Below are 476,411 nucleotides of genomic sequence, written 5' to 3' on the forward strand. Positions count from 1 at the left end.
TAAAACTTATTTTGCACACAAATTGGTCTTACTATAACTTTCTTTTAGTATGAAAAACAACTAGAGAGTCAGAGAAATTGTTTCAAAAGAAAAGTGACTTTCGTTGTTGAGTGCAGGTTGAATCATGACTCATTTCTTGGCTGCAATAATCCCCTAAAGAATACCAGGTTATCATTTTTCTTCATGTTTTTATTTGGCACCCTAATGGAATAGTTTTTTTTTTTCCTGCTCTGGCTGCACATTCTCTTTTGTCAAATTATTAATGTTATTAATGTCTCCCCTTAGTTTTAGTTCTGAGGAAATCAGAATCATGCTATTCTGAAGACTAGAGATGATTTGACAAAGCCTGTTAATCTCCCTCATTTGAAATCCTATTGGGGTTGATTTGTTTTTTACTGCAAATGCCCTGCTGTAAAACAATACAAGTACCTTCCCTCTATGTCCAGGGACTACCACAGAAATGGTGGGACCATGAGATTGTAAGGGCCAGTTTTGAGGGATAGAATTAACTCAGATCCTTCAAATCAAGAAGGGGAGATAAACAGCTGGTAAAACTAGGAACTTTTGCTTTCTGAGCTATTATACGACACATTTTTATTTATCCCAACCATAAAGAATTTTCTGCTTCCTGTAGAACTAAAATAAAATTATTACAGAGGCAATATTATGATACCTCATGACAAAATGTCCTAGATATAATACTCACAATTATGAGATTTTATTTAGATAGATACATATTTGAAACAATTTTTTAAGCCACATAAGATTCAATCACTAAAAGATTTCAAAAAGTCTTGCAGCACAGCAAAAGCCTCTAAATTGCAAAAAAACATTTTTAACAATGCTCATGTATTGTATAGCTAATTGGTATAAGTCTGTAACTAAAACTAAGATTACATTAGCTATACATATAACAATTTAAGATAAGTTAGTTTTTTATCCTCAACTTTGGATTTTTGTTTCTTGGGTTTTATATTACTTTAAACATTTTAAGAGTTAATTATAATGCTTGTCCATATTCATTCCCGTCTGGTCTAGAACATTTAAGTTGACTGTAAATATATTGGCTCTAAGTCTCTTAGCCATAGGTGTCTCAACCACAGACAGTAGGAACCCAGGGCACATGCCATCCCAGTAATGCTAAGGAACAAAATAAGAGTTTGCTGGCCATTGACCTTGCCTCTGGCAAACCCTGGCAAGAAGGGGAAAAATGTTAATTAAAAATAATATTCTAAGGCCCACAATCATCTGAGTGAACCCTTCCTCTCACAAAGGGCATTCCAAAGTTAACCTGAAAAGCTTGTTCAGGCCATTTTGGAAGTGGGAGAAATGAGACATGCTCCATTACAGCCTGCTCCATTTTGGAATTCAGGAAAAACTGACAGCATTACATCACCACAGAACAAAATACTGATAGAATACACTGTTTAAGTTTGAAAAGAAACATTTTTTTCTATTGATTCTAATGCTTTAGACAGTAAGATAATTCTTTTAACCAACTGCCAATCAGAAAATCTTTGAATCTAAATATGACCTTCAGAATCTCACTTGCAGCTGCCCTACCTTTTCAGACCAAACCCACGTATCATTTACATGTATTGATTGATGTCGAACATCTCTCTAAATTGTGTAAAACCAAGTTGTAGCCTGAGCACATTGGGCACATGTTCTAAACAGCTGAAGGCTGCGTTATGGACCACTAGTCACTCATATTTGGCTCAGTGTAAATCTCTTTGAATATTTTACAGAGTTTGACTCATTTGACACTTGAACATGTGGGAACTCCCGGAAAACCCAGGACCCCCAAAATGTTTCCTGAACTTGAAACTAAAGTCCCAGAAGGGGCCCATTGAAGGCCTTTCGAACTTTAAGCTCCTCTGATGGAACTGGTCAGTCCTCTTGAGCCCTGGATCTCCCTTTGGTTGACAGACATCAATTTTTCCTGAACTTATTTTTTTCCTAGGAAGTTGTTGTTTAGTATTCTAAATTCTAGTTCTGGGATGCATTCCGAAGGGTCTTCTCCATTGCCTTTTCTCCAAAAGATAAACTCAATTGGCTTGTCTGCACATTTGCATGAAGAATAGAACTGTCATTTTTACAGATAAACGAAGGACTGATCTCCTCAGCTTTGAAGAGAAAGAACATTTTGCTCCTCCCAGAAAATGGGTCCTGGATGACCAGAGGCTAAGTGGGAACATCTAGGTGTTTGACTCCCATCCCCATTATGTGCAGTGCCCTTATAGAAGATGCCCCAACATAATTAGTTTCCTCTGCATTTAAATGTTTTTAACTGCTGAGATATTTAAAAGCTTGTAGAATCAATCTCTAAGAAGCAGACCCACCATATTATTGCAATTTTTGTAATTCAATTTACTATGGAATTTTTATGACTCTCCATCAAGTATACCTTCATGTTTATATATTTTCCTAAGTATATATGTACATACCACTTTATGTAAAAAGCCTTCCTCAAATTAAACTAGTGAAAATATTACTTGTTCACTCATGGATAGACATAGATTTATGTATCTGGATATATGGTCTAAGAATTTCAAAGAAGAACTATTTTCAGAACATACTTTATTAGGAAAGTATATTCTGATATATTCTGACACATTTTCAGAAGATGCTTCATTAAGAAAACATAAACAGACTAGAATTTAGCTTTTATTGTACATGTTGAGCATCATTATTGCCTCAGACTCATATTTATCTATAAGTTTTCCCTCTTTAATAAAAAGACATTACTATAATTAAATATTAAAATGATTTGTTTTATAACCAATTGTTGATAAAAATATTTTTTATAGAAAAGAATACTATAAAAATCTTTTTCATGTGTTAGAAATGATCATTATGGCTCTCTTCCATCCGATTGTTCAGGCACATCTCTTGTCAGACAGAAGAACTGCTCTTAAGTTGGTTTCTTTCTTCTCTGTGATTTGCTTTGCAAACCTTTTTCTGAATCCAGAGGCTGTAATGATCAATATTTAAAGGCAGGATCTGGAGAGCTTTTGCCATTTATTATGCTTTCTTCAACATAGATTTTAAAAATTATTGCACAGGATATTTGGCTCTTAATTCCATCTACAATTTATTTTTCCATATTATGATGGGAGAATAAGTAAAATGATTATATATATTTCTGATTTGTGTATCCTCAGTATTCCAGGTATTAAAGAAGTTGGAAATGTCTGGCTTAACAAAATAAGGCCAAGAAATAGTGAGATCTTGCTGCAGGAGAGAAATCATGTAACATTATAATCTAGAGGGACTGGGCTAAACCTGCGGGACCATGTCTATAATGACTAACTAAAGGGAATTAGCCTCTTCCTTCATTTTGTGTATTATTATCCAATTACAAAGGGTCATTACTAAAGTGAAAATAGTAATTCAAGCATATTTAAGGCCTCATGTGGAAAACATCTTTAGTCTTTCTAACCAAGGATTTTACCAGGTTGCATAGTTTTGGATAGGAAGTCAGTTACGACCATCTATAATTTTAAAGCAAAGAACATTTCCATTAAGAACTATTTTGTATTTCATGAAGGATTTGAATTTTAAACTCACATGTACCACAAAAGACTTGCATAAACACCATGTTAAGAGACTTGGCCAAGTTTAGCTTAACTTATATGTGCGCTAGGTCTTGAATTTGTCTTTAAAGGTCACCCTAGATTCCATGGTAGGTCTTGGATCAAAAGAATATGATCCTGCTAAACTGCAAAACATACACTGTCTAACCCATGTTGCCTAATAATTTTCAATTATTTCCCTCTTAATTTTATGTAATTTTTCATTTCCATGTAACCCACTAGTTCCTTTTTGTTTTCCTCATTTTTATTCATATCAGTTTTCTCTTTAAAGGCCTCAGTTACCTTTGTCTTAGAGTTCAGTTCAATTTATACAGTAGTCTCTATCCCCTACTTCAGTAGTCAGAATAAAATCTATCTTGCCATTTTTAAGAAGGATCTTGCTCTGTTTTTCTTTGACAGGGACACATATAATACATATCATTGTTATTTGTTTATATAGAAGAGTATTCTTTACCTACTTAATAAACCTGCACATCTTGCACGTGTATCTCTGAACTTACAATAAATGTTGGAAATAAAAAATAAAATAAAATAAAAATAAAAAAGAGGTTTCTAAAAATGCACAGTAGAAATGCACTATTTCTGACCTTCACAAATAAACAGCCTGAGTTTCCAGTGACTCATTTTTTTCAGTTTAGAAATATACATGAGTAAGCATTAAAATGGAATTATTTTAGGTTTTCTGAAATTAAAAATGTATATTACTTAATATTTAACAAAGAATAAAATATTTGAATAAATCAGGAAGGCCCAAGTCTTGTGAAATATAGAGGAGAATTTTGCCACACCTTGATGAATAGTGGTGGCATTAAATGTCATGACCTTCCCTATCATGCCTGCCTGCCTTAGATATCAAACAGTGCTACCTTCTTTTTTTTCTTTCTTGTCTTAACAAACTTTTGATAATCAAACAAGGAACATATTAGGAAAAAAGAGTAAAAATTGCCTCACAGGCCAGCACAACCAGAGAGCAGTACTGGAACCAGATGAGGTTTTTCTCAGGTGGCGGCAAGTACTTGGCTCCTTTGTGCCTTGTGATAAACTTGATCCAGAAGACTGTTTGGTCCATGGGCTTCATAAGCTGACCGTAATGAATGATTGATAACCATATAACATTCTCTTTACTGCTAAAGGAAAATCAAATAGACATAAACTTATGGAATATAAAATATAAATATGTGAAATTTTTGTGTAGATGTTAAAAATTAGTGCCACATAAAAGTAGATGAAAAATAAAATAATTTATTTCCTGGTGGTTATAGAGATTTTGGTTTATGGGTTAGAATTTGTTGGATGCATAAGATTTCAAAATGTGAAAAGATAATGTAAGAGAGAAAAAGTATTTCTATCCTAGAAATTAAAATTAGTTAAGTCCAAAGGATAAAAAGAAATCATTTGAGGGTACAGAGGTTGAATTAGCCATTAATGAAATTGTAATGAACCTGGTGTGCATGTTCCAAAATAGTATCAAAGTCTAGAGATAGGAGACAAATCTATGACAAGGTTCAGGTACAAGTCAGGGAAAAGCTGATAAGAAGTTGACATTGATCAGGAATTAGTATTGACATTACATCAGTGAATTAGTGATTAAAAATATAAAAGTAAATGGCCTTAGTTTGAATCATGACCTGATATCTACTGGTCCTTTTTTTTTTAATGTATCTATTCCTAGTTTTTTTTTTATTGTTAAATTGAATGAATAAGAATGGTACCTTTCTTATTTGATTATTGTGAGTAGTAATGTAATGATTTTTAGGATACTTGGTAGAATTATTCTCATCATAAAGAGAATAAGTAGATGTTCACTATTATTACTGTTTTACTTGCATTGTGATTTTAAAATCTAAGTGGTGCTTAATATTTTACTTTGAGGCATTGCAATTCCATTTATTTAGAGTGTTGAAATAATTATTGACTAATAAGGAATAAGGATGAATATAAATATAAGGCTTACCAAGTCAAAACCAAAAATTGCTAAAGCATGGCACTGTAGCAATAGCAATGGAGGTAACTTCTCTCTTTGATATATAAAAAACAGAGTAGGAAGACTGTGTTTTTTAGAGGAGGGCATTAATCCTGATATATATTTTTAATACAATTGGGAAAAGCTATAACCAAGAAGTTGCATAATACAAATTACCAATATAATGCATGTCATTTCATATACAATGTGTATTAACTAATTAAAAATTATTTTTATTTTTCAACACAGCATTATATTTACTAAAATTTATTCATATTACCAATATAATAGTAATAGCATAACTGAAATTAATATATGTATTGAAATAATTTAGAAATCCTCTATTTCTGGTTTCAGACATTTTGGCTATTAAACGGGAATATTCCAATTTATCTCTTTCAAGCCAATTATTTCTCAATTTTATAAATCTCCCAAATAAGCAAAAGCAACCACAACCATAAGAGCAAAGAATATGGCTACATTTATAAAGTATTTTCTTTTTTCAATAATTTTTAAAGGCAAGTTTGAAAGTTGTAGTTGCTTACAAGTTATCAGTGATGGGATCAAAATGTTAGCATAAAGATTTGGAAAGCATTAAATATAATGGGAATTACAGATAGATTGTCATGCTGATTTACTGAAAATAAATTATTTTACAAGAGTTTTAAAAACAAGGAAAAAGGGTAAGTAAAGTGAGATGATGGACATGTTTATTTACTTCATTATGGTAGTCTTTTAACTAAGTATTTGTATCCCATAAGATCACTTTACATATCTTCAATAGACAAAACAAAATTTATTTAAAGACTAACATTTGATGAGATCTCATCCTAAAAGACCCTCATAACTGTGCTGAAAATTAGTCAGTGCTGTAATAATATTCATGCTTCTTTCCTTCAACTTTGTTCTCAGTCTTCCTTATCATCTTTCTGTTACATCTTCAGCATTTCCTCTTATTTCACTTTTTTGCTATTTTAAAACTTATGCACTATCCTAAAATCTCTGACAAATGTTTCCACTAAAACCACAAAAAAAAACAGATTGTGATACTCACAGTGGTTTATTGACAATTTTCTTTAAGCATTACCAAAAAAAATGTACTCAGCATTGTGTTCAAGTTTAAAGTCACTGCTGCTTCCTGACCTTCATATGAGAACTTATCAACACATGCTATGTAGTTAAAAAAAATACATTCATGAAGAGTCATTAATGACTGCTTTTCATGCATTGATCAAATCTATAATTGACATTGTTTTTGAGTCTATTCTAACAGCTTATACCTTAACCTTCATGTGAGCAAACTTATGAGGTTGATCTACAAACAAAGAAGGCCTACCATAGGGATCCCATGGTAGATCCTCTCTTAGGTGCCATTGGCTCCATCATGAGGTATAAAAGCTTTAGTTTTTAGATGACCTAGGATTAGATAAATTTTTGAATAATTATTCGTGATGAGTCTTAGAATTAAAATGAGCAATGCTCAATAGGAGGCAATGAAACGGGCAGTGTTCTCTAGATAACAAATTACTGCAACAGTAAAACTGCATTAAAATTACTTTCAGATCTCAAGAAAGAAGCACCAAGTTCTCTGGGGCAATAAGTGAAGGCTACACATTGAAGAAGTGGTATGTGACTTGAGACTTGAAGAATGAATACAAGATTGTCAAGTGGACAAATAGAGCACACTGTGGATAAAGAAAACTGCATATCCCCTACTTTAGCCCCCCCAAAAGCAGGATGCATGCTATAACGTCTACTTGCTATCTGAGCTGCAAAAGTAACCTTACATTTGCATCCAAAAAATTAACATAGATGATTACAAGAATGCTATACAGGATATAAAACTAAAAACTGCTTTATAAATATTCAAATATCAAAGTTGTGTTGTACATATTAGAAAGCTATTTATTACTATATTTTATGGTGGAAGGAGCATCTGAACCTCTCTCCCTGCCTGGCTTCCTTCTGCCTGGTATGCGATGCTCTTTTAGTTTAGCAGTTCATAGATGGCTTGTGTTAGTCAGCTCAATTAGACACCTGCCTTATCACAGGAAAAAAGGGCTTTCTATATCCGGGGTTCTTGCCTTGGTTTATCAGAAGAATGGGATCGTCGTGGGCTTGAAGAATGAGTGCAAGCTTTTATTGAGTAGAAGTAGTTCTCAGGAGATGGGGGAGCCAGAAAAGGGACGGATTTACCCTAGAGTAGGGCTGCTGAGCAGCCTGACTCTTCTTCAACTGCCCCAGCCAAACTCTGCATTGTTCTGCCGGTTGATGGCCTGCCTGCCTGCTCCCCTGGATGTCCTTTTGATGTCCAGCCACTTGTTTCTTCTTTTGCTAATCCACTCATTTTGACGTCCAGCCACTTGTGTGCTTGCCTGCTAGAGTCTCAGGAGTTTTTATAGGCACATGATGGGGGCATGGCAAGGCAGAATGGTCTTGGGACATGCAACATTTGGGTGTGAAAGCAGTGCCTGTCCGCACCTAGGTCCCTGGGCACAAGCCGGGGGTGGAGCCCTTGCCAGGGACCCACTTCTCCTCCCTGCAGTTCCCTGCCCCTCTTCCATATCATTTTCTTTCTCCTCCTCCTCCTCCTCATCCTCTTTCTTCTTCTGAGAGAGAAAGAGAGAGAAAGATACAGAGAGAGAGAGAGGGTCACATTGTGTTTCTGAAGTTAGAATGCAGTGAAGCAGTGGTGCAATCATAGTTCACTTCAACCTTAAACTACTGGGCTCAGTCAATCCTCCTGCCTCAGCCTCCTGACTAACTAACCCTACAGGCATTTCACCTCCATGTCCTGCTTTTTTTTTTTTTTTTTTTTAAAGAAATGGGCTCTCTCTGTTATCTAGTTTTGTCTCAAACTCCTGGGCTCAAGGGATTCTCCCACTTAGGCCTCACAAAGTGCTGGTATTATAGGCATGAGCCACTGTGCCTGGCCTTGACTCCTGCTTATATCCCCCTTCTTTCTCAGATGGGAGGTAGCGTCAATATATGTGTTAGAAGCAAAGTCATTTTGGAGAAATATTTTATACTGTACAGGATCTACCTTAGACCTTCCCTTCTGTCACTTCTTTCTTTCAGACATTGGCAAAGTCCAGTCACCAAGGCAGTTTGGTTTTTCTATTTTGCTAAATATACCTGGCTGAGTGGGTACTTAGACTCAAGGAGGGTGAGCCTTGGGTTTCCATTCTCTGAATAGCCCTCTGAACAACATACAGAATAGGCCTATTTCAAAATTAGGGGAAGTAAAAAGGCCCAGATTACATGGAAAGCCTAAACTCCATGGTATGTTTCAGATTTTTTTCAATACCTACTTCTTGTTATTGTGCTAGTGAAGTTACCCATTAATACATAACTTCTTTCTGATAACATTTGTAGTGTGTATCCTTCAGTCATCCTGTAAACAAAAGTACTAAATGACAGGGCAGAATTTGTTGATATCTGTTACCTGCCTCCAATATCATGATAATATCAAAATGCCACACTACTCCTCCTCATTACCATTCTTTTTTGTTCTTATAAATTCAAGTTATCATTTGGTGTAATTCATTTTTTTTTCCAAATTATAAATAGTTTGTAACTATTCATATTAAGCAGAATTTCCGTATCATCCACAGTGCTGTTACAGTAACTGAAACCCAAAGAAGAAATAAGAGGTGGGTGGGAATGCTCATGACGTGTGACCTGATATACTCTAAAGTTTCTCTCTTTTTGTTTGCATCTCCCACAGGCAAGTATCAGTTCTCTCTCTCTTTCTTTTTTTTTTTTTTTTTTTTTTTTTTTGAGATGAAGTATCACTCTTGTTGCCCAGGCTGGAGTGCAGTGGCACGATCTTGGCTCACTGCAACCTCTGTCTCCCTGGTTCAGGCAATTCTCTTGCCTCAGCCTTGCAAGAGAAGTACAGGCATCCACAACCACGCCTGGGTAATTTTTTGTATTTTTAGTAGAGACAGGGTTTCGCCACATTGGCAAGGCTGGTCTCAAACTACTGACTTCAGGTGATCCACCTGCCTCGGCCTTTGGTTCAGGTTTTGAAGGAGAGTAGACTAATCAAGATTCATTTATTATTAAGTGTATTTTCCAAAGTGTGAAAAACAGGAGTAAATTCAATATTGAATATCTGCAATCCAAAACTATTTAATACAATCAAGAATATCTTTCTTATTTATTATCTCAAACATCCCAGTTGCCTCCTTATAAAAATTTCTTTCAAGTATTAAAACACAATTAATTCTACCTTGTTAATTATCTCAAAAGCAAAGATAAATATGTACCATTCAGCATACAAAAGTTACACAGTAAAAATGAAAGTGTGTATATACATATATATGTATATATATATATATCTTTGATAATTGACCCACTCATTAAATTTACATTAGGTCATCCTTACTGTTAACATGTACATATAAATGTAGGTCACTGTAAATTAAAAAAAATCAGTTCCACACAATACATGCTTTCTTCATGATATTTAAACCTCATTCAATTCTCATATATTGTAAACTTAGATAAACCCACAGTTTATTGGACAGTTAACATACAAGACAAACATCACAATTTTCACTAAAAATCTGGGCCAACTCATTGTTTATTTGCCCCTTGAAATAAAAAACGAATTAGGATTGAAGCAGTGTATTGCCATAACTTACTTGGAAGGTAAGTAAGTTCTCTCATATTTTTAGAACTTAGATTGAAGATGTTACTGGTAAACTACAATATGAGTGCTTTTAAAGATAATTTAATCGTAAACCTTGAGACAGCATGGGACAAACCCTATAAAATTTGGTTTTATTTTTCAAAATAAAAGATCTTTTTGAAACTTAATATCTTCACTTATCAATATTACTGCATTATAAAGCTAGTTTATATAATCCTGCATAGCATTGGTCAAAATGACAAGGCACAATAAAAAAATTAAAACATTATATGAACAAGAGAAGTCATTGAAAATAATTTAAGGCCTTGAAGTGATTTAATCAGTCTAACTTAAACCTGAAAAATAAACCATTAATTATCCACGTGAAATGCAAGCAATATGTTTTTAAGCTTCTGTTCTGTGGACCAAATAACAAAAAAAAACTCTTTCTTATGGTTTATGTATTAGAATCCTTCTGGACTTGAATGACTAAAAGTCAATTCCATTTTTCAATTGTTCATGGAAGATTTAGGACTGTTTTAGCCATTTGTGTGGAATGCCAAACTGTGGACACTATGCAGATGCTAGTGCTCAGAAGGCTTCTGCTACTAAGTAAGTGTGAGACTGAATTGTAGACTTTCACCTTGATGTTTCCATTATGTTGGTTGCTTCATTGACATTCCAGTTTTTCTTGTCTTTACAGCCAAGCTGTCGAAGTACACTGCACCTATTAATAATGTCTATGGTTTGTGCTTTCAACTGTTCTGCAACATGCAAATCTGCAAGGACAAGGGGATCAGCAATATTTTCTACTGAGAGATTACTACACAAAGCTTCCTCACACATGACCTTTAGCTGTTCCCAGTGCATGTTTGTCTGCAGCTGCCAACAAGTTGTCCGTCATTTTGTCAAGGTTTAGTTCTTTCCCTGTGTTAATGAAACTCATCATTTCTTTAAAAACATCAGGGTCTAAATCATTTATTTCCACTCAATTCTTTATGCTTTCTTCCATTTCATGTTGAAACATGGATTAAAAACAGGATTGAGGTACAAGCAGATTTATGAGCTTTAAATTCTTGTCCTCTCAATAAATTAGGTATTGATGGGATGTATCTCAAAATAATAAGAGCTATCTATGACAAACCCACAGCCAATATCATACTGAATGGGCAAAAACTGGAAGCATTCCCTTTGAAAACTGGCACAAGACTGGGATGCCCTCTCTCACCACTCCTATTCAACATAGTGTTGGAAGTTCGGGCCAGGGAAATTAGGCAGGAGAAGGAAATAAAGGGTATTCAATTAGGAAAAGAGGAAGTCAAATTGTCCCTGTTTGCAGATGACATGACTGTATATCTAGAAAACCCCATTGTCTCAGCCCAAAATCTCCTTAAGCTGATAAGCCACTTCAGCAAAGTCTCAGGATACAAAATCAATGTACAAAAATCACAAGCATTCTTATATACCAATAACAGACAAACAGAGAACCAAAACATGAGCGAACTCCCATTCACAATTGTCTCAAAGAGAATAAAATGCCTAGGAATCCAACTTACAAGGGACATGAAGGACCTCTTCAAGGAGAACTACAAATCACTGCTCAATGAAATAAAAGAGGATACAAACAAATGGAAGAACATTTCATGCTCATGGGTAGGAAGAATCAATATCATGAAAATGTCCATACTGCCCAAGGTAATTTACAGATTCAATGCCATCCCCATCAAGCTACCAATGATTTTCTTCACAGAATTGGAAAAAACTACTTTAAAGTTCATATGGAACCAAAAAAGAGCCCACATCACCAAGTCAATCCTAAGCCAAAAGAACAAAGCTGGAGGCATCACACTACCTGACTTCAAACTATACTACAAGGCTACAGTAACCAAAACAGCATGGTACTAGTACCAAAACAGAGATATAGATCAATGGAACAGAACAGAGCCCTCAGAAATAATGCCGCATATCTACAGCTATCAGATCTTTGACAAACCTGAGAAAAACAAGCAATGGGGAAAGAATTCCCTATTTAATAAATGGTGCTGGGAAAACTGGCTAGCCATATGTAGAAAGCTGAAACTGGATCCCTTCCTTACACCTTATACAAAAATTAATTCAAGACAGATTAAAGACTTAAATGTTAGACCTAAGACCATAAAAACCCTAGAAGAAAACCTAGGCATTACCATTCAGGACATAGGCATGGGCAAGCACTTCATATCTAAAACACCAAAAGCAATGGCAACAAAAGCCAAAATTGACAAATGGGATCTAATTAAACTAAAGAGCTTCTGCACAGCAAAAGAAACTACCATCAGCATGAACAGGCAACCTACAAAATGGGAGAAAATTTTCGCAACCTACTCATCTGGCAAAGGGCTAATATCCAGAATCTACAATGAACTCAAACAAATTTACAAGAAAAAAACAAACAACCCCATCAAAAAGTGGGCAAAAGATATGAACAGGCAGTTCTCAAAAGAAGACATTTATGTAGCCAAGAAACATATGAAAAAATGCTCACCATCACTGGCCATCAGAGAAATGCAAATCAAAACCACAATGAGATACCATCTCACACCAGTTAGAACGGTGATCATTAAAAAGTCAGGAAACAACAGGTGCTGGAGAGGATGTGGAGAAACAGGAACACTTTTACACTGTTGGCGGGACTGTAAACTAGTTCAACCCTTGTGGAAGTCAGTGTGGCAATTCCTCAGGGATCTAGAACTAGAAATACCATTTTTCCCAGCCATCCCATTACTGGGTATATACCCAAAGGACTATAAATCATGCTGCTATAAAGACACATGCACACATATGTTTATTGAGGCACTATTCACAATAGCAAAGACTTGGAACCAACCCAAATATCCAACAACGATAGACTGGATTAAGAAAATGTGGCACATATACAGCATGGAATACTATGCAGCCATAAAAAATGATGAGATCATGTCCTTTGTAGGGACATGGATGAAATTGGAAATCATCATTTTCAGTAAACTATCGCAAGAACAAAAAACCAAGCACCGCATAGTCTTGCTCATAGGTGGGAATTGAACAATAAGAACACATGGACACAGGAAGGGGAACATCCCACTCTGGGGACTGTTGTGGGGTGGGGGGAGGGGGGAGGGATAGCTTTAGGAGATATACCTAATGCTAAATGGCGAGTTAATGGGTGCAGCACACCAGCATGGCACAAGTATACATATGTAACTAACCTGCACATTGTGCACATGTACCCTAAAACTTAAAGTATAATAATAAAATAAAATAAAAACAATGGCAATAAATTACACCTTGTAGTTAAAAAAAAAAAAAAAAAATTCTTGTCCTCTCACAAAAAACTGCAGTCTGTAAATCTTGTGTTTTCTCAGAGATTACCTCAGTCTTCTCCTAGTTGGCACTCAGGCACCTTCAAAGTATTTGTATTAGTATGTCCTGATATGTTTACTGAATCTTGTACCACACTCATCTCACAAAGTAATGTAAGCTTGTCATCTGGTAAAAGACCATTAGCTTCGTCAAGCAAAAGTTCCCTTCTAATGAATTTTTTAACATCCCAGTCCTTCCCTTCAACAAATTGATATGCTCTTTTGTTTTCCATTGCTTTTGTTTCTTCCCTTTTAGCACTCAGAAGGGACAATTTGAATTTTGCTCACACTTCACTTTTGGAGAAGCTGACTAAAAGCAAATATAAGGACAAATGGTCTTTACTTTCATTATCTAATCCCTTTGGGTTTACCTTCAGGCACCATTTCATTTGGGCCAGATGAAAATGTGGAACTTTTTAACTTCTCACCCATTTCCTCTTGACAAAAACTGAAGTTATTAATGGTCTACGTGTTGAACATTTTACTACTTTGATCTGTGTATAACACTAGCTTTCTGCTGTGGGACAAGAAGACATATCTCTAGGTAGAGGTGGGACGTGTTCCTGAGACATTGCCACTTTATTGCATTCTTTTAGGATTTATGTAGTACCCCACACAATTGAGTACCTTACCTTAGATGTCTCAGAGCATTAGTGTTTGGTTTTCACCAGGAGCATGGTTGAGAAGGGCCACCCTCATGTCTCCTCAATGCCTGGACTTGCCAGGTGGCAGTAGGCAGCACTGGCTGCATCAGCTCCAAGACGCTGAGGCTGTGCTGGAGGCAGCAGGGTTAATGGTGGCAAGTCCCTGTGGAGGCACCTTCACCGACCCACATTCCTCCTCCCCTGCCCTCCATCCTTCCGGATCTCCCACTCCTCTTGGTGTCATTTCTTACTGCAATAGAGTTTTGCATCCACATACCTACTTAGCGCTATTATTGACAAATATATTATATATGTATAAATTAAATGTTCAGCATGACCACTATATATATATATATATATATATATATATATGCTTTGTATACTTGATTCTTAAATTTGTTAAGAAAGTTGAATAAATATGAATTTATATTATCTGTTAAAATTACATAATTATTTATTCCGGTGGGCTTTTTTTATTGTGTGGATTCACACTGCTTTCTGTGTTTATTTACTTTTAGCCTAGAAAACTTTCTTTAGAATTTATTGTGAGGCAGATTAGTTAGCAATGACTTTCTGTTTTTGTTTGTTTAGAATTGTCTTTATTTCACCATTATTTGTTAAAGATGATTTTGTAGTATACAGAATTTTTGGTTGGCAGTTTTTTCTTTCAGCACTTTGAATATGACATACCACTGCCTTAGGGGCAGCATTGTTTCTGATGAGTAGTCAGCTACTAATGTTATCTGAGTTCCCTTATATGCAGTTATTTGTTTTTGTATTTGTGCCTTATAATTTCCTTTCTTTAGCTTTCAACCTATTATTATTGTGTCTCTATTTGGATCTTGCTGTGTTTACCCCAAACTAAGAATTTATAGAACCTCTGAAATGTGTTAATTAGTGCTTTTGAAATATTTTATGGGATGTTTTGGGCATTATTTTTGAATATTTTTCACTGAATCTTTTCTTCTTCATGTGGTATTCATACTTTGCTTATGTTGCTGTGCTTCAGTGTGTCCCAAAAGTCTATAAGGCTCTGTTTATTTCTCTTCATTCTTTGTTTCTCTGTTCTTTGGACTATATAATCTCTATTGATCTCTCTTGAGCATTTTTGGGTCTTATTCTTCTGCCTTAAATATGAAGCAAAATCCTGCTGGTGCATTTTTTGTTTCTGTTATTATGTTTTCATTCCAGCATGTTCACTTGGTTCTTTTAAAATATATATATAACTTCTATTTCTTTCTATATATTCTCCATTGAATGTGACATTGTCATTATACCTTAATTTTCAGCTTTAAGTGTGGTTTCCTTTAGGAATTTGAGTATATGTATAATATCTAATTTAAAGTTTTGCTTACTTAATCTACAAGTCATTCTTTTTTTTTTTTTTTTTTTTTTTTGACAGAGTCTCACTCTATTGCCCAGGCTGGAGTGCAGTGGCATGATCTTGACTCTCTGCAATCTCCACCTCCTGGGTTCAAGCAGTTCTCCTGTCCCAGCCTCAAAAGTAGCTGGGATTATAGGCATGTACCAGCAGGCCCGGATAATTTTGTATTTTTAGTAGACGGGGTTTCACCATTTTGACCGGGCTGGTCTTGAACTCCTGACCTCAGACGATCCACCTGCCTCAGCCTCCCAAAGTGCTGAGATTACAGGCATGAGCCACTGGGCCTAACACAACTCATCCCTTTCACAGGCATATTTTATTGCCTGTTTTCCTCATATAGCAGTCCCACTTTCCTATTTCTTTACACACCTTTTAAAATTTGTTAAACCCTCAATATTTTAGATAATATATTATAACTATTCTGGAAATTATACCCCCATCTTCTTTTAATTCTAATTGTTAATTTGTTTGGTGAGTAGATGGATTATTTTAATCAAGTCTCTTTCACCTTCAGTGTTCTTTCCTTGGTGTTTCTACTCAGAATGTGCACCCTCAGGCATTTTCACAAACCCTAGAATAACAGTGGTTTTAATAGGAACATTCTTTGACTCTTTTCTGTTTTTTTGTTTGTTAGTTTTACACGGTCAATCTAGCTCTTAACCTTCACAAATTATTGGCTGATTGATCTTTTGCTTTTGGTATTGTCCTTGGGGCATAAATTACTTCATAGTCTGATCCAATAACATTTAGGTACTTTTGCAATGATAGTTTCTGAGGCAGTTCAAGGTGATATGAACAGAGGAAACATTGTTCTTTTCTATCTTTCTCTTTTTTTCCTGATTAACTAGCTATCTTATGGTCTTGTTTGTATCACTCATGAAATACCACCTTCTTTTTCTGTTACCAAAAAAACCCTTCATATTTTGACAACACGCTTAGGCTTCAACTTCCTACACATTCTTTTGAATAAAGTGAATTACTCTCTTGAAAGCTTTAGAACTCTTTGTATAATGGTCTGACTCTCTCCTTGGGAAAAGGGTATCAACCTTGGCTCCAGAGCTGGGGGCATGGGCAGTGGCACACTTCTGTTTTTGCCACTAAGAGCAAGGTGCTAGCCTACAGTCTTAATTTGCTTCTTTTCTCAGGGAACCTCCATCCTATAAATGAACTATGGTAATGGCTATTTGGTACTCGGAGTTCTTAGTATACTGTGCCTGAGTAAAACCTCTGTGTTTTGACAGTGGCTAGATGAAAAAAGCGAAACTTTTTTCATCTCTCTTGCCTGGCATGCAGTCTCTGTAACATATAGGTGAGATGTCTGTGGGCGAAAAATGTAGGAAGCTTATTCCCTCCCCAGAAGATAATATAGCCCTCTTGTAGAAGTTTCATGGAGGGGGAATTCAGTGGTCTTGTCTGCACCTGCTTGCAGTCAAATTTCTGTCGCACTGAGTGAGGGTAGGCTAGCAAACCAGTGATTATTTAAATGTTACAAACTCTTGCTGTTTTGAAAAACACTTATTATGTTCCTTAATAAATGTTTATTTATTTGCTTCATGTTTTGAGGGTAATTCCTAGTATATTGTTACATTTGTTAATTTTATTTTTTAGACTCTTTCTCTGTTTGCCCAGAGAATACCCACCAGCAGTACTTGCAGATGCAGCATTTACCTTGAGATAATTTTGTCACAAAATATCTAGCTTTTATTATTATTTGTTCATTGCTCTAGCATATCAACTTTGGAAATAAAAAAGCATTACTCTATTTTTAGCATTCTATTTGTAGTAGTGCTATTTCCATTTACAAAATATGACATTTTCGATCGTTGAAAATGTCAAATCCTAGAAAATGTAACATGATGTTAACATTGTTCTCGAGCAGTTGTTGGCTGAAAATTAATTCGATGAATTAAATTTTTCTAAAATAGATGATTCAGATGATTCTGATGTTAGCTCTGTATAGAAATAACTCCAAGAAAAGTTTTTATAATATATGTTCACACTGAAAATGAGTCAGATTTCCTTCAGCCTCAAAGAGTGTATTTATGTAAAATTAAATGAATGCTGGCTGTGAGCTGCACTATTTTTCCCAAACTGGAAAATGGTAAAGAGATGTGGTTTCATAAAGTTTCCCAGGCTGGCCTTGAACTCCTTGGCTCAAGTAATCCTCCCTCCTCAGCCTCCTGAGTAGCTGGGACTATAGGTGCATGCCACTGCAGTCAACTTCTCCTAATATGCTTACATAGTTATCTCTAAAAACAATTTTCACTATTTATTCTTGTTACATTTTGCAGCTGCTTCATGATACTTTTTATGCTACCAATCAGGAAATGGCTAGGTCATGTTTTCTTCTAAAATGTCTGTCTACTTTCTTGTCATGAGTTTTCTCTGCCTCAGCATCGAGTTTTAGGCTTAACATGAGTTAAGACCTAGTCATAGCTAGCCGGGTGCGGTGGTTCACGCCTGTAACCCCAGCACTTTGGGAGACCGAGGCGGGCTGATCATGAGGTCAGGATATGGAGACTATCCTGGCTAACACGGTGAAACCCTGTCTCTTCCAAACAAAATACAAAAATTTAGCCAGGCATGGTGGCGGGCGCCTGTAGTCCCAGCTACTCTGGAGGCTGATGCAGGAGAATTGTGTGAACCCAGGAGGCAGAGCTTGAAGTGAGCCGAGATCATGCCACAGCACTCCAGCCGGGGTGACAGAGTGAGACTTCGTCTCAAAAAAAAAAAAAAAAAAAAAAAAAGACCTAGTCATTGCTTGTCATTTTTTGTTTTTTTTAAAAAAAAACTTCCCTTCCTCTTGTAGTTGTTTGAGATAGTGTCTACTTGTTTCTCATCCTAATGACCCAGAAATGCAACACATCACAGAGGTGATGACCATGATATAACCTAATGATCAATACCAGAGTTATACAATAATTTTGCCCCCTCATGTGTGTTCCCTTAAGCTAGCCATTCCTCAACTCCTGCAGAGAAGCCTAGGAAATAATACCCATGTTCCTTAATAAAAGCCCTCCCACAGGGGTTCCCCCTCACACTTCGAGGCAGCTGGTTGAGCTCTCTGCCACCTCTGGACTTTCTGTCAGTGTCCTATCTTTATCCCTAATATCACTTAGAAACTCCGAGTGATAAATGTCTTCTATTTTACACATTTTGTTCTTCCTTTCTCATTTCATTATATTTTACCTGACTCACACATCTGAAGCTCACTTCATCACCTCCATCAGAGCTTTCCAGGATCTTGGTTTATGGCCATTCTCAAGAAAGAGACTTCAATATAAAATTGAGAAGAACTCATAACAATATAAATCACCACCTCTGAATATATTTAATAACAGATCAATTTGAACATAAAAGTTTAATTTTATGCATCATAAAATGGCTATTTAGAAACAAATAGGACATGTTAGAAATAAGAAAAAATAAAACAGCTTGTTGAAGTTATATACCTATTTACATTTTTAAAAAAATATTACCCAATAGGCTATAGAATGATGCCAACACATAATGCCAGGTTGCAAGGCATGGAGGATGGGAGAATGTGAGATGACTGTCTAATGGGTACAAAGCTTCTTTTTGAAGTGAAAAAAATTATTTTGGATCTAGGTAGTGGTAGTGGCACAACATTTCAAATGTGTTAAATGCCAATGAATCATTCACATTAAATGGTTAAAGTGTATAATTTTGGCGTTGGAAATTCTTTTTTTCTTCTTTTTTTTTATTATACTTTAAGTTCTAGGGCACATGTGCACAATGTGCAGGTTTGTTACATACGTATACCTGTGCCATGTTGGTGTGCTGCACCCATTAACTCATCATTTACATTAGGTATATCTCCTAATGCTTTCCCTCCCCCTCCCCCCACCCCATGACAGGTCCCGGTGTGTGATGTTCCCCTTCATGTGTCCAAGTGTTCCCACTGTTCAATTCCCACATATGAGTGAGAACATGCAGTGTTTGTTTTTTTGTTCTTGCGATAGTTTGCTGAGAATGATAGTTTCCAGCTTCATCCATGTCCCTACAAAGGACATGAACTCATCATTTTTTATGGCTGCATAGTATTCCATGGTGTATATTTGCCACATTTTCTTAATCCAGTCTATCACTGATGGACATTTGGGTTGGTTCCAAGTCTTTGCTATTGTGAATAGTGCCTCAATAAACATACGTGTGCATGTGTCTTTATAGCAGCATGATTTATAATCCTTTGGGTATATACCCAGTAATGGGATGGCTGGGTCAAATAATATTTCTAGTTCTAGATCCCTGAGGAATCGCCACACTGACTTCCACAATGGTTGAACTAGTTTACAGTCCCACCAACAGTGTAAAAATGTTCCTATTTCTCCACATCCTCTCCAGCACCTGCTGTTTCCTGACTTTTTAATGATCGCCATTCTAACTTGTGTGAGATGGTATCTCATTGTGGTTTTGATTTGCATTTCTCTAATGTCCAGTGATAAGGAGCATTTTTTCATGTGTTTTTTGGCTGCATAAATGTCTTCTTTTGAGAAGCGTCTGTTCATATCCTTTGCCCACTTTTTGATGGTTTTTTTTTTTTTTTCTTGTAAATTTGTTTGAGTTCATTGTAGATTCTGGGTATTAGCCCTCTGTCAGATGAGTAGATTGCAAAATTTTTCTCCCATTCTGCAGGTTGCCTGTTCATTTTGATGGTAGTTTCTTTTGCTGTGCAGAAGCTCTTCAGTTTAATTAGATCCCATTTGTCAATTTTGGCTTTTGCTGCCATTGCTTTTGGTGTTTTAGACATGAAGTCCTTGCCCATTCCTATGTCCTGAATGGTATTACCTAGGTTTTCTTCTAGGGTTTTTATGGTTTTAGGTCTAACATTTAAGTCTTTAATCCATCTTGAATTAATTTTTGTATAATTCTTATATCAATTATTTTTTAAATAAACAAGTGGCTGGCCAGATTTGACCAAGAGTCCACAGTTTGTCAGCCCTTGGTTTATGCTACAAATTTAATTCCTACATGCTTGAAATATTAAATGCTATCATTTTTATCATTTACATTAGAAACATAGCATGTTTTGAAACTATAATATATTATGCAATTATATAAACACTAAAATTATTATTGTGGATTTTTTTATTTGTTTAATGATAATAGTGGAAATTTTATTTTGCTGTGCTCACAATTGATAGTGCTTTGCAACATTAATGAATTTGTTCTTTCAGTAAACCCATGATTTTAATAATGCTATGACAATTATTGCCATTTCCTTGGTGAGGAAGCTGAGGCAAATAAAGTCCCAGTAACTTGTCCAACCCCGTGTCACTATATAGTGGTTTCTAAGACTTGAATCAGGGTCATCTGGATCCAGAGTGCCAGCTCTTAACCAACATGTTCTGTTGACTCCTATTTGGGGTACAGATATTTTCAAAGTGCAGTATCACAGTTTCCTACTTATGTAGCTATATATTAATTGTAATTTTATTACAAATGTATAATTTAAAATATGTAGAATTATTATTCCAGGTGTGTATCACTGAATAACAAAGTTTTCAAATGTAGGGCCTTAAAACAACTGTAATCATTTTATTATCATCTCTCAGAGTCTGTGTGTTAGGTGGGCTCAGTTATGTGTTCCTTCCACAGAGTTTCTTAGGTAGCTACTTTCCTATGGTGCCTGTGTTTATAATCATCTGAAGATCATTCACTTACATACTTAGTGATTTTTGTTGAAAGGCTCAAGGTGCTAGTGGACTACCAGGATTTCTTAGGCATATATTTTTGTCTGTCCACTAAATTGTCATTTATTATGGGGACTACAGATTGAGTTGTTGAGGTGTTGAGTAATAGTGAGAGAAAAAAAGACATGAAAAGAAGAAGAAACAGAAAGAAAGAGAAACAGAGAGAAAACATGCTGTGTTTCCACCAGAGCTTTCAAAATTTAGCTGCATTATTTTCACTGCATTCTTTGTGTTGAGACAGCTACAAAGTTTGCCAAACTTCAAAGGGAGGGGATATTAATTGATAGGAAAATTGTCAATGTATTCATAGTCATGTCTCAAAATAACAACAAATGTAAACTTTCAAAGAAGGCAGCAGAAGTTATTAAACTATTGTGTGATTGATAAAATCTTAAAAATAGTATAAGAAAAAATATTAAAATTACATGAATTTAGATTTCTACAATTATTGCAATTTTTAAACATTGTATTTGATTTATTCATACATATTTTAAAAATAGAACAAATGTCCTAAAAACAAGCTGCAAGTAGATAAAATAGATAATATATGAGAAACAGTATCAAATTTTTTGAATGACTCTAGTGAATTAATAATTTGATGTTACATTTTGTAATTTCCTCTCTTGAATTATTGTGATTATTTCACAAATTAAATTTTGGATCTCATAATTAATACATGAAAATGTTGTGTAAAGTTAAACATTGTAGAATTGTATAGAATAAAAATTTAAATTCTTATCCATGGAATGACATGTGTTTTTTGAGATTCTTTCTTCTTTGTACCGGCTTACGTATATTTTATTTCATTGCAAAAAATACTTTTTTGTTTCTCTGGAAACTACTTTTTCTGTTTAGCAATGTGATAATCAGCCTGTTCTATGCAATGGCTAACCTCATACATTTGTTGGAGGTACATGTGTTCATTGACTGAAAGCCATTTCAGTGCTGGAGGAATCATTCTGTTCATACATGTGCTTATATGTAAGGATTTCTGCATGACAGATTTCTAGATGTAGAACTTCAGTTTCAAATGGCATACTTATATTTTATTTAAAAGTGTTATTTCAAATTATACTCCCTCAAAAATAGATTTCTTAGGATTTTATAAGGTGCAAATCTTCTCTACGGCATGAATTTGTTGGCATTATTTCTATTTTTCTGAGCATCTGTAACTTTTTAATCTTTTTTAACTTATGGGCCATTTTTACTTTGAATTGCTTACTTACATTTTCATCAATTATTTATTAGATTGTCTGTTTTGGTTGGTGATTTGTAGTTCTCACTGAACAATGGATACTAATCTTTTGTTATGTATGTTATAGGATAGGTTTTATGTGAATTAGTTAAGGTTTATAAGCATGATAAAACAACGTTATTAATCTTTGGCACTACATAAGTTCTGTTTTTCTTTATATCTGTATCAATTCCTGGATGATTTGTATGAAATTTTCTATAATTTCTCTAGCTCATCAATGTTTTAGTGTGTGTGTGTATATATATTACATGATTTTTCTATGTGTATATAATTATAAATATACATATATATTTGTTTTTAATCACACCTTATACTGGAGAATATTTTTTTGTGAGAATTGGTTAATGATAAGACATTTTAGTGACAAACAGAAGTAGATTTCTGTCAATCTGGACTAGTTTGATCATAATGTGCTTCACTGATGTGTAGATTAAAGGAGATTTAAATCAAGATTAAATGGCTTGATTTAGCTATTTTCCACAAAATTTATAAACTTTTTGCATCCTTTGTATATATTTTTGACATGCTAAAAAATGTATGTTTCCATATTACATTTACAGGAGGGATGAATCAAAAGACTCTGTGGAAAATGAAAAAAATAGATATGATCATTTAAAGTATAGTTAGGTAGAATAACAATAATTATTTCAAGTTGTCTTCAAAATACACATTGAATTTCACAACATATCTATTAGCTAGTTAATTGATGCTGTGTCTTGTTTTAAAAGAAGTGGATATGTATATGTACATGTATGTTTATCAAGATTGAAAATTCACTAAGTCCCTTTAGAGGACAATTTCTCTATTATCGCAACCTAAATTTAAGGATTTACATTTGTTACTAAAGGTCAAAAATGATAATATAACTCATATGAAATTTAAGATTTTTTTTCTAGTTCTGCTAAGAATGGTGATGGTATTTTGATGAGAATTGAATTGAATTTATTGATTTATTTTGACAATACTGTCATTTTCACAAAATTGATTCTACCCATCCATGAGCATGGGATGTATTTCCATTTGTTTGTGTCATCTATGACATTTTTCAGCAGTGTTTTGTAGTTTTCTTTGTAGAGGTCTTTCACCTTCTTGGTTAGTTATAGCTGTAAGTTATTTTTTCCCTTTTTATTTGCAGCTATTTGTGAAAATGGATGAGTTCTTTATTTGATTCTCAACTTTGAAACCTGCATAGAGAAAGAAAGACTATGAAAACAAACAAATCTGGAGGCATCACATTACCCAACATATTACAAGCCATATTACAATACAAGTTACCAAAACAACATAGTATTGGTATAAAAACAGGCATGTAGATCAATGGAACAGAATAGAGAATCCAGAAATAAAGACAAATACTTACACCAACTGATCTCTGACAAAGCAAACAAAAACATAAAGTGGGGAAATGACACCCTATTCAACAAATGGGGCTGGAATAATTGGCAATCCACATGTAGGAGAATGAAACTGCATCTTTGTCTCTCACCATATAAAAAATCAACTCAAGATCTAAGACCCAAAAAAATAAAAACTTCTACATGGTAACATTGGAAAAGCTCTTCTAGACATTGGGTTAGTCAAAAACCTCATGACCAAAAATCCAAAAGCAAATGCAACTAAAACAAAGATAAATAGTTGTGATTTAATTAAACTAAAAAGCTTCTGCCAGCAAAAGAAAGAATCAGCTATGTAAACAGACAACTCATAGAGTAGTGGAAAATATTCATGAACTACGCATCTGACAAAGCACTAATGTCCAGAATCTACAAATGGCAAAAAAAAAAAAAAAAAAAAAAATCCACGAGAGAAATAAATAACCCCATCAAAAAGTAGGCTAAGATAATAAATAGACAATTCTTAAAAGAAGATATATAAATGGCCAACACATATGAAAAAGTGCTCAACTTCACTATCAGGAAAATGCAAATCAAAACCACAATGCAATACCACTATACTTGTGCAAGAATGGCCATAATTTAAAAATTCAAAAATAATACAATGTTGGCATGGTTGTGGTAAAAAGGGGACACTTTTATGTTGCTGTGGGAATGTAAAGTAGTACAACTACTATGGAAAACCATATGGAGATTCCTATAAGAAGTAAAAGCAGAGCCAGGCTTGGTGACTCACTCCTGTAATCCCAGCACTTTGGGAGGCCAAGTGGGGTGGATCACAAGGTCAGGAGATGGAGACCATCTTGGCTAACATGGTGAAACCCCGTCTCTACTAAAAATACAAAAAATTAGGTGAGCGCCTGTAGTCCCAGCTACTCGGGAGGCTGAGGCAGGAGAATGGCGTGAACCCGGGAGGCAGAGCTTGCAGTGAGCCGAGATGGCGCCACTGCACTCCAGCCTGGGCGACAGAGGGAGACTTCTTCCCCCTCCCCCAAAAAAAGAAAGAAATAAAAGTAGAAGTACCATTTGATCCAGCAATCCCACTACTGTGTATCTTCCCAGAGGAAAAGAAGTCTTTATATTAAAAAAACCTGTGCACATACATGTTTACAACACTATTCCCAATTAAAAAAATATGGAACCAAACTAAATGCCCATCAACCAATGAACAGGTGGATAAAGAAAATGTGGTATACATGCATACACACACACACATACATGTATACACACACACACACACACACACGCATACACATACTATATATGTACACCATGGAATACTACTAAGCCATAAAAAGTAATAAACTAATAGCATTAACAGCAACTTGTATGAAGTGGGAAAGCATTATTCTAAATGAAGTAACTCAAGAATAGAAAACTGAACATCATAAATTCTCACTTGTAAGTGGGAGCTAAGCTATGAGGATGCAAAGGCCTAAGAAGGATATAATGGCCTCTCAGGATTCAGATGGGAGAGTAGGAGGGGGTGAAGAATACAAGACTACACATTGAGTAGAATACAAGACTACACATTGAGCAGGGTACACTGTTCACGTGATGTGGGCACCAAAACCTCAGAAATTACCACTAAAGAACTTATCCATCTAATCAAACACCAAGTGTTCCCAAATACCTGTTAAAATAATTAAAAATATGAGAGTAAAATCAACCAGATTAATATTTTTAAATATCTAGAAAAAATAGAATTTGCTCATGAAACCAAAGATGTTGCAAAATAGTTCAGTTTTACAGTAGGGAGCAGGTAAGAGTTGCTATATTCCTAATTCCACATAATTTCCAATAAGAAATGACTTAAGTTCTGAAACAGTAAACACTTGGCCATAAATTTTAGGAAAAAATGTGACAATAAAGTTGCATGCATTATAAAAGCCAAACAATACTACTCATCTCAAAATATCAAAAGGAAAAGAGAGACTTTCTGTACAATTTTACTATGTAATAGTTTCTTTAGCAACAGTTAAAACAACACAATCCAGTTCAAAATGAAGCCAAATTATTCTGAGTAAAAAATATTCAAATCTTTGCTTTATCTTTTTTGCTTTTGTATTCACAACTTGGCTGTCTGATGCACGAGGCCTTTCTTTAAGTCTTTTTAGCTCCTAACATGCCTTCCTCGTGTTTCTTAATTATTTCTAGCTTTTGATGTAAAGTTAAAGATGTGGTACTCTCCCTTCTACTTAGAGACCTTTGTAAATTTATTAACTGGCTTAATTTCAATGTTGTTGTGTCTCAGGAAATAGGCTTGAAGGGTGGGAGAGATACTAGGAAAAACTGGTATGTGGGGCACTCAGTAGACACCCATTTATTAAGTTGGACATCTTACATGGGCAAAATTTGTGATGCCCCAAACCAGTTACAATAGTAATATGAAAAATCACCAATCACAGATCACCATGACAGATATAATAATAGCGAAAAAGCTTGAAATTTTGTGAAAATTAGCAAAATGGGTCACAGAGATATAAATTAGTTACTTGTAGTTTGAAAAATGATATCAGTAGACTTGCATGATGTTCAATTGCCACAAACATTCAATTTGTAAAAAAAAAACAAAAAACAAAAAACTAAATATGTGCAAAGCATACTAAAACAAAGTACAATAAAATAAGGTATGCTTGTACTATGAAGAATATTATGATGTGTGATGTAAATGGTGCAATATGATCAGAAACCCAGAGAAAACCATTATCCACCTATGGAGCAATCAGAAAAAGCTGGTGTGACAGATAACATATACAGTGAGAGGAAAGCTTTGGTAGGCTCTAGACAGAGAGTGGCTAAAGGAAAATCACAGAATGAGAGAAAGTCCTGATATTTGGAAATTATCCCTGCAATTATGAATTTTAGGGTAAATTGTATACCAGAGATTATAAAATAAAAATTTTGGTTGAAATTGGAGGCCTTGTGTAGCTTTGTGTATACGGGTTTCTATTTTAATTTACAGGCAAAATAATGTAATCTAGTATTAAGGAAAGCCAGTCAAAAGGTTGTTTTTGTTTTGTTTTGTTTTGTTTATTTAGCAAGCCACTCTGGCAGCTAAACACAGATTGGCAAGTAAACAGAAGAGTGGAAATGTAGGGAAAATAATTAGGAAACCAAGTATGAGACTATAGGGCTGTGACTTGCATTGATAATAGTAAATGTGAGGAATATAATTTGAATTTGTGATTACTGACTACATCTGAGGCTGAAAGTATTGTATCAACAAAGACACTGATATGGTTTCTACCTGAATGATCAAAACACTGATAATGCCATTAGGTAAAATATGATACAAAAAATGAATGCTATGTTTGGGAAAAATATGATCTTTCTGCAACTTGTTTTTCTTCAGTGATTAATTTAGTAATAATACTTCTCTATGTAAATAATTATAACTTCCTTGGAGACTCATTGCTGGGTAAAGTGACAGAGTTTCAAGATATGAATTAGACAATAATTTATGTATCTACTAAGCTATCTGTGCTTCTATTTTTTTCACATTACACATTCAATGCAGAATTTGTAGCACTTACCTAATCCACTCGTTAATGATATGTAGAGAACAAAAGAGATGTGATATAGTTCCCGTGCTCAAGTAGTTCACATGTTTATATTTAAAGAATTTGAATGGCATTTATTTCTATATTAAAGAAAGGTCTCCATTAGAGATATTCCATGGTAAGGAATGTGTAAAGAAGAATGTTTACTACAGAAAGGCAAATGCATTTTTTTTTTCAGATGAAGCTATGCTTCAGCTGATACTTTTCAATAGGTGCTTAGAAAGTCAAAGGAATGCTGTTTAAAACTCTAACCAACTTTAATATCCTCATTTTGCTAAGAAGAGAACCACTGGCAATTTTGGAAATGTAGTCATTGACAGATTTTTTTTTTTTCTTGAGATGGAGTCTTGCTCTGTCTCCCAGGCTGAAGTGCAGTGGTATGATCTCAGCTCGCTGTAATCTCTGCCTCCTGGGTTCAAGCAATTCTTGTGCCTCAGTCTCCTGAGTAGCTGGGATTATAGGCATATGCTACCACACCTGGCTAATTTTTGTATTTTAGTAGAGACAGGGTTTCACCACATTGGCCAGGCTGTTCTTGAACTCCTGACCTCTGGTGATGCATGTTCCTTACTATCCCAAAGTGCTGGGATTACAGGTGTGAGCCACTGCACCTGGCCGACAGAATTTTTGAGAGAGGGAGAAAGAATCAGATATTTTATATTTGCCGATAACTTTTGTTTTTCTGTTGTGTTTCAACACAGCAAATGTCTGAGAGACTCAGGGTCATTTATTTAGAGGAACCTACTTGAGAGAAAGTATTAGAGTCCACAGTTGGAGAATAATTAGTTTTACATAAATAGGCAAGGTGATAACAGATTTTCTGGTAGTAATTGATAGAGTGAATGACACTTCACAGGGAAAAAAGATGCTGAGATTAATAAATATCTTAGAAGAAAGTGAAGTATTTAAAAAATATTTGACAGTAAATACTATTTCCAAGTTATAAACAAAATTCAGGCATGCTAGGATTATAGTATGGCTGTATCACTTCTGTAAAAAAGCAGAAATTGGATTAAAAACCTTATTAATAACACCAAAAGCCAAAGGCAGGTTTTAAGATTATATTCACAATGTATATGCCAAATAAAAGTAAATTTTTCTTATGTGAGAAACTTGACCCTATCCAGAGAGGCCAAGTAAGTATTCATATGATCTGGTGGCTACAATGACTTTAGAATATAATCACCAATTTTTTTAGAAATTGGTGATTTTTAGAAATTGGTGATTACAGAAATTAAAAATGAATGCAAAGTTGATGGAAGGCTGAAGCTAGGTAAAAGTCAGGTATAAAAATATACTTCAGAGGATAATAAATAAACTTGTAAATCAAGAAAGACCTGTCACATTATGCTATGTTGTGAAAAATGAATATGACTATATTTTTAAAGTCTGAGAGGTTTAATAGTGTTTGTCTTTTTGGATCAGCTCCTCAATGTGCTTTAATTAATTATCAACTTGTATTACTATCATCCTTGCTAGAGCTTCCCTCCCAGCAGTCTCACTTCTGTTTGAATTCAGCAGAAGGGTGCAGCTTCCTGTTGTCCCAGGAAACATCCAGATGGCATGTCACATAACCTCACCCATCCTGCTACTGGTAGCCAGATGGGCAATGCTTGCTAGAGCTTTCAGCCAAGTGGCCCCCTTTTTGTGTGAACTCAGCTGGAGGGCTCAGCTTCCTATTTTCCCAGGAAACACCTGAACAGCAGAGCATGCTGCTCCACCTGAACCTGTCACTGGTAACCAGGCAGGCAATACCTGCTAGAGCTTCCAGCCCAGTAGTCTTGCTTTGTATGAGTTCAGGTAGAGTGTGCAGCCTTCTATTATCCCAGGAAACACTCATATGGCAGGATGTGTGACATTCCACCCACCACTGCCACTTTCACCAGGCGGTGCAGACTCCTATTGCTCTGGAAACACACTGACAGCAGGCTAATCAACTTCACTCACCCCCACCTTCCATAGCCAGTTGGGCCACATCTGCTAGAGCTTCCAACCCACCTAGCATTTCCACTTTCATCTGAACTCCAGGAAGCACACAAAGAGCAGATTAGGGCTGACAGGTCAAAGGTATGGTTTGTGTGTCAACTATGGCCCCTGCCTGAGGAAGACCCATGGCCAGAACACTTAACAAAAGACACACAGGCATGGAGAAAGTAATCAGAAGGGGCTCCACTAAGACACAGAAGTGGACTAGAATCAAGGATAGTCAACTGAATTCATCTTATTTAATAATTAAACCCCTAAGAGCATCAAAGGAGGAGAAAGCAAAAATAAAATAAAATAAAATAAAAGTAAAATAAAATAAAATAAAATAAAATAAATAAATAAATCCATCCCAAGGATGGCAACATCAAAGAAAAACCAACTTCAGTCCACACAAATGAGAAATAACTAGCACAAAAACTCTGGCAACTCAAAAACCCAAAGTGCCTTTCTTCCTACAAATGATTGCACTACTTCCCCAGCAAGGGTTCTTAACCAGGATTAAGTGCCTGAAATGACAGAAATAGAAGTCAAAATATGGATAGGAATGAAGATTATAAAGATTCAGAAGAATGTCAAAACACAATTCAGGAGAGCTAAGAATCAAAATAAAAGATTGCAAGAGTTAACAGACGAAATAGCCATTACAAAAATAACCAATCCCATCTAATAGAGTGGGAAAACACTCTACAAGAATTGCATAATGCAAGTGCAAGTATTAACAGCCAAACAGACCAAGCTAAATAGAGAATCTCAGTGCATGATGACTGGCTCTTAAAAAAAAATAACTCAGTCAGACAAAAATAAGAAACAAAAAAGAATAAATAAGAACAATGACAAAAAACTCAAATAAATATGGATTATGTAAAGAGACCAAACCTATGACTCATTGGCATCTCTGAAAAAGATGGGAAGAAAATAAGCAACTTGCAAAACATATTTCAGGATATTGTCCATGAAAGATACCTCAATCTTACTAGAGAGACCAATATTAAAATACAGGGAATGGAGAAAAAGCCTGCAAGATTTTACACAAGAAAACCATTTTCAAGACACATAATTATAGATTCTCCAAGGCTAAAATGAAATAAAAAAAGTGAAAGACAGCTAGAGAAAAGGGGCAGGTCAACCCCAAAGAAAACCCCATCAAGCTAACATTGGAAATTTCAGCAGAAAACCTATGAACCAGAAAATATTGGGGTCCGATAGCCAGCATTCTTTAAAAAAAAATTCCAGCTAAGAATTTCTCCCATACAAATTAGTTCATAAGTGATGGAGAAATAAGATCATTTTCAGACAAGTAAATGCTGAGGGAATTTTTTACCATCAGACCTACCAATACAAAAAGGCCCCAAAGAAGCCAAACCTATGACATACATGGGATTATTCAAATAAACCAAATCTATGACTCAATGATGAAGCGACTAGGAAAACATATTTGAAACTGTAGTTTATGAAATTTTATTTCAATCTTGCTAGAAAGGTCGACAGGAAAATTCATGAAATTCAGAGAACTTCTGTGAGATAGTCTGACAAAATGTCAATTTCCAAGGCACATAATTATCAGGTAATGAAGGTCTAATTTCAATGTCTTTAAAGAAAATAAATTCCAACAAAAAATTTTGTATCTCCCCAAACTAAGCTTCATAAGGGAAGGAGAAATGACATTCTTTTCAGATGAGTAAATGCTAATAAGGAAATTTGTTACCACCAGGCCTGCCTTACAAGAGGTCATAAAGTGAGTGCTAACCATGGAAATTAAAGAACAATATTTGCCATCACAAAAATACACTTAAGCACATAGTCCGTTGAAAACATAAATCGACAATCAAGTCTGTATAACAACAAACTAACAACATGATGACAGAATTAGGACATCACATTATCAATATTGATTCTATGTGTAAATGGGCTAATTGCCCCACTTAAGAGACATAGAGTGTCAGGTTGGATAAAGAAGCAAGTCTCAACTGTCTGCTGTCTTAAAGAGACCCATTTCACAAGTAACAACAACCATGGGCTCAAAGTAAAGGGATGAAGGAAGAATTACTAGGCAAATGGAAAATAAAAAGAACAGGTGTTGCTATTTTTAGATACAGAAGGCTTTATACCAACAATGATAAAAAAAGACATAGAGGGGTCTTTTTTTTTTAAATAAAGATAAAGAGCTCAATCCAACAAGAAGCCTTAACTATCCTCAATATACACACATCTAACATTGGAGAACTCAGATTCATAAAACAAGTTTGTACAGATGTACAAAGTGATACAAATAACCACACAATAATACTGGAGACTTTAGTACCCCACTGACAGTGTAAGATAGATAAGTGAGGCACAAAACTAACAAAGATATTCTGGATTTTCACTAGACATTGAACAATTGGACTTAATAGACATTCACAGAAAATTCCACTCAACAACAACAGAATATATATTCTTCTCATGTGTACACAGCACATACTCTAAAATTGACCATGTGCTTGTCCATTCAGGTGAGTCTTGAAATAAAAAACTCAAAATCATAAAAACTGTGCTCTTAAAAAGCAATAAAAATAGAAATAAGGCCAAGAAGGTCAATGAAAACCATACAACTACATGAAAGTTAAACAACCTGCTCCTGATTGACTTTGAGTAAAGAATGAAATTAAGGCAAACATATAAAATAATAGTTGAAAACTAATGAAAACATATACACAACATATCAAAATATTTGGGATACGGCTAAAGAAGTGTTAAGAAAAAAGTTTATAGCACTAAACTCCTATGTGAATAATTTAGAATGATCTCAAATTAACAACCTAACATTACATTTAGGGGAACTAGAAAAATAAGAGCAAACCACACCAAAGCTAGCAGAAGTAAACAAATAATCAAAATGAGAGCTTAACTTAAAAAATTGAAATGCAAAAATTCACACAAAATCAAAAAAAAATCAAAAGTTCTTCTTCAAAAGAATAAACAAGATTAATGGACCACTAGCCAGGTTAATATACAACAACAAAAAAATCTAAATAAACACAAGCAGCAAGGCAGAAATGAGAAACGTGACATTTCAACTGACCACATAGAAATATGAAAACCTCTCAGAAACAGCTATAAGCATTTCTATACATGCAGCCTAGAAAATGGAGAAGACATAGATAAACTCCTGGAAACACACAGCCTACAAAGATTGAACCAAATTCAGACAGACATACAAATATGAGCTAATGCCAATTTTATTGAAATTACTCAAAAATATGCAGGAGGGATCCATTCCAAATTACACTACAAAGCCAGCCTCATTCTTATACCAAAGTCTGGCAGACACACACACACAAACACACACACACACACACACACACACACACAATTCTTGCCAATATGCCTGATAAACATAAATGCAAAAGTCTTCAACAACTTACTAGCAAACCAAATCCAGCAGTATATTAAAAGTTAATTAATTACAATAAAGTCTTCCTGGAATCCAAGACAGGTTCAATATGCAAAAATCAAGGAATGCAATTCACCATGTAAATACAGTTAACAACATAAACCACAGGATCGTCACAATAGATGCAGAAAATGACTTAAATAAAATTCAACATCCTTTCATTTTAAAATTCCTTAAAATTAGGCATTAAATAAATGCACCTCAAAATAAAAAGAATCAAAGAGTGAAGCAAGATGGCAGAATAGAAACTGACACCATTCATCTGCTGCACTAGAACACTGAAATTTTAACAACTATCTGCACAAAGATAAGTACCATCACAAGAATGAAAATTCTGATGAGTAATAACAGAATCTGGTTTTAAATTCATATCAAAGAAAGATGTACTGTGGATGGTAGGAGAGACAATTCTATATCACTGATATCAACCCTCCAAATCTGCCACTATCAACTGTGTGGTATGGAAAGAGAATCTGTGCACTTTGGGGAGGGAGAGCACAGCAACTGAGGGGACTTTACATTGAACTCATTAATGCCCTGTGATTGTGGAGAATAAAGCTGTGCTGGGCTCAGTCAACACCTAAACACAGAGAGAGCATTCTGACCAGCTGTAGCCAGTGGGGAACCACACATCCCAGCAGTCAGAACTTGAGTTTCTCAGCAAATCTCTCTACCATGGGCTGAGTTGCTCTGGTGTCCCAGGTAAACTTGAAAGGAAGTCTGACACAAAAACTGCATTTCCTAGGCAATACCTACTGCTAGGCTAGGCTTAGAGAAAGTGAACAAGGATTGCACATAACTTAGAGGGATACCAACTGGCATAGCTAAGAGAGTGCTTGAGCCATCCCTATCCTGACAGCAGACAGTGCAGCCCATGGCAATAAAAGTGGCATCACTTTTTTTTTTTGCTTAAATAGAGGAGAGTGAAGAGGAAAGAGAACATTGTACTGCATCTTGGATATCATAGTAGGACAGGGCACCAGGCAGTCATGAAGTCCCATTCCAGGCTCTAGCTCATAGAAGATATTGCCAGGCACACCCAAGGCCAAAAAAGAACCTGCTGCCTTGAAGCAAAGAACCCAGTCCCAGCAGGATTCATCACCTGCTGACTAATGAGCACTTGGACCCTGAATAACCATCAGCAATACCCAGGGAGTATGCCATCAGCTCTGGGCTTCAGGTGAGATACTGCACATTTTCAGCTCTGGTGGCTATGGCAAAAGGGTCATTCCATTTAAAAAAGGCAGAGGAAAAAGTAAAGGAGACTTTTTCTTGCAACTTAGGTACCAGCCTGGCCACAGTAGGGTAGGGCAACAAGCAGGTTCCTGGGGTTTCTGAGCCAAGGCTTACACTGTTGGACTGCATTTCTAGACCTGCTCTGGGCCAGAGGAGAGTACACTATCCTGAATGCTGAGTCCCTGGCCTGGCAGAATTCACCACATGCTTGTTTAAGAGCCCTTAGGCTTTAAGTGAACATCGATGGTGGTCTACAAGAATCCATTATAGACTTGTGGTGGTAATGACAACTAGGAGAGGCTCCTTTGGCTGTGGAAAGGGGAGAGAAAAGAGGAATGGACTTTGTGTTGTGTTTTGAGGGCCAGCTAAGCCAGAGAAGAATAAAACATCAGGTAGGTTTCTAAAGATTTTGGCTCCGATCCCTGGCTTCCAGACACCATCTATGAATATAACTGGGACCTGGGAGGACTCACAACTCTGAAGGGAAGGGCCCTCATATGGCCTAGTGCCATGCTGGCTTCTGATCTAATCCAGCACTGTCACAGTGGTTGTGGCTGCAGGGGTGCTTGTATCACTATATTCCCAGTTCCAGGTGACTCAGCACAGAAAGGGAAGCTCTATTTGATTTGAAGAAAGTAGTAAAAAAGATCAGGAGTCCCTTTGTGTCCAGAATTGGTGGGTTCTTGGGCTCACTGACTTCAAGAATGAAGCCGCGGACCCTCGCGGTGAGTGTTACGTTCTTAAAGGAGGCATGTCCGGAGTTTGTTCCTTCTGATGTTCCGGTGTGTTTGGAGTTTCTTCCTTCTGGTGGGTTCATGGTCTTACTGGCTCAGGAGTGAAGCTGCAGACCTTCGAGGTGAATGTTACAGCTCATAAAGGCAGTGTGGACCCAAAGAGTGAGCAGCAGCAAGATTTATTGCAAAGAGCAAAAGAACAAAAAGCTTCCACAGTATGGAAGGGGACCCAAACAGGTTGCCACTGCTGGCTCTGGCAGCCTGCCTTTATTCCCTTATCTGGCCCCACCCACATCCTGCTGATTGGTCCATTTTACAGAGAGCTGATTGGTCTGTTTTACAGAGAGCTGAATGGTCCATTTTGACAGGGTGCTGATTGGTGTGTTTACAATCCCTGAGATAGACACAAAAGTTCTCCAAGTCTCCACAGAGCACTGATTGATGCATTTACAAACCTTGAGCTAGACACAGGGTGCTGATTGGTGTGTTTACAAACCTTGAGCTAGACACAGAGTGCTGATTGGTGTATTTGCAATCCTTTAGCTAGACATAAAAGTTCTCCAAGTCCTCACCAGATTAGACAGATACAGAGTGCTGACTGGTGCATTTACAAACCTTGAGCTAGACACAGAGTGCTGATTGGTGTGTTTACAATCCCTTAGCTAGACATAAAGGTTCTCCAAGTCCCCCCTAGACTCAGGAGCCCAGCTGGCTTCACCTAGTGGATACTGCACCGGGGCCATAAGTGTAGCTGCTCACCAGTCCCATGCCCTGTGCCTGCACTCCTCAGCCCTTGGGGCAGTGGATGGGACCAGGCACCGTGGAGCAGGGGGCGGCACTCGTCGGGGAGGCTGGGGCAGCACAGGAGCCCACTGCAGGGGGGAGGCTCAGACATGGTGGGCTGCAGGTACCCAGGCTTGCCCTGCCCTGCCTGGAGGCAGCTGAGGCCCTGAGAGAATTCGAGTGCAGCGCTAGTGGGCCGGCACTGCTGGGGGACCCGGCGCACCCTCCCCAGCTGCTGGCCCAGGTGCTAAACCCCTCACTGCCCCGGCTGGTGGCACCGGCCGGCCACTCCAGATGCAGGGCCTGCCAAGCCCATGCCCACCCGGAACTCCCACTGGCCTGCAAGTGCTGCAGGCAGCCCCAGTTCCTGCCCGCGCCTCTCCCTCCACACCTCCCTGTAAGCTGAGGGAGCTGGCTTCGGCCTTGGCCAGCCCAGAAAGGGGCTCCCACAGTGCAGCAGTGGGCTGAAGGGCCCCTCAAGTGCTGCCAGAGTGGGTGCCAGGCTGAGGAGGCACTGAGAGCCAGCCAGGGCTGCCAGCATGCTGTCACCTCTCAGCTTCCTGGTAATCCAGTTAATTTGTTCAGACCTACCCAAGACAACTAAGTCAGTACCTCTATGAGTTTGCAAATGCAACAGTCTTAGTGGTCTTGGGGCCCAAGTCCCTTCAAATGCATAAAAAACCATTTAAGAAAGATAGGTACAAACAAGCTCAGCCTGTGAAGACTGTAATACATATTTAACTCTTTAATGTGCAGGCACCAACAAATATTTACAAGCATCAACACTATCCAAGAAAACTTGCCCTCACTAAAAGCACTAAATAAGGCACCAGGGACCAATCCTGGAGAAATTCATAGATATATGATCTTTCAGAAAAAAAAATTCAAAATAACCATTTTGAGGAAACTCAAAGAAATTCAAGATAACACACAGAAGGAATTCAGAATTCTATCAGATAAATTTAACAACAAAATTAGAATTATTTTTTAAAATTAAGCAGATTATCTGGAGTTGGAAAATTCAATTGACATGCTGAAGAATTCATCAGAGTCTCTGCACAGCAGAATTGATTAGGCAGATGAAAGAATTAGTAGCACTTCTATATCCAACCATTGGGAAGGCCAAGGCAAGAAGATTCCTTAATCCCGGATGTTTTATACCAGCCTAGACAACATAGGAAGACACTGTAACTACATTAAAAAAAAAAAAAAAGCCAGGAAAAGTGGTTTGTGTCTATAGTTCCAGCTACTCAGGAAGCTGAGGTAGGGGAGGATCACTTGAACACAGGAATTTGAAGTTTTGCTGAACCACAAACAAGCCTCTGCACTCCAACCTGGGTGACAAAGTGAGAACCAATCTCAAAAAAGAAAAAGAAAGCAAACAAGCAAGCAACCAAAAAAAGAAAGAAAGAAAGAAAGAAAGATTAGTAAGTTTGAAGATGGGTTATTTGAAAATACAAAGTGGAGACAAGAGAAAAACAAATAAGAAAAAATAAATCATGCTTACAAGATCTATAGCAACAAAAGGGCAAATCAATGAGTTGTTTGCTTTAAAGAGAAGGTACAGAAAGAGATAGAGGTAGAAAGTTTGTTCAAAGGGACACTAACAGATAACTTCCCAAACCTAGAGAAAAATATCAACATTCAATACAAGAAGGTTTTAGAACACAATGTAAATTTAACCCAAAGAAGACTACCTCAAGGTATTTAACAATCAAATTCCCCAAAGTCAAGAACAAGGAAAACATTCTAAAAGCAGCAAGGGAAAAGAAACAAATAACGTAAAATAGAGCTCCAATAAGTCTGGTGGCAGACTTTTCAGTGGAAACTTGCAAGCCAGGAGTAAATGATATGATCTATTTAAGGGGCTGACAGATAAGCCTTTTACCCTATAATATTATACCTGGTAAAAAATCCTTTAAATATGAAGGAGAAATAAAGACCTTCCCAGACAAACAAAAGCTGAGAGATTTCATCAGCCCCAGACCTGTAGCATAAGAAATACTAAAGTGAGTTCTTTAATATGAAAGAAAAGGATGTCAGTGAGCAGTATGAAATCATCTGAAGTTGCAAAACTCACTGGTAATAGTGAGTACACAGAACAACACAGAATAGTATAACACTGGAATTGTGGTATGTAAACTTCTCTTGACTTAAGCAGAGTGACTAATTAATGAACCAATCAAAAATAATAACTACAACTACTTTCAAGATATAGATGGTACAATAATACACAAAAAGAAGCAACTAAAACATAAAAAACAGAGAGGTAAAGTTAATGTGTAGAGTTGATATTAGTTTTCTTTCTGTGTGTTTGTTTATGCAATTATTGTTAAGTTGTTATCATGTTAAAATAATGGGTTATAAGATAATACTTTTAAGCCTCATGGTAACCTCAAATTGGAAAACATACTATGGATACAAAAAATAAAAAATAAAAAAAAGCAATAAATTAAAGCATACTATCAGAAAGAAAATTACCTTCACTAAAAGAAAGACAAGAAAGAATGAAAGAAGAAAGAGAAGACCACACAAAAATCTGAAATAAATAACAAAATGGCAGAAGTAAGTCTTAACTGAATAATAATAACATCAAATGTAAATGGATTAAACTCTCCAATCAAAAGACAGAGAGTAGCTGAATGGATAGAAAGACAAGACACAACAATCTGTTGCTTACAAGAAACACACTTCACCTAAGAAGATACACATAGATGCCAGGCATGGTCACTCACGCCTGTAATCTCAGCACTTTGGGAGGCCGAGGCAGGCAGATCACAAAGTCAGGAGATCAAGACCTTCCTGACCAACCCTGTGAAACCCAGTCTCTACTAAAAAAAAAGAACAAAAAAATTAGCTGGGCATGGTGGCAGGTGCCTGTTGTCCCAACTACTCGGGAGGCTGAGGCAGGAGAATGGTGTGAACCAAGGAGGTGGAGCTTGTGGTGAGCTGAGATCACGCCACTGCACTAAGCCTGGGTGATAGAGTGAGACTCTGTCAAAAAGAAAAAAAAAAAGAAGATACACATAGACTAAAAATAAAGGGATGGATAAAACATTTCACACAAATGGAAACCAAAAAAAAGTAGGAGTAGCTATACTTATATCAAACAAAATCAATATTAAGACTAAAACTACAAGACAAAGAAGGTTATTCTATAATGGCAAAAGGATCAATGCAGAAAACAAATACAATGACTGTAAATATATATACACCCAACATGGGAGCACCTAGATATAAAAAGCAAATTTTATTAGAGACACAGAGAGATAGAACTCAATACAGTAACAGTAGCAGACATCAACACTCCACTTTCAGAACTGGACAGATCTCTCAAAAAAAAAAAAAAAAAGATCATTAAAGAAACATAGAACCTAATCTGCATGATAGGCCATGTGGACCTAATACATATTTACAGAAAATTTTATCCAATGGCTGAAAAATACAAATTTTTCTCTTCAGCACATAGATCTTTCTCAAGGAGAGATCATATGTTAGGTTGCAAAACAAGTCTTAAAACATTTAAAAAGTGAAATAATATCTAGCATCTTCTCAAACCACAATGGAATAAAATTACAAGTAAATAACAAGAGGAATATTGGAAATTATACAAACACACAAAAATTAAACAATTTGGTCTTGAATGACCAGTGGGTACATAAAGAAATTAAGAAGGAAACTGAAAAATATTTTTTTAAAAATATAAATATAACATACTAAACCTGTGGGATACAGTGAAAGTGGTACCAAGAGGGAAATTTATACCTATAAGTGCCTACATCAAAAAAGAAAAACTTGAAATAAGTTACCTAATGATGCATCTTTCAAAACTAGAAAAGCATGAGCAAACAACAAACAGCTGATGGAACAAAATAAACGATAACAATCAGACTAGGAAAAAAATGGGTGTGAAGTGAAGAAAACCTTACAAAGTATCAATGAAACAAAAACTTGTTTTTTTGATAAAATTTCATACGTTTAGCTGGACTAAGTAGAATAAAAGAAAGAAGACACATATTAATAAAATTAGAGATAAAAATATTATGGCCGATATTGCAGAAATTTAAAAAATGATTGGTGGCTACTATATACAAATATATTCCCATAAATTAGAAAATCTAGAACAAATGAATGAAGTCCTAGACACATACAGTCTATCAAGATTGGACCATGAAGAAATTCAAAACTTAAATTGAAAGATAACAAGAAATGAAATAGAAGCCAAAATAAAATGTATCCCGTAGCTGAGCATGATAGTGCATGCCTATAGTCCCACCTACTCTGGAGGCTGAAGTGGCAGAATTGCTTGAATCCAGGAGCCAGAGGTTGCAGTGAGCCAATATCGTGCCACTGCACTCCAGCCTTGGAAATAATGTAAGACTGTGTCTCAAAAATAAATAAATAAATAAATAAATAAATAAATAAATAAATAATTTACCCCAGTAAAAGGAAGCCCAGGATCTAATGACTTCACTGTTGAGTTCTACCAAACACTTAAAAACCTAATATTAATATTTCTCAAATGTATGAAAATAGAAAAGGAGAGATGCTTTTAAAATTATTCTATGAGGCAAGTACTACTCTGATATCAAAACCAGATAAAGACACACAAACAAAGAAATCTATAGGCCAATATTCCAGATGAATATTGGTGCAAAAATCCTGAACAAGATACTAGAAAAAGTAATTCAGCAACACACTAAATAGATCATTCATCATAAACAAATAGTATTGATCCCAGCAAAGCAATAATAGTTCAACATACACAAATCAATATGACACATCATATCAACAAAATGAAGGGCAAAGTCATAGGATCATTTCAAGTGATGCTGAAAAAGCATTTGATAATGTTCAACATCCCTTCATGATAAAACCTCTCAAAAAATTGAGTATAGAAGGAACACACTTCAACATAATAGAATCCATGTCAGACAGACCCACAGCTAGTATCATACTGAACAGGAAAAACCTGAAAGCCTTTCCTCTTATATCTGGAGCATAACACGGATGACAAATGTTTAGCTAGACTAAGACTGTGACCACTATTATTCAACTTAATACTAAAATTCTTAGCTAGAGCAATCAGACAAGAGAAAAATAAGAAGGGCATTAAAATTGGAATGGAAGAAATCAAATTATCCTTGTTAACAGATTGTATGGCTTTATATTTGAAAAACTTAAAGGCTCCACCAAAAAATTACTAAAATATAAACAAATTTTGTAAATTTGCATAATACAAAAGAGATACACAAAAATAAATAGCATTTCTATATGCCAACTGTGAATAATCTGAAAAAGGTGTGAAAGAATAATTCCACTTTAAATAGCCACAATTAAAATTAAATACCTAGAAATTACCTTAACCACAGAGGTGAAAGATATCTACAAATAAATCATTGATGCAAGTAATTAAAAAGTGCACCAAAAAATGAATATTTTGTGTATTTAGGTTAGAAGAATCTATGTTGTTAACATATCTGTATTACCCAAAGCAATCTACAGATTAAACGAAATCCCTATAAAATTACAAATGAAATTCTTCACAGAAAGAGAAAAAACAATCCTAAACTTTATGGGAAATTACAAAAGACACAAAATAACCAATGTTATCCTAAAGAAAAGGAACAAAACTGGAGGAATCACATCATCTGACTTCAAATTATACTACAGAGTTATAGTAACCCAAACAACATGGTAATGGCATAAAAACAGAAACATAGATCAGTGGAACAGAATCAAGAACCAGGAACAAATCCATATACCTACAGTGAATTGACAATTTTTTTTTTTAAATGGAGATGGAGTCTCGATCTATTGCCCAGGCTGCAGTGCAGTGGTGCAATCTCGATTTACTGTAACCTCTGCCTCCCAGTTTCAAGCAATTTTCCCACCTCAGCCTCCCAAATAGCTGGGATTACAGGTGCATGCTACCACACCCGGCTAATTTTTGTATTTTCAGTAGAGACCAGATTTCACAATTTTGGCCAGGCTGGTCTCAAACTCCTGACCTCAGGTGATCTGCCCGCCTCGGCCTCCCAAAGTGCTGGGATTATGTGTGTGAGCCATGGCCCCTGGCCCAGTGAACTGACTTTTGGGAAAGTTGCCAATAGCATACACTGAGTAAAACACAGTCTTTTCAATAAATGCTACTGGTAACCTTGATATCCATATGCAGAATAACAAACTTAATCCCTTTCTCTCACCATATAAAAATAATATCAAAATGAATTAAAGACTTAAATCTAAGACCTTAACCTATGAAAATTCCATAGAAAACATTGGGCAAATACCCCAGGACATTGGTGTGGGGCAAAATTTCTTTTCTTGAATAATATCCCAGATGCACAGCCAACCAAAGCAAAAATGGAATAATGGCATCACATAAAGTTTAAAAATTTCTTCGCAGAAAAAAAGAATAATCCACAAAGTGAAGAGATGATACACAGAATGGAAGAAAATATTTGCAAACTACCCACCTGACAAGAGATTAATAACCAGAATATATAAGGAGTTCAAACAAATCTATAGAAAAACATCTAATAATCCAATTTACAAACAAGCAAAAAATCTGAATAGACACTTCTCAAAAGAAGACGTACAAATGAAAAACAGACATATAAAAAGGTGCTCAACATCACTGATGATATGAGAAATGCAAATCAAAACTACGATGAGATATCTTACCATAGTTAAATGGCTTTTAGCTTATGTCAGACAATAACAAATGCTGAAAGAATGTTCAGAAAATGGAATCCTTGTACACTGTTTTTGGGAATGTAAATTAGTACAATCACTATAAAGAACTGTTTGAAGGTTCCTCAAAAGAATAAAAATTGAGCTACCACATGATCTAGCAATCTCACTGCTGAATATATACTTAAAAAAGGAAATCAATATATTGAAAGGGAATCTGCACTCCCAGGTTTGTTGCAGCACTGTTAAAATAGCTAAGAATTGGAAGCAACCTAAGCGTCTATCAGTAGATGAATGGATAAAGAAAATGTGGTACAAATACATAACACTGTAATACTAAGCCCTAAAAAGAAATGAGATTCCATCATTTCTAACAGTATGGATAGAAGTGAAAATCATTATGTTAAGTGAAGTAATCAAGGCACCAAAAGACAAAGATTTTATGTTACCCCTTATTTATGGGATCTAAAAATCAAAACAATGAAACTTGTGGAGATAGAGAATAGAAAGATGGTTACCAGAGGCTCGGAAAGATAATGGGGGTGTGGGGTTTAGGTGGGGATGGTTAAAAGGTTGAAAAGTAAGTAAATAAGACCTATTATTTGATAGCACACCAGAGTGACTATAGTCAATAATTTTATTTATTTATTTATTTATTTATTTATTTATTTATTTATTTATTCACCTTGAGATAAAATGCTCATCTCCCCAGGACAGAGCACCTGGGGGAAGGGGTGGCTGTGGGCACAGCTTCAACACTTAAATGTCCCTGCCTGATGGCTCTGAAGAGAGCAGCGGACCTCCCAGCACAGTGTTCAAGCTCTGCTAAGGGTCAGACTGCCTCCTGAAGTGGGTCGCTGATTCCTGTGTATCCTTACTGAGAGACACTTCCTAATAGGGGCTGAAAGATGCCTCATCCACGAGAGCTCTGACTGACATCTGGCAGGTGGCCCTCTGGGACGAAGCTTTCAAAGGAAAGAACAGGCAGAAAAATTTGCTGTTCTGCAGCCTCCTCTGGTGATATCCAGGCAAACAGGGTCAGGAATGGACCTCCAGCAAACTCCAGCAGACCTGCAGCAGAGGGGCCTGACCGTTAAAAGGAAAACTAACAAACAGAAAGGAATAGCATGTCCACTCAAAGACCCCATCTGAAGGTCACCAACATCAAAGACCAAAGGTAGATAAATCCACAAAGATAGGGAGAAGCCAGTGCAAAAAGGCTGAAAATTCTAAAAACCAGAATGCCTCTTCTCCTACAAAGGATCACAACTCCTTGCCAGCAAGGGAACAAAACTGGATGGAGAATGAGTTTGATAAGCTTCAGAAGGTGGGTAATAACAAACTCCTCCGAGCTAAAGGAGCATGTTGTAATCCAATGCAAGGAAGCTAAGAACCTTGAAAAGAGGTTAGATGAATTTCTAACCAGAATAACCAGTGTTTGACTTCTTCCTGGTTTAAGCTTGGGAAAGTGTACATGTCCAGGAATTTATCCATTTGTTCTAAATTTTCTAGTTTATTTCCATACAGGTGTTTATAGTATTCTCTGATGGCAGTTTGTATTTCTGTGGGATTAGTGGTGATATCCCCCATATCATTTTTTATTGCATCTATTTGATTCTGCCACTTCATAGCATGTACAGCATTCTGGAGAACTTTGGCCCAGCCATGAAAAGTACTGTTATGTAGCTGACACTGTAACTATAACTTCTAAAGGCCATTTCACTATAGTATAAAGGCAGTTGCTTCAGGAGAATGAGGAACATGGTAAAACCAGTAAATTTCATGAGCATGAGCTCATTGTTGCACTTCTTTGGCAGTAAAGCCGGTTCCTTAGTCAGAAACAATACTGTGTGGAAGACCATGATAGAGAATTAGGCATCCAGTAAATTTATGAATGGTAGTTTTGATAGATGTATGTGTGCAATGAAGACAAATCCATATTCAAAATAAGTATGTATGCCAGTAAGAAAAAAATGCAGCTCCTTCTATGATAGAGGTGGTCTAATGTAATCAATCTGCCACTGGGAAGCTGGTTGATTATCTTGGAGAATGATGCCATATCAGGAGCTTAGCATGGCTCTCTGTTCCTGCATATTGGGCACACAGTGGTGACTTTAGCCAGGTTGAACTTAGTGAGTGAAAGATCATGTTGCTTAACCCATGCATAACTTCCATCAATGCCATCATAGCCACTATGCTCATGAGCCCATTGGGTGATAACAGGGGTAGCTGAGGAAAGAGTCTGACCCCAGATCTACAGGAGGGGTCATCCCATCCACTTTATTATTAAAATTTTCTTCCAGTGATGCCATTCTTTGAAGAGCATTCACATGACTCACAAATGTCTTCATATATTTTGCCCTCTCAAAGAGATTTATCCAGATACTTTTTCCTTAATTTTCTTTGTCATCAATCCTATAATCTCTCACAAATCCTTAACCTTCCAGCCTAATCATTGGCTACATCCCAATGTACTATATTAAGTGCAGAATCTCTACTTAATGAGACCACATATATTAATTTGGTGTCATCAAACTTCATGTCTCTTCTATTGTTATTCCCACACCCTTAATATCCATTTTCACATATGTTTATCAGATTTCTGATTATATAAATTAGAGCACTCGGTGTTTCTTTCAGAGTGCAGTGCACCTCCTCATGGGTGATATCTTGAATCTCCCTTTAGGGACCTGCTGAGACTTAAGTCTAGTTATAGGTTTAGAAACCAAAAGGGGTCATTAGAATAGGTCCTGAGGAAAATCAGCCTTGCCTCACCTGCCAGCTGCTTCAGGAGAGGCCATTACTGTTTCTTCCGGCAATGCAGTTACATTGACATAAGTGGAAAAACTGATGACACTGTGGGAATGGATGAGGAATGACACTGTCATTGAGATGGGAGGTCACTTAGGCAAAAACAAACAAAACAAAAAAACAAACAAAAAAAATTACTCAAACGTTAGGCTAAATGTCCCTAGCTTCATCAGGGTCCTCCCAAAGATCCCCATTTCAACTTACAGGGTCCCATTCTTTCTCAATCAGTGCCCTCATTTTAACAGCAGACTCCCAGTGAGGTTGAAAACCATCTTTACTATACATCAGCTAATTAAATGACAAGGGTTTGTGTTTGATTTTCAGCCATTTCATCCCTATGGCTAAAAAAGGAGAGATGCTTCTCCTTTAGGGAACATGTAGAAATGCTTAGGCTATATCCGTTTTCAGCTAAGAATTTGAATCTCTGAGCTCATCCTTTTCTTTCAACATTGTCCAGCAATGTTAGCAACAAACCAACATCATTATAGTCATCGGTTTTCCACAAATTTCTGAAAGTATCATGTATAGTGTCACAAAATACCCTGCCTCTTATAAGTGGTAAATTAGGTGTATAAAATGAATTTTTTAGCATAGCTCTATAAACAGCTTAGGCCAAAAACTATCTATGTTCTCTGTATAATCAGAAGTAGAGTTCTCAGGACTTTTAGGTCTAATCAGATTATACAGCCAATTCCAGAAACCCCAACAACAATTAAGGAAATTCATCCTTAAAATTCTGTTCCTCTAGAATGACTCCTGGTACCAAAATCTGTATTAGTCAGGGTTCTCCAGAAGGACAGAAGCAATAGAATATAAATGAAAATAATTTTTAGGAAAATTGGCTGAGAAGATCAATGAAGTGAAGTCTTAAAACAAGCTATCTGCCAGCTGGAGAACCACAGACACTAAAAGCCTGGCTTAGTCAAAGTATAGATCCAGGAAACCAGACAGTGAAGTCCCCAGTTTGAGACCAAAGTCCTGATTGCCTGCAGCGGGCCACTGGTTTAAGTCACAGGATCCAAAAGATGAAGATCCTAGAGTCTTATATCCAAAGGAAAAAATGAGAAAAAAAGATGTTCCACTGTGGAATAAAGAGAGAGGAGCAAAGGCGTGAGCAGAGTGTTGCCCTTCTTCCACCTGCTTTGTCATGGTGGGACCCCAGCCAATTGGATGGTGCCTGCCCACATTGAGGGTGGGTTTTCCTTTCTCAGTCCACTAATTCTCATGTCAATCTCCTCTGCAAACATCTTCACAGACACACTCAGAAACAATGCTTCATCAGCCATCCAGGCATCCCTCAATCCAGTCAAGTTGACACCATCACATTTAGTATATTGTGAAAATTAGTAGTAATCATTCAAATTTTTTTTTAAATGTTTAAGTGAAAGTTTTAAGTCATTGTAAACCATGGTTTAAGTTATGGTAAATGAAGCACAATCATCAGTTTTATTTAATGTGAAACTGAATATTGTGTTAAAGGAAAGTAGGCTATTCACAGATTGGCTGGGTAGCCATAAATATTGAGAAACTGGTTAGAGAACTTTCTATGTCCCAAGATGTAATTATTACTAATATTTTGAAAACTAAGATGATCATAAAACTAACAAAAACTGACATTCAAGAAGAATATAATGCTGAGGATGGAAGAAAGTACTTAAGAACAAAAGTTAAATGATGATATTTGTTTTACTGACTGAGCTTTAAAAGATGATTTTAAATATTTAAAAGAATATTCTAAAAAGGAGTGCTTAGAAACTGCAATAAATACAGATTTTTTTTTCTTTTATTTTTTCTGGGATGGAGTTTTGCTCTGTCACCCAGACTGGAGTACAGTGGCACAATCTTGGCTCACAGCAACCTCCACCTCCCGGGTTTAAGGGATTGTCCTGTCTCAGCCTCCAGAGTAGCTGGGATTACAGGAGTGTGTCATGACGCCCAGCAAATTTTTATATTTTTAATAGAGATAAGGTTTCACCATGTTGGCCAGGCTGGTCTTGAACTCCTGACTTTGAGATCCACCCAACTCGACCTCCCAAAGTTCTGGGATTACAGGCATGAGAAATCACACCCATCCTGAATTTTTTTTTTCTATGCCACCAGTGCCCCAGCTTATACTGAGTGAAGCAAAACTGGAGAGGTGTGTGGCATTGAAGAAAGAGAAATGTTGTCAGAGTTAGAAAGTCATATTTACAAAGAATATCTAAAAATTAAGAAGAAATTTACTTAGTATGTGAATTAAACTAATATATGTTTCATAGCATACTTTAAAAGAATCACATTGATTATGGGAATATATTTTGAATACATATGTTGGCACCAGGCACAGAAGGTGCTCAGGAAAGTGTATAGAGGAACTGGTTGAGACAGCTTTAGACAGTAAGATGCTCACCATATGCAAAAGAATTGCTGCAAGACATGAGTAAAAGCTTCCTAATCAGTTTAGGGGAATTTATGAGGTGAGAGACCATACCTTAAATTACTCAGATTGGTGTATGTACCAATGCACTAAGCAAGGGAAGAAGAAGAATGTGGATATGGACATTAATGGGTATTCACTCATTCTCCCAGATGACTATATATTAAATATATTAGACAGTGAAGACTGGAAATGAGGACAAGTGTAGCCTGGATTTAAAGGGTAGAAAAATTATTTCCAGTTGTGGTGGAATTATTTTCTAAGCTATAAAGAACACCATTCTAATGTTGATCCATTAAACATTAACACATTAATCAACTTCTTAAAATTTCTGCTTGAAATGTTAACTTCTTAAAATATAGTAAATAGTCACATATCACTGTTCCTGTTATCTTTACTGGGGGCTGGAAAAAATGGGAAGAACTGGGCCTCCAGGCTTTTATTGGATACCTCATTGTCAAATGTTAATAAAGAGCACAGTGGGCCTTTGTGTATTCTATTTTTGATGGTGCCCAAATGGTCTGTACTTTCAGATATATTCACATTTACACTCTCAATAAAGTATATTAGTGATAAAAGACTTGTAACATGGAGAATAGTCAGCCAATTCAATAAAACTAAATTCTAAAAAAAATTTCCTATTTAATAAATGGTGTTGGGAAAACTAGCTAGCCATATGCGGAAAACTGAAACTGGACCCCTTCCTTACACCTTATACAAAAATCAACTCAAGATGGATCAAAGACTTAAACATAAGACCTAAGACCATAAAAATCCTAGAAGAAAACCTGGGCGATACCATTCAGGACATAGATGTGGGCAAAGACTTCATATCTAAAACACCAAAAGCAATTGCAACAAAAGCCAAAATTGACAAATGGGGTCTAATGAAACTAAAGAGCTTCTGCACAGCAAAAGAAACTATCATCAGAGTGAACAGGCAACCTACAAATTGGGCAAAAATTTTTGCAATCTATCCATCTGACAAAAGGCTAATATCCAGAACCCACGAAGAAATTAAACACATTTACAAGAAAAAGAAACATCAAAAAGTGGGCAAAGGATATGAACACACACTTCTCAAAAGAAGACATTTATGCAGCCAACAGACATATGAAAAAAATGCTCATCATCACTGGTCATTAGAGAAATGCAAATCAAAACCACAATGAGATACCTTCTCATACCAGTTAGAACGGCAATCATTAAAAAGTCAGGAAACAACACATGCTGGAGAGGATGTGGAGAAATAGCAACAGCTTTTATACTGTTGGTGGGAATGTAAATTAGTTCAACCATTGTGGAAGACAGTGTAGTGATTCCTCAAGGATCTAGAACTAGAAATAGAGGATCTAGAACTAGAAATACCATTTAACCCAACAATCCCACTACTGGGTATATACCCAAAGGATTATAAATCATTCTACTATGAAGACACATGCACACATATGTTTACTGCAGCACTATTCGCAATAGCAAAGGCTTGGAACCAACTAAAATGTCCATCAATGATAGACTGGATAAAGAAAATGTGGCACATATACACCATGGAATACTATGCAGCCATAAAAAAGGATGAGTTCCACGGGGCGCTGTGGCTCACGCCTGTAATCCCAGCACTTTGGAAGGCCAAGGCAGGCAGATCACAAAGTCAGGAGATTGAGACCATCCTGGCTAACATGGTGAAACCCTGTCTCTACTGAAAATATAAAAAATTAGCCGGGTGTGGTGGCGGGCACCTGTAGTCCCAGCTACTTGGGAGGCTGAGGCAGGAGAATGGTTTGAACCCGGGCGGCGGAGCTTGCAGTGAGCCGAGATTGTGCCACTGCACTCCTGCCTGGGAAACAGAGCAAGACTCCATCTCAAAAAAAAAAAAAGGATGAGTTCATGTCCTTTGTAGGGCCATGGATGAAGCTGGAAACCATCATTCTCCGTGAACTATCACAAGAACAGAAAACAAAACACAGCATGTTTTCACTCATAAATGGGAGTTGAAAAATGAGAATACATGGACACAGGGACAGGAACATCATACACTGGGGCTATCAGTGGATGAGGGAATAGGAGAGGGTTAGCATTAGGAGATATACCTAACGTAAATAACGGGTTGATGGGTGCAGGAAACCACTATGGCACGTGTATACTATGTAACAAAACTGCACGTTCTGCACACACACCCCAGAACTTAAAGTATAATAAAAAAAGAAAAGAAAAAGAAAAAAAAAAGAATAACACTGCAAAATTTCTCTCTTCAGACCTGCTGCATCCCATGATAATAATTTTAATTTCATAACAATAATTTCTCAAGATTTGTTATTCTCTAATATTCAGCTTTTTAACAGTGGAATGCTTTTCAGGCAGTATAAATACTTTTAATAAAAAAGATGAAAATATTTTTGAAGCCAAAAAAAGGAATTTCTGATTTTTAAATAAAAGAATCAAAAACATTTTTTGAGATATACAATAAATTGTTACTTTTCTTTTTTTCACCTTCTATAGTAATATAGTGCTTAACACTTTGACACTGTTGGTGGGACTGTAAACTAGTTCAACCATTGTGGAAGTCAGTGTGGCGATTCCTCAGGGATCTAGAACTAGAAATACCATTTGACCCAGCCATCCCATTACTGGGTATATACCCAAAGGACTATAAATCATGCTGCTATAAAGACACATGCACACGTATGTTTATTGTGGCATTATTCACAATAGCAAAGACTTGGAACCAACCCAAATGTCCAACAATGATAGACTGGATTAAGAAAATGTGGCACATATACACCATGGAATGCAGCTATAAAAAATGATGAGTTCATGTCCTTTGTAGGGACATGGATGAAATTGGAAATCATCATTCTCAGTAAACTATCGCAAGAACAAAAAACCAAACACCGCATATTCTCACTCATAGATGGGAATTGAACAATGAGAACACATGGACACAGGAAGGGGAACATCACACTCTGGGGACTGTTGTGGGGTGGGGGCAGGGGGGAGGGATAGCTTTAGGAGATATACCTAATGCTAAATGACTAGTTAATAGGTGCAGCACACCAGCGTGGCACATGTATACGTAACTAACCTGCACATTGTGCACATGTACCCTAAAACTTAAAGTATAATAATAATAAAATAAAAAATATATTTTAATAGAAATTTCAAACATCTTGCTGAAATGTTCAAGGCATCATTTGTGGTAGTGGTTCTTTCCTAGAGTACTTTGTGATTATATATTTTTCCCTAGAAAAATAATCTTTCCTAGAAATAATCTTTTAAATAGTATTTGGACAGGTGTTCAGAAAAAGTAGAATACCTACTTGACTTTATTGAAATATTAAAAGAGTAACACTTTTTTGACAAGTAAAAACATGATATATGTTGAAAGAACACATGTTGATAATAAGTATAATTTGAGATGGAGAGTGCTGTAGATAAGAAAAAAAAATATGGAGAGGGACATTTATTTACTCCTCAAAATTACTTGCGGAGATTAGATTTTCCTGAGAAACAGAAGTTTCTACTTTGCTGGGTAAATGATTTTTTAAATTTATTCAGTTATTTTCATTACATATTGACAAATTTTAATTGTGTATACTTATGGAGTATAAAGTAGTGTTATGAGTTTATATGCTTATATTTGGTATAAAAAGAAAAAGAAAGTATTTGAGATAAAATGCATGGGCCTAGGTATTGATCTGCAGCATGAGTAGAAGAAAACTAAATAGTTCCAAATAATGAAAGTTGTTTATGACCTGTGAGCATATGAATGACTCAAGGCTAGTGCCCAATATTGATATGATTATATGATTAATATGCTAAATTTACATAATTGTACTCTAATACACTCACGAGAGTTGATGATTAATTTTCAAGATTTTTTCCTTAGCTGGTTGCTATAGCATTAATTTTATTAGACATGATGGAGTGATTTACATCACCAAATTTGGCAAAGTGCTATAAAATATATTTTTCTTTTATATTTTGTTTATTGCAGAAGTAGTTGCTAAATATTTATACCACAACACTAGCTAATAAAATGTAGAGAACAGAGTCCATATGTAGAGTAAAAGCACAGTAGATTCCAGGATTTATCAAATAGAGTAACTCAAGGAGAAAGTCTTTTATTAGTTCTCTGTTGCTGCATTACAAACTACTTCATTTCTTAATATCTTAAAAAAAAACTGTTTAACTCATGGTTTCATGGTTCTTCTCACAATTTTGATCTAGGCTAGTATAGCTGCTCTCAGCAGGTCCTGCCCACGTTCAGGTGCATATGAAACTATAGGAACCTGGCTGATCCTAAAAGCCATTAGTTGCATGCTTTGCATTTGCCTGAGCTGTGTCTTTGTAGGTATATGTCATGTGGGTGTCTCTCATCATCACAATGCATAACTGTAGTACAAGTGCTAATAGGAAAGTCTCATACACTAAACAACATTAAGCATACTATATTTATGTAATAAATGTATGATTTTGCACCATAGGTCCTACCGGAAACAATTTTTAAAATTCTCAAACTACTGCCTTTCAATTTAAGACTCTACTGGGCTACATAATTTAAAGAAATTTAGAAATTCCTCTCATGAAAAAATATACATTTTGTGAAAAATATCCGTACATGTTAAATAAACATGAAGAGTGTTTTAATAGGCCCCAGATTTTTAGGACAGTCCAGATTATAACTTTTCTGCTTGAGTCACTTTAATGATGCCTCAAAAATTGGATAATTTTGACATTCCACATGAATCATTGTAATAAATTATATATATCGCACATGTTTTACATACCTATAACTTTATATAGAAACTTTAAAAATAGTAAATATACAGATAATTTCTGATATTAGAGATTACCAAAGTGTTAGTTTCTGCCTTCTTTGTACTTTCTGTGTACTTCATGTTTCATACATATCAGTTATGCCCTTTTCACATATATCTTTATATTTCTAAAATTTACATTTTTATTTTGTTTTCATTATTACCCTTATAATAAAACTCACCAAATCTGCACTCTTTGTCTACCATCGACTTACTTTCACTTCTGTACACTCAACTTTACTAATTACTCCTGGTATATGCAATTCATGTAAAGTATGTAAAATCAAAACAACATTTTACATTTGTCATACTTTATGTAGAAATTAGGTCATATGTTCTCAATCTTTGCATAAAGGATGTGTGGTGATATATTCAAACTCTGATAATACATATTATAGCAATATATTATTATTATAATCCAATTAGCATTATGAAGTAACATGAGGGCCTATAATATGCCTTTTAAAGATTCCTAATTATGGCACGATGACAAATTCTAACTCTAGTCAAATGAAAATAATTTCATGATACAGTAAATTTTGTGAATAAAAGTTTAGTTGATAATAACATAGATCCCATCTTATTTTGAGAGCTCAATAGCAGGCACCTATAATCTCTAAAAATGCTTGGTGTGAAAATAAAAAAGAATACTGTACAGAAACTAAAGAAAGAAAAGCTTTTGCTTCTGCCTAACAATATAAACTTTAACATTTGTCTGTATATAACAATCATCTTCAAGTATAACTACTTACAAAGTTGAAAAAAGATGACTTGGACTAAGAAATATGAGGTAAATTCAATAAATGATAAAAAATAAAAAGCAAAAATCTTATCAGATCAGACATAATTTAAGTCAAAGTATTAATCAAGAAAATGAAAAATTTTACATTTTTTAACATACACTTAACAAAAAATAAAAATAATTATACATATGCACCAATACCTACATTTTTAGAGCACTCTTAGGCTTCTCACATTTTTAAAAATAAAACTTCTCATATTTCAAAAAATAAAACAGGTTTCTTTGGGAACAGATTTGGATCTATGTGTTTATGGCTTGACTCTCCCGGTGCAGTTATGTCTTGACCTTGGCTATAGAGCTGGGGGCAGAGACAGTGACACACTTCTTTCTGAGCAACATTCATGCCTTAAGAGCAAGGCTCTGGCCTTTATTCTTACTTTTCCTCTCCCATCATGGTAACTTCATCCTATGAATGAGCTGGGTCAGTGACTATTTGATACTCAGTATTCTCTGTGCCATTCTTGAGTTAAACCTCTGAGTTATGACTGTGGTTGGATGAAAGATGGGAGACCTTTCTTAGCCACACTTGTCTGGAGGAATTTAGCTCTTGTAGCATATGCCTTAGTGTGTGTAGATAAGAAATTCAGAGAGACATCTCCTCTCAACAGCGTACTCTGGCCCTCAACTGGAAGTTTTGGGGAATGGGAAGCCTGTGGTGGTGTCAGCATCTCCCTGGAGCAAAGGTAGTTTCTGTCACAGTGAATTACGAGGGTGGCCAAGTGAGCATGTTGTGGTTTAAACGCCAAAGACTCTCGCTGTTTTCACCACAAACTAGTGGATTTTCTTCAGTACATGTTACTTTATTTGTTGTATGCCTTCAGGGTTATTTCCAGAGTCATCGAATGGTTGTTTTAGAAAACAATTTTCACTAGTTATCACTGTTTCCCTTGAAATTTGCTCCACGGAACTTCTAATTCTACCATTTTCGAAGGGGCTGGTACAAATTTTTTTTGTAAAGTATCTCCACCTTCTGCATATATTTAAGAAAAATTAAGCCAACAATCAAGGAGAAAAAAACATTTTTTCTTTTAACTTTTATTTTAAGTTCAGGGATACATGTGCAGTTTTGTTACATAGGTAAACTTGTGTCATGGGGGTTTGTTGTACATATTATTTAATCATAAGGTATTACACCTAAAACCCATGACTTATATTTATTTATCCTTATTCTCTCTCTCCTCCCACCCTCTACCCTCCATTAGGTCTGTTGTTTCTCTCTATGTGTTGATGCATTCTCATTATTTAGCTCCCAATTATAAGGGAGAACATGTGGTGTTTCATTTTCTGTTCCTATATTAGTTTGCTAAGAATCATGGCATCTAGTTCTATCCATGTTTCCACAAAGGACATGACCTCATTTGTTTTCATGGCTGCATAGTATTCCACAGTATATATGTACCACATTTTCTTTGTCCAGTCTATCAGTTATGGGCATTTAGATTGATTCTATGTCATTGCTATTGTGAATACTGCTTCAATGAACATACATATGCAGCTGTCTTTATGGTAGAATGATACATATTCTGTTGAGTATATACCCAGGGATGCAATTGGTGGATTTAATGGTAGTTCTCCTTTTAGGCCTTCAAAGAATCACCACACTCAGCTTTCCATAGTGGTTGAGCTAATTTACACTCCTATCAACAATGTATAGGCACTTCTTTTTCTCTGCAACCTCACCACTACCTGGTGTGAGATTGTATTCTGACTGGTGTAAGATGGAATATCACTGTGGTTTTGACATGCATTTCTCTAATGATCAGTAACATTGAGCTTTTTTTTTTTCATATTTCATATGCTTGTTGGCTAGGATCTACCATTCTAGAGATAGAAATGGGCTAAGTTTTCATAAGAAGACAGCAAAATCAATGATAACAAAAGCAAAAATTGACAAATGGGATTCAATCAAACTAAAGAGATTCTGTACAACAAAGGAAATTATCAACAGAGTAAACAGACAACCATAGAATGGGAGAAAATGTTGGCTAACTATGCATCTGACAAAGGTCTAATATCCAGCATCTATAAGAAATTTAAACACATTTACAAGAAGAAACAACTCCATTAAAATGTGGGGAAAGGACATAAAAAGTAAATTTTTACATACTAGAATATTGCAATTTAAGAACAAATGGGACATATGAAAATTAAGAAAAAAAACATTTAGTTGAAAATGATATTGCTGTATACCTTGTTAAAAAATCTCCTAATATACTACAGGATGATTTTAACAGACAATTCGAGGTTACCAGGCTATGGGCTGCTTGAATGGCAAGTGACTGCCTAATGTGTATACACATCCTTTTAGGTTGGTGACAGTTTTGGATCTAGATTGCAATGATAGTTACACAATACTGTGAATGCCACTGAATTGTTCACTTTTAAATAGTTAAAATGTACATATTATTTTGTGTGATTTTTACCTCAAATATTAAAAAAAACATGTGGCTGGCCAGAGTTTGCCCAGAGGCACTGATTTATTATCCTTTGATTAATTAAATTACAATAAATGTAATTCCTACATATTTAAAAATAGCAAATGCTGTTATTTTTATCATTTACATTTGAAACATTTACATTTTAAAAAATATGTGAAGTAATTTAGGTAAGGACTTATATCACTGTGGAAATTTTTCTATTTAATAATTATTATAATTAATGCAAATTTATTTTGCTACTTACAGCAACTGTAGTGCTTTACCAAGTTAATGCATCCATCCTTTCATCAGCCACATGAGGTGGATAATGGCATTACTCCATCTCCATTTCACTGACGGAGAAGTTGAGGCATAGAGGTGAGGCAACTTGCCAAACCCCACATAATTCTCTAGTGGTTTTGCAGGGACTTGAATCCAGGCTAACTGGATCCAGAGTGCAAGAGCTCTTAACCACCATGCTATGCTGACTCCCCTTTCTGGGTTACAGTTATTTTCAAAATGTTACATTTGTAGTTTCCATTTTCTTGTCTCTATATTAAGTGTATATTATTATGAATGTATAATTAAATTTTTAGAAATATCCTTGTAGCTATTTATCACTTTCTAACAAACTACCCTCAATCATGGGGACTTTGAAAAACAATTAGCATTTTATTACAATTCCCATAGCATGAGTGTTGGGTAGGTTCAGCAAGGTGGTTCATACACAGTATTTCTCAGGTTATTACTTTAATAGGGTGGCTGGGGATGTAATCATCTGAAGGTCATTCATTCACATACTTGGTGATGGATGTCAAAAGACTCAAATTCCTGTAGGACTGAATAATCACGACTTCTTAGTCTCCTCTTTGCATCGTTCCCCAAATTGTCATTTATCATCAGGACTTTGGGTGAGACACTGGGCTCCAAAGTATACAGAGGGAGAAAAAGGGAAAGAGGGAGGAGAGAGAGAGAGAGAAAGAGGTATAAGTAAAAGAGACAGACAGACAAACAGAGACAGAGAGACAGACAGATTGCCTTTTCTAACACAGTCTTCAAAATTATGTGTCACTTCCAGTATACTTTCTTTGCTGAGAAAGCCACGAGCATTGCCAAAATTCAAGGGGAGGGACCACGGTTTAATAAGAATGTCAAAGTATTTGCAGTGATGTCTCAAAATTCCACAAATATAACCTATTAAGTCAGTCAACAGAAGCCTCTAAGCAACTATGAAATTCATTACATATGGACATTAAAAACACAATAAAATCCTTAAAAAAGTGTGAATTTATATTTTTTACAACTACTGAAACATTAAGCATTTTTAAATATTTACTCATAGATTTTTATATATGAAATAAGTGTCCTAAAAACTAGCCTCAAATAAATTAAAAAATGTAGTATAATGAGGTGATCATAAGTGACTCAACTTTTCCCACTTCTTCTGCTCCAGACACATACACATGCATAAGAAAAAATGATGCTGAACAACATATACAGCCTAGTATAAAATGAAAGAAGGATGCTCACCAATTCTTAAAATTGGAGGGAATTCTCTGAATCCATGCTTATGAGAACTATGAGAAAGTGACTTTTGGGAGGAAACCAAATGAGACATAGTACCTAAGTAAGGAACAAAAATTTACAGAGAGCAGTGACTTTTGCTAAAAAAAATAATAAAATATGTATGGAACTGTGGATATCCCTAGCCTGCAGGAGAGGAACTTTTAAATATTGTGAAGGGATGCTCTCACAATACGCAATATGAGGGATAGTGCAGAAATCAACACCTGTTGAATATTTCCCCAAGAAAACCACATGAGGAAATAACCAGTTATACACAGTTGGAAGATTTTTACCCAAGGATTGTAGGTAGAGGAAACAATCAGAATGAGACTTTGATTTTTGATTTATATATTTATTTTTTTAAGATAAAAGCTCTCCTGTTTCTAGTGGTTTTCTTGGTCTTATCTACCAGTTGTAAGCTTTGTTAAAGCATTTATGACCTGATTCAATGTGTTTGTCTCCATTTTTATTTCATTCTGTCCTGCCTCTTTCAACCTGTATGTCCTCATTATGATTGACTAATCCAACAGCAAAGTTTACCTTATCTGACTAAAGATTATTCATTAATTTTTACTTGTTTATCTGACCTTTAATTATCTTTTTTTTTTTTTTGGCAATCACTCTGAGCCACTGTTATGATGAGTCAACGTTCTAGTTCTTTTATGAAGAACAAATTCATCCTTAATAAAGTCTCTATACCAAAGAAGACACTATAGAAAAACATCCTTGAAAAAATCAGTGCAGCATGTGAACAAAACTCCCACTGGATCATAAACCCAAAAAGTGATTCATCAGACTAATATTTGGGAACTTACAGTGAAATCAATGATACATCTTGATATGCTTGGAATTAAAGAAAGCTAATATCCATCACAGGTAAAGCACCAAATAACTGGCTACTCCAGTGTTGATTTGTTGGGAATATGAATAGAGTGGCAATAGGTGAAGGATACACATGGGCCCAGCACAAGACTCCCTCTAACCAAGTCTGAGGTTGCTACTACTGAAATAACAAATCCAACCTGCTAGTATCTCAACGCTTACTATACATTTGGACATTAGGGAAGTGACCACCAGTGGGGCGGTAAACCCAGTGGGACAACTCTAAGCTCATCTTTCTCAGAACCTCTACATGCCTCCACTTTCAAAAATGTTATTTTCAAAAGAAAGCCATGCCTCCTACTCATCCAAATTTTACCAAGATTCAATGTCCAAAGGAACAACAACTTTTAGAATGATAACAAATGAGAAATTTGAAATTTTATGCTTTACAAGTTTTCAGTTTATTGTTCCTTGGGTGCAAATACAGCTTTATGATACTGAATCAGGATCCCGTAAACATTCTTCCTTTGCCAGCTAGTTGAATGCTAAGCTTCATCAATAGAGAACACTGGACTGGTTGTGAGGTGGTAGATGCCAGAAGACACATCCCCTCCAAGACGCTACTCTTTACTGTTATTCGGTAATTTTTCCAATTATTATTGGGTTTTAAGAATTTGTATGTTAAAGAATATATTTAAGAATATTAAAGATTATACTTAAAGAATATAAGAAGGAAACTTCTAATTAGCACATTTGTTTTATCTTATAAAAAACATTACATTTTGCATAGATATTAATTCAGAAAACTCCTACATAAAACATTTGTCCTTGACATAGATAGATTCAGCTTCATATGTTATTTTCATGACTAAATTCACAATTATTTCATTTTTGTCTTCAACTTCTGTGGTGCTTGCATATTTCAGTCTTTAAGGAGCATATTCAAAATTTTATAGAAAAAGATGAAGGATGAAGAATGTTATTTCAATTCAATGACTCCATGTGACTATTTAGAGTTTCTTTGTTTAAATTTTTTTAACTGCTGAGATATTTAAAATCTTGTAGAATCAATCTCAAAGAAACAGACACATTCACAATATTGACATTTTTGGAATTTAATTTACTATGTGATTTTAGGAGTCTCTATCAAGTAAATCTTCATATTCACATACTTTCCTAACTATATGTGTACATAGTACTTTATATGAAAAGGCTTCTCAAATTAAAACAAATGAAAGTATTCTTTGATAACTCATGAATAGACAAAGATTTTTGTATCTGACTCTATGGTCTCAGAATTGCAAAGAAGATCTATTTTGGCAAGGTCCTTGGTACATTTTCAGAAGTTGTTTCATTAAGAAAATATAAATAGACTAAAATTTAGCTTGTGTAGTACAGGTTGAGCTTCATTATTTCTGCATACTAATATTTATCTATAAGGTTTTCCCTCTTTTATAAAGAAGACATTACTATAAAAAGCACTAATACATTACACTTATTTTCTTGTACTTTGGTATTTTTTTCTTTCTAGTGGCATGACTATATGTTCAAAGTTTAATAAAGTAAAATATTTAGTGTATATTTCTTTTCTATACATTATAATAATTCATTTTATTAGCAATTATTGCTAAATTTTTTTCTCATAGAGAAGAGTACTATAAAAATCTATTTCATGTGTCAGAAATAATCATTATGCCTCTCTTTCATTCAGCTGTTTTAGGCACATCTCTTGTCAGACAGAAGAACTGCTCTTAAGTTGGTTCCCTTCTTCTCTGTTATTTGCTTTTCAAACCTTGTTCTGAGTCCAAAGGCTGTAATGAACAATATTTTAATGCAGGTATTGGAGAGCTTTTGTCATTTATTATGTTTTCTCTAGCATAAACTTTAAAAATTGTTGCACAGAATATTTGATTCTTTATTCCACCTACAATTTATTTTTCAATATGTTATGAGGAGAGAATAAGTAAAATAATTATATACATTTCTGGTTTGTATATCCTCAGTACTCCAGGTATTAAAGTAGGTGGAAATACCATACTTGACAAGGTAAGGGCAAGAAATTTGAGATCTTATTGCAGGAGAGAAATCCATGTAACATAATCTAGAGGGACTGTACTAAACTTTCTGGACCATATCTATAATTCCGAACTAAAGGGAATTAGTCTCTTCTTTTATTTTGTGTATTACTATCCAATTACAAATGGTCATTACTAAAGCAAAATAGTAACTCAAGTGTATTCAAGGCCTCATGTGGAAAACATCTTTAGTCGTTTTAACCAAAGATTTTACTAGGTTGCATAGTTTTACATAGGAAGCCAGTTATAACCACCTAGAGTTTTGAAACAAAGAAATTTTTATGAGAAAACATTTTGTATTTCATGAACGATGTGTTTTGGAAACTTCCATGTAACAGGAAGAATCTGCCTAAACACCATGCTAAGAGACTTAGCCAAGTTTAGTCCAGCTTATATGTGCACTATGTCATGGATTTGTCCTGGAAGGTGACCCTAGCCTTCATGCTGAGGCTTTGCTCAATAAAATGTGACCCTGCCAAATTGCAAAATTACCCTAACTCATCTTGTCTAATAATCAATCATTTACACTTAATTTTTATTCTATTTCCATGTAGCCCACTACTCTCTTTTTGGTTTCCTTATTTTGATTTCCTCATATTCCCTTTTTATTCATAAACAGATTTTCTTTAAAAGTCTCAGTTACCTTTGTCTTAGTTGGAGTTGAGCTCAGTTTATACTGTAGTCTCTATCCCCTACTTCAGTTGTCAAAATAAAATTTGTCTTGCAATTTTTAACAAGGATCTTGCTCTGTTTTTCTTTTTCTTTTTTTTTTCTGACAGGGACACATATATTCCATATGAATGTATTTGTTTACATAGAAGAGGATTCTTTACCTATGTAACAAACATGCACATCCTGCACATGCACATGTACTTCTGAACTTGAAATAAAAGTTGAAATAAAACAATAAAAAATATGATATATATTTATTGTATATAATATATAAATATATAAATGTATTATATTGTATATATATATGAAGAAATTTCTTAATATACAAAGTAAAACAAGTCTTTCTGGCCTTCTCAAGTAAACAGAGTTTGCAGTGAATCTCATTTTATTTTCAGCTTAAAAATATACATAGATAAACATTAAAATTGAATTGTTACAGGTTTTCTGAAAATAAAATTGTACGTTACTTATGTTTAACAAAGATTAAAAATTTCAAACAAATCGGGAAAGCACAGGTCTTGTAAAATGTAGTAAAGAATTTAGTCCATACCTTGATGCATAGTGGTGGCATTAAATGGCATAATTTTTGGTATCATGCCTGCGTGCCTTAGATCTCAAACAGATCTACTCTCTTTTCCTTCTTTCTAATCTTAACAAACTTTTGATAATCAAGCATCATATTATGACAAAGAGAGTAACAATTGCCGTGCAGGCCAGCACATCCAGAGAGCAGTACTGGAACCAGGTGAGGTTGTGGGCAGGTGGCAGCAGGTACTTGGCTCCACTGTAGTGCATGACAAATTCAATCCAGAAGAGTTTTTGGTCCAAGGGCTTCAGAGACTGATCATAATAAATGATTGATAACTACATAACATTCTCTTTACAGCTAAAGGAAAATCAAATAGACACCAGCTTGATTAATGAACCAGAAAAGATAAATATGTGAACTTTTTGTGTAGATGTTAAAAATGAGTGCCACATAAAAGTGGATGAAAAATAAAATATTTTATTTCATGGTGGTTATAGCAATATAATGAATAATACAAAGAAGATTACTGAGATTAAGATTTCTGGCCACATTTACTCATCCAATGATGATTCTTCAAGCTTCAGCCATGCATAGACTAGTCAGCTCCCAGTGTGACTAGAGCAGGGCTTGCTGTTTCCTCAACCTTCCTCCGTACGTAGACGGGTCAGCTTCCAGAGTAACCAGAGTAGGGCTGTTGTCATCTCCACTGGCAACATGGTCTCATTGCATGATCAGCCAGGTCAGATGGTCTGGGTCCTGCTGGCTGGTCCACTGGTCCTGGGCTGCTGGTTTCAGCCGATTGTGGTGGATCCAAGGCAAGACATGATACCTGCAACAGCAGTGGGAGTGGACAACATCACAGTATGGGGCCCATCCCATATGGGTCCCAGAGTAGTTGGATTCTATTTCCTAACCTAAAAAAAGTCTTCAGGTTTGAAAAGGTGTACTGGGTCTGTCAGACTTATAGGCATTCTTTCCTGTGATCAGCCATTCAGTTTTTGCATGACCATACCTAAAGCCTGCATTTGCCTTCTTAAAGTTAGTTTTTCTAGCTCACGGAGATTACCTTTAATCTGACTTATGATTGGGGGTGGCTAGCTAAACAAAATCTCACAGGGCAAATAACCAGTTTGTTTTGTTTTGTGGGGGTGCACCTGACTCTGGGGAAGACCTGATCCCACCTCAGATGAGATTCCTGACAAAATTTCTTCAGCAGCTGCTTGAGTGTCTGGTTCATGTGCTCCATCTTTTCTGAGCTCTGTGGCTGGTAGGCCGTGTGCAACTTCCATTTTATTTTTAGTAGTCAAGTTAAGTCCTGAACTATTTCAGCCACAAATGCCAGTCCATTATCTGACCCCAGAGTTAGGAGCAGTCCAAATCTGGGAATAATGTCTCCGTTGGTCACCTCTTGTGCTTTCTCTGTCTAGGTGGGGAAGACCTTGACCCATCCGGAAAAGGTGCAGACAAGCACCAACATGTACCGATAGCCCCCTGCTCAGGGCAGTTTGGTGAAGTCCATAAGCAGGTTATCACAGGGCATGGCTCCTGTTTTCTGAATTCCCGGGGGCCGAGTGGGCCCTTGTCGAGGGTTGCTCTGAGCACAAGTTAAACACTTTACAAACAGCTTGAGTAATAGCAGTGAGCCGTGGCACATAGAAGTGATGCCCTAATAATATCTCTAGTGCCATTTTTCCCATGTGACTTCCTTGGTGGAACTGCTTTACAAATCTGGGGGCCAACATTTCAGGTATGGCTAGCCTCCCATTGGAGATTTCCATCATCCTCCTTCAACGTAATTCCCATTTTCCTGGGTAAACCAAGCCCTTTAATTTGAGTGTAGCTTGGGGTCTCTGGAAGGGGAATCTCTGGGAAGAGAGTCATAGCTAAGGCTTCTTGTTTAGAAGGTGGAGTCACCATTGCAGCTCGCTTTGCATCTTTGTCTGTCCTTCTGTTTCCTTTAGCCTCTAATGTTCCTGCCTTTTGCCTACATTGCATTACTGCTACCTGTTTGGGGGCTTATACTGTGTCTAAGAGCCATAGAATTTCTTCCTTGTACTTTATTTCTTTACCTCCAGCAGTTAACAGTCCTTTTTCTTTTTAAATAGCCCCATGAACATGCAAAGTGGCAAAAGCATATTTGGAGTCTGCGTAAAGATTTGCCTTCTGGTCTTTTGCTAACCAGAGAGCTCTTGTCAGAGCTATCAGCTCTGCTTTCTGAGGGGAAGATCCTGTAGGCAAAGACTTCACCTCTACTACTGAGTCCAAAGTCACCACTGCATACCCAGCTTGGCAGACACCCTCTAGTATGAAGTTGCTCCCATCAGTAAAATATTCCATGTCGGGGTCCCCGAGGGGCTGATCTGTCAAGTCTGTCTGGCTTAAGAACACTTCATCTACCACATCCACACAGCATTGAAGGGTGCTTCCTGGCACTGACTCAATGGTAAGCAAGGTAGCTGGGTTTAGGGTATTCATAGTCTCTAAAATCATGCAGAGATTTTCACCTAGGAGCCCTTGGTATCGAGTTATTCTAGGATTTGATAACCAATGGTGCCCCCTTTGGTCCATCAAAGTTACAACCGAGTGTGGTACCTGGATCGTCATTTGCTGTCCTAAAGTCAGTTTATTAGCTTTCTGTCCCAGCAGAGCAGTGGCAGCTAGTGCCTTAAAACTAGGAGGCCATCCAAGTGACACAGAATCTAATTGCCTGGATAAGTATGTTGCTGGGCAGTGCTATGATCCTATGGCTTGAGTTAGAACTCCTATGGCCATTCCCTTTTGCTCGTGGACATATAAAAAGAAAGGCTTCGTTAGATCTGTCAGTCCTAAAGCTGGAGCCAGAGTCAAGGCTTCTTTGATTTCCTTAAAGGCCTTCTCCTGGTTGGCCTCCTAGAGGATGGTCTCCTTTTCCCCCACTTTGTGGTTTCATATAATAGCTTAGCCATGAGTGAGAAATTTGGGATCCAGATGTGGCAGAGCCCTGCTACCCCTAGGAACTCTCTTATTTGTCACCAGGTGGTTGGAGTAGGAAGTGCACAAACCACCTGCTTCCATTCACTACCAAGCCATCTTTTCCCTTAGCTTATATAGAAGCCTAAATATTGGAAACTTTCAAAGCAGATTTGAGCCTTTTTCCCTGACACTTTATATCCTGCCTTCCATAGCAGGTGCAGGAGGTCTTGGGTCCCTTGGAAGCAGTCCTCTTGGGTTGGGGCTGCTAGAAGAAGATCATCAATGTACTGGAGCAAGACACAGTCACTATTCAGTGGGGTGTAGACTTTAAGATCTGAGGCCAGTGCCTCTTCAAAGATTGTAGGTGAGTTTTTAAATCCTTGTGGGAATCTTGTCCAAGTGTACTGTGATTTACCCCCACTGAAAAACAAAACTAGCCTGACTAATTGGTGCAAACTGGAGATAGAAAAATGCATTCTTTAAATCTAGGACTGTAAACCAAGTGGCACTTGCTGGAACATATCTCATTAAAGTATGCAGGTTTGACACCAGTGGGTGGATGATCACTGTGGCCTGGTTTTCTGAATGCAAATCCTGTACTGGCCTATATTCCCTACACGGCTTCCACACTGGCAAGAGAATGTTATTCCATGGTGACTGGCATTTGGCTATGATTCCATGCTTAAGAAGCCACTCTAAATGTTTGTGGACACCCCGTATGTCCTCAGGGAGTAGCGAGTACTGTCGGACCTGAACCGGAGTTGTTCCCAGTTTTAACTCTACCACCACCGGTGCCTGATTTACACTGGCACCAGTCCAGGTGGATTACTTTCAGCCCAAACTCTCAGAATTTTAGTAAGCAACCCATGCATTTCATTTACTCCTGGTTCCAGAGTCTTTTTTGCATAGTCTCCATTCCTCAGCCTGCAGGACAGTAAGGGTTAACATCATAGCCTCTGGGCAAGCTACGTTTAAAGTTACATTCCCTTGTGGCCCAAATGTAATCTGTGCCTGCAGTTTTTGAAGTAGGTCTCTTCCCAGCAAAGAAACTGGACAATTTAGGAGGTATAGGAATTCATATTGGACTTCTCATCCTCCTATAACACACCTCTTTGACTGACAGATAGGCCACTTTTCAGAGACTCCAGTGGCTCCTACAATAGTTGCACGGTTCTTGGATTGTGGTTCTATAGATCAGGTGACTACTAAGTGTTTAGTTCTGTTGTCTACCGTAAAGTCCATTAGCTGGCCTCTAACTTCTAATCTGACCATGGGCTCCTCAGGTCCCAAAGAGAAGCAGCATGGTCTGTCCTACCCTAATATCCTTCAGCCCCTGCCAGTCCAATCAGATCGCTGTCTGGTTCCTCCCTGGTGTGGCAGCCACCAGTAGGTGGCCTTGCTATACTACTGCCCTGGGGTCTCTTTTCCCTCCAATGGTTCTTGCAAAACTAGTTTTTCCTGTGGCTTTCTTTTTGTCTCTGTGTTTGCCGGAGAAGCTTTCACTTTTTGCTCATCTTACGCTACAAGTTCCTGTGACTTTCCCTTTACTCTGTGTTTACAGGCGAAGCTTTCACTTTGTCTTTGTAGCTGCCAGCACAGGTGATTTCTCTCAGCTCGACCTGCGAGTATCCTGCAAATGCATATTTTGCATTCATGCCTGCAAAACCTTCCATTTTCTGCAATTTTCACTGGATATCCCCCTGGGCCTGCTCTACAAATGCCATGTTCACCATGCACTGGCCTTACAAAGTCTTTTATAAAACTGGCTGGGGCTTTCATCTGTACCCTGATGCACCTCTGAGATTTTCCCTATATTGATTGCCTGTCTCCTGCCTTCCCTTAAATTTTGCAGGAGTGCCTCTTGGTATCTTGGCAGCTGCTATACCTGGACTGCCTCATTTGTTTGGGTTCTAGTGGGGGTCCTCTTGTTTCCAGAAGAGGCATTTGCATAGCCCTAACACAACCTGACTGGAGGTGGCTTGCCTGTTTTTCCTAGCATTTCACCTTAACTTCCTGGAGTGAGGGCTCAGATTTTTCCCTCTCAGGAGAGACTGGGGACATGTATCCATTTGAGCTTGACTCCTCAGAGGCAGTTAGCCTGGGTAAAGCAGGGTAGATTGGAACTTATGGAGGAGGGGTCTCTTTTCCCTCCAGTAGTTCTTGAAAAACTGGTTTTTCCTGTGGCTTTCTTTTTGTCTCTGTTTGCCTGATAAGTTTTCACTTTTTGATCAGCTCACGCTACAAGCTCTTGTGGCTTTCCCTTTAACTCTGTGTTTACAGGCGAAGCTTTCACTTTGTCTTTGTAGCTGGCAGCACAGTTGATTTCTCTTGGCTTGAGCTGTGAGCATTCTTCAATAAGCTGCTAAGTGAGCATTCTTCAATAAGCTGCTAAACAGGGCTGCATTCAGCCATGAGTTAACATAAGGAAATTTGGTCTGAATTCTCTGACTGTCCTCCAACTCAGGTCACCACCTTAAACACACGGCCAATTTTCTCCCTATCTATAGTACATTTGGCAGACCAGCCAACACCAAAAGAGGGCTATTCTAATTCACAGAGAGCTCTCAGCATCTGAGGGGTTAACTTGACTCCCTCAACCCCTGCAAAGCCTTTCTTAAAGTTCTTTAACATACATTCCAATGGGGTGGGTTTCGATGATTTTCCTCCCATTTCCTCCCAGTTATGATGCAGCACATTCACCTTTCCTTTTGTTTTAGACCGATTGGACCCAATCGGTCCTACATTTTGCTCGGAGCGTACAGACTACGCTAAGAGATCAGCAGCTCCACACATGTCATTCCCGTTGGTTCCTCCCAGAACTGTCTCTTTCACACGCACTCACACACTTCCCCGCTCCCAGTTCCCTATCCTGGTTGGGGCAGTGAACCACTCTCACTGCATCCAGTTTCCTTCTCAACTAACTTGAGAAGGAAGTTAGCCACTCTCGCGTCCTGTGTTGGTTGGGGAGTGAGTTTCATCCAAATTGGTGAGCCACTCTCACCGCCCTCCAGCCTCTCTGTGTTGGATTAGTTGTCACTCCCTGGGAGGTGATCAGGCTCCCCTTCTGTCCTTATGGGACAGGTCCTGCCTTGGGCCCCAAAACTTTACCATGGTTCTGAAGAAAGGGCGCCATTCCTGGAACTGTCCTGCAACCCCTCCAGGTTCCCTTGTGCTGTCAGGGGAGGGGCACCGGGTAGGCGGGAGAGCAGCTCCTTTCTCTGGGCTTAAGTTCCCTCGATGGGTCCTGAAGTTAAGGGTCTCCCACAGCCGAGGCCGCAGACTGCCCACAGGCAAAGGAGCCAGCCAAGCTGCAGTCTCTCAGTCCCATCTGGGTCACCAGGTGTGTTGCGGATCAGGAGGACCCGAGAGAGACCTTGGGGTATATAGAGGAGGATATCTTTATTGAGTACACTCAGACCCAATGGACTTACCATCCAAAGATGGGGCCCCCAACAAAGACAGCACTTGACTTTTATACACACTTTAAAAAAGGGGTGGGCTAACTTGATGCAGGCTTACGGTGGCACGAAAGCAGGGATACAGGGGGAGAACAATTAATAAAATTGTGGCAGGTTCATAACCCAGGATTACACATGACTATTGCTATGCAAACTAGATGACTGTTATCTAGGTTTTGCTCAAAGGAGCCTTGCACTGGTTTATCTTATAACCTTCACTATGGTGCCCAGACAGCTGTAGTTCTGGCATACTCAGACTTCGCAGGACCTTTGCTGTACTTTTTAGATAAAGCAGAAATCTTGAAGTTACTAGTTACAGAGAACAAGAATCTATAAAGTCATACCATAAAACAAAGGAAAATTTGTTTTTCTTCTCCCTGTGTTGAAGGAATGCTGGGAGAGTCACCAGACCACATTTCTTTGGTGTGTGCCCAGGCTTTTTAGATAGTATTAAGAATTTCCCTGGGTCTGGGCTGCACCCGTTGCTGCCTCTGGGACTAGTTAGCCTAATACAGGAAAGCCTATTTCTGTTTTTAATTTTATTTTTCTTTCTTTCTTTAACTTCCTGCCTCAATCTCAGTAAATTAAATTATCCTAAATGTTAACTTTTCAGGGAGAAAATTTTCACCCTTTAACTCTTTACAGAATTTAAGACTCTTAGTTTTCCAACATTATGGCACTGTATTTAATATTTTGTGGATCTGGGCAAGGGCTGATGCAATCACATCAGCCTTTTCTTCTGTAATGTTACCAACCATCGATCTCAGACAAAACACTGCAATGCTATTTTCTCCAGAGCTCTGGGAAAATGTCCATTTCCTATGAAGAAAGAATTTGCTCCATCACAAAAGAGCAGTAACACAGCAAACACTATTGAAAAGAATGCTACGAGCAAATAAGGATGAGATATCAAATATTAGCTGGAATTGCTGGAGTAGAAGCTATGATAAAACATACATAATATGAAATTTTCCAACTTAAGCACTTCTAAGTGTACACATAGTACTGCTAGGTACACAATCTTAAGCAACCAATCTCCAGAACTTTTTCTGCTTTAAAGTTAAAACTCTATGCTTATTAAACAACAACTTTTTTATTTTATGGTGTCCTTTTCATGTGGTACCCACCATTCTACTTTCTTTTTTTTTTTTTTAATGAATTTGACTAGTTTAGATACCTTATAAAGAGGAATTACAGTGTTTGTCTTTTTGTGACTTATTAACTTAGCCTAATGATATCAAGTTTCATCCACATTGTAGCATAAACCACATAGTGTCTGTTCATTCCTTGATAGATGCTGGGATTGTACTGTTATGAATATGGATGTGCAAATATGTCTTTGAGAGCCTGATTTTAATTCTTATGGATAAATATCCAGAATAGGGATTGCTGCATCATATGGTAATCTTATGTTAAATTTTTTGAGAAACTTCCATACTGTTTTCAATAGGACCAATTTTTTAAACAAACCTCATCACTCAGTTCCTTTGGAAGGAGTTATGTGCTACAACATACATTTCTTCTATTATTAATGCATAGTCATGCAAGTGTGTGTGTGTGTGTGTGTGTTTGACTTAGTACATATAATAAAAATTAAAATACCATCTTATACAGTAATGGGGAAAGATACTGTTAAAAAATATGGGACCCAGACTCTTCATTTATAATATTTTAAACACTAATATGGATGCTTAAGAAGACTAATGTTATTTATTTATCTTTAATTTTATATTGTTATAGTTCTGCTAAATAACTTGTGTTCATTCCAGGCAGCTTTTCTGTTCAGTCATGAGAATTTATTTCCCTGCCTGTGAGCACAAAGGAAAAGTTACTTGTGATTGAGAAGACGTTATATATTTCTCTCAACTATATAATCCAACACAAAACATTTTTTCATGTTCTTATTGGACATTTAAATATTCCTTGGTAAAATTCCTGTTTAGATCTTTTAAACATTTTTTGATTAAGTTATTTGTCTTTTTAACATTGAGCTGTAAGCTTTCTTTATATATTTTTTATATAAGTCACTTATCAGGTATGTAACTTGTAAATACATACTTCAAACTCTGGTTTCTCTTTTGACCTTATTGACGGTGTTCTTTAATTGATGGTGTGAAAATTTTAATTTTGATGAAATCTAATTTATCAATTTTATTTTGGTTGCTTCTTCTGGTGTCATATCTAAAAACCTTGCCACATTCAAGGTTACACAAAATTTTACCTTGCTGTATATACAGTTGTTTTGGTGCTTTGAAATATTAATGAATTCATTCTTTCAACAACCCCATGAGGTCGATAATGCTATGACCACCACTGCCATTTCATTGGTGAGGAAGTTGAAACAAATCAAGACCAAGTAACTTGTCCAGCCCCACATCATTATGTAGTGGTTTCTCAGAGGCTTGAATCAAGGCCATCTGGATCCAGAGTGCCAGCTCTCAACCACCATGTTATGCTGACTCTTCTATTTGGGGTACAGATATTTTCAAAATATAATATTCCCTATTTTTCACTTATGTAGCTATATATTAATTGCAATTTTATTACAAATGTATAATTTAAAATACTTAGAACTATTATTCCAGTTACGTATCACTGCATGAAAAATTGTTTTCAAATGTCAGGCCTTAAAATAACTGTAATCATTTTATTCCCATCTCTCAGAATCTGTGTGTTGGTTGGGCTCAGTTATGTGTTCCTTCCACAAAGTTTCTTACGTAGCTACTTTCCTATGGTGCCTTGGTCTATAATTATCTGAAGATCATACACTTACATACTTAATGATTCAGGTTGAAAGGCTCAAAGTGCTAGTGGGCTACCAGGATTTCTTAGGCATATATTTGTGTCTGTCTGCCAAATTGTCATTTATTATGGGGACTACAGATTGAATTGAGGAGGTGTGGAGAGAAAAAGAGACATAAAAACAAAAGATAGAAAGAGAGAGAGAGAAACAGAGAGGGAACATGTTGTGTTTCCAACAGAACTTTGAAAGTTAATCTGCATTATTTCCACTGCATCCTTTTTGTTGAGACAGCTACAAGGTCTGCCAAACTTCAAAGGGAGGGGATATTACTTGACAGGAAAATTGTCAAAGTATTTATAGTCATGTCACAAAATCACAACCATTATAACCTTTTGAAGAAGACAGCAGAAGTTATTAAGCAATTGTAAGATTTATAAAATATTAAAAATAATAAAAGAAAATACAAAAATTTTGTGAATTTAGATTTCTACAGTTCTTGCAATTTTTTAAACCTTGTATTATATTTATCCATAGGTATTTTAAACATGGAACCAGTGTTCTAAAACAAAAGCTGCAAATGAATGAAATAGCATGTGAGAAACATGATCAATTCAAGTTTTTTGAATAACACTAATGAATTAATAAAGAGATGTTAATTGTTAGAGCTTCCTGTATTGATTTTCTGTATTTACTTCACAAATTAATTTTTGAACCTCATAAATAATATATGAAAATATTGTAAAAGGTTAAATGTCGCAGAATTCTGTAGAATAAAATCTAAAATTCCCATCCTTGGATTTATGTGTACTCTGCTGGATTTGTTTTTCCTTGTACAAGTTTACATATATTTTATTTTATTTCATTGCAAGGAAGGCTTTTTTTTTCTGGAAACTATTTTTTCTATTTAGCAGTGGAATAAACTGTTCTCTTCAATGGCTATACTCACACATTTGTTGGAGGTATGTGTGTTCATTGACTGGAGCCATTTAAGTGCTGGAGGAAATATTCTGTTCATACATGTGCTTATATGGAAGGATTTCTGCATGACAGGTTTCTAGATGTAGAACTTCAGTTTCAAACTGTATATTGACATTTTATTTTAGAAGGTTATTTCACATTATACTCCCTCAAAAATAGATTTCTCAGGTTTTTATAGGTTGCAAATCTTTATAGCATTAATTTTCCATTGTTTTTATTTTCCTGAGCATCAGGTACTTTATAATCTTTCATATGTTTTTGGCGATTTTACTTTGAAGTGCCTGTTTATATTTTCATTAAGTTTTATATTGGAACGTTTCCCTTTTTTGGTTGGTGATTGTAGTTCTCACTAAACAATAGATATCCATCTTTTAAGTATGATGTAGAACAGGTTTAATGTGAATTAATTCAGGCTTATAAGAATGATAAAAAATTATTAACATTTACCACCTTATTATTTCTGTTTTTCTTTATAAATGTGTCAATAGCTGGATGATTTGTATAAAATATTCTCTTATCAATGCTTCCTATAATTTCTTTAACATCAATGTTTTAGTGTGTTTGTGTATGACATGATTTATATATATATGTATACAAATACAAATCTACGTGTCTAATGATATATATATATATAGTGATATATATGTGTGTGTGTTTGTGTGTGTGTGTGTGTGTGTGTGTATATATATATAGTGATATATATTTAAATCATGCCTTAGGCTCAAGAATATTTGTTGTGAGTCTTGGTTACTGATGAGACTTCTGATCAACAAAGACAACTAGGTTTCTGTCAATTTGGACCAGTTTGACCATAAAGTGCTTCCCTGATGTGCAGATTAAAGGAGGTTTATGGCTTGATTTAGCTATTTTCCACATAATTTATAAACTTTTTGTATTCTTTGTAGATATATTTTTGTTATGCTAAAAAATTTAGTGTTGCCATATTATATTTATAGGAGGGAAGGATCAAAAGACTCTGTGGAAAAAAGAAAAAAATTAATCATGATCATTTAAAGTATAGTTATGTAGAATAATAATTATTATTTCAAACTGTCTTCAATAAACACATTGAATTTCACAACATAACTATTAGTTAAGTGATGCTGTGTCTTGTTTCAAAAGAAATGGACATGTATATGTACATGCATGTTTAGCAAGATTGAAAATTCATTAAGTCCCTTTAGAATGCATTTCCTATATTATCACAAACTAATATTAAGAACTTACATTTGCTATTAAAGGTCAAAAATGAGAATAAAACCAATATGAAATTTAGAATTTTTTTTTCTAGTTCTGTTAAGAATGATGATCGTATGTTGATGAGAATTGCATTGAATTCATAGATTGCTTTTGGCTGTATGGTCATTTTCATAAAATTGATTTTACCCATCCATGAGCATGGGAGGTGTTTCCATTTGTTTGTGTCATCTATGATATTTTTGGGCAGTATTTTGTAGTTTTCTTAGTAGAGGTTTTTTTACCTTCTTGTTTGGGTATATTTCTAAGTATATTATGTTTTTCTTTTTCTTTTTGATTCAGCTGCTGTGAAAAGGGTTGAATTCTTGATTTGATTCTCAGCTTGAAGTCTGCATAGCCAAAGCAAGACTAAGCAAAAAGAACAAATCTGGAGGTATCACATTACCCAACTTCAAACTACTACAGGGCTGTAGCTACTGAAACATGATGGCAAAGGTATAAAAACAGACATGTAGACCAATGGAACAACATAGAGAATACAGAAATAAAATTGAATACTTATAGCCAACTGATCTTTGACAAAACAAACAAAAACATAGAGTGGAGAAAGGACACCCTATTCAACCATTGGTGCTGGGATAATTGACAAGCCACTGTAGTAGAATGGTATTGAATTCGCATCTCTCACCTTATAAGATAGATGAAAGAATTAAATCTAAGACCTGAAACAATAAAAATTCTAGAAGATAACATCAGAAATTCTTTTCTAGACATTGGCTTAGACAAGGACTTCATGACCAAGAACCCAAAAGCAAATACAACAAAAACAAACATAAATCGATGTGACTTAAACTAAAAAGCTTAGGCACAGCAAAAGAAATAATCAGCTGAGTAAACAGACCACTCACAGAGTGGAAGAAAATATTCACAAACTATGCAACTGACAAATGACTAATATTCAGAATCTACAAAGAGTTTGAACAAGTCGACAAGAGGAAAACAAATAATATCATCAAAAAATAGGCTAAGATCATGAATTGACAATTCTCAAAAGAAAATATACAAATGGCCAACAAACATTAAAAAATGCTCAACATCACTAATTATCATGGAAATGCAAATCAAAACTACAATGCAATACCACTGTCCTCCTGTAAGAATGGACATCATTAAAAAACCCCAAAATAATATAATATTAGCATGGATGTGGTAAAAGGAAACACTTTTACACTGCTGGTGGGAACATAAACTAGCACAACCACTATAGAAAACAGTATGGAGATTCCTTAAATAACTAAAAGTAGATCTATATTTTTATCCACCTATCCTATTACTGGGTATCTACCCATAAAAAAAGAAGTCATTATTTGCAAAGACTCATGCACACACATCTTTACAGCAGTACAATTCCCAACTGTAAAAATATGGAACAAACCTAAATGCCCATCAAGCAATGGGTGTATTAAAAAAATGTGGTATACACACACACACGTATTAAAAAAATGTGGTATACACACACACACACCATGGAATACTACTCAGCCATAAAAAGGAACAATATAATGCCATTCATAGCAACCTGGATGCAGCTGGAGACCATTATTCTAAGTGAAGTAATTCAGGAGTAGGTAACAAAATATTTTAAGTTCTCACTTACAAGTGGGAGCTAAGCTATGAAAACGCAAAGGCATGAGAATAATACAATGGACTCTCAGGACTCAGGTAAGGGTCAGAGTGAGAAGAGGGATAAAAGACTACACACTGGGTGCTGTGTACACTGCTGCTTGGGTAATGGGTGTGCCAAAATTTCAGAAATCACAACTAAAGAATTTATCCATCTAATCAAACACCACCTGTTCCCTAAAGTCTCTTGAAATAAATTAAAATATGAGAATAAAATCAATCAGATGAATATTTTTAAATGACCAGAAAAAAATGGGTAAACTGAGGCTCATGGTGAAAGACTGGCTCAGCAGAAGGGTGAGAGTGGACCCCAGCTCTCCTGAATTTTAGTCCTGTGTTCTTTCCACCACTCACTCACTAATTTCTTCATTTTTAATTTGTTTTTTTTTTCGACAGACATATATTGATTTTCTTGATATCATATGGAAAGTCTGAATTGGTTCATAGAGCAAAAGACTTTGTAAAACAGTTCAATATTACCGTAGGAAGCAGGTAGCAGTTGCTATATTTCTAATTCCATATACGTTCCACTGGGAAATGACTAAAGCTCTAAAAAGTTAAACATTTTGCCATAACTTTTAGGAAAAAACTGACGCGTAAGCAGCATGCACCATAAAAGCCAAGCAGCAGTACTCATCTCAAAATAGCAAAAGTAAGAGAGAGATTTTTTATACAATTAAATTGTTTAACAGTTCCTAGGAATCCAACTTACAAGGGATGTGGAGGACCTCTTCAAGGAGAACTACAAATCACTGCTAAATGAAATAAAAGAGGATACAAACAAATGGAAGAACATTCCATGCTCATGGGTAGGAAGAATCAATATCATGAAAATGGCCATACTGACCAAGGTAATTTACAGATTCAATGCCATCCCCATCAAGCTACCAGCGACTTTCTTCACAGAATTGGAAAAAACTACTTTAAAGTTCATATGGAACCAAAAAAGAGCCTGCATTACCAAGTCAAACCTAAGCCAAAAGAACAAAGCTGGAGGTATCACGCTACCTGACTTCAAACTATACTACAAGGCTACAGTAACCAAAAGAGCATGGTACTGGTACCAAAACAGAGATATAGACCAATGGAACAGAACAGAGGTCTCAGAAATAATGCCACATATCTACAACTATCTGATCTTTGACAAACCTGACAAAAACAAGCAATGCGGAAAGGATTCCCTATTTAATAAATGGTGCTGGGAAAACTGGCTAGCCATATGAAGAAAGCTGAAACTGGATCCCTTCCTTACACCTTATACAAAAATTAATTCAAGATGGATTAAAGACTTAAATGTTAGACCTAAAACCATAAAAACCCTAGAAGAAAACCTAGGCAATACCATTCAGGACACAGGCATGGGCAAGGACTTCATGTCTAAACCACCAAAAGCAATGGCAACAAAAGCCAAAATTGACAAATGGGATCTAATTCAACTAAAGAGCTTCTGCACAGCAAAAGAAACTACCATCAGAATGAACAGGCAGCCTACAGAATGGGAGAAAATTTTTGCAATCTACTCATCTGTCAAAGGGCTAATATCCAGAATCTACAATGAACTCAAACAAATTTACAAGAAAAAAACAACCCCATCAAAAAGTGGGCAAAGGATATGAACAGGCACTTCTCAAAAGAAGACATTTATGCAGCCAAAAAACACATGAAAAAATGCTCATCATCACTGGTCATCAGAGAAATGCAAATCAAAACCACAATGAGAACCATCTCACACCAGTTAGAATGGCAATCATTAAAAAGTCAGGAAACAACAGGTGCTGGAGAGGATGTGGAAAAATAGGAACACTTTTACACTGTTGGTGGGACTGTAAACTAGTTCAACCATTGTGGAAGTCATTGTGGCGATTCCTCAGGGATCTAGAACTAGAAATACCATTTGACCCAGCCATCCCATTACTGGGTATATACCCAAAGGATTATAAATCATGCTGCTATAAAGACACATGCACACATATGTTTATTGCGGCACTATTCACAATAGCAAAGACTTGGAACCAACCCAAATGTCCAACAATGATAGACTGGATTAAGAAAATATGGCACATATACACCATGGAATACTACGCAACCATAAAAAATGATGAGTTCATGTCCTTTGTAGGGACATGGATGAAGCTGGAAACCATCATTCTCAGCAAACTTTCTCAGGGACAAAAAACCAAACACCGCATGTTCTCACTCATAGGTAGGAACTGAACAATGAGATCACATGGGCACAGGAAGGGGAACATCACACACCAGGGACTGTTTTGGAGTCGGGGGAGGGGGGAGGGATAGCATTAGGAGATATACCTAATGCTAAATGACTAGTTAATGGGTGCAGCACACCAACATGGCACGTGTATAGGTATGTAAAAAACCTGCACATTGTGCACATGTAGCCTAAAACTTAAAGTATAATAATAATAAAATTAAAAAAAAAGATTCAAGTCCAGAAAAAAAAAAGTTCCTTTAGCAACAGTTAAAATATGAAAATCCTGCTCAAAATGAAGCCAAAGTATTCTGAGTGTTTGCAAAACAGTACGGATACTGTCAGTGGACATGTTAATATTCTTGTGTTTAAGTACAATATGTGAAATGTACTTAAGGTCAGTAAAAATATTTTCATGTAACCTGTGAATGGAAGCAACACATTTCAATATAAGCTTGACAAATTTAAATACCAGCTCATATGGCTTTATACTATTTTATAATTTCGGTACTTTCCTTCTCGACAAAAAGTATTTCTAACCATTAAACAGGTATTAAGTCTCTGAAAAACAAATTTTTATTTGACAAGGTAAGTTTTGAAGAGATTTTCTGTCACAGAAAGAAAGGAATCTTTCATCATAACCTTTCTTGTTGGAATAAACTGAAGAAGTCTCATCTATCAGGTTTCCCAGCTTCAAGCTTAGAATACAACTACAACTAATCTCTTTTTCCCTTCTTTCCAGTTCTAGCAAACTTCCAGACACAAAACACAACACTTTATGATGATAAATATCACAGTTGCCACACAGGCCAGCAGGAACCCAATCACATCCAAAGAGTGGTACTAAAACCAGGTGAGGTCACGGGCTGCAACCCGAAGGTGCTTGGATCCTTTATGGCGCATGACAAATTCAATCCAGAAGACTGCTCGATCCAGGGGCTTCACTGGTTGATCGTGGTGAATTATTAATATCTTTATAGTGCTCTCTTTATATCTGAAGGATAAATGTAGAGATACCAAAATTGAAAGTAAGTTAATTTGCTTGAGCATATCAAGTTCATGTAAGGTTTTTATTTTACTTATTTATTTATTTACTTATTTACTTATTTATTGAGATGGAGTCATACTCTGTCTCCCAGGCTGGAGTGTAGTGGTGCAATCTCGGCTCACTGCAACCTCCGCCTGCTTTGGGGTCAAGAGATTTTCCTGCCTCAGCCTCTCGAGTAGCTGGGATTACAGGCGCACACCAACACACCTGGCTAATTTTTACATTTTTAGTAGAGACGGGGTTTTTCCACGTTGGCCAGGCTGGTCTCAAACTCCTGACCTCAGGTGACCCATCCATCTCGGCCTCCCAAAGTGCTGGGATTACAGGCATGAACCACTGCATCCGGCCCATGGAAGGTTTTTAAAGTGTCAAATGATTCAAAGTAAATGTCATAGAATTGACATAGAATTTGAGTAATTTAATTTGAATCACCACAGAAACTTTGGCTTTTAAATTGGAATTTTATTACTGACAAATATTTTTAAAGTAAAAATGGAAAGCCAAGTGAGAAAACTAATTTCTTTCCGGCAAAGCAAATATGAGCCATTTCATTATTATTTGTTAGTTTGTTAATTTTTAGTTTTTTTGGGTACTTAGTAGGTGTATATATTTATGGGTTGCGTGAGATGTTTTGATACAGGCTGCAATATGAAATAATCACATCATGGAGAATAAGGTATCCTTCCTTAAGCATTTATCCTTTCTGTTATGAACACTCCAATTATACTCTTTTAGTTCTCAAACAGGCAAATGAGAATGTGCTCAACATTGTGAGCAATTTTAAGTACTTTAGGAAAGATAGTGAAAATACGATTATCATTTTTAAGTTCCAAAAAGGAATTGTGTCATGGTGAGTGAAATGCCTCACAGCTAGTCACTCTGCTTCTACCCTACCCTTTTCTCTCCTACTGTTTCCTACCCAGTAGCCAGAATGATATTTTTGAAATAAAAATCAGATTTTGCCACTCTCCTGATTAAGATTTTTGCCTGACTTCTCATCATATTAAGAATAAAATCCAACCCTGTTATTTGGTCTACAGGACCCTGCAGTGTCAAACACTGGCAAGCTCTTCTCCTAACACTTTTTCCATGCACACTATGTCTTTAGAGACATTGGCCTATTTTTCTTTAAGTTCCCAAAAGCATCTTTAAACATTTTGCCCCCTCTCTCATGCTCTGGGAGCATTCTTTCTTACAACCCAAGGCATGCTTCTATCTCTTTTTGAGGCTTCCCTCTAAGTATTACCTCTAAGCGAGGTTTTCCTGGCCACACTATGATGGAACCTCTAGGATTTTCTCTGTTGTTTTATGCTTATTTTGATATTTGATTCCTAGAATTTTAAATACATTATATAACTTATAAAATAAACCTTTAAATATTATAACCAAAAGATAAATATACACACACTAAGTGAATCAGTCACAAGTATTAGATCATCTTGAACATTATCTTGAAGAGAAGATACCAGTTTACCTACTGTTCAGATCATGGTATATGATATCACAACCTGTCTAGAATAACTCTTTTTTCCTGAACCATTTAGTCACTACTTTTATCCTCCAATTAAATATTAGCCTGACTTCAAATATACTACATTAGTTTTCTTTATTTATGTAATTGAATTATATAACATATATTCATTAGTGTCTATTTTTTAAAATTTTGTGTAGCAGTTGTTATTTAATTCCATTGCTGTTTAGTATTTTGTTGATTGCTAAACCACAGATTATGTCATCATTTTATGACCAATAGACATTGGGGTTGCTAACAATTTTTGGACAATATTAATAATTCTGTTATAAACATTCATGTATATGAAATGCAAGAGTTCTGTGCCTCCCCTCACAAGATGTGCGACAGCTGTGTGGTTCATCTGTTCAGCCCCCATGCACGTTCAAGCCCCTTATGGGAGGGGGATCATGCAGGCAGGCAGGTGCGGGAGCCTGGGCCAGCGGCCCTGGACTGTGTTCCCATGGCAGCATCCAGGGGTGGGTGTCTGCAGCTCCTGAAGCCCAAGTGGGTATGTGTTAGTGTACTCTTTTAGCCTTGCCATGTACTGATGGCTTAAGTGTTAACCAGTTCAGTGCCCTGTTAGTAATCAGGTCCTTGTCCAGCATCCAGGAAGAATCAGGTCACACACGGACTTGAAGGATGAATGCAGGGGTTTTATAGAGTGGTGGAGGGGGCTGTCATTGGGATGAATGAGGAGCTGGAATGGTGATGGAGTGGGCAGATGATCTTCCACTAGAGTTTGGCCATCCAGCATCCAATCTCCTCTCCTTTCCAACTGTCTCCAGCTGAACTACTCTTGGCATTCAGAAACTCCTTCTCTTCTCTCTGATGCACCATTCTGCCATTCTTCTGCTCTTCTGTTCGTGCTAGGGGTTTGGGGTTCATATGGGTACAGAATAGGGGGGCATTGTGGTCCAAAAGGCAACTTTTGGGGGCTCAAAAACACAATGTCTGTTCTCATTTATGGCCATGAGTTTTCAGGCTTGAGGGTGGGACATCTGCTGGGGAACTGACCTATTCTACCGACTATTTTCCTGTTTCCTGTCCATGTCATATATAGCACGAGGTTTACATATTTATACATATCTGTTGGGTATATAATTAAAAGTAGAATTGCTGAGATAAAAGTGCTTGCATAATTATGATTCACTTCTTGACTTTATTTTTTTATTTTTAATTTTTTAAACTTTTAAATTTATTTTTATTTTTATTTTTTTGAAACGGAGTTTTGCTCTTGTTGCCCAGGCAGGTGTGTGATGGCATGATCTTGGCTCACTGCATCCTCTGCCTCCCAGGTTCAAGCGATGGCTCACGCCTGTAATCACAGCACTTTGGGAGGCCAAGGCAGGTGGATGATCTGAGGTCAGGAATTCGAGACCAGCCTGACCAACACGGTGAAACCTCATCTCTACTAAAAATACAAAATTGGCTAGGCATGGTGGTGGATGCTTTTATTCCCAGCTACTCAGGAGTCTGAGGCAGAGCTTTAAATTTTTTGAAGTATATTTTTTTAATTTCCAAAATTAAAAGTATTTTAGTTATCATTTTTCCAATCTCTCTTACTTCCACTTAGGCTGAATCGTATACTCTTTATGATATTGAATCTTTTCAAATTTACTGAGTCTTGATTTATGGCCCACCACAAGTCACTTCAAATAACTATTAATAATTCAACATGCTCTAAGAAAATGTGTCTTCCAGTTGACATATATAGTACATATGTGTGTGTGCATATATATATATATATACATATATATATATATATATATCTATTTAGGCGTGCATGTGTATAACATGTTGCATTATAAGGTCCCATTTGTTAACTGTGTTCTTCTAATGTTTTATGTCCTTATTCATTATTTGCTCCTCTTTTTAAAGTCTGTTTAGATTTAATGGAAGTATCTGTATATTCACATTTAAATAAGCCACCTTATTTGATATTTCTTTTATATTGGTCCAAACTATTTTATGGTACAACCTGTTTTAAAAGTATTCCTTTAGGTGACAACTTTCTTACATAAAAACATTATTGATAGTAGTTATAAATGCTGAATCGATGGTAGCTGGACTGGGTAGGCATTTTGCACATTGCATCCTTTGGAGTATAAATAAATCAATTATTAAAAATTTAACTTATTAAAATTAAAAGTTTTGTTCTTCAAAAACCATCAACAAAAAAGTAAAATGTTAGCACACCCAGAATGAAACAAAATATTTGAAAATTATATATCTGATATAGGATTATATCCATAATATAAAATAGTTCTTAATACTCAATAATAAGATGAGTAGCAAAATTTAAAAATGTTCCAAGGATTGGAATAGGCATTTTTCCAAAGAAGATATATGGTCAATTAGCACATATAACGATACTCAACATTTTTAGCCATAATCCACCTAAAATCCAATCCAAAACCACAATGAAAAATCATTTCACACTCATTAAGAAGGCTATAACAAAAAGATAATAACAGGTGTTGGCAACAATGTGGAGGAATTTGAGTCCTCTTGTACTGTTGGTGGTAATGACAAATGGAACAAGTACTTTGGAAAACAGTTTAGCAGTTCTTCATAAACACGCAGTTCCCACATAAGCCAGCAATACCAGTTATAGTATCAACCCAAAAGAAAAAGCATGTTTATGCAAAAACATGTGTAGCAATGTTCCTAACAGCCACAACTGGAAACAATTAAAAGGCCAATGAACTGATAAGTGAACAAATAAAATATGACATATCTGTACTGTAAAATATTATAGTGCTGTAAGAATAAATGAGGTATTACTATACACTACAACATGAATTAATCTAAAAACTTTTTAAAAAAAAACAAAAAATTATGCTCAGTGAAAGAAGTCATTTACACAACACCCAAAATTGTATGATTCCCGATGGCTTCATGACTCATAAGCATTCTAAATATATTGGAATTTTACACTTTAAATAAGTATGTTTTAAGTCATGGAAGTTATATCTAATTATCAAGCCAGTTACAATAATGAAAACAATAAAAATGAATTTTTCAGCAAGAAAACAGTTATACTGTTAGACATTTTAGATATTTAATTAAAATATTTTATCATATTTATTCAAGTTTATCCTTCCTTTCTACTGTGGATTGATCATATAATTTCTTTAAAACTGTCTTTTTTATATTATCTATATTACTTTAAAATTATTTTTGTGCAGAAAATTGTTTCACTAATTGGATACCCATTAAATGTGTGGAGTTCAAAATACAATTCTTTAATAACTGCTCAAAAATAAAAGAAGAGTTCTGATTGGTTATATCATTTAAATTCTTTCAAAATTAGTCTCCTGTAAAAAGGATGAAACTCATACTTAGTATTGAGAAGATAAGCTATCTATAAATAACCACCTAGTAAAAAAAATTGTTATACTCACAAAGGGTCATTAATTACTGGCTTCAGTGCATTGAGCAAGTCTGTATTTGACATTGTGTGGAAGTCCAATCTAACAGTTGCTCCCTTGGCCTTCATGTGAGCAATGTTATCAGGTTGATCCACTAACAATGGAATCCCTACTATAGGAATCCCATGGTAGGTCACCTCGTAGATGCCATTGGATCCACCATGAGTTACAAAAGCCCTGGTTTTGGATGACCTCGGATTGGATGAATTTTAGCAAAATTATTCATAGGAATAAAATGAGAAATGCACAACTAAAGACTCAAGTGACAGTATTTTCTAGCTAAAACATCGAACTGAATTAAAATTGTGTTTCAGACTTCAGAGGAAGGAGCACTCATGCTGGAGATGTAAGTGAAAGCTATATGGTGTGTGTGACTTCAGACTGAAAAATAATTAAACAAGATTACCAGTTGGACTAAAGAAAAAGTGCAATCTAAATAAAATGTGCAAAAAAAAAAGAGCAGCAAAGAAAAGAGATGGACATGTAAGAATGTGTTCTTCTAAGTGCAGTCATTGAATGTGATATGTGAGATGTGCAAGGCAGCAGGCAGTGGGGTGGTGGTGGTGCTAGGATTGAGGAAGGACAGGTCACACTTCATCATGAAATGTGTCATCACTTTATGATTAAGATTAGGAATTTAATACTACAGAAAATGCAGAGTCACTGGTGAAAGCAGAAGAGCTGTTATTTTTAGTGACATTTGAAATAACCCTGCATAAAAGAAAGAACGAGTGTAAAGTTATAGAAATAGGAGACAAAGACAATCTATGAAGTTACAAAAAATTCTGTGAGACATAATAACACCTGAAATAAAAACACTCTGATTCTGACTGTAAAGAAGGTGAATGTATGTCATAAAATGCCAACAATTATAGCTTGTTATTTTCCCCATGGGACTGGAAAATAAATATAAAGTAGTTTCATTTTATTTTTAAGTTTTTCCATAACACATTTTCAATAAGCTTATTTCATGATTAATTATTAATACTCTAATGGGCTGTTACTAATACATTCAGTATTTGTACTCCAGAGTCATACCAAGAAGGTCATTCTCGGGTATCCACTTGTACACCCACGTACTGAGTCCTAAAGCATGTGGTTTATTCCCATCAAATCCCCACAGAACCTGTTACAGTAAAGAAAATGTCTTATTCCATGAGTAGAACTCCAAAGTTATAGAATGTTAGAACTCTAAAGAGATTAAGAATGAGATCAGGGGATGTTAGGTAATAAAACTACTCAATGACTGGTGTAAACAGAATGCTAACATTTCATTTTCTTAACTTTTATAATTAGGTAAGTATATAAGGAAATCAAGATTTTCCAAATAATAGCTTAGAAAAATGAGATTATTAATGAAAAGTTCAAGTATTTAAAAAATTGTTATGCTTTTCAAAAGAAGACCTACACGTGGCCAACCATCATATGAAAAAAGCTTAACATCACTGCTCATTAGAAAAATGCAAATCAAAATCACAGTAGATACTATCTTGCACCAGTCATAATGGGTATTATAAACTCAAAAGGTAATAGATGCTAGTGAGATTGTGTAGAAAAAAGAATGCTTATACTCTGTTAGTGGGAATGTAAGTTGGTTCAACCATTGTGGAAGACTGGGTGGCACTTCCTCAAAAACCTAGAGGCTAAAATACAATTCAACTCACCAATCCCATTAGTGGGTATATATCCAAAGGATGATGAATCATTCTCTTATAAAGGCACATACACATGTTTATTAATAGCAGTAGTACTCACAATAGTAAAGACATGGTATCAACCTTAATGCCCATCAATGATTGACTGAATAAAGAAAACAAAATGGGGTACATATACACCATGGAATATTATGCAGCCATAAACAACAAACAAGATTTTGTATTTTACAGGGACATAGATGGAGCTGGAGGCTGTTATCCTTAGCAAACTAGCATAGAAACAGAAATCCAAATACCACATGTTCTCACTATGAAGTGGAAACTAAAAGAGGAGAACACATGTGTTGGGAACAGGCCCCCCAAAGTCTGGCCACAAACTGGCCCCAAAACTGGCCATAAACAAAATCTCTGCAGCACTCTGACATGTTCATGATGGCCATAACGCCCACACTGGAAGGTTGTGGGTTTACAGGAATGAGGGCAAGGAACACCTGGCCCACCCAAGGCAGAAAACTGCTTAAAGGCATTCTTAAGCCACAAACAATAGCATGAGCAATCTGTGCCTTAAGGACATGCTCCTGCTGCAGTTAACTAACCCAACCTATTCCTTTATTTTGGCCCATCCCTTCATTTCCGATAAGGGATGCTTTTAGTTAATCCTGTTTCCCATAAGGGATACTTTTAGTTAATTGAATATTTATAGATACAATGCTAATGCCTGGCTTGCTGTTCATAAATACGTGGGTAATTCTCTGTTTGGGGCTCTCAGCTCTGATGGCTGTGAGACCCCTGATTTCCCACTTTACACCTCTATATTTCTGTGTGTGTGTGTGTCTTTAATTCCTCTAGCACCACTGGGTTAGGGTATCCCCGACCTAGCTGGTCTCGGCATACATGGAAACAGAGCAGGCAACAACATACACTGGGGTGTATTGGAGGCTGCAGGGCAGGAGGAGAGAGAAGAAGATGTAAAATAACTAATGGGTACTGGTCTTAATGCCAGGGTGATGAAACAATCTGTAAAACAAACCCACATGACACAAGTTTATCTATGTAACAAAGCTGCACATGTACCCCTGAACTTAAAAGTTAAAAAATAAAATAAATTTAATTTTAAACACATAAAAATTCTAAAAAATTATATGTATAAAAAATTTAAATAGTCATTATAATTCTAGTGAGAAAAAGTAGTAATCTAGTAACAACCTATATTGTTTATTTTATGTATTTATACTAGTTTTCATCTTCCAAATTAAGTATTAATTTATTCATTTTTTAGTAACATGGCAAGTAGTTCATGTATTTCTGCTTGTCTGTAAGTTATATTAGAGTCTGGTGTCCTCTGATTGATAAAAATGCAAGTTGATAAAATAAGCTACTTATAAGAAATAAATTAATGCTACAAAGGTAGCATGTATAACTTCTTTGGAATTATGAATTATCAAACACTACTTCCAGGAGAAATTTCAAGGGACAATTTTTGAGACAAATTCAGAGTATTATCAGTATTGCTAATTTTGGTTGTTTTTTCTGCACTGAAATAAGGAACTTTATTCATAAATAAAGATATAACTGTTGAATAAATTCAAAATTGTATTTTTCTGAATTTGGTCAACTGTTAACACTTAGACAATGTGCTACAAAGCTTTGACAATAGTGATTAATATGTTCTACTATAGCCAAGACATTTTTATGTTTCAGTTACTAATTTTGGAACTCCCAAGCAATCCTCATAAACAGAACAATAATTTACAGTGTTTAACTTTTACTTGTTATATCAGTATTAAAATAACTGAGTTTTCAGCAAAAATGTTAGTATAGGTCACTATAGGAAGACCATATCAGAGAGGGAACTAAAAAGTAATTGACAAATACACATATGTCACCATTTTATTCTATATAGAAGAAAATATGTTCTTACCGTGTTCTATGGAGGGAGTATCTGAACCTGTTCCCTTGCCTGGATTCCTTCTGTTTGACTCTTTCCTATATTGCCTTCTGCTGCCTCCATTGGGAGGAGTTGTTAATCTGATAGTCAGTGCTGGGTCCTTGTGGGGCCGCATTTTATACAGCACAGGATCCACCTTCAGGTCAGGGTCTATCTCCATCCTTTCTCTTTAATCTTCCTGCTTCAGACATTGGCTGGGCCCAGTCCAGCAAGGGAGGGGAGGCTGCTTTTTTTCTCTTTCTCTAAATCTACCTGTCTGGGTGGGAACTTGGACTAATCTGTCAACCTAGGCCTTTCTTTCTCTGAATAGTACCTGAACATCACTGAGATGAGCCTATTCCAAAATGTAGAGAAAGTATGTGAGGCTGGATTACATGGCAAGTCTAAACTGCATGATGCATATTAGACATTTTGAAATACCTGCTATTGTTGTTGTGCTAGTGAAGTTACTCATTAAAATGTAACTTCTTCTGATAACATCTGTAGCATGTACAATGTCCTTAGGAATCCTTAAATATAAGGATCAAATGAGAGGGAAGAATTTGGTGATATCCTCACCCCAATATCATGGTAATACCAAAACTTTACCTACATCTCTTAATATATTTATTCCTGATCACAATATTTGTGCCAAATTTATTATCCATGAATATACCCTTTGTATTATTTTAGCATCTTCCATGTATACTTCTGATTTTGAACTAACATCTGATAATTAGTGCTTTCCCAACAGCTACATTTCTAGGCAGGAAATTTCTATAATTGGATTCTTACAGAATTTAACAGCCTCTTTTAGTAGTTTTCCATACCAGTAAGGAACTTTATCTATCCTTCTGTGGGATCTTGGCAAGAGCTGATGCAATTACATTGGCCCTTTCTTCTTTCATGTTACTGATCATTAACCCCAGGGAAAACACCACAACAACATTTTCTCCAGAGCTCTGGACAAACTCTTTCATTTCCTGTGAGAAAAGAATTTGTTCCATCACAAAATCACAAAAGAGTATTATCACAGCAGGCACTACTGAAAGAATTGGTACAAATTACTAAAGAGAGAAAATCAAGTATTAACAGGAATTATTGGAGTAAATTATGTCTTTTAACTGACTCAATCACTCAGTTTCTTATCAAGACAATGTAAAATATGAAGACAGCTGGCTTCTACTAAGGGTATTCATGTAAATATGTGTATGCATGCAGACCACGATGGCTTTGAGTGTGGCCAACACAAACTTGTAAACTTTCTTAAAACGTTGTGATTTATCTTGCGATTTTTTTTCCAGCTCACCAGCTATGGCTAGTGTTCATGTATTTTATGTATAGCCCAAGGCAATTCTTCTTTTCCCATTGTGGTCCAGGGAAGGCAAAAGATTGGCCACTCTTGTTCTATAGGTATATTTTGTGCTTACCATGAGGATTGCATAAAAAATTTTATAATAAACATTGTATAATAAAAAATATTTTAAAAATAAATACATAAATAAAATATAAATAAAAATATAGAATTAAATTATTTTATATAATTATTTATTAATAATTATAAATTATAAAAAACAAAGTTTAAATAAATAATAAATAAATGAAATAAAAAAATTTTTAAATAACAGTCCATTTTAAACCAAAAAAACCTTTAATTATATATGAAAACCCTATTCCTTTACATCTCCCATTCCTACTTTATGTTAGTAATATCACTAGTTATATATTTTATGTTGTGCCCCAATTAATATAAATGTAATGTTACTTTTATGCTTTTCTCTTTTAAATTGTGTATCAGAATTAAAATTAACTTGTGCATCAACATTAAAAACTTATGTGACTTTATATTTAATTAGTTATCTCTACCAGATAGATTTATACTTTTACATTCATTCATTTTGCTACCTAGCCTCCCCCATTTCAATTTGAATGACTCCTTTTTGCTTTTCTTGTAGAACAGGTGTGGTAATAATCACCTTCTTCAACTTTTTTTTAACCTGAGAAAATATTCCATTTTCCATTATGAATGACAGGTTTGCCAAATGAATGTCTTGTGTGGTAGGGTTGTTTTTCTTATTTTTCTTTCAACACTTTGAATATATTATGTTGCTTACTTTTGGTTTAAGAAGATATCCTCTTGTATCTTGTTGATATCATGTGAATTCCCTTTTATGTCATGATCCATTTTTTCTTGTTCTGCTTCCAATATTCTTTCTTTGTCTGTGACTTTTGAAAGATTGATTATAATATTTATTGGTGTAAAATTTTTGAATTGATTTCAGTGTACAGTAGTTGTGTTTTAAAACAATTCTGTGTCCGTATTCTTTCTCAAATTTGGGAAATTTTCTGCTTGCCATTAATTCTTTAAATAGACTTTTTGCCTCAATCTTTTTCTCTTGTCCCATGAGGGCTCTCATAATGCATAACTGGTCAAGTTAACAATGTCCCATAAGTCTCAGGCTTTCTTCATTTTATTATCACATTCTTTTTGCTCCTCTCCCTTAATAGTTTCAAATGGCCAATATTTTCAAATTCATGAATTATTTTTTCTAGCTGATCATGTCATCTATTGAATTTCTCTAGTAAATTTTTCAATTTAGTTATTGTATTATTTAGCTCCAGAATTTCTATTTGGTTCCTTTCTATATTTTTTATGTCTTGTTGATACTCTTATTTCATATATGTATTATTTTCCTCATTTTTAAAAACTTGTCTGTGTTCTTTTAGCTAATAGAGCATCTTTAATTATTTTTGAAATTTTTGATAGGTATTTAATATATTTTGAATTTTTTGACAGGTAATTAATAGATCTTTGTTCATTCAGGCTTGAAAAAGGTTTATTTTGTTCCTTTAAATAGGTCATGCTTTCTAGTGGCTACATGTTTTGCATTTCTTTGTTTAAATTTTGAGATTTAAAGAAACACCCACATCTCCCAGTCTTTATGTACTGGCTTAGTGTAGGGGAAGACTTTCATCTATCACCCCAGCTAGAGATTCTGGGAGTTTGGCAAATGTTTCTAAGAGCTGTATCCTCTCCAGGCTTTTGAATGTAATTACCAAGTTAAATAGGATTTGTTTGTTTGTTTGTTTTCAGGATTTTGTAATATTTTGCTTTCCCTGGTGTCATTCTGTAGTAATAATGCAGCTTTCTTGTTACTGCCCTAAACTGCCACAGTGCCTTTATTCCCAGGCATTCAAATGCTGTGATTTCTTTAAGTGATTTAAGTTCGGTGACAGAAATCAGACCCTTGGGATGTCACCTAAGGAGCCAGAACATTAGACCACATTTCACTCTTCTTTCACTCCTGTGGGAAATGTGATGACTAAGGATTTTTTTTTTCCTGATTGTGTAATGCTGTACTGGCTAGAGAAGGATCTATACAGAGTATATGATACAACATTTCTTAGATATTTCAACACAATTCTTGGATTTGCGCTTTTCTGGGATGCTGTAACCTTTTCACTGGTTTCTGGGGTTATCACCAGGCAATTTGGTCTATATGATGTTGTTAAGTCTCTCTCTGCATGGGGCAACAGGGACAGGGCATTCTTACTCTGCCACCTTTAAAACAACAATTTTGCCACCACACCATGTGCAAATTTTAAAGACTATGTGATGAAAATATGGGAATTTGCTGTTATTTGTTAGGTCTAGAAGTCAGATTCTAGGTAATTATTAAAAATTCCTTTGAGACTTCCTTTGTTTGCAATAATTGATATAATTTAAAAAAACAAAAGGTGATACTACCAGAAAATTTCTGAAATAAGATGAGATCAAATAGCATTGATTTGGTGGCTTTATATCATTTATTTGACCTTTGTTGGATACTTAGAATGTGTTATTTAATTTATACACTTCAAAATTTATAACACACACATATAGGATTGTAATTTAATTTGCATCTCATCACACAATGCTCAACCTAAAGTGAACATGGTCCGAAGGTTTGTTAATAGATTAATAGTCCAAAATTTAGAATATCTATGCTGGGAGCTTCTTATAGGAATGAAGGAACAAACCTGGGCAGGCTCCTAGTAAGAAAGTGCTGATTAAGATAGAATATTTGACAATGGCAAGGTCAGTTACATTCTGATTGCAACTGATCTCAAAAGTCAATGCCAGATTGATGGAGAGTCTTATGAGCAACAGCTCTTGAGAGGCAGAGAGTCCCATGTACAATGAATGTCCAACATAAAAAGCTCCAGAATGTTAGCAGACTCAGCTCCAGAAATGGCTTCCCACCTGTCACAGCATGTTAATCAATTGCTGTGTTTAATTACAGAGAAAAGATGAGGCTTAAAACAGATATAATCAGCTTTTCCTAGATTATGGTAATATTGTAAAAGTCAAAAAACATATCAGTGTAAAAACTTAAGAAACTTTCAAAACACAGTAAATAATTTTATTTACATTTATTGTATACGTACACAAGAAAAATACTTATATATTTTTATAACATCATTTTAAAATTGAAATTAATTTATAGATATACCTAATCAACATCTGTAGGAATTTCAAAATTTTCAAAAAGCCAGTTGAGCCAATTTATTTATTTAAAACTATAAATAGGCATATCACTAAGATTATATGACAGTAAAAAAAGAAAAGATTAACATATTTGCTTATTAGTGTAACTATTATTACACTATATTTAGTTTTGTGTGAAGCTTTACATATCGAAATATTTAATATATAATATTATTTGTTAAGCAGGTTTTCTAATACCTTAAATTTTTACTATGTAAGCAATTATTTGATGAATTTGCAATTCTCAAAGATTGAGATTGAAAAGCAGTTCACTCATTTTACTTTCAGAGCAAGCATCTCTTTATTTTTCTAGAGTAAATTATACTTTTGATTATAGAGATACAAATTATGAGTATTCATCATTTTTAAAGAATATACATTTAAATCTTCTTTATTAAGTGTACTATCAAATAAATTTTATAAACTCAGTAATTAAAACCATATATTTCAAATGGTTACTTATCCCAAAATAATCTGTTCACCTTGAATATCTTAATAACATTTTCTGTATGTGAGGAAAAAATAGTTTCTTTTGTTATTTGAGGGCAATAATGAGAACGGTCTTTTTATCATCAAGAAAACAGAAAAAATATTGGTTGAGTGATGGCAGAAATGTAGGCCATGACATCTAGATGAGGTCTATGGAAATACAGCAAACTTTTCCAAGTGTAATGCCGTGTCGTCATTATTAGCAACTTATTTTCTGAGATCACTGATGCTGGGTATGTAGAAGGGCTTATTTAAATTGAAAAATAAACATCATTATGTTTCTCATAGCCAGCTAATCTCATAGAACACTTACCTGATTTGTGTGGTTTACTGAATTTTGTGAATTTTACGTTTTTTACTTCTTTATATCCATGTGTTTGGGCACACACCAGGAATCAGCATATTGTATGTCACCCTATCACTTAAGGTTATAGAAGTAATGACATCATGAAAACAGTCATATCAGAAATAGGAAAATTTAGATGTATTCATGTCCTTGTGTCACAAAGTGAGAGAAGAGAGTAAAGACACCTAGGAAAATACAACGAAAGAATGAGATATACTCACAACTTCATGATCGTGGAATTCTAGGCTACATAGCTAAGATAAAATAACAGAATAGATAATATGAAAATAGCAAGGTTTTCACCAAATTCTTTGTGGCTGGAATTAACAGAATTACCCCATCAGGTCTTTCTTGAATTTGGATAGATCTATTCCCTCTTTTCTATCTTTCTAGTTTTATTAAATTTTTGACAGGAAAATAAACAACATTTTGTGAACAAGAATATAGCAGTTGCCACGCAGGCCAGCAGGAACCCAATCACATCTATAGAGTAGTGCTGGAACCAGGTGAGGTTGTGGGCAGCTGATCGCAGGTGCTTGGCTCCTTTGTGGCGCATGACAAACTCGATCCAGAAGACTGCTCGATCTAGGGGCTTTACAGGTTGATCATGGTGAATTCTTGATAATCTCATAGCATTCTCTTTATAACTGGAAGGCAAAAACACACATAGAACTTAGAAAGTTGTAGTTTTGTTTTCATAAAAGACAGGTAAATAAACCGTAGTATATGTTATGCAAGCCAAAAACTTTTTCAGTAAAAGATTGATTCTGGTTGTGACATGAATATTGTTGGTTGCATAGCATTAAACAGATGTAGTGGGGAGACTGAAAAAGAGTATATTCTTAACAAAATGGGGTAAAATAAAGATGTGAATAAAAGCTTAGTAAGCCAGTTGTCAACTTAAACCTAATATTACCATGAAGAAAGTTTAACACTCTATGAACTATAATTTCCACAGCTATTCCAGTACCGAGGTGATGAATGACTCAATATTGTGGAGTAAAATCCCTTAACATGTCCACCAGGATGATATTTAACATTTTCTGGTATAATGTATAACATAATCAATGTTAGATCAGTCTGTACAAGCAGTAGTACTTACGAGGAATTGGTAATGACTGTTCTCAAAGCCCTCAGTAAATCTTCGCTTGTCATAGTTTTGAAGTTTATTTCTACAGCTGCTCCTTTGGCCTTCATGTGAGCTATGTTATCAAGTTGATCACCAAATATGGGAACTCCCACCATAGGGACCCCATGGTAAATAGCTTCATAGATCCCGTTCATTCCACCATGAGTGATAAAAGCTTTGGTTTTGGGATGACCTAGCATGTAAATTGGATGGGAAATGGTGAGATATTTTATTCTAAAATTTTAAAATTATTTAAAGACTACAAATGGGTATTATGAGATAACTCACTGAAGCATACAGCATTTTCTTTAGAAGGTGAGCACATGGAGCATTGCTACTAAAGATCATTTCTATCTTCAGAAAAAGAGGCATTAATTCCTTCTGCATTTCCTGTCACTCTCACCTTAACAATAGAAAGTGTGAATCTATACAATTTTAGTCAATCCTTTAATTATATCTGCTTCAAAACAGTAAGTAAAATAAAGTTTTATAATTTTAGATGTTTGCTGAATTTGCTTGCTGTTTAACATTTATTCATTTTTTCCTCATCTAGTTTGTGTTTTTACTTTCTCATAGTCCTACCAAGAAGATCATTCTGGGGTATCCAATCATACAGCCGAGTATTGGTTCCTAATGTGGATGGTTTTTTTCCTTTGTACCTCCATAACACCTATGGAAGAAACACATGTATTTCACAGATTAAACCACAGGATATTAGCATTCTAAGGATGTAGATATAAATTATAAACTCATTGTACTTCAGGTGATGGTTGAGACAGGGGTGTGTAGAGCTACCATGTAAAGACTGAAATATATAGTAGGACGTTTTACAAAGATCTTTTAAAATAATATGTACCAGTTGCCTATTAAGTATGCTATTATTATTTGATTATCAATTAAAAACACTTGAGAATGAGAATATCAGTGAATATTTAAAAAAATAAGTCAGCACTGGCTAATCTATTTTTATATAAGAATTAAAAATTTTATAAGTACCTGATCTCTGTGTCATTTTAACTCACAGAACCATTCTCATTCTACCATCAAATTTACAGTTCCCTGCAGATAAAATTTGCTTTCAATTATGTGTGTCTTTTAGATAATCAGGTATCTTTTCTTCTCTATTTCCTTCCTGGCCTCTTTCTTCTTATGTTGAATTGTTTTATTGAAGAAGAATAAGCTAGAAAATTACTTATGTTCCACTGTTCAATGATAAATTTTCTTTGGGATTGTACCTTTTTTTAAATATAATTTTTATTTGTTGGACACCTATACAAATTTTACACATTTGAAAACAAAGGATGGCATAGATGTTTCAAACTACTTAACAGATAATTTCATAACTAAAATTACAATATTTTAAATTCCTAATTAGTATGCTTACCTTTATTGAGTTTGATGTATTTTAGCTAAATATAAAATGAAATATCTTTTGGCTAGTTTATATATAGCACTATCTAAAGTGTGAAATTCTAGAATTACAGTAATAATAAAGTTAAAATTAGTTGAATATCATAATTACATTACTTAATTAAGTTACTATACTATATTTGTAATTGACATTTTACTTTTGAAACCTCTAATTATTTAGAAAGACTACATTAATCTGAGCTTTTATTTCTAAGCAAAAGTACCCTGAATGTAGTTTTTATACACTCAAATATGAGAAGATATTCTTGAGATGGATTCTTTATCTTTTTTTATATCACTTTTCCTTTTTCTGGTCCTTTGAAATAATATATGTCAGAATTCTTTTTGGAATCTTTGGCACACGTTTTTAGAATTCAAATCCTAAAATATAAGGTAGGGGCTTAATTTATTATATCTATTTTATTATAAACAAATGACAATCAAGAGAGTTGTTTCCAGTAACAGCAAGACTCAGTAGGAAAATGATCAGTTAGGCCCATGTACACTACTATAATGTTTTACAAATTTTGGTACAAATTTTGGTGCCTGTTATGCTAAGTGGAAAATGAGATTCAAGACCAAAATAAAACCATACTGTCTCATTATGTGAATAGCTGCTTATCAGGATTGGAGGTATTACTGACCTTCTGTGGGATCTGGGCAAGGGCTGAAGCAATGATATTAGCCTTTTCTTCTGTAACATTTTGAAACAGTGACCCCAGAGAAAACACCACAATACCATCTTCCCCTGAACTCTGGACAAAATTTTCCATTTCCTGAAGATAAAAATTTATCTGCATTACAGAGGCGTAATATAACAAAAATTAAAATAAAGGTTACTTACACTTCTAAAATAAAGACTTGAGAAATTATTAATGTGTAGTTATATTCTGTCCCTATATGCTGACACACAGAGCTATCTAGTCTCTTTAAAGGAAAGTCTATGTATAAAACATATGGCTTAAATACATAATCATTCATACTAGAAAACGCACACAATGAAAACAGTATACGAAAAGTTTCAGTAATAAGAGTACCTCTCTTTTCATGTCTGTGTCATGTAAACACACAATCCTAAAACCAAAATAATTTGCTAAAATATAAAATTATTATTTGAGGAGTGACATCAGTGAGATGGTGGAATAGAAGACCTCCAGCATCAATCCCTCTTAAAAGTACAACTAGTAACTATTCAAATATAAAAATATCACTCTGAAAGCACCAGAGCTCAGAAGAAAAGTGAAAAATCTTATGGGTTAATGGAAATTAAAAAATCCATGACCAGAAAGAAGAAAGATCATTGTGCTGCATCACCCCATTCTCCAAACCAAAATAGCATCACTCACAGAAAACTTCCCTGTACCTGCGATTACACAGGTGGAAGAAAATAATTGCAAGTGGACATTCAATCTCCATATCAGTGTGTGAATCATTGTGAGAAGCCTTCTTTGTTCCATCCCACAGGAGGTATTAGGAGGGTCAGAAGGGCTGAACCACCTGAGTTGAATTGGAAGCAAAGAGCAGAAGCACTAATCACAGCAAATGGCAAACAGATCTTGGCAGAGGCTTTGTGGTCCTATCAGCAGGGAATTCACACAGATAAGGGCCTAGCCAGCACTACAGTAGTACAGGAGGCACAATCCAAGGGAAGGCTGGAATCTTTGGTTAGATTTTACAAATATCCCAGGTGATCATACAGAGCATTTCTCTGACTCAGAAACAACTATCAGGTCAGTAACTAAGTTCTAGTTATTTCTTAAGCCTTCCCCAACCCAGAAATTACTACAGATTTGGGTTTAAGTTCTGGCACAGCATTATGTTTTCATGGTCATGATAAGTCTTCCCCAGACAGGAAAACAACAGCATGGAAGAGATTTAGCTGTAGTGCACTATTTAGGTTCTGCTATTAATTATAAGCTCTCCTCAGAACAGAAAGAATCCTCAGGGCAGTGATTCAACACTGATATTAAGCAGTACACATTTAATACCACTGCACATCAACTTAAAAAGCTGAATCAGGTGACTATCTTTTTAAATATGTAGACATCAATGTAAAGAGCAAGTATTGTTAAAAAAAAAAACTGGGAAGTATGACATCTCCAAAATAAACCAATCAAGTTTCAATAATGCACCAAAAGATTTGAAAATGCTTAAATATCCGACATCAAATTCACAATAATCTCTTTGACAAGTTCAGGAATCACATAAACTATAAACAACAACAACAAAAAAAAAACTTGGAAAATAATGCAGACACAATATTAGACAATTGAGAAAGAAATCAGAATAATAAACAAGAAAGTCTACAACAATGAATACACACATCAAAAAAGTAGAAAGATTTCAAATAAACAATTTATGATAACATCTCAAGGAATTAGATAAACAAGAACAAGGAAACTCAAAATTATTAGGAAAAGAAATATTTAACAAAGATTAGAGCAGAAATAAATGAAATAGAAATAAAATATAGAAAATCAGCAGAATATTGAGTTAGTTATTTGAAGAGATAAAATCAACAAAGCTTTAGCAAGGTAACTGAAAACAAAACAAAACAAAACAAAACAAACCAGAAAATACACAAATAAAATGGGAGATTACAAAGAGTCAGAGCAAATCAGGCATAGAGGCTCATATCTATAATCGCAGAATTTTCGGAGACAGAGGCTGAAGAATCACTTGAAGCCCAAAGATTAGAATAGCTTAGTAAGAACCCATCTCTACAAAATTTGAAATAAATTAGCCAGTCTTGATGGTGTATGCCTGTCTCAGCTACTCAGGAATTTGAGGTAGAAGGATTGCTTAAACTCAGGAGTTTCGGCTTCAGTGAGCTATAATAATGTCACAGCATCCAGCATGAGCAACAAAGTGACACTTCATCTCTAAAATCTTAAAGATTCTTAAAAAAAAGGAAAAAAATTGACACTAGAAATAAAAAGGACTATAAAAGGCTTCTATGGACAAGTATATGCCAACAAATGGAAAAATCTAGGAAAATAAACAAATTAGTGGACACATAAATTAAAATAGGACTGGATTATGAAGAAATAAAAACAAGGAGAAATAAATAATGAGGAAGAAGTTTAAATCAGTGATAAAGTCTCATTAAAAAACCAGTGAGCTAAGGTCTTCACTATGAAATTCAGCCAAATTTAAAGAATAATAAAATAAATTTTTCTCACTCTTCCAAACCATCAAAACGTCAAAAAGGCAAAAATACTTCAGTATCATCTTGTGAGGCTAGCATTACCCTAATCCCACACCAGACAAGGAGGTGTGTGTGTGTGTGTGTGTGTGTATATATATATATATATATATATATATATGAAATATTTGCTCCCAGAGGAAGAATCTGGCAGCAATATTTGCTGTTCTGCAGTATTTGCTGTTCTACAGCCTCTGCTGGTGATATCATGCAAACAGGGTCTGGAGTGGACCTCCAGCAAACTCCGACGGACCTGAAGCTGAGGGACCTGAGTGTTAGAAGGAAAACTAACAAACAGAAAGGAGTAACATCAAAATCAACAAAAAGGACATCCACACCAAAACCCCGTCTGTAGGTCACCAACATCAAAGACCAAAGGTAGATAAAACCACAAAGATGGGGAGAAACCAGAGCAGAGAAGCTGAATGTTCTAAAAAGCAGAGAGCCACTTCTCCTCCAAAAGATTGCAGCTCCTCACCAGCAATGGAGCAAAGCTAGATGGAGAATGACTTTGATGAGTTGACAGAAGTAGACTTCAGAAAGTCTGTAATAACAAACTTCTCTGAGCTAAAGGAACATGTTCTAACCCATCGCAAGGAACACAAAAGCCTTGAGAAAAGGTTAGACGAATGGCTAACTAGAATAAACAGTGTAGAGAAGACCTTAAATGACCTGATGGAGCTGAAAACCATGGCACGAGAACTTCGTGACACATGCGCAAGCTTCAATAGCTGATTTGATCAGTTAGAAAAAAGGATATCAGTGATTGAAGATCAAATTAATGAAATAAAGCAAGAAGACAAGTTTAGGGAAAAAAGTGTAAAAAGAAAGGAACAAAGCCTCTAAGAAATATGGGACTATGAAAAAGACCAAATATATGTTTGATTGGTGTACCTGACAGTGACGAAGAGAATGGAACCAAGTTGGAAAACACTCTGCAGGATGTTATCCAGGAGAACTTTCCCAACATAGCAAGGCAGGCCAACATTCAAATTCAGGAAATACAGAGAACACCACAAAGATATTCCTTGAGAAGACCAACTCCAAGACATATAATTGTCAGATTCACCAAGGTTGAGATGAAGGAAAAAATTGTTAAGGGCAGCCAGAGAGAAAGGTCAGGTTACCGACAAAGGAAAGCCCATCAGACAGACTGCGGATCTCTCAGCAGAAACCCTACAAGCCAGAAGAGAGTGGGGGCCAATATTCAACATTCTTAAAGAAAAGAATTTTAAACCCAGAATCAGATATCCAGCCCAATTAAGCTTCATAAGTGAAGAAGAAATGAAATCCTTTACAGACAAGCAAATGCTGAGAGATTTTGTCACCACCAGGCCTGCCTTACAAGAGCTCACAAAGGAAGCACTTAACATGGAAAAGAACAACTGGTACCAGTCACTGCAAAAACACGCCAAATTGTAAAGACCATCAATGCTATGAAGAAACTGCATCAATTAATGGGCAAAATAATCAGCTAACATCACAATGACAGGATCAAATTCACACATAACAAGGTTAACCTAAAATGTAAATGGGCTAAATGGCCCAATTAAGAGACACAGACTGGCAAATTGTATAAAGAGTCAGGAACCATCAGTATGTTGTGTTCAGGGGATCCATCTCACATACAGAGACACACATAGACACAAAGTAAAGTGATAAAGGAAGATCTACCAAGCATATGGAAAGCAAAAAAAAAAAAAAAAAAAAAAAAAAGCAGGGGTTGCAATCCTAGTCACTGATAAAACAGGCTTTAAACCAACAAAGATCAAAAGAGACAAAGAAGGCCATTACATAATGGCAAAGGGATCAATTCAACAAGAAGAGCTAACTATCCTAAATATATATGCACCCAATACAGGAGCACCCAGATTCATAAAACAAGTCCTGAGAGACTGACAAAGAGACATACAATAATAATGGGAGACTTTAACACCCCACTGTCATTATTAGAAAGATCAACGAGACAGAAGGTTAACACGGATATCCAGGACTTGAACTCAGCTCTGCTCCAAGCAGACCTGATAGACATTTACTAAACTCTCCACCCCAAATCAACAGAATATATATTCTTCTCAGGACCATATCACACTTATTCTAAAGTTGACCACATAATAGGAAGTAAAATACTCTTTAGCAAATGTAAAAGAACAGAAATCACAACAAACTGTCTCTCAGACCATGGTGCAATCAAATTAGAACTCAGGATTAAGAAACTCACTCAAAACTGCACAACTACATGGAAACTGAACAACCTGCACCTGAATGACTACTGGAGAAATAATAAAATGAAGGCAAAAATAAAGATGTTCTTTGAAACCAATGAGAACAAAGATATAAAGTACTAGAATCTCTGGGACACATTTAAATCAGTGTGTAAAGGGAAATTCATATCACTGAATGCCCAGAAGAGAAAGCAGGAAAAATCTAAAATCGGCACCCTAACAACACAATTGATAGAACCAGAGAAGCAAGAACAAATACATTCAAAAGTTGGCAGAAGACAAGAATTAACTAAGATCAGAGCAGAACTGAAGGAGATAGGGACATGAAAAACCCTTCAACAAATCAATGAATCTAGGAGCTGGTTTTTTGAAAAGATCAGCAAAATAAATAGACCACTAGCAAACTAATAAAGAATAAAATAGAGAAAAATCAAATAGACACAATAAAAATGATAAAGAGGATATCACCACTGTTCACACAGAAATACAAACTACCATCAGAGAATACTATAAACACCTGTATGCAAATAAACTAGAGAATCTAAAGAAATGGATAAATTCCTGGACACATACACCATCCCAAGACCAAACCAGGAAAAATTTGAATCTCTGAATGGAACAATAACAGCCTCAGAAATTGAGGCAATAATATCCTACAAACCAAAAAAAGTCCTGGACCAGATGGATTCACAGCCAAATTATATCAGAGGTACAAATAGGAGCTGATACCATTCCTTCTGAAACTATTCCAATCAATAGAAAAAGAGAGAATCTTCCCTAACTCATGTTATGAGGCCAGCATCATCCTGATACAAAAGCCTGGCAGAGACACAACAAAAAAAGAGAATTTTAGACCAATAACTCTGAGGAATATCACTGCGAAAACCCTCAATAAAATACTGGCAAACTGAATCCAGCTGCACGTCAAAAAGCTTTTCCACCTTGATCAAGTTGGCTTCATCCCTGGAGGCAAGTCTGGTTCAACATCCACAAATCAATAAATGTAATCCTTCACATAAACAGAAACAACGAGGAAAAACATGATTATATCAATAGATGCAGAAAACGCCTTTAACAAAATTCAACACCCTTCATGCTAGTAACTCTCAATAAACTAGGAATTGATGGAACACATTTCAAAATAATAAGAGCTATTTATGACAAACTCATAGCCAATATCATACTGAGTGGGCAAAAACTGGAATCATTCCCTTTGAAAACTGGCACAAGACAAGGATGCCTTCTCTCACCACTCCTATTCAATACAGCATTGGAAGCTCTGGACAGGGCAATCAGGCAAGAGAAAGGAAAAAGGATATTCAAATAGGGAAAGAGTAAGTCAAATGTTCCCTGTTTGCAGATGACATGATTATATATTTAGAAAACCCCTTCATCTCAGCCCAAAATCTCCCTCAGCTGATAAGCAACTTCAGCAAAGTCTCAGGATACAAAATCAATGAGCAAAAATCACAAGCATTCCTATACAATAACAGACAAACAGCCAAATCATGATTGAACTGTCATTCACAATTGCTACAAACAGAATAAAATACCTAGGAATCCAACTTACAAGGGATGTGAAGGATCTCTTCAAGGAGTACTACAAACCACTGATCAACACAATAAAAGAGGACACAAACAAATGGAAGAACATTCCATGCTCATGGATAGGAAGAATTAATATCATGAAAATGGCCATACTGTCCAAGGTAATTTATAGATTCAATGCCATGCCCATGAAGCTACCGACGGCTTTCTTCACAGAATTGGAAAAAACTACTTTAAAGTTCACATAGAAACAAAAATGAGCCCACATTGCCAAGACAATCCTAAGCAAAAAGAACAAAGCTGGAGGCATCACGGTACCTGACGTCAAACTACATTACAAGGCTGCAGTAACCAAAACAACATGGTACTGGTATCAAAACAGATATATAGACCAATGGAACAGAACAGAGGCCTCAGAAATAACACTACACATCTCTAACTATGTGATCTTTGACCAACCTGACAAGATCAAGAAATGGAGAAAGGATTCCCTATTTAATAAATGGTGTTGGGAAAACATGCTAGCCATATGTAGAAAGCTGAAAATGGATCCCTTCTTACACCTTATACAAAAATTAATTTAAGATGGATTAAAGACCTAAATGTTAGACCTAAAACCATAAAAATCTTAGAAGAAAACCTAGGCTATACCATTCAGGACTTAGGCCTGGGCAAGAGTTTCATGACTAAAACACCAAAAGCAATGGCAACAAAAGCCAAAATTGACAAATGGGATCTAATTAAACTAAAGAGCTTCTGCACAGCAAAAGAAACTACTATCAGAGTGAACAGGCAACCTACAGAATGGGAGAAAATTTTTGCAATCTACCCATCTGACAAAGGGCTAATATCCAGAATCTACAATGAACTTAAACAAATTTACAGGAAAAAAACAAAAACTCCATCGAAAAGTGGGCAAAGGATATGAACAGACACTTCTCAAAAGAAGACATTTATGCAGCCAACAGACAAATGAAAAAATGCTCATCATCACTGGTCATCAGAGAAACGCAAACAAAAACCACAATGAGATACCATCTCATGTGAGTTAGAATGGTGATGACTAAAAAGTCAGGAAACAACAGATACTGGAGAGGATGTGGAGAAATAGGAACACTTTTACACTGTTGGTGGAAATGTAAATTAGTTCAACCATTGTGGAAGACAGTGTGGGGATTCCTCAAGGATCTAGAACTAGAAATACCATTTGACCCAGTTATCCCATTACTGGATATATACCCAAAGGATAATAAATCATGCTACCATAAAGACACATGCACACATATGTTTACTGCAGCACTATTCACAATAGCAAAGACTTAGAACCAACACAAATGTCCATCAGTGATAGACTGGATAAAGAAAATGTGGCACATACACACCATGGAATACTATGCAGCCATAAATAAGGATGAGTTCATGTCCTTTTGAGGGACATGGATGAAGCTGAAAACATCATTCTCAGCAAACTATCACAAGGATAGAAAATCAAACACTGCATGTTCTCACTTTTAGGTGGGAAGTGAACAGTGAGAACACGTGGACACAGGGCGGGGAACATCACACACCTGGCCTGTTGGGGGCTGGGTGGCTGGCGGAGGGATAGCATTAGGAGAAATACCTAATGTAAATGACGAGTTGATGCGTGCAGCAAACCAATATCGCACATGTATACCTATGTAACTGACCTGCACATCCTGCACATGTAGCCTTGAACTTAAAGTATTTTATATATATATAATACTTAAAGTAGATATCGTCACCAAAACAGTATGGCAGTGGCATGAAAACAGATACATATACCAATGCTATATAGAATAGAGATGCACAAAATAAATTTATGCATTTACTGCTGCCATAGTATGGATAGTTGAGCCCTCCACACTTCATGTTAAAATTTGATCCCCAATATTGGCGGTAGAACCTAACAGAATGTGCCTTTGTCATGGAAGCAGATCCCTCATGAATAGATTAATTCCTTGCCTGGGAGGGGAATTTTTACTCTTTTAGTTCCCAGAAGAGCTAGTTGTTTAACAAAACCTGGCACTCCCTCACATCCCCTTTGTGGTTTCCTCTCTTGTCATGTGACCTTTGCACATATCAGCTCGTGTTTGCCTCCTACCACAAGTGGAAGCATCTTGAGAACCTTACCAGAGGCCAAGCAGAAGTCAGTGCTGTGCTTCTTGTACAGTATGCAGAACTATGATTCAATTAATTCTATTTGATTTATAAATTTTCTAGTCTCAAGTATTCCTTTATAACAACAAGAATGGTGGAAGTTAGCAGCTAACTGACTTTTGACAAAGGTGCCAAGAACTCAGAAAAAAGGCAGCCTCTTCACTAAATGGTGCTAGGAAAACTGCATATCCACATGCAGAAAATGAAACTAGGCCCCTATCCCTCACCGTATACAAAGTAAGTAAAAATTAATTACAAAGTTAAATATAAGACCAAACATTATACAACTACTAGAAGAAACTGTAGGAGGAATGATTTGTGACATTGGTCTAGGCAAGGATTTTTTTGGATAGGACTTCAGAAGCACAGCCAACAAAAGGAAAAGTAGATAAATGGGTTATATCAAAGTATTGAGCTTGTGCAGAGAAAATGAAGCAAACAAGAGTGAAGAGACAATTCACAACATGAAAAATATTTGCAAACTCTGAATCTGACAATGAGTTACTATCTCAAATATACATAGAAGTCACATCAGTCAATAAAAATAAATTACTAATTTGATTAAAAAATAAGCAAAAGACCTGAATAGATATTTCTCAAAAGAAGACTATCAGTGACTAAGAAGTATATTACAAAATGCTCAAAATCACTAATCATCAGGGAAATGCAAATCAAAACTACAATGAGATATCACATCACCCCTGTTATGACTATTATCAAAAGGCAAAAATAACAAGTGCTAGCAAGTACGCAGAGAAAGAGGATCTTTTATAAACTGTTGAGGGAAATGCAAATTAGTACAATTAGTAAGGAAAACAGTATGGTATTTCCTCAAAAAATGAAAATAGAACTACCATATGATACAGCATTTCCGTTACTGGGTATATATTTAAATAAACTAAGAAGTCATAGAGATATCTGTCCATGTTTACATCACCATTATTCATATACCCAAGGGATGAATCAACCTAAACATCCATTAATGAAGAAATACATAAAGAAAATATGGAAAAAATATGCATATATATGTACATATGTACATATACGTATGTGTGTATATGTACATATGTACATATATGTATGTATATGTGTATATGTACATATGTACATATATGTATGTATATGTGTATATGTACATATGTACATATATGTATGTGTGTATATGTACATATGTACATATATGTATGTGTGTATATGTACATATGTACATATATGTATGTGTGTATATGTACATATGTACATATATGTATGTGTGTATATGTACATACGTACATATATGTATGTGTGTATATGTACATATATTCCATTGGATATATATACACACATTTGAAAATATATATCTATATATCTATCTCTATATATATTCAATGAAATGGATATATATATTGTGTGTGTTCATATGTATAGATATATATTTCTATTCCATTATATATATATATATCCATTCCATTAGATATATATAAGCTTTATTTCTATTATATATTAGCTTTTTTATAGCTCAAAAGCATTCCACTGGATATATATATATTTTTTTTCCAATGTGTACATATATATCCATTTCATTAGATATATATTGGAAAAAAAAGAATGAAATCGTGTCATTTGTAGAAACATGAATGAACCTCCAGGGCATAAGATTAACTGAAATAATCCAGGCAGAGATAGCATGGTATCCCTTATATGTGGAATGAAAAAATTTATTCATAATAGAATTAGAGAGTAGAATTGTGGTTACTAGAGGTTGAAGAGATAGTAGGGATGGCAAGGAGAAATGGTGGATCAATGGATACAATGTTATAATTTGGAAGAATATGTTCTGTTATTATATTAAGTTGTTGGGTAACTATAATTAATAGTAATGTATTACATATTTCAAGATAGCCAGAAAGGAGGTTTTTGAATGTTATCACCACAAAGAAATGATAAATATTTAGATGATGGTTTTATGAAATATCTTGATGTAATTATTATACAACATATAAATGTATTGCAATACCACAGCATTTCTCTTAAACATGTGCAATTATTACATGTGAAATTTAAAAAATAAAAATAAACATTTAGTGTAAGACAGCCCTAAAATATATGTCAATTAAACTTGTAAAATTATCAGCACAAAAGCTTTTACCTAATAAATTATTACTGTATGGATCTAACTTTTTAAAAAAATATGACTTCTATGATTATTTCTATGAGTGTGTGTGTGTGTGTGTGTTTGTGTGTGTGTGTGTGTAAAACTGGGAGTGTGAGAGTGAAGGGTAGAATGGTATGGGAGATTACCTAGAGAATGATGGAAATTGTCAGCTCTCCTTCTGTATCTCTATTTTAGATACAGATGCCATGGCTTAAGAGAGCTTGCTTTTCTGGTATAACTTTTCTGGTAAGTAAAATGATATTAATAATTAATAAATAAAATTATATTCATCAATACACATCTTACTATAAAACCAATACTTTTTCTGGAAATCCTACTGGCTCTGAAACCTTCCTTATAGGATTTTGATTATATTTCCATAAAATGGGAAATGAGGGTTTTCTTTTCTCTCTGTAGTGATAGGTAAACCCAGTATTGTTACCATAGCTATTGTGGGAAATTCTTATAATTTTATGTTTTCTGGCTATTCATTTAAAATATAAGTTGAACTTTCCCATACCAGAAGCAGGTCTTAGTCAACCCTGACACCATTTAAAATCTTCCACCTCCTTCCATTTCCTCAATGTGTTCAGTCAGTATTTTAACTTACACACTGCCACCTGGTAACCACCCTATAAGACAACTAGATACAGCCTACTTGGGCTTGAATCGCTGATCAGATTCTGTGCAGATTTGCCAAAGTGACTACCTTTCAGTCTTAGAATGCCTCCATGGAACTTGTGCCTGTTTGCATTAAACCTACCAATTACAGTTCCCCATTGGAAACCCACTTAGGTAACACCCTGGATCCCAGTTAACATTTTGGCACATAGATCCCTCATTCTCTTTCTTGGTCTCCATTCATTGGTTGAGTGTGCTTTTCTCAGAGAATTTTCTTCTTCCCAGTGGCCTTACAAGGGATGCTGAACTCTTTTCTCTAGAAAGGGTCAAGGAACACTGTTTCTGTTATTTTATGTGTTTGGTTAAGTTTCTCCCGTTTCTCACTTGACCAACACAAATATAACATCTGGCCTTGTCAGGGTTTCCTATAATGTGGTTACCTTTGTAGGGATAAAGAAGACATAGGTCATACAAGAGACACAGTGGTGTCTTCCAGTGTAAACAAGTTCCCTATAAGAACAATCTTGGTATAGATTGCACACTTAGGCATTAGGCTGTCCATCAGAATAAAAAGTATCCCGTAAGAGGTAGATTATGAACATCCATGACTAAATATCCTGGAACCTTGTCAGGTCAAGGCTAGAGCTAATAGCCACTTTTGGGACAGTGAACTCAAGACACACTTACAAAACTATTAAAAAATTATAACAGCTATTACTCACTTTTACTTCTCAATATTGTTTCTTTCAACGTTCCTTGAACTATAAATTTTTTCCACTGATGATTTAGGAATATAGTATACAATTTTATTTTCACTCCAAAAGAAACCTGCAGGCTGCAAAATTATTTCTATGAGCTCTACTTTGTCCTGATAACTATCAATATGTAGATTTCTGTCCACAGAGATTGAAACCTTGTTTTTCTCAAATGGATTTTATTAAACCTCACCTAACATTCTCACGAGCTCAAAGTGGATAGTAACAACACAGAATTCATCGTATAAATCACAAACAAGATGACTTCTAAGTACTTATTTGAGTAAAAGTCATCACTATCATTAAACACTTAAACTTTCCATTTATTGAAATTTTCTTTTATTTCTTGTCTTCCTTCATCACTTATTTTCTCTCTCACCAACTCCTATGGAATATATCCAATATGTCTCATGAAAATATGCTTATTTCTGTACTATCATGACAAATATCCTTGTTCATAAGCCCAATTTGATTGTGAGAAAGGCTAGAGCATTCTTTTTAGTGAGCTTCATGGCTCCAATTCCCTATTAATTCAATTTATTATCAAACTATTGTAACACTAGTATTTTAAAATCTATTCTAATCACAACATTATTCTGCCTACTTTCTCAGTATATTGCCAAAAAGACATATAATCACCTATAAGAGCCCCTGTGGCATGGAAAATAAATATGGAGCTGCAAACAGATGACATTCAACATCATCCTTCTATAACTAAGGTTGCAATCCTTCAAGGGAAAACAAGTCATGTTATAAAGTACATAATATTCCTTAATACAATAGTCCTACCTTAGGCAAAGCTTTGGCAGGTTTACAGTGCAATCCTCCAACAAACTCAAAATTAGGTTGATATGGTTGAGGAAATTCAAAATCCCAATATGTTCGTATTAGCCATATCTCAGCTTTTCCCACAGTCTCACATAATGTAGTGGGCCTTCCTCAATAAAAGAAATAACAGAATGAATTAGCATACAATTTAAATAAAAAATTGTATCACTGTTTTTTCAATAAACTATTAAGAAAAAAATAAGTTTAGGTCCTCTAGAAAAACATGGTTTTTAGATGTCAGATGGAAGGGGAATTAATGAAATAATAAAGAAGAAAAAAAGAAAGGAAAAAAGAAGGAAGGACAGAGAAAGAAAGGAGGGAAGGAGGGAAGGATAGATAGTTATATTCAAGTATATTTTCACAACTTAAAAAAAAGACACAAATCCAAAATGCAAATGAATTTATGAGTCATTTTTTCCTCTGCAAGTGAATTGCAGATGATAAATGAGTAGCACAATATCTTCACCAAATAACATCTCTGTATTTTCTAATCTATAGTCAGGGGTATATCTTTCAATAATCCCACCAGGATCAGTTCCATTTAACTTGCTGAATTGTATATCATTACTTTAATTAATAGGCTGCTGTTTTATTAGGAGAAATTCCTTGACTGATTTTTACCCATGACAATATTCTTTTTGGGTTGTGAAGCACCTATGTACATACTATGAGAATCATACACTTACTTTAGTGTTTCTCTCAAATGATGTGTTTTGAAGGAAAACACATTTTCAAGATTTAATTTTAGGTTTTTAATCGGAAGAATGGTTAACTACAAATAACTAAGTAATTAGTATCTCTTTACAAAAACATATTTTGCAACTGATAAAAAGATAAACTCCATAAGAGAATTTGTTTCTCTTTAAAATTCTAATCAAAGTTGGTGGTGTTATACACCATAGTGTGGAGAGCCTCTTTTTAAGGTCATCACATTTTAATGTTTGAAGTTATTTCCTAGGTCATAAATCCAAACGCCTTGAATTTGATAGTGAATAAATTTTACTGAAGATACTCAGTTTGAAATTATCAGAAATTAGAATAGAGCCTTCTCTCAGCTTCCAAGCAAATGCATTTATGTCCTAAAGATTTGTTGTTTTCTGTGCCTCACATGCTGCCTGCTTTACCAACTTCTAGGTGATATTAATTAATATGATATTAGGTCTCATTTAAGGAAGACTCAGTTTTAAACAATTGGAGTCATTCAATGTTTAAAGGATAAATACACATTAATGAGTATAAAGATTATCAAAGGAAAGAAAATTAAATTTGCTTTTTATACTAATAAAATAATTTCACATCTTATTTGAAATGCCATACACACATATCTTGGAGATATTGCAAGATAATTTGCAGTTTATCTCAATAAAAGAAATATGCCAATAAAGTGATTCACACAAATTTGGGTCCCAGGACATATAAAAGTTATGTTAACCATATCTTGTAGGCTATTAGCTGTGCACTATCATCACTTTTAAAAAGCAATGCACATACCTTAGTTAAAAGTATGGCTAAAAAGTGCTAATAATAAGCTGAGCCTTCAGCAAGTGAAGTTTTTTATTTTTATTTTTTGTGGTGTAGGGTCTTGCCTCAGTGTTGATTACTGTTGATTGATCAGGGTGGCTGGACAATTTTTAAAATTAGACAACAATGAAGATTATTGCATGAATTGACTCATCTTTTCATGAAAGATTTCTCTGTAGCATATGATGATGTTTCATAGCAGTTTACCCATAGTAGAATTTCTTTCAAAATTTGAGTCCATTCTCTCAAACCTTGATGCTGCCTTATCAACTAATTTTGTGTAATATTCTAAGTCATTTGTAGCCATTTTAACAATGTTCATAGCATTTTCACTCGGAGAAGTTTCCAACTCACAAAACCAATTTCTTGTTCATCTACAAAAAGCAACTGTTTAAAAAGCACCTCCTCATCGGTTTTACAGGTTTTAGTTTTATCATGATATTATAGCAATTTAGACAAACCTTCAGGCCCACTTATAATTCTATTTCTTTTTCCATGACCACCCCACCCCCAGTTAATTGTTCACATGATGTCTTCAATTCCTCAAAATCATCCAGGAGAGTTAGAATCAAATTTTTTCCAAACTCTTGTTAATGTTAATATGTTGACTTCCTTTCATGAACCATGAATGTTCTTAATTGAATCTAGAATGAAAAATCCTTTTGAAAAGGTTTTCAATATACACTCCCCATTAGTAAGAGCTATAGCCTTACAGAATATATTTCTTACATAAGACTTGAAAGTCAAGGTTATATGATGCATGGCATGTAAAATGGATGTAATGATAGCAAGCATGCAAACAACATTAATATCTGTACATCTTAATCAGAGCCCTTTGGTGACCATGTGAATTGTCAATGAGCAGCAATATTTTGGAAGGAATCCTCTTTTTTGAGCAATAGGTCTCAACAGTGGGCTTAAAATATTCAATAAGCCATGTCATATACCGATGTGATATCATCCAGGCTTTGTTGTTCCATTGATAGAACACAGGCAAAGTAGATTTAACATAATTATTAAGAGTCCTCTATAATTATTACAAAAAGTAAATGGGCATTTGCTTTAACTTTGTCATCAGCTGCATTAGCCACTACAAGAGATTCAGCCTGCTTTTTGTAGCTTCAAAGACAAGCATTGACTTCTCTTCTCTAGCTATGAAAGTTTTAAATGGCATCTTCTTCCAACAGAAGGCTGTTAGGTCTACATTGAAAATCATTTGTTTACTGTAGCCACATTTACTGAGTATATTAGCTAGGTCTTCTGCATGACTTTCTATTGCTTCACATTGAAATTTTACATCGTGTAGGCAGTTTATTCCTGTAAACCTCATTAGTCAACCTCTACTAGCTTCAGTCATTTTTATGCACCTTCCTCTCCTCTCTGAGTCTTCATGCAATTGAATAGTTAACGCTTTACTATGTATTAGTTTTTAGCTAATGCCAAAACCTAAGGTGATGTTGTGGTTGGTTTAATTTTTTTTCTTTTCTTTTTTTTTTTTTTTTTGTAGTGGTTTTGCTCTATCACCTAGGTTGGAGTGCAGTGGAGCAATCATAACTCACTGCAGCCTTGGACTTCAAACTTCTGGGCTCAAGCCATTCTCCCACCTGAGCCTCCCAAGTTACTGGGATTACAGATATGAATCACTGCAGCTGGCTAGCTAATTTGATTTTCTCTCCAGACAACTAAAACTTTGTCCATATCAGCACTGATAATGGTTATTTGTTCTTATCATTTGTATGTACACTGGAGTAGCACTTTTAATTTCCTCCAAAAACTTTTCCTTTGCATTCACATCTTGTTTAACTGTTTGGTTCAATGGTGTAGTTTTGGCCTGCCCCAGGCTTTTTCTGTTGCTATAAAGGAATAACTGAGGCTGTCTAATTTGTTAAAGAAAAAGGTTTTTATTTGGCTCACAATTCTTCAGGGTATACAAGAGGCATGGCACCAACATCTGCATCTGGTGAAGACCTCTGGTTTCCTCCACTCATTTCAGAAGATGTTGGAAGCCAGCAAGTGCAGGGAACGGATAATGAGAGATAAGCAAGAGAAAGAAGGTGGATGTTCCTGGCTCTTTTTAATAATTATCTCTCCTAGGACCTAATAGAGTGAGAACTCACTCACCCTTTTCCCCAGGGAGAGCATTAATGTACTCATAAGGAATCTACCCTCATGACCCTAACACCTGCCATCAATCCGCACCTCCAATGTTGATGATCGAATTTCAACACAGGATTTTGTAGGGTCAAGCAAACCATATCTAAACTATAGTACTTGTTAAACTTATTCCTTTCTACCTTTTGGTTTAAATTGAGAGATCTGCTACTTTTCTTTTCACTGGAACATTTAGAAGTCATTGTATGTTATATTGCTGTGTCTCAGGGAATAGGGAGGCCTGAGAAGAAGTGGGATGGGGAAACGAATCATTGGAGCAGTTAGTACATGCACAACATTTATAATTAAGTTTGCTGTCTTATATCGGAACAGATCAAGGTGCCCCCAAGCTAGTAAACATGTAACCATCAAGGAACACTGATCCCAGATCACCGTAACAGATATAACAATGAAAAATTTGAAAAAGCACGATAAATGCCAATATGTGATAGAGTCAAACGTACACACTTGCTGTTGTAAATATTATGCCAAATTAATTAGCTTGATTCAAGTTTTCAAAAACCTTTAATTTGTAAATTGCAATTTTTGTGAAGGACAATAAAGCAATGTATAATAAAATGAAATATACCTGTGCATAAGCACTTATGGAAATAAAACCATGAATTGAAATTGACTGATATCCATTTTCCTATAGTTGTTCTAATATGTACTCTTGATTTAGACTCACAATAGATAATTCTATAAAATATATAATAATCAAGAATTTAGTAAGTTGGAGCTACATAATAAGTCTAGTTATTAAATGAATTTCTTATTTCAAGCTGCTCAATGATCAAGTGAAATGATTTTTAAATAATTGTTGGGGACTTTCTGAATGCATGGCCAGAACCTACTTTTGTTTATTGGAAAATGCTCTTTCACCCCTTTGATAACACTTTTGTTTTATTTTAAATTTCAATCTTATCAGGGGGCTTTTACTATAGTCCTATTTTACCAAAATTTGCCAGTGACGTCTATATAGCTGTACCCCTTTAAATTCATATCTGAATATAGACTTGAGGCCAAGATCATTGTGTTGTTTACCTAGATCCATAAAGCCTGGTAGGCTATCTGCAGCTAGGCACAGCTTACTGAATGGAAAATTATTTAAAGCAAATCAATACATGTCAATTCAAATCATGTCTAAGGCTAAGGACATTTGAAGTGGGATCCTCTGAATATTAGTTCTATGAAACAGTCTATGCATAAGAATTCATTGGAATACATTAAACAATATTTTAGTGTCTAATATAATTGTACCTTTTTTCATGTTTCTACATAATTGTCAAGCATATTTGGATAAAAGCATGTCTTCCATTGACCAGCTCTGATCACAACTATATGAAAATTGCAAAGCAAAACAACTTTTTATCAGTAAAGCAAAGAAATAAAAATAAGTCAAATGGGTGTATATCAGTAAAGTAAAAATTCTACTATCTTATGCCCCACAAGACCATAAGTCTTTTAACTTTTTATGATATTTTTTCAAGTTTTTGTGAAGTAATCACCTAAGAAATTAAAGAATTCTAGAAAATGTTCAATTTAATGACTCTTGAAAAATTAATTCAAAGAAGACATTCTGAAGATTTTCTTAAATATATTATGAGAGAGAAAATAATGATTAGCATCTTATTTCAGTAGAAATGGTATAAAATTCAGATTAACAATCAGTGATTCTCAAAAATATGTGATGTCGATTTGCGCTATTTGGAGGAAATACAAAATATAATCTCTTAGTTAATGATGATCATTTTTAAGTACATTACTGGTATTAAAAAAGTAGGTTATCTTACGCTTAGAACAAATATACTTTCTTTTTGAAAAACTGCTACATTTTCTAAAATAAAAACTCATTGACCTGCATATATATGTCATAGACAATGTATGACAATTTTTAAAAATACTTCTTTTGATAACTAAATTAAAAATAAAACAAAAGTGTCTTACCTAATGCCTTACTATAAAACTCTTCCCAAAAATGATAGTCATAATCCTGAATCCAGAAGTGGAAGAAAACTGAAAGCATTGAATTTTTTACTCTTTCCAGAAAGGTCATTCTGTCTGTTAGTCCTGTCATAGGCACAGGTACATAGGAAAGTGGAGCTGGAAGTTTCCCACAGCTTCGCTCCATATTGCCTCCTAGAGAAATTCTAAGTGTGAGCACAAAAGGGACTGCAAGCAACTCAGCCATCAGGTCTCCACAGGGAATCACAGGGTCTATAAGCATTACATCGTAGTTGGTTTCCTGTAGCTTCTTCATAAGTGTCTGATTGTAGATAAAGCTCTCACACATCATTTTTAAAGTTCCTCTTATTTCAACAAAAAAATCATTTAGTTTTATAACTGATTGCCAGGTTGGTAAGCCTGGCAAGACATTCAGAGCTAGGTCAACAAATACTTCATTTCCTTCTGTTTTGTCCTGTGGCATATGGACCACCTCAAATTTCAATGCAGAAGGCTTCCTGTAGTCAATTAACAAAGACTTTGAGTGAGTCAATACTGTTACCTCATGGCCCCTCACTATGAGCTCTTCTAGAATGACCTTGACATTAAGCCAATGGCTCATGTCACAGGGCCATACCAGGACTTTCCCACAGAATCCACAGCCAACACAGAAGAGCTGCAGGAGCAGAAATACCAAAGCTGACTTCTCAGACCTCATGACGGCAGTTCCCTCACACGCTGATCTGCAATGGTTTTGTAGTTACTAAGCAAGGAGTTGAAATGACAATACAAGCACAGAAGTTAAAAATTAATATTTTAAGAGTAAAGTTCACTGGTGGTTGCCAGTTTAACATGTACTGAAGGTATCAAAAAAATGCAGTGTATCAGGGAAAAGTTGTTCCAACCCTCTAGAACTTAGAAATAAAATATGTAAATATACTTTTATTACTTGGATTGATGATAAAGAAAAAAATTTTCAAGTCTTTAGATTTAATAATTCATGTGCAGAAACATGCACACAATCACACTTACATTCATTACACATTATGTCCAAGGCATCAGATGGTTTAGGATAGCACAGGTTTCACATCCCTTGCTCACAAGGACAATACAAAGATTTACTGAGAATATACTTGGAGAGTTTGGGTAATTATTTTGATTAATTTTATATAATAAGTACAGAGTGTTCAATATTTCAGAGGGGGAAAATGCACAATTGCTTTAATATGAAATAATTAATAAAAGCTTTAATAAGGCATTTGACTTAGGAGGTGAGATGAAAGCTTTGATAGGATTTATTGTTGCCAAAGGAAGCATTTCACAATCGATAGAAGCATACAAAAGTATAGGATATTTGAAAATCATTCCAGTGAGTAGTGGTCACAGAGAAAGTTCAGAGCAAGACGTTAGAGAAGAAAGTTAGTTTGAAATTGGAGAACATAATTTTAAATAAAAAATTATGAGTTTGAATCATAATTTATAGGCAAATAATTATTTACTCAAGTTTTAAAGGATAGTCACAAGATCAAGCTTTTCTTTAGCAAGAAACTCTTGCATTTCAACACAGAGTGGTATGTAAAGGTAAGAGTTTAAAAACAGGGAAAACGATAAAAATTGTATATTAGTTACTGAGACATGTCAACCTAATAGAATGAAACATAAATTGTTAATAGTTAAATGCAAGAAATTAATTTAAAATTTGAATTTACTGATAATATCTGAGATAGGAAAAAATGTGTAGTAGAAAAGACATGGTTGTGGTTTCTGTCTTAATAAGCAGAAGTTTGATAATGACATTAGGTAAAATATTATGCACAAAATTTAGAGCAGTTTTCAGAATCAATATGATCTAACTGGGTTGTTTTTCTTGTAGTTACTGTTCAAATTTTCAACAACTCTATGTAGATGTAAACAAAAAATAAAATTTTAAGCATCCCCAACCATCTAAACAGACCCTTACTTTCAGCGAAGAGCATTTCAAAGTTAATCTCAAAAACTAGTTGAGGCAATGATGGAAAGTGGGGTGGTGGGATAGGATATGCCTCATTATACCCCCCTCTTTCTGAATTCAGGAAAAACTCACTAGCACTACTATCAATGCAGACGTTAAAACCAATAGAACAGACTCATTAATTTTGATAAGAAACATTTACAATCTATTCTCTCTGAAGCCTGTTGCTTGACAGCTTTATCTGCATGATAAAACCTTGATATTAACAGCCCCTTATCTTAACCCAGACATTTTTGTCTATTAATTCTATAACTTAGACAACAATATAACTCAACCAATTGCCAATAGAAAATCCTTGAATTTGCTTATGACCTGGAATCCCCACTCCCAGTTGTCCTGCCTATCCAGACCAAATCAATATATAACTTACATGTATGGATTGATGTCTAATGTCACTCTAAATTGCATTAAAACTCTGTAACCTGAGCACCATGATGACATGTTCTTAGGGTCTCTGGAGGGATATGTCACAGGCCATTACTGATTCATATTTGTCTCAGAATAAACCTCTTTAAATATTTTAAAGTGTTTGGCTCTTTAAGTGTTATTGATTGAAAATCAATAACAACTTGACATTTGAACATGTGGGGCCTCAGACAAAATTCAGGACACCATAAAACTTGCCTGAACTTGAAGCTAAGGTAGCAACAGAGGCCCACTGAATGCCTCTCCAATTTTGAGCTTCTTCTCCGGTGGAACTGGTAAGTCCTCTTGAGTCCTGGATCTCCTTTTGGTATATAGTCCTTGATTTATTCTGAACTTTTTTCTTTTTTTTTCTCCTTGGAGGTTGTCTTTTAGAATCCTAATTATACTTCAGGAGTTCATTTTAAAGGGTCCTCTCCATTGCCTTTTCTCCCAAAGATAAGCTCAAATGGCTTCTCTGCACTTTTGCATGAGAAGCTGAACTATTATTTTCATAGATAAATAAAAGAACAGAGACTGAGCTCCTCAGCTCTGAAGAGAAAGGGCATTTTGCTCCTCCCAGCCAAGGGGGTCCACTTGGAATGTCTGGGGTGTTAAAACTTCATGATGTGTAGTGGCCAAACAGAGAACCCCTGCCAACACAATGAGTTTAGAAAAGCTCATCTAGAAAATGCATTTAAGAGCTGATCACTCAGTGTTTTGAGCCTTCATGGAGGTAATAGATGTCTGGAGAGAGAAACCAATGAGAGAAGAGAAAATAAGGAACCAGTTAGGCAAATAGTTAGGGCAAGTTTCTTGGTAGAAGTCCTCCCCCAAAAGATAACAGTGTGGAAGAAATCAAGCTGCAAGTGCAGATAAGGAAGCAAAGTCCAAAGCCTTTGTCTTCTGTGCAACAAGTGAGCTCCGCCTATACATGGTGGCCTTCAGTGATCACATACCTTTTATTTTCAGGCATACTCATATAAAGGAACTTGCACAGAGTGCTTGCCTAAGACAGACCTGTAGCTGTATACATAAAGAAAGTTACACAGAACCAGACACATCCACAGTGACACATACCAAATAAGCAAAATAAAACAACATGCAGTAAGTCAGGCTAAGGACCTGCATGCATACTAGACGGAAGAAGTGGAGCTAACAAGAATTTGTATATATGCTAATAAGACATCCAATCCTAACCAGTTTTTCATGTCTTATGCAAATGAAACACTTTCCCATTAGCTTTTTTTTTTTTTTTTTTTTTTTTTTTAATGAAAGTCTTCGCATTCAACTGTGAAAGGACAGCCCTTTCAAGAACTCCTGGTAATACCTCAAACAACAAAACTGCTCCAGTGACCCTAGTCTGCTTTAGTGTAAAAAGTAAAGTAGAGGTGCCTCTTCAAAGACTTTCCTCCTCATCTAATTGAGAATAAATAGTAACTTCTCTTAGAAGCAAAATTTATTCAAAGAACTGTGCTAACATTCTTAAATATCCACTAGCTGTAATAAAGAAATCAATATACTTTATGTTCTTAGCTCCCACAATTTAGCCTGAATATTTGCCCTGGCATGCTTGCACTGGTCCAAGAAAGCATTAGATCATAGACTTGTCCTCTTGCTTATTTGAAGGTGTTTTTACCTTTCTCAGCATTCCACAAGTTACTCCCACGTTCCTTTGTTCTCCTCTGCCTTTGCCTCTTTTAAAAAGATCTAGGTTGCTAGCCAATCAGGACAAACACAGAATATGAGGTCCTATTCCTTTCAGAAGAAATCAGACACAGCAGTAAGGTGGATGCATCAAGTTATAAATGACCCTGTATCCTTTGTTTGGTGTACTTTCATGACTAAACTGCTGGTGAGTGCACCCTTTCTGCAGAAAGTAAAAAACAAAACAAACAAAAAAAAAATGGCCTTGCTGAAGAAATTAAATTTATGTTCAAGTGCTATTTCTTTTCTTTACGGCACTGAAGAACAAGCATTTCAAAGATTCACTAAGACATGTAAGAAGGCAGAAACAACTCAACGTTAAAACATGTGGAGTCTCACTTACAATCAGCACACATTGATGCACCACACAAAAAACCCTAGGCCACAGTTTGGTTCCTCCTTTTAAGAAAAAAAGTGGGAAAATATATAAGAATGAGGAAAGACAAGGACAAAACTCTTTTGGGGCAATTTTTTGGTTTCATGCGGCTCCCATTTGCAAGCATTTGTGTAAAATGGAGAAGTTTGGGGACTTTCCCTGCGTAATGATTTAGGACCACCCCCTTAATGCTGTCTTGTCACAGTGTTTTCAGAAGATCTGGTTGTTTAAAAGTGTGTAGCAGCTCCCCCCAACTTCCTCCTGCTCCAGTCAGGTGGGACTTGTTGGCTTCCCCTTCACCATCTCATAATTATAAGTTTCCTGAGGTCTCCTCAGCCATAGTACCTATACAGCCTGGGGAACTGTGCGTAATTTAAACCCCTTTTTTTCATAAATTACCCAATCTCGAGTAGTTCTTTATAGCAATATGAGAACAAATGTGAGAACAAAGTAATACAGAAGATGTGAGAACAATGTGACAGCAAACTAATACAGAAAACTAGAGAGGTGGGGCATTGTTATAAAGATACCTGAAGATGTGGAAGCAACTTTGGAGCTTGGTAATGGGCAGAGGTTGGAACAGTTTGGAGGGCTCCTAAAAAGACAGGAAGATGAGGAAAAGACAGGCAGATCCACAGGGCCAGAGCTGCCCAAAGCCTTGAGAGCCCTCCCATTGCACTGGTGTGCCCTGGATGTGAGACATAGAGTCAAAGGAAATTATTCTGGAGCTTTAAGATTTAATGAGGGCCCTGCTGGGTTTAGGAGTTGCCGGGGGCCTCTAGCCCCTTTATTCTGGTCAATTTTTTCCTCTTAAAATGGGAGCATTCACTCAGTTGCTGCATCCCCACTGGCTCTTGGAAGTAACTCTCTTGTTTTTTATTCTCCAAGCTCATAAGTGGAAGGGACTTGCCTTGTCTCAGATGAGACTTACTATTTGGACATTTTGGGTAATGTTGGGATGTGTTAAGACTTTGGGAGTCTGTGGAGAAGGCATGATTTTGTTTTAAAATGTGAGAAGGACATGAGATTTGGAAGGGTTCAGGGCTAGAATGATACAGTTTGGCTCTATGTTCCCACCCAAATCTCATGTTAAATTATGATATGTTTTGGCTGTGTCACCATCCAAATGTCATCTTGAGTTGTAGTTCCCATAATCCCCATGTGTTTTGGGAGGGACCCAGTGGGAGGTAATTTAATCATGAGGGTGGTTATTCCCATGCTGCTGTTCTCATGATAGTGAGTGAGTTCTCATGAGATCTGATGGTTTTATAAGGGGCTTTTCCCCTTTTGCTCAAAGAACGTGTTTGCTTCCCCTTCCGCCATGATGGTAAGTTTCCTGAGGCCATGCCAGCCATGCTGAACTGTGAGTCCATTGAACCTTTTTTCTGTATAATTTACTCAGTTTTGGGTATGTCTTTATTAGCAGTGTGAGAATTAACTATTACAAATTGTTTTCTTCAGTGCTAGAGGTGGAGGCTGGTAGGAGGGGATTGAATCATGGGAGTGATTTCTAATGCTTTTGCACCATCTTCCTAGTGTTGTCTTGTGATACAGCTCTCATAAGATCTGGTTGTTTAAAAGGGTGTATTACCAAACCCCATCTTCATGCTGCTCCAGGAATGTAGGATGTGTTGGCTTCCACTTTACCTTCTTGCATGATTGTAAGTTTTTTAGGCATCTTCAGTCATGCTACCTATACACCCTGTGGAATATGAGTCAATTAAACCTCTTTTGTTCATAAATTACCCAGTCTCAGGTAGTTCTTTATAACTATGTGATAATGGAGTATCAGACTTTCTAGGGCTCCAGATAGTTACATATTATGTTCTGTTTTGCACATTTTAAACTGATGGCTAAATCACACTAAGTGAAAATTTAGACCCAAAGGCTTACATGTAACCAAAAAGTTTTTATGTTCTCCATTTTTCTATTTTTTTTTCTACCTGCTTTAAGTCTACTGCTAGTTTTGTGCTGAGAAAAAAAAAATCACCACCATTTTTTTTTTTCTTTTTATTATTATTATTTGTAAACCAGTGAGTTTGTAACAATATCTCATGTCTGGAGTTCTAAAGTAAAAGCTCTAGAACCTTTGTATGAGAGTGTTTCTGTCTGTTTATCTGTACATACATGTATTTTTTATGTGTTATAGCTACAAGGAACCAAATAAGATTAAAGTTAAGTAGATCTCAGAAATTAAGGAAATAATAAACCTAATGGCTTTTCAAGTCCATGTGACTTAAGTAAAATTTTCAATGAAAAAACTAGCTTTGAAATTATTGGTAAACTAATATTAGAGATGTCTTAAGAATTGTTAGCATTTTTCTTTCCACTTATTGATCAAATGGTTTCATACTTATTCTTGCCAAATATTTTTGTTTCCTGCCAAATATTGTAAGGTGCCAAAATTTGGCATAAGGTTTATAAAACTATGAACCCAGCACCAAACTAAATGATCTTCGCTTGTGTAATTTTTAGTAAAGAAGACATTTAATATTATTGGCTTAATGAGAGCAACTAAATCCTGAGTTATTGGAAAAATACCCATATATTTAACCTTAAGTTTCTTAGGTAAATACCTGAAATTCTTAGGGTATAAAAATAGTTAAAAAAATAACTAAAGGATGACTGTTACACTTTTTATAAATAATCTAGGCAAACTATTAAATGAATTTATTATATGACTATAATAAAATGAAAGTCATATAATTTGGAATCTAAAGCCATATTAAATAATAGATATTTGTTAAATGTATGGGTAATTTTTAATTTCAAAAATTATAAGGAAACTTTAAAAAATGTTTTCTTATTAAAAGACAATTATTTTTCTAGTTCAACAGTTATTTAAAGTGTATATATTATACAAGGCAAAAGAAACTAGGGAATACGAGATATTTAAAGAAACATACATATAAAAAGGTACCTTTGGTAAGAAAGATTACAAGAAAACAAATCTTGTATTGTAAATTTTTGTTCTAAACTAAAATAACAGGTTGTTGAAGAAGATGGATGTTTAAGACAAACCCAAAAGCCAAGTATGTTATGAATAATCTGTGTAAGTCATAGTAAGTTTAGTAAAATGAAATTTATTTTAAATACATGTATGAAATATATATGAGTAAGTTGGCTATAATTAAAAAGAGATTATAATAGTCTTTCTGGTAATTGGACTTTAATATTAAAATTAAACTAATACAAAACTAATGAATTGGTTATAAAAATTATATTAAAATGTTGAGTTAATGAAAGAATATTTCATTTTTTAAACTGTGTAATCTGATTAGTAGAAGTTTAGTTTCTGCTGTATCCTGCTGCTTCAGCTGTCCCTTCCTTTTGAGAAGGCCTGGAATGGTAACTCTCTCCTTAAATTTTTGTTAAATCCTGTAACAATTCTTTTTATTCATAGTCTGAAGTAAGGGAGACAGTTTTTGAAAACAGGCAAATGAAAAACATTTTTTGGATCTGCCTGCCCAGACCAGCTCAGTCATGGAGACCCTTACCCAGTGGCACTAGAGGAATTAAAGACACAAACTCACAGAAATATAGTGTGTGGAGTGGGAAATCAGGGGTCTCACAGGATTCAGAGCTGAGAACCTGGAACAGAGACTTACCCACATATTTATTGACAGCAAGCCAGTGATAAGATTTACTAAAAGTATTCCTTATGCGAAATAAAGGAATGGGCCGAAACGAAGGAATGGGCTCTGGCTAGTTATCTGCAGCAGGAACATGTCCTTAAGGCACAGATCACTCATGCTATTATGTGTGCTTTAAGAACACCTTAAGCACTTTTCTGCCCTGGGTGGGCCAGGTGTTCCTTGCCCTCATTCCAGTAAACTGATAACCTTCCAGTGTGGGTGTCATGGCCATCACAAGCATGTCACAGTGCTGCAGAGACTTTGTTTATGGCCAGTTTTGGGGTCAGTTTATGGCCAGATTGGGAGGCCTGTTCCCAACATTTGCCTTTCTCTGTATCTCTGTTGTATTTATATATTACTTGTGTCATGTGGAAGTGATATTTCAATATCAAAATATATGAAAGAGCTCTAATCAATTGACTTAAAGAAAAGTTAAGTGCTTATCACTCTAATAAAAGCTAGCTTGGATACCTTTGAGTTCACGTGACTATAGTAGTATTTGGTAACATTAATTTGGAAAATTTAATCTCAAAATTCTCTCTAATAGTATAAAATCTGAGTCATGTTATGTTAAATTAAGTAACCCTCAGTATGGTCACTGAGAATTTATGTTACTGAGAGTTAAAATAGTTGTAGAATACAAAGGTTTTTTGGGTGAGGTTTATAAAAACAGAATGATGGGTCGGGTGTGGTGGCTCAACCTGAAATCCCAGCACCTTGGGAGGCCAAGGTAGGTGGATCATGACATCAGGAGATTGAGACCTAACACAGTGAAACCATTTCTACCAATAAAAGATACAAAAAATTAGCTGGGCGTGGTGGCAGGCATCTGTAGTCCCAGCTACTTGGGAGGTTGAGGCAGGAGAGTGGTGTGAACCTGGGAGGCAGAGCTTGCAGTGAGCTGAGATTGTGCCACTGCACTCTAGCCAGGGAGACAGAGAGAGACTCCATCTCAAGAAAAAAAAAAATGCAGGGGGTAGATAGATAGATGGATGGATAGATAGATAGATAGATAGATAAGACCAAATGGATAAAGAGAAAAGTGAAAACTCAGGAAATGAGAAACTTTTGACTCTCGCGTGGCTACATGGTCTCCCATCTTCAGGAGCTGCAGCTGGGCTGCATTCAGTTACTAAAGGTAAAAGTTACCAGTGGAAATTTAGAGATGGATGATAGCTATACTCCCAGGGAGTTAGTTCAGTGAATGCATAACGAAACATAAACTAATAAGAAAACTACAAAATGTTAATTCCCTCAGTTATTGCTATCTGTAATCGCTAAAATGAAAGTAAAAGAGTGCTGAGTTTTGCCTTAAGGCTGGACCAAATTTATGTGGGTCTTTCTCAGCTCAGGCCACTAGCCTCAAAGCTACATACACACACACACACACACACACACACACACACAAACATACACATCTTAAGTCAGGGCAACAAAGTTACTTTTGAGACCTGTGGTTACCAAGAACCTCTAGTCAATGCGGGGAAAGGGAAAGCCAAGTTAACTATTAAACCCAGAGGGTGTAATATAAAGAAATTGCTCCATTTTGTAGAGTAATATAATCAGTTTCTGAGAAACCTTTACTATAATGGATTGGAAAAATAACTACTTTAAGGACAATATTTTTTATTTTAAGTGCTACAGAATGAAACAGCCTGGGTTTATGCATTTCCCACAGCTCATGATTAAATAATCACTGAAGAGTATATGTGACCCAGCTTCACAAAAGTTTATTCCTGAGAAAACAACCAGCCCAGTGGACTGAATAATTGCCATTGTAAAGTTTGATTACCCTGAGAAAGAGACTGCCCAACTCACCCTGTAAAATTCCAGGTGGAGTTCCCCAGATGAAGTAACTGATATGCTTCATACGCAAGCCATATGGGACTGGCTTTATCAATACCAGAATATTATTCAACTAAATATACCTATTACCCTAGTCATAGTAAAGGCTACGGTTAAATGGGCCCCTTCTACCTGGGTACAAAATGCTATCAAAGGTGGGGTGAACCAAAGGGAGCTCCTGCTGGTCCCCAAACATCAAAGGGACCTACACCAGTTTTTTTTTTGAATTTGCCTTAGATTGGATACATGTTTTTAAAGCAAAATTTGTAATCTAATGTGAAAGCTGACATTGCCTGCGGCAATGTTGAGGCAAGTTTAGATAGAGATTGACAAAAGGGCTTGAGAATCTTGGCTCAACCCTATTCTGGGAGATTTTATTTTTTACCAGAAATTTAAATTGGTTTGAAGATAAAGAAGAAAATCTCCTGGGATCAGAACATAAAATTGTAAATGTTGAGAGGATTATGAAATTTGAGATGTTTAAGCAGATTATATGTAAGGTTGTTGTGACTCCTTTACCTGATAACAGTGGTGTTCTTTACATTAGAATAGAGGACAAAACTTCCGAGATTTTCATAGAGAGATAATATTGAAAAGAACATGAGTAAATTAACCACACCTAACTAATGAAAGATAAAAATTTTTTTTGTGGATTTTTGTTTGAAACATAGCTAATTATTTTTCTTTTTAGAGATTAGAAAACTTTTTTTTTCTTTTGAGCCACATACAATGTTTAACAATTGGGTAAAGTACACTCCTTTGGGCAAAATTTAAAACATATTTCTCTCTCTACCTGATTTCTCCAGAATTTGAAGACTTATTGTAAGCATACTTAATTTATGACAGTATAGTTACTTGTATAAGTTAAATAAGAATCTTTTTTTTTTTCTTTTTAATAACAGGACACTATTAGGAAATATATACCAAAGCTTTAACTCAAATGGAATGCTTTCAGATTGCTTTTAGGGATCAAAGTTGACTAATAGAGCCAATAAAAGCCCCTTGGTAAATCTGACCTCTTAACTTGTCTACACGATTCTTGTAAGAATTTCTTCCCTACGGCAAGTAAAGAATGTCACTTTCTGACAGTCTCAGGAGCCCCACGTTATCTTGGGACCTCAAGGTGAGAAATTCATCCAACCCATACTGATATTTGCAGGCACAGATAAATCTGTGGCTGGGCTGAAGGGTTTGAAAAGTCTAAGCTAATATTTCTTATGGAATAAAGTTCCAGCAAAGCTAATTTTAAGAATTCTATAAGGCAAATAATTATTCTGACTAACTTTATACAAGAACCCAGGCCAAGTAAAATAGGACATTTTTTTTTTACTTTATGCAAATAGATTTGTCCTATTTTTTTTTTATTCAGTAAAAATGGGAATTGAAGAAAGAAAAATTATGCTTCAGGAAAATAATATAGCATACCTGTTGTTAGATTTGTCCTGTCTATTATTTTTGAGTTTTTTAATATTTTATACACTGTGCACTTAATCCTGAATTTTTTCTTGGTTACAAGTCCCAAAACTAATGCTTGCAAATTATATTTTAATTCTTTTTCTGATTTGGCCTCAATAAAATTGTTACTACATCTTTTCTGAGGCCTTGATTATTTGTAATGCAGGTGAGAAAAAAGCATGTGAAATTGATACTACTTTCCTCCTCTTTAAATAAAAATCCTTTAAGTCTAATGTATAGAGAAATTGTGCCGAACATTAACCTTTTGTTTTTCTTCTGTCTCTACATAAATGCCTTTATTAAATATCTGTTTTCTTTCATAGATACAGAGGCTTAGCTCATCTTCAGTGCTGCCTCCTTAAACAGATATGGGAAACATTTGTTTAACTGAACTCATCTAGTCTCAGGACTAGAACACTGACTAAAAAGATACAGGATGATATATTTAAGTTTGCTCTTCTTATTTAAATGAATCTGTCTTTCTAAAAACCTATAGTCTATTGTTCACTTAAGTGGTGTACTAGAACTGTGGGTGAGAATATTAACATCTTTGTTATACAACCATGAGTACATGCAGATAGCTGCATAGCAGTGATTTCCCTCCTATTTCCCTGGGACTAAATCCTTAACTATGCTCCTATCAGCAGGAAGAAGCCAGATTGATTTTCACCCTTTTTTATCTCTGTATCCACAAACTTAAGAATAAGATGTATGAAAGCCAAAAGAGATATTAAAATCACCTTTGCAAAAATTATATCAGTGTGTAACCAAGCAGCTTAGCTTCACACCACATTTTAAAAACTTTTTTATTTCCTCTTTCTCTCCAGTCTCAAGACACAGCTTTGTGACAATCAACAAATGTGTATTCTTTCATCTTGAAATAGAGCATGAGAATGTGCTTTAAAACTCCACTCTCCTTTCCCACTTTAAGCTCCCATGCCTTATGCACATTTATTTTACCTAGGTGCCTGTTAGGCACACACCATGATAACTTATCTGACCATATAACTGTTAGAAGCTTCAGGGATCAAATCTTCACATGCTGCAGGCACTTCTGGAATTCTCTTCCCAGAAGGAGATTACTTCAAGGCTGGAGTTCACTCCCAGTTACAGAGTAACTGCAAGATTCTCTGTGATTAATTTGTAACCAGGTTGAGCACATAATGTTCTCCCCTTCACTAGATGGAACAATAATTCAAGATAAACCACTGGAGTGTGTCACACAACCTGGCACATCCAAACCCACATTGCCTCTTCTGCATTCCAAGCCCCTCTTCTTAAATCATTGCCATATCTACGGAAATTGAGAAGTGGTAAATTCTGAAAGAAGTGGTAAATTTTGAAAGTGCTTCTGGCCACTTTCCCCTTTGCTGACAACAGTAATAAAATTTACTGTCTTTCTTATTATATCCTGCTCTTATTATTTTGGCTTCTTTCTATAAGTGGTGAGCAACCAGACCCTCTTTTGGTACAGTGGAAGGTGACTGGATTATGGGAGTGAAGCATTATTGAATGATTTAGCACAATCCCCTTGGTGATAAGTGAACTGTCTCTCAGGTAATTCGCACAATAATTGGTTGCTTCAAACAATTGGGAACATCCCTTCTCTCTCTTGATCCCACCCTTGCCATGTGATGCAATGGCTCCTTCTATAAATTCCATCACAATTGTATGCTTTCTCTAGTCCTCACCAGAAGCAGATATAGGAGACAAACTTGCACAGCCTAAAGAACTGTGAATGAATTAAACCTCTTTTCTTTATAAATTATTCAGCATATTAGTCTATTCTTACACTGCTCTGAAGAACTACGTAAGACTGGGCAATTTATGAAAAAAATAGGTTTAATCGACTGACAGTTCCATAGCTGTAACAGAAAGCATGACTGGGAGACCTCAGAAAACTAAAAATCATGGAGAAAGTAAAGGGGGAAGCAAACACATCTTCCATGGTGGCAGGACACCAAGAGAGAGACAGAGAGACAGAGAGAGAGAGAGAAAGCAAAGGCAGAAGTAACGCAAAATTTTAAACTATCAGATCTCATGAAAATTCACTCACTATTAAGAGAACAGCAAGGAGGAAATCCACCTCCATGATCTAGTCACCTCCCAGCAGGCGCCTTCTCCAATTCAATATGAGATTTGTACAGGAAAACAAATTCAAACTATATCACCCAGACTAATTTATTACTTTATAGCAATGCCAAAAATAGCCTAACACAGAAAATTGATACCAAGTGTAGCATGTTGGCATAGAGATACCTGAAAATGTGGAAGTAGCTTTGGAAATGGGTAACGGTCTAAGGTTGGATGGGTTTTGAGGGCTTAGAAGAAGAAAGGAAGTTGAGAAAATATTTGGAACTCATTTGAGACTGGTGGAATGTTTGTGACGAAAATGCTGACAGAAATATGGACAGTGAGGGCCACACTGAGAAGGTCCCAGGTGAAAATGAGGAAGATATAAGGAACCAGAGTAAGGGTCACCCATGTTACACCCTACCAAAAATCTTGGCTGCATTATGATCATGTCCTAGGGCTTTCTGAACGTTTCAACTTAAGGGTGGTGACTTAGAGTGTTGGGTGGAAGAGATTTCTAAGAAGCAAAGCATTCAAGGGGTGACCTGTCTGTTTCTAACAGCCTATGATAAGACATAGGAGCAAGGAAAGAACCTAAAGTTAGAACGTGTATTTAAAAGGAAAAAAAAGAGCATAAAAGTTTGGAAAATTCTCAGAATAGCCATGACATTGAAATGAAAATAGCTTTTCAGGAGAGTTATTCAAGTGGGCTTCAGAGCATTCACTTGCTAGAGAGGTTTGCATGAGTAAAAGGAAGAGTGGAAGCAAGAGAGAGAAAGTAAGTTGAAGACATTTTTTTAAGAACTAGATTTTTTCTATGATGTATTAGTCTGCTCTCATGTGCTATAAGGACATACCCAAGACCGGGTAACTTATAAAGAAGTGGTTTAATTTACCCAAAATTCCAAAGGGCTGGGGAAGCCTCAGGAAACTTACAATCATGGCAGAAGGAAAAGTATACATATTCTTTTTCACATGGTGGCAGCAAGGACAAGAATGAGAGCAGAACAAAGAGGGAAGCCCCTAATAGAACCATCAGTTCTTGTGAGAACTTACTTTTATGAGAATAGCATGGAGGAAACCACTCTCATGATCCAATTACATCCCACTGGGTCCCTCCTATGACACATGAGAATTATGGGAACAACAACTCAAGATAAGATTTTGGTGGAGACACAGCCAAACCATATCATTGGCTTCTGGCCCCTCCAAATCTCATGTCTTAACATTTTAAAATACAATTATGTCCTTCCAACAGTTCCTCAAAGTCTTAACTTCACCTTCTTCCATGATTGTAAGCTTCAGGAAGCCATCACTAGAAGCGGATGCTGGGGCCATGCTATACAGTATACTAAACTGTGAGCCAATTATAATTCCTTACTTCCTAAGTTATGCAACCACATGTATTAATTCATAACAATGCAAAAATGGCCTAAGGCAATGAATTAAAGGAGACACTATTCTGGACATTCGCCTTTGGAAACAATTTATGACTAAATCCTTATGTATTAGCCCATTCTCAAACTGCTAGAAAGAACTTCCCAAGACTGGATAATTTATAAAAGAAAGAAGATTAATTGACCCACAGCTCCATGTGACTGAGGAGGCTTCATGAAACTTAACAATCATGGTAGAAGGGGAAGCAGCCATATCTTACATAGTGGCAGGCAAGAGAATGAGTGTGTGAAGGAAAAACTGTCACACACTTATGAAACCATCAGATTTCATGATAACTTACTATCACAAGACTATCACGGGAGGCACATTTCCTCCATAGTCCAATTTCTTCCCATGTGGTTTCTTCCTTGATATATAAGGATTATGGGGTTTACAATTTATAATGAGATTTTAGTGAAGACATAAAGCCTAACCATAGCATTTCCCCCGGCCCCTGCCGAATCTCATTTCCTTACATTACAAAATCAATCATACCTATTCAACAGTCCCCCAAAGTCTTAACTCATTTCAGCATTAACTCAAAAGTTCATATCCAATACCTAATCTGATATAAGGCAATTTCCTTCAACCTAGAAGCCTGTAAAATCAAAATCAAATTAATTTCTTCCAGTATACAATGAGGGTACAGGCATTGGATAAATGCTCTTATTTCAAATAGGAGAAATTGACCAAAATAAAGGGGCTATACTCCCCATGTACATCAGATATCTAGTGGAACAGTCATTAGATCTTAAAGCTCCTAAATGATCTCCTTTTTACTTCATGTCTCACATCCAGTCATGCTGATGCAAGAGGTGAGCTCCCATGGTCTTGGGCAGCTATGCTGCTGTGGCTTTGCCCAGTGCAATCACCCTCCCACTTGCTTTCACAGGCTGGTGTTGAGTGTCTGTGGCTTTTCCAGGTGTGTGGTGCAAGCTTTTGGTGAATCCACAATTCTGGGATCTGGAGAATGGTGACCCACTTCTTACACCTCCAGTAGACAGTGTCCCAGTGCAGACTCAATGTGGATACTCCAACCCCTTATTTCCCTTTAGCACTGCCCAAGCAGAGGTTGTCCATGAGGGCTTCACCCCTGCTGCAGACTTCTGCCTAGACATCCAGGCATTTCCATACATCTTCCGAAAAGTAAGTGGAGGTTCCCACACCTCAGTTCATGACTACTGTGGACTCCCAGGCCCAACAGCACATGGAAGCCACCAAGGATTGCAACTTGCAGCCTCTGAAATAATGGGCTTAGCCATACCTTGGTACCTTTTAGCCATGGCTGGGAAACAGCACCAAGTCCCAAGGCTGCACAGAGCAGCAGTGGACCACTTTTCTTTCCTAGGCTTCCAGATCTGTGATGGAGGGGTTGCTATTAAGAACTCTGACATGCTCTGAAGACATTTTCCCCATTGTCTTTGTGATTAACATTTGGCTCCTCATTACTCATGCAAATTTCTGAAGCTGGCTTGAACTCCCCCCTAGAAAATGAGTTTTTCTTTTCTACTACATGGTCAGCCTGCAAATCTTTCAAACTTTCAATTGCAAATCTTTCTCTGCTCTCCTTTTTAACATAAGTTCCCATTTCAAGCCATCTCTTCGTGAATACATAAGAATGAATGCTTTCAAAATCAAACAGGTCAATTCTTAAATTTTTTCCTGCTTAGATTTTTTTTTTTCCTGCCAGATACCCTAAATCATCTCTCTCATCTTCATAGTTTCATAGATCTCTAGGGCAGGGGCAAAATGGTGCCAGTGTCTTTGCTAAAGCATTGCAAGAGTTACCTTTGCTCCAGTTTTCCAAAAGTTTCTCATCTCCATCTGAAACCACCTCAGCCTAGAATTCATTGGCAACATCATTATCAGTATTTTGGTCAAAACTATTCAACCATTCTCTAGGAAGTTCCAAACTTTCCTACATATTTCTATCTTCTTCTGAGCATTTTAAAATATTCCAGTCTCTGCCTGTTACCCAGTTCCAAAGTCACTTCCACATTTTCAGGTATCTTTATAGCCATACCCCACTACCTCAGTACCAACTTACTGTAATAGTCCATTCTCACACTACTATAATGAACTTCCTAAGACTGGGTGACATTGTTTGGCTGTGTCCCCACCTAAATCTTATCTTGGATTGTAACTCACAAAATTACCATGTGTCATGGGAGGAAGACAGTGGGAGGTCTTGAATTATATGTCAAGTCTTTCCTGCACAGTTCTCGCGATAGTGAGTGAATCTCATGAGATCTGATGGTTTCAAAAATGGGAGTTTTCCTACACAAGCTCTCTGTTTGCCTACTGCCATCCATGTAAGATGTGACTCCTTGCCTTCTGCCATGATCATGAAGCTTCCCCAGCCATGTGGAACTGTAAGTCCATTAAACCTCTTTTTTCTTCCCAGTCTCAGGTATGACTTTATCACTAGCTAGAAAATGGACTAATACAATAATCAGGGCTATTGGAGGGCTCAGAAGGAAAATGTGGGAAAGTTTGGAACTTCCTGGAGACTTGTTGAATATCTTTGACAAAAATGCTGATAGTGATACGAACAATAAGGTCCAGGCTGAGGTGGGTTCAGATGGGGATGAAGAACTGGAGCAAAGGTGACTTGTTATGTTTTAGCAACAAGACTGGTGGCATTTTGACCCTGCCCTAGAGATTTATGGAAATTTGAACTTGAGAGAGATGATTTAGGGTAGCTACATAAAGAAGATCTCTAGGCCAAAGGATCTACACAGCTCCACAAAAGATCTACACAACTGGTTTTTTAGGCAAGTATTTTGATTCTAAGTCACGATTACACACCAGCAGAGAGGAACTTATCCCTGTATATACTATACATGTGCTCAGAGCTTCTCATGGAGTGATTAAAAGATCAAAGATGTGGGATTGAACTGAGCTTGCTGGAATACATTTCATCACTTTATTAGGCCTTTTTACTAAGAAATATATACATGAATGGAGCAATACTATCTGTGACTTGTTTCATTTTAACATACCACCTGGTAGTGTGGTGAAGTACTGTATTGAGAAGCAAAAGTGAAAGACCCATGAAAACACAGAGATAGAGAGAGAATGAGTAAGAGAAAGAGAGAAAAAAATTATTAGAGTTAAAATTTATTTTTGTAACATGAGGGGTTAGCCTATGACCCAGCATCATCAGTGCTCATAAAGTGTGTGTTGAAATAAATACAGGACCTGTAGCAGGAGTTAGATCATTCATACTCCAAATTTTACATAAGTGATTCTTTTCAGTCTGAATATACATCTTAGTTTGACAGAATATTGAGACATTTTTGTTTTATGCACATGATATAGATTTAATTTTGAGAAAGTATGCAATGATTACTAAAGATAATTTCTTAAATATTTTAAAAATAGACATGTACATACATCAATATGAATTGACTGATGCTATTACTGAGTCTCCATTTTTTTCTGGTAAAATGCATTTATAGTTATTATATTGAAGTAAAACTGAAATAATTATACCTATTGGAAAAATAAAAGCTGTGATTGAAGGGTAATTTTATACAAATAATCTTGCTTAGGTTGAGATTTAAATTTAGTAATATTCCAAATTTTCAAACAAATATAATGACTATTTCTTAGTAAAGATTTTGAATTCAACTGAATTTTAACTATACATTATAAATGTGAGATGATTTCAATGGAATATAAATTGATCAGAACACTATTGATACTCAGCAACATTACAGTTCAGATAAAGTTTTAACTTTTAAATTATATTTTACTCATTATAGAGAGGGATTACGGAAGTAAAGTAAGCAGATAACTCTGAATCATGTACATCAGATAAACATAAAATTCATGTTATGATTGTTTATGTAATTAAAAATATTTTGCTTAATCCATAGTGTAAGAAAGTAAGGATATAAGGAGGGCTAAAATTACATACTACATAGACCTATAGAGGATTTTCAGTATAAACAGATACAAGCTGAATCTGAAGGTACCATTGGTAAGAAAGCAAAGGAAGAATATGCTTGAAAAACATACAAAGAAAAAAATCGAAAAAGTCCAAAGCCTAAAATCATGATTCTTTATAGAAATATCCCTATGCTTTTCTGTAGAGTGTCAAAAGAAGAACAAAATTGATATTTATTCCTAGAACTACATTATTGCACCATAAACCTACACTGAATTCTGACTCTAAAAACCAAGTGCAACCATTAAGAATTGTAAACAGTGTGCAAATGTGAAGAAATACAATGGAAACACAACCTGAGTGAAAGGTACAGAGATACTCCACAAAGTGAAGCATAGCTGAAAGGGTTTCAGTTACAAAATAATAAATACTTTATTTCTAAAATGTTATGGCCACAATATTCTATGCCTTAACTACAAAGTGTAGTCAATACTTTCAGTTACTAAAATAATATAATCATATTATGCTCACTTTATCAATATCTTTTTAACTATTTCTATACTGTAATATTACTTTTATAATTTCAAAGATAATTACATTTTCAATATAAAATAATTAGGAAAATAAACTTTTGCTATGACCTAACACTTAGTTATACTACTTACCCCATCCTATAAATGTATAATAATAGCAGATCACAAGTTACATAGAAGAAAAAATAATTAAGCTTTGCACATAAGTCATATTGTCTGTCAGTCTGATGTGCTGCCAGTAATACATGAAGGAGTGAGACATCTGCCATTCCTATGGGTAAACTAAAAAGAATATATAAATGAAATGTTGAGGAGCTCAGCCATCAACTTTCCACATTAAGTGAAAGGGTCTGCAAAACAGGTATTAAACTAGGCTGCCTACAGCCTGCTGAGTGACTCCTCACTTATTACAATACTGTCACTCATTCTTTTGGAAATTATTTCTCCATTTATGACAGCTTTATTTGCATGCTCACCACAAAAATTTCAGTAGTTCAAAAGAAGTTGAACACTGTTAAATTTATTGAGTGACTACAATTCACGGACCATAGAAGTACTTTTCCAGTCCTTCCAGAGTCAAAGAAACACAGATGCAGCAGGAAAAGAACATGGAAGCCATTCAGTCTCTATGATCAGCTCTTGGTCTAACTAACCCGGAGCTCAAAACAAGGGCAAGAAGCTCATAACCCAGACTAATCATAAATGTGTTTTGAGTTTCAATTTCTCAACCAGTTGATGGTGAGTGAGTCTGAACTTTGCACAACCTGTTTACCCTAATGTTCAAAGTTAAAGGTAGCTGGTCTAATGGAATGGTTAATAAAATTAAACAGTATAGCTGAAATTACATAAAAGCTTCTTTAAAAATGCTTTTATAAAACAGGAATTCAAACACCTACAACTAAACACAGCTGAAAAACTTTCTAATCGAGTCTAAGAAGGTTCAACATCAGGTCTTACCAGTTTATATAAGATGTTTTCGATTCCGTTATTTAGATTTGAGTGTTCGTTTGAGCAGAATATTTTCTCTGAATGTATTTCTCTTAATGTTGGCATGATAGAAAGTGTATATTTTGAACATGCTTATCTACTATTGATTTTTCAAATCAAAATATATATAATTTACTTTGAAACTTTAAATTAGTTAAATGATTTTTATGGACTGAATCGTGTGTCTCTCATTCCAAGTTCCTATGTTAGTTTTCCAACACCCAGTACCTCAGAATAGGACTGCATTTGGAAATAAGTGTTTTAATGAAGAAATTAAGGCAAAATAAGGGCACATAGACCCCATCCTGTTTGAACATAAGGACATAGACAGACAGAAAGGAGACCATGTGAAGACACTGGAGGAAGACAACCATCTACAAGACATTGAGAGAGGCCTTAGGAAAAACTAACCCTGTTGGTGACACTGTAATCACACTTCCAGCCCCCAAAATTGTGAGAAAATAAATAACTATTGTTTACAGCATCTAGTCTGTGGTGCTTTGTTATGGCAGCCCTAGCAAACTAATACAGTGGTATATAGTAATGCACTTACGTTTTGAAAGTTGATGTTGTATAGGAAATTAATTTTGAGAAAGTCAAGTATGAATTAAGGTATGAACAAAGGATTATGCACCATTCAAAAGGTAATACATATATAACCAGTTATATATGTTTACCAACTTAGTCATTTCAAAAACACGATACATAATTTGAAGAAAATGCCTTTTAGGTTTATTTTCTGGGAATGCTTTTGCACATTGAACAGTTACCTTCAGATTTTTCCTTAGTTTTTACAAATTTATAGTATGAATTTTACTACTTTTGATACCACATATAAGTGGACTCACACAGTATTTGTCTTTTTGTGACTGGCTTATTTCATATATCATAATAGGCTCAAAGTTCCTCATGTTGTTATATATGACAGAATTTTCTTCTTTTTTAAAGCCAAATAGTGTTCCATTGCATGTATATACCATGTTTTCTCTGTCCGTTCATTTATCCATGGATACTTGGGTTGCTTCCCTCTCTTTACTCTTGTGAATAATGTTGCGAGGAACTTGGATGTGCCAATAGCTTTTCAAAATTGTGCTTTTCATTTGTTCTGGATAATTACTTAGTAGTGACATTGTTGTGTCACACGTAAATTCTATTTTAATTTTCTGGCATGTGTGCATATTTGTGTGTGTATGTATGTATATGTATAAAATTCTATGGCAAAGGTAAATATACAGTCCAATATAGAGTTATTTAACTTCATAATGTTTTTTATATATGTATATGTGTGTATATATTATATATGTATAGGTGTGCATATTTATATTATATATATGTTATATATGTATACATGTTTATATAGGTATATAATGTGTGTTTGCATATATAAACACATATATACACCATCCTAATGGTTATGTGGTGATAGCTCATTACCTATTTAAGAGATATTTTCTATATACACACACACACACATATACACCATGCTAATGGTTATGAAGTGATAGCTCATTATATTTTTGATTTACATTTCTCTAAGGATTAGTGATGTTGAACATATTTTTATATGCTTTTTGACCATATAATATTTTTGGGATAAATGCATGTTCAAGTGCTTTTTTTAAAAAAAAATTGGGTTGTAGTTGCTAAGTTGTAGAGGTTTTATATATGATTTTGTTTATTCAACTCTTCTCTCTGTTATCTTAAAATTAGTCTAGATAAAAAAATTTCACTTTTATTGACCATTTTAAAACCTGACTGTTAGTTTGGTTGATTTTTTTTCTATTCAAAATGTTATCTATTTCTGTTCTAATCTGTAATATTTTCTTCCTTCTGCTGTCTTTGAGCTTAAATTATTTTTTTCTCATTTCTTGAGGTGTAAAGTTAGGTTGCTTATGTCAGATTTTCTTTTTTATGTAGGTATTTACTAGAAACTTTTCTCACGCCACCGTGCTTGTTAAATCATGAGGTTTTGTTTCTTATTTATTTTTTGTGTGTCTTCTATAGGCATATTTTTTAGTTACTCTGAAGATTATATAAAATATTTTACAGTTTAAAAATGTATTTTAAATTGTTTGAAACCATTTCAATCACATGTGAAAAATCTACTACTATCTTCACTTTATGTTACTGGTGTCACTAATTATAGCTTTTTATGTCGTGTAACAGTTCTTTTCTCGGATGGACTTATTTCGATAGATTTATACTTTTTTATGTTTTTGTCTTTTAAACTTTATTCCAAAATTGAAATTAATTGATGCACCAACATTATGAAGCTCTATATTGGACTGTATGTTTACCCTTGCCACAGAGCTTTCTATTTGCATATGCCTTTGTTTTGATATCTAGCATCCTTTCATTTAAACTTGAAGGACAGCATCTCTTATAGTCCGATCTTGTAATGACTATTTTCTTCAATTGTTGTTTTATTTTTTATCATAGATGATATTCAATATTCTATAAATATTGTAAGATATAATTTTGCTAAATAGTAGTCTTGTTTAGCAGGTTTCTTTTTCTTTCAGTGCTTTGAATATATCATCTCATTTACTTTTGATTTGGGAGGTTTCTGCTGAGATTCTTGTTGATACTCTTATTCTAGCTCACTTATATGTGATGAGTCATTTTTCACTGGCAGTTTTCAAGATTTTCTCTTTTCTGGGACTTTTTAAAATTTGAGTTTAGTCCAGTGTTTTCCACATTCCGCTATGCATTGGGATCACTGAGACACCTTTTAACAATACAAAATCTTGGCTTTTGACAGATATTCTTTATTTATTAAGAGAAATGGGCATTGGTGTTGTTATAATCAAAACTCCTCTATTTTTTTCACGTTTAGCAAAAGTTGGAAACTCCTGTCTTAATCAATCTGATACACACAAAATTTTTATATGTATATTAGATATGTAAATTTTGCTTTCCTCTCTGATAACTCATATAAACATTGGTCTCATTAAAAATCCTATTTTTCAATATTTCTTTCTTTGTTTTTCATGGGTTTTTGGACTCTAGGCTGGGAGTTCATGGAGAGAGAGGATAACAACCCTGAGCAGATTCTTGGGAAAGGACGAAATGGTTAGGGCAGAACATATTACAAACACAAGGCCAACTGGACTCTGATTGCTGCTGATCTCAAAATGCAATGCCAGACTGATGAAGAATGAAAGTCTTATGAACAATAGCTCTTGAGTGGCAGGGAGTCTCATAAAGGACTTCAGAAAGCCCCAGAGTTTTAGAATGGAAAATATGAAAATGAGGAGAAAGTAATGTGTTCTCTTTAAATTATCTGTGGATGAAATATTAACAAGATTGCTCCATTCTTGCCTTTCCCAAATTCGGAAACATCTATTTCCTCTTTTTCTTCTTTCCTATTTTACCAAATGTTCAACAGGAAAACAAACAGAGTTTTGTGACCAAAAATGTAGCCATTGCCACACAGACCAGCAAAACCACAATCACATCCAAAGAGTGGCACTAGTACTAGGAGAGGTTGTGGGCAGCTAGCCAAGGGTGCTTGGCTCCTTTGTGGCGCATGACAAACTCGATCCAGAAAACTGCTCAACCCAGGGGCTTTACAGGTTGATCACGGTGAATTTTTGATAATCTTATAGCATTATCTTTATAACTGGAAAGCAAGAGCACACAGGGAAAACAGAGAGTTTTGTTTTGCTTTCATTAAAAAGAAGTAGGTAAGCCATAGCATATATTATACAAGCCAAAAGCTTGTTGAATAAAAGATTTATTTTTGTTGTGATATGAACTTTGTTGGTTGCATAGCATTGAACATATACAGTGGGCAAACTGAAAAAGAAACGTATTCTTAGCAGAATAATGAAGACATAGAAAAATACTTAGTAAACTGGTCGTTAATTTAAATCTACTGTTTCCAAGAAGGAGGATTGACACTCAATGAACTATCATTTCCAGGACTATTGCAATACTAAGATGATGAATGACCTGAGATTGAAAGGGAAGATCTTTTTAAATAGTCTTCCCGTATGGCCCTAACATTTTCTAGTATGATATATAATATAATCAATGGTAGATAAGCCTTTTAAAGCAGTAATACTTACAAAAGATTATTGATACCTGTTCTCAAAGACCTAAGCAAATCTGCACTTGTATTCATGTTCAGCTGCGCAGCTGCTCCTTTGGCTTTCATGTGAGAGGTGTTATCAAGATGATTGCCAAACATAGGAAACTCCCACCATAGGGACTCCATGGTAAATAGCTTCATAGATCCCATTTATATCACCATGAGTGATAAAAGCTTTGGTTTGTGCATGACCTAGTTAGGAAACTGAATGAGAAGTATGGTTTTTATTATCATAATCTTACAAGAATTTCAGAGACATGTAGGGAAAAAATCTTTGAAATAAGTCACTGAAGAGGGCAGAATTTTCTACAAAAGTGAACAAAAAGGGCATCATTGCAAAAGAAATTTGCTTTCTTAAGGAAAAGAGGCATTAATTTATTTCTGCATTGCTTGAAACTTACTTTAAAAATAAAAATAAGAATCAAAAAATATAATGACCAATTACTCAATTATATATACTTTAAAGGTAAAGTAACAAACTATAAATTTTAAATTTTTGTTAAATTTATTAGGTGTTAAACAGTTATTCAATTTTTCCCTTATGAAATTCCTCATTTTTACTTTGTCATAATCTTATCATGAAAATCACTCTGGCATATCCATAGAGCTGAGTATTGGTTCCCAATGTAGCTGGTTTCTTTCCTTTGAATCTCCATAAAACCTGAGGAAGAAAATGTATGCATTTCACAAGTTAAACCACAAGATAATAGCATTTTGAGTTTTCAGATCATTATAATTCATACAATCCACTTTATTTCAGATGATATTTGAGACAGGAGCATATAAGGGTCCTATGCAGCCACTGAAAAAAATAGTAAGACTGTTGACAGTCACCTTTTAAAAGGGTATATACCATTCAACTCTTGGGGATACCATTTATTATTGTGTTTCCTGCAAACTCAAATCATCTAGGAGTGAGATTATAAAAATAACAAAAAAATAAAGCAGTATTGGCTAATTTGTCAGCATATGGAAGTTCAATTTCTTACGGACACACAACTTCTGTGTAAATGTAAATCACTTGGCCATTCTAGCTCTATTATCAAATTTATAGTTTCCCAGAGACAAACACTGGTTTGGTTTTTGTCTGGTTTTGGGTAGTTGGTTGTCTTTTCTCCTCATGCCTCCTTCTCTCCTTTATTTCATTTATTTTTAATTAAAAAACAAAGAGACAGGAGTTACCTATATTTCATTGTTGAAGATTAAATTTTGTTTGTATTTGTACCTTAGTTCCATACTTTTTTCTTTCTGGAAACGTATATGAAAATCTTACACTTGAAAACAAAGGATTACATAGATATTCTGAACTCCCAAAAAGAGAATCTCATGACTAAAACCAATTTCACATTCCTAATTACCATACTTGCTTTTATTGAGTGTTTTGAAATTTAACTAAACATAAAATTAAAAAAGAAACCTCTAGGCTGGTGTATAAATAACACTAACTAACGAGAGGAAAACTAGAATTACAGTAATAATAAAACTAATTGAATATCATAAAGAATTACATGCAGGTTGCTAGACTATAATATTAAAACCATAATTGCCTTTTAACTATAGAAAACTCTAGTTCATTAGAAAGACTATATAAATTTAAGCTTCTACCTTTATGTTCAAATACACAGAATAGAGTTCCTATGTAATCAAATATGTTGAGAATACTATTGAGCATGATTCTTCTCTTTCTTATATAATTCCCCAATTTTTATATTCCTTTGAGGTAGTATATTTAAAAAGTTTTCTTTGGAGTCATCAGAATATGTCTCAAGATTTCAAATCCTTCAATGTGAAATAGGGACTTAATGCACTATTTTTATTTTATTATTAACAAATGACAAGCAAGAGATGTGTTACTAAAGCAATAGAAAAGATCACTAGGCAAATAATCGGTTGTGTCCACATACACTACCATAATGCTTTCTAAATTGTTACGTAAATCTAATGCCTGTTACACAAATTGAAAAATGAGATTCAAGTTCCAAATGGAAAGCCATACTTCCTCTATTGTGTGAATAGCTTCTTATAAGGATTGGAGGTTCTACTGACTTTTTGTGGAATCTGAGCCAGGGCAGAAGTGATAAGATAAAACTTTTCTTCTGTAAAGTTTTTCACAACTGACTCCAAAGAAAACACAACAACACTATCTTTATCAGAGCGCTGGAAAAATTCTTCCACTTCCTACAGAGAAAAAAATTTTCTTCATTATAAAGATGTAATACCACATAGAATAATACAGTTTATGCATACTTCTAAAATAAAATTTTGAAGTTGACATATATATAGTTATATTGTCCCTATATTCTGAGATGCATTTTAGCATAGAAATGAGAAAGTTTGTGTTAGAAACGTATGGCTTCAGTGCATAATAATTATTTACTAGAAAAAGCACACAACCAAATAGTTATACAGAACATTTAAGTGAGAAATGTCCACCTTGTTTAATATTTGGTAGACATCAAATTCTGAAAACATAATGGTTAGCAAACTCATAAAACTATTTCAACCATATCAAGTGTCAATTTGTTGGCATTTTGTGATGTCAACAAAATAATAAAATTTTAAAAATTCCCCAACAAAAGTACAATTAGTAGCTATCCAAATACACAAATGCCACTCTGAATTCACCAGATCTCAATAGAGAAGGAGAAAACCCCAAGACTCATCAATTCCCCAACAAAAGTACAATTAGTAGCTATCCAAATACACAAATGCCACTCTGAATTCACCAGATCTCAATAGAGAAGGAGAAAACTCCAAGACTCACGGACATGACAAACTTATGATTGGTAAGATGAATAATTTTTTGGGCTGTACCAACCCCTTCCACACACAAAAATGACACCACTGTGAGATAACTTCTTTTTACGTGCAGTTATTGAAATGGGAGGAGGACATTTCAAGTGGACATATAATTTCTTCATGGGTCTGTAAATTTGGAGGGAAAGCCCACGTTTGTCCCACCCCACAAGAGGTATTAAGAGTGTTCACAGGGCTGAACCACCTGGGGTAAATTTGAGACCAAAAGTGAGAGAAGTAATCACAGTGATTGGCCCACAGATCTTGGCGTCTGCTTTGTGTTCCTAGCTACAGGCATGCCACACTGAGGAGTCTGACCAGAACCATAGCACTGCAGGGGGCAAGATCTAAGAGACGGTCTGAATCTTTGACAAGATTTTTTACAATTCCCAGGGAGTCATGTGGAGATTTTCCATGACTGGGAAACAAGTATAAGGATTGAAATTAAGTTCCAATGATTGTTTAAATCTCTCACAGACCTAGAAATCACTGCAAGTCTGGGTTTAAGTTCCAGTGCAGCATTTAAGTTCAGATGCTCACAATAAGTCTCCCAAGACTGGAAAACAACATTAGAGCAAATATTGATTTTTGGTGCAGTATTAAATTCTGGTGGCAAATATTAAGTCCTTGCCCAAACAAAAAGCAACTGGTGGCAAGGAATTAGATTCTAATAATAAATAGTAAAGGTTGAACAACACAAGAATACACCTATAAAAGCTAGAACATGTCAATATCTCTTTAAATATGGAAACAGCAATGTACAGATGAAAGGAAATACAATCCCGCTAAGAAACAACAGAACTCACCTAATTCAGTAGAAGAAATAAACATATATAAAATTTCTGACAGAGAATTCAGAGCACATCTTTTTATAAAAGAGGTCAGGAAACACAGAAAATATAAATAGAAAGTTAAAAAAATCATTTGGAAAATATTTAAAGATCAAGAGGAGAAAAGTTGTTTTTTTAATACATAAATTGAAAAAGCTTCAGCTAGAATAGCTACAAAAATAGATGACTCAAATAAATGAAATAAGAGATGAAAAGGATACATAACAACTGATACACAAAAATACAAAGGATTATAAGAGACTATCATAAACAAGTACCTGCCAGCAAATTAAAAAATCTAAAGGATATAGACAAATTTTTAGACATGTACAACCAATCAGGATTGAATTATGAAGAAATAAACATGAATAGAGAAATAACGAGTAACAAAATTGAAGCAGCAATAAAAACTCCATGAAAATGTACTAATTTTATTCAAATTATTGAAAAATAGTTAAACCATTTTACTAAAAATGTTTCTTCCAAAACATTAAGGAGAATTGAATACTTTAAAAAATAGGGTTTTATGGCTGGGATAAGGATCACCTTGATAGCAAAACCAGAAAAAGGAGCCAAAAAAATAAAAAAAAATAGAAAAATTCTGTAGGCCAACTTTTCTGATGAACATAGATGCAAAAATTTTCAGCAAATATTAGCCAATCAAATTTAACAGCACATCAAAAAGATTATACACTATGATGAACTGGGATTTATTCTCAGGGATGCAGGGAAGGTTAAACCTATGCAAACCCATAAATGTGATACATAACACCAAGAGAATTAAGAAAAAAAAATTTTGTATGTCTTTAAAAAATCTTCTAATATATAACAGAATTATTTTAACACAAAATGCCATATAACCAAGATAGGGCAAGCTTGAATGGAGAATGATTGTCTAATGTGTATAAACATCCTTTTAGGTTGGTGACAGTTTTGGATCCAGATTGAAGTGATAGTTACACAATACTGTGAATGCCACTGAATTGTTCACTTTTAAATGGTTAAAATAGTGCATGTTATTTTATGTAATTTTACCTCAAATATTAAAAAAAAAAAAAACACGTATACATGTAGCTGACCGAATTTTGCCCAGAGGACCCAATTGATTTGTCAACCCTTGGTTTATTAAATTATAAGAAATTTAATTCTGACATATTTAAAATAGCAAATGCTGTCATTTTTATCATTTACTTTTGAAAAATGATACTTTTAAAAATATATGACGCAATTTAGGTAAGGACTCAAATCATTGTGGAAATTTTTCTGTCTAGTTAGTAATTATTATAATTAATGCAAATTTAGTTTGCTACATACAGCAACTGTAGTGCTTTACCAAATTAATGCATCCAGCCTTTCATCAGCCACATGAGGTAGATAATGGCGTTACTTCATCTCCGTTTCACTGATGGAGGAGTTGAGGCATAGAGGTGAGGCAACTTGCCAAACCCCACATAATTCTGTAGTGGTTTTGCAGGGACTTGAATCCAGGCTAACTGGATCCAGAGTGTAAGAGCTCTTAACCACCATGCTATGCTGACCTCCCTTTCTGAGTTACAGTTATTTTCAAAATGCTACATTTGTAGTTTTCATGTTCTTGCCTCTATATTAATTGTATATTATTATGAATATATAATTACATTTTTAGAAATATCATTTTAGTTATCTATCACTTCATAACCAACTACCCTCAAAAGTGGGGACTTTGAAAAACAATAAGCATTTTATTAGAACTCTCATAGCATGAGTGTTGGGTGGCCTCAGCCAGGTGGTTCATAGAGAGTATTTCTCAGGTCGTTACTTTCATATGATGGCTGGGGATGTAGTCATCTGAAGGTCATTCATTGACATACTTAGTGATTGATGTCAAAAGACTGAAACTCCTTTTTGACTGAATAATCCTGACTTCCTAGTCTCCTCTGTGTGCCCCTCCCCAAACTGTCATTTATCATCAAGACTTTGGCTGTAACACCGGGCTCCAAAGTGTACAGAGGGACAAAAAGGGACAGAAGGACAGAGAGAGAGGAAGAAAGAGATATAAGTAAAAACAAAGACAGACAGACAGACAGAGACAAGGAGACAGACAGAGATAATGTACTGCCTTTTCTAACACAGTCTTCAAAATTACGCTGTCACTTCTACTATATTTTCTTTGCTGAAACAGCCACAAGCCTTGCTAAAGTGCAAGGGGAGGGACCATGGTTTGATTAGAATGTCAAAGTATTTGCAGTCATGTCTCTAAATCACCAAAATACAAGCTGTTGAGTTAGTCAACCGAAGTCACTGTGTAACTAGCAAATTCATTATATATTGAAAATAGAAACACAGTAAAATCATAAAAGTGTGTGAATTTAAAAGTTTACAACTATTGAAACCTTTATTATGCATTGTAAAATATTTATTCATAGATATTTTAAGTAGAAAATAGGTTTCCTATGAACAGGCATCAAATTAATCATATGGCATAGAATACTGAGGTTATCATAAGTGGCTCAATTCTTTCCCATTTATTCTACTGCAGACACATACACATCTACAAGAAAAAATGACATACAACCACATATGTAGCCTAGTATAAAATGATGGAAGATCCAGGCATAGTGGTTCATGCCTGTGATCCCAGCACTTTGGGAGGCCATGGTGGGCAGATCACCTGAGGTCAGAAGTTCGAGACCAGCCAGGCCAACATGATGAAACCCCATCTCTACTAAAAATACAAAAATTAGCTAGATGTCATGGTGGGTGCCTGTAATCCCAGCTACTCGGGAGGCTGAGGCATGAGAATTCTTTGAATCGGGGAGGCAGAGTTTGTAGTGAGGCGAGATTGTGTCCCTGCACTCTAGATTCCACATTAGAGTAAAAACAAACAAACAAACAAAAAATGAAGGAAGGATGTTTACCAATTGTTAAAATCAGAGGGAATTCTGTGAATAGATGCTTGTAAGAGCTGTGACGAAGTGACTTTTGGGAGGAAAACTAATGAGACATAGTCTCTAGAAGCAGGGAACAAAATTTACTCTACAGGATGCAGTGACATCCTGTTAAAAAAATAAGTAGGGAAAAAATGTGTGGAACTAGAGATCTCCCTAGACTGCAGCAGAGACAATTGAAAAAATTGTGAAGGGATGCTCTTACAATACAGAACATGAGGGATGTTGCAGAAAGCAAAACCTGTTGAAGATTTCCCCAAGAAAGCTACATAAGAAACTAAGCAGTCATACACAACTGGAAGATTTGCACTCAAGGATTCTAGATAGAGGAAACGATCAGAATGAGATTTTCATTTTCGATTTTTATATTTATTTTTTAAGGCCTTGCTCAGTCGTCCAGGTTGGAGTGCAGTGGTGTGATCACAGCTCACTTCAGCCTCAATTTACTAAGCTGAAGTGGTTCTCTCACCTCAGCCCCCTGAGTAGCTGGGACCACAGGTGCATGTCACCACGCACAACTAATTTTTTTTTATTTTTTGTAGTGATAAGCTCTTGTTGTGTTGTCCCTGCTGATTTCAAACTCCTGGGCTCAAACAATGCTCTCATTTCGGCATCCCAAAGGGTTGAGATTACAGATGTGAACCACCGTAACTTTACAAAATTAGATTTTTAAATAAGCATGATTCAAATGTTCAGAGATGAAAGAGTCACTAACATAAAACAAGAATGGGATGAGGTGAGGATGAATACAAAAATAATTAGATATTCTTGAAATCAGAAATGTGCTCCCTAATTATATGAAATGTTGTTTGATTACATAAAATAAAGTGGAACTGAATGATTGACTGATACAGCCCCCAAGAAGAATCACTTAATGATCTCGAAATTACCAGTAAACTGATTAAAATCTAAAAGTGTTGCTTGTTAACACCTTCTGTTTAAGCTTTCCTGATTAGTTTTTCTTCCAAAGCTCTCTTGTTTCTAGTTGTTTTCTTGGTCTTAACTACCCATTATATGCTTTGTTAAAGTATTTATGCCCTGTTTCAATGTGATTGTCTCAATTTTTATTTCATTCTGTCCTACCTCTTGCAACCTGCATGTCCTCATTATTATTGATCAATCCAACTGCCAAGTTCACCTTATCTAAGGATTATTCATTAATTTTTACTTGTTTATCTGACCTTTATTAATTTTGTCTCTTTGCCAGTCACTCTGATCCATGGTCATGATGACTTAGGATTCTGGATCTCTTATGAATAACAAATTTATCCTTAATAAAGTCTCTATACTAAAGAAGAATCTAATGAAAAATATCACTTGAAAAAATGAGTGCAGTACGTGAACAAAGTTCTGACTAGATCATAAACACAAAATGTGATTAATCAGTTTATTAGTTAGGGACTAACAATGAAATCAATTATATATCTTCATATACTTTGAATTGGAAAAATTAATATTTATCATAGGTAAAGCACCAAATAACTGGTGACTCCAGTGCTGGTTTGTTGGGAGTATGAATAGAGTGGTGACAGGTGAAGGGCATCCACGGGCTCAGCACAACAAGAATCCCCTCTAACCAAGTCTGAGTCAGCAACTACTGAAATAAAAAATCCAACCTACTAGTATCGCAATTTTTAATATATATTTGGACATTAGGCAAGTGACCACCAGTGGAACTGCAGACTCAGTGGGCCATCTCTAAGCTCACCTTTGTCTGAACCTCTATATGCCCCCAGATTCAAAAATGTTATTTTCAAAAGAAAGTCATGTGTCTTACTCATCCTAACTTTACCAAGATTCAGTGTCCTAGGGTACAACTTTAAAATAATAACAAATGAGAAATTAGAAATTTTATTCCTCACCAGTTTTCAATTTACTGTAGCTCAGATCCAAATATAGCTTTATGATAGTGAATCAGGATCCTGTAAGCATTCCTCCTTTGCCAGCTGGTTGAAGGTTAAGCTTCATCAGTAGAGGACACTCGAGTGATGGTGAGGTGCTTGATGCAGGGAGGTACATCCCTTCCAAGACTGACACTTTTGTTATTCAGTAATGTTTATCATTAATATTGAAGTTTAAGAATATGAATGTAAGAATATACTTAAGAATACTAAAGAATATACTTAAAGAATGTAAGAGGAAAACTTCTAATAGCACATTTGTTTTATCTTTTAAGAAATATTGCATTCTACATAGAAATTAATTCAGAAAACTCCCACATAAGCCATTTATCCTTGACATAGATAGATTCAGCTTCATATGTTATTTTAAAGATTAAAATTACAATTATGTTATTTTTGTGTTTATCTTCTGTGGTGCTTGAATATCCCTGTCTTTATGCAGCATATTCAAAATTAAAAAAAAAGAATATAGCAAATTTGAAGAATGTCATTTCAATTATATCATTCTATGTGATTGCTTAGAGTTTCTGTTTAAATTTTTTTTTAACTGCGGAGATATTTAAAAGCTTGTAGAATCAATCTCCGAGAAGCAGACACATCATATTATTGCAATTTTTGTAATCCAATTTATACTGGAATTTTTATGACTCTCCATCAAGCATACCATCATGTTCACATATTTTCTTAAGTATATATGTACATATTACTTTATGTAAAAAGGCTTCTCAGAATTAAACTAGTGAAAGTACTATGTGTTCACTCATGGATAGACATAGATATATGTATCTGGATATATGGTCTAAGAATTTCAAAGAAGATCTATTTTAAGAACATACTTTATTAGGAAAGTATATTCTGATATATTCCGATACATTTTCAGAAGATACTTCATTAAGAAAATATAAACAGACTAGAATTTAGCTTTTGTAGTACATGCTGAACATCATTATTGCCTCAGACTAATATTTATTCGTAAGTTTCTCCTTGTTTAAAAAAAAAGCCATTACTATAATAAAAGCGCACAAATGCATTACTTTTTTCCTTTCTTGCACTTTGTTATTTTTTTCTTTCTAGTGGAATGATTATATGTTCAAAGTTTAATAAAATAAAATATTCAGTGTATATTTCTTTTCTAGACATTAAAATAATTTGTTTTATAACCAATTGTTGCTAAAAATTTTTTTTTCACGGGAAAGAGTAACATAAAAATCTTTTTCATGTGTTAGAATGATCATTATGCCTCTCTTCCATCTGATTGTTCAGGCACATCTCTTGTCAGACAGAAGAACTGCTCTAAGTTGGTTTTGTCCTTCTCTGTGATTTGCTTTGCAAACCTTTCTCTGAATCCAGATGCTGTAATGACCAATATTTAAAGGCAGGATTTAGAGAGCTTTTGCCATTTATTATGCCTTCTTGAACATGGATTTTAAAAATTATTGCACAGGATATTTGGCTCTTTATTCTATCTACAATTTATTTTTCCATGTTATGAGGGGAGAATAAGTAAAATGATGATATATATTTGTGGTTTGTTTATCCTCAGTATTCCAGGTATTAAAGAAGTTGGAAATGTCTGACTTGACAAGTTAAGGCCAAAAAATAGTAAGATATTATTGCAGGACAGAAATCATGTAACATTATAATCTAGAGGGACTGGACTAAACTTTCTGAACCATATCTCTAATTCCTAACTAAAGGGAACTAGCCTCGCATTTTATTTTTTGTATTATTATCCAATTACAAAGGGTCATTACTAAAGTGAAAATAATAACTCAAGCATAGTCCAGGCGTCATGTGGAAAACATCTTTTGTCTTTCTAACCAAGGATTTTATCAGACTGCATAGTTTTGGATAGGAAGTCAGTTACAACCATCAATAATTTTGAAACAAAGCACATTCCCATTAAGAAATATTTTGTATTTCATGAAGGACTTGAATTTTACACTCCCATGTAACATAAAACACTTGCATAAACACCATGTTAAGAGACTTGGCCAAGTTTAGCTTAGCTTATATATGCACTAGGTCATGAATTTGCTTTTAAAGATCACCCTAGCTTCCATGGTAGGTCTTGACTCAAAAGAATGTGATGCTGCCAAACTGCAAAACATACATACACTGCCTAATCCACCTTGTCTAATAATTTCCAATTATTTCCCACTAAATTTTTATGTAATTTTCCATTTTCACATATCCCACTAGCTACTTTTTGTTTTCCTCATTTTTATTCCTATCACTTTTCTCTTTAAAAGCCTCAGTTACCTTTGTCTTAATTAGAGTTGAGCTCAATTTATACTGTAGTCTCTAACTCCTACTTCACTAGTAAGAATAAAATATGTCTTGCCATTTTTAAGAAGGATCTTGCTCTGTTTTTTTTGACAGGGACACATATCATCCATATCATTGTATTTGTTTATACAGAAGAGTTTTCTTTACCTCTGTAACAAACCTATACCTCTTGCACATGTACCTCTGGAATTACAATAAATGTTGGAAGTAAAAAATAAAATAAAAATAAAACAGAGGTTTCTAAAAATGCACAGTGGAAATACATTATTCCTCACCTTCTCAAATAAACAGCCTGAGTTTTCAGTGAATCTCATTTTTTTTGTTTAGAAATATACATAAGTAAGCATTAAAATTGAGTTATTTTAGGATTTCTGAAATTAAAATTGTATATTAATGTTTAATGAAGAGTAAAATATTTGAATAAATCAGAAAGGCGGAAGTCTTGTGAAGTATGGAGGAGAATTTTGCCACACCTTGATGAATAGTGGTGGCATTAAATGTCATGACCTTCCCTATCATGCCTGCCTGTCTTAGATCTCAAACAGTGCTACTTTCTTTTTTTTTCTTGTCTTAACAAACTTTTGATAATCAAACCAGCAAAATATTATGATAAAGAGAGTAAAAATTGCCTCACATGCCAGAACAACCAAAGAGCAGTACTGGAGCCATGTGAGACTGTTGGCAGGTGGCAGCAAGTACTTGGCTCCTTTGTGGCACGACAAACTTGATCCAGAAGACTCTTTGGTCTGTGGGCTTCATAAGCTGATCATAATGAGTGACTGAAACCATATAACATTCTCTTTACACTTAAAGAAAATCAAATAAACATAAACTTATAGAATATAAAATAGAAATATGTGAAATTTGTGTGTAGATGTTAAAAATTAGTGCCACATAAAAGTGGGTGCAAAATAAAATATTTTATTTCCTGTTGGTTATAGAGATTTTGGTTTATGGGTTAGAATTTGTTGGATGCATAAGATTTCACGATGTGAAAAGAGAATTTAAGAGAGAACAAATGTTTCTATGCTAGAAATTAAAATTAGTTAAGTCCAAAGGATAAAAATAAATCATTTGAGAGTACAGAGGTTGAATTAGCCATTAATGAAATTGTAATGAAACTGGTGTGCAAATTTCAAAATAATATCAAAGTCTAGAGATAGGAGACAAATCTATGACAAAGATCAGGTCCATGTCAGGGCAAAGCTGATAAGAAGTTGGCATTGATCAGAAATTAGTACTGACATCATATGAGTGAATTAGTGATTAACAGTGTAAAAGTAAATAGCCTTAGGTTGAATCATGACCTGATATCTACTGGTCCTTTTTTATTTATTTATTTTTTTGAAAAGTATCTGTTCCTAGTTTTTTTTTTAATTGTTAAATTGAATAAATAAGAATGATATCTTATCTGTTTATTGTAAGTAGTAATGTAATGATTCGTAGGATACTTGGTAGAATTACTCTCATCATAAAGAGATTCTGAGTAAATGTTCACTATTGTTACTGTTTTTCTTGCATTGTGATTTTAAAATCTAAGTGGGGCTTAATATTTTACTTTGAGGCATTGTAGTCCCATTTATTAACAGTGCTGAAATAATTATGGACTAATAAATAAGGAATAAGGATTAATGTAAGCATAAGCCTTACCAATTAGAAACCAAAGGGTGCTAAAGCATGGCACTGTAGCAATAGCAATGGAGGTAACTTCTGTTTTTGATATTTAAAAAACAGAGTGGGAAGACTATGTATTTCAGAGGAGGGAATTAAACCTGATATATATTTTTAATACAATTGGGAAAAATTATAACCAAGAAGTTGCATAATACAAATTACGAATATAATGCATGTCATTTCATATACAGTCAATAGGTATCAACTAATTAAAAATTATCTTTATTTTTTGACACAGCATTATATTTATTAAAATTTATAATATTACCAATTTAATAGTAATAGCAAAACTGAAATTAATGTATGTACTGAAATAACTTAGAAATCCTATATTTCTGGTTTCAGACATTTTGGCTATTAAACAGGAATATTCCAAACTATCTCTTTCAAGCCAATTATTTTTTGATTTTATAAATCTTCCAAATAAGCAAAAACAACCACAACCATAAGAACAAAGAATATGGCTACATTTATAAAGTATGTTCTTTTTCCAATAATTTGTAAATCCAAATTTGAAAGCTCTAGTTGTTTACAAGTTATCAGTGCTGAGATAAAATTGTTAGCATAAAAATTTGGAAAGCATTAAATATAATAGGAATTAGAGATTGATTATGTCATGCTGATTTACTGAAAATAAATACTTTACAAGAGTTTTAAAAACAAGGAAAAAAGGGTAACTAAAGTGAGATGATGGACATATTTATAAGCTCCATTATGGTAGCGTTTTAACAAAGTATTTGTATCCCATAATATCACTTTACATACCTTCAATAGACAAAATAAAATTTATTTAAAGACTAACATTTGATGAGATCTCATCCTAAAAGACCCTTATAACTGTGCTGAAAATTAGTCAGTGCTGTAATAATATTCATGCTTCTTTTCTTCAACTTTGTTTTCAGTCTTCCTTATAATCCTTCTGTTACCATATTCAGCAATTCTTCTTATTTCACTTTTTGGCCGTTTTAAAACTTATGCCCTATCCTACAATCTCTGACAAATGTTTCCACTGAAACCACCAAAAAAACAGGTTGTGATACTCACAGTGGTTTATTGATGATTTCCTTTAAGCGTTACCAAAAAAAAAAAAAAAAAATGTACTCAGCATCGTGTTCAAGTTTAGAGTCACTGCTGCTTCCTTTGCCTTCATGTGAGAACTTATCAATACATGCTATGTAGTTAAAAAAATTACATTCATGAAGAGTCATTAATGACTGCTTTTAATGCGTTGAGCAAATCTGTAGTTGACATTGTTTTTGAGTCTACTCTAACAGCTTCCTCCTTAGCCTTCACGTGAACAAACTTATCGGGTTGATCTACAAACAAAGGAAGTCCCACCATACGGATCCCACGGTAGATCCTCTCATAAATGCCATTGGCTCCACTGTGAGGTATAAAAGCTTTGGTTTTTAGATGACCTAGGATTAGATAAATGTTTGCATAATTATTCGTGATGAGTCTTAGAATTAAAATGAGCAATGCTCAATAGGAGGCAATGATATGGGCAGTGTTCACTAGATAACAAATTAGTGTAACAGCAAAACTGCATTAAAGTTACTTTCAGATCTCAGAGAAAGAAGCACTAAGTCATCTGTGGTGAGAAGTGAAGGTTACACATTGAAGAAATGGTATATGACTTGAGACTTGAAGAATAAATACAAGATTGTCAAGTGGACAAATAGAGCACACTGTGGATAAAGAAAACTGCATATCCCCTACTGCAGCCCCCCAAAAGTAGGATGCATGCTAGAACATGTTCTCTTAGAGAAATAGTGGAGTCACTGAGTGTGATAGGGCATGGTGTCCAGGGCAGTAGGGAATAGGGTGGTGGTGATTCTTGAATAGAGGAAGGACAGGCCACGCTCCATCACAAAATGTGTTACCACTTCATAATGAAGACTGGGGATTTATTTCCATAAAAAATGCAGTTGCTGGTAATAAAAGAAGGGCTGTTATTTTTCAGTTGCATTTGAAATATCTAGCTATTAAGAGAAAAGGGTAGGTGGAACATTTGAATTAGTAGACAGACATCCCAGAAAATTAATGAAAAATTATTCATGAGATGCAGCTACACTAGAAATAAAGGTAGTTTGTTTCTGGCCATAAAAAAATGACTGTTTATAATAAATGCCAACTGTTGTAGTTTATTATATTTTTCCCCAGTACTGGAACATAAACAAAAAGAAGTTGGATATTCTTTTTGAGTTTTTAAATAATAAATGGTGAATCAGAAATTTTCTGTGAGACTATTTTCATCCTGATTGGCTGTTACTCAAGTTTTCAAAATTTATTCTTCAGAGCCATACCAAGAAAGTTATTCTGGACTACCCACTTGTACATCTGAGTAATTGTACTACGGTATCTGATTTCCTGTCATCAAATTTCCATAGATCCATATAGATAAGTGAGCCTACTGATGAGAACACATGGACACATAGAGAGCACCGACACACATTGGGACATTTCAGAGAGCAGAGGGTTTGAGGAGGAAGAGTGTTGCGGGAAGTCAGGAACCCCAAACAGAGGGACCAGCTGAAGCCATGGCAGAAGAATATAAATTGCGAAGATTTCATGGGCATTTATTAGTTCCCCAAATTAATACTTTTATAATTTCTTGCACCTGTCTTTACTGCAATCTCTGAACATAAATTGTGACGATTTCATGGACACTTATCACTTCCCCAGTCAATACCCTTGTGATTTCCTATGCCTGTCTTTACTCTAATCTCTTAATCCTGTCATCTTCGTAAACTGAGGAGGATGTATGTCGCCTCAGGACCCTGTGATGATTGCCTTAACTGCACAAATTGTTTGTAGAGCATGTGTGTTTGAACAATGTGAAATCTGGGCACCTTGAAAGAAGAACAGGATAACAGCAATGTTCAGGGAACAAGAAAGATAACCTTAAACTCTGACCACTGGTGAGCTGGGTGGAACAGAGCCATATTTTTCTTCTTTCAAAAGCAAATGGGAGAAATATCACTGAATTCTTTTTCTCAGCAAGGAACATCCCTGAGAAAGAGAATGCATCCCTGAGGGTAGGCCTCTGAAATGGCTGCTTTGGGGGGTGGCTGTCTTTTATGTTCGAAGCTGTAGGGATGCAATAAGCCCCAGTTTCCCATAGTGTTCCCAGGCTTATCAGGATGAGGAAATTCCTGCCTAATAAATTTTGGTCAGACCGGTTGTCTGCTCTCAAAGACTGTCTCCTGATAAGATGTTATCAATGACAATGTGTGCCCGAAACTTCATTAGCAATTTTAATTCTGCCCCAGTCCTGTAGTCCTGTGGTCTCGCCCTGCCTCCATTTGCCTTGTGATATTCTATTACCTTGTGAAGCATGTGATCTTTGTGACTCACACCCTATTCGTACACTCCCTCCCCTTTTGAAAATCACTAATAAAAAAACTTGCTGGTTTTATGGCTCAGGGGGCATCATGGAACGTGCCAACACATGATGTCTCCCCCGGACACCCAGCTTTAAAATTTCTCTCTTTTGTACTCTGTCCCTTTATTTCTCAGACTGGCTGATGCTTAGCAAAAATAGAAAAGAACCTACGTGAAATATTGGGGGTGAATTTCACCCGATATCTGGCTGAAATTCCCCCGATAGGAGAGAATCAAGAAAAATAATGGGTACTTGGCTTAATACCTGGGTGATGAAATAATGTGTACAACAAACCCCCATGACACAAGTTGACCCATGTAACAAACCTGTGCTTGTACCCCTGAACTTAAAACTTCAAAAAAAAGAGAAAGTACCTTGTTTTATGAGTCAAATTCAAATAAGAGCATGTCTGTTGGAATTCTAAAAAGGGACTGGGTGCAGTGGCTCATGCCTATAATCCAAGGACTTTGGGAGGCTGAGGTAGGTGGATCACGAGGTCAGGAGTTACAGACCAGCCTGGCCAAGATGGCAAAACTGTGTCTTTTTAAAAAATATACAAAATTTAGCCAGGCATGGGGGTGGACACCAGTAATCCCAGCTACTCAGGAGGATGAGGCAGAGAACTGCTTGAACCCAGGAAGCAGAGGTTGCAGTGAGCTGAGATCACACCACTGCACTCCAGCCCAGTCAACAGAGAGAGAATCTGTCTCAAAAAAAAAAAAAAAAAAACGAAGAATTCTAAAAAGATGGAAGTCACCTATTTAAATGCTTTCCATATGGCTGACAAGGAAATGAGGACAAGGCAGGTTAAGTAATGGGAACTTACGGAAGACTGAAGTGAACAGAACATCTATATTTCCTTGACTGGATTTTATATTGAACCAGATTAAATAAAATCATGATGTTTTATACATAGTGACTTAGATATTGAGATAATAAATGAAAAATTCAAATATTTAAGTAATCATTAGGCAGACATAATTCCAGTGTAAAGAAGAGTAAGAAATTACTAATGGTCCACACCTTTTATTATTATTATTATACTTTAAATTTTAGGGTACATGTGCACAACATGCAGGTTTGTTGCATATGTATACATGTGCCACGCTGGTGTGCTGCACCCATTAACTTGTCATTTAGCATTAGGTAAATCTCCTAATGCTATCCCTCCCCCTTCCCCCGACCCCACAACAGGCCCTGGTGTGTGATGTTCCCCTCCCTGTGTCCATGTGGTCTCATTGTTCAATTCCCACCTATGAGTGAGAACTTGGCGGTGATTGGTTTTTTGTCCTTGCGATAGTTTGCTGAGAATGATGGTTTCCAGCTTCATCATGTCCCTACAAAGTACATGAACTCATCATTTTTTATGGCTACATAGTATTCCATGGAGTATATGTGCCACATTTTCTTAATCCAGTCTATCATTGTTGGACATTTGGGTTGGTTCCAAGTCTTTGCTATTGTGAATAGTGCCGCAATAAACATATGTGTGCATGTGTCTTTATAGCAGCATGATTTATAGTCCTTTGGGTATATACCCAGTAATGGGATGGCTGGGTCAAATGGTATTTCTAGTTCTAGATCCCTGAGGAATGGCCACACTGACTTCCACAATGGTTGAACTAGTTTACAGTCCCACCAATGGTGAAAAAGTGTTCCTATTTCTCCACGTCCTCTCCAGCACCTGTTTCTTGACTTTTTAATGATTGCCATTCTAACTGGTGTGAGATGGTATCTCATTGTGGTTTTGATTTGCACTTCTCTGATGGCCAGTGATAATGAGCATTTTTTCATGTGTTTTTTGGCTGCATAAATGTCTTCTTTTGAGAAGTGTCTGTTCATATCCTTCGCCCACTTTTTGATGGGGTTGTTTGTTTTTTTCTTGTAAATTTGTTTGAGTTCATTGTAGATTCTGGATATTAGCCCTTTGTCAGATGAGTAGGTTGTGAAAATTTTCTCTCATTTTGTAGGTTGCCTGTTCACTCTGATGGTGGTTTCTTTTGCTGTGCAGAAGCTCTTTAGTTTCATTAGATCCCATTTGTCAATTTTGGCTTTTGTTGCCATTGCTTTTGGTGTTTTAGACATGAAGTCCTTGCCCATGCCTATGTCCTGAATGGTATTGCCTAGGTTTTCTTCTAGGGTTTTTATGGTTTTAGGTCTAACATATAAGTCTTTAATCCATCTTGAATTAATTTTTGTGTAAGGTGTAAGGAAGGGATCCAGTTTTAGCTTTCTACATATGGCTAGTCAGTTTTCCCAGCACCATTTATTAAACAGGGAATCCTTTCCCCGTTTCTTGTTTTTGTTAGGTTTATCAAAGATCAGATAGTTGTAGATATGTGGCATTATTTCTGAGACCTCTGTTCTGTTCCATTGGTCTATATCTCTGTTTTAGTACCAGTACCATGCTGTTTTGGTTACTGTAGCCTTGTAGTATAGTTTGAAGTCAGGTAGCGTGATGCCTCCAGCTTTGTTCTTTTGGCTTAGGATTGGCTTGGCAATGCGGGCTCTTTTTTGGTTCCATATGAACTTTAAAGTAATTTTTTTCCAATTCTGTGAAGAAAGTCATTGGTAATTTGATGGGGATGGCATTGAATCTATAAATTACCTTGGGCAGTATGGCCTTTTTCACTATTTTGATTCTTCCTACCCATGAGCATGGAATGTTCTTTCATTTGTTTGTGTCCTCTTTTATTTCATTGAGCAGTGGTTTGTAGTTCTCCTTGAAGAGGTCCTTCACATCCCTTGTAAGTTGCATTCCTAGGTATTTTATTCTCTTTGAAGCAATTGTGAATGGAAGTTCAACCATGATTTGGCTCTCTGTTTGTCTGTTATTGGTGTATAAGAATGCTTGTGATTTTTGCACATTGATTTTGTATCCTGAGACTTTGCTGAAGTTGCTTATCAGCTTAAGGAGATTTTGGGCTGAGACAATGGGGTTTTCTAGATATACAAGCATGTCATCTGCAAACAGGGACAATTTGACTTCCTCTTTTCCTAATTGAATGCCCTTTATTTCCTTCTCCTGCCTGATTGTCCTGGCCAGAACTTCCAACTCTATGTTGAATAGGAGTGGTGAGAGAGGGCATCCCTGTCTTGTGCCAGTTTTCAAAGGGAATGCTTCCAGTTTTTGTCCATTCAGTATGATATTGGCTGTGGGTTTGTCATAGATAGCTCTTATTATTTTGAGATACGTCCCATCAATACCTAATTTATGGAGCGTTTTTAGCATGAAGAGTTGTTGAATTTTGTCAAAGGCCTTTTCTGCATCTATTGAGATAATCATGTGGTTTTTGTCTTTGGTTCTGTTTATATGCTGGATTACATTTATTGATTTTCATATGTTGAACCAGCCTTGCATCCCAGGGATGAAGCCCACTTGATCATGCACACCTTTTTTATTAATGTATTTACTACATTTACTTTCAACTTCCAAATATAATGTTAAGCTTTTCATTTCTAAAGCAATGAATTGGGAGTGAATTTACTTATATTCACTTGTTTCATAACTTATATTCTCATATGTGATGATTTACAAAGAAAGCAAATCTATCAATCGTCTATGTATGAGAAATACATTAATTTGCTTAAAAAGCAGATATAATTTTTTTCCAATTACAAATTATTAAGCACTTTTTCCAAGAAAAAAATTCAAGTGACTTTTTTCCCATATTGCCAGAAAATTATCTCATTTGCTACAATTGGAAATCATTTAAATGTAGAAAAGACTGATTGGCAGTTCTTTAATAATAGATCTGTTGAAAATATCCCAAAATTGTGGTGATGCTAAATTTCATTCTGCTGGCTCTTAACTCTTCAATGGCACAATCCAAAGCGTTGACTGCAGTGGTTTATATGGTCTGCTATAGCTAAGCCATAGAGTACATGCCCAGTACCACTATGTGGCACTGATTTTGGAATTACCAAGCGATCTTCATAAACTAGAGTATAATCTGCAAGTTTCTAACATCTACTTGCTATCTGAGTTTTAAAAGTAACTATACATTTGCATCAAAAAATTAGTATAGGTGATTACAAGAATGCTATACAGGATATAAAACTAAAAGCTGCTTTATAAATATTCAAATATCAAAGTTGTGTTGTACATATTAGAAAACTAGTTATGACTATATTTTATGGTGGAAGAAGCATCTGTACCTCTCTCCCTGCCTGGCTTCCTTCTGCACGGTATGCGATGCTCTTTCAGTTTAGCAGTCCATTGATGGCTTGTGTTAGTCAGCTCAATTAGACACCTGCCTTATTACAGGAACAGAGGGCTTTCTGTATCGGGGGTTCTTGCCTTGGTGTATCAGAAGAATGGGATTGTTGTGGGCTTGAAGAATGAGTGCAAGGTTTCATTGAGTAGAAGTAGTTCTCAGCAGATGAGGGAGCCAGAAAGGGGACGGTTTTCCCCTGGAGTCGGGCTGCTCTTCAACCACCCCAGTCAAACTCAGTGTTGTTCTGCCAGTTGGTGGCCTGCCTGCATGCTCCCCTGGACATCCTCTTGACATCCAGGCGTTTGTTTCTTCTTCTGCTATTCCACTCCTCTTGATGTCCAGCCACTTGTGTGCTTGCCTGCTAGAGTCTCAGGGGTTTTTATAGGCACATGATGGGGGCGTGGCAGGGAAGTGTGGTCTTCGGAAATGCAACATTTGGGCATGAAAGCAGGAGTGCCTGCCCTCACCTAGTTCCCGGGGCACAAGTCAGGGGTGGAGCCCTTGCCACGTTCCCACCCTTCTCCTCCTTGCAGTTCCCTGCCCCTCTTCCATATAGCTTTCTTTCCCGTCCTCCTCCTCCTCCTCCTTCTCCTCTTCTTCCTCCTCCTCCTCATCCTAATCCTCCTCCTCCTCTTCCTTCTCCTCCTTCATCTTTTTTGAGATAGGGTCACATTGTGTATCTGAAGCTGGAATGCAGTGGTGCCATCATAGCTCACTTCAACCTCAAATTACTAGGCTCAATCAATCCTCTTGCCTCAGCCTCGTGAGTAACTGACATTATGGGCATTCACCTCCATGTCCTGCTATTTTATTATTAGTAGTACTATTTTATTTTATTTTATTTTTTTATTTTTAGAAATGGGCTCTCTCTAAGTCATCTAATTTGGTCTCAAACTCCTGGGCTCAATGGATTCTCCCACTTACGCCTCACAAAGTGCTGGTATTATAGGCATGAGACACTATTCCTGGCCTTGAGTCCTGCTTATATCCCCCTTCTTTCTCAGATGGGAGGTAGCATCAATATATGTGTTAGAAGCAAAGTCCTTTTGGGGCACATTTTATACTGCACAGGATCTACCTTAGATCCCCCTATTTTCTGTTACTCCTTTCTTTCAGACATTGGCAATGTCCAGTCACCAGGGCAGTTTGGTTTTTCCATTTCTCTAAATCTACCTAACTTAGTGGTACTTAGACTCATGGAGGGTGAGCCTTGGGTTTCCATTCTCTGAATAGCCCCCTGAGCAACATACTGAATTGGCCTATTTCAAAATTAGGGGAAGTAAAAAGGCTCAGATTACATGGGAAGCCTAAACTCCATGATATGTTTTAGATTTTTTTCTGTACCTACTCCTTGTTATTGTGCTAGTGAAGTTACCCATTAAAACATAACTCCTTCATAACTCCTTTCTGATAACATTTGTAGTGTGCACCCCTCAGTAATCCTGTAAACAAAAGTACTAAATGACAGGGCAGAATTTGTTGATATCTGTTACCTGCCTCCAATATCATGATAATACCAAAATGCCACACTGCACCTCCTCATTACCATTCTTTTTTGTCCTTATGTTCAAATGATAACACCAAGTTATCATTTGGTGTCATTCATTTTTTTCCAAATTATAAATAGTTTACAACTGTTCATATTAAGCAGAATTTCCATATCATCCGCAATGTTAGTACAGTAACTGAAACACAAAGAAGAAATAAGAGGTGGGTGGGGATGCTCATGGTGTATGACCTGATATACTTTAAAGTTTCTCTCCTTTTGTATGCGTCTCCCACAGGCAAGTATCAGTTCTCTCTCTCTCTCTTTTTTTTTTAGATGAAGTTTCAGTCTTGTTACCCATGCTAAAGAGCAATGGTGTGATCTTGGCTCACTGCAACCTCCGCCTCCCAGGTTCAAGCAAACCTCTTGCCTCAGCCTCCCACATAGCTGGGATTACAGGCATCCACCACCAGCCCTGGTTAATTTTTTGTATTTTTCATAGAGACAGGGTTTCACCATGTTGGCAAAGCTGGTCTCAAACTCCTGACCTCAGGTGATCCACCTGCCTCGGCCTTCAGTTCAGGTTTTGAAGGAGAGTAGATTATCCAAGATTCATTAATTGTTAGGTGTATTTTCCAAAGTGTGAAAAAACAGGAGTAAATTCGATAATGAATCTCCACAATCCAAAATTATTTAATACAATCAAGAATATCTTTCTTATCTATTATCACAAACATCCTAGTTGCCTCCTTCTAAAACTTTCTTTAAAATATTGACACAATTAATTCTACCTTATTAACTCTCTCAAAAGCAAAAATAAATATGTAACATTCAGCATACAAAAGTTACACAGTAAAAGTGAAAGTGTATATGTGTGTGTGTGTATATTTTACATATATATGTGTATATATATGTGTGTGTATATATCTGTGTGTGTGTGTGTGTATATATATGTATATATGTATTTATATATATCTTGGTTAATTGGTCCACTCATTAAATTTACATTTGGTCATCCTTATTCTTAACATGTATATATAAATGTAGGTCACTACAAATTTGAAAAATTACTTCCACCCAATACATGCTTTCTTCATGATGTCTTAACCTCACTCAATTCTCAATCATTGCAAATGTAGACAAGCCCACAGTTTGTGGGACAGTTAACAGATAAGACAAACACTTGTTTTGTGGTAACTTACTGGGAAGGTAAGTGGGTTCTCTAGTATTTATAGAACTTAGATTGAAGACATTACTGGTATTCTCCAATACGATTGCTTTTAAACAGAATTCAATCTTAAACCTTGAGATAGCATAGGACAAACCCTATAAAATACATTTTTCCTCTACAAAATACAAGATCCTTTTGAAATTTAGTATCTTTGGTTATCATTATTACTGCATTATAAAGCTAGTTTGTATAATTTTGCATAGCATTGGTCAAAATGACAAGGCAAAATAAAAGAAAATAAACCATTATTATACAAACAAGAGAAGTCATTGAAAATAATTTAAGGCCTCGAAGTGAATTAATCAGTCTAACTTAAAGCTGAAGAATAAACCATTAATTATCCACCTAAAATGCAAGCAATATGTTTTTTCAGCTTCTGTTCTGTGGACCAAGTAACAGAAACAAATCTTCCTTATGGTTTATGTATTAGAATCCTTCTGGACTTGAATGACTAAAAGTCAATTCCATTTTTCAACTGTTCATGGAAGATTTAGGACTGTTTTAGCCATTTTGTGTGGAATGCCAAACTGTGGACACTGTGCAGATGCTAGTGCTCAGAAGGCTTCTGCTACTAAGTAAGGGTGAGACTGAATCATGGACTTCCACCTTGATGTTTCCATTACGTCAGTTGCTTGGTTGCTGTTTCTGTTTTCTATTCTTTACACCCAAGTGGTTGAAGTACAATGCACCTATTAATAATGTCTATGGCTTTTGCTTTCAACTGTTCTGCAATGTGCAAATCTGCAAGGACAAGGGTATCAACAACATTTTCTACTGAGGGATTACTACACAAAGCTTCCTCACACAAGACCTTCAGCTGTTCCCAGTGCATGTTTGTCTGCAGCTGCCAACAAGTTGTCAGCCATTTTGTCAAGGTTTAGTTATTTCCCTGTGTTAATGAATCTCATCATTTCTTTAAAAACATCAGGGTCTAAATCATTTATTTCCACTCGATTCTTTATGCTTTCTTCCATTTCATGTTCAAACATGGCATTAAAAACTGGGGATGGAGGTACCAGTAGATTTATGAGCTTTAAATTCTTGCCCTCTCACAAAAAACTACAGTCTGTACATCTTGTGTTTTCACAGAGATTACATAAATCTTCTCCTAGTCGACATTCAGCCACCTTCAAAGTAATTGTATTAGTATGTCCTGATATGTTTACTGAATCTAGTACCACACTCATCTCACAAAATAATGTAAGCTCATCATCTGGTAAAAGACCTTTAGCTTCGTCAAGCAAATGGTCCCTTCTAGTGAATTTTTGTTAACATTGTTCTCGAGCAGTTGTTGGCTGAAGATTAATTTGATGAATGCAATTTTTCTAAAATGGATGATTCAGATGATTTGGATGTTAACTGTTTAGAAATAGCTCCAAAAAAAAGTTTTTATAATACATGTTCACATTGAAAATTAGTCAGATTTGCTTCAGCCTCCAAGCGTGTATTTATGTGAAATTAAATGAGTGCTGGCTGTGAGCTGTACCCTTTTCTTCCTAAACTGGAAAATGGTAAAGATGTGTGATTTCAACAAGTTGCCCAGGCTGACCTTGAAATTCTGGCTTCCAGTAATCCACCCTCGTCAGCCTCCTGAGTAGCTGGGACTATAGGTGCATGCCACTGCAGTCAACTTCTCCTAATATGTTTAAATAGTTGTCTCTAAAAACAATTTTCACTATTTATTCTTGTCACATTTTGGAGCTGATACCTGGTACTTTTTATGCTACCAATCTGGAAGTGGCTGGGTCATGTTTTCTTCTAAAATGTCTGTCTACCTTCTTGTCATAAGTTTGTTCTGCCTCAGCATTGATTTTTAGGCTTAACATGAGTTGTTTAAGACCTAGTCATAGCTTGTCACTTTTGGCTTTGTTAAAACTTCCCTTCCTCAAGTAGTTGTTTGAGATAGAGTCTACTTGTTTCTCATCCTAATGACCCTGAAATGCAACACATCATGGAAGTGATGACCATGATATAACCTAATGATCAATACCAGAGTCATGTAATAATTTTCCCCTTCATGTGTTTTCCCTTAAGCTAGCCATTCCTCAACTCCTGCAGAGAAGCCTAGGAAATAATACCCATGGTCCTTAATAAAAGTCCTCCCACAGAGGTTCCCCCTCACACTTCTAGGCAGGTGGTTGAGCTCTCTGCCATCTCTGGACTTTCTTTCAGTTTTCTATCATCATCCCTAACATCACTTAGGAACTGGGAGTAATAAATTTCTTCTATTTTATGTATTTTGTTCTTCCTTTCTCATTTCATTATATTTTACTTCACTCATATATCTGAAACTCACTTCCCCACCTCCATCAGAACTTTCCAGGATCTTGATTTATGGCCATTCTCAAGAAAGAGACTTCAATATAAAATTGGAAAGAACTCATAACAATGTAAATCACAGCACCTCTGAATATATTTAATAACAGAGCAATTAGAACATAAAAGTTTAATTTTATACATAATAGAATTGCTATTTAGAAAGAAATAGGACATGTTAGAAGTAAGAAAAAATAAAACACTTTGTCAAAGTTATATACATATTTGCAATTTTTTAAGTAATATTACCCAATAGGCTATACAATCATGCCAAGTCATAATGCCAGGTTGCAAGGCATGGATAATGGGAGAATGCGAGATGACTCTCTAATGGGTATAAAGCTTCCTTTTGAAGTGAAAAAAAAAATAATTTGGATCTAGATAGTGGTGATAGTGGCACAACATTTCAAATGTGTTAAATGCCAATGAATCATACAGATTAAATGCGTAAAGTGTATAATTTTGTGGTGTGAAATTCCTATATCAATTTTTTTTTTAAAAAGTGGCTGACCACATTTGAGAGACCAAGAGGCCATAGTTTGTCAGCCCTTGGTTTATGCTACAAATTTATTTCTCACATGCTTGAAATAGTAAATGCTGTCATTTTTATCATTTGCATTAGAAACAACATGTTTTGAAACTATAATATATTATGCAATTATATAAACACTAAAGTATTATTATGGAAATTTTTTGACTTGTTTAATGATAATAGTGCAAATTTTATTTTGCTGTACACACAATTGTTAGTGCTTTGCAATATTAATGAATTCATTCTTTTGGTAACCCCATGATAGTTATAATACTATGACAATCATTGCAATTTCATTGGTGAGGAAGCTGAGGCAAATAAAGTCCAAGTAACCTGCCCAATCCCACATCATTATATAGTGGTTTCTAAGACTTGAATCAAGGCCATCTGGATCCGGAGTACCAGCTCTTAATCACCATGTTATGCTGACACTCCTCTTTGGGGTACAGATATTTTCAAAGTGTAGTATCACAGTCTCCCACTTATGTAGATACATATTAATTGTAATTTTATTACAAATGTATAATTTAAAATATGTAGAATTATTATTCCTGGTGTGTATCACTGCATAACAAATAGTTTTCAAATGTAGGGCCTTAAAACAATTGTAATCATTTCATTATCATCTCTCAGAGTCTGTGTGTTGGGTGGGCTCAGTTGTGTGTTCCTTCCAATGAGTTTCTCAGGTAGCTACTTTTCTATGGTGCCTGGGTCTATAATTATTTGAAGATCATTCACTTACGTACTTAGTGATTCGTGTTGAAAGGCTCCAAGTCCTAGTGAGCTGCCAGGATTCCTTAGGCATATATTTGTGTCTCTCTACCAAATTGTCATTTGTTATGGGGACTACCGACTGAGTTGTTGAGGTGTTGGGTAATAGTGAGAGAAAAAAAAAGACATGAAAAGAAGAGACAGAAAGAGAGAAGAAGAAACAGAGTGAGAACATGCTGTGTTTCCAGCAGAGCTTTGAAAGTTTAGCTGCATTATTTTCATTACATTCTTTTAGTTGAGACAGCTACAAAATTTGCCAAACTTCAAAGGGAGGGGATACTAATTGATAGGAAAATTGTCAATGTATTTATAGTCATATCTCAAAATAACAACAAATATAGCCTTTCGAAGAAGGCAGCAGAAGTTATTAAACTATCGTATGATTCATAAAATATTAAAAATAGTACAAGAAAAAAATTAAAATTACATGAATTTAGATTTCTACAATTACTGCAATTTTTAAACATTGTATTATATTTATTCAAACATATTTTCAAAAACTGAACAAATGTTCTAAAAACAAGCTGCAAGTGGATAAAATAGATAATACACAAGAAACATTATCAAGTTTTTTGAATGACAGTAATAAATTAATATGTGATGTTACATTTTGGAAGTTCCTGTCTTGAATTGTTGTGTTCATTTCACAAATTAAACTTTAAATCTCATAATTAATACATGAAAACTTTGTGAAAAGTTAAACATTGCAGAATTATATAGAATAAAAATTTAAATTCTCATCCTTGTAATTACATGTATTTTTCGAGATTCTTTCTTCATTGTAACAGTTTACATATACTTTATTTCATTGAAAAAATACGTTTTTTTGTTTTTCTGGAAACTACTTTTTCTGTTTAGCAATGTGATAATGAAACTATTCTCTGCAATGGCTACCCTCATACATTTGTTGGAGGTACATGTGTTCATTGACTGAAAGACATTTAAGTGCTGGAGGAATCATTCTGTTCATACATGTGCTTATATGCAAGGATTTCTGCATTACAGATTCCTAGATGTAGAACTTCAGTTTCAAGTGGCATATTCACATTTTATTTAAAAGTGTTATTTCCTGAAAAATAGATTTCTCAGGTTTTTATAGGGTGAAAATCTTCTCTATAACATTCATTTGTTGGCATTATTTCTATTTTACTAAGCATCAGTAACTTTTTAATCTTTTATATCTTATGGGCCATTTTTACTTCTAATGGATTCTTCATATTTTAATCAATTTTTTATTAGATTGTTTGTCACTTTTGGTTGGTGATTTCTAGTACTCACTGAACAATGAATACTAATTTTTTGTTATGCGTGTTATAGGATACATTTTATGTGAATTAATACAGGTTTATAAGCATGATAAAACAACATTATTAATCTTTGGCACTACATAAGTTCTATTTTTCTTTATGTCTTTATTAATTCCTAGATGATTTGCATAAATTTTTCTATAATTCCTCTGTCTTATCCATCTTTTAGAGTGTGTGTGTATATATATATATATAAAACGTGATTTATCTATGTAATTATAAATAAATATATATATATTTGTTTTTAATCACACCTTGTGCCAGAGAATATTTTTTTGAAAATTGGTTAATGGTAAGACTTTAGTGACAAAGACAACTAGGTTTCTGTCAATCTGGACTAGTTTGATCATAAAATGCTTCCCTGATGTGTAGATTTAAGGAGATTGATGGCTTAATTTAGGTATTTTCCACAAAATTTATAAACTTTTTGTATTCTTTGTAAATATTTTTGACTTACTAAAAAAATTTATGTTTCCATATTACATTTGTAGGAGGAAAATACATTTGTATTTTCCACAAAATTTATAAACTTTTTGTATTCTTTGTAAATATTTTTGACTTACTAAAAAATTTATGTTTCCATATTACATTTGTAGGAGGGATGAATCAAAAATCTCTGTGGAAAGTAAAAAAATAGATATGATCATTTAAAATATAGTTATGTAGAATAATAAAAATTATTTCAAGCTGTCTTCAAAATACATGTTGAATTTTGAATTCAATAACCTACCTATTAGCTAGTTAATTGATGCTGTGTCTTGTTTTAAAACAAATGGGCATGTATATGTACATTTATGTTTAACAAGAATGAAAATTCACTAAGTCCCTTTAGAGTGCAATTTCTATATGATCACAACCTAAAATTAAGGACTTACATTTTTTATTAAAGGCCAAAAGTGATAATAAAACCCATATGAAATTTAGGATTGTTTTTTCTAGTTCTTTTAAGCATGATGATTGTATTTTGATGAGAATTGAATTGCATTTATAGATTTATTTTGGCAATATGCTCATTTTCACAAAATTGATTCTATCCATCCATGAGCATGGGATGTATTTCCATTTGTTTGTGTCATCTATGATGTTTTTCAGCAGTGTTTTGTAGTTTTCTTTGTAGAGGTCTTTAACCTTCTTTATTAGGTATATTTCTCATATATTCCTCAGTAATTTGTTTTGTTTTTCTTTCTTTCTTTCTTTCTTTTATTTTGCAGCTATTTTCAAAATGGATGAGTTCTTTATTTGATTCTCAGCTTTGAAACCTGCATAGCCAAAGAAAGACTACAAAAAAGAACAAACCTAGAGGCATTACATTACCCAACATATTATAAGGCACATTAAAAGTTACCAAAACAACATGGTATCAGTATGAAAACAGGCATGTAGATCAACGGAACAGAATAGAGATTCCAGAAATAAAGACAAATACTTACAGCCAACTGAACTTTGACAAAGCAAACAAAAACATAAAGTGGGGAAATGACACCCTATTCAACAAATGGGGCTGGAATAATTGACAGTCCACATGTAGATGAATGAAACTGCATCTTTGTCTCTCACCTTATAAAAAATCAACTCAAGATGGATCAAATAATGAAAACTAAGAACAGAAACAATAAAAATTCTAGGAGGTAACACTGGAAAAACTCTTCTAGACATTGGGTTAGGCAAAAACCTCATGACCAAAAATCCAAAAGCAAATGCAACTAAAACAAAGATAAATAGTTGTGATTTAATTAAACTAAAAAGATTCTGCCAGCAAAAGAAATAATCAGCTGTGTAAACAGACAACTCACAGATTAGTGGAAAATATTCATGAACTATGCATCTCACAAAGGACTGATGTCCAGAATCTACAAATGGCTAAAAAAAAAAAAAAAAATCCCATCAAAAAGTAGCCTAAGGTAATAAATAGACAATTCTTAAAAGAAGATATATAAATGGCCAACATATATGAAAAAATGCTCAACTTCACTAATTATCAGAAAAATGCAAATCAAAACCACAATGCAATACCACTATACTCCTGAAAGAATGAATATAATTTAAAAATCCAAAAATAATAAAATATTGGCATAGATGTGGTAAAAAGGGGACAGTTTTATGCTGCTATGGGAATGTAAACTAGTACAACTACTATGGAAAACCATATGAAGATTCCTATAAGAAATAACGGTAGAAGTACCATTTGATCCAGCAATCCCACTACTGTGTGTCTTCGCAGAGGAAAGGAAGTCTTTATATGAAAAAGATCCACACACATGCATGTTTCCAACACCACTGTTTGCAATTAAAAAAAAAAGAATGGAACTAGCCTAAATGCCCGTCAACCAACCAATAGGTGGATAAAGAAAATGTATACACACACACACACGAGTGCACACACACACACACATATACACAGACATATGCATACTATATATATATACACCATAGACTACTACTAAGCTGTAAAAATAAACAAACTAATGGCATTAACAGCAACTTGTATGAAGTGGGAGAGCATTATTCTAAGTGAAGTAATTCAGGAACAGAAAACTGAACATTCTAAACTGTCACTTATAAATGGGATCTAAGCTATGGGGATGCAAAGGCATAAGAATGATATAATGGGCTCTGAGGATTCAGAGGATAGGGTGGGAGGGGGTGAGGGATACAAGACCACACATTGAGTGCAGGGTACACTTCTTACGTGATGTGTGCAATAAAACCTCAGAAATTACCACTAAAGAACTTATCCATCTAATCAAACACCACCTGTTCCCCAATAGCTATTGAAATAATTAAAAATATGAGAATAAAATCAACCAGATGAATACTTTTAAATATCTGGAAAAAATAGAATTGGTTCGTGAAACCAAAGATGTTGCAAAATAGTTCAATTTTTCAGTAGGAAGCAGGTAAGACTGGCTATATTTCTAATTCCACATAATTTCCACTGAGAAATGACTTAAGTGCTTAAAACAGTAAACATTTGGCCATAAATTTTAGCAAAAAATGTGACAATAAAACTGCATGCATCATAAAAGCCAAGCAATACTACTCATCTCAAAATATCAAAAGGAAGAGAGCGACTTTCTAAACAATGTAACTATGTAATAGTTTCTTTAGCAACAGTTAAAACAACAGAATCCTGTTCAAAATGAAGCCAACTTATTTTGAGTAGGTTCAAAACAGTACTGATACTGTCAGTAGACTTCTTAACGTTCTTGTGTTTATGTAAAATGTGTGAAATATAGTTAAGCTGCGTAAATTTTTTTCATGTAACTTGTGAATTAGAACAACAAATTTCAATATAAGTGCAACAAATTTCGATATGAGCTCATACGATTTTACATTATTTTTTATTTTCCCCAGTGTTTTCTTCATTGCCACAAAATGTTTCTAACCATTAACTGGGTGGTAAATCTCTGAAAAACAAATTTTTACTTGACAAGGTAGATTTTGAAAAGATTTTTTTTTTTTTTTTTTTTTTGTCACAGGAAGAAAGAAATCTTGCATCACAATATTTATTGCTGGAATCAACTGAAGTATTCCTATCTATCAGGTTTTCCAGCTTCAAATCTCAGATATAACTAATCCCTTTTTCCTTTCTTTCCTTTTCTAGCAAACTTCCAGAAACAAAACAGACAACACTTTGTGATGATAAATATCACAGTTGCCACACAGGCCAGCAGAAACCCAATCACATCCAAAGAGTGGTACTGGAACCAGGTGAGGTCATGGGCTGCAACTCGAAGGTGTTTGGCTCCTTTGTGGCGCATGACAAATTCAATCCAAAAGACTGCTCGATCCAAGGGCTTCATTGGTTGATCATGTTGAATTCTTGATAATTTCATAATATTCTTTTTATATCTGAAGGATAAAAATAAAGATACCAACACTGAAAGTAAGTTAATTTGCCTGTACATATCAAGTCTATGAAAGGCTTTTAAAGTGTCAAATAATTCAAAGTAAATGTCAAAGAATTGACATAGAATTTATGTATTTTAATTTGAGTCATCATAGAAAGTTTGGCTTTTAAATTGGACTTTTCTCATTAACAAATATTTTTAAAGTAGAAAAGGAAGGTCAGGTGAGAAAGTTATTTTTTTCAAGCAGAGAAAGTATGAGGCATTTTTAATTTGTTTTTAATTTTTTAATTTTAAGTTTTCGTGAGTCCATATTAAGTGTATATATTTATGGGGTACATGAGATGTTTTGATACATAGCGAAATAATCACATCATGGAAAATAAGATATTCATTCCTTAAGCATTTATGCTTTGTATTATGAACACATTCCATATTACACTATTAGTTCTAAAACAGGCACATTAGAATGTGCTCAACATCATGAGCCATTTTAAGTGCTGTAAGAAAGATGTGAAAATGCAATCTGAGAATTACCATCTATAAGTTCCTAAAAAGGAATTTTATCATGGTGAGTGACATAGCTAGTCACTTTGCTTCTAGATTACTCTTTTGTCTCCTACCATTTCCCACCCTGTAGCCAGAATGATTTTTTGAAATTAAAGTCAGATTATGGCACTCCCCTGATTAAGATTTTTGCCTGGCTTCTCATTATTTTAAGAATAAAATCCAACTCTGTTATTTGGTCTACAGAACCCTACATTGTTAGACACTGGCAAGCTCTTTTTCTAACACTTTTCCCTTGCACACTGTCTTCTAGATTGGCCTACTTTTTTCCTTTAAGCTTCCAAAGATGTTCTCATCTTAGCACTTTACACATTTTATCCCTTCTCTCCTGCTCTTGGAGTATTCTTTCTTGCTACACCCAAGGCATGCTTCTCTCTCTTTTTGTGGATTCCCTCTAAGTGTTACCTCTAAGAGAGGCTTTTACTGGCCACAGTCTGATGGAAACTCTAGGATTTTCTCTGTTTTCTGCGCTTATTTTCTATTTGATTCCTAGAATTTTAAAAATGATTTATATATCTCATAAAATATACATTTAAATATAAAATACAAAAGATAAATATACATACACTAAGTGAATAGTTCAAAAAATGGAAGATCATCTTGAACATTATCTTGAGGCGAAGATACCAATTTACCTATTGTTCAGTTCATGGTATAGGATATCACAACCTGCCTAGAATAGCTCTCTTTTTCTGAACCATTTAGTCACCACTTTTGTCCACCAACTAAAGATTAGCCTGACTTTGAATAGCAGCACTAGTTCGTTTATGTAATTGAATTATATAATATGTACTCCTTAGTGTCTGTTTTTTTAATATAGCAGTTCTTGAGTAATTCCATTGCTGTGTACTATTTTGTTGATGGCTAAAGCACAAACTATGTCTTCATTTTATGTTGAATAGATATTTTGGTTGCTAACAATTTTTGGACACTCTTGATAATTCTGTCATGAACATTCTTCCATATACCATTAGATTTATATATTTATACATATCTGTTGGGTATATAATTGAGAGTAGAATTGCTGAGATAAAAGTGCATGCATAATTATGATTTACTTCTTGACTTTAAATTTTTTTGAAGTGTATTTTGTTAATTTCCAAAATTTAAAGATATTTTAGTAACAGTATTTATAACATCCCTTACTTCCACTATGGCTGGATCATATAGTCTTTATGATATTGAATCTTTTTATATTTCCTAAGTCTTGATTTATTTCCCACCACATGTCACTTCAAACGACTATTAACTATTCGACATGCTCTAGGAAAATGTGTCTTCCAGTTGATATATATGATACATATATGTGTATTGTTTATGTATGTGTGTATATCATTTTACATTATAAGATTGCATTTCTTAATTGTGTTCTTCAAATGTTTTATGTCCTTACTCATTATTTGCTTTTTTTTAAAAGTCTGTTTAGATTGAGTGAAAGTATTTGTATTATCACATTTAAACCCACCACTTCGTTTTATATTTCTTTTCTATTTGTCCAAGCTGGTTTGTGTTTCTTTTCAATTATTTCCCATCTTCTTTAAAGGTATTTTGATCATTCATTATCCTTCTATTTTCTTTATGATACAATATTTTTAAAGTATTCCTTTAGATGATACCCTACTTACACAAAAACTTTATTGAGAGTAGTTATAAATGCTGAATTGATGGTAGCTGGACTCCACAAGGAATTTTGCACATTGTTATCTTTGGGGTGTGAACAAAATCAATTATTAAAAATTTAACTTAAAATTATATTTTTTGTGCTTCAAAGACCATCATCAAAAAGTAAAAAGTTTGGTCACCCAGAATGGGACAAAATATTTAAAAATTATATATGTGATTTGACCCATAATATATAAATAGTTCTTAAAACTTAATAGTAAGACAAATAGCAAAGTTAAAAACATTCCAAGGATTGGAGTAGACATGTTTTCTAAGAAGATATATGAATGATCAATAAGCACATATAAAGAATCTCAAAATCTTTAGCAGTAATGAAAATGCTATCCAAGACCAGGATGAGAGATCATTTTATATGCACTAAGAAGTCTGTAAGAAAAAGACAGATAATAAGAGGTTTGGCAACAGTGTGGAGGAATTGGAACCATGTTGTACTGCTGGTGGTAGTGATGAATGGAACAAGTAATTTGGAAAACAGTTTAGCAGTTCTTCATAAACATACAGTTCTCACATGAGCCAGCAATTCCACTTATAGTATCAACCCAAACGAAAGGAAAACATATTTACGCAAAAACATGGGTAGCAATATTCCTAGTAGCCTCAATTGGAAACAATCAGAAGGCCAATGAACTGATAAATGAACAACTAAATTATGACGTATCCATATTATAAAATATTATTCAAGTGTAAAAGGAAATTAAATATTAAAACACACAACATGAATTAAACTAAAAACCATAAAAGAAACAACAAAAAATCAGGCTAGGTGAAATGTCATTTACACACTACCCTAGACTGTATGATTCAATTTATATGAAATATCTAGAGAGAATAATCTATAGAGAAAGAAAACAAATTGGTGTTAGACTACGACTAAGGAGTCATGGGAGGTGATTTTGGTGTAATTGCAGTTTCTTTTGCATTGATAAAGATGTTCCAAACTTATATACTGGTGATGACTTCATGACTCTGTAAACATAGTAAAAATATTTGGAATTTTTGCCATAAATAGGTGGGTTTTATGCTATCAAAATTAAATCTCATTTTCAAGTCTGTTACAATAATGATAATAATAAAAATTAATTTTTCAGCAAGAAACTAGTTATATTATGAGACATTTTAGATATTTAATTAAAACATTTTATTATATTATTTCAAGTTTATTCTTCCTTTCTACTATGGATTCATTATGTCAAATTTTTAAGAAATGTATTTTTTTATATTATATATATCATTTTAAAATTATTTTTGTTTAGAAAATCGTTTCACTGGTTACTCATTAGATGTATGGGGTTCAAATACAATTTTTAAATAACAGATAAAAATAAAAGCAGATTTTGGATTGGTTAAATCATTTAAATTCTTTCAAAATTACTCTCATAAAAAGGATGAAACTTATGCTCACTATTGACAAGAAAAACTATCTATTAATACCACCTAGTGAAAAATATTGTTCTACTCACGAAGGATCATTAATTACTGTCTTCAGTGCATTCAGCAGGTCTGTACTCGACATTGTGTGGAAGTCCAATGTAACAGCTGTTCCCTTGGCCTTCATGTGAGCAATGTTATCAGATTGATCGGCAAACAATGGAATGCCCACCATAGGGATCCCATGGTAGATCGCCTCGTAGATGCCATTGGCTCCACCATGAGTTATAAAAGCTCTGGTTTTTGGATGACCTAGGATTGGATGAATTTTAGCAAAATTATTCATAGGAATAAAATGAGATGCACAATGAAAGGCTCTGAAAGTGACAGTGTTTTATAGATAACACATTGAACTAATTTGCTATTACTTTTCAGACTTCAGAGGAAAAAACAGGTACTTGTGTTGGAGATGTAACTGAAGGCTATATGGTGTGTGTGACTTCAGACTGCAAAACTTAATACAAGATTTCCAGTTGGACTAATGAAAAAGGGCATTCTAGATTTTAAAAATGTGCACAAAAGAGGACGGCAAAGAGACGGGCATGAAATGAAGTGTTATTCTAAGTACAGTCAAAGAGTGTGATATGTGGGGTGTTCAAGGCAGCAGGCAGTGGGTTGGTGGTGGTGCTAGGATCGAAGAGAGACAGGTCACACTTTGTCATGAAATGTCTCAGTACTTTAAGATTAAGATTAGGAATTTAGTCCTCCAGAAAATACAGAGTCACTAGTGATAGAAGAGCTATTATATTTAGTGGCATTTGAAATAACCCTGCAGGAGAGGAGAAAACAGGTGTAAAGCTGTAGAAATAGGAGACAGAGGGACAGCCCAGGAAGATATTGAAAAATTCTGTGAGATATAATAGCACCTGAAATAAAGATTCTCTCTGATTCTGACCATAAAGAATGTGAGTGTATATCATAAAATGCCAACAATTATAGCATATTCTTTTCCCCCTAGGACTGTAAAATAAATATAAAAAAGTTACATTTTGTTTTCCTTAACAAATATTCAATAAGCTTGTTTCATGATGAACTATTAACACTCTAATATGCTGTTACTAATATATGCAGTATTTGTTCACCAGAGTTTTACCTAGAAGGTCATTCTGGGGTATCCACTTGTACAGCCGAGTATTGAGACCTAAGGCATCTGGTTTATTCCCATCAAATCTCCAAAGAACCTGTTACAGTAAAGAGAATATCTTATTCCATGAGTGGAACTCAAAAGTTATAAAATGTTAGAACTGTAAAAATAGTAGAAATGAGATCAAGGGATGATAGTAAATAAATCTATTCAAAGACTGATGCAAAAAGAATACCCACATTTTATTTTCTGAACTTTTATAATGATTTAGGTATATAAGAAACCATTATTTTCCAAAATAATACCTTAGAAAAATAAGATTATCAATGAAAAGTTCAAGTATTTAAAAAATTGTTACATTTTTTAAAAGAGGAATTACCTGCAGTTAACCATCATATGAAGAAAAAAAGTTTAACATCACACATCATTAGAGAAATTCAAATCAAAACCATAATAACATAACATCTCACACCGGTCAGAATGGCCATTATTAAAAACTTGAAAAATATCATGATGTTGACAAGGTTGTATAGAAAAGGAAGGCTTATACTCTGTTGGTTGGAATGTAAGTTAGTTCAATCATTGTGGAAGACAGTGTGGTGATTCCTCAAAAACCTAGAGGCAAAAATACCGTGAAACCCAACAATCCCATTACTAGGTATATAACCAAAGGACTATAACTTGTTCTTTCATAAGGATCCATGAAAGTATATGTTAGTTGCACTACTATTCACAATAGCAAGGACTTGAAATCAACCTAAATGACCATCAGTTATGGAATGAATAAAGAAAATATGGTATATATGCACTACAGAATATTATGCAGCCATAAAAAGAACAAAAATATGTATTTTGCAGGGATAAGGATTGAGCTGGTGGCCATTAGCCTTAGCAAACTAACATAGGAATTGAAATCCAAGTGTAACATGTCCTCACTTATGAGTGGAAGCTAAAAGGTGAGAGCACATGTACACATAGACAGCAACAACATACACTGAGATGTGTTAGAGGGTGGAGGATGGGAGGAAAGAGAGGATCAGGAAAAATAATAAACAAATATTAGTCTTAATACCTGGGTGATGAAACAATGAGTACAACAAACCCCCATGACACAAGTTTACCTATGTAAAAAACCTGCACATGTACTCCTGAACTTAAAATAGAAGTTAAAAATAAAAGTTAAATTAATTTAATTAAAAAAATAATATTGTAAAAAAAAGTTTAAAAAATTATAGGGAGTCATTGTAATTCTGCTGTAAAAAAACAGTAACAATTTAGTAATTACCTATATGTTTATTTTGTTTTATGTATTTTACATTAGTTTTCATCTCCAAATTTAATTGTAATGTATTCATTTCTTTTTGAGTAATATGAGTAGTTTCAATATAGCTACTTGTCTGTAGGTTATTATATTAGAGCCTGTTGTCCTTTGATTGACAAAATAGCAAGTCTATAAAATAAGCTACTTACAAGAAATAAATAAATGCTGCAAGGGTTTTATGTATAACTTCATTGGAATTGCAAATTATCAAGCACTACTTCCAAGAAAAATTTCAAGTGACAATTTTTGACACAAATTCAGAGTATTACCAACCAGTATTACTAATTTTGGATTTTTTTGGCATAGAAATGAGGAACATGTTGGTATCATGAATAAAAATAAAGCTTTTGAATAACCTCAAAATTGTATTTTGCTGAATTTGGTCAACAGATTATTAACACTTAGACAAGGTGCTACAAAGCTTTGACAACAGTGATTAATATGTTCTGCTATAGCCAAGACATTTTTATGTTTAAGTTACTAATTTTGAAACTCCAAAGCAATCCTCATAAACTGAACTATAATTTTAAGTGTTTAATTTTATTTGCTACATGAGTGTTAAAGTAACTGAGGTTTCAGCAAAATTTAGAGGCCATTACAAGAAAGCTTTATCAGATAAGAAATTAAAAAGTAATTGACAAATACACAAAGGTCACTGGTTTATTCTATATAGAAGAAAATATATTCCTACTATGTTCTATGGAGGAGGCATCTGAACCTGTTCCCCTGCCTGGCTTCCTTCTGTTTTTTTGCTTCCTATATTTCCTTCTGCTGCCTCCATTGGGAGGGGTTGTTAATCTGGTAGTTAGTGCTGAGTCCTTGTGGGGCCACATTTTATACTGGACAGGATCCACCTTCAGGTCAGGATCCATCTGCACCCTTTCCCTTTCATCTTCCTGCTTCAGATATTGGCTGGGCCCAGTCCAGCAGGGCAAGCTGCTTTTTCTCTTTCTCTAAATCTACCTGGCTGTGTGGGTACTTGGACTAGTTGTCTGTTGGCCTAGGCCACTCTTTCTCTGAAGTAGCCTGAACATCATTCAGATAGGCCTATTCCAAAATGTAGAGAAAGTACCTGAGGCTGGATAACATGGCAAGCCTAAACTGCATGATGCATGTCAGACTTTTTGAAATACCTGCTATTGTTATTTTGCTAGTGAAGTCACCCATTAAAACATAACTTTTTCTGATAACATCTGTAGTGTGTACACTGCAGTGCCCTCAGGAATTCTTAAACAAAAGGGTCAAATGACAGGGGCAGAATTTGGTGATAACTCTTACCTGACCCCAATAACATGATAATATCAATACGTCACCTACATTTCTTAAATAAATTTATTCCTGATCATATTATTAATGCCAAATTTATTATCAATAAAAAACAGCCTCTATTATTTTAGCATCATCCATGTATATTTTTGATTTTGAACTAATATCTGAGATAATTAGTTCTTTCCCAAAAGCTAAATTTTTAGGCCTGAACTTTCTTATTTGTCATATTCATAAAGTTCATTTTAAAAAATTGTTAAAAACTTACCATACAGGAATATTTATTAATATACTTAAAAAGTTTGTTCCCTATGCTGAAGTAAAATACATTAGTGACATCTTCCAGGCACCATGTTTATAAAAGTAAAACTTCTAGGTCCTGAAATATACTACAGGAGAGTCTATAGTTTACTAGTTTACTTTTTTTGAGACAGAGTCTGGCCCTGTAGCCCAGGCTAGAGCGCAATGGTGCGATCTTGCCTCATTGCAACCTCCGCCTCCTCGGTTCAAGGGATTCTCCTGCCTCAGTCTCCTGAATAGCTGGGGTTACAGGCACACACCACCACTCCTGCCTAATTTTTTGTATCTTTAGTAGAGACGGGGTTTCACCATATCGTTCAGGGTGATCTCGATCTCCTGACCTCGTGATCCACCCACCTTGGCCTCCCAAAGTGCTGGGATTACAGGTGCGAACCACCGTGCCCAGCCTATAGTTTACACTTTTAATCACAGGATTGGAATTCATTCTTTTTACTCCCCTACTCTCCACATGTGCTAGTTATTATTCCTATATTAATGACATTCTATCATGCTATACTACCACAGATCCTTAGAGTATATACTGTATAATGACCAACAAAGCCAGTCGTCTCTATTTGTTGCCACATATTTCATATAAGCATTTGACTTAAAGTACAAACAGAAATACTACATTCCTTAATTGTAAACATTCACCAAAAGCTTCCAGAGTACAATAAGTAATAGAGGTGGCCCAAGAGTTAGTCAAGTGTTCTTCACCCATTGGATACTACTGAGATTAGGAAAACTCTTTTGAAGAAAATTATCATAAATCTTACTTGTATTTCTACAAGGACACAGTTCTGGATATATATTTTTAGTTGAAAACACCTGAAAGTCATTCTAAAGACTACATTAAGCACCATTTTCACTTAACTGAAATACACTGAGTTAAATTCAGCAGTAGGTACGACTGTTAATATCAGAAATTAAAAATAACTGTGGGTCTCGAGTTCCCTTTTGTGGATACATATGGAGTACTGAGTTCTCACTGATGCTAATAGGAACCACTCATGCACACCAAAGGCAGTAACTCCCCCAGGGCCACGTGCAACCCCTAAGTCTGAGGCACAACTATTACTTCTGTCAGTGGATGCTATACAAGCATATTTAAGGTTGTATTTGGCTATAAAGAGTTCAATCTACTCTTTAATATTCTTTCTATGTAGATCACAAACTTTAACAGCCTCTTTCAGTAGTTTTCCACACCAGTAAGGTACTTTATCTTACCTTTTGTGGGATCTTGGCAAGGGCTGTTGCAATTACATTGGCCCTTTCTGCTGTCATGTTACTGACCATTGACCCCAGAGAAAACACCACAACACCATTTTCTCCAGAGCTCTGAACAAACTCCTCCATTTCCTGTGGAGAAAAAAAAAAATGTTTCATCACAAAAGAGTATCACCACAGCAGGCACTACTGAAAGAATTGGTACAAAATATTAAAGAGAGAAAATCCAGTATTTTGAGGAACTATTGGAGTAAATAATATTTTTTAACTGACTCAATCACTCAGTTTCTTTGCAAGAAGATGTATGAGATAGTTGGCCTCTGTTAAGGATATTTGTGTAAACATGTGTGTGTATGTAGGTATGTGTCTCTATGTGTGTAATGGAGAAAAGAAATGGAGCTATTACATTGTAGTTAGGGAGATAATGTTAAAAAATATACCCAGACTCTTCACTTATAATACTATAATTACTAATGTAAGTTCTTGGAAAAGTGGCACCACTCGGGTTTAATTCTATATTTTTGTTCTACTAAATCACTTGTGTTTATTTCAGGCAGGTTTTCTGTAGAATTCTTTTAGTTTGAAGCCATTAGTGGTTTACTTCCCTAACTATGAGCTCTGAGGAAAAGCTACTTACAGTTGGGATAATTTTATATCTACATTTACGTTACTCTAAAATGCTTTATGCTTCACTTAAAATTTGTCAGTTTTCCAGTAGTTTTTCAAAAAATGAAATAAAAAATAAAAGCTGGTGGTTAAGAATCACTGACATTCTGGAGTCTAGTATTGTGATTTGGAATATTTATTAATCAGTCCTTAGAGTCTCATTTATAATACAGAATTGTACAGTTTATAGTTAGTAGTTGAATAACTGTATTTTTCAGGTTATTGTTTAGGTGGAGCACCTATTGCCCTGAAATCACACTGTTGAATTGATGTGCTATTTATAACTGCATGTGAGGAACTCTCACCATCACTTTGTTGTGTCTCAGAGGCAGCACTTGCACCAGAATAGAAGAGGCCACCAGGCCTTTCTGCAGGGGAGATCTTTTCTCTCTTTTGAGTAGCTCACTCACATTCCTGGTGAAGATGTGTTTGGCTGCAATTGATTGAGAATTATTCTGACTTGTGTTCCCCAACGTATGCCAATATTTAAATTTAAATACTTTCAGATTTAATCATTGGGGTAAAACTTTTCCAAATGGTTTTTAACAAACAAAGAAAAAAGGTGTCTAAATGTTAACTGTGCACCACATATTGCAGAGCTTTTTCTAAAATATGATTTTTAATCTTAAGTTAACATGAGATTCCCTGTACTACTATTCCACATAATACTTGGGGCATCTAGGTATAGTGTGTGTTTGCAGTTACCTGTAGCCACATTTAATGTAACTCACGTTCAGTGTTTCACCTCACTAGCTTGATGCCAGAGCCTTGTTTTTCTATGCAGTGTTGAAGGAATCTAACCTCTGTTTAGAGATTCATCACTGATATTGATTGGTTGTTTCTCCTTTTGTGATAATATTATAAAAATAATACAAAATTAATGTAAGAAATTTTATAACAGTATGAAAAGTTTTTTTAAATAATTTTTTTCTAAAATTTCTATCTAGAGATATTATTTATAGAAAATATGTATTTTTTTATTATGGATTTTGTCCTATTTTTATAGGTCAATGTACACATGTGACACTTATTTAGAAAATTTTAATCTTATTGTATATACATTTTCTCCTGCAAAGACTTGCCATCTTGTTATATTTATCATTTTCTAATTCACTTTATTTGTATTATGGCTGACAGCATAATTGAACATTTCATTGATAAAATTATTTTAGTGCTATTGTAGGCACATAAGTTTTTAATTGTTATTTCATGTAAGATGTTGGATTACTTCCAATGTTAATTTTGTGAATATTTTCCATAATGTTTAATAGGTACACCTTGATTTTTTTTTATGATTTCACGACTATATTATAAAATTAATAACAATATGTATTTTTGAAACACCTGATACATTTTGTCAAGTGTCTTATTCTCTTAAAATATATAGAAATTATCTGAGAATCTAATATATAACTGAAAAGAAAGCAACCTGGGTTAGCAAATATTTTACATAATAAACAATTAAAGAACTGGTTTCACAACCGTTGACTTGCATTCCTTGCATTCAAAGCTTTCTGCAAGTTAATAACAAGAGCTAGTATTAGTAATTACCACTAATGTACTACCAGTCAACCTTTTTTTCTTGTCCTTCTACACGTCCTACTCTCTTCCTCCTTCTACTGGCACTATCAATTTCCCTTAGTGTGAGTGGGGAAATCTTTCAACAGTAGGGTAGAGTGGCATATATTTTTCATTAGTCTTACCTCATCGTTTGTCTCTTGAGAAACTGACTATATAAAGCCCATACAATTTGCATTAAACATAGATACTGAGTTTTAACAATGGAATAAAATCTCAGTTTTATGCAAGCAAGAATGATCTTTTAAGAGATTGCGTAATAATGCATTGAAGAAGGTTTACTTTGTACATATGTCTTAAAATGTGATGTTAATTTAAAATATATGAGGTTCTTGTATTCCTTCAAAAAGAATATCATCTTATATGCTTACTGAATTTTTTTTTTGTATTGAAACTAAGGGCACTATTCAGACACAAGTGGTAGAAATTATTTGGTCTTTATTATACATGCATTGTTCATTATCTCTGTGCTTCTCTGTCAGGCACCTATGATGTTGAGACAAGTTCCCCCAGGAAGTTTTACTGAGTTGCTTGTCATAAGGCAGAAATCATCTGCTCTAATAGGGTATGTTTATGTTCTAAAATGTAAAATTCTGGGATCTCAACACAGAATGATTTAAATGCTTTATTAAAATCATGTGAACCCTATGTTTGCACATATTTGAGGCACACATTTATATTGTTGAGGAAGTGTTTTAAGCTGGAATACTGGTGAAGATCCTTATTACTTATGGAAGAATTTTAGAATTTCAACTAGCTTATCTTACTGTCACAACTGTTATGTCTACCTTTAATCAAGTCCACAGAGTATCTGTCCTCTATGACTTTGCAAGAGAATATAATCTTGATGTGCTGAATAATCTGATTCTCTTAAATGAGGAATGATATCTCAAGTGACATGCACATGTTAAGTAGATAGTAGTATTAGTAATAATAACAAAATAACCATAACTGCGAAATTAATAACATTTCTGAGTCACTGACTACATGCCAGAGACATTTTAAGTGTTTTGTCTGTGTTAATATTTTTTTTCCACACAACACAATATGAAGTTGGCACCATTTGTGTAAATGTAGGCATAATTATTTCTATCAACAATTTAGTCCACTTTTCCATCATCTGCTACCTGAATCCATGGAAAATTTCCTGAATGTTTGGGTCTTTACAGTCTGGCCCTTCTGCAATTTAATCCATTGAATATCTTGGAGCCTTTTCTTAAAAAAGAGAATCATTTCATATATCCTTATTTCTTAACTCTTTTTTGGACTTTTTTAATGTTCTTAATAAATATTTCAACTCCTAATACGTATCTGGCTCTAATTTACCTCTTAGCACCATCTGATTCTTAATCATTCCCTGCAAACTAAACGTGAGGTCTTGAGAACTGTCCTGACCACTTTATCTGCTTTCTCTTTTTGTCTGCCCCTCCCCGTCATTCTTTTCCCTATTCCTGCTTATTGTTCAGCTCTCATCTTACTCTTCAGTGACTGCAGGATACTTTCTGTTATCTCCACTGATGCTTTCTTAGCATTGGGTTTTTCCTTGAGAAAATAGTTTTTATATACTTTTCATTACTTACTTATATTCTATATTTCAAAGTAGAATGTAAGGTATGTAGGGACAGAAACTGTGTCTATTTTTTTTTCTCTGAAAATTCTGCACTTACCTGTGTTTTGTGCTAATCTCTTTATAAATATTCTTTGAACGAATGACCAATACCTTCTTACATGTTGCATAATCAAGACTTTAATTTAACCAATCCTATTTTCAAAGTTTCCTTAGTATTCCTCTCTATTTGTAATATGCATAAAACTCACATGCTTATGATCGTATCAACATGTACATGAGTTTCTAATTGGTATCTGCTGTACCCCACCTACTTCCCATCTTTTTTCAGTGTAAACCAAACACTCTGAATGAAGACTATAGAGTCATTTCTACTGAAACTTTGAAGCCAACAAAATAAAACCAACGAAAGTATGTTTACCTTAGGTAGGGGTTTGGCAGGGTTGCAGTGGAGTCCTCCAACAAAATCAACGTTTGGTAAGAATGGATGAGGAAATTTAAAATTCCAGGAGTTTCGCATAAGCCATATGTCAGCTTTCCTCATTGTCTCAGATAAGGTAGTGGGTCTTCCTGATAGGAATAAAGAAAAGAAAAAGTGGATGATGAAAGACAATTACTTTATGTAATTTTCTGAAAGGGGTTAGAATAATGTAGGCAAAAATGTAGGTAAAGTTTGTATGCTTTGAAAAATATATACATATAGGAATAATTTATTTTTTATGTATTCTATATTTTGCCCATGTTTATTTATAAGACAGGCAAAGTGGTGGGAGAATTGTGAGGTTAAGCTACATCTCTAATGTCACGTCAGTATACTCACAATCATAAACAATTATTGAAATAAGCCGTAGAGAATTAAACATCAATTTATTTTCTCTTTAAAGCTTCAATAGTAGCCACTAGATATTTAAAAAAATCTTTCAGCTCCATAATCAATTAATTCTACTGTAACCATAAAAATAATTTTCCAACAAATAGTCTAGTTTACACAACTCATTAAGCTAATCCTTTTATCTTTGGTTCTTCAAGTTAACTGTGGACTATTTTGAGAGTATGGCTGAAATCATTGTACCAACTACTCATTTGGATTCAAGCTAAGATCTTAATAATATTAAGTAAAGATATTTGTAAATTATAGCTAGAAATTTTTGAGAAATTATTGAAATGGAGATCTGTACTCAACCTTAATCCGTCTCATATATTTAAATGAAGAGACACAGTTTCAAATAAACTGTATAGATATAACAACCTTCACACTTCAACGAGATGATTGGACTTTAAATAAATGATCTCCAATTCTTTAGTGAAGGAGTATAGAAACATTTGAAACTTCAGATTACACTTATTAATTTTTGCATCTGAGATATAGACATTATCTGTCTCTACTGTGAAGGCAACCTCCTGGTAACATGGGAACATCTTTTAATTTCTAAATAAGAAAACTGAGGTTTACAAGGAAAAATTTTTGCAGTTACATAGATAGTTGTAGAAAGATGTGTAATTACTCATTCTAAATCTATGCATTCGGTTAGATGTTACTTGATGGATCTTGCTGTTTTTAAGATCTGAAACATTCTATGATAAAACAGATGTGTAGTTGCTTAAAGTCTTAGGTGTACTAATATATAGGTTTATGATTTCCTGGGGTGTTCTGTATGAGTGATGGTCACAGCGTTTTCACTGACCCTATAATTTAAGCTTTTCTATAATATTTGTGAGATTGATAGATCATCCTGTATTTTCATTTCATAAATTCACTTACCAAAAACTCCACTTCCTTGACTTTATGGCTGTGTACAAGTTCTGCTTCAAAGACACGAATAAGTTAGAGCTTCATCTTACCGATTGAAAAAATTCTTACCTAAAACTTCACTGTAAAACTGATCCCACTTCTTCATATCAAATATTTGGTACCAAAAGTCAAAATAAAGCACATAGATCATATTTTTTACCCTCTCCATGAAAGTCATTTGATCACTGAATTTTGACATAACAACAGGTATGTAGGAAGGAGGGAAAATAAGTCCTCCACTATGCCTTTCAAATGAGTAGCCAGGACTGAAGCTGTGACTGTACACAAAGGGTATCTTAAATAGCTCAGCCAGCAGCTCACCACAGGGAAAAGAAGGATCTGCAAAAACGGCATCAAATCTTGACTCTTGTAGTTTTTTCATAAGTTTCTTATTTGAAACTACATCTTTACAGAAGTTTCTAATTATGTCATTCATTGCCCACAGGATTTCTTGTTCTTGTGAAAAAGGTAACGAAAATGTATCTGTTTGAATTTCTGACAATCTCTTAACCAATTGCGTGATGATATTCTCAAATTCAGTTTTAGTTAAAGATGTAGGATAAACTTCGAGTTTAAAAGTGGATGAGTCGTTGGGATCAAAAAGAATGGAAGCTGAAGATGCCAGTACAGTCACCTCATGACCTCTCTGAGCAAGTTCTTTCAGGATTGTCTTCATATTCATCCAAGGGCTGTATTCTGCGGCCCACACCAGCACCTTTCCACAACTCCCAGAGCTAAAGTAACAACTGAGTTGTATCAGCAGAAGAACTGAAGTCCATTTCAGAGCCATCCTGGTGCAATGTGATAATCATTTTCCAGTCACTGTTTCTTTCTCTTACTTATATACAGAGAAAAATCAATCAAGTTAAAACATAACTCCTTCAATTCAAAGTAAATACATTATATGAACATCCTGAGTACATGGATGGCAAGGAGACAAAGTTCGATTACTTCATATTTACTCAAGGATGTTTGATGTTTCTTTTATGTTTATATTTGCTGTCATCCACCTAAGTTTAATGACCTTGCAAGTATCCTGTTTTATATAATGTATTTTATAATAGTGTCAAGAATAGTGGCAAGTGAGAGAGTCCTTCAGGCCCCTTGACACAATATAAGAGATGAAGTAATTATACAATACAAATAGAATTTTTAAATATAGTGATTCAAAATTTTGAAGTAAAATTTTGTTGAAGTATAATTCACATACCATATGATTCATCAATTATTATTTAAAATTAAATATTTCCTAGTAAATTCACAGACTTGTGCATCCAACATAACAATCAGTTTTATCTAAAAAAAAAAAATCCTGTATATTAACTCTCATCTCCCCACCTGAAATTCTGCATCCACCCTGCACTGGGCAAACAATAATCTAATTTCTGCCTCTACAAATATGCCTATTCAGGATCTTTTTAAAAATAAATGAAACTATATAATATGTGGTCTTTTATGGCTGGCTTCTTCTATTTAGTTTAATGTTTTTAAAGGAACATCCATAGAATAGTGTATATAAGGATTTCAATTTTGTTTCCAAATAGTATCAGATGCTACTTATAAACACAAATTATTTATTCACTTATCAGTGGATGGACATTGATTTTCTTGCACTTTTGGCCATTATGCATAGCGTTGATATTTTTATTGCCAAATAGTATTGGATGCTACTTATAAACACAATTTATTTATTCATTTATCAGTGGATGGACATTGATTTCCTTCCACTTTTGGCCGTTATGAATAGCGCTGATTAACATTGATGTGCATGCTTTCTTTGGACATGTTTTTATTTTTCTTGGGTATACGTCTAGAAAGGCAATTATTGAATTATGTGGTAAATATATGTGTAACCTTTTGAGGAATTGCTAGACTTTTTCACAGTGGGTGAATAATTTTCTGTTTTCACCAACAATGTATAAGGGTTTCAGTGTCTCCACAACCTTGCCAAACCTTGTCTTTCAAATAACAAAAAAGGTTATTTTTTATTTTAATTAATAAACACACTCTAACAGACACAAAAAAAGTTTCCTTCCACATGTTGGAGGGAAAAGTGAATAAATTAATCACTAACCTACCTAATACTTCACTGTAAAACTGATTCCACTTCTTTTAGTTAAAAGTCTCAAATGCAAAGTCAAAATGAAGAAAATGAAAAAGATTTTTCACCTTTCTATAATTGCATTTTGGTACTAAGTTCTGATATGACAACAGTTACATCAGAAGGAGGTAATGTAAGTCCTCCACAGAGTTCTTGGTACATACTGCCAGTTGTAAATGGATGATAGTAGACCAAATGTATAACAAATGTTTAACAGATTAAGCTGTTCAGATAGCAGCTCACTAATGAGAAATGACATCTGCAAGAATGACATAAATTCTGGAATCTTGTTGTTCCTTATAAGTTTCTTGTTCAAAACAGCATACTCACAGAGCTTTTGAACAGTATCAGAACATTCATAATATGTGTTTTTTACATCTTTGAATCATATGCCAACAATGTACCCTTTGGGAAATTGTATGTCCACATCTTGATTAATTTCATAAAAATGAAATCAAGTTCATTCTCCGTAAAAGATATGGGATAAACCTCAAATTTAACAGCAGATTGTTGGAATCAATGAGGATGGAAGCTGAAGGTGACAAGCACAGTTACCTCATGGTGTTTCTGATTAAGTTCATAAAGTATCATTTCTAAATTGATATAAAGACTGTATTTCACTGGCCACACCAGCACATTCTCACGGGACTGAGAGCTGGAATACAACAGTCAGCATAAGAAATAAAAAAGCCCATTTCTTAGACAACTTGTTAAAATGCTATCTTTCTTTATAACTTGTTCTAACTTGGTACATATCAATGTCAATCAATGTCATAATGATTTAAGTGTTGACAACAGAGTTTTGGAAAGCAAGAGAATAAAGAAAAGGATGAATGATTTTGTGTTTGTGTGTGTGAATAATAAATTTTAGTCTTATTGTAAATGTGGCTGTCTCCAGAACAAGAGATAATTTAATTGTATATAAAGAGTTTCTTTGTCAGATGAGTAGGTTGCAAAAATTTTCTCCCATTTTGTAGGTTGCCTGCTCACTCTGATGGTAGTTTCTTTTGCTGTGCAGAAGCTCTTTAGTTGAATTAGATCCCATTTGTCAATTTTGGCTTTTGTTGCCATTGCTTTTGGTGTTTTAGACATGAAGTCCTTGCCCATGACTATGTCCTGAATGGTAATGCCTAGGTTTTCTTCTAGGGTTTTTATGGTTTTAGGTCTAACGTTTAAGTCTTTAATCCATCTTGAATTAATTTTTGTATAAGGTGTAAGGAAGGGATCCAGTTTCAGCTTTCTACATATGGCTAGCCAGTTTTCCAAGCACCATTTATTAAATAGGGAATCCTTTCCCCATTGCTTGTTTTTCTCAGGTTTGTCAAAGATCAGATAGTTGTAGATATGTGGCATTAGTTCTGAGGGCTCTGTTCTGTTCCATTGATCTATATCTCTGTTTTGGTACCAGTACCATGCTGTTTTGGTTACTGTAGCCTTGTAGTATAGTTTGAAGTCAGGTAGTGTGATGCCTCCAGCTTTGTTCTTTTGGCTTAGGATTGACTTGGCGATGCAGGCTCTTTTTTGGTTCCATATGAACTTTAAAGTAGTTTTTTCCAATTCTGTGAAGAAAGTCATTGGTAGTTTGATGGGGATGGCATTGAATCTATAAATTGCCTTGGGCACTATGGCTATTTTCATGATATTGATTCTTCCTACCCATGAGCATGGAATGTTCTTTCATTTGTTTGTGTCCTCTTTTATTTCATTGAGCAGTGGTTTGTAGTTCTCCTTGAAGAGGTCCTTCACATCCCTTGTAAGTTGCATTCCTAGGTGTTTTATTCTCTTTGAAGCAATTGTGAATGGGAATTCACTCATGATTTGGTTCTCTGTTTGTCTGTTATTGGGATATAAGAATGCTTGTGATTTTTGTACATTGATTTTGTATCTTGAGACTTTGCTGAAGTTGCTTATCAGCTTAAGGAGATTTTGGTCTGAGACAATGGGGTTTTCTAGATATACAATCATGTCATCCAAAATCTACAATGAACTCAAACAAATTTACAAGAAAAAAACAAACAACCTCATCAAATAGTGGGCGAAGGACATGAACAGACACTTCTTAAAAGAAGACATTTATGCAGCCAAAAAACACATGAAAAAATGCTCACCATCACTGGCCATCAGAGAAATGCAAATCAAAACCACAATGAGATACCATCTCACACCAGTTAGAATGGAAATCATTAAAAAGTCAGGAAACAACAGGTGCTGGAGAGGATGTGGAGAAATAGGGACACTTTTACACTGTTGGTGGGAGTGTAAACTAATTCAACCCTTGTGGAAGTCAGTGCGGCAATTCCTCAGGGATCTAGAACTAGAAATACCATTTGACCCAGCCATCCCATTACTGGGTATATACCCGAAGGACTATAAATCATGCTGCTATAAAGACACATGCACACGTATGTTTATTGCGGCACTATTCACAATAGCAAAGACTTGGAACCAACCCAAATGTCCAACAATGATAGACTGGATTAAGAAAATGTGGCCCACATACACCATGGAATACTATGCAGCCATAAAAAATGATGAATTCATGTCCTTTGTAGGGACATGGATGAAATTGGAAATCATCATTCTCAGCAAACTATCGCAAGAACAAAAAAACAAACACTGCATATTCTCACTCATAGGTGGGAATTGAACAATGAGAACACATGGACATAGGAGGGGAACATCACACTCTGTGGACTGTTGTGGGGTGGGGGGAGGGGGAGGGATAGCTTTAGGAGATATAACTAATGCTAAATGACGAGTTAATGGGTGCAGCACACCAGCTTGGCACATGTATACATATGTAACTAACCTGCACATTGTGCACATGTACCCTAAAACTTAAAGTATAATAATAATAATGAAAGAGTTTCTTGTATAAGAAAGCAACATTCTGTCAACAATGAGGCAGCGGTGTGATCTATTCTTATTTATCTAAATATTCTCAAATAGACCGTCTTCATTTTCTCTATGTATTTTCACACTTATTATGTTAGTTTCATTTCATGTTTCTTGACATTGTTTTTCTGACTGTAGAAATTCCTTTTATTTTTATCCAAACAGATATGTTTTAAGTACAACTACAGTTACTTTTCTTCATTTGAAAATATTTTGTCTAAATCGCAATATTTTCCTTTTCTGAATATTTGCAACATTGCTTATGTTTCTCAGTCTTAGAAAGTATCTTCTAAACTCCTACTACTGAACTTGTTTCACAGATTGCCTTGTAATTCAGGTAAGTTGTACTTTTAAAAAGTCTCACCAGAAATTTACATCAAAGTAGAATTAGGAAGGAAAAGACGCGTGTCACAAAATAGAGAAATTTCTTTTATTCTATTAATAATCTGTTAACATGAAATGAGGTAAATCTTTCTTAAAAGGATATTTGAACACAGTTTGTGAGCAAATATTGCCAGCAGAGTGGCAATATTGTTCAATATTTTTAATGTCCTTGAGTGCATGCATTATGTGTCACCCAGATTTCCCTTTTGGGAATATAGAAATTACTTTCCAGCTGATGAAGTGAGTAATAACTGACATACCTCACCTATAAGCTCTCTCTCAGTATATCACTGCTGAAAGCTATCTAGCATGTAGTGAGTTTTCCAAGACAGCCCATATCCAATGCCTGGTCACATGTAGGACTCTAAAGGCCCATTCTCCTCATTTCAATTTGGACCAACTCTGAAGGGCTAACTTAGCTTCAGAATTCCCAGTGGGTGAGATGAAACCTATGCTGAGACTGCATGTCTTAGCATGCTCAGGGTGCTATATAGAAAAACACCATATGTTGCCTAGCATATAGACAACAAACATTTATTTGCCACAGTTCTTGAGGCTGAAAGTTTCACAATCAAGATGGTGGTATTGGGCATTCCTCCAAGATGGCAACCCATCACCATGTCTTAATGGGGAAAAGAGATGAATGAGTTAATGTGAGCATATTTTGGAAAGGAATTAATTCCACTCATGAGGACTCTGCCTTCATGAACTAAACACCTCCTAAAAGGTTCTGTCTGCTAACACAATCATTCTGGTTGTAAGAATTTTAACATATTAATTTTTGGGGCACTCAAATATTCAAACTATTGCACTAAATTATGTACTAATTTGTTCCACTGTCCAATCTCACTTCCTACTTTTTCACAGATGTTATTTCCAAGAAAACTCCCTAATTATCTCCCTCAAAAAATATTCAGCTTAGAGTCTACTTCTTGGAGGCACCCAGCATTTGATAATATGTACCAAGAGAGGTCAGAAAAAAAGAACAGACAACAAAAGGAGATTTTAGAGTTGGATCATTCACTACCAGTTGTAATGAGAAACTTATCACTATTGGTGCAGAGAACATAAATAGCCCCTGGAATGTGATAATTTAAATTTTTCACACTTTCAGTAATGGCAAATTATGATGATAATCTTTTGAAAGGGAAAGCTTTACTTATTAGGATATATCACAAATTTATCAATATGGGAAAAGTAGAAATTATGACCACAATAGAGGCAAATGTTTTTTTCTGCAGAGTTAATGCTTGGGAGAAAATAATAGAAGAGTGAGGACGAATAACCATCAAATTAAGACAAACGGTGAAAGTCAAAAATGTCTCCTTGGAAGTGTTACCGGAAAAAGGGGTCTAGATTCAGACACCAAGAGATGGTTCTTGGATTCCACACAGTAAGGAATTCAAGATCAATCACAGAGTGTAGTGAGAAGACAGTTCATGGAAAGCTATGACATTACAGAGTAGGGCATCCTCAGAAGGCAAGGAGTTGAATGCAACACCTTTGTTTTAAGTTTTCTTATGTAGGAGTCTTGTCTCTGTAAAGGTTAATTAAGCTGTGTCTAGTTGTGGGTGGTCAGACAACAGGACAAAATTGATTATTCTATTTATTCCAAGAAAACTATCCTTGACACTTTCCTGTGTGAATACATCAAAACATAACTGTTATTATCTTGAAATCATGTGTCGTTATGGGTATTGGGACATCTGGACTCTTCATTGCAGGTGTGTGTGTTTATAGGGAGCTGAACTTAAAATCGCATTACTCTGTCTCTCCTCAGCTCCTGCTTCCCTAACTGCAGCATATACAGAGACTCTCACTTCATGCAGAAGCACCTGGTCCCCATCACTAAATGAATCTGAATCGTAAGTCCAGGACTTAATTTTAAAAATAAGACCAGTTCAGTTCTAGCTGAGTTCCCATCCTAGTCTGATCACTAACCAGGTTCAGGGTCTCGGTTTAGATAGAGTGAAATTATAAGACATTTGAGAAATAATTCATTGCAGTTAAAATCTTCAGTTTCTAGACTCCCCTGAACTCTGAATCTGCAAAATTAGTCCACTCCTTTCTGTTAAGGGATAGAATTTTTCCATTGCTTGAAGATGATATAGTGTCCTTTTCCTTGCAGGACATTTTGTGTCCCCCTTGTGATTTGCTTTTGGTATGATTTCAATTATTGTAAATGTATTCAGGCTTGCTTCATAACAAAGGTTGTTGTTGATCTTAGAATATGTTTCATGTAAAAATGAGTGGAATGTAAATTTCGTGATTGTAGGGTGGATTGTTCTGTAGAGTGTTACGTCCAATTGGTCAAGCGTCAAGCTTAAGTCCAGAGTTTCTTTGTTAGATTTTTGCCTCAATAATCTGTCTAATGCTGTCAGTGTGGTGTCAACTCCTGCCACTATTATTGTATGATTGTCTAAATCTTTTCATAGGCTGAGAAATACTTGTTTTATAAAGCTGTTTGCACCAATGTTGGATGAGTGTATATTTAGGATAATAAAAACTGCTTGTTGGATTGTATCTTCTATTATTAGGTCATATCATTTATTGTCTTTTTTAAATTTTTATTCACTTAAAGCCTGTCTTATATAATAAAAGTAACTCCTTCTCTTTCATTTCTTGTTTGCAGGATAGATATTACTGTACCCTTTCATTTTGAGCCTATTGTATAATTACATGTAAGATGGGTCTATTGTATACTCTTGTGTCTGGCGTATCAGACACTCTATGTCTTTTGAGTGGTACATTTAGCCAGTGTACATTCAAAGAGAGTCCCTGTATATGCTGCAATGTTAGTATTGATATTTGTGATTTTGATCCTGTCATGGCATGGTTAGCTGGTTGTTATACAGATGTGATTGCATGGTTGCTTTATAGTGCCTGTGGACTATGTGTTTAAGTGTACTTTTGTGGTAGAAGTGGTAACTCTTTTGAATCTATGTGTAGCACACCCTTAAGGAATTCTTATGTGGCTGGTCCACTAGAAATATCTTCTGTTGGCATTTGCTTGCCAGAGAAGCATTCTTTTTTCTCTTTCCCTTAGCAAGTTTAGTTCAGCAGGATACAAAATTGTTGGTTGGAATTTCTTTTCTTTAAGGACACTGAAAGTGGCCGTAAGTCTCTTCTGGCTTATAAACTTCCTTCTGAGAGTTCTGCTGCTAGCTTGATGGGATTCACTCTGTAGGTGACCTGCTCCATCTGGAAGACTGGTTCTTCAAATCAACCAGTCACAGAAAAATAAAGAAAAAAATTAAGAAAAATGAACAAAACATCTGAGAAGATATAATTATCTAAAAAGACCAAATCTCTGGCTCATTGGCCTTCCTGAGAGAGAAGTAAAGAGAACAAGCAATTTGGAGAATACATTTGAGGACATAGTCAGGTCTATTGGGGCTCACTTGTGGAGGAGTCTGGCAGGAAAATAGGCCACACCCCCACTGAAACAACACTTTGGAGGAAACTACACAAGACCATATATTCATGTGCCCCAGCTCTCCAAGACTGCAGAGTGTAGTCTCCTTCCTTGTTCAAGTGCTGAGCATAGCCACCAGCTAGGCACTCCAAAGCTGCAGGTTGCAGCCTTGGGGAGCTAAGATCCTGTTTGTAGTTCCATCATCTGGTCCCTTGGGGTTGGATTTTGGGTAGCATAAAATGTGAAGGGCTTCCAGGGTGCCAGAATGCATTCAGATGGTGCAAAGCACTCAATCTGGAAAACAGAAGCTGTACTGTGTACAAGCTCCTATGGGGCAGCCAGATAGGGGCCCTGGGTTTGAGGGGTCTGGTGGGCCAGTATTCCTGCAGAACATATGTGTCACAGTTCCATTTGAAAGTAGGTCCTCCTGTCTCCCCATTGGTTAGCTAAGGCCAGAGCCTATTAGAGGTAGATTTGCATGGTATGTGGGCACTTATGGTTGGGCTCCACCAGAGATGACCTATGCACAAAGGTCTCTGGCTTTTTGTCTGCAGCTCCATCACTGTGCAATCTCTGGGAGACCCCTCTGCCAGTCCACATGTCCTTGAAGGTATGGAATGCCATCTAGCCAGGATTCCAGATGTCTACAGTGAGAGGGAGCTACCTACTTGTCCTTTCACTCACACTTCCCTAGAATCTGTTCAGGGCAGAGAGCCAGCTGTAGTATTCAGGCGCCCCATTGAGTGTCCTCAGCCTCTTCCTCTTCAGCCTTAGTGACTACTTCTTTTCTCCATCCACATTCAGAATTTTCTCCCCAGAGATCTGTTCAAATTATGTTGGTATGATTAAAATCCTGGTGTTCCCCTGGTGGCAGTGGCACTTCCTGACTGCATCTAGTTGACCATCTTGAACACATTCCTGTGCATATATTCTTTTGAGAATTCTTTCTTGATGTCCCTGGCCCATTTTTTAATGGAGTTGTTTGTGTATGTTTTGTTAATTTGTTTAAGTTCCTTATAGGTTTTTGATTTTAGACCTTTTTCAGATGCATAGTTTACAATTATATTCTCCCATTCTGCAAGTCATCTGTTTATTCTGTTGATAGTTACTTTTGTTGGACAAAGCCTTTTTAGTTTAGTTATGTTCTATTCTCTTAATTTTATTCTAGGGTTTTATAGTTTTAGTATACTGTACTAGCCTCTTCTCATGCTCTTTCAAAAGACATACCTGAGACTGGGTAATTTATAAAGGAAAGAGGTTTAATAGATTCACAGTTACACATGGCTTGGGAGGCCTCACAATCATGACAAAAGGCAAGTGAGAAGTAAAGTCATGTATTACATGGAGGCAGGCAAGAGAGCTTGTGTAGGGAAACTCTCCTATATAAAACCATAAGATCTCAAGAGATTTATTCACTATCATGGGAATAGCATGGGAAAGATGCACTACCATGATTCAAATACCTCTCACCAAGTTCCTCCCACAACATGTAGGAATTATGAGAGCTACAATTCAAGATGAAATTTGGGTGAGGACATAGCCAAATCACATCATTCTTCCCTTGGCACCTTCCAAATATCAGGTCTCCACATTTTAAAACCAATCATGCACTCCCATCAGTTCCCCAAAGTCTTAACTAATTTCAGCATTAACTCAAAAGTCCACAGTCCAAAGTCTCGTCTGAAGTAAGGCAAGTAGTTTTGCCTATGAGCCTAAAAATCAAAAGCAAGTTAGTTACTTTCTAGATACAATGAAGAAACAGGCATTAGTTAAATACACTCCTTCTAAGTGGCAGAAATTGGCCAAAACAATGGGCCTACAGTCCCCATGCAAGTCTGAAATCCAGGTAAGGCAATAAAATCCAGGGGGCAGTTATTGCCAAAATGATCTTCTTTGACTCCATGTCTCAAATACAGGTCACACTGATGTAAGATGTGGGCTCCAACGGTCTTGGGCAGCTCAACCCCTGTGGCTTTGCAGGGTACAGCCCTCCTCTTGGCTGCTTTCATGGGCTGGCATTGAGTGTCTGTGGCATTTCCAGTTGGATGGTCTAAACTGTTTCTGGATGTATCATACTGGGGTCTGGAGGATGGTAGCTCACTTCTCACAGCTCCACTAGGTAGTGCTCTGGTGGACTCTGTGTGTGGGTGTGTTGGGAGCACTCACAACACACATTTTCCTTTCACACTGTACTAGCAGTGTTTCTCCATGATGGTCTCACCCCTGCAGCAAACTTCTGCCTGAACATCCAGGCACTGCCATACATCTCCTGAAATCTAGGCGGAGGTTCCCAAGCCTCAATTATTGACTTCTGTGTACCCACAGACTCAACACCACATCAAAGCTGACAATCTGCTAAGGCTTGGAGGTTGCCCCACTGAATCCATGGCTTGAGCTCTACCTTGGCCCCTTTTAGTCACAGTTGAGACACAGGGGACTGAGTTCTGACACTTCACAAAGCAGCAAGATGCTGGGCCTAGCCCACAAAACCATTTTTTCCTTCTAGGCCTCCCAGCCTGTAATGGGAAGGGCAGCAGCCAGGAAGACCTCTGACATTCCCTGGAGACATTTTCCCCATTTTATTGGCAATTGATTTGTAATTACTTGTGCTAGTTTCTGCAGCCAGCTTGAATTTCTCCTCAGAAAATGGGTTTTTTTCCTTTATACCACATCGTCAGGCTATGAATTTTCCAAACTTTTATGCTCTGCTTCCCTTTTCAACATAAGTTCCAATTCCAAGCCATATCTTTGTAAATACATAAAACAGAATGCTTTTGACTGTACCCAAGTCACCTCTTGAATACTTTGCTGCTTAGAAATTTCCTCAACCAGATGCTCTAAATCAGCTCTCTCATGTTAAAAGTTTCAAAAATCTCTAGGACAGGAGGAAAATGCCACCAGTCTTTGCTAAAACATAGCAGAGTCACCTTTGCTCCAGTTACCAACAAGTTCCTTATCTCCATCTGAGCCCACCTCTGCCTCTACTTTATTGTCCATATCACTACTGGCATTTTGGTCAAAGCCATTCAACAATTCTCTAGGAGGCTTCAAACTTTCCCACATCTTTCTGTTTTCTTCTGAGTCTTCCAAACTGTTTCAACCTCTGCCTGTTAACCAGTTCCAAAGTTGCTTCCATATTTTCTGATATCTATACAGCAATACCCCACTATCTAGTACCAATTTACTGTATTAATCTATTCTCATGTTGTTAATAAAGACACACCCAAGGCTAGTTAATTTATAAAGGAAAGAGGTTTAATGGACTCACAGTTTCATATAACCAGGGAGACCACACAATTATGGCAGAAGGTGAATGAGGAGCAAAGTCACATCTTACACAGCAGCAGTTAAAAGAGCTTGTGTAGGGAAATTCTCCTTTATAGAACAATTATATCTCAGGAGACTTATTTACTGTTACAAAAACAACATGGGAAAGACCCACCCCTATGATTAAATTACCTCTGGACAGATCCCTCCCACAACGTGTGGAAATTATGGGAGATACAATTCAAGATGAGATTTGGGTGGGGACACAGCCAAACCGTATTAGTTAAACATTTACATCTTTAACCCATCTTCAGTTGGTTTTTGCATATGGTAAAAAGAAGGTATCTAGTTTCAGTCTTCAGCATATGGCTACCCAGTTATTTAGCACCATTTATTGAATAGTGAGTTGTTTCCCCAATATTTGTTCTTATTGACTTTGTTTAAATCAGATGACTGTAGGTGTAAAGCTTTATTTCTGGTTCTTTAACTGGTTCTATTGGTCTATGTGTCTGTTTTTGTACCAGTACCGTGCTGTTTCAGTTACTGTAGCCTTGCATTATAGTGTGAAGTTGTGTATTTTGATGCCCCTCACTTTGTTTTTTTTCTTAGACCTGTTTTGACTTTTGGGCTATTTTTGGTTTCATAGGAATTTAAAAATTTTTTTCTAATTGCATTGAAAATGTTCATGGTAGTTTGATAGAAATAGCACTGAATCAGTAAATTACTTTGGGCAATATGATCATTTTAATAACATTAATTCTTTCTATAATTGAGCATGAAATATATTTCTTTTTGTTGCTGTTGTTTCTAATTTTTTCAACAGCATTTTGTAATGTTTGGGGTGGAGATTTCTCACCTCCCTGGTTAGCTGTATTTCTAGGTATTTTATTTGTGGCTGTTGTAAATGGTAGTACATTCTTGATTTGGCTCTCAGCTTGAATGTTGTTCATATAAACAAATGGTACTGATATTTGTGTAACACCAAAAGTTCTTGCCTTAGCCACGCCAAATTTTGGTGTGGTGGAAGACCCAATGAGAGATAGACATGGATCCGACTGAGAGAAAAAAAAGCTCTAGGCTTTGTTGAGCAGACTGACAGCACAAATATTGCACAGCGTGGAAGCTGTCCCAAGCGGGTAACCAGTGTTAGATTTTTTGATCAGCTTTTAAACTCTTTAAGGCTGGAAATATGTGCAGTGGGAAGATGTTACCAGAATGAGAAACAGAGACAATTAACATGTTATAGGTCTTAAGGAAAACTGGAATTGTAACTTAAGTTTTATCTACTTTATAACCCTACAGTGGCATGGCAAAGGAGGCAGAATCTCAAAGGATTTTACAAATTGTGTTTACAAGGAATTAGAAATGGGAGCATAGATAAGGTCTGCTGGTCACACACACACAAAAAAAACAACAAAAAACTGGCTTTTACCATTTTTTTTAGTTTTAGGGGAGGGGAAGGGAGAGTGGGAGTGAGGACACAGGTAAGCTTACAGCAAAAGTTTCACTGTTTATAGGTTTCTTGGGGGAAGAAAACACGTGCACAAATTCTGATGTTAGGAATATTTTAAGCATATATCTTCAATATTATTCATCCAGTATGAAAGTAAGTCCTGATACAGGAAATGAGTGAGTTTTACAGCTTTCTGAGCCCCTACTCGACCCAGGAAGCCCAGCTGGAACCTCCTTTCAGTCCCGCCTCTAGACAGGACACACCAACTGCTGTTGGGAACTGGGTAGCAGTCATTCTGGCTACTTCCTGCTGGTTAGGGGTGAAGAAGGTGCCCTGCAGTTGTGGTGTCCTCCAGAGGGCAACTTTTTAGGCTAGTGAGGGACCCAGTGTGTGGATCCAGTGGTCCTCAGTAGAAGCCATGAGTTGAGCTCATTTGAGGTTCCATTTGTAAGTCCATTTGTAGCTTGATGGCCTCGATCCTGGAGGAAACAAATTTGACAAGGAGGTTAAAAATGCAAGGCCCAAAAGTGAGTAATGGTAGGATGGCTGTCATAGGGCTTAGAAAGGGGAGGAGCCAAGGTATCCATTGGTTAAACATATTCCAGGGCCCTGAGTGTTCAAGCTCCTTTTTGTCTACTTTCTAATTGTTCACTTATTTCTTTGACCTTTTCCGTAATGATTCCTGACTGGTTAACAAAATAGCAGCATTCTTCTCCTAAGAAGAGGCAGGTTCCTCCTCTTTCAGCTGTTAATAACTCCAGGGCTCTCTGATTTTGATGGACTACCACAGCTAGACAATTAAGCTGGCTTTGCAGGGTCACTAGGAAGTCAGCAACTCATTCCATGTCATCATTTAATTCTCATGATAATTTATAATATAATTGGGTGGAGGAGGTTATGCCTCCAATTCCAGTCCCAAGCCCACCCAGTATTCCTGCTCCTACTATAAAAGGGACAATAAGGGCCCATGTGTGGTGAGATTGGGGTATAAGGAGACTTTGTAATTCTTGTTTAGTATATATGAACATGGGAGGTGCTAGAAAGAAGAGAAAGCATAATTCTTTTGGAGTGCCATTTTGGCATCAATAGGCTGTGTTATCACAGATGAAAAAAATTTCCTGAAGGTAGATAGGTGAAACCTGAGGTCTTGCCCTAGTCTCCACTGACTATTTGGTTTTTGTATTCCTAGGATTGGAGTGTCTCAAAGACTGCTATATTTTTTTACTAAACCTTGAGCTTTTAAATTTCTATCAATATCCCGTAATCCTTTGAGAGCTTCAGGCCTTAAGTGATATTGCTTTGATAAAGAAAAGTGGTGGGGTCTTTTAGCTTGATTTGGACTTTCTTTGCCCTTCCAAATTGTCCTTCTAAGGCTCAGAGCTCAAAGTTGATTTCTTCTTCAAGTAGGGGACAACAAATGGGTAATCTGTTCCCCATATTCATGTAGATAATGGCCCCAGATTTGGCTAATATCTCTCTCCTTAATAAGCGTGTGGGACTTTCAGGCATAACAGGAAAGGCATGTGAAAAGAGCAAAGTCTCTCAATTGCAGCTGAGAAGGCAAGAGAAATACCTGGTTACAGGCTGTCCTAATATTCTTCAGCTAGTAATGGACTTTGAGAACAGTTGTCTGGGGCAGGGGATTAAAATTGAGAAGGCCGCACCAGTGTCCAGGAGGAAGTACACTTCCTGGCCCTCAACAGTCAAACTCACCTGGGGCTCTGTGAGGGTGATGGCATGAGCTGACACTTGCCCCAGGCACCCTCAGTCCTGTTGCTGAATCATCTGCTTGGGTGCTTCTGGTCCAGAGGGCCTTCATCCTCTGGGGCAGTGCACCTTCCAGTGATTTCCTTGGCATATTGGATAGGGGTGAGGTGGCGGTTTGTTTTTTGTTGGACAATCTTTCTTAAAGTGTCCTTGCAAGCCGCACTGATAACAAGCCCTGCTAGGCAATTGGTCTGCTCCTCTCTTGGTTCCCTCTGAGCCACCAAAGTCTGCCTGTCTGAAGTCCATGACTAAGGCTGCAGCCTTTCTCTTATCTTGCTTTTGACTTTTGGCCTGTTCCTCTCGGTCCCTGTTATAGAACACTGAGGTTGCCAGGTTTAATAACGTCTCTAAATTTGTTCTGGGCCTAAAGTAGACTTTTGCAGTTTTCTCCCAATGTCAGCAGCTGATTGGGTGATAAATTTATCCTTTAAAATGAGTTGGCCTTCTATGGAATCTGGACTTAAGGAGGTGTGCTTTCTTAGGGCCTTCCTTAACCTTTCTAGAAAAGCCGAGGTGTTTTCCTCCTTTCCCTGTGTAATTGTGGATAGCATTAAGTAGTTCATAGGCATTTTCCTACTCTTCCTCAACCCATCTAAAATGCAAGTTTGCAAATGCCTGAGGCTCCAATCTCTATGATCTGAGTCAGTATCCCAGTGAGGGTCTACACTGGAGACTGCCTGTTGCCCTGTGGGGAATTTTTCCCTCTCCTCCAGGGTCATTCAATCATTTACCTAGCTAAGGTAACACAGATCCCCAAATTGTGGGGCTACTGCTAAAGCTGCTTCTTTTTCAGTAGGACTTAAAGTCTGATCAAGAAGCAACATGTCATCTTCCATGTTAGATCAAAGGACTGCCTCAATCCTTGCAGGATATCTATATAGTTATCAGGATCATCTGAGAATTTCCCTATATCTGCCTTTATTTGTTTTAAATCTGAGAGTGAGAAGGGGGCATGCATGTGAATGGGCCCAAATTCTCCTCCTACTGCTTATAAGGGACATAGTTTCGGTGCCTGGCTCACAGAATTTACCTTCTCTTGCTGGTGTGCCTTTAACACTTCAGTGGGGCTGGACAGAGGAGAGTCAGTGCGGGAGGAGAGTGGGGCTGAGGGAAGAGGCCCTGAGTATGGAGGCAATTGTGGGCCTCTGTCATTTGGGAAAAGCTTGCAGGCTTGGCACAGGGCAATATTGTCATGAAGGGCAAAGAAAATCTGTACATAAGGGACTTCACTCCATTTATCTTCCTGTTTACAGAAAAGATCTAGTTGTAGAAGGTTGTTATAATTAATGTTTCCCTCAGGGGGGCCAAGTTTCTCCATTTTGTAAGGAATACTGTGGCCAGGCAGTGGTACAGAAAACAATCAGCCACTTCTTTTTTAAGTTTTCAGGGTTGAATTTGTCCCAGTTATTCAGGATACATTTTATGGGGGTGTCCAGTTTGGAAGGTGTGGTGCCCATCTGGAATTTTAAACACAGGGATGCCCACAATCCTGGTTATTCCTGGGACTCATCTTCCCTTAGGCTGTCCCCCAAGGGTCAGGCCCAGTTGTGCTCAAAGCTCATGGCCACTTTTCCTGAGCCCTCCATCTACCGGATTTAACCATGCTTACAGGCAGGATAGAAACTTCCCTTGCCCCCGCTGTGCACCCATTGACCAATAAATGGGGCACAAGGACTGTTGGGTTTATTGTCATCCTTCTGCCAATGCATTCTACCTGTTCCAGGGTAGCAAGGCCTGGATCTGGGGCACCACTGATGCTTGCATGGTAAGGCCCAATTTATGTGGGCCTGGCCATAAAACTGTCCTTCAAGGAGAAATCTCTGAATTAGCAACAGGAAGCTTAGTAAGCTTAAACGGGGTGGTGGATGTCCTCTAGGCCAGGGCAGAGAGAACAGCTGCTGTACTCTAGCCTTCTGTCCCCACTTGCCATCAAAGGAGTAAGCCCCTCTTTTATGGCGGTGCCAGTATCCTGTGTCCCAACTGACTATATTTTCTTCCTTCGAATACCAAGAATTGAATGGTTCAAATAGCAATTCAATGGCTCTAAGAGCTGTACCCATGCACCACAGATTGTACTTGAGAGGCCCCAAGGAAGGGGAAGGTTTATCTGGGGAGCAATGGAGGAAATGCCCTAAGGCTTCTACTATCCACATGAAAATTACAGACCTGTCTTTAAATTGTCCTGATGTGGGGGACTATACACCATGGTGGAGAACTGACCCTTCAAAATAGCCATCGAATGGCGACACCTGCCTAAACCCTGGAGGGCACCATGAACAGGGATCTTCTGGGCACCATCCCAAGAATTTAAGACTTTTAAATAGGGAATCTTGATCCTGCCTAGTGGGAATAACCTTGCTTGGGAGATGAGAAAAGAAGTGTAGCTTGCGGATATTAGGACCAAGGAGGTGAGGGTCAGAAGATGTGGTGGTCTCAGGCTCAGTAACCCTTGCAGGGGGAGACTCTGGCAGGGCCATGGTCTGAACTAGGAAATCTGGGAGACTAGAACATCTGCTGATAACTCCCAGGTGTACTTTGGGACCGCCACAGAAAGTGAAAGAGTATGAACTTTTTCATGCGTGTCCGTGTGAAAAGACCACCAAACAGGCTTTGTGTGAGCAACAGAGCTTTTAATCACCTGGGTGCAGGTGGGCTGAGTCCAAAAAGAGAGTCAGTGAAGGTAGATAGGGGTGGGGCCGTTTTATAAGATTTGAGTAGGTAAAGGAAAATTACAGTCAAAGGGGGATTGTTCTCTAGTAGGCAGGAGTGGGGGTCACAAGGTGCTCAGTGGGGGAGATTTTTGAGCCAGGATGAGCCAGGAAAAGGACTTTCACAAGGCAATGTCATCACTTTAGGCAAGGACCAGCCATTTTCTCTTCTTTTGTGGTGGAATGTCATCAGTTAAGGCAAGGACCAGCCATTTACACTTCTTTTGTGGTGGAATGTCATCAGTTAAGTTGGGCAGGGCATTTTCACTTCTTTTGTGATTCTTCAGTTACTTCAGGCCATCTGAGCTTATACATGCAAGTCACAGGGGATGCAATGGCTTGGCTTAGGCTCAGAGGCCTGACAAACTTGATCCAGACTTACCAACATTCTCAGCCCCAAAGGGTATGGGGTTGTTAGAGAGCCCTTTTCCTTACAGCCTGACAACCGTGTCTTTAGACTGGGGGCCATGCTAATCAATCACCTTTAAGTGTCCAACAGTTGCCCGGTTCAGCCTCTGAATTCTAAAGGACAAGACAGAATAGCAAGCTAAAGAGGTCTGACCATACTCACCGTGTGACGATCTAGATGCCTTTCCTGGAGATCGTCCTGGCTGGCTCACCAAAAATGTAATGCCAAAGGTTCTTACCTTATCCATGCCAAAGATTTGGTGTGGCGGCAGTGCTCCCTGAGAGAGAGAAATGGATTGCACCGAGAGAAAAAAAGCTCTAGGCTTTATTGAGCAGAGTGACACTACAAAGCTTCCACAGCATGGAAGGGGTCCCGAGATGGTAGCCAATGTTAGATTTTTTTGATCACCTTTTAAACTCTTTAAGGTGGGAAAAATGTGTGTCAGGAAGATGTTACCAGAGTGAGAAACAAAGACAATGAACATGTCTTAGATCTTAAGGAAAATCAGAATTGTAACTTAAGTTTTATCTACCTTATATCCTTGCAGCTGCATGGCAAAGGAGTCAGGATGTCCCAGGGTTTTAGAAATTGTGTTTACAAGGCATTGGAATTGGGAGCATAGATAAGGTCTGCTGGTAACAGAAAAACTGGCTTTTAACATTCCTTTTAGTTTCAGGGGAGGGAGAAGGGAGAGAGGGAGCAAAAACACAGGGAAGCTTACAGCAAAAGTTTCACTGTTTATAGCTTTCTTGGGGAAGAAAACACTTGCACAAATTCTGATGTTAGGAATATTTTAAGCATATATCTTCAGTATTATTCATCCAGGACCAAAGTGTGTCTTGATGTAGGAAATGAGTGAGTTTCACAGCTTTCTGAGCCCCTGCTCAACCCAGGAAGCCCAGTTGGAACCTCCTCTCATTTGTACATATATTTTGTCTACTGAAACTTTGCTGAAGTTGTTTTTCAGAAGTAGGAGCTTTTGGACAGAGGCTTTGGGGTTTTCTATGTATAAAATAATACCATCTGTGAAGAGAGAGAGTTTGTCTTTCTCTCTATTTGGATGCCTTTTATTTTTCTCTCTTGCTCTGGCCAGGACTTCCAATACTGTACTGAATAGCAATGGTTAGAGTGGACGTCATTGCCTTGTTCCAGTTCTGAAGAGGAATCCTTTGAGCTTTTGCCCATTCAGTATGATGTTGACTGTGAGGTTTCACAGATGGCTATTATTATTTTGCAGTATTTTCCTTTAATGTATAATTTGTTCAGGGTTTTTTAGAGTGAAATTGAGACCAAACAATCATAGAAAACATCAGCGATAGTGAAAGTTTATTATTTGAAAGAATAAATAAGATTGATTAATTACTAGATAGATTAAAAAAGAATAAAAGAGAGATGATCCAAATAAACACACTCAGAAATGACAAACAGGAGATCATCATCAACCCCAGGAAAAACAAACTACCTGCAAAGACCATTATGAACATCTCTATGCACACAAACTTAAAAACCTAGAAGAAGCAGATAGAATTTAATAGTTGTGCTCAAACTTCAGAAGGGAGTGGTAACAGACTACTAATAAGATACCTTAATAATCTTAGGAAAAACTATGGCTACTACAAAATGAAACTTGTGTGCTGGAACTGCCTTAGCAGTGAATGAAAGAGGGAATCAGAAAGCTTATGACAGTGGATATATTAACATTCCTATACAGTGCTGGAAATCTATCCAATGTTTGCTGAAGTTACAATGAATGTTCAACGTGTCTATCCTCTGAGGACTAGGTCTTTTTAGACTTACCAAATCAATCTCACTGATACAATTTATGATCAGATATTGAAATAATAGAGACCTTCAGAAGACAGATGGTCATAATAAATATGAGCAGTAAGGCTGGGGTGTTATCCAGAAAGACCTAATTTAGAAAGCTGTGTAATAGTAATAGAGAAGAGAGCACTAGGGACAAAATAGATAAGTGAGCAAGGGAATTTCTCAATCTATAATACCGGAAGAGTTCAAGAATGGATACTAAAAACTTGAGGGCAGCTGTTCTCACTAGAAATCACAGTAAATTGTCAAGGGTCTGGACCTTGACAAAGTGTGTTTTCAGACCCGAAATTTAGTTATGGATGAAGACACCAGGCCCTCCAGGGGAAAAATATCTGTAAAACCAAATAAACTCACATGCTACTGATTCCATAATTCTTTTTTTCCTGAAAGGGACAGTGGCATCCCTAGGATGACTGATGATTTCCTCAGTTTCCAAAATGCATAATTGTGTAGATACCCTTTGTCTTTAGAAAAACCATGAAATTTTATCATTGGCTTCTGGATACAAGTCACTTTAATGGGAAAGGCCAAGTGGATTCTCTTTGCATTAGCTTCTTGGGCTGCTTAAAACAGAAGTGATTCTCTGATAGCCATCTAAGCCAGAAGGTCAAAATCTGTGTTCTCAAGGTTCATTTGTTCTGGAGGCTCTAAGAGAGAAACAATGCAATGCCTGTCTCTTGGCCTTTATTGATTGCTGACAATTCTTGAAGTCCCATGGCTTGTGGCTTCTCTCCAACTTCTCTTTCCTCAGCATCACCTTTTCTTTTATTTCTTCCTAATTTTCTCCTGCCATTATTCTTTTCAAAAAAATTTCTTTGCTTGTTTTTAATTTTTTGTAGAAACTGTGTCTTGCTATGTTGACTTGTCTGGTCTTGAATTCCTGGCCTCAAGGGATCCTCCTACCTTTCTCCTTATAAAGATATCTGTCATTGGATTTAGAGCACATTATAAATCCAGAATAAATTTGTCTTGATTTTCTTATTTCACATACATCTGCAAAGAGCTTTTCTCTAATAAAGTCACTTTAATAAATTCTGGAGGTTACTCACAGGACACATTTTTGGGGAAGACAACTATTCAATTCACTGGATGCATGAAGCTTCTTCATTCCTCCATTACCACAGATTTCAGGTTACCCAGAAAATGGAAAATAATATTGCATTACATGTCTGGGGATTGTGAAAATTAAAGACCTTAAAAGGTATAAAAGATGCAGGATGATGGGCTCCATTACATCTTTGATTAAAAGTCTGACCATTGCAAAATCTGACAGATCCTAGAATCTGTTAGTGGACTCCTACAATTTCCACCAAGTAGTTGCTCCACTGGCATCCCTTGTGCCAGATGGAGAGTCTTTACTAGACCAGATGAACATTCATATTATTAAAATGTCTGTACTTCTGACTATGATTAATGGATTTACTGAAATCTATGTAAAATTCCTATGGTATTTGTTATAGAATTGAAAAAAAATTATAAATATTTATATGAAAACCCAAAAGATTGTTAATATCCAAACCTGATTTTTAAGCACAGGATCATCTTATATATTACTTTTAAAAAGCAACTATAAGACTTTACAGAAAAAAAGACTTTCTTTTTTTTATAGGTTAGAACTGAATCTACTCAGTTTTATTCAAGATTATATCTATCTACTTCTTCTTCCCCTCAGAATGTTAAAGTTTTTATAGGGTTATTCAAAAGTAGCCTAATTATGCCTTGTTCTGCATGTACAAGCCAAGAGACATTAAGTTCTCAGATTTATGTTCCAACTTGTTTGGACTGACTTTTGTTCCAATTTTGGGAATTGACTTTTTGTCTTTCCTTTCTTCTACAGTCAAAATGTAAGTGGACTCATTTTGATCCATGCCATCTCTCTCAAAAGAAATAAATATGCTTTTCCCAAATTTTAAACTGAACTTAGCTTGGAAAAGAAGGCCTTGTAACAGAGATAGGAGTTATCATTATATATCTAGCTATTTCTCACTTTATTTAGAAAATCCATTGTCATAGAACTTGGTTGATGGATAAAGTAAGGCATTCACTTTTTTTTATTTTATAGACAGAAGCTGGGTTTCTGTCCATAGTATAAAAATGTCATCTGTTATTTATATTGATATAATGGTTTGAAAACAGTGAAAGTCAAGATTTGCAGTATTAAAGGAAACCTGAATTTTGAAATTTTACCTCCTTTTGTGGGAAGTAATTTTAAGAATCAGATATGGAGTTTAAAATTTAAATAAATTTCTGTCAGATCTAGGAAAGATTATTTTGCTATATTTGTGTTTTTCTTTGTGAAGTTGTGATCATCAATTTAAATAAAAACCACAATACCATTTTCCCGACACTTCAATGAATTATTTGATTTCCTGTAAAGAAATAATTTATATGTCAATAAAAGTAAAGCATTATGTAAGTTTCAAAAATAGATGCATATAATTTTAATAGCTTTATTGAAGTACAATTGGTTTAAAAAACCAGCAAGTATTTTATACATATATATTTATGTTATTTATATATATATAAATTGATGAGTTTGGACATATACATGCACCCATGATGCTATCATTATAACAGTGAAGGTAATAAACACATCCATCACCTACAAAACTCTCTTTGTCACTCTTTGTTTTTGATGGTAATAATGCTTAACATGAGATTTACCCTCTTAACACATTATTAAGTGTACAATACCATGTTGTTAACTAGGCATTATATTGCAGAGCAAATCTCTATGCTTATTCATAACTGAAACTTTATACCCACTGAACAACTGCTCCCCATTTCTCTCTCTCCCAAATCCCTGGAAAACACTATTTTATTATCTGCTTCAATTAGTTTGCCTATTTTATTTAACTAATATAAGTGGAATCATAAAATATTTGTTCTTCTTGAACTTGCTTAATTCACTTAGCATAATATCCTCTAGGTTCATCCATGTTGTCACAAATGTATTTTCTGTCAAACCTTGGCAACTGTATTAACATTTCCATTGCTTCCATATATACAGAAATGATTCTAAATGAACTTATGAAAATAATTATATTGATATGAAATTAAAATGCTTATGAATAGTTTTTGAATTTTTGTAAGATCAGATTTGGAGAAAAATTGCAAATTTATCTTTATTTTAATGAATAAAAAATATTTAGGATCTTGAAATAATTAGCAATGTGAAACTAGGAAAATTAAGATTTTCAGATTGTTCTAATGTGTTTTGATTACTATTAAAATAATGTAATAAATCTTAGTTATATTTCTATACTTACTTTAAAATACATGTATATATATATATATGAGAGAGAGAGAGAGAGACATTGTAAGTTAGTATGTATGTGTATGCGGGTATATGTTTTCTTTAATGGTTGCTCTAGCAGCAGTTTCTAGTGTATGGCATCTCTTAATTAATATTACATCCCAGAAACAACTCCTAAAACTACTTTAAATTTTTATATTTTCTGTGCTTTCTTTCTAATAAATGCATGTAAGTTTGGAACAATACTGTCTGAATTTGTTTCATTTTACCATACCACATGATAATATGGTGAAGGGGTGTGAGGACAGGCAGACAGAGATGGGAGAAACAGAAACACAGAGAGAGAAAGAAAGAAAGAGAGAGAGAGAACTTATTATAGTGAAGCCTTTTTTATCTTTGTATCATGAGGGACTAGCTCACAATCTGGCATGAATGGAGCTCATAAAGTGTTTATTAAAATAAATAGGGCACTTATGACATGGTTTAGGTCATTCATATTCCAAATTTAATGTAACAGGTTCATTCTAGTCTAAATATATATGTTAGGCTTTACAATATAGTAAAATATTGTTACTTTTATATGTATGATATAGGTTTAATTTTGAGAGCACACACAATATTTATTAAAAATGCTCCTTAAATAAACTTAAAAATACACTTCTACTTAACTGTAATGTTACTGATTTTATTATTGAGTCTCCACTTTTTTCTTGTAAAAGGAACTTAAAATGATAATACATAAGTAAAACTGTAATAATTATACCTACTAGACACCTAAAAGCTTGGAATTGAAGAATAATATTATAATACCCTTGGTTAGGTTATGATTTAAATTTAGAATTTTGGTATTCTAAATTCTCAAACAGATATCATGAATATTTCTCAGTGATGGTACTGATTTCATTAGAATTTTAAATCTGCATCATGTATGTGAGCTGACATAGAGGAATCATGATTAAGTAAATCAAAATAGTATTAATGCTCAATGACATGTGGTAGAGAGAAATATTTAATTTTTAAGTTAGAATTTAGGCATTCAAAACAGGAATCACAGGAATAACAAAAGCATATAACTTTGAACTATGCACAAGAGGTAAGCATAAAATTAATTTTGCAAATGTTTTTGCAGTTTAGTCCTTTGCATCAGTTTATATTGTGGGAAAGTAAGTGATCAAGAACAGCTGAAATGACATAACATATAGAAATATCGGAGAATTTTTATTATAAACAGATATAAGCTGAATTTGAAAACACCATTGATAAGAAATTAAAGGGGAATATATTTCCACTTGTTCCTTTTGTATATAAGTCCAAAGCCTAAAATTATGATTTTTTATAGAAATATCTCTCCGCTTTTCTGTCATTTGTCAAAAGAAGAATAAAATCAATATTTATTTTTAGGGCTACATTACTGCATCATGAACCTAAACTTAATTCTGACTCTAGAAACCAAGTCAAACAATTAAGAAATGTAAACCGTGTGCAAATGAGATTAAATGCAATAAAAACACATCCTATATAAAAGGCACAGAGATACTAAAAAGAGTAAGATACATCAGAAAGGGTTTAGGTGAAAATATAATAAATATTCCTTTTCTAAAATGTTGTGGTAGCAATAGTTTACTACATAGGCTACAAAAAAAGATTGTCAGCATTTCCATACTTACCAAAATGAGTATGAAACCTCAGGCTCACTAAATCAGTACCTTTCTTAAACTATTACTATACTACAGTATCATTTCAACAGTGTTAAAGATTTAATCACAATTTAAATATTAAGTATTAATAATTAGGATAATAAACCTTTACTATGACCTATACTATTCATACCATTCTGGAAATATAACATATAATACTAGCAGATCACAAAGTACATAGACCGATACCCTCTCAAAACCAAAAACAAACAAACAAACAAAAAATACAAACCAAAACATTCAGCCTCTATATTTAAGGCATGTTTTTCATTAATACTGATGTGCTTCCAGGAATATACGAAGAAGAGGTGGGACATCTGGCATTCCCATGGGAAACTCTCCATAGTAACCTAAAGGGTCAACAAAACAAATAAACTTGGCTGCCTACAGCCTGCTGAGTAACTCCTCAGCAGGAGGAGTTTTATTTATTACAGCGCTGTCATACACATTTTCAGATATGTAGTTTTATTTTTATATTCTATTTCTGACAGTTTTATTTGCCTGCCACACCATGAAAGACTCTGCAGTTCTAAAGAAGCTGTTAGGAGAACAGTATAGATATCTTCTGTGGGGGTTTCTTAGTTACTGAAAGTAGGAAAACCTTAACATTAAAAAGAATCCTGGTATAATCAAGTAGAAGGCTTGGTGGAGGTACTAACATGGTTGTCTCATGTCCATCAAGCTGGAGTTTTTCTAGAATAACTTTTAAATTGAATGACTAAAATTTATGGGCCGGACAAGTACTTTCCCAGACTTTCCAGAGTCAAAGAAACACAGATTCAGCAGAAAAACAAAACAAAACAAAACAAAACAAAACAAAACAAAACAAAAGCCATTCACAGTTTTCCAGTTTTCATGACCAGCTCTTCCTTTAATTTACGCTGGGCTTAACATAAGTACAGCAAGCTCATAAGCCAGATTAATCCTAAGTGTGTTTCATGCTTCAATTTCTCAATCAATTGATGGTGAATGAGTCTGAACTTTGGACAGCCTACTTATCTCAATAGTCAAAGTGGAATATAGCTGCCTTCATGGAAAAGATCATCAAATTAAGCAATATAGCACAAATTACATAAAAGCTTTCTAAAAGAATTTTATAGAATACGAATTTATGCACTTAAAATTAAATACAATGGAAAGGATTTCTAATTGAGTCTAAGAAAGTTTGCCATAAGATCTTAATTTTTCTAATAAGATGTTTTTCATTATCTTCTTTAGATTTATTGGAATGTTCATTTGGACATCGTATTTCACTTTGTTTATCTTAATATTGGGATAATAGGAAGCATATATGTTGAGAATGCATACTCTACTATTGGTATTTTTTGGCAAAATGTATATATTATTTTGAAATGTTAAATAGTGCTTATAGGATGAATCATGGCTCATTACTCCAAATTCATTTGTTTGTGTTCTAACACCCAGTTCCTCAGAATAGGACTACATTTTGAGACAGGGCCATTAAGGAAAAAATATAATATAAAATGAGGGCATTTAGAGGATGTCTTATATGAACAAAAGGACAAACACAGAGAAGAGAGTCCATGTAAAACCACTGAAGGAAGGCAACCATCTACAAACCAATCGTTGAGGATTTAGAAGAAACCAACACTGTTAATCATACCTTGATTACACTTGATTACACACTTCTAGCCTCCTGAATTTTGAGAAAATATGTTTCTTGTTTAAGCCACCTAGCCTGTGGTACTTTATTATGGCAGCCCTAGACATCTAATAGAGTGGTATATAGAAATACACTTGAAGTTTGAATGTTGATGTTATATATGAAATGAATTTTGAGAGCATCAGGTATGTATTAAAGTATGAAAGAAGGATTATGCACTATTTGGAAGATGATACATACACAACTATACGCTTATCAAATTTGGTCATTCGAGAAAAAAAAAACCTTATATGGTTCCTGGAACATACTGTTTATTTTCTGATTATTCCTTTGCACATTGAATAGCTGTATCAAGATTCTCTTTCATTTTTCATAAATTTGAGCTAGTAACAACCATTGACTTCAGATTTATTAATACAGTATCTTGCGCAATAATATAAAAATATATTTTGTCCACTTGAGAATATAGAGCTAGGTTTCTTTCTTTCTCTTTCTCTCTTTCTTTCTTTCTCTTTCTTTCTTTCTTTCCTTCTTTCTTTCTTTCTTTCTTTCTTCTTTCTCTCTTTCTTTCTTTCCTTCTTTTTCTTTCTTCTTTTTTTTTCTTTACTTTTTACTGCACACGTTCCAGGATACATGTGCAGAACGTGCAGGTTTGTTACATAGGTATATGTGTGCCATGGTGATTTGCTGCATCTATTGATCCATCCTCTAAGTTTCCTCCCCTCACACCCCACCTCCCAACAGGCCCTGGTGTGTGTTATTTCCCTCCCTGTGTCCATGTGTCCTCATTGTTCAACTCCCCGTTATGAGTGAGAACACGCAGTGCTTGGTTTTCTGTTCCTGTGTTAGTTTGCTGAGGATGATGGTTTCCAGCTTTATTCATGTCTCTGAAAAGGAGTTGATCTCATTCCATTTTTGGCTGTGCAGTATTTGGTGGTGTCTATGTACCACATTTTCTTTATCTCATCTGTCATTGATGGGCATTTAGGTTAGTTCCATGACTTTGCTATTGTAAATAGTGCCACAATAAACATATGTCTGTAGATGTCTTTATAGCAGAATGATTTATATTCCTTTAGGTATATACCCAGTAATAAGACTGTGGGGTCAAATGGTATTTCTGTTTCTAGATCCTTGAGAAACTGCCACAATGTCTTCCACAATGAATCTCAATAGATGCACAAAAAAGGCTTCTGGTAAAATTTAACATCCCTTCATGTTAAAAACTCTCAGTAATCTAGGCATTGATGGGACATAACTCAAAAAAATAAGAGCTATTTGTGACAAACGCATAGCCAGTATCACACTGAATGGGCAAAAGCCGGAAGCATTCCCTGTGAAAAAATGTACAAGACAAGGATGCCCTCTCTCTCCACTCCTATTCAACATTGTATTGGAAGTTCTGGCCATGGCAGTCAGGAAACAGAAAGAAATAAAGGTATTCAAATAGGAACAGAGGAAGTCAAATTATCCCTGTTTGTAGATGACAAAATTTTTCTTTAGAAAACCCCATCATCTCAGCCCCCAAACTCCTTAAACTGATAAGCAACTTCAGCAAAGTCTTGGGATACAAAATCAATGTACAAAAATCACAAGGATAGCTTTACACTAACAATAGACAAGCAGAGAGCCAAATCAGGAATCAACTCCCATTAACAATTGCTACAAAGAGAATAAAATACCTAGGAATATAGCTAACAAAGGATGTGAATAACTGCTTCGATGAGAACAACAACCCACTGTGCAAGGAAATAAGAAAGGATGAAAACAAATGGAAAAAACCTTTCATCCTCATAGACAAGATGAATCAATATTGTGAAAATGGCCATACTGCCCAAAGTATTTTATACATTCAATGCTATTCCCATCAAACTACATTGACATTCTTTGCAGAATTAGAAAAAAGCTACTTTGAATTTCATATGTAATCAAAGAACACCCTGTGTAGCCAAGACAATCCTAAGCAAAACAACAAAATTGGTGACATCGTGCTACCTGACTTTGAACTGTAATACAAGGCAACAGCAACCAAACAGCATGGTACTTGTACCAAAGCAGGTATATAGACAGATGGAACAGAACAGAAACCTCAGAAATAACACCACACATCTACAACCATCTAATCTTAGACAAACCTGACAAAAACAGACAATGGAGAAAGAATTCCCTATTTAATAAATGGTGATGAGAAAACTGGCTAACCATATGCAGAAAACTGAAACTGGATAACTTCCTCACACTTTACACAAAAATTAACTCAAGGTAGATTAAAGACTTAAATGTAAAACCCAAAATCATAAAAGTCATAGAAGAAAATCTAGGCAATACCATTCAGGACATAGATATGGGCAAAGACTTCATCAAGAAAACACAAGAAACAATTACAACAAAAGCCAAAATTGACAAACGGGATCCAATTAAACTAACAAGTTCTGCACAGCAAAAGAAACTACCATCAGAATGAACAGGCAAACTATAGAATGGGAGAAAAAATTTGCAATCTACCCATCTGACAAAGGTCTATTATATACAATTAAATTTATTTAATTTACAAAGAACTTATTACAAGAAAAAACAAAACCATCAAGAAGTGGTCAAAGGATATAAACAACCACTTCTCAAAAGATGACATTTAGGCAGCCAACAAACATATGGAAAAAAGCTCAACATCACTTATCATTACAGAAATGCAAATCAAAGCCAAAATGAGATACCATCCCATGCCAGTCAGAATGATGATTATTAAAATGTCAAGAAACAATAAATGCTGGCGAGGCTATAGAGAAATAGGAATGCTTTAACACTGTTGGTGAAAATGTAAATTAGAACTAGGTCTTTAATATTATGTTGATGAATTGACTGATTGATTTTCAACGCAAACCAAGTTCAAAGTAGATGAGTAATTAGAGAGAAAGCAAAAAATACTGAGTTAAAAATTAATAAATAAAACAGTCTGGATGGTAAAAACACTAATTTCAAGAGAGCTTTTTTTGAAGTTTAGTGAAACTTAAGTTTTCTAACATTTAAAACTTTCAATTTTATCTATAACTGCTGAGTGATTGTGTTAAAAAAGTTACCATACAATCTCCCATCTTAACAATTTTTAAGTTTGCAATTGAGCAATGTTAAGTATATTTACATTTTTGTGCCACAGGTTTTTAGAAAATTTTCATCTTGGAAAAGACATTGAACAACACCCATTTTCCCTTTACTCCAGCCCCTGGTATCCACTATTCCACTTTTTCTTTCTATGGGTTTTACTAGTTTTGATACCACATGTATGTGAAATTATTTATATGTGTACTTATCTTTTTTTGACTGGCTTATTCAACTTATTATAACATCCTCAAGCTTCATCAATGTTGTTACATATGATAAAATTTTCCTTTTTTAAAAACTAAATAATCTTTCATTTCATGTATATACCATGTTTTCTTTGTCCATTCATCCATCCATGGACATTTGTGTTGCTTTCCTCTTTTGACTATTGTGAATAATGTTGCAAAATACATAGATGTGCAAATATGTCTTTGAGATCCTGCTTTTAATTATTTTGGATAAATACCTAGAAGTAACATTGTTGGGTCATATGGTAATTTGATTTTAATTTTTTTGAGGAACGTCTATACTCTTAACTATAGGGGCATCATCATTTTTCATTCCTACCAACAATGCACAAGAGTTCCTATTTATATATATTATCTTCAATACTTTTTGTTTTCTGGGCTGCATGTGTGTTTGTGTGTCTGCATGTGTGTGAATATATGTATTCAAAAATGTTTTAAGATAGCTAATGGTTATGATGTCATAGCTCATTATAGTTAGGATTTACATTTCTCTAATAGTTAGTGATGTTAAGCATCATTTCATATGCTTTTTGGCCATATGTCTATATTTTCTAAATAAATGTGCATTCAAGTCTTTGAATTATTTTAATTGAGTTTTTGCTATTAAACTATAGAGAATTGTCATATATTTTGAATATAAAACACTTAGCAGATAAGTGATTTGCCAATATTTTCTTTCTTGCAACTTATTTATTTCTATGACACCAATTGTAATGTCTTCTCTTTCATTTCTGATTTGTTATAGTTTTTTTTCTTTTAGACTGGGTCTCTGCACTGTCCCCAGGCTGGAGTGCAGCAGCAGCACCATCTTGGCTCACTGAAACCCTCACTTCCCGAGTTGAAGTGATTATCTCACGTCATCCTCCTGAGTAGCTGGGACTACAGGTGCATGCCACCACACCTGGCTAATTTTTGTAGTTTTAGTAGAGACGGGGTTTCACCATATTGCCCAGACTGGTCTCCCACTCCTGGGCTCAAGCAATCTGCCTGCCTTGGCATTCCAAACTGCTGGGATTATGGGATTAAGCCACGAAGCTCAGACTGATTTTAATCATACAACTATTCACTTTTTTCTTTAGTCGAGAAAACAATTTCTCAATTTTGTTGATCTTTTCAAAAAAGAAAGCAATAACTCAGTTTTGCTGATTTTTCTCTATTTCCTATTGTATTTATGTCTGCTGTAATCTTTATTATGTTTTTCTTTCTGATAATTTTGGTCAGTTTTTTGATATGTAAAGTTAGATTCTTTTAGATATTTCTTCTTTTTTAACATAGGCATTTATTACTATAAACTATCCTCATAGTACTGTTTTTCCTACATTCGTAAGTTCAGTTTCCTTTTTTTCACTTCTTTTAGTGTATCTTTTATAGCAAGCTTGTCCAACCTGAAGCCTGAGAGCTGCATGCATCCCAGGATGGCTTTCAATGTGGCCCAGTACAAACTTGTAAGCTTTCTTCAAACATTGTGATTTCTCTTGCGATTTTTTCCCAGCTCATCAGCTATGGCTAGTGTTAGTAGCCATATGTGTGGCCCAAGGCGATTCTTCTTTTCCTAATGTGGTCCAGAGAAGGTAAAAGATTGGACATTCTTGTTCTATAGGTATATTTTGTGGTTACCATGAGGATGACATAAAACATATTATAGTTATAACAGTCCATTTTAAACCGAAAACTTTAATTATATATGAAAATTCTATTTCTTTACATCTCCCATTCCTACTTTATGCTAGTAATATCATTAATTATCTATTTTATGTTGTATCCCAATTAATACAAATGTAATGTTACTTTTATGCTTTTCTCTTTTAAATTGCATATCAGAATTAAAAGTAACTTGTGCGTCAACATTAGAAACTTATGGGACTTTATAATTAATTATATATTTATCTCTACCAGATAGATTTATACTTTAACATTCATTTGTTTTGCTACCTACCCTCCCTCATTTCAACTTGAATGACTCCTTTTTGCTTTTCTTGTAGGACAAGTGTGGTAATAATTACCTCCTTCAACCTTTTTTTTAACCCGAGAGAATACTCCATTTTCCATAATTTCTGAATGACACGTTTACCAAATGAATCTCTTATGTGGTCGGGTTTTTTTCTTCTTTTTCTTTCAACATTTTGAATATATTATGTTGCTTAGTGTTGGTTTGAAAGGATATCTGCTGGTATCTTGTTGAAAATATCATGTGAGTTCCAATTTATGTCATGATTTATTTTTCTTTTTCTGCTTCCAAGGTTCTTTCTTTGTCTGTGACTTTTCAAACTTTGATTATAATATTTATTGGTGTAAAATTTTTGAATTGATCTCAGTGTACAGTAGTTGTGTTTTAAAACAATTCCATGTTCTTCCTCAAATTTGAGAAATTTGAGAACAATTCTTTGTTCTTCCTCAAATTTGGGAAATATTCTGCCTGCCATTATTTCTTTAAATAGACTTTTTGTCTCAATCTTTTCCTCTTGTCCCATGAGGGCTCTCATAATGCATAACTGGTCAGGTTAACATTGTCCCATAAGTCTCAGGCTTTCTTTACTTTATTATCACATTCTTTTTGCTCCTCTCCCTTAAAAGTTTCAAGTTGCCAATATTTTCAAATTCATGAATTATTTTTTCTAGCTGATCAAGTCATCTATTGAATTTCTCTAGTAAATTTTTCAATTTAGTTATTGTATTATTTGTCTCCAGAATTTCTATGTGGTTCTTTTCTATACTTTTTATGTCTTTGTTGATACTCTTATTTAATATATGCATTATTTTCCTGATTTTTAAAAACTTGTCTGTGTTTTTTTAGGTAATCGAGCATCTTTAATTATTTTTGAAATTTTTGATAGGTATTTAATATATTTTGAATTTTTTGACAGGTAATTAATAAATCTTTGTTTATTGAGGGTGGAATGAAAGCTTTATTTTGTTCCTTTAAATAGTTCATGCTTCTCAGTGTCTGCATGTTTTGCATTTCTTTGTTTAAATTCTGAGATTTAAAGAAACATCCACAATTCCCAGTCTTTATGTACTGGCTTAGTGTAGTGGAAAACCTTCATCAATCACCCCAGCTAGAGATGCTGGGAGCATTGCAAACCATTCCAACAGCTGTAATCTCTCTGAGCTTTTCAATGTAATTACCAAGTTAAATTGGGTTTTTGTTTGTTTGTTTGTTTTCAGGATTTTGTAATATTTTGCTTCACCTCTTGTCATTCTGTAGTAATAATGCAGCTCTTCTTGTACTGCCCTAAACTGCCCCTCTGTCCTTATTCCCAGGCATTCAAATGCTGGGGTTTCTATGAGTGATTTAAGTTTGGTGACAGGAATTAGACACTTCGGAAGTCCCCTAAGGAGCCAGAACATTAGATCACATTTCACACTTCTTTCACTCCTGTGGGAAAAGTGATGACTAAAGATTTTTCTCCTGATTGTGTAATGCTGTACTGGCTAGAGAAGGATCTATCGAGAGTATATGGTACAACATTTCTTAGATATTAAAATAAAATTCTTTTTGGCTTTGCTCTTTTCTGAGGTGCTGCAACCTTTTCACTGGTTTCTGAGATTATCACCATGGCAATTTGGTCTATATGATGTTGTGAAATCTCTTTCTGCATGGGGGAACAGGGACAGGGCATTCCTACTCTGCCATCTTTAAAACATCAGTTTTGCCACCACACCATGTGCAAATTTTAAAGACTATGTGATGAAAATATGTCAATTTGCTGTTAGTTGTTAGGTCTAGAAGTGAGGCTCTAGGTAATTATTAAAAATTCCTTTGAGATTTGTCTTTGTTTGCAACAATTGATATAATATGAAAAACCAAAGAGGATATTACAAGAAAATTTCTGAAATAAGATGAGATCAAATAGCATTGATATGGTGACTTTGTATCATTTATTTGACTCTTGTTGGATACTTAGAATGTGTTATTTAATTTATACACTTTAATATTTATAACACACATATAGGATTATAATTTAATTTACATCTCCTCACACTATGCTCAACCTAAAGTGAACATGGTCCAAAGATTTGTTAATAACTTAATGGTCTGAAATTTAGAATATCTATGCTGGGAGCTTCTTACAGGAATGAGAGAACAAATCTGGGCAGACTCCTGGTAAGAAAGTGTTGGTTAAGATAGAACATATTACAACTACAAGGCCAGTTGGATTCTGATTGCAACTGATCTTAAAGGGCAATGCCAGATTGATGAAGGAGAGTCTTATGAGCAACAGCTCTTGAGAGGAAGGGAGTCCCACATACAATGAGTGTCCAACCTAAAAAGTCCCAGAGTGTTGGCAGGCTCAACTCCAGAAATGGCTTCCCACCTGTCAGAGCATGTTAATCAATTACTGTATTTAATTACAGAGAAAAGATGAGACTTAAAAGAGATATAATCAGCTTTTCCTAGATTATAATAATATTGTGAAAGTCAAAAAACATATCAGTGTAAAAACTTAAGAAACGTAGAAAACATAGTAAATATTTTTTACATTTAATTATGTACATACACAAGAACAATACGTATATTTCTTTTTATATAGTCATTTTAAAACTGGAATTAATTTATATATGTACCTTATCAACATATGTAACTATTTGAAAATTTTCAAAAAGCCAGTTGAGCAAATTTATTTATTTAATAAATCTAGTCCTTAAATTAAAATATAAATAAGCATGTCACTAAGGTTATACAACAGTAAAAAAAATAAAAAGTGTAACATATGTGCTTAATTTGTGTAAACATTATTAAATTATATTTAGTATAGAGCTTTATATATCTAAATATTTAATATATACTATTATTTGTGAAGCAGGTATTCTAACACCTTAAATTTTTACCATGTAAGCCATTACTTGATGAATTTGCAATTCTCGACGATTGAGACTGAAAAGCAGTATACTGAACTTACTTTCAGAGCAAGCATCTCTTTATTTTTCTGCATTAATTAGACTTTTGATTATAGAGATAAGAATTATGAGTATTCATCATTTTTAAAGAATAGACATTTAAATCTTCTTAAGTGTACTATCAACTAAAATTTTATAAAATCAGCAATTAAAACCATATATTTCTAATGGTTACCTATCTCAAAATAATCTGGTTACCTTGAATATCTTACTGACATTTTCTGTATGTAAGAAATTATTAGTTTCTTTTATTATTTGAGAACTGTCTATTTATCATCAAGAACACACAAAAAATGTTGGTTGAGTGATGGCAGAAACGTAGGCCATGACATCTAAATGAGGTATGTGGAAATATGGCAAACTATTCTGAGTGGAATGCTCTATTGTCATTTTAGCAATTCATTGTCTGAGATCAGTGATGCTGGGTATGTAGAAGGGCTTATTTAAATTGGAAAAGAAAAATAATTATGTTTCTCATAACAAGCTAAGTCATAGAATGCTTAACTGATTTGTGTGGTTTACTGAATTTCGTGAATTTTACATTTTTTACTTCTTTAAATCAATGTGTTTGTGCAAACACCAGGAATTAGCATATTGAAGGTCACCCTATCACTTAAGGTTATAGAAGTGATGACATCATGGAAACCGCGATATCAGAAATAGGAAAATTTAGATGTATTGATGTCCTTGTGTTAAAAAGTGAGAGAAGAGAGTAAGGACACCTAGGAAAATACAATGCAACAGTGGAATATACTCACAACTTCATGATCATGGAATTCTAGGCTACTTAGCTAAGATAAAATATCAGAATAGATAATATGAAAATAGGAAGGGAACATGTTTTCACTAAATTCTTTGTTTCTGGAATTAACAGGATTACCCCATCAGGTCTTCCCTAAATTTGGAAAGATCTACTCCCTCTTTTCTATCTTTCTAGTCTTATTAAATTTTTGAGAGGAAAATAAACTACATCATAAGACCAAGAATATAGCAGTTGCCACCCAGGCACGTAGGAACCCAATCCTGTCTATAGAGTAGTGCTGGAACCAGGTGAAGTCGTGGGCAGCTGATCGCAGGTGCTTGCCTCCTTTGTGGTGCATGACAAACTCAATCCAGGAGACTGCTTTATCCAGGGTCTTTATGGGTTGATCACGGTGAATTATTGATAATCTCATGGCATCTTCCTTATAACTGGAAGGCAAAAACACACATAGAAATTAGAAAGTTGTAGTTTTGTTTTCATAAAAGACAGGTAGATAAACTGTAGTATATGTTATGCAAGCTAAAAATTTGTTGGGTAAAAGATTGATGCTGGTTGTGACGTGAACATTATTGGTTGCATAGCATTAAAAAGATATAGTGGGGAGACTGAAAAAGAGTATATTCTTAACAAAATGCGGTAAAACAAAGACGTGAATAAAAGTTTAGTAAGCCAGTTGTTAACTTAAACCTAATATTTCCACGAAGATTGGCACACTATGAACTATAATTTCCAGGACTATTCCAATACCAAGGTGATTAATGACTTAATATTGCAGGGGAAAATCCCTTAAAATGTCTACCAGGATAATATTTAACATTTCCTGGCATAATGTGTAACATAATCAATGATGATCAGTCTTTACAATCAGTAGTACTTACGAAGAATTGTTAATGGCTGTTCTCAAAGCACTGAGTAAATCTTCACTTGTCATAGTTTTGAAGTTAATTTCTACAGCTGCTCCTTTGACTTTCCTGTGAGCTATGTCATCAAGCTGATCACCAAATAGGGGAACTCCCACCATAGGGATTTCATGGTAAATAGCTTCATAGATCCCATTCATTCCACCATGAGTGATAAAAACTTTGGTTTGGGGTGACTTAGTATGCCAATTGGATGAGAAATGGTGAGATATTTTATTATGAATTTTAAAAATAATTTCAGCACTAAAGATGGGAATTATGAGATAACTCCCTGAAGCATACAGCATTTTCTTTAGAAGGTGAGCACATGGAGCATTGCTAGTAAAGATCATTTCTATCTTCAGAAAAAGAGGCATTAATTCCTCCTGCATTTCCTGTCACTCTCACCTTAACAATAGAAAGTGTGAGTCTATACAATTTTAGTCAATCCTTTAATTACATCTGCTTCAAAAGTATAAGTAAAATAAAGTTTTATAATTTTAAATATTTGCTGAATTTGCTCACTGTTTTAACATTTATTCCTTTTTCTTCATCTAGTTCATATTTTTACTTTCTCATAGGCCTACCAAGAAGATCATTCTGGAGTATCCAATCATACAGCTGAGTGTTGGTTCCTAATGTGGATGGTTTTTTTCCTTTGTACCTCCATAACACCTATGGAAGAAACACATGTATTTCACAGATTGAACCACAGGACATTAGCATTCTAAGGATGTAGATATAGTTACAAATTATAAACTCATTGTACTTCAGGTGATAGTTGAGACAGGGAGTATGTAGATGTACTGTTGTAAACACTAAAAGATACAGTAGGACTTTTTACAAAGGTCTTTTCAGATAAAGTGTACTAGTTGTCTATTAAGTGTACAATTATTATTTTATTATCAATCAAAAATATCTGAAAATGAGAATATCAGTGAATAATTAAAAAGTAATTCAGTACTGGCTTCTCAATTTTCTAATAAGAATTGAAAATTTTATAAAGACATGACCTCTGTGTCATTTTAAATCATGGAACTATTCTAGTTCTACCATCAAATTTACCGTTCCCCGCAGATAAAATTTGCTTTCAATTTCGTGTGTGTTTTGGATAATCGGTTGTCTTTTCTTCTCTATTTTCTTTCTGACCTCTGTTTTCTTATATTTAATTATTTTATTGAAGAAGAAGAAGCTAGAGAATTACTTATGTTCCATTGTTCAATGACAAATTTTCATTGGGATTGTAACTTTTTCCAATAATTTTTATTTGTGGGACATCTATAAAAAATGTCATACCTTTGAAAAGAAATGATGGCATGGATTTTTCAAACTACTTAACAGATAATTTCATAATTAAAGTTACAAGATTTCACATTCCTAATTAGTATACTTGCCTTTATTGAGTTTGATGTGTTTTAGCTAAATAGAAAGGAAAATAGCTTTTGGATAGTTTATATATAGCACTATCTAAAGTGTGAAATTCTAGAATTACAGTAGTAACAAAGTTAATATTAGTTGAGTATTATAAATAATTACATTACTTAAATAATTAAGTTACTATAATATAATTGCAATTGACATTTAACTCTTAAAAACTCTAATTATTGAGAAAGATTACATTAATCTGAGCTTTTATTTCTATGCAAAAGTACCCTGAATACAATTTTTATGCACTCATATATGAGAAGGATATTCTTGAGATTGATTCTTCTTTATCTGTTTTCTTTTTTCTGGTCCTTGGAAATAATACATGTCAGAACTTATTTCGGAATAGTTGGCACATGCCTTTAGATTTCAAATTCTAAAATATGATGTGGGGGCTTAATATATTATTTCTATTTTATTATAAACAAACCACAATCAAGAGTGTTGTTTCCAGTAACAGCAAGACTCAGTAGGCAAAAGCCATACTTTCTCATTATGTGAATAGCTGCTTATCAGGATTAGAGTTTTCACTAACCTTCTGTGGGATCTGGGCAAGGGCTGAAGCAATGATATTAACCTTTTCCTTTGTAACATTTTGAAACAGTGACCCAGAGAAAACACCACAATACCATCTTCCCCTGAACTCTGGAGAAAATTTTCCATTTCCTGAAGATAAAAATTTCTCTGCATTACAGAGGTGTAATATAACAAAGATTAAAATAAAGCTTATTTACACTTCCAAAATAAAGAGTTGAGAAATTATTAATGTGTAGTTATATTCTGACCCTATATTCTGACACACAGAACTATCTAGTCTCTTTTTAAGAAAGTCTATGTATAAAACATGTGGCTTAAATAAACAATCATTCATTACTAGAAAATGCACACAACCAAAACAGTAAACGAAAAGTTTCAGTGATAAGAGTGCATCTCTTTTCATGTCTGTGTCATGTAGACACAAAATCTTAAAAACAAAATAACTTGCTAACATATAAAAATATTATTTGAGGAGTGACATCAGCAAGATGGTAGAATTGAAGACTTCTAGCATCAATCCCTCTTAAAAGTACAACTAGCAACTATTCAAATATAAAAATACCACTCTGAATGCACCAGAGCTCAGGAGAAAAGTGAAAAATCTTATGGGTTCATGGAAAATAATAATCCATGACCAGAAAGAAGAAAGGTCATCTGTGCTGCATCAACTCATTCTTCAAACCAAAATCACACCACTTACAGAAAACTTCCCTGTACCTGCAATTATCCAGGTGGAAGAAAATAATTGCAGGTGGACACTCAATCCGCATATCAATGTGTGAATCATTGTGAGAAGCCTTCTTTGTTCCATCCTACAGGATGTATTAGGAGTGTCAGACGGACTGAACTACCTGGGTTGAATCGGAATCAAAGAGCGGAAGCACTAACCAGAGCAAATGGCAAACATATCTTGGCAGATGCTCTGTGTTCCTATCAACAGGGAATTCATGTTGATGGGGGGCTAGCCGGCACTACAGTAGTACAGGAGGCACAATCCAGGGGAAGGCTAGAATCTTTGGTCAGATTTTACAAATATCCCAGGTGATCATACAGAGCCTTTCTCTGACCCAGAAACAACTATCAGGTAAGTAACTAAGTTCCAGTTATTTATTAAGCCTTCCCCAACCCAGAAATTATTACACATTTGGGTTTCAGTTCTGGCACAGCATTATGTTTTCATGGTCATGAAAAGTCTTCCCCAGACAGGAAAACAACAGCATGGAAGAGATTTAGCTGTAGTGCACTATTTAGGTTCTGCTATCAAATATAAGCCATCATCCGAACAGAAAGAATGCTCAGGGCAGAGATTCAGTTCTGGTATTAAGCAGTAAAATTTTAACACCACTTCATAACACATTAGAAAGCTGAATCAGGTGGGCATCTTCTTAAATATGCAGGCATCAATGTAAACAGCAAGTATTGTTAAAAAAATAAAACACGGAAATATGACGTCTCCAAAAGAAACCAATCAAGGTTCAATAATGCACAAAAAGATTTGAAGATGCTTAAATATCTGACAACAAATTCAAAATAAATCTCTTTGTAAAGTTCAGGAGTCACACAAACCATAATCAAAAAACCTAAAAGAAACTTGGAAAACAATGCAGACACAATATTAGACATTTGAGAAAGAAATCAGAATAATAAAAAAAGAAATCCTTGAAATGCAGGATAAAATTGTTAAACTGAAAAACTCATTAGAAAACTTTAACAGTAGGCTTGATCAAACAGAAAAAATCAGTAAGCTCAAAGAAAGAAAATATGTAATTACCCAATCAGAGGCATAAAAGAAAAAAGAAATAGTGGTGGCCACAGAAATTTTATGACACTATGGAGGCAACTACCTCCACATAATATAAGTTTCTAAAGGATATGGGATAGAAAAGAAAGGACTAGAAAACAAACTGAAGATAATAAAGAACTCAACATTTTCCAAATTTGGAGAAAAACAATAATATCTGGGAATAGTTATCTTACACATCACCAAACAAATTCAACGCAGAAAGTAATTCCGAAAGCACATTATAATCAAATTACCACAAATCAAAGAACAAAAACAATACTGAAAGAAGCAGGAGAGATAGAAAAACAAAACAACAACAACAACAAAACATAACACATTCAATAGTGTTACCAAACTGTTTTCAGTGAATTTCTCAGGGAAAAAAAAGAAAGAAAGAAAGAAAAAAAACTTGCAGGCAAGAAGAGAGTGGGATAATATAGCCAAATGATGAAGTAATCAAAAATTTGAAAAACCTTTAATCCAAAAATACTGTACTCATCAAAGCACTTCTTCACGTATGAGGAAGAGATAAAGACTTTTCAAGACAAATAAAAGCTAAGATAATTCACCAACACCAAACTTGTTTAAGAAGAAATGCAAAGGGTATTTTTCACTCTAAAGGAAAAGGACACTAACATGTAACAAATAAAAATATAAAAAGTCACTGGTAAATGTAAATATATAGACAAATTCAGAATATTCTAATGCTCTAATTGAAATGTGGTCTAATGTTCTGGCTCCTTAGGGACTTCCCAAGGGTCTGATTTCTGTCACTGAACTTAAATCACTTATAGAAACCCCTGCATTTGAATGCCTGGGAATAAAGGCAGTGGGGCAGTTTAGGGCAGTACCAGAAGAGCTGCATTATTACTACAGAATGACAACAGTTGAAGCAAAATATTACAAAATCCTGAAAACAAACAAACATAAAACTCGATTTAACTTGGTAATTACATTTGAAAGCCTGGAAAGGATGCAGCTCTTGGAATGGTTCACAAAGCTCCCAGAATCTCTAGGTGGGGTGATAGATGAAGGTCTTCCCCTACACTAAGCTAGTATATAAAGACTGGGAGATGTGGGTGTTTCTTTAAATCTCAAAATTTAACAAACAAATGCAAAACATGCAGACACTGGAAATCATAACCTATTTAAAGGAATAAAGTAAACTTTTTTCAACCCTCAATGGACAAAGATCTATCCATTACCCGTCAAAAAATTCAAAATATCTTAAATACATATCAAAAATTTCAAAAACAATTAAAGATGCTCGATTAACTAAAAGAATGCAGACAAGTTTTTAAAAATCAGGAAAATAATACATATATGATATAATGTGTCCAGAATTGGTGGGTTCTTGGTCTCACTGACTTCAAGAATGAATCTGCAGACCTCACGGTGAGTGTTACAGTTCTTAAATGCAGCGTATCTGGAGTTTGTTCCTTCTGATGTTTGGATGCGTTCCGAGTTTCTTCCTTTTGGTGGGTTTGTGGTCTCGCTGGCTCAGAAGTGAAGCTGCAGACCTTCATGGTGAGTGTTACAGCTCTTAAGGTGGTGCATCTGGAGTTTCTTCCTCCTGGTGGGTTCGTGGTCTCGTTGGCTTCAGGAGTGAAGCTTCAGACCTTCATGGTGGGTGTTATAGCTCATAAAGGCAGTGTGGACCCAAAGAGTGAGCAGCAGCAAGATTTACTGCAAACAGTGAAAGAACAAAGCTTCCACAGTGTGGAAGGGAACCCGAGCGGGGTTGCCACTGCCAGCTGTGGCAGCCTGCTTTTATTCTCTTATATGGCCCCACCCACATCCTGCTGATTGGTCCATTTTACAGAGAGCCGAGTGTTCTGTTTTGACAGGGCACTGATTGGTGCATTTACAGTCCCTGAGCTAGACACAAAGGTTCTCCACATCCCCACTAGATTAGCTAGATACAGTGTCCATACAAAGGTTCTCCAAGTCCCCACCAGAGTAGCTAGATACAGAGTGTTGATTGCTGCATTCATGAACCCTGAGCTAGAAACAGGGTGCTGATTGGTGTGTTTACAAACCTTGAGCTAGATACAGAGTGCCGATTGATGTATTTACAATCCCTTAGCTAGACATAAAGGTTCTCCAAGTCCCCACCAGACTCAGGAGCCCACCTGGCTTCACCGGGTGGATCCTGCACCGGGGCCACAGGTGGAGTTGCCTGCCAGTCCTGCACGGTGCGCCCGCACTCCTCAGCCCTTGGGTGGTCCATGGGGCTGGGTGCCGTGGAGCAGGGGGCGGTGCTCCTCGAGGATGCTGGGTCTCACAGGAGCCCACGGGGGGGCGTGGCGGTGGTGATGGAGGGGGGAGGCTCAGGCATGGCGGGCTGCAGGTCCCAAGGCCTGCACCTCGGGAAGGCAGCTAAGGCCCTGCAAGAAATTGAGCACAGCAGCTGCTGGCCCAGGTGCTAAGCCCCTCACTGCCTGGGGCCTGTGGGGCCGGCCAGCAGCTCCCAGTATGGGGCCCGCCAAGTCCACGCCCACCCGGAACTCACGCTGGCCCGCAAGCACTGCGGGCAGCCCCGGTTTCTGCCCATGCCTCTGCCTCCACACCTCCCCGCAAGCTGAGGGAGCCCGCTCTGGCCTTGGCCAGCCCAGAAAGGGGCTCCTACAGTGCAGCAGTGGGCTGAAGGGCTCCTCAAGTGCAGCCAGAGTGGGCACCAAGGCCGAGGAGGTGCCCAGAGCAAGCAAGAGCTGTGAGGGCTGCCAGCATGCTGTCACCTGTCAATAAGAGTATGAACAAAGACAAAAAATTATAGAAAACAACCAAATCGAAATTATGGAGCTAAATAATACAATAACTAAATTGGAAAATTTACTAGAGAAATTCAATAGATGACTTTTCAGCTAGAAAAAAAATTCATGAATTTGAAAATATTGGCCATTTGAAACGATTAAGGGAGAGGAGCAAAAGAATTTCATAATAAAGTAAGAAAGCCGGAGGCTTACGGGACATTGTAAACCTGACCAGTTATGCATTATGAGAGCCCTCATGGGACAAGAGGAAAAGATTGAGACAAAAAGTCTTTTTAAAGACATAATGGCAGGCAGACAATTCCCAAATTTGAGGAAGAATATGGACATACAATTGTTTTAAAACACAACTACTATACACTGAGATGAATTCAAAAATTTTACATCAATAAATATCATAATCAGACTTTCAAAAGTCACAAAGAAAGAATCTCAGAAGCAGAAAAAGAAAAATGAATCATGACATAAAAGGGAACTCACATGGTATTGTCAACAAGATACCAGCAGACATCTTTTTAAACCAAAAGTAAGTGACATAACATATTCAAAGTGTTGAAAGAAAAATCAGAAAAAAAAAAACCTACCACACAAGACATTCATTTGGCAAACCTGTCATTCAGAAATTATGGAAAATAGAATATTTTCTCGGGTTAAAAAAACGGTTGAAGAAGGTAATTATTACCACACTTGTCCTACAAAAAAGCAAAAAGGAGTCTTTCAAGTTGAAATGAGGGAGACTAGGTAGCAAAACGAATGAATGTAAAAGTATAAATCTATCTGGTAGAGATAAATAAGTAATTAAATATAAAGTCCCATAAGTTTTTAATGTTGCTTCACAAGTAACTTTTAATTCTGATATGTAATTTAAAAGAGAAAAGCATAAAAGTAACATTACATTTATATTAATTGGGACACAACACAAAATATATGACTAGTGATATTGCTAACATAAAGTAGGAGTGGGAGATGTAAAAGAATAGACTTTTCACATATAATTATGTGTTTTTTTTGTTTAAAATGGACTGTTATTTTAAAATATTTTTATTTTATTTAATATTTATTTATTTATACTTTATTTTTTATAATTTATAATTATTTTATAAATAATTATATAAAATTAATTTTATATATTTATTTATTTTTTAATTTTTTATTATATAATGTTTATTATAAAATACTTTATGCAATTCTCATGGTAACCACAAAATATACCTATAGAACAAGAGTGTCCAATCTTTTGCCTTCCCTGGACCACATTGGGAAAAGAATTGCCCTGGGCCACACATAAAATACACTAACACTAGCCATAGCTGATGAGCTGGGAAAAAATCACAAGAGAAATCACAATGTTTTAAGAAAGTTTACAAGTTTGTGCTGGGCCACATTCAAAGCCGTACTGGGCTGCATGCACCTGTCAGGCTGCAGGTTGGACCAGCTTGCTGTAGAAGATACACAAAAAGAAGTGAAACAAGGAACCTGAACTTACAAATGTAGGAAAAACAGTACCATGAAAATAGTTGATAGTAATAAATGCGTATGTTAAAAAGAAGAAATATCTAAAGCAATCTAACTTTACATATCAAAGAACTGACCAAAATTATCAGAAAGAAAAAAATAATAAAGATTACAGCAGAAATAAATACAATGGAAAATAGAGAAAAATCAGCAAAACTGAGTTGTTGCTTTCTTTTTTTGAAAAGATAAACAAAATTGAGAAATTGTTTTCTCAATTAAAAAAAAAAGGGGAATAGTTGTATAATTAAAATCAGGCTGAGTATGGTGGCTTATGTCTGTAATCCCAGCACTTTGGAATGCTGAGGCAGGCTGATTGCTTGAGCCCAAGAGTGGGAGATCAGTCTGGGAAACATGGTGAAACCCTGTCTCTACTAAAACTACAAAAATTAGCCAGGTGTGGTGGCATGCACCTGTAGTCCCAGCTACTCAGGAGGCTGATGTGAGAGAATTGCTTGAACTTGGAAAGTGAGGGTTTCAGTGAGCTGAGATGGTGCTGCTGCTGCACTGCAGCCTGGGGACACAGCAAAGAGCAAGTCAAAAAAAAAAAAAAAAAAAGGGAATCAGAAGGAGAAGACATTACAACTGATGCCCTAGAAATAAACAGGTTGCAAGAGAGAAAATATTGGTAAATAATTTATCTGCTAAGTGTTTTATATTCAAAATATATGGCAATTCTCTATAATTTAATAGCAAAAAGTTAATTAAAATAATTCAAAGACTTGAATACACATTTATTCAGAAAATATAGACATATGGCCAAAAAGCATACAAAAAGATGCTTAACATCACTAATTATTAGAGAAATGTAAACCTAAACTACAATGAGCTATGACATCATAACCATTAGCCACCTCAAAACATTTTTGAATACGTATATTCACACACACACACACACGTACACACACACACACACACACAGCCCAGAAAACAAAGGTATTGAAGATAATATATATAAATAGAAAATCTTGTGCATTATTGTTAGGAATGAAAAATGATGACACCCCTATAGTTAAGGTATGGAGTTTCCTCAAAAAAAATAAAATAAAATAAAATTACCATATGACCCAGCGATGTTACTTCTAGGTATTTATCCAAAATAATTAAAAGCAGGATGTCAAAGACATATTTGCACATCCATGTTTTTTGCAACATTATTCACAATAGTCAAGAGAGGAAGGCAACACAAATGTCCATGGATGGATGAATGGACAAAGAAAACATGGTATATATATGAAATGAATGATTTTTTAGCTTTTAAAGAGGGAAAATTCTATTCTATCATATGTGGCAACATTGATGAAGCTTGAGGATGCTATAATAAGTTGAATAAGCCAGTCAAAAAAAGATAAATACACATATAAGTGATTTCACTGATATGTGGTGTCAAAAGTAGTAAAACCCATAGAAAGAAAAGGTGGAATAGTAGATACCAGGGGCTGGAATAAAGGGAAAATGGGGTATTGTTCAATGTGTTTTCCAAGATGAAAATTTTCTAAAAACTTGTGGCACAAAAATGTAAATATAGTTTAACATTGCTGAATTGCAAACTTAAAAATTGTTAAGATGGGAAATTGTATGGTAACTTTTTTAACACAACCAATCACTCAGAAGTTACAGATAAAATTGAAATTTTAAAATGTTACATAAGTCTCACTAAACTTCAAAAAAAAGCTCCCTTGAAATTAGTGTGTATACCATCTAGACTGTTTTATTATTTATTAATTTTTAACTCTCTATTTTTTGCCTTCTCTTTAACTACTTATCTACTTTGAACTTGGTTTGTGTTGGAAATCAATTAATCAACATAATCTTAAAGACCTAGCTCTAATTTACATTCCCAACAACAGTGTAAAAGCATTCCTACTTCTCTACAGCCTCACCAGAATTTATTGTTTCTTGACATTTTAATAATCACCATTCTGACTGACGTGAGATGGTATCTCATTGTGGTTTTGATTTGCATTTCTCTAATGATCAGTGATGCTGAGTTTTTCTGCATATGTGTGTTGGCTGCATAAATGTCATCTTTTGAGAAGTGTCCATTCATATCCTTTGACCACTTTTTGATGGGGTTGTTTGTTTTATTCTTGTAAATTTGTTTAAGTTCCTTATAAATTCTAGATAATAGGCCTTTGTCAGATGGATAGATTGCAAAAATTTTCTCCCATTCTGTAGGTTGCCCCTTTACTCTGATGATAGTTTCTTCTGCTGTGCAGAAGCTCTTTAATTTAATTGGATTCTATCTGTCAATTTTGGCTTTTGTTGCAATTGCTTCTTTTGTTTTCATTATGAAGTCTTTGCCCATATTTGTGTCCTAAATGGTATTGCCAAGATTTTCTTCTAGGATTTTTATAGCTTTGGGTTTTACATTTAAGTCTTTAAACCACCTTGAGTTAACTTTTGTATAAGGTGTGAGGAACGTGTCCAGTTTCAGTTTTCTGCATCTGGTTAGCCAGTTTTCTCAGCACCATTATTAAATAGGGAATCCTTTCCCCTTTGCTTGTTTTTGTCATGTTTGTCAAAGATCAGATGGTTGTAGATGTGTGGTGTTTGTTGTGAGGTCTCTGCTCTGTTCCATTGGTCTATATATCTGCTTTGGTACAAGTACCATGTTTTCTAGTTGCTGTAGCCCTGTATTACAGTTTAAAGTCAGGTAGCGTGATGCCTCCAATTTTGTTCTTTTTACTTAGGATTATCTTGGCTATACAGGGTCTTCTTTGATTCCATATGAAATTCAAAGTATTTGTTTTAATTCTGTGAAGAATGCCAATGGTAGTTTGATGGGAATAATGTTGAATCTATAAATTACTTTGGGCAGTATGGCCATTTTCATGATATTGATTCTTCCTGTCCATGAGGATGGAATGTTTTTCCATTTGTTTGTGTCCTCTCTTATTTCCTTGCTCAGTGGGTTGTAGTTCTCATTGAAGAGGTCCTTCACATCCCTTGTTAGCTATATTCCTAGGTATTTTATTCTATTTGTAGCAATTGTTAATGGGAGTTGATTCATTATTTGGTTCTCCGCTTATCTATTGTTAGTGTAAGGGAATCCTTGTGATTTTTGCACATTGATTTTGTATCCTGAGACTTTGCTGGAGTTGCTTATCAGTTTAAGGAGTTTGGGGGCTGAGATGATGGGGTTTTCTAAATATAAAATTATGTCATCTGCAAACAGAGACAATTTGACTTCCTTTCTTCCTATTTGAATACAGTTTATTTCTTTCTCTTGCCTGATTGCCCTGGCCAGAACTTCCAATACTATGTTGAATAGGAGTGGAGAGAGAGGGAATCCTTGTCTTGTACCTGTTTTCAAAGGGAATGCTTCCATCTTTTGCCCATTCAATGTGATATTGGCTATGGGTGTGTCATAAATAGCTCTTATTATTTTGAGATATGTTCCATCAATGCCTAGTTTATTGAGAGTTTTTAACATGAAGGGATGTTAAATTTAACCAGAGGTATTTTTTGTGCACCTATTGAGATCCACTGTGAAAGACCGTATGGTGATTTCTCAAGGATCTAGAAACAGAAATATCATTTGACCCAGCAATCTCATAAATGGGTATATACCCAAAGGAATATAAATTATTCTACTATAAAGACACATGTACACATATATTTACTGCAGCACTATTTACAATAGCAAAGATATGGAACCAACCCAAATGCCCATCAGTGATATAGACTTGATAAACAAAATGTACATAGACACCACTGAATACTATGCAGCCAAAAATGGAATGAGATCAAGTCTTTTACAGAGACATGGATAAAACTGGAAACAATCACCCTCAGCAAACTAACACAAGAACAGAAAACCAAGCACTGCATGTTCTCACTCATGAATGGAAGTTGAGCAATGAAGACACATGGACACAGAGGGAAACAACACACACCAGGGCCTATTGGGAGGTGGTGTGTGAGGGGAGGGAACTTAGAGGATGGGTGAATAGGTGCAGCAAACCACCATGGCACATGTATACCTATGTAACCAACCTGCAGTTTCTGCACATGTATCCCAGAACTTGTACAGTAAAAAGTAAAGTTTAAAAAAAAAAAGAAAAAGTAAAAGAAAATGACCTAGTTCTGTATTCTCCAGTGGAAAAAATATATTTTTATATTATTGTAAAAGCTAACATATTAATAAATAAATTTGAAGTCAATGGTTGTTGCTAGTTCAAATTTATGAAAAATAAAAAAGAATCTGTATACAGCTATTCAATGTGCAAAGGAATAATCGGAAAATAAACAGTATGTTCTAGGAATCATGTAAGGCTTTTTTCTCAAATGACCAAATTTGATAAGCATATCTAAATAGTTATGCATGTATAATCTTCCAAATATTGCATAATCCTTCTTTCATACTTTAATACATACCTGATACTCTCAAAATTCATTTCATATATAACATCAACATTCAAACTTTAAGTGTATTTCTGTATACCACTCTATTAGTTGGCTAGGGCTGCCATAATAAAATACCACAGACTAGGTGGCTTAAACAACAAGAAACATACTTTCTCACATTCAGGAGGCTAAAAGTGTGTAATCGAAGTATGATTAACAGAGTTGGTTTCTTCTAAAGCCATTATGATTAGTTTGTAGATGGTTGCCTTCCTTCAGTGTTTTTACATGGACTTCCTTCTCTGTGTTTGTCCTTATGTCCATATAAGATATTCTCTATCTGCCCTCATTTTATATTAATTTTTTCCTTAATGGCCCTGTCTCCAGATGTAGTCCTATTCTGAGGTACTTGGTGTTAGAACACAAACAAATGAATTCTGAGTAATGAGCCATGACTCAGCCCATTGCTTAATTTGATGATCTTTTCCATGAGGACAACTATATTCCACTTGACTATTGAGATAAGTAGGCTGTCCAAAGTCCAGATTCATTCACCATCAATTGAGAAATTGAAGCATAAAACACACTTAGGATGAATCTGGCTTATGAGCTTGCTGTACTTATTTTAAACCGATGGTAAATTAAAGGAAGAGTTGGTCATGAAAACTGTGAATGTCTTCTGTGTGTGTGTGTGTGTGTGTGTGTGTGTTTCTGCTGAATTTGTGTTTCTTTGACTCTGGAAAGTTAGGGAAAGTACTTGTCTGGCCGATGAATTTTAGTCACTCAATTTAAAAGTTATTCTAGAAAAACTCCAACTTGATGGATATTAGATAACCATGTTAGTACCTCCACCAAGCCTTCTGCTTGATCATACTGATTCCTTCTCATGTGAAGGTTCTCCTACTTTCAGTAACTAAGAAACCCTCACAGATGATATCTTTGCTTTTCTCTACACAGCTTTGGAACTGCAGAGTCTTTCGTGGTGTGGCAGGCAAATAAAAATGAGGAGTTACTCAGCAGGCTGTAGGCGGCCAAGTTTATTTGTTTTGCTGACCCTTTAGCATACTATGGAGAGTTGATGGCTGGGCTTCTCAATATTTCATTTATATATTTGTTTTTGGTTTTCCATGGGAATCCCAGATGTCTTACCTCTTCTTTGTGTATTCCTGGAATCACATCAGGATTGATGAAAAGCATGCCTTAAATGCAGAGGCTGAATGTTTTGCTTTGTATTTTTTGTTTGTTTGTTTGTTTGGTTTTGAGAGGGTTTTGGTCTATGTAACTTGTGATCTGCTAGTATTATGTTATATTTCCAGAATGGTATGAATAGTATAGGTCATAGTAAAGGTTTATTATCCTAATCATTTATATTTAATATTTAAATTGTGATTAAATCTTTAACATTGTTGAAATGATACTGTAGTACAGTAATAGATTAAAAAAGATACTGAAGGAGTGAGCCTGAGGTATCATACTCATTTCGGTAAGTATCGAAATACTGACAACATTTTTTGTAGACTAAGTAATAAACTGTTACTACCACAACATTTTAGAAAAGGAATATTTATTATCTTTTCACCTAAACCCTTTCCGATGTTTCTTACTCTTTGTAGTATCTCTGTGCCTTTTATATTGGATGTGATTTTTTGCATTTATTCTCATTTTCTCACGGTTTACATTTCTTGATGGTTTGACTTGGTTTCTAGAGTCAGAATTAAGTTTAGGTTCATGATGCAGTAATGCAGTAATGTAGCCCTAAAAATAAATATTGATTTTATTCTTCTTTTGACAAATGACAGAAAAGTGGAGAGATAGTTCTACAAAGAATCATAATTTTAGGCTATGGATTATATACAAAAGGAAGAAGTGGGAAATATATTCCCCTTTAATTTCTTATCAATGTTGTTTTCAAATTCAGCTTATATCTGTTTACAATAAAAATTATCTGATATTTTTATGTGTTATATCATTTCAGCTATTCTTGCTCCCTTACTTTCCCACAATATAAACTGATGCAGAGACTAAACTGCAAAAACATTTGCCAAATAAATTTTATGCTTATCTGGTGTGCATAGTTCAGAGTTATGTGCTTTTGTTATTCCTGTGATTCCTGTTTTGAATGCCTAAATTCTAACTTAAAAATTAAAAATTTCTCTCTACCACATGTCATTGAACATTAATACTATTTTTATTTATTCAGTCATGATTCTTCTATGTCAGCTCACATACATAATGCACATTTAAAATTCTGTTGAATTTAGTACCATAACTAAAAAATATTCATGGTATCTGTTTGACAATTTAGAATACCGTAATTCTAAACTTAAATCATAACTTAACACAGATTATTGTAAAATTTTTCTTCAATTCCAAGCTTTTATGTGTCTAGTAGGTATAATTATTACAGTTTTACTTATGAATTATCATTGTAAGTTCTTTTTACAAGAAAAAAATAGAGACAATAAAATTGGTAACGTTACATTATATTCATGTAGAAATATATTTTTAAATTTATTTAAGGAGCATTTTTAAATAAATATTGTGGGTCCTCTCAAAATTAAACCTGTATCATATGTATAAAAGTAACAATATTTTATTTTATTGTAAAGCCTAAGATATATATTTACACTAGAACGAACCTCTTACATTAAATTTGGAATATAAATGACCTAACCCATGTCATAAGTGGCCTATTTATTTTAATATACACTCTATAAGCTCCATTCATGCCATGTCCTGAGCTAGCCCCTCACGATACAAAGATAAATAAGGCTTCATGATAATAAGTTATCTCTCTCTCTTTCTTTCTCTCTCTCTCCATTTCTCCCATCTCTGTCTGCCTGTCCTCACACCCCTTCACCATACTATCATGTGGTATGCTAAAATGAAACAAATTCAGACAGTATTGTTCCATACATACATTTATTTATTTGAAAGAAGGCAGACAAAATATACAAATTTAAAGTAGTTTTAGGAGTTGTTTCTGGGATGTAATATTAATTAGTACATGACATACACTAGATAACTGCTGCTAGAGTATCCATTACAGAAAACACAAACACACCCACAACATGTACACACTAATTTACTCATGATGTCTCTCTCTATATATATACGTATATAAATAAACATGTATTTTAAAGTAAATATAGAAATATATGTTATGTCAATAATAATCAAAAATCTAAAAATCTCAATTTTCCTAGTTTCCCATTGCTAATTATTTCAAGACCATAAATATTTTTCATTCATTAAAATAAAGATAAATTTGAGATTTTTCTCCATATCTGATCTTACAAAAATTCAAAAACTATTCATGAGCATTTTAATTTAATATCAATATAATTATTTTCACAAGTTCAGTTAGTATTGTTTCTCTGTATATGGAAGCCGTCAAAATGTTAATTCAGTTGCCAAGGTTTGACAAAAAATACCATTTGTGACAATGTCGATGAATCTAGAGGGTATTATGCTAAGTGAATTAAGCAAGTTCAAGAAGAACAAATATTTTATGATTCCACTTATATTAGTTAAGTAAAATAGGCAAAGTAATTGAAGCAGAAAATAAAATAGTGCTTCCCAGGGGTTCAGGAGAGAGAGAAATGGGGAGCTGTTTTTCAGTGGGTATAAAGTTTCACTTATGCTTATGAATAAGCATAGAGATTTGCTCTACAATATAATGCCTATAGTTAACAACACGGTATTGTACACTTAATAATGTGTTAAGAGGGTAAATCTCACTTTAAGCATTATTACCATCAAAAACAAAGAGTGACAAAGAGAGCTTTTGTAGGTAATGGATATGTTTATTACCATCACTGTTATAATGATAGTATTATGGGTGCATGTATATGTCCAAACTCATCTATATATATATACATATTTATATATTTTATATATTATTTATATATTTTACATATTTATATATTATATATTATACATTTACATATATTTATATGTATATAAAATAAATATATATGTATAAAATACGTGCAGGTTTTTTTGTATATCAGTTGTACTTCCTTCAATAAAGCTATTAAAAATTATAAGCATCTATTTTTGAAATTTATATATGCATTTCTTTTGTTGAAGTACAAATTATTTCTTTACAGGAAATCAAATAATTCATTGAAATTTCTGGAGAAAATGGTATTGTAGTTTTTACTGGAATTGATGATCAAAAATTTCACAGAGGAAAACACAAATATAGCAAAATAATCTTTCCTAGATCCAACAGAAATTTATTTAAATTTTAAACTCTGTATCTGATTCTTAAAATTACTTCCAACAAAAAGAGGTAAAATTTCAAAATTCAGGTTTCCTTAAATACTGCAAATCTTGACTTGTACTGTTTTCAGAAAGTATATCAATATAAATAACAGGTGACATTTTGATATTATGGACCACAACCCAGCTTCTGTCTATAACATAAGAAAAACAAGTGAATGCCTTACTTCATCCATCAACCAGGCTCCATAATAATGGATTTTCTAAATAAAGTGGGAAGCCTGTAAGCAGCATTAGAGGAAATCATGTTATCACTTTAATCATCTATTAGTGAGAGTTTAAAATTTTGGTAAAAGAGTGAGTTGACAAGGTCTGGCTTCCATTATATAATGATAGCTAGATGTATAATGATAACTCATATCTCTGTTACCAGGCCTTCTTTTCCAAGCTAAGTAAAATTTAAAATTTGGAAACAGCATATTTCTTTTGAGAGAGATGGCATGGATCAAAATGAGTACACTTACATTTTAGCTGTAGAAGAAAGGAAAGACCAAAAGTTGATTCCCAAAATTGGAACAAAAGTCAGTCCAAACAAGTTGGAACATAACTCTGAGAACTTAACTTCTCCTGGCTTGTACATGCAGAACAGGGCATAATTAGGCTACTTTTGAATAACCCTATAAAACCTTTAACACTCTGAGGGGAAGAAGAAGTTGACAGATTTAATCTTGAATAAAAATGAGTAGATTCAGTTCTAACCTATAAAAAAAAAAGAAAGCCTTTTTTCTATAAAGTCTTATAGTTAATGGTATTGGGAGGAGCCTAGATGGCTGAATAGGAACAGCTCTGGTCTACAGCTCCCAGCGTGAGGGACGCAGAAGACGGGTGATTTCTGCATTTCCATCTGAGGTACCGTGTTCATCTCACTAGGGAGTGACAGACAGTGGGTGCAGGTCAGTGGGTGAGCACACTGTGTGCCTGCTGAAGCAGGGGCGAGGCATTGCCTCACTTGGGAAGCACAAGGGGTCAGGGAGTTCCCTTTCCATGGGTGACAGACAGCACCTGGAAAATCAGGCCACTCCCACCCAAATACTGTGCTTTTCCGACGGGCTTAGGAAACGGTGCACCAGGAGATTATAGCCCGCACCTGGCTCAGAGGGTCCTACGCCCACGGAATCTCGCTGATTGCTAGCACAGCAGTCTGAGATCAAACAGCAAGGCAGCAGCGAGGCTGGGGGAGGGGCGCCTGCCATTGCCCAGGCTCGCTTAGGTAAACAAAGCAGCCTGGAAGCTTGAACTGGGTGGAGCCCACCACAGCTCAAGGAGGCCTGCCTGCCTTTTTAGGCTCCACCTCTGGGGGCAGGGCACAGACAAACAAAAAGACAGCAGTAACTTCTGCAGACTTAAATGTCCCTGTCTGACAGCTTTGAGGAGAGCAGTGGTTCTCCCAGCACACAGCTGGAGATCTGAGAACGGGCAGACTGCCTCCTCAAGTGGGTCCCTAACCCCTGACCCCTGAGCAGCCTAACTGGGAGGCACCCCCCAGCAGGGGCAGACTGACACCTCACACGGCTGGCCGGGTACTCCAACAGACCTGCAGTGGAGGGTCCTGTCTGTCAGAAGGAAAACTAACAAACAGAAAGGACATCCACACCAAAAACCCATCTGTACATCACCATCATCAAAGACCAAAAGTAGATAAAACCACAAAGATGAGGAAAAAACAGAGCAGAAAAACTGGAAACTCTAAAAAGCAGAGTGCCTCTCCTCCTCCAAAGGAACACAGTTCCTCACCAGCAATGGATCAAAGCTGGACGGAGAATGACTTTGACGAGCTGAGAGAAGAAGGCTTCAGATGATCAAATTACTCCGAGCTACAGGAGGATATTCAAACCAAAGGGAAAGAAGTTGAAAACTTTGAAAAAAATTTAGAAGAGTGTATAACTAGAATAACCAATACAGAGAAGTGCTTAACGGAGCTGATGGAGCTGAAAACCAAGGCTCGAGAACTACGTGAAGAATGCAGCAGCCTCAGGAGGTGATGTGATCAAATGGAAGAAAGGGTATCAGCCATGGAAGATGAAATGAATGAAATAAAGCAAGAAGGGAAGTTTAGAAAAAAAGAATAAAAAGAAATGAGTAAAGCCTCCAAGAAATGTGGGACTATGTGAAAAGACCAAATCTACGTCTGATTGGTGTACCTGAAAGTGATGGGGAGAATGGAACCAAGTTGGAAAACACTCTGCAGGATATTATCCAGGAGAACTTCCCCAATCTAGCAAGGCAGGCCAACGTTCAGATTCAGGAAATACAGAGAATGCCACAAAGATACTCCTTGAGAAGAGCAACTCCAAGACACATAATTGTCAGAATCACCAAAGTTGAAATGAAGGAAAAAACGTTAAGGGCAGCCAGAGAGAAAGGTGGGGTTACCCTCAAAGGGAAGCTCATCAGACTAACAGCGGATCTCTCGGCAGAAACCCTACAAGCCAGAAGAGAGTGGGGGCTGATATTCAACATTCTTAAAGAAAAGAATTTTCAACCCAGAATTTCATATCCAGCCAAACTAAGCTTCATAAGTGAAGGAGAAATAAAATACCTTACAGACAAGCAAATGCTGAGAGATTTTGTCACCACCAGGCCTGCCCTAAAAGAGCTCCGGAAGGAAGTGCTAAACATGGAAAGGCACAACCGGTACCAGCCATTGCAAAATCATGCCAAAATGTAAAGACCATCGAGACTAGGAAGAGACTGCATCAACTAACGAGCAAAATAACTGGCTAACCTCATAATGGCAGGATCAAATTCACACATAACAATATTAACTTTAAATGTAAATGGACTAAATGCTCCAATTAAAAGACATAGACTGGCAAATTGGATAAAGACTCAAGACCCATCAGTGTGCTATATTCAGGAAACCCATCTCACATGCAGAGACACACATAGGCTCAAAATAAAAGGATGGAGGAAGATCTACCAAGCAAATGGAAAACAAAAAATGGCAGGGGTTGCAATCCTAGTCTCTGATAAAACAGACTTTAAACCAACAAAGATCAAAAGAGACAAAGAAGGCCATTACATAATGGTAAAGGGATTAATTCAACAAGAAGAGCTAACTATCCTAAATATATATGCACCCAATACAGGAGCACCCAGATTCATAAAGCAAGTCCTGAGTGACCTACAAAGAGACTTAGACTCCCACACATTAATAATGGGAGATTTTAACACCCCACTGTCAACATTAGACAGATCAATGAGACAGAAAGTCAACAAGGATACCCAGGAATTGAACTCAACTCTGCACCAAGCAGACCTAATAGACATCTACAGAACTCTCCACCCCAAATCAACAAAATATACATTTTTCTCAGCACCACACCACACCTATTCCAAAATTGACCACATACTTGGAAGTAAAGCTCTCCTCAGTAAATGTAAAAGAACAGAAATTATAACAAACTATCTCTCAGATCACAGTGCAATCAAGCTAGAACTCAGGATTAAGAATCTCACTCAAAACCGCTCAACTACATGGAAACTGAACAACCTGCTCCTGAATGACTACTGGGTACATCATGAAATGAAGGCAGAAATAAAGATGTTCTTTGAAACCAATGAGAACCAAGACACAACATACCAGAATCTCTGGGATGCATTCAAAGCAGTGTGTAGAGGGAAATTTATAGCACTAAATGCCCATAAGAGAAAGCAGGAAAGATCCAAAATTGACACCCTAACATCACAATTAAAAGAACTAGAAAAGCAAGAGCAAACCCATTCAAAAGCTAGCAGAAGGCAAGAAATAACTAAAATCAGAGCAGAAGTGAAGGAAATAGAGACACAAAAAACTTTTCAAAAAATTAATGAATCCAGAAGCTGGTTTGTAAAATTGATAGACCACTAGCAAGATTAATAAAGAAAAAAAGAGAGAAGAATCAAATAGATGCAATAAAAAATGATAAAGGGATATCACCACCGATCCCACAGAAATACAAACTACCATCAGAGAATACTACAAATACCTCTATGCAAATAAACTAGAAATTCTAGAAGAAATGGATAAATTCCTTAACGCATACACCCTCTCAAGACTAAACCAGGAAGAAGTTGAATCTCTGAATAGACCAATAACAAGAGCTGAAATTGTGGCAATAATCAATAACTTACCAACCAAGAAAAGCCCAGGACCAGATGGCTTCACAGCTGAATTCTACCAGGGGTACAAGGAGGAACTGGTACCATTCCTTCTGAAACTATTCCAATCAATAGAAAAAGAGGGAATCCTCCCTAACTCATTTTATGAGGCCAGCATCATCCTGACACCAAAGCCGGGCAGAGACACAACCAAAAAAGAGAATTTTAGACCAATATCCTTGAGGAACATTGATGCAAAAATCCTCAATAAAATACTGGCAAACAGAATCCAGCAGCACATGAAAAAGCTTATCCACCATGATCAAGTGGGCTTCATCCCTGGTATGCAAGTCTGGTTCAATATATGCAAATCAATAAATGTAATCCAGCATATAAACAGAACCAAAGACAAAAACCACCTGATTATCTCAATAGATGCAGAAAAGGCCTTTGACAAAATTCAACAACGCTTCATGCTAAAAACTCTCAATAAATTAGGTGTTGATGGGATGTATCTCAAAATAATAAGAGCTATCTATGACAAACCCACAGCCAATATCATACTGAATGGGCAAAAACTGGAAGCATTCCCTTTGAAAACTGGCAGAAGAAAGGGATGCCCTCTCTCACCACTTCTATTCAACATAGTGTTGGAAATTCTGGCCAGGGCAATAAGGCAGGAGAAAGAAATAAAGGGTAATCAATTAGGAAAAGAGGAAGTCAAATTGTCCCTGTTTGCAGATGACATGATTGTATATCTAGAAAACCCCATTGTCTCAGCCCAAAATCTCCTTAAGATGATAAGTAACTTCAGCAAAGTCTCAGGATACAAAATCAATGTGCAAAAATCACAAGCATTCTTATACACCAATAACAGACAAACAGAGAACAAAATCATGAGTGAACTCCCATTCACAATTGCTTCAAAGAGAATAAAATACCTAGGAATCCAACTTACAAGGGATGTGAAGGACCTCTTCAAGGAGAACTACAAACCACTGCTCAACAAAATAAAAGAGGATACAAACAAATGGAAGAACATTCCATGCTCATGGGTAGGAAGAATCAATATCGTGAAAATGGCCATACTGCCCAAGGTAATTTACAGATTCAATACCATCCCCATCAAGCTACCAATGACTTTCTTCACAGAATTGGAAAAATCTACTTTAAAGTCCATATGGAACCAAAAAAGAGCCCACATTGCCAAGTCAATCCTAAGCCAAAAGAACAAAGCTGGAGGCATCATGCTACTTGACTTCAAACTATACTACAAGGCAACAGTAACCAAAACAGCATGGTACTGGTACCAAAACAGAGATATAGACCAATGGAACAGAACAGAGCCCTCAGAAATAACACCACATATCTACAACTATCTGATCTTTGACAAACCTGAGAAAAACAAGAAATGGGGAAAGGATTTCCTGTTTGATAAATGGTGCTGGGAAAACTGGCTAGCCGTATGGAGAAAGCTGAAACTGGATCCCTTCCTTATACCTTATACAAAAATCAATTCAAGATGGATTAAAGACTTAAACGTTAGACCTAAAACCGTAAAAATCCTAGAAGAAAACCTAGGCATTACCATTCAGGACATAGGCATGGGAAAGGACTTCATGTCTAAAACACCAAAAGCAATGACAACAAAAGCCAAAATTGACAAATGGGATCTAATTAAACTAAAGAGCTTCTGCACAGCAAAAGAAACTACCATCAGAGTGAACAGGCAACCTACAATTGGGAGAAAATTTTCGCAACCTACTCATCTGAAAAAGGGCTAATATCCAGAATCTACAATGAACTCCAACAAATTTACAAGAAAAAAACAAACAACCCCATCAAAAAGTGAGCAAAGGACATGAACAGACACTTCTCAAAAGAAGACATTTATGCAGCCAAAAAACACATGAAAAAATGCTCACCATCACTGGCCATCAGAGAAATGCAAATCAAAACCACAATGAGATACCATCTCACGCCAGTTAGAAAGGCAATCATTAAAAAGTCAGGAAACAACAGGTGCTGGAGAGGATGTGGAGAAATAGGAACACTTTTACACTGTTGGTGGGACTGTAAACTAGTTCAACCATTGTGGAAGTCAGTGTGGCCATTCCTCAGGGATCTAGAACTAGAAATTCCATTTGACTCAGCCATCCCATTACTGGGTATATACCCAAAGGACTATAAATCATGCTGCTATAAAGACACATGCACACGTATGTTTATTGCGGCATTATTCACAATAGCAAAGACTTGGAACCAACCCAAATGTCCAACAATGATAGACTGGATTAAGAAAATATGGCACATATACACCATGGAATACTATGCAGCCATAAAAAATGATGAGTTCATGTCCTTTATAGGGACATGGATGAAATTGGAAATCATCATTCTCAGTAAACTATCGCAAGAACAAAAAACCAAACACCGCATATTCTCACTCATAGGTGGGAATTGAACAATGAGAACACATGGACACAGGAAGGGGAACATCACACTTCGGGGACTGTTGTGGGGTGGGGGGAGGGGGAGGGATAGCATTGGGAGATATACCTAACGCTAGATGATGAGTTAGTGGGTGCAGCGCACCAGCATGGCATATGTATACATATGTAACTAACCTGCACATTGCACACATGTACCATAAAACCTAAAGTATAATAATAATAAAAAAAAGAAAAAAAAAAGAAAAAAAAGTCTTATAGTTGCTTTTTTAAAGTAATATATAAGATGATCCTATGCTTTTTAAAAAATCAGGTTTGGATATTAATAGTCTCTTGGGTTTTCATATAAATATTTACATTTTTTTCAATTCTATAACAAATACCATAGAAATTTTACATAGATTTTAGTAAATCCAATAATCACTCTCAGAAGTACAGACATTTTAATAATATGAATGTTCATCTGGTCTAGCAAAGACTCTTCGTCTGGCACAAGGGATGCCAGTGGAGCAACTACTTGGTGGAAATTGCAGGAGTCCACTACCAGACTCTAGGATCTGTTGGATTTTGCAATGGTCAGACTTTTAATCAAAGATGTAATGGAGCCCATCATCCTTCATCCTTTAAACCTTTAAGGTCTTTAATTTTCACAATCCCAAGGCATGTAATGCAATATTTTTTCCCATTTTCTGGGTCACCTAACATCTGTGGTAATGGAGGAATGAAGAAGCTTCATGCATGTAGTGAATTGAAGGTTGTCATCCCTAAACTCTGTTCAGGGAGTAACCTCCAGAATCTATTAAAGTGATTTTAATGGAGAAAAGATCTTTGCAGATGAATGTAAAGTGATGAAATCAAGACAAGTTTATTCTGTATTTATGATGTGTTCTAAATCCAATGACAGATATTCTTATAAAGTGGAAGGCAGGAGGATCCCTTGAGGCCAGGAGTACAAGACCAGCCAAGTCAACATAGCAAGACACAGTTTCTGCAAAAATTTAAAAACAAACAAAATTTTTTGAAAAGAATAAAGGCAGGAGAAAATTAGTAAGAAAATAAAGAAAAGATGATGCTGAGGAAACAGAAGTTGGAGAGAAGCCACAAGCCATGGGACTCCAAGAATTGTCAGCAACCAATAAAGGCCAAGAGACAGGCATCGGTTGTTTCTCTTAGAGCCTCCGGAACAAATGAACCCTGAGAACACAGATTTTGACCTACTGGCTTAGATAGCTATCAGAGAATCACTTCTGTTTTAAGCAGCCCAAGAAACTAGTGCAATGAGAATCCACTTGGCCTTTTCCAATAAAATGACTTGTATCCAGAGGCCAATGATAAAATTTCACGGTTTTTCTAGAGACAAAGTGTATCTAAAAAATTATGCATTTTGGAGACTGAGGAAATCATCAGTTACCCTAAGGATGCCACTGTCCATTTCAGGAAAAAAAAAAATTATGGAATCAGTAGCACGTGAGTTTACTTGGTTTTACAGAATTTTTTCCCTGGAAGGCCTGGTGTCTTCTTCAGTCAATAAATTTCAGGTCTGAAAACACACTTAGGTCCAGATCCTTGACAATTTAGTGTTATTTCTAGTGAGGACAGCTGCCCTCAACTTTTTAGTATCCATTCTTGAACTCTTCTGGTATTATAGTTTGAGAAATTCCCTTGGTCACCTACCTATTTTGCCCCTAGTGCTGTCTTCTCTGTTACTATATACACAGCTTTCATAAATTAGGTCTTTCTGGATAACACTCCACTCTTAGCTATCTTGTTTATTTTGACCGTCTGCCTTCTGAAGGTCTCTATTATTTCAATATCTGATCATAAATCATATCAGTGAGATAGGTTTGGTAAGTCTGAAAACAACTAGCCCTCAGAGGGTAGACATATTGAACATTCATTGTAACTTCAGCAAACATTGGATAGATTTTCAGCACTGTATAGGATGTCTTTGTTAATATATCCATTGTCATAAGCCTTCTGATTCCCTCTTTCATTCACTGCCAAGGCAGTTCCAGCACACAAGTTTCATTTTGTAGTAGCCACAGTTTTTCCCAAGATTGTGAAGATATCTTAGTAGTAGTCTGTTACCACTATCTCCTGAAGTTTGAGCAGAAGTATTAAATTCAGTTTCCTTTGAGAGTGCTTCAAAATAAAAAAGGAAAGTGATGTTGAATTTTTTGAAAGCCTTTGCTGCATCTATTGAAATGATCTTGGTGTATTTCTTTTTAGTCCTATGTATGTGATGAATCGCATTTATTTATTTGCATGTTTAACCAATCTTGCATCCTAAGATTAATGCCTACTTGATTGTGTTGGTTAGGTTTTGATGTGCTGCTGAATTCGATTAGTTAGTACTTTGTTGAGGATTTTTGTGTCCATGTTCATGATGGACATTGGCCTGACATTTTCTTTTCTTCCTGTGTCTCTGCCAGGTTTTGGTATCAGAGCAATCCTGGCCTCATAGAATGAGTTAAGGAGGAGTCCCTCCTCCTCAATTTTTTGAAATAGTTTCAGTAGAATGGCTAGTATTTCTTTTTGTATGTATAAAGGCAGTTGGCTATGAATCTATCTGATTCAGGCCTTTTTTTTTTTTTTGCTGGACTTTGTATTACTGATTCAATTTTGGATCTCATTTTGGGTCAGTTTAGGATTTCTGTTTCTACCTGGTACAAGTTTGAGAGGATGTTGGTGTCCAAAAATATATCCACTTCTTCTAGGATTTTTTCTTCTAAGAAGATAGCTGTATATTCACATGACAATTCTCTTGTGTCAGTCACCTTTTTGTTGTTGTTGTCTTTTGACTTTTTCCCCCATTAGGAAGACCCATTAGATTACTTGAGACAATGGGGAAGTTGGAAATGTGGCGGTTTTGAACCTGTTGGGGTTTGTAATTTCCTCGCCCAACCTTACCGAATGCTGATTTTGTTGGAGGACTTCACTGTAAACCAGCCAAACCCCTGCCTAAGGTACAAACATTCTGGTTTGATTTGGTGGCTTAGTATTTTCAAAAACAAAAAATGGCTGCACATTTTTCATTCAGACTGTTTGACTCACAGTGAGAGAGAAAGGGAGGTCCAGTAAAGTGACCCTGCCATTAGAACCTCACATGTTTCTCTACCATCACAAGTATGTGAATTTCATTATCATTAAACAACAAAGAGGGATTCTAGGGAGACTTTGAAAACAGAGTTGGTTAAACTAAAGCTTTCATTTTGAACACAGAAGAAAGTATGAGTAATTCCTCTAGAGAGTATGTATAAGGAGATTACCATATACTACAGGTTAATGCTGGATTTTCAGAGAATACATATTGTTTCTGCTCCCTCATGCCTTACAATCTACTTTGAAAGATAAGATATAAACAAATTTTAAAAAGGTCCAAAATGTGTTATGAGGGAACACCACAATCCTAAGGGAACATCCAGAAGAGATTCCAAAGTCATTGGTAATGAAAGTGAGTTCTCAACAATGCTCCAGAATAGGTGAAAGGATGGTGGGGAGGGAAGACAAAGGAGGAAAGCATTTAGCAAAGTAAGGGCAGTTCCTAGGACTCCAAAATTTTGTTTGCAGTAAAAGGCTGAGTAAAAAAGACGATGAAGCTGGAGAGGTAAGTTTGATCCCGATAATTATGAGTTAAAAATATCTATAAAGGGTAATGGGGAGCTACAAAAAAGCGACAAGAAATGAAGTGAGATCATTAGACTTTCTTTTTTGAAAAAGCTCCCAAGATGTTCAATGGATTAGACAGCAGAAAGGCCAGACTGTAAAAGTGTGGATTATTAGGAAATTTTGCATGAGTGTAAGCAATAGATAAAGGAAAAATGGACTGGAATTTTGATAGGAATAATTATGCCTGCTTTGACAATATTATCACTAACTTCATATTGTTTTTTGTGGAAAAATTGTTAATAAAGGTAAACACTTTGTCTTTTGCATATAGTCATCCAGAAATATTATTAACATTGTAATTATTGTGATTTTTTGTTATTACTTCTGATACTATCAACTAGCTAACATGTGACAGCCACTTGAGATATAATTTTTCAATTAACAGGAACTGGTTTTCCAATAAATACAGATTATATTCATTAACAAACTCCTAGAGGACAGATGCTGTGTGGACTTGTTTAAATGTAGGTGCTTAAGTTTGGGCAGTCAGATGAACAAGTTGAGATGCTAAAGTTGTAAGAGTTAAGGCTCTTCACCAGTATTCTAGCTTAAATTGTACACCATTTCTCATCAGTTTTAATGTGTGCCCTCAAAATATTTGCAGCCACATCCAATGTTTACTCACTTTCACTCCAGCATTTAAACCATTTGTCACCGAGATCCCAGAGGTCTACATCTTAGGACATAAAAGGGTCAGTTTATCCTATTAGAGCTGGTGCTTTCTGCCTTATGCCAAGCCTGTAGGACACATCAGTAAAGATCTTGGGGAAGCCTGGGTCTCGACATTGTAGCTGCCTGAAAGAAAAGCACAGAGAAAATGAACAGTGCATGTGTAAGAAAAACAATAATATCTACCAATTGTTTCTGAAAACTGCCCTTAGATTTGAATTACAAAAGAGTTCTGCCAGAATATAGGATGATATTTCTTATGAAGGAACACAAGAACATGATACATTTTACTTTAAGATCATTCTTTTAAGACACAAATAGAAAGCAAGCATTATTTACTATATTATTATATGATCTATTTTTTATTATTATACTTTAAGTTCTAGGGTACATGTGCACAATGTGCAGGTTTGTTACTTAGGTAAACATGTGCCATGTTGGTTTGCTGCACCCATCAACTCATCATTTACATTAGGTATTTCTCCTAACACTGTACCTCCATCAGCCCCCAATACCCAAACAGGACCCGGTGTGCTATGTTCCCTGCCCTGTGTCCATGTGTTCTCATGGACTTATGAGTGACTCCCACTTATGATTGAGAACATGTGGTGTCTGGTTTTCTATCTTTGTGATATTTTGCTGGCAATGATGGCTTCCAGCTTCATCCATGTCCCTAAAAATGACACGAACTCATCCTTTTTTATAGCTGCATAGTATTCCATGGTGTATATGTGCCACATTTTCTTTATCCAGTCTATCATTGATGGACATTTCGATTGGTTCCAAGTCTTTGCTATTGTGAGCAGTGCCACAGTAAACATACATGTGCATGTGTCTTTATAGTAGCGTGATTTATACTCCTTTGGGTATATACCCAGTAATGGGATTGCTGGGTCAAATGATATTTCTAGTTCTAGATCCTTGAGGAATCGCCACACTGTCTTCCACAATGGTTGAACTAATTTACACTCCCACCAACAGTGTAAAAGCATTCGCATTTCTCCACATTCTCTCCAGCATCTGTTGATTCCTGACTTTTTAATGATCACCATTCTAAATGGCATGAGATGGTATCTCATTGTGGTTTTGATTTGCTTTTCTCTGATGACCAGTGATGAAGAGCATTTTTTTCATATGTCTGTTGGCTGCATAAATGTCTTCTTTTGAGAAGTGTCTGTTCATATCCTTTGCCCCCTTTTTAATGGTGCCGTGTGTCTTTTTTCTTGTAAATTTGTCTAAGTTCTTTGTAGATTCCGGATATTAGCCCTTTGTCAGATTGATAGACAGCAAAAATTTTCTCCCATTCTGTAGGTTGCCTGTTCACTCTGATTATAGTTTCTTTTCCTCTGCAGAAGCTCTTTAGTTTAATTAGATCCCATTTTTCAATTTTGGCTTTTGTTGCCATTGCTTTTGGTGCTTTAGTCATGAAGTCTATTCCTATGACTATGTCCTGAATGGCATTGCCTAGGTTTTCTTCTAGGGCTTTTGTGGGTTTAGGTCTTACATTTAAGTCTTTAATCCATCTTGAGTTAATTTTTGTGTAAGGTGTAAGGATGGGATCCAGCTTTAGCTTTTTCCATATGGCTATCATGTTTTCCCAGTGCCATTTATTAAATAGGGAATCTTTCCCCAAACTTATTTTTGTCAGGCTTGTTAAAAATCAGATAGTTGTAGAAGTGTGGTGTTATTTCTGAGGCCTCTGTCTGTTCCATTGGTCTACATATCTGTTTTGGTACCAGTACCATGCTGTTTTGGTTACTGTAGCCTTGTAGTATAGATTGAAGTAAGGTACCATGATGCTTCCAGCTTCATTCTTTTTGCTTAGAATTGTCTTGGCTATGAGGGCTCTTTTTTGGTTCCATATGAACTTTAAAGTAGTTTTTTTTTCAATTCTGTAAAGAAAGTCAGTGGTAGCTTGAAGAGGATGGCATTGAATCTATAAATTACCTTGAGCAGTATGGCCATTTTCATGATATTAATTCTTCCTATCCATGAGCATGGAATGTTCTCCCATTTGCTTGTGTCCTCTTTTATTTCCCTGAGTAGTGGTTTGTAGTACTCCTTGTAGAGGTCCTTCACATCCCTTGTCAGTTGGATTCCTGGGTATTTTATTCTGTTTGTAGCAATTGTGAATGGGAATTCACTCATGATTTGGCTGTCTGTTTGTGTGTTCTTGTTGTATAGGAATGCTTGTGATTTTTGCACATTGATTTTGTATCCTGAGACTTTGCTAAAGTTGCTTATCATCTTAAGGAGGTTCTGGGCTGAGATGATGGGGTTTTCTAATTATACAATCATCATCTGCAAACAGAGATAATTTGGCTTCCTCTTTTCCCTATTGAATACTCTTTATTTCTTTCTCTTGCCCTGGCCAGAACTTCCAAGACATGTTCAATAGGAGTGGTGGGAGAGGGCATCCTTGTCTTGTGTCAGTTTTCAAAGGGAATGCTTCCAGCTTTGGCACATTCAGTATGATATTGGCTGTGGATTTGGCATAAATAACTCTTATTATTTTGAGATTCATTCCTTCAATACCTAGTTTATTGAGAATTTTTAGAATGAAAGGCTGTTGAATTTTGTCAAAGGCCTTTTCTGCATCTATTGAGATTTTCATGTGCTTTTTGTCGTTGGTTCTGTTTATGTGATGGATAATGTTTATTGATTTGCATATGTTGAACCAGCCTTGCATCCCAGGGATGAAGCAAACTAGTTAATGGTGGATAAGATTTTTGATGTGCTGCTGGATTCAGTTTGCCTGTATTTTGTTGAGGATTTTCGCATGGATGTTCATCAGGGATATTGGACCAAAATTCTCTTTTTTTTTTTTTTTTTTCGTTTCTCTGCCAGGCCTTGTTATCAGAATGATGCTGGTCTCATAAAACGAGTTAGGGAGGATTCCCTCTTCTTCTATTGATTGGAATAGTTTTAGATGGAATGGTATCACTCCTCTTTGTAGCTCTGGTAGATTTCAGCTGTGAATCCTTGTGGTCCTGGACTTTTTTTGGTTGCTAGGCTATTAATTATTGCCTCAATTTCAGAACTGTTATTGGTCTATTCAGAGTTTTAACTTCTTCCTGGTTTAGTCTTGGGAGGGTGTATGTGCCCAGGAATTTATCTATTTCTTTTAGATTTTCTAGTTTATTTGCATAGAGGTGTTCATAGTTTTCTCGTATGGTAGTTTGTATTTCTGTGGGATCCATGGTGATATCCTGTTGATCATTTTTTATTGCATCTATTTGATTCTTCTCTCTTTTCTTCTTTATTAGTCTTGCTAGAGTTCTATCAGTTCTTTTGATCTTTTCAAAAAACCATCTCCTGTATTCATTGATTTTTGAACTTTTTTTGTGTCTCTATCTCCTTCAGATCTGCTCTGATCTTCATTATCTTGTCTTCTGCTAGCCTTTGAATATTTTACTCCTGCTTCTCTAGTTTTTTTATTGGTGATTTTAGGGTGTCAATTTTAGAGCTTTCCTGATTTCTCTTGTGGGCATTTAGTGCTATAAATTTCCCTCTACACACTGCTTTAAATGTGTCCCAGAGATCTGGTACATTGTGTCTTTTTTCTCAATGGTTTCAAAGAACACTTTTATCTCTGCCTTCATTTTGTTATATACCCAGTAGTCATTCAGAGGCAGCTTGTTCAGTTTCCATGTAGTTGTCTGGTTTTTAGTGAGTTTCTTAATCCTGAATTCTAATTTGATTGCTCTGTGGTCTGAGAGACAGTTTGTCATAATTTCTGTTCTTTTACATTTGCTGAGGAGTCTTTCACTGCCACTTATGTGGTCAATTTTAGAATAAGTGTGATGTGGTGCTGAGAAGAGTGTATATTCTGTTTATTTTGGGTGGAGAGTTCTGTAGATGTCTATTAGATCTGCTTGATCCAGAGCTGAATTCAAGCCAATACACTGGTCTTTTAAACTGGAAATGGAAACCTTCTCCCCAGGACAACTCAGAGAGAAAGTACTTAACTTCACCATCAACACCCAAAGCTAAAATTCTAATCTTTGTTAGATTTCTGTATCATTAATCTGTCTAATATTGATAGTGAGGTGTTAAAGTCTCCTATTATTAATTTGTGGAAGTCTAAGTCTCTTTGTAGTTCTCCAAGAACTTGCTTTATGAGTCTGGTTCCTCCTGTATTGCATGCATATATATTTAGGATAGCTAGCTCTTCTTGTTGAATTGACCCCTTTACCACTATGAAATGGCCTTCTTTGTCTGTTTTGATCTTTGTTGGTTTAAAGTCTGTTTTATCAGAGACCTGGATTGCAACCCATGCTTCTTTTTTTTTTTTTTTTTTTTTTGGCTTTCCATTTTCTTAGTAGATATCTTCCTCCATCTCTTTATTTCGAGCCTATGTGTGTCTTTGCACGTGAGATGGGTCTCATGAATACAGGACGCTGATGGGTCTTGACTCTTTATCAAATTTGCCAGTGTTTGTCTTTTAATTGGGGTATTTAGCCTATTTACATTTAAGGTTAATATTGTTATATGTGAATTTGATCCTGTCATTATGATGCTAGCTGGTTATTTCACCCATTAATTGATGCAGTTTCTTCATAGTGTCAATGGCCTTTACAATTTGGCATGTTTTTGTAGTGGTTGGTACTGGTTGTTCCTTTCCATGTTTAGTGCTCCCTTCAGGAGCTCTTGTAAGGCAGGTCTGGTGGTGACAAAATCTCCCAGCATTTGCTTGTGTGTAAAGGATTTTATTTCTCCTTCACTTATGTATCTTACTTTGGCTGGATATGAAATTCTGGGCTGAAAATTCTTTTCTTTAAGAATGTTGAATATTGGCCCCCACTCTCTTCTGGCTTGTAGGGTTTCTGCTGAGAGATCCACTGTTAGTCTGATGGGCTTCACTTTGTGTGTAACTCAACCTTTCTCTCTGGCTGCCCTTAACATTTTTTCCTTCATTTCAACTTTGGAGAATCTGACAATTATGTGTGTTGGGGTTGCTTTTCTCAAGGAGTATCTTTGTGGTGTTCTCTGTATTTCCTGAATTTGAATGTTGGCCTGCCTTGCTAGGTTAAGGAACTTCTCCTGGATAATAACCTGAAGAGTGTTTTCTAATTTGATTCCATTCTCCCCATCAGTTTCAGGTACACCAAGCAAACATAGATTTGGTCTTTTCATATATTCCCATTTTTCTTGGAGGTTTTGTTCATTTATTTTCACCTTTTTTTCTCTAATCTTGTCTTCTCACTTTATGTCATTAATATGATCTTCAATCACTGATATCCTTTCTTCTGCTTGATTGAATTGGCTACTAAAGCTTGTATATGCTTCACAAACTTCTTGTACTGTGCTTTTCAGGTCCATCAGGTCATTTAAGCTCTTCTCTACACTGGTTATTCTAGATAGCCATTTGTGTAACCTTTTCTCAAGTTTTTTAGCTTCCTTGTGATGGTTTAGAATATTCTCCTTTAGCTTGGAGAAGTTTGTTATTATGGACTTTTTGAAGCCTACTTCTGTCAATGCAGCAAACTCATTTTCCATCCAGTTTTGCTCCCTTGCTGGTGAGGAGTTGTTTTCCTTTGGAGAAGAGGCTTTCTGGTTTTTGGAATTTTCTCCTTTTCTGCTCTTGTTTCTCCTCATATTTGTGGTTTTATCTAATTTGGTCTTTGATGTTGGTGACCTATGGATGGGTTTTTGGTGTGGATGTCCTTTTTGTTGATGTTGATGATATTCCTTTCTGTTTGTTAGTTTTCCTTCTAACATACAGGCCCCTCAGCTGCAGGTCTGCTGGAATTTGCTGGAGGTCCACTCCAGACCCAGTTTGCCTTGTATCACCAGCGGAGGCTGCAGAACAGCAAATAATGCTGCCTGATCCTACCTCTGGAAACTTCATGCCAGAGGGGAACCGACTTGTATGAGGTGTCTGTCAGCCCCTACTGGGAGGTGTCTTCCAGTCAGGCTACAGAGTTGTCAGGGACCCACTTGAGGAGGCAGTCTGTCCATTATCAGAGTTCAAACAGCATGCTGGGAGAACCACTGCTTTCTTCAGAGCTGTCAGGCAAGGGTATTTAATTCTGAAGAAGCTGTCTGCTGCCTTTTGTTCAGATATGCCCTGCCCCCAGAGGTGGAATCTAGAGATGCAGTAGGCCTTGCTGAGCTGCAGTGGGCTCTGCCCAGTTCAAGGTTCCTTGCCACTTTGTTTACATTGTGAGCATGGAACTGCTTACTCAAGCCTCAGCAATGGCAGATACCCCTCCCCCCATCAAGCTCCAACATCCCAGGTTGATCTCAGACTGCTGCGCTAGCAGCAAGCAAAGCTCTGTGGGTGTGGGACCCACCAAGACAGGCATGAGAGGGAATCTCCTGGTCTGCTGGTTGTGAAGACCATGGGAGAAGCACAGTATTTGGGCAGAAGTGTACTTTTCCTCCAGGTACAGTCACTCACTGCTTCCCTTGGTGAGGAAAGGGAAATCCCCCAACCCCTTGTGCTTCCCAGGTGAGGAGACAGCCCACCCTGCTTCAGCTTGCCCTCTGTGGGCTACACCCACTGTCCAACCAGTCCCAGTGAGATGAACCGTGTACCTCAGTTGGAAATGCAGGAATCACTCGTCTTCTGTATAAATCTCACTGGGAGCTGTAGACCAGAGCTGTTCCTATTCAGCCATCTTGGAATGACTCCTATATAATCTCTTAAGAGATCTTTTTGTCTACCTTATTAGAAGTAACATAAAACCGAAATCTTTTTGTTGTTGTTGTTGTTGTTGTTGTTGGAGTCTCACTCTGTCACCCAGGCTGGAGTGCAGTGGCGCGATCTCGGCTCACTGCAAGCTCCGCCTCCCCGGTTCATGTCATTCTTCTGCCTCAGCTTCCCAAGTAGCTGGGACTACAGGTACCCGCCACCATGCCCGGCTAATTTTTTCTTTGCATTTTTAGTTGAGATGGGGTTTCACTGTGTTAGCCAGCATGGTCTTGATCTCGTGACTTCGTGATCTGCCTGCCTCGGCCTCCCAAAGTGCTAGGATTACAGGCATGAGCCACCGCACTCAGCCAAAACTGAAATTTTAATCAAGATAAAATCCAATATGTATGTTGAATAAAAATTGCTTAAGCTCTATATGGTAACTTTCTCAAGCAACAAAAACAGAGGTAAAATGAATGAAAATTCTATGTAGTATCCAATTATTATTATTATTTCATATTATTCTCAAAAAATCACTATTAACATTAAAGAAAATTGATAGTGACAGTAGAAGATGGAAGAGTGCAGGTGCAGAAGGAGGACAGCGGCAAGAATGATTAGTAATACAAAAGTGATCATTACTACTACTAGCTCTTGTTATTAACTTGCAGAATGAAGATTTGAATTTAGATCAATAGTTGTGAAGGCTGTCTTTAGTTCTTTACCACATAAAATGGTTGTTACACTTAATTTCTTGCCTTTCCATTAAGTATTAGATTTTCACATAATTTTTATATATTTTAAAAGAATAAGATACTTGGTAAAAAGTATTAAGTGCTTTAAAAATACATATAGCCATTGGCTTCATGATATACTCACATGAAACTATACAGAGGAAAACTAAATCATGATATACAAATTCAATATTTGTGGCAGATAGAAAATAAACTGTGATAGTAATTTAAATATCTTACATTAAGAAATGATTAATAACTTATAAAATGTGCAAACCAAGCAATTACAATTATTTCACTGAAAACCATAGTACAAATATAGTTGGAAGTTAAAGAACAAAATGATGAATAAAACAAGACCACAATTTTTTCAGTAGGATAAAAAGGTATATCCAATAAGATTAAAATGTTCTAAATAAACATCACATATGTACTATGAGTTATGTAAACATAAAAAAGACCATAAAATGCCTACACATTTTATATAGGAATATTTTTAGACAGAGATTATGAGGGAAATTTTTTTTTTTTTTTAGTTTTTATGCTGTGACAACATTTCTTACATTCGTCTGACATTATTTTTACAAATATAGCACAAAATGAGATAAGTGATGAATGTATAAACAGACGTTTTATAACTTCAATATGGGGTGGATAAAGATGACTTTGGGCAGCAAGCCAGTAAGACAAAACATTGAACACAAGTTACATTAAATATGGCTACAGGTAACTGGAACCACACAGAATACCTGGATGTCCTACTTATTACTTGGAATAGCATTAAAAAGACTCTCATGTTAGCGATGATGTTAGAAGGCTGAAATTATATTTTTGAAAAATACTTGGCAACATATGGTGTGCATGGACAAACATCAGAAGTTTTATTCTTTGTTTTGGTAAACAATAGTTACAAAAAGAAGATTTACCACTATGATTAAGATCTAAAAGTATATCCACTTGTTATGTTGGAAGTGATTTGTCATTACTTTACAAAAAGAAAATAATAATAATAAATACAAAACAAAAGGAACAATAACAATAAAAAGATGAGCATACAATTTTGACATAATATCCAGGAAACTTTTGGATATACATGTCTTTCTTCCTTTCTTTCCTTCTTTCTTTTCTTTTTTCTTTCTCCTTTTTTCCTTTTCTTTCTTTTCCTTCCTTCTTTCCTTCCTTCCTCTCTCCCTCCTTCCTTTCCATTCACTTCCCTTCCCAACTCTTTTCCCTTTCCTTTCCTTTAATTTCCTTTCCTTTCCCTCACTTTCATTTCCTTTCCTTTCCTTTTCTTTCCTTTCCTTTCTTTTCCATTCCCTTCTCCTTCCTTTCTTCCTTCCTTCATTTCTTCTTTTCTTTTCTTTCTTTCTTTGTCTTTATTTCTTTTCGATGAGAATACACATCACAATCTGGAATGATAGAGTGTATCTAATTTAAAAATAGGAAAACATTGTTAACCATCAGTCAGAGTAACTATCAATCAATTCTAAACAAACACATATTCATCAGGGCTTTGTATAGTATGAGGGAGCTACTCTAGGGAGTAAGCAGGTCTCCACTGGAGAACGGTCTGGTGGCCTTTCCAACTCTCCAGGTAGACTCTCCTAAGTGCTCCCTGTGAGACACAGCAAAGTTATGAAGAGGTCCCTTTACAGACAGTTATAAATAAAACATCAATTTGTCAATGTAATTTCAGGAAAAATAAATGTGAAAGTCACATCTAAACAATGACCTGAGAAATATGACTACTCAATTATGTAACTGTATACTACATAATTCTATATTGTAAATGGGATTTTTAGGAGTTCTTCATAGAAATTTCAAACCACAATACCAGACTCTAGATTGTCAGTGATTCTTAAACTACAGAAATAAGGTTTTTTGTGGAGGTGGGGGAGTAGGAAGACAAGAAAGTCTGAGAAATTTCAAGTGAGGTATAAAGAATTATAGAGCTAAGGAAACAATGATATAAATTCTTTCCAATTTTAACTTTTCCCCATTGCTCAAAGGCAGGTGTAATGGCTCCAAGGATTCCTAACTAAAAGAATTCTAGAGGAAAATCTTCCTCTGACCACAGATATTTACTAGAACTACAGTGACATAGAATTAAAACAAAGTAATTCTACCTTCCAATAACCTATATTAGTAATTATAACAATATAAATGAAGAGTATATGTATAATATTTTCCAGTGTTATTTTCTTCTACTACAGTATAACAGCTGTTTCATTTCTTTCTTATACACACATACCTACATGGGTACACACTCATATTTACACAGATATGCATAATGGAGACCATCAATCTCATATTACATATTTCCTTTCAAAGAAACTGAGAAATTAGGTCAGTTAAAAACACAGTCAGTACTCCAAAAGTTCCTGATAATACTTGATTTTCTTTGCTTAGATGTTTGGAACAATCTCTTCAATAGTGCTTTCTGTCCTGACACTTTTGTGATGGAGCAAATTCTATCTTCATAGGAAATGGAAGAGTTTGTACAGAGCTCTGGAGAAAATGGTGTTGTGGTGTTTTCTCTGGGGTCGATGGTCAGTAACATGACAGAAGAAAGGACCAATGTGATTGCATCAGCCCTTGCCCAGATCCCACAAAAGGTCAGATAAAGTGCTTTAATGGTGAACAGCTACTGAATGAGTCTATTAAACTGTAAAGAGTCCAGTCATAGAAATTTTCTGCCTGCAACATTAACTGATAGAATAGTTCTAATTATCTCAGATATCTGTTCAAAAAAATATGGAAGATGCTAAAATAGCAAAGAGAAGAGTTTTCATTGATAATAATATTGGCATTAACACTGCGACAAGAAAGAAATAAATTTAAAAGTTGCATGTGAAGTTTTGGTATTATCATGATATTGTAGACATGTACATAGAAATCACTGAATTCTGCCCTGTAATTTTCTCATTTTTCTTACAGAGTTCCTGAGGGCACTGTACACACTACAAATATTCCCAAAAAGGAGTCAGATGTTGTTGAGTTACTGCACTATCACAATAACAATAAACAGGCATTGAAAAAAGTCTGAAATACATCATGGAATTTAGGCTTGCCATGTAATCTGGCCTCTGGTATTTACTATACATGTTGGAATACCCCTATTTAGTGTGCTGTTCAGGGTCCTACTCAGAAAAAGGATGTCGTTGCCAAGAAAACCCCAATTCCAGGTATCCACCTAGTTGACAAAATTTATAGAAAATAGAAAACTTGCCTGGCCTGCTGGACTGGACCCTGCTAATGCCTTAAGCAGGAAAATGTAATGGAACAGGTGGAAATGGAATCCTGCTTTTAGGATAGACTCTGTACATTATAAAATATGACCCCACAAAACCTCGCTCTAACCACCAGTTAACACCTCCTCCAGATTGAGGAAGGAAAAAAGAATACAAGGAGTCAAGGAGAAGGATACCACTCATGGAAAGAGGTTCAGATGCCCCTACTCCACAAAATACAGTAGAAACTCATTTTCCAATATGCAGAATACACTTGCAATCTTTCTATTTGTGAGTTACTTTTTAATTTTCTAACTGACACAGTGTTCTCCTAATGACCTATGCTATTTTTTTTTCTGAAAACACAAAGTTACTTTAACACTCCTATAGCAAATGTAAAGTAAACACTTGTAAATTATACTTTAGTTTATCAGGATCTCTTAGAAATTCTAAAATCAGTTACATTATTTTGGTAATGGGCATGGGAATGGCTTGGCTAAAGCAGACCATATTACTTAGTGCTGGTCATGCTTTGTAGTTCATCATTTATATGTTAATGATCAGGTAAGCAAAATTTGGAAAAATACACAATTTTATACACTTTCAGCAGTTATATTGTTATTCATAAGTTGCAAATGGGCTTTTTTTCCTACAATGAAAAGACTTGCATAACTAGCAATACTGATAATACTCTGAATTTGTGTGAAAAATTGACACTTGAAATTTTTCTTGACGTAGAGCAGGATAAATTGTATTGTGAAAGAAGTTAAACACACTACCTACATAACGTTAATTTATTTCTCAAATGTAGCTGTTTTATAGATGTAGTTTTTTTGTAAATCAAAGATATCAAACTGATAAACTAATAGATAAAGTCTTCTCATATCATTAAAAAACAAATTAATATTAAATTTGGAAGATTACAGCCAGAATAAATACATAAAATAAGTGTATGGGTCATCACTAATTAGTTGCCACTTTTTTACACTAGAATTATAATGAGTGGCTAACAATTTCTTAAATATTTAAATTTTTCATTGATAATCCAATGTGTCTAACCTAGTATGTTGGAAATATTATGATTTCCTTATATACCAAACATTTTTTTAAGTAAGGATATAACATGGCAGGATTCAATTTACCTCATACTTTTAGTAATTTTCATTACCTAATATCTTGTTCTCATTTCTTCATTTTTCATATAAAAGGGACTTAACTAGCTGATTGTCAAAGTCTTTAGATTTCCAACATGTTATAACTTTGGAGTTCTACTCATGGCACAATATATTTTCCTCACCCTCACAGGTTCTATGGAGAATTGATGGCAAAAAAACAAATACTTTAGGATCTAATACTCGACTGTACAAGTGGATACCCAGAATGACCTTCTTGATAAGACTCTAGAGAACAAACACGGAATATATGAATAAGAGCCAATTAGAATGATAATAGTTCAACATGAAACATGCTTATTGAATATTTACTATTGAAAATCTACAAAATAAAATATTACTTCTTCATATGTATTTTCCATTCTTGTGAGGAAAAGGAGAACTGTAATAGTTGTAATTTTATTATATGCACTCATATTCTTTATCATTGGAATCAAAGTATTTTTATTTTAGGTGTAATTACCATTCATAGTTTCTCAATAACTTCCTGGGTTGTCTCTCTGTCTCCTATTTCTATGACTTTACCTGTCCTTTGTAATATTACAGGGTTATTTCAAATGACACTGAAAAATAACAGTTCCTCTTCCATTACCACTGACTGCATTTTCTTTGGGAATAAATCCCCAATCTTCACATAAAGTGGCAACATTTTTTATGATGAAGTGTGGTCTATCCTTCCTATGTTCCAGCACCACATCAACCCCACTCCCTGCTGCCTTGCACACCCCACATATCACACTGAGTGACTGCACTGTTTTTTTAAGATAACCTGTTTTTACATGCCCAATCTTATTCTTTTATTTTTTGCACATTTTAAGGTTTTCATTTAAAATGTGTTTTATCGTTTTGTCCACCTGGCAACCTTAATTCATTTTTCTAGCCTGAAGTCACATACACCACCACCTCTTCATATAGCCATCAGTTATCTCTCCAGCAGAAGTAGGTACTTATTTCTCTGAAATCTAAAAGCAATTTCCATGCAGTTTAATAGGCATAATAATACTATCTAGAGAATATTGATTCTTTCAGTGCCTCATATTGTTTCTCATTTTATTCTTTACTCATAATTATTAACTTTGTTAAAATTAATCCAATTCTAGGTCACCTAAAAGCCAGAGCTTTTATAACTCATGGTGGAAGCAAAGGCATCTATGAGGCAATCTACCATGGGATCCCTATGGTGGGGCTTCCTTTGTTTTTGGAACAGCCTGATAACATTGCTCACATGCAGGTCAAGGGAGCAGCTGTCAGATTGGATTTTGACACAATGTCGAGTACAGATTTGGTGAATGCACTGAAGACAGTAATTAATGATCCTTTGTAAGTATAACAATATTTTTCACTAGCTGGTATTTATAGATAGCTTCTCTTGTTAGTAGTGACAATGAGTTTCATCCTTTTTGTAAGAGACTAATTTTTAAAGAATTTAAATGATTTAACTAATGGTAAAACTGCTTTTACTTTCTACCAGATAGTAATTTCAAAGTTACATTTGAAACTCATACATTTAATAGGTCACCAATTTCTGCAATAACTGTTCTACACAAAAATAATATTGAAGACATATAGATAATTATTATGAATATACGTTTTTAGAAATTAGAGAATACACAATGAAAAGGAATAATGAACTGGGGGAAACATAATAAAATATTCAAATCCAGTAAATAACATTTCTGAAAGTATAGCCTATTTTCCTAAAAATTTTATTATGATGATTTTAAGAAATTTGATGGGATATAATGTTGGGGTGATCAAACCCAACACCAGGTCATATGAGTGACAGAGTCTGGCAGAGTCAAAGGATTGAGAAAAAGACAGTTTGAGAGAGAAAGGTGGGACCAGGGGGCCATCATGATTGTAGAGGCTGCAAAGGCCCACAGCTCTGGGAGCTCACGCTATTTATTGATAATCCAACAAAGAAACAGGTGGTGAGAATGTGGAGGTTGAAAGGACAGATACATGATCTACAGCTGTGGTAGTTTAGCATTTATAAGGAACATGTTCTGCTACTTGAGATAATGGGAATACAATTGATCGAGGAGCCTAGGAAGGCTAGAACCAAGGACAAGCAAGTCTAGAAACATGCCAGAGGACTTTATATCAGATATGTAAGCCCTGACTCAGCTTTCTTCCCAACACTCAGCTTTTTCCAAACATATAATTTATAAGCATAAAACTCACCTATTTAAAGTGTAAAATTTAAATATATTTGATGTATTTAATTGTGAATCCTTCACCATAGTACAATTTTAGAACATTTTTATGACTCCAAAATAAAACTTATAGTGCATTGTCACTCTCTAAAAACCCCTAGTCTAGGAAAATATTAATTTGTTGTCTTTCTTGTTATATTATACTCTCTGTATATTTCATACAAATGAAGTCATACAATTTATGGTGTTTTGTAAATGGCTTCTTTCACTTCTTATAATTTTTTTTCAGTTTCAATCATGTTGTTGCACATATCAGAACTTTGTTTCTTTTTTTGATATATAATATTCTTCGGCATGAATACACACTTTGAATTTACACACTTATCAGGTAATGGACACTTTAGTTATTCCAAATTTTTGCTCTCAGGAACATTGTTAAGAATAGTTTTTTTTAAATTTATTTTATTATTATTATACTTTAAGTTTTAGGGTACATGTGCACAACATGCAGGTTGGTTACATATGTATACATGTGTTATGATGTATATGTGCTACATTTTCTTAATCCAGTCTATCATTGTTGGACATTTGGGTTGGTTCCAAGTCTTTGCTATTGTGAATAGTGCCACAAGAAACATACGTGTGCATGTGTCTTTATAGCAGCATGATTTATAGTCCTTTGGGTATATACCCAGTAATGGGATGGCTGGGTCAAATGGTATTTCTAGTTCTAGATCCCTGAGGAATCACCACACTGACATCCACAAGGGTCGAACTAGTTTACAGTCCCACCAACAGTGTAAAATTGTTCCTATTTCTCCGCATCCTCTCCAGCACCTGTTGTTTCCTGACTTTTTAATGATTTCCATTCTAACTGGCGTGAGATGGTATCTTATTGTGGTTTTGATTTGCATTTCTGTGATGGCCAGTGATGATGAGCATTTTTTCATGTGTCTTTTGGCTGCATAAATGTCTTCATTCGAGAAGTGTCTGTTCATATCTTTCCCCAATATTTGGTCAGGTTATTTGTTTTTTTCTTGTAAATTAGTTGTAGTTCATTGTAGATTCTGGATATTAGCCCTTTGTCAGATGAGTAGATTGCAAAAATTTTCTCCCATTCTGTAGGTTTCCTGTTCAGTCTAATGGTAGTTTCTTTTGCTGTGCAGAAGCTCTTTAGTTTAATTAGATTCCATTTGTCAATTTTGGCTTTTGTTTCCATTGCTTTTGATGTTTTAGACATGAAGTCCTTGCCCATGCCTATGTCCTGAAAGGTATTGCCCAGGTTTTCTTCTAGGGTTTTTTTATAGTTTTAGGTCTAACATTTAAATCTTTAATCCATCTTGAATTAATTTTTGTATAAGATTTAAGGAAGGGATCCAGTTTCAGCTTTCTACATATGGCTAGCCAGCTTTCCCAGAACCACTTATTAAATAGGGAATCGTTTCCCCATTTCTTATTTTTATCAGGTTTGTAAAAGATCAAATGGTTGTAGATGTGTGGTATTATTTCTGTAGGTTCTGTTCTGTTCCATTGGTCTATATCTCTGTTTTGGTACCAGTACCATGCTGTTTTGGTTACTATAGCCTTGTAGTATAGTTTGAAGTCAAGTAGCATGATGCCTCCAGCTTTGTTCTTTTTGCTTGGGATTTTCTTGTCAATGTGGGGTCTTTTTTAGTTCCATATGAACTTTAAAGTAGATTTTTCCAATTTTTTGAAGAAAGTCATTGGTAGCTTGATGGGGATGGCATTGAATCTATAAATTACCTTGGGCAGTATGGCCATTTTCATGATATTGATTCTTCCTATCCATGAGCATGGAATGCTCTTCCATTTGTTTGCATCCTCTTTTATTTTACTGAGCATTGGTTGGTAGCTCTCCTTGAAGAGATCCTTCACATCCCTTTTAAGTTGGATTCCTGGTATTTTATTCTCTTTGAAGCAATTGTGAATGGGAGTTCACTCATTATTTGGCACTCTGATTTTCTATTATTAGTGTATAAGAATGCTTGTGATTTTTGCACACTGATTTTGTATCCTGAGACTGTTGAAGTTGCTTATCCGCTTAAGGAGATTTTGGGCTGAGATGATGGGGTCTTCTAAATATACAAACATGTCATCTGCAAACAGGGACAATTTGACTTCCTCTCTTCCTAATTGAATATCCTTTATTTCTTTCTCCTGCCTTATTGCCCTGGCCAGAACTTCCAACACGATGTTGAATAGGAGTGGTGAGAGAGGGCATCCCTGTCTTGTGCCAGTTTTCAAAGGAAACGCTTCCAGTTTTTGCCCATTCAGTATAATATTGGCTGTGGTTTGTCATAGATAGCTCTTATTATTTTGAGATACGTCCCATCAATGCCTAATTTATTGAGAGTTTTTAGCATGAAGAGTTGTTGAATTTTGTCAAAGGCCTTTTCTGCATCTATTAAGATAATCATGTGGTTTTTCTCTTTGGTTCTGTTTATGCTGGATTACATTTATTGATTTGCATATGTTGCATCCCAGGGATGAAGCCCACTTGATCATGGTGGATAAGCATTTTAATATGCTGCTGGATTCGGTTTGCCAGTATTTTACTGAGGATTTTTTCATCAGTGCTCATCAGGAATATTGGTCTAAAGTTCTCTTTTTTTTTGCTGTGTCTCTGCCAGGCTTTGGTATCAGGCTGATGTTGACCTCATAAAATGAGTTAGGGAGGATTTCCTCTTTTTCTATTGATTGGAATAGCTTCAGCAGGAATGGTACCAGCTCCTCCTTGTACCTCTGGTAGAATTCAGCTGTGAATCCACCTGGTCCTGGACTTTTTTTAGTTGGTTAGCTATTAATTGTTGCCTCGATTTCAGAGCCTACTATTGGTCTATTCAGGGATTCAATTTCTTCCTGGTTTAGTCTTGGGAGGGTGTATGTGTCAAGGAATTCATCCATTTCTTCTAGATTTTCTAGTTTATTTACATAGAGGTGTTTATAGTATTCTCTGATAGTAGTTTGTATTTCTGTGAGATCGGCAGTGATATCCTCTTTCTCATTTTTTATTGCGTCTATTTGATTCTTCTCTCTTTTCTTCTTTATTAGTCTTGCTAGCGGTCTACCAATTTTGTTGATCTTTTCAAAAAAACCAGCTCCTGGATTCATTAATTTTTTGAAGGTTTTTTTGTGTCTCTATCTCTTTCATTTCTGCTCTCATCTTAGTTATTTCTTGCCTTCTGCTAGCTTTTGAATGTGTTTGCTTTTACTTCTCTAGTTCTTTTATCGGTGATGTTAGGGTGTCAATTTTAGATCTTTCTTGCTTTCTCTTGTTGGCATTTAGTGCTATAAATTTCCCTCTACACACACTTTAAATGTGTCCCAGAGATTCTGCTATGTTGTGTCCTTGTTCTCATTGGTTTCAAAGGCATCTTTATTTCTGCCTTCATTTCGTTATGTACCCACTAGTCATTCAGGAGCAGGTTGTTCAATTCCCATGTAGTTGAGCAGTTTTGAGTGAGTTTCTTAATCCTGAGTTCTAGTTTGATTGCACTGTGGTCTGAGAGACAGTTTGTTATAATTTCTTTGCTTTTACATTTGCTAAGGAGTGCTTTACTTCCAACTATGTGGTCAATTTTGGAATAAGTGTGATGTGGTGCTGAGAAGAATATATATTCTGTTGATTTGTGGTGCAGAGTTCTGTAGATGTCTATTAGATCTGCTTGGTGCAGAGCTGAGTTCAATTCCTAGATATCCTTGTTAACTTTCTGTTTTGTTGATGTCTAATGTTGACAGTGGGGTGTTAAAATCTTTCATTATTATTGTGTGGGAGTCTAAGTCTCTTTGTAGGTCTCTAAGGACTTGCTTTATGAATCCGGGTTCTTCTGCATTGGGTGCATATATATTTAGGATAGTTAGCTCTTCTTGTTGAATTGATCCCTTTACCATTATGTAATGGCGTTCTTTGTCTCCTTTGATCTTTGTTGGTTTAAAGTCTGTTTTATCAGAGATTAGGATTGCAACCCCTGACTTTTTTTGTTTTCCATTTGCTTGGTATATCTTCCTCCATCCCTTTATTTTGAGCCTATATGTGTCTCTTGCACATGAGAAGGGTCTCCTGAGTACAGCGCAGTGATGGGTCTTGACTCTTTATCCAATTTGCCAGTCTATGTCTTTTAATTGGAGCATTTAGCCCATTTACATGAAAGGTTAATATTGTTATGTGTGAATTTACTCCTCTCATTATGATGTTAGCTGATTATTTTGCTCGTTAGTTGATGCAGTCTCTTCCTAGTCTAGATGGTCTTTACATTTTGGCATGATTTTGCAGTGGCTGGTACCGGTTGTGCCTTTCCATGTTTAGGGCTTCCTTCAGGAGCTCTTTTAGGGCATGCCTGGTGGTGACAAAATCTCTCAGCCTTTGCTTGTCTGTAAAGGATTTTATTTCTCCCTCAACTATGAAGCTTAGTTTGGCTGGATATGAAATTCTGGGTTGAAAATTCCTTTCTTTAAGAATGTGGAATGTTGGCCCCCACTCTCTTCTGGCTTGTAGAGTTTTTGCCGAGAGACCCACTGTTAGTCTGATTGGCTTCCCTTTGTGGGTAACCCGACCTTTCTTTCTGGCTGACCTCAACTTTTTTCCTTCATTTCAACTTTGGTGAATCTGACAATTATGTGTCTTGGAGTTGCTCTTCTTGAGGAGTATCTTTGTGGCATTCTCTGTATTTCCTGAATTTCAATGTTGCCCTGCCTTGCTAGGTTGGGGAAGTTCTCCTGGATAATATCCTGCAGAGTGTTTTCCAACTTGGTTCCATTCTCCCCATCACTTTCAGGTACACCAATCAAGAGTAGATTTGGTCTTTTCACATAGTTCCATATTTCTTGGAGGCTTTGTTCATTTCTTTTTACTCTTTTTTCTCTAAACTCCTCTTCTCACTCCATTTCATTCATTTGCTCTTCAATCACTGATACCTTTTGTTCCAGTTGATCAAATCAGCTACTGAAGTTTGTGCATTCATCACGTAGTTCTCATGTCATGGTTTTCAGCTCCATCAGGTCACTTAAGGACTTCTTTACACTGGTTATTCTAGTTAGCCATTTGTCTAATCTTTTTTCAAGGTTTTTAGCTTCTTTGTGGTGGGTTCAAACTTCCTCCTTTAGCTCATAGAAATTTGATCATCTGAAGTCTTCTTCCCTCGACTCATCAAAGTCATTCTCCATCCAGCTTTGTTCCATTGCTGGTGAGGAGCTGTGTTCCTTTGGAGAGGGAGAGGGGCTCTGATATTTAGAATTTTCAAATTTCTGCTCTGTTTTTTTTCCCATCTTTGTGGGTTTTATCTACCTTTGGTCTTTGTTGATGGTGACGTACAGATGGGGTTTTGGTGTGGATGTCCTTCTGTTTGTTAGTTTTCCTTCTAACAGTCAGGACTCTCAGCTGTAGGTCTGTTGGAGTTTGCTGGAGGTCCACTCAGACCCTGTTTGCCTGGGTATCAGCAGCGGAGGCTGCAGAACAGCGAAGATTGCTGAACAGCAAATGTTGCTGCCTGATTGTTCCTCTGGAAATTTCATCTCATAGGGATACCTGGTCCTGTCAGGTGTCAGTCTGCCCCTACTGGAGGGTGCCTCCTAGTTAGGCTACTCATGGGTCAGGGACCCACTTGAGGAGGCAGTCTGTCTGTTCTCAGATCTCAAACTTCATGCCGGGAGAACCACTACTCTTCATAGCTGTCAGACAGGGACATGTAAGTCTGCAGAGGTTTCAGCTGCCTTTTGTTTGGCTATGCCCTGCGCCCAGAAGTGGAGTCTACAGAGGCAGGCAGGCCTCCTTGAGCTGCAGTGAGCTCCACCCAGTTCCAACTTCCAGGCCACTTTGTTCACCTACTCAAGCCTCAGCAATCGTGGGCGCCCCTCCCCCAGCCTAGCTGCTGCCTTGCAGTTTTATCTCAGACTGCTGTGCTAGGAATGAGTGGGGCTCCATGGGCGTGGGACCCTCTGAGCCAGGGATAGGATAAAATCTCCTGGTGTGCCATTTGCTAAGACCATTGGAAATGTGCAGTATTAGGATGGGAGTGACCTGATTTTCCAGGTGCAGTCTGTCACCACTTCCCTTGGTTAGGAAAGGGAATTCCCTGACCCCTTGTGCTTCCTGGGTGAGGTGTTGCCTCGCCCTGCTTCAGCTCATGCTCAGTGGGTTGCCCCCACTTTCCTGTCCCCACTGTCCAACAAGCCCCAGTGTGATGAACCCGGTACCTCAGTTGGAAATGCAGAAATCACCCGTCTTCTGCATCACTCATGCTGGGAGTTGTAGACTGGAGCTGTTCCTATTTGGCCATCTTGGAACCTGATTGAACAACTTTTATTTATTTCTCACAACTGATTACCCTGACCAAAACTTTCAATAAAATGGGATGGAGTGGTGAGGGTGGACATCATGGTCTTGGGCTGTTTTTCAAGAGAAATGCTTCCAGCTTTTGCCCATTCAGTAAGATATTGGTTTTGCATTTGTCATAAATAGCTTTTATTATTTTGAGGTATGTTCCTTCAATACCTAGTTCATTTAGAATTTTTAATGTAAAGGGAAGCTGAATTTTATCAAAGACCTTTTCTGCATCTACTTATATAAACATGTATTTTTTGTCTTTAGATCTGTTTATGTGATGAATTACATTTATTGATTTTTTTATATTGAACCAAACTTGTATCCTGAGGATGAAGTCAACTTAATTGTGATGGATAAGCTTATGGATTTGTTGCTGGATTTGGTTTGTCAGTATTTTAGAGGATTTTTGCTTTGATGTTCATCAGAGACATTGGCCTAAAGCTTTGTTGTTTTTGTTTTTGTTAGTATAGGAGTCCCTTCTTTACAATTATTTGGAATTGTTTCAGATGGTGGGCTATTTATTAATCACTCAATTTTTGAACTGATTATTGGTTTATTTAGGGATTTAATGTTCTTCTGGTTCAGACTTGGGAGGTTGTGTGCATCCAGGAATGTATCCATTTCTTCTAGATTTGCTAGTTTATGTGCATAGAGATTTTTAAAGTATTCTCGGATGGTTATTTGTATATTTGTGGGGTCAGTGATGATATCCTGTTTATCATTTCTGACTGTGTCTATTTAATTCTTTTTTGTTTTCTTCTTTACTAGTGCAGCAAGTGGTCTATTTTGTTTTTGTTTTGTTTAAAAAATAAACAACCAAAAAAACAGCTCCTGAATGCCTTGAGTTTTTTGAAGGGTTTTGGGTATCTGTATCTCATTCAGTTCTGCTCTGATCTTTGTTATTTCTTGTCTTCTTCCAGCTTTTGGAATTTTTCCTCTTGGTCCTCTAGTTCTCTTAGTGTAATGTTAGGTAGTTGTCTTGAGATATTTATAGCTTTCTGATGTGTGCATTTAGTGCTCTAACTTTGCCTCTTACCACTGCTTAAGCTGCATCCAAGAGATTCTGGTATGTTGTCTCTTTGTTCTCATTAGTTTCAAAGAATTTCCTAATTTCTGCCATAATTCTATTATTTACCCAGGAATCATCCAGGAGCATGTTGTTCAAATTCCATATAGTCTTGTGATTTTTACCGAGTTTCTTAATCTTGAGTTATATTTTATGTGCATTGTGGTCTGGGAGTCTGTTTGTTATGATTTCAGTTCTTGTGCATTTGATGGGGAGTATTTTACTTCCAATAATGTGATCAATTTTAAAGTAAGTGACATGCAGCCATGAGAAGAATGTACATTGTTGTTTTCGGTTGGAGAGTTCTCTAGATATCTATTAGTTCTACTTGATCCAGAGCTGAGTTCAGGTCCTGAAAAATCTCTATTAATTTTCTGTGTCAATGATCTGTCTAATATTGTCAGTGGGGTGTTAAAATCTTCCCCTATTATTTTAGTGTGTCAGAGTTTAAGTCACTTTGAAGGTCTCTAAGAACTTGCTTTATGAATCTGGATGCTTCTGTATTGGGTACAAATATATTTAGAATAATTAGCTCTTTTGTTGAATTGAAAACTTTACCATTATGTAATGCCTTTCTTTTTTTAAAAATATTTGTTGATTTAAAATCTGTTTTGTCAGGAACAAAAATTGCAACTACTGTTTTTTGTTTGTTTGTTTTCCCTTTGCTTGGTAAATTTTCCTCCATCCCTCTATTTTGAGCCAATGTGCGTCTTTGCATGTGAAATAGGTCTCTTGAAGACCACATACTGATGGGTCTTGACTCTTTATGCAGCTTGCCATTCTGTGTTTTTAATTAGGGCATTAAGTCCATTTACATTTATGGTTAATATTGCTATCTGTCAATTTGGTCCTGTCATCATGATGGCTATTTTGCAGACTTGTTTACATGGTTGTTTTATAGTGTCACTGGTCTGTGTACCTTGGTGTGTTTTTGTAGAGGCTGGTAATGATATTTCCTTTCAATATTTAGTGGTTCCCTTTGGAGTTCTTACAAGAAAAGCTTGGTGGTGATGAATTTCCTCAGCATTTGCTTGTCTGAAAGGAATTTTATTTCCCTTTCACTTATAAAGCTTAGTGTGTCTGGTTATGAAATTCTGGGTTACAAATTCTTTTCTTTAAGAATGTTGAATATTGGTCCCAAATCTTTTGTGTCCTTTAGGGTTTCCAATGAGAGGTTTATTGTTAGCCTGATGGGCTTTCCTTTTTATGTGACCTAGCCTGTCTCTCTGGCTGCTCTTAACATTTTTCTTTCATTGTGGCCTTGGAGAATCTGATGATTATGTGTCTTGGGGTTGATTTTCTCATGGAGTATTTTACTGGGGTTCTCTGAATTTTCTGAATTCAAACGGCCTGTATTTCTAAGTTAAGGAAGTTCTTCTGGATTATATCTCAAAGTATGTTTTCAAACTTGGTTCCATTATCCCTATCTCTTTCAGGTACCCCAATCAGTCATAGGTCTTTTTATATAGAGCCATCGATCTCGGAGGATTTGTTGATTTCTTTCCACTCTTTTCTCCTCTATTTTTGTCTGCTGTCTTATTTCGTAAAAATAGTCTGCATGCTCTGAGATTCTTTCCTCTGCTTGGTCTATTCAGCTATCAATACTTGTGATTGTGTTGTGAAGTTCTCATGTAGTGTTTATCAGCCTCTTTGGATCATTTATGTTCATCTTTAAACTGGCTATTCTGATTATGAGCTCCTGTAATTTTTTTTTTTAGGACCAAATCCTGCTGTCACCAGGCTGGCATGCAGTGGCATGATCTTGGCTCACTGCAATCTCCACCTCCTGGGTCCAAGTGATTCCCCTGCTTCAGCCCACCTAGTAGCTGGGACTACAGGTGTGCACCACCACACATGGCTAATTTTTTATATTTTAGTAGAGACAGGTTTTCACCATGTTGGCCAAGATGGTCTCAATCTCCTGACTTCATGATCTGGCTGCCTCTGACTCCCAAAGTGCTGGGATTGCAGATGTGAGCCACTGTGCCCGGCTCTGTAATATTTTATTATGATTCTTAGCTTCTTTGTCTTGGTTTAGAACATGCTCTTTTAGCTCAGTGTAGTTTGTTATTACCAGCCTTCTGAAGCCTACTTTTGTAAATTCAGCCATTTCTGACTTGGCCCAGTTCTGTGCCCTTGCTGGAGAGTTGTTGCAATTATTTCAAGGAGAAGAGGCACCCTGGGTTTTTAAATTTTCAGCATTTTTGCATTGATTCTTTCTTATCTTTGTGGGCTTATCTACCTTCTATCTTTGAGGTTGCTGACCTTCAAATGGGGTTTTTGTGGGGTCTTTTTTGTTCATGTTATTGTTGTATCTTTTTATGTGCTTGTTCTTCTTTTAACAGTCAGACCCTTCTTCTACAGGGCTACTGCCCTTCATTAAGGTTCAATCCAAACCCTAACAGCCTCTGTTACAGGCTAAAAGAATGAGGGTCATGACCAACTCAATATAGCACTGGAGGCTGTATGAGCAAACAGAAAATTGTTCTGATGAAAGAAGGATGTTGGAAAACTGATGACTGGTTCTGCCCCCAGAAGGACTGCTGAGGGCAGTCATGCCCCAAGCGCAGTGTTCCTTGTGATTATCTATGGGAACGTCTGAGGCCGGTTGTACAAAGAAAGCAATTATGTGCATCTGTGATAAATCAAGCAGCTGACCAGCCATTACCTCTCCCTCCCTGCTCTTTCTACCTAATAAATACAAACAGCTGTGGAAGCTCAGAGCTCTTGTTCACTAGAAGCAAGGAGCCCCCTGACCCTTTCTTTTAAAACAGATCTTTTTGTCTTTGTCTTCATTTCTCCGTTCAACCCCCTTTGCTCAATCCCATAGCAAGTGACAACAACAAGTGATGCCCAGGACAGGGATGTGAGTGAGGAAGGTCTGCTGGAGCAGGGAAAGTGAAACTGACAAGATGAACAAGAAACCCCAGAGCAAGTCTGCTGGCAGCAGATATAAGGTCAGTGCCCTAAAGAGGTACTGGGATATAAGGTCAGTGCCCTAAAGAGGTACTGGGAATGGGAAGCTTTCTCAATCAGGGTAACATGGGGCAGAATTTGTCTATTGAGGAGCAACATTATGTGAAGTTGCTTAAAGTTTTACTTAAACAATCTGTTGCTCAGGTTATTTCTCAAACACTAAGATGCTGAAGATGGTCACTGTGCATAACCCATGGCTTCTACAGATGGGCACTCTCAATGTGGAAATTTGGAACAGAGTAGGAGGGGGATTAAAATGGGCTCATCAAAAAGGTCTTAAGTTGATCCTTCTGTTTTCCCCACTTGGAGTTTGTTTCTCACTGTCCCTCTGCCATTATCTTCTTATTCTGCTGGACAGCAGGAGTCATGTTCTGAATCTACAAATTTGAAAGAATCTGTTGTCCCACCCATATCTCCATGGATCAATGGCCCCTATCAAAGGAGAAACTAACTCAAATCCATCAGCTAGTAAAAGAGGAATTGGATGCAGGACATGTTGAAGAGTCAGTTAGTCTTTGGAATTCACCAGTATTTGTAATTCCAAAAGAGTCAGAAAAATGACAACTGTTTGATGATTTGAGAGCTATTAATGCACAGAATAAACCAATGGGTGCATTACAGCAAAGTCTGCCATGCTTGGCATCCATTCCAAGGGACTGACCACTATTAGTAATAGATCTTAAAGATTTTTCCTTTACTATACCCTTCCACAAGAAGGATAAGCCTCGATTTGCTTTCCCTCTGCTTTCTATCAATCAAAGACAACCTGTTTCTCATTATCAATGGAATGATATCCCAAGGCGTGCTTAACAGTCCTATGCTATGTCAGTATTTTGTAAGACAGGCATTAAAGGAGCCTCAGAATATGTTTCCTACTGCTTACAACATTCATTATATGGATGATATTCTTTTGGCTGCTCCTACAGGTCAACTTTTATACCAATTATTCAGAGAAACAAAACAGGCTTTGATTAAATGGAATCTCAAAATAGCTCCGGAAAAGGTGCAAACTACCTCCTCATATCAGTACTTAGGCATTATTGTTCCTGAAAGAAGTGTGCAACCTCAGAAAGTAACTCTCTGTAGGGACAGTTTACAAACCTTGAACAATTTCCAACAATTGTTAGGGGATATTAATTTGCTGTGTCTGATGCTAGGTATTGCTACTGATAACTCAAACACCTTTATCAGACTCTCCAAGGAGATTCTTCATTAGAATCTCTTCATCACCTTACTAAGGAGACAGAAGCTGAATTACAGCTTGTAGAACAAATGCTTCACTGAAGACATGCCTCCTGGCTACAGCCACAAAAACCTTTGCTTCTCTTTATTTTTCCAACCCCCCACTCTCCAACAGGACTTGATATCAGGGGAAATTCACCCCCGATATTTCATGTAGGTTCTTTTCTATTTTTCTTAAGTGTTGGCCAGTCTGAGAAATAAAGAGAAAGAGTACAAAAGAGAGAAATTTTAAAGCTGGGTGTCCAGGGGAGACATCACATGTTAGCAGGTTCTGTGATGCCCCCCAAGCTGCAAAACCAGCAAGTTTTTATTAATGATTTTCAAAAGGGGAGGGAGTGTACGAATAAGGTATGGGTCATAGAGATCACATGCTTCACAAGGTAGTAAAATATCACAAGGCAAATGGAGGCAGGGTGAGATCACAGGACTGGGGCAAAATTAAAATTGCTAATGAAGTTTTGGGCACGCATTGTCATTGATAACATCTTATCAGGAGACAGGGTTTGAGAGCAGACAACTGGTCTGACCAAAATTCATTAGGTGGGAATTTTCTCATCCTAATAAGCCTGGGAGTGCTATGGGAGATGGGCATATTTCATCCTTTATTTACAACCATAAAAGACAGCCGTCCTCAAAGTGACCATTTTAGAGGCCTCCCCTTAGGGACGCATTCTCTTTCTCAGGGATGTTCCTTGCTGAGAAAAAGAATTCAGTGGTATTTCTCCATTTGCTTTTGAAAGAAGAGAAATATGGCTCTGTTCTGCCCAGTCTAAAGGCAGCCAGACTTTAAGGTTATCTCCCTTGTTCCTTGAACATTGCTGTTATCCTGTTCTTTTTTCAAGGTGCCTAGATTTCTTATTTAAACAGTTTGTGCAGTTAACACAATTATCACAGGGTCCTGAGGCAATATTCATCCTCAGCTTACAAAGATGATGGAATTAAGAGATTAAAGTAAAGACAGGCATAGGAAATCACAAGAGTATTGATTAGGAAAGTGATAAGTGTTCATTAAATCTTCACAATTTGCAGTAAAGACATTGCAGTAAAGACAGGTGTAAGAAATTATAAAAGTATTAATTTGGGGAACTAATAAATGTCCATGAAATCTTCACAATTTATGTTCTTCTGCCATGGCTTCAGCTGGTCCCTCCTTTTGGGGTCCCTGACTTCCCACAACAACTTTTGGGCCAGTTTATAGACAAGTCTGTAACAGTAATTGAATGGCTTTTTCTATCCAATCAAACAGTAAATTATTTACAAGTTTGTCTTTCTTTAATTATTCAATATATATCTATGAGTATGCATAGATCAAAAATGATTATGGGATATAATCCAGAAAAAAATATTTTTCCCTTGGATTCCCAACAACAGGCTGCAGCATGGGAAATGTCAACTGCGTGGCAAATTGCTCTTGCAGATTTTGTAGGAATAATAGACAACCACTACCCATCAGACAAGTTTTTGCAATTTTATAAAGTCTGCCCTGTGATTACTCATCACAAGCCTATTCCAGGTGGCCAGACTTATTTCACTGATGGCTCTTCCAAAGGCTGAGCAGTTATTTATGGACCTAAGCATACTCAAACATTAAAAAAACCTCTGGAGTTTCAGCTCAATGCTCAGAATTAATGACATTTATTCAGATTTTACAGCTCACTGCTTCAACTCCTATTATCTGTGATTCAGCCTATGTTGTAAATGTAGCCAGTTGTATTGAGACTGCCACTATTAAAAGCACCCTAGAACTGGAGCTGTTTATCTTGTTTCTAAGACTTCAGCAAGCTATTCGCTCTTATGCTGCTCCTTTACATATTTCTCATATTCTGTCTCACACAAAACTTCCTGGACCACTATCTCTAGGCAATGACAAAACAAATAAATTTATTGGTTCTGTGTTTCAGCAAGCTCTAGCCTCTCATGCATTACTGCATCAAAACACCTCTGCCCTTACTCGTATGTATCATCTGCCTTATAGCCAGGCTTAAGCTATTGTGCAAGCCTGTCCCACTTGCCAGCATGTCCCTGGTTTTGTACCTGTAAAAGAATGTAACCCACAAGTTTTAGCTCCAAATGAAATCTGGCAAATGAATATTACCCATATAGAAGTTTTTGGCAAGCTTAGCTATGTTCATGTGACCATAGACACTTACTCTCATATGTTACATACTACATATCAAACATGAGAAACAGCTTACCATGTATGATGGCATTGTTTGTTTTCATTCACCCATGTGGGGGTCCCTAAACAAATAAAAAATGACAATGGACTTGCTTATGTTAGTCATGCTTTTCAAAATTTTTTACAGCTATGGGCAAACACCCATAAGACAGGAATTCCTTACAATCCCTGAGGACAAGGCATTACAGAGCTGGCACATCAAGCATACATTACATTTATTAATCTAATTAATTAATCTAATTAACTAATACATTATAATGTATGTTGAAAAAACAAAAAAAGGGAGTAGGAGACCAGCTACCCCCTCAAACAAAATTATATTTAGCCTTATTTATTTAAATTTCTTAACTACTGGTACAGATAGTAAGACTCCGACAAAATGACACGGGCAAATATTAGAGGGAAAAAAGAAAGTTTACCCAAAGGTATTATGGAAATTCTCAGAAGAAGGACAATGGAAAGGCCCAGTAGCTTTACTAATGTGGGGATGAGGGTATGCTTGTGTTTTTACAGGACATGGACAAACCATGTGGGTACCCTCAAGGTGTGTACAACCACATAATAGGAGACTGGAGGGATCCATGGATCCCAACCATAGGCCCAGCTCTTGCAATATAAGCCATGAGCCAGTTGAATCTGAATGCAAAACATGGGGACAGATCAAGAAAACCACACAGGAAGCTGACAAACTGCTAGAGCATCAAGGTGAGGCAAAAACCCCTAACTCCATGTATATGGCCATACTAACTGTAATACCCAGTGCAGTACGTTTTCCTTGTGTAGAGGCAAAAACATATTGGGCATATGTTCCTAACCCCCCAGTAGTATGACTTGTACCCTGGAGTGACACTCCTCCTGAGATATATCATGATCAAGTAGCATGGGCACCAGAACCCTTAACTTCCCCTGACACAGAGTAATTAGACTCTCAGAACAATGGAATCAAATATACTGCTCCATTGGAGGGACTTCCTTTATGTGTCACCCAGAATACATTGCTCAACCACAGTTGCCTTGCAATTCAGTCCCAGGCATAGTTGAGTTACTATGGAAAATATATGTACCTATTGGGCTTCAGCTTTATTAATATTACTGGTGCAGTTACTAATCATTCCTGGCCCCATCTCCTAAATTGTATTAATTATACAGAATGGGCTCCTTTTGATAATCCTAACCCCCCTTCTTGGACCCAAGAAGTGTGTCTTGGCTCCCTAGCTAGACAACAGTCCATGCTGATCGGAGACATTATTGACTGGGGTACCCATGGTTACTTGACTGGGAGAGATGAGCATCAGACCTCATGGCATGAACTTCACTGACACTGGTGGCAAAACTTTAACATCTCTTTACCACATCACATTGGGATTCAATCCCAATATTGCATGCAAATTGCTTGGCATAGCACAGGCTTTAGCCCACCTTTGCCTCAATGGCATTTTCAAGGAAAGAGAGGTCCAATTCAGGAGTTGATATGGAAAGCAGCACTCCCAATTATGATTGGCAGCATTTGGGTGGGGACACTATTTAATAATAATAACTGTGCTAAACACAGTTTTAATGTTACCCTTGTAGAAAATATTACCAGTCAATTTACAATTTGTGTTTTAATCCTTATGTTTTCTTAGCAGCCAGAAAGGACCAACTCCAGGTGGATGACGCCCAACTGACTTGTGATTCCTGTCAACTGTATCATTACTTTAATCATAGTACAATACAGACACATGACATATTCACCCTAATAATTCTAGGTTGCATTCCCAGATTATGGATTCCTGTAAATCTGTCTGATCCTTGGGTCACCACCCCCGCTTTATATATTATAAAGCTCTTTTTTACTCAGCTTACTGATCGTGCTCGTAGAGTCTAAGGCATGATAATTTTTGCTATAGTTTCCTTAGTTACATTAATAATCTCTGCTGTGGTGTCCTCAGTAGCAATGCATTGCTCCATTCAAACAGCTCAATATGTGGAAAACTGGACATGCACAGCCGGCCAGGCATGGATGCTTCAAAATAAAATTAACACTGAAATATAAACAGAGGTGGCAATGTTAAAGGCTTCTATTCTTTGGCTAGGAGAGCAAGTACAAAGTTTGTAGTGGTAGCAGCAATTGCATTGTCATTTTAATGATACTCATATTTGTGTGACAATTTGGAATATAACCAAAGTGAATATTCCTGGAGCCTTGTAAAGGCCCATTTACAGGGAGCTTTCACATCCAATGTTACTTTTGATATTAATGATTTACAAAGCAAAATCCTTAACTTGAATAAGCAAATGCAAGCATTTCAACCCTCTTTAAAATCTTGGGCAGAATTCCAACAAATTTTAGAGACCTTAACTCTTGGACCTACCTCAAACAGCACCTCAATGTCTTTCTTTGTAAATATTGGATTAATGTTATTATGTTTCTGTTTTTTGTTCATTTTATGTGTCAACTTGACTGGTTTAAGAGATTACCAAATAGCAAAATAAATTATTTCTGGATTTATCTGTGACAGCATTTCATTTTTTCTTCCTCTAAATTTTACTTTAGGTTCAGAAGGTAAAAGTGTCAATTTGTTCATAAGTAAATTTCTTGTGACAAGGGTTCTGTGTAAAAATTATTTTATCACCAAGATAGTTAATATAGTACCTGGTAGGTAGTTTCTTGATCCACATAGACCTCTCATTCTACACTTTCACATATTCCACAGTGTCTACTTTTCCTTTTTCTTTGTCAAGAGGTACTCAATGTTTAGCTCCCACTTACAAGTGAGAACATGTGGTATCTGGTTTTCTGTTCTGGTGTTAAATTGCTTAGGGTAATGAATTCCAGCTGCATCTGTGTTGCTCAAGAGACATGATTTTGTTTTTTTTCATTGCAGCATAGTGTTCCATCATTTATATGTGTACCACATTTTCTTTATCCAGTCAACAATTGTTGGGCAAATAGATTGATTCCATGTTTTTGCTATTATGAATAGTACTGTGATACTGATGATAAACATGGATGTGCATGTGTCTTTCTGGTAGAACAACTTCGAGTTCTTTGGGTATATACCCAGTAATGGGATTGTTGGGTAAAATGGTAATTCTGTTTTAGGGTATTTGAGAAATCTTCAAACTGCTTTCTACAGTGGCTGAACTAATTTACATTCCCAACAACAATGTATGAGCATTCTCTTTTCTCACTGACCTTGCCAACATCTGTCATTTTGTACTTTTTAATAATATTCATTCTGACTAGTGGGAGATGGTATCTTATTGTGGTTTTTATGATTTGCATTTCTCTGACGATTAGTAATGTTGAGTATTTTTTCATATGCTTGTTGGCCATGTGTATGTATTCTTATGAGAACTGTCTCTGTTCCTTTGGCCACTCTTTAATGGGACTTTTATCTTTTACTTGTTAATTTGTTTAAGTTCCTTCTAGATCCTAAACATTAGGCCTTTGTTGGATGCACAGTACTGAAATGTGTTCTCCCATTCTGTAGGTTGTCTGTTTATGCTATTGAATGTTTTGCTGTGCAGAAGCTCTTTAGTGTAATTAGGTCTCACTTGTCAATTTTTCATTTTGTTGCAATTTCTTTGGGGGTAATTGTCATAAAACTTTGGCCAGGGCCTGCATCCAGGATGGTATTTCTGAGGTTTTCTTCTCATATTTCTATAGTCTTAGATTTTACATTTAAGTATTAATGCATCTTGAGTTGATATCTGTATGTGGTGAAAGGAAGGGGTCAAATTTCCATCTTCTGCATATGACTATCCAATTATCCCAGCACTAATTACTGCATAGAGGGTTCTTTCTTCATTGCTTTTTATTCCTAACTTCATTAAAAATCAGGTGGCAGTAGGTGTGTGGCTTTGTTATTTGGTTCTGTATTCTGTCCCATTGCTCTATGTTTCTGTTTTTGTACCAGTGCCATGCTGTTTTAGTTACTATAGGCTTTCAGTATAGTTTGAAATTGGATAATTTGAAGCCTCTGGTTTTCTTCTTTTAGTTTATGATTTATTTGACTATTTTGGTTGATTTGGGATTTGTATGAATTTTAGGATAGATGTTTTATGATTCTGTGAAAAATGTTACATTGCTTTAAAAAGAGATTAGTATTTAAATCAGTAGACTGACTAAATGTATCCCTCATGATTGTGGGCAGGCATCATCCAATGTTTTGAGAATGCAAATAGAGCAAAAATCAGAAGACAAATATTTTTCTTTCCTTTGGCTGAGACATTAATATTATTCTGCCTTCTTTATTTGAAGCTTCTGGATGTTGGGCCATCAGACACTAGGGTTTGCACTAGTAAACCCCACTTATAGCTCCTCAGGTTCTTAAACCATCATTCTCAGACAAACAATTACACAACTATTTCTCCTATTTCTAAGGCCTTCAGTCTCAGATTGAATTAAAGCATTAGCTTTCCTAAATATAAAGTGTGCAAGTTTATATCATAATATTTCTCAGCCTCAATAAGCACCTAAACAATGTCCCAAATAAAATCCCCCCTCATAGGTGTGTAATAATGTGTACATATGCATACATGGCTCTTTTTGTCTGGAGAAACATACTATGAACATTAACTCATTTTTTTCTAAAATAAGGAAAAGACTAGACGTTCATTCTTATCACTTCTATTCAACATTATATTGGAGACTCTAGCTAAAGTGAGTAGGAAGTAAAATGAAACAAAAATAATCACTATTAGAAGGTAAGAAATAAGTAAACTCTCTTTGCTGACAAAAGGCATGACCTCATGTAAAGACTATCATAGACTTTCCTAGAAAATATTGGATCAACCAAAAATAAGCACATTTTTAGGAATAATGGTCAAGATTCAAATATTAATTGTATTGTCACATAATTCAACAATGCAGAAGAATATAATCTGTTCAAAAATCCTGCATAAAATATAATAAAAATTATTAAAAAACAAAACAAAAACTTTAAAAGAATTGTAAAACATAGGCCAGGTGCAGTGGCTTATGCCTGTAGTCCCATCACTTTGCGAGGCTGAGGCGGGAGTACCACGATGTCAGGAGTTCAAGACCAGCCTGGCCAAAATGGTGAAACCCCATCTGTACTAAAGATACAAAAAATCAGCCAGGTGTGGTGGCATGTTCCTGTAATCCCAGCTACTTGGGAGGCTGAGGCAGGAGAACTGCTTGAACCTGGGAGGCAGAGGTTGCAGTGAGCCGAAATCACATCATTGCACTCCAACCTGGGTGACAGTGTGAGACTCCATCTCAAAAAAAAAAAAAAAAAAAAAAGAAAAAATATTGCAAAACTTAAAACTTGAATTTTAAAAGTTACTAAACATTGTGGAACAAAATTCTAAATGTCTAAATAAATAAAATCTCCTATTCCTCAATTGAAAATTTTAATCAACAAATTAAATAAAATTCATATCAAATTCCCAGCTGGGTTTTTGCATAAATAAACATGCTGGTTCTAAATTAATGTAGATATACAGGAGACCAAAAAATAGCCATATATGTGTGTGTGTGTGTGTGTGTGTGTGTGTATATATATATATATATATATATATATATATATATATATATATATACACTCTTTTTTTGAGACAGAGTCTCAATCTTTGGCCAGGCTAGAGTGCGGTGGCACTATCTCAATAACCAATAATATTTTGAAAAATAATTTAGTCCTTGCATTTCCTGATTTTCAAAAAAAAAAAATCATCAATAGTTATAAATGTGTGATACAAGAACACAGATCACCATATAAATAAATGGAATAGATTTTAGAATCCAGAAATCCTTTTACACAGTGGTGACTTAATTTTTGAGAAAGATGCCAAAGCATTGAATAGGAAAACAACAATATTTTCCACAAATACTTCTGGGAAACTGATTATCCAAAGGCCAAAGAACAGAATACACAATTTCCTTCACAACCCTAAAGAACTAATTTAAAATACATCAACAATCTAAAGTTAACAAACAGAAGTACCAAACCCAGAATAGAAAAAGTAAATCTTTTCTACCTTCAATTTGGCAATAGGTTCTAGGACAAGGACACAATATCACAATAAGCAAAATTTAAATGGATAAACTGATATTCTTAAAAACGAATATGTTAGTGCTTGAAAGGACACATCAAAAAAGTGAAATCACAATCCACAGAATTAAAAATATGTTTGTAATTCATATATTTGATAAGAAACTTTTATTAAAAATATGTGAAACAAGAGACTTCTGGTTCCAAAATGGCAGGATAGAGACAAGCAGGCATTTTTTTCTTCATACAAAAAGATGAAACAAAACAAATATATGGCACTGAGATCTCCATCACAACAACAAGAAGCTTAATTAAGAGAAAAAGACAGTTCCCAGAGTCATAAAAATAGAAAAACTCTGAGTAGACAGCAGGTAGGAGAATTATATGTCTGTCTACATTCATAATGCCCCTACCTTCCAACTCTGCTCTGCACCAAAAATGCAGAAAATCTATTTCCAATTCATGATTTCTGATATGATTTGGATCTGTGTCCCCACCCAAATCTCATTTTCTGTTGTAATCCCCAATGTTGGAGATGGGTTTTCTGGGAGGTGATTGGATCATGGGGTGGATCTTTAATGAATGATTCAGCACATCCCTTTTGTGCTGTTCTTGTAACAGCACACTCAAGAGATCTGTTTGTTTAAAGGTGTGTAGCACCTCCTCCATCTCCCTTCCTCTTTCTTTGTCCATATAAATTTTTGGCTCTCCCTTTGCCTTCCACTATGTTTGTAAGCTTCGCGAGGCCTCCTGAGAAGTAGAAGCTACCATGCTTCCTTTACAGCATACAGAAAGTGAGTCAATTAAACCTCTTTACTTTATAAATTACTCAATCTCAGGTATTTTTATATGAATGAGAGAAAGACAAATTAATGTGGTCACTAAGCTTCCCCACCTTATCAAGTTTCCTGGTAGATCTATCTTTCCTTAATCTAGTAGAAATGTTATGAGTGTATGAAGGGAGAAACATTCCTGAGGACAGGCAAAGACAAACACAAGAGGCAGGAGTACCAATCTTCTAGACATGGCAATGCTTCTCTGTAACTCAGCCAAAAGTAGACATTAAACCAGAGAAGTTACTTAGCAGTAGCACGCTGTGGTATGTATGTTCTTTAGGTATACTGGGAACAAACCCTTGGCTTGTGTTCTCACACTTCCAGGATAATCCCTTTGGAACCTCCATCATGTGGGACAGGTAGAGCTCTAATCATTCACATGAGTTGCGGTAAACCTGGGCTTAATACGTCACCTAGAACTAAAGTGAACACAGTGACTTTTCAGGAAATATTTTCTAAGCAAATATATTCCTTTTAAAAAAAAAGAAAGAAAAAAATTGAATAAATAATCGTTCAATGCAAAGGCACACATATATTCACAAGAAACAACAGAGAACAGGGAACCACGACCTCTCCAAAAGGACAATGCAAAAATCCAGTGATTGACACTAATAAGATAACCCAATTTCTGAGCTTTCTGACCCAGAATGCAAAATAGGAGTTTTAAGAAAACTTATTAATCTCTAAGTTAACACAGAAAAGTATTTCAGAAATTTATCCGAGAAATTTAGCAAAAAAGTTAAAATAATACAAAGAAACCAATCAGAAATCTTGGAACTAAGAAATATATTTGCTGAATTCAAAATCCAGTAGAGGTCTTCAACCACAGAATGATCCAAGCCCAGAAAAGAATCCGTGAGCTCTAAGACTAGTTATTTTATTTTTAAAAAAGTCAGGAGAGAATAAAAAAGCAAGTGCCACCTACAAAATATAGAACATTACTTCAAAAGACCCAATCTAAGAATTGTTGGTGTTCAAGAGAGATGTGAGTAAGAGCAAGGGTAGAAAGCTCATTAAAAAAAATAGTAACAAAGAACTTTTCAAACCTTGAGAAACATAAAAATGTCCAGATACAGAAAGTTCTTAGAACACAATGCAAACTCAAATAAGACTCTCCCAATTAGTAAAATAATCAAAGTCACAAAGGACAAAAAAAAAAAAAAAAGATTCTGAGATCAGCAAGTGATAAGCAAATAACATATAAAACAGTTCCAATATTTATGGAGATAGACATCCCAAAAGAAACTACTCAATACAAAAGGATGCCACCAAAAAATATTGAAACAAAAATAATTATCAATCAAATATAAATGAGAGATGAAGTATTTACCAGACAAACAAAACATAGAATTGACCACTGAGATAGCCAGGTGAGAAGGAGGTCCCCAGAGAATCTCCCACCAGCCTGTGCAATGGGAGGAATGTGCACTGGGGTGGAACCTCAGGAAGTTTGCACTGTTTGCAACAGGGAGGAGCCAGGCATCTCCTTTTCCTGTGTGGAACCTGGGATTCAAGCTGCTAGTGGGAAGCACTCTGGCAGGGGACTCTGGCCTTGTGGAAGATCCCTGTTTCCTCCCCCTTTTTTTTTTGTTTTCACCCAATAAAACCCTGCTTACTCACCTGTCAAACCGCCTATCAGCCTAAATTTTCATGGCCCTGTGATGGACAAAGACGCCATTTATAGCCGAACTAAAGAAACGTTCTACAACATTTTGTTGCACAAAGTAGGGGCTTGAGAAGCAGTGAGTGAGCTGCAAACCAAGAATTTGTTTTTTCCTTTGTCTTCTGAGTTTTTTCATACTGGAATTTCTAAGAATACAGAAAACTCTGCCCCCACCCCCTGTTGCTCCCACAGGTCGGAACCAACCCAGCATTTTCATGGCCTTTTCCTTCTTTAATCAGGACCGACTGATGAGCAGTGGCTCCCCTCCACTCTCCCCTCCCTGCCAAGGCTGGGATGCATGGCCCAAGTTGGGTCAGGCAGCTGGCTGGCCTTTTCTGCCACGTGCCCGTGGAATCAACTTTTCCCCTGGCCTGGGATACTAGCTCCAACTCGCAGCAATTAAACTTGTCTCCATAGTGGAGGAACCACTAGTGTTAAGACTAAGATGTTATTCTTAGGCATTTTTTTTTCTTTTATTATTATTATTATTATTATTATTATTATTATACTTTAGGTTTTATGGTACATGTGCGCAATAGTTTACTGAGAATGATGATTTCCAATTTCATCCATGTGGGGGGAGGGATAGCATTGGGAGATATACCTAATGCTAGATGACGAGTTGGTGGGTGCAGCGCACCAGCATGGCACATGTATACATATGTAATTCTTAGGCATTTTTAAACTGTTTCTTTTTCTTTCCACTTCTCTACTCCATCAGCAGTTAACCTTTAAAGTTTTTTCTCTCTTTTAGAAGATATTTTACTAGGTCAGCCTCCCCCAACCCCCAACTATCACTGTTTATATTCTCTGTAAAGCTTTACTTTAATTGTGAAAAAAGATTTGTGTGGCTGGTCTTGGGCCATGGCCAACCTGGTGTGCTTTGTGTGTCTGAATGACCTGTGCTTCAAGCCTCCATCTTGTTTTAGATTGTGGGGATATGTTCTGTAACTGCTTGGGGAAGTGTTGTTTAGAAATCTTGCCTTAGGGACTAACACTTTTTCAGGTTTGATATCTACATGTTTTCCTTGGCCTGGCTCTTATAAAACCCCACCAAGGGACTGGGTTTTCTCATGCCTGACTGTGTGTGTGTTATGTGTAATGTCTGCAGAAAGAGCTCTAATGATTTTGGCCTAAAAAAATCACTTGGATCTAATTTTTTTTTTTTTTTGAGATGGAGTCTCACTCTGTCACCCAGGCTGGAGTGCAGTGGTGCGATCTCGGCTCACTGCAAGCTCCACTTCCTGGGTTCATGCCATTTTCCTGCCTTAGCCTCCTGAGTATCTGGGACTACAGGCACCTGCCACCATAGATCTAATATTTTTTAAACAGAAGTTAAAAACTGTGGTACCCTTCAGTTCATGTGACTTTAATCTTTGAGAAGTAGGAAGAGCCTTAAAGATTAATGGTAAAAAGCAGATGTCATTACAGTGTAAACAGGTGGACTAAATAATGCAAGTCAAATGTAAGATTAACTAAATTTTTTGAGATTAAAAACTGCTTTTTTGGTTTTGAGGACTATTTGACTTACCGGCTTCACAACTGGTAAGGCCTGCGGACATACGGAACTAACGATGCCCTTAATTAAGAAGGAAAATCCTGGCAGCACATAGCACATAATTAAAACAACTTACCAGGTTTTAAATTAAAGTTAAGAATTGCTAGGAGTTGCCATTATAACATGTAATTGAGAGTACTGAAAATAGATTTACTTGCAAGGTGTGTAAGAACAGTAAAATGTGTTTTTTAGTAAATGGTGATAAGAAGACAAGGGAATATAAGTATGTTAGTATCCATGGCGTAGATGAGGTCTAGGGATTCCCAGACTACTGAAAGCAGGGAAGAAGGGTATATGTGGGTAAGAGTGAATGTTCTGCCTTGGAATTCTCCTATGTTTGTAATTCAGAAAAAATCCAGCAGATGGTGCATGCTAACTGACATAAGAGCTGCTAATGCAGTAATTCAACCCATGGGACCTCTCCAACCTGGGCTGCTCTCTCTGGCCATGATTCCCAAAGACTAATCTTTAATTATAATTGATCTAAAGGACTGCTTTTTTACCATTCCTCTGGCAAAACAGGATTTTGAAAAATTTGCTTTTACTATACCAGCCATAAATAATAAAGAACCAGCCACCAGATTTCAGTGGAAAGTGTTGCCTCAGGGAATGCTTAATAGTCTGACTATTTGTCAGACTTCTGTAGCTCAGGTTCTTCAACTAGTTAGAGACAAGTTTTCAGACTGTTATGTCATTCATTATGTTGATGATATTTTTTGCGCTGCAGAAATGAGAGGCAAATTAATTGACCATTACACATTTCCGCAGACAGAGGTTGGAAACGCAGGCCTGGCAATAGTATTTGGTAAGATTCAGACCTCTACTCCTTTTCATTGTTTGGAAATGCAGGTAGAGGAAAGAAAAATTAAAACACAAAAAAACAGAAATAAGAAAAGGCACATTAAGAACACTAAATGACTTTCAAAAATTGCTGGGAGATATTAATTGGATTCAGCCACTCTAGGCATCCCTACTTATGTCATGTCAAATTTGTTTTCTATCCTGAGAGGGGATCCAGACTTGGATAGTAAAAGAATATTAACTCTAGAGAGGCAACTAAAGAAATTGAATTAGTTAAAGAAAAAATTCAGTCAACACAAGTAAATAGAATAGATCATTTAGCCCCACTCCAACTTTTAATTTTTGCTACTGCACATTCTCCAACAGGCATTATTATTCAAAATACAGATCTTGTGCAGTGGTCATTCCTTCCTCACAGTATATTTAAGACTTTTACATTGTATTTAGATCAAATGGCTACATTAATTGGTCAAGCAAGACTACAAATAGTAAAATTGTGTGGAAGTGACCCAGATAAAATCATTGTTCCTTTAAACAAGGAACAGGTTAGACAAGCCTTTATCAAATCTGCTGCATGGCAGATTGGTCTTGCTGATTTTGTGGGAATTATTGATAATCATTAACCAAAAACAAAAATCTTCCAGTTTTTAAAATTAACTACTTGGATTTTACCTAAAATTACCAGACAAAAACCTTTAGAAAATGCTCTGATGGTGTTTACTGATGGTTCCAGCAATGGAAAAGCAGCTTACACTGGCCAAAAGAATGAGTCATTGAAACTCAATATCACTCAGCTCTAAGAGCAGAGTTGATTGCTGTCATTTCCGTGTTACAAGATTTTAATCAGCCTATTAACATTGTTTCAGATTCTGCATATGTAGTACAGGCTACAAAGGATGTTGAGACAGCCCTAGTCAAATATAGTATGGATGATCAATTAAACCAGCTGTTTAATTTGTTACAACAAACTGTAAGAAAAATAAATTTCCCATTTTATGTTACTTATATTTGAGCACATACTAATTTACCAGGGCCTTTAACTAAGGCAAATGAACAAGCTGACTTGCTAGTATCAGCTGCCTTCATGGAAGCACAAGAACTTCATGCCCTGACTCAGGTAAATGCAATAGGATTAAAAAATAAATGTGATATCACATGGAAACAGGCAAAAAATATTGTGCAACATTGAGCTCAGTGTCAAGTCCTACACCTGCCCACTCAGGAGGCAGGAGTTAATCCCAGAGGTTTATGTCCTAATGCATTATGGCAAATGGATATCACACATGTACTTTCATTTGGAAAATTGTCATTTGTCCATGTGACAGTTGATACTTATTCACATTTCATATGGGCAACCTGCCAGATGGGAGAAAGTACTTCCCATGTTAAAAGACATTTATTTTCTTGTTTTGCTGTCATGGAAGTTCAAGAAAAAATTAAAACAGATAATGGGCCAGGATACTGTAGTAAAGCATTTCAAAAACTCTTAAATCAGTGGAAAATTACACATACAACAGGAATCCCTTATAATTCCCAAGGACAGGCCATAATTGAAAGAACTAATAGAACACTCAAAGCTCAATTGGTTAAACAAAAAAAAAAAAAAAAGAGAGTAAGGAGTATAACACTCCCCAGATGCAACTTAATTCAGCACTGTATACTTTAAATGTTTTAAACATTTATAGAAATCAGACCACTACTTCTGCAGAACATTTTACTGGTAAAAAGAACAGCCCACATGAGGGAAAACTGATTTGGTGGAAAGACATCAAAAATAAGACATGGGAAATAGGTAAGGTGATAACATGGGGTAGAGGTTTTTTTGTGTTTCACCAGGAGAAAATCAGCTTCCTGTTTGGATACCCACTAGACATTTAAAGTTCTACAATGAACCCATCAGAGATGCAAAGAAAAAAAAAGTGCCTCCAAGGAGATTGAAAGCCCGCAATTGAACATCATTTTCTCACCAGGTGAACAAAATGGTGATATCAGAAGAACAGATGAAGTTGCCATCCACTAAGAAAGCAGATCCGCCGACCTGGGCCCAGCTAAAGAAGCTGACACAGTTAGCTGAAAAAAGCCTGAAGAACACAAAGGTAACACAAACTCCAGAGAATATGCTGCTTGCAGCTTTAATGATTGTATCAACTGTGGTAAGTCTCGCTATGTCTGCAGGAGCAGCAGCAGCTAATTATACTTACTGGGACTATGTGCCTTTCCTGCCCTTAATTTGGGCAGTCACTTGGATAGATAATCCTATTGAAGCATATGTTAACAATAGTGTGAGGGTACCAGGCCCCACAGATGACCATGGCCCTGCCCAACCTGAAGAAGAAGGAATGATGATAAACATTTCCATTGGGTATCATTATCCTCCTATTTGCCTGGGGAAAGCACCAGGATGCTTAATGCCTACAACCCAAAATTGGTTGGTAGAAGTACCTACTATCAGTGCCACCAGTAAATTTACTTATCACTTGGTAAGTGGAATGTCACTTGGGTCACAAATGAATAATTTACAGGACTCTTCTTATCAAAGATCATTAAAATTTAGGCCTAAGGGAAAACCTTGCCCCATGAAAATTCCCAAAGAATCAAAAGACCCGGAAGTCTTAGTTTGGGAAGAATGTGTGACTGATACTGCAGTGGTATTACAAAACAATAAATTTGAAACTGTTATAGACTGGGCCCCTTGAGGCCAATTACATTATGATTGTACAGGCCAGACTCACTCCTGTTCACAGGCCCCATCTGTCTGGCCTATTAATCTGTCCTATGACAGTGATTTAACTGAAAGGCTAGACCAGGTTTATAGAAGGTTAGAATCACCTTATTCATGGAAATGGGGTGAAAAGGGAATTTCATCACCCCAACCAAAGTTAGTTAGTCCTGTTACTGGTCCTGAACACCCAGAATTATGGAAGCTCACTGTGGCCTTGCACCACAATAAAATTTGGTCTGGAAATCAAGTTATGGGAACAAGAAATTGTAAGCAATATTATACCATTAACCTAAATTCCAATCTGACAATTCCTATGCAAAGTTGTGTAAAACCCCCTTATATGTTAGTTGTAGGAAACATAGTTATTAAACCAGATTCCCAAACTATAACCTGTGAAAATTGTAGATCGTTTACTTGCATTGATTCAACTTTTGATTGGCAGCACCATATTCTGCTAGTGAGGGCAAGAGAGGGTGTGTGGATACCTGTGTCCATGGACTGAACGTGGGAGGCTTCCCCATCTGTCCACATTTTAATGGAAGTATTAAAAGGAGTTCTAACTAGATCCAAAAGATTCATTTTTACTTTGATTGCAATGATTATGGGTCTTATTGCAGTCACAGCTACTGCTGTGGCTGCTGGAATTGCTTTACACTCCTCTGTTCAAACTGCAGAATATGTGAATAATTGGCAAAATAATTCCTCAAAATTGTGGAATTCTCAGACTCAAATAGATCAAAAATTGGCAAACCAAATTAATGATCTTAGACAAACTGTTATTTGGATGGGAGATAGGCTCTTGAGCTTGCAATATCATTTTCAGTTACACTTTGACTGGAATACATCAGATTTTTGTATTAAACCTTGAGCCTATAATGAATCTAAACATCACTGGGACATGGTTAGACACCATCTACAAGGAAGAGAAGATAATCTTACTTTAGATATTTCAAAATTAAAAGAACAAATTTTTGAGGCATCAAAAGTCAAGTTAAATCCAGTGCCAGAAACTGAGGCAATGGTAAAAGCTGTTGATAGCCTCACAAATCTTAACCCTGTCACTTGGGTTAAAACCACTGGAAATTCCACTATTGCAAATTTTGTATTAATCCTCGTATGTCTGTTCTCTCTGTTGTTAGTCTACAGGTGTATCCAACGGCTTTGGAGAGACAGTGACCAGTGAGAATGGGCCATGATGACGATGGTGGTTTTGTCAAAAAGGAAAGGGGGATATGTAGGGAAAAGAAAGAGAGATCAGACTGTTACTGTGTCTATGTAGAAAGGGAAGACATAAGAAATTCCATTTTGACCTGTACCTTAAACAATTGCTTTGCTGAGATGTTGTTAATTTGTAACTTTGCCCCAGCCACTTTGTCCCAAACTTGAGCTCACGAAAACATGTGTTGTATGCAAACAAGGTTTAAGGGATCTAGGACTGTGCAGGATGTGCCTCATTAACAAAATGTTTATAAGCAGTATGCTTGACAAAAGTCATCGCCATTCTCTAGTCTCAATAAACCAGGGGCACAATGCACTGCAAAAAGCTGCAGGGACCTCTGCTCTGAGATGTTGGGTATTGTCCAAGGTTTCTCCCCATGTGATAGTCTGAAATATGGCCTCATGGAATGAGAAAGACCTGGCCATCCCCCAGCCCAACACCCATAAAGGGTCTGTGCTGAGGTGGATCAGTAAAAGAGGAAAGCCTCTTGCAGTTGAGATAGAGGGAGGCCACTGTTGCCTGCCTGCCCCTGGGAACTGAATGTCTCAGCATAGAATCCAATTGTACACTTGTTCAATTCTGAGATGGAAGAAAAACCGCCCTATGGCAGGAGGTGAGACATGTTGGCAGCAATGCTGCCTTGTTATTATTTACTCCACTGAGATGTTTGGGCAGAGAGAAACATAAATCTGGCCTACGTGCACACCCAGGCATAGTACATCCCCTTGAACTTAATTCTGACATAGATTATTTTGCTTACATATTTCTTTACTGACCTTCTCCTTATTGTCACCCTGCTCTCCTACCACATTCCTCTTGCTGAGATAATGAAAATAATAATCAATAAAAACTGAGGGAACTCAGAGACTAGTGCTGGTGCAGGTCCTCCACATGCTGAGTGCCGGTCTCCTGGGCCCACTGTTTTTTCTCTATACTTTGTCTCTGTGTCTGATTTCTTTTCTCAGTCTCTCATCCCACCTGATGAGATATCCCACAGGTGTGGAGGGGCAGGCCACCCCTTCAATTATATAATGTCCCTCTGTCCTTTTAAACTGCTGTTGCTTTAAAGTTTGTTTGGTCTGACGTAAGAACAGCTACTTCTGTTTGCTTTTGGTGTCCATTTGCATGAAAAATCTTTTTCCATCCTTTTACCTTAGGTTTATGTGAGTCCTTATGTGTTAGATGAGTCTCCTAAAGACAGCAGAAACTTATTTGGTGAATTCTCCTCCACTCTGCCATTCTTATCGTTTAAGTGGAGCTTTTAGGTCATTTATATTCAAAGTTAATATTGATATGTGAGATAATATTATATTCATTATGCTATTTGTTGCCTGAGTACCTTGGCATTTTTTCATTATCTTATTATTGCATGGATTCTTTGATATTTATGCTTTAAGGAAGTTCTATTTTGGTGTATTTTGAGGATTTGTTTCAAGATTAATAGCCCTTTTAGCAGTTCTTGTAGTGCTGGCTAGGTAGTATTGAATTCTTTCAGCTTTTGTTAGTCTGGAAAAGACTATCTTTCCTTCATTTATGAAGCTTAGTTTCACTGAATGTAAAATTCTTGGCTGATAGTTGTTTTGTTTAAGGAGGTTAAGAACACCCCTCCAATCCCTTCTAGCTTGTAGGGTTTCTTCTGAGAAATCTGCTGTTAATCTGATAGGTTTTCCTTTGTAGGTTACCTGATGTTTTTTGCCTCAGAGTTCTTAAGACTCCTTTTTTTTTTTTAACTTGACTTTAGATAACCTGATGACTATGTGTCTAGGCAATGATATTTTAGTAATGAATTTTCCAGGTGTTCTTTGAGCTTCCTATACTTTAATGTCTAGGTTTCTAGTAAGGCCAGTGAAGTTTTTCTTGATCATTTTCTCAAGAATGTTTTCAAGACTTTTCCATTTCTTTTCTTCTTCAGAAACAGCAGTTATTCTTAGATTTGGACATTTAACATAGTCCCAACCTTGTTGGAAACTTTGTTCCTTTTTTTAAATTATTTTTTCTTTGTCTTTGATGGATTGAGTTGATTCAAAAGCCTTGACTTTGAGCTTGTTCAATTCTATTGCTGAGACTTTCCAGTGCATTTTGCATTTTTCTAAGTGTGATTTTGATTTCCAGAGATTTTTATTTTAATTTATGCTATTTTACTGAAGATTTTTTCTTTCATATCCTGTATCATGTTCTTAATTTCTTTAAGTTGGAGTTTAACTTTCTCTGGCTCCTTCTTGATTAACTTAATAATCCACCTTCTGATTTTTTTTTTTTTCTGGCAATTCAGGGATATCATCTTGGTTTGAATGCATTGCTGGTGAGCTGGCATTATTATTATTTAGGAATGTTAAAGAACCTTGTTTTGTCATATTACCAAAATTGTTTTTCTGGTCGCTTCTCATTTAAGTAGATATATGTCACAGGAAAGATATGGGACTCACGGTCTGCTATTCAGATTCTTTTGTCCCATGGGTACTCCCTTGATGTAGTGTTTTCCCTCTTTCTCTAGGTATGGGGCTTCCTGAGAGCTGAACTGCATTGATTGTGTTTGCTCTTCTGGGTCTATCCACCCAGTGGAGTTATTGGGCTCTGGCCTCATACTGGAAAGTGACTGCAAAGAGTCCTGTGATGTGTTCCATCTTCAGGTCTTTCAACAGTGGATATCAGTATGTGCTTTGGTGGAGGTGACAGAGGAGTGAAGTAGACTCTATGAGGGTCCTTGGTTGCATTTTGTTTAGTGCACTGGTTTTATGTTGGCTGACCTCCAGACAGAAGCTGGCACTTTCAAGAGAACATCACCTGCAGTACTATAGGAAGAATGCAAATTTTTCCTAGGTATGTCTGGTTAAGTATTAAGGTTTCTCAGGAGGTGGGCAAGGCAATAGAAATCCAGGATATTATGACCTTTGTCTTTGGGTATCTGAATGGGTAGAAAAAAATTCCCAGGATGGGGCATGAATAGGTGTGTCTGAGCTCAAACTCCCTTTCAGCAGGGCTTGCTGGAGCTGCTGTGGTGGATGGAGGTGAGGTTCCCAGGCCAATGAAGTTATGTTCCCAGAGGGATTATGGATGTCTCTACTGAGTCATACAGGTCACCAGGGAAGTGGGGGAATGCTGGCTGTAATAGGCCTCACCCTGCTGTCATGCAGCCTGAAGTTCTAAAGGCTGCTCTCTTTCCCACCATGCCCCCCTCCACCCCACCAACAGAATTGGGTCTATTTTTATGCAGCCAGTGACTGGGGCTGAGAACTTGCCCAAGACCACAAGACTTCTCACCTAGAAAACAAGCAGACTCAGTTTTTCAGCATCTCAGGGAGCCTGCAGTGGTGGTCCAGGTCCTTCAGAGTGTCTGTGAATTTTCTCAGCTTTCCTGGTGTGTTCCTGCTGTAATCCTTGGAGAAACAGTTCATGACGTGAGTCCCAACACACTGCTCTGTCCATTCAAGTAGAAGCTGCAAACTAGTCCTGCCTCCATTTCATCATCTTAATTCTATATGTCTGTAGCAACCTTCTATGTCATTTTTCTATATTTGTTGGTTTTAAGTCTGTCTAGTAAGAAGTTAGAATTGCAACTGCTGCTTTTTTTCTCTTTTTTCATTTTCTTGTTAGATTATTTTCCATTTGTTTATTTTGAGCCTATATATGTCACTGCAGGTGAGATGGGTTTCTTGAACACAGCATATCAATGGTTCTTGGTTCTATAATCAGCTTGCCTCTCAGTGTCTTTTGATAGGGGCATTAAGCCCATGTATATTTAAGGTTAATATTGATATGTGTGAACTTGATCCTGTCATAATGATGTTAGCAAGTAATTTTGTAGACTTGTTTATGTGTTTGCTTCACAGTGTCACTAGTATGTGTACTTCAGTATGCTTTTGTAAAGGCTGGTAACACTCTTTCCCCCCCCCCCCATATTCAGTGCTTCCTTCAGAAATTTTGCAAGGCAGATCTGGTGGTAACCAATTTCCTCAGCTGTTGCTTGTCTGATAAGGTTCTTATTTTGCTTATGAAGTTTTGTTAGGCTGGATATGAAATTCTAGACTGCAATTTCTTTTCTATAAGAATGTTGAATATTGGCTGCCAATCTCTCCTGGCTTCTGGGATTTCAGCTGAGAAGTCCATTGTTAGTCTGATGAGCTTCCCGTTGTAGGTAATTTGGCCTTTCTCTCTAGCTGCCTTTTACATTTTTTGTTTTTTGACTTTGGAGAATCTGATAATTGTTTATCTTGGGGATGATCTTCTCATGGATTATCTCACTGGGGTTTTCTGCATTTCGAAATTTGGCCTCTGTAGCTAGATTGGAAAAGTTCTCATGAATGATATCCTGAAATATACTTTCTAAGTTGATTTCATTGTCCCCATCTGTTTCAGATACAACAATTACTCATAGACTCATTCTTTTCACATAATCCCATATTTCTTGGAGGTTTTGTTCATTCATTTTTATTCTTTTTTCTCTATTATTGCCTGCCTGTCTTATTTCATAAAGCCTGTCTTAAAGCTCTCATAATCTTTTTTTCAGTTGGTTTATTTTGCTATTATTTTTCAGTTGGTTTATTTGTGATTGCATTATAAAAGTCTTGTGGTGTTCTTTTCAACTCTATGAGGTCAGTTACATTTTCTCTTTACAGGCTACTTTGTCTGTTAGCTTCTGCAATATTTTATTATTATTTTTAGCTTTCTTGCATTGGGTTACAATATACACATTTAGCTCAGTAAACTTTGTTTATATCCCTATTTTGAATTTTGCTTCTGTCATTTCAGCCATCTTAGCCTCAGCCCAGTTCTAAACTCTTGCTGGACAGGTGATGCTGTAATTTGGATGAAAGAATGCAGTCTGTCTTTTTGAGTTTTCACTGTTCTTGCACTGATTCTCTCTTATTTTTGTGGGCTTATGTGCCTTCAATTTTTGAGGTTGCTGGCCTTTGGATTTTTTTTTTCATTTATTCTATTTGATTGCCTTGAGGGTTTGTTTGTGATATAAGGTGGATTCATCCAACTGACATTGCTTGTAGAGGGGGCAGTGTTCAGTTCCCAACTCCTGGACTATATGCTTTAACTTTGGTGGACTTGCATTGAGCCCCAGCTTTGTTCTCTGGCTTTTCAAGGCTTTAAGTCTACTGCACTAGGGTGATCAAGGTGCAACAAGTGCAGCAGAGTGCTAGTGAGTGCAGGACTGTCTGCCTCTTTCTGAGTGTTCAACATGGTGGCAGAAGCAAAACAGTTGGCAGGGGAATGGAAGGCCCCTGCTGAAGACTGTGTGATGTTACACTGGAGGTGGTGTTTGTTTAGGGTGGGTGATTGCCAGCACAAGTCTGGGTACCTTCTCTGTGCCCTGCAAGCAGAAGTGATCACTCAGGGTATGGAAGGATCCCCTGTCCTCTGTGCAGCATCAGAAAAAGGTGGGCACTGGCTTGACAGGGATTTCTGGTTCTGTACCCATCAAGGCTCTCTGTGCAATGCTGCAAAAGCTATCAGTGTGATTTGAGTGAATCTGGTGGGGGAGTATGCAGGGATGCACTGCACTCCTGTGTGCTGGTGGGTCAAGTACAGCAAAACCCACCCATGCAGACATGCACTCAGCAAAGTGGTGTGAGGAGTTTCTCAGGGGAGAGGCTCAGTGGAAGCTGCAGTATGGGAGGGAACACGCAGACTGGTGCACAGTTGTAGGGGCTGCCTCACTGTAACTCTCTATCAGTCAGGTCTGGTCCTCTGTTGCAGAAACTATGGTGTGGGCCCCCAGGGCACCAAAGACTGCTCTGTAAGTAGGCATGGCAAGACTGGGGCCCCAGGAGAGGGTAGAAGATCAAAGAGTCTCAAATCAGACCAGCCTTATCTGATGTGCAGGATCACCATGCAGGGATCAGGTCTGACTGTTACCCAAGGGCTAGGGTCTCTTATTCATGAAAGTTGAACTTACAGAGATGGGAACACTTTGCTACAGATTCTCCTGCACCCACAGCTCTGGGCTGCACATCAGTTGGCTTGCTGCTTTGCTACTTTGTTTGTTCCTGTGGCTTCATCTCAGAGAGATGCAAGCCAGCAATGGTTCAGTGTCTTTGCTCCTTTGTTTGTCCAAGGGAGGCAAGGAAAGTTTCACTGCAGATGCAGTGGCTGAGTGGCTTTCTGTTGCCCCAGTGGCTCTCTCCAAGGAGTTGCCAAGTTGCTACTAGCTGGATAGATTGGGCAGGTGTTGGCTAGAGACCCAGGCCTGGAAGATCTGCATGATGAGGGAAGGCAACCACATTACACTCTGATCATTTTTCCGTAGGGCTGCTGTGTTATGCTAGGGGCCACTCCAGTCACTAGTCACCTCAGATTTTCTAGTACCTGGAGGTATCACCAGTGAAGGCTGAGAAACAGGAAAGATGGCAGCATGCCCTTTTCTCTGGTAGCTCCATCCCAGGGAGATATGGACCTGTTTCTGCCAGAAACATACCTGTAAGAGGTGGCTGGACCCCAGTTGGGAGATCAGACCCCTAGTCAGAAGGAATGGTATCAGGGACCTGCTTAAGGTAGTCTAGCCACATTTACATAAAGCAGCTATGCTGTGCTGGGTGTATACTTCAGCCCTTGGTTGCCTTGGACACTCCAAAGCTAGGATGGAATGGCTAAGTTGACCAAACAGCAAAGATGTCAGCCTGCCCTGTCCCCTGGGATCTCTTTACCAGGGATGCCTGGAACCTCTGTCGGCCTGTGAACACCAGTGGTGGTAGCCAAAAATCCCCATTGGGAGTCTCCACCCAGTAATGAGGATGAGGGTCAGGAACTCAATTAAAAAGGCAGTCTGGCCTCATTTTTATATGGCTGCTGTGCTCTTCTGGTGTATAATTTTCACCTCAGTCAGCATGGGTTCTTCAAAGCTTACAGACTGGAATTGATAAGTCAGTCAAACAGCAAAGATGCTGGCCCATAACTGTCTCTGGGAGCTCTGTCACAGGGAGTTTTCAAATCTCTGTAGACACAAGAACACTGGTGAGAGTGATTGGAGTCCCCTGTTGGGAAGTCCCACCCAGTAAGGAGGAACAGGATCCGGTACCTGCTCAAAGAAGCAGTCTGGCTATATTTTTGTACAGCAGATGTGCAGCAACTGGTGAATTCCGTCCACCAAAAGTACATTTGGACTCTCCAAAGCTCAAAGGGAAGAACAGCTAACTTGCACAAACAGCAAAAATGGCAGCCTGCTCTGCACACCATGCCTCAGTTGAAGGTGCTGTGTGGTATATAAATTATATGTAAACAAAATATACAAAAAATTATTTGAACTATGTTTTGTTATTTTATCTTTAGTTCTGTGTCAAACAAAATGCACAAACATGGACCTCCCATGACTACATTTTTGGAAACTCTTCTGAAATAAATTACATAAGACAAGTGATGTGTCCATACAAGAACATTGATATTAGCTAAAAGATAGCACTTATAAACATAAAAGGGACATTAAACACACTTGTGTAAATAGGTCATCTATCTTCATTTATCTCCTTGCCATCTACATGCTCAGACTGTTAATCTAATGATAATATACTTACCTTGAAGTGTAAAAGTTACATTTGAACTTCGTGATTGATTTATCCATGGATATAACCATAATAAATGACAGAAAGAAACAGCAAATGGAAAAAAGCATTGCATTGCACCATGATGTGTATGAAGTGGACTTCAGTTTTGCTGCTGATACAGCCGAGCTGTTACATTAGCACTGGGAGTTGTGGAAAGGTGCTGGTGTGGCCCACAGCATTCAGCCATTGGACGAATATAAAGACAATCTTGGATAAGCTTGTCCAGAGGGGGCATGAGGTGCCTGTACTGGCATTTTCAGCTTCCATTTTTTTGATACCAATGGCCCATCTACTCTTAAACTTGAAGTTTATCCTGCATCTTTAACTAATACTGAGTTTGAGGACACCATCATGCAACTAGTCAAGAGATGGGAAGCCCTCCCAAAAGACACATTTTGGTCATATTTTTCACAAGTACAAGAAATCATGTGGACATTTAATGACATACTTAGAAAGTTCTGTAAGGATGTAGTTTCAAATAATAAACTTATGAAAAAATTACAAAAGTTAAAATTTGATGTTGTTCTTGCAGATGCTATTATTCCCTGTGGTGAGTTGCTGGCTGAGCTATTTAACATACCGTTCTTGCACAGTCTCCACTTCTCTGCTGGCTACAAACTTGAAAAGCACAGTGTAGAATTTCTGTTTCTGCCTTCCTACATACCTGTTGTTATGTCAGAATTAAGTGACCAAATGACTTTCATGGAGAGGGTAAAAAAATATGACCTATCTGGTTTATTTTCAATTTTGGTTCCAAATATTTAATATGGAGAAGTGGGATCAGTTTTCCAGTGAAGTTTTACATCAGTAATTTTTTCAATTGGTAATATGGAGATCTAACTTTCCTGTGCCTTTGAAGCTGAGCTTATATAAAGCAATAAAGTCAGGGTCATTTTTTTTTTTTTTTTTTTTTTTGGTGGAGTCTTTCTCTGTCTTCCAGGCTGGAGTGCAGTGGTGCAATCTAAGCTCACTGCTGGGATTACAGGCTTGTGTCAGGACACTTGGCTAATTTTTTGTATTTTTAGTGGAGACATGCCTTCACCATGTTGGCCAGGCTGGTCTCAAACTCCTGACCTCAAGTCATACACCTGCCTCAGCCTCCCAAAGTGCTGGGATTACAGGCATGAGCCACCATGCCCAACTGGTAGTGGAGTATTTTGTAAGTGAATTTATGAAATGAAAACACAAGATGATCTATCAATCGCACAAATATTATAGAAAAGCTTAAATTATAAGGTCCATTAAAACCCTGTGGCCATTGCTCATACAGAACATTCTAGGAAGTCATAAACCTGTAAATTAGTGTACCTAATATTTATTTAAACAATCACACATCTGTTTTACTATACATTTTTTATCTTAAAAAAGACCCGCCCACAAACATCTTACTGAATGCATACATGTAGATTGAGTAGTTACACAATTTTCTACAAAAACTATCTATGTAACATTGCAGAAATTGTTTTTCCTTGTACACTGCAGTTTCTTTATTCTGAAATTAAAATATGTCCCCACATTACCAGAAGGTTTCCTTCACGGTTCAGAGAAATAGTGCCTCTATCTCAAATGCAAAAACCAATAAGGGCAATTTGTAGTTTCTAATATCTCCACATTCCTCCACTAAAAGATGGGAAATTATTTATTTTAAGAGCAATCATCTTGTTGAAGTCTGAACATTGTTATATCTATATATTTTTTAAATACTATGTCTGTTTATTACAAAATATGAGCCAAATTAAGGTTGGATACAAATCTCTATTTGAATAATTTCTCAAAATTTTCTAGCTGTAATTTTCAAATATATTTACTTAAAAGCTAATGTGGTTAATACCTTAGCATAAATCAAAAGCAGTAGTTGGTACAAGGATTTCAGCCACACTCTCAAAATAGCCCACAGTTCACTTGAATAACCAAAGATAAAAAGATTAGCTTAGTGAACTGTGGAAACTAGACCATTTCTTAGAAAATTGTTTTTATGGGTTCAGCAGAATTAGTTGATCATGGAGCTCAAAGAGTTGTTTAAATGTTTATATGCTACTATTGAAGTTTTAAAGGGTAAAGAAATGGATGTTTAATTCTCTATAGATTATTTTAATAATTGTTTATGATTGTGAGTATTCTGATGTGACATTAGCGATGTAGTTTACCCTCAAAATTCTCTTATCACTTTGCTTTTCTTATAAATACACATTGGCAAAATATATAATACATAAAAATTAAATTATGCTTATATTTGAATATATGTTTATGTATTTCAAAGTACAGAAACTTGGTCTACATTTTTGCCTACATTATTCTAATCCCTTTCAGAAAAATTACCTAATGTAATTATCTTGTGTCATCCACTTTTTCTTTCCTTTTTCCTCTCAGGAATACCCACTACCTTATCTGACACAATGGAGAAAGCTGACATACATATGGCTTATTCAAAACTCCTGGAATTTTCAATTTCCTCATCCACTCTTAACAAATGTTGATTTTGTTGCAGGACTCCACTGCAAATCTACCAAACCCCTGCCTGAGGTAAAGATAATTTTGTTGATTTGGTTTCATTAGCTTTGAATTTTTAGTAGGAATGACTCTACCATCTTCCTGCAGAGTGTCTGACTTACACAGAAAGAAAGATGAGAAGTGGGTGGGGTAAAGCAGATACCAATTTGTAGCTGTTGTACATGTTGATTTATTGATACCATCACAAGTACGTGAGTTTCATCATTATTATAGATATAGAGGGATACTAAGGAGACTCTGAAAATAGGGTTGGTTAAATTAAAGCCTTGATTATGCAACACATAAGAAGGTATTGGTCATTCATTAAGAGAATGTTTATAAAAAGTTTAACACAAACCGCAGGCAAGAGGAAAAAACATAGACACAGTTTCTGTCCCCACACATATTACATTCTATTTCAAAAGATAGAATATGTGCAAGTAATAAAAATTGTGCAAAAGCGATTATCTCAAGGAAAAACCCAATGCCAAGATAGCATCAGTGGAGATAATAGAAAGTATCCTGGACTCACTGATGATGAAGGTAAGAGCAGAACAATGTGCAGAAATTGGTGAAACAATGAGGGGGCAGAAAACAGAAAAAAAAAAAAAAGTAAAGTGTTCAGGAAAGTTCTCAAGACTCCAAATTTAGTTTGCAGGGACAGGCTGAGTGAGAATCAGATGATGCTGAGAGACAAGTTAGAGCCAGATACTTATTAGGATTTAAAATATTTATTAAGCAACTTTGTGGACTACTAAAAAAGAGTTAGGAAATGAAGATATATGATAAGGTTATTAAAAAAGGAAACAAAGAAAAAGCAGACCATTTGGGAAATTTTGCATGGAATCTGGTAGCAGAGGATGGAAAAGTGGACTAGAATGTTGATAGAAGTAATTATACCTACATTTGCAGTAATAGTACCCACTTCATATTGCATTTTTTGGAAAAAATGTAAATACATACAAAACACTTAAAATGTCTCTGTTATATAGTCAGTGATTCAGAAATATTAATTTTGCAATTATGGTTATTTTGCTATGATTAATAACACTATTAATTACTTAACATGTGCAAGTCACTTGAGATATCATTCTTCATTTAATAGAACCAGATTGTTCAGCACACCAAGATTACATTCTCTTGAAAAGTCATGGAGGACAGATATATTGTGGACTTGAATAAAAGTAGGCATACTAGTTTTGCCAGTAAGATGCATAAGTTGAAATTCTAAAATTCTACTGTAAGTGATGAGTATCTTAAGTATTCTATCTTAAAAAGAAAATAATTACTCAACAACATAAATGTGTACCCTTAATAATATTTGCAGCCAAACCCAGTGTTCACTTGATTTTACTGAAGGATGTAACTCATCCTAAGCTGAGATACCAGGGGTTTACATCTTAGAACAGAAACATGCCCTATTAGAGCAGGTGTTTTCAGCCTTATGACAAGCAACTTAGTACAGCTTCCTGGTTGAACTTGTGTCTAGACACCAAAGCTCCCTACAGAGAAGCATGGAGAAAATGAATGCTGCACATATTATAAAGACCAAATAATTTCTATCACTTGTATCTGAATAGTAGTAAGCTTAGTTTACAATAATTAAAGAATTCTGTCTATTTAGAAGATGATGTTCTTTATAAAGGAACACAAGAACCTCATACATTTTAAATTAGTATCATACTTTTAAGACATACGTAGAAAGTAAGCATTCTTTAATATGTTATTAAGTAATCTCTTAAGATTTTTGTCCACATAAAACTGATAATTTATTCCATGGGTAAAATACAATACCTATGTTGAATGTGAATTGTATGTGCTTTATAACTTTCTAAAGAGACAAAAGCTGAGGTAAGACTAATAAAAATTCTATGCCACCCTACCCTACTATTGAAAGATTTCCCTATTCATATTAAGGTAAAGTGATAGTGCCAATAGGAGGAGGAAGAGAATAGGAGGTGTAGAAAGGTAAGAAAAAGGATGACTAGTAGTATAACTGTGATAATTACTAATAGTAGCTGTTGCTATTAACTTGCAGAAAGATTTGAATTCAAGTCAATGGTTGTAAAATTGGTTCTCTAATTGTTTATTATGTAGAATAATTGTTAACCCAAGTTGTTTTCTTTTCAATTAAATATTAGATTCTCATAATATATGTCTATATTTTAAGAGAAAAAGACACTTGGCAAAATGTTTCTAGTGATTTAAAAATGCATATAATCATTGGTTTAATAATATAGCTTCATGTAATCATACTGAGAAAAAAATGAATCATGATGTGCATATTTAATATTTATGGAAAATATTCATAAAATTCACATTGGAAGTAACGCAACATCTTAAATAAAGAAATGACTAAAAACTTATACTATATGCATGCTATAGCCTTACAATAATTTTATCAAATATTCAATTACACTGTCAGCCATAATGCAACTAAAGTGTGGTAGAAAATGATAAATATAACAAGATGACAAATTTTTTGTAGGAGGAAAATGTATGTACAATAAGGTTAAAACTTTCTAAATAAATATCATGAGTGTACTTGTGTAAATAGAATAAAAGCCATGATAAGAATATACATATTTTACATTGGTAACATCTCTAGATAGAAATTTCAGAAATATTTCCTTTTCTTTTTGAAACTTTTCATACTTTTATTAAATTACTTACAATGATTTTGTATTATTTTTATGAAGTTGTCACAGAGTCTGAAACAACCAGTCCACATCAGTGATGAATCAATAAACAGAAGTTAGATTACTTCAACACTGGGTGGATGATGAAGGCTCTGGGCATCAAGCCAGTGAGAGTAAACCCTGAACACGAGTTACATTAAATGTGGCAACAGGTAACTGCAATCACACAAAATGTCTAGATGCCCCATGTATTATCTGGAATAGTAGTACAATGACTCTTACATTAACATTGATGTCTTAAGATTAAAAATCATATTTGAAAAAATATACAGCAATATCTGGTCTTCACAGTCAATATTTGGATTTTTTTCTTTGTTTTATAAACAACAGTTAAAAAAAGTTTTACCCTAATGATTAAATCTGAAAGTTTATAAATTTAAGTATTGGCATAGATTGAAGAAAGCAAATCAGAGTAAATATCAATCAATTTTAGCCAAGTACATCTTCACCAGGAAGTGTAGTGTGAGTGAGCCACTCATGAGGGTGACCAGATCTTCCCTGTGGAAAGCCCTGGTGGCCTCTCCCACTGTGGTGCAAGTGCCGCTGCCTCCGAGACACAGCAAAGTGATGATGAGAGCTCCTCACATGCAGTTATAAATAGAACATCAATTTAACAGTGTGATTTCAGGGAAAAGTTATTCCACCTAAACAATCACCTGAAAAATATGAGCATTCAACTATCTAACTATATACAGTACAATTCTGTATTATAAGTGAGACTCTCAGGACTAATTCATAGAAATTCCAAACCACAACCAGACTCCAGAATGTCAGCGATTCTTAACCACCACTTTTTACAGTTACTTTTTTTCTTTTTTGAAAAAAGACTGGAAAACTCTGACAAAATTTAGTGTAGTGTAAAGGATTATAGAGGAAGATAAATGTAGACATAAAATCACCCCAACTGTGAGTAACTTTTCCTCAGTGTTTATAGTTAGGGAAGAAAACCATTGATAGCTTCAAACTAAAACAATTCTATAGAAAATGTTGCAGGAAGTGAGGGACCCCGAACAGAGGGTCCAGCTGAAGCCATGGCAGAAGGACATAAATTGTGAAGATTTCATGCACATTTATCACTTCCTCAGTCAATACTCTTATAATTTCCTACAACTGTCTTTAATCTCTTAATACCGTTATCTTCATAAGCTGAGGATGTATGTTGACTCAGGACCCTGTGATGATTGCATTAACTGCACAAATTGTTCATAAAGGATGTGTGTTTAAAAAATATGTAATCTGGGCACCTTGAAAAAAGAACACAATAACAGCAGTGTTCAGGGGACAAAGGAGATAACCATTAGGTCTGACGGCCTGGGAGCCAGACAGGACAGAGTCATGTTTCTCTTATTACCAAAAACAGGTAAGAGAAATATCACTGAATTCTTTCCCCAGTAAGGAATATTAATAATTAACAGCCCTGGGAAAATAATGCATTTGGGGTGCTGGGGTAAAATGGCCGCTCTGGGAGTGTCTGTCTTATATGGTTGTAGATAAGGGATGAAATAAGCCCTAGTCTCCTGTAGTGCCTCCAGGCTTATTAGGATTAGGAAATTCCTGCCTAGTAAATTTTAGTCAGACTGGTTGTCTGCTCTCAAACCCTGTCTCCTGATAAGATGTTATCAATGACAATGTGTGTCCAGTGAGACATGAAACTTCATCAGCAATTATATTTTCACCCTGGGCTTGTGACCTTGCAACCTTGTCCTGCCCATTTGTCTTGTGATATTTTATTGCCTTTGAAGCGTGTGATCTCTGTGACCCACACCTTATTCGTACACTCCCACCCCTTGAAAATCACTAATAAATACTTGCTGGTTTTGCAGCTCAGGGGGCATCATGGAACCTGCTGATATGTGATGTCTGCCCCAGACACCCAGCTTTAAAATTTCTCTCTTTTGTACTCTTTCCCATTATTTCTCAGACTGGCCGATACTTAGGGAAAATAGAAAAGAACCTACATTGAAATATTGGGGGCTGTTTCCCCTGATAAGAAAACCTGCCTGAAATAAACATGTGATTTAGTAGAATGACAATATAGAATTCAAGCCAAGTGGTGCCACTTTCCAAGAACCTATATTAGTAACTGTAATATTATAAGTGAAGAGTCTGGGTATAGTGTTTTCTAACATTATCTCCCTGACTAGTGTGTAATAACTCCATTTCATTTCTCTCTTACACACACACACAAACATGTGCACACACATATTTACATAAACACACTTAGTAGAGGCCAGCTGTCTCATATTATACATCTTCTTGATGAGAAACTGAGTGATTGGGTCAGTTAAAAGATATGATTTCCTCCAATAATTCCTGATAATACTTGATTTTCTCTCTTTAGTAATTTGTACCAATTCTTTCAGTAGTGCCTGCTGTACTGTTACTCTTTTGTGATGGAACAAATTCTCTTTTCACAGGAAATGGAAGACTTTATCCAGAGCTCCGGAGAAAATGGTGTGGTGGTGTTTTCTCTGGGGTCGATGGTCAGTAACATGTCAGAAGAAAGGGCCAATGTAATTGCATCAGCCCTTGCTAAGATCCCACAGAAGGACAGATAAAGTTCCTTACTGGTATGGAAAACTACTAAAAGAGGCTGTTAAAGTCTGTAAATAATCCAATTATAGAAATTTCCTGCCTGGAAATGTAGCTCTTGGGAAAGCACTAATGATCAGATATTAGTTCAAAATCAGAAATGTACATGAAAGATGCTAAAGTAACACAAAGGGTATAATCATGGATAATAAATTTGGCACTAATATTGTGAACACGAATAAATGTATTAAGAGGTGTAGGTAAAGTTTTGATATTATCATGATATTGAGGTCACATAAGAGATATCACCAAATTATTTCCTTGTCATCTGATCCTTATGTTTAAGGATTCCTGAGGAAATTGTACACACTATAGATGTTATCAGAAGAAGTTACATTTTAATGGGTAACTTCACTAGCACAATAACAATAGCAGGTATTTCAAAATGTCTAACATGCGTCATGCAGTTTAGGCTTGCCATGAAATCCAGCCTCATATATTTCCTCTACATTTTGGAATAGGCCTATCTGAGTGATGTTCAGGGTACTATTCAGAGAAAGAATGGCCTAGGCTGACAGACTTAGTCCGAGTTCTCACCCAGCCAGGTAGATTTAGAAAAAGAGAAAAAGCAGCCTCCCTTGCTGGACTGGGCCCAGCCAATCTCTAAAGCAGGAAGATGAAAGAGAAAGGATGGAGATGGATCCTGACCTGAAGGTGGATCCTGTGCTGTATAAAATGTGGCCCCACAAGGACTCATCACTAACTATCAGATTAACAACTCCTCCCAATGGAGGCAGCAGAAAGAAATATAGGAAGGAGTCAAACAGAAGGAAGTCAGGTGGGGAACAGGTTCAGATGCTCCCTCTATAGTACATAGTAGAAACATATTTTCTTCTGTATAGAATAAAATGGTGACTTTTGTGTATTTGTCAATTACTTTTTAGCTCCCTATCTGATATAGTCTTCTTGCAATGACCTCTACTAAAGTTTTTTTGCTGAAAACTCAGTTATTTTAATACTGATATAACAAGTAAAATAAAACACTGTAAATTATTTATCAGTTTATGAGGATTGCTTGGCAGTTCCAAAATTAGTAACTTAAACATAAAAATGTCTTGGCTATAGTAGAACATATTAGTCACTGTTGTCAAAGCTTTGTAGCACATTGTCTAAGTGTTAACAATCAGTTGACCAAATTCAGAAAAATATGATTTTGAATTTATTCAACAGCTATATCTTTATTTATGATACCAACATGTTCCTCATTTCAATGCTGAAAGAGAAAACAACAAAAATTAGCAATACTGATAATACTCTGAATTTGTCTCAGAAATTGTCCCTTGAAATTTCTCCCAGAAGTAGTGCTTGATAATTCATAATTTCAAAGAAGTTATACATGCTACCTTTGTAGCATTAATTTATTTCTTACAATTAGCTTATTTTATCAACTTGGTTTTTTGTCAATCAAAGGACACCAAACCCTAGTATAATAATTTATAGACAAGCAGAAATACATGAATTACTTCCTATATTACTAAAAAATGAATAAATTAATATTTAATTTGGAAGATGAAAACATATAAAATACATAAAACAAAATAAACTTATAGGTCATTACTAAATTGTTACCACTTATTCTCACTAGAATTATAATGACTATTTAAATTTTTTTCATACATATAATTTTTTAGAATTTTTATGTGCTTAAAATTAAGTTTATTTTATTTTTTAAATTTTATTTTACGTTTAGGGGCACAGGTGCAGGTTTCTTACATAGATAAATTTATATTATGGGGGTTTGTTTTACAGATTGTTTAATCACCCAGGCATTAAGACCAGTACCCATTCATTATTTTACCTATCTCTCTTCTCCTGCCCTCCACCATCCAATACACCCGAGTATGTTGTTCCACGCTGTTTCCATGTGTTCTCATCTTTTAGCTTCCACTTAACAGTGAGAACATGTGGTTCGGTTTCTATGCTAGTTTGCTAAGGATAACAGCCTCCAGCTCCATCTATGTCCTATAAAATACAAATCTTGCTTTTTTATGGCTGCATAATATTCCATGGTGAATATGTATCCCATTCCATTTTCTTTATTCAGTCAATTATTGATGGGCATTAAGGTTGATTTCATATCTTTACTATTGTGAACACTACTGCTATTAATAAACATGTGTATGTGCCTTTATAAGAGAATCATTCATCATCCTTTGTGTATATATCCACTAATGGGATTGGTGAGTTGAATTGTATTTTAGCCTCTAGGTTTTTGAGGAAGTGCCACGCTGTCTTCCACAATGGTTGAAGCAACATAAACTCCCACTAACAGAGTATAAGCATTCCTTTTTTCTACACAATCTCGCTAGCATCTATTACCTTTTAAGTTTATAATAGCCATTATGACTGGTGCAAGATAATATCTATTGTGATTTTGATTTGCATTTCTCTAATGAGCAGTGATATTAAGCTTTTTGCATATGGTGGTTGGCCACACATAGGTCTTCTTTTGTGAAGCATAGCAATTTTTTAAATACTTGAACTTTTCATTTATAATCTCATTTTTCTAAGCTATTATTTGGAAAATCCTGATTTCCTTATATACTTAACTAATTATAGACATTAACAAAATGAAATGTTGGCATTCTATTTACATCAGTCTTTGAGTAGTTATTAACTAACATCCCTGATCTCATTCTTAATATCTTTAGAGTCCTAACATTCTCTAACTTTGGAGTTCTACTAATGGAATAAGTTATTTTCTTTACTGTGGCAGGTTCTGTGGAGATTTGATGGGAATAGACCACATACCATGGGACTCAATACTCGAATGTACAGGTGGATACCCCAGAATGACCTTCTTGGTATGACTGTGAAGTAGAAATACTGAATATATTAGTACCAGCTGATTAGAGTGTTAATAATTAATCATGAAATAAACTTATTGAAAATGTGTTATGGAAAAACTTATAAATAAAATGAAACTTCTTTATATTTATTTTCCAGTCCTATGAGGAACACAATAAACTATAATTGTTGGTATTTGATGATATACATTCACATTCTTTATGATCAGACTCAGAGTATTTTTATTTCAGGTGTTATTATTTCTTGCAGAATTTTTTATTAACATCATAGATTGTCTCTTTGTCTCCTATTTCTATAACTTTACACTTGTTCTTTCTTTTTATGCAGGGTTATTTCAAATGTCACTAAAAATAACAGCTCTTCTGCTATCACCAGGAAGTCTGAATTTCCTGTAGTATTAAATTCCTAATCTTTATCATAAAGTGATGACTCATTTCATGATGAAGTGTGACCTGTCCTTCCTCAATCCTAGCACCACCACCACCCCACTGCCTGCTGCCTTGCACATCTCACATATCACATTCTGTGACTGCACTTAGGAGAACACATTCTTACATGTCCTTCTCTTTTCTTTGCTTCTTTTTTTTTTTTTTTTTGCACATTTAATTTAGATTGCACTTTTTCTTTAGTCCAACTGGTAATCTTGTTTAATTTTTTTCAGTCTGAAGTCACATGCAACATATAGCTTTCACTTATATCTCCAGCAGAGGCATGTGCTCCTTCCTCTGAAGTCTGAAACACAATTTTAATTTAGTTCAATGTTTTAGCTAGAAAAAACTGTCACTTGAGTGTTTAGTTGTGCATTTCTCATTTTCTTCCTATAAGTTATATTGCTAAAATTTATCCAATCCTAGCTCATCCAAAAACCAGGGCTCTTATAACTCATGGTGGATCCAATGGCATCTACGAGGCAATCTACTATGGGATCCATATGGTGCACATTCCATTGTTTGTGGATCAACCTGATAACATTGTACACATGAAGGCCAAGGGCACAGCTATTAGATTGGACTTCCACACAATGTCAAGGACAGACTTGCTCAATGCATGAAGCCAATAATTAATGATGCTTTGTGAGTATAACAATATATTTTTTTTCTAGGTGGTATTTATAGATACCTTATCTTCTCAATAGTATGAGTTTCATCTTTTTTTCAAGAGACTAATTTTGAAAGAATTTAAATGATGTAAGCAATCTGAAATCTTCTTCTATTTTTGAGCAGTTATTTAAAAACTGTGTTTAGAACCCCATATATTTAATGGGTATCCAATAGTGAAACAATTTTTTACACAAAAATAATTTTCAAGTAATATAGACAATATAAAAAAGACAGTTTTAAAAAAATTATATGATCAATCCACAGTAGAAAGGAAGGATAAACTTAAAGAAATATGATAAAATGTTTTAATTAAATATCCAAAATGTCTAAAAGTATAACTATTTTCTTGCTGAAAATTTCATTTTTATTCTTTTCATTATTGTAACAGGCTTGATAATTAGATATAATTTCCATGACAAAATCCACTTATTTAAGGTTTAAAGTCCCAATATATTTAGAATGCTTATGAGTCATGAAGCCATCTGGAATCACATAATTTAGGGTGTTGTGTAAATGACTTCTTTTACTGAGCATAATTTTTTGGGTTTTTTTTTAATAGTTTTTAGATTCATTCATGTTGTAGTGTGTATTAATACTTCATTTCTTTTTACAACAGTATAATATTTTATAGTATGGATATGCCATATTTTATTTGTTCACTTATCATCAGTTCATTGGCCTTTGGATTGTTTCCAATTGTGGCCACTAGGAACATTGCTTCACGTATTTTTGCATAAACATGTTTTTCTTTCTTTGGGATTGATACTATTAGTGGAATTGCTGGCTCATGTGGGAACTGCATGTTTATGAAAAACTGCTGAACTGTTTTCCAAAGTCCTTGTTCCATTTGTCATTCCCACCAACAGTGCAAGAGAGTTCCAATTCCTCCACACTGTTGCCAACACATTTTATTATCTTATTGTTATAGTCTTCTTAGTGGGTGTGAAATGATCTCTCATTGTGGTTTTGGATTGGATTTTCATTACAGCTAAAAATGTTCACCATTGTTATATGTGCTTACTGACCATATATCTTCTTTGGAAAAATGTGTATTCGAATCCTTGGAACATCTTTAAACCTTGTTACTTGTCTTATTATTGAGTTTTAAGAACTATTTATATATCATGGATATAATCTTAAATATATCATTTTCAAATATTTTGTTGCATTCTTGGTGTGCTAACATTTTACCCTTTTGATGATGATTTTTGAAGCACAAAAATTTTAATTTTAATAAGTTAAATTTTTAATAATTGATTTGTTTATACTCCAAAGGATACAACATGCAAAATGTCTACCCTCTCCAGCTACCATCAATTCAGCATTTATAACTACTATCAATAATGTTTTCATGTAAGACAGGCATCACCTAAAGGAATACTTTTAAAGTAGGTTGGACCAATATAAAAGAAATATAAAATAAGGTGGTTTATTTAAATGTAAATATACAGATACTTCCATTAAATCTAAACAAACTTTAAAAAGAGGAGCAAATAATGAGTAATGGCATAAAACATTAGAAGAACACAGTTAACACATGAAAACTTGTAATATGATACACACACATGCATGCACATATATATATATATATGTCAACTAAAAGACACATTTTCTTAGAGCATATTGAATTGTTAATAATTATTTGAAGTGACATGTGGTGGGCCATAAATCAAGACTCAGTAAATTTGAAAAGATTCAATATCATAAAGAATATATGATCCAGCCTTAGTGGAAGTAAGGGAAATTTTAAAAAATATAACTAAAATATCTTTAATTTTGGAAATTAAGAAAATACACTTCAAAAAAATTTAAAGTCCTGCCTCAGTCTCCCCAGTAGCTGGGATTACAGGCATGCACCACCATGCCCAGCCAATTTTGTATTTTTAGTAGAGACAGGGATTCGCCATGTTGGTCAGGCTGGTCTTGAACTCCTGACCTCAGAAGATCCACCTGCCTTGGCCTCCCAAAGTGCTGGGATTACAGGCGTGAGCCATCGCTTGAACCCAGGAGTTGGATGATGCAGTGAGCCAAGATCATGCCGTTGCACTCCTGCCTGGCCAACAAGAGCAAAATTCTGTTTCCAAAAAAAAAAATAATAAATAAATAAATAAATAAAACTTAAAAAAATAAAAATTAAAAAAAAATGTCAAGAAGTTAATCATAATTAAGCAAGCACTTTTATCTCAGCAATTCTACTTTCAATTATATATGCAACAGATATGTATAAATATGTAAACCTAGTGCTATATATGACATAGACAGGAAACAGGAAAATACTGTGTAGAAGAAGTCGGTTCCCCAGCAAAGGTCTCACCCTCAAGCCTGAAAACTAAATGAGAACAGGCATTCTGTTTTTGAGGCCCAAAGTTGCCTTTTGGCCCACCATGCTCCCCTATTCTATACCCATATAAACCCCAAACCACCAGCACGAAAAGAAGAGCAGAAGAATGGCAGAATGGTGCATCAGAGAGAAGAGAATGAATTTCTGAATGCAAAGAGTAGTTCAGCTGGGGACAGTCGGAGAGGAGAGGAAATTGGATGCTAGATGACCAAATTCCAGAGGAAGATCACCTTCCCATTCCATCACCATTCCAGCTCTGCATTCATCCATCTAAGGGCCACCTCCACCACTCAACAAAAACCCCTGCATTCATCCTTCAAGTCCGTGTGCGACCTGATTCTTCCTGGATCCTGGACAAGGACCTGAGTACTAATGGGGCACTGAACTGGTTAACACTTAAGCCATCAGTACATTACAAGGCTAAAAGAGTACAGTAACACATACCCACTTGGGCTTCGGGAGTTGTAGACACCCACCCCTGGATGCTGCCATGGGGCCAGAGCCCAGGGCCTCTTGCCCAGGCTCCTTCACTTGCCTGTCTGCATGCTCCCCCTCCCATAAGGGGCTTGAATGTGCATGGGGGCTGAAGAGATGAGCCACACAGCTGTCACACATCTTGCGAGGGGGGCAGAGAACTCTTGCATTTCATATACAAGAGTGTTTATGACAGAATTATTAATATTGTCCAAAAATTGTTAGCAACCCAAATGTCTATTGGTCATAAAATGATGACATAATCTGTGTTTTAGCAATCAACAAAATACTAAACAGCAATGGAATTAAACAACAACGGCTACACAAAAATTTTAAAAAATAGACTCTAATGAATATATGTTATATAATTCAATTACATAAACAAAGGAAACTAATGTATGATATTTGAAGTCAGGCTAATATTTAATTGTAGGACAAAACTAGTGAATAAATGGTTCAGGAAAGGAGAGTTATTCTAGGCAGGTTGTGATATCCTACACCATGATCTGAGCAGAAGGTAAATTGATATCTTCTCATCAAGATAATGTTCAAGATGATCTCACACTTTTGACTTATTCACTTAGTGTATGTATTTTTATCTTTTAGTTTTAATATTTAAAGGTTTATTTTATAAGATATATAATGTATTTAAAATTCTAGGAATCAAATATCAAAATAAGCATAAAACAATAGAGAAAATCCTAGAGGTTCCATCATAGTGTGGCCAGGAAAAGCCTATCTTAGAGGTAACACTTAGAGGGAAGCCTCAAAAAGAGATAGAAGCATGCCTTGGGTTGTTGAAAGAAAGAATGTTCCAAGAGCATGAGAGAGGGGGCAAAATGTGTAAAGATGCTATGATGAGAACACTTTTGGTACTTTAAAAAAAAATAGAAGACCAATGTCTCTAGAAGACATAGTGTGTATGGAAAAAGTATTAGGAGAAGAGCTTGCCAGTGTTTGACATTGCAGGGTCCTGCAGACCAAATAACAGAGTTGGATTTTATTCTTAATATGATAAGTCAGGCAAAAATCTTAATCAGAGGAGTTGCAAAATCTCATCTTTAATTTCAAAAATTTCATTCTGGCTGCTGGGTAGGAAACAGTAGGAGCAAAACGGTAGGGTAGAAGCAGAGTGACTAGCTATGAGGCATTTCACTGACCATGGCACAATTCCTTTTAGGAAATTAAAAATGGTAATTCTAATTGTATTTTCACTATCTCTCCTAAAGCACTTAAAATTGCTCACGATGTTGAGCATGTTCTCATATGCCTGTTTGAGAACTAAAAGAGTGTAATAGGATTATTCATAACAGAAAGAATAAAGGTTTAAGGAAGGATACCTTATTCTCCATGATGTGATTATTTCACATTGCAACCTGTATCAAAACATCTCATGCAACCCATAAATATATACACCTAGTAAGTACCCACAAAAACTAAAAATTAACAAATTAAAAAATAATAATAAAATGGCTCATATTTGTTTTGCCTGAAAGAAATTAGTTTTTCTGACTTTCCATTTTATTTTAAAAAATTTGTCAATGATAAAATTCCAATTTAAAAGCCAATGTTTCTATGATGACTCTAACTAAATTGTACAAATTCTATGTCAATTATATGTCATTTACATGTCATTTACATTGAATCATTTGGCACTGTAAAAACCTTTCATGGGCCAGGTGCAGTGGCTCACACCTGTAATCCCAGCACTTTGGGAGGCCGAGGCGGGTAGATCACCTGAGGTCAGGAGTTTGAGAACAGCCTGACCAACATGGAAAAACCCTGTCTCTCTCTACTAAAAATCCAAAAAGTAGCCAGGCATGGTGGTGTGCGCCTGTAATCCCAGCTACTTGGGAGGCTGAGGCAGGAAAATCTCTTGACACCACAGGAGGCAGAGGTTGCCATGAGCCGAGACTGCACCACTGCGCTCCAGCCTGGGCAACAGAGCGAGACTCTGTTTCAATCAATCAATCAATCGATCAATAAAATAAAATAAAAAATAAAAACCTTACGTGGACTTGATATGCTCAAGAAAATAAACTTACTTTCAATTTTGGTATCTCTATGTTTATCCTTCAGATATAAAGAGAACATTATGAAGTTATCAAGAATTTGACATGATCAACCAGCAAAGGTCGAGCAGTCTTCTGGATTCAATTTGTCATGCTCCATAAAGGAGCCAAGCAACCTCGGGTTGCAGCCCACGACCTCACATGGTTCCAGTAACACTACTTCAATGTGATTGGGTTCCTGCTGTCTTGTGTGGCAGCTGTGATATTTACCATCACTAAATGTTGTATGTTTTGTGTCTGGAAATTTGCTAGAACTGGAAAGAAGGGAAAGAGTTTAGTTGTATTTGAAGCTTGAAGCTGGGAAATCTGATAAATGGGACTTCTTCAGTTTATTCCAACAAGAAAGATTATGATGCAAGATTCCTTTCTTTCTGTGACAGAAAACCTCTTCAAAACTTACTTACCTTGTCAACTAAAAACTTGTTTTTCAGAGATTTAATATCTGTTTAATAGTTAGAAATACTTTTTGTCAAGAAGGAAAATACTGGCAAAAATATTAAATAGTATAAAGCCATATGAGCTGATATTAAAATTTGTCAAGCTTGTATTGAAATTCATTGCCCTCATTCACAAGTTACATGAAAAAATTTTTACCGAGCTTAACTACATTTCACATATTGTACTTAAACACAAGAATATTAAGAAGTCCACTGACAGTATCAGTTCTATTTTGCAAATACTCAGATTACTCTGGCTTCATTTTGAGCAGGATTTTCATATTTTAACTGTTGTTAAAGGAACTATTAAACAATTGTATTGCATAAAAAATCTCTCTTCCTTTTGATATTTTGAGATGAGTAGTGCTGCTTGGCCTTTTGGTGCATACTGCTTCAGCGTCAGTTTTTTCCTAAAATTTATGGCAAAAATGTTTATTGTTTTAGAGCTTTAATCATTTCCCAGTGGAACATATGTGGAATTAGAAATATAGCAACTGCTACCTGCTTCCTACAGTAATATTGAACTATTTTACAAAGTCTTTGATTCTATGAGCCCATTCAGGCTTTCCATGTGATATCAACAAAATCAATACATCTTTGTCCAAAAGAAAAAATTAAAAATGGAGAAATGAGTAAGTGAGTGGTGGAGAGAACACTGGACTAAAAGTCAGGAGAGCTGGGGTCCAGTCCCACCCTTCTGCTGAGCCAGTCTTTCACCCTAAGCCTCAGTTTACCCATTTTTTCTGGTCATTTACCATTTTTTCTGGTCATTTTTTTCTGATCATCTGTTTGATTTTATTCTCCTATTTTAAATTATTTCAATAGATTTTAGGGAACAGGTGGTGTTTGATTTGATGGATAATTTATTTTGTTGTGATTTCTGAAACTTTGGCACACTATCCCCTGAGCAGTGTACATAGCACCCAATGTATAGTCTTTTGTCCCTCTTCCCATTCCAACCCTTCCCGGAGTCCTAAGAGTCCATTATATTATTCTTATGCCTTTGCATTTTCATAGCTTAGCTCCCGTTTATAAGTGAGAACATCCAATGTTTGGTTGCCTAATCCAGAATTACTTCACTTAGAATACTGGTCTCCAACTCCATCCAGGTTGCTGTTAATGGCATTATTTTCTTCCTTCATATGGCTGAGTAGTATTCCAAGGCATGTGTCTATGTGTGTGTGGAGGGTGTATATATGTGTATATACATATATATATATACACACACACACAGACATATCTTATTTTCTTTATCCACCCATTGGTTGATGGGCATTTAGGTTTGTTCCATATTTTTACAGTTAGGAATTGTACTGCTGTAAAGATTTGTAGCATAAGTCTTTGCAAATAATGACTTCTTTTTTTCTGTGTAGATATCCAGTAGTAGGATAGCTGGGTAAAAATGTAGATCTACTTTTAGTTCTTAAGGAATCTCCATACTGTTTTCTATAGTGGTTGTACTAGTTTACATTCCCACCAGCAGTGTAAAAGTGTTCCTTTTACCACATCCATGCCAACATTCTATTATTTTTTGTTTTTTTTAAATGATGTCCATTCTTACAGAAGGACAGTAGTATTGCACTGTGGTTTTGATTTGCACTTCCATGATAATTAGTGACGTTGAGCATTTTTTTATGTTTGTTGTCCATTTGTATATTTTCTTTTGAGAATTGTCAATTCATGATCTTAGCCTACTTTTTGATGGTATTATTTGTTTTTCTCTTGTCTGTCTGTTTGAATTTTCGTAGATTCTGAATATTAGTCCTTTGTCAGGTACTTAGTTTGTGAATATTTTTTCCCATTCTGGGAGTTGTCTGTTTACTCAGCTGATTATTTCTTTTGCTGTGCAGAAGCTTTTAGTTTAATTAAGTCACATCTATTTATCTTTGTTTTTGTTGCATTTCCTTTTGAGTTCTTGGTCATGAAGTCCTTGTTAAGCCAATGTCTAGAAGAGACTTTCTGATGTTATCTCCTAGAATTGTTATTGTTTCAGGTCTTAGGTTTAATTTTTTTCATCCATCTTAAGTATATTCTTTTTTATAAGTCGAGAGATGTGGATTCAGTACCATTGTACTACATGTGACTTGTCAATTATCCCAGAACAATTGGTTGAATAGGGTGTCCTTTCTCCACTTTATATTTTTGTTATCTTTGTCAAAGATCAGTTGGCAATAAGTATTTGGCTTTATTTCTGGATTCTGGATTCTGTTCCATTGGTCCACATGCCTGTTTTTATACCAGTGCCATCCTGTTTCAGTAGCTACAGCCTTGTAGTAGTTTGAAGTTGGGTAATGTGATACCTCCAGATTTGTTCTTTTTGCTTAGTCTTGCTTTGGCTATGCAGACTTCAAACCAAGAATCAAATCAAGAATTCAACCCATTTCACAACAGCTGAATCAAAAAGAAAAAAAATAAAATAAAATACTTAGAAATACATCCAACCAAGAAGGTGAAAGACCTCTACTAAGAAAACTAAAAAATACTGTCAAAATAAAAATCATAGATGACACAAACAAATGGAAACACCTCCCATGCTCATGGATGGGTAGAATCAATTTTATGAAAATGACCATACAGCCAAAAGCAATCTATGAATTCAATACAATTCTCCTAAACATACCATAATCATTCTTAACAGAACTAGAAAAAACAATCCTAAATTTCATATCAGTTTTATTCTCATTTTGACCTTTAATAGCAAATATAAGTTCTTAATTTTAGTTTGTGATAATATAGGAAATGCATTCTAAAGTGACTTAGTGAATTTTCAATCTTGATAAACATACAAGCACATATACATGTCCATTTCTTTTGAAACAAGGCACAGCATCACTTTACTATCTAATAGCTATGTTAGGAAATTCAATGTATTTGTTGAAGACAGTTTGAAATTATAATTATTATTCTACATAACTATACTTAAAATGATCAAGTCTAATTTTTTTTCTCTTTTCCACAGTCTTTTGATCTTTCCCTCCTATAAATATAATATGGCAAAACTAAATTTTTTAGCATAACAAAAATATATCTACAAAGAATACAAAAAGTTTATAAATTTTGTGGAAAATAGCTAAGTCAAGCCATAAACCTCCTTTAATCTGCACATCAGGGAAGCACTTTATGATCAAAGTGGTCCAGATTGACAGAAACCCAGTTGTCTTTGTTAATCAGAAGTCTCATAATTAAACAAGTCTTCCAACAAATATTCTTTGGCCTAAGACATGATTTAAATATATGTCACTATATATGTATATATGTATGTCATGTGTATGTCATGTGACATATATAGTGACATGTATATGTCACTATAACATATATAAATAATGTCATATGCACACACACATGCACTAAAACATTGATGTTAAAGAAATTATAGGAAGTGTGTAAAACAGAATATTTTACACAAATCATCCAGATATTGATACATTTATAAAGGAAAACAGGAATAATAAGGTGGCAAAGGCTAAAAATGTTGTTTTATCATTCTTATAAGCCTGAAATAATTCACAGTAAACCTATTCTACAACACACTTAAAAGGTGGGTATCTATTGTTTAGTGAGTACTACAATCACCAACTAAAAAAGAGAAACATTCCAATATAAAACTTAACAAAAATATAAATGGGCACTTCAAAGTAAAAATTGCCAAAAACATATAAAAAATTATAAAGTAACTGATGCTCAGGAAAATAGAAACAATGCCAAAAATTAATGCTGTAGAGATTTGCAACCTATAAAAACCTGAGAAATCTATTTTTGAGGGAGTATAATGCAAAATAACCTTCTAAAATAAAATGTCAATATACAGTTTGAAACTGAAGTTCTACATGTATAAATCCATCATGCAGAAATCCTTCCATATAAGCACATGCATGAACAGAATATTTACTTCAGCACTTACTTGGCTCCAGTCCATGAACACACATAGCTCCAACAAATGTGAGTGTGGCCATTGCAGAGAACAGTTTTTTCCACTGCTAAATGGAAAAAGTAGTTTCCAGAAAAAAAAAGCTTACTTGTAATGAAATAAAATATATATAAACTTGTACAACGAAAAAAATCTGGAAGAATACACATAAATACAAGGATGGGAATTTTAAATTTTATTCTACAGAATCCCACAGTATTTAACTTTTTACAATATTTTCATGTGTTATTTATGAGGTTTAAAAATTAATTTGTGAAATAAACATAAAATCGATACGCAAAGTTTGAAAAATTAACATCTCATTATTAATTCATTAGTGTTATTGAAAAAAGTTGATCATTTTTCTCACATGCTATTTTATTCATTTGCAGCTTTTTTTAGAACCCTTATTCCATGTTTAAAATACCTACGGATACATATAATACAATGTTTAAAAAATTGCAAGAACTGGAGATATCTAAATTCACATAATTCTCATATTTTGTTCTTTTATTTTTTTAATATTTTATGAATGTTACAATAGCTTAACAACTTCTACTGTCTTCTTCAAAAGGTTATATTGGTTTTGATTTTTGAGACATGACTATAAACACTGACAATTTTCCTGTCAAGTAATATCCCTTCCCTTTGAAATTTGGCAGACCTTGTAGCTGTCTCAACAGAAATGATATAGTGGAAATAATGCAGCTTAAATTTCAAAGTTCTGTTGGAAACACAAAATGTTCTCTCTCTCTTTCTCTCTCTCTCTTTGGATCTTTTGTTTGTATGTTTCTTTTTCTCTCTACACCTCCTCAACTCAATCTGTAGTCTCCGTAATAAACGACAGTTTGATAGAGAGACACAGATTATATGCCCAAGAAATCCTGGTAGCCCACTAGCACTTTGAGCCCTTCAACTTGAATCATTAAGTATGTAAGTGAATTATCTTCAGATAATTATAGACCAAGGCACCGTAGGAAAGTAGCTACCTAAGAAACTCTGTGGAAAGAACACATAACTGAGCCCAACCAACATCCAGACTCTGGGCGATGATAATAAAATGATTACAGTTGTTTTAAGGCCTGACATTTGGAAACAATTTGTCATGCAGTGATACATAACTAGAATAATAATTCTACATATTTTAAATTATACATTTGTAATAAAATTACAATTAATATATAGCTACATGAGTAGAAAATAGGGAATCTTATATTTTGAAAATATCTATACCTCAAATAGCGGACTCAGCATAACATGGTGGTTAAGAGCCGGCACTCTGGATCCAGATGCCCTTGATTCAAGTCTCTGAGAAACCACCACATAATGATGTGGGGTGGACAAGTTACTTGGACTTTATTTGCTTCAACTTCCTCACCAATGAAATGGCAGTGGTGGTCATAGTATTATCAACCTCATGGGGTTGCTGAAAGGATGAATTCATTAATATTTCAAGCACAAAAAAAAATTGTATATACAGCAAAGTGAAATTTTTTTGTAACATTCAATGTGGCAAAGTTTTTAGATATGACACCAGGAGCAGAAGCAACCAAAATAAAATTGATAAATTGGGTTTCATCAAATTAAAATTTTTCACACATCAAAGAACACCATCAATAAAGTCAAAGGAGAAACCAGAGTTTGAAGTATCTATTTGCAAGTTACATACCTGATAAGTGACTTATATAAAAAATATATAAAGAAAGCTTACAGCTCAATGTTAAAAAGACAAATAACATAATAAAAAAAAGTTTAAAAGATCTAAAACAGGAATTTTGCCAGGGAATATGTAAATGTCCAATAAGGTCATGAAAAAAATGTTTTATGTTGGATTACATAGTTAAGAGAAATACATAACATCTTCCCAATCACAGGTAACTTTTCCTTTGTGCTCATAGTCAGGTAAATAAATTCTCATGACTAAACAGAAAAGCTGTCTGGAATAAATACAAGTTATTTAGCAGAGCTGTAACAATATAAAATTAAAGATAAGAAAACAAATAACACTAGTCTTCCTAAGAATACATACTAGTGATTAAAATATTATAAATGAAGAGTCTGGTTTCCATATTTTTTAATAGTATCTTTCCCACTATTCTGTAAAGATGCTATTTTAATTCGCATTATATATACTAAGTCAAATACACATGAAGGAAGAGAAAGACCCCCTCATATTATTTTACATTGTTTTATCCTCAGTACCTGTTGTAAGAAAAAAACAAAGTGAAATCAAAGACAGGCAGCCCAGCGCCTGGCCCAAAACCAGCCCTGGGCCTGCCTGGCCTAAACCTAGTAGTTAAAAATCAACTCATAACTTAGAAACTGATGTTATTCATAGATTCCAGACATTGTGTAGAAGAACACTGTGAAACTCCCTGCCCTGTTCTGTTTCTCTCTGACCACTGGTGCATGCAGCCCCTGTCATGTACCGCCGGCTTGCTCAAATCAATCATGACCCTTTCATGTGAAATCTTTAGTGTTGTGAGCCTTTAAAAGGAAAAGAAATTGTGCATTCGGGGAGCTCGGATTTTAAGGCAGTAGCTTGCTGATCCTCCCAGATGAATAAAGCTCTTCCTTCTACAACTCGGTGTCTGAGAAGTTTTGCCTGTGGCTCCTCCTGTTACATTTCTTGGTTCCCTGACCAGGAGGTGACTGAGAGAAAGCCAAGGCAGCCCCTTAGGCAACTTAAGCCTCTCTTGTGGAGTGCTACTGTGAGGGATTCCAGCCAGCCTAAGTGACATGATCCAAAGAGCCCTCCTGGGTAGGAAATTGCCCTGGTGGAATGCCTCACCAGAGCAGCGCATAGCAGGCCCCCGCAGAAGATTAACACAGTTGCTGAACACCAGGAAGGGACTGATACTTGGAGTCCAGACATCTAAAATTTGGTAAGACTACTCTTTGGAACTTGCCCCCACTCCATCTGAGTGGAAGCGTGGCCTGATCACCCACAGTGTGCCTGTATTGGCACCTTTGTTCTGGTTTTCACTTGGCTTGACTTGGTAGGACTAGTCTTTTTGAACTTGTCCCACTCCACCTGAGTGGAAGTGTGGCCTGATCACCCACAGTGTGCCTGTGTTGACACCTTTGTTCTGGTTTTGACTTGGCTAGACTTGGTAGGACTAGTCTTTTGAACTTACCCCACTCCACCTGAGTGGAAGTGTGGCCTGATCACCCATGGTGTGCCTGTGTTGACACCTTTGTTCTGGTTTTGACTTGACTTGAATTGCTGTATACTTTGGTTTCGGTTTTTGGCCTGGCTTGAATTTCTGGATATTCTGATTTTGGTTTTGATTTTGGTTTGGTGTAAACTGCAAAAGTGTGTGTGTGCCCTTTTACCTGTTCTTTGTATTGTGGTGTGTGTGTGGTGTGAGCATAGTGTTTTGCCTCGAGAAAACATGGATCAGGTGCAAAGTAAGCCCACCCCACTGAGAACTATGTTAAAGAATTTCAAGAAAGGATTTAATGGAGAATATGGAGTCATTATGACTTCAGGAAAACTTAGAGCTTTGTGTGAAATAGACTGGCCAGGATTAGAGGTAGGTTGGCCATCAGAAGGAAGCCTGGACAGGTCCCTTGTTTCAAAGGTATGACAAAAGGTAACCTGTAAGCCAAGGCATCAAGACCAGTTTCCATACATAGACAGTTATAGCTGGCTTTAGACCCCTTCCTCCCTAACAGTAGTTAAGAGAACAGCAGCATAAGCAGCTGGCAGAGGCAAGGAAAGACCAGCAGAGAGAAAAAAAAAAGGCCATCTATAACAATTCTAAGTTAATTTAGACTAAACAAGGTCTTATTAATAGCAAAGGATAATTGAAATCCCAAACTTACAAGGTTTTCAACAAAAGTGAAGTTTGCTAAAAGTTAACGGTGTAACACATATTATGGTAAATTCTAATCTTGTGGCCTTAGACAGTCTAGTCCAAAGTCATTTAAAAAGTTTGCTTAAAAAAAAAGAAATGGTTATCTTCAAAAAAAAAAGAGGAAGAGGCAAAATTTATGTAAAAAGAGCATTACATGGTAAATTCTTGTTCTGAAATAAATTGGTTGTTTCAAGAAAAAAATGTTTGTAATAAGTCAAAAGGTTGAGATATGTTGAAGTACTGTCAGTGAAAGTCATGAAAAAAAGTTATAAAAAAATTATGCAAAAAGGTTGTATAATTTAAAAGTAATAAGGCCTCCTGAGTACTATTGAAGAAACAGTTTATGTACAAAGTGTATAAAAAAGTAAAATATACCTTTGGTAAAAAGATTACAAGAAGGCATAAAAATGTGAATTTTTACCTACATTAAAAGGTTAAAAAAATTATTGTTTTAAAAGTTTAAGCAAGTTTTAAAACGTTAATTGTAAAGAAAATTCTGTGTGTAAACATATTAGCTAAAGTTAAAAAGGTATCATCCAGTTTGTCTGTGAACTAGACATAAAAGTAAAAATGCAACAGGTTTTTTTCTTAAAGCATCAACCTTCTCTTTAACAAAAATTATAAAGGTTAGAAAGAGTCTATAAAATCTTACCTTATGGTCAAACATGAAAAATTAAATAAATATGTCTTCAAGGTTTTATTAAAATTAAGTTAATATTAATAACACCCTAATATAAAGGTAAAATTTAGCTTATCTGGTATAAAAATCATACAAGAAGCATTATTAAATATAAAATGGTGTTTAGGTTTCTTTGGTCTAAAAACTAATAAAAATTGGTGCTAAAGGAAACATTCATTTTACTAGAAGATCATAGAAGTTAAAGACTTAAATTTTGGCAATTAAGACAGCATACTAAGATGCAAATGCCTGGTTGAAATAGATCAAATATTCCATCTGCACGTTTAACAAAAGCAATTGTTATGCTTGTGCACACGGCAGGCCAGAGGCCCTGATTGCCCCCCATCACTAAGGTGGTCCTCCAATTGACCAGGCATGGGCTGCATGGTAGCTCTTTTCCAGGATTCTACAGCCTGGAGTAATGAGTCATGCCAAGCTCTCTCTGCTGTATCCTGAAGTCCTTGCACATCAGCCCCTGAGGGCCATCCAGCTTCCATCTCCAAACACTAAGTTCACTTCATGTCTCTCATGGCAGGGAGGAGACAGCATTCCTTAGAGACCTGAAAGGATGTAGTGAGCTTAAGAATTTTCAAAAGCTTATCATTCAGTCAGCCCTTGTTCATCCCCGAGCAGATGTGTGGTGGTATTGTGGTGGACCTTTACTAGGTACTCTGCTGCTGAATAACTAGAGTGGCACTTGTGCTTTAGTCCATTGGGCTATCCCTTTCACCCTGGCATTCCATCAATCAGAGGGAGAAAATAATAATAATAATAAGACATTGTAAAGCAAGAGAAGCCCCTTATAGGTCTTTCAACTCTCATATATATTTAGATGCAATTAGAGCCCCGCAAGGAATACCAGATCAATTTAAAGCTTGAAATCAAATAGCTACAGGATTTAAGTCAACATTTTAGTAGATGACAGTCAATAAAAATGTAGATTAGATAAACTACATCTATTACAACCAACAGCAATGGCTTTTCATGAGTTAAAAAGAAAAACTCATGTTGGCCCCAGTCCTGAGGCTACCTGAGCTGACAAAACTCTGTAAAGTCTGTGTGTCAGAAAGATAAAAAAATGGCAGCTGGAGTTTTAACTCAGACTGTGGGGCCCTGGCGAAGGCCAGTGGCCTATCTCTCAAAACAACTAGATGAGGTTTCCAAAGGCTGGCCCCCATGTCCAAGGGCCCTGGTAGCAATGGCCCTGTTACCACAAGAAGCAGATAAGCTAACTCTTAGACAAAACCTAAACATAAAGTCCCCCCATGCTGTGGTGATTTTAATAAATACCAAAGGACACCATTAGCTAATAAATGCTATACTAACTAGATACCAAAGCTTGCTCTGTGAAAATCCCCACATTACCATTGAAGTTTGCAACACCCTAACCCTGCCACCTTACTCCTGGTATCAGAGAGCCCAGTTAAACATAACTGTTTAGAGGTGCTGGACTCAGTTTATTCTAGTAGGCCCAACCTCCAAGACCACCCTTAAACATCAGTAGACTAGGAGCTGTACGTGGATAGCAGCAGCTTCGCCAACCCCTGCAAAGTGACTCTGAAGAAGACAAGCCCTGCTCCAGTCACATCCAGAAGCTGACTGGTCCACGCATGGCTGAAGCATGAAGAAACACATCACAGAACTCATTTTCCTTAGAATTTGGACTTGTACAGTAAGGACTTCAGCTGACCTTCCTCATACTGAGGGCTGTTCCCAGTATACACATCAAGTCACTGAGGTAGGGCAAAAGATTTCTACAGTACTATTATTTTATGGCTATTATGAATGCCTGGGAACTCCAAAAGGAACTTGTTTGTACAATAACACTCAGTACAAAGTATGTAATCCAGGAAGTGACCAGCCTGATGCGTGTTATGACCCATTGTAAGCCTCCCATGATTAAGGACGGATCCTTTTCTAAGTGACACAAGTAAAGTAATAGCTAAAACAAACAAACAAAAAATAAAGGTCCCCAAAAATGTAACCTTAAAATTTGACACTTGTGCTGCTACTAATAGTAAGCAGCATGAAATAAGATGCAGTTCTCTAAATTGAAAAAACTGGTTACACAGTAAAAAAAAGTATATCTGTCAAGAATCATATTTTTGTTAGATGTGTCAATACTGGTCTTGTGTCCTTTAGACTACCTAAAAAAAGATAGAAAGGATCCTGTTTGACTCCAAAAAAAAAAAAATAAATAAGCCCTTCCTGCATGAGTAGGAGCTGTAACCTTTTAAAATTGAGAATCACAAACCCCTCAGACCCAAAGTAAAATAAAGAAAAATATGTAATATTAGACATTAATAGAAAAAGACTAGATCCTAGTGTAAGCATTCTAATAAAAGAAGAAGTTCAAGAACACTATCCAGAACCAGTATTTCAGACTTTCTATGATGAACTAAATGTGCCAGTACCTGAGATCCCAGGAAAAACTAAAAATTTGTTTTTGCAGTTAGCTGAACATGTAGCCCAGTCTCTACAAGTCACCTCATGTTATGTTTTTGGAAAAACCGTAACAGGAGATAAATGGCCATGGGAAGCCTGAGAATTAGTTCCTACAGACCCAGTTCCTGATGAATTCCCAGACCAAAAGAATCACCCTGATCATCTCTAGGTTCTAAAAGTCTCAATTATTAGACAGTATTGCATATCTAAAGAAAGAAAAGGATTCACTCATCCTGCAAGGCAGCTTAGTTGTCTTACACAAAAGCTGTATAATAGTACCACAAAAACAGTTACATGGTGGAGTTCCAATTACACAGAAAGAAATCCATTCAGTAAATTTCCAAAGTTGCAGACTGTTTAGGCCCACCCAGAATTCCACCAGGACTGGACGGCCCCCACCAGGTTATACTAGATATGTAGACACAGAGCTTATGCTAAGCTGCCTGATCAGTTGATCAGTGGGCAGGTAGCTGTGCAATTGGCACCATTAAGCCTTCTTTCTTCTTACTGCCCATAAAAACAGGTAAACTTCTAGGCTTCTCAGTCTATGCTTCCCACAAAAAAAGGAAGCATAGCTGTAGGTGATTAAAAAGATAAAAAATGGCCCTCTGAAAAAATCATACAATACTATGGACCTGCCACTTGGGCACAAGATGGCTCATGAAGATACTAGACCCCCATCTACCTGCTCAATGGAGTCATACAATTGCAAGCTGTTTTAGAAATTATTACTAATAAAACCAGTCAAGCCTTGACTGTTCTTGCCCAGCAAGAGACTCTGATGAGAAATGCTATCATCTATCAAAATAGACTAGCTCTCGACTACTTGCTAGCAGCTGAAAGAAAAGTTTGTAGAAAATTTAACTTTACTAATTGTTGTCTACACATAGATGATCAAGGACAAGTAGTTGAGGATATAGTTAAAGATATAACAAAACTGGCACATGTACCCGTGCAAGTGTGGCACTGACTCAATCCAGAAGCCATGTTTAAAAATTAGTTCCCAGCAATAGGAATATTTAAAACTCTTATAATAAGAGTAATAATAGTAATAAGAACCTGCTTACTGCTCCTTTGTTTCCTACATGTACTTCTTCAAATGATAAAAAGCTTCACCACTACCTTAGTTCACCAAAGTGCTTCAGTACAAGTGTACTATAAAAATCACTATCAATCTGTTACACAAAAAGACATAAGTAACAAAAATAAGAGTGGGAATTCCCACTAATAAAAAGTGAGAGTCTCAAAAGGGGGGAATGAAGAAAGAGAAAGACACTCTCATATTATTGCATATTGTTTTATACTCAGTACCTGTTTTAAGAAAAAAACAAATAAATGAAATCAAAGACAGGCAGCCTGGCGCCAGGCCCAAAACCAGCCCTGGGCCTGCCTGGCTTAAACCTAGTAGTTAAAAATCAACTCATAACTTAGAAACTGATGTTATTCATAGATTCCAGACATTGTGTAGAAGAACACTGTGAAACTCCCTGCCCTGTTCTGTTTCTCTCTGACCACTGGTGCATGCAGCCCCTGTCACATACCACCTGCTTGCTCAAATCAATCACGAACCTTTCATGTGACATCTTTAGTGTTGTGAGCCCTTAAAAGGGACAGAAATTGTGTATTCAGGGAGCTTGGATTTTAAGGCAGTAGCTTGCTGATACTCCCAGCTGAATAAAGCCCTTCCTTCCACAACTCAGTGTCTGAGAAGTTTTGTCTGTGGCTTGTCCTGCTACACACACACACATGCAGGCTTGCATGACTATACTTTAATAATAGAGGAAATGTATCTTGTGGCACATACCTCCTTCCAAAGGAACTGAGTGATGAGGTTTGTTTAAAAAATTGGCACTACTGAAAACAATATGGAGGTTTCTCAAAATATTTATTGTAAGATTACCATATGATGCAGCAATCCCTCTTCTGGATATTTATCCATAAGAATTAAAATCAGGATCTCAAAGAGATATTTGCACATCTATGTTCATAACAGCACTATTACAAAAGCTCAGACCTTGAAACAATCCCAGCATCTATCTGAGCAAAGTATAGGAACAACCGGGTCCAATTGGTCTAAAATGAAAGGAAAGGTGAATGTGCTGTGATGTAACTGGGAAGAAATGGGAGGAAAATCATTGAAACCCACCCCATTGGAATTCATGTTAGAGAACTTTAAGGAAAGCTTTGTGGGGGGTTAGGGAGTCAAGTTAACCCATTGAATGCTGAGAGCTCTCTGTGAATTAGAATAGCCCTCTTTTGGTGTTGGCTGGCTGGCTGAATGTACTTATATATAGGGAAGCAATTGGCCCTGTGTTTAAGGTGGTGACCAGAGTCAGAGGACAGTCAGGGCATTCAGACCAACCAAAATTTCCTTATATTAACTCATGGCTGAATGCAGCCCTGTTTAGCAGCTTATTGCAGAATGCTCGCAGTTTGATCCGCGAGAAATCAGTTGTGCTAGCAGCTACAAAGATAAAGTGAAAGCAGAGTTAAAGGGAAAGTCACAGAAGCTTGTAGCGTGAGCTGAGCCGAAAGTGATATCTTCTCTGGCAAACACAGAAACAAAAAGAAAGCCACAGGAAACCCGGTTTTGCAAGAACCACTGGAAGGAAAAGAGACCCTTCCTCCATATGTTCCAATATGCCCACCTTTACCCAGAGTTACTGTCTCTGAGGAGTCAAGCTCAAATGGATCCACGCCCCAGTCTCACCTGAGATGGAAAAATGTGAGCCCTCCCTCCAGGAAGTTATGGTGAAATGCTAGGAAAATAAAGCAAGCTGTCTCCAGTCAGGTCATGTTCAGGCTATGCAAATGCCTCTCTGGGAAACAAAAGGACCCTCCACTAGGACACAAATGAAGCAACCCAACTACAGCAGCTGCCCAGATACCAAGAGACACTCCTGCAAAGTTTAAGGGAATGTGGGAGAAAGGCAATCAATATAGGGAAAATCTCATAGGTGCTTCTGGATGCATATGAAAGCCCCAGCCAGTTTTGTAAAAGACTTAGTGAGGCCAGCACATACGGAAACGGCATTTGTAGAGCAGGCCCAGGGGGATATCAGGCAAAAATTGCAGAAAATGGAAGGTTTTGCAGGCATGAATGCTACTCAGCTTACTGAAGTGGCCACAAGTTATACATTAATGGAGATCAGGAGGCAAAGACGGAGGCTAATCAAAGGCTTAAGAAAAAGGCTGATTGGCTGGCAGCAGCCCTCACAGGGAGGGAAGCTGGCTTTGCAAGGTGGCGTGATGTAGGCAGGGAAGTGGGCGTGGAAGAGGCCAGTATGAACAGGGATTTGAGAGCCAGCCAAGGCTGGAAAGAGATCAGTGTGCACAGTGAAAAAGACAAGGACACTGGAAGGATGAGTGTCCAGAGAATAATATCAAGGAGAAGGATCAGGGCCATGGTACAGGAAGGCCACCAGCCAGGGGCTGCCACACCCAGGAGAAACCCGACACTGATCGGATCAGACTGGCAGGGGCTGAAGGATATGAGGACTAGGACAGACCAGGCTGCTTCTCTTTGGGCCCCGAGAAGCCCATGGCCAGATTAGAAGTTAGAGACCAGCTAATGGACTTTATGGTAGACACCAGAGCTAAACACTCAGTAGTGACCCAACCTATAGGGCCACTACCCAAGAACTGTGCAACTATTGTGGGAGCCACTGTAGTCTCTGAAAAGAGGCCCATCTGTCTGTCATAGAGGTGTGTTATAGGAGGACAAGGAGTCCAACATGAATTCCCATCCCAAATGGTTCAGTTCCTCTGCTGGGAAGAGACCTACTTCAAAAACTGCAGGCACAGATTACATTTGGGCCACAAGGGAATGTAACTTTAAACCTACCTTGCCCAGAGGCTATGATGTTAACCCATACTGTACCATAGGCTGAAGAATAGAGACTATATGCAAAAAAGACTCTGGAACCAGGAGTAAATGAAATGCCTGGGTTGCTTACTAAAATTCCCAGAGTTTGGGCTGAAAGTAACCTACCTGGACTGGCTGTAAGTCAGGCACCAGTGGTGGTAGAGTTAAAACTGGGAGCAACTCTGGTTCAGGTCTGACAGTACCTGCTACTCCCTGAGGCCATACTGGGTGTCCGCAAATATTTAGAGCAGCTTCATAAACATGGAATCATAGTCAAATGCCAGTCACCGTGGAACACCCCTCTCTTGCCAGTGCGGAAGCTGTCTGGTGAATATAGACCAGTACAGAATTTGTGTGTGGAAAACTAGGCCATGGTGACCTTCCACCCAGTGATGCCAAACCCATATACTTTAATGGGACATATTCCAGCAAGTGCCACTTGATTTACAGTCCTAGATTTAAAGGATACATTTTTCTGTCTCTGGCTTGCACCAATTAGTGAGCTTATTTTTGCTTTTCAATGGGGTAAGTCACAGTACACTTGGACAAGACTCCCACAAGGATTTAAAAACTCTCCTACAATCTTTGAAGAGGCACAAGCCTCAGACCTTAAAGCATACACCCCAACAAATAGTGACTGTGTCTTGCTCCAATACATTGATGATCTTCTTCTACCAGCCCCAACCCGAGAGCACTGCTTCGAAGGGACCCAAGACCTCCTGCACTTGCTATGGAAGGCAGGATATAAAGTGTCAGGGAATAAGACTCAAATCTGCTCTGAAAGTGACCAGTATTTAGGCTTCTATATAAGCCATAGGAAAAGATGGCTTGGTAGTGAACAGAAGCAGGCTGTTTGTGCACTTCTACTCCAACCACCCGGTGACAAATAAGAGAGTTCCTAGGGCCAGCAAGGTCCTGCTGCATCTGGATCCCAAATTTCTCGCTCATGGCTAAGCCATTATATGAAGCCACAAAGAGGGGAAAAAGGAGCCCCTCCTCTGGGAGGCTAACCAGGAGAAGGCCTTTAAGGAAATCAAAGAAGCCTTGACTCAGGCCCCAACTTTAGGACTGCCAGATCTAACTAAGCCTTTCTTTTTGTATGTCCATGAGTGAAAGGGAATGGCCATAAGAGTTCCAACTCAAGCCATAGGATCATGGCATCACCCGGTGGCACACTTATCCAGGCAATTGAATTTGGTGGCACTTGGATGGCTTCCTTGTTTTAAGGCACTAGCTGTCATTGCTCTGCTGGCATAGGAAGCTAATAAACTGACTTTAGGACAGCAAGTGACAATCCAGCTACTGCACTCAGTTATAACTTTGATGGACCAAAGGGGGCACCATTGGTTATCAAATCTGAGAATAACTCAATACCAAGGGCTCCTATGTGAAAATCCCTGTGTAACTTTAGAGACTGTGAATACCCTAAACCCAGCTACCTTGCTCTCCACTGAATCAGTGCCAGGAAGCCCCCTTCATTGCTGAGTGGATGTGGTAGATGAAGTGTTCTCAAGTCAGAGAGATCTGACAGATCGGCCCCTCAGAGACCTGGACATTGAATATTTTACTGATGGGAGCAGCTTCATACTAGAAGGAGTCCACCAAACTAGGTATGCAGTGGTGACTTTGGACTCAGTAGTAGAAGCACAGTCTTTGTCTACAGTGACTTCCTCTCAGAAAGCAAAGCTGATAGGTCTTATAAGAGCTCTCTGGCTAGCAAAAGACCAGAAGGCAAATATTTACACAGACTCTAAATATGCTTTTGCCACTTTGCATGTTCGTGGGGCTATTGACAAAGAAAAAGGACTCTTAAATCCTGGAGGTAAAGAAATAAAGTACAATGAAGAAATTCTATGGCTCCTAGATGTGGCATGGGCCCCCAAACAGGTAGCAGTAATGCACTGTAGGCAAAAGGCAGGAACATTAGAGGCTAAAGGAAACAGAAAGGCAGACAAAGAGGCAAAGTGAGCTGCAATGGCGACTCCACCTTCTAAAGAAGAAGCCTTAGCTATGCCTCTCCTCCCGGAGATTCCCCTTCCAGGGACCTCAAGCTACACTCCAAATAAAAGGGCTTGGTTTGCCCAGGAAAATGGGAATTATGTTGAAGGAGGATGGTGGAAATTCTCCAATGGGAAGCTAGCCATACCTGAAATGTTGGCCCCCAGATTTGTAAAACAGTTCCACCAAGAAACTCACATGAGAAAAATGGTGCTAGAGACATGATTAGGGGGTCATTTCTATGTGCAATGGCTCACCACTGTTACTTGAATCATTTGTAAACAGTGTTTAACTTGTGCCCAAAACAGCCCCTGAAAGGTGCCCACTCAGCCCCCGGGAATTCAGGAAACAGGAGCTATGCCTTGTGAAAACCTGCTTATGGACTTCAACGAACTGCCCCAAGCAAGGGGCTATTGGTACATTTTGGTGCTTGTCTGTACCTTTTCAGGATGGGTCATGGCCTTCCCCATCCAGACAGAGAAGGCATGAGAGGTGACCAAGGTGTTGTTAAGAGACATTATTCCCAGATTTGGACTGCCCCTAACTTTGGGGTTAGATAATGGACCAGCATTTGTGGCTAAAATAGTTCAGGACTTAACTCGACTATTAAAAATAAAATTGAGTTGCACCCAGCCTGCAAGCCTCAGAGCTCAGGAAAGATGGAGCACATGAACCAGACACTTAAACAGCTGCTGAAGAAATTTAGTCAGGAAACTCATCCAAGGTGGGACCAGGTCTTGCCCATGGTCTTTCTCCAAGTCAGGTGTACCCCCACAAAACAAACCACAGTGGGTATTTGCCCTATGAGATTTTGTTCAGCCGGCCACCCCCAATCATAAGTCAGATTAAAGGTAATGTCCGTGAGCTACAAAAACTAACTTTAAGAAGGCAAATGCAGGCTTTAGGTATGGCCATGCAAAAAGTGTATGGCTAAGCACAGGAAAGAATGCCTATAAGTCTGGCAGACCCAGTACACCCTTTCAAACCTGGAGACTTTGTTTAGGTTAAGAAATAGAATCCAACTATTCTGGGCCTCATATGGGATGGGCCCCATACTGTGATCTTGTACACTCCCAGTGTTGTTAAAATTGCAGGTATCATGCCTTGGATCCACCACAGTCAGCTGAAACCATCAGCCCAGGACCAGTGGACCAGCCAACAGGACCCAGACCATCCGACCCAGATGATCTTGCAATGAGACCACATTGCCAGTGGAGAAAACAACAGCCCTGCTCTGGCCACTCTGGAAGATAACCAGTTTACTCATGGTGGAGGCTTGAGAAAACAGCAAGCCCTGCTCTAGTCACATGAAGAGCTGACTAGTCTATGCACCGCTGAAGCTTGAAGAATCATCATCAGATGAGTCGATGTGGCCAGAAATCTTAGGCCCAGTAAACTTCTTTGTATTATTCATTATATTGCTCTTGTGCTATTGTTTAACCACCCCCCTAAATGCCTTTACTGCCCATGCTGGCCATAAGAATGCTACTGTTTGCTTTGTTTGTGCTGATCCCTGTATCTATGCTAGAAGGAGGAAGACCCACATTAGGATGCCCTCACTGCATGCGCACTATGTGGATAAGAAACACAGTAGTTAAGACTTTATTATACCATACATACTATAGGTACCTGGACACAAGATAGGTGGCCAGGGGGTAGTGTATCCCTATTTACATGCTTAATCACATCATAAGGTTGCAGGGAGTACTTGGAATCATCACTAATGAGACAGCAAATACATTAGACTTGCTGGCCCAGCAAGCCACAGAAATAAGGATCACCATCCATTAGAATAGACTGGCTTCAGACTGCCTCCTAGCCCAGAAAGAAGGGGTATGTGGAAAGTCGAGTCTGATGAATTGCTGCCTAGAAATTAATGATAACAGGAAAGCCATCATAGAAATAACTACAAGGATGCAGAAGATAGCTCATGTCCCAGTTCAGACCTGGAACACAGATGGTCTCCAGATTCCCTCTTAGGAGGTTGGTTTTCATCCTTTGGTGGTTTTAAAACATTATGGGTAGTGTTGGCTATATTAAAAGGTTGCTTAATATTCCCTTGCCTCTTACCCCTCCTCATCAGAAACATCCAGTCAACCATAGAATCCATAGTTAACAGAACCACCTCCACTCGACTGATGGCTCTAACCAAGTATCAACCCGTACCAGACAGAGAAGAACTGACTTGTAATGAGGAACTAAATGACAGTGATGCCTTCTATTAAATTCCATTTACAGGAGGCATCAAAGGGGAAGATGAGGTGGGAAATAAGAAAGAAAGAAAGAAAGAAAGAGAGAAAGAAAGAAAGAAAGAGAAAGAAAGAAAGAAAGAGAAAGAAAGAAAGAAAGAAAAGAAAATTAAAAAGAGAAATAAGCTTTCCTGTATTAGGCTAACTTTTCCCAGATGCAGCAATGTGTGCCGCCCAGACCCAGGGAAAGTCTTGATAGTAACTATCTAAAAAGCCAGGACATGCACCAAAAAAATGTGGCCTGGAGACTCTCCCAGCACTCCTTCAACATAGGGAGAAGAAAAACAAATTTTCCTTTGTTTTATGCTATGAGTTTATAGATTCTTGTTCTATGTAACTGGTAACTTCAAGTATTCTGTTTTGTCTAAAAAGTACTATGAAGGTCATGAGAAGCCTGAGCAGGCCTGAACTACAGCTGTCTGGGCACCTAGTGAAGGTTATAAGGCAAACAAGTGCAAGGCTCTTTTGAGCAAAACCTAGATAACAGACATCTACATTGCAAAGCAACAGTCATGTGTAATCCCGAGTTATGAACTGTCACAATTCGATTAATTGTTCTCCCTCTGTATCCCTGCTTTCGTGCCACTATAAGCCTGCATCAAGTTAGCCCACCCCTTTTGGAAAGTGTGTATAGAAGTCAAATGCTGTCTTTGTTGGGGGCCCAATCTTTGGATGTTAAGTCTGCTGAGTCTGAGTGCACTCAATAAAGATATCCTCCTGTATATACCCCAAGGTGTCTCTCTGGTACTTCTGATTGCTGCAAAAAGATGTCAGTTTAAAAACAATATGCATGCAGAAGATAAAACAGCACAAAGAGTGTTGTTGATTAATAATATTTTGCCATTAACATTGTGATTAGAAAAAAATACATAATTAGGAGGTGCAATATGGCATTTTCGTATTATTATGATATTGGTGGCAGGTAACAGATATCACCAAATTCTGCCCTGCCATTCAATTCTATTATTTATAGGATTCCTAAGTGCACTATACACACTACAAATGTTATCAGAAAGTAGTTATACTTTATGGGTTACTTCACTAGCACAATAACAATAAGTAGGTATTGAAAAAAATTGAAATGTATCATGGAGTTTAGGCTTTCTGTGTAATCTGGGGCTCTTTACTTACCCTAATTTTGAAATAGGTCTATTCAGTGTATTGTTCAGAGGGCTGTTTAGAAGAAAGGAAGCCCAAACTCACCCACCCTGAGTCTAGGTAACCACTTAGCCATGTAGATTTAGAGAAACAGAAAAACCAAACTGCCTTGGTGGACTGGACATGGCCAATATCTGATAGGAAGATGTAATATAAAGAAGGGGGATCAAATCCTGCCCTTAAGGTAGACAGAATCTGTCAATGCTTTAGAGTGAACCATCAAAGAGTTAACAGCCAACAGAACAAAATTTAGCATCATCACAATTTTGGAAGTTTTTCAACAGCCCTATTATTTATAAACAGCCAATCACTATTTTTACTTATAAATAATTTCCAGTGGTAGTAAATGTGCTAATATTCTTGATATATGTGAAAAAACCACTTAAATTTTTTTCTTGGAAGAAGCACTTAATAATTTGTAATCAGAAACAAATTATATGTACTTTGTAAGTAGACTAGTGTATTTCTCATACATAGATGATGGCATAGATTTGCTTTTTTAGTAAATTGTCAGATATCAGACCCTAACTTATGGAACAAATGAATATAAGTAAACTCACTCCCATTTGATTGTTTTGAAAAGGAAAAACAATATTAAATTTGTAAGATGAATGTGTATGTAGTAAATACATGAATAAAAAAGGTGTTGATCATTAGTAAATTTTTACTTTTCTTTATACTAGAATTATGTCTGCCTAACAATTACTTAAATATTTGAACTTTTAATTTATTATCACAATTATCTAAGTCACTATGTATGAAACATCATGGTTGCATTTAACTTGACAATATAAAAATTAGTCAAGATAATATCGTTGTTCCATTTACTTCAGTCTACTAATAGTTCTCATTACTTGACTTGTCCTCATTTCCTTATTAGCCATATGAAAGGCATTTGACTAGGTGTTCTCAATCTTTTTAGAATTCTAACAGACATACTATAATTTCAATTTTACTCATAGAAAAAGGTACATACTTTTTTTAAAACTTTTAAGTTCAGGCATACATGTTCCAGTTTGTTACATATGTAAACTTGTGTGATGGGGGTTTCTTTTACAGATTATTTCATCACACAGGCATTAAGCCTAATACCCATTAGTGATTTTTTCTTCTCCTCCCTCCACACCCTGAAAGGCCTCAGTGTGTATTGTTCCCCTCTATGTGTCCACATGTTCTCATCATTAGGCTCCCTTATCTATATAGTTCTATGGAAATTTGATGACAGGAAATCAGATACCTTAGTACCAATACTCATCTATATAGTGGGTAGTCCAGAATGACCTTCTCGGTAAGACTCTGAGGATCAAATATTGAAAACTTGGGTAACAGCATATGAGGATGAAAATGATTCAACAGAAAACACACTGTTGAAATAATAAATGATTCACCATTTATTATTTAAAAAGTCAAAAACAAAATCTAACTTGTTTACATTTATCATCCAGTCCTAGGGAAAATATAATAAACTAAAAGGGGTTGACATTTTATTATACACAGTCACATTCTTTATGGCCAGAAACAAACTATCTTTATTTCAAGTGTAGTTACCTTTCACAAAATTTTTTGTCAATAATTTTGTGGGTTGTCTGTCTCCTAATTCAGTCATTACACTTACCCTTTCTCCTAATCTATAGATGTCACAAATGCAACTGAAAAATGACAGCTCTTTTTCATGACCAGCTCCTGCATTTTCTATGGGAGTAAATGCCCGGTCTTTATCATGGAGTGTTGGTAACACATTTCATGGTGGAGTGTGGCCTATCCTCCCTCTATTCAAGCACCACCACCACCCCACTCCCTGCTGCCCTGGATACTATGCCTTATCATATTCAGTGACATCATCATTTCTCTAAGAGAACAAGTTCTGGCATGCATCCTGCTTCTTTTATGGGGGAGGGTGGTAATGGAAAATGAGTGATACACAATTATCTTTTTCCACAGTGTTCTCTATTTGTTCACGTGACAATCTTGTATTAATTCTTCAAGTCTCAAGTTACATACCACTTTTTAATGTGTAGCCTTCACTTATTGCCCCAGAAGACTTGGTGCTTCTTCCTCTGTGATCTGAAACTGATTTTAATGCAGTTTTACTGTTACAATAATTTGTTTTCTAGAGAACACTGCCTGTTTTACTGCCTCATATTTTGCATTGCTCATTTTATTTCTAAGACTTATAATGCATAATTTTTCAAAAAAATCATCTAATCTTAGGTCATCCACAAACCAAAGCTTTTATAACTCATGATGAATCCAATGGAATGTATGAGAGAATCTATCATGGAATCCCTAGGGTGGGGCTTCCTTTATTGCAGATCAACCTGACAACTTTGCTCACATGAAGCCTAAGGGGGAAGCTGTTAGATTGGACTCAAAAACAACGTAAATTACAGATTTGCTCAATGCATTAAAGGCAGTCATTAATGGTCCTACAAGAATGTAAATTTTTTAACCTCATAGCATGTATTCATACTTTCTCACATGAAGGCCAAGGGAGCAGCAATGACTCTGAATATGAACACAGGGCTGAGTACATATATTTTTTGTAACACTCAAAGGCCATGATCAATACACCATTGTATCGCAATATGTTTTTTTCATTTGTTTGTTTTAGTGAAAACATTTGTCAGAGGTTTTAGGATAGTGCATAAGTTCTAAAATAGCCAAAAAGTAAAATAAGAGGAATTGCTAGAGATGGTAACAGAAGGATTATAAGGAAGATTGAGGACAAAGTTGAAGCAGAAAACCATAAATATTATTGCAGTACTGACTAATTTTCAGCACACTTATGTTGTCTTTCAGCATGAGAACTCATCAAATGTTCATTTTTAAATATTTTTTGTCTATATTAAGGTATACAAAGTGATATTACAGAATACAAATACATATTTAAAAGGTTTCATAATAAAACAAATAAACATATTCATGATCTCATATTAGTTATTCATTTCTTTTGTTTTGAAAGCTTTCCTAAGATGATTTATTTTCAGTAATCAGCATGACAATCAATCTCTAATTCCCGTTATATTTAATGTTGTCCAAATTTTTACACTACATTTTGATCCCATCACTGATAATTTGTAAACAACTAGAGCTTTCAAATTTGCCTCCAAAAATTATTGAAAAGAGGAGATATTAGTATAAATGTAGCCATATCTTTGTTCTTACAGTGGTGGTTGATTTGCTTATTTGGAAGAATTATAAAATCAAAAAATAATTGACTTGAAAGATATAAGTTGGGATATTTCTGCTTAATAACCAAAATGTATTAAACCAGAAATATGTGATTTAAAAATTATTTCAGTGTATAACATGAATTTCAGTTATGCTATTACTGTTATATTAGTAATAGCAATAATTTTTAATAAGCATAATGCTGGTATTGAAAAATGAAGATAATTTTTAATTAGTTTATACATATTGAATGTGTATGACACACATTGTATTAGTTCTTTGTATTATGTAACCCAATTGTATGAAAAAATGTATCAGAATTAGTGCCCTCTTCTGAAAAACACAGTTCTCCCACTGTGTTTTTTTAAATAACAAGGAGAGAAGTTAACTCCATTGCTATTGCTACAGTGCCACACTTTAGCACTTTCTGGTTTTGACTTGGTAAGTGAGATACTTATATGCATCCTTATTATTTGTCTATTAGTCCATAATTATTTCAACACTAGAAACAAATGGAACTACAATGCCTCAAAGTAAAATATTGAAAGCCACTTAAATTCTAAAATCACAACACAAGAAAAACAGTAATAACAGTGAACATTTACTGACAATCACTTTATGATGAGAACAATTCTACCAAGTATTCTAAGAATCATTACATTACTACTCACAAAAACCAGGCAAGAAAGATACAATTCTTATTCATTCAATTTAACAATAAAAAAACTTGGAACAGATACTTTAAAAAAAAAAAAAAAAGGACTGGTAGATATCCGGTTAGGATTCAAACTAAGGCCATCCACTTTCATACTTTTAACCGTGAACCCATTGATGTAATGTTAATACCAACTCTTGGTCAGTGTCAACTTCTTATGAGCTTTGCCCTGACATGTACCTGACCTTGTCAGATTTGTCTGCTATCTCTAGACTTTGATATTATTTTGAAACTTGTACACCAGGTCCATTAATTTTTTTTTCCTGGATAATTCAATCTCTGTACACTCAAATGATTTTTTTTAACCCTTTAGACTTATCTGATTTCAATTTCTAGGCTACAAATACTTGTTCTCTCTTAAACTATCTCTTCACATCTTGAAATCTTATGCATGAAACAAATTCTAGCCCATAAAACAAAATCTCTATAACCACTATGAAATAAAATATTTTATTTTTTATCCACTTTTATGTGGCACTCATTTTTAACATCTACACAAAAAGTTCACATATTTATCTTTTCTGGTTCATTATATAAGTTGATGTCTATTTGATTTTCCTTTAGCTGTAAAAAAAAAAAATGTTATGTAGTTATCAATCGTTTATTATGATCAGTCTCTGAAGCCATTGGACCAAAAACTCTCCTGGATTGAGTTTGTCATGCACCACAATGGAGCCACCTACCAACAGTCTCACCTGGTTCCAGTACTGCTCTATGGATGTGCTGGCCTGCATGGCAATTGTTACTCTCTTTGTCATAATATGTTGCTTGATTATCAAAAGTTTGTTAAGGCAAGAAAGAAAGAAAAGAGAGTACATCTGTTTGAGATCTAAAGCAGGCAGGCATGATGCAGAAAATCATGCCATTTAATGCCACCACTATGTATCAAGGTATGGAGTAAATTCTTTACTACATTTTACAAGACCTGTGCCTTCTTGATTTGTTTGAAATTTTTAATCTTTGTTAAACATTAGGTAATGTACAATTTTAATTTCAGAAAACCTGTAATAATTCAATTTTAATGCTTATCGATGTATATTTTTTAAACTGAAAATAAAATGAGATTCACTAGAAACTCAGTCTGTTTACTTGAGAAAGGCAGAAAGACTAGCTATACTGTGCATTTTTAAAAACCTCTTCTTTTATATATATATTTATATAATATATCATAAATGTTTATATTTTATATATTATACTTTTATATATAGTAAATATATTTATATATTTTATTTTTATTGTTTTATTTCAACTTTTATTTCAAGTTCAGAAGCACATGTGCAGAATGTGCATGTTTGTTACATAGGTAAAGAACCCTCTTCTATGTAAACAAATACAATTATATGGAATACATGCATCCCTGTCAGAAAAAAAAAAAAAAGAAAAAGAAAAACAGAGCAAGATCCTTGTCAAAAATTGCAAGACAAATTTTGTTTTGACTACTGAAGTAGGGGATAGACACTACAGTATGAACTGAGCTCAACTCCAACTAAGACAAAGGTAACTGAGACTTTTAAAGAAAATCCATTTATGAATAAAAAGGGAATATGAGGGAATAAAAAGGGAATATGAGGAAATAAAAATAGGGAAACCAAAAAGAGAGTAGTGGGCTACATGGAAATAGAAAATTACATAAAAATTAAGTGTAAAATGATTGATTATTAGACAAGGTGAGTTAGACAGGGTAATTTTGCAATTTGGCAGGATCACATTTTATTGAGCAAAGCCTCAGCATGAAGGCTAGGGTCACCTTCCAGGACAAATCCATGACATAGTGCACATATAAGCTGGACTAAACTTGACCAAGTCTCTTAGCATGGTGTTTAGGCAAGTTCTTCATGTTAAATAGATGTTTCCAATTCATGTCCTTAATGAAATACAAAATATTTTCTCTTGAAAATTTTCTTTATTTCAAAACTCTAGATGGTCATAACTGGCTTCCTATGTAAAACTATGCAACCTAGTAAAATCTTTGGTTAGAAAGACTAAATATGTTTTCCACATGAGGCCTTGAATATGCTTGAGTTACTATTTTTGCTTTAGTAATGACCATTTGTAATTGGATAGTAATACACAAAAGAAAAGAAGAGGCTAGTTCCCTCTAGTTATGAATTATAGATATGGTCCAGCAAGTTTAGTCCAGTCCCTCTAAATTATAATGTTACATGATTTCTCTCCTGAAATATGATCTCACCTTTCTTGCCCTTACCTTGTCAAGTATGATATTTCCAACCACTTTAATACCTGGAATACTGAGGATATAAAAACTAGAAATGTATACAATTATTTTAATTATTCTCTCCTCATAACATATTGAAAACTAAATAGTAGGTGGAATAAAGGGCCAAATACCATGTGCAACAATTTTTAAAATCTATGCTGGAGAAAACATAGTAAATGGCAAAAAGTCTCCAATATCTACATTCAAATATTGTTCATTACAGCCTTTGGACTCAGAACAAGGTTTGAAAAGCAAATAACAGAGAAGAAGGGAACAAACTTAAGAGCAGTTCTTCCATCTGACAAGAGATGTGTCTAAAACAATTGAATGAAAGAGAGGCATAATGATTGTTTCTCACACATGAAATAGATTTTTATAGTACTCTTCTCTATGAGAAAATATTGTAGCAATAATTGGTAATAAAATGAATTATTATAATGTCTAGAAAAGAGATATACACTAAATATTTTACTTTACTAAACTTTGAACATATAGTCATGCCACTAGAAAGAAACAAATAGCAAAGTACAAGAAAAAAAGTGTAACATATTAGTGCTTTTTATAGTAATGTCTTCTTTATAAAAGGGGAAACCTTATAGACAAATATTAGTCTGGGGAAATTATGTAGCTCAACATGTACTACAAAAACTAAATTTTAGTCTATTTATATTTTTTTAATGAAACAACTTCTGAAAATGCATCAAGGACCTTGCCAAAATAGATCTTCTTTGCAATTCATAGACCATATAGCTAGATAAAATAATCTTTGTCTATTCATGAGCTATCAAAGAATACTTTCATTTGTTTTAATATTGAGAAATCTTTTCACATAAAGTACTATGTACACATATAGTTGGGAAAGTATGTGAATATGAAGGTTTATTTGATAGAGACTCATAAAATCACATAGTATATTAAATTCCAAAAATTTCAATATTGTGCATGTGTCTGTTTCTTTGAGATTGATTATACAAGCTTTTAAATATCTCAGCAGTTAACAAAATTTAAACACAGAAACTCTAAGTAGTCACATGGAATCATTGAATTGAAATAACATTCTTCATCCTCATGAAAATCTTTTTCTATAAAATTTTGAATATGCTGCTTAAAGACTGGAATATGAAGCACCACAGAAGTTGAAGACAAAAATGAAATAATAGTGAATTTAATGATGAAAATAACATATGAAGCTGAGTCTATCTATGTCAAGGACAAATGCTTTATGTTTAAGTTTTCTGAATTAATATCTATGCAGAATGCAATGTTTCTTAAAAGATAAAACAAATATGCTAATTAGAAGTTTCCTTCTTATATTCTTGAAGTATATTCTTTAATAGTCTTAAATATATTCTTTAACATACAAATTCTTAAAACCCAATAATAATTGTAAAAATTACTGAATCACAGTAAAGAGCAGGATCTTGGAAGGAATGTGTCTTCCGGCATCTACCACCTCACAACCACTCCAGTGTTCTTTATTGATGAAGCTTAACATTCAACTAGCTGGCAAAGGAGGAATGTTTACAGGATCCTGATTCAGTATCATAAAGTTATATTTGCACCCAGGGGACAATAAATTGAAAACTTGTAAAGCATAAAATTTCAATTTTTTCTTTTGTTATCATTATAAAAGTTGTGTTCCTTCAGACACTGAATCTTGGTAAAATTTGGATGAGTAGGAAGCATGGCTTTCTTTTGAAAATAACATTTTTGAAAGTGAGGGAATGTAGAGGTTCTGAGAAAGATGAGCTTAGAGTTGGCCCACTGGGTTCTCCACCTCCCTGGTGGTCACTTCCCTAATGTCCAAATATATAATAAGAATTGACATACTAGCGGGTTGGATTTTTGATTTCAGTAGTAGCTAGCTCAGACTTGGTTAGAGGGAGTTTTGCCATTCTGAGCCTATGAATACCCTTAGCCTATCACCACTCCATTCATACTCCCAACAAATCAACACTGGAGTAACCAGGTATTTGGTGCTTTACCTAAAATGGATATTAACTTTCACGAATTCAAAGCATATCAAGATGTCTCATTGAGTTCACTGCAAGTTCCTAATTATTAGTCTGATTAATCACTTTTTGGATTTATGATCCAGTGAGAATTTTGTTCATGTACTGCACTGATTTTTTCAAGTGACATTTTTCTACAGATTCTTCTTGGTATAGAGAATTTATTTAAGGATGAATTTGTTCTTCATAAAAGATCTAGAATCCTGACTCATCATAACAGTGGCTCAGAGTGATTGGCAAAAAACAAGGTTGATAAAGGTCAGATAAACAAGTAAAAATTAATGAATAATCCTCGGTCAGATAAGGTGAACTTTGCTGTTGGATTAATCTGTCAAAATGAGGACATGCAGGTCGCAAGAGTTAAGACAGAATGAAATACACTTGAGACAAACACATTGAATAGGTCATAAATGCTTGGACAAAGCATATAATGAGTAGCTAAGACCAAGAAAACAACTAGAAAAAAGAGAGCTTTGGAAAAAAAACAGGTAATCAGGAAATTTCTAATGTAAGGTGTTAACAAGCAATGCTTTTAGGTTTTAATCTGTTTACTGACAATTTCTAGAGCATTAGATAATTCCTCTTTTGGGCTCTATCAGTCAAGCATTTGGTTTCATTTTATTTCATGTAATCAACCTTCATTTCATATATAATTAGGGAGCCCATTTCTGATTTCAGAAATATCTGATTATTTTTGTATTCATCCTTCTCACCTCATCCCATTCTTGTTTTATATTAGTGACTCTTCCATCTCTGAACATTTGAATCATTCTTATTTAAAAATCTCATTTTGTCTAGGCATGGTGGTTCACATCTGTAATCCCAACACTTTGGGATGTTGAAATCAGAGGATTGACCCCAGGAGTTTGAGATCAGCCTGGATAACATAATGAGAGCTCATCACTACCAAAAATTAAAATACTAGTTGGGTGTGGTGTCATGCACCTGTGGTCCCAGCCACTTGGGGGACTGAGGTGAGAGAATCACTTGAGCTTCGGAGGTTGAGGCTCAAGTGAGCTGTGATCATACCACTGCACTCCAGCCTGGACAGCAGAGTGAGAGAGTCACCTGAGCTTGGTAGGTTGAGGCTGCAGTGAGCCCTGAACACACCACTGCATTTCGTTCAGCCTGGACAATGGAATAACACCTTATCTTAAATATATATATATATATAAATTAAAAATCAAAGTCTCATTCTGATTGTTTCCCCTATTTACAATCCTTGGGTGAAATTCTTCCAACTGCGTGTCACTGGTTATTTCCTCATATGGTTTTCCTGAGGAAATCTTCAACATGTGTTGATTTCTGCAACATCCCTCATATTCTCTATTGTAAGAGATTCCCTTCACAATATTTAAAATTGTCTCTGCTGTAGTCTAGGGAGATCTCCAGTTACACACATATTTTATTATTTTTTTTTTTTAACAAAAGTCACTGCACTCTGTAAATTTTTGTTCCTTGCTTCAAGGTACTATGTCTCATTTGGTTTCCTCCCAAAAGTCACTTTTTCATAGTTTTCACAAGCATCTATTCATAGAATTCCTTCCAATTTTAACAATTGGTGGACATTCTTCCTTCATTTTATACTAGGCTGTAAATGTCTTTTGACATCATTTTTTAATGCATGTATATGTGTCTGGAGCAGAAGAAGTGGGAAAAAGTTGAGTCACTTATGATCACCTCAGTGTACTATGTTGTTTAATTTATTTGAGGCTAGTTTTTAGGACACCTATTTCATATATGAAAATCTATAAGCAAATATTTTAAAATGCTTAATGAATGTTTCAGTAGTTGTAAAAATATAAATTCACACAATTTTTAGGATTTTATTGTGTCTTTAATGTCCATATGTAATGAATTTCATAGTTGCTTAGAGGCTTCTGTTGACCAACTCAATAGCTTAAATTTGTGGAATTTTGAGACATCACTGCAAATACTTTGACATTCTTATTAAACTGTGGTCCCTCCCCTTGAAATGTGGCAAGGCTTGTGGCTTGCTTAGCAAATAAATTATATTGAAAGTGACAGCATAATTTTGAAGACTGTGTTAGAAAAGGCAGTACATTATCTCTGTCTGTGTTTGTCTGTCTGTCTGTCTCTGTCTTCTACTTATACCTTTTCCTCTCTTTCTCTCTCTTTCTCCCTCTTTCTCTTTTTCTCCCCTTATATACTTTGGAGCCCAGTGTCACACACAAAGTCCTGATGATAAAGGACAATTTCAAGGAGAGATGCAAAGAGGAGACTAAGAAGTCATGATTATTCAGTCTTACAGGAATTTGAGTCTTTTGACATCAATCACCAAGTATGTGAATGAATGACCTTCAGATGATTACATCCCCAGCCACCATATGAAAGCATCAGCCTGAGAAATACTGTGTATGAACCACCTGACTGAGGCTACCCAACACTCATGCTATGGGAGTTGTAATAAAATGCTTGCTGTTTTTCAAAATCCCCACAATTGAGGGTAGTTTGTTACAAAGTGATAAATAACTGCAAGGATATTTCTTTATTGTATTATGTTTATTATACTTTAAGTTCTGGGGTACATGTGCAAAATGTGCAGGATTGCTACATAGGTATAATGTGCCATGGTGGTTTGCTGCACCCATCAACCTGTCACCTATATTAGGTATTTCTCCTAATGCTATTCCTCCCCTAGCCCCCCACCCCATGACAGGCCCCATTGTGTGATGTTCCCCTCCCTGTGTCCATGTGTTCTCATTATTCAGCTCCCACTTATGAGTGAGAACATGTGGTGTTAGATTTTCTGTTCTTGTGATAGTTTGCTGAGAATGATGGTTTCCAGCTTCATCCATGTCCCTGCAAAGGACATGTACTCATCCTTTTTTTGTGTGCATAGTATTCTATGATATATATGTGTCACATTTTCTTTATCCAATCTATCATTGATGGACATTTGGGTTGGTTCCAAGTCTTTCCTATTGTGAACAGTGCCACAATAAACATATGTGTGCACGTGTCTTTATAATAGAATGACATATTATAATCCTTTGGGTATATGCCCAGTAATGGGATTGCTGAGTCAAATGGTATTTCTAGTTCTAGATCCTTGAGGAATCACCACACTGTCTTCCACAGTGGTTGAACTAATTTACACTCTCACCAACAGTGTAAAAGCATTCCTATTTCTCCACATCCTCTCCAGCATCAGTTGTTTTGTGACTTTTTAATGATCACCACTCTAACTGGCATGAGATGGTATTTCATTGTTGTTTTAATTTGCATTGCTCTTATGATGAGTGATAATGAGCTTTTTCATATGTTTGTTGGCTATATAAATGTCTTCTTTTGAGAAGTGTCTGTTCATATCCTTCACCCACTTTTTGATAGGGTTGTTTGTTTTTTTCTGGTAAATTTGTTTAAGTTCTTTGTAGATTCTGGATATTAGCCCTTTGTCAAATGGACAGATTACAAAAATTTTTCCCATTCTGTAGGTTGCCTCTTCACTCTGATGAGAGTTTACTTTGCTGTGCAGAAGCTCTTTAGTTTAATTAGATCCCATTTGTCTATTTTGGCTTTTGTTGCCATTGCTTTTGGTGTTTTAGTCATGAAGTCTTTGCCCATGCCTATGTCCTAAATAGTATTGCCTAGGTTTTCTTCTAGAATTTTTATGATTTTAGGTCTTATGTGTAAGTCTTTAGTCCACCTTGAGTTAATTTTGTATAAGGTGTAAGGAAAGGTTCCAGTTCAGTTTTCTGCATATGGCTAGCCAGTTTTCCCAGCACCATTTATTAAATAGGGAATGCTTTCCCCATTGCTTGTTTGTGTCAGGTTTGTCAAAGATCAGATGGTTGTATATGAGTGGTGTTATTTCTGAGGCCTCTGTTCTGTTCCATTGGTCTATATATCTGTTTTGATACTAGTACCATGCTGTTTTGGTTACTGTACCCTTGTAGTATGGTTTGAAGTCAGGTAGCATGATACCTCCAGCTTTGTTCTTTTTGCTTAGGTTTGTCTTGGCTCTGCAGGCTCTTTTTTGGTTCCATATGAAGTTTAAAGTATTTTTTTTTCCAATTTTGGGAAGAAAGTCAATGATAGCTTGATGGCAATAGCATTGAATTTATAAATTACTTTTGTCAGTATGGCCATTTTCACAATATTGACTCTTCCTATCCATGAGCATGGGATGTTTTTCCATTTATTTGTGTCCTGTCTTATTTTCTTAAGCCATGGTTTGTAGATCTCCTTGAAGAGGTCATTCACATCCCTTGTAAGTTGTATTCATAGGTATTTTATTCTCTTTGTATCTATTGTGAATGGGAGTTCACTCATGATTTGGCTCTCTTTTTTTTTTTTTTGTTGGTGTATAGGAATGCTTGTGATTTTTGCACATTGACTTTGTATCCTGAGACTTTGCAAAAGTTGCTTATCAGCTTAAGGAGATTTGGAGCTGAGACAGTGGGGTTTTTCTTAACATATAATCATGTCATCTGCAGAGACAATTTGACTTCCTCTTTTCCTATTTGAATACCCTTTATTTCTTTATCTTGCCCGATTTCCCTAGCCAATACTATGTTGAATAGAAGTGGTGAGAGAGGGCATCCTTGCCTTGTGCCGATTTTCAAAGGGAATGCTTCCAGCTTTTGCCCATTCAGTATGATATGGGCTGTGGGTCTGTCATAAGAAGCTCTTATTATTTTGAGATATGTTCCATCAATACCTAGTTTATTGAGTTTTTAGCATGAAGTGGTGTTGAATTTTGTCAATGGCCTTTTCTGGATCTATTGAGGTAATCACGCTTTTTTTTGTTTTTTTTTTTGTTTTTTTTTATTGGTTCTTTTTATGTCATGGATTACGTTTTTTGATTTTCGTATGTTGAACCAGTCTTTCATCCCAAATATGAAGCCGACTTGATCCTGGTGGATAAGCTTTTTGATGTGCTGCTGGATTTGTGTTGCCAGCATTTTATTTAGGATTTTCAAATCTATCTTCATCAGGGATATTCACCTGAAATTTTCTTTTCTTTTTGTGGTTCTGCCAGGTTTTGGAATCAGAATGATGCTAGCCTCATAAAATGAATTAGGGAGGATTCCCTCTTTTTCTATGTTTGGAATAGTTTCAGAAGGAATGGTATCATCTCCTCTTTGTACCTCTGGTAGAATTCAGCTGTGAATCCATCTGGTCCTGGACTTTTTTTGGTTGGTGGGCTATTAATTACTGCCTCAATTTCAGAATTTGTTTTTTCTTTCTCCTTTCTTGATGCTCTTAGGGGTTTAATTATGGAATAAGATGAATTCAGTTGACTATCTTTGATTCTAGTCCACTCCTGGGTTTAGAGGAGCCCCTTCTGATTACTTTCTCCATGCCCATGTGTCTTTTGTTAAATGTTCTGGCCATGGGTCTTCCTCAGGTAGGGGCCATAGTTGGCACACAAAACCATACCTTTGACCTATCAGCCCTAATCTGCTGTTTTTGTGCTTCCTGAAGTTCAGATGAAAGTGGGAATGCTAGGTGGGTTGGAAGCTCTTGCAGATGTGGCCCATCTGGTTATGGAAGGTGGGGACAAGTGAAGTTATTTGCCATGCTGTTGGTGTGTTACCAGGGCAATAGGAGTCTGCACCGCCTGGTGAAAGTGGCAGTGGTGGGTGGAATGTCACACATCCTGCCATACTTGGGTTTCCTGGGGTAACAGGAGGCTACACACTCTACCTGAACTCACACAAAGCAAGACTACTGGGCTGGAAGCTCTAGGAGGTATTACCTGCCTGGTTACCCGTGACAGGTTCAGGTGGAGCATGCTCTGCTGTTCAGGTGTTTCCTGGGACAAAAGGAAGCTGAGCCCTCCAGCTGAGTTCACACAAAAAGGAGGCCACTTGGCTGTAAGCTCTAGCAAGGATTGCCCATCTGGCTAACAGCAGCAGCATGGGTGAGGTTGTGTGCCATGCCATTAGGGTATTTCCTGGGACAACAGGAAGCTGCACCCTTCTGCTGCATTCAGAAAGAAGTGAGACTGCAGGCCGGAAGCTCTAGCAAGGATGATAGCAATACAAGTTGATTCTTAATTAATTAAAGCACATTGAGAAGCTGATCCATAAAGACAAACACTATTAAATCTCTCAGACTTTAAAAATACAGTCATATTCAAGGAGTTAATGGGTGCAGCTCACCAACATGGCACATGTATACATATGTAACAAACCTGCACATTGTGCGCATGTACCCTAGAACTTAAAGTATAATAAAAAATATATATATATATAGTCATATTCATTTTTCACAACATAGCATATTGTGACAGGTCTTTCTTGATTTACTAAGTTTACTTATTATTCTCTGAAGCATATTTTCATACCTGAATTTTACCTAGCTTCAGCCTTCCATTAACATCGCATTCATTCTTAATTTTTGTAAACCACCATATTTTCTAGAAATTGGTGACTATATTGTAAAATCATTGTAGCCATGAAATCATATGAATACCTGCTTGGCCTCTCCGGATAGGGTCAAGTTTCTCACATAAGCAAAACTTACTTATTTGGCACATACAATGTGAATATAATCTTAAAACCTGACTTTGGCTTTTATTGTTATTAATAAGGTTTTTAATCCAATTTTTGTTTTTTTTTACAGAAGTGATACAGCCACAATGTAATCCTAGCATGCCTGAGTTTTGTATATAGCTTGGAAATAATATTTATTGTCAAATATTTTTAAATACTTCACTTTCTTCTAATATATTTATTAACCTCAGCATCTTTTTTTGCATTTTTTCCCTGTGAAGTGTCATTCACTCTATCAATTACTATCAGAAAATCTGTTATCATCTTGCCTATTTATGCAAAGCAAATGATTCTCCAACTGTTGACTCTAATCCTTCCTCTCAAATAGGTTCTGCTAAATAAATGACCCTGAGTCTCTGAGACATTTGTTGTATCAAAGTACAACAACATTAACAGTAAAACAAAAAATATTGGGAAATATGAAATATCTGATCCTTTCTCCTTCTTTCAAAAATTCTGTCTGCCAGGTGTGGTGGCTGACGCCTGTAATCCCAGCACTTTAGGATGACAAGATGTTTGGATCACCTGAGGTCAGGAGTTTGAGACCAGACTGGACAATGCAGTAAAACTCCGTCCCTACTAAAAATACAAAAATCTGCCAGGCATGGTAGCACATACCTGTAATCCCAGCTACTCAGGAGACTAAGGCACAAGAATTGCATGAACCCAGAAGACAGAAGTTGCAGTGAGCTGAGATCGCAGCACTGCACTTTGGCCTGGGCAACAGAGCAAGACTCCATCTCAAAAAAAAAAAAAAAAAGAAAGAAAGAAAGAAAATCTATCAATGACTATACTTCCGAATTTGCTTGTGGTTCTCTTCTTAGCAAAATGAGACTATTAAAGTTGATCAGGGTTTTAAATAGCATTCCTTTGACTTTCTAAGCACCTATTGAAAAGTCTCAGCTGAAGCATAGCTTCATCTGAAAAAAATTAAATGCAATTGACTTTCTGTACTAAACATTCTTCTTTACACACTCCTCACCATGGAATATCTCTAATGGAGCCCTTTCTTTAATATAGAAATAAATGCCATTCAACTTGTTTAAATATAAACATGTGAGCTACTTGAGCACAGGAACTATATCACATTCTCTTTTATTATCTACATACCATTAATGAGTGGATTAGGTAAGTGCTGTAAATTGTGCATTAAATGTGTAACATGAAAAAAAAAAGAAGCATAGATAGCTGAGTAAATAGATAAATTATTACCTAATTCATATCTTGAAACTCTATCACTTTACCCAACAATGAGTCTCCAAGGAAGTTATTATTTACATAGAGAAGTATTATTACTAAATTAATCACTGAAGAAAAACAAGTTGCAGAAAGATCGTAATTTTCCCAAATGTAACATTCATTTTTTGTATCATATTTTACCTAATGGCATTATCAGTGTTTTGACCATTCAGGTAGAAACCATATCAGTGTCTTTGTTGATACAACACTTTCAGCATCAGATGTAGTCAGTAATCACAAATTCATCAATGCAAGCCACAGCCCTATAATCTCATATTTGGTTTCCTAATATATACTTTTAATTATTTTTCCTACATTTACAATCTTCTGTTTACTTGCCAATATTTGTTTAGCTGTCAGAGTGGCTTGCTAAAGAAACAAAACAAAACAAAACAAAAATGATCTTTTGACTGGCTTTCCTTAAAACTAGATTAAATTATTTTGCCTGTAAATTAAAATAGAAACCTGTATACATCACACAAAGCTACACAAGGCCTCCAATTTCAATCAAAATTTTTCTTTTGTAATCTCTGGTATACAATTTACCCTAAAATTCGTACTTGTGGGAATAATTTCCAAATATCAGGACTTCTCTCCTTCTGTGATTTGTTTCCTTTAGCCACTCTGTCTAGAGTCTACCAAAGCTTTCATCTCACCATATTATGTGATCTGTCACACTAGCTTTTCCTGATTGCTCCGTAGATGGATAATGGTTTTCTCTGGGCTTCTGATCATATTGCACCATTTATATCACACATCATAATATTCTTCAGAGTACAAGCATACCTTATTTTATTGCACTTTGTTTTATTATGGTTTACACATATTTAGTTTTTTTTTGTTTTCTTTTTTACACAAATTGTATGCTTGTGGCAATTGCACATCATGAAAGTCTATTGACATCATTTTTAAAATGGCAAGTAACAAATTTATATCTCTGTGACCCATTTTGCTAATTTTCACAAAATTTCAAGCTTTTTCGCTATTATTATATCTGTCATAGTGATCTGTGATTGGTGATTTTTCATATTACTGTTGTAATTGGTTTGCAGCATCACAAATTATGCCCATATAAGATGTCCAACTTAATAAATGGGTGTCACCTGAGTGCCCCACATACCAGTTGTTTCTTAGTCTCTCTCCCACCCCTCAGGCCTATTTCCTGAGACACAACAACACTGAAATTAAGCCAGTTAATAAACTTACGAAGGTCCCTAAGTAGAAGGGAGAGTACCACATCTTTCACTTTAAATCAAAAGCTAGAAATAATTAAGGAACATGAGGAAGGCATGTTAAAAGCTCAGAAAGACTTAAAGTTAAGCCTCTTGCATCAAATAGCCAAGTTGTGAATTAAAAAAAAACAAAAAAGATAAAACAAAGTTCATGAAGGAAATTAGAAGTGTTACTCCAGTGAATGCCCAAATTGTAAAAAAGTAAAATCGCATTATCATTCATGTGAAGAAGTTTTAATCTGGATATATCAAACCAGCCACAATCAGGCCTTAACCCTAACCCTAATCCAGAGCAAGACCCTACCTTTTTTTAATCTATGAAGGCTGAAATACGTGAGGGAGCCAAAGAGAAAAATGTGGAAAGCTAGCAGACATTAGCTCATGAGGCTGAGGAAAAAAAAAAAAAATCTATCTCTATAACAAAGAAGTACAAAGTAAAGTAGCAAGTGCCAGTGTAGAAGCTGCAGGAAATTATCTAGACAACCTAGCTAAGATCATTGATGATGCTGATTACACTAAACAACAGAATTTGAATGTTGACAAAACAGTCCTTTTTTGAAAAAATATGTCATCTGAGACTTTGATAGCTAAAGAGGGGAAGTCAATGCCTGGCTTTAGAGCATTAAAAGACAGGCTGACTCTTTTGTTAGTGGCTAATTCATCTGGTGACTTTAGTTGAAGCCAATGTTCATTTATTATTTTGAAAGTTCTGGAGTCCTTGAGAATTATGAGTTGAGAGCCCTTGAGAATCTGCTTTGCCTGTGTACCATAAATAGAAAAACAATGCCTAGATGACAGTGCATCTGTTAAAAGCATGACTCACTGAATATTTTAAGCTGACTGTTGAGATCTACTCCTCAGAAAATAAAATTTATTTCAAAATATTACTGCTTAATGAAAATGCACATGGACACCCAAAAGTTCTGATAGGAATGTACAAAGAGATTAATGTTGTTTTCATGCCCACCAACATTATATCTATTCTGCAGCCCACTAATAAAGATATAAATTTACTCTCAAGTTTTATCATTTAAGAAATACATTTTATAATGTTATTGTTGTCTTAGATTGTGATTTCTGTGATTAATATGGGCAGAGTAAATTGTAAACCTTCTGTAAATAATTTAGTATATTAGAAACATTTCTATTTGAAATATTTCTGATTCATAGGAGCAGGTCAACGTATAAATATTAACAGGAGTTTGGAAGTACTTAATTCCAATCCTCATGGATGACTTTGAGGAGTTCAAGACTTTATAACTACAGATGTGTTTTATTCCATTTCTTTCATCAATGTTTTATCATTTTTATTGTAAAGATCTTATATTTTCGTGGCTAAGTCTATTCCTACACATTTCATTTTTGTAGATTTGTAAATGTGATTTATTTTCTTTGCTTTTTTTTAAACATTTAGGTATTGGAATACAGAAACACAACTGATTTTTGGGTGATGATTTGGTATCTTCTGCCTTTACTGGATTTGTTGATCAATTTTAAGAGCTTTTGATGGAGTCTTTAGGATTTTCTGTGTATAAAATCATGTCATATGCAGAGAGGGATAATTTGATTTTCTCCCTTCCAATGGATGCCTTTATTTCTTTCTCTTGGCTAATTGCTCTGGCTAGAAATTCTAATGATATATTGAATAACAGTGGTCAATGTGGACATCTTTGTCTTGTTCCAGATCTCAGAGACAAAGCTTTCCAACTTTCCTTTTTTAGTCTGATGTTACCTGTGCATTTGTCATATATGGCCTTTATAAGTTTGAAGTGTTTTTTAGTATACTTTACTTGTTGAAAGTTTAAAGTTTTCATCATGAAGAAATGTAAATTTTATCAAGTGCTTTTTCTGCATCTACTGATAAAATTATATGTTTTTTCTTAATTCTCTTGATGTAATGTATCACATTTATTGGTTTGCATATGCTTAACCTTCTCTGCATCCCTGGGATAAATCCCAGTTCCTCATCGTGTATAATCCTTTTGATGTGTTGTTGGATTTGGTTGGGTAGAAGTCGTTGAGTATTTTTGCATCTATGTTCATCAGGATTATTGGTCTATAAATTTTATCTCTCTCTCTCTCTCTCTCTCTCTCTGGCTCCTTCTTTCTGGTTTTACTATCAAGGTAATCATACTCTTGAAAAATTATTTTTAAAGCATTTACTTCTCTTTAATGTTTTGGAAAAAATATTTGGGAAAAAATGGATTAATTTGTTAATTATACTTTAAGTTCTGGGGTACATGTGCAGAACATGCAGGTTTGATACATAGGTATACATGTTCCATGGTGGTTTGCTGTACCCATCAACCAGTCACCTAGGTTTTAAGCCCCATATGAATTAGGTATTTGTCCTAATGCTCTCCCTCCTCTTTCCCCCCAACCCATGACAGGCCCCAGTGTGTGATGTACCCCTCCATGAGTCCATGTGTTCTCATTGTTCATCTTGCACTTAGCAGTGAAAACATGAAGTGTTTGGTTTTCTGTTCCAGTGTTAGTTTGCTGAGAATGATGGTTTCCAGCTTGGTCTATGTCCCTACAAAGGGCATGAACTCATTCTTTCTTATAACTGCATAGTATTCCATGGTATATATTGCCACATTTTCTTTATCCAGTCTATCATTGATGGGCATTTGGGTTGGTTCTAAATCCTTGCTATTGTGAATAATGCTGCAATAAACATACTTGTGCATATGTCTTTAAAATAATATGACTTATAATCCTTTGGGTAGATGCCCAGTAATGGGATTGCTGGATCAAATGGTATTTATAGTTCTAGATCCTTGAAGAATCACCACACTGTCTTCCACAATGGTTGAACTAGTTTACACTCCCAGCAACAGTGTAAAAGCATTCCTATTTCTCCACATCCTCTCCAGCATCAGTTGTTTCCTCACTTTTTAATGATTGCAATTCTAACTGGTGTGAGATGGTATCTCATTTTGGTTTTGATTTGCATTTCTCTAATGATAATGATGATGAGCTTTTTTTCATGTTTGTTGGCTGCATAAATGTCTTTTGAGAAGTGTCTGTTCATATCCTTTACCCACTTTTTGATGGGGTTGTTTGTTTTTGTCTTGCAAATTTGTTTAAGTGTTTTGTAGATTCTGGATATTAGCCCTTTGTCACAGGGATAGATTGCAAAAATTTTCTCCCTTTCTGTAGGTTTCCTGTTCAGTCTGATGATAGTTTATTTTACTCAGCAGGAGCTCTTTAGTTTAATTAGATCCCATTTGTCAATTTTGACTTTTGTTGGAATTGCTTTTGGTGCTTTAGTCATGAAGTATTTGCCCATGCCTATGTCCTGAATGGCATTGCCTAGGTTTTCTCCTAGGGTTTTTATGGTTTTAGATTTTACATTTAAGTCTTTAATCCATCTTGAGTTAGTACTGAAACCATCAGTTCATGGTTTTTTGTTTTTGTTTTTTGATGTGAGTTCTTATTACTGCTTCAGTCTTGTTACTCATTATTTCCCTGTTCATGTTTCTATTTATTTTTAATTCAATCCTGGTTGGTTGTATGTGTCCAAAAATTTTTCCTTATCCTTTAGATTTTTTAATTTGTTGGCATGAACTTGTTTATATTAGTATCTTAAAATCCATTGTATTTCTGTGTATCCGTTGTTATGTATCCTTTTCATCTCTCATTTTATTTATTTGAGTCATCTCTTTTTGTAATTAATTTAGCTGAAGCTTTTTAAATTTTACGTATTCAATAAACCGTTTTGTCTTGTTGATTTTTAAATATTTTAAAAATCTCTATTTTTTTCTGCTATAATCTTTGTTATGTCCCTTTTCTACTATTTTTTAGTTTAGTTTCTGTTTTCACATTTCTTGAGGTGGTATAGGTTGTTTATTTAAGATATTTCTGCATTTTTAATGAAGACATTTATTGGTATATATTTGTTGTTTTAGAACTTATTTTTTCTATATATTCTAGGTTTTGTTATATTGTCTTTCCATTTTTATTTTTGTCATGTATTTTAAAATAATTTATCTATAGACTCAATGGTTGTTTATGAGCACATTTAATTTATGTATAGTTGTACATGTTCCCATATTCTTTCTTTTATTGATTTCTAGTTTTATTCCATTGAGGAAAAAAATTGACACCATTTTGATTTTTAAAAAATTTAAGACTTATTTTGACCTAAAATATGGTCTATTCTAGAAGATGTTTCATGTGCTGTTGAGAAGATTACATATTCTGCAGCTGTTGGATGGAATGTTCCATAAATGTCCGTGTTAGGTTTATCTTACCTAGAGTGCAGTTTAACTCTGAGGTTTCTTCATTGATTTTCTGTCTGAATTATATTTTTATTATTGTAAGTAAAGTGCTGCAGTCTTCTACTATTATCATATCACAGTCAATCTCTCTCTTCAGCTCTATAAATTTTGCTTTATATATTTGGATGTTCCAGTGTTATGACCATATATATTTACAATTTTATTCTGTTGCTCTATAGAGCTCTTGATTATTATATAATGGCCAACTTCTTATCAATCCTGACTTAAAATACATTTTAACTAAGTATAGCTACTACTGTATTTTTTTATTGTTTACAATGACATAAAACAAATTTTTCTATTTCTTTTCTTTTAGTCTGTGTACACCTTCATAAGTGAAGTGAGTTTCCTGTGGCAACAATACAGTTGAGTTTTAATTATTTATCCATTCGGTCACTCTTTGTCTTTCACTTGGATCATTCAATCAATTTCATTCATAATATTACTAATAGATACAGATTTACTACCTCCATTTTGTTAATTGTTTTCTAGGTTAGTTTTTGTATATCCTTTCTCTCTCACTCTGTCTCTCTTTCTCTGTCTCTGTCCCTGTCTCTCTCTCTCTTTGGGTCTTCCTTTATGGTTAAGTAATTTCCTCTAGTAATATGTTTTGATTCCACGTCATTTGTGTTTGTTGTGTCTAAGATTGGCTTCTTAGTTAATGAAAGATTTACAAAAATATTTTATTGTTAGATATTTTAAACTGATGACAACTTTGAACACAAAGAAAAATAAACAGAACTCTGTATTTTGACATAATTTTGTCTTCCACATATTGACTTTTTGATGTCTCAATTTATATCTTTTCATATTTCCATCTCTTAATTGTAGTTATTATTGTCTTTAATAACTTTGTCTTTTTATCTTCATGATAAAGATATAAATGGCTTATATACCACAATTATAGTATTAGAGTGTTCTGAGTTTGTCTTTATAATTCATTTTACTAGTGCTTTTTATGCCTTCAGATGTATTCTTATTACATGCGAGTGTCCTTTTCTTTCCAATAAAACAATTCTCCTTCATATTACTTCTTATAAGATTGGTCTGGTGTTTATGAATGCCTTATCTTTTGTTTGAGAAAATCTTATCACTCTTTCAGGTTTGAAGAATTGCTTTGGTAGGCACAGTATTTTTGCATGGCAGATTTTTTTTCAGCACTTTAAATGTATATCTTATCGTCTTCTTGCTCACAAGTTGATTTTTTTTTTTGAGAAATTTGATGAAACTTGAATTGGGACATTGTTTAATATGGTATAAACCTTTTCTTATACTGCTATCAATATTCTTTCTTCGAATTCGCCTTTTAACAGTTTAAATAGGATGTGCCTTTGGGAAATACTTTTCGGATTAAATTTGATTAGGGTATCTGGATACTGTCATCTTTCTCTAGATTTACAAAATGTTCCATCGTTATTTTATTAAATATGCTTTCTAGGCTTTTTATTTCTTATCTCCTTTAAGAACTCCTATTATATGGAGGTAGTTTTCTTAATAATGTTTGATACTTTCCATAGGCCTACTTCACTAATTTTAATTATTTCTCTTTTTTTGCTCTTCTGATTGGGTAATTACATACGTTTTATCTTTAGGACTACTGATTCCTTACTCTGTTTGACCAAGTCTGCTGTTGAAGTTTTCTAATGAGTTTTTCAATTCACTTCACGTATTTTTTATTAATTGGATTTCTTTTTATTTTTAAAACATTTCCACTTCTTTGCAAAATTTATCATCATTTTCCTGGATTATTTTCTAAAGTGTGTGTTTTTTTCAACTTTCTGTTCATATGTGCTGTGATTTCTGAACTTTTAAAATAGGTGTGCACTGAATTTCTTGTCAAAAATTTTATGGAACATCTGAACTTTAATTCTGCACTGTAACTTAAAACCAGACTTGCAGTGATTTCTACGTCTGTGAGATACTTAAGCAATAACTGGAGTTTAATCTCAAACGTTATACTTGTTTGCAGGCCATAGAAAAGCTCCGTATGAGTACCTGGGAATTATAAAAATACCTGCCAAAGATTCAGGCCTTCCTTTGGATTTTGGCCCCTACAGTGTTACGGAACTGGTCAGACTCCTCAGTGTGGCATTCCTGCTAATAGGAACACCAAGCAGTTGCTGAGATGTGTGTGCCTGTCACTGTGATTAGTACTCCCACTCTTGTTTCCAATTCACCCCAGGTCATTCAACCCTATAGCCACTCCTAATGCCTCTCCTAAGGTAGGACAAAAGTGGGCTTCCCAAAAAGATTCACAGATCCATGAAGAAACTGAACATTCACTTCAAATTTCCTCCTCTGATCTTGGCAACTGCAGGTAAAATAACATTCTCTCACAGTGGTGTCTTCTTGGTGTGTGGAAGGGGTGTCATAATCCAAAAGAATTATTCATTTTACAGATCATGAGTTTTCCCATGTCTATGAGTCTTGGGATTTTCTTCTCTTTTTAGCTCTGGTGAATTCAGAGTGGCTTTTTGTATTTACATAGTTACTAGCTCTATTTTTCTGTGGGAATTAATGTTGGGAGGTGTTATTTCATCATTTTACTGACACCACTCCTCAAGGAATACTTTTATGAGTTTGCAAACCATTATGATTTTAGAATTAACTATCTATCAAATATTAAAAGAGCTGTATATTTATCATTTAAGTGTTCTGTATAATTATTTGGTTGTGTACTGTTTCTAGTAAATAATTACTATGTATTGAAGCCATATGTTTCCAACACAAACTTTCTTGTAGAGACTGGAAGTATATGGCAGAATATAGGGACAATATAACTATACATATCACAATTTCTTCAGATTTTTATTAAAGCATAAGTAAGCTATATTATTCTACATGATATTGCATCTTCATGATGCAGAAATTATTTTCTTTGTAAGAAATGAAAGCATTTGTCCAGATCTCTGGCAAAGATGGCACTGTCGTGTTTTCTCTGGGGCCAGTTGTGCAAAACCTTATAGAAGAGAAGGCTGATCTCATTGCTTCAGACTTGGCCCAGATTCCACAGAAGGTGAGTAAAACCTCCAATCCTTATAAGCAGCCATTTACACAGTGAAGAAAATGTGGCTTTCCATTTGGAACTTGAATCTCATTTTCTGCTTTGCATTAACAGGCACTATTTCTACACAGAATAATTTAAAGCATTATAGTAGTGTATGTGGGCTCAACTAATCATTTGCCTATGAATGCTTGAAGTTACTTTGGAAATACTTCTCTTTGTTGTCATTTGTTTATGACAAAATGAAAATAAAATATTAAGTTCCTATCTCACATTTTGAGATTTTAAATCTTAAGTCCTGTGCTGACTACTCAAAAACAACAAACAAAAAAACCCTGAAGTGTACTAACTCCAAGGAACATAAAAAGGGAGGGCTGATATTACAAAGATAGAGAAGAATTATGCCCAAGAACATCCTCAACATATTTGATTGTATAGGAACTCCATTCAGTGTACTTGGGTATAAAAGTAGAAGCTTAGATTCACGTAGTTTTTCTTATGAATTAGACTTTTCTAGAATTAAAAGGCAATTACGATTTTGATATTATAGTCTAGTAGTCAGTTAATTTTAACTTTCTTGTTATTGCAATTCTAGATTTCCACTCTTTGGGTAGTACTATTTATACACTATCTAATGACTTTTTAAAAATTTAATGTTTAATTAAATTTCATAAAACTCAATAAAAGCATGTATGCTAATTAGGATTGCGAAATTAGTTTTGCTTACGAAATTGGAATTTCTATGTATTCCTATGTTTCAAATGCAAGAATTTCATATAGCTTTCCCATAAAAAATAAATTATGTGACAAAAGGCATAAAGATGAACAAAATTCAACATTGAACATAAATTCTAAGTAACTTCTTTCTTTTTCTTTTTTAATTAAAAATAGATTAATATATAAAATCAAGGAGCGAAGGAGACATGAAGAAAAGCAGAAAGTAAAGACAACTAAATAACCAAAAACAAACAGCAAAGTCTAAAGCAAAGTTTTTCTATGAAGAGAATAGCATGGAAAAGACTCATCCCCATGATTCAATTATCTCCATCTAGTCCCTCCTACAACATGTGGGAATTGTGGTAGTTATACTTCAAGATGAGATTTTGGTAGGTAGCCAAACTATATCAGGCCATTATGATCTCCTGTTTTGGTTACAAATGCACATTTTTAATAATCCTTTCTAATTTTAAGGTCTTGACTTTACATGCCAATATTAGTTGACACTAAAGGAAAATCTTGCTAAAGGAAAATCTTGATTTCATAACTGTCATTCTTTAAAAGTTGCGTAAGTAAATTTTGGTCATGTATTAAAATCCAAATCCATAGTATGACAATTAATACTGCCTAAGGTCTTCATTCCAAATTAACTGGCTTTTGTAATCGCTTGCCCTCAACTTTCTCTGTGATCCATACACATTGGGATGCTCTTCATATATCCATGACCTTTACTCATTCTGTTCTTTGTTGGAAAATCCCTTCTTTGCCCCACACACTGCCTAGGTCCAATCAAAGCTTTCATCTCATATCATATGTTACCTGTCTAATTAAGTTTTTCTAATTATTTCATGTAGAAGTATTTGTGTTTTTCCTCTGGAACTCTAAACACATCCTGTATTACCCACGTGATTCGTATCAAAATAGTCTTTATATTATAGCTATTCAATGTACTATCAGCTAATTAGTGGGGGTCGTGAAGCAATGTAAAATATTTGTCTTCCCAAACCACCTTGTACCTTTGGGCTTTGTGTAGAATGAAAGAAAGTGTGTGTATGTTTGTGTTTTGTGTGAATTAGAAACTTTAAAGATTTTATTTGTTTTTTTTTCTGTCATTGAAAATATAGATGAGTACAGTTATATTTCATGAATTTTTATTTTTTAAAGGTTGGAACAAATTTTTCTGGATACATTATTTTTTGATTACCATAATAAACATCAAGTTTCAAAATAAAGTGGCCATTCATATTTAATATTTAATTTTTAACATCTGTGTATATTTATTTCAATTCCGAGTCCTGTAAACTCTCAATCTCTATGAGCAGTGTGTCTGGGAGCTACCATCATGGTGTCTGAGAAGTGGGCTTCAAGTATTCTGCACCTGCAGCTCTGCTGTGCTGGTTGTGCATTCTGTGGGAAAGTCCTGGTTGGCCTTGTGACATGAGCCATTAGCTTAATGTAAAAAAACATTCTAGAGAAACTCATAGAAAGGGGCCACAAAGTAACAATGTTTACTTACTACAGGCTTTTCTCATTGACTACAAGAAGCCTTCTTCATTGAACTTCAGGGAGGTCCATGTGGCACATGACAAACTTGAGAATTCAAATGATGAATTTTTTGACCTAGCTTATTATTTTATTTTATTTTCCCTTTGAGACAAGGTCTTGCTCTGTCACCCAGGCTGAAGTGCAATCTTGGCTTGCTTCAGCCTTGAAGTCTCAGGCTCAAGTGATCCTCCCCACCAAAGCCTCCCAAGTAGCTAGGACTGTAGGCACACCCCAGCACACCTGGTCAATTTTGTTATAAAATATTTGTACTGAGTGGGTCTTATTATGTTGCCCAAGCTGGTCTCAAACTCTTGGCCTTAAATGATCCTCTCACCTTGCCTCCCAAAGTTCTGGGATTACAGGTTGAGCCACTACCTTTGGCTTGTAGACCCAGTTCTCAACATCTTTCCTGGCTTATCATCTGGTAATCGAAGGTAAAACTAAATATATTCTTTAATTGAATTGGGTGGAATTTTTAAACCACTATGTGAGTGTTGTCTACAGTCAGGCACTCATGAAGCAGCTGCAGGAAATGAATCATTACAGTGTAATGGCTTACTGACCCTATAATTTTCTCTGGGGAGCTAGTGGCTGAGTTGCTTGCAGTCCCTTTTGTGCTCACACTTAGGAGGCAATAGGGAGTGATGCTTCAGGAAACTTCTAGCTCCACCTTCCTATGTACCTGTGCACATTGTAGGACTAACAGATAGAATGACCTTTCTGGAAAAAGTAAAATATAAAATATAAAAAGTACAATATAAAATATAAAATATGAAAAATGTAAGTTTTCTTTAACTTTTGTATCCAGGATTATGACTTTCATTTTTGGTAATCATTTTATAGTGAGGCATTAGATAAGTGTCTTTTATTTTAAATGAGTTATCAAAATAAACAGAAAAGAGTTAAATGAAATCTATGTAAATATAAATAATACATTTTTATATAGCTATCCTACATGCAAAACTCTAACAGTGATACCAATGAAAGAATAATCAAAATCTAATTGGGAATAGAAGTAATACATTTTTTAAAATAGTTATACTTTCTTTACAGTCAGTTAACCATTTTTCTTGATACTTATTAGAGTCATGCCAAAAGCAATACCCCCACCCCAGAAAAAAAAAAAACACAGAATTAATACTTTGGAAGACATATGGTTTGTCATACATAATCTCCAAAGCCCACAGGCTGGAATTGCTAAGTCGCCAAAACAGCAAAGATGGCGGTCCGTATCTCTCTGAGCTCTGTCCCAGGGAGTTTTCAAATCTCTGCGGGCCTAAGAACAATGGTGGAAATGACTGGAGTCCCCAGTTGGGACGTCCCACCCAGTGAGGTGGAACAGGATCTGCAACCTACTTGAAGAAGCAGTCTGGCCATGTTTTGGTAGAGTAGCTGTGTTGTGCTGGGGAATTCCTTCCCTGGTCGATTTGGATGCTCCAAAGCTCAAATGCCAGAACAGCTAAGTTGCACAAACAGCAAAAATGGTGGCCCACCCCACGTGGCTGAGAGTTCCATTCCAGGGAGGCCCAACACTGCTATCATGGCTGGTTGAAATTCCAACCCAGTGGATCTTATCCTGTGAGGTGCTGGGAAAATGGGGCCCGCAGACTGTCACTGCTCAGCCCCCTGAATTCAGCCTCCCACTTTGCAATTCTAACCTTCCACTTTGCAAGAGCTACAGCTACTTTTGCCAGGAAGCCCTGAAAGCCAGAGTATCCAAAGGCACCACGTCTCTACCCGTGCCTGAGTGGCTGCTCTGCTGAGACTCCGCATACCTTTGTGTGTCAGACTGAAGGACCTGGTTGAGTGGGTTCATGAGGGGATCTTGTGACCTGAGGATTACAAAAATCTGTGAAAGAAGCATGTTACTTGGGGTAGTACATTCACTCACTACTTCCCTGGGTGAGGAAATTTTCCTTGGTTCTGTGTTGCTGCCAGGTTGGCAGTCATCCTGCCTTACTTTTCTTCATTCTCTGTGGATCAAATTGTTTCCTTAAATATTCTCAATGCGAGTGCCTGTATGTTTCAGTTGAAGGGGCTGTATTTACTCACCCCTTCTGTTCATCTTTGTGAGAGCCATGCATATTACCTACTTCCGGTCAGTTATCCTGGCCACTCCTCCAGCTTAAAATATTTTTAAAGTATATCTCATATTAAGTGTTTTCACTAATACAAGGCATACTTCTGAGATGTTGCAGATTTGGTTCTAGAATACTACAACAAAGCAAATATTGCAATGAAGCAAGTCACACAATTTGTTTTGGTTTCTAAGGCATATAAAAAGTTATGTTTACACAATGCTATAGTATATTAAGTCTGCAATAATATTAAGTCTAAAAAAGTACGTGCCTTAATTTAAAAACACTTAATTGCTAAAAAGTGCTATTGATCATCTGAGTCTTCAGTCAGTGCAACTTTTGTTGATGGAGATTCTCACATCAATGTTGATGGTTGCTAACTCATTTTGGTGGTGGCTGCTAGTAGTTGGCATGGCTGTGGCAATTTCTTAAAAATAAGACAACAAAGGCATTTGCCACATACATTAACCCACCCTTTCACAAAAGATATTTTTAGCATGCAATGCTGTCAGATAGCATTTTACCCATAGAAGATCTTCTTTCAAAATTGGAATTAATCCTCTCAAACTCTAATGCTGCTTTATAAAGTAAGTTTAAGTAATATTCTAAATCTCCTGTTGTCATTCAACAATGTTCATAACATCTTCACCAGGAGTAGATTCCATCTCAAGAAACAAGTTTCTTTGCTCTTCCAAAAGAAGTAACTCCTCACTTATTTGTTTTATCATGAGATTTCATCAATTCTGTTACATAATTAAGTTCCACTTCTAATTGTGGTTATCTTTCTAGTTTTATTATATTTGCAGTTACTTATTCCATTGAAGTTTTGTTATAGGACCAACAGTTTCATATGCTCACTGTCCAATAATAGTCCAATTACACTGAGATGTCAGATTTGGCAGCAAAGAAGGAGTTTAATAATTGCAGGGCACTGAGCAAGGAGATAAGAAGAGAACCCCAAATCCAGCTCCTCAAGGAGTTCTGGGCTGGAGGTTTTAAGGAGATCATAGATGGTGATGGGCTGGAAAATTTGGGTAATTGATTAGTCAGGGTAATAGGGATAAAGTCATCAGAACAAGAAACTACATTATTTGCTGAGTCAGTTCCTTGTGGGGTCCTCTAGATCAGCTGGCATCAATGAAGTCCCTCAGATCAGCTGACATCAGTGAGATCCTTCAGACCAGCTGAGTCAGTAATTTTATCAGTATGCTGGACCTGAAGGAATACCTCAAAAGGAAAGTTGATCATTTCATAATGTTTAAGTTAATATTTATTGAAGAATTAAGAGGAACTATAGTCTTGTAACAGGGTCTGCATAATTCTAGGACAACAGCCAAATAACTGTGAGGAACTGAGTCAGAGAACAAGCTAACCTAATGATTAATGCTGAGTGTACTACAAGCTTGGTTTGCTTTTCTCTTTTTCTCTCTTTATCTTTGATTACTTTAACAAAGTTTATAAAGATAGTGTCATCTTGAAACTCTCAATATCTTACATGATGGTTGTAAGAATCAACATGTATATGCTATATCATAAATGAACCTTTAAAATATATGTTACATAAAAGAAGTCAGTCACAAAATACCACATATTGTATGATTCCATGCATTAAAAATTGTCCAGAATAGGCAAATCTATAGAGATAGAAATTCAATTAGCAATTACCTAGGACAGGGGAAGTGCAGAAACTAAGGGTGGAGAGAAAAAGACTAAAGACTATAGGGCTTATTTTGGGGAGATAAAAGGGCTCTCCAACTGATTGTTATGGTAGATGCACAATTCTGTGAATATACTATGAAGCATTAAATTTTACACAATAATTGATAAATAGTATGATATTTAAATTATATGTCAACAAAGTTTACAAAAATATGTGGACCATGTTTAGTCATTTTATCTTTAGTTTTGTGTCAAATGGACTGCAGAAACATGATCTCTCACTGCTACTGTTCTGGACACTCTTCTAAAATATATTGCATAAGACAGATGGCATGTCCGTACAAGATCCTTGATATTAGCTGAATGATAGCACTCATAAACAAAAAAGGGAAATTAATCACATCTGTGTGAACAGATCATTTACCTTCATTTGTCTCCTTGCCATCCACATGCTCAGACTGTTGATTTAATGATATTGTATGTACTTTGACTTATAAGGGTTACATTTTAACTTCTTGGCTAATTTATCTTTGGATATAACCATGAGAAATGACAGAAAGGAACAGCAACTGGAAAACAAGCATTGCACTGCAACAAGATGTCTATGAAATGGACTTCAGTAATTTTGCTAATACAACTGAGCTTTTACTTTAGCTCTGGGAATTGTGGAAAGGTGCTGGTGTGGGCAGCAGAATATAGCCATTGGATGAATATAAAGACAATCCTGGATGAACTTGTTCAGAGAGGTCATGAGGTGACTGTACTGGCATCTTCAGCTTCCATTCTTTTTGATCCCAACAACTCATCCGCTCTTAAAATTGAAATCTATCCCACATCTTTAACTAAAACTGAGTTGGAGAATTTCATCGTTCAACAGATTAACAGATGGTCAGACCTTCCAAAAGATACATTTTGGTTATATTTTTCACAAGTACAGGAAATCATGTCGACATTTGGTGACATAACTAGAAAGTTCTGTGAAGATATAGTTTCAAATAAGAAATTTATGAAAAAAGTACAAGAGTCAAGATTTGACATCATTTTTGCAGATGCTATTTTTCCCTGCAGTGAGCTGCTGGCTGAGCTATTTAACATACCCTTTGTGTACAGTCTCAGCTTCTCTCCTGGCTACACTTTTGAAAAGCATAGTGGAGGATTTATTTTCCCTCCTTCCTACGTACCTGTTGTTATGTCAGAATTAACTGATCAAATGACTTTCATGGAGAGGGTAAAAAATATGATCTATGTGCTTTATTTTGACTTTTGGTTCCAAATATTTGACATGAATAAGTGGGATCAGTTTTATAGTGAAGTTCTAGGTAAGTATTTTTTTTCAATCGGTAACATGAAGATCTAACTTATTTGTGTCTTTGAAGATGAGCTTATATAAAGCCATAAAGTCAGAGTAATGGGGTTTTGGTAAGTGAATTTATAAAATGAAAATACAACATGATCTATCAATCTCACAAATATTATAGAAAAGCTTAAATTACAGGGTCAGTTAAAACCCTGTGGCCATCACTCACACAGAACACCCCAGGAAATCATAAACCTATATATTAGTGCATCTAAGACTTTAAGCAATTACACATCTGTTTTACTATACATTGTTTTACATCTTAAAAACAGTAAAATCCATCAAATAACTTCTTACTGAATGCATAGATTTAGAATGAGTGGTTACACATTTTTCTACAACTATCTATATAACTGCAGAAATTGTTTTTTCTTGTAAACTTGTTTTCTTATTTAGAAATCAAAAGATGTTTCCATGTTACCAGAAGATTTCCTTCACAGTAAAGAGAGATAATGTCTATACTTCAGATGCAAAAATCAATAAGGGCAATTTGAAGTTTCTAATGTTTCTATACTCTTTCACTAAAGAATTGGAAATCATTCATTTAAAGTCCAATCATCTTGTTGAAGTGTGAAGGTTGTTATATCTACACAGTTTTTTGAAACTACATCTCTTTATTAAAAAATATGAGACAAATTAAGGTTGAATACAAATTTTTATTTCAATAATTTCTCAAAAATTTCTAGCTATAATGTACAAATATATTTACTTAAAAATATTATTAAGATCTTAGCTTGAATCTAAAAGAGTAGTTGGTACAAGGATTTCAGCCGTAACTCTCAACACAGTCCACAGTTCACTGGAAGAACCAAAGATAAAAGAATTAGCTTAATGAGTTGTGTAAACTAGACTATTTCTTAGAAAATTATTTTTATGGGTACAGTAGAATTAATTGATTATGGAGCTCAAAGAGTTGTTTAAATGTCCATATGCTACTATTGAAGCTTTAAAAGAAAAGAAATTTTCTGTTTAATTTTCTATGGCTTATTTTAATAATTGTTTATGATTATGAGTATACTGATGTGACATTAGAGATGTAGCTTAACCTCACAATTCTCCTACTACTTTGGCTTTCTTATAAATACACGTGGGCAAAATACGTAATACATAAAATTAAATTATGTCTATATATGAATATGTGTATATATTTTTCAAAGCACAGATATTTGCCTACATTTTTGCCTACATTATTCTAACCCCTTTCAGAAATTTACCTAAAGTAATTATCTTGTGTCATCCACCTTTTCTTTTTTTTATTCCTGTCAGGAAGACCCACTACCTTATTTGAGACAATGGGGAAAGCTGACATATGGCTTATTCGAAACTCCTGGAATTTTCAGTTTCCACATCCACTCTTACCAAATGTTGATTTTGTTGGAGGACTCCACTGCAAACCTGCCAAACCCCTGCCTAAGGTAAACATACTTTTGTTGGTTTTATTTTGTTGGCTTTGAATTTTCAGTAGAAATGATTCTATAATCTTCATTCAGAGTGTTTGACTTACACTGAAAGAAAGATGGGAAATGAGTGGGGTAAAGCAGATACCAATTAGAAACTCATGTACATGTTAATACAATCACACGTATGTGAGTTTTATGAGTATTACAAATAGATAGGAATACTAAGGAGACTTTGAAAATAGGGTTGGTTAAATTAAAGCCTTCATTATGCAATACCTAAGAAGGTATTGGTCATCCATTCAAACAATATTTACAAAGGGATTAGCACAAAACACAGGTAAGTGCAGAATTTTCAGAGAAAAAAATAGACACGGTTTCTGTCCCCACATACCTTACATTCTACTTCAAAAAATGGAATATGTGCAAGTAATAAAAATTATATAAAAACTATTATCTGAAGGAAAAACCCAATGCCAAGAAAGCATCAGTGGAGATAATAGAAAGTATCCTGCAGTCACTGATTAGTAAGATGAGCGCTGAACAGTATGCAGGAATAGGTAAAAGAATGGGAGAGACAGATAAAAAAAAAAAAAAAGAAGCAGGTAAAGTGATCAGGACAGTTTTCAAGTCCTCAAGTTTAGTTTGCAGGGAGAGACTAAGAATCGGATGATGCTGAGAGGCAAATTAGAGCCAGATATGTATTAGGAGTTGAAATATTTATTAAGCACATTGAAAAACTGCTAAAAAGATTAAGAAGTAAAAATATATGAAAAGATTATCTTTTTAAAGGACAGCTTTCAAGATATTCAATGGATTAAATTGCAGGAGGGCCAGACTGTAAAGAGCCAACCATTCAGGAAATTTTGCATGGATTCAGGTAGCAGATGATGGAAAAGTGGACTAGAATGTTGATAGAAATCATTATGCCCACATTTACAAAAATAGTGGCAACTTCATATTGTGTTGAGTGGAAAAATATTAACACAGACAAAACACTTAAAGTCTCTCTGGAATATAATCAGTGACTCAGAAATATTATTAATTTTGCAATTATGGTTATTTTGTTATTATTACTAATACTACTAATTACTTAACATGTGCAGGTCACTTGAGATATCATTCTTCATTTAATAGAACCAGATTGTTCAGTACATCAAAATTATATTCTCTTGCAGAGTCATAGTTAACAGATACTGTGTGGACTTGATTAAAAGTAGACATATCAGTTTTGACAGTAAGATGAGCTAGTTGAAATTCTAAAATTCTACAACAGGTAATAAGGATCTTCACCAGTATTGCAGCTTAAAACACTTCCTCAACAACAGAAATGTGTTCCTTTAATATTTGCAGACAAAATTAGTGTTCACTTGATCTTACTAAAGCATTTAAATCATTCTTCATTGAGACTCCAGAGGTTTACATATCACAGCATAAACATACCCTATGAGAGCAGATGATTTTTGCCGTATGACAAGCAACTTATTAAAGCTTCCTGTGGCAACTCGTCTCAACATCATAGCTGCCTGACAGAGAAGCACAGAGATAATGAACAACGCATGTATAATAAAGCCCAAATAATTTATACCACTTGTATCTGAATGGCGCCCTTAGTTTTGATTCTAGAAAATTCTGTCATCATATAAGATTATATTCTTTATGAAGGAACACAATAAACTCATGTATTTTAAATGAATATCACACTTTTAAGACATATGTACAAAGCAAGCATTCTTTATTACATTATTATGTAATCTCTTAAAAGATCATTTTTGTCTACATAAAACTGAAATTTTATTCCATTGTTAAAACTCAATATCTATGTTGAATGCAAATTGAATGGGCTTTATATGATAACTTTCTCAAGAGACAAAAGCTGAGGTAAGACTAATGAAAAATCTGTGCCACCCTACCATACTCTTGAAAAATTTCCCCACCCACACTAAGGGAAACCGATAATGTCAGTAGGAGGGGGAAGAGAGTAGGAGGTGTAGAAGGACAAGAAAAAGGATGACTAGTACTAAAATAGTGATAATTACTACTACTAGCTGTTGTTATTAACTTGCAGAAAGATTTGAATGCAAGTCAATGGTTGTGAAACCGGTTCTTCGTTTATTATGTAAAATAATTGCTAACCCAGGTTGCTTTCATTTCAATTAAATATTAAATTCTAAGATAATTTCTTATAAGAGAATAAAACACTTGACAAAATATATCAGGTGTTTTAAAAATGAATATTGCTATTAGTTTTATAATATATTCATGTGAAATCATACAGAGAAAAAAATTAATCAAGGTATACCTATTAAACATTATGGAAAATATTCATGAAATTAACATTGGAAATAATCCAACATCTTAAATGAAGGAATGATTAAAAACTTATACTATGTGCATACAATAGCATTACAATTATTTTATCAATGGAATATTAAATTACACTGTCAGCCTTAATACAAATAAAGTGAGTTAGAAAATGATAAATATAACAAGATGACAATTTTTTGCAGGAAGAAAATGTATATACAATAAGATTAAAATTATCTAAATAAGTGTCACATGTGTACATTGAGCTATATAAATAGGACAAAAACCATGATGAAAAAATATATTTTACATAAATCACAACATAAAAATTTTAGAAAAATTTTATTTAAAAAAATTTGTTCATGCTTTTATAAAATTTCTTACATTAGTCTTATATTATTTTTATTATGTTATCACAGAAGAAGAAACAACCAGTCCATATCAGTGACGAAACTGTAAACAGTCTCGATTCCTTCAACACTCGGTGGATAAATAAGGCTCTGGGCATCAAGCTAGTGAGATGAAACACTGAACACCAGTTACATTAAATATGGCTACAGGCAACTGCAATCACACACAATACCTAGATGCTCCAAGTATTACCTGGAATAGCAGTACAATGACTCTCACGTTAATATTAAAAATCACATTTTAAAAAACACTGTAATATGTGGTCTACACAGTTAACATTTGGACTTCTTTTCTTTGTTTTGTTAAGAACAGTTAGGAAAAGTTTTACCCCAATCATTAAATCTGAAAGTATTTAAATTTAAATACTGGCATATATTGGGGAACGCAAGTCAGAATAATTCTCAATCGATTGCATCCAAGCACATCTTCTCCAGGAGTGTTATGTGGTGTGAGTGATCTACTCAAAAGAGAGACAAGATCTCCCCTGCAGAAAGGCATGATGGCCTCTTCTGTTCTGATGCAAGTGCTGCCTCTGAGACACAACAAAGTGATGTGAGAGTTCCTCACATGCAGTTATAAATAGCACATCAATTTAACAGTGTGATTTCAGGGCAATAGGTGCTCCACCTAAACAATAACCTGAAAAATATGATCATTCAACTATGTAACTATATACTGTACAATTCTGTATTATAAATGAGACTCCTGGGCTAATTCATAGAAATTCCAAATTACAATACCAGACTCCAGAATGTCAGCGGTTCTTAACCACCAGCTTTTATTTTATTTTTTTTTTAGTTTTTGAAAAACTACCAGAAAACTCTGACAAACTTTAAGTGAAGTATAAAGCATTGTAGAGAAACATAAATGTAGATATAAAATTATCCCAACTGTGAGTAGCTTATCCTCAGAGCTCATAGTTAGGGAAGTAAACCACTAACGGCTTCCAACTAAGAGAATTCTACAGAACACCTGCCTGAAATAAACACAAGGGATTTAGTAGAACAACAATATAGAATTAAAGCTGAGTGGTCCCACTTTCCAAGAACCTATATTAGTAATTTTAGTATTATAAGAGAAGAGTTTGTGTATAATATTTTTAATATTATCTCCCTGACTACAATGTAATAGCTCCATTTCTTTTCTCCCTTACACACATGCACACACATACACATACACACGTATTTACACAAATATCCTTAACAGCGTCCACCTATCTCATATTATACATCTACTTGCAAAAAAACTGAGTGATTGGGTCAGTTAAAAATATTATTTACTCCAATAATTCCTCAAAATACTTGATTTTCTCTCTTTAGTAATTTGTACCAATTCTTTCAGTAGTGCCCGCTGTGCTAATACTCTTTGGTGATGAAACAAATTCTTTTTTCACAGGAAATGGAAGAGTTTGTACAGAGCTCTGGAGAAAATGGTGTTGTGGTGTTTTCTCTGGGGTCAATGGTCAGTAACATGAAAGAAGAAAGGGCCAACGTAATTGCATCAGCCCTTGCCCAGATCCCACAAAAGGTAAAATGAAGTGCCTTACTGGTGTGGAAAACTATTGAAAGAGGCTGTTAAAGTTTGAAGTAATCCAGTTATAGAAACTTCTGACAAATGTGAAGTTGGCCAAAAGTTGAAAAATTAGAACAAGGGTAATCTTGGAGAAACTGTGATAAGTTTGAAAATTGTGGTTGCATTTTTTAAAAAAAAATGGTATTAAGTATGAACATTCCCCTATGTAAATATGCTGACAGTAAATTGTATGGAGAAAGGTATTTAAAAAGCGTTTGGAGACGTCTCACCTCCTGCCCGTAAAATTTTGAACTGCGTATGTGATCTACATAGAAAGAATATTAAAGAGTAGACTGAACTCTTTATAGTTGAATACAGCCTTAAATACGCTTGTAAAGCATCCACTGACAGAAGTAATAGTTGTGCCTCAGATTCAGGGGTTGCATGTGGCCCTGGGGGAGTTACTACCCTTGGTGTGCATGAGTGGTTCCTATTAGTATCAGTGGGAACTCAGTACTCCATATGTATCCACAAAAGGGAACTTGAGACCCACAGTTATTTTTAATTTCTTTTTTTTTTTTTTTTTTTTTTTTGAAATTACATGCTAGAATTTTATTTAACTTGCTGGGGAAATTTTTTAACATGAGTAGTGATGCAATCATTATTTTGAATAAACTTATGTATTTATTTAAATATTATTTATAATACTTAGAATACTTTTTCAGACAAAATACATGTTGGAATTAAGTGTATTGTACATATTCTCTGCTGTTTAGTGCATAGCTGCAACATAGATATTAAAGTCTTCTTTTCAAGCAATAAAAACTTTAAGCATTGCCAACATAATTTAAATGCATATGTATGTTTCGTTCTTTTCTCTATCATAAAAGTAATTGAAAGAGTGTTAGATACCATACCAATTGTTTCAAAATCATGACTGCCCTCATTTTTGTTTGTGGTCTTAAAATATAAATATGTGAAGGCTACATGTAGACATAAAGAGAGCCACTTTACAACCAATAGTCCTTCAAGTAATATACTGGCACATCAAAAACCTGACACAGTCTTAAATCTTTACCGAAGGTGTTGTAAGAAAAAGCAAACAGAAGAATGAAGTAGTATATATAAGAATATATGAGGTAGGTAAAGCAATCAGCATTGGTTCAAGACAATAAATCAGAGCAGGTTACATTATATCCTGGCCACAATCCTTTTGAATGAAAAGAAAAGGAAAAGAAAACACAAAGCCGTGGAAGCATAGTTGTTTTGGGTTGAAAGTGAAAGTTGGTGGACCTAAATAAATGTGAACCTGCTTGGTAGACAGGCCTCTCAAGTGTGACTTGTCTGCAGTAAATTTTTTTTTTTTTTTTTTTTTGTTTATTTTTTTCACCCCCCTCCCCCCACCCCACAACAGTCCCCGAAGTGTGATGTTCCCCTTCCTGTGTCCATGTGTTCTCATTGTTCAATTCCCACCTATGAGTGAGAATATGCGGTGTTTGGTTTTTTGTTCTTGCGATAGTTTACTGAGAATGATGATTTCCAATTTCATCCATGTCCCTACAAAGGACGTGAACTCATCATTTTTTATGGCTGCATAGTATTCCATGGTGTATATGTGCCACATTTTCTTAATCCAGTCTATCATTGTTGGGCATTTGGGTTGGTTCCAAGTCTTTGCTATTGTGAATAATGCCGCAATAAACATATGTGTGCATGTGTCTTTATAGCAGCATGATTTATAGTCCTTTGGGTATATACCCAGTAATGGGATGGCTGGGTCAAATGGACTCATACATACTGCTGAATTTAACTCAGTATATTTCAAGTAAGTGAAAATGGTGCTTAATGTAGTCTTTAGAATGACTTTCAGGTGTTTTCACAAAAAATGTATATCCAGAACTGCGTCCTTTTAGAAATACAAGTAAAATTTATGATAATTTGCTTCAAAACAGTTTTCCTAATCTCAGCAGTATGCAATGAGTGAAGAACACTTGACTGACTCTTGGGCCACCTCTATTACTTATTGTACTCTGGAAGCTCTTGGTGAATGTTTACAATTATGGGATGTAGTATTTCTATTTGCACTTTAAGTCAAATGCTTATATAAAATACGTGACAACAAATGGAGAAGATTGGCTCTGTTTGTAGTTATGCAGTGTATTCTCTAAGGATCTGTGCTAGTATAACATGATCGAATATTATTAATTTAGGAACAATAACCGCCACATGTGGCGAGTAGGGGAATAAGAAGAATGAATTCCAATCCTGTGATTAAAAGTGTAAACTATAGGCCAGGCACAGTAGCTCATGCCTGTAATCCCAGCACTTTGGGAGGCCAAGGCGGGCGGATCACAAGGTCAGAAGATGGAGACCAGCTTGGCCAACATGGTGAAACCCCGTCTCTACTGAAGATACAAAGAATTACACAGGCATGTTGGCACACACCTGTGATCACAGCTACTCAGGAGGCTTGAGCAGGAGAATCACTTGAACCCGGGAGGCAGAGGTTGCAGTGAGCCGAGATTGCACCATTGCACTCCACCCTGGGCAACAGGGCGAGACTCCATTTCAAAAAAAAAAAAAAAAAAAATGTAAACTATAGACTCTACACTCTACTGTAGTATATTTCAGGATCTAGAAGTTTTATTTTTATAAAGATGGAGTCTGGAAGATATTGCTAATGTATTTTACTTCAACATAGGGAACAAACTTTTTAAGTATATTAATAAATATTCCCGTATGGTTAGCTTTTTACATTTTTTAAAATAAACTTTATGGATATAACAAATTTAAAAAAAGAAACTTCCTGCCTAAAAATTTAGCTGTTGGGAAAGCAATAATTTTCTCAGATATTAGTTCAAAATCAAAAACATACATGAATGATGCTAAAATAATACAGAGGGTGTTTTTCATTGATAATAAATTTGGCATTAATAGTATGATCAGGAATAAATTTATTCAAGAAATGTAGGTGAAGTTTTGGTATTATCATGATACTGGGGTCAGGTAAGAGATATCACCAAATTCTGCCCCTGTCATTTGACCCTTTTGTTTAAGAATTCCTGAGGGCACTGTACACACTACAGGTGTATCAGAAAAAATTACATTTTAACGGGTAGCTTCACTAGCACAATAACAATAGCAGGTATTTCAAAAAGTCTGACATGCATCATGCAATTTAGGCTTGCCATGTAATCCAGCCTCTTGTACTTCCTGTACATTTTGGAAGAGGTGTATCTGAGTAATGTTCAGGGTACTATTCAGAGACAGAACAGCCTAGGCTGACAGACAACTATTCCAAGTACTCACATAGCCAGATAGATTTAGAGAAAAAGAAAAAGCAGCCTGCCCTGCTGGACTGCGCCCAGCCAATGTCTGAAGCAGGAAGATGAAAGGGTGGAGATGGATCCTGCCCTGAAGATGGACCCTGTGCAGTATAAAATGTGGCCCCACAAGGACTCTGCACTATCAGATTAACAACTCCTCCCAATGGAGGAAGCAGAAGGAAATATAGAAGGGAGTCAAAGAGAAGGAAGCCAGGCACAGAAACAACTTCAGATGCCCCCTCTATAAAATATAGTAGAAATTTATTTTCTTTTATATAGAATAAGCCAGTGACCTTTATGTATTTGTCAATTACTTTTTAATTTCCTGCCTGATAAAGCTTTCTTGTAATGACCTCTTACAACTTTTTGCTGAAACCTGAGTTACTTTAACACTGATGTAGCAAATAAAAGTTAAACACTGTAAATTATTGTTGAGTTTATGAGGATTTCTTGTGAGTTTCAAAATTAGTAACTTAAACATAAAATGTCTTGGCTATAGCAGAACATGTTAATCACTATCGTCAAAGCTTTGTAGCACGTTGTCTCGGTGTTAATAATCAGTTAACCAAATTCAGCAAGATACAATTTTGAGTTTATTCAACAGCTGTGTTTTTATTCATGACACCAACAGGTTCTTCATTTCTATGCCAAAAAATATCCAAAATTAGAAATACTGATAATATTCTGAATTTGTGTCAAAAATAATCACCTGAAATTTATTTTGGAAGTAGTGCTTGATAATTTATAATTCCAATGAAGTTATACATAAAACCTTTGCAGCATTAATCTATTTCTTATAATAAGCTTATTTATGGACTTGCTATTTTGTCAATCAAAGGACAACAGGCTCTAATATAATAACCTACACACAAGTAGATACATGTGAACTGCTTCCCAAATTACTCAAAAAGAAATGAATACATTAAAATTAAATTTGGAAAATGAAAACTAATATAAAATACATAAAACAAAATAAGCACAAAGGTCATTATGAAATTGTTAGCTAAAATTTTTAATACATTTTTTAGAATATTTTTAATTTTAAAAAATTAAATTAATTTAACTTTTATTTGTAACTTTTAAGTTCAAGGGTACATGTGCAGTTTTTTTACATAGGTAAATTTGTGTCATGGGGGGTTATTGTACTGATCGTTTCATCACCCAGATATTAAGGCTAAAATCAGTTAATTATTTTTCCTTATCCTTCCACCTTCCACCCTCCAATACACCACAGTGTATGTTGTTCCTGTCTATTTGTCCACATGTTCTCGTCTTTCACCTTCCACTTATAAGTGAGGACATGCCATATTTTTATTTCCATCCCTTTGTTAGTTTGCTAAGGATAATGGCCTCCAGCTCCATCCATATCCCTGCAAAATACATAATTTTGTTCTTTTTTATGACTGCATAATATTCTGTAGTGTATATGTACCATATTTTCTCTATTCAGCCCATAATCGATGGGCATTTAGGTTGATTCCATGTCCTTGCTATTGTGAAGAGTACTGCAATTAATATACCTGTGCATGGGTCTTTATAAAAGAACCATTTATAGTCCTTTGGTTATATACCCAATAATGGGATTGCTGTGTTTCATGGTATTTTTGCCTCTAGGTTTTTGAGGAATCGCCACCGTCTTCCACAATGGTTGAACTAACTTACATTCCCTCCAACAGAGTATAAGCAAGCCTTTTCTATACTACCTCCCCAGTATCATGATATTTTTTGAGTTTTTAATAAGAGCCATTCTGACTGGTGTGAGATGCTATCTCATTATGGTTTTGATTTGCATTTCTCTAATGATCTGTGATGTTAAGCTTTTTTCTTTTTTTTTTCATATGATGGTTGGCCACACGTAGGTTTTCTTTTAAAAAGTGTAACGATTTCTTAAATGCTTGAAATTTTCATTGATAATCTGATTTTTTTCTAAGGTACTATTTTGGAAAATCATGATTTCCTTATATACCTAACTAATTATAAAAGTTGAGAAAATTAATGTATTATATTTACATCAGTCTCTGAGTAGTTCTTATTTATGAACATCCCTTGATCTCATTCCTACTCTTTTTACAGTTCTAACGTTCTATAACTTCTGAATTCCACTCATGAAATAAGATATTTTCTTTATTGTAACAGGTTCTGTGGAGATTTGATGGGAATAAACCAGATACCTTAGGTCTCAATACTCGGCTCTACAAGTGGATACCCCAGAATGACCTTCTAGGTAAGACTCTGGTGAACTAATACTGAATATATTAGTAACAGCACATTAGAGTGTTCATAGTTAGTCATGAAACAAGCTTATTGAATATTTGTTAAGGAAAAACAAAATGTAACTTCTTTATATTGATTTTCCAGTCTTAAGGAGGAAAGAATACGTTATAATTGTTGGCCTTTTACGATATACACCCACATTCTTTATGGTCCGAATCAGGGAGAATCTTTATTTCAGGTGTTATTATATCTCACAAAATTTTTCAGTAACTTCCTGGGCTGTCTCTCTGTCTCCTATTTCTACAACTTTACACCTGTTTTTTTTCCCTCTCCTGCAGGGTTATTTCAAATGCCGGTAAAAATAATAGCTCTTCTATCACCAGTGACTCTGTATTTTCTGAAAGTTAAATTGCTAATCTTAATCATAAAGTGATGACACATTTCGTGATGAAGTGTGACCTCTCCTTCCTCAATCCTAGCACCACCACCAACCCACTGCCTGCTGCCTTGCCCACCCCACATATCACACTCTGTGACTGCACTTAAAATAAGAGTTCACTTCATGTCCATCTCTTTGCTGTCTTCTTTTTTTTTTTTTGCACATTTTTAAAATCTAGAATACAGTTTTTCATTAGCCCAACTGGAAATCTTGTATTGTTTAGCAGTGTGAAGTCACACACACCATATAGCCTTCACTTACATACCCAGTACAAGTACGTGTTTTTCCTTCGAAGTCTGAAACACAATTTTAATTTAGTTCAATGTTTTAGCTAGAAAACACTGTCACTTTCAGAAACTTTCACTGTGCATCTCATTTTATTCCGATGAATAATTTTGCTAAAATTCATCCAATCCTAGGTCATCCAAAAACCAGAGCTTTTATAACTCATGGTGGAGCCAATGGCATCTACGAGGCAATCTACCATGGGATCCCTATGGTGGGCATTCCATTGTTTGCCGATCAACCTGACAACATTGCTCACATGAAGGCCAAGGGAGCAGCTCTTAAATTGGACTTCAATACAATGTCGAGTACAGACTTGCTGAATGCATTGAAGACAGTAATTAATGATCCTTTGTGAGTAGAACAATATTTTTCTTTTTTTTAATTTTATTATTATTATTATACTTTAAGTTTTAGGGTACATGTGCACAAAGTGCAGGTTTGTTACATATGTACACATGTGCTATGTTGGTGTGCTGCACCCATTAACTCATCATTTAGCATTAGGTATATCTCCTAAGGCTATCCCTCCCCCCTCCCCCCACCCCACAACAGGCCCTGGTGTGTGATATCCCCTTCCCATGTCCATGTGTTCTCATTGTTCAATTCCCATCTATGAGTGAGAACATGCGGTGTTTGGTTTTTTGTCCTTGTGATAGTTTGCTGAGAATGATGGTTTCCAGTTCCATCCATGTCCCTACAAAGGACATGAACTCATCATTTTTTATGGCTGCATAGTATTCCATGGTGTATATATGCCACATTTTCTTAATCCAGTCTACCGTTGTTGGACATTTAGGTTGGTTCCAAGTCTTTGCTATTGAGAATAGTGCCGCTATAAACATACGTGTGCATGTGTCTTTATAGCAGCATGATTTATAATTCTTTGGGTATATACCCAGTAATGGGATGGCTGGGTCAAATGGTATTTCTAGTTCTAGATCCCTGAGGAATCACCACACTGACTTCCACAATGGTTGAACTGGTTTACAGTCCCACCAACAGTGTAAAAGTGTTCCTATTTCTCCACATCCTCTCCAGCACCTGTTGTTTCCTAACTTTTTAATGATCGCCATTCTAATTGGTGTGAGATGATATCTCATTGTGGTTTTGATTTGCATTTCTCTGATGGCCAGTGATAATGAGCATTCTTTCATTTTGTGTTTTTTGGCTGCATAAATGTCTTCTTTTGAGAAGTGTCTGTTCCTATCCTTTGCCCACTTTTTGATGGGGTTGTTTGTTTTTTTCTTGTAAATTTGTTTGAGTTCATTGTAGATTCTGGATATTAGCCTTTTGTCAGATGAGTAGGTTGCAAAAATTTTCTCCCATTCTGTAGGTTGCCTGTTCACTCTGATGGTAGTTTCATTTGCTGTGCAGAAGCTCTTTAGTTTAATTAGATCCCATTTGTCAATTTTGGCTTTTGTTGCCATTGCTTTTGATTCTTAGGTATTTTATTCTCTTTGAAGCAATTGTGAATGGGAGTTCACTCATGATTTGGCTCTCTGTTTGTCTGTTATTGGTGTATAAGTATGCTTGTGATTTTTGTACATTGATTTTGTATCCTGAGACTTTGCTGAAATTGCTTATCAGCTTGAGGAGATTTTGGTCTGAGACGATGGGGTTTTCTAGATATACAATCATGTCATCTGCAAACAGGGACAATTTGACTTCCTCTTTTCCTAATTGAATACCCTTTATTTCCTACTCCTGCCTGATTGCCCTGGCCAGAACTTCCAACACTATGTTGAATAGGAGTGGTGAGAGAGGGCATCCCTGTCTTGTGCCAGTTTTCAAAGGGAATGCTTCCAGTTTTTGCCCATTCAGTATGATATTGGCTGTGGGTTTGTCATAGATAGCTCTTATTATTTTGAGATACGTCCCATCAATACTTAATTTATTGAGAGTTTTTAGCATGAAGGGTTGTTGAATTTTGTCAAAGGCCTTTTCTGCATCTATTGAGATAATCATGTGGTTTTTGTCTTTGGTTCTGTTTATATGCTGGATTACATTTATTGATTTTTGTATGTTGAACCAGCCTTGCATCCCAGTGATGAAACCTACTTGATCATGGTGGATAAGCTTTTTCATGTGCTGCTGGATTCGGTTTGCCAGTATTTTATTGAGGATTTTTACATCAATGTTCATCAAAGATATTGGTCTAAAGTTCTCTTTTTTTGTTGTGTCTCTGCCAGACTTTGGTATCAGGATGATGCTGGCCTCATAAAATGAGTTAGGGAGGATTCCCTCTTTTTCTATAGATTGGAATAGTTTCAGAAGGAATGGTACCAGCTCCTCTTTGTAGCTCCGGTACAATTTGGCTGTGAATCCATCTGGTCCTGGACTTTTTTTGGTTGGTAAGCTATTGATTATTGTCTCAATTTCAAGCCTGTTATTGGTCTATTCAGAGATTCAACTTCTTCTTGGTTTAGTCTTGGGAGGATATATGTGTCAAGGAATTTATCCATTTCTTCTAGATTTTCTAGTTTATTTGTGTAGCAGTGTTTATAGTATTCTCTGATGGTAGTTTGTATTTCTGTGGGATCAGTGGTGATATCCCCTTTATCATTTTTTATTGCATCAATTTGATTCTTCTCTCTTTTCTTCTTTATTAGTCTTACTAGTGGTCTATCAATTTTGTTGATCTTTTCAAAAAACCAGCTCCTGGATTCATTAATTTTTTGAAGGGTTTTTTGTATCTCTATTTCCTTCAGTTCTGCTCTGATCTTAGTTATTTCTTGCCTTCTGTTAGCTTTTCAATGTGTTTGCTCTTGATTTTCTAGTTCTTTCAATTGTGATGGTAGGGTGTCAATTTTAGATCTTTCCTGCTTTCTCTTGTGGGCATTTAGTGCTATAAATTTCCCTCTACACACTGCTTTGAATGTGTCCCAGAGATTCTGGTGTGTTGTGTCTTTGTTCTCGTTGGTTTCAAAGAACATCTTCATTTCTGCCTTCATTTCATTATTTACCCAGTAGTCATTCAGAGGCAGGTTGTTCAGTTTCCATGTAGTTGACAGGTTTTGAGTGAGTTTCTTAATTCTGAGTTCTAGTTTGATTGCACTGTGGTCTGAGAGACAGTTCGTTATAATTTCTGTTCTTTTACATTTGCTGAGGAGTGCTTTACTTCCACCTATGTGGTCAATTTTGGAATAGGTGTGATGTGGTGCTGAGAAGAATGTATATTCTGTTGATTTGGGGTGGAGAGTTCTGTAGATGTCTATTAGGTCCACTTGGTGAAGAGCTGAGTTCAATTCCTGGGTATCCTTTTTAACTTTCTGTCTGGTTGATCTGTCTAATATTGACAGTGGGGTGTTAAAGTCTCCCATTATTATTGTGTGGGAGTCTAAGTCTCTTTGTAGGTCACTAAGGACTTGCTTTATGAATCTGGGTGCTCCTGTATTGGGTGCATATATATTTAGGATAGTTAGTTCTTCTTGTTGAATTGATCACTTTACCATTATGTAATGGCCTTCTTTGTCTCTTTTGATCTTTGCTGGTTGAAAGTCTGTTTTATCAGAGACTAGGATTGCAACCCCTGCCTTCTTTTGCTTTCCATTTGCTTGGTAGATCTTCCTCTATCCCTTTATTTTGAGCATATGTGTGTCTCTGCACATAAGATGGGTTTCCTGAATACAGCACACTGATGGGTCTTGACTCTGTCCAATTTGCCAGTCTGTGTCTTTTAATTGGAGCATTTAGCCCATTTACATTTAAAGTTAATATTGCTACGTGTGAATTTGATCCTGTCATTATGATGTTAGCTGGTTATTTTGCTCGTTAGTTGATGCAGTTTCTTCCTAGCCTCGATGGTCTTTACAATTTGGCATGTGTTTGCAGTGGCTGGTACTGCTTCTTCCTTTCCATGTTTAGTGCTTCCTTCAGGAGCTCTTTTAGGGCAGACCTGGTGGTGACAAAATCTCTCAGCATTTGCTTGTCTGTAAAGTATTTTATTTCTCCTTCACTTATGAAGCTTAGTTTGGCTGGATATGAGATTCTAGGCTGAAAATTCTTTTCTTTAAGAATGTTGAATATTGGTCCCCACTCTCTTCTGGCTTGTAGAGTTTCTGCCAAGAGATCAGCTGTTAGTCTGATGGGCTTCCCTTTGTGGGTAATCCGACCTTTCTCTCTGGCTGCCCTTAACATTTTTTCCTTCATTTCAACTTTGGTGAATCTGACAATTATGTGTCTTGGAGTTGCTCTTCTCGAGGAGTATCTTTGTGGCATTCTCTGTATTTCCTCAATTTGAATGTTGGCCTGCCTTGCTAGATTGGGGAAGTTCTCCTGGATAATATCCTGCAGAGTGTTTTCCAACTTTGTTCCATTCTCCCTGTCACTTTCAGGTATACCAGTCAGACATAGATTTGGTCTTTTCACATAGTCCCATATTTCTTGTAGGCTTTGTTCATTTCTTTTTATCCTTTTTTCTCTAAACTTCTCTTCATGCTGCATTTCATTCATTTCGTCTTTCATCACTGATACCCTTTCTTCCAGTTGATCGCACTGGCTACTCAGGCTTCTGCATTCATCACATAGCTCTCACGCCTTGGTTTTCAGCTCCTTCACATCCTTGAAGGACTTCTCTGCATTGGTTATTCTAGTTATCCATTCGTCTAATTTTTTTTCAAAGCTTTTAACTTCTTTGCCATTGGTTCGAATTTCCTCCTGTAGCTCTTAGTAGTTTGATCATCTGAAGCCTTCTTCTCTCAACTCGTCAAAGCCATTCTCCGTCCAGCTTTGTTCCATTGCTGGTGAGGAACTGCATTCCTTTGGAGGAGGAGAGGTGCTCTGATTTTTAGAGTTTCCAGTTTTTCTGCTCTGTTTTTTTCCCATGTTTGTGGTTTATCTACCTTTGGTCTTTGATGATGGTGATGTACAGATGGGTTTTTGGTGTGGATATCCTTTCTGTTTGTTAGTTTTCCTTCTAACAGGACCCTCAGCTGCAGGTCTGTTGGAGTTTTCTAGAGGTCCACTCCAGATCCTGTTTGCCTGGGTATCAGCAGCAGTGGCTGCAGAACAGTGGATATTGGCGAACCACAGACGCTGCTGCCTGATCGTTCCCCTGGAAGTTTTGTCTCAGAGGAGTACCTGGCCATGAGAGGTGTCAGTCCACCCCTACTGGGGGGTGCCTCCCAGTTAGGCTACTCGGGGGTCAGGGACCCACTTGAGGAGGCAGTCTGCCCATGAGTAGAACAATATTTTTCACTAGGTGGTATTTATAGATAGCTTCTCTTGCCAATAGTGAGTGTGAGTTTCATCCTTTTTATAAGAGACTAATTTTGAAAGAATTTAAATGATTTTGCCAATCTGAAATCTGCTTTTATTTTTATAAGTTATTTAAAAATTAAATTTGAAACACATACATCTAACGAATAGTCAGTTAGTGAAACAATTTTCTACACAAAAATAATTTTAAAAGGATATAGATAATACAAAAAAATACATTTCTTAAAAATTTGACATAATGAATCCATAGAAGAAAGGAAGAATAAACCTGAAATAATATAATAAAATATTTTAATTAGATATCTAAAACACCTCAGAGTATAACTATTTTCTCACTGAAAAATTAACTTTTATTATTATCATTATTGTAACAGAGTTGAAAAGGAGATTTAATTTTGATAGCATAAAACCCTCCTGTTTATGCTATAAAATCCAAATATATTTGGTATGTTTACAGAGCCATGAAGCCATCCCTATTACATAATTTTAGAACATTTTTATCAACACAAAAGAAACTGCGATGACACAGAAGTCACTTCCTATGACCGCTTAGCCCTAGTCTAACTAATTTGTTTCCTTTCTCTATAGATTATTCTCTCTAGATATTTCATATGAATGGAATCATACAGTTTAGGGTGTTGTGCAAATGACATTTCACTTAGCCTAATTTTTTTTTTCTGGTTTTAGTTTTATTCATGTTGTTGTGTGTTTTAATACTTCATTTCTTTTTATAGCAGTTTAATATTTTTTAGTAAAGATATGTCATATTTTAGTTGTTCACTTATCAGTTCATTGGCCCTTTGATCATTTTCAATTGTGGCTACTAGGAAGATTGCTACACATGTTTTTGCACAAACATGTTTTCCTTTCTTTTGGGTTGATACTATAAGTGGAATTGCTGCCTCATGTGGGAACTGCATGTTTATGAAGAACTGCTAAACTGTCTTCCAAAGTACTTGTTTCATTCATCACTACCACCAGCAGTACAACATGGTTCCAATTCCTCCATACTTTTGCCAAACCTGTTATTATTTGACTTTTTATTACAGCCTTCTTAGTGGGTGTAAAATGATCTCTCATCCTGGTCTTGGATTGCATTTTCATTACAGCTAAAGATGTTGAGAATCTTTATACATGCCTACTGATCATTCATATATCTTCCTTGAAGACATGTCTACTCCAATACTTGGAACATTTTTAAACTTTGCTATTTGTCTTATTATTAAGTTTTAAGAACTATTTATATATTATGGGTCATGTCAGATATACAACTTGTAAATATTTTGTCCCATTCTGGGTGCACTAAATTTTACTTTTTGATGATGGTGTTTGAAGCACAAAAAATATAATTTTAAGTTAAATTTTTAATAATTGATTTTTTCAACCCAAAGTTATCAATGTGCAAAATTCCTTGTGGAGTCCAGCTACCATCAATTCAGCATTTATAGCTACTATCAATAATGATTTTTTATATAAGGAGGGTATCATCTAAAGGAATACTTGAAAAATACTTTATCATGAAAAAAGAAGGATAATGAATGATAAAAATACCTTTAAAGAAGATAGGAAATAATTGAAAAGGAACACAAACCAGCTTGGACAAATAGAAAAAAATATACAAAGCAAATTGGTAGATTTAAATGTGATTATACAAATACTTTCACTCAATCTAAACAGACTTAAGAAAAGAGCAAATAATTAGTAAAGACATAAGACATTTGAAGAACACAATTAACAAATGGAATCTTATAATGTAAAATGATACACAAATGCACATACATACATACACAATAAACATATTATGTATCATATATATCAACTTGAAGACACATTTTCCTAGAGTATGTCAAATAGTTATTTGAAGTGATATGTGGTGGGCAATAAATCAAGATTTAGTACATATAATAAGGTTCAATATCATAAAGACTATATGATCCAACCATAGTGGAAGTAAGGGAGGTTATAAAAACTATAACTAACATATCTTTAAATTTTAGAGATCAAGAGGTGAATCACAACTATATCTCCACTTTTATCTCAGCAATTCTAATCCCAGTTATATACCCAACAGATATGTATAAATATATAACTCTAATACCATATAGAAGAATGTTTATGACAGAATTATCAATACTGTCCAAAAACTGTTAGCAACCCAAATATCTATTAATCATAAAATGAAGACATAATCTGTGCTTTATCAAATCAACAGAATACTACACAGCAATGGAATTACCCAACAACTGCTACATTAAAAAAGGACACTAATGAGTACGTATTATATAATTCAATTACATACACAAGCAAACTAATGTATGCTATTCGAAGTCAGGCTAATCCTTAGTTGGTGGACAAAAGTGGTGACTAAATGGCTCAGAAAAAGAGAGTTATTCTAGGCAGGTTGTGATATCCTATACCACAATCTGAACAGTAGGTAAATTGATATCTTCACCTCAAGATAATGTTCAAGATGATCTTACATTTTTGAACTATTCACTTAGTGTATGAATATTTATCTTTTGTATTTAATATTTAAATATTTATTTTATGAGATATATAATGCATTTTAAAATTCTAGGAATCAAATAGCAAAATAAGCACAGAAAATAGAGAAAATCCTAGCGGTTCCATCATAATGTGGCCAGTAAAAGCCTCCCTTAGAGGTAACATTAGAGGGAAACCACAAGAAGGGAGAGAAGCATGCCTTGGGTTGTAGCAAGAGAGAATACTCCAAGAGCAAGAGAGAGGGGAAAAAATGTGTAAGGTGCTAAGATGAGAACATCTTTGGGAGCTTAAAGAAAAATAGAAGGCCAATCTAGAAGACAGTGTGCAGGGGAAAAGTGTTAGGAAAAGAGCTTGCCCATGTCTAACAATGTAGGGTTCTGTAGACCAAATAAGAGTTGGATTTTATTCTTAAAATAATGAGAAGCCAGGCAAAAGTCTTAATCAGGGGAGTGCTTTAAACTGACTTTAATTGCAAAAAATCGTTCTGGCTACAGGGTGGGAAAGAGTAGGAGACAAAAGAGTAATGTAGAAGCAAAGTGACTAGCTATGAGGCACGTCACTCACCATGACACAATTACTTTTTCAGAACTTAGAGATGATAATTCTCATACTGCATTTTCACGATCTTTCCCACAGCACTTAAAAGGGCTCATGACGTTGAGCACGTTCTCCATATGACTGTTTGAGAACTAAGAGTGTAATTGGATTGTTGATAATACAAAGGATAAATGCTTAAGGGATGAATATCCTATTTTCCATGATGTGATTATTTCACATTGTATCAAAATATCTCATATACCCCATAAATATATACACTTAATATGTACCCTCACAAACTTAAAATTAAACAATTAAAAATAAATTAAAAATGCCTTATATTTTCTCTGCTTCAAAAAAATTAACTTTCTCACCTAACATTCAATTTCTACTTTAAAAATATTTGTCAATGAGAAAAGTCCAGTTTAAAAGCCAAACTTTCTATGATGACTCAAATTAAAATACACAAATTCTATGTCAATTTTTGACATTTACTTTGAATTATTTGGCCCTTTAAAAGCCTTCCATAAACTTAATACGGACAGGCAAATTAACTTACTTTCAGTGTTAGTAAGGGAGGAGACCACTGTTCATATCGTCTTATGCCCAATTTCTGCCTCCAAAGAAAGAAGAAGTAAAAACTAAAAGGCAGAAATGAAATCCACAAGCAGACAGCCCAGTGCCACACCCTGGGCCTGATAGTTAAAGATCAAACCCTGACCTAACCAGTTATGTTATCTATAGATTCCAGACATTGTATGGAAAAGCATTGTAAAAATCCCTGTCCTGTTCTGTTCCATTCTGATTACTGGTGCATGCAGCTCCCAGTTATGTACCCACTGCTTGTTCAATCGATCATGACCCTCTCACACAGATCCCCTTAGAGTTGTGAGCCCTTAAAAGGGACAGGAATTGCTCACTTAGGGAGTTCAGCTCTTGAGAGAGGAGTCTTGCTGATGCTCCCAGCTGAATAAAACCCTTCCTTCTTTAACTCGGTGTCTGAGGGGTTTTGTCTGCAACTCTTACTGCTACATTAGTATCTTTATTTTTATCTTTCAGATATAAAGAGAATGTTATGAAATTATCAAGAATTCAACATGATCAACCAGTGAAGCCCCTGGATCGAGCAGTCTTCTGGATTGAATTTGTCATGCGCCACAAAGGAGCTAAACACCTTCGGGTTGCAGCCCACGACCTCACCTGGTTCCAGTACCACTCTTTGGACGTGATTGGGTTCCTGCTGGCCTGTGTGGCAACTGTGATATTTATCATCACAAAATGTTGTCTGTTTTGTTTCTGGAAGTTTACTAGAAAAACAAAGAAGGGAAAAAATGATTAGTTATATCTGAGATTTGAAGCTGGAAAACCTGATAGATGACACTACTTCAGTTTATTCCAGCAAGAAAGGTTGTGATGCAAGATTTCTTTCTTCCTGTGACAAAAAAAAGAAAAAAAAATATTTTCAGAATTTACTTTGTCAAATAAAAATTTGTTTTTCAGAGATTTACCACCCAGTTCACGGTTAGAAATATTTTGTGGCAATGGAGAAAACATTAGGGAAAATAAAAAATAATATAAAGCCATATGAGCTCGTATTGAAATTTGTTGAACTTATATTGAAATTTGTTGTTCTAATTCACAGCATACACACAAAAAAATTTACTCAGCTTAACTATATTTCACACATTGTACATAAATACAAGAACATAAAGAAGTCCACTGACAGTATCAGTACTGTTTTGCACATACTCAGAATAATTTGGCTTCATTTTGAAAAGGATTGTATTGTTTTAACTGCTGCTAAAGAAACTATTACATAGTTAAATTGTATAGAAAGTACCTCTTCCTTTTGATATTTTAAGATGAGTAGTATTGCTTGCCTTTTATAATGCATGCAGGTTTATTTTCACATTTTTCCTAAAATTTATGTCCAAATGTTTACTGTTTTAGAGCTTAAGTCATTTCTCAGTGGAAATTATGGGGAATTAGAAATATAGCAACTCTTACCTTCTTCCTACTGTAAAATTGAACTTTTTTGTTAACGCCTTTGGTTTCATGATCCAATTCTATTTTTTCTAGATATTTAAAAATATTCATCTGGTTGACTTTATTCTCATATTTTTAATTATTTCAATAGTTATTTGGGGACAGATGGTGTTTGATTAGATGGATAAGTTCTTTAGTGGTAATTTCTGAGGTTTTGGTGCACATATCATGTGAGCAGGGCACCCTGCACTCAATGTATAATCTTGTGTCCCTCACCCCCTCCCACCCTCCCCTCTGAATCCTGAGAGCCTATTATATTTTTCTTGTGTCTTTGCATCCTCATAGCTTAGCTCCCACTTATAAGTGAGAATTTATGATGTTCAGTTTTCTGTTCCTGAATTACTTCACTTAGAATAATGCTCTCCCACTCCTTACAAGTTGCTGTTAATGCCATTATTTTGTTTCTTTTTATGGCTTAGTAGTATTCCATGGTGTATAAATATAGTACGTATATGTGTGTGTATATGCTTATGAATATGTACATGTATATGTATATGTGAGTATATATACATATATATATATATGTACACCACATTTTCTTTATCCACCTGTTGGTTGATGGGCATTTAGGCTGGTTCCATATTTTTAAAATTGCTAATAGTGCTGTTGTAAACATGTATGTGCATGGGTCTTTTTCATATAAAACTTCTTTTCTTCTGGGAAGATACACAGTGGTGGGATGGCTGGATCAAATGGTACTTCTACTTTTAGTTCTTATGGGAATCTTCATATGGTTTTTCATAGTATTTGTACTAGTTTGCATTCCCACAGCAGCATAAAACTGTCCCCTTTTTTCCACATCCATGCCAACATTGTATTACTTTCGGATTTTTAAATTATGGCCATTCTTGCAGGAGTATAGTGGTATTGCATTGTGCTTATGATTTGCATTTTACTGATAATTAGTGAAGTTGAATGTTTTTTCATATGTGTTGGCCAATTATATATCTTCTTTTAAGAATTGTCTATTTATTACCTTAGCCTACTTTTTGAAGGGTTTTGTTTTTCTCTTGTGGATTTGTTTTAGTTCTTTGTAGATTCTGGACATTTGTCCTTTCAGATGCATAGTTCATGAATATTTTCGATTACTCTGTGAGTTGTCTGTTTACAAAACTGATTATTTCTTTTGCTGGCAGAAGCTTTTTAGTTTAATTAAATAGCAACTGTTTAACTTTGTTTTAGTTGCATTTGCTTTTGGATTTTTGGTAATGATGTTTTTGCCTAACCCAATGTCTAGAAGAGTTTTTGAAATGTTACCTTCTAGAATTTTTTATTGTTTCAGGTTTAGATTTCATTATGTGATCCATCCTGAGTTGATTTTTATCAGGTGAGAGATGAAGATGCAGTTTCATTCTTCTACATGTGGACTGCCAATTATTTCGCCTCATTTGTTGAATAGGGTGTCATTTCCCCACTTTATGGTTTTGTTTGCTTTGTCAAAGATCAGTTGGTGTACGTATTTGGCTTTATTTCTGAATTCTCTATTCTGTTCCATTGATCTACATGCCTGCTTTTATACCGATACCATGTTGTTTTGGTAACTTTGAATATGCCTTTTAATATGTTGGGTAATGTAGAGAGGAGGTACCAGCTGGGCTTCCTGGGTCAAGTATGGACTCAGAAAGCTGTGAAACTCACTCATTTACTGCATGAGGACTTACTTCGATCCTGGATGAATAATATTGAAGATAAATGCTTAAAATATTCCTAACACCAGGATTTGTGTATGTGTTTTCTTCCCCATGAAAGCTATAAACAATGAAAATTTTGCTGTAATTTTCCTTATGTCCTCTCTCCCTCTCTCCCTTCCCCATTCCCCAAAACTACAGTGAAAGAAATGTTAACTGCCTGTTTTTCTGTAACCAGTGGGCCTTATCTATACTCCTAAGTCCAGTTCCTTGTAAACATCCTTTTAAAAGTCCTGTAAGATCCTGTCTCCTTTGCCATGCAGCTGCAAGGTCATAAAGTAGATAAAACCTAAGTTTCAATTCTGGTTTTCCTCAAGATCTAAGACATGTTACAAAGAGTTAATTGTCTTTGTTTCTCGCTCTGGTAACATCTACCTGCTGCACATATTTCCCACCTTAAAGAGTTTAAAAGGCAATCATATAATCCAACTCTGGTTACCGTTTTGGGACCCCTTCCACATTCTGGAAGCTTTGTACTCTTGCTCTGCTCAATAAAACCTACTGCTCATTCTCAGTCTGGGTCTCTATCACTTGCCGTGGTCAGCCGCCACACCAGTTTTTGGTGTGGCTAGGCAAGAACCTTAGGCGTTACAATGTGATGCCCCCAGATTTGTTCTTTTTTCTTAGTCTTGCTTTGGCTCTGCAAAGCTGAGAATCAAATAACAATGCATCCATTTTCACAATAGCTGCAAAAAAAAAATACTTAGGAATATACCTAACCAAGAATATGAAAGGTCTCTGCAAAGAAAAATACAAAACATTGCTGAGAAAAGTCATAGATGACATAAACAAATGGAAATACAGCCCATGCTCATGGATGGTAGAATCAATTTTGTGAAAATGAGCAGCATATTGCCAAAAGAAATCTATAAATCCAATTCAATTCTCATTAAAATATCATCATCATTCTTAACAGAATGAGAAAAAACAATCCTAAGTTTCATATGGGTTTTATGATCATTTTTGACCTTTAATAATGATTTTAAGTCCTTAATTTTAGGTTGTGATAATATAGAAATTGCACTCTAAAGGGACTTAGTGAATTTTCAATCTTGCTCAACATACATGTACATATACATATCCATTTCTTTTAAAACAAGACATAGCATCAATTAACTAGCTAATGGATATGTTGTGAAATTCAATGTGTATTTTGAAGACAGCTTGAAATAATTATTATTATTCTACATAACTATACTTTAAATAATCATATCTTTTTTATTTTCCACAAAGCCTTTTGATTCATCTCTCCTATAAATATAATACAAACTTATAAATTTTTGGCATGTTAAAAAATATATACAAAGCATAAAAGTTTATAAATTTTGTGGAAAATAGCTAAATCAGGTCATAAATCTCTTTTAATATACACATCAGGGAAGCACTTTATGATCAAACTAGTCCAGATTGACAGAAATCTACTTGTCTTTGTCACTAAAATGTCTTATCATTGACCAATTCTCACAAAAAAATATTCTCCAAGGTAAGGTGTGATTAAAAACAAATATATATGTATATTTATAGTTTTATACACATAGGTAAATCATGTAATATATAGACACATGCACACTAAAACATTGATGAGATAGAGAAATTATAGAAAATTTCATACAAATCATCCAGGAATTAATACAGATATAAAGAAGAACAGAACTTATATAGTGTCAAAGATTAATAATGTTGTCTTATCATGCTTATAAACCTGAATTAATTCACATAAAACCTATCCTATAACACACAAAACAAAAGACTGGTATCCATTGTTCAGTGAGAACTACAAATCACCAACCAAAACAGACAATCTAACAAAAAATTGATGAAAATATGAAGAAGCAATTCAAAGTAAAAATGGCCAATAAGATATAAAAGACTAAAAATCTACTGATGCTCAGAAAAATAGAATTAATGCCAACAAATTAATGCCATAGAGAAGATTTGCATCCCATAAAAACCTGACAAATCTATTTTTGAGGGAGTATAATTTGAAATAACACTCTTAAATAAAATGTAAATATGCCATTTGAAACTGAAGTTTTACATGCAGAAATCTGTCATGCAGAAAATCCTTGCCTATAAGCACATGAATGAACCAAATTTCTCCAGCACTTAAATGGCTTTCGGTCAATGAACACATGTCCCTCCAACAAATGTTTGAATGTAGCCATTGCAGAGAACAGGCTGATTATCATGTTACTAAACAGAAAAAGTAGTTTCCAGCAAAACAAATAAGTATTTTTTGTAATGAAATAAAATATATGTAAGCTAGTACAAAGAAGAATCTCAAAAAATACATGTAATTCCAAGGATGAGAATTTAAATTTTTATTCTATACAATTCTGCAATGTTTAACTTTACACAACATTTTCATTTATTAATTATGAGATTTAAAATTTAATTTGTGGAATAAACACATCAAATCAAGACAGGAAGTTCCAAAATGTAACATCATATTATTAATTCGCTAGTGTCATTCGAAAACTTGATAATGTTTCTCATATATCAGCTATTTCATCCACTTGTAGCTTGTTTTTAGGACATTTGTTCTATTTTTAAAAATATGTATGAATAAATATGGCACAGTGTTTAAAAATTGCAATAATTATAAATATCTAAATTCATGTAATTTTAATATTTTTTAACTATTTTTAATATTTTATGAATCATACAATAGTTTAATAACTTCTGCCTTCTTAGAAAGATTTTATTTGTTGTTATTTTGAGACATGACTATAAATCCATTGACAATTTTCCTATCAAGTAATATCCCCTCTCTTTGAAGTTTGGCAAACTTTGTAGCTGTCTCAACACAAAGAATGTAATGGAAATAATGCAGCTAAACATTCAAAGCTCTGGTGGAAACACAGCATGTTCTCTCTCTGTTTCTCTTTCTCTCTTTCTGTTTCTTCTTTTCTTGTCTTTTTTTCTCTCACTATTACTCAACAACTCAATCTGTAGTCCCCATAACAAATGACAATTTTGTAGAGAGACATAAATATATGCCTAAGAAATCCTGGTAGCCCACTAGCACTCTGAGCTTTTCAACACGAATCACTAAGTATGTTAAGTGAATGATCTTCAGATAATTATAGACCCAGGCACCATAGAAAAGTAAGCTACCTAAGAAACTCTGTGGAAGGAACCCACAACTGAGCCCACCTAACACAGAGACTCTGAGAGGTGACAATAAAATGATTACAGTTGTTTTAGGGCCCTACATTTGGAAACTCTTTGTTATGCAGTAATACATACCTGGAATAACAATTCTACATATTTTAAATTATGCATTTATAATAAAATTACAATTAATATATATCTACATGAGTGGGAAACCGTGATACTACACTTTGAAAATATCTGCAACCAGAGTAAGAGAGTCAACATAACATGGTGGTTAAGAGCTCGCACTCTGGATCCAGATGACCTTGATTCAAGTCTTAGAAACCACTATATAATGACGTGGGGTTCAACAAGTTACAGAGACTTCATTTGCCTCAGCTCCCTCACCAATGAAATGGCAATGGTTGTCATCGCATTATCAATATCATTGGGTTGCTGAAAGAATGAAGTCATTAATACTGCAAAGCACTAACAATTGTGTGTACAGCAAAATAAAATCTGCAATACTCTGATTAGACAAATAAAAAATTCCACAATAATAATTTTAGTGTTCATACAATTGCATAATATATTATAGTTTCAAAACATGCTATGTTTCTAATGTAAATGATAAAAATGACAGCATTTACTATTTCAAGCATATGGGAATTAAATTTGTAGCATAAACCAAGGGCTGGCAAACTATGGTCTCTTGGTCAAATCCGGTCAGCCACGTGTTTATTTAAAGAATAATTGATATAGGAATTTTACACCACAAAATTATACAATTAAACCATTTAATGTGCATTATTCATTGGCTTTTAACACATTTGCCAGTACCACTACTATCTAGATCCAAAGTAATTGTTTCACTTCAAAAGGGAGCTTTATACCCATTAGACAGTCATGTCACATTCTCCTATCCTCCATGCCTTGCAACCTGGCATTATGCGTTGGCATCATTCTATAGCCTATTGGGTAATACTTTTTAAAAAATGCAAATAGGTATATAACTTCAACAAAGTGTTTTATTTTTTCTTACTTCTAACATGTCCTATTTGTTTCTAAATAGCAATTCTATGATGTATAAAATTAAAATTTATTTCTAATTTCTCTATTAAATATATTCAGAGGTGTTGTGATTTATATTGTTATGAGTTCTTTCCAATTTTATATTGAAGTCTCTTTCTTGAGAATGGCCATAAACCAAGATCCTGGAAAGCTCTGATGGAGGTGGGGAAGTGAGCTTCAGATGTATGAGTCAGGTAAAATATATTGAAATGAGGAAGGAAGAACAAAATGCATAAAATAGAAGAAATTTATTACTCATAGTTCCCAAGTGACGTTAGGGATGATGATAAGAAACTGACAGAAAGTCCAGAGGTGGCAGAGAGCTCAACCAGCTGTCTGGAAGTGGAAGGGGGAACCCCTGTGGGAGGGCTTTTATGAAGGACCATGGATATTATTTCCTAGGCTTCTCTGCAGGAGTAGAAGAATGGCTGGATTAAGGGAATACACATGAAGGGAAAAATTATTGTATGACTCTGGTATTGATCATTAGGTTATATCATGGTCATCACCTCTGTGATATGTTGCATTTCTGGGTCATTAGGATGAGAGACAGTAGACTCTATCTCAAACAACTACTCGAGGAAGGGAAGTTTTAACAAAGCCAAAAGTGACAAGCTATGACTAGGTCTTAAACAACTCATGTTAAGCCTAAAAACGAATGCTGAGGCAGAACAAACTTATGACACGAAGGTAGACAGACATTTTAGAAGAAAACATGTCCTAGCCAATTCGAGATTGGTAGCATAAAATGAATCAGCTCCAAAATGTAACAAGAATAAATAGTGAAAATTGTTTTTAGAGACAACTATTTAATCATATTAATCATATTAAGAGAAGGTGACTGCAATGGCATGCACCTATATTCCCAGCTACTCAGGAGGCTGAGGAAGGAGGATTACTTGAGCCCAGGAGTTCAAGGCCAGCCTGGGAAACTTTGTGAAACCACATCTCCTCACCATTTTCCAGTTTAGGAAAAAAAATAGTGCAGCTCACAGCCAGCACTCATCTAATTTTACATAAATACACTCTTTGAGGCTGAAACAAATCTGACTCATTTTCAGTGTGAACATATATTGTAAAAACTTTTCTTGGAGTTATTTCTAAACAGAGCTAACATCAGAATCATCTGAATCATCTATTTTAGAAAAACTGAATTTGTCAATTAATCTTCAGCCAACAACTGCTCGAGAACAATGTTAACATCCTGCTATATTTTCCAGGATTTGACATTTTCAACAATCGAATAGTGTCTATATTTTGTAAATGGAAATAGCACTACTACAATAGAATGCTAAATATCGAATGATTTTTTTTGTTTCCAAAGTTGGTATGCTAAATCAATGAAAAAAATAATAACAAAAACTAGATATTTTGTGACAAAATTATCTCGAGGTAAATGCTGCATCTGCAAGTACTGCCAGCGAGTATTCTCTGGGCAAAAAGAGAAAAGGTTTAAAAAATAAAATTAATTAACAAATTTAACAATATACTGGGAATTGCCCTCAAAACATGCAGCAAATAAATAAACATTTATTAAGGAACACACTAAGGGTTGTTTAAAACAACAAGAGCTTGTGGCGTTAAACAATGACTTGTTTGCTAGCCTACCCTCCCTCAGTATGACAGAAATTTTACTGCAAGCTGGTGGAGACAAGACCATTGGACTCACCCTCTGTGAAACTACTACAAGAGGGCTATATTACCTTTTTGGGAGGGAATACGTTTCCTAAATTTTTCACACACAGACACCTCACTCATGTGCTACAGAGGCTAAATTTCTGGCAAGAGAGGTGAAAAAAGTTTCACTTCTTCCATTTAGCCATTGTCAAAACACAGAAGTTTACTCAGGCACAGTGTACTAAGAACCCTGAGTACCAAATAGTCATTACCACAGTTCTTTTATAGGATGGAGGTTCCATGAGAGAAGAAGCAAATTAAGACTATAGGCTAGCACCTTACTCTTAGTGGCACAAACAGAAGTGTGCTCCTGCCCGTGCCCCTAGCTCTGGAGCAAAGGTTGATGATACCTTTTTCCCAAGGAAAGAGGCAGACCATTAAACAAAGAGTTCTAAAGCTTTCATGAGAGTAATTCACTTTATATGAAAGAATGTGAAGGAAATTCAAGCCTAAGCGTGTTGTCAAAATATGAAGCATTTTTTGGTAACAGTTAAAGAAGGTGGTAATTTCATGAGTGATGCAAATGAGACCATAAGAATGCTAATTAATCAGAAAAAAAGACAAAGATAGAAAAAGAACAGTGTTTCCTGTGTTTATATCACCCTGAAATGCCTCAGAATCTATCACTGAAAAAGTGCCTAAATGCTATTGGATCAGACTATGAAGTAATTTATGTCCTAAGGCAACACCAAAAGAAAAAGATCAATCATCTAGTAATTTGTGAAGATTAAGAGGCAGACTGAGCATGTAAAACAAACAAACAAAAAAACAGAAAAGAGGCAAAGAGTGTTCCTATTAAAACCACTGTTATTCTAGGGTTTGTGAAAATGACCAAGGGTGCACTTTCTGAGTAGAAACACCAAGGAAATAACACTGCAAGGTAAAGAGACTTCATTAAAATAATCTGTCTCCTCACCAAACAAATGAACAATTAGAATTAAAAGAAGATGGGGGTATAATTTCCAGAGTAACTATAATATATTATCTAAAATATTGAGGATTTAACAAATTTTAACAGGTGTATAAAGAAATAGGAAAATGGGACTGCTATATGGGGAAAATAAGCAATAAAATATGCCTGTGAAAGGAATGAGTTGGGTTGGATGCAGGTGCTCACAGCTGTAATTCCAGTACTTGGGGAGGTCGAGTTGGGAGGATGGCCTGAAGTCAGGAGTTCAAGACCAGCCTGGCCAACACGGTGAAATCTTGTCTACTAAAAATACAAAATTATCCAGGCCTGGTGGTGCATGCCTATAATCCCAGCTACTTGGCAGGCTGGGACAGGAGAATTGCTTGAACCCGGGAGGTGGAGATTGCAGTGAGTCAAGATCATGCCACAGCACTCCAGCCTCGGCACCAGAGTGAGACTGTAAAAAAAAAAAAAAAAAAAAAGGATGAGGGATGAGTTGTAGATTTATTAGGCAAAACTTTAAATTACACATTATAAATATACTCAAAGACCTAAAGGAAATCACATATAAAGCTGAAAATTAAGGTATAATGACAATGTCACATTCAATCAAGAATATATAGAAATAAATAGAAGTTATATATTTTCAAAGAACCAAGTGAACATACTGAAATGAAAATATAATAACAGAAATAGACAATGCACAAACAGGATTCTGCTTCATGTTTGAGGAAGAAAAATAAGAGCCAAAAAATGCTCAAGAGAGATCAATAGAGATTATATAATCCAAAGAACAGAGAAACAAAGAATGAAGAGAAATAAACAGAGCCTTATAGACTTTTGGGACACACTTAAGCACAGCAACATATGCAAAGTAGGAGTACCACATGAAGAAGAGAAAGATTTGCTGGAAAATATTCAAAAATAATGCCCCAAAACATCCCATAAACTATCTTAAAAACACTAATTTACACATTTCAGAGGTTTTATAAATCCTTAGTTTAGGGTAAACACAAAAAGACCCAAACAGAGATGCAATAATAATAGGTTGAAAACTAAAGGTAGAAAATCATAAGACACAAAAACAAAAACAAGTAACCACGTATAAGGGAACTCAGATAACATTAATAGCTGACTACTCATCAGAAACAATGCTGCCCCTAAGGCAGTGGTATGTCATATTCAAAGTACTGAAAGAAAAAACTGCCAATCAAAATTTCTTTATACTACAAAATCATCTTTAAAAAATAATGGTGAAATAAAGACATTTCTAAACAAACAAAAACAGAAAGTTATTGCTAACTAATCTGTCTCACAATAAATTCTAAAGAAAGTTTTCCAGACTAAAAATAAATAAACACAGAAAGCAGTGCAAATTCACATAATAAAAAAGCACACCTGAATAAATACTATGTTATTTTAACAGATAATATAAATTCATATTTATTCAACTTTCTTAACAAATTTAAGAAGCAAGTGTGTAAAGTATATATACATATTTGTAATGCTGAACATTTAACTTATACATATGTAATATATTTGTCAATAATAGCAGTAAGGAGGTATGTGGATGCAAAACTATTGCAGTAAGGAATGACACCAAGAGGAGAGGGAGATAGGGAAGGATAGAGGGCAGGGGAGGAGGAATGTGGGTTAGTGAAGGTGCCGCCACAGGGACTTGCTGCCATTAACCCTGTTGCCTCCAGCACAGCCTCAGCGTCTCAGAGCTGGTGTAGCTAGGGCAAGTCCAGGCATTGAGAATACATGAGGGTGGCCCTTCTGAACCATACTCCTGAGGAAAATCAAACACTAATGCTCTGAGATATCTAAGGTAAGGTACTCAACTCTGTGGGGTATTACATAAATCCTAAAAGAATGAAATAAACTGATAATGTCTCAGGAACCTGCCCCACCTCTACCTAGAGATAAGTCTTCTTGTCCAATAGTAGAAAACTAATATTATACACAGATCAAAATAGTAAAATGTTCAACACATAGACCATTAATAAGTTCAGTTTTTGTCAAGAGGAAATGGGTGAGGTGTTAAAAAGTTCCACATTTTCACCTGGCCCAAATGACAAAGTGAAATGGGGCCTGAGGGTAAACCTAAAGGGATTAGGTAACGAAAGTAAAGACTACTTGGTCCTTAAATTTGCTTTTAGTCAGATGCCCCAAAAGTGAAGTGTGAGCAAAATTCAAATTTTCCCTTCTGAATGCTAAAAGGGAAGAAACAAAAGCAATGGAAAGCCAAAGAACATATCAATTTGTGCAAGGGAAGGACTGGGATTTTTAAAAATTCATTAGAAGAGACCTTTTGCTTGACAAAGCTAATAGTCTTTTACCAGATGACAAGCTTACATTATTTTATGAGATGAGTGTGATCCAAGATTCAGTAAACAAATCAGGACATACTAATACAAATACTTTGAAGGTGGCTGAGGGTCGACTAGGAGAAGATTGAGGTAATCTCTGGGAAAACACAAGATTTATAGACTGCAGTTTTTAGTGAGAGGACAAGAATTTAAAGCTCATAAATCTGCTTGTACCTCAATCCCTAGTTTTTAATGCCATGTTTGAACATGAAATGGAAGAAAGCATAAAGAATTGAGTGGAAATAAATGATTTAGACCCTGATGTTTTAAAGAAATGGTGAGATTCCTTAACACAGTGAAAGGATTAAACCTTGACAAAATGGCTGACAACTTGTTGGCAGCTGCAGACAAACATGCACTGGGAACAGCTGAAGGTCTTGTGTGAGGAAGCTTTGTGTAGTAATCCCTCAGTAGAAAATGTTGCTGATACCTTTGTCCTTGAAGATTTGCACGTTGCAAAACAGTTGAAAGCACAAGCCACAGAAATTATTAATAGGTACATTGTACTTCAACAACTTGGGTGTAAGGATTAGAAAAACTGAAACAACAACCAAGCAACCAATGTAATGGAAACATCAAGGTGGAAGTCCATGATTCAGTCTCACCCTTACTTAGCAGCAGAAGCCTTCTGAGCACTAGCATCTGCACAGTGTCCACAGTTTGGCATTCCACACAAACGGCTAAAACAGTCCTAAATCTTCCATGAACAGTTGAAAAATGGAATTGACTTTTAGTCATTCAAGTCCAGAAGGATTCTAAAAATAAACCATAAACCATAAGGAAGAGTTGTTTCTGTTATTTGGTCCACAGAACAGAAGCTTAAAAAGCATATTGCTTGCATTTCAGATGGATAATTAATGGTTTATTCTTCAGCTTTAAGTTAGACTGATTAATTCCCTTCAAGGCCTTAAATTATTTTCAATGACTTCACTTGTATGTAAAACGCTTTAATTTTTTTATTGTGACTTATCATTTTGACCAATGCTATGCAGGATTATATAAACTAGCTTTATAATGTAGTACTATTGATAACTGAAGATATTAAGTTTCAAAATCATTTTTTATTTTGAAAGAGAAAAGTGAATTTTACAGGATTTGTCCTATGCTGTCTCAAGGTTTAAGATTAAATTCTCTTTAAAAGCACTTGTATTGGAGTTTACCAGTAATGTCTTCAATCTATGTTCTATATATATGAGAGAACATATTTACCTTCAAAGTAAGTTACGGTAATACACTGCTTCAATTCTAATTTATTTTTCATTTCAGGGGGCAAATGAACCATGAGTTGGCCCAGATTTTTAGTGAAATTTGTAATGTTTGTCTTGTATGTTAACTGTCCACCAAACTGTGGGTTTATCAAAGTTTACAATGATTGAGGACTGAATGATGTTAAGATATCATGAAGAAAGCATGTATTGTGTGGAAGTAATTTTTTTAATTTATAGTGACTTACATTTATATATACATGATAAGAGTAAGGACGACCAAATGTAAATTTAATGAGTGGACCAATTAACAATGATATATATATATACACTTTGACTTTTACTGCGTAACTTTTGTATGCTGAATGGTACGTATTTATTTTTGCTTTTGAGAGAATTAATAAGGTAGAATAATTTTGTCTTAATATTTGAAAGAAATTTTTAGAAGGAGGCAACTGGGATATTTGTGATAATAGATAAGAAAGATTTTCTTGATTGTATTAAATGGTTTTGGATTGCAGATATTCATTATTGAATTTACTCCTGTTTTTTCATACTTTGGAAAATCCATCTAATAATAAATGAATCTTGGATAGTCTACTTTCCTTCAAAAACTGAACTGAAGGCCGAGGCGGGTGGATCACCTGAGGTCAGGAGTTTGAGACCAGTCTTGCCAACATGGAGAAACCCAGTCTCTTCTAAAAATACAAAAAATTACTCAGGCATGGTGGTGGATGCCTGTAATCCCAGCTATGTGGGAGGCTGAGGCAAGAAACTAGCTTGAACCTGGGAGGCAGAGGGCAGAGGTTGCAGTGAGCCCAGTCTGCACCATTGGACCCCAGTCTGGGCAACAAGAGTGAAATTTCATCTAAAAAAAAAAAAGAGAAAGAGAGAGAACTGATACTTGCCTGTGCGAGATGCATACAAAAAGAGAGAAACCTTAGAGCACAGCAGGTCACACAACATGAGCATTCCCACCCACCTCTTATTTCTTCTTTGTGTTTCAGTTACTGTACTAACATTGTGGATGATACAGAAATTCTGCTTAATATGAATAGTTATAAACAATTTATAATTTGAAAAAAAATAATGACACCAAATGATAACTTGAATTTATAAGAACAAAAAAGAATGGTAATGAGGAGGTGCAGTGTGACATTTTGGTATTATCATGATATTGGAGGCAGGTGACAGTTATCAACAAATACTGCCCTGTCATTTAGTACTTTTGTTTACAGGATTACCATTGGGGAATCTGCTCTGATATTCACATAGGTTCTTTTCTATTTTCCTTAAGCATTGGCCAGCTTGAGAAATAAAAGGACAGAGTACAAAAGAGATAAATTTTAAAGCTGGGCATCCAGGGGAGACATCACATGTCAGTAGGTTCCATGATGCCCCACAAGCGAAAAAAACCAGCAAGTTTTTATTAGGGAGTTTCAAAAGGGGAGGGAGTGTGCGAATAGGTGTGGGTCACAGACATCAAGTACTTTACAAGGTAATAGAATATCACAAGGCAAGTGGCGGCAGGGCGAGATCACAGGACCACAGGACTGGGGCGAAATTAAAATTGCTAATGAAGTTTCAGGCACCATTGTCATTAATAACATCTTATCAGGAGACAGGGTTTTGAGGTCAACCAGTCTCACCAAAATTTATTAGGTGGGAATTTCCTCTTCCTAATAAGCCTGGGAGTGCTATGGGAGACTGGGGTCTATTTCACCCCTGCAGTCTCCGTCATAAGAGACAGGCGCACCTGAGGGTGCTGTTTATAAGCCTATACCTCCAAGTGCTTATTCTCTTTCCCAGGGATGTTCCATGCTGAGAAAAAGAATTCAGCGATATTTCTCCTATTTGCTTTTGAAAGAAGAGAAATGTGGTTCTGTTCTGCCTGGCTCACCAGCAATCAGAGTTTAAGATTATCTCTCTTATTCCCTGAACAATTGCTGTTATCCTGTTCTTTTTTCAAAGTGCCCACATTTCATATTGCTCAAACACACATGCTGTAAAATTTGTGCAGTTAATGCAATTATTACAGGGTCCTGAGGCAATATACATCCTCCACAGCTGACAGGATTAAGAGATTAAAGTAAAGACAGGCATAGGAAATCACAAGGGTATAGACTGGGGAAGTGATAAGTGTCCATGAAATCTTTACAATTTATGTTTAGAGATTGCAGTAAAGACAGGCATAAGAAATTATAAAAGTATCAATTTAGGGAACTAATAAATGTCTATGAAATCTTCACAATCCACATTCTTCTGCCATGGCTTCAGCCGGCCCCTCCATTTGGGGTCCCTGACTTCCCGCAACAGATTACTGAGGGCTACACACTACAATTGCTATCAGAAAGGAGTTATTTTTTAATGGGTAACTTTACTAGCATAATAACAAGAAGTAGGTATTGAAAAAAATCTGAAATATATCATGGAGTTTAGGCTTCCCATGTAATCTGGGCCTTTTTACTTCCCTTAATTTTGAAATAGGCCTATTCAGTATGTTGTTCAGAGGGACATTCAGAGAATGGAAACCAAAGGCTCAACCTTATTGAGTCTAAGTACCCACTCAGCCAGGTAGATTTAGAGAAATAGAAAAACCAAACTGCCTTATGACTGGACTTTGCCAATGTCTGAAAGAAAGAAATAACAGAAAGGAGGGGGATCTAAGGTAGATCCTGTGCAGTATAAAATGTGTCCCCAAAGGACTTTGCTTCTAACACGTATATTGATGCTACCTCCCATATGAGAAAGAAGGGGGATATAAGCAGGAGTCAAGGCCAGGCACAGTGGCTCATGCCTATAATACCAGCACTTTGTGAGGCCTAAATGGGAGAATCCCTTGAGCCCAAGAGTTTGATACTAAGCTAGATGACTTAGAGAGCCCATTTCTTAAAAAAAAAAAAAAAAAATAGCAGGACATGGCAGTGTAATGCCTGTAGTGTTAGTTACTCAGGAGTCTGAGGCAAGAGGATTGATTGAGCCCAGTAATTTGAGGTTGAAGTGAGTTATGATTGCACCACTACATTCCAACTTCAGAAACACAATGTGACCCTGTCCTGAAGAAGAAGGAGGAGGAGGAGGAGAAATAAAGTGATAAAGAAGAGGGGTGGAGAACTGCAGGGAGGAGAAGGGTGGGTCCCTGGCAATAGCTCCAACCCTGACATGTGCCCAGGGACCTAGGTGAGGACAGGTACTCCTGCTCTTATGCCCAAATGTTGCATTTCCCAAGACCACACTGCCCTGCCACGCCCCCATCATGTACCTATAAAAACCCCTGAGACTCTAGAAGGCAAGAACACAAGTGGCTGGACGTCAAGAGGAGTGGATTAGCGGAAGAAGAAACAAACGGCTGGACGTCAAGAGGACGTCCAGGGCAGCATGCAGGCAGGTCATCAACTGGCGGAACAACGCAGAGTTTTGCTGGAGTGATTGGAGAGCAGCCTGACTCCAGGGGAAAACTGTCCCCTTTCTGCCTCCCCCATGTGCTGAGAGCTACTTCTACTCAATAAAACCTTGCACTCATTCTTCAAGCCCATGACAATCCCATTCTTCTGATACACCAAGGAAATAACCTCAGATACAGAAAGCCCTCTGTTCACAAGCCATCTAAGAACTGCTAAACTAAAAGAGCATCGCATCCAGTGCAAAAGGAAGCCAGGCAGGAAGAGAGGTTCAGATGCTTCTTCCACCATAAAATATAGTAATAACTAGCTTTCTAACATGTACAACACAACTTTGATATTTTAATATTTATAAAGCAATTTTTAGTTTTATATCCTATATAGCATTCTTATAATCACGTATACTAATTTTTTGATGCAAATGTGTAGTTACCTTTAAAACTCAGATAGCAAGTAGATGTTAAAACTTGTAGATTATACTCTAGTTTATGAAGATTGCTTGATTGCTAGATTATACTCTAGTTTATGAAAATTGCTTGTAATTCCAAAATAAGTACCACATTTTGGTACTAGGCATTTATTAAATGGCTTATCTACAGCAGACCATATTAACCACTGCTGTCAATGCTTTGGATTGTACCATTGAGGAGTTAACAGCCAGCAGAAAAAATTTAGCATCATCATAATTTTGGAATATTTTCAACAGCCCTATTATTAATGAACTGACAATCAGTCTTTTCTACACTTAAATAATTTCCACTGGTAGCAAATGTGATATTATTCTGGATATATGTGATAAATGTCATTTGAGTTTTTTAATTGGAAAAAGTGCTTAATAATTTATAATTGGAAAAAAATTGTATGTGCTTTTTAAGCAGATTAATATATTTCTCATACATAGATGATTGATAGATTTGCTTTCTTTGTAAGTCATCAGATATGAGAATGTAACTTATGAAACAAGTGAATATAAGTAAATTCACTCTCATTTCTTTGCTTTAGAAATGAAAAGTTTAACATTATATTTGGAAGATGAAAGTGAATGTAGTAAATACATTAATAAAAAAGGTGGGGACCATTAGTAATTTGTTACTTTTCTTTACACTGGAATGTCTGCCTAATGATTGCTTAAGTATTTCAATTTTTCATTTATTATCTCAATATCTAAGCACTATGTATACAACATCATGATTTTATTTAATCTGATTTAATATAAAATCAAGTCAAGGAAATATAGTTGTTCTGTTCAATTCAGTCTTCTAGTAGTTCTCATTACTTAACCTGCCTTGTCCTCATTTCTTTATCAACCATATGGAAAGCATTTAAGTAGGTGATCTCCATCTTTTTAGAATTTTTTTTCTTTCTTTTCTTTCTTTTTTTTTTTTTTTTTTTGAAGCGGAGTCTTTCTCTGTCTCCCAGGCTGGAGTGCAGTTGCATGATCTCAGCTCACTGCAACCTCTGCCTCCTGGGTTCAAGCAGGTCTCTGCCTCTCTGCCTCATCCACCCAAGTAGCTGGCATTACTGGCGCCTGCCACCACGCCCGGCTAATTTTTTTATATTTTAATTAAAGACAGCATTTCACAATCTTGGCCAGGCTGGTCTTGAACTCCTTACCTCATGATCCACCCACCTCAGCCTCCCAAAGTGCTGGAATTACAGGTGTGAGTCACCGCGCCTGGTCCCTTTTTAGAATTCTAACAGACATGCTCTAATTTGAATTTGACTCATAAAACAAGATTCTTTCTTTCTTTCTTTTTTAAGTTTTAAGTTCAGGGGTACAAGTACAGGTTTGTTACATATGTTAACTTGTGCGATGGGGGTTTGTTGTACAGATTATTTCATCACCCAGGTATTAAACCAAATACTACCCATTAGTTATTTTTCTTGATCCTCTCCCTCCTCAAACCCTCCACTCTCTGAAAGGTCCCAGTGTGTGTTGTTGCCCTCTATGTGTCTATGTGTTGTCATCAATAGGCTCCCTTATCTATATGGATCTATGGAAATTTGATGACAGAAAATCAGATACCTTAGTACAATTACTCAGCTGTACTAGTAGGTAGTCCAGAATAACCTTCTTGGTAAGACTCTGAAGAATATATTTTGAAAAATTAGGTAACAGCTAATCAGGATAAATACAGTACAACAGAAAATTTCTGATTCACCATTTATTATTTAAAAACTCAAAAATAAAATCTTACTTTTTTTCATTTATGTTCCAGTCCTGGGGAAAAATATAATAAACTACAACAGTTGGCATTTTATTATACACTGTCAAATTTTTTATGGCCTGAAAAAAACTACCTTTATTTCAAGTGTAGTTACATCTCACGAATAATTTTTCAGTAATTTTCTGGGTTGTCTGTCTCCTAATTCAAATGTTCCACCTACCCTTTCTCCTAATAGCTGGATATTTCAAATGCAACTGAAAAATAACAGGCCTTCTTTTATTATGAGCAACTGCATTTTCTATGGGAATAAATTTCCAGTCTTTATTATGAAGCGGTAACACATTTTGTGATGGAGTGTGGCCTGTCCTTCCTCTCTTCAAGCATCACCACCACCCTACTCCCTGCTGCCCTGGACACCATGCCCTATCACACTCAGTGGCTCCACTATTTCTCTAAGAGAACATGTTCTAGCATGCATACTGCTTTTGGGGGACTGGAGTGGGGGATATGCAGTTTTCCTTATACACAGTGTGCTCTATTTGTCCACTTGACAATCCTGTATTCATTCTTCAGGTCACATACCACTTCTTCAATGTGTAGTCTTCACTTATCACCCCAGAGGACTTGGTGCTTCTTTCTCTTAGATCTGAAAGTCATTTTAATGCACTTTTACTGTTACAGTAATTTGTTATCTAGAGAACACTGCCCATTTCATTGAGCATTGCTCATTTTAATTTTAAGACTCATCACGAATAATTATTCAAAAATTTAATCTTAGGTCATCTAAAAACCAAAGCTTTTATACCTCATGGTTGAGCCAATGACACCTATGAGAGGATTTACCATGGGACCCCTATGGTGGACTACCTTTGTTTGCAGATCAACTCGATAAGTTTGTTCACATGAAGTCTAAGGGGGAAGCTGTTAGAGTAGACTCAAAGACAATGTCAACTACAGATTTGCTCAATGCACTAAAAGCAGTCATTAATGACTCTTCATGAATGTGATTTTTTTAACTACATAGCATGTATTGATAAGTTCTCACATGAAGGCCAAGGAAGCAGCAGTGACTCTAAACATGAACACAATGCTGAGTACATTTTTTTTTTTTTTTGGTAATGCTTAAAGGCAATCATCAATAAACCATTGTGAGTATCACAATCTGTTTTTCTGGTGGTTTTAGTGGAAAAATTTGCCCGAGGTTTTAGAATGGTGCATAAGTTTTAAAATAGCCAAAAAGTGAAATAAAAGGAATTGCTGAAGATGGTAACAGAGGATTATAAGGAAGACTGAGAATAAAGTTGAAGAAAAGAAGCATGAATATTATTACTGCACTGACTAACTTTCAGCACAGTTATGAGGGCCTTTTAGGATGAGATCTCATCAAATGTTAGTCTTTAAACTTTTTTTTTTGTCTATTGAAGGTATAGAAAGTGATATTATGGGATACAAATACTTAGTCAAAAGGCTACCATAATGAAGCAAATAAACATGTCCATCATTTCACTTTAGTTAGCCTTTTTTCCTTGTTTTTAAAACTCTTGTAATTTATTTTCATAAATCAGCATGACATAATCAATCTCTAATTCCCTTTATATTTAATGCTTTCAAAATTTTTATGCTAACATTTTGATACCATCACTGATAACTTGTAAACAACTAGAGCCTTCAAATTTGCCTTTAAAAATTATTGGAAAAAGAACATACTTTATAAATGTAGCCACATTCTCTGTTCTTATGGTTGTGGTTGCTTTTGCTTATTTGGAAGCTTCATAAAATCAAAAAATAATTGGCTTGAAAGAGATAGATTGGAATATTCCTGTTTAATAGCCAAAATGTCTGAAACCAGAAATATAGGATTTCTAAATTAATTCAGTACATACATTAATTTCAGTTTAGCTATTACTATCATATTGGTAATATTATAAATTTTAATAAATATAATGCTGTGTGGAAAAATAAAGATAATTTTTAATTAGTTGATACCCATTGAATGTATATGAAATGACATGCATTATATTGGTAGTTTGTATTATGTAACTTCTTGGTTATAGTTTTTCCCAATTGTATTAAAATATATATATCAGGATTAATTCCCTCCTCTCAAAAACACAGTCTTCATACTCTGTTTTTTAAATATCAAAAAGAGAAGTTACCTCCATTTCTATTGCTATAGTGTCATGCTTTAGCACTTTTTGGTTTTGACTTGGTAAGCCTTGTACTTGTATTCATCCTTATTCCTTGATTATTAGTCCATAATTATTTCAACACTCGAAATAAATGGAACTACAATGCCTCAAAGTAAAATACAAAGCACCATGTAGATTTTAAAATCACAATGCAAGAAAAACAGTAATAATAGTGAACATTTACTGACAGTCTGTTTATGGTGAAAATAATTCTACCAAGTATTCCAAGAATCATTACATTACTACTCACAATATTCAGATAAGAAAGATATCATTCTTATTCATTCAATTTAACAATTAAAAAAAAAAACACTAGGAACAGATATATTTTCAAAAAAAAAAAAAAGACCAGTAGATATCAGTTCATGATTCAAACTAAGGCCATTTACTTTTACACTTTTGATCACTAATTCACTAATACGTTGTCAATACTAATTCCTGATCAATGCTAACTTCTTATCAGCTTTGCCCTGACATGAACCTGAACCTTGAAATAGATTTGTATCCTTTCTCTAAACTTTGATACTATTTTGAAATTTGCACACCAGGTTAATTACAATTTCATTAATGGCTAATTCAACCTCTGTACTCTCAAATGATTTCTTTTTATCCTTTGGACTTAACTAATTTTAATTTCTAGGGTAGAAATACTTGCTCTCTTAAATTCTCTTTTCACATCTTGAAATCTTATGCATCCAACAAATTCTAACCCATAAACCAAAATCTCTATAACTGCCAGGAAATAAAATATTTTTTCATCCACTTTTATGTGGCACTAATTTTTAACATCTACACAAAAATTTCACATATTTATATTTTATATTCTATATGTTTATGTCTATTTGATTTTCCTTTAACTGTAAAGAGAATGTTATATGGTTATCAATCATTCATTATGATCAGCTTATGAAGCCCATGGACCAAAAAGTCTTCTGGATCAAGTTTGTCATGCACCACAAAGGAGCCAAGTACTTGCTGCCACCTGCCAACCACCTCACCTAGCTCCAGTACTGCTCTCTGGTTGTGCTGGCCTGTGAGGCAACTTTTACTCTCTTTGTCATAATATGTTGCTTGTTTGATTATCAAAAGTTTGTTAAGACCAGAAAAAAAAAAAAAGAGAGAGAGAGAGAGTAGCACTGTTTGAGATCTAAGGCAGGCAGGCATGATAGGGAAGGTCATGACATTTAATGCCACCACTATTCATCAAGGGGTGGCAAAATTCTCCTCTATATTTCACAAGACTTGTGCTTTCCTGATTTATTCAAATATTTTACTCTTTGTTAAACATTAAGTAAGATACAATTTTAATTTCAGAAAACCTAAAATAACTCAATTTTAATGCTTGCTTATGTATATTTCTAAGCTGAAAAATAAAATGAGATTCACTAGAAACTCAGGCTGTTTATTTGAGAAGGTAAGGAGTAATGTGTTACAACTGTGCATTTTTAGAAACCTTTTTTATTTTTATTTTATTTTATTTTTTATTTCCAGCATTTATTGTAAGTTCAGAGGCACATGTGCAAGATGTGCAGGTTTGTTACATAGGTAAAGAAAACTCTTCTATATAAACAAATACAATGATATGGATTATATGTGACCCTGTCAAGAAAAACAGTGCAAGATCCTTCTTAAAAATGGCAAGACACATTTTATTCTCCCTACTGAAGTAGGAGATAGAGACTACAATACAAACTGAGCTCAACTCTAACTAAGACAAAGGTAACTGAGGCTTGGCTTTTAAAGAGAAAACTGATATGAATAAAATTGAGGAAAACAAAAAGGAACTAGTGGGTTATATGAAAATGGAAAATTACATAAAAATTAAGTAGGAAATAAATGAAAATTATTAGGCAAGGTGGATTAGACAGTGTAAGTTTTTCAGTGTGGCAGCACATTATTTTGAGCCAAGACCTACCATGGAAGCTAGGGTGACCTTTAAAGACAAATTTATGACCTAGTGCATGTATAAGCTGAGCTAACCTTGGCCAACTCTCTTAACATTGTGTTTATTCAAATCTTTTGTGTTACATGGGTGTTTAAAATTCAAATCCTTCATGAAATACAAAATATTTGTTAATAGGAATGTTCTCTCTTTCAAAATTATAGATGGCTGTGACTGACTTCCTATCCAAAACTATGCAACCTGGTAAAATCCTTGGTTAGAAAGACTAAAGATGTTTTCCACGTGAGGCCTTGAATATGCCTGAGTTACTATTTTCACTTTAGTAATAACCCTTTGTAATAATACACAAAATAAAATACAGGGCAATTCCCTTTAGTTGGGAATTATAGATGTGGTCCAGCAAGTTTAGTGCAGTCTCTCTAGATTGTAATGTTACATGATTTCTCTTCTGCAATAAGATCTCACTATTTCTTGGACTTAATTTGTCAAGTTAGACATTTCTGACTTCTTAAATACCTGGAATACTGAGGACACACAAACCGGAAATATATATAATCATTTACCTATTCTCCCCTCATAACATGGAAAAGTAAACTGTAGATGGAATAAAGAGCCAAATATCCTGTGCAATAATTTTTAAAGTCTATGTTGAAGAAAACATAATAAATGGCAAAAAGCTCCCCAAATCCTGCCTTTAAATAATGGTCATTACAGCCTCTGGATTCAGAAAAAAGTTTGCAAAGCAAATCACAGAGAAGAAAGAAACCGACTTAAAAGCAGTTCTTCTGTCTGACAAGACATCTGCCTGAACAATCGGATGGAAGAGAGGAATAATGATCATTTCTAACACATGAAAAAGATTTTTACAGTAATCTTTTCTATGAAAAAATACTTTTAACTACAATTGGTAATAAAACAAATTATTTTAATATCTAGAAAAGAAATATACACTGAATATTTTATTTTATTAAACTTTGTACATATAGTATGCCACTAAAAAGAAAAAAATAACAAAGTGCAAGAAAGGGAAAAAAGTAATGCATACATGGGCTTTAATTATAGTAATATCTTTTTTTTAAAGAGGGAAAAACATATATAAATATTAGTCTGAGGCAATAATGATGCTCAACATGTACTACAAAAGCTAAATTCTAATCTGTTTATATTTTCTTAATGAAGTATCTTCTGAAAATGTATCAGAATATATCAGAATATAGTTTCCTAATAAAGTATATTCTGAAAATAGATCTTCTTTGAAATTCTTAGACCATATATGCAGATACATGATTCTATGTCTATCCATAAGTGAACAAATAACTTTCACTAGTTTAATTTTGAGAAGCCTTTTCACATAAAGTAATATATACCTATATATTTAGGAAAATATGTGAACATGAAGATATACTTGATGGAGAGTCATAAAAATGTCATAGTAAATTGAATTACAAAAATTGCAATAATATGACATGTCTGTTTCTTGGAGATTGATTCTACAAGCTTTTAAATATCTCAGCAGTTAAAACATTTAAACATAGAAACTCTAAGCAATCACATAGAATGATATAATTGATATAACATTCTTGATATTTGTGATTTTTTTTAATTTTGAATATGCTGCTTAAAGACAGGGATATTCAAGCACCACAGAAGTTGAAAACAAAAATAAAATAATTGTACATTTAATCTTCAAAATAACATATGAAGCGGAATCTATGTACGTCAAGGACAAATGGTTTATGTAGGAGTTTTCTGAATTAATTTCTATGCAGAATGCAATATTTCTTAAAAGATAAAACAAATGTGCTATTAGAAGTTTTCTTCTTACATTCTTTAACCATATTATTTAGCATTTTTAAGTATATTCTTTTACATACATATCCTTAAATTCCAACATTAATGATAAAAATTCCTGAATAACTGAAGAGTGGGTCCTTGGAAGGGAAGCACCTTCCTGCATCAACCACCTCACTATCACTCCAGTGTCCTCTATTGATGAAGCTTAACATTCAACTAGCTGGCAAAGGAGGAATGCTTACAGGATCGTGATTCAGTATCATAAACTATATTTGCATCCAAGGGACAATAAATTGAAAATTGGTGAGGCATAAAATTTCAAATTTCTTATTTGTTATTATCCTAAAGTTGTACCCTTGGGCACTGAATCTTGGTAAAATTTGGATGAGTAGGAGGCATGACTTTCTTTTGAAAATAACATTCTTGAAAGTGGGGGCATATAGAGGTTCTGACAAAGATGAGCTTAGAGTTGGCGCACTGAGTCCACAGTTCCACTGGTGGTCACTTGCCTGATGTCCAAATGTATAATAAGAATTGAGATAATAGCAGGTTGGATTTTTGATTTTACAAGTTGCTAGCTCAGACTTGGTTAGAGGGAGTCTTGTTGTGCTGGGCCCATGCATACCCTTTACCTATCACCACTCTATTCACACTCCCAATAAACCAGCACTGGAGTCACCAGTTATGTGGTGCTTTACCTATGATGGATATTAATTTTTACCAGTTCAAAGTATATGAAGATATATCATTGATTTCATTGTTACTCCCTAATTATTAAACTGATTAATCACTTTTTGGGTTTATGATCCAATCAGAGCTTTGTTCATGTACTGCACTCATTTTTCTCAAGTGATATTTTTTGTTAGATTCTTCTTTAGTATAGAGACTTTATTAAGGATGAATTCGTTATTCATAAGAGATCCAGAATCTTAAGTCATCATCACCATGGCTCAGAGAGACTAGGAAAGAAACAAAACTAATAAAGGTCAGGTAAACAAGTAAAAATTAATGAATAATCCTTAGATAAGGTAAACATTGCAGATGGATTGATCAATAATAATGAAGACATGCAGGTTGCAAGAGGTAGAACAGAACAAAATAAAAATTGAGACAATCAGATCGAATCAGGGAATAAATACTTTTAACAAAGCATATAATGTGTAGTTAAGACCAGGAAAACAACTAGAAGCAAGAGAACTTTGGGAGAAAAACTAATCAGGAAAGCTTAAATGTAAGGTGTTAACAAGCAATCCTTTTTGATTTTAATCTGTTTACTGGCAATTTCTAGAGCATTAAGTGATTCTTCTTGAGGGCTGTATCAGTCAAGCATTCAGTTCTAATTTATTTCATGTAATAAGCCAACATTTCATAAAATTAGGGAGCACATTTCTGATTTTAAAAATACCTAATTATTTTTGGATTCATCCTTCTCACCTCATCCTATTATTGTTTCATGTTAGTGACTCTTTCATCTCTGCACATTTGAACCATGCTTATTTAAAAATCTCTGCTTTGAATGTGTCCCAGAGATTCTGGTATGTTCTGTCTTTGTTCTCGTTGGTTTCAAAGAACATCTTTATTTCTGCCTTCATTTCGTTATGTACCCAGTAGTCATTCAGGAGCAGGTTGTTCAGTTTTCACGTAGTTGAGTGGTTTTGAGTGAGTTTCTTAATCTTGAGTTCTAGTTTGATTGCACTGTGGTCTGAGAGACAGTTTGTTATCATTTCTGTTGTTTTACATTTGCTGAGGAGAGCTTTACTTCCAACTATGTGGTCAATTTTGGAATAGGTGTGGTGTGGTGCTGAAAAAAATGTGTATTCTGTTGATTTGGGGTGGAGAGTTCTGTAGATGTCTATTAGGTCCGCTTGGTGCAGAGCTGAATTCAATTCCTGTATATCCTTGTTAACTTTCCATCTCGTTGATCTGTCTAATGTTGACAGTGGGCTGTTAAAGTCTCCCATTATTATTGTGTGGGAGTCTAAGTCTCTTTGTAGGTCACTAAGGACTTGCTTTATGAATCAGAGTGCTCCTGTATTGGGTGCATATATATTTAGGATAGTTAGCTCTTGTTGAATTGATCCCTTTACCATTATGTAATGGCCTTCTTTGTCTCTTTTGATCTTTGTTGGTTTAAAGTCTGTTTTATCAGAGACTAGGATTGCAACTCCTGCCTTTTTTTGTTTTCCATTTGCTTGGTAGATCTTCCTCCATCCTTTTATTTTGAGCTTATGTATGTCTCTGCATGTGAGATGAGTTTCCTGAATACAGCACACTGATGGGTCTTGACTCTATCCAATTTGCCAGTCTGTGTCTTTTAATTGGAGCATTTAGTCCATTTACCTTTAGAGTTAATGTTGTTATGTGTGAATTTGATCCTGTCATTATGATGTTAGCCGGTTATTTTGCTCGTTAGTTGATGCAGTCTCTTCCTAGTCTCGATGGTCTTTACATTTTGGCATGATTTTGCGGTGGCTGGTACCGGTTGTTCCTTTCCATGTTTAGTGCTTCCTTCAGGAGCTCTTTTAGGGCAGGCCTGATGGTGACAAAATCTCTCAGCATTTGCTTGTCTGTAAAGTATTTTATTTTTCCTTCACTTATGAAGCTTAGTTTGGCTGGATATGAAATTCTGGGTTGAAAATTCTTTTCTTTAAGAATGTTGAATATGGGCCCCCACTCTCTTCTGGCTTGTAGAGTTTCTGCTGAGAGATCCGCTGTTAGTCTGATGGGCTTCCTTTTGATGGTAACCCGACCTTTCTTTCTGGCTGCCCTTAACATTTTTTCCTTCATTTCAACTTTGGTGAATCTGACAATTATGTGTCTTGGAGTTGCTCTTCTCGAGGAGTATCTTTGTGGCGTTCTCTGTATTTCCTGAATCTGAATGTTGGCCTGCCTTGCTAGATTGGGGAAGTTCTCCTGGATAATATCCTGCAGAGTGTTTTCCAACTTGGTTCCAGTCTCCCCGTCACTTTCAGGTACACCAATCAGACGTAGATTTGCTCTTTTCACATAGTCCCATATTTCTCAGAAGCTTTGTTCGTTTCTTTTTATTCTTTTTTCTCTAAACTTCCCTTCTCGCTTCATTTCATACATTTCATCTTCCATCACTGATACCCTTTCTTCCAGTTGATCGCATTGGCTCCTGAGGCTTCTGCATTCTTCACGTAGTTCTCGAGCCTTGGCTTTCAGCTCCATCAGCTCCTTTAAGCACTTCTCTGTATTGGTTATTCTAGTTATACATTCGTCTAAATTTTTTTCAAAGTTTTCAACTTCTTTGCCTTTGGTTTGAATTTCCTCCCGTAGCTCGGAGTAGTTTGATCGTCTGAAGCCTTCTTCTCTCAACTCGTCAAAGTCATTCTCTGTCCAGCTTTGTTCCATTGCTGGGGAGGAACTGTGTTCCTTTGGAGGAGGAGAGGTGCTCTGCTTTTTAGAGTTTCCAGTTTTTCTGTTCTGTTTTTTCCCCTCTGTTTTTCCCCCATCTTTGTGGTTTTATCTACTTTTGGTCTTTGATGATGGTGATGTACAGATGTGTTTTTGGTGTGGATGTCCTTCCTGTTTGTTAGCTTTCCTTCTAACAGACAGGACCCTCAGCTGCAGGTCTGTTGGAGTTTGCTAGAGGTCCACTCCAGACCCTGCCTGGGTATCAGCAGCGGTGTCTGCAGAACCGCAGATTTTCATAATCCGCGAATGCTGCTGTCTGATCGTTCCTCTGGAAGTTTTGTCTCAGAGGAGTACCTGGCCGTGTGAGGTGTCAGTCTGCCCCTACTGGGGGGTGCCTCCCAGTTAGGCTGCTCAGGGGTCAGGGGTCAGTGACCCACTTGAGGAGGCCGTCTGCCCGTTCTCAGATCTCCAGCTGCATGAGGGGAGAACCACTGCTCTCCTCAAAGCTGTCAGACAGGGATATTTAAGTCTGCAGAGGTTACTGCTGTCTTTCTGTTTGTCTGTGCCCTGCCCCCAGAGGTGGAGCCAATGGAGGCAGGCAGGCCTCCTTGAGCTGTGGTGGGCTTCACCCAGTTCGAGCTTCCCGGCTGCTTTATTTTTTTGAATAATGGTTTCTAAGTTTCATTTTCCTACTTGAAAATTCCTCTGTGTGAGTGGAATCTATAATCAATGACAATGGAGTAAAGAAACATCTCCACAAGTTTCTGCCCACACTGTTTTCACTATTGTTTTGTAGTTAAAATGTAGGTGAATAAGAAATATGTGGCTGGTGGAAATGGGATCTAATTCCAGTTTCCAATTGCCAGGAAATTCTCAACTTCTCTGATCTTGATTTCTTCATCTGTAAAATAAAGTTAGAATCACAGATCTTTTGTGAGTGTTCAACAATAAACTATGTGTAAAAGCACTTTCAAAACTATAAAAATGTGCATCCTTTGGCAGTTGCTGTATATTAGGCCTTAGGTTAAAGCTCGATCTCACTCAAGACTTTATTTTTCTTCAAGCAGTTTACCAAGCTTTAGTATGTGCTGCCCTCCTGTGGATAATGGTTGACAGTGCTGAATCAGTGTGATGAGTCCAAATTATTAGGAATTTAATAATTTTGTTGATAGTGTAAAAGTAAAGTTCATTTACATCTACTTATGTTTATACAAATATATAATATATTCGCGTTTATAACATATAAGAAATATATATTATAAAGTTAATTATGTGTGTGTACATACGTAGACGTACAAAACCAAGATGAACACACACAACATATTTAATAGGAAATTTTGTAGCCATTCTCTAAGCACTAGTTTCCTTGATATTCAGCAGGAAAGGCTGTTTCAAATTATGGCTAGTTGATATAAATACATTAAAATGATAGAAATGATATAAATACAATATAATGACAGAAATACATTAAAAGTTTAAGCAGATTTCATTGCAACATACAGGATCCATTTAATATGTTCTTTAAAATAATTTTAAACACTAAAATAACATAAATTATTATCCATTATTTGGTATTAACATTTCTAAAAATATTTCCATTATAATCCAATTAATATCTAGGATTTTTTTATGTAATTTTTAAGATAATTGAAATAAAATATAACTAGATTTCAAAATAAAACGGGACAATAATTGTTTTATCTAAAAATCTTCAATACTTAATTTCCTGAGGAAGTAACAAAACCAACACAGTAACAATAACAACAACAAAAATGAAAAACAAGACTTTACAATCCTAACATTATTGTGTTTAAATATGTTTTTCGGAAATCATTCACATTTGGGATATAATAAGAGAAAATTTTCTAGGCCTTAAGAATTTGTTTGTTTGACATCATTTAATTAGGAGTGTAAATAGATTCAAATTAAAGAAAAATTGGATTACATGTTTTTATAGAGATTTAGTATCCATGGATATAATCATCATAATTCTATGAGAAAATATTATTTCACAGAGAAATAGGCCTGTGTGTAACCGTGTGTGTGGTGTGTGTGTGTGTGTGTGTGTGTGTGTGTGTTGAATGGGGAAGAATGTATTAAATTTGGTAAGACTGATTATAGTTCTCTTAAATATATTTTTGGGGCATTAAATTAAATAGAACAAGTAACCCCAGGAACTCATAACTAATCATCTAATTGGGATATTCCACTAAAGGTTCGCAAAAGGCTTTGTCACAAGAGAAGAGATTTTAAAAGTACAAAAATGTCTTGGTGAATTCTAACACATTTCTAACTTTATTGATTGAAAGGGTCTTTGTCTATTTCTGCTGCCAAAAATAAATTTATTGTAACCATGTGGTCTTTGAATGAGAATTTAAATAGACCATATTAACAACATTTTGAAATAAGTTTTCATGTGCAAGTCCACAAAGACTATATATTGACCATTAATCCCTTAAACCCTCGACACAGTAGAATCTTTATGCTTTTCAGATTCAACTTTGGTTAAAATTTCTTTAAAAGTATAATTCCAAGTTCAATTAATTCTATGATTATATCAATAAATTTAGAAAAGCCTTAAGTATAATCCAATACCCTTATTGGTTAAAAAATAGAAGTGAACTTTCTTAGACAGATGAAAATTATGAAACAACTATTAAATGACAAAAAAACAAACAAAATAAGACCAGCAAGAAACCAAACTTCAGAAAATTTTCCACTACTCAACATTGAAAGGTTAGAAGAAATTTTTTAAAATCTCAGGATCAAGACAAAGATGTTGTTTAACATACTTTAAATTAATGTTGAATTTTATAATTTAATTATGCAATAATATATGGAAAAAAGTTATATATTATAATATACAATATATGTATACACATTTTAAAATGTAGGAATTAAAAATTATTTATATCAGAAAAAAGTTTATCAATATTGATAGATATAATCTTAATATACAGGCTGCCTGCTGTGCTTCATGCCTACAATCCCAGCACTTTGGGAAGCCAACACAGGAGGATTGCTTGAGCCCAGGAGTTTGAGATCAGTTTGAGCAACATAGGGAGACATGTCTCTATAAAAATAAAAATAAAAAATTAGCCAGGTGTGATGGCACATGCCTGTAGTCCCAGCTACTTTGGAGACTGAAGTGGGATAATTGCTTGAGTCTGGGAGATTCAGACTACAGTGAGCCACCATCAGTGGCACTGTACTTCAGCCTGGGTGACAGAGCAAAATCTTGTCTTAATGCATACATACATAAATACATAAAATAAAATAAAATAAATAAAACCAATATACAAAAGTAAATTGGAGTCTTACATGCTAAATAAAAACAAAAGTGAAATTTTGAAATAACGTTAACGAAGACTCTAAAAATAATGATATACTCAGAAATAAATCTAACATAAAAGGAATATAATATTTTTCAGGTAAATTATTCAATTTATTTGTGTGAAACTTAAACAAATTCTAAAATCTGTGATAAAAAATAATGAACTCAGAATCATCCTGTTACCAAAACCTGGCAGAAACACAGTAAAATACATAAAATTCAGGCCAATAACCTTGATGACTACTGATGCAGAAATCCTCCACAAAATGCTTTCAAACCAAATGCAGCAGCATACCTAAAAGCTAATCCACGACAATCAAATAGGCTTTATCCGCAGAAGGCAAGATTGGTTCAACATACACAAATCAATACATGTGGTTCATCGTGTGAACAGAAAGACAAAAACAACAAGATTATCTCAGTAGGTACATAAAAGGCTTTTGATACCTTTATGCAAAAACTCAATAAACTAAGCATTGAAGAAACATACCTGAAAATAATAACAGCCATATATGACAAACCCCCAGCCAACACGATACTGAATGGGGAAAAGCTGTAAGCATTATCCCTGTAAACTGGCAAAAGCAAGTATGCCCTTTCTCACCATTCCTATTTAACATAGTACTGGAAGTCCTTCCAGAGCAATCAGGTAAGAGAAAGAAATAAAAGGCATCCAAATAGGAAGAGAGAAAGTCAAACTTTCCTGGTTCACAGACAACATGATTCTATATCTAGAAAACCCCATAGCCTCAGCCCCAAAGCTACTTGAGCTAATAAAAAACTTCAGCAAAGTTTCAGGAAATAAAATATATCTACAAAAATTGCTGTCATTCCTATACACCAACAGTGAAGCTGAGAGCCAAATCAGGAAGGCAATCCCATTCACAATTGCTAAAAAAAAAAAGAATAAAATGCCTAGGAATACAGCTAACCAGGGAGGTGAAAGATCTCTACAAGGAAAATTACAAAACACTGCTCAAAGAAATCAGAGATGACACAAACAAGTGAAAAAACATTTCATGCTCATAGATAGGAAGAATCAATATCATCAAAATGGCCATACTGTTCAAAGCAATTTAGAGATTCAAGGCTATTCATATTAAACTATTAATACCATTCTTCACAGAATTAGAAATAAAAAACTATTTTAAAATATATATGGAACCAAAAAAAAAAGAGCCCCAAAAGCCAAGGCAATGCTAAACAAAAAGAACGAAGATGGCATCATTACGTTATCCAACTTTAAACTATACTACAGGGCTACAGTAACCAAAATAGTATGGCAATGGTACAAAAACAGTAACATAGACCAAGGAAACAGAATAGAGAGCTCATAAATAAGGCTACACACCTAACGACCATCTGATCTTCTACAAAACTGACGAAACTGACAAAACCAAGCAATAAGAAAAGGATTCCCTATTCAATAAATGGTGCTGGGATAAATGGCTAGCCATATACAGAATATCAAAACTGGACCCCTTTCTTACACCATATACAAATATGAACTCAAGATGGATTAAAACATAAATGTAAAACCCAAAACTATAGAAACCTAGAAGACAACTTAGTCAATACTATTCTGGACATAGAGGAAATATTTTATGACAAAGATGCCAAAAGCAATCACAACAAAAGCAAACTTTGACAAATGGTATCTAATTAAACTTAAGAGCTTCTACACAACAAAAGAAACTATCAACAGTAAACAGTCAATCTACAGAATGAGAGAAAATATTTGCAAAGTATGCATTTGACAAAGGTCTAATATCCAGTATTTATAGGGAATTTAAACAAACTTACAAGAAAGAAACAAACAACCTCATTAAAAAGTGGGCAAAGGACATTAACAGACACTTTCCAAAAAAGACATACATGCAACCATCAAGTATACTAAAAACTAAAAGCTAAATACCACTGACTGTTAGAGAAATGAAAATCAAAACCACAATGAGATACCATTTTATGTCAGTCAGAATAGCTTTTATTAAAAAGTAAAAAAATAACAGATGCTGGCGAGGTTGCAGAGAAAAGGAAGCAGCTATATACGGTTGGTAGAAGTGTAAATTAGTTCACCCATTGTGGAAAGCAGTGTGGTGATTCCTCTAAGCATTAAAAACAGAACTACCATTAAACCCAGCAATCCCATTACTGGGTATATACCGAAAGGAATATAAATCATTCTATCATAAAGACACATACATGCAAATGTTCATTGCAGCATGATTCACAATAGCAAAAACATAAAGTCAACCTAAATGCCTATCAATGACAGATTGGATAAAGAATGTGTGATATATATTCATCATGGAAAACTACACAGCCATAAAAAGGAATGAGAACATGTTTTTTGCAGGAACATAGATGGAGCTGGGGGGAGGGTCATTCTTAGCAAACTAATGCAGACACAGAACACCAAATACCACATTCTCTCACTTACAAGTTAGAGTTAAATGATGAGAACTCACGGACACAAACAGGGGAACAAGAGACACTAAGGCCTACTTGAGGGTGGGTGGTGGGAGGAGGAAGAGGAACAGAAAATATAACTGTTGAATACTAGGCTTAATACCTGGGTCATGGAATAATCAGTACAACAAACCCCTGTGTACCACATTACCTGTGTAACAAACCTTCATATGTACTCCTGTACCAAAAGATTTTTTTTTAAATAAAAAATTTAACATATGAGCTTAAAATAGCCAAGATAAATTGTAAGAAAAAAGTTATGAATATTTACCTGAACATATATCAAGATACATAACAAAGTAATAATATAATGTAGTAACAACACAAAGATGGGAAATTGGCATACACAAAGTTAGAGACCAAAACATATATTTATAGCTAAGATGCCAGTGTATTTCATACAACTGAGAAATGGGAAAAAATACGAATTATTTAATTAATGATTGGAAACGATTCTTAACTACAGAGAAAGTAAAAGAGAACTGTATTTTTATGTGTAACAAAACTGATTACAAAGTCACTAAATAAATAGATTTGAAAAAAAATTGCTATTATGTGTTATCTATATAATAGACACAGGGAATCTTTATAATGGATACAATATACTGAATGAATAATATATTATATCTTAATATTATATATGCATTGTATATTGTACCACCAATTCTTGGTCTAAAGGCTCAAAGGTGAGGGGCATGTATTGAGGATTTCATATGTTATGAACTTTAATTCTATACATGATGTCTAGGCAATGGGATGCTGCTATTGTCTAGCAAAGAGAAGGAAACCTTCACATGACCCATAGGGTCAACAGGAATATAGAGGTTCAAGGTCTTTGAACACATGAATCCAGCGGTCCACGTCCTATGTCTTGGCTTCAGTGTAGGAGATTTCCTGACAAAAATTGCTGAAAATTCAGCATCATTTATAATTCTGCTAAGCTAACAATTAGGTCTTGGCTGCAATTTTCAACATAGTCTACCCACTTGCTATGGGTCATAAGAGTCTTTTTAAAAACTGTCATGGATGTGTTCTGCTTTATATTGTGTCCTGAGTAATACGTGTCTGAATTAATTGAAATTTTCTACCTTCTCTTACTGAAGGCAATAAGCACAGCTAACAGCTACATAATTCTTATAATTATTATTGCTTCCACACTTCTCAATTGTTGATCTGGCACAAGCTAGTCTGTCCTCTTCCGTTTATTCTTCATAACAATTCACCAAAAATGACAATTGTAGTAATTGTGATTGTACTGCATGCCAAGTGATACCACTACCCCATTTCTACCAGTAATGTAGTCTCTACAGCTATCTAGCCTAGGATTACTACAATGTAACACTCTGTTTTGAGTTACCCAAGAAACAGGTGCTGAGAAAAGAATCTGAATACAAATAATTTCTGTGAGAATCATCCCGAAGTAACACCACAAAGGCAGTGGATAAAATGGGGTAGGGAAAAGACAAAAGCCCATATGAATGCATTACCAAGTCACTTGCCACTGCAGGAAACTGTGCATACATGTAAAAAAATAGCGTAATATTTAACAGAATAGTTTATATAAACATTTTAAAAAATATAAAATAATATTTTATGTTATTTAATGATAGATACAAAATGTACAAAGAAATTCAACAGATACAAATAATTGAAGTCACAGATTTAAGGAGCAAATGAGCAGCCAAGGTATAAAAATTGTATTGTAATGTTTAATTTCTTCAGATGGCTATCAAATAGATAAGGATTTATCTCACTTTATGTGTAAAATTATATATGATACATTATAAAAATAATTCAAATAAAACCTTTGAGATAAACACAGAAAATTGAGATTAATGCTTTTTAAAACAGATTCATTTGAAAGTAAATTAAATAAAAATAAAGACTTGAGCAAAAGTATTTCAGAAAACACAAACAAGAAAGATAAAGATTTTACAAAATTAATGCTGGCCAAAATGCCCAGAACGAGCTCCTTAAAGAAGCATATTATATTTTGTGAAATATAACAAAAACATGTAATTTTCACAAATTATTTTTCCATGAACAATATGAACTCTGTTATTTCCTCATTTGTTTTCTGTGTGCTTGTATCATCAGTCACTGAGAGAGGACCATCATAATCTCAAATATAAATGGGAATCTGTCTATTTCTCCTTTAATTTTCATCAATTTGCTTTCTTTACTTTGATCATCCTAGGTACATACATATTTGTGATTATTATGTCTTCTTGATGAATTAACACCTTTACTTATAAAGTGACCTTTATTCTCATAATAATCATTTCTCTGAGGATCTACTTTATCTAATATAAATGGAGCCACTCCACCTTTATTTTGCTGTTAGTATCATAGGTATATTCTCATTTTATTTTTAACCTTTTTCTTTATGAGTTTCTTAAGACAGCACAGAGTTTAGTCTTGCTTTTAAAAAAAAAATCCAATTTGACAATCTATTGGTGAGGGTTATGAGCACTTTACATTTAATGTGATTATCTATATGTTTGAGTTAGAATTTATCATTTTGCTATTTGTTTTTTTTTTTTTAATTTATCTCATCTCTTTTAGGTTCTTTTTCTTTCCTACCTTCGTTTTTATTAGTTGAACACATTTTATGATCCCAGTTGATATTTTTATTGGCTTATTAAATATTCTTTTATTGGCTCTACTTTTTTGTGGTTGTATGTAAAATTTGCAGTATCATTTTTAGCATAACAACTTTACAACAGTAGACTTCCTGTATCTCCTCCTGGATTTTGTGCTATTGTTGCCATACAATTTACTTCCATGTCTCATTATAACTGCACAATACAATAAATATCAGTAGTTATTTTGGTTTTAAGCCGTCATTTAACCTTTAGTAATATTAAATACAAATTGTAATGCCTTTTTTATTCGTTGACTTACTTATGATTTTTGTCTCTCCATTCATTTGTCTAGATCCAAATTTTTACTAGAGATCATTTTTCTTCTGCTTTCAACATTTCTTCAAGAAGTGGTGGTCTACAGAAGACTAATTTTCTTGGTTCTTGTAGCAACAACAAAAAAATCAGCCTTTATCTTTAAAATTACATTTGCTGGGTGTTAAATTTGCTGGGAATACATGTATTAATTATGATAATTTTCACTGTTTTAGTACTTTTTAGGTGTAACTGCTGTTTTGTAGCTTGCATTGCTTTTAATGAAAAGTCTGTTTTCATTCTTTTCTTTGTTTCTTTGTTAGATGAAATATTTTTTTAAATTTTCCTTCCATTTTTCAGATTTTCTCTTTATCACTGTTCAATATATTGATTATAATGTGATAGAGGCATTTTATTTTTCTTTTTACTTGGTTAATTGAGCTTCTTGGATCTATTTTTATATGGAATTCATTAAATTTGAAAAATTGGGGGTATTATTTCTTTTAATATTTTTTCTGCTGATGCTCCTTCCTTTTGGAAATTGAAATAGTATATGTTAGAATGCTTTGTTTATATTGTGGGGAAGGGAGAAGTGATTATTTTTCTTTATTTTTCATTTTGTATAGTTTCTATTACTATATCTTTAATTCTTTTTTTCTATGCTATGTCCAATCTATTAATACTATCCAATGTATTTTTAATTTTATATATTGCGTGTTTCATCTCTGGTAGTTTAATATAGACTCATTTTTAGATATTTTATTTTTCTCTTTATATGCTTACTTTTACATTCTTTTGGCCATACGCCTTTTTTTTTTCTTTTTTTAGGTCTACACTATATCACTTATGCAAATTTAAAATTTACATACAGAAATACAGAGCAACTGCTAAATAGTGTAAAGATGTATGTTTTCAAAAGCCCCAGGCAGGAAGACTTAAAAAATCAATAAACAAATATTAAAATTAATTAAAGAGTCTTGCAAGTTGTCCAACATAATATCAAATTACAACATTCAATAGCATTCTCTAACCCAGATAAAAGTACAAAATGTAACAAAATGAGATGTTTAGAATTGCAACAAAAACTATCATCGAAGAGTTATCTTAAAGATACTCAATAACCACAAGCTATTTATAGTAGCTGTTTTAGAGTACTTGTCTACTAATTCTATCCTCTATGTCATGACTGTGAACTTGTCTATTTAATAATATGCCATTTGTTGCTGTCAGTCATATATTTATGCTTTGTTAAATACTTCATAACTTTTTATTCTGATTTTACCTCGTTGAATATCGGGCTGTTTTTATTTAATTCTTTTAAATATTTGGACACTGATCTGGTAGAGAGATACTTGTAATTTCATCCATTAGAAGTTTGCTTTTAAGTTTATTAAATCATATTCTAACATTTTATTTCAGAGTAAATTTTATTCCACCAAAGAGGCAATACACATCTAAAGACTCTATTTTGACGTTTGGAGACCTTTAACCATGGCCAAAAAAACTATATACATACATATGATTTTCATATACGTATGTATATAAGAAGTAACTAACTATTATTGGGCCACCTACTATTTCTAGTGGTTTTATGCCCTGTTTCAGTAGTCTCCTTACACACATGTGCAGCTCAGTATTCCAAAACAGACTTGAGGATACTTATTGGGTACTATGCTCACTACCTGCGTGATGGGATCATTCATCCATCAAGCCTTAGTGACACGCAATATACTCAGATAACCAACTTGCACATATACCTTGGAAACTAAAATAAAACAGAAAATAAAAAATAAAATACAATGTTACTACTAAAGAAAGCTGGTCATTTAAAAATTTTTCATTATTCCTTTTATATTTATTAATTGGAATTAAGAGATTGCTTGTCCATTGAACTATTTATTTATACAGTATAAATTAAAATATTAATGGATTTTATTTGATATGGTCTATTCAATCATACTAATTATTTATTTTGCTTCTCAAATTTTCCCAGATTTTGGAAACTTCTTCACAGTAGTTCCTGTATTCTTTTGACATGGCTCCATCATTTTTGAGCACTTTTGACTTTTTGATATTACTAGATGGCTTAGACTCAACTTCTGTTTTCACTGCCTCAAACTTAAAAGTAACCACTTCTCCAGTGAATGGTATTTTATTTTATTAGATAATGGCATATAAAACTCAAGATATATATTATAGGTATATTCCTTGTTACTGGGGTTTCATGTGTTTTCAGTGGACAAAGAGAGAAAATATAGTTGCACATACTGACACACACATAAATATTATCTTTTCTATATTTCTAAATCATTTTTAATTGTAAAAAACTTTGTCACAATAACACAATGTTAACTTATTTGGTAAGTCTTAATAAATACATGAAATTTGTTTCAGAATTACTCAGAGATTTGTAAAAAAAACAAATTTACTATTTATGGCAAAATATTTGTCTTATAAATGAGTCTCTTAGCATTGAAACAGTACTATTAGACTCATACCACATACTACACTAGTACATACTAGACTCATATGCTTTTATGCATATATTATAACAAAATTCCAAATAATAAATATTTCTTTTCTTCCATAGGCAGGAAGGAAGGAAGGAAGAAAGGAAGGAAGGAAGGAAGAAAGGAAGGAAGGAAAGAAGGAAGGAAGGAAAGAAGGAAGGAAGGAAGGAAAAAGAAAGGAAGGAAGGAAGGAAAAAGAAAGGAAGAAAGGAAGGAAGGAAGGACAGAAGGAAGGAAGGAAAGAAGGAAGGAAGGAAAGAGGGAGGGAAAAAGGAAGGAAGGAAGGAAAAAGAAAGGAAGAAAGGAAGGAAGGAAGGACAGAAGGAAGGAAGGACAGAAGGAAGGAAGGAAGGACAGAAGGAAGGAAGGAAAGAAGGAAGGAAGGAAGGAGGGGAAAAAGAGAGGAAGGAAGGAAGGAAGGAAAAAGAAAGGAAGACAGGAAGGAAGGACAGAAGGAAGGAAAACGAAAGGAAAGAAAGATGGAAGGAAGGAAAGAAAGAAAGAAAGAAAGAAAGAAAGAAAGAAAGAAAGAAAGAAAGAAAGAAAGAAAGAAAGAAAGAAAGAAAAAAAAAGAAAGAGAAAGAAAGAAAGGAAGAAAGAAAAGAAAGTCTCCTAAGGCCAATTCAAACTGTTCAGAAAAGAACTGAAAGACAAATATATTTAAGATCCATAATCACTCATGAATACAAAGGCAAGTATCCCTATATCAAATTATGAGCAAACTGGAATTAATCAAGAGCAAGAAAATATAAAATAGTATCACATTGAAATTAACTCAAAATGGAAGAAAGGATAAATAGAGAATTTGTAAATGTCATAGACAATATTAGCAGGTTAAAAGATTATTGAGAGAAAAAATATTAAAACAGCATTAATGGATAAACAAGCTTTTGATAAAATTCATCCTCAATTTTTTAAACCACTTTTTAGGTTATGATTGACATAAAAAACCTGTACATTTTTAAGGTACACAACTTGATAAATTTTGAAATAACTATGCACTCATGAAACCATCACCATAATCTATGCCATAAACACATGCATCACCTGTAAAAGTTTCCTACCATCTTTTATTATTGTTATATATTATCACTAATGTGTACACTTTGACTAATTCCTCCCCATTCCTCATCCCATATCTCCTGGCTACCACTAGTTCTCTCTCCGCTTCTACAATTTTTACTATTTTAGATTTATTATAAAAATGGTATCATGCAGTATTTGTCCTTCTGTGCCTGGCTTATTTCACTTAGCATAATCTCCACCAGGTTAGTCTAAGTTGTTGTAATAGCAGAATTTCCTCCTTTTGTAAAGCTGAAAAATACTCTGCTTTAAGTATGCACCATTTTCTTTATCAATTTACTCTTCAATGGACATTTAAGGTTGTTTTTGTGTCTTAGCTATTGTGAATAACATTGAAAGAAAAATAGATGTACAACTATCTCTTCAAGACACTACTTTCAAATCCTTCGGCTATATACCTAGAAGTGCAGTTGCTGGATAATATGGTAGTTCTACATTTTTTTTTAGGAAACTGAATACCATTTTGCATAGTGGCTGCACCAGCACCAATTTACAACCCTACCCGCACTGTAGAAGGGTTCACTTTACTCCACATATTAGGCAACATTTGTTATCTTTTGCTGTTGTTGTTTTTTAAAATAGCCATCATAATGGGCATGAGATGATACCCATTGTACTTTTGATTTTCATGTCCTTGATGATTAGTGGTGTTGAGCAACTTTTCATGTAACATTGTTCATTTGCATATTTTCCATGAAGAGATATCTATTTAGTTCCTTTGCCCATTATTAATTATACTATTATTATAATTATGCTATTGAGTTGTAGGACTTCCTTATATTTTTGCATACGGACCCTTTATCATATATATGTTTTGCAAATATTTACTTCCATTCCACAGATTGCCTTTTAAGTTTGTTGATTGTCTTTTTTTGCTGGCCAGAAGCTTTTTTAGGTTGATATAATGCCACTTGTCTGTTTTTGCTTCTGGTGTTACATCCAAGAAATCATTGCCAAAGTCAATGTCAAGAAGCATTTCCCTATGTTTTCTTCCAGGATGTTTATGGTTTTAGGTCTTAGGTTGAATATTTAATTTGTCTCAGGGCATCAAAATGTCCACATTACCCAAAACAACCCAGATTCAATGAATCCATATCAAAATCCCATTGGCATTTTTTAAAGAAATAGAAAAAAAACCCCAAAATTTATGTGGAACCACAAAAAAATCCAAACAAATAGTCAAAGCAACTTTGTGCAAGAAGAGCAAAGCTGGATACATCACACTCCCTAGCTTCAAAATGGACTACAAAGTGACAAGAATGCAAACAGTATTAAAACACACATATAGACCAAGGGAACAAAATGGAGAGCCTAGAAAGAAATCCACTCATATATGGTCAGCTGGTCTTTGGGCAAGATGTCAAGAATACACAGTGAAAAAAAGTAGTCTCTTCAATAAATGATGTTGGGAACACTGAATATCCACAAGCAAAAGAAGGAAATTAGAGCCTTATCTTGTACCATACCTCTTCAAATTTAATGAAAAAAATTCTTAAAACTTAGAAAAGAGAACTTTTTCAAATTAATACAAATGGTTATATATTTAACATAAGTTTAAATGGGAGAAAAAAAAGCATTTTCTTTAAAAGCAAATATATGAATGATCTAGAATGCCCACTTCTACTTAATACTAAATGCAAAGTTTCAGCTTACAAAATAAAATACATATGAAATGCCTAAAAACTGAATAAAAGGAAAAAGATGGCCATAACATTTACATGCTATTATGGTCTATATTGAAATTCAAAGGAATTTATAGCCACTACTGAGTTATTGTCTACACTGACAGAGACAATCTTTCAATTTCCCTCAGCTATTAGTCTTAAAGGGGATTCATTGACTCTCAACCCAAATTGATACCAAAGAGAAAGGGAGCCAGGTGATACCAGGTAATACACGGTTACACTCTTCTCCTGATTATGTTAAAGTCACCTTTGTCATTTCTCCAGCACCACAAACCATAGTTTTTATCAAGCATTACTATTCCCTCTCCTTTTAACCACCTTCATTTGAATTTTGCAGATTCAATGATATTCACACATTCTACTCTAAGCTACTACAAATGAATGTGAATATTAATACTCCTCCAAGTAGAAACGGAGACAGGTGATACAGTCAATAAAGGTAGCTTCCTAGGACTCTGAACAGTGTTCATTCAGGAGGTATACTGCAAAATGCTTACTTTGCAGGTCTGGATTTCTCAACTTGTACATTCCCAAAAAAGGCTCATGTTCTTATATTCAAGATGGGCTCGTACCTGGCTTCTAAGAGCTGAGTTCCAATCTTTTGGAATACAGTGTCTAATAAGAGTGTTTTTGTACATCTGAGGTCTTGGTCCACATTAGTTTGACCAGATAGTTTATGTTATCAATGTGATTTACCATGATCACCAGTTTTTGCTCTGAGGGTCTGGAGTCTGGGTAGCTGAGGTTGGTCAAACAGGCCCTAGACATCTATGTGACTGAGCCCTAACAACAACCCAAGACATCAAGGTTCAGGTGAGCTGGTTGATAAAACTGCATCCTGTCACCACATATCATTGCTAGGAATATTAGATAAATCCTGTGCAATTCTACTGGAAGAGGACCCCTGAAAGCTTGCAACTGATTTTTTCTGGGCTACCCTTCATGGGTCTTTTCTCTCTCCTTATTTTAATTTGTATTATTTTGTTATAATAAACCACAACTATGAGCCTAGCAGATTCTGAGTCCTGTGAGTCCTTCTAGTGAATCATCAAGTCTCAGAGTAGATCCATAAGAATAGTCAGTAAGACATTAGGAATAATTTGGTTAAACAAAATGTATATTATCATTGCAATAGAAATTTCCTTGTAAAATATTTTTTCCTTAATCTTGAATGTACAAGTATAATTAAAATTCCAAAATACCACATGAAAAATAATTTACTGGAATTTATTTCTCATATTTAAATGTAACTTTAAATTACACTATTATAGACATTGAAGATTTTTTTTATTATGCTTTAAGTTCTATGATACATGTGCAAAACGTGCAGGATGGTTACATATATATACTTGTGCCATGTTGGTTTGCTGCACCCATTAACTCATCATTTACTTTCGGTATATCTCCTAATGCTATCCCTGCCCCCTCTCCTCACCCCACAACAGGCCCCAGTGTGTGATGTTCCCCTTCCTGTGTCTCTCATAGTTCAATTCCCACCTATGAGTGAAAACATGCAGTGTCTGGTTTTTTGTCCCTGCAATAGTTTGCTGAGAATGATGGTTTCTAGCTTCATCCATGTCCCTACAAACGACATGAATTCATCCTTTTTTATGGCTGCATAGTATTCAATGTTGTATGTGTGCCACATTTTCTTAATCCAGTCTATCATTGTTGGACATTTGGGTTGGTTCCAAGTCTTTGCTATTGTGAATAGTGCCACAATAAACATACATGTGCATGTGTTTTTATAGCAGCATGATTTATAATCCTTTGGGTATATACCCAGTAATGGGATGGCTGGATCAAATGGTATTTCTAGTTCTAGATCCTTGAGGAATTACCATATTGACTTCCCCAATGGGTGAATTAGTTTACAGTCCCACCAACAGTGTAAAAGCATTCCTATTTCTCCACATCTTCTCCAGCACCTGTTTTTTCCTGACTTTTTAATGATCGCCATTCAAACTGGTGTGAGATGGTATCTCATTGTGGTTTTGATTTGCATTTCTCTGATGGCCAGTGATGACGAGCATGTTTTCATGTGTCTTTTGGCTGCATAAATGTCTTCTTTTGAGAAGTGTCTGTTCATATCCTTCACCCACTTTTTGATGGGGTTGTTTGTTTTTTTTCTTGTAAATTTGTTTGAGTTCTTTGTAGATTCTGGATATTAACCCTTCGTCAGATGAAAATTTTCTCCCATTCTGTAGGTTGCTTGTTCACTTTGATGATAGTTTCTTTTGCTGTGCAGAAGCTCTTGAGTTTAATTAGATTCTATTTGTCAATTTCAGCTTTTGTTGCCATTGCTTTTGGTGTTTTAGGCATGATGAACTTGCCCATGCCTATGTCCTGAATGGTATTGCCTAGGTTTTTATAGTTTTAGGTCTAATATTTAAGTCTTTAATCCATGTTGAATTAATTTTTGTATAAGGTGTAAGGAAGGGATCCAGTTTCAGCTTTCTACATATGGCTAGCCAGTTTTCCCAGCACCATTTATTAAATAGGGAATCCTTTCCCCATTTCTTGTTATTGTGAGGTTTGTCAAAGATCAGACGGTTGTAGATGTGTGGTATTATTTCTAAGGGCTCTGTTCTGTTCCATTGTATAACTAAAATCCAACCATATGGATCAGAGCTCTAAGTTTCTATTCTTGCAGACATTTGTCTTTCTCTTTGTTTTAATGAGGATATACCAATAATAATAGCTCCATCTGCAGTTGGCCACTATATATTTTTTTCTCCTGCAATTTTTGACGTGGTCAGAGTGAGGCCATATGCGGCAGCGTCTTTAAGCCATTTCCATCTTCCCAGATGTGCCATGCAGTATCTTTACTCTCTGTAACTCCCCATTCCCACCTCTTCCTTGTTACACTCTTATCCTGACGGTGTTAAAGCTACCTCTGTCATTTCCCCAGCACCACAAGCCATAGTTTTCATCAACCATTACTATTCCCTCTCCTTTTAACCACCTTCATTTGAATTTTGCAGAATCAATGATATTTACACATTCTACTCTGAGCTACTACAACTCAATGTGAATATTAATACTCCTCCAAGTAGAAAAGGGTTATAAACAGGGAATTATAAAATAGGCCTCTAAGAAATTCCCAAGGAATGCAAGTTAAAATGAGATGCATATTTTCAACAGTCAAATTGGTCACAAACTAAAAACCATTTATTATAGCCAAGTTGCCAAGGATGTATGAAAATTATATATGTTTTATTATGTCAATGAAGTGGTATACAGACCCTAAAGATGAAACCATGAATGCAATTGTACTGCTGGAGGAATTCCTGATTTACCAAGTCTCCAGCACACTCACATTCACACAACACACAATTACACTATATATCAATTATACATATATTATATATACATACATGTAAGAATTATTACACTGTGGTGTGTGCTAAAGAATACATGACTAAGTGGCAGAGTTAACAATACTATTTACATGCTATTAATAACTTGAATCTGAACTCTGTAATAAGATGTCCCAGCTCTCTAAATATGGAACAATTGACATAACCTTTCTATTGTTGAACTTTCTTAAACTATAACATTACTTTCTCATCTGAAAAAGAGAATCAGTTATACCTGTCTCAATATCAAATGCTTTATTTTTGACTTCCTATTGACGTCTTTTCTTTGGAAAAGCAGAGAGCTAGGGCTTGAGTGAATCCTGGAATCACAAAGGAACCCATACAATTTTAGGGAAATTAGTTAAGTGGGTTTTGGAGGTAAATAGATCTATCTTCCCATATTTTTTCAAAATGATGTTTGTCAATGAGAGAGTTACTTAATTTTTCTCTGTTTTTGTCATAAAATTAAAATAATGATAATGTTTTGTAAATATATTGTGAAAAGTAGTAATAATAATCCAAATGTTTAGAAAAATGCTTCAGTGGAGAGTTTAAGTCATCATAAATTTTAATACCAAACTGAAGATTATAGCACAAGTAAGTAGGCTGTCAACAGATTTACTGCCTAAACATGAATATTGAGAGATAGTTATCTTTCCAAGGTATGTAACAGAATATATCAAAATATAACAGAATGAAGAATACTGTTGAGATAACAGGCTATAACTTCAACATAGTCAGATGTTTATTTATCTAAACCTGCCAAGCAAGGAGAGGAGTGTGTACATGGGCATTTCTGGGTGTGTCCAGTAATTATCCCAGCTGACAACCTGAAAAAGAGAACAACTGTAGCCACTACATCAGGATATTTCGGGAATTTGAAGACTACTGACATACTACTAGGCTCCACTGATGCTGGGATACCAATTTTAATGAAATCACAATTGAGATAAAAATAAAGATTGGCTTAATTCCATTTCTATTCTAACACAAGGCTACCATTTCACACCACTTTTAATTGGAACATTTGTGAAGAAAAGATTGAAAATATCTGGAAACATGGATTCCAAAATAATATCATTAAAAGGATAATATAAGCACCACAATTTGTATGAATCCAATAAATACCACATTATAGTTATTAGTTTTTCTTTATTCCTAAAATTGTTCACTTATGTGATGTATATTTTTATCTTTATTTTAGAAAGAGATTCACAAAAATGAAAGATATATTCCTATGTATTTATTTACAATAACAAAATGGTCTATGAATTCAAAGATAATTACATTCAGAGCAAATTTTAAAAGGTTTGAGGTATTTTGATATAAATATAAAATAAATTACAAAATAATTTGATTTGCTACTATGAAGGAAGAGGGAACGCATAACATGTAATGTTACAAAGCTCAGAAGGACTAGGTTTTGGGGTTAATAAGGGGCCTGCATTAAAGATAAGGTAAATTTTTTTCCACAACTAGGGAAATTCTTTTTTAGTTTACATACAGCAACTTTCAGAGTTGAAGTTGAGTTGCTGATGATGCCAGTACACCCACATCATGATTTCTTTGAAACATCCAATGACTTCATCATTTAGGCCAAAAGAGCACAATCTCACTGAGGACAATTTTTATTTATGATCAACTAAAAACAGGCAGGTGGCAAACTTCTTAAGCATGACAATAGTAAACATGGAAATCATCCTTAGTGAATATATTTTAAAAAAGAAGTAACTGGCTGGGTGCGGTGGCTCAGGCCTATAATCCCAGCACTTTGGGAGGCAGAGGCGGGCGGATCATGAGGTCAAGATTTCAGGACCAGCTTGGCCACCATAGTGAAACCCCGTCTCTACTAAAAATACAAAAATTAGCCAGACATGATGGAGGGAGCCTGTAATCCCAGCTACTCAGGAGGCTGCGGCAGGAGAATCGTTTGAACCTGGGAGGCAGAGGTTTCAGTGAGCTGAGATCGCGCCATTGCACTCCAGCCCAAGTGACAGTGTGAGACTCTGTCAAAAAAAAAAAGTAACTATATTTAAGACTACTTTTACTTTTAATCAAGGAATACATTATGCACTAGAGGTTCTTGATGGCTTACAAACCTGACGTGGGTGACAATTTAATCATGATGTTAAAGTTAAAATGATAAGAGGATGTAGTAAAAACCCCACCAAAGGAAACTAAAAGTGAGTAAGAATGAAGAATGAGAACTAAGAGGTGGGAGTTATTCAGCCTAAGTATCTGAAAAGGTCTGAGTAGCAGCCTTGTTAGAAAGGAATCCCAGAGAATGATTGATGTGTTAGGTACACACATACACTTTTGATGAAACAAATCACACTGTACAATTTATGTACTTTTTGTCACTAAAAAATATTCTTTAATAAAAACAATACAGATCAACAAAATGGTTACAATTAAAATAAATAGCAAAAAGAACAATACCAAGTGTTAATGACAATGAAGAACAACTGGAACCCTAGTATATGGTTAGTAGGTTTACTAGTTTGTGCAACCTTTGGGAAACTAAATTTTAATTGTGTCTACCAAAGCTATACATGTGCATACACTCTGACATGTCAATTCCACTCTCACGAATATATCTAACAGTATGGCATACATGTATTCACCAATATTAGGTACAAGAATGTTCAAAGCAGTGTTCATCATAAAGAGGCAAAACCAAAATAGCCTAAATGTCCATCAGCAGTAGAATGGATAAATAAAATGTGATACATTAATTCAATATGGCCATAAGAATGAGCACAGCATACCTACATGCAACAACTTGTATGAATTTCAAAAACATAATATTAATCAAAACAAGAAAAATACAAAGGAGTACATAATGTGTGATTCAACTATATAACGTTTAAAGTCAAGGAAAACTGATCTATGGTATTAGAAGCCAAATAAGTGTTTACCCTTAGATAGGAGTTGCAGGGACTGATAAGCGGAAGGAGGAGGAGTTATGGATTGTATTCATGTTTTGTTTATTAATTTGGGTGCTGGTTGCAAGGGTGGGGTTATTTCGTGAAACTTCAATGAGCTATAAAGTTTAGGATTTATGTTTTACAGAAAGATTACACAAAATTTTGAAAACCTGGCCAGGCGCGGTGGCTCACGTCTGTAATCTCAGCACTTTGGGAGGCTAAGGCAGGCGGATCACGAGGTCAGGAGATCGAGACCATCCTGGCTAACATGGTGAAACCCAGTCTCTACTAAAAATACAAATATCTATAAAAATTAGCCGGGCGTGGTGATGGACGCCTGTAGTCCCGCCTACTCCGGAGGCCGAGGCAGGAGAATGGCGTGAACCCAAAAGGCAGAGAGCTTGCAGTGAGCCGAGATCGCACCACTGCACTCCAGCCTGGGTGACAGAAAGAGACTCCATCTCAAAAACAACAACAACAACAACAACACCCACAACACTGATCATAGGAAAGCTACATGTAAGAAGGAACTGGAGGCCTTATGTTGTTGTACCCAGGCGAGTTAGAGAAAACGCCATACTTTGAGATGAATTAAGAGTCCTTTATTAAGCCGGCTGCCAAAGAGACGGCTAACGCTCAAAATTCTCTCAGCCCCGAAGAAGGGGCTTGATTAACTTTCATACCTAGGTTTAGGAAGGGGAGGGGAACTCAAATGCAATAATTCTACAGAAGTAAAAACATGCAAGAATAAAAAAAAAACAAATGGTTACAAAGAGATAAACAATTTAAAAGCTTAATTGGTTACAAGAAAAGCAAGGGTACCAGGTGCAAGGCTCTAAATCTTTCATAATAATTAGATATAGGGGGTATGCCGGACATGAACTCAAGGCTTTATGTTGTTATCTCTTTGAGAAAAATCCTGGGAACTTCATACATTGTTGGTGCTAGTACCTTATCAGTTAATTGGGCTCCTTTGAAATGCTGAGGATCTGCTTACACAGGTCAACTCCTTGGGGAAGGGGGTTGGGTAAGGAGCCCTTAGTGTCTTGTAAATTAAGGGGTCAGTTGGAGTTTGTCTGGCTTTCCCAGCTAGAGAGAGAGTCTTATTTACATGAGAAGCAAGGCTAGGTGATTAAAGAGACAGGCAGGATAAAATTCAAAGTAACGAGTTAGAGTAAAAACAAGGTTAGGCATTTCAATGTGATGAAAGATTAACAGAAAGCTCCAAACTTTCCAGGGAAAGGGTGGGAAGCAGGGTATGATCATTAGAGTGGGGATAGGAAACAGAGAGAAGCAATAAATACAACACTGGGCCCAGAAAATAAACTATAGATGAAATACAAATAACACATTATTGTGATACAATACAAGTTGGGTAGAGGGGAAAGGTTAAGAGGCTGTTTTTTTTCTTAGGTTAATTGGGGTTTATTCCAAAAACAAAAAGTTGATTTAACAACTAATAATCACTTTATATATTTTACCATATTGGCGGAACAAAGAGAAGAATAATATAATTTCAATAGACACAGAAAAACATTTGATAAAATTTATCATTGTTTTATGATGAAAATTTATCTGAATTAAAAAGGAGATTCCTCAATCTAATAAGAGATATCTAAAATTAGCCTACAGCAAACATCACACTTAATGGGAAACAATGAATGATTTTCCATTGACATCTAGAATGTAACAAAATGCCCATTACCCTCATTTTTATCTTATATTGTGCTGGAGTGTCTCATTAACTGTTAAGAGATTTGTTTTCTTCATGGGCTGGGATAAGGTAACATTAGATCTAAGAATCCATCTAAAATTTATCAGCAGGAAATGCTTGTGGGGATGGATACCCCACACTTCAGGATTTGCTTATTTTGCCTATATTTTGCATGCTTATATCAAAACATCCCATGTACCCCTAAATATATGCTACTATATACCCACAAAAAGTTTAAAAATAAAAACAAAAATAAATTTAAAAAGAGGAGTAAAGATTAAAGTTCAGATTTAAATTAAATATTAAATGTCAAAAAGTAAAAATGAATAAATAAAACATATCAGCAGGGAAAGAGGGCCCAACATGGTACTGACAGTTAAAACTAAATTATACCAGCCAAGTGTCACATAGCTTATTACTGGGGTTTCTGCTGTCCTGAGCTACAGTGCGCTGGGATGGATGGAGACAGACTGGAAACCCAAAAAACACATGCATAATGGAGCCATCCAGTCTCCAGTTGCCTTTCCTGTCTAACCATTTTCACTACAGTGTTCAAGGGCTTAACCTTTCTATTGCTGCAGCAAAGGCTAGTCTCAAATTCTACAGTGAGAACTATCTATGTGCTGTATGGCAGATCTCTTAGAAGTTGAGGAAGAAACAAGGTACAGAGGCTGGGCGCGGTGGCTCAAGCCTGTAGTCTCAGCAATTTGTGAGGCCAAGGCGGGTGAATCACTTGAGGTCAGGAACTTGAGACCAGCCTGGCCAACATGGTGAAACCTCATCTCTACTAAAAATACAAAAATTAGCCTGGCTGATTACTGAAAATAAATCGCCTTAGAAAAGCTTTAAAAACAAAATAATGAATAACGAATATGAAATCATGAATATATTTATTTGCTTTATTATGGTAACCTTTTAAATATGTATTTGAATTCCATAATATCACTTTGTATACCTTCAATATACACAAAAATTATTTAAAAATAAACATTTGATGAGCTCACATGCTGAAAGACCGCACAAGTGTGCTGAAAATTAGTCTGTACTGTAATAATATTTATGGTTCCCTGCTTCAACATTGTCCTCAATCTTCCTTATAATCCTTCTGTTATCATCTTTAGCAATTCCTGTTATTTCATTGTTTGGCTATTTTAGAACTTATGCACTATCCTAAAACCTCTGACAAATGTTTTCACTAAGACAAACAAACAAAAAAATTGTGATACAATTGTGTATTGATCATGACCTTTAAGTGTTACAAAAAATATATGTTCTCAGCACTGTGTTCATGTTCAGAGTCACTGCTGCTCCCTTGGCCTTCATGTGAGAAATTATGAATACACACTATGAGGTTAAAAAATTTACATTTGTGTAGGGTTATTAATGACTACCTTTAATGCATCGAGCAAATCTGTAATTTACATTGTTTTTGAGTCCAATCTAACTGCTTCCCCTTAGCCCTCATGTGAGCAAAGTTGTCAGGTTGATCTGCAATAAAGGAAGCCCCACCCTAGGGATACCAAGGTAGATTCTCTCATACATTCCATTGGATCCATCATGAGTTATAAAAGCTTTGGTTTTGGGATGACCTAAGATTAGATGATTTTTTTTTGAAAAATTATGCATTATAAGCCTTAGAAATAAAGTGAGTAATGCACAATGTGACACAATGCAACAGGCAGTGTTCTCTAGATAACAAATTACTGTAGTGGTAAAACCACATTAAAAATGCTTTCAGATCACAGAGGAAGAAGCACCAAGTCCTTTGGGACAATAAGTGAAGGCTACACATTAAGAAGTGGTATGTGACTTGAGACTTGGAGAATTAATACAAGATTGTCATGTGGACAAATAGAGAACACTGTGGATAAACATAATTGCATATCACACAGTTCCCATCACCAACTTGCCCCCCCCAAAAAAGCAGCGTGCATGCCAGAACATATTCTCTTAGAGAAATGGTGAAGTCACTGAGTATGATAGAGCATAGTATCCAGGACAGCAGGGAGTCGGGTGGTGGTGGTGCTTGAATAGAGGAAGGACAGGACACACTCCATCATGAAATGTGTTACCACCACTCCATGATAAAGACCGGGGATTTACTCCCGTAGAAAATGAAGCAGCTGGTAATAAAAGAGCTGTCATTTTTCAGTTGCATTTTTGATATCTATACATTAGGAGAAAGGGTAGGTGTAACGACCGAATTAGGAGACAGACAACCCAGAAAATTATTGACAAACTTTTTTGTGAAAGGTAACTATACTTGAAATAAAGGTAGTTTGTTTCTGGCCATAAAGAATGTGACCGTGTATAATAAAATGTCAACCCCTTTTAGTTTATTATATTTTCCCTAGGACTGGAAGATAAATGTAAAGAAGTTAGATTTTATTTTTGAGTTTTAAAATAATAAATCGAGAATCATTTATTTCAACAGTGTGTTTTCTGTTGAACCATTTTCATCCTCATATGCTGTTACCCAAGTTTTCAATATTTGATCCTCAGAGTCTTACCGGGAAGGTCATTCTGGGCTACCCACTATATAGTTGAATATTGGTACTAAGGTATCTGATTTCCTGTCATCAAATTTACTTAGAACTATATGGATAAGGGAGCCTACCGATGAGAACATGTGGACACATAGATGGCAACAACACACACTGAGGCCTTTCAGAGGGTGGAGGGTGGGACGAGGGAGAAGAGCAGAAAAAATTACTAATGAGTACAAGGCTTAATGCCTGTGTGATGAAATAATCTGTAAAACAAATTTCCATGATATAAGTTTACATATGTAACAAACTGGAACATGTACCCCTGAACTTAAAAGTTTTAAAAAAGAATGTACCTTGTTCTATGAGTAAAATTCAAATTATAGCATGTCTGTTAGAATTCTAAAAAGACTGAGATCACCTAGCCAAATGCCTTCCATATGGCTGATAAGGAAATGAGGACAAGACAGGTTAAGTAATGAGAACTACTAGAAGACTGGAGTAAATACGACAACTATTATCTTGACTAATTTTTATATTGTCAAGTTAAATGCAATCGTGATGTTTTCATACATAGTGACTTAGACAATTGTGATAATAAATTAAAAATTCAAATATTTAAGTAATCGTTAGGCAGACATCATTCTCGTGTAAAGAAGAGTACAAAATTGTTAATAGTTTACACCTTTTTTATTAATGTTCTTACTATATTCACATTTGTCTTCTGAATTTAATATTAAGATTTTCATTTGTAAAACAATGAAATGGTAGGGAGTTTACTTATATTCACTTGTTCCATAAATTAGAGTTCCTAATATCTGATAGTTTACTAAAAAACCAAATCTATGCAATCATCTGTGTATGAGAAATACATTAATCTACTTAGAAAGTACATATAATTTGTCTCTGATTACAAATTATTAAGCACTTCTTCCAAGAAAAAAATTCAAGTGATATTTTTCACATATATCCAGAATATTATCACATTTACTATCACTGGAAATTATTTATATGCAAAAATAGTGATTGGAAGTTTATAAATAATAGGGCTGCTGAAAAACTTCCAAAATTGTGATGATGCTAAGTTTTGTTCTGCTGACTGTTAACTCTTTGATGGTTCACTCTAAAGCATTGACAGCAGTGATTAATAGGGTCTGTTGTAGGCCAGGCTATATAGGTGGCTCACACATGTCATCCCAGCACTGTGGAAGGCTGGGGAGAGTGCATCACATGAGGTCAGGAGTTCAAGAACAGCCTCACCAACATTGCAAAACACGCTCTCTACTAAAAATACAAAAATTAGCCAGGCATGGTGGCACATTCATTGTATTCCCAGCCCCATGGGAGGCTAATCCTGGAGAATCATTGAACCCGGGAGGCAGAGGTTGCAGTAAGCCAAGATAACCCCACTGTACTGCAGCCTGGGAAACAAAGTTAGTGAGATTCTGTCTACTTTAAGGGCAGGATTCGATCCCCCTTCTTTATATTACATCTTCCTTTCAGATACTGGCCAAGTCCAGTCCACCAAGGCAGTTTGGCTTTTCTATTTCTCTAAATCTACCTGGCTAAGTGGGTACCTAGACTCAGGGTGTGTGAATTTGGGCTGCCTTTCTCTGAATAGCCCTCTGGACAATACACTGAATAGGCCTATTTCAAAATTAGGGTAAGTAAAGCGGCCCAGATTACATGGGAAGCCTAAACTCCATGATATGTTTTAGATTTTTTTCAATACCTACTTATTGTTATTGTGCTAGTGAAGTTACTGATTAAAACATAACTCCTTTTGATAACATTTGTAGTGTGTACAGTGCACTTAGGAATCCTGTAAATAATAGAATTGAATGGCAGGGCAGAATTTGGTGATATCTGTTACATGCCTTCACAATCGTGATAATACCAAGATGCCACACTGCACCTCCTAATTGTGTATTTTTTTCTAATCACAATGTTAATGGCAAAGTACTATTAATCAAAAACAATTTTTGTGCTATTTATCATCTGTCACGTATATTGTTTATTGTTTTTAAACTGACATCTTGTTGCAGGAATCAGGAGGCCCAGAGAGAGACCTTGGGGTGTATACAGGAGAATATCTTTATTGAGTGCACTCAGACTTAGTGGACTTAACATCCAAAGATTGGGCCCCAACAAAGACAGCACTTGATTTTATACACACTTTTAAAAAGGGCAGGCTAACTTGATGCAGGCTTACAGTGGCACGAAAGCAGGGATACAGAAGCAGAACAATTAATCAAATTGTGACAGGTTCATAACAGGATTACACATGACTGTTGCTATGCAACCTAGATGTCTGTTATCTAAGTTTGGCTAAAAAGAGCCTTGCACTGGTTTACCTTATAACCATCACTATGGTGCCCAGACAGCTGTAGTTCAGGCCTGCTCAGGCTTCTTATGACCTTCACTGTACTTTTTAGATAAAACAGAATACTTGAAGTTACTAGTTATAGAAAACAAGATAAACTCATATCATAAAAAAAAGGAAAATTGGCAGATCACGAGGTCAGGAGATCGAGACCATCCTGGCTAACACGGTGAAACCCTGTCTCTACTAAAAATACAAAAAATTAGCTGGGCGAGGTGGTGGGTGCCTGTAGTCCCAGCTACTCAGGAGGCTGAGGCAGGAGAATGGCATGAACCCCAGGAGGTGGAGCTTGAAGTGAGCCAAGATCGTGCCACTGCACTCCAGCCTGGGTGACTGTGAGACTCCGTCTCAAAAAAAAAAAAAAAAAAAAAGGAAAATTTGTTTTTCTTCTCTCTATGTTGAGGGAGTGCTGGGAGAGTCTCTGGGCAGCATTTTTTGTGTCCTGGCTTTTTAGATAGTATCTTCAAGACTTTCCCTGGGTCTGGGCTGCACCCATTGCTGCCTCTGGGACAAGTTAACCTAATACAGGAAAACTTATTTCTCTTTTTAATTTTATTTTTCTTTCTTTCTTTAATTTCCCACCTCAATCTGAGGGAAATTAAATTATCCTAAATGTTAACTTCTCAGGCAGAAAATTTTCACCCCTTAACTCTTTACGGAATTTAAGACTCTTAGTTTTCCAACATTATAGCACTTTATCTAAACTTTTGTGTGATCTGGGCAAAGACTGATGCAATCACATCAGCCTTTTCTTCTGTAATGTTACCCACCATCAATCTCAGACAAAACAATGCAATGCTGTTTTCTCCAGAGCTCTGGACAATGTCCATTTCCTATGAAGAAAGAATTTTCTCCATCACAAAAAAGCAATAACACAGCAAACACTATTGAAAAGAATGCTACAAGCAAATAAGGATGGAGTTATCAAATATTAGCTGGAATTGCTGGAGCAGAAGCTGTGATAAAACATACATAATATGAAATTTTCCATCTTAACCACTTCTAAGTGTACACACAGTACTGCTAGGTACACAATCTTATGCAACCAATATCCAGAACTTTTTCTGCTGGTAAAGTTAAAACTCTATGCTCATTAAACAACAACTTTTGACTTTATGGTATCCTTTTCATGTGGTAGCCACTATTCTACTTTGTTTTCTTTTTTTAATGAATTGACTAGTTTAGATACCATCTACAGAAGTATTACAGTGTTTTTCTTTTTGTGACTTATTCACTTAGCCTAATGATATCAAGTTTCATCCACATTGTAGCATAAACCACATAGTGTCTATCTGTTAATTCTTTGGTAGATGCTGGGATTGTTTCAAGGTCTGAGCTTTCGTGATAGTGCTGTTATGAATATGGATGTGCAAATATATGTTTGAGATCCTGATTTTAATTCTTATGGATAAATATCCCGAATAGGGATTGCTGCATCATATAGTAATCCTATGTTAAACTTTCTGAGAAACCTCCATGCTGTTTTCAGTAGTGCCATTTTTTTAAACAAACGTCATCACTCAGTTCCTTTGGAAGGAGTTATGTGCCACAAGATGCATTTCCTCTATTATTAATGCATAGTCATGAAAGTGTGCATGTGTGTGTATTTGACTTAGTACATATAATAAGAATTAAAATAGCATCTTTACACAGTAGTGGGGAAAGATACTGTTTAAAAATATGGAAACCAGACTCTTCATTTATAATATTTTAATCCCTAATATGGATTCTTAGGAAGACTAGTGTTGTTTACTTATCTGTAATTTTATATTGTTATAGTTCTACTAAATAACTTGTATTTATTCCAGGCAGCTTTTCTGTTTAGTCATGAGAATTTATTTACCTGACTATGAGCACAAAGAAAAAGTTACTTGTGATTGGAAAGATGTTATATATTTCTCTCAACTATATAATCCAACATAAAACATTTTTTTCATGTTCTTATTGGACATTTACATATTCCTTGGTAAAATTCCTGTTTAGATCTTTTACATTTTTGGATTATTTGTCTTTTTAACATTGAGCTGTAAGCTTTCTTTATATACTTTTATATAAGTCACTTATCGGGTATGTAACTCGAAAATACATACTTCAAACTCTGGTTTCTCTTTTGACTTTATTGATGGTGTTCTTTGATGTGTGAAAATTTCAATTTTGATGAAATACAATTTATCAATTTTATTTTGGTTGCTTCTTCTTCTGGCATATATCTAAAAACCTTGCCACATTCAAGGTTACAAAAAATTTTTACTTTGCTGTACATACAATTGTTTTTGGTGCTTTGAAATACTAATGAATTCATTCTTTGAGTAACCCCACAAGGTCGATAATGCCATGACCATTTCATTGGTGAGGAAGTTGAAGCAAATAAAGCCGAAGTAACTTGTCCAACCCCACATCATTATGTAGTGGTTTCTCAGAGATTTGAATCAAGACCGTCTGGATCCAGAGTGCCAGCTCTTAATCATCATGTTATGCTGACTCTTCTATTTGGGGGTACAGATATTTTCAAAATATTATATTCCCTATTTTCCACTCATGAAGTTATATATTAATTGTAATTTTATTACAAATGTATAATTTAAAATATGTAGAATTATTATTCCAGTTATATATCACTGCATGACAAATTGTTTCCAAATGTCAGGTCTTAAAACAACTGTAATCATTTTATTATCATCGCTCAGAGTCTGGGTGTTGGTTGGGCTCAGTTATGTGTTCCTTCCACAGAGTTTCTTAGGTAGCTACTTTCCTATGGTGCCTCAGTCTATAATTATTTGAAGACCATTGACTTACATACTTAATGATTCAAGCTCAAAGGCTCAAAGTGCTAGTGGGCTACCAGGATTTCTTAGGCATATATTTGTGTCTGTCTGCCAAATTGTCATTTATTATGGGGACTACAGATTGAATTGAGGAGGTGTGGAGAGAAAAAAAGACATAAAAACAAAAGATAGAAAGAGAGAGAGAGAAAGAGAGAGAAGATGTTGTGTTTCCAACAGAACTTTGAAAGTTAAGCTGCCTTATTTCCACTGCATCCTTTTTGTTGAGACAGCTACAAGGTCTGCCAAACTTCAAAGACAGGGAATATTACTTGACAAGAAAATTGTCAAAGTATTTATAGTCATGAAATAATAAAAGAAAAAAATATGAAAATTTTGTGAATTTAGATTTCTACAGTTCTTATAATTTTGTTTGTTTGTTTGTTTGTTTGTTTTGATGGAGTCTTGCTCTGTTGGCCGGGCTGGGGTGCAGTGGCGCATCTCGGCTCACTGCAAGCTCTTCCTTCCAGGTTCACGCCATTCTCCTGCCTCAGCCTCCTGCATAGCTGGGACTACAGGCAACCGTCACCACGCCCGGCTTATTTTTTGTATTTTTAGTAGAGACGGGCTTTCACCTTGTTAGCCAGGATGGTCTCGATCTCCTGATCTCGTGATCCGCCCACCTTGGCCTCCCAAAGTGCTGAGATTACAGGCATGAGCCACCACGCACAGCCCAGTTCTTATAATTTTTTAAACATGGTATTATATTTATCCATAGGTATTTTAAACATGGAACAAGTGTTCTAAAAAAAAGCTGCAAATGAATAAAATAGATAGCATGTGAGAAACGTGATCAATTAAAGTTTTTGAATAACACTAATGAATTAATAATGAGTTGTTAATTTTTAGAATTTCCTGTATTGATTTTATGTTTATTTCACAAATTAATTTTTAAACCTCATAAACAATACATGAAAATATTGTAAAAAGTTAAATGCTGCATCCTTGGATTTATGTGTATTCTTCTAGATTTTTTTTTCATTGTACAAGTTTATATATATTTTATTTTATTTCATTGCAAGCAAGGAAGACTTTTTTTCTGGAAATGACTTTTTCTATTTAGCGGTGGAATAAACTGTTCTCTGCAATGGCTACACTCACACATTTGTTGGAACCATTTAAGTGCTGGAGGAATTATTCTGTTCATACACATGCTTATATGGAAGGATTTCTGCATGACAGATTTCTATACATAGAACTTCAGTTTCAAACTGTATATTGACATTTTATTTTAGAAGGTTATTTTACATTACACTCCCAAGATTCAAAAGAAATGGATATGTATATGTGTATGTATGTTTAGCAAGATTGAAAATTCACTAAGTCCCTTTATATATATATATAAAGGGACTTATATACATATCCATTATATATATATATATATTTATTTATTTATTTATCGAGATGTAGTCTTGCTCTGTCGCGCAGGCTGGAGCGCAGTGGTGCAATCTCAGCTCACTGCAACCTCTGCCTCCTGTGGGATGGAGAGATTTTCCTGCCTCAGCCTCCCAAGTAGCTGGGATTACAGGCACACACCAACACACCTGGCTGATTTTTGTATTTTCAGTAGAGATGGTGTTTTTCCACGTTGGCCAGGCTGGTCTCAAACTCCTGACCTCAGGTGATCCATCCATCTCGGCCTCCCAAAGTTCTGGGATTACAGGCGTGAGCCACTGCATCCAGACCATGAAAGGTTTTTAAAGTGTCAAATGATTCAAAGTAAATGTCACAGAATTGACATAGAATTTGTGTAATTTAATTTGAATCATTGTAGAAACTTTGGTTTTTAATTGGAATTTTATCATTGACAAATATTTTTAAAGTAAAAATGAAAAGCTAGGTGAGAAAACTAATTTCTTTCAGGCAAAGCAAATATGAGCCATTTCATTATTATTTGTTAGTTTGTTAATTTTTAGTTTTTTTGGATACTTACTAGGTGTATATATTTATGGGTTGCATGTGATGTTTTGATACAGGCTGCAATGTGAAATAATCACATCACGGAGAATAAGGTATCCTTCCTTAAGCATTTATTCTCTCTGTTAGGAACAATCCAATTATACTCTCTTAGTTCTCAAACAGGCAAATGAGAACGTGCTCAACATTGTGAGCAATTTTAAGTGCTTTAGGAAAGATAGTGAAAATATAATTATCACTTTTAAGTTCCAAAAAGGAATTGTGTCATGGTGAGTGAAATGCCTCACAGCTAGTCACTCTGCTTCTACCCTACCCTTTTCTCTCCTACTGTTTCCTACACAGTAGCCAGAATGATATTTTTGAAATAGAAGTCAGATTTTGCCACTCCCTTGATTAAGATTTTTGCCTGACTTCTCATCATATTAAGAATAAAATCCAACTCTGTTATTTGGTCTACAGGACCTTGCAATGTCAATCACTGGCAAGCTCTTTTCCTAACACTTTTTCCATGCACACCAGGTCTTCTAGAGACATTGGCTTTCTATTTTTCTTTAAGCTCCCCAAAGTGTTCTCATCATAGCATCTTTACACATTTTGTCCCCTCTCTCACACTCTTGGAGCATTATTTCTTGCAACAACCCAGGGCATGCTTCTATCTCTTTTTGAGGCTTCCCTCTAAGTGTTACCTCTAAGAAAGGCTTTTCCTGACCACACTATGATGGAACCTCTAGGATTTTCTCTATTGTTTTTTGCTTATTTTGATATTTGATTCCTAGAATTTTAAATACGTTATATATCTTATAAAATAAACCTTTAAATATTAAAACCAAAAGATAAATATATATTCTCTAAGTGAATAGGCCAAAAGTATTAGATCATCTCGAACATTATCTTGAAGAGACGATACCAATTTATCTACTGCTCAGATCATGGTATATGATATCACAACCTGCCTAGAATAACTCTCTTTTCCTGAACCATTTAGTCACTACTTTTGCCCTCCAATTAACTATTAGCCTGACTTCAAATATCATACATTAGTTTTCTTTGTTTATGTAATAGAATTATATAACATATATTCATTAGAGTCTATTTTTTAAATTTTTTTGTAGCAGTTGTTTAATTCCATTGCTGTTTAGTATTTTGTTGATTGCTAAACCACAGATTATGTCATGATTTTATGACCAGTAGACATTGGGTTGCTAACAATTTTTGCACAGTATTAATAATTCTGTTATAAACATTATTGTTTATGAAAGGCAAGAGTTCTGTGCCTCCCCTCACAAGATGTGTGACAGCTGTGTGGCTCACACACGGAATGGGGAGCACACAGACAGGCAGGTGCAGGAGCCTGGGCGAGCACCCCTGGACTCTGGCCCCACAGCAGCATCCAAGGGTGGGTGCCTGCAATGCCCGAAGCCCAAGTGGGTATGTGTTAGGGTACTCTTTTAGCCTTGCCATGCACTAATGGCTTAAGTGTTAACCAGTTCAGTGCCCTGTTAGTACTCAGGTCCTTGTCCAGCATCCAGGAAGAATCAGGTCACACATGGACTTGAAGGATCAATGCAGGGGTTATATAGAGTGGTGGAGGGGGCTGTCATTGGGATGAATGAGGAGCTGGAATGGTGATGGAGTGGGCAGATGATCTTCCCCTGGAGTTTGGCCATCCAGCATCCAATCTCCTCTCTTCTCCAAATGTCCCCAGCTGAACTGCTCTCAGCATTCAGAAACTGCTTCTCTTCTGTCTGATGCACCATTCTGCCATTCTTCTGCTCTTCTGTTTGTGCCAGGGATTTGGGTTTTATATGGGTACAGAATAGGGGGGCATCATGGGCCAAAAGGCAACGTTAGGGCTCAAAAACAGAACATCTGTTCTCATTTAGGGCCATGAGTTTTCAGGCTTGAGGGTGGGACCTTTGCTGAGAAACTCACCCTTTCTCGCCAGTATTTTCCTGTTTCCTGTCTATGTCATATATAGCACTAAGTTTACATATTTATACATGTCTGTTAGGTATATAATTGAAAGTAGAATTGGTGAGATAAAAGTGCATGCATAATTATGATTCACTTCTTGACTTTATTTTTTTATTTTTAACTTTTAAAGTTTTTTAATTTATTTTTATTTTTATTTTTTGAAATGGAGTTTTGCTCTTGTTGCCTAGGCAGGAGTGTGATGGCATGATCTTGGCTCACTGCATCATCTGCCTCCCAGGTTCAAGCGATGGCTCACGCCTGTAATCCTAGCATTTTGGGAGGCCAAGGCAGGTGGATCATCTGAGGTCAGGTGTTTGAGACCAGCCTGACCAGCATGGTGAAACCTCATCTCTAGTAAAAATACAAAACTGGCTGGGCATGGTGGTGCATGCTTGTAATCCCAGCTACTCAGGAGGCTGAAGCAGAGCTTTAAATTGTTTTGAAGTGTATTTTTTTTAATTTCCAAAATTAAAAATATTTTAGCTATCATTTTTAAAATCTCCCTTACTTCCATTAAGGCTGGATCATATACTCTTTATGATATTGAATCTTTTCAAATTTACTGAGTCTTGATTTATGACCCACCACAAGTCACTTCAAATAACCATTAACAATTCAACATGCTCTAAGAAAATGTGTCTTCCAGTTGACATATATAATACATATATGTGTGTGTGTGTGTGTGTATGAATGCGTGTGTGTGTGTATCATGTTATGTTATAAGGTCCCATTTGTTAACTGTGTTCTTCTAATGTTTTATGTCCTTACTCATTATTTACTCCTGTTTTTAAAGCCTGTTTAGATTTAATGGAAGTATCTGTATATTCACATTTAAATAAACCACCTTATCTGATATTTCTTTTATATTGGTTCAATCTGTTTTATGGTACAACCTGTTTTAAAAGTATTCCTTTAGGTGGCACCTTTCTTACATAAAAACATTATTGATACTAGTTATAAATGCTGAATCGATGGTAGCTGGACTGGGTAGGCATTTTGCACATTGCATCCTTTGGAGTATAAATAAATCAATTATTAAAAATTTAACTTATTAAAATTAAAATTTTTGTTCTTCAAAAACCATCATCAAAAAAGTAAAATGTTAGCACACCCAGAATGAAATAAAATATTTGAAAATTATATTTCTGATATAAGATTATATTCATAATATAAAATAGTTCTTATAACTCAATAATAAGACTAGTAAAAAAATTTAAAAATGTTCCAAGGATTGGAATAGGCATTTTTCCAAATAAGATATATGGTCAATAAGCACATATAACGATGCTCAACATTTTTAGCCATAATGAAAATCCAATCCAAAACCACAATGAAAGATCATTTCACACTCATTAAGAAGGCTATAACAAAAAGATAATAACAGGTGTTGGCAACAATGTGGAGGAATTCGAACCCTCTTGTACAGTTGGTGGTAACGACAAATGGAACAAGTACTTTGGAAAACAGTTTAGCAGTTCTTCATAAGCATACCGTTCCCACATAAGCCAGCAATTCCACTTATAGTATCAACCCAAAAGAAAGAAAAACATGTTTATGCAAAAACATGCATAGCAATGTTCCTAATAGCCACAATTGGAAACATTCAAAAGGCCAATAAACTGATAAGTGAACAAATAAAATATGACATATCCATACTGTAAAATATTATACTGCTGTAAAAAGATACACACTACAACATAAGTATACACTACAACATGAATTAATCTAAAAACTATTAAAAAAACAAAAAATTATGCTCAATGAAAGAAGTCATTTACACAACACCCTAAATTGTATGATTCCCGATGGCTTCATGACTCATAAGCATTCTAAATATATTGGAATTTTACACTTTAAATAGATGGGTTTTAAGTCATGGAAATTATATCTAATTATCAAGCCAGTTACAATAATGAAAACAATAAAAATGAATTTTTCATCAAGAAAGTTATACCATTACATATTTTAGACATCTAATTAAAATATTTTATCATATTTCTTCAAGTTTATCTTTCCTTTCTACTGTGGATTGATCATATAATATTTTAAAACTGTCTTTTTATATTATCTGTATTTAAAATTATTTTTGTGTAGAAAATTGTTTCACTAATTGGATACCCATTAAATGTATGGAGTTCAAAACACAATTTTTTAATAACTGCTCAAAAATAAAAAAAGATTTCTGATTGATTACATCATTTAAATTCTTTCAAAATTAGTCTCTTGAAAAAAGGATGAGACTCATACTTAGTATTTAGAATATAGGCTATCCATAAATGACCACCTAGTAAAAAAAATTGCTATACTCACAAAGGGTCATTAATTACTGGCTTCAGTGCATTGAGTAAGTCTTTACTTGACACTGTGTTGAAGTCCAATCTAATAGCTGCTCGCTTGGCCTTCATATGAGCAATGTTATCAGGTTGATCTGCAAACAATGGAATCCCCACTATGGGGATCCCATGGTAGATTGCCTCGTAAATGCCATTGGATCCACCATGACTTATAAAAGCCCTGGTTTTTGGATGACCTAGGATTGGATGAATTTTAGCAAAATTATTCATAGGAATAAAATAAGAAATGCACAACTAAAGGCTCAAGTGACAGTGTTTTCTAGCTAAAACATTGAACTAATTAAAATTGTGTTTCAGACTTCAGAGGAAGGAGCACCCACTTCTACTGGAGATGTAAGTGAAAGCTATATGTTGCGTGTGACTTCAGACTGAAGAAAAATTAAACAAGATTACCACTTGGGCTAAAGAAAAAGTGCAATCTAAATAAAATGTGCAAAAAAAAAAAGAAACAAAGAAAAGAGATGGACATGTAAGAATGTGTTCTCCTAAGTGCAGTCACAGAATGTGATATGTGAGATGTGCAAGGCAGCAGGCAGTGGGGTGGTGGTGCTGCTAGGATTGAGGAAGGACAGGTCACACACTTCATCATGAAATGAGTCATCACTTTATGATTAAGATTAGGAATTTAATCCTATAGAAAATGCAGAGTCCCTGGTGATAGCAGAAGAGCTGTTATTTCTAGTGACATTTGAAATAACCCGGCATAAAAAGAAAGAACACAGGTGTAAACTTATAGAAATAGGAGACAAAGGGACAATCTATGAAGTTACAAAAAGTTCTGCAAGATGTAATAACACCTGAAATAAAAATACTCTTATTCTGACCATAAAGAATGTGAATGTATATCATAAAATGCCAAAAATTATAGCTTATTATTTTTCCCATAGGACTGGAAAATAAATATAAAGTAGTTTCATTTTATTTTTAAGTTTTTCCATAAAAAAATTTCAGTAAGCTTATTTCATGATTAATTATTAACACTCTAACAGACTCTTACTAGTATATTCAGTATTTGTATTCCAGAGTCATACCAAGAAAGTCATTCTGGGGTATCCCCTTGTACACCCGAGTATTGAGTCCTAAAGCATGTGGTTTATTCCCATCAAATCTCCACAGAACCTGTTACAGTAAAGAAAATGTCTTATTCCATGAGTAGTACTCCAACGTTATAGAATGTTAAAACTCTAAAGAGATTAAGAATGAGACCAGGGGATGAAGGTAATAAAACTACTCAAAGACTGATGTAAACAGAATGCTAACATTTCATTTTCTTAACTTTTATAATTAGTTAAGTGTATAAGGAAATCAAGATTTTCCAAATAATAGCTTAGAAAAATGAGATTATCAATGCAAAGGGCAAGTATTTAAAAAATTGTTACACTTTTCAAAAGAAGACCTACGTGTGGCCAACCATCATATGAAAAAAGCTTAACATCACTACTCATTAGAGAAATGCAAATCAAAATCACAATAGATACTGTCTTGCACCAGTCATAATGGCTATTATAAGCTTGAAAGGTAATAGATGCTAGTGAGATTGTGTAGAAAAAGGAATGCTTATACTCTGTTAGTGGGAGTGTAAGTTGGTTCAACCATTGTGGAAGACAGTGTGGCACTTCCTCAAAAACCTAGAGGCTAAAATACAATTCAACTCACCAATCCCATTAGTGGGTATGTATCAAAAGGGTGATAAGTCATTCTCTTATAAAGGCACATACACATGTTTATTAATAGCAGTAGTATTCACAATAGTAAAGACAAGGTATCAACCTTAATGCCCAACAATTATTGACTGAATAAAGAAAATGAAATGGGGTACATACACATCATGGAATATTATGCAGCCATAAAAAAACCCAAGATTTTGTATTTTTCAGGGACATAGATGGAGCTGGAGGCTGTTATCCTTAGCAAACTAACATAGAAATGGAAATCCAAATACCACATGTTCTCACTCTTAAGCAGATGCTAAAAGATGAGAACACATGGAAACATAGTGGGGACCAACATACACTGGGGTGTATTGGAGGCTGCAGGGCAGGAAGGGAGAGAGAAGATCATGTAAAATAACTAATGGGTACTGGTCTTAATGCCTGGGTGATGAAACATTCTGTAAAACAAACCCCCATGACCCAAGTAAAATTGCATATGTACCCCTGAACTTAAAAGTTAAAAAAAAAAATAAATGTAATTTTAAACACATAAAAATTCTAAAAAATTATATTTATAAAAAATGCAAATAGTCATTATAATTTTAGTGAGAAAAAGCAGTAACAATTTAGTAATGACCTATATGTTTATTTTATTTTATGTATTTTAGAGTTTTCATCTTCCAAATTAAGTATTAATTTATTCATTTTTTATAACATGGGAGGTAGTTAATGTATTTCTGCTTGTCTGTAAGTTATTATATTAGAGTCTGGTGTCCTTTGACAAAAAAGCAAGTTGATAAAATAAGCTACTTATAAGAAATAAATTAATGCTACAAAGGTAGCATGTATAACTTCTTTGTAATTACGAATCATCAAGCACTACTTCCAGAAGAAATTTCATGGGACAATTTTTGAGACAAATTCAGAGTATTATCAGTATTGCTAATTGTGCTTGTTTTTTCAGCACCGAAATGAGGAACCTTTTGGTATCATAAATAAAAATATAGCCATTGAATAAATTCAAAATTGTATTTTTGAATTTGGTCAACTGATTGTTAACACTTAGACAATGTGCTAAAAAGTTTGACAACAGTGATTAATATGTTCTACTATAGCCAAGACATTTTTATGTTTAAGTTACTAATTTTAGAACTCCCAAGCAATCCTCATAAACTGAACAATAATTTACAGTATTTAACTTTTACTTGTTATATCAGTATTAAAATAACAAAAGCCAAAATTGACAAATGGGATCTAATTAAACTAAAGAGCTTCTGCACAGCAAAAGAAACCACCATCAGAGTGAACAGGCAACCTACGGAATGGGAGAAAATTTTTGCAATCTACTCATCGGACAAAGGGCTAATATCCAGCATCTACAAAAAACTCAAACAAATTTACAAGAAAAAAACAACCCCATCAAAAAGTGGGCAAAGGATATGAACAGACACTTCTCAAAAGAAGACATTTATGCAGCCAAAAGACATGAAAAAATGCTCATCATCACTGACCATCAGAGAAACGCAAATCAAAACCACAATGAGATCTCTCATCTCACACCAGTTAGAATGGCGATCATTAAAAAGTCAGGAAAAAACAGGTGCTGGAGAGGATGTGGAGAAATAGGAACACTTTTACACTGTTGGTGGGACTGTAAACTAGTTCAACCATTGTGGAAGACAGTGTGGTGATTCCACAGGGATCTAGAACTAGAAATACCATTTGACCCAGCCATCCCATTACTGGGTATATACCCAAAGGAATATAAATCATGCTGCTATAAAGACACATGCACATGTATGTTTATTGTGGCACTACTCACAATAGCAGACTTGGAACCAACCCAAATGTCCAACAATGATAGACTGGATTAAGAAAATGTGGCACATATACACCGTGGAATACTATGCAGCCATAAAAAAGGATGAGTTCATGTCCTTTGCAGGGACATGGATGAAGCTGGAAACCATCATTCTCAGCAAACTATCGCAAGGACAAAAAACCAAACACCGCATGTTCTCACTCATAAGTGGGAATTGAACAATGAGAACACCTGGACACAGGAAGGGGAACATCACAGACCAGGGCCTGTCATGGGGTGGAGGGAGGGGGGGAGGGAAAGCATTAGGAGATCTATCTAATGTAAATGACCAGTTAATGGGTGCAGCACATCAACATGGCACATGTATACATATGCAACAAACCTGCACATTGTGCACGTGTACCCTAGACCTTAAAATATAATAAAAAAGTATATATATATATAATAATTGAGTTTTCAGTAAAAACATTAGTATAGGTCATTACAAGAAGACTATATCAGATAGGGAACTAAAAAGTAATTGACAAATACACAAATGTCACCATTTTATTCTATACAGAAGAAAATATGTTCCTACTATGTTCTATGGATGGGGCATCTGAACCTGTTCTCCTGCCTGGCTTCCTTCTGTTTGACTCCTTCGTATATTTCCTTCTGCTGCCTCCATTGGGAGGAGTTGTTAATCTGACAGCACTGAGTCTTTGTGGGGCCACATTTTATACAGCACAGGATTCACCTTCAGGTCAGGATCTATCTCCATCCTTTCTCTTTAATCTTCCTGCTTCAGACATTGGCTGGGCTCAGTTCAGCAAGGGATACATTTTTCTCTTTCTCTAAATCTGCCTGGCTGGGTGGGAACTTGGACTAAGTCTGTCGACCTAGGCCATTCTTTCTCTGAATAGTACCCTGAACATCACTCTGATAGGCCTATTCCAAAATGTAGAGGAAGTATATGAGGCTGGATTACATGGCAAATGATGCATGTCAGACATTTTGAAATACCTGCTATTGTTATTGTGCTGGTGAAGTCATCCATTAAAATGTAACTTCTTCTGATAACATCTGTAGTGTGTTCAATGCCCTTAGGAATCGTTAAACATAAGGATCAAATGACAGGGAAAGAATTTGGTGATATCTCTTACCTGACCCCAATATCATGGTAATACTAAAACTTTACCTACACTTCTTAATATATTTATTCCTGACCACAATATTAGTGCCAAATTTATTATCCATGAATATACCCTTTGTATTATTTTAGCATGTTCCATGTATATTTCTGATTTTGAACTAATATCTGATGATTAGTGCTTTCCCAACAGCTACATTTGTAGGCAGAAAATTTCTATAATTGGATTTTTTACAGACTTTAACAGCCTGTAGTTTTCCATACCAGTAAGGAACTTTGTCTTACCTTTTGTGGAATCTTGGCAAGGGCTGATGGAATTATTTTGGCCCTTTCTTCTGTCATGTTACTGACGATTAACCCCAGAGAAAACACCACAACACTATTTTCTCCAGAGCTCTGGATAAACTCTTCCATTTCCTGTGAAAAAAGAATTTGTTCCATCACAAAACAGTATCAGCACAGCAGGCACTGCTGAAAGAATTGGTACAAATTACTGAAGAGAGAAAATCAAGTATTATCAGGAATTATTGGAGGAAATTATGTCTTTTAACTGACTCAATCACTCAGTTTCCTATCAAGACGATGTATAATATGAGACAGCTGGCCTCATATGTGTGTGTGCCTGTTTGTGTGTGTGTGTGTGTGTTTGTGTGTAAGGGAGAAAAGAAATGGAGCTATTACATAGTAGTCAGGGAGATGATGTTAGAAAATATTATAGCCAGACTCTTCACTTATAGTATTATAGTTACTAATATAGGTTCTTGGAAAGTGGCACCACTTGGCTTGAATTCTATATTGTCAATTTACTAAATCACATATCTTTATTTCAGGCAGGTTTTCTATAGAATTCTTTTAGTTTGAAGCCATCAATGGTTTGTTTCCCTAACTATTAGCCCTGAGGAAAAGTTACTCACAGTTGGGATGATTTTATGTCTACATTTATCTTCCTCTGTAATCCTTTACACTTCACTTAAATTTTGTCAGAGTTTTTTCAAAAAAGGAAAAATTAATCATAAAAGGTGGTGGTTAAGAATCACTGACATTCTGGAGTCTGGTTGTGGTTTGGAATTTCTGTGAATTAGTCCTGAGAGTCTCATTTAAAATACAGAATTGTACAGTATATAGTTAGATAGTCGAATGATCATATTTTTCAGGTGATTGTTTAGGTGGAACAACTTTTCCCTGAAATTACACTGTTAAATTGATGTTCTATTTATAACTGCATGTGAGGAGCTCTCATCGTCACTTTGCTGTGTCTCGGAGGCAGCAGCACTTGCACCATGATGGGAGAGGCCACCAGGGCTTTCCACAGGGGAGATCTGGTCACCCTCATGAGTAGCTCACTCACACCACACTTCCTGGGGAAGATGTGCTTGGCTAAAATTGATTGATGTTTATTCTGATTTACTTTCTCCAATCTATGCCAATATTTACATTTATAAACTTTCGGATTTAATCATTAGGGTAAAACTGTTTTTAACTGTTGTTTATAAAACAAAGAAAAACATCCAAATATTGACTGTTAAGACCATATACTGTTAATATTTTTTCAAATATGATTTTTAATCTTAAGACATCAATGTTAATGTGAGAGTCATTGTACTACTATTCCAGATAACACATGGGGCATCTAGGCGTTTTGTGTGATTGCTGTTACCTGTTGCCACATTTAATGTAATTCGTGTTCAGTGTTTACTCTCACTGGCTTGATGCTCAGAGCCTTCTTCATCCACCCAGTGTTGAAGTAATCTAACTTCTGTTTACTGATTCATCACTGATGTGGACTGGTTGTTTCCCACTTTGTGACAGATTCATAAAAACAAATACAAAATCAATGTAAGTAATTTAATAAAAGTATGAAAAGTTTTAAAAAGAAAAGGAAATTTTTCTAAAATTTCTATCTAGATATATTACCAATGTAAAATATGTATGTTCCATCATGGCTTTTATTCTATTTACACATGTACACATTTGACATTTATTTAGAAAGTTTTAACCTTATTGCATATACATTTTTCTCCTACAAAAAAACTTGTTTTCTCCTACAAAAACTTGTCATCTTGTTATATTTGACAAGAAACTTGTCATCTTGTTATATTTGCCATTTTCCACCTCTCTTTGCTTGCATTATGGCTCACAGTGTAATTGAATATTTGATTGATAAAATTATTGTAAGGCTATAGTATGCATATAGTATAAGTTTTTAATCATTCATTCATTTAAGATGTTTGATTACTTCCAATATTAATTTTATGAACATTTTCCATAAGTACTAAATATGTACATCTTGATTTATTTTTCCTCAGTATGATTACATGAGACTATATTATGAAACCAATGATTATGTGCATTTTTAAAACACTTGATATATTTTGCCAAGTGTCTTTTTCTCTTAAATATAGACAAATTATCTGAGAATCTAATATTTAATTGAAAAGAAAACAACTTGGGTTAACAATTATTCTACATAATAAACAATTAGGGAACCGATTCTACAACCATTGACTTGCATTCAAATCTTTCTGCAAGTTAATAACAACAGCTACTACTAGAAATTATCACTATTGTAGTAGAAGTCATCCTTTTTCTGGTCTTTCTACACCTCCTATTCTCTTCCCCTTCCTATTGGCACTATCACTTTCCCTTAATGTGAATAGGAAAATTTTTCAATAGTAGGGTAGGTTGGCATAGAATTTTTGTTAGTCTTACCTCAGCTTTTGTCTCTTTAGAAAGTTATAAAGCACATACAATTTGCATTCAACATAGATATTGTATTTTAACCATGGAATAAATTCTCAGTTTTGTGTAGACAAAAATTTTAAGAGATTACTTAATAATGTATTAAAGAATGCTTACTTTCTACATATGTCTTAAAAGTATGATATTAATTTAAAATGTATTAGGTTCTTGTGTTCCTTTATAAAGAATATCATCTTCAAAGTAGACAGAATTCTTTCATTATTGTAAACTAAGGTTACTATTTAGACATAAGTAATAGAAATTATTTGGTCTTTATTATGCATGCATGGTTAATTTTCTCCATGCTTCTCTGTAGGGAGCTATGGTGTCTAGACACAAATTTCACCAGGAAGCTTTACTAAGCTGCGTGTCATAATGCTGCAAACACCTGTTCTTATGGAGCATGTTTCTGTTCTAAGATGTAAACCTCTGGTATCTCAGTGTACAATGAGTTACGTCCTTGAGTAAAATCAAGTGAACACTGGGTTTGGCTGCAAATATTATTAGGGGTACACATTTATATTGTTGAGTAATTATTTCCTTTTAAGCTAGAATACTTAAGATCATCATCACTTAGAGTAGAATATTAGAATATCAACTTGCTCATCTTATGGGCAAAACTAGTATGCCTACTTTTATTCAAGTCCGCAGGATATCTGTCATCTACAACTTTTCAAAATAACGTAATCCTGATGTGCTGAACAACCTGGTTCTATTAAATGAAGAATGATATCTCAAGTGACTTGCACAAGTTAAGTAATTAGTAGTGTTAGTAATCATAACAAAATGACCATAATTGCAAAATTAATATTTCTGAATCACTGACTATGAAACAGAGACATTTTAAGTGTTTTGTCTGTATTGACACTTTTTTCCACAAAACACAATATGAAGTGGGTACTACTACTGTAAATGTAGGCATAATTATTTTTATCAACATTCTAGTTCACTTTTCCATAATCTGCTACCATATTCCATGCAAAATTTCCCATACGGTATGCTCTTTCTTTCTTTGTTTCTTTTTTTTAATAATCTTATCACATATCTTCATTTTGTAACTCTTTTTAGCAGTTCCCAAAGGTGTTTAATAAATATTTTAACTCCTAATAGGTATCTGGCTCTAACTTGTCTCTCATCATCATCTGATTCTCACTCAGCCTTTCCCTGCAAACTAAACTTGGAGTCTTGAGAACTGTTCTGAACACTTTACCTTCTTTTCTTTTTCTGTTTTCCTGTCCCCCTCATTCTTTCACCGATTTCTGCACATTGTTCAGCTCTCAGCTTCATTATCAGTGACTCCAGGAAACTTTGTGTTATCTCCACTGATGCTATCTTGGCATTGGGTTTTTCCTTGAGATAATAGCTTTTGCACAATTTTTATTACTTGTACATATTCTATCTTTTGAAATAGAATGAAACATGTGTGGGGACAGAAACTATGTCTATTTTTTTCCTCTTGCCTATGGTTTGTGTTAAACTTTTTATAAATATTCTTTTAATGAATGACAAATACCTTCTTATGTTTTGCATAATTAAGGCTTTAATTTAACCGACTCTATTTTCAAAGTCTCCTTAGTATTCCTCTCTATGTATAATAATAATGAAACTCACATACTTGTGATGGTATCAACAAATCAACACGTACATGACTTTCTGATTGGTATCCGCTTTACCCCGCCCACTTCCCATCTTTCTTTCTGTGTAAATCAAACACTCTGAATGAAGACTGTAGAATCATTCCTACTAAAAATTCAAAGCCAACAAAACAAAGCCAATAAAATTATCTTTACCTTAGTTAGGAGTTTGGCAGGTTTACAGTGGAGTCCTCCAACAAAATCAACATTTGGTAAGAGTGGATGAGGAAATTGAAAATCCCAGGAGTTTCGAATAAGCCATATGTCAGCTTTCCCCATTGTCTTAGATAAGGTAGTGAGTCTTCCTGACAGCAGAAAGAAAAGGTGAGTGACACAAGATAATTACATTAGGTAATTTTCTGAATGGGATTGGAATAATGTAGGCAATAATGTAGGCAAAATGTCTGTACGTTGAAATACAAAAACATATATTCAAATATAGGCATAATTTAATTTTTATGTATTATATATTTTGCCCATGTGTATTTATAAGAAAAGGAAAGTAATAAGAGAATTTTGAGGGTGAACTCCATCATTGCTAAGGTCACATCAGAATACTCACAATCATAAACTCTTATTAAAATAATCTATAGAGAAGTAAACATCAATTTCTTTACCCTTTAAAGCTTCCACAGTAGCATATAAACATTTAAGCAACACTTTGAGCTCTATGATCAACTAATTCTGCTGTACGCATAAAAACAACTTTCTAAGAAATAGTCTAGTTTCCACAGTTCACTAAGCTAATCCTTTTATCTTTGGTTATTCAAGTGAACTGTGGGCTATTTTGAGAATGTGGCTGAAATCTTTGTATCCACTACTGCTTCTGATTTATGCTAAGGCACTAATCATATTAGCTTTTAAGTAAATATATTTAAAAATTATAGCTAGAAAATTTTGAGAAATTATTCAAATAGAGATTTGTACTCAACCTTAATTTGGCTCATATTTTGTAAGAAACATAGTTTCAAATAAAAAAAAACTATACAGATATAACAATGTTCAGACTTCAACAAGATAATTGACCTTAAAATGAATAATTTCCAATCTTTTAGTGAAGGAATGTAGAGACATTAGAAAGTACAAATTACCCTAATTTGTTTTTGCATTTGAGATAGAGACACTATTTCTCTCAACTGTTTAGGAAACCTTCTGGTAACATGGGGACATATTTTAATTTCAGAATAAGGAAACTGAAGTATACAAGGAAAAACAATTTCTGCAATGTTACATAGATAGTTGTAGAAAATTGTGTAACTACTTAATATACAGGTATGCATTCAGTAAGATGTTTGTTGACATGTCTATTTTTAAGATGAAAAAATGTATAGTAAAACAGATGTGTGATTGTTTAAAGAAATATTAGGTGCACTAATATATGGATTTAGGGTGTCCTAGAATGTTCGGCATGAGCAACGGCCACAGAGTTTTAACTAACCTTATAATTTAAGCTTTTCTACAATACTTGTGCTATTGATAGATCATCTTGTGTTTTCATTTCATAAATTCACTTACAAAAAACTCCACTACCAGCCGGGCGCGATGGCTCATGCCTGTAATCCCAGCAATCTGGAAGGCCAAGACAGGTGTATCACTTGAGGTCAGGAGTTTCAGACCAGCCTGGCCAACCTGGTAAAACCGTGTATCTACTAAAAATACAAAAATTTAGCCAAGAATGCTGACACGCTCCTGTAATACCAACAATGAGCTGAGATCACACCACTGCACTCCAGCCTGGAAGTCAGAGCAAGACTCCACCAAAACAACAACAACAACAACAACAACAACCAAGTACCCTGATTTTATTGCTTTATATAAGCTCAGCTTCAAAGGCACAAGAAAGTTAGATTTCCACGTTACCAACTGAAAAAAAATTACTTTCCTAGAACTTCACTGGAAAACTCATCCCACTTCTTATTAAATATTTGGAACCAAAATTGAAAATAAACCACATAGATCACATGTTTTACCTTCTCCATGAAAGTCATTTGGTCACTTAATTCTGACATAGCAACAGGTACATAGGAAGGTGGAAACAGAAATCCTCCACTATGATTTTCAAGTGTGTAGCCAGGAGAGAAGCAGAGACTGTACCCAAAGGGTATGTTAAATAGCTCAGCCAGCAGCTCACCACTGGGAATAATAGCATCTACAAGAACATCATCAAATTTTGATGCTTGTAGTTTTTTCATAACTTTCTTATTTGAAACTACATCCTTACAGAGCTTTCTAATTATGCCATTAAATGTGCAGATGATTTCTTGTACTTGTGAAAAATATGACCAAAATGTGTCATTTGGAAGGTCTGCCCATCTCTTGACCAGTTGCAAGGTGATAACCTCAAACTCAGTTTTAGTTAAAGATACAGGATAAACTTCAAGTTTAAGAGTAGATGGGATGTTGATATCAAAAAGAATGGAAGCTGAAGATGCCAATACAGTCACCTCATGACCTCTCTGGACAAACTGATCCAAGATTGTCTTTATATTCATCCAATGGCTGAATTCTGTGGGGCACACCAGCTCCTTTCCACAACTCCCAGAGCTAATGTAGCAGCTCAGCTATATCAGCAGAAAAACTGACGTTCGTTTCATAGACATCCTGGTGCAATGGAATACTTTTTTCCATTTGCTGTTCCTTTTTGTCATTTCTTATGGTTATATCCATGGATAAATCAATCACGAAGTTAAAATGTAACTTTTACACTTGTAAGTAAATACATTATCATTAGATTAATAGTCTGAACATGTAGATGGCTAGGAGACAAATGAAGGTGATGACCTGTTTACACAAGTGTGTTTAATGTCCCTTTTATGATTATAAGTGCTATTTTTCAGCTAATATCAATGTTCTTGTATGGACACATCACTTGTCTTCTGTAATATATTGTAGACGAGTTTCCAGAACAGTAGCCATGAAAGGTTCACGTTTCTGCATTAGGTTTGAAACAGAACTAAAGATAAAATAACAAAACATGGTTCAAATAATTTTTGTATACTTTGCTCACATATAATTCATATACCACACAGCACCTTCAACTGAGGTGTGGTGGGCAGAGTGTGCTGCCATTTTTGCTGTTTGTGCAAGTTAGCTGTTCTGCCCTTCTAGCTTTGGAGAGTCCAAATGTACTGGTGGTGGAAGGAATCCACCAGTGGCTGCACATCTGCTCTACAAAAACATGGTCAGACTCCTTCTTTAAGCAGGTACCAGATCCTGTTCCTCCTCTCTGGGTGGGACTTCTCAACAGCAGACTCAAGTCACTCCCACCAGTGTTCTTAGGCCCATAGAGATTTGAAAACTCCCTGAGACAGAGCTCGCAGAGAAAGGTGTGGGCCGGCACCTTTGCTGTTTCATTGACTTATCAATTCTGGTCTGTAAGCTTTGAGGAGCCCAAGCTGACTGGGGTGAAAATGATACACCAGAACAGCACAGCAGCCATATAAAAATGGGGCCAGACTGCTTTTTTAATTGAGTCCTTGACCCCTGTCCTCATCACTGGGTGGAGCCTCCCAACCGGGATTTCTGGCTACCACCACTGGTGTTCACCGGCTGACAGAGTTTCCAGGCTTCCCTGGTAAAGAGATCTCACAGGGCAGGGTAGGCTGACATCTTTGCTGTTTGAGAAACTTAAGCCATTCCAGCCTTCTAGCTTTGGAGTGTCAAAGGCAACCAGAGGCTGAAGTACACACCCAGCACAGCACAGCTGCTTTGTGAAAATGTGGCTAGACTACCTTAAGCAGGTCCCTGATACCATTCCTTCTGACTAGGGGTCTGTTCTCCCAAATGGGGTTTCCAGCCACCTCTTAGAGGTGTGTTTGTGCAGGAAACATGTCCATACCTCCCTGGGATGGAGGTACAAAGAAAAGGGCAGGCTGCCATCTTTGCTGTTTCTCAGCCTTCACTGGTGATACATCCAGGTACTAGAAAATCTGAGGTGACCAGTGACTGGAGTGGGCCCCCAGCATACCACAGCAGCCCTACAGAAAAATGATCACTGTAGTGTGGGTTCCTTTTCCCATATGTCCTCATCAGGCAGATCTTCCAGGCTTGGGTCTCTTGCCAATGCCTGCTCAAGCCACCCAGCTAGTAGCAACTTGGTAACTCCCTGGAGAGAGCCCCTGGGGCAACAGAAAGCCTCTTGGCCACTGCCTCTGCAATGGAAGTTTCCTTGCCTCCCTTGGACCAACAAAAGAATGCTGACTTGCATCTCTCTGAGATGAAGCCACAAGAACAAACAAAGTAGCAAAGCAGCAAGCCAACTGATGTGGAGCCCAGAAGGGAGGGTGCAGGAGAATCTACAGCAAACTGTGATGATCTCCGTAAGTTCAACTTTCACAAATAAGAGACCCTAGCCCTTGGGTAACCATCAGACCCCATCCCTGCATGGTGATCCTGCACATCAGATGAGGCTGGTCTAAACTGAGCATTCCTTGTTCTTCTACATTCTCCTGGGGCCCCAGCCTTGCCATGCCTACCTACAGGGCAGTCTTGAGTGCCCTGGGGGCTCACACCACAGCTGCTGCACCAGAGGACCATGCCTGACCAATAGATACAGTGAGGCAGCCCCTACCACTGTGCATCAGTCCACATGTTTCCTCCCATACTGCAGCTTCCCCTGAGCCCACAGAAACTCCTCACACCATTTTGCTGAGTGCATGTCTGCATGGGTGGGTTTTGCTGTACTTGACCCACAACCTCACAAGAGTGCAGTGCATCCCTGCATGCTCCCCCACCACATTCACTGAAATCACATTGACAGCCATTGCAGCATTGCAGACAGAGCCTTGATTGGCACAGAACCAGAAATCCCTGCCCTGCCAGTGCCCACCTTTTTGTCAATGCTGCACAGAGGACAGGGGATCCTCCCATAACCTGAGTGATCACTTCTGCTTGCAGGGCACAGAGAAGGCACTCAGACTTGTGCTGGGAATCATTCCACCTGAAACAAACACCACCGCCAGTGTAACATCACACAGTCTCCAGCAGGGGCCTTCCACTACCCTTCCCTGCTTTGCTTCTGCCACTGTGGTGAACACCCAGAAAGACGCAGACACTCCTGCACTCACTAGCACTCTGCTGCAGTTGCCGCACCTTGTTCACCCCAGCATGGTAGACTTAAAGCCATGAAAAGCCAGAGAACAAAGTTGGGACTCAATGCAAGTCCACTAGAGTTAAAGCATACAGTCCAGGAGTTGGGAACTGAACATTGCACCCTTTAGAAACAAAGACATTTGGCTGAATCCACCTTATATCACAAACAAGCTCTCAAGGCCATCAAATAGAATAAAAGAAAAAAAATCCAAATTCCAACAACCTCAAAGATTGAAGGCAGATAAGCCCACAAAAATAAGAAAGAATCAGTGCAAGAACAGTGAAAATTCAAAAAGCCAGAATGCTTTCTTTCATCCAAATGACAGCATCACTTCTTCTGCAAGGGTTTGGAACAGGGCTGAGGCCAAGATGGTTGAAATGACAGAAGTGAAGTTCAAAATAGGGATATAAATGAAGTTTCCTGAGCTAAAGGAGTACATTGTAACCCAACGCAAGAAAGCTAATAATAATAATAATAATAAAACATTACAGAAGCTAACAGACAAAGTAGCCTGTAAAGAGAAAATGTAACTGACCTGATAGAGTTAAAAACAACACCACAAGAAATGTATAATGCAATCACCGGTATTAATAGCAAAATAAACCAACTGAAAAAAAAAAAAAAGATTATTAGAACTTTAAGACAGGCTTCCTGAAATAAGACAGGTAGAAATTAAAACAGAAAAAAAAATGAAAAAAAAAATGAGTGAACAAAACCTCCAAGAAATGTGAGATTTTGTGAAGAGAATGAATCTATGAGTAATTGGTGTATCTGAAACACATGGGGACAATGAAATCAACTTGGAAAACATATTTCAGGATATCATTCATGAAAGCTTTTCCAACCTAGCTAGAGAGGCCAACATTCAAATTTAGAAATGCAGAAAACCCCAGTGAGATAATCCATGAGAAGATCATCCCCAAGACAAACAATTATGAGATTCTCCAAAGTCAAAATAAAAAAAAAAAATGTAAAAGACAGCTAGAGAGAAAGAACAAATTACCTACAATGGGAAGCTCATCAGACTAACAATGGACTTCTCAGCTGAAATCCCAGAAGCCAGGAGAGATTGCGGCCAATATTTAACATTCTTAAAGAAAAGAAGTTGCAATCTAGAGTTTCATATCCAGCCTAATGAACCTTGATAAGCAAAATAAGATCCTTTTCAGACAAGCAACAGCTGAGGAAATTGGTTACCATCAGACTCACTTTGCAAAAACTTCAGAAGGAAGCACTAAATATGGGGAGAAAAAAAAAGTGTTACCAGCCTTTACAAAAGCACACTGAAGTACACACAATAGTGACACTGTGAAGCAAGCACATAAACAAGTCTGCAAAATTACCTGCTAACACTATGATGACAGGATCAAGTCCACACATATCAATATTAACCTTAAATATATACAGGCTAAATGCTCCCATCAAAAGACACTGAGGAGCAAGCTGATTAAAGAAACAAGGCCCACTGATACTCTGCATTCAAGAGACCTATCTCACCTGCAGTGACATATATAGGCTCAAAATAAGCAAATGGAAAATAATCTATCAAGAAAATAAAAAACAGGAAAAGGCAGGGGTTGCAATTCTAGTTTCTTACTAAACAGATTTTAAACCAACAAAAATAGAAAAATGATGAAGAAGGATACTAAAAATGTATAGGATTAAGATGTTGAAAAGGAGACAGGACTAGTTTGCAGCTTCTACTTGGATGGACAGAGCAGTGTGTTGGGACTCATGTCATGAACTTTTTCTCCAAGGACTACTGCAGGAACACACCAGGAAAGCTGAGAAAATTCACAGATATTTTGAAGGAACTGGGTCACCATGCAGGCTCCCTGGGATGCTGAAAAACTGTGAGCCTGCTTGTTTTCTAGGTGGGGAGGCTTGTGGTCTTGGGCAAGTTCTCAGCCCTGGTCACTGGCTAAAAAAAAAATAGACCAAATGCTGTTGGCAGGAGGTGGGTGGGGGCATGGTGGAGGTGAGACCAGCCTTTAGGACTGTAGGCTTCATGAGAGCAGGGTGAGGCCTATTACTGCTGGCATTCCCCCACTTCCCTTGTGACCTGTATGATTCAGCAGAGATAGCCATAATCCCTCTGGGAACATAACTTCATTGGCCTAGGAACCACACCTCCATCCACCACAGCAGCAGTAGCAAGCCCTGCCCGAAGAGAGTCTGAGCTCAGATACACCTACTCACGCCCCAACCTGGGGATTTTTTTTTACCCACCTTGGTAGCCAAAGACAAACGTCATAATATCTTGGGAGTTCTATTGCCCTGCCCACCTCCTGAGAAACCTTAATACTTAACCAGGCATCCCTTGGAAAAGTTTGCATTCTTCCTATAGTACTGCAGGTGATGTACTCTTGAAAGTGCCACCTTCTGTCTGGAGGTCAGCCAACATAAAACCAGTGCACTAAACAAAAATGCAACCAAGGACCCTCACAGAGTCTACTTTACTCCTCTGCTACCTCCACCGAAGCACATGCTGATATCCACCACTGAAAGACATGAAGATGGATGACATGACAGGACTCTTTGCAGTCACTTTCCAGTACCAGGCCAGAGCCCAATAACTCCACTGGGTGGATAGACCCAGAAGAGCAAAAACAATCACTGCAGCTCAGCTCTCAGGAAATCCCATACCTAGAGAAAGGGGGAAAACACTACATCAAGGGAGTATACTGTGGAACAAAAGAATCTGAACAGCAGACCTTAAGTCCCATATCTTTCCTCTGATGTAGTCTACTCAAATGAGAAGGGACCAGAAAAACAATTTTGGTAATATGAAAAAACAAAGTTCTTTAACCCTCTTAAATAATAACACCAGCTCACCAGAAATGCATTCAAACCAAGATGGTATCTCTGAATTGCCAGAAAAAAAAAATCAGCAGGTGGATTATTAAGCTAATCAAGGAGGAACCAGAGAAAGTTGAACTCCAACTTAAAGAAATCAAAAACATGATACAGGATATGAAAGGAAAAATCTTCAATAAAATAGCATAAACTAAAATAAAAAAAAAATCTCTGGAAATCAAGGACACACTTAGAAAGATGCACAATGCACTGGAATATCTCAGCAATAGAACTGAACAGGCAAAAGAAAAAACTTTAGCACTCAAAGTCAAGGCTTTTGAATCAACTCAATCCATAAAAGACAAAGAAAAAATAATTTAAAAATAATGAACAAAGCTTCCAGGAAGGTTGAGACTACATTCAATGTCCAAATCTAAGAATATTTGGTGTTCCTGAGGAAGAAGAGAAATGTAAAAGTCTGGAAAACATATTTGAGAAAATGATCAAGAAAACTTCCCTGGCCTTACTAGAGATCTAGACATCAAAGAACACCTGGGAAATTCATTACTAAATGATCATTGCCTAGGCACATAGTCATCAGGTTATCTAAAGTCAAGTCAAAAGAAAAAAAAGAATCATAAGAGCTCTGAGGCAAAAACATCAGATAACCTACAGAGGAAAACCTATCAGATTAACAGCAGATTTATCAAAAGAAACCCTATATTCTAGAAGGGACTGGAGTTATGTTCTTAGCCTCCTTAAACAAAACAATTATCAGCCAAGAATTTTGCATTCAGTGAAACTAAGCTTCGTAAATGAAGGAAAGATACAGTCTTTTCCAGACTAACAAATGCTGAGAGAATTCAACACTACCTAGCCAGAACTACAAGAACTGCTAAAAGGAGCTATTAATCTTGAAACAAATCCTCAAAGTACAACAAAATAGAACCTCCTCCTTAAAGCATAATTCTCAAAGAATCTATACAACAATAAGATAATGAAAAAATGCCAAGATCCTCAGGGAACAAATAGCATAATGAATAGAATAGTATCTCACATCTCAATATTAACGTTGAATATAAATGCCCTAAAAGCTCCACTTAAAAGATAAGAATGGCAGAATGGATGAGAATTCACCAAATATGTTTCTGCTGTCTTTAGGAGGCTCATCTAACATATAAAGACTCACATAAAGTTAAGGTAAAGGGATGGAAAAAGATTTTGCATGCAAATGAACACCAAAAGCAAGCAGAAGTTGCTATTCTTATATCAGATAAAACAAGTTTTAAAGCAACAGCAGTTTAAAAAGACAAAGAGGGACATTATATAATGATAAAACGACTAGCCTAACAGGAAAATATCAAAACCATAAATATATATATGCACCTAAACCTGGAGGCCACAAATTGATAAAACCATCACTATTAGACCTAAGAAATGATATAGATGACAACACAATAATAGTAGCATACTTTGATACTCCACTGACAGCACTAGACAGGTCATTAAGACAGAAAGTCTAAAAAGAAGCAATGGACATAAACTATTCCTTACAACAAAAGGACTTAACAGATACTTACAAAACATTCTACCCAAGAACTGCAGAATATACATTATACTTATCAGCACATAGAACATTCTCTAAGATAGACCATGTGATGAGCCACAAAATAATCTCAGCAAATTTAAGAAAATCAAACTTATACCAAGCACTCTCTCAGAAAATAGTAAAATAAAACTGTAAATCATCTCCAAAGGGAACCTTCAAAACCATGTAAATATATGGAAACTAAATAACTTGCAACTGAATGATCATTGAGTCAATAATAAAATCAACATAAGAATTTTTTAGGCCAGGCACAGTGGCTCACGCCTGTAATCCCAGTACTTTGGGAGGCCAAGGCGGGTGGATCATGAGGTCAACATATCGAGACCATCCGGGCTAACATGGTGAAACCCTGTCTCTACTAAAAATACAAAAAATTAGCCCAGCATGAGGGCTAATTTTTTTGTGGCAGGTGCCTATAGTCCCAGCTACTTGGGTGGCTGAGGCAGGTGAATGGCATGAACCCGGGAGGCAGAGCTTGCAGTGAGCTGAGAACGCACCACTGCACTCCAGCCTGGGTGACAATGTGAGACTCTGTCTTAAAAGAAAAAAAAATAAAAAATTCTTTGCACTGAATGATAATAGTGACACAACCTATCAAAACCACTGGAATACAGGAAAAGTGGTGCTAAGAGGAAATTTCACAGCATTAAATGCCTACATCAAAAATTTGAAAGAGAACAAATAGACAATTTAAGGTCACACCTTGCAGAACTGGAGAAACAAAGAACAATTCAAATCCAAACCCAGCAGAAGAAAAGAAATAACAAATATCAGAGCAGAACTAAGCAAAATTGAAACGAGTAAAACAATACCAAAGATAAATGAAACAAAAAGCTGGTTCTTCGAAAAAACAAAACAAAAAAATTGATAGGCCATTAGTGAGATTAACCAAGAAAAGAAGAGAGAAGATCCAAATAAACTCAATTAGGAAAAAATGAGAGATGCCATAGAAAGATAGACGATTCTTCAAGGCTATCATGAATACCTTTGATACTGGTGGGGGGCAGACAGGTTCCTAGGTGGAAATGGGTGGGTCCCTTGTGAAACTCCACCTTTAAGCCAGGGAGAGCTTGAAGCCTTGGGGCTGGGCTGAGAGTTCAGGTAGGCTGAAGCCCACTATCAAGAGTGAGAACTTCCTCAATGCCTTTTGGCCAACTGGATGGTGGATTTTCCAGGCCCACCCATGACTGTCCATTGACCAATCAGCATGAACTTCATCCATTCTGAACCCATTAAAAACTCCAGACACAGCCAGACTCAGACGCTCACTGGGATGGACTCCATATAAGATAGGAGCTACCCACTTCAGGTCTCCTCTCTGCTGAGAGTTGTTCTGTCACTCAATAAAGGCTTGCTCACCATCCTGTTGTCTGTGTAACCTCATTCTTCCTGGTCACAAGACAGGAACTTGGGACTGGCTGAACCGTGGGAGTGAAAGGAGCTGTAACCCTTTCCTGGCCATCTCACCAAGGTGTGGGCAGGAGCTTGTCTCTCTGCTGCTTACAGTAAGTCTAGTCCAGCCACAGCATCACATCATAAAGCCAGATCCTGTGCTAGTGCCTTGAGCTACCCACCCCACCACAGCAGCCGGCATGCCTGGCTGTGCACAGTTGCCGGACCCTGTGCTCACTTGTTTACACACTGGTCACTGTTCTATACCTGGCTTGCCCTTGGCAGGTGTGGGATCTGGGCCGGCAGCATGAGCTGAGTGTAGCCTGCCAGGCCAAGTTAGTGGAAAGAGCCCAGCAGATGCAAGCAAACTCAAGGAGAGGCACTGCTGGACATAGAGGTTTCCAGCTGCTGTGGTGACACCCGAAGGATCCTGAGACGTTTCTGGGGAGCTCATCCAGAATCTGTGAGGGCAAATGGTCCATGGCCTCATATATGCAGGCTTTCTTTGCCTTACAGGTTAACCTGGACATTTGCCAATGCTGTAGGATGGGTAAAAAATAAAGTGAATAAAAGCAGACTTCTTTTTTTCAGAGTCCCTAAACTCCACAATAGCCAAAATGAAAGAAAAACACTGGGCCTCTGTCAGCCAGTTAAAAGTGACTAGCATGGCTGTCAGACTTAAGACACAGTGGACAGGCTTGCTGGGGAGAATGCTGTCAATCCCCTGTCTCCCTTGGGTGTTGGGAATGTTGATTCTGTTCCAAACCAGTTTCCCTTCATGGAGGTCTAGCCATCCTGTCTGAGTGGAAGAAGGTCCTGCGGCAACTGAGGGTATCTGGCTGAGGTTATACACATCGGTGTTATCCAAAGGCCTTGGGAATAACTCCAGTCCTTGCCTGCTTGTTACGGTGTTGGCATTATGATCCCCAGCCTTTCCTATTGCATTTTTTTGTTTGTTTGTTTGTTTGAAAGACTGCCGCGGCTGATATTCTCTTCTTTACATACTAAGTAAAGGGTGTTGTTGCAAACCACAGAGATAATATTACTGAGTAGGATGAGCATTTGGCTTAGTCATCAGGAGAGCAAAACAGGATAATGTGCTCTCTGTCTATTTTTAGAAACGAGGCAGATGTAACAATTAAGAGGTTCCCCCCCCTCCAGCCCACACCCCCTGCCCCCATGAAAGAATCTATTTGCATAGGGCAAGAGGCTTTTTCCCCAAGGCACCTTCCCCTCCCCTGCACTTCAGCTTTTTTTTTTTTCTCTGTCCTCCATCCTGTCAGGAGTTAATTAAGTCCTGCAAATGAGGGCGCTTTTCTATGGGAGAGATAGGTTTTTTTTTTTTGTCTTTGGAGCTAACATGTTAGGCCAACTCCCCAATTTCCAGGTCCTTGGTGAGGAGGAACTGGTTCCACAGCTTCACCTTAGAATTCTGCTTATGACAGGGAGGAAGTGGAAGAGCTGCCCTGCTGGATGCTGGCGGCAATTTGGCGAGGGCCACCTGGGACTTAATTTAATGGGTTCATATATCTTCCTCAGGCACTTTTTTTTTTTTTTTACCATATTTTATTTCAAGCTTTGATTTGAAATCATAATAAGAAAAACTAGGTCAAGGGACCTGGAGGCAGTTACAGTGGAAGGCTAGAACTATCTAGGCCTTTCCCCTTCTTGGATGTAGGTTATGCTTGCATCTGTGGTATAAATGACGTCTAGGGAACCCTCAGGTTACCAACAGTGGGAGGGTAGCACATAGGTAAGTGAAAATACTCCTACACACCAGGCCTGCCTGCTACATGGGTGGGGGTTGCACTCACATTCATGGTTGGCACCCAGAGTTGCCAGACTCGGGGATATAAGAATGGAAGAAAAAAGAGGACACTTTTCTTCTCTCCATCACACACCCTGGGTTTTCCCTGGAAGAGAGAGAGGGACTAAGGGACACCTTTTCCCCTCTATTTTAGATGGATAACCAACCATCTTTATGTTATACTCCTCTGCAATGCATCCTGAGTCACTGGAACTTTTTGACCCTCAGATTCTGGAGAAAAGCACCTCATATTCCTTTGTACAAAGGTGTGGCCCAATTATCTTCTGCAGAAAAGAGAATATTGGCCTCAGGAAGGATTAATTTCAGTACCATCCTGCAGCTGCACCTTTTCTGTAAACATAAGGGCAAATGGTCCAAGGCCTCATACATGCAGACTTTCTTTGCCTTACAGGGTAATCTGGACCTTGACCAATGTTGTAAGATGGATTCAACCCTCCTAGTGGCCATCTCAGGAAAGGCTGCAAAGGGTGATTTCAAGGAACTAGGGAAGAATCCCTAGAGGTACCTCTAGTGGGGGAGTTAACTCCCTCTATTCCACCCTACCCAGGTTCTCTGCCAAACTTGCAACACCGTTGAAATATTTATTTTAGGCAGGTCCAAGTCTTGCTTCTGCCACTACAACAGGCACCTGGTCAATATGGCCCCATTAAGTTCCAGGTCCCTTTTCTTAACAGGACTTAATGCAAATTAATGGGGATCTTGGCAAGTTTTCAGATGACCCTGACAGGTATATAGAGGCTTTCTAGAATTTAACCCAGGTGTTTAAACTCTCCTGAAAGAGCATTATGATACTTTTGAATCAAACTTCGACTGCTGTGGAAGACTGGCAACCAATGGCTGACTGCTGCTGGTTGCCCTGCAAGTTGCAGAAAATTTGGGGGATGAGGTTTATAGTCTATGTAGTGCCAGAGATTATAGTCTTATCTGATTGGAAAGATAGCAGTACCATTGGAGGACGCTAGATGGGGCTCCAGTGATGAAATGGGAGAATGGAGGAGGAAACACTTTCAGGTGTGCATACTGGAGGGCTTACGAAAAACTAAAACTAATCCTCTCAATTATTCCAAGCCATCCATGGTAGACCAAGGATTAGATGAGAATCCCTCTGCCTTCTTGGAAAGGCTACGAGGAGCCTTGGTAAAGCAAACCTCTCTGTCTCCTCATTCACTTGAAGGACAACTGATGCTAAAGGATAGTTTTATTGATCTATCAATAAAACTTGATATAAGGTGGCCCCTTATATCAAGAGAAAGCTGAAGAAACAGGCCATGGGACCAGATACTATTTTAAAGAACCTCCTGAAAGTGGCCACCTTGGCCTTTTAAATAAAGATTGAGATGAAGCCCAAGAGAGAGAAAGAGGAGACACACACACAAAAAGGTAGAGGCTCTAATAGCTGCCTTGCAGGCTAACAATCCCCAAAGTCCCAAAAATGCACCTGTTAACCACTACAAATGTGGTAAGCCAGGTCACTTTAGGAAAAACTGCCCAGGCCACATGAGGAAGCCTTCATGACCCTGTCTAATTTGTGATGGGAAACACTTCAGGGTGGACTGACCCACAGGTCACCGGGTCCAACCCGGTGTCATGGTCCAGCATGACCGATGGTTCCTGGGCCTCCTCTCTTTGGCCTGTGTGTTTCTGGAATTTGATGGGTGGAAGATGAATTGCTTTCTGGACACTGGGAACAGGTCGTTCAGTTCTCCTCTCCAATCCAAGCATCTTTTTCCTCTCTTAGCACTGCTATGGGAGAGTGTCCCAGGAAAACCTTTAAGTCAATAATTTTCCCAACTCCTTAGTTGGAGTTGAGGAGACCTCTTGCTTACTGTTCTCACCTTTGTTCTGTTCTTCACCATAAGGTGTTTTTTCAAGGACCCCTTAATCCTGAAGTATCAAGGGATTATCTACACCCCTAAGCAGTTATTTTTATTTCAAAAGTTTAACTGCCTCCTTACAAAATTCATTTTTTTTCACCAGGATGAAACAGCTCTAGCCACAATATTGTTTTTAGAATAATTAGTCTATTTTACTTCTTATCTCTGTTATATCTGGTACTAGATTTCTAGATTTTTTCCTTTTAGCTCCTCTTTGTATAATACTCATATTTGGTCTATGCATACTTAACGTACTCTTAAAATTTGTTTCCTCTCACCAAGAAGACATCAAACTCCAAGTGGTCATGCAAGTGGACCCTCAGATGATGGTTCTCTATTTACTGGAAACATTAGATAGGACTCTGAGAACTATTTGACTGCTGTTTTCCCCAAAACAATGCAGGGGGCATTTGTGCTGACAGGGTCCAGCATGAAGCAGTTAAGAATGGTAATTATCGCTATCCTAAGGGCAGTTAGGTGTGCCTCTTCAAGGGGAAATTGATGGCTTCAGGAGGTAGACAGATTCCTAGGCAGGAGGGGACAGGTCCCTTGTGAAACTCAATCTTCAAGCCAGGGACAGCCTGAAGCCTGAGGCCAGACTGCTAGTTTTGGGTGAAATCTGCAACCCAGAGTGAGAACTTCCTTGATGTCTTTTGGCCAACTAGATGGTGCTTTTTATAGGCCTGCCCATGGCTGACCATAGACCAATCAGTATGCACTTTCTCCTGCCCATGGACCAATCAGCATGCAGTTCCTCCATTCTGAGGCCATAAATACCCTGGATTCAGGCATCTCAGATACCCCTTGGGATGACCTGCCTGTGGGCAGATAGGAGCCATCCACTTCAGGTTTCCTCTCCTCTGAAAGTTGTTCTGTTGCTCAATAAAACTCCTCTCTGCTTTGCTCATCATCCAGTTGTCCATGTAACTTCATTCTTCCTGGATTCAGGGAAGGAACTTGGGATCTGCTGAACAGCAGGAGAAAAAGAAGCTGTACCATTTGCCTGGGCACCTCACTGAGCTGTGGGCAGGAGCTATAGGGGATGAAATACTTCCCTGGCCAGCT

General features: G+C 35.7%; 5 protein-coding genes and 4 pseudogenes across 10 annotated transcripts; 4 read left to right on the forward strand and 5 right to left on the reverse strand.

Moving 5' to 3' along the window:
* Positions 1 to 10,723: 10,723 nt before the first annotated feature.
* Positions 10,724 to 14,147, reverse strand: LOC100452719 (speckle-type POZ protein-like; annotated as a pseudogene).
* Positions 14,148 to 90,516: 76,369 nt separating this feature from the next.
* Positions 90,517 to 113,870, reverse strand: UGT2A3 (UDP glucuronosyltransferase 2 family, polypeptide A3). Its single transcript, NM_001133679.2, is given in 6 exon segments — positions 90,517 to 92,128; positions 92,584 to 92,803; positions 93,193 to 93,280; positions 94,665 to 94,796; positions 107,476 to 107,624; positions 113,134 to 113,870. Coding segments are annotated over 6 exon segments (1,584 nt in total). The 5' UTR covers positions 113,849 to 113,870; the 3' UTR covers positions 90,517 to 91,848.
* A 46,921-nt stretch (positions 113,871 to 160,791) lies between these two features.
* Positions 160,792 to 161,574, reverse strand: LOC100443111 (speckle-type POZ protein-like; annotated as a pseudogene).
* Positions 161,575 to 168,810: 7,236 nt separating this feature from the next.
* LOC100441531 (UDP-glucuronosyltransferase 2B10) lies at positions 168,811 to 184,355 on the reverse strand. 4 transcript variants are annotated; one of them, XM_009240037.3, is made up of 7 exons: positions 184,046 to 184,355; positions 183,635 to 183,694; positions 182,195 to 182,343; positions 177,963 to 178,094; positions 173,858 to 173,945; positions 172,797 to 173,016; positions 168,811 to 169,090 (listed from the first exon to the last, which is right to left on the reverse strand). In XM_009240037.3, the coding sequence occupies exons 1-7, from the start codon at positions 184,353 to 184,355 to the stop codon at positions 168,811 to 168,813; spliced, it is 1,239 nt and encodes a 412-aa protein (XP_009238312.2). The 4 variants fall into 4 exon arrangements, with proteins under 4 accessions (XP_009238312.2, XP_009238311.2, XP_002814847.2 ...); XM_009240036.3 differs by lacking the exon at positions 183,635 to 183,694 and having other exon boundaries at positions 183,887 to 184,355; XM_002814801.4 differs by having other exon boundaries at positions 183,635 to 184,355.
* Positions 184,356 to 219,585: 35,230 nt separating this feature from the next.
* On the reverse strand, positions 219,586 to 463,355 carry LOC100442747 (UDP-glucuronosyltransferase 2B4-like). The gene is given in 6 exon segments (XM_054554028.1): positions 219,586 to 219,805; positions 451,736 to 451,955; positions 452,811 to 452,898; positions 456,668 to 456,799; positions 460,912 to 461,056; positions 462,634 to 463,355. Coding segments are annotated over 6 exon segments (1,527 nt in total).
* Positions 246,366 to 260,903, forward strand: LOC100442376 (UDP-glucuronosyltransferase 2B18-like). The gene is made up of 4 exons (XM_002814804.2): positions 246,366 to 246,434; positions 257,661 to 257,792; positions 259,713 to 259,787; positions 260,667 to 260,903. The coding sequence occupies exons 2-4, from the start codon at positions 257,664 to 257,666 to the stop codon at positions 260,901 to 260,903; spliced, it is 441 nt and encodes a 146-aa protein (XP_002814850.2). The 5' UTR covers positions 246,366 to 246,434; positions 257,661 to 257,663.
* Positions 297,969 to 314,506, forward strand: LOC100441158 (UDP-glucuronosyltransferase 2B4-like; annotated as a pseudogene).
* UGT2B7 (UDP glucuronosyltransferase 2 family, polypeptide B7) lies at positions 321,336 to 389,017 on the forward strand. 3 transcript variants are annotated; one of them, XM_054553172.1, is made up of 7 exons: positions 321,336 to 321,691; positions 360,350 to 360,564; positions 368,081 to 368,229; positions 372,325 to 372,456; positions 377,904 to 377,991; positions 378,840 to 379,059; positions 388,027 to 389,017. In XM_054553172.1, the coding sequence occupies exons 3-7, from the start codon at positions 368,107 to 368,109 to the stop codon at positions 388,304 to 388,306; spliced, it is 843 nt and encodes a 280-aa protein (XP_054409147.1). In that variant the 5' UTR covers positions 321,336 to 321,691; positions 360,350 to 360,564; positions 368,081 to 368,106; the 3' UTR covers positions 388,307 to 389,017.
* Positions 399,347 to 400,522, forward strand: LOC100444212 (speckle-type POZ protein-like; annotated as a pseudogene).
* Positions 463,356 to 476,411: the final 13,056 nt, after the last annotated feature.

Source organism: Pongo abelii, chromosome 3, assembly GCF_028885655.2.
Source record: "Pongo abelii isolate AG06213 chromosome 3, NHGRI_mPonAbe1-v2.0_pri, whole genome shotgun sequence".
NCBI lineage: Eukaryota > Metazoa > Chordata > Mammalia > Primates > Hominidae > Pongo > Pongo abelii.

Bases quoted from the DNA above. Each gene is read 5' to 3' on its own strand.
- LOC100441531 (XM_002814801.4), bottom strand. From the start codon at position 184,355: ATGGCTCTGAAATGGACTTCAGTTCTTCTGCTGATACAACTCAGTTGT. The intron at 173,017-173,857 runs GTAAAACTCTGG...ATCCAATCCTAG, and splicing joins ACCCCAGAATGACCTTCTAG to GTCATCCAAAAACCAGAGCT. The intron at 169,091-172,796 runs GTGAGTAGAACA...TTTATCCTTCAG, and splicing joins ACAGTAATTAATGATCCTTC to ATATAAAAAGAATATTATGA.
- UGT2B7 (XM_054553172.1), top strand. From the start codon at position 368,107: ATGGGGAAAGCTGACATATGGCTTATTCGAAACTCCTGGAATTTTCAG. The intron at 377,992-378,839 runs GTAAGACTCTGG...ATCCAATCCTAG, and splicing joins ACCCCAGAATGACCTTCTAG to GTCATCCAAAAACCAGAGCT. The intron at 379,060-388,026 runs GTGAGTAGAACA...TTTATCTTTCAG, and splicing joins ACAGTAATTAATGATCCTTT to ATATAAAGAGAATGTTATGA.
- LOC100442376 (XM_002814804.2), top strand. From the start codon at position 257,664: ATGGAAGAGTTTGTACAGAGCTCTGGAGAAAATGGTGTTGTGGTGTTT. The intron at 257,793-259,712 runs GTCAGATAAAGT...TCACCCTCACAG, and splicing joins TTGCCCAGATCCCACAAAAG to GTTCTATGGAGAATTGATGG. The intron at 259,788-260,666 runs ATGACCTTCTTG...TTTGTTAAAATT, and splicing joins TGTACAAGTGGATACCCAGA to AATCCAATTCTAGGTCACCT.